The following is a 576,716-nucleotide window of genomic DNA, read 5'->3' on the forward strand; positions in this document are numbered from 1 at the left end:
AAATGGGATTTTGAGTAATATGGGAGTAATAAAATATGGTGTTCCACAAGGATCTGTTTTGGGAGCAATACTTTTCTAATTTATATTAACGATCTATGCTGTGCAAAATTTAATGGGAAAGTAACATCATTCGCCGACGATACAGCACTTTGCTATGTTGAACGGAATTGGAATGAAATAGAACTAAAAATGAATTCAGACTTAGAAGCGCTTCAATGGTGGTTTTTCAAAAAACAACATGGTACTTAGCTCTGCTAAAACTAGATTTATGAATTTTAGTTTAAGACGAGAGGTTATTTTTGAAAATAAAATTTTTTATAAATGCATTGATTGTATCAGTGGAGGCGGCAGTGTTCTACTGTTTGTGCTGAAGTAAAACCTGTGGACAATATAAAATACTTGGGAGTAGTATTGGACAGGGAACTAAAATTTAAGAATCATATCATGAATTTGAAATCAAAAATAAATAGTTACTTTAAGGTTATTTTATTTTTTACGAAATATATGCAGTAAAGAATTATTACGGGTTCTATATTTTTCACTAGGGCATAGTCGATTGGATTATGGAATAATTTGCTGGGAGGGACTTATCGTTCAAATATCAAACCAATCTACATGATTCAAAAACGTTTTATACGAATAATAGGAAAAAAGCTTAAAACTGAAAAATCTTTCCCAATTTTTTGCAATTTGAAAATCTTACCCCTGCAATATATGTTCGTATATAAAGTTTTAAAAATATTTTTCATTCGTAGCAGATGCTGCATAACTGATAAGGCTTTTAAGTCTAAACTAAGAAATGCAGCTAGTTTTACTGTACCCAAACCTTCCAATACATACTTCACAAAACATATTACTTTTTAGCACCAAGAATGTTTAATAAATTGCCAACTGAAATTCAAAATTTAAGAACAGCAACCTTTTTTGCTAATAAAGTTAGAATGTGGTTGTTTACTGTTGAAAATATTGAAGATAAGATGTTTAATATAGTTCAATAGAACATTCCTTTCATAACTAGTAGTATACTATCCTATTATGATTGCATAGAAACGCTTGAAAACCTTTTGCCATACAATTCAATTCTAACAATATTTACAAATTTAAATAACGTCAAAAAATATAAATTAACTTTGAAAGACATTTCCTGGGACTGAAGGGCTTATACAAAACTGCACTTGAACGATACATTTTCTTTTGAAATATCAGTATGTTAAAGTTTGGAAAATTATAATGTATGTGTGTATGTATGTGTATGTGTGTATATAATAATATATGTATATGTGTGTATGTATATGTATATATATATATATTTATACTCTGTTTTGCCATAATATTACAGGATTTCTAGTGGTGAAAGTACCTCCAAACAGGCACTGCCTTGGAGTACTCTAGTTCCGAATAAATAATAATAAATATCCAATATATTTTGTACAATACATGACCCAACATTCTGATTTAATTTTGTTATATTTAAATGTGTCAATCCATGAATTTCACAGTAATATTGTACTTTATATTTGTTGTGCATGTATGAATGTGAAGAGTGTATGTACTTTTATCCATGTTGGAATGAATGCGTTAAGTTTTAAGGATGTAAAGTTAGGCTTGGCACTTAGTTTAAGATACTTTTAGATTTCAATTATTGTGGTAATGGCAAATGTATTTTGTTACCTAAGTATATTATTATGGTTTTTATTATCCTGTATTTGTACAAAGAACTATGTAATGTATTTATTTGGAAAATAAATTATTATTATTATTATTATTATTATATACATACACACACACACGTATATAAATTTACGGCAAATATCCTAAATTTGTTAAAACATGCTTGTTTGATTTATCTGCTGATGATGGTGAATTAAAAACATACAAAAAGTATAAAAGTTTGTACAAAAATTCATGCCTTGACTTTATAAATATAGCGAAGGATAAACTTGAAGGGAATAGACGTAATTGACTTGACCTAATTGACCCCCACCCCCCCCCCCCCCCACCCCCCCCCCCCCCCACCCCCCCCCCCCCCCACCCCCCCCCCCCCCCACCCCCCCCCCCCCCCACCCCCCCCCCCCCCATATGATTAAGTCAGTCCAAGTTTAAAAAATAACTAAAAAATTAAGTTTTTTTAGCACCATATCAGTGTAGGTGTAAGTGTAGAATTTATAACTTTACTTCATTATTCCCATGTAGAATAAAAACTGCCACCGTTCTAGTTACCTTGGCAATCCATTCATTACTTGCCGCATAAAAAGTGGAAAATCGAGTATAGTGTTCAGGCCATTTTAGCGTCTAAGGGGAAAAGAAAAAAGTAAGAAACACACATATTGTCACTAGGAAATAAAGAAACTATCAGCAAGCGTCTTTACAGAGAATAGCGTCCAGGTGAGGATATCGCTGTAGAGGACAAGTTTCATCACTAATATTATAGAATTTCAGTCCTGGCAAATATTCCCATTGCCATTGATGCACAATTCTATTCCATGTATTAATTTGTAACGGTTCATGTTTAACGCAGTTAAATGTAATACAGTCATAGCATTTGGAATGTTCGTATGCTATCAGAGGGAGATATGGTCGACGACATGTTGCCCAGCTTCATGTCTCGGGTGAAGGTCATGCGCGAGGTGCTGCTACCCATGCCAGAAGACACGCTGAAGGAAGCCCTGTACCATGCTGGCAGTTACCTTATCCCCCTGGACTCAGAGACTGAGCTTTGCCGTAACCACAGCAACCTCATGTTTGAGAGCTACCTCAAATATGATTTGTGGGCGCTTAGGAGTAAGTTTAAGTGATAATGGTTTACTAAGTGTAATGTTATTTCATTGTTATTTATAGGTTTCTTTGATTTTCAATAATTTCGTAATGTATCTATACATTGTGCAAAGATTATATTTTCCCCTACCTTGTTTTAGCAAAGAATCAATTTATTCCTTTAAACAAAAATTAAATCAGGTATATGTAACTTCATATGAGGACAAGACTATTTTAATATGAATTAGCAATTACCCGAGGCTTTACATACAATTTCCTGTTCAATAAAGGGAACGTCAACTGCATATAGTTTTTAAATGATACACCAAACATTCCTGAGATAAGTGATTGCCAGAGAAAATTATTACAATTTCCTCATCCATTTTTGAATAATAGGTATTTTACCTCTAAGATCAGCTTTGGAGCCCTATTCAACTAATTTAGGCCAGTGTGAAGGGATTCCAAATTCAGAGTCCTTAGTTTTCTTTGTGAAAGCACCTAGTGTGGTGTAGCTCTATGGTAATTTTTAAAATAAACTAGGAATATTATAGGTACGTCTACTGATATTTTTAGTGTTCATGCAAAAATTTCTAGGCCTACCCATTATACGTCGTAGCATTTGCATCATATCATGGAGACATCCAAACTACCATATATATATATATATATATATATATATATATATATATTTATATTTGTATATATATATTTATATATAAACAATAAAGTTTGATCAAATGATATTATGGTAGAAACCAATGTTATTCCAAATGGAATATAATGTATATTTTCAGGCACATGTTTGCTTAAAAATGTATTTATTATTACATGGATATTATAGACATAGACCATAAACCGATTAGAAAATATAAAAATAAATAATATTTAGCTTAGTAGCAATTAATTCCACATAATTCTTATTTATATGTTATATATGCATATGCGAATGCTTTTGTGCGTAGTTTTGTTTTTGTACATTGGAATAATGTAAACCTCGTGTCAGGTAAGAAGAATGTGTATGTAGGAAAGGGCAAAAGTGATACACTACAGCTGTAGTCAATGCCAAGAGTTCTCTAGTGAGACAAAAAGTTATTCTGCCACTATTCTTGGAGCCAATTTTCCTTGCACATACAGTTATAATAAACAGTCCTTCTGGCTCAGCTGAAAGAAGTAGGTAGATTTTGTAAGAAATAAATAAAATATTATTAATTTTTTCTAATGGGATTTACTCATTAGAAGAAATATCTCTATATCTCGAAAATAGTTTGAGGTACAAAAAAATTTTGTAAAAAGTGTAGGAAATTTTATAGGCATTTTAGAAGAGTTTAAGATTTTACTCTGGGTTCATGAACAACGGAGTTGAAAGTTTTTTTAAATTTAAACGGCCGTCGTAAAGAAGGCCGTCGAGGTATTTAAAAGATCAATTTTTGTACCGAGTTTGAACTCGTTTCAATATTTATATAGCCAGTGTTTGGTGATAGAGAAGTACATATGTGACTTGTCTCAAAAACCTTGCAAGAGACAAAAAATGTGACATTTTTAGCAAATGTTATAAGCATTCCAGAAAACTCTTTGTTGTTTCCTCTAGATTCGTAAATCAAGGAGATTTGAATAAAAAAATTAAAAAAAAAAAACAGCCATTGAAACGAAACTTAGTCAACGAACTTAGCTGAGACTTTATAAGGTGTTGTTTAATAACATTTGTACCAAATTTCCACTTGTGTGGGCTTTTATGGGACAGTTATAGTTTCTGAAAGCCGCGATATATATAACATTTTGAACGGAGGGTGGCTTTGACCGTTAGGGATGCTACCATGATTGTAAATATGGTTTCGAATACAAAATCTACCTAATAGCTAACTTGTAGACCTCTACTACTGATCAATATATTCGTCATAAGCTCTCGTTGAATTTATTTAACTAATTCTTCGTTGCAAGAGTTTTCTACAATCTCAAATCTCTATACTGGTACTTATACTATATTAGTCTGTACTATATATCTTATAGAATATTACAAGATCAGTAAAAATTTGCTAACGATAAAAAATATCACTACTTTTTTGAATTTATACGTTTGAAATTTGACTTATATTTGATAAATTAATAACCTATTCCTGCTCAAGTGGTGGACGCTTCGTCCAAACTACCATCAGGGGTGCTGGACGGCCACATGATGGACATAGGCAGCTACGACCAGTGTCTGACAGCGGAAGCCCCAGAGAAGCTGTTCAGTGGGCAGATGTGCATTGTGGAAACTAAAGGGTTTATACCGGACGTCATTAACAAACTAAATCCCGAGGTAAAATTTATATGTCTTTAAAAAGGATTCATTATAACAATACATTTACTATAATTGCTCGTTTTGAGACATATCTAAACGATTAGTCATAATTATTATCAAATCATGAATTAATATGGATTTTAGTTTTATTTGTAAATGATCTTTGTAATAAATAATGTATTTCTTAATAATGTGGATCCTCATGAAGGAGCCAAGGTCACTTTTGGGTGGTAAACGGATAGAACTGGACATTAGAAGCTGTTTAGGAGCTTACCACAATAGGAATTGCTAATATATAAACAGGAAAGATTTGACAGGACAATTCTGTACTATTAGCATTTTATATTCTCCCAGTCGACACAGGCGATAAAATATTTTCAAAAATGTTAGAGATTCCTGTGAAAACTTTAATAATGAAACTCAACTTCTGAAACAAGTACAAAAATTAAATCCTTACATCGCATCGCGGAAGCTACGAAAATTATTAACAATAGAGCAAAGTAATGTACTACCGTTGTCTAGATACATATATAAAAAACAATTCCGAGATACCATATGTCTACCTATTACATTTGTATGTCGCACTTATGTCATAATAACTCATTTTTCATGTTAACATGCAACAGTATGGCTGGTACAAAACAGGCAACATTATTCGTACCTGGGTATTAATCCTTATCCAAATAAATCCTCCGTATTCAAGGCTATATCAGTACCTGTCAATTACTTTTTGAATTGTACCATTCCTAAGTTATATGCTATTCAAAAGTTATCATGAGTGTAATAATTATAAAAACCATCAATTACATCAACGATGTAATTTAAATAACGATTTAATGTTTTTCAGTCTTTGTTAATTCAGTAACCGCGCCCCGTTCGCTAGCTAGTCAGCACTATGCGACGTAGGCGTCACTGGGGTACTGAAGGGGAGCCAATGTAAAAAAATAAAGTGCCTCGCGAGTGCGGAATCAAATAATTTTCGCTTGAAAATATTTTAAATCGGCTTTAAATTTGTTTAGTAGGTATTTCAAACCAACAAAACAGTTCCTTGTAAAACTAACAAGAGTTCTTTTCAGAATTAAACCCATTTTTTATGTTGTTTTTATAAGTACTAACTGATAATAAATATATTTGATATACTTAAATATTGAAACGGCTTAGTGACTTAGTAGTTCTTATAATTTTTTTAATTACCTGTTTATACAAGTAATTCCTGTACATCAGTTAAGCAAGTAATTTAGTACAAAGGCACTTTACATAAAAAATTCCCAAAAGATCAAGATAACAACTTTCTAGAAATACTTCCCAGGCAAGGATATCAGTTCCAAGAATGATATCAGGAAGATTAAATTACATATTCATCTCAGATACGCTTTAAATCAAGATGCAAATGTTAACCCATCAAATATTGGTCAACGCGTAACCTTGCCATCTTCACTCTCGGGATCACCTTGTTATCTGCATGAAAAACCCAAGATGTGATGACTTATTTCCAAAATGATGGGAGACCAGACTGATTTGTTACTTTTACGTGTAACCCCGAATGGCCTAAAATTATGTCTTTCAACCGTCATGACATGATGTCAAGGGTATTAAATTTAAAGATGAATAAATGAATACAATTATTTACGAAAGATGAAATATTCGGTAAAGTGAAATGTTACATGGCAAGTGTGGAGTTGCAGGAGCGAGGTTACCACACTGTCATTTCGTGTTTTGGCTAGAAAGAAAAATCCTGCCAGACGAAATTGATGGTGTTACAGTTGCGGAACTGCCCAACCAACAAAACAAAGAAATATTGTAATTAAAAATGTGGTACATGGTCCATGCGGAGATCATAATTTAACAATACCTTGTATGAAAAATCGGTATCTGTGCAATACATTGTCCTCGACGTTTCGTTAACGATACTCAAACCAGAGAGGACGTCCAGTTTATCGACGTCGTAACGCTGAAAATGGGAAAAGGGCAGAGCTCTGCGCTAAATAACAGAGGAAGTAGGTTCAATGTAGATGAAGATGGATAGTACCTTATTCTCAACTATTGTGTTTAACGACTCACGTGTTTAAAGATATTTAACACTCACATAAATGTTGAACACTGCTACACAGTTCTTGCCATTAAATATATTTGTAAATATATCATTAAATGACCAGTCAGAAACTAAAATGATAAAGTTGAAAACTACGCGAATGGTTGGGACATAAGTAAATCCGAAGTTGTTTGGCGAATATTAGAATTTCCCATCGTACAGTATTGGAGTTTGCCGGCCGCTTAGAAAACGGTCAATGGGTGTACTTTACCGTAGAGACTGCTGAAAAAGTAGCCCAGAACTTACGTGAAACGACTTTTCTGACATTATTTGAGCTATGAAATAAAGATGAATTTGCTTCTATATCACGAAGTTCCACAATAATACACATGGGTCAATAATAAATTCACAAGAAGGAGGCGTGGTAAGAACGTAGTTGGCCATCCAGACATAAACAAATCTCGCTTTAGGAAGAATTTACGGTGTCTAATCCTTCTAAACCAGAGTTTTTATTTTAGGATGTTGCTACATCGCGTACGCGGTCTAACCTCATTCGAGTACTTAGAAAACCTTTAACTGAGTTCTTAAAGTAACCTACAAAGCAGTTTTCCATGACAGATGTTTGCTACAAGCCATGAGCACTGAGAAAATACTCTGAGAGAAGCTTTCGCAATGGCCAGTACAACTGAGACAGTTATTTGTAATCATACTTTTATTTTGTCTGCCATCGAAACTATTAAAATTAAGGGGCAATTTAAAATCCGATTTATGTGAAGATATTAAACACAGAATCAGTCAGCAAAATCAAGACTTTGCCTTGCCATACAGTGAGGACATATATCGAAGGTTTTACAAAAATAAAAATAAATTATTGAAATTAAATGATGAAAGCCTAAGTGATTTTTGGATTACCTTCTTCAAATCGTACAGAAACCAATACTACAGATACAATGGAATATTAATAATGTAAATAATTTGACGGCTTTTGTAAATAAAAAACTACCAAAAATAGTCCCAGATCAAAGATATGCTTTATCGAATATAGTCGATAGCGTGAATAATAACAAGAAACTTTTTTGATGTGCCAGGTAGCACCTGAAAGACGTTTCTCTCAAATTTGATACTTGCCAAGATAAGTCAATTGGGGAGATAGCGATAGCAGTTGATTTTTGATGGGCCGTGAAGAATTATAAACCACTAAGGTAAAGAGAAGATTATAACGTATTATAGCGTACATTGTAATTGTAAACAAGAATGCTATAATTATACTGATATGATTCATTCCAAGAGTATATGCTAGGAATTGCAGATTATCTTCTGTCCTTCAACCTTGGGCGTTGTTGGCTCAGCGGCTTCCATGCAGTGGGCATTATTGGACAATAATTGTATTGTTCAAGACAGCAAAGAGTTGCATTTATTGTCCTCATTGTCAACACATCTTTTGTCCTCACCACCAATAAAGTTAATTTGGCTTACTCTTATTTGTATATCTAAAAGGTTATCTTGTTGAACGTTGGTCATACATCATAAAACCACTTGTCCTATACATCATATTAATACATCATATTACAAGTACAAAACGCGTTTTCCAATTACGTCGTATTAAAAAGTTAACTTCACATTTCTATGAAGTAGGCTTGTTGAGTGTTTTTGACGCTGATGTTTTAAAGCAATGTAAATTCAAAGATTTTACTAAAAGTTGTTGGCAGTTTTGTGATGGTATTTGTTTTATAGAAAAATGTGAGGCTGATCTCCCTTTTCAGCCTTATTCTGCCTGTAATTGGGAAGTAATTTGAAATCAATAAGTTTGGAAGATAGTACATTATAATTTTGTGTCCTTGGATGTTATTTGTTCACTCATGTCATTGCGTACTGTGGAAAATTCTACTGTACTACTGTTTATCTAATCAATTTTATAGTCTATAAAGATATAATTGTGAAATACAACGCAAAAATTGAGCTTAGTTAGATAAAAGTTTTCATAGAATAACATTAAAAATATCGCCTTAAAAATACATGGTGTAGACAAGTAGGAAAGGGTCTAATATTCTATAATGAATTGTAATTTTTACAAGATAGGGGTTCGCCACACCACTTGTCTAGTGCCTTTGCTAAGGTTTCATGCGAAATTTCAAGACTATTGCTCTTTCAATTAGGCTACGTGTATTACTATGTTATATGATACAATGTGTATATGGTTGTTCTCAGTTTGTTTCTAATTTTATTCTCAGTTTCTATATGTTTCTCAGTTTTATTCTTCAATTTTCTCGTTGCCATCTTGGTTACCAATAACACAATGTAAAATGTTTAGATAACGCTCAGTCAAATCCCATGGAGTGAAATGCACCATATTCGAACTCGATGTTGCATATATAGAAATGAAACTTCATGAAACCGTGCCAAGTATTTAGATCAGTTTGTTTTCGTACGGACAAACAGACTGACATACATTCTCAAGCCCCTCTAGTAAACGCTTTTTTAACGCTCAGCTAATAAAGTTAATAATACAATTGTAAATTAAATCTTATAAAAAAGGAATTATACCCAAAGTAAATAAAAATATCTTCTTATACCATTGAATAAATTTCAACAAATACCTGTGACATTTTAACAATTCTAGGCACAATCGCCGTGCATTTACAACTCCTAAGGACCTTTGAATTAAACAGTTGCAATTTGTATGATAGAATGTGCAGATAATGCACTCTGTTAACAATACTTCACAGGAAGCTTCTCTAGCTTTGATGCGCGGAGTTTATTTACACACATTAATTATTGACCATTTGAAGGTTAACAGGAAGATAGAATTATTATGAAATACTAATTGACTTGGGGTTAATTTTCCTTGGATAGTTTCCTTGGTAAGTGTAAATAACACATTGATAGATACTAAAGTCTGATTTTCTGCTCGCGGATATACTTATTCTAAAGAGATAGTGCTATCTATGACCCTGACGGTTTTTTCAATTATAGCATTATCTAATACTTTTAATTTAAATGCAATATAGATTTAAATATAGTGACTATTAAATAAGGTCATTGTAATTTACTCTGATTTGAGTATTTTTTTGTGACATAGTTGACAACTAAGGTGGGTTCTATAACAGACTCTTAATTTATAGCCAAAGTTTGATGGTACCTTTGCTTGATATGTGCATTACAGTACTGACCAACAATTGCACACTTAATATTTCCTAAAAGGTACAGTTAAAAGTATCTATTTTTAAACCCTATAAGGTTTTGGCTGGATTAACTTTGTGCTCAACAGCGATTCCTGAAAAGTATTGAACTATAAAATTTTACTATTATCAAGCTTACTCTTTGCTTTCAACACAATAAATTTACTAATTTATAATGCTATTTTAATTAATTAAAAATACGGTTGTCTACTATAAAACAATGTTTACTATATTATAATCATCTATAAAATATGGCTAACTATATCATGACGCTGGAAATATCTTAGACTGGAAGTCAACGTTTTATGACCGGAGAAAAAGTTTCTTGATCGAGTCAATACTATAAAAAACAACTGTAGCACCGAAAGTACATTAAAAAAGAAGTAAATCCAAGCGGCTAAAGTAGACACTTATAACTGAAGTAGACTTCTCAGTCAAACATATGTACATAATACTTTCTTCATCGAGACCAGAAGGCAAATTCAACTATGGCACTGAAAATGTCTTAGACCGGAGTTAGAGTACAGGGTCTGGAAATAACCCTTTGTTTACCAAAGTGGGTTTGTAAGAACTGTACTTAGGTAACTATGATCGAGGCAACAAGGCAAACTCAGATGTGGCGTCGGTAATATATTTCATTCGAACCAGAAATGCTCCTATACGCACAAAACCTGATATAAGAGACAGTCCCTTAACGCCTGATCGTCTTAACTATGAACAGTGCAACAATACTTATCTGATGTATGCTTTATTTATTGTCAAGCAATGTGCATGGCTAAAGACAAAGCGTACGAAAGCGCAAAAACTAACAGGTAAAAGCTAGTTATATATAAATATATACAAATTTAAACCAAATTAATTTAAGGGTGAAACTATATTTGATATTATAAAAAACAAGTTCTTAAAATCATACAGCCACTATCCTGTGATTCTGTACGCAAAATTCTGTTTAATTAATTAATAACATGCCGCTAATGCGAGGCAGTATTTCCTTTTCACTTTGATTCTAATGTCCGGCATTACCAAGCCTTGTCGTGATCACTTGTTGTGCCGCATATATAATCAAGGACATATCTCTCTCTCTCTAATCAGCAACGGACATTACAAAAACTCTTACAATTCCAAGCAGTACAAATACCATGGTCTTCTAGTAAATTATAAGCACCTAGTGAAACTAGAGAGTATTCAAACAACTAGTTAGTACTTGTGTCTCTAATTAGCTTGAAATCACTGTTAGATCGCCACAGCCTCCTGCATGCATTTTCTTAGATTCGCAGTTGGATACCTGGTCGTTTTAAACAGAATTATCATAAAATTTACATTTAATTGAATCCTTTAAAACATTTTTTTTGAGTTTTCATTTTAGACTGCAGTCATGTTGTATATATTGTTTGACATTTTGATTTATAAAAAATGAAACTACGCACATCGATATATAGTATTTAAAAACTGTTGTGCCATGAAAGCCTTCCCACTATCGGGAGGTTAGCTCGTAAGTAGTACAGACAATATTTAATGTGAGCATACGTTAAGCTACATATATTTAGCTAACGTGGTTACAGTCATACAACATTAAACTTTTACAGTTCGTACAAATTATTTATGTACTATTATGAATTATTAAAACTATAAAAAAGAACTAAACAATGAATTTAGTGCAATAATAGAGGTACGAACATTTTTTTACGGTTTTGCTAAAAAATGTTTGTACATCTTTTGGAGATGAGGATTTTAGAGGTAACAAAGCATTGTGTAAGGAAACTCCACTTTCGTGTCACATTATTATTGTCCTTACGTTTGTATGAAGCAAGATTTTCTTTGAATAGTATTTTATTTTTATTCAGGGTTACCAAAATAAATATACAGGGTCTAATTAGCGCGATTTAAAATCTTCAGATAGTTTATTCTATCGTAAAGATGAGTCTTTTCTCAAAATGAGCATGTGTCCACAAATATTTATTTTCGAAACACCAGAGCCGCAGCAAATTGAGTACTCAAAATATTTTCCGCATAAAAAAACTCTTTTATTTATCTTTATTAAATTTATTTATTTATTCACTTAACTATATATAAGCAGTTTATTGTAATTAGTTATATATGTAATAAAAAAGTAAGGATAAAAGTAAAGTCAATTAGCATAACGTTACTAACAATATTTTAGTAGGTATATAAGCGTAGATTGTACATAATAACCAATTATACACTAAGAATTAAATTTACTACAAAGATCTATCCAGATTATGTCCAATATTATTTGTATTACTCCACTCTTTAATATAGTTCAAGTACTCCTGAAAGTGACTAGCATCCTGTATGTCAGCGATCTTTCGAACACTTTTTAATTATCTGCATACAGTAAATAATTGACATGCTTTATCAACATAGAAATATTGTCTAAATAATAAGTTGAATAACCAAGGTAAATACTGGATATTCCATACTCATTAGACTTATACCCATTATATAATAAATATTAATGTTTATTGTAACAGTTATCAGTTGTAATAAAATCAATAAAAACACTTCATCACTTTCCGTACAGTAGTAAATTTAAGGAAAACACAATATCGGTTATTAGAAATATAATTATTGCTATATAAATAGGTAGAGTTCTTACATCTTTATACTTGAAACATTTCTGCATGTGTGGAAATAATTGCGATTGGTTGGTGAATTTAAATATAGCCTACTCTGAATGCCAGATATATGCAACTTCTTGTGAAGCTGTAATATTTGTAAGGAACAAGATGAAAAAAAGGAAAGACCAAGTCTTGGTCTTCAATATTTTATGACTGATGATAAACAGTTTTTATTTATGTAACGTACCTGGAGCAGAGGCGGTATAACTGGTTGATCCTGGCCACCTTGAGGGATGAGGTAGAGGCGAGGGGCGAAGGTCGACCAGAGATAATCTGAAAACGCCTCTACTGTATTACTAAAATAGACCACCTCAGCGCGATCATGGACGCATAATTCTTCATTCAATTCTTCTTTTGAGGTTTTGATTAAGTACCAAACAGTGATGGAAAACTAGTTTTATTTTTTTTAGATATTCATCTGGTGTGTTCCGTAAGCACTTATAACTTTCATAGAATTCTAAATTTATCATAACAACTTTCACTTTGAGTCCTTTTATATTCTTAAACACGATGAATTTATATTATATTTTTTAATAATTGCATTCTTCCTAAACCACTGTGGTTATTTTGCCTAGTTTTAATTTCGAACAATGTTGGTCCAAAACATATATGAGGTCGTAAAATACATTATTAAGTACTTGTTGTTGGTTTTCATAAATATACACTCCCAGTTTTTTATGAACGAGCTCCCAATAATCTGACATATTTTTATTAAACGTTTTGAATACATAGCCGTTGTGTGACACTAGATACTAAACCTGCGTAAAGAATTCATGTTATTGTACAATATTTCATCCGTCACTTAAAACATTATCTCTTTAAAGTTACAAATGCATTGAAATCGTTAAAGATTGAGGAGGTTTGAGAAGTACTGTAAGCTTCCTCAAATATTATTAATAGACTGATTCTCTAATTCACCAATTTAGATTGATCTCCAATATAATGAAATATGCAAATTCAACTTTGCACCCCATATGACTTTTGAAACAATATACTAGTTTTATGACAGCAGCAATGTAATTGACATATAACAACCCAAAAAAATTACAACTGCAGGTTATATATTAGCAATGATTGACGGCCACAATAGTATATTATAGCTAGGGGGGTCACGACTATCCGTTAGGGGTGAAAGGATCAAGCCTATTTATCACAATCGACATTTTAGATAAGACGGATCGCCACTAAAAACTTGATACCACGTGGTATTGATAACAGACTAATCAAGGTAAGCAGCATACCCAACAGTGTTCGCTTAGAATGCACTCAATTCCTAACTGAACTAAACAATTATCGTAATAGTTTATACGTCGTTATTCTTAGTCATGTAGAAAATATTACGAAATAACACATTTATTTGTTAAATCCTAATTAATAACATTCTGACGCTTCACGGAGACATCGCTACGGCCAGCAACACAGTCTGGCTTCACTTGTGACATGTATTTAATCAGACAGTGTGTTTTTCATGCTAAATTAATGCATAAACCAATTATAAACAAGTGTAACGGTACTATCATCACCTTCTGGAGTAATAAATACCGTACGACATTAAAAAACCTAAAGAAATGGACTGTCACCTAAAGTTAAAATAATTATTAAGAGATACCTAACGAACTGCATGAAGGCCTGACAGGAGAGCATGAACCCAAGCGACGGCACTGTCCAGGAATTAAGAGCACAAAATGTCTCTCGCGAACTCCTATAATAACGATATGCTATTATCCATTCAAGCCTTCCATCGTCAATATCAAACTTTGAACAAAGAATTATAGAAAGTTTTAGTTAATAACTTTCTGTTTTTGAAACGAATTTCTATTAATACATCGGACGGAATTACAAAAATAAATAAATTCTTACGTTTTATTTAGGATAGTCGGAAAATTGGAATAACCATATTCGAATCACATTCCTAGTGTAGATACGTATAATATGGTAATCTTTAAGCCAGTACAATCTGTTGCCCGATAATTGGCACAATATCACCAACAGTTAACCGTAATTTTTATATTCAAAATATTCGACAGAGAGGACAGTATATTTAATAATGTATTAAAATAACCCAACACTTATAATTTTTATTTACAATTAAAATACTAATAGTGTAGATTAAGTGTGCTATAACTTTAGGAAATGCTCTTGTTTCAAATGTAAAACAGGTTTTGCCTGTCACATTAATTGTAAAAGCTTATCGTTTTAACATATGTATGTTCTAATTGTGGAATACTAAGAAACATAAAAATGTTGTAATTGCCTAATTTTTGTTGTCACTCAGTTAGATAGTTAATTCAAATACCCGACAAAGTGAAACTTGTTGTACGGTACGTTTCTTTTAGATCATATTTGAAATTGTTTATAACTGCTATATATGTCATAAACAAACATAGTTATCAGTTTTTGAGCTGAAATATTTGATACTGGCAATGGTGTACAACGACAAAATTTAAACAAGGCACTGCCGGGCTCTTAATAATTTAATTAAGTATGTTATGACTTTTTATTGACGTGACAACGTCTTAAATTAGGTTGCGGCTCGGAGTCACTCATGAAAAAGTGTAACGCCCCGGTAACGTTACGATGCCCGTCCAGTGGGTCCGCCGCACGAGATCCGCACGGGATAAAGCAGATAACTGTGGGTCCGCCGCACGGGATAAAGCAGATAACTATGTTTATTCGTGAAAATGTGGAGTGCTTAGATTCGTCATTTACAACAACTACAACAATAAAGGTAAATAATTGTACACTGATATTTCATTATCGTAAACTATGATTGATTGATTAATTGTTAGATTGACACAAAAGTTGAGAAACTGAGTTTATAGGTTATGTCATACTATTGACAAATGTTGATAGTGTTAAGTAAATTATTAGTTTAAATCACTCTGCAATCAATCGTAATTCAGTCGATTGAGAAGAAACAGCGCGTATTGCTAGTCAAACATTTAAAATAACAAATTATAACCTCTAACCTGTCATAACAGTGCGACCAAACAAACGAACTAAACCGACCAATCACCACGCGCGGAGTTAGAATTTAACTGTGTTTAGCAAGAATTTCAAATTCCAATTTTAGTAAATGTTTTATTCAACTTTACCATTTACAATAACAAATTTTAATTAATTTCAAATTATGTACAATGTTTTAGTAAACAAAATATATTTCTATAGTTAAAATTTGTGCAATTCTTATTTTCATTCAATTCCTTGTTCCTATTGTGCAATTTAATAATATTCATATCAATAAATATTCTACCGAGAAAAAGACGTTGTCACGTAAAAATCTTCGCCCGTAAAAACCGACTTTACAGGCAACCATAATGTTTTTTTAATTAAAAAACCCCATTATCGCAACTTAATAAAACATTCCTAAAATTTTACCTTAACACATGAGACTATTTTTGAGGTACCTATTTTAAAGTGTGAAAAAATGACCGCTTTAGTTACGCCCAGAACACTCTATTTTGGTTTTTCAAACTGGATTTTATTAACAGCAGACCAGAAGGAGACGAGGTGATTAAACATTCTTAACACACACACACACACACACACACACACACACACACACACACACACACACACACACACACGCGCGCACGCACGCACGCACGCACGCACGCACACGCACACACATGTAACCAGTAGTTCTGATTACAGACGTTTATAAAACATAGGAGGTGTCATTATATTCTATTACTTCTGAGTTATTGCATGAACTTTCAAATAAGTAGTAGTTATATTCATCTCGCTGTGTATGTTTAATTTTAATTCAACATTTTTTATACCCTTTTAAACTGTATATGAATAAAACAAATCTGTTTCAGAAACCTTTTCTGAAGACTTTCCGGGTGGATCTGTTATTTTCGGTCTGTGTACCTTCTTCCTGCACAGCTCAAGACGTCAAGAGTCACATTGATATAGCTCTTAACTCTGTGAACGCTTCTTCCTTCGTATCGGAAAGCAATTGTTCCTCTAATGTCTCCTCGCCTCTGAAGATGAAGGAATGGATAGCCATGTGAGTAGACTTTACTTGATAGCCTTGAGGATAAATTCAGTTTTATAAAACAGGGATATTGAATGTCTTTAACTTACATTATTTGGTGAGTATATAAAAGTATTTTACACAGTTTGGTAGTACTGACCGAAGTGAAAATATCAATCTTTTTTGTGAGTAAGAAAACGTATATTACAAATTATATAGTTTGGAGATTTAATAATGTGGTGTGCCAATAACTTGTATGTTTTAATTTTCCGCTTTGTTTAACAAGGTCCCAAAACAACTCAAACGTAATTATTGTACTAATAGATTTAGTTAAGATACACTGGTAATAATCAATTTACCTTACACAAAGAAAGAATTTTTCATGGTATCTAATTTAAAATAATTAACGCCCCAGATAACGTCGCCCGAAGTTATTCAAAATATCACACAATTAGCGAACGAAGACTTCCGGTGTAATAAGTCTTTGGCCGAATCTGCCGACATCGGTTACAAAGAATTACATATAATTGAATTACCTTATTAAAATAAAGAGGACTGAACCTACTTAAGGCCCGGCGTTGTCGTTGAAATTGCTTTAATAAAGACGTAACTTTAACTAGCCACTATACAATGATGGAACAGTAGTAAATGTTCCAATTAAGCGTGAAATAGAATAATAGAATTTCATATACCTTGCATAAAGACATAAAATACTAGAAGTAGAAGACGCTGTCCCGACGTTGTTTTGTGTCTTCAGACACAGGTAGACTGCAGAATCCAGCTGTCAGTGCGTTCAACACACTGTTATCAGATTGAAGATTGATAACTTTGCTCTTTCTTCGAGCACCATCCGGGCCACCTTAGGGGACTAATCTCAACTAATAGCTTGAAAATTGTACTTTATGAAGCTCTACATGCGTTTAGATCTCTTTAGTGCACAGCTACAAACTACATTCCTCAAGCGAGATTCTTCTTCCATTCTTGTTCTAACATTCTACAACTGTATTTCTAAAAAAATGATATAATCTAAAAATAGTCCTGGTCTCATGTATGAATTTGATTTCATTGAAATTACTAAAAACCATAACAATATTATGTTTTTGGTTTTATCAAGGTCATTGGCAGTTTTAAAAAGGTACCAAGGTGTAGATGTATACAGAGTCCATTGAAAGTACAGTATTAAAGTCGCATTCTATAGGCAAGCGTTGTTACATGAGGACGACGAAGCATGTCAGCACGATCTGTTTAATAAACATTAATACGCCTTTCCTGGAAATTTATTGTTTTAGTATTTAGTTTAAACTTAAATGCAGTCTTATAAAAAATAACGTTATAACATTAAAACTAAAAAACTAAATTTGATACTTAAACTTAACTATCTTGCCTCTAAAAAAAGACTTTTAATAAATACATACCAGAAATATCATGTAAAATTTAGATATGGTGTTATTTTCCAGATTTTTGATTGGTCTTATCGTCGTACTTGTAATCCTGAGCACTGTGTATGAGAACTCCTGCTTGGAATCTGGTAAGAACAAACTTTCATAATTCTTTTCATCATGCCTCATTCTTTATATAATGATAATTTTTCACTATAATCTTTATGATGTTGAATTAAAGGATACTAAGATTTGTATTAAAGAGGAGTTTAAGTTAGAGATGTGGCCTCAAAAAGTGTTTGATAAATAAATAAATATATATACAATAACAAACCTTTTTAACACTTTTGATCTTTTTTTATTTCGTACAATGTACATTCCAAAATGTACCTGAAAATGAATTCCTAGAATTTGAAATGTACATTGCACGAAATAAAAAAAGATCAGAAAGTGTTAAAACGGAGTTTAAGTTTTTAAAATATATTATGTAATATTTCAAGACTTTGGCAGAACTGATTTATAGTACATTTTATAATTAAAGCATGAAAAGATAATAGGATTTAGGATATATTCAACATTCTATACTACTTAAATATATCAATACGTTTATTCATTTGATTGATCTGAAAAATGGGATAGATTTTAATGCTCAAAATGCAATGTACGAAATACTATTATTATTACAAATCATCCATCATTAAGAACTATGAACATTAGTGCGTTTTATAAGTTTTAATTTTGAACAATCTTTATAAAATGTTATTTATTGATTTAATTTAGTTTTATATTTTCATTTATTTCGTCCTATCTTTTTCGTACTTTATCTGTTTCAGACATAAATAGTTATTTTTTCAATTATACTTTAGCTTTCAATACAAAATTGCTTTCTCTCTGATGGACAAGAAAATTTCTCGATAATTCCATCCTTACATCATCATCTTCATTATCTCTGCTCCTCCACCCGTAATCTCAAAATAATTTCGAATATTGTTAATATCACTCTGTTTTAACATACTCTATATTTACCAATTATATATCTTTTCCACACAGCTCTATTAATTGCCTTCATGGCATTAAAATTCCAGAAAAGAATAACCTCCTATGTGCCTTCTCTCTGGAGACAAACGTTCGCCAAATGCTCTCCACTCAGACCACCCCCGCAGCCCTAACCTGCCTTAATGGTCTCCGAGTTATTGCCATGATATGGGTGATTTTAGGCCACAGGATGCTTCAGATGATAAGCTTTCCTAGTATTCGGCCCAAGACCATCATTGAGGTTAGTGAGAGTTTCCTACTGACATAAAAAAAGTTTAATGCTTTCACAAAGTTTAAAAAGCATAACATGTGCATCTCATAGAAAATTAATTACAACTCAAAGATTGGCAGATTGCATAGTTCACGCCTGATATAACAACTTACCTCAGTCCATACTTAATAAGGAAAATTGTAGACAAATTAAAAAATATGGTGTATGAGCGGTTACTGCAGTTTTTGTACGATCAGATGCAGTTTTCTTCCAACATAACACTAAATTTAATAATCGTAAGCATGAGAACAACTAAGTCTACTATTATTATTTTAATACTGTTTATCATAAACCTTGATATTATATTTGCGTTTATTGGTTGTTGGCATTTTTTAGTTTTATTGCCTTCTTAACTGGTTAGAATTCTCTATTTGTTGTTTGATATTATTAATGTTGTCTGTGTTTCTCTTTTAAAGTTTTTTTTAGTTGATTCTTTCAACTATGGGTTAGAAGAGTGTCAACGAAGTATATTGTGCATTTTTAAAATGGAAGAAATAATTATGATAGGGCTACTAAAGTATTACTCAGTGATTGTGATTATGGTAGTAGGTTGGGTTGCCTGGTTGCTATTGAATAAAGAACTGGATGTTATTGGAGTTATTAGTTGTGAATGTTTGATTTGGTTCCATTCAGACGAACATGACTCCAGATTTCATGAGTCAAGTCTGCGACATCAGATTTCAGATGCTGCACGTAAGAGGACGGTGTACTGGAGCTAAATTCAACATTCACTTCTAATCAATCCTTCTTACCATAGCTGGTTTATGTGTAATTATTAGTTGCTTTAAGTATTAGGTTTTATTACACTCTATTTTGTATTATGGGTGTCTCTGAAGTTGAAACAATGCCAATAGTTCGTTTTAAGCCCCTTGGTCGACGACTTTCTTTGGATCCATTGTAAAAAAACCAATTTTTTTGTACCTGCACTCCTGTTTTTGTTCCATATAAAAGTAGATGCTTTAAATTTTTGACAGGAAAATTAATTAGAGTCGTAACTTAGTATCTTTATAATTTATGTCGCCTTGCGTTATTTTCTATTACGAAACATTATGTCAGTTATGTGCAGTTTGATGGATTACACGAATGTCTTTGATGACTCGGTTCTGCGTTACACACAACAAGAGGCAGGATGAACCGTTATTTACCCATAATCACATTCCCGGCAACTATGTAACTGGTGGACCACCTTGAAAATCAGCTGTACTATCTACTACGATACTGACAACTACGGTAATTACCAAGTGAAAAACTGTTTGTTTTCCTAGTTAAGTGTATTTCTACTAGTTTGTTGTTAGTCCTTCTTTTCCGCGTTGATAAAATTGAAGCAGATCTTTTCCCTCGTGGACTTGGAGCAGATATGCATAAAACGATACTTTATTGTTAATAAACTATTATCTTTCATTGGAAAATTTTTAAACGTGTTATATTTTAAAATTATTTCTTATAAGAGATTTATGATATGTATGACAGGAATTTCCAGTATTTCCACTAAGGAAGTTCGAAAATTTGTTAATTTCGAAATATAATGCTAAATGGAACATTGTTTTCATGCTTAATTATTGTCTTCAGCTTGAAATTTAATATTTTCATCTTGCTTTGATTTAGAATATTACAGACTTTCTCAAGATTTTTTCCTGGTAAGAACACGCCTTGATTCCTTCCAATACCTTGCTACTAAATATTTTAATCAAATACCAATTTCTTTTAGGATTTGCAATTCATTTAAAACAAATTGTGCTAAATTGTTCAACTGGCTTTTGTTGCAGGAAGATGTTAAGTTTTTAAATTATGTCCTCAGATAAAATGTAGTTCAGTTAGTTTAACTTGAATTTGTATATTTACATATTATTATATTTTATATATTTGTTATTACATTATTTATTTGTTACATTTGTTAAATGATATATTGTCGATTTGGTACAGTTATTGTTAAAATGTTATTGTTATTGTTGAAATTTTATTGTTAAGATTTTATTATTGTCATTGATGTGTTACTAGTAGTTTAATTGCTGTTATTCTGTGTTGAGTTATTAATATAATGAATACAGACATATATATATTGTATATGATCTACAATAAAATGAGTTAGTGCACTCAGTAACAAGAGGGAAGGAAAAGTTAGAATTGGATTAGCTTACCCAGATAGAGGTTAGTTACACACAAAACAATACTTGTATCACTTGTATTAATTACCACACAATCAGAACTATTAGTTTTCACAACACAGCCGCTTGTGGCAGTTTCAACAAAATATAGGAAAACACAATGTGGATAGGATAGTAAATTGTAAATGGATAGTTTAGTATGTATTTCTGATGAATTGTGTCACTGAGTATCCGGAGAATGATGCCGGCTAATGCATGACTGAGTCCGGCACAGTTTGGACAAACCTCTGTCAGAGAGCAAAACTGAACTTTGCTGTCTGAACAGGTTAGGCAACCAATAAAAATAAAGTCACTGTTGGCCGGCGTTATTCAACAATGTTTGGATATTCATACAAACCTATCAGCTCTGGTTCACGCCGATAGTATTAAAAAAATAAATAAAATAAAAAGAAAACTACCACAATTGGAGGCTCAATTTTAAATAAGTATTTAAGTTGCTGGACTCTACATTAAGTGTCTTAATATTATTATTTAAATTATATCACTGGCCACACTACTGGTAACAGTGGTCAGTAAATTCCGAAAAAGTTATTGTGAATTATACTTTGTAAATTATAGATGGAATAAAATTATTATTATTATTATTAGTTATGATGTCGGTTTAAAATTACTTTGAATGCATGGTTTTATTCCTTACATGCCGTAATAGCTATGATTTTTTAAAGTTTTTATTGTTTTGAATACATTATTGATTGTTTGCGAGTCTGTAACAATTTTAGTTATTTTGTTCTTCCTTTTAGGTATATTTTACAAGTTATAATGGGTTTAAATCTTCTACATATAAATGGACCATTTATACATCCGCATTATATATAGAATCCGCAGACTGTGAGGCGACGACCAGACACCGGATGACCTTGGATAAGTATAGGAATGTCAGCACAGGCGATGTGTGTAGCCTGAGTCGTACTTTCAGGCTCTTCATATGAAGGGGTGTTTTTATTTTGGGTTCACAAAGCATATTGAACTGCTGCCGAATGAGTGTAAACGTGTTGAACGACAGACAACCGATTACAGTGTAATTGTTGATGTGGTAATATTGGGGGTCCTCTTACAACACTTAATAAATAATTCCACCGAAGTTGCAAATTATAACGGAAGTAAATAATACGAAACCATGATAAAACTAGTCAGTCATCTTTACAGAATTATACGTTGTGTTATCTTTTTTCATATTCTTAAAATATGTCTTTAAAACGTTGATTTCAGGCGGTGCGTGCAGTCCAATCGTTTAAATAACAGAATTTTTTGTCCAAAATACAAATTCAGGGCTACACTATTAAACAGCGGGAAGGCTTGGTTGTGCTATACGAAGTGCTGGGAATAATTAAAATATATTAACACCGAATGGTATTGTTTGAGAGAAAAATTTGATTTTTACCAAAATACACGATTTTTGAAACCATTTTGACAGTTCATGCATCCGGAAAGTAAACAAAATTAGAATCCTTAGATATATTACAAATTGCATCTAGACATAGAATGTTATACAATTATTGATAAATCGATTATTCTCTATTTGGATTTTAGCTACATTTTCATCAAACTAAAAATTAAATCTGTAATAAAACGCACAAAGACGAAGTAATTACAATTTTATTAAGACTTTAATGAATAGTAAACTGTGAAGATTTAAAATGGTCGAGTGTTTCTTAAAGATACAATGTCCAGAACTCACATCAACAATGTTCTCTGACATACGCTGCAGGCCAAAATGGGGTTTATCTCAAATTTAAATCCAAATATTACCTAGTTATCGTGAAAGTAAATTTTATAAAAATTTGGGTGTTCAGTATAAACAAGCAATAGTATGAGTTATATTATCTGAAACAATTTTCATGCTATTTCCACCGATATTAATCAAAATATTGTGCCATTTTAAGGGTAAGGTTAGCTTTTAATTCCTTATTTAAAAAAGAAGTATATCAGTTTATATATCATGTGTGACTACGGAAAGGAGATTAAATAGGACGGAATTTAAGCAAGGTAACTAGCAAATTCTAAATCTTGAACTTTTCGTTCTGAGAGTTAGAGACGTCAAATCAGAAAGAGCGATTATTTTAGTCTATTCATAGTCCAGTAACAGACAAGAAAACCATGGTGTTTTTATGTGGAATTTGATTCGTAAAATTTTCATACATGGATACCATGGTAATGAGGTTCTAGCACCTTGCAGTGACACAAAGTAACCACAAAAACCTTGTTTTTATTAGATCCTTGAACTTCGTCTTCATTATCCGGATAACAGGCACATGTCATAGGTACCGGTCCGTGCCTTCACAAAATTAGGAAACAATTTTCGTAGTATTTAATTAAACATAATAAATCAAATAATCATACTGTATAATGCGCTAGAAGTGCGTTTATCTCAGTAATGTGTATTGAAATAGTTCAATACACATTACTGATTGGATAAACATAGGTCCATGCTTAGAACAAAGCGCTAATTGGCATAACCTGATTTATACGCAGTGATTCTTACTGTGCTTGGAGGCTATCACGAATGTTAACCGGTTCTGAGTAGCCAACATTGTCCTTGGTAAACAACAGTATGTAAAATGTGCAACTATCCTACGTAAACGTACTTATGAATATCTATGCACAGCAAACTACGTTATTGAATTTGCATTGCTAAAACGACTATTAGATGTGCGATGATATTGGCGGGATTGATTACTATCGTATGACAGTGTGATGATTCCGTATACAAGACAAGTTTGATGTATGCTAATAAAATAGAACACACTTTTCAACAAGAGAAGAACAGAAGTTAAAGTGATTAATATGTCATCATTATCCCAGACGGTTCACTTCTGGCTGGTCTATACCTTCCAGTTGAACCCACACTGGGTAAAGCAAAAACCGATGTGTCACTTAAATCTGGGCAACCATATTGATATCCAGGAGCGGCACATCACTAACCGCTAATGTCGAGATTCTGGGGCGCAAGGGTAATTCGATAGGTCTAGTCTACTGCGGGAGATGACTGTTAAAGTTGGTAGGGTTCGTTCCCTTAGAGTCAAAGGTTCTTGCCAGCCGAGACATGAAGGTGTGCCATCCCCTGCCTACTTTGACTGGAGGGCTAGTTCAGAGCTGGCTTTCCCTTTTTCAGAGGGAACATGACTTAGATTAGTGCTCTAACATTGTCCTCATGAATCTCGACAGGAGGCGACCCCCATCCCAACCTTACCTGTCCACAATATCCTATCATTCCGGAAGCAGCGCAAAGGTCCTTATAGTTCTAGTAGCAATTTTATAAGCTTCTTGTCCTAAGAGAAAAAACACGAAAATTGTAATTATTATAAACTAACATCGGTCTTCTACAAAACACATTTTACTGTTTTAGATCATTTCTGCAAAGAATTGATAAGGTTAGATAATTGACATTTTTGACAAATATGTTTAAATTGATTTTACTTCTTACGAAATGGAATATCATCATGAGTGATGCATATACTATTAGAGTCAGTAACACTAAAACGTTGTGATCCAAGTTCCTATTACTTCGAGGTTTTTGTACAACACAAATAATCAATAATTTGTGTTGATTGAGCAGTTATAAATACATGTTTGTTCTTTAACACTTTGCTTTTGATTAGACTGGTAAAATAATTTGTACGAAATGAACTACATTGGAATCCCCTGAAAAATAACTTAATCAACTTAAGAAAATAAAGTAGTTTGCAAAAAGAAGCTTGTACACTGCAATAAAATAGCTGCCACACACACAGTTTATGACTGATAATAGTTACATTACGACATACATTACTTTTAAAATTAACCTTTATTAATTAGAATTGCCTCCACAAATGAATACCAACATCAACGTAAAGGTCATTATCACATAAAGAAAGTAAAAGCCTGGGAAACGTTACATAAGAGTCGCCGCGCCGGAACTGGTCGAGGAATCACCTTTTAGTTCACAGGTTTGTCGCTATGAGCGCTGGATGCTGTTGCCGCCTGCAAGAGCTCAGTGTCTGGTTTAGTAAGGCACGTTTAGTTTCTGGCTGTTCACTTGCTAAAGAAAAGTACGTTGTTTCGATTGATGGGTACAATATTTTGTTTCGTTCTGAGTGAAAATGGTTTTTACATTAATGTACGACTTGGTTGTTACTCCTTTGTTGTGTTAAAAAATACTATAACAATTTAATAATCATATTAAAACTTTCACTGGATACACGTTGCGTGTTACTCTAATGCCTTACTTACAATTAGTATTACCCAACTCGTACAGAGAGATGAGTAATTATCATCTAACAACTTAAATTTAAACGTACAAAATTCAATATCCTTGATTATAGTATTTACCGGCCTTGAAATATAATTCATTATTTATTAATAAATAAGTAAGTTTATATCATGAATCTAAATTAACTAGCATTAGTGAACGTTGTAATACAGCAATACGTTGTGAAATGTTTAGTTAATTTCTTTGGTGCATTTTCAATTGTGCTCCACATTAAGGGTTATGACTCTTACTAAATGTGATTAGCGAATTAAAAAGTGTTATCTTCACCTTGATCGTTCTTATTGATTTAAAAATAATAACATATTATGTAATTACCTATAAATGTGATGGAAGATTTCATAAAATTCTGAGAACAAACAATTTTGTTTAAGTAATATTACAACGTAAATTATTTTCTCGTATGAAGTGTACAAATTAAGTATATTTATACATATTACTTTAACGAAAATATTCTAATGAAAAAAATCAAAAATAAACATATTTTCTACTATTGACTATGCCGACCAGCTAATTATAACGGGGTTGGTTTCGGGATGCTGCTGTTTATTCTTTGCACAACAAACCAAAATAACCAACGTTTGTATTAACCCAAGATAGGAATATGGCAGACCACGTGCCACGTGACTGGCTTTCCTACGGATACAATGAAAAAAGATCATTCTAGTAATCATTAACGTAATAATTCTAGAGCGGTTGCCGCAGCTTCACAAAGCCCCGCCCGTACTGATTGGAGGTCATGCATGGTCTTATTCCTTGATAGCCTCCTAGGCAGATGAGAGATATCTGATGGAGGTACATGCACCATCATCGAACTCGATCTTTCATGAGTAGAAATAAAGTTTAATACGAAATTTTGTCTACATCTCAATTTTTTCGTTCTTAAGATACCCTGCGGACAGACCGGTAAGGAGACGGACGAGTAAGTTAGCCACTAAAATGGTCCAAGTTATAAAAACTTTCTGACAGTTTAATATTACCTCCACCAGTAGGAAACAACTATTTTGTCATCATGTAGTTCTGACGTCATCCATAGTATGATATTCTATTCAATTCTTAATAGGGCCTTCTTTTTGTTAAGTTAAGGCCTTGTTTTCTACAGTATCTTTACACAATGAATCGGTATCATAGAAATCTTAAGCCACATCATGCTGTATTTACGGGTTATAATTTATTTTCTCATTATTTAATTGGAATAGGAAAACTTATATCGACAATGGTCTCTATACGTGGTTGTTAAAGTAAGTTCCTTTTTATTGAAGCCATTATTATTAATATATTTGTTGAAGAGGGCGTTTCCCAATTACTCTTAAATTTAGAAATGTAGTGCTAGTGCTAAAAAAGAGAGATCCACTTCAACCAGATAGTTAAGCACCCTGTTATTCATTCTTTCAACATGACTAGAATGACATAGCAATTATTCTTGTTCAGGCAACTAACATTTTGTAAAAACTTAAGGATTTGGAGAGAGCAGAACAATAAATAATGCTGTTATTTATTTAGTAAGTATAAAACACAGAAAGCCTTGAAAATAGTGATAAAACGCTAGTTAATTTACTTATCCAAGGCTTTTGATCGAAGTGATTAAGATATTTTTTCGAATAAAATCCACCATTACGATATTACGAAACGTTCCGCATAAGACGTTACGATCTGGGTTTAGTGATCCCTTCCAGATGTAGATCGTTGGTCAACTGGCTAGAGTCTCCCAAGGTATTTCATACTTTAACATCGTTCTCTCACGACATACTTTGCTGTTGTAGAAGAGTTGGCTGCTCCAATTTACTGATAGACTACGTAGTTAATTGAAAACCACATCTTAACGTTTCATATCAATAAATTGCGTTAGCAATTTGGATTGTTAACAATCGGTAATGGTTAGCTATTGGCGATGGCTGGTCTGTAACGATATTTATGACTGGTTTTGTGCAGATGATTGATAGGTACTTTTCTCAGATATGTAACTTTAACATCTGAACATAACTATGAACAACAGTTCTCATATTCCTCAATGAAGAGGCGTTCATCTTTCCAAATACATTTGAATTTTTATTACTCAACAGTTAAATTAAAGTATTATTTCGATGTAATATAATAAATTGAAATGTTCCCTAAGTATTCTCATAGCTTATCCTATGTGTATGGCTGTAGATATGGCTCTTGATGTTGTCTAGTGTAGGTATAGCATTTTTTAATAAATCCCAGGACATACATAAAATGAAACATAGATTGTTGAATTGATAGTGTATAGTTTTCAATGTTACAGAGAATTGACGACCCCATCTTGGCACTCATAGAAAACGCCCAGCTGTCTGTAGAGATATTTTTCCTCATGTCAGGAATACTGGTGGCCTACGGATATTTACGATACATGAAGAAAGGTCACAAGTTCAATGTTTTCTACTTCTACATGTATAGATACTTAAGGTGAGTTTTGTATGAAAATTGTAAGTTCCCATATAATTTTCGTTGAAGTTTGATCTATCTAATTAGCACTAAAAAAGCTGTATGTTCAACAAAAGGTTGCGTAGTGTTTAAATATATATGGGATATAAGTTCTCTTGTATGGTTAGTACCTTACGTCCTGGAAGAGATATTTGAAGGCTGTTGACGGAACACAATTGAAATCATACAGATTAACTAAATTCAATAGTCAGAATCCTAACATTGTTTGGTAACAAAAATTTTAACTTTTACAAGCGTGAATAAGACACAAGACAGCAACTTTAGATAATGAATACGGGGGGAAATATCCTGGCTGCACTTTAATCCCAGGATAAAGTACGATTTGTCAGTAAAAACCCACTTTTGAACCGACTGCTGTACTTGCTGTTTTATTAACACGAATTATACTTGTATATGCGGTTGTATAGTGCGCTAACATAGCCAGTGCCTGACATGTATTCAACCATGCTCTTACTCGTCCATGGAATGGGAGCCAAATGTTAAAACGGGTCATTGCGCCATAGTGTTAGACGCTACCAACAAGAAGAGCTCCCAGAGGCCTACCTGCCAGTCAGTGTACTCGTAATTCTCGCTTGTACAGATTGACGGAGCTCCCAGAGACCTACCTGCCAGTCAGTGTACTCGCAATTCTCGCTTGTGCAGATTGACGGAGCTCCCAGAGACCTAGCTGCCAGTCAGTGTACTCGCAATTCTCGCTTGTGCAGATTGACGGAACTCCCAGAGACCTACCTGCCAGTCAGTGTACTCGTAATTCTCGCTTGTGCAGATTGACGGAGCTCCCAGAGACCTACCTGCCAGTCAGTGTACTCGAAATTCTCGCTTGTACAGGTTGACGCCAGCTCTTGCCATGATGGTGTTGCTCTACGCTACTATTGGTGTCCGCTTCTCGAATGGCCCGATGTGGCGAAAGTTCTACGATATGGTCAACTCCTGCTGTTATTATAACTGGTGGGTCACCCTCCTCTACATCAACAACTACTACGATCCGTACAATATGGTGAGTAGGTCACTGAGGTTGTAATACCACAGAAGATAAAAATCAGATATGTTACAACGGCATTCATTTAAAAAATGGTCTGAAATAAATTTGTTAAATGTTTTTCTTGTAGCATTTTATAAAAAATGAATCATTGGTAAGTTGACTGCTGAATTTACTTTGTAAATGGCCTAGTGCTACGGGTACCTGAAGAAGTGAAACTAGTAGTATTTAGAAGTTTATAGAAATAGGAATAAATCTGTATTGGGTACAATTAACTGAAATATTCATAGTATTAATATTGTTAATGACCAGAGACTGTTAATCATGCTCGTCTCCAGTGAATTGTCATCTTTCTGGAAAGTCTGAAATACTGGTAAGTTATATTAATTTTTCAAAATGTTGACATTTACATGGTTTACTGTTTGATACATTGACCCTTTTCTCGCAAAATGTTAGAAGATTTAAATTATGGCCATTTAAAATTCTGAGTGTGTGTACCCTTGAGTACAGCCATTATTAGGTTCATATACTGAGATTATAATTGTACCTATTGTTCACAGTTTTTTTCCGATATCGCATGCCGATATCAAGGTCATGTGCTCCGTCGTCGTCTAGTGGCTAACCCTGCACATTTGGTGTGTAAGTTTCCAGGTTAAAGTTCTGCAAAAGATACCAGAAAATGATTTATAATCTGGTAATAGAATAAAAAATGACTAAAATCCAAGCTAGGTGACTATTATCGTTTAGGTCATGTTTTTCAGTGTGTGACGCAGTCCTGGTTCTTAGTTTCAGACTTCCAACTGTATCGGTTCTCTCCTGTCCTCCTAATCCTTCTCCGTAAGAAACTCAAATTAGGACTCATACTCATCGTCTTGTGTGTGATTATATTTTAGGTCATGTTTTTCAGTGTGTGACGCAGTCTTGGTTCTTAGCTTCAGACTTCCAACTGTATGTGTTCTCTCCTGTTCTCCTGATTCCGCTCCATAAGAAACCGAAATTAGGATTTCTACTCATAGTACTGTTTGTGATTATAACTACATCCGGAAGTCTTTGGAACGCCATTACCAAGGATCTCAAGGGTGGAGGAGCCTTTACGTTGTGAGTAGACTAATCCTTAATCGTGAAGTTCTGAGAGAGGGGAGTTGGTATTATTATTCTGTGGAGCAACAGGGGTTCATAACTTTGGATACATATCTTGATACTTCTCATAAAAATGAGAATGATTCGTAACGAAAAGTCGAAATAGAAGAAGTATCAGGTTGGAGGAGGGTACTATTTGTAACCAATCGACTGGGAGTTGCAGAAACTTAAAACGGTTTAGACCTTAATTGTCTAATACATAAATACATACAGGTATTCTAAATTATACAAATTGGTCATGAAAACAGCCCACATATATATGATCATTTATGCAAGGATTTTATGGCAACATTCCCTCACCATGTTTGGCCGGGGTGGACAAATCAGTGAAATCTTATTTCAATTGACAATACTGAATTATATATTGTACATAATTTATATACACCTTATTTGTTCACTGTAAATTATATATTCAATTTCCAAATAGATGCAAAACATAAAACATAATAATAAGGTAATTATATTTTATGCTTTTCTCTCCAGATAACATTATGTATTAATGGATAACAATTACCTACAGTACCTAAATATTTAGTTAAAGTATAATTAACCTAATTGGGCCAGTAAAATTACTGCTACCGTATTACTGCTTTAAAATCACCTTAATCACGTCATTGTAAGGTAGATATATTCTTCCTTTTACTTGTAATACTACAAATAAAATATCAACTTACAGTTCTATTATTTGTAACATCGTGAAGATTTGCCATTCACAAGCAGACTATTATTGTATTACAGCAGTGTATTATTAACAAGGTAAGATAACGCCACGTCTGCGTATGTTATAGGCTTCGCTCAGGCTGTAAGTAGAAATGTCAAGTTTCTAGCTACATGTGTTACTCTGTCACGAGTTAAAATGTCATATAGATTTATTAAGTTTATTTAAAAATTTATTTATTCTAAGATTTTCACGTTGCCATTGTTGAATTCCATGTTGTTACATTAATATTCGTTCGTTTACGATATATCATGCGGAATGACATTTGTCTACACAATAAAAGAGGCAGAATTAGAATCTTCCAGCCTCTCAAGTGATAGGGTTCGCTTACCCTCAGAGAGAAAGTCCAGAAACACTAGACTACATCAGATGCCATGTTAGGAGACTGATATGTACTAGTTTGAACTGTAATAGTATACCCCTTCATAATGTAATCATTACATGAGATATTCTTATACGTTTACATAAAGTTTTACCGTACTCTTTTGTAATATAAATAACATAAATATTATTATATTATAAATATTCAAATTAGGCAAGCTTTTATTTTTGTAGGTTATTTCCTTCTCTTGCTCGGGTACATTGTTATAAGTTTTTTGTCTACTCTAATGAAGCTGATAGATCGACCTTGGATTCGATCACGAGAGTAAAACCTGTTCTGATTTCCAGTGACAGACGGTCCGAGGACACGTTCGCGAAGGAGTACATAGTGACACACTGGAGAGCGACTTCTTTCCTCGTAGGAATGGCTCTGGGCTACGTCTTCTTCAAGGTCAAACAAGGGGAACTCGTACTAAAGCTGTCCAGAGTGAGTAACATCAGTCATCAGAAACAGTGATGATAATAATATTAGTAAACGTACTGCATGAACAGTTGTTACATAGAGCTTCTTCCTTAACATGGATGAGTCTGGGACTAAGCACACTTCAAGCTGAAACGAAGGGAACAGCACGTAAGAGTACCGGAGATAAAGAAAAAGAGATCCGGTCACGATGCCGCGTCGCGCTACACGCGCTTAATGAGCTCTAGACACTATCGTGAGTTATAGATACCATGTTCCGTTTTGCTGAGTCTTGCTAATCGTCAGCAAGAATGAAAAAAATTACACTCTAACATGAATTTTCACAACTTTGTTATTTTTTGTTACTTAGATATTTATGGTCATAAACACACACGCGCGCGCTCTCTCTCTCTCTCTCTCTCTCTCTCTCTCTCTCTCACACACACACACACACACACACACACACACACACACACACACACACACACACACACACACACACACACACACACACACACACACACACACACACACACACACACAATATTGACTATAACTTTGTTGTTATTAAATTTTAAATTGATTCATTTGTTATATTAAGTTATGAATATTTATTGTGAATATTTATTTTATAGTATAGTTAGATACTGTTATCAATAAATCAGTATTTACTATGGAGACCAAAAGTCTTTTTACATGTAATACTATGAACTAATATCATTCCATCGTTTTTAATTTATCTTTCTATTTATTATAAATATTTTTTGCTATAAATCTCGTATTATATATAAGTATATACTGGATCAGCCTTTGGAAATAAAGAAATAAGTAATAAGAAATAAAGAAGGATAAGAATAAGTGTTTCCCATTGTAAATGACTGCTTTTTTCTAGGCCAAGGTTTGGGCAGGATGGCTTTTGTCTATATTCTTCATCGTCTTCAGTGTATTCTTTATAATAGTGCTCCAGAACCCTGAGTATGTCCCTAAGCGGTGGGTGGACATCCCCTACATGGTGTTCCACAGACACTTGTTTATAGCAGGGTTCGCCTGGATCATCTTGGCCTGCATCCTCGGCCACGGTGGTGAGTTTCCGTTTTACCCTCTTCAATATATAGTTATCACTAACCTATTTTATATGTACAACTTTCACAGCTTCACCGTTCATAAATGGGCCAAACTTTTAAAATTGGCTTTTATTTGGGAACATTTTCAGAATTGACGTTTCTGAAGGTTTTTGATCCGCTGGTTTGAATTTTGTAAGAAACTTCACAATATGTCGGAGTAAATTTTACCCCTACCCCTTAAAGGGAGGTTTTATCCATCTCATACAATGAGCAAGCAGAATATGTAATTGAGTATTACATATACAATATAGTATTGAACTGAATAATTTTATAAGAAATAAAGTTTGAACTCTCTTTGAAAAAAAAAAAAAAAAAAAATAAAAAAACAATATATATAACGAGCATTTGATCTTACTGTTTTCTTAAGTTGAAGATAGACATATAGTGCGTGAATTCCTTAGTTGAATAACAAATATGTATTAACCGAATTAAAAACTAAATATACAATAAATTAAAATACACTCTTAACATTAAAAAAATATTTTTCTACGAAATGTTCAGATCAGTTATACTACTAACCAACAATATTTTTTATCCATTGTCATATGAATCCATTGTGTCATTGTGCATCCCTTTTACAAAATTAAATTTTATCTTTCAAGCAATCCTCGCATTTATGGAGTACGATTTTCCTTTTACTCCAGATATACTGTTAGTTCCAGGTAGCTGAGCAGTTAGCGTCCCAGCTAGTCAGGTTACCACAGCTAGAAGTCAAGTGATGAACTGTTCCAGTCTGTATTCTGAGATCATCCATTACAGTCTTACTGCAAACGAAATGTTCATAGGTTACCTGAACCAGTTCCTCTCTTGGAACATTCTGATCCCGTTCACCCGACTCACTTATGGAGCGTTCCTGACCCATGTACTGATTCAGTCGATAGAGACCTACTCCCAAAGGGTTCCCGGCACACTCATCGCTATGAATTATGTAAGTACAATCTCCTCGCTTGACAGGACCAATTTTTGTTGTTGGTAATTTGTCAATGAAGTTGTGAATTACAATTGACGTAACTGTAGGCCTATAGTTTCGCCGAGATATTTTTTTCCAGTAGCCGAATAGGTAGAAATGCGAGTGTAAAGGGTAGTAGTTAACATGGATCAGGTAGATTTTAATTAAGGGCCGCACTCTGAGCTAGCGACGTTACAAAGTCAGGCGTTAAGGAGTTTTGTAATACGGTAACAAGCTAAACTACAACAAGATGGAAAGAAATCATGTTTGAAGTGAAGCACAGTGAAACACATATAAAAACTAGTTTGGGCTTAATAATAATAATATAAATAAGGTTTTATAAAATTGGATATGTAGATTGTTTTATAAGGTTTACGATTAGCTAGCGAAGTTGTAATCAACCCATATTTTAAGAGTCGTATTATTATTTAAGGAAATGCATTTTTGAGTATATGGCATTAAAATTATTTTTCTGAATATAAAAGGTTGATGACATATGTATGGGTCTAAAATTGTTAATACATTGTTTGTTAAGAGCAGGATGCAGTGAATCGACATTGAATACTATCTCATTAGAAGAATGTTAAGCCTAAAAAATTCGAGACCTGATGTTTCGTCGTAAAATGATGGGAGATGTCTTATTTCAAATATATGATTAATACGCAATTAAACATATTTTTAAAGTGTATAACTGTTTATGACTGTGTATAAGCAATATACACTCATAATTCCATCTAGCACTCTCTCTTGCATTAAAAATGTATATTTACTTTAATAGTTGTTTCCAGTTAAAATTTTGTATTTTCGTAAGACCTTTTAATATAGATCTTTGGGTTTTTGCGAATATTTTTAAAGGTGACTACTCGTAATAAAAAATAAATCCGTTTTAGTAATTTAACTTATATTATTAACAATAACTAAATAAAATGAGGTGTTTAATGTTTTTAGTGGTTCCATATTGTTGCCGACTTCACTCTCAGTTACTTGGCAGGCGCCGTGCTCTTCCTCACAGTGGAGGCTCCTTGTGGTAACATTGCCGCTTGTTGTTTTGAAGGTGTGTTCATGATTTACGTAATTAATTGAAAAAGAAGGATCTTGTAAATGAAGGAAAACTTGATATAATTAAGTCACATTCTATTAATAGCTTGAACTAAATTATGTACAAATAGACAGTGTTTAACTATTCATAATTTAGTATTAAAAAATCAAGTGTATTAAAAAAAGTTTTAAACTCTTTTTTTTTTCTTTTAAAATTTTTACTAATTTTGGAAATAATTTATTCGGAATATTATCATATGTAATTTTGTTTCAGGTAAAATGAAGTCCAAAGAAGTTCCTGAAAACCAAGCAACAGAGATGCCAGTTATAAGTCAAAGATTGTAACGTAGGTTTCATGTTAGTAATGTTGCTCAAACGAATGTGAATATTCAATGTTTTATAACAAAATCATGTATGCGTGTACTTTCCAAACTTTATTTTTTGTGGTTAACTCGTGACTAGCACATTAAGCTATTTCTCCAAACAAGATCACATTAGCCTATGCGGGCGAAACACTTGTTTGTTAGTAGCTTGTACTGTTTTTAAGCCAGAAATAGTAAGAAACATAAAATAAGCCTGTAAAAATATTAACTCGTACATATAGTCTACACTGCCAACTGTATTATGCCAATCGTTAGTTTACAAAGACATCTTACATTACCTCCATTAAAGTAACTATTCTTGTATCAAGTTTTATGGATGAGAGATTCGTCATAAAAAATTACCTGTTTAATTTTTTCGAGCATGGAAATAGATGTCTTGTGGCAGGATCTTCTCATAGGTCTTGTACAGAAGGGATGCACCATGCCCTTAGTACCGGTTTTTACGGGATGGAAGGGGTGATTTTCCTGCAATTAGTGATGGGCTTTGCTGTTTGCTATAGATAACTGCAGTTTACACCCTGATTAATCAGTAATCACTAATCCTATATCAAGTAAAATACTTTTAACTGTGTGTATAAATTAAATTTGTAGTACTATAAAATTATGGAGACGGTTTCAGCATGAAGTACATTTATATATGTCGTAAACGAGAAAATGCTATTTTATTTTAAATTTTAGTTGGACGCAACGTAACTGGATAACACGTCCAGCCGTATTTGGAATGTTTAGAATTTATTTAGAGGACAAAGCTTCCTTTTTAAAATACTGAATATTTATTCAAATCCCTTAGCACCGAATTCTCCGGCGGTTTTAGTAATAGTTCTAAAAACTCTGATAAGTGACACAACGTCCACAAGATCTGAATATTGTTACTGTAGCCGTCCGATACTACAGAATAATGTTCGGTCCTGTCGGTGAGTAGCGAATCATGTGGTGCTAGGGAACCGTTTAAATCTGAAGGACGTTTCCACTATTCGGCGCTAATAAACTCAAATCATTCAGGTATAATATTACTGGAATGGATTATGAAAATCAGAATGGCTAGCTTTGTACTATGTATAAAAAATAATACTAAAACACAAAATAACCAAAATACTAATACACAAATTATCATTTTGTAAGGGTTAGTAAATATACAATATAAAGCTAAATAAAATTCAATTTAAATGTTTATTTGTTAAATGATTATAGTATATAATATATATATATATATATATATATATATATATATATATACACTAGTAATTTTTATGTTAATTATGTAATGTGAATATATATGTGATTATGTGATATGATATGTGATACATAAAACATAAGGTGTACATTTATTTTGTTCCTGATTGGTAGTAAAAAACAAGTGACATATATAGTGACATAATGAAATAATATAACATAAGATGTAAATGTAAAAATCATGGTTTAACTGTATATTATTACAACTAATTATAAATATCAATATTACATTTTTGAGTAAAAATTCTTTTGTGAGAAAGTTTCTTATTTCTTAACCAACTTGTGACATTTCCGTGTTAATATTGTGGTTAATTCCACTTTTGATATAAATTAGTCATCACAGGTGTCTGGGACAACAATAACATTTATGTATAGAATAACTTCTTTTTAAGTGTCATTAGATCATAGTGAATTCGGTTTATAAGCAATTCATCGTAAAAATTGGCTCCTTCTTTGCCATTAAGTTTTATATAAAAACGAACTACAGGATAGGCTTTTAAGAAAACAATCAATTCATAAGAATAAATTTGTTACATGTGTTGGTAACTTACTTAAAAATAAAATATAACAATAAATTTATTTATTCCATGTGTTTGTCGTTGCCAACACATTGTATAGTCATATATAGTCATGACCGCACATGGCCTTAATTACAATAATGATGTTTAACATATATTTGAGATATTTGCTCACAAGGCATTTCGTAATACCAAGTTTAAAATATCTCACGAAATATTGAAATCTATTAGGTAGTGTAATTTACTGAGAAACTTTGTATATAATTTGATGCTTTTTTTGTGTAAACATTTTATATTTTCAATAAAAATAATTGCTGCATAAAATTCATTACACAATTTACACAAGAAGGGCCTTACTCTTTCAGTACTGATTGTGTTTTAGAATGTATTTTGATGATGATATCTAAAAGAAAGCTCTCTATTCGGGTGCACGCTAAGTGGGTTCTCTTCTGGCTGGATTATACTTGCCAGTAGAATACATTTATTATAATTATACTTACTTGAGTACAGAAAGGGCAGGTGTTGTCGCTCCGATTTTCAAAAGCACATTAATAAATATCATTTGTGATATTGAGTGAAAAGGATAATTTTGGTCGATAGCTCTAGTTATATGCGGAGAATGATTGGTGGAAGGACGAGGCTGGGACTCTCTTAGATAAAGGTTTTAGCAAGCCCAAGGACCGCCTCACACTGCACGTTTACCGACCACTGGGCGGACAGGTTGGATGTTCTGTGAAGATAGCTCGCCTGAAGGAATGTCCAGCGGATGAACATTATATGGAAACTCTAGACGAGTGGCTTTTGCAGGCATCCAAGTGGAAGTTTTTAACTTCTCAAGTGCTTGGTATCACTCCAATAGATACTACCCCGGTAGTTCGTTGGAGACTGCCGTTGGATGGACGTGTGCGGTGTGAGGTAGTATCCCGTGGACTTCTAAGACATAAAATCTATCCATCGGATGGTTTGACGTTTGGTGTCAGGTGGCCGTAAATGTGAAGAAGAAACCTCCTTTTCACGTTGGAGGCTGAAATTGACCCTGATCTTCTTCCAAGACGGCATGGTTGTGCCCACTATATTCTCTTGATGGCTTTACCATCGAATCTCAGCTTTTGGTGATCCCATACACGTATCCTGAATATATTGTTACTCCGGAAGCTGCTATGAAGACCATATTTGATTCAGTGTAGTACGGGTTTCCTTAGCGTCTTTTTATTGTGAATAAAATCACTGCTTCTATCCTAGAGATTCGCAATGTCCGATCATAATTTACTGAAGTAATCCCTTTAGTTTTAGCTAAAAATATTTGTTTTATTGAGATGGCTTTATAAACAAGGCTAGAACAGTGCTAGATACATTTTTCTTCGTGAGGCTTTTAGCCAAACCTTTTTAGTGATTGTTACCTCTTTTGTGATTTATGAATTTATCCATTCAAGTTCATAAAATCCCTCAAATAGAAGAAATTATCTAGACTAAAGTTATCTACTTTTCTTCCCTTTTTAAAGTTTTTAGCGTAATCGAATATTTATTTCTCGGTTAATTTATACATTAGTACATAAATTTAAGTCAAAACTCACTTTAATATCAAGAACCATTGAATAAATCCAATTTAATGAAACTGGATTGCATCGTTAAGCTTTACATTAAACTATAGTATGAAAGTTTTCGAAAATACGGACAAAGACTAAATGATAGGCAAACTTTGATATTAATCCCTGCATACCGAGCAGAAGATTTCAAATCGAGCAGATAATTTTAGACTGCAGATATTTACATAGGCTACATTACTTTTATAGAATTGTTCCAAAAATTACCAATTTTGTGGCCTAACGATGACAAATGTAAAATAATCATATAACCTTTATTGTCGATTATAAACTAAAAAAAAGGATTAGCCATAAGACTTCGGGTTAAACTTCTGGCTTGCCCACGACTGAGTTTCATATAAAAGCTTACATTTATTTTTCATACAGAGTATTTTTCCTACATTCAGTGTTTTTGACATCCAGACCAGTCGCTTTATTTACCACTTCATCCTAGGTTTTCACCCCTCTTGGCCTTACGTGATCATGACTTTGGGAGCGACCAACAAAGTAGTATGTCAAGTTTAGTAAAACACTCTTTCCTAACAAAGCTTGTAGGACAGTGTTGTTGAAAATTTCTTCACCTTAAGGGTTCTCCTCCCTTGGCTCTGTATTTATTATTGTTGTAAATAAATAGTCAGAGGATTAATAATCAAGTTAATGTTTATTAATTAGCAAATATATACACATTAAGCACACCGACAATGTAACACGTGGAAGACGTACGGAAAAGAATAAATCATATTTAGCTATATCAGCTGTTGTAAAAGTTGGCGCATGCGCACGTTGATTTCTTTGCTGTCGTAGTGTGTGTCTGTGTGAACCACCAATACACGCGGGTATTGTCAATTATTTACAACAATTATAAACCCTAGTTAACACATAAGTTATACAATATTCATACACAATTCAGGTAATATTCGTCCAATAATCCAGACCAGTCACTCGATTTACTGTCTCCATCCATAAGGGCTTCGTTCTCTCTGGTCACATAAGCTTAAATGCTGGTTCTTCTTATGAATCTGTAGAATCACAACGTCATAATATTTGGTTTATATTGCTTTACTATCAAGACACTTCATATGATAGTTATCGAATGTAGTTGTTATAGTGGAGCATGTTTTCATGGGTCCATTGAGTTGAATAACGAACTCAAGTTGTAGATTTATATGAGACACAATTTAACAAATTTAGAGAACAAAAACATATAATTACGAACGCTAGAGCTTTTAATCTCATGTCTGGCGACAGACAGATAGACAGACAAACTTTACTTTAAACGGTTTAGCTGCTTTTCTAGTTTTAGGCTTCACAGCGATTCAGAAACGTAGCCAGAAAATTCGTTTAGGTGTGGTTTGGCCACTTAAATATCGACGAGAGAGGTCTTGTGGAAGAAAATATAAAATAATGCCATTTTATACCACTGAAGTACTTAAATCAAGTAAATTTAAACACTTCATAGCAGGCCCTGAGGCTATAAACAACATAATATTTGTGGTTTGTTTGATACTAGACTTTTAAAAACAATTCAAAACAGGTTATATTTATATTTCAGCAATCAAGTGTTTGAATTTTGTATGAACCTAGTTAATAATTTGTTGAAGTATCATTTCTGGCCTGAAATGTGTTATGAGATATAGCAGTTTTGATTAATTATTTAATAGATTAAGTAAACAAATATGAGGAATTATGTGATCCATAATGACTTAGTGATAGACGACGCCAATTTATGAGAGGAGTTATTTATAGCCTTCAGCGGGGAGGGGCCGTTCCGTTATTACGCCTATGATGATTGACAGTAGTGAAGACATTTGAGGTATGATACAACATGGTACAACCTTTTGTAGACACACACATCTGTGTGTAGTAGTTTTTCATTATAACCTTACAAGAAAATCAAAACAATAATGTAGCAACTTTTTATGAATTCGAATTACGAATTATACCACCTTGAGCACATTCGTCTGGATTGGGATCCTGAACCCGAACTGGGAAATAAGAAACATTAAACTTCAAATACATGGGCAATAAAATATAACAGTGGGATTAGGCAAACTGTTCCACACAATTACTATTTTCTGCTCCTTTATTTAGCTAAAAAACCCATATCAACCGTTTCTATAATTAAGGGGTTTAATAAGTAAGGTGTTCATAAGACTACACTAATACAACAATTCAATTTCTGTTCTTGCCTTTCGTGTTATGTGTAAACCAAACCACACCACCTAGGGGTGCGGCTGTGTGATTTCGGACGGAAACGGGAAACGTCATCACCCACAAGCTCTTCCTTTCCCTCATGTTTTAAACTACATAATCGGTGATATCTCATAGATAAAGGCATCAGTCAAACTTCCCAGTTCATCCATTTGATGACGTAATAACTTTTACCATGTAACAGCGATTGTTCACTGTCCACTGACGACGTAATTGTAGATACGGTTTATAAACGAAATTTACGGCTTATTAAAGGGGTTTTTATGGTAAGCGAAATTCACAGCGTAATACCTATTTTCACGGTCCGATGGGAACCCTGTAATTTGCTACTAACATCTGCCTCATCAAAGTATTTCTTACCCCATAAAATGTATAATATATCTAAACTTTAACCCCCAAATCTTCCTCGCTTAATCAGCAAATTAACATACGATTGTCAGAAAGGCGTCCGGTCTGCATTTAAATATTTGTCTAGTAACTAATTTCAAATTGAAGAATATATTGATAGTCTAAGATTAAAGACTACAATGAAATCTGTCTTTAGAGAATAGTCGTATATCCTGATTTTTGGGAATATTGCTTTGTTAACTTAGCAGGTGAAGATAAAGTAATAAATACTTTTTTATATCGGATGAAAGTGACATCATGTTAATAACTTATGTTTATTCAAACGACAATTGAATTTGATGATATTACAAAATAAATTTTCTTCATATAAAATGTCATAAAATAAATATTGATATTTTGTGTGCCCTTGACCAAAGGAACCAGCTCAGCGTGACAGCAACACATGAGGAAGTCGCACAACGTAGGCCTTGGAAGGATCTATCTTCCCGTAAATATACGCCTAACATTTTAAAGGTTAACTCTGTGATTTATTTTATAGCCCTGCCGAGATACATTTTTGGGAGGAAATGGGATCTCTTAAAAGACAGAAAGGTGATGACTGGGTACTAAAGGAATTTACGGCGCAACCACTGCTCAACCTTGAGCACATACGATCAAGATTAATAGCTACCATTATTTTTTTATGGGAGGTTTTTATTTTGTAACCGAGTGGCATTCCAAAGTTTTGTAGGCCTAAAATGAAGCAGAAGCATTTTCGAAGTGCCTTTAAAATAACTCTTTCATCTTCGAACTTCTCTAGCTTGAGTGAGTCCTTGTCTGTTGAGTTGTGGACTAATTTAGCCATTGACTTCAACAAAGACTTTGTTAAGCTTATCTTAATTATTTTTAGGAATCAAGGCAGTTCAAACAATTATTCCAGTGTTAAAAAATTCTGTAGTAATACTTTTAGTTAGTTACGTTTGTTAGTATTATTCTTGAAAAGTGCACATGGTATAAATTAAAGAAGCTTTTGTGTTGGTCTGTTTGTACATTGATATTTTGTAAACGAGTCAACGTATTTCGATCCTGTCGGCTTCTTTATGAAGTAGGATAGGTTTATAGGTATGATAAATGATATTTTAATCATAGGAAGTAGAAAAAATTGTATAGTGCTAAAATTAATATTCTTTTCAGAAGCTTTCATTGTTAATACTGATTAAACGTCATAACTTAACTCTTGTAACTTTGTAACTCGTATAATGCTTGTTTGAGAAAATAAATGTATTATTATTATTATTACTTATAACAAATAATGTACTACGGGATTGTACATTTCTAAAAGATGTACAAAGAAGTCCCTGTAACTATCTCCAAACAATAACCCACATAACCATTTTTCTCTATTAAAGTTTACATGTTTATTAGCATATCAGAAGCTACTTAGATAATAAAGTATCAATGCAATGACATATGTAAAGAGTAGGTCAAATTACTCTTTAAGTAAATAATTTTGAACAATATTTTCGTAAATAGGTATTATGTTTAAAAGCCCGCGTGTTTTTGGTTTGCGCGACTTATGCGCAGAGAACTGCGCCAGTGCTCTAATTGGTCGAGCTGGCATCATACCACACTTCATTGCAAAGTATAATAATGAAATCCAAGATTAACTCATCTTTAACCGAAGTAACGTAAAACCGACTAGTATATTTACTACCTTACTATACTTTCAGATACTCAAATTAAGCAGTTATTGTTATTATGTTGTAACATAGTAAAGAAAAAAATGTTATCTTTAACAATTTAATTCCTGACTACAGTTGTTTTAGTAGGTATAATAATTTATCTAGTAATAAAAAATTACATAATGTTGGTAGCAAGGTAACATAACCCAAATTATGTTGCAGTAGGTATGCATACATTACTTTTTCTGTAAATGGGTGTTTTTATTTGATTGAAAGTTTTTTTCCTGCTAAATAAATAAAAATGGTTAGGTTTTCAAACAATAATTACCTACTTAATAAAAAGACAAATAATTGATTTAAGGTTATATAATACAAGTTAAAGTAAAAATGCGTAGCTTCACGGTATAAGTATTAACAATTATTTTATATTTTTTTGCTTTTCGATACACAAATGGACTATGTCTCAAAGAAGGCGTAGTACAAGTATAGGTAGAATATATAGGAAATGCAAAAAGAATGCGCTTGCAATGTATTGATTAACACGAAGAAGAGAAGGGAAATTGGATTATCAAATGCTAGAGAAAGAATTTTGTCTCGAAGAGAAAAAGATTCTTCTACAGATCGTAAGATTCGTCTGTCATGATCAACAAATGACTAAGATGTACTCACTTGAGCCTAAGATCGCTCTCAGAGAGCCTTGAACAAAGAAAGGGTCGATTAAACATTGAAAGAGAGGCAAAGTAACCGCAGATCCATAAGGTATAATTATTTATGGCCAAATAAGGTAAATCCTGCAATGAAATACGATCCCTTAATTGATTACAAGAATGACCCCATAGTTTTTACAGGCTCAATGTCTATTGTCTGCGAACATTGCTCTGCTCTGGAATGGAAGGATCAGTGAAGAGGTATGTGTTGCTTGCAGAGAAAAGTCAAATTAGGGGAAAATTCTCCCTCCACCCGAACCGCGGTACTCTCTTCTTACAGACGACCATACTGAATGAAAACAAATCATGCGTAATATTCGCTGATATAACAATGCTTTTCAAACGACATAAATTTTTTGCCAACATGTAAAACTCAAGGGCTAGTCTATCATTTAGCAGGAAGCTAACTGTCATATCGGCCTGATAATCATAAATTTCTTCAAATTTATTTAAGTTCAGACCCATAAATAAATTATTAACGCGCTGTAATGTGTCATAACCAATTGATAGTGGTTTATTAAGATCTCTACAAGATATGCTACATACCCATAATCCGTATATCAAATTATTTGTGACAGCTATCGAGAGTGTTTATTCGAACACAGTAAAGTAGCGGTTGTGATCGCTGTTGGGCAAAACTTTTATAAAAGGGATATAGTTTTGCGCAGCCGTGGTGACAGTTCACAAAAAATATTGTCGGGAGGGGGAGGGGGATACGGATATTCTAATATTTGTCAGAGGGACCCGGCGAGTGGAGCACCTTTACGTAAAACAGTTTCAACAAGTGATGGGACAAAAATTTCCGCAAAAGTGTTGCATAAATTGATCTTACATATTGTATTCAGTAAATAACGTATTAGCCTATGACAGCTACATATCTTTGGAAATTTTCTTGAGATTTAAAACCGGGGCTATAGAAAAACATATCTTAAAAATTAATATAATGGTTGGCGTCTGGAAATTACAACTGAATAAATAAATGGTAGGTACCCCATTTCTGTAATATTTATAATATATAGATATAAACTTTGAAATTATGTCGTACACATATATTACCTACTAATTGTACGAGTAATTAAGTTATTTTTACAGAAAACGAAGGACGACTCATAAATCCTTTAACCAATAAGGATAATGAATTCAGGTAAATAAAGATGTAAATGCCTGAATATAGTATTATTATTATTTAGGTTGTTTTACCTGTACATATGTATATTGTTTTCAATTAAAGTTCATCAAAGATATTTACCAGTGAGATTAATCACACTCAAGGTTCCACTTACACTTTGATGTAATGTTGTACTCGTAATAACGCTCAGTTTGCAATGTTTTCTTGCCAATACTTATCCCTCTTTCCAAGATCAAATGTGATAATAATATAAGTAATAATCTACTATATTTGTAACCAAAATGAGGAATGTTCTGTTATAAATGAGACACTCGTGATTTGCTAGCAAAATGTCCTTATCTATTTAAAGCAAAACACTGCATAATCATAGATTATGATAGTTTAACATTTGAAGAGACATGCATTACATCTGCGCCTACACATATGTTTATAGTTTTATCGGCACATTTCCGAACTGTACGGCACTGTTTTCTTCTTCAGAATACATTTCTTTCATCAAAGTTTTCTTAACAGAAACTGTTAATACTGAACCAATTTTAATACCACATCGCGTAAATAAAAATAAAATGTTGTTATGTTATGTTTATTTATATTAAACAAGTTGTAGGAGTTAATGTCATAAGTTTGACGGAAAGACTGCTACTGTCACTTTGATTGAACGTCACGTCGTATTCGTTTGACGTACTGACATCTCAGTTTGGTTTTCTTCTTCGTCTTCTTTGGAATGTTTTTGACCTGAAACAATAGTTAGCGTATTTAGTTTGTTTCACTAGAAATCAAGTTTTAATAATATATTTTGGAAGTAATGCGCTTAGGTATATTATATTAGACTATTAATTTATTTGTTGATGATACTACTGATCATTTATAAACCAATTGTACAATTTTTAAATGATACCAGATCATTAAAAATCTCAAATATAAAGTGCCCAAACATCTTTTAGACAGAAATGCAACAACATTTTTAGTTTATTATTTAAAAATCAAGCCGAACGTGAGTACAATTCATTCTCCTGTAATTTTGAGGTTCTGTATTATACATGCCAGTAAAAGTTTTGAAAAATGCTCGAATTAAAATGAACGGTCGCCTTCATAAGGCGTTCATAAAATACTGTTCTCTGTTGGCCAGTACGGTAGTTTTCCCTACCTCTGGTTTCATATAAATGAGTGCCTTGACATACTAAACAAAATTTTAACATAAATGTAGACTCGGTAGAGTCAACAAATGCAAACAGAATTGGACTGAGAATTGATCTCTGTGGGACCCCATAATCCAATTTTATTGGGTTTGAGACACAATGGTTGTTATATGATGATTACTCCTAGAGTACGAAACAGCACTGCTTACTTTCCGACACATCATCTTAAAATCCTTGAGCATATCAAAATACCTGCACGTTATACTTTTGTTGTTGTTGATAATATTGTTTTCCAGCTGATTCGAAAAAAGATCAGAGGAACAATAGAGCAATTCTACAGGTGTTTTGAGGTTCAGTTGTATGTGGTCGAGTTTAGTCTACCACAAAAGTACAACGAAACTCCGATTGCAAAACTAAATAGTCTGCTAATCCGACAATTGATAGTTATATCTTAAAGTAATAGTCAACATGCAGCTGGACTCTTGATTCAGAATAGATGGTGTCTTCATTCATACATAAGAAGATAAGCAGAGGTTCCATGTTCCAGTCTCGGGGCATTCCTGAGTTACAACATTCTGTTTATAAGAACATGTAGCATAAAATTGCATCATACACGTCTTTAAAAAATGTAAGATTTGATATTTTGAATAGGATAAGAAAAAAGTCCAAAAGCTGGAGACACCTAAAAGTAATTGAAGAGGTGGAATCTTGTTTTATTCGTAAGAATGTTATTGTGTCAAAATAGTAAATCCGATCTCATTCCATTACCTCAGCCTCTACTGTTGAATTATACGTATAAAACATTTCTCATAAAGACCTACTGAGGTACTGGGGTTTGATAACAAATAGTTTTATAGAATACCGACACATTTTCGTTCATTTTTTACGCCATTTGCAACCAAATTTAAGCCGAATACAATCCAGGAAATTGAGAGATTTAACAACAAGTACAATATATCTAACAATTTACCAGTGTTAGGCTACACAGTCTTCGTTTTTAATTTCCATGGTGTATATAAAGCTTTAATTATTGTAATTTTATGTGCTATGTGAAAATGTGTATAAAGTCAATAGTATAAATATGCTTACGAAACCATTTCAATAAAAGCCGGATTTTATAAATAACTGTAGCGTTTGTAAATCATTTGTTGGGTAAATGAACAAATTATAAACTTAAGATGCCAAAATACCCATTCAAGGGAAACATAACTCAGCGATGACTATAATAAGCGAATTAAGTGTAATGGAAAACTCAGTATCAGAAATGTTACATATAAACTGAAATTATATTTTAAATGTAAAATTACATTTGAGCAGCCTAATTTCAAAACCTGTTAAATCCATTTTAAGAAATTTACATGAATCCAGAAATGGTATATACATTAAACCGTTATTGATAGATTAATAATTTTTTTGCGTTAAAAAAATCATATTACTTACTTAGAGAAAGATTAATAATATAGCTTTTATAGAAAAATATTTGTTAAAAAGTTTAGTTTAAATTTAATAGGTTTTGTAGCAGTATTTATAAATAACTGTTTCAAATCCTGTTATATTCTAGTAGGTCTTCTTATTTAAATTACTATTATTCATTATTGAGTAATAATAAAAGAACTAAAAGTAAAGTACAAGCCTAGCCTATACAGTACAATATAGATTTTTGCATTAAAATTTTTGTTTTTAATTAGGTATTAGTACAAAACAAAATACTGAATTTGGAATAAAAATATTCTAAAAAAGTTGATTATATTATTAATAGGCTATATAGTCTACGTGAGTAAAAATTTATTTAAATTCGTCCACCAGGAGGTGAAAACCACTGTCTAAGAGTTGAATCAATGTTTAACACGTCCACCATGAGTTCAAAATCATCTTGATCAACAGGAACAGTGTCATGAGTCAGAAACTGTTGATTTTAAAATACATCAATGTAGAATTTCAGATCAGGATTGCTCTCCCAACTTTCTCCAGAGTGTAAAGTCAGAAGACGTATAACATCCGAAATATGAGCTTCTTTCACAATGACTCCTTTTGGCACATTTACAAGACTAAAATTCTTCAAACTTTTACTTGTTTTGCACAACAACTTACCAACCACAGTGTTAATGTTATAATACAGTTCACCACGAACCAGAATTGATGATTACGTTTTGTTGGGTTTTAGACTAATGTTGTTTGATTTTTGGAACTAGAAGTGATACTGCGCTATTTTCTGTTTGGTGTCATTGTAGGCGTGTTTCGAATTCAGTCAAATTGATCAAGTCCAAACCATTTAACTTCTGGTGCAGTGCCGATGCAATCTGGACTGGGGCTTTTGGTCCTTAGTCCAAAGATAAGAAATTCTGTTTTTTGGCCTGAATTTCGTCAGAATCCCCTCCACACACAGTTAAGTTGTAAAGGTATATCTGCTTTCGGTAATACACTTCTTGATCAGGAACTTCCGGAAAAAATTAAGTTTCTTGACACTCATAAGAGATTATTATTTAATTGCATTTCTTTTTATATAATTTATAGAAAAAATAGCCCTCTTTTTATATACATATAAGTCAGCTTTTGGTTTAGCGGTATTTATCTCTGCTAAAATTTTGTTATCCAATTACACACACATTGAGCACTTGTCAGTATATGATGCATTGAAACTGATATTATAACTTTAGTTAGTAACTGTCCTGAAGATTTCATACTGAACTCTTAAACCCTCTTCTTGCTGTTGTTCTAGATACATTTCCCTCATAGTTTATATTGATAATTCATTTGGAAGGTATTGCATTTTTTTATACTGCCTCTGCAATAATGACCTTGTATGGGTTTAAAGGATTTTATGAATTCCTTTACAGATTTCTTTATAGCGTATTTTTTTTAAATTTGCTGAGCCCTTCCTCTTGTCTCTGGGAGGGTTACACCTGCTTCTAGAAATCATTGGCACAGTATTTTGAATCTACCACGTCCCTCCTGCAAAATGTGCAATCATTCAACACGACACACTCTTACTTGTTTAACTTGGCCTTCAAGTTGCTTCGGCAAAGTGAAATTTGTGGTTACTGGTTTCATTATTAGGCTTATTGCATTGATTCATGGGCCTCTTCCTATATACTGATGTTACTGCCTTATGTTGAAGAATGTAATTATTTTAGATTCCAGACACGATTCTTTATAATACCGCTCACCAGTGGTAGAAGGCGTTAGAAGGATTCACCAATCCTTCTAACGCCTAACACTTTGCACCGGTAAATTCTTTCGTCACTCTGTTCACATGTTGGGAATGTACGAAATCCTTTACCTTGGTGCATGTAACAGAAAGCTAGTATTACAATGAAAGAATAATAATCCCCAAGGTAATTTTTGCATTACAACAGAATGTTTGTTAAATTACCAATTTGAAGTATTGAGTATTTAGTATAGGCTAGATAGGTGTTTTTTCTGAGGGATGTGTTAGATTTATAGAGATCTATAGGTTATGTAAACACACACACAGGTAAATATTGACTTATTGATAAAACTGTGTACATTTATTGGATAGTAAAATTAAGGCATACAAATTTATTAAAAGTCAGAAACGAGGCAAATAACCCATCTTAAAACTAATATGTAATAGACGTGGTGAATTTACCTTGCCTTCTTCCTTTTATTCCGCTTCCATTCTGTCACAAATATCTTCCTTTTTCTGGTCTTAGTTTCAACGGTTTCGACAATGAATTCTTCCATATAAAACTAATCTTAAAAAATATGCTTACTAAATCGTTAAAATACCACAGCTTACAACAAAACATCAAGAAACATCAAACACAAAACTCTCAACATCATTGTTTACGTTTGACATTGCCTACTCACATCCAAAGTTAGTAAAAGCGTGGTTCAGCCTGTAAATAACATTTTTGGAAAATAAGAGTGTGAAAAAATGTAGTAGCCAACATCTTTTAATCATTTAAATAATATAATAAAAGATGTTGTTTCAGCCAAAATAAAAATAACTGGTTTTGCATTTGTTGACATATGTTGGCCATATTTGGCACTGCAATTGGCTTATGCTATAGCAAAAATGTAGGTATATTTAACACGCTTTGTTTCTGAAACCAATATAAATTTAGAAGGTATAGAAAAAGTAATTAATTTAAACGTAGCTTTTAGGTCATTTATGACAGGTTTTGGAACTTCAAACTAGTTGTAAATAATAGCCATAAGAAAATCGTTTCCATGGATACCAAAATCTCAAATTAAAAAAATATGGATTTAAAAGGTTTTGAAAATGATCTACTCATTTATTAATCATCCAACGGTAACCTGGAAAAAGTATAAGGTCCTTATGTAATCCTAGGAGTAAGAGTAAAGTTAGGAATGTGGGACTACAGGCTCTGACACGTCGAACATTGTGATGTAGCTATTTAGACATTGGGTCATCCTCAGAATCCAATGTCTAAATAGCTACATCACAGGACCGTCGTTATCAGACAGGTGAGTTTAAAAAGATATTTTTACTAACTCCAAAATCACTTATACCAAATGTCACCAAAAGTACTAGTGAATCAAACTTGATATAAATTAATACAGGAAATTTAATTTTATCTCATACATTTCTTCCAAACCCGACAAGAAGGGTGGAGCGTGATATAAAATTAGTTTGCGAGCTTTTGAACTCAATCACCATATTTGCTTATCTTAAGAACTAAACAATACAGTTGGTGGTGTAAAATGATTGTTTTTAAAAGTGTCACATAATAAAATAACTAAACTAATTTTGTTGAAAATGAATAGTTATAATATTTATGGGCTTAAATTAGAGAAAATATTATTCTCATTAACAGTTTATACTAACATAATTTAAAATGTACGCACCTTCAAAACACCAAGTGGTTATGTTGGCGAAGGGTCCCTCCACGGTGAGATAAAGGGCAGCACTGGCCAAATAGGTGAGGGTGAAGTCAGCAAAGGCGTGATACCACTGGGAAATAAATGTTGTATTAAAATTTTGGTCTAAAATAAAGGATCCTTGTGAAACACACTACTCGTTAATTCCTGTACAGAGAATTAGAATTCTCAATACAAACCTAAAATAGATTCTTAAACCAACGATTTTTGAAGCCGATAGGATTAGAAAATGATAGCTGCTGGCTCTTAATAGAAGAGGCCTATATCATTATCATTGTCAGCAGGATTATTTATAATAAAATTGTAATGGAACAAGATTTTTACGGTATTGCAGCTTTGGTTTTTAAGTAGAAAAAGGTCACGTACTGTCAACTCAACTGCACTAAAACGCATTAAGATGAAAATAAAATAAAATAGGCTATTTAGTATTTTATCCATTATGGTTAAATTCTTCATTTATCTTTTATAAAACTGCTCTATGTTCTAATTGATTTAAATAATTTCCCCCTATAGTAAAATTATTTGATATGTAGTTCCTTCAGTTTTAAGTTCTCATGAAAGTCTCTTAGTAATTGTTTATCACCATGGTCACGAACAAAATAGTCCATATTTATAGTCTATGTAGAATATAAATTTTTTCTCTAGGTTTAACTATTCATGTTAGATTACTGTTGATTAAACCAGAATAAACCGTAAACCTTACTCATACAAAACCGATTTCTCTGTAAGAGGCTGACTGTTAAGAATCAGACGTTGTGAAGTGTTCATAGGATTGATATCATTTACTAAGATCATGAGTAGAGGGTCTGTCTTTAATGAAGTATTTAATAATATCTGCATCAGCTTTATACCGACGAAGATTCAACCCTTATTTCAGTCAGGACAAGAAGATGAGCGATCTGTCATTGCACTTTATTCTAAAGTTACCACTGTGCTTGCTGAAGTGACATTATATTCAGGATGGTTATAGTTGGGAGTAGGGGCCGCCTCCTGTCGAGAGGAGGGATAGCGGGTATATAAGTTATGTCACCTTGGAAGATGGGGAGGCCTGCTCTGTTCCAGCCTCTCCAGTCAAAGTGGTAGGGTGCAGAACTCTCTCGTATCCAGGTTAGCAACCGCCTTTAACACTAGGATACCTCCACCCACTACAACTGTAATCCCCCGCAGTAATACCAATAACTGGATATCTGTGGTTATTGCCGCTCCTGAATATATACTGGATATGTTACCTAGATATAAATCGGCGTTTGCTGTACCCAGTGTAGATTCAACTGGAAGGACAAACTACTCAGAACCTTTCTTCTGAGGTTGAATATCTTGAGTATGATATCATTAAAATAACAGCCAGAATTAACATTTTTTTGTTTATTTGAAGAATTATTTTTAGGTCTACACATTACACACTAGTGTATACACAGTAAGACACTTTAATTTTTAATAATTATTATTGTTTAAAAAATATTAACTGCATCTTAACATCACAAAGGCAAAATTACTACTAAAAGGCTTGCGTTAAGCCATTGCTTACCAGTAAACGGTCTAATGATACTCACCAGGTACGGTAGACTAAGATGAACAGGGGCTCTCTGAGAGTAGCTTTCTAAAAACTGAACCAGCATGTGAGTAAGATACGCTCCGTATGAGAGTCTGGCGAACGGGATCAGAACGCTCCAAGAGAGGAACTGGTTCACCCAACCTGAACATGAAACATCTTATAATGTTTAAAATTGTATTGGGAGTTTATTCCTGGCAGTTGTATTTTGCACTGAAGCGAAAGGAACAATGAACTTGAAAAGTGGCTTAAATACCATCAAGAGCAGTAAAAGAATAGTAAGCCATCCTTGGTAAGTTTTATGTTTGTATAAGTGATAATTTTACTAATGAAAAACGCAATAGTGATACATTACTCAATATAATAATAATTTTTTACAATAATAGTGAAAAGGTTTAACACACCTTAACATTTTGAATGTTCTATTCAGCTTCAGTTAAATTTATTTTTATTGTAAATTATTTATTATTAAATTGTGTTTATTGTATGCATTGTATTTATTACTAAGACCATATAATGAGTTTTATCCATCGATTGATCTTGTGCTCGAATCCATTAGATATCTTCTTTACGAAAAAAAATGTTAGAGGTAAAGTATCAAAACTCACCACCATGGCCGAGGGTGCAGATTAGTATGATCCAGACGAACCCCAGTGCGAACAAATGCCTGTGGAAGATCATGTAGGGTATGTTCACCCATCGACTTGGTTCACGTGTGGGATCCATGAGAACTGTTATGAAGAGAACACTGAAGAGGATGAAGAATACAGATATTAACCAGCCTGCCCAGAGCCTTGCCTGTATACACAAAAATAGCCATTAAGTGGTTTTTTTTTACTATATAACGATTTTCTATCAAATAAGCTGGTAACTGTAAAGTTGAATATATTCTGAATCTTTCTCCCTCATTTAAAAAAATATTAACTGGTAATTATTAACGTAAATTATTTCGTTTCAGTAATAAAGGACAAACACAACCATTTTATAATATATATGTCCGAGTAGGGCATTAAATTATAGCTTGAAAAGTGAACAACTTTTTAACTATGTAATATGAAAGTGATCTCCACATTTGGGCTTATAGATGACATTGTAACACTACCCAAACCCATGCCGTTCCGTTCTAGTAAAGCAAGGTGCTAATGTTCAATGTGTCCAGACATTGACCAGACTGTCTCTAATCATATGTTCCTGATCATTGATTATTGCCACTATTACAAAATAACTGTTACTCTGGGTAGCTCCAGGATGAGTTCTCCTTGCTTGAGCTTGAAGAGGACGTTGCTTAGGAGCAAGCATATAAGGAAGGATACTAGTCTCCAATGTGTTACTACATTTAACAGAATGTCTCTAATAATATTTTCCTGATCATTGCCAATATTACAAAATAACTGTTACTCACTCTGGATAGCTTCAGGATGAGTTCCCCTTGCTTGAGCTTGAAGAGGACGTAGCCCAGGGCCATGCCTATAAAGAAGGTAGCTGCTCGCAAGTGTGTCACTATGTAGTCCTTCTCAAAACTCTCTCTAGATCTAGGGAAATGTATTAATAATATTATATACGTGAGTTTTATAAAACTACATCTACAATTGTTATCTTATTTAGAATTAACTAACTTACTGTTAGAATAATAATTGTTAACTAACTTTTAGAAACATTCTATTGATACAATAATAAAACATCAGAATTGTGTCCGATATTATTCTGGACATTGCTATATGTGACAGCGAGGATCATGGAGTACTCAGACAATACCAGCAAACCAGTGCATACCTACTCAACTCTGAAATGTACTTTTTGTAAAAGGTCAAGACAATTAACAACAGTTGAGAGAAAATGATGTCCTTTGTGAATGGAATGTAACAAATAAAAACATCTCTATTCAGTTTACCAAGGCTAACTTTGAACTGGAAAAGACAATATGCCAAGATGAAAGCCAAAAGTAATATACGTACACTCGTATCTAATTGACTGGTTTACTTACTAGTCCAGGTGGATGAAGATACAAGCACTTCAAGCAAGGCATTTTGGACATGTTCAAATAACATGGTAACCAGATTAAAAAATTCTTATATACGCGAGAATAGTAAATATGAATATGTATTATAAAAAATAACTTAAGGAATAATAATTTATAAATATTTTTGTAGCTCATATATATTGATTATGGTATTATTCGTGCTCATGTTGTGAGTAGTTTAATCTACAAAGCATTCTCTTTACTAGTATAATAAAAATATTAGTTCTGTACAACATAAATATTACAGGAAATGCCTAAAGTATAAAACTAATCTGGTAAAAAGATTTACCGCTCCGAAATACCGTAATGCCTAAGCATGAGAAATGTATTGGAGGGCTCTGCAAGAAAGTGATACGAGTATTTCTTTATACTGGAATTGTCGACATCAGGTTATCTGTTAAAAGACTGACTTCAGTACACCATGAAAATAGACTAGCACTTCTAGCCCATAACAGTTATAAGGTAAGTCAGTCAAGTCATGGCCTCATATCTAAGGTCAGTCAGATCTACAGTCTACAATCCGAATGTTGAGTTTAGCTCCATTTCACATCAAATTAAGCTCAGTTCTGCACTTAATGAGACAATAACGATTCTTCGTATGGATTACACAGGGTGACCGTTGGTAAACCAAACATAGGTCTGTTGTAGTGGAGGTGTCTCTGATATCGAAATGATGCTAAGAGTTTGTTTTGAACGGCTTTATCACAGATTTTTATCTCTTCAGACGGATGCAAAATCCAGATTCAAAACGTCAAGTTTGTATACATGTCGGATTTCAGACACTCTACTAAGCGGAATATGAAATGGGGCCAAACTTAACATTAGCATTACAGTAACCCATCCCGCGATAGCTACACTATTTGTACAATCTAAAATTTAATTAAAAAACCTTTGATAATGATGGAGCCAAGACATTCTATGCATAATACTCGACAGTGGCTCATCAACCAAGTTATTCCCCAAACATTGTATATCGACATGTTTTGTTAATGATGTGCAATTTTTTAATATCCATTGGGTACCTCAATTGCAAACAACAACGTAAGTTATTTTCGTATTTAGAGCTTTGCACACATATGATTGCTACCGAGATTATCAGAAAACTCTGTATTCAAGGAGTTTTAAGCTAATTTTGATATGAGCAAATTTAATATAACTATAACCCGAATTCAGCTAATTAAACTGCAACTTTTACAAAAACAAAACACAATAATACTGTTGTAATTAGTAATAGAGATACTTACAAATTTCCACCCTTCAGGTCTTTGGCAATGGCGTTCCAAAGACCAGCGAGGGTAGTTATAACAGTGAATATTGCAATGAGCAGTAAACCCCAGCTTGGGCTTCTTGTGCAGTGGTATCAACAGGATCGGAGAGAACAGATACAACTGGAAGTCCGAAGACATGAACCAGGACTGGGAAATACACTGTAAACAGATATGAATAAAGTGAAGAGAAGCTACATCAATCTTGGTTCTCTAATGGAAAGGTTATTAGGAGATATTTTAGGAACACATACAACTGGAAATCTGAAGGTTTTATATAGGGTTGTGATGTAAACCATAAAATATAACATTCCAAAGAGTTGATGTATAAAATATTTTTCAGCTTACTGACAGAGAGAAACCCTGCGTGGAACTATGGAATAAATATATAGTACCATCGGGAATCTTTCAGAGGACATTAACTGTGTATTTCAGTAATTGCTTAATCCAGCTTATAAACTTAGCTGTGAAGGTCGGTCATGATACTAAGCATTTTTGTCTTTATTTTTTTCTAATGTAAGCCTAGTTGTGGAAGTAACGATGGAATACCGGATAGAATGGTGTATAGAAAAAGTGTGTTTCTATGTTATAAGTGTACAACGAAGCCTACTTTGGACCTGATTTGATGTCTATTACACTGTTGAGGAAGCTTTATCACCAAAATTATGGATTTCTAAAAACTAGCTACAGTTGACACCTTTATAATTTCTGAGAATGTCTGCATCGGGAAAACATGCACAACTTAAGAAAGGGTTTTCGAAAGAATTTGGGGTTTGATGTTGGAGTTTGTGTTTTGGGTTTGGGATTTTATATGGATTTAAATTAAAACACGAAACATTAAGACATTAAAATACACTCTAAGAAATTGCACTGACGGCATTGTGAAACTAATTATTCACGCTAAGAAAGTACAAGTGATGTGAATTTCTGCAGATATAATAGTATGGACTAAATGAAATAGATTTTATGAATGATGTTGTTTTAATGCTTATATGGACAGGTAGTTGAAAAATCTGTTCGGAAATGTCTATACTATCCAACTCCAGACAATCTACGACGTATTTTTCTTTGAATAGCCTTGATTAAATACTGTACACTGCCTTTGCACAAATAATTTTGGCTGTCATATCTTAAATTGAACTTTAGGTATAAAATTCATACTTTTAGAAATTTAAATAAAAAAATGTTTCACTCGTGATTAATAATCACTTGATATATTAAACTACCATTGAATCGCAGCTTAGTACGTGATTTCCTATTGAATGGCAAGTACGCCCATCATCCTAATCTTAATAATGTTATAAATGAGAAAGTGCCTTTATTCGTTTATTTTGCTTTCACGCGATGTTATTAACCGGAACTATGGAGTGGGTTTATGAAGTATATCTATCAATACTTATTTTCGGAAATCTAAATTACAAGACCAAAGTTCCTCCCAGTTTAGAAACATCACTGCTTACGTGCTAAGAAAATCAAAACTTGGAATTTATAACAATATCGCTCTTAAGACCTGCTAATGTGGTTTAAACGCCAACACGCTCGTAGCCCAGACACCTTGAGATTTATGAGATGGGAACATTTAAAATAACCCAGAGTTAAAATAGCCTGCATCGATGAATAAAAGTAAGACTATTGCACTAACATCTTGGAGCAATTTTTCATAATTTTATTTCTAAGTATTAGATTTTGTGTTTTTCTTACAAAATATACAATATATAAAATTTCTTAACCTGCACAATGTGTGACTATCTTGTTTGTATTATTACTGCGGCAACCGTTTAACCTACCAATTGGTTATTGTAGTAGTAGTTGTTGATGTAAAGGAGTGTGGCCCACCAATCGTAACGACAGCCGGAGTTGAGCATGTCGAAGAACTTTCCCCACACTGGCCCGTCTGCGAAGCGAATGGCGATCGTAGCGTAAAGCAACACCATCATAGCCAGAGCCGGTGTTAGCCTGCAACCAATGCAGGGCTGGTGGTTTTAATTATTAGGTAATTGTTATTTCTTGTATGAAACAAGCAAACAGTACTGTAAAATATTTCTAGATCTAAAAAACTCCCTGGTTGATCTATCTGTAAATAAATTAGATATATTAAAATATATAATTTTGATTTAAATATGATATGCGATGTTCTATATTTATTAGTTCTAACCCCAGTGCCAGGATAAAAAAATAAATTATCTATGCCAGAGAACAAGGAATTAAATAGTTAATAGATACAAGTATATATTAAATGGTGTTATCAACACAATTTTAATTGATTTTTTCTGGAAAAAGGTGTACGTAAAAAATCACTTGGAATAAATGAATGCTAAATATGATAACATAAATCCGTGTAATATGGCTATGGTTACGTATAAACCATATCAAATTCAAGTTGTTTGACAATAAGACCAGCTTTTAACGACTTGGTCATACTAGAAATATATATTAAAGGTATTAGTTATTATATTGGTTGTTACTGAAACTGTATTTTATAAGGCGGAACTCTTAAAATTGCCTGGTTGCATAAAATTGCGTTGTGAAAGTACTTTACGTGTACACTATACGGCAAGGAGACACCCCATGCCACTGTATTTGATTGTTTGGATGTTGGAATGGATTTTGATATTATCAGAAAAATTATCTGGAACAAAAAGGAAGAAGAGTAATAATATGGTAAGATTTGCCGCTGAATGAAATGTCCGATTACCGAACAGAATCTGTTTTGATATTGAAACAAATAATAATAATAATAATAATAATAATAATAATAATAATAATCAAATATCTTTTTAGGAAAATCATTGAAGCAAATAAAGAGGTAGAATGATGACAGACTGTGGACTGCATTACGTCGCCTAGAAATTATACCACTACAGTAATGATGTTGACCAGCAGGGCTGTAAAATACAGTATTTTATGAACATCTTGCAGGTAGATCTTTAGTATCTCCTTTCTTAAAATCAAGCACCCACCTCTCTTCGAGCTCATACTTCTTCCGTTGACTAATCTTCTTATATTTTATTGTTCATACTTCCTTCCTGCCTTTCTCGGTGCGAATCCTTTAATTCAATTCACGTGGTTGTGAAATTTAACTTTCCTTACCTGTGAGAACATTGTGGAATTGTTTTGTGTAATACGGAAGCTTTAAAGCTCCTTTTAGAAAATATGGTCTTCTTCGGGTGGATAAGTTTTTGTACATTTTATTATAAATATGGAGGAGTACTAGTCCGTTGTAATCTTAGTGAAACCACTTACGATGTATAACAGTCCTATGGTATAGTTTTGAATTGGAAGTAAAAATTGTAATGGTAGTATTATTTTCAATATATTGTTAAGAGGTCAAGCCAAAAGAATTCCCACTGACACTAATTTCGTGCGTGAAGAAGCATTTCTAGATCTAATAAATTACATTTTGCATTTCAGGGAGGAGCCATGTTGCCTAGATAAAAAATATTTACATAGTCGCTCTTAGAAGCCTACTTTAGTCAAATGTGTTTACTTTCGGCCCTTGCAATCAATCTTTAGTAGTAGTCAATAAAGCTTCACAATAACTTTCCAGTAAAGTTTGCATTACCGTCTTCATCAAAAAAATATATCCATACATAGACCTGAAAGGCCCTTCTTAATAACAAAGCGCATGTATGAAATTTCATCTTTCCATAATATCGAGAGGTTGAATCTATATATAGTTATTCTGAGGGTTCCAAACCTATTTCAGCCCCTATGAATATTGATCTTCATGAACATTTTTTATTTTGTCTGTTGAGAACATGCTTTTTTTCTTTGTAAGTCATGGATTATGTTTGTCTAAAATTATATCTTTTTAAGACTTTGGAAATTAAAAAACGAAAACAAAAATAAAGTTTTCTAGAAGTTGTACCTTTATTTCAACACCGTTGTGTTGTTTATATTCAAGACAAATCTTGGTTTTTTTCTTTTGGTAGCAAGAAGCCTACGTTAGTCGAAGTGTTTACTTTCGGCCTTTACAATCTTTATCCAGTATAAGCTTTCCCCAGTGTCCTTGTAAAGAATGCATTATTGTCCCAATCAAGAAAATATATACATATATGGATCTGAAGTCTTTCGTAAACAGCGTGTGTGTCAATTTCATCTTTCTCCGATAAACATAATTACGTATAGTTTACCAATGAATAAAAATAAAAATATTTCACTTTTTTATTACTTTAATTATTTTTATTTTAGTTGTGATGATTGATTGAAGTTTTGATTTTAAATTTTGGTTTAAACTTAGTTTTGAAGTTATTCAAACAACCAAATTTTACCAAAAAATTAACAAGCTGTGATTTTTTATAGAAATTATAAAATTAATGAATGATTTGTAGATTGTATTACATTTAATTTAGAAAAACACAGATGGAGAATAACTCCGAGTGCGTGAGGCTGTAGTTAACCTTGGCAAGTTAAACATAGTTACTATCAACACCAACTGGAAGCTGATCTATAACTTTAATACCGTGTTCCTCTTTTCAGGCTTAGCTTTTCCGAATGTGATTGTTTTCTCTTATCTTTCAAACTCCTGTAATTTTGGATATAACGCAACGTTTTAATTTTGCCAGTTTTCTTTTTAACTTACTAGTTTAAGAGCTACAGTCTACTAATGTTTATACAAATTGAACGTGTTTACATGTCCCCACATGGTCAGAAGAGAATCTTAAATGAGGGCATAGACGGTTCAATCTATACAGTCTATTCAATATTTTACTAGTCCTCTTTAATACACCCTTGAAGGTTTTCTATGTGCATTTAAATGGATTTTTAGTATTAGGAGTTAATGACTGATTATAACTAAAAAAAACAAGACATATTCTTAGCAAGCAAATGTCTATTCAACTCACCTGCAATATCTATACATGTAGAAATAAAGAAGATTGAACTTGTGACCTTTCTTCATGTATCTTAAAAATCCGTAGGTCACCAGTATCCCTGACATGAGGAAGAATATCTCCACGGACAGCTGGGTGTTCTCTATGGGAGCCATGACGAGCTCGTCAATTTTCTAGAACACAAGAAGTCTCCATCATCTAGAATGATGCTGTAACACAGACTAATAAAGGCAACAATAAAAACTAAAAAACTGATCAAGACTGCGCATTTGCTAAAACGTACAGTTGAACGTATATTTTTCCTAACGATTTTCTGATAAACTCTTTACTCAACAATGGATCTAGAAAAGGTAAATGAGAATTTGTGTTCATAACAAGCTTACTCTTTGCTTTAAAGAATATAAATGTAAACAAATTTATAATAATAGTTAAATTAATCAAACAGAGATTTGTGTTGTCATAAAAAACTGGTCACACAGAACGCTTGATTACATCGGGTTCTTTCAATTAATAAAATTTGTTTGCTGTATCTCAATCCTTTTGGGATTTTTCGCTATTTTAGAGACTAGTGGGGAAAACCTGGAGGGATTTTCGAAATAGTTCCCTTAGAATGTCCAAGTAAAATCACAATACAAAAGGTCCAGTAGGTTTTATGTGACTGAGTAAAATATACACAAATTTACGTACGGAGACACCATTAGACTTTTATATTTTTGTCATGTGAAATAGATTATACAAGCAGTGTGATATTTTGAAGCTCCACCAAAATACTACTTTCAAAGTACTATTTCTATCAAGAATTTTGAAAACGTTCAACGACAATAAACTAAACTTTTTAGTTGACTGGTTAAAAGATTAAGTTATGTTTTCGTTGTAGACAATCAGAGGCTAGGGAGGTTTGAATTTTAAGACTTTTAGTGTTCAATAATTTAGTAAATTCGAATTATTTATATTTATAAAAAAGAATAATTTATAGAAAACCATATAGTTAGTGAGTAGAGATGTAATTGAAATAATGATAGAATGAGCACGATCTCAGTAGATTTCACATGTCGTCTTCGTATCTAAATGACTCTATATTGGGCAGTATAAAATAATATCTCTTCCGGTAGAAAAGTAGATTGCACATGTAACCGTCATCTCTAAATGTCAAACAGATAGTGCATTATTAGTTTACATGTTTAATTTGCTCAACACCGATGGGGCAATAAACTCTCTATGTTGGCAAGTTAATTATAATACTTTCAAATATTTAGAAAAATACTCTTGAAACGTTAGAAGAAAAAAACTAAGCATATAGAGTTCTTTATAAACATTTGGATATGATTTAGTTACAATTAATTGGAAAGTATCTTTGTAAAAATAACCTATTCAATTATAACGGTTCAATTGTATAATTCTATCGTTTCTAACGGCCACCATATTGAAACCTTAAGAGATATTGAAAAAGTAAAATAATAAATTTTGTCTATGCTAACTTAATATGTTTTAAAAATGTATCGTTTTGTTATATGCTGTGAATTAGTTGAGTAAAAAGTTTTACCTCTGTACCAAGTTTAGTATGGATATTTTTTTAAATGACACCAGTTATCATGCTCACAATATATTATAATGATAATATTAATATATTATATTGTTAATATAATTATATTATATAAAAGACATTTATATTATTAATTATTAAAATTAAAATAAGCCACCAATGCAAAGTTAACGGATGAGAATTTTTAACTTTCTTAGAGCGTTTTCCAACAAGCACTGTAATGAGAATGGGATGTAAATATTAGCCCTCGTTTGATAAAATTTAATTTTAAGATCTTACTTTATATTTTCTGTCGGTGTTCACGTAAATTTACTCACCAAAATTCTGAGGTTTACTCACTCTTTACTTTGGTTAAGACCAGACTATAAAACGTAATTTGCCATTAAAAAATATTTAAAACATAGTCTTTCTCACAAAGATTAACGTAATAGTTATTATAATGTACACGCTGTCAGGAAGCGAGAAACAAATTCTCCGGCTTAAATAAAGCTCATAAAGTGACATAAACAAGAAAGAGAGTGTTTAGGCTCTTCTTCAAGCCTTTCAGGATAATCTTAGGCCTTAGGATTACGCGGGAAGCGTCATAACTTACTTCAAACTCTTCCGGTTCACACCGAGTTGAAACATTGCTTCACAATTAACTTCTTGAAATATGTCGACCTCATCGTGAGAGGGCCATCTTCAGTTGAAAAATGTCCAGATTTAAAACTAAAACATGATATTAGATTTAGTTTTATGTATGGTGACTGAAGATGACTCTTCACATTGAGATCTAAATACCTTTCAAGAAGTTAATTGTGAGTGTTTTAAATTTTCAGGTGTGAACTGAAAGAGTTTGATGTTACTTTTCCCGAGGTTGTGTATAAATTACAATACTCGTATTTGGTGCATGTTAAGTGAAACAGCAAATGAGTTCACCAACCGTATAATCTAAAACTACAAAGCGTTAATGTTATTGAAATTCTTTACATTATCGGTGTAGCATGATTGGGTATACAATACATAGTATCAAAAAACTTTGGTTTGTAATCCAAAAGTCCTCTTGAAAACATGGCTGATGGTATGAGTCTATCAATTTGTTTATTTACATTAAATACACAATTTAAACCATATTATATGCAATAGAACTTGGCAGTAACAATGTCAACTTTACCTGTTAAGATTTTTATCGTAAACTGAATCGCTTGACAGATTTTTGAAGACATAATCGGAGTGTGCCTCTTAATTCAAACAATCCGTTAATACAATTAATATGTTTAAAATTGTTATCATATAACATAATGTATGTATTTATTTTAAAATTACAATTACACAGTTTGTCAGGGTCTTTATTTATACGTGTATGTTGCTCTGATGTCTCCCCCATTGTATTGATTAGTCTATAATTTTGTTCAGCTTGCCCACTTGTAAACACTTCGAAACAAACAATTTTTGCCAAGTTATCCATAAATAATATCATATAGATTTATGAAGTATTTTTGGGGAATTTAATTGAATAACGTTAGCTTTGATTCTATATCCCTTCAGTCTCCAACATATTACCTGGTCGGCAGCGCTGATAAAATTGTGTCCGCTTAATAGTGATATGGTAAAGCTGTTAAATAATGACGCCGGTTGTGGCTCACTTAGAAATAATTAGGTTTTGAATATAATGGAAAGATTTCTTATACAAATGTTGGACAATAATTAAGTGGTTGTCAAGAGTACATCCTTAATACAAGCATATTTGTATTTTATAATTAGAGACTTTACTGTGCACCCACTGAAATGTCACGTGGCCAAAAAAAACAGTGTTCCGTAGTCTAACAAGAATTAAAAAATCTTTAACATTATTTAAATACACTATTCAGCTTGTGCTAGAAAGTATTATTTTTCTTTCATTCCTCCAAACCATTTCCTACCACCATCCGTAAGGAAATAGTCTCCGTTAAGCCAACATTCCTCCTTCTGCCAACGTCCGATTGTTACTGAATGTGTACCTCCGGTGCTCACAAGGAAACTATTCACAGTAATGTATAAATCAGGATATCACTTCCACCCCTCTGGATATTGCCGGGATATAATGACTGTTGAGACCGATAAGTTCAGATACATAAAATTTTAGATTTCCTCAAATATTAGGGGTTGATAGTTGATAGTTATAATTGAACCAACATTGATTGTCATGGACACCAAAGGTTACACACGCACTTACAAAATTTTCGGGATACCAAAACATAATAGAATTAGATTATAAAAGGATATTATTTAACTATTACTGAAAAACTACTTTAATTTATGCAAAAACTAACTAATATCCTTTTATATGGAATGTTCCTGAGAATATTGTGTTGAGATACGACCAATAAAATTCTCTGATACAAAATTTGCAAAACATATAAGATAACTGCCACTTGTGTATTTCATATGGCATACAGTAAACTGAAAATTAAATGAAACTTCCCAATTTTTGTGTAAATGATATACATTGTTTAATAGCAGTAAGAGGCAGCACATTCTCTACCAATGATTGACAATACATTCAGTTTATAAATTAAAATTTCCATCATTCTATAAAAGTGCTCGAATTCTGAAACATACGAAACCAGTATGTGCCATATCCGATAATACTGACATAAAACTTTCAAAATAAGAGTTTTTCAAACACTGTACTCGGATGTTCGGTAAAATGTATCGTTAATTAGGATACGGTATACCCTTGAACACATTACCATTGCTTCACATCCAATATTACTCGTACTTAAACACTTTTGTATCACGCAACATTCTAGCCCTTTACCTTGTTTACTCAATATATACGAGTAGATAACTAGTAGTCGTATCACTTTTACATTCAAACCAGTTTTTATCCAACTCTTCCTTATCGGTAGGGTTACATAACTGTGTCTGGTGTTTGTCTTTTGAATAACTTGCACAGTCACTACACTTGGTGAATTTCTGTTCTGCCCCTGATAATAAATTGGGAGTGGAGATATTCGCGAAGATGCCCTTTTTATATAAAAAAAACTCATGAAACTGGTGCAATGAGTCGGATGAAATAAGGTGATATGACTTTTCCATGTGACCATTCCTCTCTATGTGATTTCTTGACTTCACTAAATCCGTGTGATTCTAGGGTGTCTCAGAATTGATGTAATGGTTTATGATCATGATCTTGACCATGAAAAACATTCACGCCTGATTCAATGAGTATTTGGGGCACAAATGTAGGTTTATCTACGAAACTCAGGAAAACTGGGCGACTTCGCACATTTTTATGAACTCATACGACTGGCTCGACTAATCCATCTTGATTTAGAAGTAGTTACTTCAGATTAAAAAATGTATTTATTAGTAGAGAATAATTATTTAATATATATTGCGAAGAATATAAATGCAAGCCTGGTTGAGGTACGGTGTTGCCAACTGTAACGGAAGAATAACTAGTGATAAGATAATCAATTGAATTAAACAATCGAGTGATCGTTACGTCTAAATCTTTACTTCTCATCTATATTTTTAATTCTTTACCTTCACGATTTAAATTAACACGTATTTACACTACGACACATAACGTGAGCAAATGATAATAATAATAATAAAACAAAAACTATGCACATTAATCAAAGGCCGAAGAGCCAAACGGATGTAAACAACCAGAACAAAGCAAGACTTCGCGTCGTCCAGTTGCCTCATACTGTAAATCAGCTGATATGACAATGTGGCAACGCCGCATGGTGAGGGGGAAAGGGAGGTGCGGTAACTGCCCTTACAGACAAGCTTGCAATTATGTATCTAGCAGTATGGTGGATGTAACTCATAGTTTGAGTACTACAAATTCAAACGGACTTTTTTCGGTTTTTTTAGGTTTAATACCATAACCTTGGATTAACACTATTTCCCGTACAATCAACATTCTATTCATCAGAGGAAAATAGCATATAAAAGTCTAATATAGTGTCGATTCAGATTATCGGAGACCAATTACGGTCAAATTTTATTCTTTCAAACGGCGGTGTCACGATCGTATCAACCACAGCTATTTATGTTTCCGTGGCTTTATCTGATGATGGAGGATGAGCAGTAGAGCTTTTGTTACCATGCATGGACAACTAAGGAAGATGCCGACAGCTTGGTGTAATCTGAGAACGAGGCGACGACGTGTATATTACTGACACTAGAACTGTGAGTGGTGTTCCTGTTAGCCTTGAAAGCGATCGACTGTTTGAAAGACCAATAATTAAGGCTGTGTCTTTATTTGGAGGGTAATTACATAATCTTTTCGTCGAACACAATCGCTTGTACAAGGCGTGGTCTTAACGATTTATTTTTTGTGGGTTTGGTTCTTAGTCATGTCCATAATCTAAGTTTCCCCGTTCTTCAAATTCTTAAAATATTTTGGTATCGCTGTGAAGGGCGACAATATATGTGGTGTAAATTTTAAGCGTTACAGTAAAACTGCCATAAAACATGTTCAGACAGGTTGAGATGAGGTAGGAGCTGCAGAGAAAGTTGGATATAACTTAGTTAATCAATGACCAGTTTGACAAAAAAATGATAATCAGCTCTTCAGCTGTTTTATATTTCACGTTATCTTATTTGCTAATATTTTGAAAGTATCTATTTAGAAAGTGAAGTTTCGCTAAGTTCGATTACGTATATACATTTCTTAGAGTATAAATATCTATATGAACTGTAGGTCAAGGTCACCAACAAAGATTCTCTAGATTCCCTCAATCACTATCACTGATTCCAAGATAAAGTTCCTGGTCTCGATGGAAATTCCTTAAAACAATTATTATAAGACTTGGACAACCTTTCAGACAATAGTAAAGAGCACATACGATTTTATATTTGATTGTGACCATATTTAATTTATCGGGACTTATTCACAAATTCGGCTTGTTTTAAATAACATAGGAACTAAAACAAATAAATTAAAGGTATATTGGTGTTAAGAGCAATGTTAGGGAGATAGTAACGTGTTTAATATTTATCAAAAGTCTTTATCAAAAGATTATAAACCAATAGTTAGACCTTCGAATAGTTTGATAAAAATATTCTAATAAATACAATTTATAACTAGGAATGTATGTGTATTCTAAAACATTAATTTTTTCACGTTTTGTTCACAAAATAGAAATTCCAAATGAATAAAATTTAAAACTAAAGTCCAAGCCAGTTTAAAAATTCGCCTTGTTTTAATACACCAACAGACTGATTTGCATAGATGAGAATGTTTATATATAATTTGTGGGATATGAAGATACTAATAGCAAAGTTTGATTAAACCACAATTTGTAGTACTGTTTTGGTTATCAATTAAAATATCTTTAGATTATGTAGTTATTCTTTTAATAGTTAATATATTATTATATTTAACGTAATGTACATATTACACAACAGTTAATCAATCATGGAGGATTTGGTCTAATACACATACTATGCTATTGTTGTTAAACAAATATATATATATATATATATATATATATATATATATTTAGTGAGCCTCTAGGGCATGAGATAAACCTATTTCTCAAATTTTATGCCTCTATCCTTCATGGTTTTTTCTGGGCTTTGATTAATCAGTCTGTGAGTTAGTAAGTTAGTTAGTCAGTCAGTCAAATCATCGCTATATATATTTATCATGTGTATTGACTGACTGACTAACTTACTAACTAACAGACTGATTAATCAACGGCCAGCAAAAACCATGAAGGATAGTGCCATGAAATTTGAGAAATAGGTTTATCTCATGTCCTAGAGGCTCGCCAAGTAAGGATTTGTCTCTTCGAACTCATAGCCCGGCCCCACTAGCCTCTAAATTTACGAACATTTCTATTATAAATGGATTTGTACAATGAGGTGTAATTGAAATAGCGTGTTAAATGCAATTAAACTATTTCATAAAAACATTGTATTATGACAAAAATATCATATCTTTAATTAGTTTGATTCTTATTTGAAATGTGTGTCCATTTATAGTCTTCAAACCATAGAGCTTAAAAGTAACAACATTCAACCAGTTCCCCTTTAATAAGATTGGGTTTTTGTAAAAATCTACATTTAACCGTACATTTTATAAAACATTAAGTAAGCAGTGTTTGGTCAGTAGTGTAATAGAAAGGACAAAGTTAATGTCTAACTTTGACTACAGATTTTAAGACCATTATAAAACCCATCTTAGTTGTTTTTTTCGACAGAGTAGGCTTCTTAGAAATGCTCATGTATATATTTTTTTTATTGATCGGGGCAATAAAGCAAATAATTCGGGGGTCAGAAGTAATTTAAAGGGGTCTTAAGTGTATGTATGCCCTCTGACCGATGTAGGCTTTTCAGAACGGTCCCGAGATGTATTCCTAATCGGGACAATAATACAACCTCAACCGTAGGGTCGGAAATATAATTCATGGTAATGAAAATTGCAGATGCGCATAGCCTAAAATAATACATTCGAGATTTCCATTAACACCTGAACTTCCATTAACGAAGAGCACTGTCATAACATTTACCCATAATATAGCTGCTCCATTTCCAAACTACCCTTCATGATTAGTGAGTTAGCTAAAAAACCAAGGATTTCAACTTTGGATACCTCTATAATGGCCTAAAATAGTTCATTATACGTGTTTGCTTCACAGGTAATTACTTATAAAGCAGCTGCTTGTCACGGCCTAAAATTAAAATTAAATCTAGAATGTATCAGGAGTTTGGATTTCAGTGAATATCACTTATCTTAAAATATTTAGAATGCCATTTAAAAGGAATAAGTCCACGATCTGCCTGTTTTTCAGAAGGACGTCGCGTGTAAAGCCGCGGGTGAATACTAGGTATACTACAACAAGAGGGAACCGGTACACAAAAAGCGATAGGCAGGAAACGTGAAGGCATTAGCTATAAATGAAATTTAAATCGTTCTATTTTAGCACGCACGTATTAGGTAGGTGTTTAGTTCGTTCTTTTAACTTATTGATTCATTTTCGTTCAACACAAAAAGCAAGGACGCATAAACGTAAACCGCTTGCGGTTAGAAATTAGTTTAGGGAAATAACTAGGTGTGTAATGAGCGACCTTCCAGTAACTGCGGCATAGGCGTCGCGGATTGATTATCGTCAAGTACGAAGTACAATTAATGTCCGAAGATTGGAAGATTTTGATTAAAGCACACAAATTTAGTCCTTATTAATATTAACATTGAAGTAATACATATAACCAATTACCGTTCGCCAATAAAACTGCTTGCAAGCAATCTTATTTGTCAAATCAATATTGGTCCAAATAAAAAAAAAATTTGTCACAACTCGTGTTACACTGACTAATAAATTTTAAACTGTTTATAATCTCAGCTCTTTTCGGAAGAAGGTTATTTTTTGTAAATTTGTGAGAAGTATACAGTAGACCCGAAGAAAATGAACGAGTTTCAGAGGAGTAGAGTTTGATTCCTACGTGTTTACAAATATTCTATTTATCTATACAACATGGTACACTATATTATCGCACTGGAAACATCTTAGACCGAAAGAAGATTGGAAGAACCGAAAGTAGACCCTTTTTGACCGAATTAGGTTTCTGAGACCTCAGATGTACGTATATATTGTCTTGATCGGGAAAATAAGGAAAACTCAAATCTGACACCGTAAATATATTAGACTAGAAAGAAATTCAAATGGCCTGACAGAGATTTTTGACCGAGTAGGTTTCACAAGCCTACATGCTTACATATATTTTATGTATCTCGACAACAATGTAAATTATACAACTATACTATACGGTACTACAAATTTTTCAAACCGGAAGTAGATTAAAAAGACTGGAAATAAACTCTTTTTTACCGAAGTGGGTTTGTGAGACCATATTTATATTTTCTTGGTCCGGACAAGAAGGAAAACTCAGTTGTGGCGTCGGTAATATAGTTTCCAGAAATAGTTTCCGAACCAGAAGTGCTCCTTCACGCGAAAAGTCTGATATAAGAGTTTGTGCCCTAACCTGTGATTGTCTTAATCACACTGAAAAAATAATTACCCGTTACGTGTTTACTTACGTTTGGAAAATATAGCAATACACATCATAAGTGCTATATCCAAGTAGACTAAGGACTTCGATAAAAAAAAATACGCGCGAAGTCACGGGTAACATATATAGTATTTCAATAAAAACAAAAATGAAAAACACTTATACCCTTAAATTGGTCAACACTAAAAAATAAATAAAATAACAATATTTTAGTTAAAATATCATGTTTTTTTAAACAAAGTGGAAAAAAACATTTGTTGCTTTATGATGTAAAGGAAAATATATTAACACGTTTTTTGTAAGATAAAACTGTAGTAATAATATATATAGTAATAATACGTGTTTGTTAAGAAGATTATCTATCATTATGTTTGTTATACAAATCATGTATCCCTGTTGTTATACAAATCATATCTAAGAAAGGCAATAAGCAAAAATGCGAGAATTATAGGGGAATAACTTTGTTGTGCCATACACAAAAAATTTATGAAAAAATACTGTTGCAGAAAATTAGACCAGTACTGGAAGAAACAGGAAGAGAGGAGCAATGTGGTTTTAGGAAAGGTAGCTCAACGGTGGATGCTATTTTTGTGATGAGACAAGTGTTAGAAAAGAGGTGGGAATACGGAAAAGATACAATGGTAGCTTTTATAGACCTACAGAAGGCATATGATAAGGTACTGAGAGAAAGGATATGGGAGAGTATGAGAAAGAGAGGATTGCGTGAGGGAATAGTAGTAAGAATAAACTATATCCTTCTGTTATTTAGGAAGTATCATAACAGATAGGGGCACAATAAGGGAAGAGATAGGAAACAGAATATGGAAGAGTGGAAAGTTTTTCAATATGGTGAAGAAGATTGTGTAGAGTTGGAACATTGGGAAAGAATCAAAAGTATTGATGTATAAATCTTATTTCCAACCAATTTTATTATATGGAGCAGAGACGTGGACGTGGACTAAAAATGATTTAAGCAGATTGCAAGCTGCAGAAATGAGATTTTTAAGAGGGACAGAGAAGACTACAAGAAGAGATAGAATAAGGAACGAAATAACCAGAGAAAGATTGAAGGTAGTTTCACTGCAAGAGACAATGGAAAGAAGAAGAATACAGTGGATGGGGCATGTGAAGAGGATAGCACTGGAGAAGGAGGAAAGAGGAATAAGACCAAGAGGAAGACCGAGAGGAAGATGGGAGGACCAAGTGTGGAAAGACATAGAGAGAAGGGGACTACAGAAAATGCAGGTGGAGGAAGAGGAGACCTGGAATGACAGACAAAAGTGGAGGAGGCTGTGTACGACGAACCGTGATAACGGAAACGTCAGATGATGATGATGATACAAATATTTACACTGATATATTGCTTTCAAATATTAAGTAGCCATGTTTTGAAAATTATTATTAAAATAATAAAATGGAGTTATATTGCATTGTTGTAAGAAATCATTTTGTGCGGAAATTCCACTTTTATGTAAATTTATGTACAAATATATTAAACGTATTCAAACTTGAAACTAATATAAAATACGTATTTTCGGGCTCAACTATTTAAAAAATACTCATTTTACTGGTAGATGTACTTTATTTTTGTGGTAGTTATTAGTGAAGTTAGCATTTTTAAATAATTTCCTGTATAGCTTTTGAAAAATGAAATCTGAATAATTTTGAATTATCGGTCCATTTTTCGCTATTTTAAAATATTAGTTGGTGCAGTTTAAAATTATTGTTCTACTTTGATCCGTATAGTGACAAGTCTTTGGTTTTAATTATATTTCTTTTCCAAACTACGAAGTATGTTTCTTTTTACGTTCAGATACTTTTATCTTTGACTATTATGTGTGAGTTAAGGTAGATAATATAGTTTAAGGTTTACTTATGCCAAATTATCTTACTAAATATGACATTACTTATATTTTGTTTCATAAATCAATATTTTGCTATTATTTAATTAAGTAACCGCTGACTATGCTAGGGTCTGTTTAGACTAGGAATTCTATGACTCTAAGACTAATTGGACTTTATTGTGCCTATTTATGGAATAGTTAAAAATTTTAAAATATAATGTTGAGTAGGATTAATTCAAATTGGTTTTCTTACATACTTCTAAGATGGTTTTGGATCGAAGAGCAGGAAAAGTTAGCATCGCAAACATCCTGTGGCCTACAATCACCCAAAACATTGCGAGAACCCGAAGACCGTTGAGGCAGGTTAGGGCTGCGGGGGTAGTTCGGGTAGATAGCATCTGGTGACCGTTTGTCTTTAGGGAGAAGGCGCACAGGAGAGTGTTCTTGTCTGAAATCAGAAAACAGTCAAAACTGATAGCAAAGGTACCAGAGGCAAGAACTAGGTGAGTGAAGCATGAAGCCTTGGGAGAATATCGTAACCAAGTGGTAACGGAAGTCGAGATATTTGGGAATATGATAAGGAATAACAAAGATGGAACAAGTAAGTAAGACGAGAAAAAAAGCAAAGATCTCATGAAAGGTGAATAGAGAAAGAACGAAATACTAAGTATAGGTAAGTATTGAAGTACTAGGGATTGAACTTACACCATTTATGAAATTATAGATAAGAATAGGAACAAAGTTGTATATGATAAAGTTAGAGTATCAAGCTTATAGAGCCATATCCACAAAATAAGATAGAAATAAACACAAATAATAATGGGAAAGAAAATGATAAGTGCAAGGCAGAAAACTCAGACCTTTGTGGTATCTATCTGTAAAACTGCATTAGAGTGTTGACATATAAACACAGAAAAAGTGTAAGTAAAGAAGTAAATGCATATTTTAAGTAATCATATCATGCTTATTACAATCTCAACAGTTTTATGATTTAAAAGAAATAAACTAATGCAAACACACGTACATACATACAGTAGCTTTTGGAATTAATATTAGAAATTTATGTTTACATTTTCAACAGTGAATAAACATTTTTGAAGCGGTCTCTAAAAATAAATGCTCTTTAAGGAACGTTTAAAATGAAATATCATATGCTTTAACTGTGAGTCACTAAACATTTTCCAAAAAAGAAACTGTGGTTATGTTAATTGATGAAAGATTATTTCTTTTTCAAATAAGTTTAAATATATATTTATGAGGTCCTCTTTCATGTAAAATATTGCCATACCCGTTTAAAAATTTTTAATTATATTTTTGGGAGATACAAATGTTGAATGATATTTGTTGCGGGTTATGCATTTGCTAGCTATACTAATTTATCTCGAAATTTGTAGCAAATATATATATTTTCTAAAACACAAATTTTTAATGATTAAGAAAGTATCATATTTTGATTCACCATTTTGATACTGTTAAATAATGTACAAAAACGTACTTCTTGAATGAATAACAAAACCCATGCTGCAATTTTACATTTGATAATTTTGCGGTACACCCTGTACTTAAAACCTGATGAATCTATATTAAATGGATATTCAACGTATTATTTAAGTGGGTTGCAGTTTGTTGTTCTTTAAGGCTCTAACCGCTCTTTCTAAGGTCATTTAGGAAGCCTTAGTATATTAATTGTACAAAATGCTTTTTCAAGCAAGATATGTGAACTAAGAAAAAGTGAATTTTGTTGTAATATGAATTAAATACTGTTATTTGTATAGTGTGTGTGATTTTTTTACTTCACCCCACTTTTCTGTATTAACCAATTCCCTTTTTCAAATATATTTTCAAAGATTAACGTGGTTTTCAGAAGGCTGGTGTTGGTGTAATTATTACTTATTATCTATAACTATTTGAAAGTTTTCTCTTACCACGTTCCATGCTAGAAGTTTCATATGCAGTGCTCAGTGCTACAAGCATGACGATGGCAACAATCACGAGTCTATAAAATCAATAATCATTTTTGTTGTATTCTACAGTCAAATATTTTAAAATAGAAAAAAAAACTGTTTCAATACTTTACACTTCTGATAACTGATTACATCATAAATAAAATAATAAAATACATACTAAAGTAGTAACTTTCTGTAATTAATAAAATCCTACTAACTCAAAAAAACTAATGTAATAAAAAGTATCACTGACACATGAATAAAATATATTTTGAGTGTATAATGTTCCAGCCGGATAAAAAATAAGACCAGTTAGATAAAAAAGTCAGGAACGAAGAAGCTCAAAATGAGCGCTTTACATCATTTCGACATCAGAGACAACTAGACTACAAACAAGTGTAATCTAGTTGAAGATGTATTCATTTTGTCTCAGCAGGTGCACAATTGAATAATGTTGAAATTATCTGATGACGAAACAATGGAAAGTGTCATTTTCGTAAGCGACTTTTATATCTTTTCAGACAAATATGACTCCAGATTCCAGGAGTCAAGTCTGAACTGGAAGGGGTGAAATTGAGCAAAACACAACTTTCACATTGATTCAACATTCCCATCGTAGCAACATCATCGGGTTTGGATTAAATTGGATATAAATAAAACTTCCTATCACACAACACTCTCCCTTATAATAATCAGAATGAAATATATAGTTTTCTAATCAGACATGTAATTGTGGGACTGCATACAAGCCATAAGACTATTCTATATGTCTTAATAGAATAGAAGTAACAACTTTTCATGAAAGTGAGAAATAAGTTTCGATTAGAGTTTTGTTTTAAGAAGTTTGAAATGCTATGGTTAAATGTGAATAGTGGTTTATAATTATTGGTAAACGTAAGCCGTAAAAACTGAATTGAAACAATTTTAAAATAATGAGAGTTAAAATGAGAATACATCTTCCAAAATTATTGCATTTCATAAAGAAACTTCTGTACTTAAGGAAAACGAAAGTCCTTGTAGGCTACTCTGCAACTCAAACTCTTAAAGAAAGAGGTAACATAAAGTATATCACTGTATTTCTGTGCTCAGCCAGCGTACATTTTTATGAGACTCTTACAAAGAATCCCCTCTAGAACCAACGTTCCTTATTTGTCACCTCACGTTAGTCGGTGAATTACTCTAAGAAATCAAAAGTTAGGACATGATCAATGTTGAAATATTGTGTTAAGAAATTCTTGTTACTTATTACTATTACTTTTATAACAATATAAAAACAACAAAAAACATAACACTAACACACATAACATAATAACTAGTAACTATAACATAATCGTTACTTATTCAACATAATAGTTATATCATTATTAAAACAGGTTGAGAACAGAATAAAAGATAATTTTACATGCAAATGTTAAACATTTTCAATAGCAGAATTAAGCATATTCAAAGGTTCCTTAATAATTAAAAATATATAATATATAAAAAGGGAATAATGGGCTTTCTTAAAAAACACACCCTTTTCTTTTTCACGATACATTTTGCATTAAAAATTCATTCAAAACATATGAAGTTACTTACGAATAAACTAGTCTCTTTCTTATAAAATGAACAACAATATTAAAAAAAATCTGAAGGTTACAGCACAAAATGTACAACGCATAGGCTGAATTTCACAGCAAACATTTTGTTTTAATGCATTCGGTTTCCTTTGCGTTTAAAACTGACAGTGGTTATTTTTATGTACAGACTTGAAAAAATTATCTCGCCTAGTACCTGATCTGCATTATGAATCTTTAAGGTTAGTTTATGATCACAAAAATAAATTATAATTTGCTTACCCAGTATACCCTGCTAGAAAATCCTAAAAAAATATGACTCCCAAAATTATTCAGGACCTTTACTGCAACAGTAGCTTACCTTTTAAGTGCCAGAGCCACACGTGCCAAGTATCTGTCTAATTGACATTCTGTTGTCATGACAGGAGCACAGATAACAATAATAGTGACGAAAGCTCACTCTAAAGAAAGATGTAGTAACTAGCTTTACTGGAAAGTGAACATCGTGGAGAAAAGTGGCAAGGAAGATTGACCTTAACTTACGCCCGTTGCTGTTACTTAAGTGATTGAATGAAGGAGGTAACTCGCAGACGACACTTTAGGGGTGTTATTCAATTTGGTGGCAAAAAGCGGCTTTGGAGTTGCCTTCTTTAAAAAGTTTACATCACCTGAAGTGATTCCTACTAAAGCACTGCTAGCTTACGTTAATAGTATCTTTTACACATAATACATTATTAGTAGTTTCTCTTATAATAGTATTTAAACCGTACTGTTACAACCAAACTAACTCATATACCCATAGTTGCAATATTGGGGCAACAGGGAACTCCAGAAAGTTGCCAGTGGTTTGAAAGTCCTCGTGGTTTATATTGGTTCAAAGTGAAGTTGTCTATGCTAAAGTTTACGTAGCCATAGTAAATATAGGACTGGAACGAAACTAAAATTAAGTTTTCTTAAGTTGAAATTGTCAATAGTCATAGCCATAAACATTTATAAATGTATAACATGAAATAAACATTGAAGGTCAACTGGATATTCCCGTGTACAACCCCATTGTAGAAAAATTAAAAATTAATATAGTTATGGGAAATCAAAGAAGGCTCAATGGAAGAATGTTTGTTACAGAGCGTTCAGGATATTCTACCAATGATGGAACCCAGCATTTGGGTTGGGCAGGCTCTAGTTTAGTGGGGTAGTTAAAAAATATTGTGTATGAGATTTATTTGATTGGAATGTGGTATTATGGATAAAAATATTTGTATTATATACTACTATATAAACAATCAATGCAGATTTGTTCACTTATTGATTACTGATTGTTCAGCACTTCACTGCAATAGAACTTAAGTGACTTAAGTATTGATCTAATTTTTACTACTAGTATTTTACAATACTAAAAGCATCTCAAGTTAGTATCCCTGACAATTTTGCACAGCATTTTTAATGTTCCTAAACAGCGTCAGTATTGTCCCTATGTGTATTGTCAGGAACACAAACGGCATTGACCAGTCACAACAAGGTATAAATAGGAATGTATTGCTATAATTTATAAAATAAATTATAAATGTATTTTATAAATTACATTTATAAATAATTACACATATTCTTGAACAAACAAAGAGTATGTGGAATAATGGACATGGCAAAAAACGCAATTTCTTTGAAGGCCAAGGGAACTATCGAGGGCAGCAAGTCTATGTACTAATGATATTAAGTAGATGTAAATTGACATAATTCTTATTCTGAAGGCCAAGAAAAGGGAAGAATTCTGATTGGAAAACAAGGAACTACACGTATTTAATCAGATTTAACAGGGCATACAGGGCATATGCATTCTTTCCATGAACGAAAGTCTTATGAAGTCTTAAGGTGGGTGTCTTAAGTAAATGATCATAATTTTAAGAATTATAAACATTAAAATTTGGATTGTAGCTTTTAAAATACATACACTATTAATTATTAATGTATAATTTTTATCTCCTTAATTTAAACACATCAATCTTCGTGTTAAATATGAATATTTACGTTTCATAATTACTGGGCCCTGCGGATTTCATGTTTCTAAAAGCATATTTTTTATCCGAATAAATGAAGGGTTCACTCATTCTTCAGAGCTCGGCTTATCTCACCTTAAATAATTCAATAGTGACTACCAATTAGACGCTTACCATTACATTTTGCATAGAAATTCAATGGCATAGGTATCTAAATTGGTGCTTATGGAAACGGTTTAGTTCTTCAATTTCAACTTAAAGAAAAATTTCATTTTCAAATTAAATATCAAATTGGAGGATCATTTTATCATTCAATGAGTATTGCTTATCTCAAGTGCGAAAGTATGTCTACAAAGTCCCTATAGTAATAACATGGTAACCATTCAAAGCTGTGGACAAAATCAAGCAATATTACATTTCTGTGTCTACTATAAATATGTCCTTCCTTTGCTAGTGACAGTCTGGAGTAAATGTGTCATAACTGAGCATAGTTTAGGTTGCATTAACATTAAATAGCTTCACATATTTGATGACAAATATGTAATACAATTCATAAAAACTAATAAAAAAATTGCAGTGTTATATTGAATATAATTATAGGTAAAAACTATATCATATTTTATATTAATTATTAGGAGTATATTGCTATAGTGTATTCAGGTTTTAAGGAACCTATTTGAATAAATACGAATAGTGAAGATGTCACCAATACAACTACTAATGACGCAGTTGAATGTTTGCACTACATTTGTTCGGCAATTCTCTTTTATAAAATCTGAAAACGTCTGACTACCAACATAGGCGTCACCTCCAAAAGTGACGAAAAGCAAGCATCATTACTCACGGTAGGATCGGTGCAGATCTCGAAGTCTCGGTAACTTACAGTGGCTGATTCATATGGATTCTTCTTAAAAAGCATTACCTCAACGAATGATCATAAGAGGGTTCTAGAAGGTATTAAACCTTGCATCACATTTTTATAGCTAGGCCAGTCAACGAATGATTCTTAATGGAAAGTTAATAGTCAAAGAGGCTCAACTATGGGACAGTGTTTGGAGTATCTGATAGTATAAAGTACTAAAAGTCTTGAACCATTGGGGTGGTGGAAAACAGATGGTTGAAAGGTCCTTTTTTTAGCTTTTCGCCTATATATTAGTAGAGATTGGCCTTCAAAAGATTTACGCGTTCCTAAAGGATCAAGCTCTACTGAAATAGGGCGAACAATAAAAAAGGACCTTTGGACCTCCCACTTTTCTCTTCCGACACTCCTAGGGATGAGGACGTATATATGTTATACCGCCAGATAACCCAAAAAGTCCAATAGTTGGTATTTCTGCTTATTAACCTTCCTTCTCGAATCATTTGTTGACTGGGATAAATATAAACGTGTGAGGCAAAGTTGTATCCCTTAGTAAAACGTTTGAAAATAATTTAAAGATAATAAAATTAGATTCAAAGCTTGGAATATCAAAATATAATAACATATGTGTAAACAGTAATATACGGGACGAACTAAATTGATTGAAAATGGCTAGAGTAAATATATTTAAGTCTAAAAAGGAGAAGAAAAAATAAAACAAAAAGTTTGCACTCACATGGCTATCCATTCTTTAGTTTCTAGAGGTACAGGAATATTGGAGGAACAGCTCGAATCACTGATGGTGGCAGAGGCGTTGATAGAGTTGAGGGTAAGATCAAGATGAGTCTTAACGTCTTGGGCGGTGCAGGAGGAGGGCACGCAGACCGAGAACAAGAAGTCTCCTCCAAAAAACCCGAAAGGACGCTAAAACAGAATGTAAGAATTTCTAAAATCATTTGAATTACAGTTACCACAACGACAGGCTACTAAAACATTAAGGATTTCAACATTTTTACAGTTTTTGGAGGATTATGATGTTTTTAACGTATAATATGAACTAGGCGTTGGTTTGCATTAAAGAGTAAGATAATTTGATTTTTGATCATGATTCTTAAGAGTACTAGGATCATAAAAATGTGGTCGTCGTTCAAAGGGATGGTCGACAAATCATGAGTGTCATCAAAATTAGACAGTAATCCACGCCTTCCTTATAAAGACTTATAGACTAGTGTTGTATGTAAATTTGAAAAAAAAAAAACAGGTCAGAATATAAAGATCCTTACACTAAAGTATTGTATATTATTAAATGCAAATACCATCAAACGTTTATTATTAAATCCTATTTACGAATCGACACAATTACTTTCTTTGCAGATCATTAAATCACATTTATATGTATACCACATTTACATTTTTTAATAGAGTAGGTTTTTGATTAGTGAATTCATTTATATTAAATTGTGTGCTATAAATTTAACGGACAGATGAATATTTATTGCATTGAAGGAAAGTCACAAAAATAAACCCGTAAATATTTTGTTCGCTTATTTTTTGCTTTTTTAAACTTTTTATAATTACTTTTTTGTACTTTTTTCTATATCTTTTAGGCTTTCAAGACCGAATCCATTTAAGATTTGGAAAAGGAATTACTCATATAAAAGTTATTATGTATTATAGCGCAACACTAAAAGGTGCTTTAGAATTATCAGGTAGTTAAAAATAATTTATTTTCAATTTGACATTTTGAGAAAACGGCCACATGTGATAATTATTTTCCGACTGAGTAAAAAGGGATATTATTCTTAAAATGTAGAAAAAGTGACGATGTAATGAAAGCAAACGTTCTTTATAAGCGAGCTATGAGAGTCTAACAGCACATTTTTCACAATGAATAAAACCTCTAGTAACAAGTCGCATTTTCTGATTTTCTCCGAGTATAGTCAACGTTTGCCAACTGTTCTGGGTTTATTTATGACGAACTGAGGTCAAATAACAAAAAGACAATTTAAAAACATTGAAATGGGACATCCACGAATTTTAGAGATTTTAGGTTAATGACACCTCATATTTATTTGGAAATGGCTTATCATCTTTAATCCCTCGGCCTTGAAACTAAATTCTTATAAACTGCAATGAAAATATGTTTATATTTACCATCTTTATTATCATATTTCCTTTTCAATATATCTACTAGAATAAAGTTATTTGTTCTCCCTTGTTTGAAGAGAATATAAGTTCAAGAGTTGTACTTCCTTGTCTTCGCAAAAGAGTTCAACGGATTGTTTATTTTAATTTGTGTTAAATTGGCCCAAAATATATACAACAGGAATGAATGAGAAGAAAGAAGAAGAAGGAATAATGGAGAGTTTCTATTACCCACAGTACGTAGTAACGTTGGAATTAGTAACCAACATTTTGAATGGGAGAAATGATTAAATCATCACGTCCAGTTTTACAGCTCTTGTAATCTTGTTATTACTAAAGCTCCTATAAAATTCTTAGATAATCTACCTTAAAATGAATGTATATTAATAGTTATAAAAAAGTGCTCTAATCGGGAGTCGGATTCGTCATGACGAGAAATTTTGCTCTCATCAACATTATAATTCTGAGACATAATCAGCTACCGAATTTGGCAATCGAGCTACAGTTTTACATGAAAATGACATCCAAATGTAAAGTTCTACTTAATTCTTATATGGATTAACTATTATTAGAGATTACCTATTATTGGATTAACAATCCAAAGAGAAAATAACTGTTACGGAATAAAGCAAAAACTCCGTGAAATGTTTTAGTGTTGTAGTGTTATTAACTGTTCTGTCCTGTACAAGTTTAAGAGCAAGATGATAAAAATTATAAACTCAAACTAAAGCAATTGAAAACTTGACTAAACATGCACAGATCGTTTTAATTAATATCGTGTCTGAAAAGCTGTACCTCCTGCAATTTGGTGCCAAGATCAGGAAGAAAACCGGTGACTTCTACAACGCACAGCTGTCCACTGAAAAGCTTTCCTGGAGCTTCCACAGACAGACACTGGTCGTAATTACCAATGTCTTTGGTACACCCGTCAAGTATACCTGATGGAAGTTTAGAAGAAGCATCGACCACTGCAATAAACATATATGATATATTTTTGAACAACACCAGTGTTTAAACACGTTGTTGCAACTTGTTCTTCCTTAAGCTTTTACAGATTTCTCATTGACCATCTTCATTATCATGGATGCCTAATTACAGGAAATCGTAATTGGATTATAAATACATCAGTGACGATTCATGGATTTATATGAATTAAAACCCACTTTTCTAACAATATTTAAATGATCCGCCATTCTAGAGTTGAAAGGTTCCAAATCTATGCTTAAATTAGAGCATACATTAGCCATTCACTTTTCCCATGACTGCCTTATGAAATACAATCAGTTTTATTACAAAGTTTTAAGTATAAAAACCAATCAATGTTGCCCAAACACAAGATACTTCAAAGTATTGAGAGATATTAAGTAAGCATTTGATTTACGTATGAATTAGAATAAAAAGCCTTAAAGGTACCCATATACTTACCATTGTTGCAGTTTAACTCAAAAATATTGAAAGGACATTGGCTCATAAGGAGGGAGCTCAATGTAAAAAGTAGGGCTATTTCAAGTATTTTGTTGTAAACAATTACCAAAAATAAGAATACACAGCAAAGGACCGTCATTTGACTAGATAAATAATAAATATCAGAGGGCCAACTTACTATTAATGGGCGAGAAAAGACGGTCTATCAGGATATTCGTAGACAAGCGAAAATAATAAACAAGTTCCATAAAAAGTCGTAACATTGAAATGCCTTACAGGAACGAATTAGTGTTGGTGTACCTTAGGATTGTATCTAAAAGTTTCAATTCCTTTTTTAACCTTATCCTGAATATCCTTATGGGTCACTGGCATGTACGACTATATTGACAAATAAACTAAGGAGAGATATAGCTCTGATCCGGTATAACAACTTGAAAGCGCTTATCCTGACGAACCCTTAGGCTGTGTGTTGTCACAGGATTTTTAAAGGTCATAAGATATGACTGAATGTATTTAGTAGTAAATGCAATAATACGTGTTTTTATATATATTAAAAATACGTCAAAACAAAATAGTTGAATGCCAGAGACATTTATACATTGTTTCATAATTTAAATTATAAATACGTGGTCTCATACGTATTTATACAAGTAGGAGTACAAGGAGTACATTTACAAGTCGTCCCGCTCCACTTTTTATATTCAGCGCATGGACTTGATGCGAGCACCGTTGCGTACTGTTTTTGATTGTTTTAACTATGTATAGTTGACACTCAGCTAATTACATAGACTTCAGTGATACTGTTTCCAAAAGGTATTATTGGTGTAATTGGTTCAGTAGTTAAAGTTAAGTGGATATAATTCCTGCAATATATACCTCCCGTTTCCTCCTTTCTCTCAGGATGCCCTGAAAGTTTTCTGTCTTGCTTCAACATTATTTTGAGATTGAAAATTTCTAACTTAGTCGGTTTTAAAGCTTAGCTAGTTGGTTTAAAACTTAGCTAGCTTCATAATAAACTAGCTACAGATGAGTCAAGTTTACCTCAAAGAGTTGTTTTATAATCAAGTTACGGTAAGAATAAATCGCCTCCATTATAAACAGTTTCCCAATATTGACTTAAAGTAGGCCTAATACTAGAGTCTTCATTATGACAATTAGTTTTAGCGTATAATGGATAACGTATTGTGGATGGTGTGATTGAAACACACCATTTGTAAAATTCCGAAACACACTTTAACCACAATGAAATGTAACTGAATTCTCATAAAGTGTAAAAAATATTCAATAATTGTAGGATTTATGATATACTAAGACAATACATAAATATAAAAATTAAATTCAAAAATAAAAAACATCGACTAATAGGCTACCAAGTAATATTTTTATGTCAGGTTTACATGTATCCATAACAACCTCCGACTTATATGAGATTGAAGAATTTTCTTTACTTTTTTATCCTAAAGCTTAAAACCTGTGTGCAATTAAAAATCTAAACATTCATAGTAGTAAGCTGTAAAAACTAGTACCAGTAGTTAACTTACTCTTGAGCGCCCACAAGTCAAAGTTGAGGAAGCTCTCGAACATGAAGTTGCTATGGTTGCGGCAAAGTTCGGTCTCTGAGTCCAGAGGGATGTAGTTGCTAGCGGCATAGTACAGGCCTTCCTTCAGGGTTTCTTCGGGCACGGGCAGCAGCACCTCACGTACCCCCTTCATCCGTGACATGAAGCTGGGTACCAAGTCCTCGAACATGTCTCCTCCTGAATAAATAAGAGGATACTCAGCTTCGACGGCTCACCTTTATATAGATCTTTGGCATGGGTTTGAGTTACGCTAGCAAAATTATACCTCTTGATGAACTACAACTGCAACTTAATAAGTATGACTCCAGATTCACGATTCACAAAAACGATCATAACTTTATCTTTGTCTATGATGCACCAAAACTTCTAGAGAGGACACTCTTTCGGCGTTCTCGTGCAAATCACTATCTACACCAGCCTTAGATAATGAATTACATTATACTAAGAAGGAAGGCGTACGTAACAAATACGCAATAAACTTCACCAAAATTGCATGCGGAATTTCAATTCAATTCAGGTCATTTCATTCTCCAGATGTCCTGTTGACATATTATTCAGAGAAAAATATCTTACATTTCCCAGAAGAAACAAGTGAAATTGTATCAGAATACTGAGTGATCAGTTTCAATGATATTCAGTCAAATTCCATTGGGAAATTATGCTAGAATTCAGATCTAAGTTTAGTGTGCAAATGAATGCACATTTTAATTCTAATAATATTGTAAATACGAAAGTGTCTTTGTTTGTTGTTTAACCGATTGTAATGAAATTTTACATGGATATTCTAACGGTCCCAGAGATGAAAATAGGTCCACGTGTATTCTTATGTAGAAAATCCCTCCGGGCTACACCCCACAGGTATTTAAAGCAGCGAAAAATGTCATCTGGATATTTACATTTGAGAAATATTAATTAAAAAGGATGTCTAATGTAATCAACCGTTCTGGGTAAACATGGTTTATTATTTTCAATTTGTTTTTATTTATAGTGAGTACATTCTGTAAGGAATAACAATAATGTTTTACGCCGTTTTATATTTTAGAGATTGCGTAGGTACTCATTTACCTTACAAAATGCCATCAAACATGATGGGCAGAATGATACACCGAAGACTCCTTTTAAAGCAAGAACTGTACTAGATGAAAGTTAGCTTTTGAACTAATGTATTAATTTCAGCTCTAAATGTACAGAAATATTAACCATATCTTTCAGTTTATAAAGAAACAAACGCGTAGTGCCATTATTAATGTACTTTTAACCGTACATTTTCATCAAATATTAAGTATTAGATGTATAAGACAATATTACTATAAATTTTATAGATCTACCTTTTACTATAAAAATGTTAAAAACCCATCTTAGTTTACTTTTAACAAAAGCTTCTTGTACGTATGTATGTACATTTTTTCTTGATCAGGAAAGAGGAAAAATCAGCTATAAAACAAAGAATACTAACATCTAAGTAATTTACTCAACATTGGCTTCGGAAATATAATTCACTCCAACCAGAAGTGTTCATACAGGTGCAAAACCTACGAAATTGCGTGCGAAGCTATGGATGACTGCTAGTTGTGTATACAAAATTATAAGTAATAAATACGACTTCTGGATTTCATACCAGTTTAGCTTAGTCTAATCACGTGACCTTATTCTTTAGACGTTCATTCAGGCACAGTTTTACGCGTTTGTTCGTTTGAAAAAATGCTTGTGTGACATGTATAAATGAGTAAAACTAATTAACATAATGTATTTAAACAAAATACTTGCGTATTAAATATAAATAAGCACAGGGGAAGTGTATAGAGTACAGTACTCTAGGATTTGAGAGCCAATGTGTACTGTATAAGCACACTACTTGCGTATTAAATATAAATAAGCACAGGGGAAGTGTATAGAGTACAGTACTCTAGGATTTGAGAGCCAATGTGTACTGTATAAGCACACAACATGCGTATTAAATATAAATAAGCACAGGGGAAGTGTATAGAGTACAGTACTCTAGGATTTGAGAGCCAATGTGTACTGTATAAGCACACAACATGCGTATTAAATATTAAATAAGCACAGGGAAGTGTATAGAGTACAGTACTCTAGGAATTTTTTTGGGAATAGATAAAAACAAAAGGCCCCAAAAAAAAAAAAAATTTTTTTGTGTACTGTTATAAGCACAACCAACATGCGTATTAAAATATAAATAAGCACAGGAGAAGTGTATAGAGGGGGGGGTTACAGTACTCCTAGGATATTGAAGACGCCAATGTGTACTGTATAAGCACCACAACATGCGTAATTAAATAGTAAACTAAGCGCAGGGGAAGTGTATAGAGTACAGTACTCTAGGATTTAAAGAGCCAATGTGTAACTGTATAAGCACACAACATGCGTATTAAATATAAAATAAGCACAGGAAGAAGTGTAATAGAGTAAACCGTAAAATCTAGGATTTAGTAGAGCCAATGTGGTTTCTGTATAAGCACACAACATGCGTACTAAATATACATAAGCTCAGGAGAAGTGTATAAATGTACAGTACTACCTAGGGATTTGAGAGCCAATGTGTACTGTTTCCCCTTATATACTTTATAAGCACACAACAACATGCGTAATTAAATATAAATAAGCACAGGGGAAGTGTATAGAGTACTAGTACTCTAGGATTTGAGAGCCAATGTGTTACAGTATAAAGCACACAGCGGCACATGCGTATTACTAAATATAAATAAGCACAGGAGATAAGTGTTATAGAGTACCAGTACTCTAGGATTTGAGAGCCAGTGTGTACTCGTATAAGCACAACCAACATGGCGTAATTAAATATAAATAAGTCAAGGAGAAGTGTATAGAGTTACAGATACTCTAAGGACTTAGAGCCAATGTGTGACTGTATAGAGCACACAACATGCGTATTAAATATAAATAAGCACGATGGAGAAGTGTTAAAGAAGTACAGTAACTCTAGGGGATTTGTGAGCCAATGTGTACTGGATAAGCAACACAACATGCGTTATTAATATATAAATAAGCACAGGAGAAGTGTATAGAGTACAGTACTACCTAGGTTTTGTGAGCCAATGTGTACTGTATAAGCACACAACATGGCGTAATTAAATTTATACAATAAGCGCCAGGGGAAGTGTATAGAGTACAGTATACTCTAGATGTGATTTGAGGCCAGTGTGTACTGTATAAGCTCACAACATGCGTATTATATATAAATAAGCAACAGGGGAAGTGTATAGAGTACAGTACTCTAGGATTTTGGAGAGCCCAATGTGTACTGTATAAAGCTACACCAACATGCGTATTATAAATATAATTATAAGCACAGGAGAAGTGTATAGAGTACAGTACTCTAGGATATGAGAGCCAGTGGTGTACTGTATAAGCACACAACATGCGTATTAAAATATAAATAAGCACAGGAGAAGTGTATAGAGTACGTGGCAGTACTCTAGGATTTTGAGAGCCAATGTTGGTACTGTTATAAGCACACTACAAGCGTATTAAATATAAAATAAGCACAGGAGAAGTGTATAGAGTAGAGTACTCTTGGAATTTGAAGAGCCAGTGTGTTTCTGTATAAAAGCACACAACATGCGTCTTAAATATAAATAAGAGCACAGGGGAAGTGTATAGGAGGTACAGTACTCTAGGATTTTATAGAGCCCAATGTGTACTGTATATGCACACAACATTGCGTTATTAAATATAAATAAGCACAGGAGAAGTGTATAGAGACCAGTAATCTAGCGATATTTGAGAGGCCAATGTGTTCCCTGGTATAAGCACACAACTTGCGTACTAAATATAAATAAAGCACAGGAGAAGTGTTATAAAGTACAGTACTCTAGGATTTGAGAGCCAATGTGTACTGTATAAGACACACAGGCACAACATGCGATATTAAATATAAATAAGCACAGGGGAAGTGTATAGAGTACAGTACTCTAGGATGTTGAGAGACCAAATGTGTACTGTATAATCACTCATAACAACATGCGTAATTAAAATATAAATAAAGGCACAGGAAGAAGTGTATAGAGTACAGATACTCTAGGATTTGAGAGCCATTGTGTACTGTATAAGCACACAACATGCGTATTAAATATAAATAAGCCCCCCCCACAGGAGAAGTGTATAGAGTACAGATACTCTAGGATTATGAGATGCCAATGTGTACTGTATAAGCCACACAACATGCGTATTTAAATATAAATTCAAGCACAGGAGAAGTGTATAGAGTACAGTACTCCTTGGATTTGAGAGTGCCAATGTGTACTGTATAAAGCACACAACATGCGTATTTAAATATTAATAAGGCACAGGAGAAGTGTATAGAGCTACAGTCCTCTAGGATTTGAGAAGCCCAATGTGTACTGTATAAGCACACACATTGGCGTATTAAATATAAACTTAAGACGCAGGGGAAGTGTATAAAGAGTACAGTACTCCTAGGATTTGAGAGCCAGGTGTGTACTGTAATAAAGCACACAAACATGCGTATTAAATATAAATAAGCACAGGGGAAGTGATAAAGAGTACAGTTACTCTAGGGATTTGAGAGCCAATGTGTACTGTATAAGCACACAGCGACATTGCGTATTAAATATAAATAAATAAGCACAGGGGAAGTGTATAGAGTACGAGTACTCTAGGATTTGAGAGCCTGTGTGTACTGTATAAGGCACACAACATGCGTATTAAATGTATGATTTAAGCACAGGAGAAGTGTATAGAGTACAGTACTCTAGTAATTGAGAGCCAATGTGTACTGTATAAAGCACACAACAAGCCCGTATGTAAATAATAAATAAGCACAGGAGAGAGTGTATAGAGTACAGTACTCTAGGATTTGAGAGTGCCAATGTGTGACTGTATAAGCAACACAACATATGCGTATTAAATTATAAATAAGAACAGGAGAAGTGTGATAGAGTTACAGTACTCTAGGATTTGAGAGCCAATGGTATCTGTATACAGCACACAAACATGCGTATTAAATATAAATATAAGCCACAGGAGAAGTGTATAGAGTACAAGTTAGCTGCCTAGGATTTGAGAGCCCAATGGTGTACTTGTATAGAGGCACACACAACATGCGTATTATATATAAATAAGAACAAGAGAAGTGTATGAGTACACGTTACTCTAGGATTTGTGAGCCAATGTGTAACTGGAATAGAGCACAACAAACATAGCGTATTAAATATAAATAAAGCAAAGGTAGAAGGGTGTATAGAGTACAGTACCTCAAGGATTTGAGAGCCATGTGTACTGTATATAAGCACACATCATGCGTATTAAATATAAATAAGCACAGGAGAAGTGTTAGAGAGTACAAGTACTCTAAGGATTTTGAGAAGACAGTGTGTACTGTTATAAGGCACACAACCATTGCGTATTAAATATAAAATAAGCACAGGGGAAGTGTATAGAGTACAGTACTCTAGGATATGAGAGCCAATGTGTACTGTATAAGCACACAACATGCGTATTAAATATAAATAAGCCACAGGAGAAGTGTATAGAGTACAGTAACTCTAGGATTTGAGAGCCCAGTGTGTAACTGTCATAAGCACACAACATTGCGTATTAAATATACAATAAGCACAGGAGAAGTGTATAGAAGTACAGTACTCTAGGATTATTGAGAAGCCAATGATGTACTGTAATAAGCCATACACAACTTGCGTTTTAAAATATAATTAAGCACAGGAGAAGTGTAATAGAGGTACAGTACTCTAGGATTTTGAGAGCCCAGTGTGTACTGTATAAGCACACATCATCGCGTATTAAATATAAATTAAGCACAGGGGAGTGTATAGAGTACAAGTACTCTCTAGGATTTGAGAGCCTATGTGTTCTGTATAGAAGCACACAACATCCATGCGTATTAAATTATAAATAAGCAGCAGGGGAAGTGTAATAAAGTACAGTAACTCTAGGAATTTGAGGAGCCAATGTGTACTGGAATAAGCACACAAACGATGCGTTTTAAAATATAAATTAATGCCACAGGAGAAGTGTATAGAGTACAGTACTCTTGGATTTGAGAGCCCAATGATGTACTGTATCAAGCACACTAACATGCGTACTTAAATATAAATAAGCACAGGAGAAATGTGTATAAGAGTACAGTACTCTAGGTTTTGAGAGCCAGTGTGTTACTGTAAGTTAAGCACACAACCATGCGTATTAAATATAAATAAGCACAGGGGAAGTGTGTTATAGAGTACAGTACTCTTGGAATTTGAGAGCCAATGTGTAACCTGTATAAGCACACAACATGCGTATTAAAATATAAATTAAGCGGCAGGGGAAGTGTATAGATTGTACAGTACTCTTGGGATTTGAGAGCCCAGCTGTGTACAGTATAAGTCACACAAAACATGCGTTAGTAAATATAAAATATGCTCAGGAGATAGTATTATATAGAGTACAGTACTCTAGGATTTTGTAGAGCCAAATTGTTACTGTATACAGCACACAACATGCGTATTAAAATAATAAATAAGCCCAGCAGGGGAAAGTGTATAAAAAGTTAACAGTAACTCTAGGATTTGTGAGCCAATGGTGTACTGTAGTAGAGCACTCAACATGCGTATTAAATATAAATAAGCACAGGGCAGAATGTGTATAGAGTAACAGTACTCTAGGATTTGAGAGCCAATGTGTACTGTATAAGCACACAACATGCGTATTAAATATAAATAAGCACAGGAGAAGTGTATAGAGTACAGTACTCTAGGATTTGAGAGCCAATGTGTACTGTATAAGCACACAACTTCGGTATTGTGTGCTTCTACACAATATATCGATCGTGGACTACTATAGTTTTGTTGGAGGTATAAACTGGAGGTATCGAAAATGCTAAAAATATGAAACAACTATTGTTCTTGAAATTATGATGGTTTATAGCTGGAAACACTTAAAACTGAACACATACGGCGTATACATACAACACAGTGATATCACCGTTACACAACAACAAAAAGAGACTGAAAATTTCCACTTTAAGAGTCTATAAATAGTTGTATATGACTATGATTTAACGTTTTTTTTTGTCAAACGTTTAAATGTTTAAAGGTAAGAAAAATGTGATCTGAGAAAAATTGTAGTTTCATATTTTTAACTCTCACTTTGCACTCTACCAAAAATAACGTTGTCGACGATCTATTTTTTTCCAAAGGGACTTTTCTCTATCGATAAAAAATTACACTGTGTATTTATAATGTGCAGACTGGCTCCTGGAGTATAAATTTAAAGTATTAATCTTAAAACCATTTCTTTACTGCTGAAATAACAATAAATTTAACATTTTTCTAATTTATGTATAATTATCATGCAGCGTGTTCTTCTACACTTTGTTGTGACGATTACCTGTATTTTATTTTAAAATATATATTTGTTAAGAAAAAATTATTATATGTGATACAATTTAATTAGTCATAAACCTGAATTATTTTTTTACATCAATACATCCTAATAATATTATAAATGCGAAAGTGCTAGTTTCGCTTTCAAGCGTAAAATATTTAACTGAAATACGATTTATACTGAAATTTTACATGGGCATTCTTGGGATCCCTGGTATAAGTATAGGTGTATTATTAATTCGTAAATCCCTTCGTGCTACGCCCCACTGGTGTTTAAAGTAGCAAAAAATCACATCATGGTGTTTAAAGTTACGAAGTATTAACTGAAAGATCCTATTAAATGTAATCAACTGCTCTGTGTATAAAAAATGGCTTTATGATAGCACAGCCGTATGTTTTCATTAATTTAACAACTATCTAAAATACTTTTTACATTTATAGTGTGAAATCATAGAGTAAGATTGATAATAACAAACACTTCTTATTTCAACCTTTTAAGCAATTGCTGGTGAGCACAGAGTAAGAAAATATCCAGGTAAGAGAATTAAATGTTTTAGTAAAAATATACTTTTGAATCAAAATTTAATCAAATATTAAGTATGAAATGCTTAGTCAGTACTGTAATATAGATATAAAAGGCACAGTTACTATCTTACCATTACTATACATTTAAAGTCTTATAAAAACCATCGTAGTTTTTTTTTGCACGCGAAGGATATTTAAACTGTGTATTTATTATATTTTCTTGAACGGGAAACAAGTAAAAATAAACCATGGCACGAAAAATATATAGACAGGTGTAAATTAAAATGGCCAGAAATTTAAACTTGTCAACAGTTTTTTCTTGAAGCCACGGGCAACTGAGAGTGGAATTACGAAGCAATAATTACACCAGACACTAAATACAATTTTTAAATGTCAATAAGTTGCGTCCATTTTTCAATGCATCTCATAAATGCTTTTTCTAAAAATAACTTTGTCTTGGGGGTTCTCCAAAAGGTCCAAAAAGTTGGTCTAAAAAGTTCCATTGGTACTGAAATGGTGGAACTAATTAATAAAATAAATATAATGTTACATGCAATAAAATGCAGAAGAGTTGCAGGTGAAGCCGCTGGTAAATGCTAGTTATCTTTGCCGGGCTCCCACTGTGCACTCTTCACTTTTCAGCCAGGCCAGCACACTGATGCACTTTGAATCGCAATTGTCTGTTGGAAACCGGATTGTTTACTCATTTCCTTGACATTGCGTACTGGAATATCGGTCACAGCCAATGTGATTGAACTGGTTGTACATTCATCACGTCTGGCCAACAACAGTACATCTAGGCGTATTTAATTGGAAGTATGGGAAACTTGTTGTATTAAAGATAACAGTTGAGAAATGGTATTAATTTCATAAAATTCATGATATCGTCATTATATTCCTGGAACATTAATTAATAACAACTTTCCATCACCAATATTTGGGATAATAAGTTGTCAATCAGGTATTTAAAATTTAAAAGACTATTGTACAATCAAAAGATATGAGTTAAAATATATATATATTTCTCACGTTGTTATGTACCGAATTTATGGTCTAAGTCTTCATGCCTATTACGGTTTATAAAAATGATTATAGTAAAATAATACGTACAAATGATTTTTTGTATAGACTTGTTGAAAGATGAAATCATCACTCAAACAGCGGTAAAGCTAATAATAAAAATTAGTTAACAATGCTGAGTGAACGTAAATAAAGTAGGTCAAAATGTACCCATTTGAGATGAAAAAGAAAAAAAAAACTGAGTATGTTAGGAATTTGGATTGTTTTGTTATTATGAAATGTATTTTTATTTTATATTCACCCGAAAACCCCATAGAATTTGGTATTTCAGAGACAGCAATTTCAGAATAACAGTCTTCTACTGTAGTTCCGTAAACATAAAATAAGTGGATATCAGTATTAATATAACAAAAAACCACTAATCATAACCGATTTAAAGACAGATTATCACCACGAAAAAATGCTTGTGCTTGTCCTGTAGGATTCTTTGGATATCGGGAATTTCTGTAAATATTAGACAATTATGAAATGAAAATCTCAGTAACTATTCCAAGCAACTTATATTTATTTTTTGGAATATCTGAAACAATGAATCTGGGACATACACGAAATATTTATTATTAAAACCGCACCTTATACTTTGTATTAATAACCTTAGAGCTGGGAGGCTGGAATGTTATTAGATGTGTTTTATAAACCAGTATAATCTTATAAATATTTCAGTTTTCTTCAAGGTAACTAGGTGCATAGTTAGTATAAGAAAATCTGCTATCCTTGGAAAATTACGCAAGATTCCTGTTTGTGGAGACTATTTTCTGTTATGATGAATTCCTTTAAACCATAGTAAGAGATGGCGTTTTCCACGATTTTAATGAACATAATCCTTTTAACACAATACTAGTTGTATCAGAGAACAACCTCGTAAACAATGTTAAGGGAGGATTGTTTGTAACAGATTTAGCTTTCACCTTGTTGACATCATATGCCAAAATACACCACTTTATCAAAACGATAAAACTTAATACAAAATCTATACTACTTAATCTGATCTGGCTGAACGCTTCCAATTGAAATATTAGTAATCTTGTTGGCTGAAAATTTGATTTAAAAAAAAGATGCTGATTTAAGTTATATATGTGCTGCAGTGAAAATGTATAACTTTCAGGCATTAGATTTCGAGAGAAAAAGATTTTGTCTTGGGGATTACATTCTGGGGGGAAGAGAAGCAAGCCCTTCATGGTTAGTTATTTGATAATTATTGGGGCTAGAGTTTGATCTAATTTCTTTTAGCTATTACGTAATAAAGTAACAGACTGTATACAACGTACGTCAAATGTAGAAAATAATAATTGAGTTGATATCATATTAAAAGTGTGTTTTATACTTGTAATTGATATAATATATAATTTTATTCAGTATATGCACTTGTCTAAACGCAGCTTTAAACTAAGCCGATTACATTCTATTTAGCTTTACTCGCATTGGGTGACTAAAAACTCATTAACTCTACGTAAGAATATAGTCTATTAGGTCTTTTTCCTTTTTTTAAGGACAGATCGATCCCCTTTTAAGCCTTATTCTGTCCGTCCTCATAGGCCACTGGCCTGTGCGAGGATCTTATCAAACAGAGAATTAAGGAGGAGAGTCGATACAGTACAAGGTCGATGGTACTGATACAAAGTGCTTTGGCCACAAACAGGATTTGAACCTGCGCTATCTCTAACTCAGGTTCAAAGTCCAACATCGGCACTCCCAGCTTTTCAAGGGGTTATTAGAGGTGAAATAAATTTTATATTAATACAAGATAAGAGCATACCAAACCCCGTGCCGTAACAGGCTCCGCTTATATTACATGCGAAATTTAAAATCTATAGCTCTTGGGATCCTGCGAAAAGAAGGGCGCTCAAACAACCATAAAAAGAACTTGACACAACAATGACGCATCATATAACTATTTCTTGTAGAAAAGAGTGATCATGGTTTAAATTGATTTTCAAATGTGTTTAAATAATAAAATTCTACACATCAAGTTACTATAAAATTATGTATGAGTTGGAACAGTTATGGTGCATATTTGATTTTTCACAAGTCTAAATCTCTTATAGGTGTATTGAGTTTGTCTACAGTTTTATTAATTCTGCTATTTCCTCATTGTCATCACGGTCATTCATAAGACCAATGTTAATATTCATTCGCTAACGCTCAGCCAAGTCCCATGGAGTGACATAAACCTTTATGAAACTCAGAGTTCCTCTTATATAAATGAAGCTTCATGCACAATTTCTGTATAGTCGATTCATTTTTGAGATATTGTGCGAACAAATAGACTGAAATATATAGATATAATGAAATCTTTCCAATCCCACGAGTCTCTAAAGCTCAGCTAATAATAACGATTTAATTGCAATAAAAACACACTAATTGATATTTTCCATTCACAGAATATTATTAAACGTAACAATATTTATCGGTTAATGTAAAGTAGGTATGGTATAAAAGTAGGTGTCCATATAATATAAAAATTAAATCAGTGCATAAAATTGACGTTAATTACGTCTAATTAAAATACTGGGCTAAAATACTACCTGTAGATTTCCATAGTAGACATAAAACAACCGTACACCTCACCGAGAATGCCATGACTGAGGTGTGCAAGAAACTTGGCTGAATGGTGCAGCTGCAAGTTTATGGCCTTGAGCAGTGCAGTAGCGTCAGCTGAATGGTACACGTGCAATTTTTTTAATGGTTGGGCTGGTTCCCAACGGCACGTGCTTTGAGATATTGGTGGATTAAGTGATTTTTGTTTATGGTTTCCTCTCTTTCTTCCAATTGCTATTCATTAATCCTTCATAATCACCGTATTTATTATAAATTTTAGCTTTAACCTTCCGTGAACATAAAGTTTTTACCTTTTTTCCCTCTGTAATCCATCTGTTGATGCAATTTTTATAGTAATCATAAAATCATAAAAGCTCATTAAATGAAATAATAAGTATTATTATTCCCTCTTTTGTGGATCTTTCAATAAATCGGATTAGTATAACTTTATAATCGACGTCATCCACAAATTAGTCCACTGATGTAATAATCTCTTGGGAAGAAGTTTTCAGCATGATATTCTAGATGTTACTGGAACTGTTAGTATCTTTGAAATTCAACTTTTTAAACTGTATTTCGTAAAATATTTAGATAAAAGCATCATCCATTACCAATTTATTTTAAAATCTAATTGAAGAGACATCTAAATAGAAAAGTGTATATCTGAGAAAAAAAGGTACAAAAATAATAATAATATAATAATAATAATAATACTCTTTATTGCATTAACAATAGTTACAATTGCATTTGCATGCGTGATAAAATGGAATTTAATTTGACACTTAAATTTAAACTTTAAAATGGTACGATAAGTTACATTGAATGATGTTTAGGTTGAAAGTAGAATTTTAAGTTACATTGTACAAATATTATGGGCTGAACATATTAAAATTGAAGTCTAACACTCGACTAGCACAGAACAATTTCAAAGTTTTCCTGTCCGTCTGTATGTAAACAATTTGGTGACAGCAATATTGGTCTGGTTTCTAAAAATTAGGTATAATATTTTATCTTGCAAATAAATATCTTAAATTTGTTACTCAACCCAATTGGACCTAATATAAAAAATGTGTAGTAAATAGCAGTTGGTTGTATATTGAAGCGATATGAACAAAATTTAGCATAGTGTTGAATACGGCCTGATCTTCTATAAGGGGGTAGGTCGTTTAAGTTGTCTACAAAATAATTGAATCAATTATACTTTATCATCGTTCCTAAACTTAAGACTTAAGTAAACCAGAATATAAGTTGGTAACAACAATTATTTAATACCACTTCGAAACACAACACAGCATTACAAAAGATTGCAATCGCAAGCACTGCCAACATAGATCAGCTGTGCAACAATGCTCAGCTGTTTATACGAGCCGTCTAGATTCTGACAACAAACGCTCAGCTGTCCAACAATGCTGAGCTGTTTACATTACACATTCTAACACTAAGTTTCGGATATTATCCAAATAATAACGTACAAACTTGGGCCTATGTTTTGTAGATGTCTAAATGCACGTAAACACATGGCTTTAATAAGCCGTATTGTATACCAGCGGTTACTCGCGGCTGCAATATCGTAGGTTTTATGCCTGTAAGAGCACTTCTGGTTAGAGTGAATTATATTTCCGGCATAAATGTTGAGTTTGCCTTCTTGCCACGATCAAGAAAACATGCAAAAATTGTATATTCATGGTCATTGCAATTTACTCAGTTCTTAGTATTATTTTTTCTAAAGCTGATATTGCCTCTCTCCCGATCAAGTAAGTTATATAAGTTAATTTAAATTTATTATTTAAACATTTTATCTATCTCTGTGTTTAGGAAAGGGTACATGTTTAATTTACTTGTTTTGGTACCATATGTTTTTGTCGTTTGCAATGTTTTTATAACCTTCATTCTTTTGTTTGTTTATATTTTATTTTATACATGCTTTTGATAATGTTACTGAAAAGTAACGAAATATTAAGCATTTCGAGTTGAAGAAACGTGTTTTGTTTTCTTTTATACCTATATATATATATATATATATATATATATATATATATATATATATATATGGAATGAGTGAATAAAGAAACAGTTAGAAGTGTGGTTTTTATTTGACGGATAGTTTAAATTGGAATATATATTAATTACTTATTGTTTATATATAAATTACACTAAACATGCTTGTACATATTACTCTGAACAAATTTAAAAAAATATGGAATGAATAAATAAATATGTAAATTAATAAAAAGCTAATTATTCTTTTATGGGTTTAGCTACATTTAAATAAACTTTTCAATCAAATATTACTAGAACTTTCAGCTGAGAAAACCCGTTCTATACTTAAAACGATAAATTTTCTGCTCGGTTTTGGGAATGCCAGGATATTCAGGATTGGACAATTTAAGGAAGTGGGTTGCCGGGTTTCATGGTGCAGCCTTCATGAATGATAGTGGACATTATTTCAGCCATGCAGCATTGGAAGAGGATCAGGGTTAATTTCAATATCGATAAAGTTCCTTTTACCCCAATATCTCATCATGTGGTAGGTGATGTGCTACATTTTAACATAAGTTAAGTTGCTCAGACAACATCCGTATTTCCTGTTCCCAGAATAGATTCTACTGACATTAGAATAGTAAAGCATTCTCTCTAATTCTTGCCTTAAACCATAGTTGATACACACCGACATATCTAGAATACTTATTAGTGAATGGATTGCGACATGGTTTCATGGGTTATTCTACATACATTGATGTAATTTTAAGCAGCTGTGGTCAAAAATGTAGAAGCCTTGTGCTCTTCGTTCAGCCTACTTGCGATGAACAGAAAGTATGTCTTTACAATCACGATGAAGTACGACCTAAGTTTATTAAACAGTAAGTACCATTCGTCCTGTACATAAAAATGATATACGTATTATACTCATATCCAACGCTGTTAAAGAGATTGTATATTTACAGCTCAAAAATAATGTGAGTGCTATGTGAGTGTACAAATCTACCTTTCTCGCTCAAAATGTACTCATGATACGCGGTATTACGTCGATCACAGAGAAGTCTCTACGGCGTTGCACTGTTATCGAGATATTACATTGAGAATGATTAGGCCTAACGATTACTTCCTGCCAACATTCAAGTAAAGGTTTAAACCTGAACTAGATATTGGAGAAATTTTATTTTATTTTTAGAGGTCTGTCTTGTGGATCTCACGACGATTTAGAATGCCGAGCTTTGGACTCTGCGTAGGCTTACCTTCAACGCCACACAGAAAAGGCTGCACTAATAGTATCTATAAAACAGACTGTGATGAGGCGCCGCAATACTTTTATACAATATAATCAGATTTGTTGGCAAATATATTTTTGTGAACTGTCTACCTGCCTTGTAGTCTTCATTAATAATCACACACGAAAGAGTAGTGGTGTCAAGACATTTACACGTAGCGTAATGATACCCATTTTTAGCTTACATGCTTTCTATTGCTCACAAAGGAACCTGAATGAGAAATGGCCTCTTTGATCTCTGTATGGTGATCATCGCTGGTTTGTGAGGCTTCAGAGTTCCGATGATCAAGACTGGCAAATAAAATCTTCCAAGCTATATGCAAATATTGGCTCTCTACTATGTTTGATCTGAATATACTCGTACAGTAATTATTGTGCTCAAAATTATTTGCGTAATGTTGTATACGACTTAAAACTGAATAAAAGGTCATAAAGAAATTTCTTTAATTACAAGACAGGGACCAAAACATTCTTTCAATTGTGTTTGCGTTTTTTTGGTTTTTGTTTCATCTACAATTTATTTATTTTTATTGTAGGCTAATTTGTTGTGGTTATATAAAGAATTACATTTTAACTACACACTTTATACCTACATTTCACGTTATCACTTACTTGTTACTATAACTTATCACTGTTATTATTAATCTCATATATTTCTTATTGTTATTTATTAATTTATTACTATATCTATGCTTTTTTGCTAATATTGTTTTGTACCGTTTTCACCTGTTTACTATTATAATTTAACAGTAAATAATTATTTATATTTTAATAGATCTTTTTTACTATTACTGTACATTGGGTTTACCGTCGGAAGTTCAATAAATAAAAAACAGAAAAGTATAAAAGCGCATCATTGTTGGTCTGAAAACCATCATATGAAATGGGATGAAGGTAACAAGATCAATCGGGATCTTCGTTTCTTTAAAAGAGAACTAAATCAGGCTTCATACATTTAATTGGCAGACAGACCAATTAGTCAACCATTAGTAAAAATTAGGCCGCTTTGGTAGCCAATTGTGAAACATTAACTAACAATGATACCTAAAATATCAAACTGATTAGAGATTTACAAAATAATGCAGTCAAATTATGGTTTTAAGAAGTTCACGTAGAATACAAGAAAAAGCTCCTTTCCCGTTTCAAATTTTTGGCTGCTATCATTTTCCTCATTTACTATTGGCCTCAGGTCAGTTCTATGTGGTAGGTCGGTGAGTGCAGACCTATTGTGACCTGTGATCTGTAATTTAGTTATAATAGTAGGGGTTTCGTTATTATTAAATGCACGTTGAGTTAGTCTACACGGATTTGACACACAAAATATATATACAAATAACATTTTGTTATTATATTTGTTATTCTGTTGTCCAACGGAAAGTGTTAGAATGGTCCTTAAGTCGGACATTAAATGGTGTTTTATTTTTACTGTATAGAAAAAATAAAAATAATATTAAATGATTCTTTTTACAGATTGGAAAATTTGCTGCTACAGTAGAGAAGACCATATTACGTGAAGTTAATGTCACGTTTTTTCCTTGTGAACTGGCAACTCAGTATGATTTTGAAGATTCTCTTTGGTTTTCCTTTGACCTGAAAAAATAATATCATACATAAGTCATTACCATAAAGCTTCGAATATAAAAAACTCATTAGATCTTATTCGAAGAAGTAAATTAGTGTGTAAGTAAGTAAGTATTTTTTAGGCAGGAATGTTCACGAAACTGAGTAATCCCATTACAAATCGTAACAATTTACAATTTATTAGTTAAAAAAATGTCACAATGAGTCTAACCAAAACTTAAAAAACATAAATTTGAAACACTTTTGTAGTTTGATTTATTAATCATCTACTCAAATACACCTAGTTTGGCGTTCAAATGGTTAAAACAGTAAATAATGGCAATGAAAACATCAAAGTTACATTTTATGATGGAAAAGTTTTAAGTTATTAACGAGAATTGTTTGGGTTTCCTTGTCTAATACCAAACGTAGAAGACAAACAAAGTATTAATGTACACAAGAGATTGCTTCATGTGATTTACTAATCGGTAGGAACAGCTTTATTTCATGAATGCTTCCTTAGAGATTAAAACCTGAAAAAGCGATCAGAATAATAACTCTGGGAAGTTTTTTCTAAGTTAATAATTAATTTTAATCAATGAAGAATAATTGTTGTAGTTATTAATTTTGACATTTCTTGTGAAATAATATCGAACACAATCTTTTTATTGGTATTGTTACCGTTATTAATGAACCTAGTTTATTCTTGAACATAAAGATAGACTTAAATTGTCTAAATGTGGATTGTTTTATTTCGCACACGTAGTTTAGATAAGAAATTTTAACTATAAAAATTGAGATTTAAGCCCAGAAAATGATACATTCTATTCCTCTTAATGTATTCATATGTAGTATATACAATAAGTGTAAATTATTGCTTTGGCAGATGCATGTAACATCGAGAAAACCCGTTAAAGTGGGTATAGCTGAGGGTATAAACTTTTTTCTTTTGTTCTTTGCAAGGGTTGATCCCCCTGAAAATATGAGTAGTACTAAATGTATGAAAAGCCGCCTTATGAAAGATCACGAGTGATACTTTTATAGATTGACGCACCTTGAAAGCACCAGTTCGTAATGTTGGAGCAGGGACCCTCCACAGTCAGGTAAAGCACCGCACTGGCAATGTAGGTGAGAGTGAAGTCGCCGGCAACGTGGTACCACTGAAATCATGAGCGTTTTACTTCACTTTCAAACAATATTTTGCCAAAATATAAACTCTCAATAATGAAAACAAAAGGTCATGTTATCGTGATATATCAAACATTTGATGCGACATTCAAGTAAAGAAATAATAAATAGGTAATAAAGAATCCTTGTAAGACGTCAGTGATATGATAATGACTTTCAAATAATTAATCAAATAAGTCTCTAAATTGAAGATCACGAAACCATAAAAAATTAAACTTTCCTATAACACTAAAAGAATACTCACTTAAATATCGAGTTTAATTAAACATACATATTGGTGACGTTATTTTGCGCAACAACGCTTAATATTCTACAATATTTAACTAGATTCAACTCACCAGATGCTTGTGGCTGACAGAGATGGGGACTCTCTGAGAAAAGTTTTCAAGAGTCTGGATGAGAAGGTGTGTGAGGAACGCGCCATACGAAAGTCTCGCGAAAGGAATCAAAGTGTTCCAAGAGAGGAATTGGTTCACCCATCCTGAAATTATGATGGCTATTTTACTAATGTGTTTCATTCTGTTCGTTTTGTAGGGGAGTTTATGTCATCGATATAACTGATAAATAGGAGTTTTGTTTATGAATAAGACACTTGTGAAGATAAACTGGAAGATAAGACTCACCCCCATGACCAAGGGTGCAGACTAGAACTATCCAGACTATCCCCAAGGTAAACACATGCCTGTGGAAGATCATGTAGGAAATGTCTACCCAGGCGTTGGGCACATACTCGGGGTCCTCAAGAACCGTCACGAAGATCACGACAAATAGGATGAAGAACGTAGATATCATCCAACCCGCCCAAAGCTTGGCCTAAAACAGGTGTACTGTCATTCTTGTATACTGGCACATATATTATATATACAAATATTATTCCTTTACAAGAAATTTGTAAATATCTATATTTACTTATCATTAGAGAGAAATACTCACTTAGCAATGGAAACACAATTGTTAGACGCCTTTCAAACCTTTGCATTTCTGTAAAAGTATTCAAATTATGTTTTAAAAATATACTTATATTCATTTAGTAGAGAGAAGCATATAAATTTGGAACAGTATAAAAATGAATATTTAAGAATGGTAATAAAATTAAAATTCAGTTAGCAGTATAGTATTAAAGTCTAACTCTTTTAAAAGGAATAATATTCTTTTAAACATGTTAGTACCATTTATAGAATAAACATATATGATATATTTAATATTAACATGACTAATGTATTTATTGTAATATATTTACGTATAGACATCAACTAAAAATATGATTTTATTAGAATTCTAAGTTGGAATTTGATACATATGATTGATTTAATTTTGCCTTTTATAATTAATCCATCAGATGTTTTTTGTTTATGTTTTAAAAAATGTGGTTCTGAAAATACAATTCAATGTTATGGCAGATTACAGTTTATTTCTTATTTTTATAAGTTTAGTAATTTAACAGTGGCGACGAGTTAAAAGAAGGAGAAATGACTAAAGAAGAAGAAGAGTTACAAAAACTAAAAAAAGCTCGATCTATTATTAAAGGCCAATTTTCAAAGGGCAAAAGACTTGCTGAAGGTAACCCTACATTAACCGAACTAAATATAAAAATCAAGGCTGTGACTGAATACTGGGAACGTTACAAGCAGGGTTTCAGAATGGCATTGATTGTTTGACAGATGAAAACTATTTAGAACATGAAATAGAATACAGATTGTAATGTGGAGGATGAGTATTTAAACCTTACAACAAAATTACAAGAAATGGTACACAATCTCAAAAGACACAAACATTACATCTACTTCATCTCCAAGTGAAGCTGTTTGTACGGTTTTCAAACTACACTTCAGGGAATATAAATTTCAATCCCTACCACCCTGATGAAACCATTTCAAATTTTGTGAGAAGATTAGAAGTGTTTTTACAACTAAAGAATCAAAGAGCTGATGATAAAACTAAAGTTTACAAATTGCTACATGCTCTCACTCCCCAACTGCACCAACAAACTGTACGATATTTGTGCTCCCAACGACCCGTTAGATAAAGATTACGACGATTTAGTACAGCTTCTCAAGGATTTTTATAGACCCGCAACCAAGCCAGTGGGCCTTGCAGCATAAATTTATTTCACGGATTCAACAAGAACATGAATCAGTTAGTGAGTTTATCGGTGGCTCTCAAGAAGATGACAATTAACTGTAACTTCAATTGTGGTTGCGGTAAATCAGTTGCAGACTTATTCCTCAAGTTACAGTTTATTCGTGGATTGAAAGACATAGATATTCGGACTAAATTACTCCAAGACCGCGAGAAACACACCTATCAGGACATTGTGAACATAGCTTCGGCTATAGAGCTTGCCAAAGCAGAAAGTATGACTGTTAGCCGAACACCCGTACTGAACACATTGAATTAAATCAGGTTCAGCAAAGACATTCAAATGAAGAAAACACATCTAAGAGAGTCTCACCTCGGCCAAAACCTCTACTTAGTCCACGTTCAACAAATTTCAGCCATTGAAAAGCTCAAAGGAAAATGCTATCGTTGTGGTTCACCCTCCCATCGTGCTAATAGCTGCAGATTCATAGATGCAACTTGTCGAAAATGTGGAAAAGTTGGACACATAGCTAGTGTTTGTTTGCAAAGTAAATCTCAATTACAAATGAAACTTGGACAACATAAACTGAAAACAAAAGTGACTTGAATAGTGAGAATGAATATGAGATTAATGTAATTAGTGACAGAAATAATGACAAATTTATGGTTAACATCAACATCGAAGGCAGGACATTACCCATGGAATTAGACCACTGGTGCAGCTCTTAGTACAATGTCTTACAACGAGTTTAAAAAGCTTGCCATCCCACAGAAAATATTTTCTACTAACATTGAACTTCGAACTTATACAGGAGAAACCATAAAACCGAAGGAGTAACATTTGTTAAATGCACGTAAAAGACTCCAGAAGTTTGTTGGAAAACTTTACCTAATTGATCAAAACGTTGACGCCATATTCGGAAGGGACTGGTTGAGAGAAGTTAAATTAGATTGGGGTGAGATTAAAAGTCTTACAACGAGTCAGACTTCAAATCTAGGAAGCTTGTTAAGTGAATTTAGTGACTTATTTGATGGAAAAATTGGTGTTATACCTGAATATCTGGGACATTTTAGCCCTTACTGATGGCGCGACGCCAATATTTGTAAAACCAAGACAAGTACCGTTTTCCCTAAGATAGTAAAGTAGAAAATGAACTTACGAGACTAGAAGAATGTGGAATCATAACAAAAGTAGATCATTCAGACTGGGGAACACCCATCTTACCTGTTGTCAAGCCGAACGGTCAAACACGGATTTGTGCTGACTATAAAGTGACTTTAAAACAAAGTGATCAAAGACGAAAACCATCCATTACCCCAGGATTGAAGAAATCTTCTCTCAAATGAACGGAGGAAAATTATTTTGTACCTTGGATATTTCTAATGCTTACCTCCACATGAAAATGGACGAAGAAAGTGCACACATGCAGACACTCAGCACCCATAAAGGTATGTACAAAAGTAAAATCGTTTGATGTTTGGGGTGAAGGTAGCACCATCTCTCTGGCAACAATTCATGGACAAAACCTTGCAGGGACTTTCTGGTGTACAATGTTTCTTTGACGATATTATCGTTCAGGGTAAAACAGCTGAAGAATTATTGGCTAGATTACGTAAAGTTCTAGAACGATTAAGAAACAATAACTTGAACCGAATAGATATGAACCGAATAGATAATAATATAGATATGAATAGATAAGAATAAGATGAACCGAGATAAATGCAAGTTTTTTCAAACGAGTATCCAATATCTTGGGCATTGTCATTGATGCTCAAGGACTTCACACAAAACCAAAGACAAAGTCTTGTCTATCATGAACAGCAAAAGACCGGAAAACATAAGTGAACTTAGAACATTTCTCGGTCTGGCAAACTATTACAACAAGTTCATCAAAGATTTAGCAACAATCCTCCACCCACTCAATAATTTACTGAAGAAAGGCAACCGTTTATATGTGGACTTCAAAATGTGAAGAAGGCTTTCAGAAGGTTAAGTCGGAAATAACCAGTAACAATGTACTTGTCCACTACAATCCAGAACTCCCATTAGTGCTTGCAAACCGATGCGTCTCCAGTGGGGCCTTGGAGCCTGTCTTTCACATCGATACAGCGATGGAAGTGAGAGGCCAATTAGTTTTGCCTCACGCACTTTGACCAAATGTGAACAAAAATACAGTCAAATTGATAAGGAAGCAACAGGTATTTACTGGGGACTCAAGAAATTTTTCCCTTACTGCTACGGGCGAAAGTTCATTTTAGTGATAAACCGTTTAGTGTCAAATATTCAGTCCCACCAAAACCCTTCCAACAATATCTGCTACAAGACTGTTCAATTATGTACACTTTTTATCAGGTTTTGACTACTCAATTGAATATAGAAGAACCTCTGACCATGCCAACGTTGACTTTTTGTCTCGTTTTCCTACTGAACATAGCACTACAAACTTTGTGGACGATTGCAGCCTTTTTCAACTTAATCAACTTGATTCATTGCGATTGACAGTATGCTTATATCCAGAACAAACTGCTCAAGATAAATATTTACAACCAGTACTACATGCCCTTGAAACAGGAGAGAACGGTCGAACCTTTTGGTTTCCACGACAACGAACTAACACTACAAAATGGTTGCATATTCAAGGGCTACAGGATAATGATTCCAGAAGCTTTACAACAACACTCAGTGTTAAATGAACTACATGTTGGACATCTAGGCATGGAGAAGATGAAAATCCTTGCTAGAAGTTTTTGCACGTGGAAAAGTATTGACAGAGATATTGAGCAAATGGTACGTACATGTAAACAATGTCGACTAAAACAAAATCAACCTGCAAAAGGACCGAATCATCCATGGCTGACCCCTCAAGGACCATGGGAGAGATTACACATAGATTTTGCTGGCCCGATACAAGGTCAGTGGTATTTCATTGTTGTGGACGCCTTTACCAAGTGGGTTGAAGTAATGCCTACTAAAAACACGTCAGCAGAATGGTGTATGAAGGAGCTAAGAAAAATGTTTTTCTACATTCGGCCTTCCTTTGGTCTTAGTTTCAGACAATGGAAGCCAATTTACATCTACAATATTTCGCCAGTTCTTTATCTGCTAATGGTGTTGTACACAAAAACTACAGCTCCCTACCATCCTTCGTCTAATGGACAAGCTGAGCGTTTATGTCCAAACAGTAAAAAAATCACTGAGGGCAATGGAAGATGAGGGGGGAAGATTGAGCTAAAATTATATAGGCTTTTGATGCAACTTCGACAATCTCCAAACACAACTGGCTCAAACTCATACAACTTAATGTTTGGAAGAAGTGTTCGAACTCACTTGAGCCTATTACTACCAGATAGCAAAAATGCACAAGAAGTTACACGAATCGTACGCAGACAATTTCAGGTGGGAGACAGAGTACAGGCTCGAGATTACACCAACTCAAGATACAAGTGGAGTTTTTGGAACAATTATGGAAAAGGAAAGTTCGCTACTGTACAAAGTTAAAATGGGACGATGGAAGTGATTGGAGGAGGCATGTTGACCAGCTATTGAAATGTGAAGTTTGGGGGGGAGAATTGATACATATGATTGATTTAATTTTGCCTTTTATAATTAATCCATCAGATGTTTTTTTGTTTATGTTTTAAAAAATGTGATTCTGAAAATACAATTCAATGTTATGGCAGATTACAGTTTATTTCTTATTTTTTATAAGTTTAGTAATTTAACAGAATTATAATAGTTTACAGTTTGTTTAGATGAAAATCATTAGTATACAAAGTCAAGATTAAAGCGAGCCAAAGATGCTTACATAAAAAATATAATTTTCTCGATTTTCTCCAAGCTTGTTAGTATTTCACTGGCTCCAAAACAATTATTCTCCGTTATCAAGATAATTTGGTTCAAAACGATTTCCTCTTAATGGAGTCCATATTTTCCTTCTACTAAAATTAGGATCCTTTATCTCCAAGGTCACTTCACCAATCCAAGAAATAATTCAGTAATCAAAGCTAAACACAAGTTTAAGCTACCTATATTATTTAAGATTAGATTGATAACATATTTATGTAATATATTCAGTAAATTTTAAATTCTATGAGTATTAAGAAAGTCCTGCTATTGACTCCAATAACTGATACTGGTAATTATCAATGTTATTCATTCTTAACAGTTCCAAGACAAGGTTTCCTAGTTTGATAAATTGTCACTGTTAATTGGCACTGCTATCGATACCTGTTACTTACTCTGGACAGCTTTAGGGCGATATCTCCTTGTTTTATCTTGAAGAGGAAGTAGCCCAGAGCCATCCCTATCAGGAAGGAGGCCGCTCTCCAGTGCGTCACTATGTAGTCCTGAACTGTTGCGTCCTCAGATCTCCTGTCCCTAAGGAGAGAAATTATCATTGTCATCTAATACAGAGGTCATGAAATATATCTAACATAACATTATAATTTTAAAATAAACCTAAGGATACAAATAACGTACGTCACAGTTTTCAAAAACCTTCCTACCTGTCTAATCGCAACTGACGACCTACTGCCACTCAGAAAACTCCAGAGATCAGAGAGAGCGGGTGCCTACTGGTCGTAATCAAGTCTGTCATTGTAATAATACAGACGTATAGCTAAATAATTGTATTGTCAAGCAAGATTCTCAAATTATTTGGTTTTGAAATATAAAGTAACGTCTCAATCATCAACGTCAATCCAAATTCAGACGCCAGACCTAGGTTAGTAAGAATGTAAATAATTAATAGGACAGTGAATGGTATTCGCTATATTAGCGTAGTAAGCAGTGAGTGTTAATTTGTAGGTCTGGCCTTAGTATGTACTTTATCTTTTCAGTACAAGTTACCCATCGAATACAACTAATTAGTATCAATGCGATTTCAAAACGTATCAAAGAGATAATATTCTTAGCGAAGTCTGTATTTTGTATGACTGTAAAATAAACGAAGAATAATTTTTACTATGACTAAACAGAGATAAGCAATAGCTAAACATCCTCTTTAAAGCGCACATAAATCTCAAACCAACCATGACATGTCCTCCAGCCATCCCTCCTATACTGGTGACTCCATTTTTGGATGTTTCAAACGTTAAGATATTTTCAGTAAAATGTAAGTTGCAGTAGGAGTCTAGGGGATGAACTAACTCAGTTCGGGTGGTCCCCAATGTACTGGAAAGGAACCTCCCCACGGGTGAAGTGCACATGGAAACCAATGAGGGATCAGAAATCAATCAATGACTGTGCTCGGATAAACGCTTATCAAGATTTCTGTAAGATATGGTCCTGCTGTTAACAGAACCTCGGGATCTAGTATAGTGCTCTGATTGTGCACTCTTTGATGGCGGTCGTCCTCGGTGCCTAGTATTAGTGGTGCTATTTCTGGCCGTAAGGGGTTCTGATCAGGATCGGAAATTTCCGTGGTACTCGGGGGACCTTGTATGGATCCTGAAATAAAAACAAACCAAAACCCATAGGATCTGAAAAGATTACAGGGCGCAGTTGCATTCTGCGTCCGAAGCAGTTTTCGCTTGGATGTCTCTGTTTGTTCATCATGCTCAACTATCATAGACGAAGACTTAGGAGATGCTGATGTTGATGGAGATGTTGAGCAGGTCCAGCTGAGGATACGAGGTATGGCTACCGATTATAGGGAAAAATCCTCTGGTTAATCTGTAGCACAGTAAAGCGGTTTTAGCTTTATTAAGGAGACGCTTTTTGGTGGAAGAATATCACGTGAATATGATACGGGAACCATGGATTTGTATGGATAAAGTATCAGGGCTTTCCATGAACTTTCCGGAATCTTACGTTTATGATTGATATGAGACGGTTTATGATTGTTGTGCGCCCATGTTAATAATGCCAGAGCTTGTATTGCTGTAAACAAAGACAGCAATTCCTTTGAATTTCGTACAAGGAATCTTTCCATCGTTAAAGCTGATTAGGACTGGCACTGTACGAACCCTGATTATTTTATCGTCATCTCTTCTATATGGATTCCACACCCTCTTGATAGATAGCTGCTTTATTAGATCATACTGAGAGGAGGTGTGTGGATTTGGAGATTGGCTGCGATGCTAACTCGCGTAGTACACCATGTACAGCACCAACATAAACAGCAGAGATAAGTCGCTTCTAGAATACATAATATCCCGTACTCTAGTGATACAAACGTGGACAATGCTCATGCGTTTCGCACACGAACGCGAAGGAGGTGATAGACGTGGTTAATCGGATATGGTTGGCATGTGTATGACGAGCCTTCTTACTCTGATCATCTTCGTATAAGATTTAAAATCGGAGACTTAGAACTCGGAAAAGTTCAGTATAGGAATCCAAGAAATACAGGACGGGTGTCATACCAGGACCACATATTGGAATCCTATAGTAGTAACCGGAAACGGATTTACATTACAGTTAACCTGGGCAAATTTGGCAACAGTCTGACTTTAACGATTGTGGGATTCATTTGATCTTAGTTGTCCTGTCATTAATAGGAGATCCGAAGTAGCCCAATGTAGCTCTAAACTGGCCATTAAGGAAGAGAGTCATGGCTTAGGATGAAAACAAAAAACTTGGGGGTACCTGGGAGACCTACCATGAGGCTACAGTGTACAAACGTAAGGTTCGTACGGCTAAGAGATTAGCCTGGAATAAAAAACTCTGCATTGACTATAGAGTGCAGGTTTGTACAAGTCTTCAGAAACTATTAGCAAAATATCCAATATCCAATCTCGCCACTTAGAGGTCCCAAGGACGATCTATATATATATATATATATATATATATATATATATATAATTTAAATTAGGCTATATATAATTTAAATTAAATAAGGCTATTGCCATTTATACAATTTAACGTATATATATATATATATATATATATATATATATAATATAATCAAGATATATTACTAAACCGGAGGGAGATCTAAAGGTTGTGATGGGAACATACTGTCTGGACTGTTTCACTTACGATAAGGATCAACCACTTAGCTGAAGCGGGAGACCTACGGGTTCGTATGATAACCTTCAAAATGATTGAGACGGCAATCAACTCGTTTAGTCCTTAAAAAGCTCCTGAGGGAGATGCAGTAAGACCGGTTTCCTTGCAGTCGGAGTTAAATATCAACCTTTCCCTGCTGTGCCAGGGTCTCCGTGGTCCTCTGGTAAATTTATCTGTCCTGGAGAATATCACAATGTGGTTTTTATACGAAAGAAGGGGAGTTCTTAGATGAATCGGCTTAGCCCATCAGGCTGATTTATCCGACTTTCTTTCTTCTCAAAACAATGAAAATTATTGACACGTTTGTCTGATCTCTCCCAGAGCGCCATCTACATCCAAAAAAGCATTCTTACACTCCAGGAGCAGCGTGCAACTTAGCTCTACATAACTTGGTATGCAGGATTGGGAAAACGATAGCAGTGAAAGAAATAGCTACCTGTATGTGAAATTCAAATAGATTTCAGAATATTATGTTGTCTTATAAGTTTGATTCATCATTGACTCTAAATTTGTTATTATTTACATACACATTGCATTTTTCCAATATAAAAAACAACTTTTGGAATACTCACATTGAAACAGCCATACCACCCTTGAGATCGTTAACGATAGCGTTCCAGAGGCCACCCATGGTTGTGATTAACACGAACATTGCGGTGAGCGCCAACCCCAACTTAGGCCTTTTGTGTAGGGGTATCAGCAAGATAGGGGAGAACAGATAAAGCTGGAAGTCTGATGATACAAACCATGACTGTGACACGCACTGCAACATTACAATTACAGCAGTAGTTATGTTCATATCTCTGGGGTTGATTTGATACACCACAAACATATTAGAATCTATTTATCATTACCATCAAGCTTGTAAATTCTTTACAAATCTGTACCAAAATTGGTATTATTATTCTTAAAGTACATGATTAGTAAATTCCGTCTTAAACGCAGTGTTGTTGTCCACGTTTTTATGTTTTATGACTAGATATATTTTTAAAAGTATCTGCATCTAAAAGATTTATGGTTCAAATTTGATAGTAGAAAATTATTTTGGATTATGAGGAGAAAGGATGGAGTTAGTAATTTCCTGTTTCTCATAAAAATATTTATGGTTTTTATTTGAAATTTCCAAGAGTGTTATATGCAACATGTGTTAACAAAGAAAGGCCAAACAAAGAGACTAGAAATGTTCAGGAGACAGGAGATTTTAATAAACTAAGACCAACCTTATGTCGATCTTGTGGCCAGTACGCGAAAAGGGTTTCATTTGTTCATACATTTTTAACATTAAACCAAACTTAAAAGTACGGTTATGTTTTCTACTGGATTATCAACGAGATTTCCGCAACTAAAGTGCCAAATGTAATTATCAAACTACCTTTTCAGACGAATTAATTTGTCTTGCTCTACATTGTAATAAAGTATGCTTATAAACTTATAATATATTTAATCTACATAGTGTGGACGGTATGTTGGTTATTTTATCTACAATGCTACAGTGGGAGCAGGCTACTCACCATTCTGTAAGGGTCGTAGTAGTTGTTGACGTAGAGGAGTGTGGCCCACCAGTTGTGGCGGCAGTTGTAATATGGTCGGTCAAAGACACGCCGCCACAGAGGACCGTCTGTGAAGCGAATGGCAAGTGTACCGTAGAGCAACACTATTGCAGCCAAAGGCGGTGTTAGCCTGCAATCGATAAAAGTATATTTTTTAATATAATTTTAAAAGGATTACAAAATAACTGACTGATTATAAACGTTTACTGACTGGTTTTTGAACAATAACAGTTTCACTACTCAATACACATCTTTAAAATGTATTATTCCTCTTAAAAGACACTATTGGGTATTTTACAGTTAATGGTCGATATTACTACATCACGATCCTCTGTACGAAGGCTTGATACAAGAATACATTAAAATATTATGGATGTAAATGTATGTATTTAAAGTATTAGCTCTTATTATTACAGGTTTATAATTTTGATTTATCAGATCATGAAATGTATTTAGTATTCAAACCAATTGAGACATTTCACCAGTATAATCAATATACTAATTTTAAATATGGTTAATATGAAATTAATAAGCATATTCAGGTATATGCCTAAGTTTAATTTTAACACACCAAAGTATCATTATGATACTTTTACACCCTTTTTATACAAGTTAAATTGTAAGGGTGTTAAAATACTTATCTATACAGTATTTGATGAGTCAGATTTTGTTCAAAACTTCTTTTTAAAATACTTAGTCCTAGAAAGATTTATCTGTTTAAAAATAGTAAAATTCGTATACATCGATGAATAGTTGTGGGTGTTATCTGGTTCAGTTGTATCTGAAATTTGTATTTAAAAATTATTTCTAATTCTTACAAAATTATTGACAGATATGTTGTGTATCATTTCTTAAGGCTCTAAATATTTTCACAATTGCATTTACTTTCACCACTTTAGGCAATAAACAATTTACCTTCAAGTTATGTAGCTAAAATAGTTTTAAAAATGTAAGCGCAATTTCTGATATTTAACGTTATCACTTGAAAATATTTATAGAGGGTTCTGCAACATTGAATGGCGCCGTACTTGTATTATTATAATTTTTATTTGCTCACCTTAAGTATCGATACAAATAGAAAGTGGGAATGTTAAACTTGAGGCCTTTCAGTTTGTGGTTGAGATATCCGTAGGTCACAAGTATTCCTGATATGAGAAAGAATATCTCGACTGCTAGTTGTGTGCTCTCAACAGGCGCCCAGCTGTAGCCATCCAAAACCTAAACAGAGACAATTGTCTACACCAGACAGCCGAAGTGTGTTTTATTCACCTAACCTCCTCACGAGGTTCAAAATTCTTCAGTGCAAGATTTTGGAAACTTTTGTATATAAATTAATCTAAACGCAGATACAAGATAAGTCAAAAAAACTTTCAGTTCTTAGCGATTTTACAGATTCATAACATGTACCAGGGATCGGGGTATCAGTCTAGGCGTCCATATTTTACTGTGAATAGATTTTACGTTTTAAGTATCTAAAATAATGGGATGGACGTTCGTACAATTTTATTTATGTTAAGACCCCGTAATAAACAAAACATTTTGTTTACAACCTCTACCTCCTATGAAACAAAACAAATATTTAAACATTCTTTAAAATTGTAGTTTCTTAGAGTTTTCTGCTACGATTTTCTGATGTAATACTTGAGGTTTTCAAACCGTCCAGGTAGCAATACGTGTCTAGTTAAAATATATAATGTAAACGATATGGAACCTAGTTTAATATTAGAAAAAGGAGAATCGCAAACAAATTTTCCCATTCCAAACATTAAAGGGAAATCAGGCATTTAAGCCTTGTAGGTAGACCAAGGTCACCAAGAATTCAGAATCGTAATAGGTGTAACTTCGTACAAATTAATCTTCAGAACTAACTTAACCTTAGTATGATATTATCAGGCAACATACGCAGGTGAAATCTAACATTCCGATTATTATGGAGAACAAATTTATTTTAAAAACTTATAATATCCGTAAAAACGTACGTGTTAATTAACCAAAACAAGGAAACAATGCATCAGAATTGTTTTAGCCATGAATTTCATATTTTCACGCCTACCCGGAGATTGATTAGTAAATTGCAGTAGACGACCTTGATATTACCATATTTATTAATTTTTGAGCACAACTGGTAGTTGTGACATTCGTCGAGTATCGTGGTAAATGAAATTTTATTTTTAACATTTAAAATACCATAATATATAACGTTATACAGTTACAAATAACGTTATTTAAGTAAGTAGTTACTTACTGTCACCTCAAGATTGCAATGACTTCAGGCAACGAAGTCGAGTGAATCAATTCAAACGTTTGCACTAGTTGTGACTAAGTTCCAGCATTTATTAACGAGGTAGAAGTAAGCTATACCTCGTGCCGACTTCATGGCAAGTGAAAGTCTATGTTATTTATTTTTAATAATATAATATAATATGTGTAAGGGCATACATACTTCGTAGACATCTCTACCCCGCTGTTTCGGGAAGCTTAACATCTGGAGCATCCTGTGTCCCGTCATAATCCAGAAGATGGCCAGGACGCGAAGACCGTTGAGGCAGGTCAAGGCCGTGGGAGAAGCTCGAGTGGAGAGCATCTGGGTAACATTCGTCTTCAGGGAGAATGCGCACAGAATAGCGTTCTTCTCTGGAACCCGAGAACAGTAGGTGAAAGTGTTGGTCCGATTATATAAAACAATTGACAGTTTTATAATACAATGCCTAATAAAATAACTCTGAGACATGGAAAAAGTAGATAAAAAAGAAACATTGATGAAACAGAGAGGTTTGGTTAACAATACTTACGGTATATGAAAAGGAAATAACACAATAAAAGAGTGTGGTTGAATAGTTTAGATAAAAGTATTAGATTTGGATTAAAGAAATACTTTTCCGAAAAAAGTTGGCTAAAATAATAATATTAAGAGAAGATCATGAGATCCACATCAAACGTCATTTTAAAGAAAACTAGAATAATAGAATCGATGAACTTGACATTATTAATAATAATATTTATAGTTATTTATCAAATAGAGAAAAAATAATAAAACTATTGAAATCAAGTACTTAAGAACAATAAATATAGGAAAACAAATAAATCAAAATATAAACTTCAGACAAAAAATATACAGATTAGTTTTAAAAATAGTTGAGTGGGTTGCGACAACGAGCTAATTGAAGGTCGTCTACATCAGGTCTTTGAATAGCTGGTTCGATGAAACATGTTTCATTGGTGGCCGAATTTGAATCTCGTGCTTTTGGATCAATGGCAGTCTCCATCTGACTTCATCTTGAATACCCCTCAGATTACTTCTTTATGTCAGTTCTCACCTTACTGCGAAGTGATCTAGAATTACAAGACATAAAACAAACTGGAGGTGGTGTTGATTTGTATCTGTAATCTGGTATAAATCACCAGCATCATGAGGCCAAGGGTAGTAAGGTTGGCCTGAATGCGGTGTACAAACAAATCTACTTTGTACATCTGCCTGCATGATTTTGTTCTTGCTTTTTTTGACATGGCAGTAACGGTAAACTCTTTTAAATACTTGGGAAATACGAAAAAAATGTCAAAAGCAGACGATGATGACAAAAATGTAATGATACCAAAAGTTTTTGAAGGAATTATATTGTTTTCCTAATGATGTTTTAAATAAACTAACATAACTATGTAAAGTGAACTTTTGTTGATATCTCCTTAAATTCAATATATACACATGTGTACTACACAAGGCGACAACAAATTAATTGGGGACGAGGAAACAAGAATACGGCTAGAACATCAACAGTGATCAACTAATTTACCAGCCTATCAACATCAACTTAAGCTATGCATCTAAAACCTTATATCAAATCAGATTAAGTATGGATTCAAAACAATTAAGGTAGTTTTTAGAAATGCAACAAGCAATGATCACTACTTTAGTAAGTAATCTTTAAATGTCATCAAACAATGAAAATCTAGCCCAAAATAACAAATTAGAAACTGAAGAGACGTAAGTCCCAAATTTTGATAATTTAGATCCTGAAAAGTAAAACAAAGTTTTGAGAATTAAACCTAAATGAAAAATTAAAGTTGAACTCATGTATACTGTGCTAAGGTATTACTAAATTCAATTGGGTCTAATAATTTAAACATAGTTTCATCTTTTTCTACACCTAAGTTACATAATGAACTACCCTATGATGACTTAATCAAATTTCTAACAGAACATCTAGAGCCTAAGAAAAATATTCTTTTCTCTCAACACCAGTTTCCATCAATCTATAAAAACGATTAGCAATCGACATTAAAGTTCGTAACTAGTCAAAAAAGTAACATAACAAACTGTGACTTCACATTTGCCTGCGATTGTTAAACATCAATAACAGACATTTTCCTCCGGTCTCAATTCATATTTGAAATAAAAAAAAATTCTATCCATGAGCATCTATTAAATTCTGAACTTTCTGAATTCAAAGGTATTGTATCGAAAGCTATAGCCTCAGAAGCATCTAAACTCGACTCTAAGCTAATTGCCCGATATAATCTTTTACCCTCATCAATACCAGGTATCAATAAAGTTTCCCACTCATATAGTTCCAACCAAAGGTTGTAATCGTTCCCAACCACACATTGTACGTTCAATAGGTCGAATTCAATGGGCTATGTTTACGTTGTTGTAAATCAAAGCATATATCCAAAGAATGTATTAAAGACAAAAACAAGCTAATATGCTCCAAATGTTCCAGGCTAGGACGTGTCAGTAAAATTGGCATCACATCCTAATCCAACAAACAATAAACTAACCAAGTAAATAACTTACAAAACAATCAAATATGGTATCCAAAAAATTCTAGATATTTTCCAAATTGATCCATCACAAGATACCGAGCGTTTCAGTGACTTGGTAAATGTTTAAAACACACCAGTACAATTTTAAAGAAGATTCGGGGTCAGGATACACCTTTCTACTACGAAACATGTTCAACCAACTAAGTCCAAGTTTACCACTTCAGTTTACAAACATAGCATTTAGATTCGTATACCAAAAATGTTTTTACTGTATATGGAAAAAATAGGAGCTATTTTGTGAGTTACAAATCGAATGTTTTCACACTAAGCCCGTATATCAAAGGGAGGGTGATGTTCCTTATGGATTGAGAAAAAGTAGATCTTGATCTAGATTATCGCGAAGCGGAAGAAATAATTAAAAAGATCGATACCAACGACTGGGCTTTCCCCTTGTAGTCATTCCTATAGCAGACGGTGGAGTGCGCCTATGTGTCGACTATAACGTAGGAGTGAACGAAAGATTGACAAACACCCATTATCCAACCAAGAAAACCAAACTGCTATTAAACAATCTACGAAACTCCAAATACTTCTGCCGATTGGATGTATGCAAGGCTTATCTACATATCCAAGTCGTCGATGCATCTAGTGAGACAATAACAACTCACGATAAATCAAAAAGGCACCAACAGAGTTCAACCAAATTCTCAGAGACTTACCCAAGACCGAATAGCCTACTACTTTGACTACATCCTACTCCACGGGTCAGCAATTGTACGCTTGTCTCAAGCAACTGCACAAGTTTGACCTACACCTCAATCAAGAAAAGTGTTCTTTCTTTCAAGAAAGCATAGAGTTTCTACGCCAAGTCATTGAACACAGCAAAATCCTAAAATCACCTGGGAAGATGAAAGCAATCCTGAAAATGAAACATCACACATTAATTGAAGTAGTAAGAATATATAAAAAGGTGGTGACCTATTATTTACAGTTTATTCTAAATATTTCAACCTTCTAAGCGCCTCTGTCAAGTTATTGTCATGATCGTCATGTTCAACTGGAACAGAAAATGCAGCGAAACCTTCGGTCGACTCAAGCAAAAAATTGCCAGTGAACGGGATCATACACAGTTTGACCCAGCCTCACCAGTTCAGATCGCCTGCGATGCCAACCTCAAGGTCATGCCACTTGCGGGGATACTTCCTTACATCATCAGTAGACAAGAGCGACCCATTGCCTTCGCATCAAGATCTCTTACGAAACCCGAACAACATTACTCCCAGTTGGACAGAGAGGCCTTGGCTATTGTATTGTCAGTAGGAAATTTTTATCGGCACTTGTTTGCAAGACCCTTCAAGGTTATAACTAACAATCAATCACTAGTAAGAATTTTTCATCAAAACTCTAAAATACCTCACATGTCTTCAGCTCGACTCCAGTGGTATGCTGCATTCCTATAAGGCTTTAACTATGAGGTTAATATTAGAGGTTAAATAAGAAAAGTTGCGAACACTCAAATGTTGACTGCTTATCAAGAGCACCAATCGAGACACTACCTAACTCTGAAACTCAATAAAAATTTATGTAAATAAAATTTTAGAATCAACAATAGAATCAACTTTACATATGAAATTCTCCGGTAAGAAAAGAAAGAACGAAACCTATCCAAGCTACTCCAAGAATTATCTCAAGACAGCAAAGAAGATTCTGAGTTGTACCAGCAAACCTTGAAGATTCGGTAATCAAACGCACATCGGATCGACAAAAATGAAACAACTTGCTAACCGGTATGTGTACTGGAAATTGATTGACAAGAATATCAAAAGAGTTGTACGATAATGTGCTGCATGTGTTTCAACAAGAAACAAACAGACCACACAAGGCACCTTTACACCCTTGGGAGGAACCAGCGAGCAACTGGTATTGGATTTACATTACTACGCTGGGCCGTTCCAGAACCACAACTTTCTCGTCATTATGAATGCAAAATCCAAAACGGCGGAAATGGAAGTATGCTCTTCAGCTCCAACTTAATCATCCACCTTGGAATACTCTATAATCCATCCGCTCGCTACGGATACCCAGATGTGATGGTGTCGGACAACGCTGCGATCTTCACCAGCGAAACCTTCCAGCAGATCTGCAAATAAGGAGGAATATTCCAAGTTCATAGCATCGGGTCAACCAGTGACCATAGAACTAGCTGAAAGGAACGTCCAAACCATCAAACATAGGTTGGCAGCAATGATTGAAGATCTCTCAACAATGAAACAAAATGTCAGGGAAATACAATTCACATATAGAGCCGTGGCCATCGGAAAGACACTTTCACAACTATTCCTAAATAGACAGATCAGAATCAAGCTTGATGCATTAAAACCATCAAGCATCTAAAAATTATGAATAAGAAGAATGAAATAAGAAATTATGCTGTACTTGCTATAGAGCAAGGCAGTACAGAGTAAGAGACAGAGTTTAAGCCCGTTACTATTCTATCAACAAAAATCTATGGAAACCAGGAACGATCCTAAAAGATCGGTACTCTTCGTTGGACTCTTACACTACCTCATCAGACTAGACTACCTTCGAACGACATACTAACGAATTAAGACTTGGTCGAACACCAATGAAGACAGTCACCTTCTCTCCTATAGTAGAAGACGATGCTTAATAAGCACCAAGACCAAAATTTATCTATAGAAGACATGACCGTGTTACCAACACAACAACAGCAACCATTTCTTGAAGTCATTGAAAACCTCAACATGAAAACGGAAATTAAAATCGAGTGCTACGCCAAATCCACTTGCACATTTCGCCAGCCTGCTTACCTGAAAGACTTTCATACGATTCAATTTTCCATTTTGTTAATTTTTCCACTTTTATATAATTTTTTAATAAGCGTAGGAGAATTATAGTGTTTCAACCAGATGTTACTATTATTCATTTTTTCGGCTCAATGTAAACAAACACATGTTATTAAAAACATTAAAAACACTTATTATTATCTTCTTCCACGATTATTCCAAGTCATATTTTGTTCTCCTAACAACCAGTTATGTAAAATGAACTTTTATTTATACCTTCTCAAATTCAATATATACATAAGTGTACCACACAAGGTCACGACACAAACTTATACCGTTTTATAGTGGACAAGTCAATTGAGGGCAAGAAATACGAACATATTACATTAAAGAGGTGTGAAGATGCATTGTCTGTAAAAGAATAACAAGAACAAATTTTCAATGAAATCAATAGGAATGGCACAGTTTACGAAAGAGGAAAACAATTATCAAAGTATAGAGTGAAAGACTCAAGAACATTTCAGGTTAGAAAAATGTACAGAGTACTTCGAGAAAAAATTAAATAATTTGATTTCTAAAAATAACAAATCCATAACTTTTTTAATGCATTTAAAAATTAAAAAGTGTGCAAGATAAATTTATGAAGTTACATGAGAAAATTTGATAAATTTGGAGAAAAAGAGAATGAATTCCTTTCGCCAGGTTAAAATTTTAAAGACCTGAACAAGTACTTCCTGATATAGGATAAGGAAAGCTTGTTGAACGAGTTGAAAACTTTCAGTTATCTGCCGTTATAGAGCGTGAAATAAAGTCTCATGAAATAAAATCTCAGGCAGTAGATATAAGACGTTGTCTATAATATTGTCCAGAGCAATAAAATTGTTTATTTTATACATATTAGACTTTCAACGATCTTCTGCATACATATTTATAACTTAAATTTGTATTACGTTGCATCTGGCGTTTAACAATGAAATCAGCTATTGGTTAAGTAAACTCCTCATAGTCAGAATAATCTTCCATTTTAATTTTGGTTTAAAACTGAACAGGAGTAAATGTACAGTCGTTTATGTTGTCTCACACGATAAAATACTGACTGCTGCTGAGTGTCGGTTTGAGACGGTAACTCTCGGTGTCGTGTTTGTCCATGACCATGTCACTCATGTTTCCCAGCAGACTGAGAGGTCTCTTTAGGATACATAACGTTGTTGTCTGATATCGCTAAGCTTCAAAGCTTCAGCACACGCACTCATTATTTATGTCACCTCTGTGCTACTGCTACCTTGCGTGTCGAACCAGTAACTAGAGATAGTCATAAATATGATTCAAAGACAACAAAATTGTGATTGGTATGCTCATTGAAATGTTTTCAACATGTTTACCATTTACGAAATGTTGCAAAGATACCATCTACGAGAGGTATGCAGAATGCTGACGTGGTACATAATTGTAAAAGAGTCACAGTATCTTACCGAGACGACCTTATACAGAGATGAGGGTTTTGTACATTTTGGCCGTAAATTATTCATTGATACCTTACACGTTAAAAGTATAGCTTTGTATAATATTGTAAGCGTCAACTGAGAAATATAATTATAAGAAACGACAATTTTAAGAATTATATAGTTTACAGTTAGTATTTTTCATTGTACTAATAACTATAAGATATAAAATATATAAACTATAATTTACTAGAAAGCAGTGATTTGAAAAAAAATTAGGAAGGTTGAAATGAGATGGTTTTATTTGACTTATTAATTTTAATTTATTTGCTAGAAGTATAAATTTACTACTAGTAAAGGTTTCTACAATTTCACCTTAAAGCGTATGGTAACATACTAGATTATGTTAGTAACCTCATGAGTATGAAATAAATTAATGCAAAAATGTAAGCTTATATTATATTGTTCTTACCGGATCCAAGACTGGAGTTTTCGTAAACAGTGCTCAATATCACAAGTAGGATGACGACTGCGATCAATAATCTGAAAATTAACACCAAAATATTTTTAATCTATGACGTTGAAATCAAGTAATAATAGGTAATATAAAATCTTACAAAATATCTATAAAGAAAACTCTGACACATCATCTAATATTAGGGACTGAGAGAATTCCACTGAAAAACTTTAGACCTGACTTACAAGTACATCAAAGACAGCATGGCTTCTTTAACATTCATCATCGTAGCTTAAATAAACGTACCTTAGAAGTGCGTCCTGATTTTTTTGTAACACTGGTTTAGTTCAGGTTATCCCTAGACCATGCACATTTTTCCTTACCAGCTGCACTGATTTATAGTGCGTATGTCCTCTATTAATTTTGTAGAAGTAAATTGCATTTTCAATAATATTGTTAAAGAAAAGTTTTCTAAGAAATTGATAGGTTGTTGAACGTAAACCTACTGATAAAAATGGTAGGATTAAACTTTAAGAGGTGAATCAAATCCGTATTAACTTAACAGTTTGTATAATCGCAGGGAATTATAATTTAACATACATTCTGTAATTCAAACTGTAACCATCATTCAACTTTCAAATGCAAACAACTAGTTATATTTTATAAATACAACTTTGCATATTGGTTTACTATTAACCACCAGCGCTTTCAATTGGTTTAGAATGTAAATACCACGAGAATTTAAAGGAAAAGGTAAAGAACGGAAGAAGGAAAGAAAGGACTAATAGCAATTAGGTCGAAAGAAAATATTCATACAGTTTGTTGTTACAATTACACCCACAAAAATATAATACAACGTAATAGAAGGATAACGAAAAAGAAGAAGATTTCAGGAGTACAAACATATAAAAACTAAATAAATGGAAGATACTAACGCTAAAATGTGTAGGGGTAAGAAAAAAATGTGACAGGAGAATACGAAAAACAAAATGATTCACTTACATAGCTATCCAATCGTTAGCTTTTAGAGGCACAGGAATGTTAGAGGAACAACTAGAGTCGTAGACTATTGCGGAGGCGTTAACAGAATTCAAAGCGATGTTTAGATGAGCACTAACATCTTGAGCGGTGCAGGAGGAGGGTACGCAGACCGAGAATAAGAGATCTTCCCTGAGCGGCTGCATGAAAGGTCGCTGGAAAAAGAGGTTGAAGTCATGATACTTTAAATGTAAATATTCTACAAGTAGATATGATTCTTATAGCTTTGTCACAAATATAACAAACACAAAAACGTATGAATAACATAAAACTGTCTCGGATAATTTGAAATAAAATAGTTTTTTTAGTTTATTAATATAATAATTAGTAGTTATTAATGACTTAAGCCTGAAAGATTGTTGAATATAATTGTAAAAATATTCATTCTAGTAGTTGCATTGTCTCTCTTGGGGACGAGAACATAAATTTGGGAACAGAGTGTTATACAAATAATTAACAAAAAGATGCATCACAAGAATGTAAACTACTGTAGTCGTAGACAATAATTTCACCTACTGAGGTCTATAAGATAGATATAAGCGGGATGAGATGTTGATCAGTACTGAGAAGAGGTAAATGTTGTGTACAGGGCTGTCCCCTTGTACTGTATAAGATGGGCATTTCCTTCTTAAAAATCTTACTATTTATTTATACTCTACTACTGCTACTATCTATTTGATATGGTTTACGTGTCACTGTAAGGTCTTTGAGGTATTGTATAGTAGTTCTGAAATTTATTACGAAGTGCAATTAAAAGACTACCTCAGCGTTGAATTTATCGATGGTGTCCGGAAAAAATCCTCTTGCCTCCACAACGCACATCTGTCCAACGAATATCTTCCCTGGGGCTTCCACGGACAGACACTGGTCGTAGCTGCCCAGGTCCATTATGTGGCCGTCCAGTACGCCCGAGGGCAGTTTTGACGATGCGTCCACCACTGGAACAATACAAGGGGTTTAGGATTCACTATGGTAATAATTTGTTTAAAAGTAAAAAAAAAAAAACACTTTCTCCTTAATACTTTAAATAACCTTCTCCGAATACAGGAAAAACAAACCTTTATAATTAATTCTATAAGAAAATGTAGCCACTAGAATAGGAATTGGGAATATCTTGTAATCTGACCTATAAAAAGACAGCAAAAGATAACATGGCTTGTTATTGTTTGATCTTGAAGGTTTTCTGAAGGGAATGACTCGTAATTGGGAATATCTTGAAATCAGACCCATAGAAAGACGGCAAAAAAGACATGACTTTTAATTGTTTGATAATGAAAGTTGTCTGAAGGAATAGACACATTTTACTATAATACGCTATAAAAATGAATTTTCTGTTTAATTAATTTTTATTTAAAAACCATGTACAGTAATGTTCTAAAATTATATTTAATTTCAAACAAGTTTTTCCTAGTTCAACAATAAAATGATGATAAGTGGTTTATAAATTATGCTACCATTCATCATTGCTAAAATCAGTTAGAATTTAATTAGCTGAGCTGAGCGTTAAGGAAACCTATTACACAAGGGGATAGAAAATGTTTTCTTCTGCAGAAATCCACCTGCAGAATATTTCTTAAACACATTAAGTTATAAAGTTAAACTTTTGCATGAAACTTCATTTATATAGACGAAATCCAGTCCGATAATCGTGCATGTTCGTTTAGTTAAGAGAACAATGTTTATCTCCTTTTAAACCTGAAATTATATTGAGTGTTTACATGCATTTTTGCGTCTCCAAATATTGCCCTTATATTAGTTTTTTATATGAATGCTAGTGGGACAAAATATAAGAAAAGGTTTTGAATTAAAAACTTTTAATTGCACTAAAAATAATGACCAATGAATCTTTAAAATGCAAAAAAATTATGAGTTAGTTATTTATGTGTTAAGTAATTTATTATTGACTTTTACTCTACCACGCTAGATTGTAAGTACTGAATAAAAATATGGAAATATAGAATGGTTACCGAAAATATGGTACAGACAGTATTAAAATATATAATACAACTCATTTAAATTTAGTAACAGCTGTTATTTCAGGAAAGAATGCGAAATATATTTATTGCTTTCCACTTTGTAAATAACATAAAAATAGTATTTTTCCATATGTATGTACTGACAGACAAAACAACCGTACAAAAACAACGAAAATAGGTTCGGTCATTTTCCTTCATACTGAGTATAGTATAAACAATTTCTAAAAATATGTTTATATGTTTGATTTTATTAAGTAATAAATATAATTTTATAGGTACTAAATAATTTATTGACGTGTAAATCAGTAATAGGCAGACACTTAACCGATTATAAAACTTCAAACTAATTATAAGTTATGTCTCTGCATGACTATAACTATTTTACTATAACCACTCGTAGTTAAATTGTTTTCTCTACCTTATTATTGGTATAAACCACCTCATGAACACCTCCATATTAGGGCAATTTGCTGTGGTAAATACGGGTGTTACACTACACACTCCTAGTCGGCTAAACATGGTGGTTTGTCCCTGTTATCCACCTTCTTGGAAGAGTTTGATGGTTGTTGTAGTTACAGTCATTAGAGTTACTGGGCTTACTGTGTCACGTGACTAACGCACTATTCATTCATTGACAGAGTTATAAATGTGTTCACGCCACCCAGTGTGGTGAAATGACGGAATTTGGTCAGTTTTATAGAAATACGTCTGTTGCTTTGATTTAATAACGGAAATTCCGCATTTTATTTGGCCTTTCGCAGAACATTGTTCCAAAAACCCAATCAATACCAATAATGTACAGAGAATCTCAAAAGTCTCTCATCCCACCTGAATCTTTCAACGTTAATAATTTCCAAATCTATTTTAGAATATGAAGTAACGTCACATGGAGATGTTTTTTAAGGAGCGTCAAATTATACAATTACAATCTTCAGCAGCTTTTCAAAATAGAAGGTATTGGATACTAAAAAATTTTAAACAGCACAATCCACCGGGTAATACATCAAATTAAAGGTCTTAATGAGGTAAATTCCACGGTATGAAGAGATTCAATTTGTGACTATAAACTCTTCTTTAAATGGGCATAGGACGTAAAATTCCAAGTTCAATTTGACTTGATGTTGGATGGAACCACTTAGAGGCCACGTATTTTAAACGCTCTTCCTATTTTATTCAAAATTATATCTCACGTGAAGTACGTAGTTGCGATCAAAATTATTTACTCTACTCCAATATTTCGATATATTAATTCTACATGGTTTTCCTCTATCCATAAATAGCGTATTTAAAAATATTTAAATCAAAAAATATTTAAATCGATATTGTGTACTAGATAGTATTCTGTAGTACAGTTACAGGTTTATTTTAATAATTGAGTACAATTACTCCTTCTTGTTAAAACCCAAAGGAGATGTATTCATTAGGAGTGTCGATTATGCAAATCAGTCAATTTACTATAAAATTCACACGCATAGAGCTACATTGTACGCCCATGAATAAAGTCAAGGTCACGCGTAGTCTGACTGTCCTCCATTCAGTTGTGCTAGTCGGTCAGTGGTGAAGCTGTGAGTTATTGATGATCGTATTTATGGACTTTGTATCTGTTACGTGAGTGAATTCACTAAACAGGTTTCAAATCAAAATTGTTTCTTTGTCAAACTATCTCAATATGAAAAGAAACTGACAAAATAGTTGCGAAATAAGCTTTTGTAACTGTATAAACCAAACAGGTGACCCATTCGTATTTGATATTTATTGGTGAAAAATAGTGCAGGGTTTTAAAAATAAGAAACAATGAATATATTAGTACTTATCGGATCAAAGTTTTGAGAATACAATACTATAATCACAATAAGCATGAAACACGTTTACAAGCATTATTTCTTAACAGATTACAACTAAAAACGGCATAATTATATTTAATATATCCTCAAGACTTTCCCTTCTTACAAACCTTTTGGCTACGGTTGCCGTTTAAATTAATCAGCGAAATATTTTACTCACTTATTGCGCAATACAGACCTTTCACTTAAACGATATAATTACATTTACATTTTACTAACAATTTTGTGTAAATATAAAATATTTAACAACCATATTTTCCTAAGTAACAAGCCACCTGTCCATATAACTATTTAAATCTCTTAATGTTTAGTGAATTTTGACACTTCCAAAGTTTTCAAAATAATACCGTACTATACGTTTACCAGTCACACGGACCTATCTTCAAGACTAATAATACATTTTCAGTTCGTCATTTCAAAACCAAACAGCCACACATGAAACCATTCCTGTGATAGTGTAGGAGGGGATAATAAGTATTAATCTGTATCCTGGATTTTTAGCCTTCCAACTACCTGTTACGCTTATCTGTTTTCATATTTTGTTCCTGCGGCGGAGTTAGCTTAGCATATTCGCCTTAAATGTGTCCTTGAGTATGTAAGCGCTCAATTTATTATACAGTCAGGATAGGAAGGCAACAATAATAATCAGTAATCACCAAGTTTGTTTTGAACTTGAGCGGTAGTTGAGTGGGACACCATTTAAATTAAGATAACATTGTGTTAGAATACATGTTTCGTACTAATTTGATTCGGAACTGGTTTTCCTTGTAATAGGTACCGGCCCGCACAGCGCTCCACGCAGAGTACAGTCCGTTCACTTCATAACAGAGAGCGTACAATAATTTATTTCACTAAAATTGCCAGATGTATATAGTATTCAGCATGTATGTAAATGTTTAAGGTTTACAGAGTATCCTTTCATTGTAATTGGCTGAGCTTTAGCGAAGCCTATTACTAGGGCGGCTGGAAAGATTTCATGTCTGTATCTCTGTTTGTCTTCCCACACGATATCTCGAAAACTAACTGACCTATAGACTTTTAAATTGTTCATGAGGTTTAATTTCTATACCAGGAACACTGGGTTCGATAATGTGCATGTCACTTCATGGGATTTGGCTGAGCGTAAGCGAATATTTTTACGTTGGTCTTATGGCCAACCATGATGGCAACGAGAAAATAGCAGAATAAATAAATTTGAAAACAAATTCATTAAACCCATAAGAGATTCACACATGGGACATATGAATACATTTATTCTAACTATCTCAAACGTACAATATCAATTATTTGTAGTGACAGTGTGTACACGTTTATGATCTCAACACATATATAACATCTAATTTAATGAACGAAAAGTGTATATTGTAGAGAGAAATGTGTCATATCTCGAGAAAGATTTTATTTGTAGACTTTAAAATCTGCACGAAATTTAATTTCGGCTTGAATGAGTTTTATGATGCGTCATTTTTGTGTCAATTCCTTTTTTGTATGATTGCCTGATTCTCTACGTGTCTGCAATACATCTAGAGAATTAAATGAGGTATAGATTTGAAACTGGGCATGAAATCTTATATTGGAAGTTTAATAAAAACGTACAACATAAATCTCAAACCATTTCATGAGATAAAATCAATAAAATTATCACTATTGTTCTAAATTTTAGAACGACACTCAGCATTGAGCTGCAAAGATTGAACATAATATAATGTCCAAACAATTTCCAATGCCCGACTGAGACCTTTTTTTGAAAGTTGTTGCATATTTTAAACGTAATGTATCATGTCCCAGCTAAAGAACAAGACTATGTACTCTTTTATTGGTAGAGGTTTGGCGTTTTTCTTCTATTTTAATAACTTTGAACAAACTTTCGCATCATCTGGGATTAAGGTGTACATCCGTCCAATCTACATTTTGGTCACATTTATGCAAGTATTTATATTGTAAACTAAGTGAAAGCCAATCACAACATGTACCAGTTAAGAATGTTTTACCAGAAATAGACATCTGTATAGAACATAGACGGCTAGATTAATAAGGAATATACTCACAGCAGTTTACTCAGTACAAAACTTACTGTTATCGTCAAAACAACATTTTTAAAATTACAGTATTTGTAATAAAATATTTATGTTAATTTAATCACAATTTGATATTAATTGTAAGATCTACCATTTTATGCTAACTTTGTTAAGGCAGCTATAAGTTTTTTATGAATAAAATTGATTTTCCCTCGCTACAGTACCATAGAATAAATATATACACATAAGTATATATATATATATATATATATATATATATATATATATATATATATTATATGTATATATTATATGTGTCTGTGTGTGTGTTTCAATCAACATTGAATCACAAAAAGTACTTGCTCCGCCGGGATTCGAACCCGGATCTCTCACTGGCCGGGTGACTGTGTTACCATTACAACACAGAGCCCTTACTTTTTACGATTCAATTATATATATATATATATATATATATATATATATATATATATATATATATATATAAGCAGCAAAAAGAACAAAATTTTAACATCAATAATGCATATTCCAGATATCAAAGTCAAGTCTTTTATTGCCGTTGATAATAATACAATTATGTGGCAAAAGTCATAATGAATAAATCTAATAATATATAATCGAATACATTTTTACATTCATTCACAATACCACATTCAGACATACAATCGTTACATTCATCCATACCACTTACTCGCCAATTCTCTCCACCGCCAACGCTAGTGTCAGTCTTCTAGATTGGAGGTCTCCCAACTATAATTAAAAAACTCGTCAACGCTATAGAATGCTTTAGATGCTAAAAGGCGCTTCAGACAAGTTTTTAACGCCTTGGGCGTTTTTAAGTTTTTCATGGAATCAGGCAAACTGTCGATGAAACGGACACCTGCCTGCGAGGGCAGGCGTTCATAAACCACCGTTCTGTGTCGCCCAGTACGGTAGTTCTCTTTGCCTCTCGTTTCATATTCATGCACGTCACGGCCCCTAGTCAAGGCACATTTTGACTTACAGAATATAACTGCCTTTTTTGAAAGCTGGTCTGCACGACTCTCTGAAGTTCATGTTGGCGATTGTTCTGATCTCTTTTTTTGAAGCCTGAAAACTCTCGAAATTTGATTGTTTGAACAAGCTCCCCACAAAATCACTCCGTAGGAAAGATGTGAGTAAATCAGGCCATAATACGCCGCCATCAGCACCTGACTTGGGCAGTATTTGGCTAAAGATCTTAAAACATAAATGCCAGATGCTAATTTTGAACATACTGAATTAATGTGAACATTCCATGTCAAACTTCGGTCAAGTTATATTACAAGGAATTTGGAGGAGTAAACTTCTTCTAATGTGGAGTCTCCCAGCATGATGGAAGGCCCATACCCAACGTCTATTGGCCGCAGGGCGAAATTCAGAAAATTAGATTTTGTGGAATTTGTTGTGAGGTTGAGGCTATGACCTCATATATTTGTAGAGATTCAAAGTGTAATGTTAACTAAGCGTAGAAGCATCATTAATGAGAAAATACACAAGATTGTACTTGCGCCTATCCGTTATGATTCCTAACCTATACAAGAAACAGCAGATAGAAAAATAACCAACAGAACTTACTCCGAAGCGCCCAAAAATCGAAGTTGAGGAAGCTCTCGAACATTAGACTGCTGTGGTTGCGGCAAAGTTCAGTTTTCGAGTCTAGCAGGATGTAGTTGCTACCAGCGTGGAACGTTACTTCCTGCAGGACGTTCTCCGGCATCGGCAGCAGCACCTTCTGAACCTCCTTCATCCGGGACATGAAGCTGGGGTAGATTTCTTCGATAACATCTCCTCCTGGAGACATGCCGTAAGGTAACTATATCAAAAGCCCAATATTTTAGAGTTATTATTAATAAAAGCCCCAAGTTTACGGTCCATTAGAAAATACACGTTTCTGTAGTCTTGTTTTGAGACCTTTTATGTGTCATCTTAAATAATAATTGTAATTGAAATGATTTATTTTGTATGATGTACATTTATTGTGGGGTTACATTTGTATATTCACGTTGAATATCTTAAAAAATTAATAAATAGCTTATAAGGAGGCAAAGTTGTCCAAAACTTTGTTTTATGCTCTTTAAAAGAAATTACCTTTAATGATTTTGATTTTTGAAAATACAGAATTGCAAACTTTAGTTTGCACTCTTGATTGTTTTGAATAGAGAAGTATAATATCTCACTAATATAATAACGTTCTCTAGTTTTCAATACACTCCAGTAACTGTTTAATCATCGGGAGATGTGGATTTTGTGACTCTTATATTTAAGTTATTTCTCAGAGCAAATGTTTAAGGAAAGGTGGGTTACTTAATACTTGCAGTTGATATACAAAACAATTGGATAATGGATGCTAAAAATTAAAAGTTGTATAATATAAGTAATATTTTTAAAAATGGGCTACAGCCATTTAGTCAAATAAAATTAAGTGTATTTTTGAATCAAATAGTCAATTTTAGTGGTGAATGGTTGAAGTGGCAAAAATAACAATCAAAGTTTAATTATGGGATGAAAATGTTCAAACTATTTTTGTAATATTTGACAACATTGATAGAACTGAATGATATTTTTTTTATATCAAATTATGAATACTTCAACTGAAATATTCAAATCATATGTCGGGGGTATTTTGAGATTCAGTGGTTACTGTAATTCATCTCAATGACCACTAGCCCCAAAAAAGTCTGCAAAAATTCACCGAAATAGTTAAGCTCTAAAATTGACATTCCATTTGGATGCTATAGGTAAGTTAACTGTATTCATGAAGAGTAATGCAAAAACACAATCTATCCTTCAATATCGTTACGTGGTATAACAGCTGTAGGATAGTTAAATCTCACTGTTCAATACCCAATTTTAAGCCAATTAGTTCGAATATCACTCGTTGGAATAAAATGATTACCATCCCATCCACTCAAACCTGAGCAAATGAAAATATTCATCATTGAAAAATATAGTTCTAAGGATAATTCAAAATGTGTCTTGGTATTGTATTAGTCAAAAGTAAAGCCTGTTAAAAAAGTTAAAAATAATGAAACACACACTTGACAGTCCAACAAATTCATGAGAAACACCAAACATGGCGCTTTACAAAACAAACCCACTGCCGAACACTCCAGGACACACACACCACAGACGTTGAGTGGAGACTGCGCAAAAAACTTGTTATACATATTTCAAATATACATTTAGAAACACATAACGATGAAAAATATTCTAAATTCTGTTATACTTTCAAATTATCCTCCATCAGAAATAAAATTAAACAGATTTTTAGTTTATATCGATCGTTACTTAAATTTGAAAAATTTTAAATAGTTAGTTGAATTGCACATAAAATTGTACATATAACATATCAAACAAACAGTAACACAAGTATTGCACATAAATTGGATATGAAAGGAACGCCTAATGGTCCCTATACGTATTTTTAAATAAATCCAAAAAATTAAACACCAACACAATTGCATAGTAAATATTTGCTATAGGGTGGTGAATTACTTGTTGTCTATCCCAAAAGAATTATGACGAGGGAAGATAGTGCGCAAACACTTCATATACAACGCAAAATAGCGTTTTGAAGCAATCAGTTTTATATCATAAAACACCAATAGTTACAGGTCACAGCAAACACGTTAAAATGGCCAATTTTGTGGTTATCATCTTTCCTACCTTCATTTACTTTATGACCTATTTTTCTACTTTTCCTTAGGGTTTTCAGCTGTGTTTAGTGAAATGAAACCATGGGATTTCATAAAGTTATTTAAATATGAACGATAACTAGTATTGCTAGTAGTACTCTAGCGATAATCCATAATAAAATATGATATGTTTGAGGTTTTGACAGAAAATAAAACGATAGAACATATTGAAGGACCCGACGTGACAAAACGAAACAAAAGAGGTATCGTACATATAAACGGAATGAGTTATCTTTTAATTTTTGTGTTTTACTCTAAAACCAATATAAATCTTCCTTGGATCAAGAGAATCATATTAAAAAAAGTCCCTAGGATCTTTTTATCGAGAGTTATCGCTCGGACAAGCGAACGGTCAAACAGACAGGTAAACAATTAACCGCATTGGCATGTGAACTTTCGACCCCAAAATCAATAGATTTCTGCGTTGGCCCAAAAGGAACCCACATATCAGGTTTAAATTCTCTAAAACCTTTCTAACAGGAGTTATTGAATAAACGGACACGATGTTAATAAGACCCTGCTCGGTGCTTAGTAATATATTAAGAAAAGTCTGTCGGTTGCATGTTAAACCCGATAACTCATTAAAACTGCCCACATTATTAATACTTGGGCCACAATAATGGTGATTTATCAAACAGTTAAACGGACATATTTAATAAAAAACTGATTAACGGAATCTTACAAGTTTTGATCAATGGTGATTATTTGAAACATACGATTTAAAACAATAACATTTACAACTGTCAAAGTAATTATTCACCTATTATTTAATTTTCGTTTGAATACACTGAGATTTTAATTTTTAACTTAAAGTGGCATTAAACATGTTTTGGTTTGTTTGCGTATTTTAAATTGAACATTATGCCTAATAATTAGAATTTAAAATGAGTTACTTCGTGTGTTTATAGTGGAATAAAAAATACATAACAATGTTGTAGTACTATACATTTTATATAGTAAAATAAAAATGAATATTATATTACGTAAAACTTTGCTCTATTCATTTCTTCTGTATCATTCATTCTATACTGTTGCTTATATCTTATTCTACGTTAGCCACAGTGAATGTTAAAAATAGATTTTTTTGTAAAACAAACACGGTTTTTGGCGGAGGCTTTTAATCAATGTCATTACATCTAATTTTTTGTCATCAGAGTTTTAAACACTTTAAATTTCATTAACCAAGGTAAAGCATTGATTGATATGATTATGGCAACATTTTAACTCTTAATATAGTTCATTAAGTCACTTAAGCCTTGTGAAATAATCGGTAAGTGATAAAACTGCCAATTTCCTCATTATTAAACTGCTATTTTGTAATAACGACCACACCCAATTCGAGCAACTGCATTTAAGTTTTAAAAGCTTCTACTCTTTAAACAGACAGGCTTATAAAAATAAAAAGAAACGAGAATGTGTTTAGACTTCCTACAGTGAACTGCCACAAATATAGTATTTCAACAATTACCCTATATTGGTTAAATGGTGGGTATTCTACTCTGAAGTAGGCTCACAGCCTTTTACCTTCTTGTTGTTTATTGTTAATTTTAATAATAAAACGATGATGAATTAAATATGAAATTGAAGGTTATTTAAAATGTTGACTAAATAGTACAAAACATGGTTACTTTCGGGGGTTAGTGTTGCTAATGCTAATATCCAAGACCTCTTCTAGAGTTGGTTGGCGCCCGGAAAACACCCTTTTTATAAATAATAAAGTAAATATAAAGATAATACTATAATGTTTTTACATTTAGTGGTACTAGTAATTCTACTATAAGTATTGTACATATTATAATTTAAGTATTTATTAAGAAACATATTTTTATTGCAATTCCATATTATAACACAAGCGATTATAGACTGTGACGTGATTATCACGCTTCGTACTAGAAGCTAAAACCAAACGGCCCTGCTATTGTGTCTGTTTCACGTACTTAAAATAAACGTCTTCCATGAAAACTTGCAATTAGGAAGGTATATACTTAATTTAAATGACATTAAAAAGTTATTAGTAAAGCGATATGTTGTATAAAAAAATTTACGATAGAATACAATGAGATTACGGTAAACAACTATTTTAGTGGGGCATGTTTATAGAAAAATCAAAATTAACATGAACCACATCTCACTAAATATTAAATTTAAAATTTGAGATGATGTATTATAAGGGGTGAATATTCTTTGAAACTCTTATGCAACTGTAACTTTGGGACCTCATATGAGAAATATATATTACTTTCGAATAACACTATCAGTAGGGTTGGAGGTAAAGCAGATCCTTTGTAAGAATGGTTCTTGCCAGAAACGACGAACCATTTATTTACTACATATCACGTTACGTGATAAGATACTTTTATTACATTTACTGTCATAAAATTTATTCATAAATAAATTCCACAGTGTATATTGTTTATTTTGAAGTATTAATCAATGACGTACATACAAAATACTTCTGAATTATTTGGTGTATTTCATTAGGTCATGAACTAATTTTGAGGTAAATCAATGTTTTAACTGTAATATTAACTTATGTTTCTCGAATTGTACCTGGGATTGTTATAAATGATGTGATTTTATAAAAATGCGTTTAGCCAGCAACGAGAAAATCCGTTAACTCCCTTGCAATATTCGACTAATTTGTGTACAATAATGCCAGGATATACGACTTTAAACGTTTAAACAGTTAATAGCAAGGGACTTATGACTTCCATATTAATTTCATACTAATTTGAATTTAAAAATTAATGCAAAATGGAAGCAAAACATGAAATCACGATAATATAATTACGTAAAGAAGTTTGAAATTTATGAATTGTTTTACAGAAATAATATTTTGCTGAAAATGAATTTCAAAATATTTTTTGGCAAAGTTTTTGAAAAAACAGAACCTATATAATGAGGTGGTCATTACTAACACTAAAATATAAAATATTGTTATATAACTTTGAAATTTTCCAATAGATAACAAAAAATTTTCCCTCCTAAATTACTATATAACCACTCAACTATTAACGTAGTACATGGAATACAAAATGTCATTTATCTTCTTGAAATATTTTTTGTAGAAATTTTAAAAGTTAGTGATAAAGTTATATTTTTCATTGAAAACTAAATTGTCCCTCATTTTCTCACTAAATACACGTTGAAATGTAATACTTTTCACTGGAATAAACTTAATAAAATTACATAAATGTTATGTATTTAAATGTAATAATATGCAATAAACATTTCTAGTTATAATGATAAAGTAATTTTGTGTAAAACTATAAGAATGTGGTTAGTTTTGCTCTTTGCAAAACATTTTCAACAAAAACACATATAACGATGAGTAACTAAAACAATGTATGTCTATGAAGTATAGCAGAGGATAAACATGAGTTAACTTAGAACTTTGGTCTCCTTGATAAATTATATTAATTCTTATATAATGGCTTTAGGTTAAAAAGTAAATGATTTAGGAAAAGACAGTCAGGAAATGCAATATAGCACGGGTCCTACCAGTAATCGGCCATAGCAGACAAAGGGCAGCTGTTAGTCTCAAAAGCTCTTCCATGACTGTAGTCTGCCAGGAGATTGAACATTTTCAAGGGTATGTCCTTCGGCAGATCGACGGACCATGGCGTCGACAAGGTGCCAGTTTTTAGTAATGGGAAGAGATAAATCATCAAAAATATCACAAGGCATTGAAGGCATGAAGTAAGGATCCCCCAGAACAACCAGAAACAATGCCGTGTACAACAGGGCATTGCAATGCTGTCGCTTAATATAATACGTCCATGCGGCCTTGAACCTGGACATGCAAATATTCTGTCCTTGCACGAGACTGAAGTCACACGGCTCTACTTGTAGTCAGTGATATGTTTGCTCTAATGAGTTTGATGACCTTCTGGGTGATATCTTGTTATGTCAGTGTACGCATGTGTACTCGTATATTGCATTAATGTATTTAGATTAGCAGCGTTTCAGAATGCACTAATCGTGAATAAAAAACAGTCACGGAAGGACAAGTTAACTAGTCGTATAAATCTTCCGGTTCACACCACGTAGCAAACTGTCGGCACAATGAATAGGAATACTTTCTTGAAACTTGGTGTAAGCCGGAATAATTTTAGATGTTATGACACGACTACTTAAGCCTAAAAAAAGAACTAAGAGAATTCAGGTAATCTCGACAACCATACGTAAAAGCCTATTATTATCTAAAAAATTATGAGTCAGATGTTGTAGTTTTGTTATCTTCAAATTTATTTCCTACTTAACATCTTTATTATAAGCACAGCGTTAGAAAATCTTTAAACGAGGTAGAAAGAGTAAAACAGGACGTTAGAGATCAAGAAATAGGTAATTTGCTCCGGAAGATAGATATTCAGACAAAATTTGGTTTCATTATTAAGACCAGAGATATATAGATTATATTTGAAGCCATGATGGAAAAAGTATTTTTATGAATAAATAGAGATTTTTATTTAATTTGTGCTAAGCAATTTATATTAAACGTAATCCTTTGTAAACCAGTGTTTCAGTATTTCCCTTTGTCTCTTTTATGAACTACTAAAGTGCCAATATTGGTATATGACATCAAAAGTTTATTTTATTTTAGTGCTGTATAAATAGTTTATAATTCAGTTGGCGTTTTTGTTGAAGGAATATAAAATCCAACCGAACTAAATATAAAAATCATTGCTTTTATAAATTAAATAACTTTTTGGTTTTCTATGTCACGTTACTTAATTTAGACGCATTGAATGATTGAGTAAATATATATTTTAGTTTCATATTTCAAATATTGAATGTACATCCCCATATTGATTTGTTTTTAAATTACTACAACTAGTGCTGTTCTCGAAGGATATTCCAAGAATCTCGGCTTTAGAATCGTTGGGCAATAAATTACTGTTGTCGAGCCACTTTTCAAGATAAATAGTTCAGTCGAATATGCAGACCGCACACGTCCTCCTTGCTGCTCTCCTTAACGAAGATTAGTATTTCACCGGCCAAAAAGAAAAGGTTTGAATTTCATTTTTAATTTATTGGATGAGCGTTAGGGAAGCCTATAACTTGTGGGACTTGATAAATTACATTTCTTTCCCGCACTATATTTAAAAAAAGAACCATCGTATAGACTTACAAAGAAGTATGAAGCTTCATTTTTATATGAGAAACCATGTGTTCGATTTTGGTGGGTGACATTTAGCTGAGCGTTAAAGAATATTTTTTCTTTGGTCTACCCAACCATTACGGCAACGAGAAAATATCAGAATAAATAAATTTGTACACAAATTCAGTATACCCAATAATACATTTTAATATGTGACATTTGCACATGTAGCTTAATTATCCCATCGCATTAGCAACTATTGCGACTCTGTGTGTAGAGTTTTATTACTTAGCACTTATAGGAAACAATTTAATAAAAAAAAAAAAAACTGTGAGAGTCCCATGTGGCATGATATCTCGAGTGATATCTGTTGTCTTGAAGTTTTGCATGGACATTTATTGTCCAATCATGGAATTTTGCTGAGTGTTGCTGAAGCCTATCACTCAGCAGGCCATCACAATTTATCTTTTGTTTTCCAGGGGATGCAAACATTTTTTCCCATACGATTATCCGTCGTTCTATTTGTAAATAATAAAATGATCTATCGACTTGAAATTTTCATTGAATCCCAGCGAAACCTGTTACCTGGTGTGGCGTACTATTAATACACCTACCTTGTACTACGAGGAGGAAGGACACCGCGCGTGGCACAACTGACAGCTCAGGTCTATAGCTCACTCCATTCTCTTGATCCTGTGGACAGTCAGATATGCAATCAGATAGAAAAGAAAACATTTTTACAGCCCTCAGACAGATAGAAGAGAAACTCTGCCATCCTACTGAGTCATTACTTCACTAACGGTCTCTTAACTCACATGCACCTTAGGTAGACATGCACCTTAATGAAACTAATTCTTGTCTTTGTAGAAAAAAAGCTTCATGTAAAATATAAAAGTTAAGAATGTTATAGTTATCGTGATATCCTGTGTATTTTAAGCTATTTACAGGCATAGCCAAGTGCCCATAAAGAAATTACGCTATATACAAAATTTCAAATCCATAGTACAGTACTATTAGTTTTCGAGATATCCAATGAAAAACAGACACACGGGCAGATAGGGAGGCGAAGAGACAGAGGAAGAGTTTTGTTAAAACTATTAGTAATAGCTAAGCAAAATATACAAAATTTAAAATTTATAGATTAATACACTTTTGGGATATTATAGTGTTATACCAATGCTAAGCCAAATTTTGAGTATAGACATATACCATCTCAAACTCTTTCTATGTAGTGGTTAAAATAATAACATAATAAACAAATTCGTCTATTAATATTATAAATATACAAATTAGTAGTTGTTAAAACCTTTATTATTATAAATGTGGTTATTATTGTAACCACTTTTATTTAGTTATGTGGGTCTAATGAAACACAAACTCATTGGTGGGCTCATTGAGTACGAAAGGCCTCACAGAAATAAAAACCTACATTATTGGAGTGTTTGTTTTATATTAATAATCAGTTCGTAATCTTATAAATCAAAATGAATCACAGAATGTGTTGCTACGAGCTAATCTCGAGGACAACTGGATCAATTCGATCTTTTAATCTCTTTCAGTAAATATCTAACTTTTACTCCAGATTGGACCAGTAACCAGTTTAAAACATCTCATTTAAATGCAAATATTATTTAAACACTACAGTGTTATAAAACCTACCTTAATGAACAAAGATGTGAATATTTTTATATACGATACAATATCTGGTGGGCTTCCTTGACGTTGTGATACGGCGTTTTAAAAGTCGTTTCAGGAAAAACAGAGAAACGAACATTAACGTGCCTCAACGGTCGTTTTGTCCCAGACGACAGTCTAAAAAAACATCAAGACTTCACAACCTTATAAACGATTATTTTGGAAAGGTTGCATGAATTTATTAGGGATTTCTCCCCTTATAATGGAAGTACATAGGGAGTATGTAGGATTTTCTCCTAGACAGTAATAGCATTTTTCAGTCTTACATATGTATGTATATTTTCTTCAATTCACACTTAACTATGGCAATGGAAATAACTTAGACGGTAGGTATATTACAAATGCGGAAGTAGTTGCTTTTTAAACGAACTAGATTTTCGAGAGCTATATACGCATATACTTTTTACAGGGGTAATAAGGCAAACTTAACTCTGGTAAATAGGGAATAAAGGATTTTATGCGGTTGGAAGTAGAAACCTTTTAACCGAAGTAGGCTTCTACGTAAACACATATTTATTATTTGTCGGAGCAACAAACTCTACAATGGCACTGGAAATATCTTAGATCAGAATTACATAAAAAGGGCTAGAATCAAACGCTTTTTAATCGAAGTAGGTTTTTGAGGCATATGTAGCCTATTTGTAATTTTTTTTGGAACAAAAAGGCAGACTCAGCTGTGATGCTGGAAACATAATTAATTCGAACCAGAAATGTTCGTACACGTACAAAACAAGATATGACTCAGATTAGAATTTTATATTCTAAACCACGAACTCTGAAATAATATTATGTACCTCATGAATACCTAGTTTCGTTAGGCAAATGTCATAGAAATCATAATGTCATTATATTACATCAAAGTGCTTTGACTCAGGGCTTCGATTTTGGAAAAATTGCGTGTAAACAGCTTATTTTTACACAAATTTGCTTATTGTATGAAAAATATGTAAAAATCGTATATAAAAATGTTTACTAAATATCAGCCAAATCCCAAGAAGTGACTTGCACCATCATAGAAATCGATATTTCTTGTATAGAAATGAAGCATTATATGCTAAATTTAAAGTTGACAGGTCTGATGGTTTTCGAGATATAATGTGGAAAGATAGACAGGCAGAAATGAAACTGTCCAGACCCTGTAAGTAATACACCTCACACAAGTGAGGCAAAAAGAAAATAAAAGCACCTAAAAGAATTTTAACTTTAAAAAATCCAATAAATGATTTTCTTAGTTAAAATGAGAAGAATAGTACGTTGTGTAGTGTAAAGTGTCATAATATAATATAATTTTTGTCGTGAATTTTACGCTTGTTTCAAGATTTTTTAAGGGGTACATAATTTATAGAATTAATCTCACCGATGCTCACGCTTCAACTGCTGCATATGATGTAAGTATAATACATTAATTTATTATTTGAGTAGAGCCATCCATAATAATTTACATATTTTTTTAAAATGTTTACACATGTAAATAAAAATACACTTATTGATAATTTTTTACATATAAAAACAGATTATTTTTGGACGTGTATTTAGTAAGATTTGTATCAGAGATTAAAAACTTTAAATATTTGATCAACGTAAAAAGTATTAATGATTTAGACTCATCTAAAAAATATTTGTGCCTTCAATATCACGCTTGTTTGTATGCAAACGTGTACCATGAGTTGTTGCTTATGTATTGAAGGCGCTAAATAACGGCGTAACCATCAACTTAACGTTATAAACTTCTTGCTTGATATGGTTAACTTGTGGTTTTGAAGTATTATTTTATATATTCATAACATTTACGAAAATATAAATTTATAATGAACTAGTATTTCTATAAAAAAGTGTTTCTGGTCGGCGAGAGGTGATATAGCGTGCGACATCGGTAAAGGGTATGCCATGTTGATCTGTACATTTTTACCATCTGCTTTCCATTAGCATATAGTAATATTTCCATGTCGATATAGAACGTTCCCAATTACTGTGCTAAATATATTTATTTCAAGGATTTTTAGGTTCACAGCGAAAAGTATGAAAATTAGTGTTTTAGGGATACGGAGGACAGAATACTAATTCTGAGGACTAATTTCTTCATGAACCGGATGTAATTAAGTAAAGACTGATATCAACTTCCTCTTGGATTTCAGAGCAGTACGTTTTGATCTAATGAACTGAGGATCTTCGGTCACTACAAGGTAAAGAAGCAGAGCCGAGCGAACTGACCGAAATCTTGTGGTTTTCTTGCAATTAATGCTGAGAATTGACTGCTTTTTTAAGACGAGTACATTTATGTATGTACTTGTATAACATTGGTGATCATCGTTGAGACAAATAAATGTCCCATGTAAACCACGAGCAACAGTACGTATAGCTTAATTTCTTTGTACAAGATGTTGTTTGCTTCTTCAAGAAGTTCCTATTTGTTTCACAAGGAGTTTTTATTGAAAAATAATTCCTGATAGCTGGATTCTATGCACTATTTGTATCTCCCAATTGTCTTAGTTGCACCACAAAGACAGACGATCCTTTTCAAGCTTATGAAAAATTTTGGTATAGTCAACATTGGCCATCTAATCATGGAGGAAATAAGCATGGTGGGACGAAATTTAAAGTCCATATAAACAATATAGGTAATTTTTAATATCTATAGGCTAGAAATACATATTCTTCTATTACGATTCTTATCGTGGTCTCAGTAGAGGTTAGCATAACCAATTGGAAGAATTTCCTAATAAATTTAAAATGCCATTGTCTTTCTCTCCTGTAATAGACTGAACACTCACTATCATTGAATCACTGAATACTTGCCAATAGTGATATGCCTGTCTATCCAGAACCTTCAAGATGACCTACATTCATTGACAATGTTAGGAATGCGAGGTCTACTACACCGTCATAGCTAAGGCTCATGTTCCCAACAAGGGCATTCTCATGCAGGTATTTATCGAGAGTGCCAAAAGAGGTAAGATGATGCATATATGTTTTGTTTCCCAGGAAGCAGTAAGGGTTACTCGGTTTTTGAGAAAACTACGCACTGGAATGATTTCATTATTTTACTATTCTTTAAAACTATTAAGAGTTTTGAATTGTCAATTCAATTTATTTGCTTACATAATTTGTAAACTTTTTACTACTATAATGAAATTTAATGCAGTTATTGATGAACTAGAGAGGCAAAAGCCCATAATCAGCTTTATTTTATCTATCCGCTTACATATTCATTATATAAACCTTTAATGCATATTAGGACATGTGCACATGCAGAGATGACCTAACAGAAGGAAAATATAAAACCCTCCAAGGTATACTCCGAAGACATGGACTGGGAGGCCTTGAAGAATCAAGTGAATGTTTCCTTAGTAACAGAAATGTATTGGTTTATTTTAGCACTCCTGTTTTTAAATGAAAACATGAGTTTAAGAATCTTTAAACGAGTAATATTTAGGTATCACATATTTTACAGAATAATAGTTTGACGCGGATTTAACAAATATAAAATGGGTAATGTCAGAAATTATTTGGATGACTACTCATCTTTACTTCATATCATCGATGTGGAGTTTTATGAAGTAAAGTGCGTTTTTGGCTGAGACAGATATTTATAACTATCAAGAGCTATGACTGTAGGTGTGATATCGTGGAGTAACACTCAATAGGTGTTAACCTATTCAGAAGTACAATTAAGTCATGAAAGGTGTATAGGGCAAACTGGGAGTTATTTGGTGAATAAAAAAGGTGGCTATGGTTGAAAGACGTAGGCATAATGTACTTCAATGGTGTAATGCATGTACTGTTGGTTCTACAATTTTATATAGTTAAAATGTCTATGAAATATATTTATAATATAAATTAACAGTGTATAAAATAACAAACTGAGTTACTTGTCCTATATACACATTTTTAGAACAACATTATAATACATTATTCCTAGTCTTACAATCATCGCCACCTTTTTTATTCACCAAACAACTCCTACACATAGCACACATATAAATTATGAAGGATTTTTGCATTAAATTTCTTGCTTTACAATACATTTATTACAGCATTTATATTTTTGCATTACAAGGATTTTTTTATTGTCATTTTTCAATATAGAAAAAAAAACTTAACAGTAATACATCTATACCGGAGTATGTGCAGAATTTTATGATGGCAAGCCTGATTCTGCATGAGTATTTGGGGGATATTGTGTTTTGTGGTTATTTTTATTTACTCGTAAACCAATTGTTTAACCGTGCAATCCGCAACGTTATCAAAATAGATACATTTTTGTAGTGACGCGACAGCTCAATGTTACTATCCAAACAGTACAGCTGTAGTACTAGAATGTGGACTGTCACTTTCCTTATCAGCCTTATGTTACTACGTTACGTTTTCTCAAGTTTTATATAAACTTTATATCTGTTCAAATTTTATTATCTATTTTTTGTTTTTACAATTCTCAGGTTATTGTGTGAACATTTATTTATTACATTTTAAGGTTACTGAAAATAAGGCGGATTGCCTAGTTACCAGAAGCGAACTCTCTAGAGATGGTACCCACTTCAACCGTGAAGGTACATGTCGCTTGGACACACTGTTCGTGACGTCATGCGTAGTGATGTCTCGCGGAACTTTCGAGAGGAGTCTATCCTTGATCTTTGCCTTGTTATCGTATCGGGTCGAGTGTCTTGTTGGCAGCGAGGAGCGTTCTCATGTCTCAGGAGACTAGCCGCGAGAGGGGAGGGTTGGAATTCCTCACCTCGGGGTAACACAGTTGTACAACACAGGTATTTGTGAAAAGAGATCAGTTGTGCGCGAATTGTTTGTCCGAACGTTTTTTGTGTTAACGAACACTGGAATCATGTGATACGTCCTCTGAGAATTATCAAATGCCAGGGTACGCAATGCTGCGTAGTGACCGCAATACAGCCAGGTGGCGCCGCCACTTATGTCAGAGACGCCATTTTATTTGAGCAATATGTTGTCTCAGAGTCTGTGGCACCTGTATTTAAAACCTGTGTGTAATAATAATTGTGAAAGGACTAGTAGTTTTTTGTGTATACAGATCATCTGTAATGTAAATATACCTGTCTTTAGACTCTGTTTCACTGTCTATTTGTGGATTTAGCTATTAAAGTGAAATCGGTCATGATGATTGGAAATACCAACTTCGATAATCTAATTCATCAAAGAACCGAAAAGAGTGACAAAAAACTCGGCCACAGTAAAAAAATTAACTTTTATCAAAGCAGCAGAAGTTGATGTATAATCAGCCATAAATAAAATAAAATATAGAGCAGTTGGTAACGACGAGATCCCTATACAGGTGAAGGCCGTCAGTCCTTATGCACTTGAAGCAGAATTCACCTGATAAATTAATCTTTAATGAATGGTAAATTCCTTGAAACCTTGGAGCATTACTTACCTGATAAATGACTATTAAAAGGAATGGTACATTCCCTGAACACTGAAAAAGGAGCATAGTGATTGCATTGCCTAAAGTAACCAGACAACGGTTACAACCGATTACCATTTACTTTCCATGAATTCATTTTAGTTTAAGATTTGATGTTATTGTACCATATAATATTTATCACTTTTGTCATCCAGTGGAGTTATATAATATTAAGTATTCTGGTTCCGTTATGCCCAATTTCAATCTGAAAAACAATATAGAACTGAGAATACGCTTGGACAATAAAGGCATTTTATTATTACTACTTTTAAGAATCCGACAGAATATAATGGAAGACTCTATCCACTGAATGTAACTTTTTGCTGGCTTATTAAAATTTTTCTGCCTTTTCATCTTTTTACCCCAATGTCATTAGGGTTTCTCCTTGACTTAATATTATTCTATTACAAATATCTACAAAGTTCATATGATCTTTCTATCCAGCGTTTTCCATAGGTTTAGACGGATTCTCTAGAAGTTATATCAATTTCGGACACACAACCACATTACTAAGAAAGACTTTCTGGGTTTGTAATAATGAAAAAACTTATCAGACTTTATCAATAGGATAAATCTTATTAGTCATTAGTACTGAAACGGAGAAGTACATGATATTTAAATATAGAGTATAGAGTATCGAGTTTGTCACTAATTTAGAAAATGTACTTTGTTTTAGTGTCGAATTTAGTTACTGCTAATATAAAACGCCAGCCACGAGGATAAAGAACAAGTTTAATAAAACAATACAACAAATGCTGAACAAAAAAAAAAAAAAAAAAAAAACCAATACAAGTCTTTTGAAGAAATTGTTAAGCAATTGGATTGACATTATACCTCCTGTCCACTTCGGCACCCTTAGCAATGAACAGTTTAGAAACAATCCTGGAACACAAAAATATATATTCAATTCTTGGTTTGCGGTTCTGTATCTGCTATGGGACACTGCAGGTAGGCCGGTCACATATTGTGATGTAACAATTATGGTAAAATGTGTATTAAATTTAGTAATATATCAATATAAATAAAATTATATGAATAGTAAAATCGTCTGTTTGCACGATGAATGGAGGAACGCTGAGTAACGTCACAAAAAAGTACTATTTTACATAGTTTTTGGATCTACGATTGTTTACCTCCTAAACCCTGCACTTGCGTGTTGCTGGCATCCAGTCAAGGGCACGGACTCACGAGTAGCAAGTTGCCCCGCTGTGTTCAGTCATGGCTGTGTTGGCGAGACTTGCGGTTCTGTATCTGCTATGGGACACTGCAGGTAGGCCGGTCACACATTGTGATGTAACAATTATGGTAAAATGTGTATTAAATTATGTTCACACACGATACATATAGAATTGATTATTAATTCAAATTGTTCATTTACAAAAATGAGGATACTGTATTGATTTCAATATTGTGCTGTAATTTCAGAAATTTACTTTTCATAAATTAATGTTGATGACAAAAACGACGCTACACAGTTGTAGATAATAACTATGCGATAAATATTGTAAGTAATTGAACATAATTGAAAGGTACATAATTTATATTTTGTAATGTATATTTGCAAACTGAATAATAATTTTATCTTTTAATATGAACCAAAAAAGTCAGTTATTATAACAAACTTAATACAATATGCTTTTGAATTTATTTGGACAAGGATTGTTTATATTTTCTGAATATTTTTAATTGTAATGTTTTTCCAAACAAACTGTGAGATTTAAGACATCTACTTAAGACTGAGCAACTTGTTATAAAAGGAGAGACAATCCAACCAATAATTTGTTTAAATAATATAATATTTATTTTAGTAGAGTATTTATAATATTTACACTCCTATAGTTAACTATTTTGGACAATGAACTGCAGATCTAATGTAAACCACATATTGCAAGACACATACAAAATTATCTTATAACATTCCTAATTGACGATTATATGGTTAGAGAGAGTATTCGCTAAAATTGTTACACTCTTTTTATTAACTGATAGTCCTATTGCCTGAAACAGTGAGTGTTTTCAGTATATACATGTTTGAATCATAAAAAGTAACATCTGTGTGGTGTAGTGGTAGCACGCTTACCTAGAGGAAGCGGAAGAAATTCGAGTCTCGGCGGTTAAATCTTTTGTGATAGAATATTTATTGAAGTTATAACACACACACACACACACACACACACACACACACACACACACACACACACACACACACACACACACACACACACACACACACACACACACACACACACACACACACACACACACACACACACACACACACACACACACACACACACACACACACACACACACACACACACACACACACACACACACACACACACACACACACACACACACACACACATATATATGTATATATAGCAGCAGCCTTACACATACTTGATGTTGACGAGTGCATAAAATAGAGATAATTAATTGTCTTTTTGCTAAACCTGTCATACTTTTTATTGCAAATCTAATTAATGGAGCTATCAACAGTATTACTAATAGCATCATGAATGTTTAAAATATTCAAATTATGCAATATAAACTATCTGGTACTGCCTACCTCTTTTAAGTATGTACGAGTAGTTGAGTATAGAACGCTATGAAGTCAGTTATACGCAATAATAGTGGAGGAGACGAAGGAGAAAATGGCAGCAATCCTGCTGATGTGTTTGAGATTACACAATATCCTGTATTTTTCCACCTTGTGACAGATCAAACGAGGAGTTAATACTATAATTAGTAATAGTGGAAGTAATTTATTGTGTTTTAGTAAGCTTTTTGTAACATTGATCTCGGCTTGTAGAACATATATTATAGTTCCCTAGTTACATGTCAAAATTGTATTTCCTACATTTAGAAAGTTTATTATCAGGTGTTTCTTCTTTTGTTTGTTTATTTTATATTATTCTGTGTATGTTTTTTTAAGTGTACTTGACAAAGTTGTAATACAACGAAATATTGTACATTAAACAATTGTAGTTTTCTTTTGAAACTGATCTAAGAGATTATATATATATATAAACCTGTTATTAAATTTATTCTGTACTAGCAGTCATCCGTGCCTTCGCATGCATTTTTCCAAATCCAAAGAGCAGTCTACTTAGCCAAAGCATTTATGATGGAATATGATGAAGTGCTATCATGTTTTTCTAGCAGAAGAGGCACTTACCTGATACTTTTACACATTTCAGTGTCCATGGTTAAGAGATTCAATAGTTAATATAATGTTTATTGGTTCTTATGACATTTCCGACCACACTGTTACAAATAAAGATCTCTGAAACTTCGGACAAAAAGTCTATTTATAGCCTTTGTACATTGATAAATTAACTTTCAGTCTAACATATTTCCACAGAAATAGTTCAGTCGGTCTTGTTACCCACAATGCAGATACCAACAGAAAAAAAACTTTGATACAAAGTTATGAACTTCGGCCCATGCAATTTACTTCTGACCTAAGATATCTAAGATATGTGTCCCAATAATGAAAATATATTTAGAGTTGCCATTGGCACCGTACGCAATTGTTTAGGCATTGCACGTGTATGGGCACTTTTGGTTCGAGTGGCTTTTATATTTGAAGCCAGTTTTGAGTTTACCTTGTAGTCGCGATAAAGTTTATATTTCTGGTCATTGTAATCTACTCTGGTCTCAGTATTTTTTTATAGACGAAGTTGCCTAGTTTTTCTATCAAGAAAATATGTATACATATACAGTTCTGAGAAGCCTAATTTTGACAAAAGACAATTAACTGGGTTTATTGACTCTCTTTACATTTATAGTAAAAGTTAGGTAATAACTTTTCCTGTAATATCTACAATACGGAACTGACCAAGCACTGTATGCTTAATATCATGTACTTTTTACTAAAACATTTAATTTTCATATCTGGAGATTTTCTCACACTGTGCTCCTACGGTTGCAGAAAAGGTTGAAATGCTCTCACACTATAAATGTAAACAAATTGAAAATAGCGTTAAACATATAATTGCAAATTTAATGCATTAAACATATGGTTGTGCTATCAGAAAATGTGTACATAAAAGTTGATTACATTTAACAGGTTATTTCAATTGATAAGTATTTTATGCTCTAATGCAACTTTAGAGACCAAGATGGGATCTTCGCTATTTTAGAGACCTGAGGAGCCTAGCCAGAAGGGACTTTAGAAATAAAGTCTTTACCCTTACCAGGGACGGTGAGAATGTGAATTTAAAATTTCAGTACAATCGGTTGAATAGTTTACGCGTAAAAGCGTAACAAACAACAAACTCACTTTCTTATTTTTAACATACTTAGCAATTATCCACAGCTTCGCACAAGATTCTTTCAAACTATTGAGAGAATTCTATTCAAAAGGGCGTAACGTTCTTATTAAAAGAGCTTATGATGTAATATTACGGAATACTATGAAAGTTTTGAGACAGAAGTAGACATACCTCGCACTGATTATTTCAGTGTCCATGGTTAGTAACTTCAAAAGTAAAATCAAATGTTTACTTGTTGTAATATCAGACTTTGCGTGCGTATAAGCGTGGATTTATGGTTCGAATCAATTACATTTCTTACCATACAGCTGAGTTTGCCTGCCATAATGTCTTTATCAAGAAAATATATACATATAAAGGTCTCGGAATTCTGCTTTGGTCAAAAGGTTTCAACTATCAGTCGTTGTAAGTAACTTCCAGTCTAAGATATGTCCAGTGCCTTAGAGACATGTTAATGGCCAAATACACTATAGAACTAACAAAGCCATTATCCATCCATGATAAGTCTTAGCCTGAACTGCACAGAGATCCTCTTGAAAAAACAAACCTGTTTTGCCGCGCCAGAATGTTTGTGCCGGTGGTCAAGAAACAAGTTTGAATCGTGGGAAGTCTAGTACCGTCGCCATGACCTTTATCGTTCACATTCCAAAAATATAACTTGCTGTCAAACAAAACCCACAACGCGTTCGTCTAACTTGTGCGTTAATATAGTCTAAGCTTATTAGATTTTCCGATTTTTCAATCGTATACCACTTGGTATTGATCCATTCAATGTACTTAATGTTATGCACTTTTGTCTCTGTTTGTATTAAGTTGTATATAATATATAAATTAATATTTTTTATAAGTATATATTTGAAAAATGTACTTTAACTTGAGAAGGAAGTTTAAAACACTTTACGACTACTAGTTTAAACATTATAAACCAGTACAGTAAAAGTTCAACATAACCATAATAAGTAAAGCGAGAACATTAAACTCTAAAAACGAACTGTGGGGTCAAGCTAAAATAAAAAAATAGAATTGTAGCGTATTTAGATTAAATTGAAATTAGATATTTCAGCTATCCGGTCCAAAAAACTTAGAAGCTAATTTTGTTTAATAGGTGTATTGGGTAACGCGTTCAATCAGAGCTTCTGCGAGACGACCTATTACATTAATGGCTGTAGCGTTCCAATACCTTTGCAACTACTTGTTATTATCTAGTGAGGAAACTGGTTTCAGACAAACAATTTTTTAAGGACTATTATAATGTCGTGTGTTTGTTTGTGTGTGTGTGTGTGTGTGTGTGTGTGTGTGTGTGTGTGTGTGTGTGTGTGTGTTTTGTGAGCGCACAACTGCACACATGATGTTACGTTTAATTGTTACCGTGATCCCTTCTAACATACACTCCTTAATTGGTTATTTCGAACAATACGGTAAAGAGTTTTTTGTATATGCATTTTCGTTAATAATACTCTTTTAAAGGTGGTGCAATTTTTTTGGTTTTTGCGATCACTTTTGTACGTTAAAATAATTGTCCATTAAAATAACATTCCTCAATACAAAAAAGCAGCAAAGAATAGTTTGACCACTATGTGAAATTACAGGCATTGAAAGTTGGAAATTTAGATAATTTACAATAATGCCTTATTAAAATCGATTGAAGATAAAATTTGAAATATTTGCAGTACATACAAAATAGTGCAATAGCGATCAAATAGATCCCATTTTCATGTTACCGTGTGAACATGTGGGCTGGACAGGAACTACGTTTTCTAATAAACTGGGGAAAGTGCTTTTGGCATTGAGCTGTCACGGAAGGTTACACGTTTACCGCTTGATAAATATTCATCCATAAATATTCACCAGACGGATATATATGTCTTTATTTTAATAAAGTAAAGGCTACCTTATTGAATTAATATTTGGCAATATAACTATAAATGAATATTTTAAGAAAATTTGAGATTTAGTCTTACACCTAGTTTTGTTAGGGCACTTACAACTATGGATAAAACTCATTTAGTATTTAAATATTGCTAAATGTTAATAAAAACACTACTTTCCCAAATTGTTTATTTTGTTTTGAACGAAGCCTTTCGAAACCAAAGGTTTCATCTTCAGGCAACTCCACAAATAAATATTTACATATCGTTTGTTACATTTAATACTAAAATAACATATGGTGTATATATGCAAATACAAAAATTTTAGAAATATTTCAGCCAGTATGAAAAATTAGATTTGACTACAGTTTAATTTTTGAATAAATTGAGAAAAAAGAAGACAGGAATTTTCAGTAGGGACCTCTTCATTGTTCATGAGGATTTCTTTATTATTTTTTCTTATTCTATATTTCATTATTTTTTAATTATTTAGTATTATTCTATAAATACTCGTAATAGTTTTTATGCTAAATTTTAAGTTGTAAAACTCAGTATGCCTTTAGAATTTTGCAAATACATGGCTGGAAAGAAATCTCACTACTTACCGCCCGCCCTAAGCATTTCGAACCAAGTCTGAGCTACCACGGGTTCAAATTCCATTTATGATCAGATCAGATAGTCTTCACCTCTACTGTTCAAATATAATATGAATATACTCAGTCTGTTATTCTAATATTTTCTCGTTGCCATCATGCTCACCCATAAGACAAATGAAAAATATTTGCTGATACTGAGCCAAATCCAATGACATACACCATTATATCGAAATTATTGTTTTCTATATAGAAATGAAGCTGCATGTAAAATATAAAGTATACAGATCAGTTCGAATTCGAGGTATTGCGCGGACAGACATACATGAAGTTTGACCAGCCCCTATAGAGAAAAACTTTCGCTAGAGCTCAGTCAATAGCTATGTGTATTTATATTCTAAGCACTATGTATTCAAGCCTGGATTATACTCTTCATTTTTCATCGTACCAAAAACTTACAATAAATACTTATCTTTATGCATGTGTAATTTATCTAACGCGTTTGGGTGTCATAAAGCTCAAGGTGATACGGTCGACTCAAAACAATTTTGAATGAAAAGTCAATCATGTGACAAACCGTTTAATACCTTATTATTATTCTGAAAATAATAGTGCAATGAAAACCAAAACAATTACTATGAAAAAAAAGTTCAGAAACAACTTGAAATTTGTTAGAAGAGACTGTTCACACATAGTTTAGTATTATTTTATTTCTTAAATCGGTTGTAAAACTAAAAAAAAACTCAAGACGAAAGACAGGCTACAAGGTCGGTGAGTGTATTAAAGATAACCGGCTAAGGAGGTTATTTTAAATAAAATGACGTAACTCTTGAGCGCGTCCTTTCAGCTGGCTACCAGACTCATTTACACGAAACATAAAATATAAAAGGAAAAAAATTCCTTCAACATTATTTTATATGGTTTGGTCCTTTAATTCCTTTAAGTTAATTACAAGTTTTATTATACTTAAATTCACATTTACTACATATTTTATGACTTTTATACATGATATATCACCAAATATATTAATATGGATGGACATAGGTCAATCTGGCGGACATTGGGTGTGGATGTTCTATGTTAATATAGAAGGCTGTTGCCGACTTTGCAATTCAAGAGCTGTAAACCATTGGGATGTTCCCGATGATCGAAACGTGATACGAGTGCATATTGTCATATTTTTGCTCGCGGCCTCCCTGAAGTTTCATTCGTCGTGGCTGATCAGCCTATTATGACAAGTTTATAACATGAAGAGGTGGGACCAAAGTTTACTGATCGATAAAACAGCTAAACATTCAAGATCACCCATTGCACACACATTATCGAATGGTTTGGAGTTAATTTTTCATGAAATAAATCCTTAGTTGGCCTTTTTAATAGTACACGATTTTATGAATCGTGAACAACAAAATTAAAAAGTTTTTTTTTTTAAAAGGAGAGGCCGATCCCCTTTTAAGCTTTATTCTGTCCGTCCTCATGGGCCACTGGCCTGTGCGAGGATCTTATCAAACAGAATAAAGGGGAGAGTCGATACAGTACGAGGTTGATTGTACTGATAAAAAGTGCAACGGTCACATACAGGATTTGAACCTGCGCTATCTCTAACTCAGACCCAAAGTCCAACGACTTAGACCGCTCGGCCATCGGCACTCAAGTGTTATACATAGTTAACACTTGAGTATATGGAATGCAATTTCCAGAAGGTGAACCCATTTTAAAAGATATATTGACGTTACAGCTCCATGCTAGGTTGTTTCCCACCCAAGTTATAATATCAAACTATGCTATGTCCTGTGTTTATTTGTATTGAAAACAACGCAAACGGAGACATTTACTATAACTTAACTGAAAACATTACTAAACTGAGGAAAATGTAGGCAATGGATGCTCTCTAGGGAAGAATAGGCTGATAATATGGAGAAACTAAGTCTAAAAATAATGCGACTTGTTTGCCACTTACATCATTTTTGTCCCTGTGTCCATTCCCTGTAATATCAGTTAGGCTAACCAGCTTAATGGGTAACGTGTTGAATCTGTTATCAAAGGGTCGCCCGGTTCTGTCGTACTCAGGTAGTTCACCTTGTCTAATCGATCAGTATCCGGAAGGCAAGAGAATGTTGAAAAGATAACGGATCCCATTATGTCGCTACTTTTCCTGCCGTATGGCAATAATGTGAGGTTTTCAAACATTAAGCGTTGTTTGTACGTTCTTAAAAGAACACCTATTTGGTTAGAGTTAAAATAATAGTTGAAATATATTAAAAAGTGCAGAGTTCCTTATAGTTGCAATTTGGATCCTTAAATATTTATGTTAAACATCTCACACTTTTAGTGGAAATGTTTAACTACACTTACACATATCAAATTTACCTTTTGAAAAACATTTATTAGGGACAGTTTTTAGAGCATCTTCAATATGTTTTTCATTATTAAAAATCTTGTTGCTTCAGGCATTATAATTAATTATCGACCTAAAAAGTGTTTATAATCAATCCACACATGTCTTTAATAACTTAATACAGTTAAGAATACACAAAATATTTAATCACTTCGAAAACTTATAGTTGATAAAAAAGAATATATATAGTATCTCCATCTTAAAAAATATTGTAAACATACTTACTAAAATATTTGCAAGAAACAACATGAAAAAAGCTGTTTGAACAGTAAATATAAAATTGTGATAACTCAATGAATTAAAAAATTACCATTTAAAAGAACATATTATTTAATTTTATGATGAAGCAAATGGATAAATAAGAAATATATAACGTAAATAAACATGATAGTATTTACAAATATGTATTTGTAAACATATAAAAAGAAATATTTGTAGAATTTGTATGTTTTGTTGTATATTTTTGTAGTTTAGACTATTTAGTCTAAACAACAAGTACATAAATTGTTATCAGTACGATTAGTAGATTCGCATATGACCATGACCGCTTGACCATTCAATGTCAGTGAAAGTGAGTAGAACGTGTTTTACAGATCATGCCCGCCGTTATTTCTACGTTATTTCATATTTGGCACAAAAACAATATATGGATTCAACCTGGAACGGGTTAAAAATGTAAAGTTTTTGACAATTACGACAACGAATAATGAGACTACATAATGATGCTATTAAAATATATTTGATATAGCAGTATTCTTGGATATTGTTTCAATTTTCAGCAGGATTTGGGTATTGGTTTTCGACTAGCATTCTAAGTTATCGATGAATACTGATAAATTGAACTCAATGACTCTTTCAAAGAATAAGTTTTGTATGAATTATATTGTAAAATATGACTATGTTGATACGGAGCTTTGTTGTAAAACATTTCATATGATATTAGATCATTACTAAGTTTATATAAAAATATATTTGATACAGTTAGAACTTGAGATTTCAATGGATAGGATATACCATAAGAATTTTCATATTGTTATAAGTAATTTTTCATTTATTTAAAAAAAGTTAAAGAAAGATGCCCAACATCTTTGGATGGACCATACAAGGAATTCCTAAATTTGGTTTCATATCTGAATATGTCAAGAATGATAGAAATGGATTCTCTTTTCTCACTTCCAGAAATACTAGAACTCTTAAAGAAATAGTTAAAATATTTATGTCATCGGTCAACAAAAAAATGCATTTAAAGTGGGCATTTTCAGCCTCTTTGTGATGTTGGCTGAACTGATATAACTATTACTTTTTGCAATGATTGTGTTATTAAGCGTGTCGTGCTGAAAACCTAAGATTGTGAAAGTATTTCTCATAATTTAGGTATTTTCAACCCTTTTACTGCCCTACGATCTCGATACTCAATAAAATTAATACTCAATAATGAACTACTCATTCCATTTTCAGTGGGTACTCCTGTATCAAATTAACGGTTAAGTAAACTGAGTTGTTAAAAGTGTAAATTGGCTATTGCTGTACGGATGTGAATAGGTACCGGTATATGTTTTGTACATACATATATACAACATCTATCACATAGTTTCTTACAGACTTTTCGTCTAGAATATCACGAATAGCACGTAAACCTTTAAACTTTGATGTTCCAGAAGCGGATTCTAAGCGTTATGTGTGGACACCACATAACCTTATTTAAGAGCATACTAGTCATTATTGTTGTTAGTACTGTGTTGCTGCGGTTGGGTTTCAGTTAGCATAAATTTGTTTTCCAATCAACTTTTTATTGGAATTTAATCAAACAAAACGTTTTCCTCAAATTACATTTGTAGCAATGAAAGTTTATTTTGTGAATGTAATAAAACAATTATTTACGCACAGTATTATAAATATATTTCTTTCTACAACCATTCTACTGCTACTAACGTGAGATTTCTTGTTTTTGATATTCTAATTGGAAAGCTATTGCAATTTTAATATTATGAACCAGTAAATGAGCACGCTAAGAAAGCTTAAACGAGTAATCGTCTTTGTGGAACACACTGAATTTATATATCCAATTTTACTAGTTTCCTATGGATCACACACAAAATTAAAAACAAATTAACAAAAATCAAACAAAATAATAAAATAACATTAATTAATAATGCAATTTTGAAGTATATTATTATTTTTAATTATTAATAAAATAATAAATTAGACATATTATCACTTTCCCATCCTGCATCGTTACACGAAGCCCTGAGCGGGGACAGTAATGAACTCTAGAATTAGTAATAGGTAAATAGCAATATCCAATTATAATGTTGTCTTGTTATGAAAAACCGAGAAGGTTGTGAAACTATTGCGTAAGCAAGGAAATGTCCCTAACAGTTTTGTGATCCTTCCGGGTATAAAAACATTAAAAGCTGCATAAGTACTTAAATGCAAACGTAGGTTTTACACAATGGTCTACGTTGCTTGTAAATTTGATATTTAAAAGATTTAGTGCTTAATGTGATCTTAGAACATCACTAAATAAATTCTTAAGAAGCAACTGATTTAAAGGACTTGTATTTTGTTACAATTATTCGCAAATTTCTTTACAACAAGTATTATATTCAGGGTGCCTCGCCCTCATGTTGGTCGCAATTGAGGTATAAACTGACAAGCAATTATGGTCTCTCGTAACACATCCGGTGTGATTTTGAAAACTATATTTCTGTATAATCAGGCTATCATTTCAATTCACACTTAAACTGTCTTTGACCTTCAACCTTTAATTGTCTTGAATGAGTTTATTACAACCGTTGAAATCCGACTGAGAAGAATGTTTTTTGGTAAATGCAATTATTTTAAAGCCTAGGAAATAATTTTCGAAAATGTAATAAAAACATTTTCCCACTTTTTAGGCTTTAAGGTTCTTTTAAACAAAAATTTGTCTTATAACCATACAAAAAGAAGGTGGCTATGAAAAAAAAATTGTTAAGATGGTTAAAGTAATATTCAAAATTTTGAATATCCTTTCACTCCGGAAGCAAGTGCAAGTAGAGGTCTCTTCACATCCTTATTTTAAGTGATAAAATCTCGTTGTTGAGTTGTGTGTGTTAAATTATGTATGTATATACATACATAAGGATATATATATATCCTCCAATCAGTCCAAGAAAGTATTTTGATATGTATTGTGACGATTGCACATAAATATTTCAATCCGTTTGGAATATATATCCTGGCGTATCAGGAATTAATATACACCCTGTAAATATATATGTATTTGTGTGTGTGTGTGTTCATTGCTATTGTTACTTTCTCAAGTACACTGTATAAACATACACTGAATAATTTGTCATGGCAGGGAGATGGCCCGCAAGGATTCAGAAAAAAATCTAAAACTAGATTATAGGTCGAGTAGTACATCAAATTAGAGGTATCTATTAGAAGAGTACAATGCCGCAAATCCGACATGAAAAAGTTTAATTTTTAAAAATTACGCTGGTTTAAAGTTTGAAACATTCACAATTTATAGGTACTGTTTTATTTGATTTAATATTCTTGTCTTGGCTGAAGTTGTGAAATTTAAACTTAGTAAATGAATACTGGACCTAAGAAATAGTTTTTAAGGTAGTTATTGACTCTTCACATTCAGTTGAGGATGGTCTACAAGGAGTTTAACAACAAATTTTTACGTAAGCATAGCCCAGAATTTGCATTATTTGAAATTTGTTGGCCGTCCTGCATGGCATGTGAAGATTGGGTGCCTAGATGTAAGGAACATGTTGGTTAGCAGTTATCAGTGTAGGTTCTACTCGAAGGTAGCCAGCTAGAAGGACACCCCTGGAGCAAACAATAAAGTTAATTTCTGTTCTAAAACATTTAACTGATAAAGACACCAGACACTTATCTTTCTTATAGAAAATCATATAAAATGTTTATAATAATGAAATTTGTCATGATTTTAGGAATTAAATAAACTATTTGGTATAAAATAATCCGTACACGAGTATAATACATTAAATAATAGAACTATAAAAAGTACCTTAAGTTAGAGCACATTCTCGCATTCAGTTGACAAAAGGGACCAGTGAGAATTTTTATACCACATTTTACTCATTAAAGATTTTCTGAAAATAAAATGTTAGCTTTAAAATTTAATCCTTAGTAGCTAGAGAGTTCCACATCTCATGATATGTTCTTGAAATAAATGTATTTAGACTAAATATTTTTTAAAGTAATTAAGCATTTTTTGAGTTGTTGCTTTATAACCAAACTGCGTTATGTGTGTTCTAAAACAAAAGAATTAATAAAAGAACACAAAATAAAGTTTTTTATTAGAAAATGCTCTAATAAAAACAAACTAAACTTCTTCAAAGGATAAAAACACTGATGATTGAGGACGATTGTGAAATTAATAATATAAAGGTATTACTCATGAATGGAATTACTCAAAGCACAATAACGAATTCAGTTTACAAAAGGACCAATGAGAATTAATATGTAAGCAATTATGGACATCGTTAAGGAATGATGCATAGCATGGTAGAATTAGATATTACAATAAATTTCCTTGGCTGATATAAAGCCGGTCATATATTTGGCGCTGGCTCCATGAATTTGCATCAATTCATAATTCATGAGTTATTTGGGACTTAGTAGCCCACTGAAATTCTACGCTAAGTAAATACTAATTTACATATTTGTGACCAGGGGGAGATGTCATCGACGACATGATTCCCAGCTTCATGTCCCGGATGACGGAGGTGCGCGAGGTGCTGCTGCCCGTGCCCGAGGACAACCTGAAGGAAGGCCTGCATCGTGCTGGCAGTTTCTTCATCCCTCTGGACTCGGAGACGGAACTTTGCCGCAATCACAGCAGGATCACTTTTGATAGCTTTCTCAACTTTGATTTGTGGGCCCTAAGGAGTAAGTTACTTCACTGGTTATTTACCGCCCTTAGCTTCCTATACTGGGTATTAAATAAAATGTGTATTACCATTTTCGATAGGAATTTTTGTAAAGATTAACATAATATGTATATAGATATTTTTTAAGGGTTTCGTCAAAAGTCTTAGCATGTTCTTGGGAAAAACATTGCAATAGAATATGTTGAAACTTCACCTAATATTATGGACTTTAATACCCAGACTAGAATTTCTATGGTTCATATTGCAACAGGAAATAGTAAATCTTCTATGGTAATCACTTTCCGTTAGGCAATTAATTAAAACAGTGATCGATTATTCATTTTATATTTTAATTTTAAAGTCACATATATTCAACTAAAAGAAAGGCTTTTTCCTTATCCTGGAAAATATATATGTAATTTTAGTCACAGACCTATAATATAACCTGAATGCAGGAAAAATTGTAAGCATTTAGTAATTCCACAAGGACGCATAGGCTTCTAAAATGTTATTTCGGAAATTTCCCAACTTTTCTGACAAAAAAAAAAAAAATAAAAAAGGGGTTTGTTAGTAAAAATTTTGTAAAATCTTACTAATACTTTCAAAAAAACATTCGATATTAACTACATATCAACAACCCACCATGATATTTATAGCCTTAATACTTACTGAAAATATACATAAATGTTATTCAAACTATTATTTTGTTTTAATGTAGATGATGATATGTACTATTCTGTTTTATTAAGGATCTGTTTTCCCCGTTGAAGGAAACTCCATAATTTTCGGTAGCGTTAGCCTCTGGGTCTTGGACATTGATATCTTCCAGGAATTTTTCAATTATTTTTCGGTACCAAAAACTTCTTGTGTGGAATAATAATCTCCTACATTCCTAGTTCCTTTAAAGGTCAGGTTTCATATAGACTCTCTAGGGATACTTAAACATTTGAGGTTTTTGAGCTTAAAACACTCAGTTTTCGAAAAATTCAGACAGGAAAGCCTAGTTATATGGTTCATTAATTTTAACCTTAAGTTATTTGTTATTTTTATAGGAGTATTTAGCTTTCTGAGTTGAAATTTTATGTGACAAATAATTATTTCTAGTGTAGAAATGAATCTACACTAACAATATCCAACAAAGTATCATTTTAACAGCTGGATTATTAGTAAAGTTAATATGGAATCGTATATAATCAAGTATTAATACATCATGAAATCAGGCAAAGAATTAATAATTAAATACCAAAGCGTGTTGATCGGAAACGTTATTAAATATTTTTGATTGTAAAATATTATTTTGTAAACCCATGGTAATACATGTTTTTAGCATTTGCAAAAGGTATTTATTGTATTCGAGATACACTCATAGAGTTAAATGTTCACATACTCTCTTAGAATGATATGAACGTGTTTAATTAAAGCTAATTAATTATTATCGATACTAAGGGAAAATATTATTTGGACATTAGTGTAATTTTATGTGTTAAACCAACATAAACACGACGCGATATTTCAAGAACTGTCTGGCCTCTTTTTCAGGCGATCAACCATAAAACATAGGTTAACACCTTTACTGAGACTAAATCCTTAAGTGAAAAAACTAATATCAATCTAATTCTGTACCGCAAGGCGTCTACCACTGTACTCTACAATAACTGCCTAGCTATAATACATGTAGTTAACAGATTCACTGTGGTACTATACTGATTGAGACCGACTGGTAACAATTTAAATATGCGTCGTGAGGCGTCTGTTGCAGTCAACGGGTTAAGGATACAAGCAAGTAGAAGTTGAAACACATTGTGATACATCTAGTCAACGCTCATTAGTGTGCCGTTTAGAAAACATTGCAAGTCAAAAACCAAATGTCTGAACATAGCACCATGTTAAATGAAACACGTAAACGTTGTTTTAGGATTTCGCGCTTGTGTGAAAAAATATAAAAGTACTAATAACGTTTATGTTTTTTTGTACGTGTTTATGTTCTAATAAATAACTTTGGCAAATCCGCAGTCCTGTTCATGTAAAATTGAGCACTCTACCCCTAACTACTGTTGTAATTTTAGTAACACTCATATAGTCCCGCCAAATTCCAAACTAATGGAAAAAATATTAACCGTACGCTTTTTGGTAAAACATTTGTCCCTCTTCCATCTGAAGAAAGAAAAAGAACATTTGTACTTTACGTAGCTAAGCAGGCAATTTAATTTTGTTCTGTGACAAATTTGTGTTTATTGCAATAAACATTATTACTCATCTCTGATTTTAATGCAAGCATCACTCGCTAGGGCTTTGCTTCTATGGCTTTTGCATACACCAGAATAGCATTTTGAACATCGGATGTATTTTTTTATAGTATTTTCTATACTTATTCTCTTGTGCAAATATCACATCTTCGTCGTTTATTGAAATGTTGTGGTCCAGGTTCTTCACGCTCTAGTTCCTATGTTCCCATACACCTTCTTATGATGCATCATTTTTTCTGATAAGTTTGGAAATTAAACTCTATTGCGTAATTTTATTATAATTAGGATCTTTTCATGCGAAATAAAAAGCTCTGGTTATGGCTGAGAGGCTCGTAGGATCATCAAGGTATTGACATCACGTATATCCATCATAGCGTACCAAACAATAAGTGCTCATCTACTTGTATGCTATTCAACAGAACAATTTGCAAATTTTTGCCAAAGAAATCCACGCTGGTTTTGAACCTGCTATAGAAATCAATATTTTTTCTCCATTTTAACTATAATTTTGTCTAATGTATGGACGATATAAAGATTTTTGCATTATTTTTCTTAGTCTATTTTTTCATAGTCTACGTATTGTGTATATTGACAGTTCAAAGTAGCCTCACCATACTTGGATACTGTTTCAGTGATTTTTTCATTAGTAAAATCTAGTAGTAGATTTTTCACATTATTATTCATCAATAGGCGCGTTCAAGGCTAGTCCACAAAAGGTCAGGGAGTTTTGGCACTATACTATGGCTCTTATTCTGCTGGCAGGTGGGTGACCTTTGTGCCACAATGTGTTTGATCACGACCAACAGTTATGTTGCTTCTAACTCATCTGGTTCTGCTGTGTCCGAAGGCTGCCAAGGGTCCATATACGCATCATTAGCAATATCATTATTGATGAGTCATCTCCATCTAAAATATTTTCAGTTGCTGGATGTTCCGCGTCTGAGCCCTCAGTTGGTAAGTCACCAATCATTGAGGCATTCAATAAAAACGGTCATAAAAACGATCACCGTCCGTAATGAAATTAAATTCTATTATTTATAGTACGGATTCACAAAGATATATAAACCAAAACTCAAACACATACACACACACACACACACACACACACACACACACACACACACACACACACACACACACATATCTGTGTGGTTAGTACTTCTATAAAACAGCAACACTTATACCATGGTCTGGCCTTACGGCACCTCAAGGTTTAATAAATTCTAAACTAAATTACAAATAATATAGGTAAAAGTAGAATGAGCTACCTCAGTGCTAAAGTGGTAAAAATAAATTAAAGAGTGTTGGAGTCTGAAAGTAGTAAATAGTAAGGGTTTTAAGTGAAATGGACTATTTTTGAAGGCATTTAATAACATCGTGGTTTTACAGTACATACACGGTTTAGATTTTGAAAAAAATTTATGACTCGTGGACAGTAGTTTGATGTAGTAAAGCTAATTATATTTTTAAACAGGAAACTTTTCATTTAGGGCTAGATATCCAGCAGGTGTGAAGGAATGAATCACTACGTAAACAGGTGAACGTGGACAACAATACTGATTGAAACACTATCAGGCTTCAGTCCTAGTTATTACTAAGTGGTGAGTCACTTGGTGCGACAATCATAAGTTACGGAAGTGATGCAGGAATAGTCCTGATATAGATCAGCAAAGAACGTCTTTGTGAATTCTTTGCTACACGGAAGACGATTGCTTGGAATGAACAACAGACCCGACCCTGAGGCGTCACGTCAGAGCTGTCTACACTGCTGGATACAAAAACTCTCGTATTTCCTTGCTATTGCGTTATAATTATTCACTATTTAAAGCCTTATTAGAGTTTTCCTATCTGTACAGCAATTCAATATTATTATTCAAATACTAGCTTATTAAAATTCATAAACCTATGATATACACGATGGATATTGACGGTTTTTATTTGCTTAGATTTATTAAGTGTAATTAAACTAAACATGAATACATATATTTAATTATTAACTTTATACTACTTGTATTTATGGTGGACTTGTTTGAGGTCAAATAGTTAGTATTATCAAGTAGGGCTGTTAATACGAAATATTTTTCTTTTTAGGGACGTTTACTGCACAGTGAACTCGATTTTAAATTACCTTATTTAATTGACTAAATTTTAAAACGATATCATGAACTAGTACTCAGGAAATCATTCAAACGAAGAGCAAAGCCATGTAGGCTGAAACGCGATAAAAGCAAGCCGGGTGCTGTATGCTCTGATTCAGGGTCGAAGTAACAACCTCCGGTGTGGAAAAATTAGCGTAAGTGCAAGCTTTATAGCACTTCTGTGGTAGGCTCGTTTGTTTTTCGTTTCAACAACTTTTACCAGCAATTATGCTTTTGCTTTTGAACAGTGTCTCCGTCCTACTGAATGTATTAGTATAATATTATTTAATATGCAACTTAACTATTTTAGATCTTCAATACACCTTACCAATAAAGAAACGAGGATATTTGAAATTAAAATACCTGTTTTTGTTTATGAGACACGTTTTACTTTCTTTACAATAAAAACAAAAAATCTTTTGTTGCATCTGGTACATTTTTTAACACTTAAAATCCCTATACTAAGTGGTGGATCATACTTAATTTATAGGTTTTGAATATTGTCACGAATATTTGACTATTTGTATAACTTTTTAGAATAATTCAAACAAGTTTGATCTTTTTCTCATCTAAATAAGGCTATCAAAATTGATGTTTTAAGAGATATTCGTTGATAAAAAACCTAAATCTTACGGTTTCTTTGTTCTGTGCCAAACTTACTTGTGTATATTCAAATATAACTGTTTATTATAGGACCAGATTTTTAAATTAGGTAGAATCCTGTCTAAAACCACTTATTAGTGTGAAGTCGATGTAACTTCATATTTATACAAATACTCTTATACAATTTATTGAGTATTTTCTTCATAAAAAATTAAATTTACATTAAAAATTTATCTTCACAACCAAAATAACATTAAGAAAATAACTCAAATAAGAGTTATAGTTTTAAAAGTGGTGTTAATTTTAATTCACTCTTCAATACTAAATTTAAATGAATTTCATAGAAACTTTAGATCTCTTCTAGGACTTACGCTATATAAAGGGTTTCCATTTGACCTCTGATGTCATCAATAGAAATAGGGCTCACCTGATATGTTGCATTTCTGTGCTTCAATCTGTTAGACCACCTTGATGAATTTCACAGACTTTATTTGTCTTTGTCTGGTGAACAGTGTCTCAAGAGCATGAATCCACTGTAAGGTTGCCAGCAACCACTCTAGGAAATACAGCTATTGCATAAGCCATCGGAATCACCGCGGTCATCGAAGGGAAACAGCTTCCTAGCAACGCTGATACACCTCTGCCTCCCATCCACCTTATTGCGGTGTTAGCCCCATATTACTAGATTTCTCTCTACGACTTATTCTGCAGAAAACCCGTTTGCAGCAAAATTGCTAATTCCAATTCCAGTATAAAATCATTTGGGTTTTCGGCCATTCAATCGAATAGAAGTCTTTAAGTGGTGAGTCACCCAAGTGAACTTCCTTTATTTGACAGAGAAGTGCAGGCACGAGATACTCACTTCTTTGCTATCTAGTAATGCAACAGCGATGCTGCTGTGCATACAAGGCCAGACAATGGTATGGGATAAGCAGCAAACTCCTGCATGCTGAGGTTTTAGAAAAGAGATAGCAGATTGTATGATGACTTTCTTTATTTAGATTTAAGAAGGGAATCAGAATTAGAAGCCAGTAGTAAAAATTTGAAGAGGGGTTGAATTAAATGCAGAATCAGTAAAATTAGCATGATGATACCTTAAACTCTCTTTGTATCTTTTAAAAGTTACTCATGCAGTTACATTTATATTTGTTACTTTATTAAAATCCTGATTCAACAACAGTTAACATGTATAATTTTTTTAGTGGTTGACGCTTCGTCAAAAGTCCCTTCAGGGGTACTTGACGGCCACATCATGGATCTAGGGAGCCATGACCAGTGTGTTTCCGTGGAAGCCCCCGACAAGTTATTTAGAGGACAGACCTGCGTTGTGGAAACTAGAGGATTTCTTCCAGATGCTATCGACAAACTGAGTCCTGAGGTAAATATTGTTAAGTTATAATGTAGTAAAAAACAAAAATTATGAACTTTTTTACCCTGTGAATTAGTAACTAACACAATGTTTACTTGACGTAATAGAAATTGAAACTAAAACATGCAATAAATAAAAATTTTAAACAAGATAACAATAAATAAAAATAAGAAGTATTATGCTTTCTTCACAATCATGTACTGGTATAATACATGTAGTATGTATCTGTTTATACGTAAGCAAATATTTTTATACTCTGTAAACAAAACTGTAAATGAAAGAAATCAATCTATAGTTTGACATTGTAGATAGTATTTCTAGCTTGTCTAAAAAATCGCTTTGCACAATCATAGGAGAGTTCACAGTATTAAACAAGGCCAACGAGTTTTTCACACGTTACACCATTTGAAGGTCGATATACGAAGACTGCAACTAAAAAATTATGGCGCAGTTTACGTTTTGTTAGAAAACTCCAATCCTACATCCTACGTCTATTATGTAATCAGGTACTCAAGGTCTTACTGTTATTTTGTTGCAATACGAACATATAGCCAGTGAGAATGTGCTGTAGTCACAGGTACAATCAGCCTTTAAAATTATATGTATACCTTCTCCTTACTTATACAACAAAACATTATACATTCCAAAATAATTTCATTAAATTCGATGTTTTTAAATATAGTTTTGTTGGTTACTAAATACAGTACATATCAGGGAAACGTTTGTGCTGTATAGCTTTTTTGTGGTTGCAAAAACACCAATAACCTCCTGGGTTATACATTATAAAATTGGATTTCTTATTGTTATGGGGTAATAAGATAATCAACGCTTGGCATGGTACCTACGGAAGCTCTGGTGAACTGAATTACAATGTTACTAGTAACCGCATTACTTCTTCAGTGAACGTTGTACGGAAGTGTGTTAACCTGCAATTAACATTTTTACTAAGATCAAATATCATAAATTTTGTAATTTAACTATTGGTCTGATAAAAAGTGAGATAAATTTCATTCCATAAATATTTTATACACCCACAATTTGGTAATTCGTTTCGAAATTGATTGATACCAATAATACGAAAGTTCCAAAATCAACTCCCTGCGAATTCAAATCTGAAGGACAACACATTTGGACAAAATTGACATATTCATTACTTAAGTATGAAAATAAAATAGCATATATTTTTAGAAATACCACCCACGAATAATGGCTTAAAATAACTCAAAAGAAACCTTTTGACTGTAAAGATAAGCAATATGTTTGACAGCTGATCCCGTTACAGAACGCAACCTACCACACTGTTTAGAGATTTCATACTTTCGGCAAACGAATACCGAGGTTAAAAACAAAGGAAACCATCTGGTTTGCCTGCAAAGTAGACATACATTTACTTTTAGGGAATTAGACTAATCTTAAACATCATTAGTAAATCCGGACTGTTTGAAAAGTTAATGTCTTTGTGTGCTTGCCACGTAGGTTTGTTAACACACTATCACAAAGATACTTTGAAATAAATAGAATATATTTAGCATCAATTAGATTTTTCACTCTGCCCTTTACCCGAAGTAGAATATAAGCGCTGTAGTAGACGATTTTTGAATGCAGTAGGTTTCCCAGTCCAATATATATATATATATATATATATATATATATATATATATATATATATATATATATATATATATACATTTTGTCTCAGGGACTAAATTGGCAAACAATCACTCCTTTAAGAGTAAGAGTAACTAATCATTAGTTTGATATTTGCAATAATTATGAGAGACCATTATCCATAAATATGATTTAAAATGATAAACATTATTTAAAAATTGCTTCAAAATAAAAGGAATTTGTAATTTAGAATTAAATCCTAAACTCAATTTAAATATATTAAATTTAAAGAATTTTAAAATTTAGGCAACCAGATGGTTTAAATATAAGATAAACCCCTATTCATCCTGTAACAGTTTTATTTCTTTTTTCAAAATTTACAAATATTCTATAAAACATCTGATGGCACATTTGTTGTTAATTTGTTCAGAAAACTCAAAATATAGACTATACATGTCTACTATTTTTTCCGTCGTATACTGAATTTATCCTCACTGAAAAGTATATTGATTGTATACAAAGCCTATGCATTATTGTTCTTTTAAAAAAAATCAGATTTGGTGTCAGAAATATAATTACAAATATGATTCAGAATTACTGCTTTATATGCGAAACCTAATATAAAAGCAATTAACCCTCTGATCCTCTCAACAATGAGCACTGAAAAATGTAAACGTGATGTGCCTACTTCTGCTTCAAAAATATCATAGGACTCCATTGTATTACACCATAAGTAGTTTCACTAAGAAATGTGATAATGTGAATTTATTATTCATAGACCTCGGCTAAAGAGATCAAATTTATTGAAATCATTAGAGGTTTTCAATCAAATATCCTACTTCAGGAAAAGTACTTCAGAGAAATTTAAATCAGTATTTAGATGGTATTCATAACATTTTTTTCATTCTCTAAAATCAGGACTTCCCAACTTAAAGTCTAACTATTTTGGTATGGATTAGGGGATAGGAACATTTTTCAGCTATTAATTGGATCTGGAGTGTTTTTATCCCATCTAAAAAAAGACATGCCTATGGCGCCCCTATTATTCGACAGGAAATTGCTACGAATTAAGTGGTACCAAGTATATATTTCAGAGTCGTTAATAACATACCTCACGTAATTATTCATAAAACATCAATACGGTTCTGAATAACGTAATAGTATTCTAAACAAGGTATGTTAATTGATTACGGGCTATATAATCAACAATAACAGCTACACAAAAACTGTAAGTATATATATGAATGCCAGTAATGAATATTGAAGGGTTGAGCTGTCTGAATATGTATTGCTTACTATTCAAGAAACTCAGAAATAGCTTGGAATACAGAATAATGAAACATTATTACATTGCCTTGCATTATGCATTGCATCACGACAACACGATTATTACAAAGCTAATGTATGTGTTTAACGAGACATTAATCTGCTTAGTATAAATACAAAATTTAGTAATGTTAATTTAATTTATTACTGGGTATACTATTATTGCAAACAAGCTATGGTAATTGATAACGAGATATAGAATCAACAATAACAGCAACAAAACTATAAAATAAAAACAAGAGATTTACGTAACGCCAGTAATGAATATTGAGTGAGTGAGCTGTATGAATATGTATTGCTTATTTTTCAAGAAATTGAGAAATAGCTTGGAATAAAGAAAAATGAAACGCTATCACATTGCCTTTAAGGTTATTACCATGCCGATTTACGAGTTGAATGAGAGATTAATTAGTTTATTATAAAAATACGAAATTTCATAACGTTTATGTTACTGCCTTCGAAAACAATATCAGACATACGATTTTTGTCCTTGGAGGCAGCATTTACGAAACGAAGAAAACAAAAATCATCTGTGCTGAAATAATGTCTATACAGTATAAAACCGCACGTTTCGTAATATAAGAAATGTGTATAATTTCTTTAGATATTGTTACTTACATCAATCATCTTTACAATATAAACTGTTATACATCTCTTAATAACTGTTATCCGACAAACAAAACTTGACAGTTCTGGAATGTTTTTAGAGGTCTCTTTTCGTGTCCATCCGGACAGATTTCCTGTTCACGTTCTGCGTGCCTTCCACCTGCACCGCCCAAGATGTCAAAGCTCACCTAAACGTAATCTTGAATTCCGTCAACGCCTCTGCAATTATGTTCGACTCCAGCTGTTCCTCCAATATTCCAATATCCTTTGACGCAACAGAGTGGATGGTCATGTAAGTATACAGTTTGAGTTTCTTTCTAAACCTGTCGAACATATTCAGGTCAAGATTCAAGGTTCAAGATTCAGATGGCAGTGGCTGAGCAGTGTACACGTAAACAAAAGTTGCTCTTCCAAACTTTAGTTATTTTAGCGTTTAAGTGCTTAAGTGCTTAAATGTATTTAAAATAGTGAGTTTTAATTGCTTCATAAGCCCATATCAGTGTTTTAAGGTAGTTATTAAGTGGTATCAAGTGTATTTATTTGTTTTGTACAACAGTGAACCAAACATAACCTACAATGTCGATTTCGTGTAGTGTTTGTAACAAGGGCCTAGGTAACAGGCTAAAGGTTACTTGTTGTGACTGTGATCAATCCTTTCATGGATCTTGTGTAAAGATGAGCAAGGTTGATATTGACTATCTGGCTAGTGAGCAAGTTGTGTGGAGGTGTGAGCCTTGCAGTGTAAATAGGCGTAGCAGTTTGAGGCTGGAATCTAAGGCTATGAAGGAACTCTGTCACTGGAGGATGTCATGAAGTCAATTGATGAACTTAGAAGTGATAATAAGGTGTCCATGAGGGATTTTAATGAATCATATGAACTACTGAACAATAAGATTGATGACAACACTGATGCCCTGAAAGAAAACACAGCCAAAATGCGTGAGTACCTAGAAATAATAGATTCTCTTAAAAATGAAAATAAAAAAGCTGAAAGAAAAAGTGCAGTGTTGGAAACTAAAAGTAGAAGATTATGGAGCAGTATTCTCGGAGGAACTGTATTGAAATACAAGGAGTTCCATCTTAGTGATGACGAGGTATTCGATAGTGTGAAAAATGTGGGTCAGGCTCTGGGCATGGAAATAACCGAATCAATGGTTGATGCATGTCATTTACTGGGGAAAAGACCTAATGCTACTGATTCTCGCGGGAATTATAGTCAAGTTTGTACGAAGAATTGATGCTGAGACTTTGTTGTCAAAAAGAAGAGGTAAGAAGCTGTCCACCAGGCATCTAGGACTTTCAACAGACTCTCCTGTCTATGTTAATGAGTCTCTAACACCAGAGAGAAGGAGGCTATTTGCCATGGCTAGAAAGGTTAGGTCTGATAAAGAACTTTAAGTGGCTATGGGTTAGAGGTGGGAAGATTTTTTCTTAGAAAATCTGATGGAGAGAACCAGTTATACTTGTAAAGTGCCAAGCTGACTTAGAAAAATTGTAAGTTATAGATTAAATTTTTTTTTTGTTTTCTTTCAAAATAATATAATTGTTGTTGTTAGTTTATTAGCTGTTACTAGGTTAGTTTGTCTTTTTGTATATTATTGAATACTATTAGATTAACATGTCACAATATGAAACTATAGATTTCATTAATAAAAATGCTGGTTTTGTTGTAATCCACCAAATATAAGAAGTTTAAGATCAAAATTTTGACATCTTTTTAGCTGAATTGACAGCAATTGAGAAACCTCCTCAAGTGATTGTGTTAACAGAAATTTGGGTAAATAGTAACGAAACAAGTTTTTTTAACATCCCCAACACTGTTCTTTCTATAATGCTAATGATAAATATAGGGCTGGTGGTGTAGCTGTATATATCCACACAAATATCAATCAAACTAAAGCATCAGATGTGAAATTTAAACTCAGCTGATATAATAGAGCTATCATTTCAAATGTTAGGTTATGATTTCATAATTTTTAGCAATTTATAGGTTACAGCAAAAAAACCACTGATTCATTTTTATTTGAATTAAACTCTTATATGAATAAAGATTATATAAAGAAATGTAATAACCTACTAATTATAGGAGACATTAATATAAATTATCTAGAGCAAAGCAGTGTTATGGATAATTATAAACTTACATTAGCTTCCAATGGATTAGAATCCCTAATCAACGTCCCTACAAGGATCACAAACTTATCTAAAACTTGTATTGACCATATAATTGTAAAAATAAGAAATAAAAACAAAGTTAGAACTGAGGCTGCAGTAATTGATTGTCAGATAAACGGATCATTGTTTAAACAGCTGTTTGGTTCTGGAGGCCAGGTTGGGGGATTGCGTCAGCTGATTCGGTTAAATTTAGAAATAGTCAATGCCCTTATCGCATCAACCATGACCAACTCAACAATTTACTTGATAATGTGGACTGGAATGGTGTGTTATTAGAAACTTAATGCTAATAGTGCTTTTGATATGTTTTTTAACAAATTTTCTTTATTTAATAAATGAAAGTAGGAAAGAAGTACATTATAAAAATTGCAGTATAAATAAATTAAAACCATGGATGAATGATATTATTTGTAAACGTATAAAGATGAGGAACTTGTTAGTGAAAAAAGTGAAAAAAAACAACCAAACAATACTTTATTGAAATCGCAATTTATAGAAATTAGAAATAAACTTCAGACCGATATTCGCAACCTAAAGAATAAATATTATGAATCATTGTTTAGCAGACATAAAGGAAACTCAAAAGAAACTTGGAAAATTGTTAAGGAAATAACAAACCAGAAACCCAGTAGAGATTCTATAGTAACATTAGAAATTGATGGCAGGCATGTAAATGAGCCTCGTGTAGTAGCTAATGAATTTAATAATTATTTTCTTTCTGTTGCTGAAAAACTAAGTGTAAATAAAAACAAATCAGATATTTTATCCACTCTAAATTATAAAGAGTATTTTATCGAAAGGCCAGTTTTAAAATCAATGTATATGGCCCCAGTACTAGAGACAGATGTTAGGGAAGCGGTGAACTCATTAAAGAATGGGACTTCTCCTGGAGTTGATGGTATTAATTCACATATTATTAAAAAAATATTATCAAAAAATTGCTCCTGTCCTGGACGACGTATGTTATCAATTTGAGTTTTGAGACAGGGGTTTTCCCTGGAAAGTTGAAGGAGGCTGTGGTGATTCCAATTCATAAAAGCAGCTCGAACCTGGCTTGTAATAACTACAGACCCATCTCTTTGCTTTCTTCCTTTTCAAAAATTTATGAAAAAATAATGAAGAAAAGATTAATACTATTTTTAGAAAAAGTAAAATTCTTTAGTACAAATCCAATTTGGTTTTAGACAGGGAATGAATACGGAAAACTGCATTACTAGATTTTATGGATAGGGTATCAAAATGGAATGAATGATGGAATGCGAGTGAGTAGTCTATTTTTAGATATTCAAAAGGCTTTTGATACAGTTGATCACAGAATATTGCTACATAAGATGTACAATTGTGGTGTGTAAGAGGTGTTGTGTACAGATGGTTTAAAAGTTACTTGCTGAATCGATCTCAGTGTGTAAGAATAAATGGGATTTTGAGTAATATAGGAGTAATAAAATATGGTGTTCCACAAGGATCTGTTTTGGGAGCAATACTTTTTCTAAATTTATATTAACGATCTATGCTGTGCAAAATTTAATGGGAATAGTAACATCATTCGCCGACGATACAGCACTTTGCTATGTTGAACGGAATTGGAATGAAATTAGAACTAAAAATGAATTCAGACTTAGAAGCGCTTCAATGGTGGTTTTCAAAAAAACAACATGGTACTTAGCTCTGCTAAAAACTAGATTTATGAATTTTAGTTTAAGACGAGAGGTTATTTTTGAAAATAAAATTTTTTATAAATGCATTGATTGTATCAGTGGAGGCGGGCAGTGTTCTACTGTTTGTGCTGAAGTAAAACCTGTGGACAATATAAAATACTTGGGAGTAGTATTGGACAGGGAACTAAAATTTAAGAATCATATCATGAATTTTGAAATCAAAAATAAATAGTACTTTAAGGTTATTTTATTTTTTACGAAATATATGCAGTAAAGAATTATTACGGGTTCTATATTTTTCACTAGTGCATAGTCGATTGGATTATGGAATAATTTGCTGGGGAGGGACTTATCGTTCAAATATCAAACCAATCTACATGATTCAAAAACGTTTTATACGAATAATAGGAAAGAAAAAAGCTTAAAACTGAAAAATCTTTCCCAATTTTTTGCAATTTGAAAAATCTTACCCCTGCAATATATGTTCGTATATAAAGTTTTTAAAAAATATTTTTCATTCGTAGCAGATGCTGCATAACTGATAAGGCTTTTAAGTCTAAACTAAGAAATGCAGCTAGTTTTACTGTACCCAAACCTTCCAATACATACTTCACAAAAAACATATTACTTTTTAGCACCAAGAATGTTTAATAAATTGCCAACTGAAATTCAAAATTTAAGAACAGCAACCTTTTTTGCTAATAAAGTTAGAATGTGGTTGTTTACTGTTGAAAATATTGAAGATAAGATGTTTAATATAGTTCAATAGAACATTCCTTTCATAACTAGTAGTATACTATCCTTATTATGATTGCATAGAAACGCTTGAAAAACCTTTTGCCATACAATTCAATTCTAACAATATTTATAAATTTAAATAACGTCAAAAAATATAAATTAACTTTGGAAAGACATTTCCTGGGACTGAAGGGGCTTATACAAAACTGCACTTGAACGATACATTTTCTTTTGAAATATCAGTATGTTAAAGTTTGGAAAATTATAATGTTAATGTGTGTATGTATGTATATATATATATATATGTATGTATATGTAATATATATTTATACTCTGTTTTGCCATAATATTACAGGATTTCTAGTGGTGAAAGTACCTCCAAACAGGCACTGCCTTGGAGTACTCTAGTTCCGAATAAATAATAATAAATATCCAATATATTTTGTACAATACATGACCCAACATTCTGATTTAATTTTGTTATATTTAAATGTGTCAATCCATGGAATTTCACAGTAATATTGTACTTTATATTTGTTGTGCATGTATGAATGTGAAGAGTGTATGTACTTTTATCCATGTTGGAATGAATGCGTTAAGTTTTAAGGATGTAAAGTTAGGCTTGGCACTTAGTTTAAGATACTTTTAGATTTCAATTATTGTGGTAATGGCAAATGTATTTTGTTACCTAAGTATATTATTATGGTTTTTTATTATCCTGTATTTGTACAAAGAACTATGTAATGTATTTATTTGGAAAATAAATTATTATTAGGCCTATTAAATTATTATTATTATATATTACCGTGTCCATGCCAACTTCCTTTCATCCCATTTTTTTAGTGTCGTTTTATTCTTTCTCACCAGTGATATAAAACTTTTTCTTTAAGTTTCATTTCTTCACGGGGTTATTCATCCTTATAATTAATGATTCTTTTATAAGGCTGGATATAGTAAATTAAGCCAGTGAAATTAGTTTATCGAGTAAAATAAAAACTAGGAATAAATTTAATAGCGGCCCAAAATATGAAGCTACAATGCGATTTAAAGTACACATTTGAACTTGCAATTTCCAAGCACTTTCTTAAATAAAATCCGTATCGGAAGGGAATACAGTTTAGTTGGGTCTGTTTTAATTTTGTGGGTGTGGTTACAACTATGATAGCTCCCTCTTTTCATACACCACATAGATTTGTGAGAGCGTACTATAGAGTGGTAAAATGCTTTAAAGATTGACAAGATTTTAAAACCAACCCTACATAGCTTTTATGGGTTCATCCTTAATAATTGATTACGCTAAATGATCAAGAATAATACTTATATCTTTTTCTAAACATGATAAAAATCAGAGCTAATGTATACAATGCTATTACAAGGATTTATATGATATAGTTTTTTAAGAGTAAATTATATTAATAATACGAACTACCCGAGAATAGCAAATATGAAGAATCTTCAATATACCAGTTGCCTCTTATCATGTTTTTCTGTATCCGTCGTCACTATCTGATAGATATTTTCACTCGATCACCTTTCATTACTTTTTTAATGTTATTATATAGATCCCATAACACGGTTTAATACCTCTTACTTGTCAAATGCCTGATATTTTTTAGATTGTTGGTTCATGAGAGTGTTTGTTATAGTTTTAGTAATGTATTCACTGTTTTCTTCAAGCAATTTTATTTTGAAAATATAATATCAAATAATAAGAACCAAATGGTATGGTTATAGTGTGTATGAGTATTTAGAAGATTGTTTCATATCTTTTATGTAAGTTTTGAATAGAAATCTTGATTTAAGTATTCCTTCAGTTTTTGTATGAACTCCTGCTTTCAAAACAAATAGAAAACAGTACTGCATTTTTGTAAAATTACAGCATATGAAATTTTACTATGCTGGAAAATTCTAATTGCACTGAATGTAGTGTTTTTTTAGTATATATGTTTGATCGTATTAATACTAATGTACTATATTACTAATGTATGTTTGGTTTGGTTTAGTGAATTATACATATAAGTGTCACTCCATACGCAGTACGGATCAATCATTAATCATTATTAGTAGTACTATATCTGTAACATAACACTATATATGTAAAAATAATTCAAGGGAGCAAAACAAAACATATCTGCAAATGTTTCAGACTCCTGGGTGTGGTTATCGTGGCCCTTGTGGTACTCAGCACCTCGTACGAGAATTCTAGCATGGGAAATGGTAAGACCATTCAGCTTATTATTGCAAAAATATATGAACTTTCATTCTGCCTGTATAAGTTTATAAGTTGGAATTTGATACAGTCGTCTCTAGTATCAATGAAACTTTTAGTTTCAAATTTGCTTCAAATTAACATTTTTGCTGTAATATTTATTACTGTGTCCCCTGATAAATGTCCCTTTTATTAATTAATTGACTCTTTTGCTACCTTATCAAATTCTCATTTTTCAACTACCAAAGCCGATTTTCTTAGAGGATCAAATAAAAGTAATATTTTATTGTTATTATTCATAATCTTTACTTCTTTTATTCACATTTTCTTTTTTTAGTGTTCAGTGTTGTTCTTACATTAGCTTTTGTACTGTTATCTTTTATTTTTTTCTATACTTATTAACATTGACTCACTCACTCTCTTCGCCATTTCCACAGCTCCAGATTTTCTCATTTCACCTACGCTTTCTTGCAATGACCACCCACAATGATAGTTAGTTACCAATTTCCAGACAAGAACACCCTACTGTGTGCCTTCTCCTTGAGAACCAACGGTCGTCAGATGCTATCCACACAGACGTCCTCCGCGGCCCTGACGTGTCTTAATGGCTTACGGGTTCTAGCCCTGATCTGGATTATGACGGGGCACAGGATGCTGCAGATGTTAGGGGCCGTTAAACTGCGTCAAAAAGATATAATGGAGGTAAGTATCAAACTTGTATGTTATCTTGTTAATTGTAAACAATAAATTTCCTCGGTCACCAAAGTTGTCAACTGTTTACCTTTGGTTATTGTCGTCATCAACGATTTTCGATAAATCGTTTAACTTATAAGAAAATAGTTTTATTCCATAAAACCTCCCCATAGCTTCTGAAAAATACGTTACACTGCCATGGATTACGGGTAAGATGGAACAAGATGAGTGGGAACACTTCTATTTTAAAATCGGAGAACTACGAAAACCACATTGGTTTTCTTCTTTCCCGCTTTACGAATGTAATAAGCCTTAAACACTATCAAAGTCAACATTAGACATTTTAAGTTCATCGAATCGTTCTGATTGAGTGTCAAGTCGACTCAGCGATTGCCTGCAATTGGCAAAAAACTTAAGCTTAAGGAGTTTTCACGTTAGCATTGTAATAGAAGTACACTGGCTTTTACAATGCCAGTGTTTGATTTGAGATTGACAGACTGACATTCCTGAGCGTAACAAAAAATGCATACACTACATATTTGTGGCGTTGAAGGACAACTATGTAGTAAGTACCTGTGGAATCTGTGGAATGATAACGTGCCTAGCACTTAACAGTTCCACATACATACCAGTTACTCTTAATATACAAAAGAAAGGCTGACTGACTCAGCCACTACAGTCAAAGTGAAATGGGCTTCCAGTTTAAGTGTTATAAAGTGTTCATTTTTACAGCCAATATTTACGGTGAGTGAATAAACTTTCCTGGAATTACTGTAAGTCCATTACATTGTAAAAAATAAAAGAATATTTATTTATTTCAAGAAATCGGACCCAAATAAGTCGAGTAGATGTTTAAGATAGGAATCAAGTACATTGAATTAATTTAGTCTTACTACTACACAGTACTTTAATTTCTCAGAATAAACAGACTGAAAATAATATATTTTCACTACATGAACTAATGTTCTTTTAAGCACTAATTACTGAATATCACCAAGCCTGATTTGCCGTCATAGCCAATTCACTGGCGTCAACTTCCAACACTTTACTAGCTGAACAGCAGGTAGTAGACAAACTGCTAGACAAATGTGTCTGGCAGCCGGGATCACTAGCCTACAGCGCTGTCCGTGTGCTAATAACTAACCTCGGACATCTCCTCGCTATCCAACTGCATAGTCATTAATATGACTGAGAATTTCATTCCTTAACACAACTCCTTACTGCTAGAACTGACAAGTGTTGTTCAAACTATCTATCTATCTATTTTCAAATTAGAGTCTAAAATGCTCCATAGGCATCCCTGTGGTACCTGCAATATTGGAGAAGAGTATTCTGGTATAAAATGTACAGGTTTATGTGGAAAATTGTACCATGGTTGATGCCAAACCATTGCTGTGTTTAAAATGTAGAGCAATTAACCAAAAATGCCTATCTAACAAAACAATAGTTGTCCATACAGCAATTAACAGTTCTGACACAATTCAGAAACTTGAAAAGATTATTATTGAAAATAAGTTTTTAGAGCACTCCAACAGCCAAGAAAATTAACTTCAAATGCCCGCCAAAATTAGATCAGCGTTGGTGGTGGAGAATGAGGATTTGAATATGGAAGCATTGAAGCTAAAATTAAACTAATTAGTATGGAGGTAAAATTGGTAGAAATGGAAGTTGACAAAAGTAAATAAATTAGTAAAATAAAATATTTATTACAATTAAATTCAGATCTTCAAGCCTAACAAAATAAATAGATGTACCTACGACTAGAAGCTCAGAGAATCTATGAGGAGAATTATCTTAAAAAATTAGATGAACTCGTTGATAACAATGCAACAAGAATAGAGGGAAAACTATCTCAAGGGCTGCAAAAGAAAATGAAAAAGTCGAGAGATGCAGGCCATAACTTTTAAAGACCTGACTCATAGAATTCTCCCCCTGAGAAAGACTTTCTACCCCAGTAATCTAAGAATAAAATCACATTGCTCTCGTACTGGGCACGTTTGAAATTATCACAAAGTACATCTTATAGTGTTCATTAAAACTTTAAATTAACCAAAGGCAAAGCAACAACTTGACCCACACCTAGGACTGAACCAAACCGAACTACAACCCCAGGAATCAGTCGATCCTGCGGTTAAATACTGAACTTTTAGCAGAACAAAGTTCGTCACTGAGCGAGCACCTCGACCATGGTCAATGGAGTACTTAGGCCAAACGATGACTTCATGAGACAGTCAAACCTGCATTGAAACTGAATCATAAATTACCATCTTTAACGAAATTAAAAAAATCTCCCTTGACATCAGTAACCAGACAGACCTGCAATAGAAAAGTGATTACGCCTTCAGGGCCAAAAGAAAACGACACCTAAAAATAAGCACTTCTCCATTCAGATACAATAAGAAGGCAAATAGCAATAAGTTCCTGTCTATTTGTTAAGTTGCAAAAGATACTAAATAATAAAGAAAAATCTAGGCAAAAACCTGCTAACTTAGCTAAAAACAGGGTACGATTACTGTAACGACCTCTAATGAATGCTGAATGAACTGAGTAAAGTATATGAGTATAAGAGACTAGAGGAGGTTAACATTAAACACCCACACATTTTTAAATTGAATATATATAAAAAAACTATAGTTAATTCTTTAAACGGACTAAAATTCTGAACCTGCACTACCCATGTTCACCACATGGAACAACATGTATATAATCAACAGAATAAAAAGTATCAGTGATGAAGAAAAGACAAAGATTGCTTACTACATTGCTTACTGCATCGTTTTTCCAAACCATTACCCCAAAACTGGGCGAAATATTACGAGTTAGGAATGGGGGAATAGTTCATAAATTTAATTTAACTTTTACTTTATGATTTTTACAATATATATATATATAAGGTTTTTTTATATATTATTTTATTAATATAAAAGGTATGGATATTTGAAAGTTATTTACTCCCATAAGAAGTTTTTTTAATATAAATATTTAAGATTACAAAAGGTTTTTTTTTTTATTTATATTTATGCCAAGTTTCAACAAAAATCGGTAAAACCCGTATTGAAAATAAAATTACTTGTATGTAAAAAACAAAATGGCCGATCTAAGGTAAACGAAGCAAGATAGGACTTATAAAATAGATTATATTATAAAAACATTTTTCGTTCAGTTTGACCTCCTGAGCAACAATTTGGTGAAGTTTGGTCCTGTAATTTTGGGACACCCAGTATATATATAGTTTGCACGAGTTCGAGTTGTTGATAGCCATCGTGTGAAAAAGTTGGATGAATTTAAGAGGGGGTCCGAATGGAAGGTCTCATTACATATATCCTCCCTACATAGCAATAGCCACAGTTTTGTTCATAGTAATTAATAGTACCTGTTCCTTAGAATTTATGCCTTCCCTTTCTGTTCTTTGCGATATATCACATACTGTTGGTGAACACTATTAAATGTCGTATTTATGTTTTAGAGAGTAGACCATCTTTCTTGGTCACCAGTTGAGAACACTCACCTAGCTGTGGAGATATTCTTCCTCATATCAGGAATACTGGTGACGTATGGATACCTCCGGCAGACTCTAAAAAGCAGCAAGTTCAACTTTATTTATTTCTATCTGTACAGATACTTGAGGTACGTTTACGAGGTGTAAGATTAATCTAATATAGCTTTAAGGTTTAATACATAATAATTTTGGCATATTCAAATAAAATAATAAAAATATTCAAATATTTCAGTTGTACACTGTTGTGTTGTCATAATTGCTTTAATACTTGTGAATACCGTACTATGATTTTAATAACTGTTTTACCAGTTGTAAATACTATGTTATGTTGCCAATAAATTATGAAAATGTTAAGTTATCGACACATCCTCATTTTGGCAAAGACCTTTTATCTAATTATGATTTTATGATCTGAAAAGCCTTTTTCCCAGCCACAAGATTCTGCAAGAAAAGTGATGCATTCTACTTGTAAATGTACGATAGAACGCTCTACTTGACCATGTTAAAAATTCTGTATTTTAATACGGATTTATTGTATTTGATAATAACATATTTATTTATGACGTTGATTGTAATAATAATAATTTTTATTGCCTCATAAAATATTCATTGTATTACAATAGTCAACTTCTTTAAGAATGTAAAAGTTTCCAGTCATACGGTATACAGAAGTCGCACCAAACAATTCAAAGATCAATTCAGACTCATACAATTGAATTCTATCCACATTTAGCTATTATCTGTGAGTTCATAGGCCTCCTAGTTGTGTGCCATATACACGTATGCAGTGTAAAATGATTCTGCGATCAGAAATGGTTTTAGACGCGTTTGAAATGCCTTTCACATTGGGGAAATTTTAATAAAAATAGGCAAACTGTTTACCAATTGTTTAAAGTATTATGTCCTTTCCGTATTTAGTAACTTGTAGAATGAATGCCATTGTGTATTACAATAAATAGTTATTAAATAATATCACAAGTCATAAAGTTATCCTATGCGTCAAAATTTAAATACGCAAATATATAAAATCAATATTTATTCAATTCAATTACATAACAGTTTCTAAAGGGAGAAGGCAATGATCAAGCTTCAGATTTATGTATGGAGTTGTTATTAATGAATGGGCTATTGCCTTGTCTTAGTTTTCAGAAGCGATAACAGGTACAGCCAATTAGTCTCCTTGTCAGACGACTCTGGATAATCACTAGTGAGATTATCAGTTCCTAGGTTGGCACTTGCGCCGAATTTCATGTGTGATGGATGATTTTAATAATGTCAATTACAGTTTACACTGATTTCATGAATAACTTTAATAAAAAAAATAACTTAGTTTTATACTTTAGACAAAGTAAGAGATCTTAAAACGTTCTTGCACGATTGGACTATAGAATGCATAAGCAACTAAATAAATCATCACTGCTTGTAAAACACTGTAAACTTTCAGGTATTTCAGGCAATGAAGTTTTAACAGACTACTCAGTACATACCGTAATATGAAGCAAATGTAACTTTGCATTCATAATTACTATATTTTTAATTGGATAAGTCACAGTAGTTTTCACACCTAAATATTTTTTCGCCAATGTTGTTAGGTTCAAAACAGCATCGAAACATTCTTATTTATGTGTATAATGTTAAGATATTACGACATAGTTTTGGAGGTCCATTCGCATTCAAAAGATGTTTAATTGAAAAATTTTCAGTCTGCTCTAGACTGAAGATGGATCTCTATAGTTAGGCCGAAATAAATCTAAATTTTATAATAACTTAATTAATAAACTTAATTTAGGAGCTTGTTGTGAAAACCTAAGAAAATAATCCTGTTGGTCTAAAAAGTATCAACTGTGCTTGTCCCATTGCAGATTGATTATTGCTTACATTAAAAACATATGGAAAACTCGGTAATATCAGGCTTTAACGTTCATAAGGTTGAGTGTTGAATGTGTCTTTACCTCCGATAAGCATTAATATCTTATTGATGAGCATATTGATGAATCAATACTATGAAGCAGCCTTTTAAAAAGTAAAACCTATCACTAGATTAGCTTCTATAGTTTCATGCATGATTAAGTGTTTCACAGACTGACGCCGGCTCTGGCAGTGGTGGTGTTGTTGTACGCTACAGTCGCTTTACGGTTCTCCGATGGTCCACTGTGGCGTCGATACTTTGATGTGCTGAGCTCCGACTGCCGCCAATACTGGTGGGCCACCCTCCTCTACATCAACAACTACCTTGTACCCTATAACATGGTCAGTGGTATCGTCCGTAAAATAAAATATCAGCACACTACTTTACAATCCTATATTATATACCTTAAAATGTACTTATTCGATAACTTAATCATTTTTATCATAATCTAAAAGTTACTAGACTTTAACTTCATATAGTTTTCCAAGTTCTGCATAAGTATATACAAATTCTCCAAGCTGAAAATGTTACTCATCACTTAGTTATTATATGTTACAGTGTACGGCGCAGTAGTGGATCATATCTTCCGATTTTCATTAGCACCTGATTTTCCCGGTCTTGCTGATAGGTTTTTATGAGAGGCCCAAGCCGGAATTTCTTATAGTACTCACTTAGTTATTGTCTTTTAGAATTTAAGGCGCATTCCTGGTTCATATAGTCCCATTTACATTTGTACCTGATTTACCCGGTCTTACTGATAGGTTTTTATGAGAGGCCCAAGCCGGAATTTCTTATAGTAATCACTTAGTTATTGTCTTTTAGAATTTATTGCGCATTCCTGGTTCATATAGTCCCATTTATATTTGTACCTGATTTACCCGGTCTTACTGATAGGTTTTTATGAGAGGCCCAAGCCGGAATTTCTTATAGTAATCACTTAGTTATTGTCTTTTAGAATTTATTGCGCATTCCTGGTTCATATAGTCCCATTTATATTTGTACCTGATTTACCCGGTTTTTACTGATAGGTTTTTATGAGAGGCCCAAGCCGGAAATTTCTTATAGTAATCACTTAGTTATTGTCTTTTAGAATATATGGCGCATTCCTGGTTCATATAGTCCCATTTACATTTGTACCTGATTTACCCGGTCTTACTGATAGGTTTTTATGAGAGGCCCAAACCAGAATTTCTTATAGTAATCACTTAGTTATTGTCTTTTAGAATTTATGGCGCATTCCTGGTTCATATAGTCCGATTTACATTTGTACCTGATTTACCCGGTCTTACTGATAGGTTTTTATGAGAGGCCCAAGCCGGAATTTCTTATAGTCATCACTTAGTTATTGTCTTTTAGAATTTATTGCGCATTCCTGGTTCATATAGTCCCATTTACATTTGTACCTGATTTAACCGGTCTTACTGATAGGTTTTTATGAGAGGCCCAAGCCGGAATTTCTTATAGTCATCACTTAGTTATTGTCTTTTAGAATTTATGGCGCATTCCTGGTTCATATAGTCCGATTTACATTTGTACCTGATTTACCCGGTCTTACTGATAGGTTTTTATGAGAGGCCCAAGCCGGAATTTCTTATAGTAATCACTTAGTTATTGTCTTTTAGAACTTATGGCGCATTCCTGGTTCATATAGTCCGATTTCCATTTGTACCTGATTTCTCCTGCCCTCTTGATACCGCTGCACAAGAAACCCAAGCTGGGGTTGATACTCATCACTTAGTTACTATCTGTTGCAGTGTATGGCGCAGTCCTGGTTCATATCATCGGACTTCCAGTTGTACCTCTTCTCTCCGGTCCTGTTGATACCGCTGCACAAGAAACCCAAGCTGGGATTGATACTCACCGCTGTGTTCTTAGCTATCACCACTCTCGGAAACATCTGGAATGCTATAACAAACGATCTTAAAGGTGCCATGTCTTTCACGGTGTGAGTATTCAAAAAATTCCTACGATTAATATTAAGAAATGAGAATTTCAGTTTAAGTATGTGTTGCTTACACATGGTGTTTTTTTTACTATTATCCTGACATGTTTGATAATATGTTACTGTAGTAAACTTTTTTAATTTATTACAGTTATTAATTTTATTTACAGTGAGTTTGATTTCAAAGTGAACTGTGCCTGTTTAAAATTCATAGAATAACATACAAAGATAGAAAAGTAGCAGGGAAATAACTTTTTGACACTAATAATATTAAAAATGGATTAATTATGTTCTCCTAACAAACTCTTCTATAAACAATCAACGTTATTTATCTGCAACAAGGCTAACATTGATAGTCATTGGTTTAAGAAATGTGACAACTATTAATGTATTGGTACTTAGAATAAAATGTTGAGATGATGGGAATAAGTACGAACCCAAACATAATGTATTAAAATTTGAAATGAGCTATGAGAAAGATATTCTACGTTCGAATTCGAATGAGGAAATTGGGTTTTGGGGTTGTTATTTTCGCAAAGCACCAAACCGTGTAGCAGGTTTACGGAGCCCCGGAGATTGACTTGGATTCGGGAGAGTCGTGAGTAGTTTGTGGCTACCAATAATGCCCTTTTTGATTGTGTTCATTTATAACATAAAATTCAAATCAAATATCAGTCATGGAACTTAGTCATATTCTAATCCTTTGATTAAACCTCTTCATAGAAAATTTACCTTCAGTACATTATTGTGCTTATAAGCAATTTGTGTCTTAATAAATTCAATATAGCACAGCTGATTCTATCTCTACCACAAATCTGTTAGCACCACGTAGCTTTTTAGCGTATGTTTTTTGTCAGGCATAGCCAAATTGGCTCAGCATCTTATTCTATCACCCAAGCGATACTTCGCGATGGCTGTGCTTATAATAACATAACCTCCGCGACATGATATTCAATGATTGCAAACGAGATTTCGCTAGTATTGTCCTAGTTGCAAAGCAGGATGATTAATTGGCTTCAGTTTGTTTTAAGAGCCGTACTGTGGGAGAAATTGGCTGGCTGTCTCCGGTTTAGTGTTTGCGATTGAAAACCAAAGACCAGATTGGGATTGAAAGCTTCTCCAGTTTCCTGAGTAAAAGTTGGTTCTTCAGACAACTCTCAATCCGGTGGAGAAAAAAGGCTTTATTTGGTTGGTATGCTTATCTCGGCATGACTGTTTTAAATGTTTAATCTCAATCATTGTGAACCAACTATACTTTCAGTAAAACCTTTAAAATGGGCACATACAAAAGTGGCATACTTTTAAATAATTAATGGAAACTTAAAATATTCTTTTCCGTTTCAATTCTCATAATGTGATGAAAGTAGTTGGAAACTCGATTAAGATTCACTAACGGTCTAATAAGTGTAAATTATAAATAGTAAAATAAATTATTTAAATAAGACAAACCTTATTTTACTTTTGTGTACATAAAAAACTGAATCCTCTTCTTGGCAGTGACAGGAGAACTGAGGACAGTTTGGCGAAGGACTACATAGTGACCCACTGGAGAGCGGCTTCCTTCCTGATAGGGATGGGTCTCGGCTACATCCTTTTCAAGATCAAACAAGGGGAACTGATAGTAAAGCTGTCCAGAGTGAGTAACAGTTAACAGTTATGGAACGTATTACTGGACCTGGATCCTAGCTTACCTGTTATCACAGTAGTATATATAACACATGATTACATTATGGTTACGCACCAAGATCACTTACCCATAGTAACAAGGGTTGTAAAACTGCTATCCTAGATTTTGGAAGATAAAAAGGGGGATGTATACATGAAACTCAGTACAACTACGGAAAATATCTATTAAAACATCATCTGCTTTGAAGATTTTTTTTATTTGAATCTTTAGAAAACCTGATCTTAAACACGTGCCATTAAAATTTCTTTACGGTCTTGTTTATGTTTGCTAGATCAAATTGTTCCTAAATTTTTATAGTTTGTTGTAACCATTATTATTAATAATGTGCAATTATTATGCTATTTTTTTTTTTAGCTAGAATTATTATTCTACTGTACTGTGTTTTTCTTTCTTATTTTATTTCGGTTGATCTTATAGCTGTTCGACGGAATTATTATCTATTGCGACTGAAAACTATTTCTATGTTGAAGGAAAAATATTTCTTTCTATTTAAATAAATTTGGAGATAGCAAAATTATTTATATTAATAAGAAATGCATCTGATAATGATACAAAATGCTTGTTGTGCGAAAATGCTTTTTGGAGAAACCCACCTATAAAGTTTGAAAGTCACAAGGGAATTTTTATGTATTCAATTCATTATTATGGTTTACTATTCTAGTATTTCTTTAATACATTTATGAAATAAAATTTCCCTGGTACAAGTTTTAATATAAAATATTTCTTATTAAAAATAAACAATAAATAAAAAATGATTTGTTTATTTCTGTAAGAATGTTTTAGAGTAAAAAAGACCTTCAACAAAGGATCGGGCATTATATAATAAACAAATCTTACTGTTGTGAAGACCAATCCCGTTTGGTTACAGTTTATTTAAAGATGCATACATATGTAATAACTACAGAAATTCCCAAGAACATGATTTAGCATTTAAACTATTATATATTGTTCATTTGTGCTTATAGTGATACAATTATTTCAAATAACTGATAAAAAGTATTTTAACCTAAAAATTCGTTTATTTATTATCTATCCAATTAACTCATATTCTTATTTTGGTTATTATGGTCTATGTTTTGTTCAGGTGGTTATACTGCAAGGAGAGTTCAGATTGAGATTTTTCTTGAATATTATCTTGATTACAACATTGTTTTTTGTACAATAATGGAATCGTATAAACAGTGTAACAATGGAAAAGTTTTTAAACATTCATGTCAAGTCAACCATCACATCCTCTTCAAGATAAATACAATATTATATATTTTTCACACTTTTTGTAACAATAAATAGTAAATAGTAAAATGCATGTATGAAGTATATCTTTGTAATCTTTTATCATGGTTATTTTAGGCCAAACTATGGTCAGGCTGGATGCTATCTTTATTCTTCATCATATTCAGCGTTTTCTTCGTAGCGGTACTTGAAAGTCCTGATTATGAACCCAACCCTTGGGTGGACATCCCTTATATGGTATTCCACAGGCATTTGCTTACCTGGGGATTTGTCTGGATCATCTTGGTCTGCACCCTTGGGCACGGAGGTGAGTTTTAAATTTGTCTTATAAAAACCATATTCATAACGATGCTTTAAATCCCTAAGTAATACCAGTCCAATCAGCGTCAATTTCCCCTTCTAAGTGTATTACCCTCAGAAAGAAAAACAAAAGAATGAACAGGATGAGTATAGAAAATGCAGGTGACTACTTTGTCGATGTTTTATTTAGCATTACAGTTAAGCAACACAGTGGGTGAGTTACTCATTTTAACTCCAAAATCATTGTAGACCAAAATCTATTTGTTTCTTTGAGAGTGTGTAAAATTATTTAACTCAGAATTAGCCTTTATTAGAAGTGGAAGAATCCGTATATAATTTGGGTGAAAGGATTCCTGAAATTTGGAGGTGCTACACCATCCAGATGCTCTATCTCAACATTCATGGGGACAGACAAAAAGAAAGAAATATACCGTGGATTGGCAAACGGCAAGTGACGTCAGGTCGAGCGGTTACACGAGTGGAAAAAAATATTGTAATCCATATTACCTACTGTCGAGATTCATTTTTTCTAATGCAAATGATTATAGTATACTAATATTGTGGTCACTTCAACAAGACAATTTAAAAATAAAAAATAAATTTGTGTATTTTGAATGTGGTATAAAACAATAATTTAATGTAGTTTGATGTTCTTTTAATTTTTTTAGAGTTTAATGCAATGTTTTTACATCTTAAAAGGTTTGTTCTGATATACGTACTATATTTAAATAGTTCAATGCTACTATATTGATCAAATTAGCATTTACAAATTTTTGGTCTATTTAAATTGACATATGGAAGGAAAAAAATGGCTGCAGAGGACATAATGGAATAGTTTGATAAATAAGTAATAAATATACAGTACCGGGTAAGTCGCGTGGTGGCGAGGCTGCACACTACAATATCATTCAAAGTTAAACCACGGTTTATGAAAAAAATATAAAGAATTAATATTTTTATTTCGGAGTTTACAAACAATTTACACTGGCCAAATACACAAAAACTTTGTCGCAGAAGGAATTTTAAATTAAAAATCACTTTGTAACTAAGTTTAAGATTAATGAATGTACTAATAAAAATGAATGTAAAACTACACTTACAAAACTCTTATTATCATGTTAATATACTTTTGTGCAAGAGCACAAAATTTTAAATGCAATTATAATTGTAGCTATGGTTAAAACAGTGTTAATGGAACGCGGTGAATAAAAATTGAGCGTTAGTTTTGGAAGCTGATTTCACCAATTAAGTGGTGACGTGGTTTGGCTTCAACTTCTCTAAGAATGTCCCTTTTATGAGTATGCCCAATTTATTTTGACTGTGTAATTTATGCTCCACAGACAGCTGGTCCTCAAAAGTTATATATGTATATAAAGCTGTTTCATTAAAAAGATAGCCGATACCTTTATTCACCTAACGATATGTTCTACTAATATCACACACGATCTTGTTTGAGGCTTCATATTCTCATCTCTAATAACTAAGTTAAAAATACGAGTATGAGGCCAGTCTTCTCGGTATATTTTCCTTTGGAGAAAATCCACATCCTAGTCAGTACCTAATTATTAATTACTTATTGTGTGTTTGTAGTTTCAGCCACAAATGCAGAAGCAGAACACATATTAGGTTAGGTACCGAACTAATTTTTAGTTATTTTGAGAGATTTTGCTTATTACATGAGTTACTACTGTAGTCGTTTCAGAAGGGCCATGCGAAACTTTTTCGATCATAAAACTATCGTTAGTTTCAACTGCCGTAAGTGAAAGTAATTTGTCATGAAGCAAATAATGGCTCACGTGATGCTCAACCTGTTTTAAAGCTTTGAAAATTTTCTTTAACATCATAATATCCACTTTAATTTGGAAAAAAACGCTTAATTTGAAAGAGAATTTTAGATAGTTAAAAAGATATAAAATGACATAGTAAAATTCAGAGTTATTTTGTTTAACAGAATGGAATGTTTTTATTAGTCTGCTCCTGAGAGGAACATGAGGGAGTCGGAAATATTACCTGGTTGTCATGCCAAGAAATTAAAATAACTAAGTTTAATATTTATCTTGAATTATGCGGTGTTATGTGAGAGCAACACACTTTGTCCGACAATGACGTAATTACGCATCTCACTCGCTTTTAATTTAGTTTTGTACCTTTTCTAAAATTATTTCCACCTTAATAACTATTTTGGTACTTACTAAATTTTCTCAGGCAGAAAACGACAGTTACGGATTTTATTTTATAAATGTGTAGTGTAGTACAATTTATAAAGTAGCCTACTGTAATGTCTTTTTTAATCGATTCAAATTATAATTTTTGCAGTATAGAAGCAATTATCGGTGTTACTACTGACGTGTGCACGCACGCACACACGCACGCACGCGCACACACACACACACACACACACACACACACACACACACACACACACACACACACAGTGAGAACTACACGAGATATGAAAAACAGTTTATTATTATTGGTACTGACTCATTGTTACACACTTAAATTTTCGGGACTAATTTGATTCCTAAAAAACGTGTTTAAACATGTTATGCGACATGTATTGTACGCTTACTTTAGTTAATTTTATTTGTATTTACTTTTACTTATATGTCTAATAATATTGTCTCTTTTATTTTCTTAAACTTTAGACTAGATATATATATATATATATATGTATATAAATAAATATATATTTTGTATTATATTGTATTATAAATAAGAAAACTTCATATAAGTTTTAACAAATATGTATATTTGAAAACAAAAATATTAGGATCATCATGATTTACTGAAACGAAAATATACCTCTTTAATCTATATATGAATTCAAAAAATGTGTATGAGTTTTATTGTTTCAAAGATAATCTTTTTAAGTAGTAGATTTCTTGCTTTACCGTTCTCTATTACAAGTAAGATAATATTACACATGAGTAAGCGAAAGGCATTCTTTAAACGCATTTCAACGTTCTTTTCCATGTGGTGATCTTAATCCATTCTCCAGTTAAAAAAGACCAATCCATTCTCAAGTTAACATATGGATCTAAAAACTTCCATGAATATCTCTAAACAATAATTGATTAATGTGATGTTTCAGGATGGGTAAACAAGTTCCTTTCATGGAGTGCTCTGATTCCTTTAGCCAGACTTTCGTATGGAGCGTTTCTCACCCATATGCTGATTCAGTATATGGAAAACTACTCTCAGAGGGTTCCTATCACTATATCCCATCTACACTTGGTAAGAAAAAACTAGGTACTTTAAGAAGTTTTACATAAAAAAATGTAAGTGGGTTTATAATATGCAAACAAGATATTTGTTTACGGTAATTGTATTTATAGACTTATAGAAAGAAATTTTCTTCATAAAACTTATTTGTATAAATATACGCGTAATTTTCTTTAGAATAGTTCAATACCTGGCCGGGTTCAATACGTTCCAGTTGAATCCAAACTGGATGTACAAACAAAGAGGGATGAGTCACATACCAGCAACCTCTTGGGTGCCTAGAGTAGCACATCTCTAGTCACCGAAAATGTTACGATATTGGATTAAAAGGGTTGATCGATGATGAAGTTTACTGCGGAGAATGACTGTTGAAGTCACTTCCTTAGTGTAAAAGGTTTCCTAACCACAAATGTATAAAATACTGCCTCCCCCCATAATAGTGCTAGCACCCTCTTCTTTCAAGGCTTCTTCACTCAACCTGAATATCCTTTCACTCCGCTGCACTCGCAACGTAAAAATCCTTTTCTGAGTACGTTTAATGAGAGCTGTCCTCTGCTCATAACTGCAGAAAGTAGAACTGAACCAGAGCCAAACAAAAAAACGAAGCTAAAAATATGAATTTATATATATGTACATTAATCATGATTTCAGGGAAGGACATGTGATTATAATAATTTATAAATCAAAGTAAATATGTGTTTTAGTTTAATATACAATTTAAGAAAATAAAAACCAAAATACTTAGGGAAATCACATATTTATGAATAAAAAGTACGTTATTTCATCCTGTAATTTGCCATGTAAACAATATGAGTACATTCTACGGTCTTTAGTAACTCTGGTTATAATATGCTCATTTTCTGCAATTAATTATGAAATAATCATTAATGTTCTGCATTAAAAAATATTTAAAAGGCTGATCTGTAAAATGTTTAAAAATTAAAAGAAAACTAAACTAACTGAATACTTATTGAAATATTTATTTTAAGTTTGTAAAATTGGCCAAACGACCAAAATCTCCAAATACTATATTTTTGTGCTGAGGTTAGATACGGTAATTGATATCTTGAGAATACTAAGAGCTTAATACCGTATAACTAATTTTAAACGATTGTACACTGTAAAATAATTTGGAAAGAAGGTAGGTTTTTATTTAATCACATACTATTTAGTATTATAACTGGTTGCACTAATTTTCTGCCAAAAGTATAAGACCTTAAAAATTGCTTAAGAGGAAGTAAAGTAAATATGAAGGAGAAATAGAGTTTATTTAGTTAATGCGTATCCAAAGTAGGACATTTTACAACTTATTTGTGATCTATAGACATGACGTGTGGTGGATGATATATTCATATTGGTGGCTAAGCTATATGAAATCGCCAGAGTCAGTGATTTCGTTCTAATAGTCGTATAATCGTTCTAATAGCCATCTGCAAATTTCTTTTTCCATTTTTGAGCACTTGGGAACCCATACTCATCTCCTAATTTACTGGTTCACTTTAACCAAGTGAATAATGATGGGGTGTAACACTAGAAGTAATCATTTATCCTTTAATATTTATTCAAGTACTAAATACTTATCCTGTAGCATACTATCACGTTGTCCTTTCAGTATGTTATTTAAATAGATTTAAATAAAAGACACGATTTCAGTGGTACCACGTCGCTGGAGACTTCACCCTCAGCTACATTGCCGGTGCTGTGCTTTACCTGACTGTGGAGGGCCCCTGCTCCAACATTACCAACTGGTGCTTTCAAGGTGCGTTAGTTAATTCACAACTAGAAAAAAAATCAAGCATTCAAAATTTAAAATATCCACAAAACTAAACCGAAACTGCCAATATCTAGCAGTTATTGGTATGGGAAAGTTAAAAGGACCGAGTAGTTAAGATCAATACGGCTTCTTTAGAAACGGTTTCCAAATTTTAGACCATTTAACGCTATCTACCTTGTTGAAATAATTTTGGTTCTTTATTATTTCTAAAAATTATCTAACCTTTGATAACATTAAGGCATTTTCCCATGTATTTGTGTTTTGTGGAATTCTATTGTATTTTAAGTCTTGAAGCTATGTTCTATTATGGCAGATGTTTCCGCATGCTTGACGTTTCTTATGTTTACTATTAAACGTTTTGTCCTCCTAATTTAGATTAACATCATCCCATGGGGTTTGAGACATCGTTAAAAAAATTCAAATTATATTTTGTTTGACAGTAATTATTTAGTAGTCATCAATAACATTTCTAAAAACATTGAAACTTTAAATGTAACCATGTTAATATTATATAGATACATGAAAATAAATGAATAAAGTAAATAAATGTAAATGAATCAAATAGAGTAAAAGTTAAAGATAATGAAAATATTATGAGATAATTGTAAAATATACAAGGGAAAGGGAAAACATTTACTGTATTTTGGAGCATTTTTAACAATTCTTATAGAAATAGATTTTTAAAGTATGTCATAAATTTTCACTCCAAGTAAATAGACTAATTTGAATTATCTTACTTTTACGTTTTAGATCAAATACTTAGATATTAGTAAATGCATCACGAGTAACCCAAACGTGTGATTTTCCAGGTGAAAAGAAGACTAAAGAAGTCATTCAAAACAAAACTGAGCGGTTTGCTTTTAAGAACCCAACGTGACGTCAACTTTTTGTGTTATATGATTATATCTCAACAAAATCCCAACATTTCAAGAGGAACGTGAGCAGTCGTTGTTTCTTCCTTTTTGAAAAAACCACTATTTATTATTATTTTTCGATATAATGGCTCTTTTGAACGACTTTTATTGTGTAAACATTCGGCCGGCCCAACCAAATGTGAAATAACAAATAATTTTGTTTTGAGTTATCGAGTAAACGTAAACATAACTTTATAACTTATGATTGAAATAATGGTAAAATAACATCATACAACAATAAAGCGCAATACTTTTTTATATATTACCCTTAATAAATGTACGTCTGTGAATAACGTAACTCTGTCAAAATCCTATTAATAATTTTTAATTAACACATTATAACAACAAGTGTCAATGTAACGCATTGTGGTTGTTTAATCATAAAAAAAGTTACTAACTTTTTAAATAATAAAACTATGAGGAATTAGGTATTTTGACATTTGAAATATTATACTTAAAAAGTTGATGTTTAAGTAAAAATAGGAAACTTATTCAAATAAATAAAATCATTGCTTCGGGGGTAGTAATGGAACAACTTGTATTTACAATAACCTTTAACAATAACATGCCAATTATAATAAAATAAGTTATTTATAGTTCTCTGAAAAAACTAAATCCATTACACACCTTTATTTTATAGAAGGAAAAGGGAGGGAAGTGAAAAGAATTTGCAAAGGTTTACTAGGCTTTAAAATTTGACATTGAAGAGTTAATTATTTACTCTAAAACATAATATTGTATATTAATTAATGATATCCATACACCATAGTATATTCATTTGTGGTTTAAAAAAGCGAAGTTCAGTTTAAAAGAATCTGTATATCTACATAAGTACCTATTACTATTTAAAGATGTATACTATTTTTACCACATATATAAAATAAGTATATCAATATTGTTAACATTCAGTGTGTCAATTGCTGCACTGGAAGCATTTTAAAAGCATACGGACTAATACAATTCAAGCTCTACAAAGGAGAGGTCGCAGTCACTTTACATAAATTGTACAGACAAATGGGGTGCTCTTGAATAAGAAAGTGTAATTTAAACTGTGACAGTTGTTGAATAGGCATATAACAATTCTAAAAATTGAAATATTAGCACTCATTTCAATAAATTTATTAAACATATAACATTTTATATTTTATTAGTATTTTGTATAAATTCGCGTTATAAAATATTGTATACAGTGCACAAACGCAGATGACAATCAGTAGCTGTGACGAAATTAGAAAATAAAAATGGCCAGTCTTAGCAAAACATATAATAATTTTATTTTAGGTGAAAATTTGATTAAAACAGTAGATGTGTTAAAGATAAAGTGTTATTTTAGTGTCCTTGGTTTCGTTGGGCGTGGGATGTTTTCAGTACTTCTTTGAGTAAATATGTTATTAATATGCACATTTTTCGCAAAAAATAATAAATATTTTCCAATAAAAAACAAATTTATGACATTTTTGTAACATGTGGCACTAAAATACTCCGTTATGACTAGTAAAGATAGAATCCCTCAAATTTGAGAAAGATCTTGTAAATCTGATATAAGTATATAAGTAACTAATAAGGTAAAAGTACTAATTTGTTTATTAATTCATACTATACACCATGGCATTGTGTGTTTTCCCTTCAAAAATAGAAAAAAATAGAGAGGGCTGTACTTATAAACCTATAACCGCTAAGTAATGCTACATCAATATATAATATATCTATATACAGGTTAATATTATTATTTTAAACAAAATCTGTAAAAAAAAAAATTACATTATGTATAACACAGGTAACTTACTTTTAAAGGTCTACAAAAAGTAGTAAACTTCTACCATACTACAAGTGAGAGGCATTTCCCCAACAGAATACAGCGCCTTCAACTACTGATCGCGAGAGAAAAGAAGAGACCTGGATTCTGGCCTATCTGAAATTTGCAGGCGCTACTACTAGTATGTTGCCGCGCCTTGTTTCGTAATTCCATTATTGTTTCACTGTTCCATTGCTATGATAATCAATTCGCAGGATTGGCTGTAGGGCGAAGCGCCTGAAATTACCGCGCGGCAACACACTAGTACACAGCTGTGCGCCGGCACGGGCCAGGTCTCTTCTTTTCTCTCGCCATCAGTAAATTCGTTTCTGTTATGTGTACTGCATTTTGTGATTGAAGGCGCAGTGCAAGCGTAGTAGCATACACATTGTTGTACATTTATGATAGAGAATACTTATTTTTAATACACTGCAAAACTCAACAAATAAATGTCCGAAATTCTGATATCTATGAACATTGATACTCAGACACCTTAATAATACATATGTACATTACTCTCTGTTAAAAAGACTAAATCATTGTCTTTATCTCATCGAGTGAAGCTGGTTTAACTTTAATTTATGTGTCTTACGGTTGGGCGTGAGTGAAGGCAAAAAGTGTTAACCCTTTCAATACCTTCCCCACCGCCACTGAAAATAGAGTGACTGATAATATATTTCCTTTTTATAGGAAATTCCACAATTTTGTTAAAATACTGGTTTGTGTGCTTATAAAATACAAACTGGCTCAAGGTCCCGGATTCCGGTATTTATCGGGCGTTTAATGATTTCCTGTCGTGTGCGTATTTTTGTCACGTGACAGATTCATGAAACATAAAAATGAAATGTTGAATCAAATTCCAAAAACTTTGAAATTTATTTAAAAAATGCGTATTTGGTAAAGTTTTCTCTTGGCGAAACCCAATAAAAGGCCATGCTGAGTTTCAACTTTAAATACAGTCACTGCTGTTTTCCCGTGATCACAACGTTTAGCCCCAGAGGTTCGAATTACAACTCTAGTTTAGATATGATATTTTCAATCGTCACATGCGATTTAAGTCCCGTATGTAATGTGATAAAAAACACACATTTCACTTTAGTTCTCTCTGTTTTGTGGCTCTGCTAAAGGTTACAAAATATTTCATAAAAAAAGGCAAGTGCAACTTGGTGGTGAAGTATATACATTTTCTACCCATACTACACTTGCTTATTTGCTCATTGTTTGGACGTATATTAATGTATCAAGATGGTGACCATTAACAGTTTTCTTAAAGAAATATTTAAATCCAAGTTATTATGTCCAATTTTTATGCGTATTCATGTCCATTTCATATAATTTTATAATGATTTTTTATTACAATAGTTTGCGTGTAAAAGTCCAAATCTATAGCTCATTTAATTCTCGAGATATCCTGCAAACAGGTAGAAAAGAAGATAGTAATACATAAAAGAAGGTGACACGAAAATAATTTTTGCAGAAATGAAATATCACGAAACATTTAAAGTGTAAATTTGAAACCTTTCTTGAATTATCTTGCCACATAACAAATAAGGTTTTTGTTCATTAGGTAAGCTGTGCTGTTTTGTTCATCAGTGTTTAAATAATGAAGAATACACATCCAATCACTATAAAGTGGGGTTGTGTGTTGGGATAATTAGGGTAAATGTGTTAATATGATATATGCTTGAATCCCTTAGGGGTGTATTGAGTTTGTTTACAAATTTATTAATTCCGCTATTTTCTCGTTGCCTTCATAATTACCATTAGTCCAATGTAAAAATGCTCTCTAACGCTCAGCTGAATCCTACGGATTGACATTCATCACCACCGAACTCGGTTTTCTCATAGGGAACTCATATAGAAATAAGCTTTGTGGATATTTTTGATTCTATAACTCAGATTGTTTTCGAAGTATTGTGCGATCTGACAGATAGATAGATAGACTGAAATTAATTTTTTTACGAGTGATAGGCTTCGGTTAAGCTTAGCTGATAATCACATACAAAGGAAACATACAATTTTGGAAATACTTCTATTTAGTAACAATTTATATATTTTACAACTGCTAAAATGTCTTCTCTGCAAGAATACAGAGCTAACATTATTTTTAATTTGTGACGTTATTAAGTCAGTCATGAACGAGTGTTGAGAGCAAGAACATTTTTAAGCTACAATGATGTACAAACTGACATTAGAACTATTGATTCATATTTAATTTGTTAGTTTCTGGCGACAGCCACACATTAGCCTATCTTTATTTCCGCCGTGTTGGAAGGGATAATTCTATCTTTAATGTAAAAAGCGGTGAAAACGATTATGAGTAATAAGTTAATATAGTTCAATCAAAATGAAACATACAGGACTGGTGGAAAACAGCACTTTATAATATCTAAAAGGACACTTGTGCCAAATAATTGGTTTTATTTAACGCCAACCGATTTCAGAGCTATCATCCTTGTACATAGCACTGCAATAAATTGAAACTAGGAGAAATTAAATATGCTAATGACTTTTTTAAGGGGAAACCTTCAAAGGAATCCGATTCGGACGAATGAGTAAATAAATACTCTCATGCAACAGTGGGAGTAACATCCACCGCAACTACGGACAACGCCAGTTTCATATTCGAATGCCCGATAGCGGTCGGTACATCGTAACTTCTTAATCCTATCAGATGAATGAACTCAATAAGATGGTGATTTAGAAGTCGAGAACCCTCTGGTGTAGAACCATCTCCTTTCATGCCACCGCTCGCAACTCCATGAGGGTCAACAAGATTAGTCGTCCTTGAAATATCACAAGACTTACGCAGGTCGTAAGTATGATAAAAAACTTCATTGTATTTCCATACTGAGTGATACAGATACAAGGTCCATACAGGTCTACCTAAGGCTGAAGAGATTTGATGTCTGCTGCAGACAACCAGTTAAACTACTGCTATACAATATCTGTCTAGCTATAATACATGACTACTTGCTGTTAAAAACTTTGTTGCGGCTATACTGTATATTGACTGAGCGTGATTAGTGTTTTTAAGCCTGTCGCTGTATGCAACTATAGTATTGAACCTTTTTAATACAATTTGTATACATATGAATTGTTTAGTTAAAAATATTTCCTTCAGTATTGACACTATAGTGCATTCTATAGTAAATAGTTTACTAATTATGAAACATGTTGTGTAATTGGATGTTGTTGTCATGGTACTAAAACAAAGATCTGTCTCTGTTCCTAATCGATACCTTGTAATGAGCTACTACGTCCCGTAATCAAACGGTTGCCCATTAACACCTATGGATAATTGATGCTAATCGACAGATGTCGAACGTGTTGTGCGTTATTACCACCTGCAGCGGTTTCAATCAGGGGTAATTCGTGTTGTGCGGGTGGCCACCCCGGTTGCGCCGTGGGTGGGGGGGAGCGGGAGCTGATTTCACACCTCAGTCGGCTTCCGGCGCTCGATGAAACAACATCATCACGACCTTGAGACGGGATAACCTAAAACTGTGCTTGTAGGCGGCGACTAAATTCTAAAATCAATTTGAGTTTTTGCTACAACATCAATGTTGTTATTTATGACATGATTGTACTCGGCAGTCTTATAATGTAAATAATGGTCCATAATGTGTTCAGTGTGACTTTTTAAAGTGAGCAGTGAGTTTTTCTTAGTGGTAAGTAATTCGAACATTATTTTAAATGTGAGATGTTGTACTATCATAGTTTTGTTTAAGGGCTTTTATTGATAAAATATCACGACTTATAACAATCATGAAATATGGTATTACAAATTGACTATATAGATATAAGAGACTTTGCAGAGAACTATTTAATTTTTAATGTTTATTTCATAAACATTCGTAATAAATGAATAACTTTCAAGTTCTGCGTTATTGTATTAACTATTTTTAAGTGCAACTCATATGCTAATAGGTAGTAAATATACAAAACTCGGCGCATTATTTTTAAACAGTTAAATAAAATTTGTGGAAAATTTGTATTTATAATTACATTTGACATGTCGCTCTTCTCCATTTGTAACTAGATGTTATATATTACCTTGGTGCGTTTTTTCACCGTGCGTCCTTCAAACTTCATCAGAAATAAGGAATTTACAAAAATAGCTAAGATGAATTTTGAAACTAATATTTCTGACAAAAGTACTACTATCTAAATGTTCCATCTTGTACAACTAAAAACCTACTAATGTCTAAATATTAAATCCTTTTATTTTCAAAGAATTTAATAGAAAATAATGACATTGTAAATTAAATCGTGTATTAGAAATCGCATTAAATAAGCGATCAGCTTATTTCCCTATCAACTTATTTTACTTATCAACTTATTTCACTTATCACTTGAAAGGCAATAGTTGCTAAGGAAATCTTTGAAGCGGTGTTAGTACGAATGCATTTGGCATAATGTTCCAAATATAAAACATAATTATTTCTTAAGGTAAGGACACAGGATAAATAAATTGTCAGAACATCTTAAATCCTCTGGAATTTTCATTTAAGAATGTACAGAGATTTACTTTGGTCAAATTAATCTCTATGCTGAATTTATTGTTTGGTTAAATTATTTACGTTAATGAATAGCTCCCGAATATGGCATATCTCAACAAATCTAGCCCTAATTCAGCTAACAAGAATGGTAGGCCCAGAAGGAGATGTGAGTACATCATTAGTAATGCCATCCCTAGTCATATCAAACCATTTAATATCACAAATATAAGAGTGAAATTTTGTGTGCATGCCACAATACATGCCACAATACAATCATCACAATTAAAAGTAGTAGTAACACTGATTATAATAGTTGCTAGTATAACCGTAACAGTTCTTGATAAATATTTAAAACATTGATGGGGTAGCCTGTTCAAGAGTTTAGTAAGCCCTCCCGACCAGAAGACGCCTAAGACGCGGCATGTAAACATTAATGTTAGGAGATTTCTTAATATTTTCTTGCATCGAGTTAAATATTTTGTGACCGTAGGAATGAATATATAGTGACTTTTAAACAAACATAATCTGAATATATTTCTATACTTAACTCGGACTTGTTTCTGGTATTGTAATTATGTTTCAATGCAGGAATAGTATTCTGGTGGTGGCACTTACACGTGTGTGAGAAATAAGTAGTTGGAACAACATTAATACTCCTTCCGATAGGAAATGCTTCCTACAACTGTCCCTCCTGCCTACCACAACCCCGGAATATTACACTGTACACCATTCTCGATTCTGACGGTCTTGATAACATCGTCAGAGATAAAATCAAACAGACACCACAGAGCAAACATTGTTAATTTTAATCTTTTGCATCATGAATTGATAAGAACATTTCACTCCAAATCTTAATCTATGAGTAGACATGGATTTACTTGACGGAGTATTAAATTTGTATCATTAGCATAAAGGGAATGAATGATTAATTTATGCTTTTAATGTTATATATATATATATATAATATTTTATATATATATATATATATATATATATGAGAAAGGAAAATAGTAGAGGAGAAAATATTGAGCCTTGAGAATTTTCTGTTTTTACAGCGGAAAAATTGGACCGATAATTCTTGCCCTAGTTAAACCTGAATTGAACTGTTTAAACTCGTCCTACCAGAAAGGCTTGAACGCGTTTTAAGATAATTGCCTAGTGGTAATGTAACGTAAGATCGATAATATCTATATAAACAGAAGTAAGTTAATATTAAACATGACAATAAGTTTTTCATTTCAACTATAAAAACATTGCTGTAGAAAATTTTCTGTAGTTTTCAATTATACATTGATTTATTGTTTTGTACTCAGTAAAATACACATTACAATTAATTAAATCTTGATCTAAGGGGATTTAATTTATAGTAAAAGTGTACGGTTCTGTTGTAGTTGTGTTGTAATCAAAATTTCCAGTTTAGTTACGACTAAAACAATGAACACTTATCCCTGTTATTACGTAAAACTGATTATTGTATTTTTATAATACTATTACAGTAGATAAAAAAAGAACTGTTGGAAATGTAATATAATTTTATGATTGGTATAGCTAAAATGAAAAGTTTGCAATTTATCATTAATTGACAAGATCTGAAACGACGATAGATTAGATTCATGAAAGGGATGCAGTTGTTCTCAAAGACCTTAGCAAAGATGTTTAGTAGACTGCTTGTTAATTGCAAATTGTAAAAAAAGTCTTGAAGGCATACGTTTTTAGTGGAAGTAATTAACCTTTGTTACTGTTCCGAAACGTATCCACAGAGGATACGCTTTCATATTTTTAAATGTATCGTATTAAGAACACATTTTTCAACATTTTAAAATACACGGTTTAATTTAGTTTTGTATTTGTTTAAACGTAGTTGTATTACAATGTATAGTTTCCAACATAGTACTTATTTATAATGTAAATACAAAACTTCAATTTTGAAACATATAGTATAATAATATTTGTGATAAAACACTTTTAATATAAAAATTGTAATTAGTCCTTGATATGACAGAATTTTATATTTGAACATTTTAAGGTTAACATACTATGATTTCATTTTATTTGGAATTAGTAACTTGAGATCATTAACCTAATAAGGAAAAGTACAATAACCTCCATATAATTCAATACAAACGAAATAGCCACTTGAGTTAGAGAAATAACGTTAAAAGCACAAAATTATAATTACTTGCCTTTTAAATTGAGTACTAACCCATTATTTGGTGAATACCTTTAATAGTCAATTTATAGTTCAAAAGGAAATGTCTGAAATGGACGAAGTAAAAACTCTAATATATTTTGCTTCACGTGCAATGTTACTTTATATATTTCCTGGACAAAGTTTAGAGAAAGGTAATAACAGAAGTTCACTGGCACAGGTGGTGATGAGAGATATTGGTTCGGATATTTACTTTGTCGTTTAGGAAGTTAGGATTAGAAAAGTTGTCTAGGCCTTTGTATCAGTTTACTGTAGATTGTTTTTGTCTTTATTTATCACTAACAGTTTCATAAGATTGTAAATGGAAATTAAAGGTTTAACCTACTATAGCGTAAAATTACTTTCATAATGCTTGTATTAAAATATTTTATGTACAGCTTTGGCCAATGTAAATTACATAAACACCGACATCATTGCAGTTTAAAATGATTCGGAATCAAACTATTTTATATCTTTATGTTTGTCGTGGTTCATAATGACGAAACTTGTGTACAATCGCTGTTTATTGAAATTAATTTTCTATTTTTAGTTTGGTATTAATTTATATAAAAGTGAAATACTAATGTAGCGTTCATATCATATCAAGTGGAGGATTAAAACAGAACGTGCGATGATAGAAACGGTGCATTTATAATTATAGTGGTAAAAGTTTATACAAAAAAATTCCCATGTGTTGGTCAGCCCCTACGTAAAATGTGAGCGTCGGAAGAAATTAATGTATGCAAATCATAGTCCATAACTCATATAAACCCAAGATTTAGAGGATTTAATAGCGACCGACTATTCTGTAGGTTTCTTGCTGTCCCAATATTGTAAATATGGGCACATGTTAGTTAAAAATGTGATTGGTATGGGTTTTGTTCTAAACTATTGCATTCTCATATTTTACTACATTGTAGCATGTGCCATTTCTAATTGTTTTCTTACAACGGTTCCATTAACAGGATAAATCCTGTTGTAGAAAAATATTAAAATACATAATTTTAATAAAAACTGCACTTTTTAGGAATCTGTCCTGTTGGGACATTTTACCAAAATTTCTTTATAGTAAATTTTGAACTTTAAAACTGTTTTGAACTTAAATAGTCCACAAAAATAAAGTTGAAATTTAAATTGGTAAAATAATGTTGCCTCCACAAGGTGTGGAGTTTAAAACAATAAACATTTTTTTATTGTAAGAATAGTTGTCCATTATAACAATATATGGGAATCAATATACTTTAATTTCTATATGTTTAGGAATATATGTCCAAGGAAATCAAATTTATCTTGGTAAGATACACTATTTAGTTTCATGACTTAAGGTTATAACGTTTATGGAAATTTGAGGTTAAGGTAGAAACTGTTTAAAAAAATATAGGTTTTGGGTGAAATTGATTTGAGAATGCTCTTATAAACTCTACCCTGGAAGGTTTTAAGACACTGAACTAGCTATAATTGTGTTCTACAATGAGAATACCCAGAAAACAAATAAAACTAATTATGATTGTTTTAGTGTTGTAAAACGAACAAAATATTCAGGTTAGAGGTTGAATATGCAACCGAATGCATTTACATACATATACGCAACTGAAATATAACCTAAGCAATACGTTTTAGTCTTTCCATTCGACTTAATAAGTGAATAATTATAAAGAATTTAATATTTTAGAGTTTTAGAAAGTTTGTTGCAACAATATAGGTAATTTTCCCTAAATATAAAAATATGTCATACAAACATATGTATAAAAACTTAATTTTAACTTGTGTGCATGTGATTATTTTACTTAAAGTGATTTTGCTTAAAGCTACACGTTGGTTATCTTCAATTTATTAAAATGTAAACGAAATATTACTAAAACAATAATACCCAATAAAGAGACAAACGTTGTGGGGGAGGGGTTATAATTATTTATTAGTCTTATTTGTTAAAATGTAAAATAGCACATGATAATATAGTTTTGATCATTAATATTCAGAACGTATGGCCTTATAGATTTTCTTAAAATACGGTAACACAGTATCAATTAGAGTTCATCCAAGTTCACGTTAAAGTAATTATAACTTATAAATTGAATTATAACTTATATTGTATGTTGATGGAAGCTTATTAAAAATCTTAGTCCAAATTGGTAAGAAATGTTTGTCACATTTTCACCATTGTACTATAAAATGATTTAAAGGAAAAACATTAGGAAACTATGGATGAAATATATGCATAAAAAATGTTAGTGTTTAATATATGTAGATAGATAGGAACTAGAGATATAAATAAATTTGAGAAAAGGCGCTTACATATGACCCTACTGGCCGCACAATAAAGACACGAACTATCTTTTTTGCATGAGTATTAATGATTTAACGGTCTGATAAGCTATACTTTACAAGAAAGAAATTCTCCTTAAAATGCATATTAATACCACTCAGGCATGTGATGGAGTGTAAGAGAAAACTTGCAAACTTTAATAACGACAAAATGAATGAGGGAGGATCAATTTCAGTATGGACATTCTATGTTTTTAATTTCTGTCGTTAATCTATAAAAGGGATTTATTTGGACCTGAGTATTCCCTATATAGTTATTATTCAATGTATATCTTATTCTGCTTTCAGCTTTAACGTATGAGAATATTTTAAGGAAGGAACTAACCAGTTCAATTCAAAACTTATTTTAACAAGGATATAATTTTGAAATATTATACACATATTATTCGCTAAAAATTCCTAACCGTGTAGATTTCTTTAGAAAAACGATGGCTTTATCGTTGTGCGAGTAGCTGAAATAGTATGCAAGTCAAAACTAGTGGTTGCACCTAATACAACCAGCTTAGGATATTTTCAGACCATCCACGAATGGAATTTGATCTCCACTGCAAGCAAGGCTTGCAGTATCATTATAACACTACATCCTAATTACATAAGTCCTAATGACATTGAGCCAAGGATCTTCAAGCTTCATACAAGATGATTTTTTTTAACCGCTAATCTCCTTCGAAAGATACAAATTTCTCCCGGTTACATACCACTGCTGAGAGAAGATAACTGAGGATCTTATACTATAACACGAAGATCCTTCATGACATGTTTAACTTAATCCAAATGGACTTATAATTGTGAAAGAATATAGAGAACATTATTAATGTAATGGCTGAATAATCAGAATCATATGGACGTTAAATCCGATGGTCTAGATAACATTAACATTTAGTTGGACATCATAATTAGGGATGGATCCTAATAAATTCACATAAAAAAAAAAAAAAAAAAAAAAAAAAAAAAAAAAAACAGATGCGTTACATTCCTTTTGGCACTATCATATTAGCAAATATATTCTCGAAGTTTAATTTTCGAAATTACACACTAAATGTACTTTATAAAATATATTTTTATTTAGTATGAAATATCAGAGCATCCAAAATACGGAAACTGAACACTGAAGGAAGTATAGGAGCGTTTATACCTTATTTGCCTTTGATAATGAATACAGATATACTGTAGGTTCCACAGGTTGAGAGAGATTTTTTTATTTTTAAAGTTTCTTTAGTGAGCAGCGTCAATCGACACAAGAGGGGTGTTAACATACCAATCAATATGCCACTACATCAGAAACCTCTTAAGAGCAAGAGTGCAATTGCTTTTCATCACAATATTAGTATAAGGAAGTAAAGTTTTGTACATCACAGTGACGCATGTTACTACTCTTGACGGGTGATAGTCTTGAGGCATGTTTCTAGGAGTTGGTAAATTTAAAGCTCAAGTTGCTATTAACATTTCTAGAATGTTGCCGGTGGCCTGTGGCCTCGTAGAGAATGTCTTTGTATGGTAAAGCAATGCCGCATATGCTTTACATACAAACTCCTAGTGGTTACGCTCCTATTGCCTACAATACGGTCATGTAAAACTACTATTCATTATTTAACAATCTATTCTTTTTTTACGAAAATAATTTTAAAATATTACAAATTGTATCATTGTTATTATTAATATAATTATTACTGTTGGATGTGGGAAACAATATCTTTTTACCTCATAATTAGAACTCAAGATAACATTTTCAGGTTAAAAATTAAAAACATATGCAAACCATATATACATTTATAGATACGTAAAAGGTTTCTCTCATATACATATCTCAAATCTTCTAGATGATTTCTTGTGAAATAATGTACAGCTCTCAGCATGCTTGCGCAATTTCAAAATGTTCTGAGAAAGTATGATCTTAATGAAAAACGTTTTCGTAAAATACCATCTCCTTTATCTAATAATTTGGATCTAAATTTAAAATGACTTATAACAAAGTTTTTGTTGACAAAAATAAAACGGCTTTCGTTTAATTTAGTTTAGTTTTTAGTACCGTCATCTGAAGTGGCAATAACAGATTTTGTTTTCGCCCTTTGCACTACTGCCACTCAATCTTAGACGTTCATGTTTTTTAAATAAAAATTAAGAAATATATTTTCTAAGACTCCACAATATTTAATATTTATTGTTTCTGTGTACAAGCTAGTTTTGAATTTGGTTTTGTTATTATTTTATTAACTTAAATATAGTGTATTAATATCAGCGATCTCATTATTGTCAACTTTCCTTTTTAGTTTTTAGGGACACATTTTTGGGAAGAATTTACAAAAATTGGACGAGATATATTGTTTTCTGTAAACTCATGGAAGGCCCATCTATATGCAAAATGTCAAGTTATAAATTGTTAGAAACCCTCAATAATACAGCTTCATGTATTTCATTACACTTTTATTAGTAGGTAAAAGTTTTTATTAATAGTTTATTGGGTTCATAATTTCGTAATTATGATATTCATTGTACAAATTTTATAAAAAAAAAATAAATCAAGATATTTCATATTTGTAAAATAATGAAAATACTGCGTAAGACGAGAGGGAAAGTTTATAATACGTAACATACAGCAGTTTTATGTCATGCACAAAATCTTGTATGAATTATATTCTGAAAACGAAACCTTTTCAAATGTACTCAAAACCTCGTATTTCCTTAAAATTAATAAGATTCAGATTCTGCTCAGTAAAATATTGAAGAGGCCATACAATCATTTATCATTTATATAGACTGGTTAAGCTTATAGTTCAACGTTGAAGATTATAACAATGTACAGTAATATCATTGTCAAAGTTACGTGGCGCGGGATTTGATCCTCTCTGAGTGTGAGGTCCTTTGAGCGCTGGAGCTTACGTCTTACTTACATTTCGGCTGCTTAAGTGAATGATGACTACCTAACCTTCTGCCTGCCTGCCCTGAATCATCATCTGGTACCACGATATACTTAAAGTAGGTTTTAAATTTCTAATGTACTGAACTAAATTATCCCTGTAAAAGTAAAGAAAATGAGACCTAGCACGTTCTTGATGTGGCATAATGATTTTAATGTAGCCCGGTTTATTGGTACCTATAATGACTACGTTTGTCAGTATATCGTTAATGGACTCATTCTATGTTTTTTTAATAAATGCTCCATGGTAAAATGTAATAGAATCAAGTAAATTTTACAAAAGTTATCAATGTACATTGGGTACACAGTTCACGATTGACAGAGCTACCCGATAATTGGGGCGACTTCACGTGCCAGAGCGCTCTCGTCGGGGAGGGTAAATATATTCCAGCCAGTTCTTCGTAATAACCATTGCAAATGTAATAATAACTGTCAGAGCTACAGGGGCCGCACAACCTCAGACCATTTCTCCGGCGTATTAAACAGACGTTAGTGTTTTGGATTGGTAACGGCGTCCTACGGGATGTATCTTGTTTAAGTACTCTCACTCCAAAAGTGGCTGCACCAATGATTTATACCTAAGTATTGCTCCATTAAGAAGGATTTTTTTAATCGTTTTGTTTTCAACACAAATCGCCTACATAAATCGTACACACTTCGTAACTGTTCTTTTTCAATCGAACGAAGTCATGCTGCACCGATCTTTAAGAATATTTCATTGTCACTACACTGCTTTACCATCTTATCCTGCGGACAATATTGTACGATGTTGCTCATACAAACCCTTGTAGTTCCATAATGAAGGATAGGAATGGCAGTTCGTTCTTATTTGTATCCTTTACTTTCCGTTTTTTTGACGTCTTTGTAAAACTATGCTAAGACACCGAATTCAATTTTTGTATCAGGATGTTTCGTAATATTTTAATGTTTTTTAAATATCGTTTTTAAAGTTTTCTATGCCACTATTCATCTTAAAATATAATAAAATACAGAGAGGAGACGAATAAAACAAACTAATGAAGAGCCACTTTTCTTTAGTGTAAGTGGAAAGATGAAAGCTCCATGATCATAAATAACCCAGTTTTTCATCTCTTATATTGCCTTCGTCATTCACGAAATTTCTTACTGAAACAATGAAACTAGGGAATATGTTGATAATAAAAACTCAAAAAACTGATAATCAAAACTGTGGTCCCTCGTTTACCTGCGTTAATTAAATGCAGGCTGGTAATTTTTATTTTTACAAAGCATATTCCATAATAATATACAGCAAAATTTCGAAATATGTGCAATTTATTACATTTACTACCATTTTTGAGGCTAAATCACGTTTTTTTTGGAGAATCGTTTTGATGAACTATGGTATAATCCTGAGATGACCATAAAGTCTTTACTAATTAAGGAAGGGAAATGTAATGCATAAATTATATTTGAAACATCTTGACCACAGAATACTAATATCACAATAAAAAGATATAGGATATTTCCTCTGCGCCTTGACATTATAAAGAAATGCACTTATAGTTTTTTTTGCTGTCATAAACGGTTTGAAACTGAAATTATTTTTTTCATTTCGTTACTTAGGTCCTATTGTTATCCAATTAAGCACTTATTGACTTAAAAACTTTAATATGTATACTGTCAACTATTAAACATCATTACAAGTATTTTTAATGCCATTATCAATATAAAATTAAATTTTAGTGGCTATCTTATTTTAGCACAAAATTTTCAACATAAATTGGAGAAACAGGTTTAGTGTACCATTTATTAAAGATATATCATTTGTAACGATACAAATATTTTTTAAAATGATTACTAAAAACCAATGTAATAATGAGGGAGTGTGCTCGCCACCAGTATACATGTTCAAATGGAATATCCTAAGAAATTGATACAGCTATATACGATTGTTTGCAAACACCACATTTTTAAATAAATTTAACGCTTAAAGTACTTTAGTCGATCAAACAGTTTCTGATTCAAACTCTGTGGTCCATTTTCAGATACTGGGTGGAATCTACCATTCCCATTTTATTGTACATGTGCTTGGCTATGTCAGTACAACTTCAAGGATATTTTAGTACAATTTCTCCAAAATAACATTATCATTTATAAGTATGTATTATTTTTCATATAAAATAGGCTAACAAGTCAAGAAAAAATGGTATACATTTTTGTATGCATCTATTTATGTAAACCAAAAATCTGGGATACAAGTAGTTAACTAATATGGCAAAAATAGTTGATTGTAAAAAATAAAACACTACGTTTCGAGGATTGCCATTTATCCTCTTCATTAGGTGTCAAAAAAATGTAAGGCTAGTTTTAAATGTGGACATAAAATTAAACAAATACTTTTAATTTACAATGTTTTAACAACTGCCACATAATTAATATATTTAATATTTTGTATGCTCGATTAACATTCTGCTTTTGACGCCTGATGAAGAGCATGGATTGCAATTATAAAAACATACGATTTTATGTTTTGTAACGTATAATGATGGCAAATATCGGAAGTCCTATTATTCTTTTAAATCATCAATTATCAATAAAAAATTTAACATAGATAAAAATGTTGGTATATTTTAACTTTTTGTCTAGGCATCCTGTAATAAAAACCTAAAGCTAAATGGAGCATAAGAACATTAGTCATAAGAAGTTTGATCGAAATCATTTGATAACTACAGTCCGTTCGCAATTTTATTTTATACTACTTAGAACCTTATATAGTCGTTCCGTTTAAGGGTTAAAATCTCTATATGAAAATAACGTGAGGTTAGAGAGCACTGTACATGGCAGGCTGTCTTATTTATACTCCTAACATTTACTCATGAAGAAATGGTTCCCATTCTTTGGACCCCAAACGTACAATATAGATCCTGTGAGCTTTTAATCTGTATATATTATAAATAATTCAAGGTTAAGCTAAAACTAATTGTTACATAGCTACAACAAACATAGCTATTGATTATTAGTTTTATGTTGTCAATATTGTATTTCATACTTTTCTACCGAGGATTTATCTTGAAAATCAGTAGTTAATATTGAATATTAATTTTAAAAAGTCATTATTTATATATTTAAAAATTAAAGTTATATGAAAAACTGTTTTTTTAAATTAAAAAAAATGAACTAGTTACTTTATTTGTTAGTGCTCAAACCGTCTCTTGAAAACTGCAAGTAGTATGTTGTAAGTTTGTAACGTTAAAAGTCATCTTGAAGGAAGAGTTATTTAGGTGAGAATCTGCTGTGAAGGGACCTCTATAAAAGCCGCCTTTTGCCGCCAAATTCAATAAATCCGCCAAAGTGTGGTCTGTTAGGAGCTTCTTTTATCTAATCAATTGCCTTACCCCACTGGGCCGAAAGGAAGCTGAATCGTTCTTGACAACTTCTATTCGTATATTCTCTTTTTACTACAAAACACTATTGATCAAATCCTGATATCTCGTATGTCAGGAATTGTTTAACAATGTGGCAACTACATGGTGACTACAACTGCCAGTTAGTTTTAGTTTTAGAAAAATAATTCTTGTAATTTTTTTCTAGAATTGAAAATTAAGTGAGAAAAGATACAAAAGAATTGTCTTAATACCCATCCCTATATTTATGGATTCTATTAAAATTTCCACTGCTCAGGGAAATGTCCCCGATGACACCGTAACTATACGTCTGAACACTTGAAACATTAAAAATAGTGTATATTATTCAGACAAAATTTATGGTAGATTCAGTTTTGGAAAATTTTAAAACGTAAGATATAGGAAAGGTTTACCGTTACAATAAATATATAGTAAAATACTCCTTTTTAAATAAAAAATCTAATGTTACTCTCCGCTAAAACGTATATATTTTTTCCCATAACTCATAATTCATCCCCAACGAAAGGGATGTTGACATATGTGGATTTGTTTAAATGTGCGATAATCTTTTAGGCCGTTTTATTAATGAGTTAATATAATAATTTATTACATTCCACTTTTTATATTTAACCATAATTCTTTGAATATCTATTGAAATTAAGTTTTACATATTTTAAATACGAAACGTTTGATTTCAATTTGTTTAAATGTGCGATAATCTTTAGGCCGGTTTTATTGATGCGTTATTATTTTTTTTCAACTCGGTCTACTATGTTTACACCCATATATAATATTCTTTATTACACCAAAAAACATCATGTTTCATTATCTATATAATCTTTCAGAATGTATAATATGCAGAAAATGTAATATGAAAACAATATTGAAAAAATGAGAATATTTATTGTGACGTATAATTAATTAGTTGCTTAAATTTGTGTTTTAATACCTAAGGGGAAACAATTTACAGAATATTTGACTTATTTGGTTAAAGGAATTGGAATTATAAAATCGTTCATCTATTTTATTTTTAGTTCTCAGTACAAGTTATACTAACGTGAGATGTTGAACAAGGATTCAAGGTCTCGAAGGGATTCACACAAAGCTCTCATAAAAATGCATGTGGGTTGAGCAAGGACGGAACAATCTACTTTATGTGACCTCTTTCTTTAAGAGCACGGGTTTACTTTGGAATAAAGGATAAGGGGTCTTGGATTTTCTGACTTTGAAACTTAACTGGTAAAATAGTGTTTTAAAGGTCGTAATGATTTTAACTCATAGCGTTTAACTATTCTGTCTCAATTTAATAAGCAATGGCTTACAATAGTTTTGGTATTAATCTTTTTAAGAACAAGATGTTAGTTGAATATATATGTCCAAGATATCTAGGAGTTGAGACAGCCTTCTGATTGTGGGGAACCGAAGTCATAGGGTGATTTATGGTAACTCCCCAGATAGTGTCACCTTGAAATAAGGGAAGATTACACTTATTCAAGTCAATACTAGTCTGAGCTTCCCTTAACGCTAAGCCAATAAATTTTCTCGCTTTTGTTACAGATAAACATAATCACACTCACTTAGCTTTCCATCTTCTATGTCTATTTCACTGTGTATTTGCTATGTAGAAGAGAAATTCTTACATATAATTTCTTTGTGCCAGCGTGAACACACTAAAAGAGAAGATTGGCTACCGAACTTAAAAAGTAACCAAATTTTATTTGAGCAAGCTTCTGACAAGCACATAAACTAGTTAGGCAGCAACAGCTGTTACGTTCCATTAGGAAATAAAAGCGTGGTGAAGGTAAAACATAAAGATCTACGAGGCTGGGAGACCACTCTGTGGTCCATTCCAGATATGGGGTGGAAACTGCCTTTATGGAAATATTAACCCTCTCTGCTCTCTCTGTCCTCACATAGAGGTGCTTGGAAATATTGCAGTAAAACTGCTTGGAACATTTAAAGATAAGTAAATATATATTGTATATACGTATGCATATTTAAATTGTGTTATAAAACACAACAAAAATAAAATTATAAACATCTTTATATGAAATAAATATTTCTTCTTATGTACACAATATGCTCTTTTTATTTGTTATAATAGTTATATTGTCTTTTTATTATATGTATTATTTTTCTTTTTGTTTAAAATACTTTTTAAACTTACTAAATGTAAAAATAAAATAAAAACAATTTCCGGACTTTGATTCATTAATTATTGTTGGTATCAAAACTCCAAACCAAAAGTACTGGCTGGCTTCACTTAAGTTGAATGAAAAATTAAAACAAGTGTAATAATGATAAATGAAATTGTATTTTACGTGTTAAAATTTCATATAATCCCATTCATTTTGTTTACAAATATATTTATCCTGCGATTGCCATCTTGGTTACCCATAAGACTAATGTAAAAATGTTTGCTAACGTTAAGACAAATCTCATGCAGTAACATCACCAACTTCATAATTTATGTTGTGTATATAGAAATGAAGCTACATGCAAAGTTTTAAGTATATAGGTCAGTTAATTCTCAAGATATCGTGCGGACAAATAGACAGACATACAGGAATATAATTAAAGTCCCGAAAGTTATAGGTTTCGCTGACGCTCAACTAAACAGCGTTGCCGTGAATATATTGTATTTAAACAATAAAATTTGGACAGATCATGAGAGTTTTTGCAAATCTGCCGCTAAGATTTTGCTTTTCAAGCTTGATATTGCAACCCACTTCAGAGAAAATGTAAAACACAGCGGGCTCTTCAGACCAATTCTCCACAGACCTACCAGACATAGTATGATTAACGAGGTCAATGGCAGTCTAGGGGGAGGTCTAGCTTGTCCGCTCCTATTGTCTAACCTCAGTAAAACTCGAGCTTTGGCTTATAACTAGTGGTTTTCTAATAAAACCATTAAATTATAGGACGATAGTTGTAGTAGAATACTGATCATACAAAAAAGGAAGTGCTCCTTCGTTGAAAGTCATTACATTGTTTATCCCAAGTAAACGTGTTATACAAACATTTACGTAATGATAAGTTTATTTCTAAGTATATGCAGTCACTACCGAATTGAAATAATACCTACTCCTAACTCCTAATTTATTACACAGCTCCGACGAAATGGGCAAATAATTGTTAACAGCATGATCAGCTGTACTCTGTTTGTGTCCTACAACATCACTAATGTATTTTGTCACCTGGCCTAGTTTAGTGTTTTTTTTTAGAAGATGATCTCAGTGTAAACAAAACAAATGCATTGTGGTACAATGAAATCTGACCGATACCTTCCAGTTCTTATTGAGTTAACTTTATAGAGAAAATTTCCATAACTGAGATTTTTACCTTATGTTTACATATCAATTTCTTGTATGAAAGAAGAAATATATATATATATATATATATATATATATATATCTAATTTTAATAAACATTGAATCACAAAAAGTACCTTGCTCCGCCGGGACTCGAACCCGGATCTCTCACTTGCCGGGTGAATGTGCTTCCATTACATCACAGAGCTCTTACGTTTTACGATTCAATTATTTTGTATTTAGCCGTTTCTTTCACATATGTGTTTAAATAACCAAACTAACATATGATCGGAAAACCAAATACCGGTCAACTGACTTTTATTTACCATTAAATTTGTATAAGTGGCAATAGCCTAATTTAATTTTAATAAACATTGAATCACAAAAAGTACTTGCTCCGCCGGGACTCGAACCCGGATCTCTCACTTGCCGGGTGAATGTGCTACCATTACACCACAGAGCGTTTAAACACGTATGTGAAAGAAACGGCCAAATAAAAGATAATAGAATCGTAAAAAGTAAGGGCTCTGTGGTGTAGTGGTAGCACATTCACCCGGCAAGTGAGAGATCCGGGTTCGAGTCCCGGCGGAGCAAGTAATTTTTGTGATTCAATGTTTATTAAAATTAAATTAGGCTATTGCCACTTATACAAATTTAATGGTATATATATATATATAATATAACGAATAATTTCAACTTATATAATGCTCTTTAAGGATGAGACAGGTCCACTTTTTCCCGCCAAATTCAATAACACGGCTAAAGTGTGGCGCGCGAATTGAAGATTTTATTCAATGTTTTGCCTAACAGCAACCGGTCCAAGTAGAGGTTAATATATTTTGCACTTCTCTCTCTAGTTTTACTATCTTCACTATGTAGCAAAACTAGTTAATAGTAAAAATCCAACAGTCGCTGTTTTATGTTGGGGTATACGAGTACATGTACAATCGAAAGACTATTCAAGAGATACCTTCCTTCTGTCACGTGTATACATGTCGTATGTCGCTAATAGGTAACTATGTCGTTAAAATAAATGTACTTGCTATGTTATAAAATTATTTAAGGAGGTTACACAGGTTAAAGAAATTAAAAATCTTTCTCTTTGGACCATCACAGCCATATATAGTTTTTCAACACTACCATTAACAAAAGAGTTATTAACGTTAACAATATAGTCATCGGTTACCTATAAAAGAAACCTTTTCCGAAGATTACTGGGAAAACCCAGAGTACGTTTAGTTTGTTCAGACGATAACGACAAATACATTGAGCAAAAGTTTTGAAACTTTCCTGGAGTGCCACTCTTCACACATTATAAGGGAATTGTGTCTGCCCTGTTGTACACTCAGGTCATTGCTTTGGAGCTATGTAATACATCAAGAGCTATGGCTCGTATTATGTCAATACGATAGTGATTGCGTCTTTTAAGGAAAAAAACTTACCAGGACGTGAATGTTAATTGAAAAAGAAATGTTTGTGTTTAAAAGCTCGTACAATTGTCTTTTTCCACACATTGTAACATGATAATTGAAAACAAAAGTATTTTTTTATAATAATAAATTTAGAGTAGCAATAGCATACTTTCGATTATTTTATATGTATTAAATTTTTAAGTTATTAAATAACTGAATGTTATTCATTATGTTTCATGTTTAAATTATATAACAGATATAATAAAGTAAACCATAAGTTTTAAAATTACTTTGCATTTATTTCTGTAGATTTCTTAAGATATCTGCCTCAGAAAAACTCGAGGTCGCGAATAAGTAAAATGCGTCTAAGGGGAATTCATCGCAAGATTTCATAAAAATGCTCGCTTGCTGAGCACGATCGAAAGATCTTCTTTAAGTGACCTCTTTCTGTGACAGTTCAGGTTTATTTTAGTACACAGAATAAAAGAATCTTATATGTTTCTGGTAATAATATTGAGTTTTATTCAAATGGAGTCGAATAGCTGTTTGGATTTGTATTAATTTTAGCTCTATATATTTCTTTCAGCGATGTAAACACCTTCTAAGTTTAGGTTAACAATGAATATATATTCAAGTAACGAAATTTAAGAATAAAAAATTTCAATATTAATAAATAAAAGTGCATAAAAAAACTATATTTTATCCCGAACTATCCAATATTTATCCCAATACTACCGAGTCTATTATTACCTCTCTGTTAGTTACCAACACCTTTTCCGGTGTGATGACTATAGTTATTTTACTGGTTTGCTGACAAGTCTTGAAACGGACAAATATCTTATCTTCATTCTAACAAAGGGCATAAAATTTAACTTTTTAATGCAGTCAGTAGCATTTTACCACCTCAGGGGGGATGGCCCATAAACAGTCGGTGATAAATTTTAAATTTAAGCATAGGTCGATTTGCATACCGTTTTAATGGTCTTAATTAGTATAAAACCCTGCGGTTATCCTGTGGTAATTTCTTTTGGATCTAAATATCAAGAGGTTAATCCTGCACGAAATGGCGATGCTCGAAGGTTTCAAAGGGATCTTATGTGTAATTTCAAGAATGGATAAATTTCATTGTAATCTTATCAGGTGAAGCTACATAACTTCACACATGATTACTGTACACAAACGTCTACTTTAAGATGTATTCAATGTCCTGCTATTCTTATATGGGAACGGTCCACTAGGAGTCAGTGGAGGATTTTTAATGTAACCATCGGTTGATATACATATAGTTTTAAAGGGCCATACTATCAAAGAAGTATGCCGCAAACATCACTTAAAAAATTGTAAACGATACAAAATTGTGGCGGTTCAAAGATTTTTAAAGTAAACAGTAAATTCAACAGGAAATTCAGGAAGTTTCTTTAATTAGTTTAATTTCACATTAAAAGTGCTTTGTGGTTAGTAACAATAGCAACACAATTAAATTGAATTAAATTTTGAATATGTATTCTTAGTAATTATCATTTACCTTAAATAAAATTGTATCTTTTTAATTGTTGCAACTGAAAAAGTTTATGTAGAGGAGATTCTTAAAAGAGTTAATAATAATTCTGGTCCTAATGATTAGTTCACGTTTTAGTAATACTATTAGTTATTCTATAATTGACTGCAGTAGTTGCTATTAAAAAATAAACTGCATTGTACTATATACGCATAAATAAGTAACAAGACATTTTTTATTTTGGTAATGCTTTATCGTGTGTGATATATTCACAATATCTGTCACCAGGAGAACGATGATGTGATCATGTTGGCTCGCGACACACGACATTACTCCCTTACAATTGTATCATGCCAAAGTTGATATAATCATGTTCTCTGGTTTTTCGTTGTTACTGCTATGTGTGGCTAAGGTAAGTTGGTGATATATTCACTCCGCTTATGTCTTGTTGACGTTGGTTAGTTTAGCGTAAAAAAGAATAGCATGAAATAAAATAAAACCCCGTTTATTAAGTTTTAATAATATTAAAATATACTACAGTGCAATTACAATAACACGATATGTTTGTATTCAACCTAACAGTGGAAAATTTCAAACAAGAATTTTAGTTTGGTCTCATTGCTTGAAATACTGACTATGACCATAACCTGTTACCGCAATCAGGGACATATAACTTCGAAAAGAATGACAAATTACGGTGACAACAGTATAATAGAAAAAGATCCCGCATGCATGTAATGTTACAAGTAACTGGCCGTTCTCGGCCTTAATATAATAATAATAATAATAAATAATAAGATTATTATTTATCTGTTTAACTCAAGTGGTGACTGGTTGTTCCTGTGTGTTTCTCAGTATTGTTAAAACTACTGGGCCAATGTAAAAGGGACATTCATAGCGTCCTTGGTTAACATATACGTCCTTGGTTAACATATACGCTATATACGGATTTTATAAAATACTTCCAAAACTTCTTATTTCTGCTTTTCTGGAATCAATGTTGACCATGGAGGTATATCACTAAAAAATATCCAGAAAAAATTATAAGTTATAAGAAAAATAACTGTTTTTTCAAATATTAAGTATGCAGTGCATGATCAATTACTTCTTGGTTTTCTTTGGACAAATATAGGCTTCTTTAGCCTGAGTAATGTATATACTTTACTGATTAAGAAAAGGCAAAATACATGGAACAAAATTATTGAGACCGTAGGTAATTAAAATGGACACAAATATGCAGTTTTTAACATATAATCTAGATCGTGATAACAAGGGAAACCCAACATTGGCATAGGAAATTTAATTTACTGAAACCAGAAGTTACCAATTTTGCTTAACATCTGCAGCTGTTTACAATGAACTCTGACATAATATATACTTAAAATATGCCTACTTCCGTTTTTAAACTATATGGACACCATAATTTATTTCATTGTAAATGCGTTAACTGAAAAGCTAAAGACCTTGACAAGATTAATCCACATTATCCTCAATTATCGCTGGAGTCATTCAATAAAGTTTCTTGGAGTGTTGAAGAGAAACTTTAGTTGTTTCACAGGTATTAATTTGTTTCATACCCCGACTTTAAGGAGACAATACATTTTAAACCGAATTATAAAATGGACCAGGAAGTTGGAATATCTTACAGAGACTATCACTTATCTCTGAGGTGTTTATAATGTCATTTGAAAAAAATGTACCTATGGTGTGCCTGTGTTTCAACACGAAATGGGTGTGCGCAGCCTAGATTAACTTCTAGTATAATACTATAAGTAGAATGAATCATTTTTATTGATAAACATGAATGTTTATAGTTAAATAATAGCTGTTTCACTTTATTAGCTTTATAACTTGTATACAAGTCATGAACAAGAATGACTGTAAAATTTTCAGAGTAACTTAAGTTTACTCGAACAAAACATACACATCAAATAGGCACGTAAACTCCTTGGCTATAACAGATGTTTCGCTCCATTAAGAGATGAAAGGGTACTTACTGGAGGTAAAACATAAAGAACTAAAGGGTCATGAAACAACACAGTGGTCCGTTCACTTTCACAGATATGGGGTGGAAACTGCCTTTATGGATATGATAACCCTATAAGGGGTTTGTTACTTCATTCTTTCTGTCTCCACATCTAGTAAGAGTAGGATTTTAACAACAATAAATGCCGCAAAATATTACTAAAAAAGAGTCATGTATTTAAGAGTCCGGGGAAAAAATACTGTTATGTATTATTTGGTTATTTAAATATTAAACAAAAATATTTAAAATAATGCAATCTTCACGTGAAATTTGTATTTTATAAATTACTTTTCAGCTAAGCATCTAAGTTACCATCTCTATTAAGGTATTAGTCGTAATGAAAGATCTACTTACGTGAGACCACATTACGGTAAAATGATCGCCACATTTAGGACACACTTACTTTTAATTCAAGCTCGATATACCTGGGACTTAACTATATTTCAGATCTGAACGTAGACAAATATTTTATTTTTTTAAAAATTATTAAAATACTAACATTAAAAGCATTTCGTTTAATAAGAACACTACAGTAGTCAGTACTTACTAGCTCCCAATGATTTTATCATCACTTCGGTACAAATCACTTTAGGTGATAAGAAAGCTTTACTGAAAAAGGCTGCTTTTAAGCCGTCATTTTCAAATAAATTCAATAACTCCACGGAAGCTTTTATAGTTCACGATATTTACTTTGGCATAAAGATACTTACTAACTGGTAAGTAAAATTGTTAAGGTATATCCAGCAGATACAGTGTATGGAAATTATATTCCATTTAAATTACTAGGCATGGCCTCATATGTATCACGCTGTCCAGATAAGTACACTAGATGACTTAATTCAAATTTGTTCATTGAAACTGGGGTTGTGGAAACTTTAATCGGCGCGGCATCTGTTTCGTTCATTTTGTAATGGCCGAATGGATTGAGCACAATCTTCAGATTTAAGTCAAAAGTTCTTCATTTAAGAGAGAAGCCAGTCAATTTTCTCTCGGCTATTTATACGCAAGAAAGGATTTATTAGGATAAATACGTTAGATGAATAAGGAATAGATATATTTAAAGGACGATCTTCTTCTCTGATTCTACCTGATATCAGTCTTCCATTTTAAAAAGGCATTTTTATTACAAAAAATTTAAGCCACACTATAAATACTTAAACTAGTACTTTCAGTTATTATATAACAAAGTAGTATTCTACTGAATATCGAAAATATACTGTGTTTTCGTGTTTTGTTTTAGATACGTTTATAATCTACCTATTGCAGTTTGAAAATTCAAACGTTTTATCTCATTGTATTTACAGTATTTATCATAATGATTTCGGCATTATCTTGACATTGTACAAAACTGGTTTTGTCTGTGAAATAAAATATCATACAAGTATGGTGGAGGGCAGTGGCACTTAAATTCAACATAACATTATTTATTATATTACTCTGTCAAAGTACGAAATGTTACTTTCCATGCCTCTAATTATATGACACTACTAACAGTATCACTTACTTAAATGTGATTGCGTCTTTTAAGGAAAAAAACTTACCAGGACGTGAATGTTAATAGAAAAAGAAATGTTTGTGTTTAAAAGCTCGTACAATTGTCTTTTTCCACACATTGTAACATGATAATTGAGAACAAAAGTATTTTTTTATAATAATAAATTTAGAGTAGCAATAGCATACTTTCAATTATTTTATATGTATTAAATTTTTAAGTTATTAAATACCTGAATGTTATTCATTATGTTTCATGTTTAAATTATATAACATATATAAAGTAAACCATAAGTTTTAAAATTACTTTGCATTTATTTCTGTAGATTTCTTAAGATATCTGCCTCAGAAAAACTCGAGGTCGCGAATAAGTAAAATGCGTCTAAGGGGAATTCATCGCAAGATTTCATAAAAATGCTCGCTTGCTGAGCACGATCGAAAGATCTTCTTTAAGTGACCTCTTTCTGTGACAGTTCAGGTTTATTTTAGTACACAGAATAAAAGAATCTTATATGTTTCTGGTAATAATATTGAGTTTTATTCAAATGGAGTCGAATAGCTGTTTGGATTTGTATTAATTTTATATATTTCTTTCAGCGATGTAAACACCTTCTAAGTTTAGGTTAACAATGAATATATATTCAAGTAACGAAATTTAAGAATAAAAAATTTCAATATTAATAAATAAAAGTGCATAAAAAAACTATATTTTATCCCGAACTATCCAATATTTATCCCAATACTACCGAGTCTATTATTACCTCTCTGTTAGTTACCAACACCTTTTCCGGTGTGATGACTATAGTTATTTTACTGGTTTGCTGACAAGTCTTGAAACGGACAAATATCTTATCTTCATTCTAACAAAGGGCATAAAATTTAACTTTTTTAATGCAGTCAGTAGCATTTTACCACCTCAGGGGGGATGGCCCATAAACAGTCGGTGATAAATTTTAAATTTAAGCATAGGTCGATTTGCATACCGTTTTAATGGTCTTAATTAGTATAAAACCCTGCGGTTATCCTGTGGTAATTTCTTTTGGATCTAAATATCAAGAGGTTAATCCTGCACGAAATGGCGATGCTCGAAGGTTTCAAAGGGATCTTATGTGTAATTTCAAGAATGGATAAATTTCATTGTAATCTTATCAGGTGAAGCTACATAACTTCACACATGATTACTGTACACAAACGTCTACTTTAAGATGTATTCAATGTCCTGCTATTCTTATATGGGAACGGTCCACTAGGAGTCAGTGGAGGATTTTTAATGTAACCATCGGTTGATATACATATAGTTTTAAAGGGCCATACTATCAAAGAAGTATGCCGCAAACATCACTTAAAAAATTGTAAACGATACAAAATTGTGGCGGTTCAAAGATTTTTAAAGTAAACAGTAAATTCAACAGGAAATTCAGGAAGTTTCTTTAATTAGTTTAATTTCACATTAAAAGTGCTTTGTGGTTAGTAACAATAGCAACACAATTAAATTGAATTAAATTTTGAATATGTATTCTTAGTAATTATCATTTACCTTAAATAAAATTGTATCTTTTTAATTGTTGCAACTGAAAAAGTTTATGTAGAGGAGATTCTTAAAAGAGTTAATAATAATTCTGGTCCTAATGATTAGTTCACGTTTTAGTAATACTATTAGTTATTCTATAATTGACTGCAGTAGTTGCTATTAAAAAATAAACTGCATTGTACTATATACGCATAAATAAGTAACAAGACATTTTTTATTTTGGTAATGCTTTATCGTGTGTGATATATTCACAATATCTGTCACCAGGAGAACGATGATGTGATCATGTTGGCTCGCGACACACGACATTACTCCCTTACAATTGTATCATGCCAAAGTTGATATAATCATGTTCTCTGGTTTTTCGTTGTTACTGCTATGTGTGGCTAAGGTAAGTTGGTGATATATTCACTCCGCTTATGTCTTGTTGACGTTGGTTAGTTTAGCGTAAAAAAGAATAGCATGAAATAAAATAAAACCCCGTTTATTAAGTTTTAATAATATTAAAATATACTACAGTGCAATTACAATAACACGATATGTTTGTATTCAACCTAACAGTGGAAAATTTCAAACAAGAATTTTAGTTTGGTCTCATTGCTTGAAATACTGACTATGACCATAACCTGTTACCGCAATCAGGGACATATAACTTCGAAAAGAATGACAAATTACGGTGACAACAGTATAATAGAAAAAGATCCCGCATGCATGTAATGTTACAAGTAACTGGCCGTTCTCGGCCTTAATATAATAATAATAATAATAAATAATAAGATTATTATTTATCTGTTTAACTCAAGTGGTGACTGGTTGTTCCTGTGTGTTTCTCAGTATTGTTAAAACTACTGGGCCAATGTAAAAGGGACATTCATAGCGTCCTTGGTTAACATATACGTCCTTGGTTAACATATACGCTATATACGGATTTTATAAAATACTTCCAAAACTTCTTATTTCTGCTTTTCTGGAATCAATGTTGACCATGGAGGTATATCACTAAAAAATATCCAGAAAAAATTATAAGTTATAAGAAAAATATGCTTTTAACTTTTTTTCAAATATTAAGTATGCAGTGCATGATCAATTAAACACATCTTGGTTTTCTTTGGACAAATATAGGCTTCTTTAGCCTGAGTAATGTATATACTTTACTGATTAAGAAAAGGCAAAATACATGGAACAAAATTATTGAGACCGTAGGTAATTAAAATGGACACAAATATGCAGTTTTTAACATATAATCTAGATCGTGATAACAAGGGAAACCCAACATTGGCATAGGAAATTTAATTTACTGAAACCAGAAGTTACCAATTTTGCTTAACATCTGCAGCTGTTTACAATGAACTCTGACATAATATATACTTAAAATATGCCTACTTCCGTTTTTAAACTATATGGACACCATAATTTATTTCATTGTAAATGCGTTAACTGAAAAGCTAAAGACCTTGACAAGATTAATCCACATTATCCTCAATTATCGCTGGAGTCATTCAATAAAGTTTCTTGGAGTGTTGAAGAGAAACTTTAGTTGTTTCACAGGTATTAATTTGTTTCATACCCCGACTTTAAGGAGACAATACATTTTAAACCGAATTATAAAATGGACCAGGAAGTTGGAATATCTTACAGAGACTATCACTTATCTCTGAGGTGTTTATAATGTCATTTGAAAAAAATGTACCTATGGTGTGCCTGTGTTTCAACACGAAATGGTGTGCGCAGCCTAGATTAACTTCTAGTATAATACTATAAGTAGAATGAATCATTTTTATTGATAAACATGAATGTTTATAGTTAAATAATAGCTGTTTCACTTTATTAGCTTTATAACTTGTATACAAGTCATGAACAAGAATGACTGTAAAATTTTCAGAGTAACTTAAGTTTACTCGAACAAAACATACACATCAAATAGGCACGTAAACTCCTTGGCTATAACAGATGTTTCGCTCCATTAAGAGATGAAAGGGTACTTACTGGAGGTAAAACATAAAGAACTAAAGGGTCATGAAACAACACAGTGGTCCGTTCACTTTCACAGATATGGGGTGGAAACTGCCTTTATGGATATGATAACCCTATAAGGGGTTTGTTACTTCATTCTTTCTGTCTCCACATCTAGTAAGAGTAGGATTTTAACAACAATAAATGCCGCAAAATATTACTAAAAAAGAGTCATGTATTTAAGAGTCCGGGGAAAAAATACTGTTATGTATTATTTGGTTATTTAAATATTAAACAAAAATATTTAAAATAATGCAATCTTCACGTGAAATTTGTATTTTATAAATTACTTTTCAGCTAAGCATCTAAGTTACCATCTCTATTAAGGTATTAGTCGTAATGAAAGATCTACTTACGTGAGACCACATTACGGTAAAATGATCGCCACATTTAGGACACACTTACTTTTAATTCAAGCTCGATATACCTGGGACTTAACTATATTTCAGATCTGAACGTAGACAAATATTTTATTTTTTTAAAAATTATTAAAATACTAACATTAAAAGCATTTCGTTTAATAAGAACACTACAGTAGTCAGTACTTACTAGCTCCCAATGATTTTATCATCACTTCGGTACAAATCACTTTAGGTGATAAGAAAGCTTTACTGAAAAAGGCTGCTTTTAAGCCGTCATTTTCAAATAAATTCAATAACTCCACGGAAGCTTTTATAGTTCACGATATTTACTTTGGCATAAAGATACTTACTAACTGGTAAGTAAAATTGTTAAGGTATATCCAGCAGATACAGTGTATGGAAATTATATTCCATTTAAATTACTAGGCATGGCCTCATATGTATCACGCTGTCCAGATAAGTACACTAGATGACTTAATTCAAATTTGTTCATTGAAACTGGGGTTGTGGAAACTTTAATCGGCGCGGCATCTGTTTCGTTCATTTTGTAATGGCCGAATGGATTGAGCACAATCTTCAGATTTAAGTCAAAAGTTCTTCATTTAAGAGAGAAGCCAGTCAATTTTCTCTCGGCTATTTATACGCAAGAAAGGATTTATTAGGATAAATACGTTAGATGAATAAGGAATAGATATATTTAAAGGACGATCTTCTTCTCTGATTCTACCTGATATCAGTCTTCCATTTTAAAAAGGCATTTTTATTACAAAAAATTTAAGCCACACTATAAATACTTAAACTAGTACTTTCAGTTATTATATAACAAAGTAGTATTCTACTGAATATCGAAAATATACTGTGTTTTCGTGTTTTGTTTTAGATACGTTTATAATCTACCTATTGCAGTTTGAAAATTCAAACGTTTTATCTCATTGTATTTACAGTATTTATCATAATGATTTCGGCATTATCTTGACATTGTACAAAACTGGTTTTGTCTGTGAAATAAAATATCATACAAGTATGGTGGAGGGCAGTGGCACTTAAATTCAACATAACATTATTTATTATATTACTCTGTCAAAGTACGAAATGTTACTTTCCATGCCTCTAATTATATGACACTACTAACAGTATCACAATGCAAATACAATTCACGAGAAAACCAATGCACTCTGGGACAGTACCACAGACTAGATCGTACTTTGAGAAAGACACATTAACTCCTATTGCATGCAACTGTTACTGAAATTATAGATGATTGTAACATTAACGATATATATATATTATATATATATATATATATATATATATATATATGAGCATTTTGTTTCTTTCATAAACTATTTACATTTTCCGTGAGGTGAAGTTAACTTAGAGACAATAAATAGACACTGAGACAATTTAAAATGCGCATTATTTATTTGCTATATACGAAATAGATATAAGCTAAATGGTAAATTAAAAGCAAACAATTTTAATACACGCTTAAAGCCCCAACTTACTGAGCCAGACTTAATGCGCTTGTAAGAAACACAAAGCCATTAATAACATAAACAAAATAAACCATACTAACAGCCACAATAAAATATTATGACATATTATTAATGAGCTATCAGGCAAAAATATTTCCAGTTGATCTAATACATCTCCAACCAATAATTTCTCAGAGACTGTCTTTCTCAAGTAGGATACAGATAAGTAGATACCCTAGCTCGTGTTATACTCTTGTAGTTGATGAGTGGTTAGACTGCTGACTGTGTCTTCGTAATGCACACAACCGTAAACAATTATTTACTAAAATTAAGCCAAATATGCGTGAAAATTATGATCCAGGTTATAACTCTATATTGCTGAAATTTGAGAGAAAAACTTAGCATCGAGTAAATAGTTACTTCACATCGTCATAGAAAAGTATGAGTTTACGAATTATTTGGTTGAAAATAACATTCAAATGGGTCGCCAGTAGGGATTCAGAAAAATTCCAAGAATGCATTAGATCCAATTTTTGATCCAAAACTGCGTTCACTAAAGGACCATAACTTTTTACATAGCTTTAGGCTTTAGATTCAGTAGACAATGCAAAGCTCTTGCATAAATTGGAATACATGGGATTGCTCTCAAATGGTTTATAAAAGCATGTGTATTTACCATTATCAATGATGTTAATGGGCGAAGGAAAATTTTTTTATTATGGCGTGATCCAAGGAATCGAAATGGAGCTTGTCTTTGTAAACTTATTAAATTGTTAGGTAGAGATTTAGCAAAATTTGAAATGGGTTTTGATAAAATACACTAAATTGTAACGAATAAAAATAAATTTATGTCCAGTGCATGCATCCCCAGCAGTATGAATTCCTTAAAATTAAAGTGTGATAACATAGGTGAAACGTGTGGTTATGTTTTTTATACGTATACTCAACGAGTACAAGTACCTAGGTTTAATATTTGCCAACAGATTGTAATCGCCAAAAATGTCGTGGTATCTGTCAAGTAGGCACTAAAAAAGTCTTATATCTTATTTATAAAACTAAAAAAGTAAAAAATAGTTAAGAAATAAAACTTGCACATTGTGCTAAATTCAATTAGTTTTGGAAAAAAGAATCTTAGGCTCGAGTTGTACCTACGGATCAAATAATAACAATAAATAAAAATTATATATTATTATTCTTAAAAATATCCTGAAAGCTAGATATGACAAACCTTGTCATGAAAATAGTTGCATTGTTTGTATTTAAGGATATAAATAGAATATTCTTAAGTAACACACAAATGCTCTTCAAGAAATTTAGATCTGGAATACAAACACTTAAGTTACGTTTTTTGGTTAAAAGCATATGCTATTTATTTATACGGAAAAATATGCATCACTTTAAAACTAGTTGTGTAAGACTATAAACCGACATAATGTTATACAGGGTGATTCAAAACTAAACGGCAATCTCTCGAGAGCTTATTCTATAGCTAAAAAATAAGTAAAAAAGTTCATATAACCATATGCCCGGAAACGCTTCGTTAGCGAGTTACGCCTAGCGAAAGATTTTCAGCCCGGATTTCAGAACCCTTGGTGAAGTCAGGCCGTATAAAAATGGTAAAGGTAGTTACAAAGATACAAATACGATTGTTTTTTTTATGTTTTTATATCTGAAAAATTTATTAAAATTCGTCCCAGAGCTGTAAATGCAATACTTTCAGAGATATCTTACGTAAAACACAAGAATTGGTGCAAAGAAATAACACATTTTTGTGTTTAAAACGTAAGATTACTTCCATAAATGTTAAATAAAGGTCATTTTTTTCTTAAAACAGATTTGTAGAACATTTAATTCTGAAAAGATTCATGTGAATTACATAGGAAAAAAATTAATAATAGGTATTGAAATTTAGCTTTTATTTAAAAATAAAACAAACGCACAAAGATGCATATTCTTATCTGCTTAAAATATTAACTAATGTTTAGGTTGTGAGTAACAGCTGATCATTTATTCAACACTTTTTATCGTCATATTTTCTTTGCAAAGGTTGGCAATATCAGCTGATCAACAATTAAGTTCATGAAGTAATATCTGAATAACCTTTATGGAGGTTTTTGTATTGTGGCGTGTGAAGATTGTATTTTGTGAGATCCTGTGATTATTTGGAAATATTTTATATAAGTGTATAAAATATTTTATTAAATATTTATTTTTAAAATATTTTATTAAATATTTTTATAAAAGTGAATGCAATTATCTTAGTAAATAATGGCAGATAATGTAAATGGTATGTATTCGTTTGAAGAGTATACGGACATGATACTGATTTTACGGCAAAGTTAACAAGAATGGTTTAGCTGCAGTTCAGGAATATCGTGATACTTTTCCCACATCGAAGAACACCTGATCGCAAAAACATTTGAAGCTGTGGAGAGACGACTTAGAGAAACTGGTAGCTTTAAACCGAAGCGAATAGATACTGGTCGTCAACGTAGCGCAAGGAACTATAATAATGAACAAGCAATAATAAATGCTGTAGAATTATCACCAACCCACAAGCACCAGACGATTATCACGTCAGTTAAATATTTGCCAGTCAAGCGTATGGCGGACACTTCATGAAGCACAGTTGTACCATTCCATATAACACGTGTGTTCAAGACTTATTACCGCAAGATCTTAATAAACGGAAGATGTTTCTGCCGCTGGTTAAGAAGAAATTGTGTTATGACATCAGTATTTTCTTCGGCGTATTCTCGTTACTGATGAATCCTGTTTTACTAGAAATGGAAATTGTAAATTTTTCGTAATACCCATACTTGGGCGTACGACAACCCACATGAAAACTGCGACGAGGCATTTTCAACATACATTTTCAGTCAATGTATGGCTTGGTGTTCTGGGTGATAATTTGATTGGTCCATTTTTTCCTCCCTAATCGACTTAATGGAGTAACGTACTTAAATTTTTTAAGAACAAACCTGCCTACCCTCTTGGAAGATATTCCTGTTCAAAACAGAATAAATGCATGGTTATGCACGACGGAGCACCTCCACATTTTTCTAATGATGTGAAAAACTATTTAAATGATACATACGGTAGACAATGGACCAGTAAAATGGCCACCACGTTCTCCTGACCTCACGCCAGCAGACTTTTTCTTATGGGGTTGGATGAAGTCAATTGTTTATTCAAAACGGATTAACACCATAGAGGAGTTACGTAATCGCATTACAGAGGCGGCAGAAACTATCAAGAATGCTCCAAACGTTATGAAACGCGCTAGAAAAGAGTGGATTCGTCGTGCGAAAACGTGCATTGCTAACAACGGAGGACACTTTGAGCAACTATTATAGGTGATTATTACAGTTTTATAAAGGTAAATACATTTTTATATGTTCAGTCTAGAATAAATGATCAGCTGTTACTCACAACCGAAACATTAGTTAATATTTTATGCAGATAAGAATATGCATTTTTGTGCGTCTGTTTTATTTTTTAAATAAAGCTAAATTTCAATACCTATTATTAATTTTTTTTCCTAAGTAATTCACATTAAATCTTTTCAGAATTAAATTTTCTACAAATCTGTTTAAGAAAAAAATGACCTTTATTTAACATTTATGGAAGTAATCTTACGTTAAACACAAAAATGTGTTATTTCTTTGCACCAATTCTTGTGTTTTTACGTAAGATATCTCTGAAAGTATTGCATTTACAGCTCTGGGACGAATTTTAATAAATTTTTCAGATATAAAAACATAAAAAAACAATCGTATTTGTATCTTTGTAACTACCTTTACCATTTTTATACGGCCTGACTTCACCAAGGGTTCTGAAATCCGGGCGATATCTTTCGCTAGGCGTAACTCGCTAACGAAGCGTTTCCGGGCATATGGTTATATGAACTTTTTTACTTTTTTTTAGCTATAGAATAAGCTCCCGAGAGATTGCCGTTTAGTTTTGAATCACCCTGTATATAACTGTAGCTATGGGTTGGCCAAGATATGAGGTTCCGTAAAGGTATAAACGGTGTATCACATAAAATTAGACGTAATAATTAAATCTGTGTTTAAATGTACAGTGCACAGAAAGTTGATTGAATAAGCATGAATATAGTTGAATAGTTGCAGGAATGCTGTTATGGATGATGCGAGGGTGATGGTTGGGGATGGCCACGAATGATGTGTCCGTCCGGTTCGATTGTTTTGTAGTCGAGTTTCATCATTCACTATTCTTCCTCGTCAGTATTGTTCTTGCTTGATCACTCGGTGTTTATTCTCTATGTGATTTGTACTAATTGTACTTTATGCTCTATTTAATTGCTTTCCATTGTAGACGGTATTATGTGTAATGATGCTTTATTGTAAAATTTTCTACTCATTCTACTTAAATATAGAATTCTAGATAATAGTATAATGAATACATTCTTACGTGCTTTGTTGCTTATTTTCCATGCTATATCAAAATACTTCAATTTTTAGCTGATTGTACTTTTAATACAGTAGAACCCATTTTACGCGTATACAGGTATGCTGGGGGCGGCTAAAAGTCTGAAGAACACTCTTTTCTAAGTAAAAGTGTTTATAATTGAAGAAAATCACTCATTTAGTAAAATAATAGTGTATACAGCACTATGAAAATTGGTTTTTGCTAATATGAGTTTATATGTATATTGTAATGTTACTAGTTAACGAGAATTGGGAGTGTACTTTGAAATAAACGTTCTTTGAATTTGCAAAGTTATAAAGTGTTTATACGATTCTAGACAGTAAAAGTATCTTTCTCTACCTCTCAACTAACTTATACTTAACCTAACACAAGATGCAGGTATCTTACCAAAAACTGCCACCGACTAACCGGAAGTGACGAAAATTAAAAGATGATTCTAGAGAGTTCATGGCAAGGATCTTATAAAAATGTACGCTGGCTGAGCACAAGATTGCGAGATCTCCTTTATGTGACCTCTTTCTGTAAGTGTTCGCGTTTTACTTTAGTACACTGTATAAGGACTCTCAAGATTCTTCTAAGTTTGATACCTAGTTTTATATAGAGTCAATAATATAATAACTATTAAGTATATTGTCAATTTGACAAACTATATTTCAGTGGTTCTAAGGTTAGTTTTATAGAAATGGTCATTGCGGAGTTAAAACAAGCTAAATATTTTGTTAGTAGTTTGTTTGGTCCTAATCAAAATTTGAAACATTTTAACGATTTTTTAAATTTCACTTAGAGATTACCCTATATTAGATATGTGATATTTTGATTAAAATTTAAACGTTCACAATTAAGGGAATGGACATTACTGTAATATATATCTGATAAAAAATAGCATACTGATGGTAATGTATAAGAAAACATCATTCTGAGCTTCTAAAAAAGTTTAAATAGGATTTATATAAAATATTTTTTGATAACTGGAGACTTGAAAAAATTAATATAAAAAAACCCAATTTTGGGACTCAAGTGTGAGGAAAAATGGTGCCACTCTATGTTATATGGTAAAACACGGATATCCCCTTTTTAAACTTAAATGTTTTCATATATTCTTGGAACAATATAAATATCCATAAAAGACTTTTTGACATTGAGTTTTCAAGCTGGTAAAAAAAACGGATTCGGGGTAAAAGTCCATAATATTATATTGGTTCTTGCTGACTACAATATTTACAAGTACATGACTACGAAGCTTGGTGCGAGCTGTGAACACGAGAACGTTTGTAATCAATTCTGATTAAGACTTAACTTTTCTCATTATCCAAGAAAACACTTGAAACTGCCAGACTGCAGAAACGATAAAACACAGGCATCTCTCTGCAACAACTGTTTACAACGGCCAGGCCTAGTACTATCATTGAAGTGACCCATTAGCAGTAAATTCTATACTTGATCCTAACTAGCATTAATACCTTATAAACTCAGTTTGACATCTAAGTTTGGGTTGTAATATTATTGGACAATAATTAAAAAACTTTGACATTGAATTATGATTGATATATAAATGAGCGAAAGGACTACGACGATTTCTTATATACTGTATTGATTCAAATATCTGCATAAAGCACAATTATTCCTTAAATTTTGGTTTTCACACTTTATCTAAAATGTCCGATTTGACCTAAATATGGAAGAAACACCTATCGAATTATAAACATAAAATGAGTTGTATTGGACAGCAATGGGTTTCATTGGTTTGAATTTTGTTGCTATCCTATGCGCAGTATTCTTATTACTTCAATATAAGCAAGCACTAATTGAAAAAAGATATATCCAGTAATGGATTGGTATTTATATATAAATAAAATATTATAAACAGTTTCTACATTTTGTAGACAAATCAATAACGGCACCTTAACATAAAAATTTTCAATTATTAGATTGGAATTAGTTTGATAACTAAGTTAGAAAAGAAAATACTGTAAGATAAAGTACTACAAGTGGTAAAATGAATCTGAGGAACGCTGCTTTAGTTTAGAGAAGACTTGAACGTGCACAGTCCTTGTAACATCCCATGCACTTCACTGTATTTTACATTCGTTAGACAGCTTTCCTTCAGTAACTTTACTCTTGCACCTCCTAATAAGTTGTCTGAATTTAGTTGTATTATTACATAATTAAATTATATTCATATACGATGCAGTCCTTACAGAAATAACATAGCCTATATATTTATGAATGTATTGATAATGTTTAAGTAGACGATTATACTTATTATGTACATTATATTGGAAACTTGTAAATTAAGTATAAAAAATGGATATTTCTATAAGATATATGTTCATAAAAAGCATCAATGCGCCACCAACCAAAGTTTAATTCATTATAAATGTGTGGTTTTGCATTTACGTGTAAGTTGTGTCATCATTCGTATATTGGATTGTGACTGTGCATTGTGAACTGCAAGTGTGAAAGTTACAAAAGAAATAAAAATATTGAAATTGTTCGATACCACAAAGATCTTTTATTTTGTTCAACGTATATTTTTTTTCTACAACCTACATATTGAATCTATGTTATAGATAAAAGAGTTATATTTCTGTCATATTATATATATATATCAGCCAATGAAGATATTTCACACAGTCTTCGATACTGACAGAACAACTCTTATAAAAGATTGGCTACTTCTATAAATAATATGCTACAAACTTGGTGCATTGGTGGATTTTGAAATGCAATAACAGGACCAATCTCAGAGTAGAAGTACAGTGAATGTTATAACGCACATAAAGGGGTTTAATGTGCTATAAATTCCAATACACATATTAGAATTATTAAAAATTCAGAATTCATATAACAATAAGAATGTATTGATTTAATAAAAATAAAAATTATCATAACAAGCCAGTTAATAAATATGTACTATACTATGTACCGTACTATATTAAACCTTATTTATGTGTGTATCCATTTGTAGGAATCTATGTTTATCAAATGCAGATTAAACGTAATGCAAAATTGTTCTACTCTTGATAGATTATTTATAAGTTAGTCACCTAAATACATGATTTCAACCGCTAAGCTGGTTAAATAACAAAATTATAGAAGACGGATAAGAAAGATATGTGTAAAGAACACTGATTTAGATTATAGAAGACTTGATATACGTAGCATTCCATGGACTTTATTGTTCCTTTTGATCACTGAAACACACTTATCACTACGATTCGAAATGTCCGAAGTTTGTATTAAGTCAAACATTAAGATTATCTATAAAGACATCTCTTTAGGTATAGCATTTAAATGTATCTTATCGAGCAAAAATGTAATAATTAATGGCTAATTAATGAATTTATGGAAGGCAGGATTGTTCAAAAAGTGTGCAATATCTTGATGTGAGCAAATTAAAAAATTAAAATTACAATTAAAGTTGTGTTACAAAATAAAATATGAAATAACACGCCAAATTTCATTTCTGCAAAACATTAAAAACCCCTCACATCTTTACATATAAAACTGGTCAAAACTGTCATAAATCTCATTTCATGAATGTTACTGTATGCACGTTGTACAGGTACAGTAGATTGTTCATGTGACTTTAATGTGCAATATTGTTCTATTACGAAGTATTGGCCACCATTTCATCGAAACTGACTATTTCCGAAACACGACGTTCGAAGCATTCTCTGTACACTTTATTTCCATATAACTGCGTAACTGTAGGTGATTAAATTATTCAATAATACTGTATTTCAGTTCATTGCGTATGGAATAGTTACAGCCAATATAATAGGAGTCAGAAAAGAGATGTCCGTAAAACAAAGGAACATTTTTATCCACTTGATAATCAATATTGATTTGTCACTGTAAAATAGAGTTTTTTTAAGAAGATTTTACATATAAGTTCTGTTAGTGTCTACCTATATATAAGAGATCTACAAGGAAAATGTTACAGTATGTGTGTTGTTTCTAAAGATTTTCTCTTGAAAACCCTCCAAAAATATATTTCTGTCATCTTTACGCACAATACCATTTGAATGAGTTACTTAAAGGAGTTTAAATTGTGTGAGCAACTCCACCTCTACTACGTCTACATCTCAATTGAAAACGTAATCATCGCTCTATTGCAAATCGCATTCGGGCCAGGATGTTTTCTGCTCTGGGGTGAACACGAAGAACACAGACTCGTGTTTGGCGTGCGTTTAATCTTCTACTTATCTCACTATGAATGTGTTTTCCCCTAAATTCACCGTATTATAATCGTACACATATGATTATCGACCTCAAAGGTTTTTTAGGATTTTTTCAAAAGTGTATGAAAGGAAAACTATGTGTAAACATTTCCTTCATTTATTAAAATCTTCAATTTGTAAGTCATCGTAAACAGCCTGTCGTAGAGTATGTGATTTGTATACGCTTTACTGTCTACTGCAAAGATGAATAAAACTTTACTTAACGTTACTCGTTTAGTTCGACACATGGTATTCATAAACACAGAAATAAAAACCTACTAATTATTATACATATGCGATGGAAAGATTTATTTGGTTTAACAACTGACATCTCTTTAGATTCCTGTTATATTGGCTATAACTATACCCATCATTACACCAAGTGTCCGCTGATTTCTCTCCAGTCCCGTGAGCACGTGGGATACAAAAGTCGCCTATGCCTCGTCAATAGAGCGGCCCTTGACAAAACCGAACTGCTTGTCTGTGACAATATTATTTGTGAGCAAGTAAGGTGATAATCAATACAAAAATCAGTTCAAAACTGTACTTAGATTTGAAATTTTTGTAATTGGTAAGTAACAGTCAAGAGATATACTGTCCCCTCCCTTGAATACAGGTATCACTAAACTAGTTTTTAGCAAAGATGGAAAATTAGCTTGCTGGAAAGAAGAAGTTATTATAACAGACGAGACTATCATCCATGCCAGGTTTTATTGTGCAAATGTAGTAGATGGAGGTGCTATACATGACCACAACATGCGACCCGAGTAAACCCAATATCGCACGGCTCTAGCCGCTTGACTGGCTCAAAACTGAGGGGCTAGGTTTTTTGGAAACTCCCCATTCATTTAAAAAATATAACAGAATAAACAATGTTTGAAAAAACTAAAAGAATACCTATAAGAGAGTTGTTTTTATTCGGTTGGGGGGTTTATAGCTAAACTCTATCGTATTAACAATTTGTATTGTTTTTATTATTTAATGTAGGTTCAGTTTCTTATTCTTCTTGAATTTCATACAAATATTGTACTTCTATATATAAAGTTACAATATTATACTACTGATGTTTGTCATACAAGTAATACATGTCTACGACAACACAAATATTGCAATTGTATGAGCCTGTCAAACGTAATCAACTGTTCTGTGTAAACATTGTTTATTATTTTGAATTTGTTTACATATATAGGGAGTGAACTGAACTGAACCGTGGAAGACGGGGTGGTTTCCCTCAGAGCAGTTTCTGAAACAAATGTTACAATGACTAAGAGCAGAATCATTAGTGTATTTTAAAATAAACTTAAGAGCCGGGGGAGAATAGTAGGTTTACTGAAGTGTAGTTAATGGAGTCAAGTAGATGAACAAAATAGAATATGTACGTGGTCGGCGGAGTATGAGTATGGACGGCAAGTCTAGATGAATGAAGCGCCTACGAAAGGTCTTCCAGCAATGTCCTGTTGAGTCTCAGCTTACATTTATAGTGAGTAAAATCCTATAAATCCAAAGAGAACCCATACTTTTTCATTTTTAGATTTCAGCGATTAGATAACTACTAATGTACCTTATAAAATGTTCTAAAACATATGAAGGTTAGAATTTGACTCCAAAGACTCCCTTTGAAGCAGTCGACAAGATGAAATTTCCCTGGACTGTTCTTTTGAAGTAATGTAAATAATGCTCTAGCTATACCTTTCCTAAAAAAACTTTTACTACATATTTAAAGATTAATATAAAACCCATCTTAGCTCAATTTTTACAGAAGTAGGCTTCTCTGATCTGTAATATATACTTTCTTGATCGGAAACCAAAATAATATTAAATAACTTATAGAATAAAACAGACTAGTAACGAAGTAAATAATAAAGACCATAATTATAAACGTTTTTACGTATTTTCTTGATCGTGGAAACATTGCAAACTCAAAATAGGCGTCGGGAGTATAATTCACTCGAATCAGCAGTGGTCTTAAACGAGAACTAAAGGGCGCGCAAAGCACGGGTAACTGTTACACAGTGTAGTCTATATTTTACAATAAATTTAAAAGCTATTATGAAACCTAAGCTGTCTTTTGACAAATGTAGGCTTCTCAGATATATATCTATAAAGTAACTAAAAATCGACTCGAACCACGCGCACACACACATTAGAAAAGCACATAAACTAGTATGGCTATAGCAGCCGTGTCGCTCCATTACGAGATAAAAGCGCGGTGGAGGTGAAAAAATAAAGATCTACGAGGTCATCAAACCGCCCAGTGGGCCATTTCCAGAAATAGGGTAAAAACTGCCCTCACGGGAAATAATAACCCTTTATATCTTTACTTGAAGGTGCTTAGAAGTATCTATAATATACCAGGAGGATAAAACACTACATGAGTTACAAATATTTAGAAAAACTTGGAGTTTATATATATATATATATTATATATATATATATATAATTTTTTTTATTCCCATCTTTTATTCCCTCTTTTTGTTTTTGAGTTTGTTCGCCCTACCTTATATTTTGTTATTGCATTTTGTTGTATATCTTTCTTGATAATATGAATAGTAGAAAATCTACACAAGTTTGATGAACCAAATCAGATCTATTTCAATGAAAGTGGCCAAGCTAAATTGTCATATTGCTTTTATTGGTACTTGTTTGATGTTAGGACTATGCCCGAAAGGATTTAACGTTAAATTACCTACTTCTGGATTGCCATCTACACTTCACCGTCAAGTAAACTTACTTGCCTTAAAAACAGGATTTCAGTTCTCACATTTTGTGTTACAATCTTATAAGACTCTTTGCAAAGAAACATGCTGAAGAACTTAGAAGCATTTACCGAGAATTGGTTACTAAGTTCAACAATAAAAAACCCTGTGTTAGAAATAAACCAATTCCTGACAAAAATTGATGACTTCATGAACAAGAAGATGATCAACCTACAAAAAAAGCCTTAGAGGGCTGTGGGGAAAAAGACAAAAGACTCGAACATTGACTTTGATATCAGACGCCGAATTATTTTAGAATTACCTCAAACCATATTACTTTCATCAGACAATACATCCACAAAATAAAACATGTGATTATCATGTTCCTGTAGAAAACCACCAGCCTGATTGTGATCCATTGTATAATTCTGGTGATTCATGCGACACAATCAACCTTGTTGAAGATAACCATGCTAACATTGAAAACCTATCTAATTATGACCTTTCTGGTGATGAAATATGTGTTTTGTCAAAAGGTCTCACTTTTTTGTCCTACACCGAAATTTGATCAAATTAGTTTAGTCGAGGACACTTTAAATTTTGCGCGTAATGTACGCATTAAACATTATTTTTCAACTCACGAATCTGAACCTTCAAATCTACCTGAGTGCTTGGAAAAATTTAAAGAGCAAAGCGACTGGGAGCCCTCCACCTTTATCACCTGATCATCCCGTTTGAGCAATTTATTAATGTTATCCTCTCAAATTTGTCAAGCTCATCTTTCCAAAATTCGCTAAAACATAAGAATAACTTAACAAAAAATGAAATTAAAGCTATTAAATCGCTCAAAAACAATAACGATTATTATTATTCTACCAGCAGACAAGGGTAACAAAATTGTAATTCAAAACATTAATGATTACTGTAACGAAAGTACAGAGACAACTGGCTGATGATGAAACTTATCAACTGCTGCAGACAGATCCAACCAAAGAATTTAACGAAACCATAAAAACGTTTTTGGAACAACGAGGAAAAGACGAAGATTTATCACAGAGAACTATAAGCATACTAACACCAAAATTCCCCAGAACACCAACATTTTATACACTTCCGAAAATTCATAAGGATGTCAGACCACCACCAGGACGTCCAATTGTTGCCAGTTATGGAAGCCCGACTGAAAGAATATCAGGTTACATTGACGACCAACTGCAGCCTTTTGTAAAAACTACTTCCATCTTATGTTAATAATACTAATGATTTTATTGCTAAACTCTCCCAAATTACCCAACCTTTACCAAATAATTTAATCTAGCCACAATTGATGTCACATCACTATACACCAACATCCCACATGATGAAGACATAAACGCAACTAAACATTTCCTTGATACCAGATCAGTACATTCAAAGCCCTCTACTTCTTTCCTTTTAACACTAATAGAGTTTTATCCTAACAATGAACTGTTTTAAATTCAAAGATGATGTCTATTTACAAATAAAAGGTACAGCCATGGGAACACGAATGGCACCCTCTTATGCAAATCTTTTTTATGGGCTTCTTTGAACAAAATTTCTTAAATACCCAAAATAAACTACCTCTGATCTGGTATCGTTACATAGATGATATTTTCTTTGATATGGCAACATGGTGAAGATCTCCTTAAAGATTTTCTATATTCCCTAAACAAATTTTCAACATTAAATTTCACTTGGAAATATTCCCACACAATCATTACCTTCCTAGATGTTGATGTGTTTTTAGAAGAAGGCTTTCTTAAAACAAAAATTCACGTTAAAGATACCAACACTATGAATTACTTAAATTATACTAGTTGCCATCCTACACATGTAAAAAAAAGTATTCCAAAAAGTTTAGCCATTCGAGCAAAGAATTTATGTAGCAAAGAGTCTGATTTCACAAATTATATTAACAAATTAACAAACACATTCAAAAAATTTAAAAATTATCCCGACAAACTTGTAAAAAATCAAATTAATAGGTCAAATAATTTCAATTACAACAAATCTTTTTCCCATAGATGAACCTAAATTTACTACCAAATTCTATCCCGGACATAACAAAATAAACCCTATAATTAAAACTGCATTCCATATTCTACAGTCATCATCGGAAACTAAAGATATATTTTCAAAACCACCTAGAGTCATCTTTAGAAGGCCGTTAAATCTTAAAAAATATGCTAGTCCAAACCAATCTTAAACACAAAAATCGAGAGAAAATTTTTAACGGTTGTAAACCCTGTCAAAAAACCACGTTGCGGTACGTGCAAAATTATGTCCTCTAGTCAAAATTTCAGTAGTAACATAACGAAATAAAACGTATCCAATTAAAGGAACAATTGATTGTAATTCAAATAATATAATATATCAGCTAAATTGTAATTTTTGTAATAAACAATATATTGGCCAAACCTCTAACCCTCTTCGTATCAGAATGACAGGTCACCGTTACAGTATTGTTCATGGAGATGACAAGCCCCTCGCTGTACATTCCAGAGAACATAATCAGGACAAAATTGAAAAATGTTACAAATTAAAAGGCATCAATAATGTTCCATTGCATGCCAACGAAAATGTAAATAGGTTTAATTTGAGAAGGAGCGAAAACTGCTCATCAACTTGTTTTAAAGTCTAAAATTTCCTTTCGGTTTGAACATTCGTTAATTTCTTAAATTTTTTACTCTTTGGTATTTGTGATGAAACATTAGTTGTGAAGTATTTTTCGCCTGTTTATTATTCTATTTCAGTTCATTTTCTTGTTTGTATTTAGTTAGTTTCATTATTTAATTTTGTAAATATTTATACACTGTTATCTGAAGAAGTATGCTGATATACGAAAATTTCTAAAAAGAGTTTACCAATATTTGGTTTTTTATTTCTACATGAAGAGAATACATATAATATATATTAATATATATATATATATATATATATATATATATATATATATATATATATATATATATATATACTAGCTGTTTCCCGCGGCTTCGCACGCTTTTCGTAAGTTTTGCCCGCGTATGAGCATTTCTGGTTGAAGTAAATTATATTTCCAACCCCGATGTAGATTTTACCTTGATGTCACGATCAAGAAAATATGTCAAAAATGTATTGTACATGCATAATGTATTTTTATTACAAAGTGGTCTACCACTCAACCTTTAAGTTCAACCAACCGCCAAAAATTTAGTTTAGACAATTATACATCATAACTTAGCGCCTTCAAATAGTGTTTCACTGTTTAATATACGTATCTATCTCGTAATTGCAGGTTATAATGTGCAGGCGCTTTGAAAACTTTTCTTCATTTTTATTCGTTTATATTCACGACATAAGCGAATAATTCAGATAATAACTATCCTATCTTCTAAGTTAGACTAAATTACGGATACATGTGAAAATTTTATTGAAATTGGTTCAGTCGTTTTGGAGTTTATTGGCAACATACATCGTGACTCAAGATTTTTATTATAATATAAGATATATATATATATATATATATATATATATATAGATATAAAGACATTTATATTACTTAATGTAACTTAGCTTAACAGTGGCTGGTTATTTAACAGTATGTAATACAATATTATTTTTTTTAATAGTTATTTTTTATAAATAATACGGCATTCGAATCAAATAACTCTCATAGACAACACTTGGAACTATACTAATGCCCAACCAAACTGTAATAACATGTTTCCATTGAATCTTCTGTGTTTAGGCCAACCTATAACTATTTTAGTTTTAAAATATTTAAGCAATGGGGTAGTACACGTAAATATTCGTTTTTTCTTTTAATGTTTATTTAATGTTATATATTTATAAATATATATGGCTATATCTATTGAAAATTAAAACTTAGAAAAATCTATTTTCGTTTCGTTCCACTCTTATATTTAGTATGACTACGTTTATAAGCTTTAGCATAGAAAACTTAACTTTGAACCAATATAAACCTTGGAGAACTTTCAAACCGCCGACAACTTTCTGGAGTTCCCTGTTGACCCAATATTGGATTTATGGGTATATGAGTTAGTTTGGTTGTAACGGTACGGTTTAAATATTATTATAAGAGAAACTACTAATTATTTATTATGTGTAAAAGATACTATTAACGTAAGCTAGCAAACCTTTAGTAGGCTATGAATCACTTCAGGTGATGTTAACGTTTTAAAGAAAGCAACTCCAAAGCTGCTTTTTGCCACCAAATTGAATAACACCCCTAAAGTGTCGTCTGCGAGTTACGTTCTTCATTCAATCACTTAAGTAACAGCAACGGACGTAAGTTGAGGTCAGTCTTTCTTACCATTTTTCTGTAGCTCCACGACGTTCACTTTCCAGTAAAGATAGTTAATACGTCTTTCTTTATAGTGAGTTTTAAATTAATAATATTGATATCTGTGCTCTTATCGTGAAAAGAGGATGTCAACTAGACAGGTTTTCACTACTTGTCATATGTGCCTCTGACACGTAAAAGGTAACCTAATGTTTCATTAAAGGTCTTGATAATTTTTGAAGCCATACTTTTCGGAATATTCTAGCAGAGAATGAAGCATATTATAATTTCTTTTGTGACCATCATTAATCTGAACGATTCTTAATGCAATTCAGGTATCAGATGAGATCGTTTTTTCAAGTCTATACAGAAAAATAACTACTGACGTAAAAGTTTAATCTTAAATGAAACCAAATTATAAAAAAACCAAACTTTGGTTGGGAAATTCGGCGTATGTGTTGTTTGCTCGATAATCTCCACAAATATTTTGAGCAATAACCTTCAGTATTTTCACTTTGTTGTTCTTCTTATAAGAAAGAGACCAGTCGATTTATAAGCAACACCAACTGTTTGAAGACATTTTTAAATGCACAATGTTTCATGAAAAAGAAATGGTTGTATTTATAAGGGGACCCATTTTTCCCTTTTTATATTTTAATGCAACAGTAGTAAACTTTTAATTATTATAGAACATTTCAATATGAGTAATTCTTCTACTGATAAATTGTAATGTTTGTATGTTAAATCATCTTCCATTCTGTTCTCAACCTGCTTTAATAAGGATATAAATATTATGTTGCATAAGTAACTATATGTTATATGACAGTTGTAATAGAAGTAATAGTAATAAGCAAAATAGAATTTCTTAACACAATATTTCAACATTGATCATGTCCTAACTTTTGATTTCTTAGATTAGTTCACCGACTAACGCGAGGTGACAAATAAGGAAGGTTGGTTCTAGAGGGGATTCTTTGTAAGAGTCTCATAAAAATGTACGCTGGCTGAGCACTGAAATACAGTTATATACTTTATGTTACCTCTTTCTTTAAGAGTTTGAGTTGCACAGTACAAGGACTTTCGGTTTCCTTTATCTTAAAAACAGAGGTTTCTTTATGAAATGCAACAATTTTGGAAGTGTTGTTCTCATTTTAACTCTCATTATTTTAACATTGTTTTAATTCAGTTTTTAAAGTTTACGTTTACCAAAGAACTATAAACTCCTATACACACACAAACATGGAATTGAAACTTTTTAAAAAAAATATATAATTGAAAACTATTTCCTACTTTCATGACTTTTACGTTGTTTCTTCTAATTTATTCCAGACATGTATTTATCTTATATGTAGTCCTGTCATTACATGTATGATTAAAAAAACTATATATTTAATTCTGATCATGAATAACTATACTTTAAATAGTAACAAAAACCACTTTAACCCACTAAACCCAGCAGTATTTGAAAAAGGAATTCCAGTAAATATAACTAATTGCTATATAATGTCGTGAGATATGTCAAGATACATTATCGCTTCATATAATAAATCTATTTGAATTGTGATCAGAACGAGTCCTTGTTATATTGATGAACCAACATCGTTGATGTAGATTACGAAAACCAGAGAACTAAGTATGCAACCTTGGGGGATCCCATAGCAAAGCCCTCCTTTTCCCCGATCTAAGGTCTGAAATACGTACAAATTGTGTTTGATTACTAACATACGATTCAAGCCACTTGAGTGGCTTTCCTCGTATCCCTTAATGCTCTAGTCTGTGAATGTAGGTGTTATGATCAACACAGTGGAAGGCTTTTGACAAGTGAAGGAACACACTGAACGTATTCCTTCGCCTTTGAATTTCCTCTACTATCATATCAACCAGACTCACAATATTGTGACTATCGTTGTTTTACCGCTTCGGAATCAGAATTGGCTTATTTAAAGTAGAATATATTTGAAGTGAGCATTGATTTGGCGACATCATAGGTTTTCGAAGCTTTGAGGAATTTTTTGTAAAGTATTATATCATAAAAAAGAGTTTAAATCGTAGGTCTGAAGTGTGCTAGTTAGTTCCGAAGAAAAATAGCATGATTTTGCTATGATTCTAACAAAACAAGAATACCTTTGATAACTCATTTGCGTTTTCCAATCTCAATTTTAGTTGAAAATTCTTTAAGGGACAGTTCAGATTCAGGAGAAAGTTTAAAGTTTGTTCAAAATTGTGAAACTAATTGGGATTTTAGCAAGTTCACAACTAGCAAGCCAGGGCCGAGTTCCTCGCACACGGTAGCTCATTACTTGTAGCAATTTGTGCATTTTTGGTGCACAAACTCTACTGATTTTTCACGTTGATTTTTTAAGTTAGCTTTTTTTTAAATTTTCTTGTTAAATTTGGCAATTTGTGGGTGTGGCTCAAGTTGGATTACCTAACAAAGCACTGTTAGTTGTCTTATTGGCAGACTTTCTGTCAAATTTTAATGCTAATTGAGAAGTATACGCAGTCAAATAATTTCCTTGCTGGTAAGGAGAACTAGTGTTCAGAGCAGCAGCCTTGGCAATACGACTCGTACGGTAGCGTGGATAGAGCTGTCAGCGCTGGTGGCGGTGTGGGGTTTGTCTCGGCTGAGGGCGAGGCAGAGGTGTCAAACAGGCCAGTCTCTCCACTATAAGATTTGCCAGGACCCCCTTCCCTCTTGTAACCAGATAGAGCCCCCCCAGTGTGTTGATGCCTCTTAATGGCCGACGTCGTAGTTCATCACCAAGATGACGGTGTCGTGAACGGGACTGCCAGGGTCCAGGCCATACGGGGTTGCCAGTGGAATAGTTAATAACAGGAATCTGGAGGTTTTTGTTAGTGACAACAGGACCCCTCCAGATGGGTGAAGATGGTATTCTCGCACCCTGCATCGATATCATTGATCCCCGCCATCAGCACGTACCAGTGGTCTCGTGGTTGTGTAGATGTAGGCCTAACATCGAGGAGGCCGGCTCCAGGTCTGCACACTTCGCTTACCATAGTGCTCGCTTTCACTCTCTTTGCCACAAGCAAAGCGACATTGCGAGCGTGGCTATCTCCCACTGTTGTGATAGTCGAGAACGGGGTAGACTAGTAGTATTCTGGTAGAATACTTAAATAACTTCTCCGGTAGATGCTACTGTTGGAGACAATGAGCTCTCAAAGCTGTTGCCAGAAGAATAGAATTAAATTAGAATTATGTTTTCTACTACATTTGTACTTTAAAAAGGTAAATTGGATGTTTGATGGTATTTCTGATTGAAAATAAGAAAGTTATAAATATTTATTTCATACACAAAATTTTACTCAAACTAAAACTGTAATTGTTGGCACACTTGCTCAATAGCATAGCATTTTCGCAACATCACAAAAAAATGGTTCAGCAGTAAAATAGTTGTATTGCAACATGGACATTTGGCATACAAATATATAAATATTTTAAATGAACATGTGTGTGTAAATTGCATTCTTATATACAAAACTAAACTTGTAAAATGGGGATTATAAGACAATTTGAATTACGGGAATATATTTAAATTATTTATAGGGTGAACCTCCTTACAACTCATCATAAACGAAAGTTAGTCAACAAAGGATGTTTGAGGAATGTAATGAACAATCAAGTGCTTGGAATGTTACAATTACTACGCTCGTTCAAGTCTTCTGTAAATTAAATCAGCGTTCCTCAGATTTCTCTTACCCCTGGTTGTTTGTATTTTATCCAACAATGGTCGTTATGTTATATAACCTTTTCAATATAAACTCGTAGAAATTCAAATCTTTCATTTTGTAATAATCTTGCTAATCGTATGCGCAATGAAAATTAAATGTGATTTAAATACACGTAATAATTAATGTATTGTAAAACCCTATCACGACTTTCTATTTATTTTAATAAATCCTTGTCTGCATAGAAGTAACCAGAGTGCACAACAACAAGTTTACAATGTATATGACCTTGAATGATGGCGCTTTTGTTTTATTATGTCTGTTCATCATGTCTTTTAAATCGTACTCAATACTTTCTTCCTAGCATGTTTCTGTAGCAGGAGATGTAGTCACTATCTAGTGCCTTTCTTATGTGAAACGTGACATTGTTGTGGTAAAATCTCGAAATTGTAGTAGATAAATTAGTTTGTACCATCAAGCGATACGTAGCCTTCTACACCCCTTGGAAAGATGTTGGCTAACTAATAACGATGGAAGTCTATTAATGGATAAAATTGAGAAAAAAATTGAATTATGTAGTACCTTTTTGTAATAGGTATGATCCACCAGTATTGGTGCTGGCATTATAATCTACTTAAGCTATGTCGTGTGCATGATAAATTAAAAAAAATCTCCATAAAAAAGCTTTATCTGGGTATTTACCTTATCAAAGTTTGGTTACATTCTTGGGCTTCAGATTAACTTTATGTGCACATGTACCAAGTGGTGTAAATTTGTGTAAGTGACTTCACGTTGTAAAGAAACAAGATGTAATAGCTACATACACCATTCCGTTTAATGCAACATTGTAAAACTATAGAATATTGGGAAATATAACAATAATTATCTCCAATAAGCCAATTGGTTAATAAGTGTACCTGGATCGTGTATTATTGAGTTCGGTGGGAAATGGCGATTTTAAAATAGTCTTTCTATTAATGTTTTTTATCAGGTGATATAATTTATATTGAAGTGTTGATATACAACCATAAGATTAGTAACACTAATTTATAGCATCAAATACGTGTTATGGTAAATAAAAGTCTATGTACGGATCAGTGAGTAGGTTATCACAATCAGTTTAATTAAATACCTAATAGGAAGTGCGGTTTGAAAGAGAATTAATTGGTACATTAATTTTACTAGCATATATTGTAGTAGTATATATAAAACACACGAGTCTCACTGGAATAAATTAATGTTTACAGTTAGATTCCAACTATGCAGACATCGACAGGACCTTGTGCTACAAATGGTGTTGTTAGTCCTGCTCTCAGTAGAGACGTCAAGCTTTCAGTTGTCTGTGGTAACTTTCTGAACAATATTCTGAAAATACATGACGTTGATGGTATTATAGAGTATGGTCAGAACAAAAGGACAATGTAGGGTCAAAGAAAGATAATAAACAAAGGAAAACATACAAATCTAGATATAGGATAGTAATCGGTTAATAAAATTCATCTTCTTCCATCGATCCTGGTATTTAATACATTGCATATGTATAAAATAAGTAATTGAAATTGCCTTACTGAACAAATAAATAAAAATAATCATGACGGTGCTTTTTGAGAGTACATATTTTGAGAGTAATCACGTCTTTTATTGTAGGTATCCTATAAATTTGACTTAAAGGTAGTAAGGTTCTTTTAAGTAACTTTACGTGGGCAGAAAACGGTTATTATTTCACATAAGGGCGGTTTTCACCCCATATCTGGAAATGGACCATTCAGTAGTTTGATGTCCTCGTAGATCTTTATGTTTTACCTCCACTGAGCTTTTACTTCGTAATGGAGCGATAGAGCTGTTACACGCAGGCTAGTTTATGTGATCGTGTAATCTATATGGTACTTCCCAGTAAATTTTAATTGCCTTCCAAGTTATGTTGACATTATTTTCTTCTTTATGTTTAAGCTTTTACCATAACAATAGTTATAATAGCAAGGTCGTGGTTGGTTAATAAACCTACATTGGCATTAGCTGCAAAGAATGCAAACATGCGCGTCGAATTTAAAGTGGTATCAAATTAATTTTATTTTAATTCGACAAATATTTATTATTAGTATTTTCTCATTTAAATACTTTAATTTAATACTACCACCATGTATTTTCTAAAAGCTGGTTCATCAAAAGCGGTGAATAAAAATTCTAATACTAACTGACATCTCACCTGTGTTTATATACTGTCTGCTTATCCACCTGATGACAAATGACTGTTATTTAGAAATAAAATGTCAGAATAAACCATATAAGTGCTTACTACTAATTTAGCTTCAAAACATAAATGCTGTTTGTGAATTTCCATAGAGGGAATGTGCCGTGGTGGCACAGTCACACCCGGGAGGCTAAAATTTAAAACTGAATCTGGGTTTCATAACACTTTTTTAGTGTTTTGCAAGTGTGTGTTTGCATTTTGATAGTCTAAAATCCAGATTTTTAGATACATTGAATTCAAATTTTACAATTGTCTGCAATGAAAGTACTACTTTATTATACTATGGTCAGAATGATAAGAAAATCTCTTGAAGATTTATCTATAAATATAAACTTAACTGCGAAATAAAACAAGGACAGCAATGAAAATAATATACTCGAACTAGTACATAATCAACTGATAGGGTGAATTATATTGTATTATTTGTATTGTATGAGTTATATATTGTGTACGATGTATTAATTCCTCATCTAATTCATTCATATCATACAAAAAGTACAATGAATTAAAGAGCGACGATGCATTGAGGGAGACAATCTCAAGTTACACGTGACTACCGTACTGTGCAATCTTAGTACCAAAATCAGAATCCAAAACAGTTGTCAAATTTATCGTACCGTTGACTCTGTACATGTGAATTGTAACTAGAAACTGCTCTGTACATATGTAAGCTATAAAAAAATACCTTTACTTTTGTTTATAAAATATCACTAAAGTAACTGTTGCTCGAGCCATAGATAAAAACAGCTAGAGTGATAGTTTTCGTGCATAGCAAAATTATAAGGAATTAAGAATATAGAACTTCTAGTTGTATTTTTATTCATGAAATGTGATAAGGAATTCCAAAATATTGAAATATATTGATTCTTTCAGCATCTTTTAAATAATGACGGGAGTAAATAAAAGAGAAGAATATGAACATTACCATTGGTAAGATGTATAAAGGAGATATAACGCGTGATGACAGAACACGCAAAGACTCAAGTATGTTATAAAACAGAGTCATAAAGTTGTTTCACCCCAGATAATTCCGCTATAAAACTTGTAGCAATAACTTGCAACAAGCTATGCCAAGATAGTCGTGATGCTACTATTACTAGTTAGTTTATCGCATCCTGTTAGCAACACAACTAAATACAGTATATTAAATTAATTTTAAAATTTAAAAGTCCATGAACTGGCAATCTCAGCCTAACGTGAATATTCATTTTAATAATGTTTATAATTAATGTAGATTATCACAAGCCTTATGTTGAAAGTGTTAGTTATATAGTAATAGTGGAATTGGTAAAGTACACAATGTTAGCAGTCTCAGCCAACGTGAAGGTTCACGTTACTTACATTTACATTTACTGCCGAGTTATATATACAGGGTGGAAAAAAAGTATGGAAACGCTTTCACTAATTTTGTATGGCTTCACTTATACAAATTAATTTTTGTACATCACCACTAAGAACATCAGTTCTAAGAACCTAGTTTTTTAGACCAGTGGGGACATTTTATCTTTTCAGGGGGACGGCCCGTGAGGAGTCGGACGAAAATCTTAAATGTAAGCATAGGCCCGAGTTTGGTATCAAATTAAAGGTCTAGTAAAGAGAAACTCATTACCGCAAAACCGCACTTAAAAAGGTTGACCCTATCCAGAGTACGGGCCGTATGAATTTCATGACAAAGAAATTTAGTAATTTTTGTCTTGTGAAGTAACTAATTTACTTTCAGTAGTATGTTTTATGTCGGTTATGTAAATTTGAAAAACAATTTCCAACAAAAAATTAATTTTTTTACCTGTACATTTGTTGGATAACAGTAAATAGGGGTTTTCCCTGTCTTGTCTTCAAGAAACTGAGAGTATTCAATAATACCACCATAACTCCTTATCAACATGAGGTCAAGGTCCAGTCCCCTCCAGCCCTTTTATCTCAGGCAAACATAAACTGGTTTAGGCAATACAAACAGTACTGTCACAGCAAAACTCCACAGTTTTGTATTTTTAATATCAGCTTGGTTTTTAGTCTACGTTATAATTTCGTCCACGTAAGATAAGTTGAAAGTCTTCACTAGAAGGTACTGCGATAGTTATAAATTTTTTTACTTAAGTGTTTACATTTTATTCTACTAGTTTTAAAAGCAATGTCACTTAGTGAGTTTGAGAGAGAATCACGCTGCTTATGATGCGTGGGTAATGGATATCTAGTTCGTCCCTATGAAGAAACAGCGCATTTGTTTAATGACACTTTTCTTGATAGACCCGCAATTAGTAAGTCAACAGTGTTTTAAGACAGTAAAACGATTTGAAGAAACTAGAACAGTCAAAGATCGCGAAAAGAAGTGGCAGGCCTAAATCGCAACAAATGAACAAAAATCTTTGGATGTACTCCAAACATTTGTTGAAAATCCCAGCACCTCGGCCAGAGTGGCTGCAGAAGATCTTCATATGAGCCATACCTCAGTGTTGAATGTTTTACACAAAAACAAGTATCACCCTTTTAAAGTAACCCCTAACCCAAGAACTTGCAGAGGATGATTTTGATCGAAGGACTGAATTTTGCGAAATAATGATGAGAAAGTGTGACGAAATTCAAAATTTTTTAAGTTCGATATTGTTTTCAGATGAAGCTACATTCTTTGTTAATGGACAAGTTTAATAGGCATAATTGCCGTTACTGGGCCGACCATAATCCACACTGGATGATAGAAGGCCACACACAAAGGGCCTCAGAAAGTGAATATGTGGGCTGGAATAATAAACAATAACATTGTAGGACCGTTTTGTGATAGATGGAAATCTAAACAGGTGAAATTTATTTCAATATGTTGACAAATAACATTTTGCCAGCAGTGCGTGCTCTTCTTTGGGGCAAATTTTAATGCAGTAATGGTTTCAGCAAGATGGAGCACCGCCCCATTACTATTTGCGGGTGCGCAATCTGTTAGATGAAGTGTTTCCTAACCGTTGGATTGTTTGCAGGGGTACCGTTGAGTGGCCGGCTAGGTCACCGGATCTTAATCCACTAGATTTCTTTTTGTGGGGCTTCTTAAAAGATAATGTGTATAAAACTAAACCAGCCAACATTGAGGAGCTGACAAATCGTTTAATTAGAAGAAGCAAGAAGAATTACACCCGAGATGCTTCAAAATGTCACTGCAGTAGGTTTTTATAATAGACTAGCTCATTGCCAACAAGTGTTCGGAGAGCAGTTTTGAGCACCTCATTTAAAAGGTATGGTTATTTTTTGTAATACATAGATAATTTTTTAAATTTAATTCTTTTGGATAATTGTGTTCCATAAAGTGTCATTTTCAGTCAGAACAGTTTACTTGAGACTGTGAAATTGCGGAGAAATAATAATTAATCAAACGTTACTTATGAAATTCAAACGGCCGTACTCTGGATAGGGTCAAACCTTTTTTAAGTGCGGTTTGCGGTAATGAGTTTCTCTTTACTAGACCTTTTATTTGATACCAAACTCGGCCTATGCTTACATTTAAGATTTTTCGTCCGACTCCTCACGGGCCGTCCCCCTGAAAAGATAAAATGTCCCCACTGGTCTAAAAAACTAGGTTCTTAATACAAGTGGTGGTGTACAAAATTTAATTTGTATAAGTGAAGCCATACAAAATTAGTGAAAGCGTTTCCATACTTTTTTTTCCACCCTGTATATATATATATATATATATATATATATATATATATATATATATATATATATATATATATATAGATGCCTGGGGTTATACAAGTTACGTGAACATTTTAGACTAGTTAAATTGCACAATTTCAAATTGCAATATGGGACTAGGTAAAGTAAACAGTGTTGTCTAGTATTACTGGACTAGCTAAAACACACTATTGTAACCCTCTGGTTCCTATATACACGTATAAAATATTTACAATCACTGTACCTGTAGCGTATCATTTCTGCCTGTGGTTACAAGAGTTTTATAACCTTATTGAAATAGCCAAAGTACTCAATGTGGAATAGCATTACTAGATTAGTTAAAGGACACGATTTTAACACTCTGGGTCCTATGTTAAAATTAATATATCATATTTACAATTACTGTAGAGGTATCATTTTGATGTTGTTATTAAGCAATAGTATTGAATCTACATTTAAAAACATCCGTAGTAATTACAAAAGGGTTAATCAAGTTTTTGACCAGTTCAAATTTTACATAGGGACCAAACGCCATGTTTCTATACATTGTGGCTTTTTCATAGAACGCTTCACTTTGAAATGAAGATATAATAAGAAAGGACTCTATCACACATTATGTCACGAAACAAATTAGCATACCTTTCACGTCTATAGGCCATTGCATTCTCGAGACATCCGGTCCTATACAGAAAAGAAATTTTACAGTTCTCAGGCAAAAAGAAGAGAAATTGTACCAGCCTACTGATCTGCTCAGTCAAATCTCGTTGATATATACCATTATATAAACTCATTTTTGATAGTTTCCTATTTGAATTGTCACGTAAAGTATAAAGATAAAATTATTCTCAATATGTCTTGCGCATAGTTAGATTACTTGTTTTGTAATTTCACATGTTCAAGTGTCATATGATTGCCTTTAGCATGTTTACAAATGATTTATTCTGTGATATTTTCGTTGTCAACATGGTTACCCATATTATCAATATAAAAATTGTACTAACGCTCTGCCTAATACCATAGAGCGAAGTATATAATCATTGATCACGAAGTTGCATATAAAAACAAGTTATCATTTGCACAGACAGGCGGTCAGGCGGACAATAATAACATTTTTCCAGTTCCTAAAATGGTAGACTTCGCTAACGCTCGGCCAATTATGGAAGATATTAAACATTTTAAATGTTATTTATAAATGATGGTCTTGTTTTCTGCTTTGTATCCTTGGTGGAAGTAAGTAGGTTTTAATGGAAAAGACATTTTTTATATACTTCTACATTAAATTTATACCATTAGTGAAAAAATAAATCCATTCCAAAATTATGAATTGCAAACCATATTTTTCTACATAATTCTTTTATAATTTATTAGTTTTTGGTCTTTACAGTTAGTTTTAAATTTTATTCTATTTTATCATATGTTTATTCTATTTTACACATATGTTTTTTTCTGTAAAACTGATGATGCCTTAACCGGCAAAAGCGCTTTTTTAATAAATTTAATGTGGAAGTACTATATAAAAAATATCTTTTCCATTAAAGATGGTCTTGTTGTCCCATTTAGTAATGGTTCATATAATATTATTCATACCTACCATGACAAGAGGAATTAATTGTGTACAAATATTGCATTTATAAAGCAGTATTTAAGTAAAGGAATAAACGCGGACAATATTTACTGAAGAGCCACTTTAGCTAGAGGCTGTGCAATGTTGTAAGCACTGAAAACATTCAAGACGTCTAAGCAAATCAGCGTTCTCACATTGCTCTTGGTTATTGTTAAACATCCTTTAGTTTATTTGTTTCTCGTTTCGTCTAGAGCTCAGTTATATCGTCTTCAGGAATTTAAAACAGTATTGTAACTGAAACCTTATTACGATTTTGTAAAATAAAAGCATAAATTGCAGAGATGTAAAATTACTTAGTAAAGTTAGCTTCTTATAATTTCCTGTAGTCCTTTCTTTTCGCCTAAATAATTAAGATTGGGTGAAAAACAGTTGTATGATATCGTGTTTCATTAAGCAAACGATCCAGAGTAATATTTTCATAATAAGAGCCTTCGAGGTATAAAGTAATAATACCTACGTACACAGTCAATATATGCCACTCTTGTTTTAATACAACTGTAAAAAAACTCCTGTACATGTTTGAAAACCCAGATCAAAACAAAAATTGTGGAGAAAAATCTAAAAATCCGTGTTACCCAATTATTACTTGGTTTGTTAATTTCTTCTTTACATGATAGTTTTGTAAAAAAAATAAATAACAAAATTCCCTGAAATTTTGAAGATTCCTACGGGATGATTCCATTTCAAACGAGTAAATAACAATTGTTAACAACGAGGTGTTTTAAGCGTAATGGTTATATTTATAAAATGATAATTTTTATGAAGATAAATATTTTTGGTATCCAAGATACCTCCATTGATGATAGAGTATATAAAAAAAATCATTCATAATATTGTGACTCCACGGGGATTTAAAGACATTTAGATTAGGGATTTGAATTTATACATAAGAAAAGTGTAATTCTTCAGTGGTAAACAGGCTTTTTATTACTTTTTAGTTCAGGAAATAATATTGATTTAATACAATTTTAAGAAAATATATTACTCCAGTCATTTTTCATATACAAACAATAAAAGTTTAATTTTTATATTCAGCTGTCTTTCTATAGACCTGGTCCCAAGATAAACACATACACTATTTGAAATGCTAAAAGTCGTCTTGAAATATCAAATAAGGCATAGGTTAGTGACTAGAAACTTAAATAAATTAACTAAATTGATCACTTAACAGTAATTACAAGATGAAACATAACATATTTATGAGGCTAAGGACAAAATTAATCGATAATACGAAATAATGATTCCTTGAATGAACATGCATTTGCAAGAAATATAGAATAAAAACAATTAAACCGATGGGATACCTAAAAATCATATAAGTGCTTAAAACATAAGGGTTGTTTTAAGACGAGCTTTAAAAACCCTCGGCAACCGGGCATGTTTATTTAAAATAGGTTAATTGCAGAGAAACTAAGCTCCGGCCTGTGGTGGTATATTCTTTTCCCCTAATCGTTACTTCCTGATATCGCTTATGACATAAAATTTGCTCTTAAAACAGCCAGCATTCAAAATGTACATATTCATTAGTACCATATATATTTTTTAATTATCGGTCTGCACAATGTTATACGCTGAAAAATCGACAGTCTTAAGGAAAGCCTTTTAAAGAGTGAAAATTATGGAGGAAAACAATAAAAATACAATTTAAAAAGATTAGTATGTTTTAATTACTGTACCTGAATTTGGTAAAACGCTTGTCTCAAAAAGTAAAATCGGCTGAAGATTTTAGAGGTTGAATTTGAGTTTACATGTCTACCCTAGATTCCGACGATCAAAGTATATTCAATGACATTCAGTTGAGATGTTTGACTACAATTTGAGTCTGTAGCGATTTTAATTTCATAGTAAAGATTTTTTGCTTTATTTATCTCGATATTGGAATAGTTAAATTGTTGGGGTTACAGCTAGAAGGAGGTACATCTTGGAATTCTTCCTGTAGTTTTCAATTAATTAAACAGAAGATCGTGTAATCCGTACAAAGTCAACAGATTTTTGATAAACGGATTAACCTTTATGGTTTCAGTATAAAAAAAAAAAAAAAACTAGAAACATACTGGGCAGAAATAATAATTTGCTGTATTAATGGGGAGTGCTAAATCAATACAGAACAGCATCACTTCCTCAGATATACCGACTAAAGTTTGGAACATACGTACCCATTCTTTTAAAGTTAATATCATATTATTGGAAGTTTCAGTGAGTTCGGATTTGAAAACATCTACAAATTACCATATCTTATATTAAAAATAGCTTAAAATCTATTTGAAAAGACGGTGGTATGATGCTTTTATTATACTGTAAATACGAATAACAGGTAGTTTTCATTATAAGAAATTTTGCTGTGTTCAGGAAATCACTACCATTTTTAGATAATGCTGACCGTAAAGAGTTTTCAGACAATTTTAATATTTTACAACAGTGTCTTATAATTGAATCTTCATCTTATTATAGCCTAAAAAGTAGATGTAGATGCCCGAGCGACGTACATGCTGAACTAATTACATGTTGTTTTAGTATTAAACGACGTTGCGTGGCTTCGACTGGCTATGGTCGCATTTACCCTGCTTGGTATATTAAAAATACATTATTTATCTCCACCTAACACACCAGATTAAATTTAAATTCTATAATTCTTAAAGAAAACATTTCATAGGCTATATAATGTGTTATAAATTATTATATAATTTATCTCACATCAGCTAATAAACCTTAAAATATTATTAGCTGAAGATACTAAGTACGCAGTAAAACTGTTTCTGAATGTTTAATTCACCTTATACATGTTCCATTTAGAACCAATTAAAAACCTTTTTGTAGTCATTTTATTTAGTTTCAACGCCGCACACTATTGATGTTTCAGAAAATAAAACAAAAATCGTTGGAGTACCGATGGTCAAGCGGTTGTTGCACTTTGGGTCTGATCTAGAGATGGCACAGGTTCAAAATATTGTCTGTGGCCTTTGTACTTTTTTTAGTACCATCAACCTTTTACTATATGGAATTTCCCCTTATTGTGATTGATACGATCCTCGCACAGGCCATAATAAGGCTTAAAAGGAGATCGGTCCCTCCTAAAAAAACAAAAATCTTTGTTTAAAATTTGAATAACCGAGAAATATCAATAATAGAATTTGGTTTCACAGTATTTTTAATAATAAAAACACGTATAATAATTGTTCACAACTAAGATCAATTAAAAAAAAACTACATAATATTTGACACTGGTTTTCATTTTTTGCAAGTAAATAATTATGTAAGACATTTTTAAACTAACACTTGATTAAAAGTTAAAACCAAACTTATATAAAGAAAAATGTATATAATGAAACTCTCGAACAGTGTTAACTCTCTACCGGTTTTAACGAATAAACACCCTAAATTTCACACAAGAGATGACCTAATTTTGTAATTTCTTCTAGGAAAATTGTATATAGAGTAAAAAGACTATCTGAACATGATCAGCGAAGTGGTAGGGTGTTGGATGGAAAGAACAAAGCTTAAGGCTCTCTATTGAGTTCCATTGTTGTGGTTACCTTTGAAGCCAGCCAACCTTTCGGATTTGTCTTTCATGTCTAATTTATTGCAACGTAAACTTTCAGTGATATACGTTTTAACTCACTTGGAACGATTAAAGTCTTAACAATAATAGTGCACTGAAGAAGAAAGTGTCGTAGTCTTATTGAAGTTTGGTAATTAAAAAACCTATATTTACTAGAAATGATAACTTGTAAAGTCTTGTGCATACTTCGTTTCACAGAACGTATTATACAAATAATATTTGCATCTTGTATTTTGAAAGAAATGATATAACAATGTTTAGGGATTAACAAAGTGTAATGAGTATTCATGAAAAGTACATTCAGTGACCAATATTTGAGTTTCAATGACCGTACCAAACTATGGAGGTGGGGCAATGTGTTTGTTTTTTATTAATAGATAAATTAAACTTAGCCTAAATTATAATTTGTTACCTGAGGTTACGTTGACATTCATCACTTCCACTTTCATCGTGCCAATTTTTATCAAAATATGATAGAGACAAGGCATCAGCAAAAAATTGATTTAATATTAATATGAAAGCTCATTTGAGTCCTAAATGAAATATTATTACAAATATGATCTGATTAACCTATGGCTCTTTAACATACCAATTCTAATTTAATTTAGAAAGACACTTCGTGAAGTCAAACAAGTACTAAGGAACCACTTATGCATTGTATTCCATGAAATAAGACATGTCAACATATTTGCAAACAGCTTGCCTTTCAAAAGACTAACAGACAAGCAACATGTTTACTAAAAGGATTGTTAGTTTTTATAACGAGTGTCAGCAAAACGACTGTGTTTATCATCATTATTTTACAGTAACAAATGCTAGGTGCTACAAATATTTTAATACATAATAAGTAAAACATTTTTGTGTTGATTCTGACATAAATTACCTAAATGTAGGCTACTTCTAAAAATAATTGCTCATTATAATATACAGAATTATTGAAGAGCAAATGGCTTAAATGTCTAGGTTAAAATTAATACAAAACATGCAAGCGTTCTTTTAATGTTAATAAAGAGATCAAAAGGTGAACAAGACGTTTGTGGTTACATTACATAAATGAAATGGAGTAGTGTAAAAAGGTTAAGTACTGTTATACATTTCCTACTTAATACAACTCCAGAATAGATAAGAATATATTTATGACTTATATCATAATATGATATTTACGTTAGATTTAATCCAATGTAAATAAAGGTTTATAACGAGAAAGAACGAAAATGTTGTTGTCCTCCAATACGTTTCTAAAATTGCTCTGGAACGCACAAATTTATTTAAAATTAATATAAAATACTTTTATCTCAGAATGTATGTTTCAACACTTACAATTGTAAAATGATAATAATTATAACTCTCTACTTCAACATATAACTGAGGGCGAGACATCCACAATTAAAAATGAATAAAAATATAAAACTGAAAGTTACTGTTACAATAAACTGAATATGGAAGAACAAAAGGCCAATTAATTGTTGGCTGGCCTGAACAGTGAACATGTAACCACAACAATGGTGCTCGGTATTGCTTGCGATAAGCTTTGTTCTTTTCAATTGACGCACTTCTCTTCGTTTAGGTCTCCTTTTCACTCTTATGACTTTAGCTTAAAGGTTAATCTTCTGTAGCATTATCTTGGTTATCCAAAAAACGACTGACGAGACAGTTAACACAAAATAACTACGAATATCCAATGACATAGAAATAATAAAACATATCCGGAATTAAAATCAAGCAACCACGCCCGTAATACCACGTCAATCAAACAGGTTACAATATACTTCTTGAAAAGTGGCGCGGCAATGCATAATTTCAGATCTACGACAAACCACGCAGACGAAACGACAATCGTAATGCATTTTTGATTATAATAGATCTTTATTGAGTAATTGATTTCGTCTCAATAGTTAAATACGCTTAAAAAATTAATTCGTATGTCGGTGGCTATTTAACAAGTAAGATAAAGTTAAATCGGATACAATTTCCACTGTCTCCAAGATCTATGATCTCTTGAAGAATAGACTGGCAACGAAAATGAAATGGATATTAAGATTTGGAAGATAAATACAGTACGGATAAAGCGTGAAGGCAGGAAAAAAATAGACGCACGGAAGTTTTAGAGCAGTCTCATAAAGTTATTTCACGGAAAATGACACGGCTATAGTTTTTGTGATGCAATATTACAAGGTATTAGTTTTTCTACAAATACTAGTTGTTCCGGATGTTATATTATTATGTCTTTGAGATGTTTAATGCAATGGTTAATAATTTTACTAATGATGAAACATTTCTCAAAGCCTCACGTGCTCCCTCACAGGTGATTATAAACGAACACCAATTCTCGTTACTTGATCTGTTTTGTATTCGTCAATTACACTTACTTTGACAGCTACTACAAACGCAAACGTTAATTATCAGTGACACTTAAAAAAAACTAAAAAGAGAAAAAAGTCCATTATCAAATATTTGTTACCCAAACATTGAAGTTCTGAACATATAAAATGGGATTTCCTCAGAAAAATAACCTAAAAATAAGATCGATATACTTTAACCATCAGACGCCAACATGGACGACTTATAACATCGTAAAAGTATAAATATTCCCTGCCATAAACATATAAGAGAACTAAAACAGAAGTTTTATAGTGTGGTTACATACACGAGATGGCACATTGAAGATGTCAATATGACACATTTAGACTGGCGGTAGTTCAAGTGTGTGAAATATTTACTTTTAGTACTCGTACATTTGGGACATACTATATACTTATTCATCTTTAGCGATTTTCCAACTTGTAAGTATAATACTGGTGTCTGAGGAGGTATTCTTCTTTTTACATCTTTCCCCAACCTAATTTAAAATTGATTAAGAGCCGATTACAACTATTAAAAATAAGTAAGTTTTTTCTTCCTTCAAGAAGTAACTTATGGCGATTCATAGAACTTTTATATGGAATTAGTAATGATTGGTTGGGCGTGTGCTGTACTCGGGAAACTGAAAAATTAATTTCTGTCAAATTTTCTCCCTTTCTGTTGTCTGTCCGTATTATTATTAAACTGACATACACACTTACAATTTTGCTTGAAGCCTCATTTAAATATAAGTAATGTCGAGTTTGGCAATGGAGTATGCCACTGAATGGAATATTTGCTGAGCGTTAGTGAACATATTACATTGGTTTTATGGGATACCATCAATCAAAATCGTATGACATTTTAACATGTAAAGTAGTAGCAAGTGTGTCCTAATACAACGAGCTATAGACTAGAAAGTAAGCATAGAATCTCAGCAGAGCCTGTTGCAAGACAAGTGATGTGGAGTTTCATACATATACAATAATTTCGTTATCACTACAATTGGTAACTGACCTGTTACACTCGCCCAAACATTACGGTGAGAAAATATGTGAGTAAACAGTTTGATTTCATCCACGTCAGTGGGCGCTTTAGAGGAAATTTAGATGTGCTTCCTTCCAAAAAAGTAACTCCTGCATATTCAGGTTTAGACAACAATAGAATAATATTAAATAGAGTAAAGAAATTTCAGCAACATTCCCTGGCTATTTCAGAGCAAGAAATTTCAGTAAGAAAAGTTAATTTACAAATAAACAGTTTCTTAAGACTGAAAACTGGTGCTATTTTATTTAGTTCAAGACAGTGTCTTTCGTTACCAAGCAATACAAGATCGTTCGGATATTAAGCGTAAGTGAGCTATGACGAAAAGGTTTTATAAGAGCCCATCCTGTGCAAAAAATTCAGTTTAGAACATTTTAAAGTGATAGCATTTTGTTGAAGTTCCAAAAACCACATCTTTGTTCAACACCTCAGAACCAAGCAAGCAGTATTCTACTAATTCCTGTTGGACGAAAATTTGGAATTCTTAACAGGGTAAAAGTTATTTTGACAGCTGACCAGACAAGATAAGCCTGTGGAAAGAACATTCTTTAGGAGGAATGACCCTTAAAAACAACCGATCTAACCTTATTTTGTTAAAATAAACTGAAAATTTTAAAAGAGACAAGCTGAAGATTAAGCCAGCTCAGATAATAAATAAGGGAAAACAGGAATAAATTTGGCTAGTCATGGAGATTTTCATTAGATCTAAGCGGTACTAAATTATTTGTATGTATGTACTATAGGATAATGTAATAAGTTGTATACGTGGTCGATAGTTAAAGTTATTATTACTGAGTATGAACAAACCACCAATTCCAGTTCATTTATTAAAAAGATATTCAGTTTTCTGTTTGGTTGCTATTAAAAATAATTTACTGACAAAACCACTATACAACTAATGTAAACAAACAAAACTTAATTGCAAGGTACTTGTTCTCTTAAACAAGGAAATCTTTACCTTACAATCTAGATGTAAACGTTAAAATAAAGAAAGAGAGGTAGAGGATAAGAGAGGAGGTTATTCTCGAGCGACAGATCGTTTACCGCTGCATTGTACTGTGATTCTTCTGAACAATATGTTTTCCTATGTGGTGAAATAGCTCAAAGAACATTTAAGGAAAACTTGCAGAATGTATTTTAGATTAAATTATTTAATAAATTATGGTAAACCCTTAAACACCTAATGCACTTAAACTAAAATACTTAAAAAGCTGGTAATCCCTCAGTCTAGAACATAACATTTAATTGTTAATAATTTGATGGGATTTATAGAAAATATATAACATTCTAAGTTATTTGATTTAAAAATTTATTTTCATCTTTTGTTTTCTAGACCATATTAGGTAGTTAAAAGTATTAAGTAAAATTTATAGTAATTATTTAAGCTATACCAATAATTAAATATTTTCAACCAGAAAACTCTATTACTCATTTACATTATGAAAGCAATTAAAATTGTAAATGAATACATGTTTAATATAAATATGATTATAATTTCAAATCATGTACAAAGTCGCTAGGATACATCGTAGTAAAGTTTATGGTTTTAGAACGAACTTGGAATAACCAACAAACAAATGTAATAAACATTCTACAAAGCCTTCGCTATTCGATATTGCTCAAAGGTAGGATTCAGCAAAGAATTCCCCAATTGATGAATCATTTTTAAAGCCTTTTGAGCAAACAAATGAGCTTTCAAATGATAAATGAATGGCCATATTTGTCGACATTCACTCTAACGTTTTCCTATCTCGAGTAACATAAAGGAATTTCAATTAAAAAGACACTAAAAAGCATGGGCTGTTCAGGTAATTATTATAGTTGAGTTTTCGAAAGTTTAATATATTTTGGTTTGTCTTTGGCCTAGGAATGTTAGTTGAGAGTTCTAGGATATCCTGATTATAGACAACTCTGATTTCGATGTTGGTGCATGTTACTAAACGGTATTTGGCAGAGCGTTGGTGAATATTTTTAAATTTGTCTTATGGGTGGCATTGTTTAATGGTGGCAAGAGAAAATCGGAGAGCGGTTATTAACCCAAATGTATCACACTTGGCTAACTAGCTGGTACTGTGCAGTTAGACATGAACTGATTAGAGAGATAGTTTACAAGATCTGAGTAGGTTCTGCTATAGTACGAGGTCTAACATGATGGGTAAATATGGTTCACATGAAAATAGTCCATATTCTGTGAATAGCGGTTTCTTGCGTGTTATACATGTTTCCTTTTTAATTAAAAAGTAATTCTTACTAAAAATATAAAAAAGTGGTGGACGATTTGCTGTTTTTGGAAACGATTATATTGTAATCCAAACTATGGAGCGAAATATTTACAAATCTGTTTGTCAAACCAAATTAAAATCATTCTGTTACATTTCATTCTAAAAGACCACCCAAAAATTTACTTAAACCATATTTAAAGCTTTGTTAAGCAGTTGATACACCTGTACATTTTTGCTAACCGAATTTCATCTTTTAAGTTAAATAATAATAGTTTTAATATTTTAAACTACCTAAAATCTAATAAAACTGCTTCAATATGAAACAATACAGTAGTTTTTTTAAATGTATATAGTCTAAAAATAGAATTTATGAAATTGTTAAAGAAATAATACATTATGGCAGCACACATTTTTGAAATTGATTCACGAATTAAATTCATTCTAAAGAAATCCTTCTCTAAGAACAGTAAACAAGCAAACAATAAGAAAGATTAAAATACTTGTTTAAATTTGAAATCAATTCCCATTAGGGTTTTACAAGGAAGTCAACTGTCACCAACAATGAAATTCATTCTATTATTTACCCACAAAAAAAACTAGTTTTTATATATGCCTTAATTTATTATACATTATCAAATACAAATGTAAGCATCAGGTCTTGACACCAAACGACGCGACAACGGGAGTAAGGTACGTGTTTTGTTATAGTCAGTTTTACAACTCACCATGTTTCACGCCGTATTCGATGCCTTAACGTTCCCTTTACGACAGCTCAGGGCTGTTAACGACATATCGTATATTGTGGCTGTTACTGTGTAATGGAACAAAGACAAAATATCGTTCAATAACTTTAGTAAAATATAGGGGTTGGCCTCACGGCGAGTACTTAACTAGCAAAGGAAATATAACAATAAATCTGCAGGGTTACTGATGAGGATATACAGTAGTAAGTTATGTAATAATATGATATAAAATACGAGCACATATTAAGATTGATTTTAAGAGAGCAGCTATATGAGTTTTGAAGTTGAAGGAAGCAGCTAAAAATATGGAATAGCTTTTAAAAAATAACAAAAATGTTAGAGACTAATGATTAAGTTAAGAAAATGATTAAGTTATCACATAACACATCAATAACAGCAAACTTAAAACAAAGATGTAGACGTTATTAGAGTGATTGATCGTTGTCATGCTATAGAGAACATAACTATAATCATCTAGAGGTAAGAATTATTTCTGTCCCAGCAGAACAAGCACTATGGAAATTTAAGAATTAATGAACTTTTGTTCTAGTCGTTATGTAATTGCGCATTATAAATCAATATGCTTGACAAAATATCAAGTAATTTTAAAGTACTTGATGTACACAAGGAAGGAACATACCACACCTTGCGACGGGTTATGGCTCCGGCGAAGTTGGTTGCAATATTTCAAGTAATTTCGTGCTCAATTAATTTTTGAGATTTTTTGCGTTCAGACTGACATGCAGTCATTCAGAAAGAAATGTTTACAACCCCTACAGAGGCAAAACATCGTGTCAGCCTATTGAGTGATACGCTTCTATGGCGCTCTGACAAATGCCAGGGATGGACATAGAGCAACATAGAATTAATTTAGTTATGTAGCATACAAAGTTTAGAGTGTAAAGAAAAAATATCTTTCTCATGATACCTTGTCACATGATACCTTGTCACATGATACGTTCACATTTGATTCATTACGTACGGTTTAATAGTATTGCATGCTAAAAGTGTAGGCAACGGATGTTGAGTTACTGTGTAACATTTAAAAATGTAATAATATTTCATTGAGCCTATTTAAAAATTTATTTATCACGGTATTTTCTTGTTTTTATGCTTGTTTGCTTATAAGATCGTTGAAAAATGTTTGTTAACGCTCAGCTGATCCCCATGGAGTGCAATGCAGCATCATCATGCCCGAAGTTTCTTATTTTTAAATGAAGCTTTCTGGAAAACTGCCAATCAATTCGTTCTCTGTTAAACTGTTGGCTTGATTTCTAAATAACTATTCTGTTATTGTATTTTCTGTTATTGCAGTTAAATAATTTAAAGTTACAATGTTTAGAGAAGTATACGAATAATTTCTCCAAGGAAAAATATAAACAAATTTGTAAGAACGCATTGATAGCATTACTAAAAAAAAAAAAAAAAAATTATGATCTAATAAAGTTTAGGTTTTTTTATACGAAAATTTCGATGAACGTTATAATATTTATAAAATAGAGTCCACATAAATTTTAGGAATTATTGGGTTTTATAGAATAATGAACTATACTATTATTAAAGAAACAATCCCGTATGTGTGCGATAAAGTTATTCATATAAGTAATCATACAGTTTTAAATGTATTTCTTTATCCTTTAATGTAACTCAAAAGTCTATAGTGATATCTGGATTAATATTGTATTGTTTCAGCGTGAAACAATTTTCGAAAGAAGTGAGTTAAATTTATATACATAAATTAAGTTAGAGTTAAAGCAGTGTGAAAATCAACGAAGATGTACATCTACATTTGTTCTGTAAAGCTCTTAATGCAATAAAACTTTGCTCTTTTCCAGGAGATTTGCTGTGTTCTATTGGCAAAAGATCAACAATGCAATATTAATTTTATATCTCTTGTTGGTTGAACGTAAAGAAAAATATAATGACAACGATTATTGTGTTTGGCGCACAATATAAAATATAAAAACAATTTTATTAGAGTAAAACTTATTATTTATTGCTAGATAATACATTATCAGCTATTATTTATAAACGTACATGTGAGTTTGCCATACTTTTCGAATAGATTTTTTCACAATATGTTGTATTTGACGCTCAATATAAAGTAGAAACTATATTATTAGAGTAAAATATAATTGTTTATTTGCTTGATAGTAAATCACCACATTCATAAACGTACATGTGAGTTTGCCATACTTTTCGAATAGATTTTTTCACAATATGTTGTATTTGACGCTCAATATAAACTAGAAACTATATTATTAGAGTAAAATATAATTGTTTATTTGCTTGATAGTAAATCACCACATTCATAAACGTACATGTGAGTTTGCCATACTTTTCGAATAGATTTTTTCACAATATGTTGTATTTGACGCTCAATATAAAGTAGAAACTATATTATTAGAGTAAAATATAATTGTTTATTTGCTTGATAGTAAATCACCACATTCATAAACGTACATGTGAGTTTGCCATACTTTTCGAATAGATTTTTTCACAATATCTTGTATTTGACGCTCAATATAAAGTAGAAACTATATTATTAGAGTAAAATATAATTGTTTATTTGCTTGATAGTAAATCACCACATTCATAAACGTACATGTATGATTGCCATAAGTTTTGAAATTAGTGTTCATGCAATAACTTACAATTTTTCAAAGCGGGTCGTCATTAAATAAATATATGGGAATCCTGTCGCATAATCGACGAAGAGACTATACCACTCCTATGTACTCTAAGAATGTGTCCAGGCTTGAGCGCATGGTTCACGTGATATTTTGTTATCGTAGTGAATACAGCTTTTCAAATAATTTATTTAAAACTATTTGCAAGGAGAAAAGGTAAACTTTCATTAAAGATCCATAAATTTAGTTCAACTGCCGTAGTTTTATAAAGGCTAGAGATAGAAAAGAACTTTAAATGAAAAAGTTATTCAGTTTTGTACAGCATTTAATTTTATATGGTGGAAACATCTCCTTACTATTTGAAATTTTTGGGTTATGGACATTTTTATATTAAACAATACATTAAAATTGGTACAAAATGTTTGAAAAATACAACCATGCATTGTATAATTTGAAAGATTGTGTCATGAAGTATCGAAAAACCAATTTGATTTAAATGTGGGTTCATATCACAAGGAGTAACAGTAACAGTAAAAAACAAACAAAATTCACCTTTCTACACTTCGCTTAGGATGCTAAGTATTTAGGATGCAAAGAATTTTAAATTATTTACAACATTACGTGTGTTTACACTTGAAAGTCTATTCTTTCAAGTTACTCAAAATACCAAAGTTGCCAACATGCGACCGACCGTTTTTAGTTCATTCTGTATTTGTACTGAGTTGAAGTTATTTTAGATTATTTTGTGAGTACGCAAAAATACAGTTCCAAAGCCACCACTCGAACCTTGTTCCCTGGTGCTGCGAAGCCAACCACTACGTTACTAACTGGTTAGTTACAGATAAGAAAGATTGAATGATATATTATATAAAATTTTATTTTGTCAAAAAATTGTATTATAGTACTAGAAATAAATAAGAGTCAAGAACCAAATCTCCAGACCGAAAAGAATATTCTAAACTCACAATAAAAACTCTCCAAGGACATGTAACACACAAAAACATAAACGTACACTGTTTTATGTATATAAATTGTAAATGTATTGAATTATTAGAATAAAGTGAACATTTGTTAGTAGGTAGTTAATGCTGTTTCTGGGTATTTTCAATTTTTAGGGTTGAAGGTTATATTTGCACTGATAAGGAAATATAGAATTATTATAGAAGTGGTTATTATAGAATAGTTGTGATAATAATAGTAAATTATATTTCTGAAAGCATAGTGGTTTCACACAATGTTTACACATCAGATTTAGTTGACACAATAATTTCGTTATGGAACGTGAGCTATTTATAAGTTGCAAAGGCTCTTCTGAGATGTTGAAAAAATGTGTTGAATCCCGTTATTTTAACCATTAAAAATGAACAATGAAAAAGAAGTAGAATGTATCGACTAATGCGACGCAGTAAATCAATTTTAATTCTGCTGGTACAGTTTGTTGTAATATAAAGTATTGCGATTAACATAAAAGACCACTTTATAAAATGCTCAGTCCATATAAAATATACCAAACCACCCATTTTATAATACAAACTTGAGAAGTTCTTTGTAAAGTATGCAAAGTTTACAAATAACCTAAACTGAAACTGCAAACTACTGTAGGATGTGGAAGGTCGGATGGGTAACGGGCGCGGAAGTCATAGGACAAAGGCTAGTTGCCCAGATAATGCCGCTATAAAACTTGGAACAAAGTTGCAACAAGCCAAGCTACTTTGCCACTTAGCTATTGCTCTTTGAACTCAATATTAGAAAATGTGTAGCCAGAGATAATAGTAAAGGGAATCCTGTTGTCTCCTGGTATTATAATGATTAAGTATTGTGATCACTTGGCTGCGTATCTAAATCATACTTTTTTAAATTGTTGATTGTTTTTTGATATTTAAATGAGGCAACATTTCAATGAAGGATGGTGATAGGAGTAAGTTATAACTCAATTTATTGTAAGCCGCTAGAGACGGGGGGCAGGTCAGTACATTGCATGTATATATATTATATATCAAAATACGTTGAGGACAAAGGACACATTTTTAATTTTCATTATTTAAAAATATGAGACAGAAGAATCTTAAGCTTATATTTTTAAAAAGTGTACCTACCCGTATTCTTATTGTAAAATAAGTTTGAAAATAATAAATTACTAGAAATGTTTTAGGTATATGTTGTGTTGCTTGAAATTTACGTGATAATTTTCATTATCTACGGCATTCGGGAACCTGAAATATAACGGTACTTACGATAAATACAACGTACAGTTTCACATCCTTATATCTTATATTGTTAGGTAAAAAATGCTTTATCAGAATTCGAACTACCTATCGACCGTAATGACAGTGTTACATTGAGCTAACAACATATATCTACAGGAGTTCTGGAAACAGTTCTGTAGTAACATTTTTATTATTAAGTTTAGATATGAATACAGGTCAATTAAGAGGCTTAAAAAACTTTTTAGGCACTGTCAGCGTCGTTTATAACTGATTAAGGAGATCGCTCTGTGAGAGGAGGGGTTTTAACACGTCAAACATATCAAATCAAAAGTATTATTTATGGAACATGAGAAATTACCTGATAAATAATTGAATATCACAATTTAAGTTAGTATCATCTGCTATCGATACATTCTTTCTCTTTTGTTCAAACCCCATTCTTATAAATATATATTTTTAGCACAAACTAATACAATATGTGACCTAATTATTATGGCGTCCAACATTTAAAATCCTTTTATACAGACCCAATGATTTAAAGGAATAGAAAAATCTCATTCTTTTATGAAATTCTTATTCTTATTATGAATTCTTATTGTTTCATCTTTATTTATAAATGAACTCTTTCATAAATATATTTACTACAGCACAATCACCCTGAGAGACTAAAGAATTACTAACAGCGTAAACTATGTGTTTTACGTTAAACGTTAATGTTCAGAGTTTAATTTTTATAGGTCGAATGAATAAAAAGTTATGGCATTGTTACAACACCATCTGCACCGTGTAGTAGCATTCTTAAGTGAACTTTGATAATATAATACACCATGTAAATACAATAGATTAAAATTTAGAACAAGTAAACAAGAAATTATACAGTAAATTTGTAATCTGATCCTTAAAAACTACCATGCAAACGATTTAAGCTTTGCGTAGTGATTTGATAACATCAGACCCCCATTGATTACCAAGAACAGTACACTGCAGTTACGAGAAGGAAAAATGGGCGATAAGTCACCATAGCGTCTGTACATTAATATGTTTTTGCTGAGCAAATTAATGGTATAATATAATTATATTTAGACCTGGACGGAACATTTGTTCCAACACAAGTACCAGTATCATCTTATCGGATAGTTAAGATTTATTTCACAAGAGGTGATGTTTTTCTCCTAGACCTGGCTCATCATTTATAATTCTTATTATCACAATAAACAATCTTAATGTCTCTAAAAGGACAAGTCATAACACTGATCTACACTAGCAATGGTTTAACAATTAAATGATGTAAGGTTTAGAAAATTTCAATTTTCAATTTTGTTGCTGTGTCTGTGTATATGTTATATTGATATTTTCTGTTAAGTGGTATGCTAACGATCACTCTCCAGTTGAAACAAGTTAGGAGTACGCTACACCGCGTGTCGCGTAAGGTCGCATGCAAAATTTGATGCCTGTGGCACATTTTATTCTCGAGATGTGGTGCGGTCAGATAGATATCTATCTATCTATCTATCTGTAATAATATTTTGTAACTAACTTTTAAAAATTACTTTTGCTCTATTAATTTTTTTACAGAATGGTGTCTCTAAATTTGTTAATATTTCACATGTTAAAAGACCTATATGTCACTTGATTGTAACAATAACTTGATTACAAACTTAGTTATTCTGCAATTTTGCCGTTGCCATCATGGTTAAAAGATCAATGTAAAAATATTGCTTATGCTCAGATAAATCTCATGAAATTACATGCATCATCTCCGAACACAGTTATGGTAATATATACTCGTAAATTAAGCTCCTTACAAAATTTATAGTCCGTAAGTTTGTTCGTTTTCGAGATATCGTGTGGACAGACAGAAATTACATTTTTCAAGTCTCACGATTGTAAAGCTGCCGTTCAGCTAATAAGTGGGACACGTACACCATAAAGGCGGTGATTTGATCAATAACACCCGTATATGATCAATTAATCAATATACGTAATGAAAAATCGATAAAATTACAAGCTGTTTCCAATTACTGACATGATTATAGAAATTAGTATCTACTTTTGACATTGTTATTTGCAGAACACTAATAATCAACCGCTATATATTTAATACATTTATATATGAATCTAAATGTTTTTTTAAATATTCACTGTATATAGTCTTATGAAGAAAAGTCCAATTTTTACGTGTTTGTGTCAAAGTTAAAAATTGAATACTGGTATCAAATCTTGGAATGGGAAATTGTAATTACAATTTTCATCGATATTATTTAAGTGCTAAACAATAATATGTAGAAATAACAAATTAAAACATGTTTTCTCATTATAAGCGGTAAAAAAGTAAGACTCACTCTCTCACACGGAAGAAACGTTTTTTTTTTTTAATTTAAAGTTAAAATTAAAATGTTACTCTTATTGTTGTAAAGGATTAATGATTCCAGAATATATTCCATGATTCTTTCAAAAATATATTCAAGATAGAAAGAAATATTAACGTTAGATAGCAACCTCAAGATTAAATAATAGGAATATCAGAAGGTTACTGAAAAAGAAATTGGAAAAAAAACTAGAGGTACGTATAAAGGAACTAGGAATATTAGACTCAGTGATTGACAGTACGATTAGAAAAGAAAGAAATATAAAGTCGCAGATAGTTTATAAGAATCACTGAAATGGATATGGAAACTTCACAATGCCAAAGTGACACTGATAGAATTACGTGAACATGAAATATTTGTCAGAGATAGAGAGTGGCTTAATCCTCGTTAAGTTGGAGTATGGTACTTTTTATCACGTTAGGGGAGAAATATGTCAATTTGCAACCCAGAGAGAGAAATATGAACGTACTAATGTGACAGAAAAGATTCCGTTCCTGTTGGAGACAATGTTTTCTCTCCACCCATACTTTATTGAAAATACATTAAGCATATTATAATCATACAGACGGTCTCTGGTTCCATACCCACTTGGATGTGTATACTAATTTTCCAAGGAGCTATAATGTTTTTGTGATAAAAAGGTTACTTACCTTAATGATAGCTTAATGTTTTTTATCTTTTTCCTATTTGGATCTTGAAAGTTAATCCTCAGTCAGGTTGTAAAAATATAAAAATTTATTTTCTCTGCAGAGCTAACAGATTTTCAATAAAATAGACAGGTCGGCAAACACAAAGGACTTAACCTAACTGTCAGGTATGCAGACATACCCAGTTTAAAACACAGGTTATTAAGGTAAGTTACCTTTTTATCACTTACTTAAACATCCATACACTAAAAATATGAGCTGTTTTTTTGTTTACCTCACTCTCCCACTACAATGAGGCAAATATTGTTTTGATTAATCATCAGTGGAAAGGTATTTTGTGCGTTCCGTACTGTTTTTCTGAGGCATACTAATTTAATATTTGCTATTATGTTTTGTTTAATATTGGAATACATTTGTACAGTATTTTAAGATATAACAACACATTTTAACTTTCTGTGAATAAAAAATTATTAGATATGTAATTTGTTTTATTTTTTTACGTGTAAAAAGTTTTATCTGTATCTCATAACATTGCTACAACTACACATCGATTACCACAACACCTGGATATATATATATATATATATGGATAAATATTGAATCACAAAAAGTACTTGCTCCGCCGGGACCCGAACCCGGATCTCTCACTTGCTGGGTGAATGTGCTACCATTACACTACAGAGCCCTCACTTTTTACGATTCAATTATTTTGTATTTGGTCGCTTGTTTGACATATGTGTTTTAAATAACCAAACGAACATGTGATCGGAAGACCAAATACCTGTCAAATGACTTTTGTTTACATTCATTAAATATATGTAAACAACAATGTATGTAAATATATATATATATATATATATATATATATATATATATATATATATATATATATATATATATATGTAAACTCTATAGTGTTAAAGCTTAAAATCTCCGAAGACTAATTTTAAATAATATATAATTTAAAATATGTTTCACGTTAATGATATAATCAATACACGTCAAACCTATTTTAATTTTTTTTTATTATTCATATCATCAAAAACTTTTAATGTTGTTTAAAAACACAATATAAAGATCACAAAAAAATTTTAAAAGTTTCAATGCACATTAGTTATATTTTTTAAATGAAACCACTTTTCATAATCATAATCCTGTGACCAAAAGCAGCTGAGTAAAAGTGTGTGGGTTTAACAGTTCTTATGAAATTAAAACGTAAAAGTGTCAGATGTAATCTTAATATTGTCTATACTAGTTGGAAAGTAAACCTTTAATTTTTGTTTAGGTTATTAAGAAGTTATTCTGCATAGGACACCATAAAAAACAAAGTTTTTTAGAAATTGAATTTTAAACTTTTTGCACATTTAAAGAGTTTTGTGTCAGAAACTAATTAGCTTTTATGCTTGTATATTCAAATGTGGGATAGACTAAGGGTGTCTCCCCTTAGTCCAGCCTGGCAGGGCATTAGTCCTTGTTAGCCTAATCCGGAATTAGTAAGGGAGAAACCAAAATCCCTTTTACAATAGAATATTGTGGGAGATGGGGGTTAAATGAAATCTCACCCATGAAAGTCAATGTACTGCTGTCTGAACTTTTGTTCAGATTTACCCTACCTAGTTTAACGCGTTTTTTTGACGACTTAGAGAGTATTTTTAGATGAATGGAAGAGTAATTAATTATATTTGAGGTAGATACTATATTAGTAAAATATATAAAACATTGTATTTATATCACGAGATGTCTTCTAATAAAAGATCTTCTAAAATATTTTAATAAAAGGTGAATTAGAGCAAATAATAATTACTAATTAACAACTCGTAGATGTTACATAGGATGAATTGTAGACATATTATTTCCAATATGTTGTATACACAAATATTAACAAAATTATTAACATACGCCTGGATATATATCCAGGTGATAATAGTTTGACTCCAACAGAGGGTTAAGAATTGTGTCACAGATGTTTGCGTGCATATTAACAATTGTAAAGTTCATGTTTTCTTTAGTTTCGTCTTATTAAATCAGAAACAGAGCGGCAGAAAGTTGGCCTACTTTTCTGGCTTATGTCGGTCACAAACCCTGCTCAGATCAAGCCAAGGAAAACAAAAAACCAAACCTTTAACAATTTTAAAATTAGTTTTAATGTACATATGTTAATGCAACTTTAGTTAATGTTAATGTTTAATAAAATACATTTTATCGAACCATCTTTGTCATTATCTATTTTCTTCCTGTATAAGATAGAGAAACGTGTGCATATTTAATGTATGCATTTATTTTTTAAGGTAACATTTAGTGTCCAGCTGTCATTATTTTCTTGTATAAGTTTCGATTTTGTACTCCAGACTGCAAAGCAATCACCATGTTCAGTAGCTCATTGTGCACATAATAGCGGCGGTAGACAACGTGATATAAAAATACTGTTGAAGACTTATTTTACTGTCATGGTTTTTCGTGTATGTTATAACAATTTTGAACGTTAAGTTCTTTTAACCAATTAGAAATAAGAACCTATCCCAACACTAGTACCTTTAAGCAAAGAACTAACTAAATCACAACATTTTATATATTTGTTGTGATAATTTAAAAACCATGTATAAAAAGAAAACATTAAAGAAGGTTATAAAACACATTGAAGGTAGCAAATACAATATGCAATATATTATATAAAACATGTCGTATAAAATCCGTTTTTTATACCTTCAAAGTTCTGATTCAGTTATAATAGATCTGTGAAATTGACGCCTTTCCACGTTACAATAGTATAATTAAAAATATAAAAAAGTAATAAATTATTGAATGTTGAAAAATCGCTGAAAACATAGAGTAATTAAGAGTATATAGTATTGAGGCCATTTAGTTGTCTTGATTAGTGTGTCAATTCTGTTACTCATAATTTACGTTTTAAAAATATTTGAGGAACGTTCTTCGTCGTCAAGTTTTACTTATGGTTTTATTTTAATTTTTAACAGTTTTTCCTGTAACACTTTTATGATAATTTTAAAGAAACCAAGAATATTTTCCTCTATAAACCAGATTTTATTATAAATTAATTATTTTGGCTTCGTTTAAAGTAATCGTAACCAATTAGGACTGCATCATTACATTGATCCTTAACCTCTTAAGCAAAGTAATTTTAAGTGACGCTGACCAAAGCGGATTGAGATATTGCTGCGTTTGATATCATCGTCATCAAAGAGAATATTAATTAACATTTCCAATTCATGAACATAAATCACAACTTAATGTTAAAGGGTAGTTACTGATACTCTAAAGTGTAATCCGCCAATCTAAACTTGAAAGACATTGTGATATAATTCAATTCATGTTTCATTCTTCGAAATCATCTGCTTGAAACTCATTCGCTACCTTTGGATAAGGCATTTCCAGGCTTGAAAAATGTAACCAAACTTTAGCATTTTTTATACTTATGTAAACAAAGTTTAATGAAAACCTTTGTGGATTGTTATAAATTGTTAAAAGAATTTATCATTTACAATAATGATCACTGCACAGAAGTATTACAGTTCATTCATACAGCACAACGTTCGAGAAGATTGGTATCATATTGGCCTATTTAAAACATCCACGGTACCTACAAAACATTGAAAAGCATTGAAAAGATTTTGCTAAGGCAATGAAATTTGCTCTCTTTGTAATTTGATTAGTCTCTGTATTGTGTCAGCTTTTTGCTGCTATATTGACTATGATAGCAAAAAGCGACAAACAATGAAGTAAATATCATTTTCATTTTAAAGTTTGTTGTATAACAATGTTAATTTGTGGAGTGAGTCTAATGTTTCCGAACACACGCTAATAAATTATCAATAATTAGTTTTGTTAATTTTCAAGTAACGCCATAAATATCGAAAGAATATTAAAACCTACACATTAAATAATATCGATTCAACTTAGTTTACTTTAATGACCCTTGCTAATTAACTGTTGATTTAACCTCATTATAATCTTATGAAAATTGTTAAGATTTTTTGTTTGGAGGAACATTCATACCCATTAACCTTCAAAGATGATTACTTAGACATCCTTACTTGAATAATAAACAATGATTTACTTTAGACTAACTAATTCATATTAATAGGCATATCGCTACAGTTTACGTAGCAACCCGACCTACAACCCACTTGGGATCAAGGTACTCAGCATCCTACTTCACATATTTAATGGATTATCACTCTGAGGTGAGGATTAATGGTTGAAGAAATATAGAAAAATTGACGTTTCCCTGGGATACAATAAATACTACGTTTGCATTATTACACTTAAACTCTTGAAAGTAACACTTGAAAATGCCTAAAAAATGTGTTGATTAAAAGGCAATTAATACTTAAAGTTTTGAATACAGCAGATTGGAAAAAATTTTCGGTTACCTGTAAATCAATACAACCTTCTGTATTGATGCTAATGTCACCGATGACTATGCCAACGGTAACCAGCGTCTATATTTCACGTGGATGGGATCCAAGTCAATAGGACTCAGATTCAGGTTTGAGTGCTTATTGCCATTCCCTACTTCAACTTTAAATTATCATGACCCATTTACAAGGTTGGCCATGATTGTGTTCCATGAGCATGAGCCATGCACCTCTCAAGAGGATGAAACGAGAAACGTAATTCCAGTAAACCTGTTTCTAATTTCAAACTACAAGGTTACATAAGTTTATGCATTAATAATTTTAAAACTAACATAATATGAAATCAGTTAAATTAACGTAGTATCTTTAATTAAAATCTTACATCACTAACGAAAAAATAAACGAATATAAAAATATTTTATGAGTATAACACTAAAAACGAGCTGGCCTTTGTCTTCTCCAGTAGAAAGGAGAAATTAGTTTAGCGCAAAGACTAACAAAAACTGGCTCTGGAACGTTTTGTCTGAAAAGCTCTTGTGTTTTTAGGTGTGAAACGTGTTATGTGATGAGAACTTTACAAAGAGAGTGTTTTAAACCACTCAGTTATTGTGTCTAATTACACTCAAGTTTAAACCGGGTGGTACAATTTAAAAACTCAATGTAAATGGCTACAGTAATATAAATTATTTTTTTATTTGCATAATATTTTTGTTCATTAAATCGGGTTTTATATAAGTGTTTAAATAATAAAAGTATACATACCAAGCCACCAAAAGACGTGTAGTACACGGGTTAATATGTTACGTGTTTAAATTTATTACGATTGAACTAAGTTTGTTTAAAAATGTATTTACTTACTATTTTCTCGCTGTCATCATGGTGACCCATAAGACCAATATATTCACCAATGCTGATCCAAATTCCGTAGGATAACATGCGCCATAATCGAACCAGGATTCTTCATATAAAAATCACACTTCATGCACAATTTCTATAGGGCAGTTCATCGTGCGGACATACAGACAAATTTATCAATTCCCACAAGTTTTGTTGGCTTCGCTAACGATCTGCCTATAAAATTATAATAAACACAAAAAATTACATGTTTACTAAATTTATTTTTACAACAACAATAAATATATCTATTTGTACAAGAAACAATAAATAACTGTAACTTTACAAAATTAAAATTATACTAAATATTTGTGTATTGAAATTTCAAAATACCTTCAAGAGATATGTTACATAAGCATCCAAAGTTTGTTATATTGTTTTTTTTTTTCAATATTAAGATGTTTTAACGTAAATGAGTTACATTATAGAAAGTACAAAGTTTTTTATACTCCGGTAGTGTGGGAATGGTGAAATACAACATTCATTGCATAAGCGAGAAACTTTGTGTTGTATTCTGGGGCTGCCTCTTTACTTTAACTTTCCCATTGCCTGCAGACATCTCCCACAATGTGACTGTTCAAGTTTCTACAACTTAAATATATTTGGCGAAAACGCATGGTTTATTTTTATAGCTGTAACTTTTCATATACTTTTACATAATATTTGTACATTTTCAGTTTAAAAATATAAAACTTTATACACAATTTCTACTATACAGCATTTTAATACCTTTGACGGATGATATAAAATATTTAATTTTAAATTCAATACTTTACCAACCCCTCCTCTCCGTATAGAGTTATTCTATAACAAGTTCTGCCATTTCAAATTTATGATTATTTTAATGTGTTTAGTAATTGAAACCCGTGATCAGTATGGTACTGACATATGGATTTATTGAAGACTAGAATTTTATGGTAGTGTTGATCACATTATGCTATGATCTGCTAAACTTTATATATGAGCACTCTTTGGGCAATATTCGACTTTAATATGTAAATATATCCTATTTATAACAACTATAAATTCCTGATTTTGTTTTGCAAAAGGTTGTATCAATAAGCGATTGTAAATGGAACAGCATAAATATTAAGATCACTTATTGGAAAACCAAAGGTGATAATAATGGTTTAATAATTTTGTTCTGGTACATTTGACATTAGTTACAGCATAATAAAATTAACTTAAGACCTATCTATGTAATAGTAAATGATTTCTAGAGTTTATGGAGTAACTCTTTAAAATTGACAGCATCAAAAGTACATGTTATTCAAATTTAAATTTAAACAATAGCTGTAGACATAGCACACTGTATCATAAATGTATAAACATTCATGTTATATACAAAGTTTTACTGGAAATAGTTTGGTTACTAGTATTCTATTCTATCTCTAGTTACCCATAGCCTAATGGTTGCGGTTGTAGGTAAGTAAATGAGTGTTACAAGATCTTCTTATTTTAGAACAATCCCCTAGGATGAAAACGTGTGCAGTATGGAGACGCGGCCTTCAATGAAGGACAATGGCCTCAACACTCACAGACAGACCCTAGGGATCGAATATTACACCGCCACGCACAAACCTCCGTGACGTCACGCTCTTACTGTGAACTCTCTGTACACTTGATTCTTTGTGAATTTATCCACGTCGTATACTATGAGCTAAGTAAATTACTGCAACCTACTTTAGGATACTAAAAAAAAAATAATAAGTGTGAGACAAGCTGTGAATAAATGTGTAAACATCATTCTAATCCTACTAATCAAATGAAAATAAAAATACTTATATAGCTACTTAATGGAACTACTTATCATATATTTAACACATATTTTGTATATCATAAATACAAATTATAAATTGATACAGTGGAATTTTAAAGGATCTGACAGCACGTAACAAAGGTGTTATGAGCAAATCCGACAAAATACCTTCGTTATATTCTTTTTTCTAATTAGTTCGGTTTGTTTACAAATTTATTTCTTTAACAACTTTAATGCTGCCGTCTTGGCAACCCACACAAATCTAGAAAATTAGAATGTTTTTACCTTAATTTAGAGCTTTTGACGCTAAAATCAATGGAATTCTGTCGTAAACAAAGATTAAATTAGGTACCAAGTTCTAAAACCGTTATACCAAGACTTTTGTCATGGACGGATAGATAACGAAACTATATTTTTGGAGTCGTATTAACAATGTAATATATTTTAGTAATTATTTTAAAATAAAATATTTTAATTATTTTGATTGAAAACATTTAATATGACTTACTCGAAGAATCTTTTTTATAGAATTGGCAGAAAATTTCTTAATGAAGCCAATATGTAATATTTAGATTATTAAATATAAATATTGCATATTGGCTCCATTAAGAAATTCCATAAAAAAGATTCTTCCAGTAAGTCATATTACACGTTTTCAGTCAAAATAATTAAAATATTTTATAATTTTTACTGGTTACATAATATTTTATAACTGTTTACATTTATATAGAGTTTTTAATAAATTTCTAAAAATGATGTGACAAATTTAAGGTTTTGTTATGTCTTTCCAATATTTATGTTATTTTTTAACAGTGTAATAACTTGCAATCTATTTTATATAATTATATTTTGTTATATTTATATATCTATTATGTAAACTGTTAAGTTTGTAATATGTTAAATGACCTTTTACTGTTTCGTGACTCTTTTTATGGAATTAATTTTTTAGAAAATGCCTTTGGAAGTTAATAAAAATTGATTTTAAAGCTTACTTTCAAAGACATCTCTGGCAATTCTAAAATTAAAAAGGAATAGCAATTAACGTCTAAATCTTTATTTATCCCTAAAATATTTGTAGTAATAATGTACGATGGTAGTTAATTACATATTATTGAATTTTTAACATAGGGATTATTCTTTCAATGTGTATATTTAATGAAATGTTAAACCAAACAAGATTAATGAACAATCTCTTTGTTCTGAACACATTTTTCAACGCCCATGATTATAAAGTTGCCTATTGAGGCTACCTCTCTTTCATCAAAACGGAACAATAACTTCTGTGATATTGGTTGCAATATGAAAGGAAGAAAACAGTCCAAGCAGTGATTTATTGACAGACCCTTTTATTTGTTTCCTATCACCCAACCTCAACCCTCCTGACAATCTACCGCCCCTAATGTCACCGTTTTATAGATGCCACTGTAGGCATTTCGGGAATGGACGAATAAATCCCTGGTTTGATTGATTGAATTCCAATAAAGAAGGTAAACTATATTGTCCTATTTTATATTTCTTAAAACAATTTACAATATTTCAATCGAGATTACTACATTTTGGCCTTACTAGTACTATAGAATTGTAGATATTAGTGTATCATTATTGAAATATTATTTATAATAAACACAAAAACCTGCAAATAAATGGATGCGTCAATAAATAACTGTAGAGAAATCCCAAATTGGAAGTCATTAGAATACTTATTACTCGTAATATTCTCGTATGATGTAAAAAGATTTCTGGTGACACAGTTAAGTTTGCTTTGTTTTTTCGACCAAGAAAACGTACGGTTATACGCAAGGTTGAGAAGCTTAATTTGTTCAACAAAACAAAACAAAAACTGAAGTGCCTTTAATGACAGTCTTCAAATCTTGTGACAAAATTAAGATAGTACTTTTTGTTTTTGATATCGGTATTTCAGTCATTATTGTAATGATATCTATTGTAGCTAACTCCATTTTCAATGAAGTGGTGAACAACAACTGTGATATTGGTCCCGATAGCAAAAGAAGAAAACAATCCAAGCTGTGATTTATTGACGGAACCCTTTATTTGTTACCCAACACCCAACCCCTCCCTTCAGACAATCTAACGCCCCTGATGCTGCAGCTTTATAGCTACCACTGGAGGGGTTCTTGGAACGGAGGACTATATGGCTACGTTTATTCATTGGATTCCCATAAATCAGGTAAAATAAATTTTCCTATATTCTAATTATTTAAAAATATTAACAAAATTTTATTCGCAATGACTGTTTTTTTGGAATGAAGGAAATTTATGGATTTTCGCAGATCGGAAAAGCCTACTTCTCTTAAAAAAATATTTCAATGGGACTAAGGCTTAGTTTTACATAAAATGTTCTAAATATTTACTTTTAAATGTTTAAGCTTAAAAAATATTAGTACATTAGTATATAGTACAATATGCTTCCATCGAGTAAAAAGACTTAAATAAAAACCTTATTTTATTTGTAACTGCTATTTATATTTAATGTATTTATCAAAATACAAACAGGAAATAACCTAAGATGTAGTCTTATTGACGTAGAAGGACTACCATAAATCAATTCTCAATTTTATAAATTAAATTTCGGAATTGTTAGAAAATTGTAATTGGATCAAAATCAGATAGCATGATCCACATCAGGGGTAATTGACTGGTTGAGGGGTGGCTGAGAGGCAACAGCAAGAGTCATAAAACAGAATCTCTCTCGTAACACCGAATTTCAACTCATAAAACCGAAACTCGTTGCGTACGAACCGGAGCTATTTATCAGCTTAGAAACTTTATGGCCCGAACGCTGATTTGTTTTATGCAAAAGCACAATGTTTACTGTTGGTTTTACAACAAAATTGTCAATTACGCTGAGCTTTCTTCCTGTGCCACGCGCTATAATGTTGATGACTTGAAAAAATACTACACTGAAAATGCAATATTAGTTTCTAATGTTAATTTGTACAAAAATATAAGTATATGGACTACAAAAGTTGACATGTTAATAAAGTAGCATAAATTTTAAAAATCAAACTACACAAAATTGAAAAATGTACAAGACAAAAATAGTTATAAAGTTAAAACTTTTCTTTATAACAGTAAACTTGTTTAAGTTTGAAATTATTTTTGTAACCATTTAGCTTATAACGTCTTATATTATTGTATACTTTTAAAAATATTTACAACCGTAACTCCGAACTTTACGATATGTGAGGAAGCAGGTAAATGACAATATTGTTATAAATCAGGAACATAAATACGTGACGATACATTGATATAGTTTGAACAACGCTATCCTGACACTATTTAAAAATTAGTAAGTACAAGAGGTACTTAAAATGGCTTAACATAAAATCATGCCATTTTTATTTATTTTGTAAAATATATGAGATAAAAAAATGTTCGCAAACGCGAATGATCGCCTTTAAAAAAGTGCCTGTTGGCCGAGCCTAGCTTAAAAATATATTATACACAATATAATAATTGTTAATTATCATGCTATATAAAGTTGGCTTGTGGAAGCAATAACTTTAGCAATTCTTAAAAAAAAACTTACATACAAATACGGTGTTTAAACATTCCTTGGATGAATCGTTGGCTATCCTTAATCAATAGAAGTACAAAATTGTATAAATAAATTTAATCAAATGATTTATTTTGAGATATCTCTTTAGATGTCAAGATGGCGGCCGTTCAAAAATAAAAAAGTAAGTAATTATATTTCAGTTACTGTCATTGATAGTGTACAAGGGAACTAATGCGATTCTTTTTGTTATATATTCTCCTATTTTATGTGAAGTTGTGAAGCCTAATTTACATTAATTATGATGATATATTGTGCTACTTAAAAATAATTAATTTAACACATATAATTACGTAAAATATTTAAATTCTTTTTAAAGTTCCGTAAAAACCAATTCATTTCAAAATAACGCATTGTTGTATACAACTTGTAGACTAGTAGTAATTACAAAACAAGGAATTTGAATGTTTAAAGTATTAAATAAATTTACAAACAACTAATACAAGCTAGTTGTTTCATAACCACAATGTATCAAAGAGAAGTTGTATTACAATATATCAGCAGAATTTACGAGATCCGAGTCTGAGATCGTAAAGTAAGAAAGAAAGAAAGAAATGTATTTATCAAACAACACCTTACATACATACATACAAGTATACACCATACTTGAGATATTACCATAAATTGAAATTCATTTACGACGATTATTTTGTTGTGTATTAAAATGTGTCAATAAATAACATTAAAACTCAAATAAGTTGTACAATGAAAATTAATAAGAATAGTTTCATTCTATTGCATTTGAAAATTTGATTGAAATTTGTTCCTAATAGACAATAACTTGCATATTATAAACGTAAATGTTTCTTCTAAATATGGTTAAGACAACAATTTACAGATATGTGTTTCATATATTTTGAATCACTATAGCCCACCTCGAACGTGTTAAAAGTGTATTTGAAATGCTTCCGTGTAACTCTGAGACGATATAGCTCACTTTATGATAACGCTATCTCTGAATGTTTACTGAGCCCCATTTCGACGTGACGTCATAAAAATTCTCTTGGTGTCTCTGTGACGTATAATGTTGTCCTCTTCCTCTTTATCTCCTCGCTACATTGTTTGTTCCTATTTACTCCACAATTTATTCTCTATCTCTGAAATGTTTGTTATACTCGTTTATGCTTTGTCTTTGTGTTTCGACAAGAAAACATTCGATAGACCCTTTTCTTGTTAAACTAGATTAAGTAACGATGATTACTGTGTGTTTTGAAGTGAAACATGAAATAAGATAAACAAAATTCAGTTTTCCAATAACGTTTTTAAGGAACCTGACATACACTGCGTAACATTCTTTGTAATTTAGGATACCTAAATACAATGTTTTACCTTTTCCAACTAATAAATGTATTAAAATACTAATTAAATCGTACCTACCTTGATACAATATTTTACAAATTGCAATAAAAAATGGGCCACACTCTTTTAAGTATAGTTCATGGTATAACATGGAATCGGAAAATATGTAAAAAATTTTTCTTCCACAAGTGAACAATGAAAAACACTTTAAAAGTTTTTGAAATGCTTCCACTTGAATATAAGGTTTGTTTTTACTGATATAATTTTTATTTTTAGTAGTTGCTTTGAAATTTTGATACAGTAAATGACTGACTCGGTAATTACATTCAGTTGCTGCTTCTTTTACGACAAAAAGTTATAGTTTGTTCGATTCAAAGTAATAAAAGTTATTGCGTTTGTACATTACCCTCGCTACGCGTTCATTTGTTTGAAAAAATCTTAGTAAATCAATCTAAATACTTTGTTTGAAGGTTATTTTTGACGATGGAAGGATTGTGAAGGAAACAGGATTTTTCCGGACATTTGCCATCGTTCAGTGAAACAAGAAATCAGTAACACTACGTTTCGAGATCTGCAATCTGATCTCTTCTTCAGGTAAAGAACTAACCTAATACATAATTATTACAAACTATGTTAAAATAAACAAATCTTACCAAAGCGTTGTGGCACGCCTTAGTCAGGAATCACAACGGAAACTCCTCATTATTCATAAATTAAAGTTAAAAAAAAATCCTCTAGCTGGTGTTGAGAAGTGTATAATAACTGCACAGGATTGGTTATTTTAGATATTTCTGGGTGATGAGGTTTGAATTGTTACTGAACAACTATTTAATGGGAAAATTAATTCATGGGATATCCAAGATTGTTGAGTTGATTAAAAGTGTATGAGAGTAGGACTTGTAACAGTGGAGGGTTGAAATTAGAAGAATAAGAATAAAGGTTGGATAATCAGTCGTTTCTCCTTTAACTAAGCTTTTACAAAATCTATTTGTACCGCGACGGGACACTTCGTAAAGAGCCTAACGTATTATGAATATCTCACTTCACTTGTGAGTGTCTTACACGACTGAGAGAATATTTCCCGCACAGCTCTTAATGCATCGCTACAACCACTGTAAAGTAAATACACTTCATTGGTAAGGTAATAGCACAATCACGCATGTTATGAGTTTATTTGTTTTTAATACCTCTTAACACTTTTCAATGATTTGGTTTGAGAAAATATATTGCTAATTAAAATAAAAAATTGTTGATCACATGAAGATTATTTTACATGATAATAACATTTTAATGACTGGCCCTCTTAAGTTATTAACTAGTAAACTTGTAAGAAATAATACATTACTAAAATCTTTAATCCACTTCAGTTTTAAATACATTTATGAAACATACATCTTTTTTTAATCTTTATGTTCAATCTTATGATACAAATTCCTAAGATATTTTAAATAATGATTAATATTATAGGCAAAATTTTATTTTTAATGATGTGTTTTTGTGCCCTTGTCTGGAATTTTATGTGGGTAAAGGTGTTTTTGAATTATTTCATCAGATTAACTTTTTCGGTTTAATGGGATAGGTTATTATAGTAAATTTGTTCTAATTTAATGCCCTCTGAGTTTCTCTGTAATTTTTAAAATGTGTAAATGAAATAGAAACCTAAAAAAACGCTCAAATTTAATAACATAGAAGGTACTTGAATAATATGAAATCGTACATATTAAAACAAGGGAAACATAATTGCCCCTTATGTGAAAAATAGGTAGCAGTGACATACTTTTTTCTGAAAATAGTATAAGATTGTTTTAATACCATAAAACTACAAACCGCACTGTCGTCACAAAACAAAATGGTCTATAAAGCAAAGTGCAAACAATGGAGAAACAAGGACTGGTGCAAGCAAACACAAAACCGTCAACAGGGTTTTGTTCTTACCCTCTCTACACATTGTCTCTCCTCATTTTCTAGAAATTCCCTCCCGAGGCTTCAGCAGTTCTAAAGCAACAAACGTGTTTACGATATATCAATACACATGTTTGCTCAGAAACTTTGAAATGTGCTGAAACAAACTTTGAGCAGAGTCCAAGATATTACAATTTCACAAACAAAACTTGTATGAGATATTTTTTATGGAAAGTGCTAAACTTCTTCATGTTGCTTATTTAAACAATGCGATATAAAGTAGATTTTGTAGAATATAATAATTTAATATTAGATGGTGATTGTATCAAATAATTGAATCTAAAGGTAAATATTTCTTAAAAACATTATTGGACACTTCAATAGAAATAATTCTTGAGAGAACTTGAGAGTATGCCACGTGTCACATTACAGGCTCCGCTAATGTTGAATGCAAAATTTCAAATCCATATGGTCCATGTAATTCTCTGGATAACCTGCGGGGCAGATTGAAAGACTTACAATCATAGGTAAAATAAGTGTTTACATACCCTGGCAGACCAAAGAGAAATTGTGTTAGCTTTCAATGACGCTCAGCCAAATTCAATAGTTGGACATGCACCAATATAGAACTCATTTTTGTCTATGTAGAAATGAAGTTTTGTGCAACGTAGCCACATAGTAACATAGTAACAACACCTTGCCGCATGATAAATTAACATTTTTGTTTATCGAGTTTCATAGCGATGCTCAAATAATATAAGTTCCGGAATAAAAAAACATATTACAAGTTTGAGACATTATTTAGTTGCCAGACTTTAGCAACCTGCTAACAGTTATACTTACGAAAATTAATATATTGATATACAGTGTGTTAGCTAAACAACTAACAAATTAACCATTTTTAACATAAATGAAACAAAAATATTAAAGCGCCCTTTACCTCTGAATTTGTTATATCACAACAAAAATGAGCTGTCCTTTGTCATTTCCAGTGGAGATGAGAAATTAGTTCAGCGCAAAGACTAACAAAAACTGGCTCGGTAGCGTTATTTTGTGTAAAGCTCTTGTATTTAGCATGAAAGCGTGTTGTGTGACAAGGAAATTACAGAAAGCAGGTAGAGTAAAATGTTTAATTATTTCATCAAATTCACATACATGTTGAACTTATTAAGATTGCAAAAAAAGAAAATAAGACTGATGTTTGTTATGACGTTGAATGAAACTAATATGATGTTTGATATGGAAAATAAAATTTATACGCTTGTTGTTTAATGACCTATATTCAATAGTTGTTTCTTAAAATGTATTCAAGATTGAAAGAAATGGTAACGGAAATGGAAATAGCAAACTCAAGATTAAATAATAGGAAATTTACCAGAATATTACTAAACAAGAAATCGGAAAAAACCTAGAGGTACGTATCAAGGAACTAGGAATATTAGACTTAGTGATTGAAAGTACGATTGGAAAAGAAGTAAATAGAAAGTCGCAGATAGTTTATAAGAATCACTGAATACGGAATATGGAATATGGAAACTTCACAATGCCAAAGTGACACTGATAGAATTACGTGGACGTGAAATATTTGTCAGAGATAGAGAGTAGCTTAATTCTCGGTTAGTTGGAGTATGGTACTCTTTACCACGTTAGGGGAGAAATATGTCAATTTGCAGCCCAGAGAAAGAGAAATATGAATGTACTAATGTGACATAAAAGATTCAGTTCCTGCTACAGACAATGTTTTTTTTCCAGCCATACTTTATTGAAAATACGTTAAGCTGTATAATCGTACTTTAGTTACTGACGGTCTCTGATTCTGTGCCCAGGATATGGAAAGTATATACTACTTTTTCAAAGAGCTATAATATGTTTTTGTGATTTTACTTACCTTGTTACTTACCTTAATTATCATAGTTAAATGTTTTTTATCTTTTCCCTGCATGAACCGGTTTCAATCTCAAAAGTTAATCGTCAGCCAGGTTGTAGAAATATAAAAATTTATTTACTCTGCAGGGCTAACAGAGTTTGAATGAAAAGGACAGGTGCGCAAACACAAACATACGTAATCTAACTCTGAGGTCTGCAGACATACTCAGTTTAAATTACAGGTTAATATCGTAAGTAACCTTTTTATCACATTATTTATACATCCACAGACTAAAAACATGAGCATTTTGTCTACCTCTCTCTCCCACTAAATTGTGGCAAATATTGTTTCGATGAATCATTGGTAGGAAGATATTGTTTGCGTTCTGCACGGTTTTTCTGACGCATATTATTTTCAAATTTGATATTATGTTTATTGTTATAATACTAAAATACCTTTATATACCTATATAAAATTCCTTCACATCTTACAATGCACTGATACCTAATATAGGTAAATGAATGCGCTTGTTTTGACGAAATTATTTAAACAGAAATATTTGCAATCAAAATAAAAGGTGATCTGATTTACCAATGAAAAGCTGGTTCTGCTAGCAGCTATCTTGATTTTAAACCTCATGAGAATAGTATTAAAGCTCAAAAACTCTGAAGACTTTAATTTTTAATTATAGAATTAGGAATATATTTCTTGTTAAAGATATAATCAATACACGTGCAAAAAACTATAAGTTTTTTAAATAGTTTTCTTGATTGTTCATATCATATAATACTTTTTATGTAGTTAAAAAACAAAAAACGCAATTGAAATATCATAAAAAATTGAAAAGTTTCAATGCGTATTAGTTATATTTTGCAAATTAAACCGCTTGTATCATAACACTGTGACCAAAATAGCAGAGTAAAAGTGTGTGATGTTTAACAGTTCTTATAGAATTAAAACGTAAAGGTTTAAAAAATAATCTTAACTGTCTACACAAGTTCGAAAGTAAACCATTCCTTTTTGTTTAGATAATTAAAAAGTTATTCTGCATAGGACACAATGAAAAAAAATGTTCTAGGAATTTAATTTTAAGTTGTTTGCGCATTTAATAATTTTTGTGTCAGAAACTGACTGGCTTTTGTGCTTATTTATTCAAATGTGGGATTGAGTAAGGGTGTCTCCCTTTAGTCTAGCCTGGCAGGGCATTAGTCCTTGTTAGCCCAATCCGGAATTAGTAAGGGAGAAACCAAAATCCCCTTTACAATATAATATTGTAGTAGATGGGGGTTAAATGAAATCTCACCCCATCACAGTAAACGTACTGTTGCCTGAACTTCTGTTCAGATTTATCGTACCCTGTTTAACGCGCGTTTTAATAGATTTGAGAGTATTTTTAGATGAATGGAAGACTAATTAATTATATTTAAACTAGATGCTGCGTTAGTAAATTTTAGTAAATATTGTAATCATATCACGAGAAATATTCTAATAAAACATCTATAAGTTTAATCAGAGGAAATAATAATAACTGATTAATAACTCATAGATGTTACATAGAGAATTGTAGAGTTATTATTTTTAATATGTTGTATATACTCGTACAAATATTAACACCATTATTAACAAACACCTGGATTATATAATCAGGTGTTAATAATTGGACTCTAACAAAGGGGTAATAATTGTTTCACCGATTGTTGCGTGCACATTAGTTAATGTTTTCTTTAGTTTCGTCTTATTACACCAGAAACAGGGCGGCACACAGCTGGTCTACTTTTCTGGGTTATGAGGATCACAACCCCTGCTCAGGTCAAGCCAAAGAAAACAAAAAACCCAAATTTTACCACTTTAAAATTAGTGTTAATGTAAATATGTAAATATAACATTATTTAATGTTAATCTTAATATGAAATAGTTTGTTAGCATGAAAACACGAAACATCTTTGTCATTATCGATTTGTTTCCTGAATAAGGTAGAGAAACATTCGTACATTTAATGTATGCATTAATTTTTTAATTTATTATTATTATTTAAATATATGGGTGTGAATCAAATAATTACATTGATTTTCTACTATTTTAGCTACACAATAAGTATCAATCTAAATCTTCTTACACTATCTGATAAAGTGGCAATAGGAAAATGCGTTATATTCTAAGAAAACATTTTGCCAAGCTATGTTACTATTTTCTCGTATAAATTTGATTTTGTAATCGAAACTGCAAAACAATTACCATAGCTCATTGTGCACATAATAACTGAGGTGTGTAACGTGATATAAAAATACCGTTGAAGATTTATCTGTCATAATTTTTCATGTATGCTATAAAAATCGTCAATGTTAAGTCGCATTAAGGCAGTCCAGATATAATGAATGTCGTGATAACCAGTTTGAAATAAGAACCTATCCCAACGCTAGTAGCTTTAAAGAAAGAAAGAACTAAATCATTACATTTTAGATGTTTGTGATAATTTCAAAAGCATGTATGAAATAAAACATTAAATAAGGTTATGAACACATTGAAGGTAGCCGATACAATATGCTATGTATTATATAAAAAATATTGTATAAATTCAGTATTTTATACCTTTACAGTTCTTATTCAATTACAATATAAATGTGAAATTTACGCATTTTCCATGTTATTAGTATAAATAAAAGAATACCCAACAAAACAAAATGCTAATACACAATTTAAACGCTGAAAAATCGTTAAGCACCCTAGATAAATCTAATATTAGGCCATTTTGTTGTCTTGGTAAGTGTGTCAGTTATGTTACTCATAATTAACGTTTTAGAAATAATTTAGTAACGTTCTTTGTCATCAAGTTTTACTTATGATTTTGATTTTAATATGTAACAGTTCGTGTCACACTTTTATGAAAATTTTAAAGAAACCAATAATATTTACCTGTATCAACGAGATTTGTTTATAAATTAATTAATTTAATTTCCTTGAAATTAATCGTAACCAATCAAGATTGCATCATATATTTATCCTTAACTAACCTCTTAAACAAAGTAATTTTAGGTGGTGCTGACCAAAGAGGATTGAGATATTGCAGCGTTTGATATCATCGTCATCAAAGACAATATTAATTATTATTTCCAATTTATCAACATAAATTACCACTAGTTAAAGGGTAGCTACTATAGTTAAAGGGTAGTTACTGATACTCTAAAGTTTAATCCGCCAATCTAAACTCAAAAGAAATTGTGATATCATGTTATTCATGTTTCATTCTTCGAATTAATCTGCTAGCAAATTATTCGGTACCTTTGACTAAAGAATTGCGTCCAGGCTTTCAAAACCTAGCCAAACTTTAGCAATTTGTATGTTTATGTAAACAAAATTAAATGAAAAGACTTTGCGTATTGTTGTAAATTGCTAAAAGCATTTATCGTTTTATTTCATTATACATGGTTTTAATAAATTGCTTTTCTATACAGCACAACATTATAGAAGACTGGTATCAGATGGGCCTAATTAGAACAACTAAGGTACCTAAAGAACATTGAACAGATTTTGCTACAAAAATGAGATTCGTCTCTTTGTAATTTGATTAGTCTCTGTATTGTGTGTCAGTTTTTTTATTCTATATGGGCTATGGTAGAAAAAAGCTGACACAAATTGAAGTAACTTTAATTTTCATTTTAAAGTTTGTTTATCAATGTACCTATTTATTTTAGATAATTGTGGGTTAAATAAAATTTAAAATGTCGAGTGCAGTGAGTCTAAAATTTCCGAACACAGCCTAATAAATGATCAATAATTAGGTTTGTTATTTTTACAGTAACGCCACGAACACATAAAAGAATATTAAAACCTACACGTTAATATAATTTAACTATAATCTTAATTCAAATACGTTAACTTAAATGACCCGTGCTAATTAACTGTAAATGTAACCTTATTACAGTCTTAGGAAAAATGTTATAAGACTTTTTTGTTTGGAGGAACATTCATACCTATTAACCTCCAAAGAGGTTGGTTACAATGTCAACTTTGGTTTATATTGATTACTTAGACATCATTACTTGTATGAAAAACAATAATTTACTTTAGGCTGATTCAGATAATACGGAATATTACTACAAATTACGTAGAAATACGCCCCACAAGCTAGACGGGATCAAGGTATTTGGCGTCCTGCTTCAGATATTTTATAACTTATCACTTTGAGGTGAGATCAAATCGTTGAATACTGATGGTTGAACAAATATTGAAACAATTACTTTTCCCTGGGATACAATAAATCCGTTTGCATTATTATACTTAATAAATTCTTCAGTTATACTTAAAAACACACACTTGAAAATGCTTAAAAATATATGTGTTAATCAAAAGGTAATTACTATTTAAAGTTTTGAAATACAACATATGGAAAAAGAAATTTTGTGGTTACCTGTAAATCAATACGACTCACTTTATTTCACTTAAAGTCACCGATGAATATGCCAACGGTAACCAACGTCTAAATTTCACGTGGATGGGAACCAAGTTAATAGGACTCAGATCCTGGTTTAAATGCTTATTGCCTTTTCCTGCTTCAACTTTAAATGATCATGAAGCATTTTCAAGGTTGGCTATGATTGTGTCCTCTCTAAGCTATACACCTATCAAGAATATGAAACGAGAAACGTAATTTTAAAAAATCGCTGTTTCTAATTTTAAACTACAGGGTTACACTAAAACTAACAGAATATGAAATCAGTTAAAGTAACGACAATAAACGGATATAAAAATATTTTATGAGTATAACACTAAAACGAAAAACGAGCTGGTCTTTGTCTTCTCGAGTAGAAAGGAGAAATTAGTTCAGCGCAAAGACTAACAAAAACTGGCTCTGGAACGTTTTGTCTGTAAAGCTCTTGTGTTTTTAGGTGTGAAACGCGTTATGTGATGAGAACGTTACAAAGAGTGTTGTAAAGCACTCAGTTATTGTGTCGAATTACACTCAAGCTTAAACCAGATGGCACAATTTTAATACTCAATGTAATGGCTATAATAATATAAGTATTAATATTTTTTATTGGCATAATATTTTTGTTAATTAAAAAGGGTTTTATATAAGTGTTTAAATAATAAAAGTATACATACCAAGCCACCAAAAGACGTGTAGTACACGTGCTAATATGTCACGTGTTTAAATTTATTACGATTGAACTAAGTTTGTTTAAAAATGTATTTACTTTGCTATTTTCTCGCTGTCATCATGGTGACCCATAAGACCAATATATTCACCAATGCTGATCCAAATTCCGTAGGATAACATGCGCCAAAATCGAACCAGGATCCTGCATATAAAAATGACGCTTCATGCACAATTTCTATAGGTCAGTTCGTTTTTATATATCGTGCGGACAGACAGACAAATTTATCAATTCCCACAAGTGTTGTAGGCTTCGCTAAAGATCTGCCATTAAAATTATAATAAACACAAAAAAATCACGTGTTTACTAAATTTATTATGAAGTTGAAAAACAAATATTAAAACTGTACCAGAAACAATAAATAACTGTAACTTTACAAAATTAAAATTATACTAAATATTTGTGTATTGAAATTTTAAAATATTTCCAGATATACGTTTTATAAACATCCCAAGTTTGTTATATTGTTTTTTTAAAATGGTAGGATGTTTTAACGTAAATGAGTTACATTACACCAAGTACAAATTTTATTATACTCCGGTAGTGTGGGAATGGTGAAATACAACATTCATTGTATAAGCGAGAAACTTTGTGTTGTATTCTGGCGCTGCCTCTTTACTTTAACTTTCCCATTGCCTGCGGACATCTCCCACATTTGTGACTGTTCAAGTTTCTACTACTTAAATATAATTAGCGAAAACGCATGGTTTATTTTTATAGCTGTAACTTTTCATATACTTTTACATAATATTTGTACATTTTCAGTTTAAAAATATAAAATTTTAAACAAAACTTCTACTATACAGTATTTTAATACCTTTGACGGATGATATAAAATATTTACTTTTAAATTCAATACTTTACCAAACCCTCCTCTCCGTATAGAGTTATTCTATAACAAGTCCTGCCGTTTCAAATTTATGATTTTCTTAATGTGTTTAGTAATTGAAACCCGTGATCAGTATGGTACTGACATATGGTTTTATTGAAGACTAGAATTTTATGGTAGTGTTGATCACATTATGCTATGATCTGCTAAACTTTATATATGTGTACTCTTTGGGCAATATTCGACTGTAATACGTAAATATATCCTATTTATAACAACTATAAATTCCTGATTTTCTTATGCAAAAGGTTGTATCATAAGCGATTGTAAATGGAACAGCATAAATAATAAGATCACCTATTGGAAAACCAAAGGTGATAATGGCAATACATTTATTCTGGTACATTTGACATTAGTTACAGTATAATAAAATTAACTTAAGACCTATCTATATAATAGTAAATGATTTCTAGAGTTTATGGAGTAACTCTTTAAAATTGACAGCATCAAAAGTACATGTTATTCAAATTTAAATTCAAATAATAGCTGTAGACATAGCACACTGTATCATAAATGTATAAACATTCATGTTATATACAAACTTTTACTGGAAATAGTTTGGTTACTAGTATTCTATTCTATCTCTTATTACCCATAGCCTAATGGTTGCGGTTGTGGGTAAGTAAATGAGTGTTACAAGATCTTCTTATTTTAGAACAATCCCCTAGGATGCAAACGTGTGCAGTATGGAGACGCGGCCTTCAATGAAGGACAATGGCCTCAACACTCACAGACAGACCCTAGGGATCGAATATTACACCGCCACGCACAAACCTCCGTGACGTCACGCTCTTACTGTGAACTCTCTGTACACTTGATTCTTTGTGAATTTATCCACGACATATACTATGAGCTAAGTAAATTACTGCAACCTACTTTAGGATACTAAAAAAAATTAATAAGTGTGAGACAAGCTGTGAATAAATGTGTAAACATCATTCTAATCCTACTAATCAAATGAAAATAAAAATACTTATATAGCTACTTAATGGGACTACTTATCGTATATTTAACACATATTTTGTATATCATAAATACAAATTATAAATTGATACAGTGGAATTTTAAAGGATCTGACAGCACGTAACAAAGGTGTTATGAGCAAATCCGACACAATACCTTCGTTATATTCTTTTTTCTAATTAGTTCGGTTTGTTTACAAATTTATTTCTTTAACAACTTTAATGCTGCCGTCTTGGCAACCCACAAAAATCTAGAAAATTAGAATGTTTTCATCTTAATTTAGAGCTTTTGACGCAAAAATCAATGGAATTCTGTCGTAAACAATGATTAAATTAGCTACCAAGTTCTAAAACCGTTATACCAAGACTTTTATCATGAACGGATAGATAACGAAACTATATTTTTGGAGTCGTATTAACAATATAATATATTTTAATAATTATTTTAAAATAAAATATTTTAATTATTTTGATTGAAAACATTTAATATGACTTACTCGAAGAATCTTTTTTATAGAATTGGCAGAAAATTTCTTAATGAAGCCAATATGTAATATTTAGATTATTAAATATAAATATTGCATATTGGCTTCATTAAGAAATTCCATAAAAAAGATTCTACCAGTAAGTCATATTACACGTTTTCAGCCAAACTAATTAAAATATTTTATAATTTTTACTGGTTACATAATATTTTATAACTGTTTACATTTATATAGAGTTTTTAATAAATTTCTAAAAATGATGTGACAAATTTAAGGTTTTGTTATGTCTTTCCAATATTTATGTTATTTTTTAACAGTGTAATACCTTGCAATCTATTTTATATAATTATATTTTGTTATATTTATTTATCTATTATGTAAACTGTTACGTTTGTAATATGTTAAATGACCTTTTACTGTTTCGTGACTCTTTTTATGGAATTAATTTTTTTCAAAATGCCTTTGGAAGTTAATAAAATAAAAATTGATTTTAAAGCTTACTTTTAAAGACATCTCTGGCAATTCTAAAATTAAAAAGGAATAGCAATTAACGTCTAAATCTTTATTTATCCCTAAAATATTTGTAGTAATAATGTACGATGGTAGTTAATTACATATTATTGAATTTTTAACATAGGGATTATTCTTTCAATGTTTATATTTAATGAAATGTTAAACCAAACAAGATTAATGAACAATCTCTTTGTTCTGAACACATTTTTCAACGCCCATGATTATAAAGTTGCCTATTGAGGCTACCTCTCTTTCATCAAAACGGAACAATAACTACTGTGATATTGGTTGCAATATGAAAGGAAGAAAACAGTCCAAGCAGTGATTTATTCTTTGTTTAAAGGTTATTTTGACGATGGAAAGGATTGTGAAGGAAACAGGATTTTTTCGGACATTTGCCATCGTTCAGTGAAACAAGAAAACAGTAACACTACGTTTCGAGATCTGCAATCTGATCTCTTCTTCAGGTAAAGAACTAACTAATACATAATTACAAACTAAGTTAAAATAAACAAATCTTACTAAAGCGTTGTGGCACGCCTAAGTCAGGAATCACAACCTACATGTTGGTTGTCAACTTCACTAACACTAAAGACATGCACTTAATACAAAACTATACAAAAACACTAATCATTAAAAGTAAACTACGGAATACAGGTCACCAATGCGTCTTCACTCGTCTACTTGACCACCTACGACTGACCAGAGGGACTAAGCCAATGGCAATCGTGACGGCTGGCTAAAACAAGATGGCGGAAATACAAGGGAAGGGGAACAGGAATGGGCCCTTTCGTTATTATTGGTTCATGCGGAGATGAACTTCTTAAAACCATATTGTGACTCCGCATTGGTTTATTACAAATATCCGATCCGTTTGATACTTTTGGTTTTCTCTTTAGTTCATTTTTTAGAATTGGCAACCAAAGCGGCCTAATCTCGACTGATGGTTGACTGATTGGTTGGTCCTGCCAATTTAATGTATGTTGCCTCAATTAATTTCCTTTTGAAGAAATGTGGTTCCCGATGTATTATGTGGGCTTCATCCCAAATTCATATGATGGTCTTCGGACCAACAATGGTGTGCAATTTTTTGACTTTTCTGTGAAACCCTTTCTCGTGTTTTCTTTGTGTTCTTTTATCCTTACGTTTAGTGGTCTTTTGTCTCGCCTATGTATTCCCTATTGCAGCTACATTTTATACTGTAAACACAGTTTTTGGAATCCTGTGTGCCATTTTTTGGTTTGTTTTTACGAGACTTTGTCTAAGAGTGTTGTGTGTTTTAAACGCGGTTCTAATGTTGTACTTTCTACCTACTCTTCTAATTTTCTTCCGATAATCCCGGCACATAAGGGATTGACATAAACGCAAATTTATCACAAATCTGTTTTTCTGACTCAGGAATGATTCTTCTGGTTCGTTTGCACTTATTAATACTAATTGAGGGTATCCATTGCTTCTGTGATCCGATTCAATTTTCTTAAATTCTTCTTTTAGTCCATCTTTATCTGAGCACAAGCTCTTTGCTCTATCAAACAACGAGTAGGCTACTCCTTCTTTGACAGATTTTTGATGGTTGGATTGATAATTTAAATATTTTCCTGTGTGTGTTATCTTTCGAAAAACAGTTGTCTTAAGGACATCCCTATCTCTTAATACACACACATCCAAAAAGGGAAGCTTGTTTTGGACTTCCACTTCCATTGTGAGGCGGATGGAAGGAGAAATACTATTAATGTGATTCAAAAAATTATTTAATTCAATGTCTCCATGAGAAAAAAATAACAAAGGTATCATCCACATACCTCCACCAAATCTTCGGTTTGAACTGAGCTGAAGCCAAAGCTTTTCGCTCGAATTCCTCCATAAAGATATTGGCGAAAATAGGTGACAGTGGAGAACCCATTGCCATCCCCTCATCTTGACGGTAAATTTTACCCTCTAACTCAAAATAATTGCATTGAGTGCATAGTTCTAACAGTTCCATAATTACTGGCACGGGAAGTTTAGTTCTATCCTTTAATGTTTGGTCTTCTTTGAGAACGTGATTTAATAATTCCGAGAGTTTCTGGAAACTGGTACATTTGTAAATAGACTTTCGACATCAAAACTTACCAGTTTGTCAGTTTCAGTCAACTTTAGGGATTTTGACTTCTCTACGAAATCCCTGGAATTTTTGATGAAAGAGTCAGTTTTTCCTACCAATGGCGTAAAGATGTCCAAGAGGACTTTAGACAATTCCCTGCAAGGTGAATCACGAGAACTAATGATGGGCCGAAGAGGGATGGTAGGTTTGTGGATTTTGGGAAGGCCATACATATGGGGGATTTTTGAGTGGTGAGGAGTTAATTTAGATCTAAATTTATCTGAAAAAAATTCTTTATGTTTTCTTAAGGTGTTTGCTACTTTGCGTTCAAATTGAATCAGTCGGGTCTTTATTTAAAAACTGTATACTTTGCCAGTATTTAAAGTTTCCGCAATCTTTTCTTTATACGCTACTGAGTCAAGTACCACAGTAGCGTTTGCCTTTGTCGGCAGGTAAGATTTTGACCGTGTCGTCTTTCCCAAGGATCGACCTGGCCTTTTTCTCCTCTATTGTCAAATTGGGTTTTGTGGGAGGAATTTTTCTGAGTAAAAGACTGGCCTCACAACGAAACCGGTCACCCTGTTCCTCAGGTAACTGTGAAACAGCCGTACTCGATTCCAGTTACAAAATCCAGTGCCTTTACCGATTTATTGTGCCACAGAAAAGTTTAAACCCTTGGATAAGACTGATATTTCCGCTTCATTCAGGATTTTTTGAAGAGAGGTTGATTACATTTTTATTATTTGCATCCGTATTCACGTTGCCATCCTTAGGCAAATCACATTTTTTAGGCCTAATTTTATCCAGTTTGGAGATTTTCTTTTTCTTATCTGTTTCAGAAACTTTTTATACATCTATTTTGGATGCTTTCGAGAATGTTGTTGAATTCTGTACCGATCAGTGTTTTTAATTCAGTTTTTTTTACACTCAATACTATTTTGGAGGAGGTATCTTTCACGATGATGATATGCAATTCTTTCTTTAAGTAAAGATTTAGAAGCAGAAGACAAAATTTTTAACTGGCTTTCCTACTATGAAAAGGAGTTTTTAGAGTTAACCCTATAGGCATAAGGTCTTCAACCTTACATTTATGCAAGAATGTTAAATGATTAATGTGTTTAGTTAATTTAAGATGCAAGCTCTCAAGGTCTTTGATTTGTTTACTGGTTCCGGGTCCGTACCGAGAATCAATTCTTTGTTTAAAAGGTTATTTTTTGACGATGGAAGGATTGTGAAGGAAACAGGATTTTTTCGGACATTTGCCATCGTTCAGTGAAACAAGAAAACAGTAACACTACGTTTCGAGATCTGCAATCTGATCTCTTCTTCAGGTAAAGAACTAACCTAATACATAATTACAAACTAAGTTAAAATAAACAAATCTTACTAAAGCGTTGTGGCACGCCTAAGTCAGGAATCACAACCTACATGTTGTTGTCAACTTCACTAACACTAAAGACATGCACTTAATACAAAACTATACAAAAACACTAATCATTAAAAGTAAACTACGGAATACAGGTCACAATGCGTCTTCACTCGTCTACTGACCACCTACGATGACCAGAGGGACTAGCCAATGGCAATCGTGACGGCTGGCTAAAACAAGATGGCGGGAAATACAAGGGAAGGGGAACAGGAATGGGCCCTTTCGTTATTATTGGTTCATGCGAGATGAACTTCTTAAAAACCATATTGTGACTCCGCATTGGTTTATTACAAAATATCCGATCCGTTTGATACTTTTGGTTTTCTCTTTAGTTCATTTTTTAGAATTGGCAAACCAAAGCGGCCTAATCTCGACTGATGGTTGACTGATTGGTTGGTCTGCCAAATTTAAATGTATGTTGCCTCAATTAATTTCCTTTTGAAGAAATGTGGTTCCCGATGTATTATGTGGGCTTCATCCCAATTCATATGATGGTCTTCGGACCAACAATGGTGTGCAATTTTTGACTTTTCTGTGAAACCCTTTCTCGTGTTTTTCTTTGTGTTCTTTTATCCTTACGTTTAGTGGTCTTTTTTGTCTCGCCTATGTATTCCCTATTGCAGCTACATTTTATACTGTAAAACACAGTTTTTGGAATCCTGTGTGCCATTTTTTTGGTTTTGTTTTTACGAGACTTTTTGTCTAAGAGTGTTGTGTGTTTTAAACGCGGTTCTAATGTTGTACTTTCTACCTACTCTTCTAATTTTCTCCGATTTTTCTAATTTTCTAATTTTCTCCGAGACAAAAAGACCACTAAACGTAAGGATAAAAGAACACAAAGAAAACACGAGAAAGGGTTTCACAGAAAAGTCAAAAATTGCACACCATTGTTGGTCCGAAGACCATCATATGAATTGGGATGAAGCCCCACATAATACATCGGGAACCACATTTCTTCAAAAGGAAATTAATTGAGGCAACATACATTAAATTGGCAGACCAACCAATCAGTCAACCATCAGTCGAGATTAGGCCGCTTTGGTTGCCAATTCTAAAAAATGAACTAAAGAGAAAACCAAAAGTATCAAACGGATCGGATATTTGTAATAAACCAATGCGGAGTCACAATATGGTTTTAAGAAGTTCATCTCGCATGAAACCAATAATAACGAAAGGGCCCATTCCTGTTCCCCTTCCCTTGTATTTCCGCCATCTTGTTTTAGCCAGCCGTCACGATTGCCATTGGCTAGTCCCTCTGGTCAGTCGTAGGTGGTCAGTAGACGAGTGAAGACGCTTTGTGACCTGTATTCCGTAGTTTACTTTTAATGATTAGTGTTTTTGTATAGTTTTGTATTAAGTGCATGTCTTTAGTGTTAGTGAAGTTGACAACAACATGTAGGTTGTGATTCCTGACTTAGGCGTGCCACAACGCTTTAGTAAGATTTGTTTATTTTAACTTAGTTTGTAATTATGTATTAGGTTAGTTCTTTACCTGAAGAAGAGATCAGATTGCAGATCTCGAAACGTAGTGTTACTGTTTTCTTGTTTCACTGAGTGATTTATTGACAGACCCTTTTATTTGTTTCCTATCACCCAACCTCAACCCTCCTGACAATCTACCGCCCCTAATGTCACCGTTTTATAGATGCCACTGTAGGCATTTCGGGAATGGACGAATAAATCCCTGGTTTGATTGATTGAAGTCCAATAAAGAAGGTAAACTATATTGTCCTATTTTATATTTCTTAAAACAATTTACAATATGTTAATCGACATTACTACATATTGGCCTTACTAGTACTATAGAATTGTAGATATTAGTGTATCATTATTGAAATATTATTTATAATAAACACAAAAACCTGCAAATAAATATATGCGTCAATAAATAACTGTAGAGAAATCCCAAATTGGAAGTCATTAGAATACTTATTACTCGTAATATTCTCGTATGATGGATTTCTGGTGACACAGTTAAGTTTGCTTTGTTTTTTCGACCAAGAAAACGTACGGTTATACGCAAGGTTGAGAAGCTTAATTTGTTCAACAAAACAAAACAAAAACTGAAGTGCCTTTAATGACAGTCTTCAAATCTTGTGACAAAATTAAGATAGTACTTTTTGTTTTTGATATCGGTATTTCAGTCATTATTGTAATGATATCTATTGTAGCTAACTCCATTTTCAATGAAGTGGTGAACAACAACTGTGATATTGGTCCCGATAGCAAAAGAAGAGAACAGTCCAAGGTGTGATTTATTGACTGAACCCTTTATTTGTTACCCAACACCCAACCCCTCCCTTCAGACAATCTAACGCCCCTGATGCTGCAGCTTTATAGCTACCACTGGAGGGGTTCTTGGAACGGAGGACTATATGGCTACGTTTATTCATTGGATTCTTATTAATCATGTAAAACATATTTTTCCCTATATTCTAATTATTTAAAAAATTAACAAAATTTCATTCGCAATGACTGTTTTTTTGGAATCAAGGAAATTTATGGACTTTCCCAGATCGGAAAAGCCTACTTCTCTTAAAAAAATATTTCAATAGGACTAAGGCTTAGTTTTACATAAAATGTTCTAAATATTTACTTTTAAATGTTTAAGCTTAAAAAATATTAGTACATTAGTATATAGTACAATATGCTTCCATCGAGTAAAAAGACTTAAATAAAAACCTTATTTTATTTGTAACTGCTATTTATATTTAATGTATTTATCAAAATACAAACAGGAAATAACCTAAGATGTAGTCTTATTGACGTAGAAGGACTACCATAAATCAATTCTCAATTTTATAAATTAAATTTCGGAATTGTTAGAAAATTGTAATTGGATCAAAATCAGATAGTATGATCCACATCAGGGGTAATTGACTGGTTGAGGGGTGGCTGAGAGGCAACAGCAAGAGTCATAAAACAGAATCTCTCTCGTAACACCGAATTTCAACTCATAAAACCGAAACTCGTTGCGTACGAACCGGAGCTATTTATCAGCTTAGAAACTTTATGGCCCGAACGCTGATTTGTTTTATGCAAAAGCACAATTTTTACTGTTTGTTTTACAACAATTGTCAATTACGCTGAGCTTTCTTCCTGTGCCACGCGCTATAATGTTGATGACTTGAAAAAATACTACACTGAAAATGCAATATTAGTTTCTAATGTTAATTTGTACAAAAATATAAGTATATGGACTACAAAAGTTGACATGTTAATAAAGTAGCATGAATTTTAAAAATCAAACTACACAAAATTGAAAAATGTACAAGACAAAAATAGTTTTAAAGTTAAAACTTTTCTTTATAACAGTAAACTTGTTTAAGTTTGAAATTATTTTTGTAACCATTTAGCTTATAACGTCTTATATTATTGTATACTTTTAAAAATATTTACAACCGTAACTCCGAACCTTACGATATGTGAGGAAGCAGGTAAATGACAATATTGTTATAACATAAATACGTGACGTATCGTTATATACGTATTGATATAGTTTGAACAACGCTACCCTGACACTATTTAAAAATTAGTAATTTACAAGAGGTACTTAAATGGCTTAACATAAAATCATGCCATTTTTATTTATTTTGTAAAATATATGAGATAAAAAAATGTTTGCAAACGCGAATGATCGCCTTTTAAAAAGTGCCTGTTAGTCGAGCCTAGCTTAAAAATATATTATACACAATATAATAATATTGTTAATTATCATGCTATATAAAGTTGGCTTGTGGAAGCAATAACTTTAGCAATTCTTTCAGAAAAAAAACTTACATACAAATACGGTGTTTAAACATTCCTTGGATGAATCGTTGGCTATCCTTAATCAATAGAAGTACAAAATTGTATAAATAAATTTAATCAAATGATTTATTTTGAGATATCTCTTTAAATGTCAAGATAGCGGCCGTTCAAAAATAAAAAAGTAAGTAATTATATTTCAGTTACTGTCATTGATAGTGTACAAGGGAACAAGGGGGATTCTTTTTGTTATATATTCTCCAATTTTATGTAAAGTTGTGAAGCCTAATTTACATTAATTATGATGATATGTTGTGCTACTTAAAAATAATTAACTTAACACATATAATTACGTAAAATATTTATATTCTTTTTAAAGCTCCGTAAAAACCAATTTATTTCTAAATAACGCATTGTTGTATACAACTTGTAGACTAGTTGTAATTACAAAACAAGCAATTTGAATGTTTAAAGTATTAAATAAATTTACAAACAACTAATACAAGCTAGTTGTTTCATAACCACAATGTATCAAAGAGGAGTTGTATTACAATATATCAGCAGAATTTACGAGATCCGAGTCTGTGATCGTAAAGTATACACAGAGTTATTACCATATATGAAATTCATTTACGACGACCATTGTGTTGTGTGTTAAAATTTGTCAATAAATAACATTAAAAGTCAATTAAGTTGTACAATAAAATTAATAAGAATAGTTTCATTCTATTGCATTTGAAAATTTGATTGAAATTTGTTCCTAGTAGACAATAGATTGCATATTATAAACATAATTTTTTTTAAATATGATTAAGACAATTTACATATATGTGCTTCATATATTGTATATCACTATAGCCCACCTCGAACGCGTTAAAAGTGTATTTGAAATGCTTCCATGTAACTCTGAGATGATATAGCTCACTTTATGATAACGCTATCTCTGAATGTTTACTGAGCCCCATTTCGACGTGACGTCATAAAAATTCTCTTGGTGTCTCTGTGACGTATAATGTTGTCCTCTTCCTCTTTATCTCCTCGCTACATTGTTTGTTCCTATTTACTCCACAATTTATTCTCTATCTCTGAAATGTTTGTTATACTCGTTTATGCTTTGTCTTTGTGTTTCGACAAGACACATTCGATCAGTTTTTTCATAAACATGAAACAGATTAAGTAACGATATCACCATGCGTTTTGAAGTGAAACATGAAATAAAGATAAACAAAATCAGTTTCCAATAACCATTTTTAAGGATTTTTATAGAACCTGATAGAAACTGCATAACAATCTTTGTAATATCCGATAGCTAAAGAAAATGTTTTACTATTTCCAAATAATAAATGTAATAAAATTCTAATTAAACCCTACTTACCTTGATACAATATTTTACTACTTGTAATAACTAATGGGCCACAATCTTTAAATATAGTTCATGGTAAGAGATGGAATTGGAAAATATGTACGAAAATGAATATTGCTTTTGCACAACGGAACAATAGAAAACACTTTTAAATAGGCTTTTTTAATGCTTCCACTTAAATAGAAGGTTTTTTTACTGACTTCAATTTTATTTTTAGTAGTTTCTTTCAAATTTTGGTGCAGTATATGACTGACTCGGTAATTACATTCAGTTGATGCTTCTTTTACGACAAAAATGTATAGTTTGTTCGATTTAAAGTAATAAATGTAATATGGGTTGTACATTACTCTCGCTAAGCGTAAATAAATCTAAATACACATTTTTAAAATTAATAAAACTCTTATGTCTTATTTGAGCAAATAAAATTTCAAAGACAGGTATTTAAACTATATTTGGAGGTCTCATAATTTATAGTAATTCAACGTTAGTGAGTGGCTCACATTTGGCAAATATTTGGTTTACTGCTCGAGGAAAATTCTGCATTTAAAAAAATATGCAATATCTAAAATATGTTTTCTTCCGTTTAAACTCCTCATTAAATTATATGCATAAGCCTATTATTTTCCATTCTAAAATGTTGGTGAAACACATTTTGGTTCTGTTATACATTGTATAGAGCTTTTTCATGAACGTCAGTTCAGTGGTGTTCAGTTTACTTAGTTCCATTCTCTTTTGAACATATTTTTAAAAGACTTCAAAAAAATATCCTTTGACTCAGTAATGACGTTACTGAATTATATAACAGGTGGTCTCTATTATCATCAAATTACATAGAGACATTATTATGGGTATTATATAATGGTTGGTATAAGAAGTCATATCATGTTATCAATTACGTTTTCTTTAAAATAAAATATAGAAATCTAGTATAAAATCCGGTATAGGAATAGTTAATACTATTCTATGCTAGTAAATATTTACACTTTAGGTATCAACTTCAATAGCGTTAGCATGAGAGGTACGAAACTTTTATTATCCTTTATAGCACATGGAATCAGAATACTTTGATATTTGTGTAATCAAAGACTTAAAACAGATCTTTATCACTGATCATGTGATGGCTTTCATTAAATCACTACTGTAATAATGAAAATCACTTAAAGTTAAATAACGGTTTAATCTTCTACGTCATGTGAATGTCCAGAATAAGTAATAGCGATTTGATTTTATAATCTTATTTTGGAATTTAACTATGCATTTATCATTACACTAGCTACTATTTAAATTGGCATTTAAGTTTCTAATATTTTTTCAAAAGACATTTGAATTAGTTTTGGATAATTTGTGCTCGTAATATTCGTAATATAGTTTGGTTAAATACTATATCTGACAAATAAAGATATAGATTTTTTAATATGATCGAGGTAATTTTTGCCTCGTTGCCTACCCTATTATTTCATATGTATAATTTGTTTCTCTAAAAGAAATCCCTGACTTGGCCGGGTCCCGTTGACCTGCCTTAGTCGCTGAAAATTTCAATTCAAACCTCTAATACATTAAAATATACCCATATTACCTCGGGGACTTTTTTGCTATTTGGGTGAATATCGTATATTAGAGTGAAGAATGTTTGTTGTGTGTTTGTGAATTGTGATACCCAAAAATAAGTAGGAAACACAATTTTCTGTTCGAAATTAAACTTTTTTCCACTTTAACTCCTAAGTATTCATAAATTAAAGTTAAAAAAATCCTAACTGGTGTAGAGAAGTGTATAATAACTGCACCGGTTTGTTTATTTTAGATATTTCTGGTTGATGAGGTTTGAATTGTTACTGAACAACTATTTAATGGGAAAATTAATTCATGGGATATCCAAGAATGTTGAGTTGATGAAAATTGTATGAGAGTAGGACTTGAGACAGTGCAGGGTTGAAATTAGAAGAATAAGAACAAAGGTTAGCTAATTAGTCGTTTCTTCTTTAACTAAGCTTTTACAAATCTCTTTGTACTACGACGGGACACTTCGTAAAGAGCTAAATGTATTATGAATATCTCACTTCACTTGTGAGTGTCTTACACGACTGAGAGAATATTTCCCGCACAGCTCTTAATGCATTGCTACCACTACTGTAACGTGAGCACACTTCATCGTTGAGGTTAATAGCACAATCACGCATGTTATGTTTATTTGTTTTTAATACCTCTTAAACACTCTTCAATGATTTGGTTTGAGAAAATATATTGCTAATTAAAATTAAAAATTCTTGATCACATGATTATTTTACACAACAATAATAACTGCCCCTCTTAAGTTATTAACTAGTAAGGTTATAAGAAATAATACGTTACTAAAATCTTTAATCCACTTCAAGTTTAAATACATTTATGAAACATACATCTTTTTTTAATCTTTATGTTCAATCTTATAGTACAAATTCCTAAGATATTTTAAATAATGATTACTATTATACTCAACATTTAGTTTTCATGTTGTGTTTTTGTGCCCTTATCGGGAATTTTTTTTGGGTAAAGCTGTTTTTGAATTGTTTAATCAGATTAACCTTTTGAGTTTAATGGGATAGGTCATTATAGTAAAATTGATCTAATTTGATGCCTTCTAAGTTTATCTGTAATTTTTAAAAGGTATAAATGAAATAGAAACCTAAAAAACGCTAAAGTTTTATAACATAGAAGGTACTTGGATAATATGAAATCGTACACATTAAAACAAGGGAAACAAAATTGCACCTTATGTGAAAGATAGGTAGCAATAACATACTTTTTTCTGAAAATAGTATAAGTTTATTTAAATACCATAAAAATTACCATAAAATTACAAACCGCACTGTTGCCACAAAACAAAATTGGTTATAAAGCAAAGTGCAAACAATGGAGAAACAAGGGCTGGTGAAAACAAACACTAAACCGTCACCAGGGTTTTTGTTCTTACCCTCTCTACACATTGTCTCTCCTCATTTTCTAGAAATTCCTTTCCGAGGCTTCAGCAGTTCTAAAGCAACAAACGTGTTTACGATATATCAATACACATGTTTGCTCAGAAACTTTAAAATGTGTGCTGAAACAAACTTTGAACTGAGTCCAAGATATTACAATTTCACAATCAAAACTTGTTTTGAGCTATTTTTTTTCTGAAAATTGCTATACTGCTTCATGTTGTTTTTTTAAACAATGCGATGTAAAGTAGATTTTGTAGGATATAATAATTTAAATTTAGGTATGGTGACTGTACCAAATAATTGTACTATAGGTAAATATTTCTTAAAAACATTATTGGACACTTCAATACAAATAATTCTTGAGACAACTTGAGAGTATGCCACGTGTCACATTACAGGCTTCGTTTATGTTGAATACAAAATTTCAAATCCATATGGTGGTCCATTTAATTCTGTGGATACCCTTCGAACAGATTCACATACTCACAACTATAGGTAAAAGAAACGTTTACATACCTTGACACACAAAAGAGAAATTGTATCAGCCTTCAATGTGCCAAATTCAATGGTTGGACATGCACCAATATAGAACTCATTTTTGTCTATGAAGAAATGAAGTTTCCTGGAAAATTTAAAGTGTGCAGATGAAATATTTCTCGAGATATCCTGCCACATGATGAATTCACATATTTTTAAATTCACATCGAGTTTCATAGCAATGTTATAAACATAATAGAAGCTGCGGCCTAAAAAACATGCTACAAGTTCGAGCCATTATTTAGTTGGCAGACTCACGCAACCTGCCAACAGTTAGTTATACTGTCGAAGAGTAATATATTAATGTATGTTATAGTTTAACAACTAAAAAATTAACAATTTTGAACTTTAAATTAAAAAAAAATATTAAATCACTTTTCCCTCTGAATTTGTTATTTAAAAAAAACGAGCTGTCCTTTGTCTTTTCCAGTGGAAATTAGAAATTAGTTCAGCGCAAAGAATAACAAAAACTGGCTCTGTAGCGTTTTTTGTGTAAAGCTCTTGTTGTTTTTGGCGTGAAAACGTGTTGTGTGACAAGGAAATTACACAAAAATGTTTAAAAGGTAGTGTAAAATGTTTAGTTATTTTATTAAATTACACATAAATGTTGAACCATTTTTTAGATTGCACAGAAAAGAAAGTAAGACTGATGTTTGTTATGATGTTGAATGAAACAAGTACGACGTTTGATATGGAAAACAAAATTTATACGCTTCTATTAGTTCGATTAACTCATTGCTAAGAGAATATGATTTTATTTTATGGAATATAGTACTAATCACTGTTGACTGGATGCAAAGTTCTACAAATATTTAGTAACAATATTTGATGGGAGCAAGGTTTTCAGAGGGCTGTTGCTCCTATAACAGCTACCAATACTTTTTCACCTATCATAAATTTACTCTCACCATTTACCAGAAATATCGTTAATGAAGTGGTGAATATGTTGCAAGTCCTAGCTACAACATACACCTACAATTGTTATCACATAATGAAGTATACACATATTTATTGCAAGCAGCTAATAAAGGTTCCAGAAGATTCAATTGCTTTTTAATACCCTACAATTAAAAACAGTCTTCGTTTTACATTATTGAGTTCTTACAATATAATTTCCGTTATTTGGAAACTTAGAAAGAATACATTTTGCGATAGACAAATATTGTTTTTATGAACGGGTATGTTAAAGGTGTATCCCATTTTAAACGACTTCCTTGTTTTATTAGCTTGTCTATTTAGTATGAGATCCTGAGTGTGAAAAATAAGATCTTATATATAGACCATATGATTGCATAGATTTTAAAATAAACTGATGCTCCATTTCAAAATTCCATACATTTATCAGAAGGAAATTAGTTATAAGTTCTTGTATAATTTATGAATTCCTGTTGGGTTCAAACAGAGGTATGTCGGGTATGATGGGTAGAGTGATAAAAATCAAAACTTTCGGGTATGCCTTGCTCTACAAGAATTAATATTAAGTATCTGTAATGTACGTTGAAGGATTTACGATGGAATGTGTAGTTAAACCTACGCGGGCCTACACACAAACTCAGACACTTAATTTTTTCAGGCTTTTCAAGTTTACTAATAGTATTTACGATTAGTTTAGTTCCCTAAAAGGTTATGAGGCCTACTTTGCGGGCTGTCCAGCTCGAATGTCTGGCTCTAGTTTTTGAATCTCTGGTAGTACACTATTTCTTAGGTCCAGTTTGGGAATCATAATAATATTTATATATCTAATCAGTATGGTAGCATCATCTGTGAAAAACAGACGCTATATTCTCCTGACGATTGTATCTCACTACGCTTGCTCGTTTCCTCAAATTGTAGTCATGAATCGATTGTTTCACTAAATCAAGTTAGTGTGCGGTGCCTCTGTTTTTGTTCCTTCAGCTATTATAAAATGCCGACAATCAATAATCTCAACATTATGCTATTCCAAGATAACACTACTTGTCATTATTATTTAAATAACACTAATACAGCTGACATTTATTCGACAACTTCAAATGGCCATAACGGATTACAAAGCTGGCCATAATAATTACGTCCTGTAAGTTATGGTCCTCTTGATTAGATGGAACGGAAAAGCTGATTCCAGTATACCGCTATCTCTAGTTTCCGACTAAAGGTTTCTACTAAAGTTTAGGCATTAACAGTTTTAAAACGAACCGGATTCTTTACGGTAAAACAACAAGGAATCCTTTATTATAATAATAAATTATTAACGAAAAAAATATTAAACAAATAGTAGTTGATTAGATATCACTGGATATTTTCGATAGAGAATATCGTTTAAATGTGAATATTACATCAAATATTGAACCAAACAAGATTAATGAACAACCTCGCTGTCATAAACACATTTTTCAACGCCCATGGTTATAATGGTGCTTATTGAGGCTAACTCTCTTTCACTAAAGTGGAACAATAACTAATGGGATATTGGTTCCAATACGAAAGGAAGAAAACAATCCAAGCAGTGATTTATCGACGGAACACTTTATTTGTTCCCCAACACCCAACCCCACCCTCCTGACACTACCGCCCCTAATGTCACCGTTTTATAGCTGCGACTGGAGGCGTTCTTGGAACGGAGGAATAAATCCTAGCGTTAATTTATTGAATTTGTATAAATAAGGTAGACTTTATTGTCATGTTTTCAAATTTTTCCAACAATTAAAAAAAGTAATCTTAGTTACTGCGTTCCAGCACCAGTGGAAGTAACTGCATGAATATACGCAAATCAGAGAAGCATACTTCTGTCAAATTCAACATGGGGTGCGTTTTACAACAGACTTAAAATCAGTAGGAAAAGTATGATAGTAATTTTGTATTATTGATATAAATAATTCGGCCATGATTATAAAAATATCCATTTTAGCATGTAGCTCTGTTTTCAATGAAGTGGTGAACAACTGTGATATTGGTTCCGATATCTAGAGAAAAAAACCATTCAAGCAGTGATTTATTAAAGGAACTCCTTATTTGTTACCCAACACCCAACCCCGCCCTTCCCGAAAATATACCGCCCTAAAATTCACAGCTTTATAGCTGCCACTGGAGATATTCCTGAATCGGACGTTTAAATCGCTGTTTTTATTCATTGAATTTCCATAACTCAGGTAAAATATAGAATCCTATTTTATAAATATTCAAGCAATTAACAAAATCTTAATCGAAATTACAGATTTTTGGCAACAATGGAATTGAATGTATAGATACGCAGATCTGAGAAGGCTACTTCTATTAAAAAAAAAGAAAAACAACTAAGTTGGATTTTACAACTGTTTACAAATCGGTAGCAAACGTAAGATAGTAATTTTGTATCTTTAATATCTGCATCACGATACTTATCAAACAATAAATGCTTAGTATTTGCTAAAATTTACAGGTAAAATGTGTTTAAAGTGTGTTTACCGAAAACTCCAATTATTACCTGAATAACTATGTACTGTTCAGTGAGTACAGAAAAGTTATAATAATAAAGTTATATTTCAGCTTACTCTATGAATTGAAGCTATAAATGTTAAGAACATTGAAATGGTACTTAAATTAACGAATCTTGTGATTATGTTGTCACACAATGTTCAAAAGTACAGTTGATTTTAATATGCTATTTCAATAAATGACGTGTTTGCTACAGTATATTTGTTATGGAAATCTCAAACTAGCCTCTACAGTGGGGTGGAGAACTGACGTTGGAAAAAGCCCTTCCTTAGTGCCCCTTTAGGATTAGTGATGAGTCACGATTCGTGTATCTGCTACTTTTTCGCGCGATTTCTTATTCGAAGTTAAGTGTTAATAAACGAAAGCAGGTAAGAAGTCGCATAGCTGGAAATAATCTAAATGTCGGATCTAGATGCTTAAATTAATGTAATAATCCATGATCATCCAAATTACCAAACTAGATATTAAATATGCAATTACAAAAAGGTACATTCAAGTTAATATGGCATTCCGATCCAAGTCGTAGAGAATTTTTTGAAGTTTTGAATCGTAGATTAATGTGGACTGACGTAAGTGGTTCGCTTACATAATGCCTATATTTAATTAGATTGTTTGTTATTTATTTATATAATTATTTTTTAAGAGAATATTATTTTTATTTTATAAATTATTTTGTACTGGTCATTTCAAAACTGACTGTTTACAATCAGTAACCCTGTAAAAGTTTTGCTAAACCTAATTGTTTTAGAACATGTTTTTTGTATATTTGTTTTTAAAATGTTCAAGCTTAAAAAATATAATATAGTACAATATGTTGTTATCGAGTGTAAATCTTTTTATCTGTAAATAAAAAAATATTATTTTTACTTCATAATCAAAACACAAACAGAAAATAACCTGTTAAGACACTTAACTACGCTGAAGGACTTCCATAAATCAATTCTCAGTTATCGTCATGAGATTTTGGAATTGTTAGGAAATTGTAATTGGATCAAAATCAGACCACATAATCCACATCACGCGCAATTGACTGGGTGAGAGGTGGCTGAGTAGCGAAGGCAAGAGTCATAAAACAGAAACTCTCTCGTAACACCGAATTTAAACTCATAAAACCGAAACTCGTTGCGTCCAAACCAGAGCTATTTATCAGCCTAGAGGCTTCATAGTCCGAAAGCCGATTTGTTTCATGTCAAAGCACAATGTTTACTGGTTGTTTTAAAACAATTGTATTACACTGCGTTTTCTTCCTGTACCACGTGCCATATGCATGAAGAATTAAAAAAAAATATATCAAACTGAAAATGCAATACTAGTTTCGAAGGTTAATTTGTTCAACCTGGAGGTATGTCTGCTATAAAATTTGACATGTGAATAAAGTCGCATAACTTTCAAATATATAATTCAACAATCTTGAAAAACCTTCAAGACAAATATAGTTATCCAATTTAAATTTCTTTTACAAAAGTACCCTTGATTGGGTTAGAAATTATGTTTGTAAACATTTGTACTTACAGTATTTTAAATGTTATTGTATACTTTTCAAATATGTACAGCCGTTACTCCATATCTTACGTTGTGTGAGAAACCAGGTAAATGCCAAAGTTGTTATATGAGGAATATCTTCAATATGTTATAACAATATTGTCATTTACCTGGTTTATCACACAACGTAAGATATGGAGTAACGGCTGTACATATTTGAAAAGTATACAATAACATTTAAAATACTGTAAGTACAAATGTTTACAAACATAATTTCTAACCCAATCAAGGGTACTTTTGTAAAAGAAATTTAAATTGGATAACTATATTTGTCTTGAAGGTTTTTCAAGATTGTTGAATTATATATTTGAAAGTTATGCGACTTTATTCACATGTCAAATTTTATAGCAGACATACCTCCAGGTTGAACAAATTAACCTTCGAAACTAGTATTGCATTTTCAGTTTGATATATTTTTTTTTAATTCTTCATGCATATGGCACGTGGTACAGGAAGAAAACGCAGTGTAATACAATTGTTTTAAAACAACCAGTAAACATTGTGCTTTGACATGAAACAAATCGGCTTTCGGACTATGAAGCCTCTAGGCTGATAAATAGCTCTGGTTTGGACGCAACGAGTTTCGGTTTTATGAGTTTAAATTCGGTGTTACGAGAGAGTTTCTGTTTTATGACTCTTGCCTTCGCTACTCAGCCACCTCTCACCCAGTCAATTGCGCGTGATGTGGATTATGTGGTCTGATTTTGATCCAATTACAATTTCCTAACAATTCCAAAATCTCATGACGATAACTGAGAATTGATTTATGGAAGTCCTTCAGCGTAGTTAAGTGTCTTAACAGGTTATTTTCTGTTTGTGTTTTGATTATGAAGTAAAAATAATATTTTTTATTTACAGATAAAAAGATTTACACTCGATAACAACATATTGTACTATATTATATTTTTTAAGCTTGAACATTTTAAAAACAAATATACAAAAAACATGTTCTAAAACAATTAGGTTTAGCAAAACTTTTACAGGGTTACTGATTGTAAACAGTCAGTTTTGAAATGACCAGTACAAAATAATTTATAAAATAAAAATAATATTCTCTTAAAAAATAATTATATAAATAAATAACAAACAATCTAATTAAATATAGGCATTATGTAAGCGAACCACTTACGTCAGTCCACATTAATCTACGATTCAAAACTTCAAAAAATTCTCTACGACTTGGATCGGAATGCCATATTAACTTGAATGTACCTTTTTGTAATTGCATATTTAATATCTAGTTTGGTAATTTGGATGATCATGGATTATTACATTAATTTAAGCATCTAGATCCGACATTTAGATTATTTCCAGCTATGCGACTTCTTACCTGCTTTCGTTTATTAACACTTAACTTCGAATAAGAAATCGCGCGAAAAAGTAGCAGATACACGAATCGTGACTCATCACTAATCCTAAAGGGGCACTAAGGAAGGGCTTTTTCCAACGTCAGTTCTCCACCCCACTGTAGAGGCTAGTTTGAGATTTCCATAACAAATATACTGTAGCAAACACGTCATTTATTGAAATAGCATATTAAAATCAACTGTACTTTTGAACATTGTGTGACAACATAATCACAAGATTCGTTAATTTAAGTACCATTTCAATGTTCTTAACATTTATAGCTTCAATTCATAGAGTAAGCTGAAATATAACTTTATTATTATAACTTTTCTGTACTCACTGAACAGTACATAGTTATTCAGGTAATAATTGGAGTTTTCGGTAAACACACTTTAAACACATTTTACCTGTAAATTTTAGCAAATACTAAGCATTTATTGTTTGATAAGTATCGTGATGCAGATATTAAAGATACAAAATTACTATCTTACGTTTGCTACCGATTTGTAAACAGTTGTAAAATCCAACTTAGTTGTTTTTCTTTTTTTTTAATAGAAGTAGCCTTCTCAGATCTGCGTATCTATACATTCAATTCCATTGTTGCCAAAAATCTGTAATTTCGATTAAGATTTTGTTAATTGCTTGAATATTTATAAAATAGGATTCTATATTTTACCTGAGTTATGGAAATTCAATGAATAAAAACAGCGATTTAAACGTCCGATTCAGGAATATCTCCAGTGGCAGCTATAAAGCTGTGAATTTTAGGGCGGTATATTTTCGGGAAGGGCGGGGTTGGGTGTTGGGTAACAAATAAGGAGTTCCTTTAATAAATCACTGCTTGAATGGTTTTTTTCTCTAGATATCGGAACCAATATCACAGTTGTTCACCACTTCATTGAAAACAGAGCTACATGATAAAATGGATATTTTTATAATCATGGCCGAATTATTTATATCAATAATACAAAATTACTATCATACTTTTCCTACTGATTTTAAGTCTGTTGTAAAACGCACCCCATGTTGAATTTGACAGAAGTATGCTTCTCTGATTTGCGTATATTCATGCAGTTACTTCCACTGGTGCTGGAACGCAGTAACTAAGATTACTTTTTTTAATTGTTGGAAAAATTTGAAAACATGACAATAAAGTCTACCTTATTTATACAAATTCAATAAATTAACGCTAGGATTTATTCCTCCGTTCCAAGAACGCCTCCAGTCGCAGCTATAAAACGGTGACATTAGGGGCGGTAGTGTCAGGAGGGTGGGGTTGGGTGTTGGGGAACAAATAAAGTGTTCCGTCGATAAATCACTGCTTGGATTGTTTTCTTCCTTTCGTATTGGAACCAATATCCCATTAGTTATTGTTCCACTTTAGTGAAAGAGAGTTAGCCTCAATAAGCACCATTATAACCATGGGCGTTTGAAAAATGTGTTTATGACAGCGAGGTTGTTCATTAATCTTGTTTGGTTCAATATTTGATGTAATATTCACATTTAAACGATATTCTCTATCGAAAATATCCAGTGATATCTAATCAACTACTATTTGTTTAATATTTTTTTCGTTAATAATTTATTATTATAATAAAGGATTCCTTGTTGTTTTACCGTAAAGAATCCGGTTCGTTTTAAAACTGTTAATGCCTAAACTTTAGTAGAAACCTTTAGTCGGAAACTAGAGATAGCGGTATACTGGAATCAGCTTTTCCGTTCCATCTAATCAAGAGGACCATAACTTACAGGACGTGATTATTATGGCCAGCTTTGTAATCCGTTATGGCCATTTGAAGTTGTCGAATAAATGTCAGCTGTATTAGTGTTATTTAAATAATAATGACAAGTAGTGTTATCTTGGAATAGCATAATGTTGAGATTATTGATTGTCGGCATTTTATAATAGCTGAAGGAACAAAAACAGAGGCACCGCACACTAACTTGATTTAGTGAAACAATCGATTCATGACTACAATTTGAGGAAACGAGCAAGCGTAGTGAGATACAATCGTCAGGAGAATATAGCGTCTGTTTTTCACAGATGATGCTACCATACTGATTAGATATATAAATATTATTATGATTCCCAAACTGGACCTAAGAAATAGTGTACTACCAGAGATTCAAAAACTAGAGCCAGACATTCGAGCTGGACAGCCCGCAAAGTAGGCCTCATAACCTTTTAGGGAACTAAACTAATCGTAAATACTATTAGTAAACTTGAAAAGCCTGAAAAAATTAAGTGTCTGAGTTTGTGTGTAGGCCCGCGTAGGTTTAACTACACATTCCATCGTAAATCCTTCAACGTACATTACAGATACTTAATATTAATTCTTGTAGAGCAAGGCATACCCGAAAGTTTTGATTTTTATCACTCTACCCATCATACCCGACATACCTCTGTTTGAACCCAACAGGAATTCATAAATTATACAAGAACTTATAACTAATTTCCTTCTGATAAATGTATGGAATTTTGAAATGGAGCATCAGTTTATTTTAAAATCTATGCAATCATATGGTCTATATATAAGATCTTATTTTTCACACTCAGGATCTCATACTAAATAGACAAGCTAATAAAACAAGGAAGTCGTTTAAAATGGGATACACCTTTAACATACCCGTTCATAAAAACAATATTTGTCTATCGCAAAATGTATTCTTTCTAAGTTTCCAAATAACGGAAATTATATTGTAAGAACTCAATAATGTAAAACGAAGACTGTTTTTAATTGTAGGGTATTAAAAAGCAATTGAATCTTCTGGAACCTTTATTAGCTGCTTGCAATAAATATGTGTATACTTCATTATGTGATAACAATTGTAGGTGTATGTTGTAGCTAGGACTTGCAACATATTCACCACTTCATTAACGATATTTCTGGTAAATGGTGAGAGTAAATTTATGATAGGTGAAAAAGTATTGGTAGCTGTTATAGGAGCAACAGCCCTCTGAAAACCTTGCTCCCATCAAATATTGTTACTAAATATTTGTAGAACTTTGCATCCAGTCAACAGTGATTAGTACTATATTCCATAAAATAAAATCATATTCTCTTAGCAATGAGTTAATCGAACTAATAGAAGCGTATAAATTTTGTTTTCCATATCAAACGTCGTACTTGTTTCATTCAACATCATAACAAACATCAGTCTTACTTTCTTTTCTGTGCAATCTAAAAAATGGTTCAACATTTATGTGTAATTTAATAAAATAACTAAACATTTTACACTACCTTTTAAACATTTTTGTGTAATTTCCTTGTCACACAACACGTTTTCACGCCAAAAACAACAAGAGCTTTACACAAAAAACGCTACAGAGCCAGTTTTTGTTATTCTTTGCGCTGAACTAATTTCTAATTTCCATAAAATTATTTAGATGATAATCAGTGTTAAGATTCGAGTGACAAGTTTTGAGTTCACTGCATTCTTGCATTCTAGAACCTCCCCCTAGCTCACTAGAATTTTTAATAGTTGAACACCGATATTTAATAAAAAAATATAAAAATATGTTATGTCGTATTAAATAACGAGAAACATTTTATCTGCAGGTATTACATTTGTATGAGACTTATTTTATTTAATCTGTAGGTAGTATCTCTCAGTCTCTGTCCGCATATAATCTTGAGAATGAAATGCTATACTGCTGAAAATTTTCATGCAGACTCAGCACACCCTGTTACGCAACACAAGTCGTATCTTAATCCTACACAGTTACTACACATGTAGTAACTAATTAGTAACAGTGCTAGAACTAACTAGTAACTAAGTAAGTAATAAATTTTTTATCAATAAACATTAAAATAACAATAGATTTAGTCAAAAAATAAATTGCTGACTATTTTGTACGTTTGAGACCGACCAGTGTTTGCTTATTTTAAATCAACCAAAGATTCAGACGGGTAAATAATTAACATAGCCTATGTCTTTCTACATGACCCGTGACTGAAGATGATTTTTATTTAACTGGTAAGCGGCCTCACAACACTAAAACCAGGAATTTTTAGTTTGAGGAATCATTTCTCTAATGACAGGAATAAATTAATTTATCAAAATTAATCCGGACAAAAGTCTCTAAATATATCCATAACAATTGTAATGGCGATGAAATTTCGATATGGATTGAACTATTTTATAAGGGAATGATCTGACTTAACAGAGAACGTTACTTCTGTGAAATAATGTGCCAAAAATGTCATCAAGGTACTCGCAGTTCCTGATCGGTAGCAACAAAGTAAAACCAGTCTTGACAAGTATGACTGAAAATGCCATAACCATGAGTCAGAAGTCCGTTAGGATAATTGCTCACTTTTTTTAGGGTAAATGGCTAGCAATTTAGCCTAAAAAAATATTTGTTTTTTTATGGAAGGGAGTGTATGTGTATAGAAAGTCTGATAGCAGTGCTAATGAGTGAGTTTCCTACAGAAATGTTAATATTATTTCAGCGTCCTTAGCTGAAACAGTTCTTTAATAAGTTTTTGATTAAAACATAAGCCATAGAATATTAATTAATGAATTGGATAGGATATGTTAGATGACCAGAACAGTTTCATTCATTATTTGCATGCCAGAGTATTATCTATTCTCAGTTTATAAAAATCAAATCACCCCTTAGATCAATATGTCGTTATTAATATACACTAAAACAAATTACTTAGACTGAAATTATTTTGTAATTTTAAATAAACCCTAAACGATTACGATTATTATGTCATATTATATTTTCTTCTCGTACAATTCTGTTTGCATGATACATATTTTAGTCAGAAAAATCACAGTATAATAAACAACTGTTTCAGGACTAACAGTAAACACTGTACTTTGTCATAAAACAAATCAGTTTTCGGGCCGTAAAGTTTCTAGGCTGATAAATAGCTCCGGTTGGGACGCAATGAGTTTCGGTTTTATGCGATGAAATTCGGTGTTACGAGAGAGATTCTGTTTTATGACTCTTGCTGTCACCTCACCATCTCCCCCCAGTCCATTACACTTTCGTGAGTTATGTGATGTCGTTCAATTTACAATTTCCGGTCAAGTCCAAAACCTCGTTTAAATAACTGTACATTGATTTCTGTTATTTCTTATTGATGATCTAGTGTACTATATAATTTGTTGTTGATATATGAATGAAATATTTTTAAAAGTTATTTACTTGCTATTATACAAAGACTTATTTGAATTAGTTAAAAGGAGGTTTCTTGCGTTGAATGTATCTGATATATTAGGTTTATATTTATGATGATTATCAATATACACACATTATAAGGAAAAAACACAAATATTTCAAGTTTACACGTCTCTAATGTGTGTAAATCAACTAAACAATACATTTTCAAGTAGATTGATACCCGGAATTATTATTTTGAAATTTAAAAAAATTTAAAATCACAATATTTTATTGAACGAGAATAAATTAATTTCTTTGACAGTACTTACAATATATATGAAATCCTGTTTTTAACACTACTAGTTATTGTGTATCAAGAATTATTAAGGTAAATATTATTTTGGTACAAAGCCTTATCTTAAAACTATATAATATAGCATAATTTAGTCTTATCCATCACTGCGATATTCGGCAGCCGGGATATCCGTTTAATGATAAACAATTAAATGTATTGTAACTGTAAGCTTTTCAAACAAGGATTTTCTCACTCGTCAGATGCCATGAGTGGGACAGGGGATGAGATAGTGATGGGTATTTTAACCTCCTAACGAATATTCCGAGCTATTTTTTAGAAATAATTACTTTGGTGGAACTGTGATGCCAGTACGGATATTTAAACTTTCAAATGCGCATTAGGACGTTTTGTACTGGTGAGATGGTTTATATTTGCTTTTTTGATACAAGTTATTATTTTTTTAAATTTAAAATGTTATTTGTACACGTTCGTGAATATTTTTTCCTACAAAAATTTGGATTTACTGTATATCTATTTGAACAATATAATACATACATAACCTCAAAAATATACAGTGAATTATTTTAGTTTGAAGTTCAAATAAATAGCTGGTTTATTTTAAAATTAAGTGAATCAATATAGATTTTTTTCAAAATGAGACAAGAAAACCGTGACATTAGTATTTTCTAAAGATTAATTTCGTTTTCCATATCACAATTCCAAATCCAGCTTTAGCGATATCCGGCCAAACGCGTTGCTGCAATATTTTGGTTGTGATGATTGTTACTTTTTATAAATATATTATATTATGACTGAGCAAGTGGGCTATTTATTCATAAAAATATAATATTTCATTATAATATCAACTTCTACCTAAAATAGCGGGACATGTAAAATTATCGATAACCAAACTCATTAGAATAACAACAATTACTAATTTAAATGTAGAGTTTTAGATATACATCTAGATTTACATGTGTGTGTTAGAGTGTGTATTTATTTTATGTTTTACAAAATACCCAGTTAACTTTTTTCTGAGCGTTGTGAAGCGTATTACTCTAGGGATTGAAACAATTTCCTTTCTTTCAGTCTGTCCGCACAATGTCTCAAAAACATTTTGGCCTATTTACTTAAAGTTTTGTTGAAAATTAATATCTATATAGGTTATATCTAGTTTGATGATGGGGATTATCACAGAATGGTAATTGACTGAACATTAGCGATTATCTTTACATTGGTGCCATGGACAAACATCGTGTTTGGCAGGGAGAAATAGAATAAAAAGTAAATTTATAAGCAAATCAAATACCATCATATGAGATTTTAACATGTGACATAATGACTTGTTCATACAATATAAAGGAAAATTAGTAGAGTGAAAGTCAAAGTTGGTGACAATATCTGATTTTAGACCATGCTCATGTTGTACTACTGTTATTATTTAAATACCGCTATGGATCTTAACTCAATAAAAAAACATGGGGCAAAAAGTCTTGACAAATATTTTATCTTTAGATTTTAACATTTGCAAGAAAAATGCATTAAGTCCAGCCATGAAATTTACCTAAGCATAAATAAAATATTCAGTAGGCTCACACAATTTCCCTTTTGTCTTGTGGGAAGTGTAAAAATGACGTTTCAAATCTATCTTTACACAGTGCATCATGTGACTGGAATGAACTATAGACTTGACATTTTTTAATTCAACCTCAGAGATGCCAGTTGCGAGACACTTGATATTTTCGTATCTAGTAAATCAATGAAGGGATTTGTACGCCCGTCCCAGGAACGCCACCAGTGGCAGCTATAAAACTGTGACATTAGGGGCGGTAGATTGTCAGTTGAGGTGGGGTTGGGTGTTGGGGAACAAATAAAGGGTTCCGTCAATAAATCACTGCTTGGATTGTTTTCCTCCTTTGCTATCGGAACCAATATCAGTTATTGCTCACCATTTCATTGAAAAGAGGGTTTGTTACAATATACATAATTAACATCATGACTGAATTGTTTAAAGGGTACATCACACAACTAATATTTTCTAGTCAAATTGTTTTAATCATTACACGTAAATATCGCATTGAAAAACAAAACGTTTTATGCAAAATTCTTACTTCTTTAACTTCCTTGGTATTAAGGAGGAAATGTATCGAAAACACGTAGTTTTTGAAAACAGTTGTAACCAAAGTTTTATTACAGGTAGACCTATAAATAGCTGTAGCTCACCTTCAGCTTAGGCACCGATTGAAATGTAACGCTATCACAGAATTGACTCCTGGAATTTGGAGCCATGTAAGTCTGAAGAGATCCGAAAAATATCGGTGGTAAAAAACCTCAAAATGAACTCTTTCCATTGTTTTGACACCCCCAAATGTTTTAGTTGTTTACACTTAGACAGTAAATTAAGAGTAATCTAGGCGAGGAATTATTCTCAATCTCTCACCAGGCACACAATTGAGTGCACTAAAACTGTTTTAGACACGATCACAAGGCACATTGGAGTAACCGAGTTTTCTACACAATACGCAACTGTGGTGGGAGGATTTGACTAAATGTGTATATCCCCTAAGTATAGCTCAAAACGAAATTTTTGAGTATTATCAAAATAAAGTGTAATTTAGGTGAAGAGATGTTCTTATTCTCTCATCATGTGCACAATTGGTTGCATTACGATGTTTTTGGACATGATACCAAAGCACGACGGAGTATCTTATTTTGTTTAAACATAACGTAGCTATGGTAAGAGGGGTTAATTCAATGTGATTCCAGGATTGATTCCTTCAGATTCCACGAGTCTGCATATTATGTTTTGGTTTATTGATTATATTAATTTTATTGGTAGTTATGCTTAATACTGTGTTTATAAGAGTTCATAATCCTGAAATGCATTAGTTATGATTCAAGACTATTGAAAAATTTGCTAATATTAATCTAAACATCATCAGTAAATCTAAGCTATGTTAAAAGTTAGGGTGTGCAAATAAACAATTACTTATATATTCGAATATAACATAGTTATATTTTATTAATAACTACCATCCACACGTATTATTATTATTATTATTACAGCAAAGGCATATTAAAGAGTATTTTTGTATTTACTGTAAATATATACTACAGTTCTAAGAAGTAACCGAGTCGCTTGTAGAAAAGACCGTGTCATGCAGTGTCCCAGTATTTTATATACCCATGAGTAAATGTTAGCCGTCGTAGTATCATTCTCATAAACAAGACTAGTTCTAAATAATATAGTAGTATTATCTTAGGACGTCATATTTACAGTAGTTTATTAAACAAAACAAAAAAAGGGAGGCACTGGGCACTAACACGATTACGAACCTCCGTTACGTAACTACAAATTGACCATACCCAATGGAATTACAAAACAATAAACCAGATAGTAAATGCAATATTTATGACAGAACTCGTATAGAGGATATGCGGAACAGAACTCTTCGTCTTTTTCTCACTGATATGGCATACAGTACTGATAAGGTACATAAATATTTATGTAATTTCTAAACTAAACTTATAAAATAGTGCGAGCAGAGATCTAAAGAGAATATACTGTACTTTAAAGGCTTTACAGATAGGTTGCCCTCACATTGGTCCTAAATTTACTTTTATAGAACCAAACTAATCGTAAATACCATTAGTAAACATGGATATTCTGATAGATAGTTTTAATCTTTAGCCTAATTTCAATATAAACAATATAAAATATGTTAAATCGCGCATCACCTCATTTAAAAATCTAGGCTACCATATAGTGTAAATATAAGATTTTTCACACTCAAGATCTTATATTATGTAGGTGAGCCAAGTAGGTTCCACGCATTACCTCGAAAACCGTTCGATATACATTAAAGAGTTTTACACCAGTCTGTCTTCAAGAGTAATGTATAAGTGGAAGGTTTTTTTTAGTCTACCCCTTATACCCGACATTCACCTTTTTCTATCCAACAGGAATTCATCATTTAGAAGAAAATTTTAAACGTAATTTAAATTTCAAACATTTAAATATTGTTAAATCGCACCAGTCTTTCTTCAAGAGTAATGTATAAGTGGAAGGTTTTTTTAGTCTACCCCTTACACCCGACATTCACCTTTTTCTATCCAACAGGAATTCATCATTTAGAAGAAAATTGTAAACGTAATTTAAATTTCAAACATTTAAATATTGTTAAATCGCACCAGTCTGTCTTCAAGAGTAATGTATAAGTGGAAGGTTTTTTTAGTCTACCCCTTATACCCGACATTCACCTTTTTCTATCCAACAGGAATTCATCATTTAGAAGAAAATTGTAAACGTAATTTAAATTTCAAACATTTAAATATTGTTAAATCGCACCAGTCTGTCTTCAAGAGTAATGTATAAGTGGAAGGTTTTTTTAGTCTACCCCTTATACCCGACATTCAACTTTTTCTATCCAACAGGAATTCATCATTTAGAAGAAAATTGTAAACGTAATTTAAATTTCAAACATTTAAATATTGTTAAATCGCACCAGTCTTTCTTCAAGAGTAATGTATAATTGGAAGGTTTTTTTTTAGTCTACCCCTTATACCCGACATTCACCTTTTTCTATCCAACAGGAATTCATCATTTAGAAGAAAATTGTAAACGTAATTTAAATTTCAAACATTTAAATATTGTTAAATCGCACCAGTCTTTCTTCAAGAGTAATGTATAATTGGGAGGTTTTTTTAGTCTACCCCTTATACCCGACATTCAACTTTTTCTATCCAACAGGAATTCATCATTTAGAAGAAAATTTTAAAACGTAATTTAAATTTCAAACATTTAAATATTGTTAAATCGCGCATCAGATCATTTTAAAATCTAGGCTACCAAACGGTGTAAATATAATATTTTTTCTCACTCAAGATCTTAAATTAAATAGGCGAGCCAATTAAACGAGGGATTCGTTTTAAATGGAATAAACCTTTAATGCAAACTGTCGTAAAACAATGTTTATATACCACAATATATATAAACATATATATATATATATATATATATATATATATATATATATATATATATATATATATTCTTGGTAAGGTTAAACAATAACGGAATACTTGTCGTGAGAATTCAACAATTTAAAAACAATACAAAAATTCATCTTAATGACACTCAACAAAACTGGAAATCTTCAGGAACCTTTAGTTAGCAGCTAGCAATAAATGTGCACAGGTGACATAATTCTTTAAGTGAGAGCAGTTGTGTGCGCATGTTGTACCGGTAACTTGTAATAATATATACGAGTACAGCATGTATTCATTGGTATTGCTGGTAAGTGCTGGGAATAAATAAATTAATTTAAAATAAAGTATAGTAGTGGCATCGACCCTCTGAAAACATTGTTCTATCAAATATTGATACTAAATATTTGTATACTGTTCAGTGAACAGTGTTCAGTTATATGTTTTATAACGTATTTCAATTTTATTCACTTGCCATTGGGTTAATCAAACTAATGTAAGTGTATAAATTTCATCTCCCATATCAAACATCGTGTCAGCTTCATTCAATATAATAACAAACATCAATCCTATTTTAATTTCTGTGCAAAATATTTTATTATTTAAACATCTTATTGAACATGCAAACAGTCGAATCATGTAAACTACATACGTTATACTAGATTAAAAATTGCTCAACACGTATGTGTAATTGAATAAAATAAACTAAACATTTTATACCATTCGCTCTGTGTAACTTCCTTGTCACATAACACGTTTTCACGCCAAAAGCAACAAGAGCTTTACACACAAAACGTTCCAGAGCCAGTTTTTGTTAGTCTTTACGCTGAACTAATTTCTCATCTCCACTGGAAAAGACAAGGGACAGCTTGTTTTTCGTTGTTACATAACGAAATCCAGAGGCAAAAAGCGCTTAAATATTTTGTTTCATTTAATAATTATAACTTTCTCAAGATAAATAATTGCTCAAACTTCTGGCATTTATTTGTTATGATAACATTGACAGGCTTTGCTGACGCTCAGCTAGTAAATTCGTACACATACAAACAAGAATGAGTTCTATGATCGTGCATGTCCAATTTGTCTTATGTGGGATGTAAAAATATTTTGTACGTAACTGTACGTCTGTCTCTCTGTCTGCAGTACATCTGGAGAATAACACGAGTCATATTAATTTGAAACTGTCATGCAATCTCAGCGAAGCGTGTTGCGAGACAAGTGTTGTAGCGTACTCTTACTTATATCTAAATGTATATAAAGGTATTAATACGTGTGTGTGTGTGTGTGTGTGTGTGTGTGTGTGTGTGTGTGTATGTGTGTGTGTGTGTGTGTGTGTGTGTGTGTGTGTGTGTGTGTGTGTGTGTGTGTGTGTGTGTGTGTGTGTGTGTGTGTGTGTGTGTGTGTGTGTGTGTGTGTGTGTGTGTGTGTGTGTGTGTGTGTGTGTGTGTGTGTGTGTGTGTGTTGTAAATGTGCGTATTGCCTGAGAAAGGCTGAAGCCCCGGGAGGGTATTTCTTGGAAATGAGGAGGGACAATGTGTAGGAAGGGTAAGAACTAAAGGCCTGGTGACGGTTGTGTGTTTGTTTTCACCAACCTCTGTGTCTGCTTTGTTTGCATTTTGCTTTATAAACCATTTCGTTCTACGACAGCGTGGTTTCTACTTTTCTGGACAAAGGTTTCCCTTGTTTAAGATTAATAAATTTATATTACCCACTTCCCTTCTATTAACTAATTTGTCCAACGTTTAGATTACATAATATAGATATTATTCAAATGATAGAGAAAATTAGAGCATGGAATTAGATTAAACTAAACATGAAAACTACCCCATAAAACTAAAAAGTCAATCTAATGAAAAATTTTGAATTACCTCGACCGAAATAAAACACACTAAAATAACATGGAAAAGCAACATTAACACTAAAAGTGTGACACGAAGATCTTGATCATCATTTTAGAAAACTTTTAATAATATAAATGTTTATTTCATTACTCTATTAAAACTCAAAATGTATGAAAGATGATTAACCTTTTCACTTTATTCACTTAAGAAAACCTTTAATTAATAAGTTATTGTTATGGTAAATAATATTATGTTATCAAAAATGTTGAGTTGTAATCAGCAATATTTTTTATCATAACCAAATCATTAAAAAGTATTAAAGAGTATTATATGCAATATTAACTCATAAAATATGTGTGTGTGCTATCAAACCCACCGATGTCGTGTGCTCACGTTACAGTGGTGGTAGCAATGCATCAAAACCTGTGCGAAAAATATTATCTCAGTCATGTACGACACTCACTAGCGAAGTGAGGTAAGGATAATACGCCACAGGAGTCTAATACGTTAGACTCTTTATGAAAGATCACGTCGTAGTACCATAAAAACGTTTGTTTAGCAAAAGTTCAGTAACATCATCACGTGTGCAGTAATATCCTGATTGTTTTGCACTAAAGAGATTTATTGATATTCGTTTAAACCTCAATTACGAAAATCTACGACATTTTAAACTTCTTTTTCATAAAAGATTACTTCTAAAAGTAAACTAAAAGAGGGTGAAGGCTCTAATGTGTACATTTTGATAGTAATAAATCATACAAACATTCTTTTAATTAATGAACCACTAAATTAATCTGAATTTGTAACATTAATATTACCACATTGTGTTCCCTGAGAAATGACTAAACCCCTCCAGCTTTAACACTTCAGCTCATTCATTTTTATTTTTGAAACTGTTTAAATATCACAAAAATGTGTCCAATTAAATGTTAACAATTTTACTTTACTTTAAATATGCTCTGGATATGGAGTTACTCTCTATTTTCAGCGGTCCGAGATTTCAAATGATACTATAGTACGAGTAAATATTATACAGGAATTTCATCACCTATGATTTTAATATTAAAATCCTTGTTAGGATTTTTTTCCGAGTAAAGTCCTCCTCCAATGATGTATATGTGTAGTATGTAAAAAAGTCCTAGAAAAATAAGGTACCGAAAATTTTTTTTAATGTGTCACGTCTCGAAAGTGATAAAATTTTTACTAATAAGCTGCAAATATGTTAGAGGTACAAATTTATTTTCAGCCATCGATCAATTTCAAATTAACGCATGATTAAATTAGAGTGAAAACCTTCTAATCCTAGATAAAACACTTTTTGTAAAGAATTCTTTTTACTGTAATGGTTCCAAATTTATAAACTTTAGTTTATAATTGTTTTTTATAAACTTACTTTAGCATACATGGTGTTAAGCCACATGTGACTTACATAGGTCGTAAACACTAAGATCATAAATGTGGTTCATGTGGGATTAGTTCTGGGTATGATATAGATGTGCTTATCCACATAATAACCATACCACTACATAACACCTTCATGGTGTCGAGTAGTTATTTACCTCAGACGTTTGGTAATGTTACAGAGATGATAAAACATTTAGCAACTTACTGTAACTTATGATTCTAATTATTGCACAGTGAGTTAATGAAACCCATCACATTACTGATGTAAAAAACTGTTTGAAATCTGTAATAACAAAAATATAAAAGTATTCCTATGTGTTATAAAGATTAAGATATGTATAGTGTCTCATGCTAATACTAGGGGTTTAGCGTAAATTTTCTTCATCGGCTACCATAAAATGATTGAGCTACAACATCGCCTTTTTATACAAACTCGTTAGCTTAAAAATATTAAATAGTAATTCAACTAAGTCAAAGTATACCAAATCAAAATAAACAATTACGTTTACTATAATTAATGAAAATACTTTCAGAGATTATTTTTGACTTCGGACGGACAGACGGATGTCAACTCTATTTCATGGGTTAAGATACTGGACTATGCAACCATTTTTGAACCCGAGTCAACATTCTCCATCATTTTTAAACCTTTTTTATATATTGAACAAATCCCTTGATGATTATTGTAAATTTGTCCTGTCTCTAACTCGGGATAATTTATGCATTCATTCTTATTTATTATTTTAGAGATTTTAAGCATCTCATTGTTGATATTATACACCACATTGTAAGTATTTATTTTGGATTGATATTTGAACACATTTGGGATTCTGGTCAAACAATTTTATAAATTAAGTAATACACACAATCAGTAATTTCTTTTATATATAAATATATATATATATATATATATATATATATGTATATATATATATTTAAATATTTTATATATATACGAGTATACAGTATATATTTTATCTTAAAGAACATAATTGTTAACATGATTTCACACACCCTTATTAACCATTACAAAAACCCTAACATAATTTTTCTAGGTCAATTTGATTAACCACAACCGGTTATATAGTTCTGTAACGTCTTTATGGAGTTAAAAGATATTTTTAAAGGAGAATATATACCTAAGTAGGTTTATATTGAAAGGAGAATAGAATTGAGTAAAACTTAATATCAGTGAACTTTTATATTATATAAAAGGCTGTATATTATATATTAAACAATAAAAAGGTGGTTCACAAATATGTAATGAATATAAAATAATAATCGTTTGTGTATAAATTTAAAACAAACCTCCTGTTCAAGTAAAAGCAATTCAACATATTTCCTATTAAAACTGTTTATCCATTTTCACTTTTGGAAGGACAATATTCATTGTTGTATATATCTTCCGATTCCATGTTATAGAATGAACAAGATTTTTAGCTCCTTATGTTTTTAAGTTTAGCTCTATGCAGTAGAGTTCTTTAAACTGAGGAAGTGAGTAGACTTCATGTCAGGAAACGAAGTGTTATATTTTGTAACATATAACAATCTCAAATGTCTGAAAAGAACAATACAAAGTCTAATCTTTTATATTTTTAATTTTGATGTTCACATATCTTGGTTCTCCACAGGCGAAGACTGTAAACATGCATATCAACTTGTAAAAAAACTAGAAATAGGAAAATAGTAAACAAATTATATAATTTCTTAATTTAAAGGTTAAATGTTATGTTTACTAATGGTAAATTATGCAATAATATAGAACAAATCTTATCAGAAGTTATTTTATGAACACTCGGTCATAATATATAGCCTATATCTTTCATTAATAATATGTAATAATAGAAAATACCAAATATTAAAATTTATTAGAGGTACATATTTCATAAATTAAGCATGTTTGAAACAATAAAATTGCATATGCATTTATAAAGTATTCGTTTAAAATGTACTGTAGAATTACTCAAGAAAGAGTTAACAGACTTGTAACATGGTGTTTTACTGAAGACAATTCCGCTATAAAATTGATCTCACTTGCAAATAACTTTTTGCGGTTCATAGATCAAAGGAAGATATTAATATATAACGTGGTTTCACTTATAGGTGTGGTGTTGGTTACGCTTATGTAATTATAAAGTTATAATGATATTACATAAAGAAATTCCATTAGCTTAAATATATGTATTTACTCAAAATGGAATGCGACGAAAAAAGTCATTGCCTTTCCACAAAGACATTTTACTAAAACAAATCTGTGGTATCTTCGATTAATCTATAAATATTGTCTACACCTTTAATACAAACCCGTTATAGGGCCACACATATCTGGAATTATAGCTTCGTAAGAATTTAGTTCATCAATAACTGTTAAAAGCCAATGGTTACGTACTATTTATGGAACATTACAAATGCTTTAAAACTGATATAATTACATTCGTAACTTGTCAGTTATCATACGAATCTGAAGCTACAAACTTCTGAATGAAAACCGTTCATTAAGTTCTTCAGGTTTGACTCATATTATTAGTAGGTATAAATGACGCGGCTATACCGGGAATCAATCCTGGATCCCATAGTGAGAATTAAATGCCGTAATCACTCAGTAACCATGGATGGCATAATTATTGTTACCCACAACATCTTGTTCAGTTAAGAATTATTTATATAACTGGTGTTCTGTGGGTATGGATCCTTTTCTTTACACATTTTGCATAAGCAATCTAAGTAAACAATGCAACATTGGCATCTGATGTAACATATCTTCTTTCTACTATCACTGGAACTTGAAAGTTTCCAGGAATTACTATAACCAATTCTCCAACTTTTATTTCACGTAGTGAAATTAAAAAGTATCGTGTAATCGAATATTGTTAATGTTTTCTGTTTAAATCTTAAAACCAATTGCACAGGGATTGTAATCATATACGGTATTTGTGCGCATTAGTTTAAAATATTACTAAGATTTGTTTCACTCAAATGAAGTTAGTTTAAAACTGTATTTTTACCACACAGCTTAAAGCGTTTCCAGAGGATAGCGTTCTTTTCCTCAAATATTTTATTAAGTAGGTGGGATTTAGTAGGGGTTTTTTTTATTTTTAGTTAAAAATAGTAAAACATTGTATTTTTAAATTACAATTATAAAAATGGGTATGTTATTTACGTCTGATTCTATAAAAATACTTAAAAATGGTTATTAGAAACTGAATTTGTTCTTATTTTTTCATGTTTCACTTCAAAACGCATGGTGAAATCGTTACCTAATCTGGTCCATGTTTATGAAAAAAACTGATCGAATGTGTCTTGTGGAAAAACAAAGAAAAGGCATAAACGAGTATAACAAACATTTCAGAGATAGAGAATAAATTGTGGAGTAAATAGGAACAAACAATGTAGCGAGGAGATAAAGAGGAAGAGGACAACATTATACGTCACAGAGACACCAAGAGAATTTTTATGACGTCACGTCGAAATGGGGCTCAGTAAACATTCAGAGATAGCGTTATCATAAAGTGAGCTATATCATCTCAGAGTTACACGGAAGCATTTCAAATACACTTTTAACGCGTTCGAGGTGGGTTATAGTTATACAAAACATATCTCTAAATTGCTGTTTTGATCATATTTAGACAAATTTACGTTTCTTATATGCAAGCTATTGTCCTTTAGAATAAATTTTAAAGAAATGTGTAAATGCAATAGAATACAACTATTCTTATTAACTTTATTGTAAAACTTATTTGACTTTTAATGTTATTTATTGTCTCATTTACAACGCTCAACGTACTAGTCGTCGGAAATGGGTTTCAGCTGTCGTAATAGCTCTGTAAATACTTCTTGCGATCTGAAACTCGGATCTCGTAAATTTTGCTAATATACTGTAATACAGCTTCTCTTTGTTATGTTGTGGTTATGAAACAGAAAATATCAATTATAATAATTATTATTATTTAAATTTAAATTTTTTTTAAGTTGCCTGACGATGTAATCCTAGATTTTGAAAGGTCTCGCAAAATTAAATATTGGAACATGTGCTATGATTCACTAGTTTATTAAATAAAAACATAAATTATTTGTTTCCACTTTTTTTAACATACCAATTCCGGTTTGTGTCATTACTGCTGGGCTTATTCCTATAAGTTGTATACATTAACGAGTTATTTAGAAGTGAATTGCTTTACGTAGCCTTGAAAACTAATATATCTAACATAGTTTGATGAGCTAAGCTATTTCATATAACGTAATCATAATTATAGCGTATCATAAATAAAATAAATTAAGCTACAAAACCTCACATAAAATAGAACATATTGCAATAAAATAAAGCATCGCTTCCGTTTTACACTATCAATGATAGTAACTAAAATATGATATTTGAACGGCTGCCATCTTGACATAAAAAGGGATATCTGAAAATAAAAAAAATATTTGAAATGCTTTTACATTTGTAAAATGTTTACACTCCACCAATTACGCATGACTAAAAATTCCTTCCAAGGTAATGTGCAAATACTCTATATGTATTAAGTTTTGTCTGGATCGATTAAAAGTTGTAAAAGGTAACGAATTCACATGCCAACTGTATACAGCATAATGATAATCAATTATAATTGTGTTTAATAAACTTGTATGCTAGGCACGACCCATAAAAATTCTTTAAAAGAGGGTCATTCGTATTTGAAAACAGTTTTCAAAATCATATATTTTTAAAAATAAATATATTTTAAGTATTAAGCTATTTTAATTACCTCCTGAACTTATAAAATGTAAAAAATTTAAAATGAATAATTTTAGAAAGTGACAGGATAGCATTGTTAAATTATAGCTTTGTTTTCGTTTAAATCACAGTTATAGCATCATTGAGGAAACTAGAAAGGGTTTAACACATTCGATCAGTTTTTTTCATAAACATGGACCAGATTAGGTAACGATTTCACCATGCGTTTTGAAGTGAAACATGAAAAAATAAGAACAAATTCAGTTTCTAATAACCATTTTTAAGTATTTTTATAGAATCAGACGTAAATAACATACCCATTTTTATAATTGTAATATCAAAATACAATGTTTTACTATTTTTAACTAAAAATAAAAAAAACCCCTACTAAATCCCACCTACTTAATAAAATATTTGAGGAAAAGAACGCTATCCTCTGGAAACGCTTTAAGCTGTGTGGTAAAAATACAGTTTTAAACTAACTTCATTTGAGTGAAACAAATCTTAGTAATATTTTAAACTAATGCGCACAAATACCGTATATGATTACAATCCCTGTGCAATTGGTTTTAAGATTTAAACAGAAAACATTAACAATATTCGATTACACGATACTTTTTAATTTCACTACGTGAAATAAAAGTTGGAGAATTGGTTATAGTAATTCCTGGAAACTTTCAAGTTCCAGTGATAGTAGAAAGAAGATATGTTACATCAGATGCCAATGTTGCATTGTTTACTTAGATTGCTTATGCAAAATGTGTAAAGAAAAGGATCCATACCCACAGAACACCAGTTATATAAATAATTCTTAACTGAACAAGATGTTGTGGGTAACAATAATTATGCCATCCATGGTTACTGAGTGATTACGGCATTTAATTCTCACTATGGGATCCAGGATTGATTCCCGGTATAGCCGCGTCATTTATACCTACTAATAATATGAGTCAAACCTGAAGAACTTAATGAACGGTTTTCATTCAGAAGTTTGTAGCTTCAGATTCGTATGATAACTGACAAGTTACGAATGTAATTATATCAGTTTTAAAGCATTTGTAATGTTCCATAAATAGTACGTAACCATTGGCTTTTAACAGTTATTGATGAACTAAATTCTTACGAAGCTATAATTCCAGATATGTGTGGCCCTATAACGGGTTTGTATTAAAGGTGTAGACAATATTTATAGATTAATCGAAGATACCACAGATTTGTTTTAGTAAAATGTCTTTGTGGAAAGGCAATGACTTTTTTCGTCGCATTCCATTTTGAGTAAATACATATATTTAAGCTAATGGAATTTCTTTATGTAATATCATTATAACTTTATAATTACATAAGCGTAACCAACACCACACCTATAAGTGAAACCACGTTATATATTAATATCTTCCTTTGATCTATGAACCGCAAAAAGTTATTTGCAAGTGAGATCAATTTTATAGCGGAATTGTCTTCAGTAAAACACCATGTTACAAGTCTGTTAACTCTTTCTTGAGTAATTCTACAGTACATTTTAAACGAATACTTTATAAATGCATATGCAATTTTATTGTTTCAAACATGCTTAATTTATGAAATATGTACCTCTAATAAATTTTAATATTTGGTATTTTCTATTATTACATATTATTAATGAAAGATATAGGCTATATATTATGACCGAGTGTTCATAAAATAACTTCTGATAAGATTTGTTCTATATTATTGCATAATTTACCATTAGTAAACATAACATTTAACCTTTAAATTAAGAAATTATATAATTTGTTTACTATTTTCCTATTTCTAGTTTTTTTACAAGTTGATATGCATGTTTACAGTCTTCGCCTGTGGAGAACCAAGATATGTGAACATCAAAATTAAAAATATAAAAGATTAGACTTTGTATTGTTCTTTTCAGACATTTGAGATTGTTATATGTTACAAAATATAACACTTCGTTTCCTGACATGAAGTCTACTCACTTCCTCAGTTTAAAGAACTCTACTGCATAGAGCTAAACTTAAAAACATAAGGAGCTAAAAATCTTGTTCATTCTATAACATGGAATCGGAAGATATATACAACAATGAATATTGTCCTTCCAAAAGTGAAAATGGATAAACAGTTTTAATAGGAAATATGTTGAATTGCTTTTACTTGAACAGGAGGTTTGTTTTAAATTTATACACAAACGATTATTATTTTATATTCATTACATATTTGTGAACCACCTTTTTATTGTTTAATATATAATATACAGCCTTTTATATAATATAAAAGTTCACTGATATTAAGTTTTACTCAATTCTATTCTCCTTTCAATATAAACCTACTTAGGTATATATTCTCCTTTAAAAATATCTTTTAACTCCATAAAGACGTTACAGAACTATATAACCGGTTGTGGTTAATCAAATTGACCTAGAAAAATTATGTTAGGGTTTTTGTAATGGTTAATAAGGGTGTGTGAAATCATGTTAACAATTATGTTCTTTAAGATAAAATATATACTGTATACTCGTATATATATAAAATATTTAAATATATATATATACATATATATATATATATATATATATATATTTATATATAAAAGAAATTACTGATTGTGTGTATTACTTAATTTATAAAATTGTTTGACCAGAATCCCAAATGTGTTCAAATATCAATCCAAAATAAATACTTACAATGTGGTGTATAATATCAACAATGAGATGCTTAAAATCTCTAAAATAATAAATAAGAATGAATGCATAAATTATCCCGAGTTAGAGACAGGACAAATTTACAATAATCATCAAGGGATTTGTTCAATATATAAAAAAGGTTTAAAAATGATGGAGAATGTTGACTCGGGTTCAAAAATGGTTGCATAGTCCAGTATCTTAACCCATGAAATAGAGTTGACATCCGTCTGTCCGTCCGAAGTCAAAAATAATCTCTGAAAGTATTTTCATTAATTATAGTAAACGTAATTGTTTATTTTGATTTGGTATACTTTGACTTAGTTGAATTACTATTTAATATTTTTAAGCTAACGAGTTTGTATAAAAAGGCGATGTTGTAGCTCAATCATTTTATGGTAGCCGATGAAGAAAATTTACGCTAAACCCCTAGTATTAGCATGAGACACTATACATATCTTAATCTTTATAACACATAGGAATACTTTTATATTTTTGTTATTACAGATTTCAAACAGTTTTTTACATCAGTAATGTGATGGGTTTCATTAACTCACTGTGCAATAATTAGAATCATAAGTTACAGTAAGTTGCTAAATGTTTTATCATCTCTGTAACATTACCAAACGTCTGAGGTAAATAACTACTCGACACCATGAAGGTGTTATGTAGTGGTATGGTTATTATGTGGATAAGCACATCTATATCATACCCAGAACTAATCCCACATGAACCACATTTATGATCTTAGTGTTTACGACCTATGTAAGTCACATGTGGCTTAACACCATGTATGCTAAAGTAAGTTTATAAAAAACAATTATAAACTAAAGTTTATAAATTTGGAACCATTACAGTAAAAAGAATTCTTTACAAAAAGTGTTTTATCTAGGATTAGAAGGTTTTCACTCTAATTTAATCATGCGTTAATTTGAAATTGATCGATGGCTGAAAATAAATTTGTACCTCTAACATATTTGCAGCTTATTAGTAAAAATTTTATCACTTTCGAGACGTGACACATTAAAAAAAATTTTCGGTACCTTATTTTTCTAGGACTTTTTTACATACTACACATATACATCATTGGAGGAGGACTTTACTCGGAAAAAAATCCTAACAAGGATTTTAATATTAAAATCATAGGTGATGAAATTCCTGTATAATATTTACTCGTACTATAGTATCATTTGAAATCTCGGACCGCTGAAAATAGAGAGTAACTCCATATCCAGAGCATATTTAAAGTAAAGTAAAATTGTTAACATTTAATTGGACACATTTTTGTGATATTTAAACAGTTTCAAAAATAAAAATGAATGAGCTGAAGTGTTAAAGCTGGAGGCGTTTAGTCATTTCTCAGGGAACACAATGTGGTAATATTAATGTTACAAATTCAGATTAATTTAGTGGTTCATTAATTAAAAGAATGTTTGTATGATTTATTACTATCAAAATGTACACATTAGAGCCTTCACCCTCTTTTAGTTTACTTTTAGAAGTAATCTTTTTTGAAAAAGAAGTTTAAAATGTCGTAGATTTTCGTAATTGAGGTTTAAACGAATATCAATAAATCTCTTTAGTGCAAAACAATCAGGATATTACTGCACACGTGATGATGTTACTGAACTTTTGCTAAACAAACGTTTTTATGGTACTACGACGTGATCTTTCATAAAGAGTCTAACGTATTAGACTCCTGTGGCGTATTATCCTTACCTCACTTCGCTAGTGAGTGTCGTACATGACTGAGATAATATTTTTCGCACAGGTTTTGATGCATTGCTACCACCACTGTAACGTGAGCACACGACATCGGTGGGTTTGATAGCACACACACATATTTTATGAGTTAATATTGCATATAATACTCTTTAATACTTTTTAATGATTTGGTTATGATAAAAAATATTGCTGATTACAACTCAACATTTTTGATAACATAATATTATTTACCATAACAATAACTTATTAATTAAAGGTTTTCTTAAGTGAATAAAGTGAAAAGGTTAATCATCTTTCATACATTTTGAGTTTTAATAGAGTAATGAAATAAACATTTATATTATTAAAAGTTTTCTAAAATGATGATCAAGATCTTCGTGTCACACTTTTAGTGTTAATGTTGCTTTTCCATGTTATTTTAGTGTGTTTTATTTCGGTCGAGGTAATTCAAAATTTTTCATTAGATTGACTTTTTAGTTTTATGGGGTAGTTTTCATGTTTAGTTTAATCTAATTCCATGCTCTAATTTTCTCTATCATTTGAATAATATCTATATTATGTAATCTAAACGTTGGACAAATTAGTTAATAGAAGGGAAGTGGGTAATATAAATTTATTAATCTTAAACAAGGGAAACCTTTGTCCAGAAAAGTAGAAACCACGCTGTCGTAGAACGAAATGGTTTATAAAGCAAAATGCAAACAAAGCAGACACAGAGGTTGGTGAAAACAAACACACAACCGTCACCAGGCCTTTAGTTCTTACCCTTCCTACACATTGTCCCTCCTCATTTCCAAGAAATACCCTCCCGGGGCTTCAGCCTTTCTCAGGCAATACGCACATTTACAACACACACACACACACACACACACACACACACACACACACACACACACACACACACACACACACACACACACACACACACACATACACATACACACACACACACACACACACACACACACACACACACACACACACACACACACACACGTATTAATACCTTTATATACATTTAGATATAAGTAAGAGTACGCTACAACACTTGTCTCGCAACACGCTTCGCTGAGATTGCATGACAGTTTCAAATTAATATGACTCGTGTTATTCTCCAGATGTACTGCAGACAGAGAGACAGACGTACAGTTACGTACAAAATATTTTTACATCCCACATAAGACAAATTGGACATGCACGATCATAGAACTCATTCTTGTTTGTATGTGTACGAATTTACTAGCTGAGCGTCAGCAAAGCCTGTCAATGTTATCATAACAAATAAATGCCAGAAGTTTGAGCAATTATTTATCTTGAGAAAGTTATAATTATTAAATGAAACAAAATATTTAAGCGCTTTTTGCCTCTGGATTTCGTTATGTAACAACGAAAAACAAGCTGTCCCTTGTCTTTTCCAGTGGAGATGAGAAATTAGTTCAGCGTAAAGACTAACAAAAACTGGCTCTGGAACGTTTTGTGTGTAAAGCTCTTGTTGCTTTTGGCGTGAAAACGTGTTATGTGACAAGGAAGTTACACAGAGCGAATGGTATAAAATGTTTAGTTTATTTTATTCAATTACACAGACGTGTTGAGCAATTTTTAATCTAGTATAACGTATGTAGTTTACATGATTCGACTGTTTGCATGTTCAATAAGATGTTTAAATAATAAAATATTTTGCACAGAAATTAAAATAGGATTGATGTTTGTTATTATATTGAATGAAGCTGACACGATGTTTGATATGGGAGATGAAATTTATACACTTACATTAGTTTGATTAACCCAATGGCAAGTGAATAAAATTGAAATACGTTATAAAACATATAACTGAACACTGTTCACTGAACAGTATACAAATATTTAGTATCAATATTTGATAGAACAATGTTTTCAGAGGGTCGATGCCACTACTATACTTTATTTTAAATTAATTTATTTATTCCCAGCACTTACCAGCAATACCAATGAATACATGCTGTACTCGTATATATTATTACAAGTTACCGGTACAACATGCGCACACAACTGCTCTCACTTAAAGAATTATGTCACCTGTGCACATTTATTGCTAGCTGCTAACTAAAGGTTCCTGAAGATTTCCAGTTTTGTTGAGTGTCATTAAGATGAATTTTTGTATTGTTTTTAAATTGTTGAATTCTCACGACAAGTATTCCGTTATTGTTTAACCTTACCAAGAATATATATATTGTTACGTTTTTACAAACTAAATAATTCTTATGTGGGTTTACAAATAAGCAACACGATTATTAGTTTACAATTAATAATGTTTATTAAAGCTAATTTACAATAAGGACAAATAATTACTTTAATTGAAAGAAAATTACTATTTACAATTATTACTATTAATTACAACTCCAATAATTACAATTACTATTATTAATATTTGCTAAATGACTAAGATGGCTTCTGCAAAACTAATATTATTTGCAATCACAAATATAGCTAATTAACAAGTGGCTTTACTGTCTCTTCTGCTTAAGTCCAATTTGCTTACGGTTTCCCCGGTGTCGTATCCTTCCACAGGAGTTGTGTCCAATACTGCGCTGAATCTTCCGGTCGATCCCACGATGCGACGGACGATTCCCACAGCAGTATCTTCCGCAGGCACTCACTATCACAGGATCCGTGTCACGACACTCACTACAGTGCCTCACTGGTACTCACAACAAACCCCGGCTCCCCAGTAGACGGCCTTATATAACCTTCTAGCATTCTTGCTAGAAGGGTCTATACCGGTGGGCTCTGGAAGGTCTAGAAGATTCCGGAGTCAATGGGCAGTGAGTCTTTTACCAGGAAGACTGCTCTAGACTTTCTATTGTCATCAGCCTATTCAGAAGAAAAGGACTGGCCCAGCCATTTATGAGGGTGTTTGATGGCTCTCGCAGAAGGATTTATGGCGGTCCCTTACGTCAACAGCCAGGCCGCCACCGCAGCCGCCGCGCGACGGCCAGCTCCGTGACCACTGCCCTCTCCTTAAGGCTGATCGTCCCGATCAGTGTTGGAACCATGGTAAGACGCTAGACGATCTAGGTGGACGACGAGCATCTTGCCTCTTGGTGTCTTTGGATTCGGTAGACAACGTCGTTGATTCGTGTCACCACACACGATAAGGTCCAATCCAGTCCTGTTGAAGCTTTGGGGGCACCTTCCCTTCCTCCGCAGGGGACTGTAGAGCCAAACCAAGTTGTTCTCTGGAATCCAGCTGAGTTGGCTTGTCGGTCGTAGCGAGCCTTCATCTTGTCACTGGCGACCTTCAGGTGCTGGCGAGCAAAACTCGTGAGTGTCGTGCAATTGATCAAACGAGTTCCGAGGCGAAAGTCAGTCGCTGGCCTCTCCTTGTCAGGTGGTAGGCCGAACATGAGATCACTTGGTAGCCGAAGTTCTCTTCCGAAGACCATTCTTGCTGGGGTAACACCAGTTGTTTCATGGCTAGAAGATCTGTAGGCCAGCAGAAAAACTGGCACCTTCTTATCCCAATCCCGCTGGCTGGTGGAGACAACTTTCCTGAGATGACCGACGAGAGTCTTGATGTATCTCTCAACCATCCCATCGGATTGCGGGTGAAGCGGGGTTGTCCGTGTCTTATGCACTCCCAGACGCTGAAGAACATCCCTCATCAAGATAGAACCGAAGTTCGTCCCTTGGTCGCTGTGTAGCTCACGGGGTACCCCGTACCGGCAGACGAAGTCGTTCACCAAGCAATCCTGCCACAGTAGATGCCTCCTGGTTTGGTATGGCGTATACTTCTGGCCATTTCGTGAAGTAATCCATGGCCACCAGGAGATATTTTATTCCCTCCGTCTGTCACGGGAAATGGTCCAGCGATGTCGATGGCGATCCTCTCGAAGGGTGATCCAACGTTGTACTGCCGCATCCTGCCTCGACTTCTTGTTTGAGGCCCTCGGCTTCCAGCACATACATCACATTGGCGGCACCATTCTCAACATCAGCCCTAAGGTGCAGCCAGTAGAACCGTTGTCGCAACTTTCCACTGTCTTGTTGACACCAAGATGACCTCCAGACGCTCCGTTATGCAACTCCATAAGGACTTCCCTCCTCTTACTTCTTGGGAGTACGATCTGTTCGATTTTCCTCTTCCCGTTAGGAGCTTCCCAGATCCTTATTAGTACTGCCGTTCTTGATCTTCATAGAGTCCCACTGTGCCCAGTAGCTCTTGTATAGGTGATCTCTAGCCGCGATGTCTTCCCAACTAGGTCGAGTTCCAGCTTCCACCTCTCGCAGGAGTGGTCCGATCTCCGTGTCTCCTAGCTGCTCGTTCCGAAGTTCACTCATTTCCCATCCACTAGCAGGCTCCACGGTGACACAAACGTACTTCTGCCGAAGGATTCTTTTCTTCTACCTTGGAGCAGTGCTTACAGCCTTCTGGACAAGGACGACGTGACAGAGCATCAGCGTTGGAATGTTTCTTCCCTTGTCGGTGTTCAGACGTGAAGTTGTACTCCTGAAGCCGCTGCACCCATCGCGCTGTCTGCCCCTCCAAGTTTCTTGAAGTTTCAGTAGCCAAGTCAGGGCGGAGTGATCTGTCCTTAAATGGAAAGGTTGTCCATAGAGGTATTTATGAAAGTGTTCTAGGGACTTCACGACTGCTAGCAGTTCCCTCCTTGTGACGCAGTAATTCCTTTCGGCCTTAGATAGTGTTCTGCTGAAATAGGCTACCACGGTTTCCTGGCCATCCTGAACTTGCGAGAGTACTCCTCCTATGCCCACGTCGCTGGCGTCAGTGTCGGACAATGAATGTTTCTCCAAAAGCGAGGGAATCCCAAGATCGGAGCACTACAGAGAGCAGTCTTGAGTATCCCAAATGCTTCACTCGACTCTGAGGTCCATTCAAACTTGCGCTGTTCTTCCGTGAGCTTGGTCAGTGGCTTAGCAATATCGGCATAACCCTTCACGAAGCGGCGGTAATAGGTGCACAGCCCGAGGAAACTTCTTACCTCATGTTTGTTACGTGGTGTGGGCCATTCCTTTATCGCTCGTATCTTCTCTGGATCCACAGAGACTCCTTCTGACGAGACTACATGTCCGAGATAGTTTTACCTTATTTTTAAATAAGTTGCACTTCTTCAGGTTAAGCTTCAAGTTGGCAGAACGAAGCCTTATAAAGATCTTTTCCAGGTTCTGAAGATGGTCTTTAAACGTCTTTCCAATGACTATGATATCATCCAGATACACTAGACAGGTTTCCCAAGTTAGACCTCTAAGCACGTTCTCCATTAATCTCTCGAAGGTAGCTGGTGCATTGCATAGTCCAAAAGGCATCACGGTGAACTGCCACAGTCCGTTTCCATTCCCTATGGAAAATGCCGTTTTCTCCTTGTCCTCTGGAGCAATCTCTACTTGCCAGTACCCACTCTTCATGTCCAGGGTCGAGAAGAACTTGCCGCCTCCCAGAGCATCCAGTGTGTCGTCGATCCGCGGTAAAGGGTAAACTGTCCCCTTCTTGGTGACGTTATTGAGTAGTCGGTAGTCCACGCAGAACCTAGAAGTCCCATCCTTCTTCTTCACTAGTACCACCGGCGAATTCCATGGACTGCTGGAAGGCTCGATCACCCCATCTCGCTCCATCTCCTTTGTTATTTGCTCAGCTTCCTCCCTCTTCGCCCAGGGTAGTCTCCTAGGAATTTGGCGGATTGGTTTGTGCGTCTCCAACATTTATCTTGTGCTGAACTACAGTCGTCCTGCCTCTTGGCCCTGTAGCAGTTTCGAAAACATCCTGGTACTACTCTGTTATTAACTTAGCTACTTGTTTAGTTTGTTCCAAGTCCATTCCTTTGCAAGCATCTCTCACAAATTTAGCTATGTCTTCTGGAAGATTCTTGTGGCAGGATGCTGTCTGTCTAACAGGTTGCGATACAGAAGAAACTGAGTAACAGGTACCTAAGAGCTTGCCTTGTTTTAAAGTAACGGGATAGTCGTTTAAGTTCATTATGCAGACTGGAAAACTTCCCTGGAAGAATTGAAAACAGTGTCTTCCCTACAAGGACACCTCGGCCGAGCTCCTCTTCGTTTACAGCTGGGTCTAACATTAAGTTTCTGTCCTTCCGGTACAGTTCTGTCGACTTCTGCTCTCACGATCTTCTGAGCACGAGATGGCAGTGTGGTATCTTTTAATAGCCGCACCGAAGAAGTAAGATTTTTTCTAAGCTGAAGGACGACTTCTTCTCCGCCAAACAGTCGTCACCCCTTTCTTGAGGTCTAATTGAAGGCCAAGTTTCATCATTACGTCCATGCCGAGTATAAACGTCCTCCTCGATGTTAGCAACGAGAGTGCGATGTTTAAAGCATGTACTCCCGATGCAGAAGGTGGCAACTGTCTCCCCGTGAACACTGGCCAAGTCCCCAGTCGCAGTCCTCAATGTCCAGGTTGTTGGAGTGACTTTATTGGGAGGTGAACAAACATCTCTATTTACTATGGTCATCGTTGCCCCCAGTGTCTAGTAGAAGGCTTCTGGGCTTCCCGTTGACTAATCCATCTATGTAGAGGCTGTTAGTCTGTCCTGACAAAGATGCCACAATAATGCTGTCGGCTGGGGCCTCAGTTTGCTGGGTTGACATTTGCCCCTTCCTGTCAACCCTTTTTAGTTTTCCTGCATCTGCCCCCCGAGAGGCTCTATCTGGGCACTTGCTTCGGGGATGGCCCAACTCTCCACAACTCCAGCAGCGGATTTCCTTCTTCCTGTTCTTCAGCGCATCCAGCACTCTCTGGACTACGTCTTCTATCTTAAAACCTTCTTCCACGCAGACCCCTCGAAGACGTGCATGTCCTTGCACAGACTGTTTTACTGCTTCAAATTCTAGTGCTTGTGTTTAGCGCCTCGTGTAATGTCTTAGGACGAGCCAACTTTACAGCCTGCTGTGTTTCAGCGTCTCGAAGGCCGTCGAGGAATTTGTCGATGGATAAGTTCTCGCAGACAGCCTCATCACAAGTAGAGTAAGCACCTCTTACAAGTCGTTGCGATATCAGCTTCAAATTCCTGCAGTGATTCATTGGACTTCTGGTGGCGACTCCTGAGTTTGAGACCTGTAGACCAGTTCCATGTGCTTATGTCCGAACCGCATCTCCAGTCGTCCTAACCAGTTCTCCGTAGTTTTGGGCGCTCCGCAGGTGGCACGGTCTGCAGGACCTTTAGCGCGTCTCCACGCAGCGAAAGGCAGAGCATGGACGCTTTTGTTGATGACGGCCAACGGTGGACGGCGGCAGCAGTCTCGAACAGTGTCCGAAAATCCTCCCAGGTCATCTTACCGTCGAAGGTTGGCACCCCTGCATTACACATTGGTGGACATGAATTAAGCTGAGGTTCCGTAATTAATTCTGGTTTTCCATCTTCTGGGCTAACAATGGATTCTGTGCAAGTTTCTGAGCCCTTGTTTCTCTGAGCTATTTCCTCTAAGATCCTAATTCTATCACCAAATTCTTTTGAATAATCATTTAACTTGTCTTCTAATTGTTTGGAGCAACCATTTATACCTGCTTCTAGTTGCTTTTTAAATTCCTCTTCAACTCTACAAAATTTTTAAAATTAAACTCTGTAGCTAATTCATCTTTCATACTTTTCAAGTCATTTTGAAGTGTTTCACAATTACTATTTAATTTTTTCTTCCAATGTTTTACTATTACTATTTAATTTTTCTTCCAATGTTTTACTATTACTATTTAATTTTTCTTCCAATGTTTTACTATTACTATTTATTTTTCTTCCAATGTTTTAGTTAAGTTAGATTGTAAACACTTTGGTAAGCTTACTTGCTTCAGTTTCAAAAATTAATATTTCGGGATCTTCACCTGCTTCTATCATCGCCTGTTTAAGTCTATTAGCTAAAACTGTTTTTGTCCCAGAAGTATCTAAGTCCCTTTCTTCTAACTCCCGTTTTAAATCAGCCACTTTCAAATCTGCTAACTTAAACCCACTAGAAGCCATCGTTTTATTATATTATTACTTTAAAATAATATTAATACAATAAATAAATAATAAATAATATCTAAAGTTGTTTGCTTTAACAAATCAATCCCACTTCTGACACCAATGTTACGTTTTTTACAAACTAAATAATTCTTATGTGGGTTTACAAATTAAGCAACACGATTATTAGTTACCAATTAATAATGTTTTTAAAGCTAATTTACAATAAGGACAAATAATTACTTTAATTGAAAGAAATTACTATTTACAATTATTACTATTAATTACAACTCCAATAATTACAATTACTATTATTAATATTTGCTAAATGACTAAGATGGCTTCTGCAAAACTAATATTATTTGCAATCACAAATATAGCTAATTAACAAGTGGCTTTACTGTCTCTTCTGCTTAAGTCCAATTTTGCTTACGGTTTCCCCGGTGTCGTATCCTTCCACAGGAGTTGTCCAATACTGCGCTGAATCTTCCGGTCGATCCCACGATGCGACGATTCCCACAGCAGTATCTCCGCAGGCACTCACTATCACAGGATCCGTGTCACGCACTCACTACAGTGCCTCACTGGTACTCACAACAACCCCGGCTCCCCAGTAGACGGCCTTATATAACCTTCTAGCATTCTTGCTAGAAGGGTCTATACCGGTGGGCTCTGGGAAGGTCTAGAAGATTCCGGAGTCAATGGGCAGTGAGTCTTTTACCAGGAAGAACTGCTCTAGACTTTCTATTGTCATCAGCCTATTCAGAAGAAAGGACTGGCCCAGCCATTTATGAGGGTGTTTGATGGCTCTCGCAGAAGGATTTATGGCGGTCCCTTACGTCAACAGCCAGGCCGCCACCGCAGCCGCCGCGCGACGGCCAGCTCCGTGACACTATATATATATATGTTTATATATATTGTGGTATATAAACATTGTTTTTACGACAGTTTGCATTAAAGGTTTATTCCATTTAAAACGAATCCCTCGTTTAATTGGCTCGCCTATTTAATTTAAGATCTTGAGTGAGAAAAAATATTATATTTACACCGTTTGGTAGCCTAGATTTTAAAATGATCTGATGCGCGATTTAACAATATTTAAATGTTTGAAATTTAAATTACGTTTAAAATTTTCTTCTAAATGATGAATTCCTGTTGGATAGAAAAAGTTGAATGTCGGGTATAAGGGGTAGACTAAAAAAACCTCCCAATTATACATTACTCTTGAAGAAAGACTGGTGCGATTTAACAATATTTAAATGTTTGAAATTTAAATTACGTTTACAATTTTCTTCTAAATGATGAATTCCTGTTGGATAGAAAAAGGTGAATGTCGGGTATAAGGGGTAGACTAAAAAAAACCTTCCAATTATACATTACTCTTGAAGAAAGACTGGTGCGATTTAACAATATTTAAATGTTTGAAATTTAAATTACGTTTACAATTTTCTTCTAAATGATGAATTCCTGTTGGATAGAAAAAGTTGAATGTCGGGTATAAGGGGTAGACTAAAAAAACCTTCCACTTATACATTACTCTTGAAGACAGACTGGTGCGATTTAACAATATTTAAATGTTTGAAATTTAAATTACGTTTACAATTTTCTTCTAAATGATGAATTCCTGTTGGATAGAAAAAGGTGAATGTCGGGTATAAGGGGTAGACTAAAAAACCTTCCACTTATACATTACTCTTGAAGACAGACTGGTGCGATTTAACAATATTTAAATGTTTGAAATTTAAATTACGTTTACAATTTTCTTCTAAATGATGAATTCCTGTTGGATAGAAAAAGGTGAATGTCGGGTGTAAGGGGTAGACTAAAAAAACCTTCCACTTATACATTACTCTTGAAGAAAGACTGGTGCGATTTAACAATATTTAAATGTTTGAAATTTAAATTACGTTTAAAATTTTCTTCTAAATGATGAATTCCTGTTGGATAGAAAAAGGTGAATGTCGGGTATAAGGGGTAGACTAAAAAAACCTTCCACTTATACATTACTCTTGAAGACAGACTGGTGTAAAACTCTTTAATGTATATCGAACGGTTTTCGAGGTAATGCGTGGAACCTACTTGGCTCACCTACATAATATAAGATCTTGAGTGTGAAAAATCTTATATTTACACTATATGGTAGCCTAGATTTTTAAATGAGGTGATGCGCGATTTAACATATTTTATATTGTTTATATTGAAATTAGGCTAAAGATTAAAACTATCTATCAGAATATCCATGTTTACTAATGGTATTTACGATTAGTTTGGTTCTATAAAAGTAAATTTAGGACCAATGTGAGGGCAACCTATCTGTAAAGCCTTTAAAGTACAGTATATTCTCTTTAGATCTCTGCTCGCACTATTTTATAAGTTTAGTTTAGAAATTACATAAATATTTATGTACCTTATCAGTACTGTATGCCATATCAGTGAGAAAAAGACGAAGAGTTCTGTTCCGCATATCCTCTATACGAGTTCTGTCATAAATATTGCATTTACTATCTGGTTTATTGTTTTGTAATTCCATTGGGTATGGTCAATTTGTAGTTACGTAACGGAGGTTCGTAATCGTGTTAGTGCCCAGTGCCTCCCTTTTTTTGTTTTGTTTAATAAACTACTGTAAATATGACGTCCTAAGATAATACTACTATATTATTTAGAACTAGTCTTGTTTATGAGAATGATACTACGACGGCTAACATTTACTCATGGGTATATAAAATACTGGGACACTGCATGACACGGTCTTTTCTACAAGCGACTCGGTTACTTCTTAGAACTGTAGTATATATTTACAGTAAATACAAAAATACTCTTTAATATGCCTTTGCTGTAATAATAATAATAATAATACGTGTGGATGGTAGTTATTAATAAAATATAACTATGTTATATTCGAATATATAAGTAATTGTTTATTTGCACACCCTAACTTTTAACATAGCTTAGATTTACTGATGATGTTTAGATTAATATTAGCAAATTTTTCAATAGTCTTGAATCATAACTAATGCATTTCAGGATTATGAACTCTTATAAACACAGTATTAAGCATAACTACCAATAAAATTAATATAATCAATAAACCAAAACATAATATGCAGACTCGTGGAATCTGAAGGAATCAATCCTGGAATCACATTGAATTAACCCCTCTTACCATAGCTACGTTATGTTTAAACAAAATAAGATACTCCGTCGTGCTTTGGTATCATGTCCAAAAACATCGTAATGCAACCAATTGTGCACATGATGAGAGAATAAGAACATCTCTTCACCTAAATTACACTTTATTTTGATAATACTCAAAAATTTCGTTTTGAGCTCATTTGTCACTGATTATCTTAGATCTCTTCAAACGTACATGATTCCAGATTCATTTCAAGTCAAACGCTATACTTAGGGGATATACACATTTAGTCAAATCCTCCCACCACAGTTGCGTATTGTGTAGAAAACTCGGTTACTCCAATGTGCCTTGTGATCGTGTCTAAAACAGTTTTAGTGCACTCAATTGTGTGCCTGGTGAGAGATTGAGAATAATTCCTCGCCTAGATTACTCTTAATTTACTGTCTAAGTGTAAACAACTAAAACATTTGGGGGTGTCAAAACAATGGAAAGAGTTCATTTTGAGGTTTTTTACCACCGATATTTTTCGGATCTCTTCAGACTTACATGGCTCCAAATTCCAGGAGTCAATTCTGTGATAGCGTTACATTTCAATCGGTGCCTAAGCTGAAGGTGAGCTACAGCTATTTATAGGTCTACCTGTAATAAAACTTTGGTTACAACTGTTTTCAAAAACTACGTGTTTTCGATACATTTCCTCCTTAATACCAAGGAAGTTAAAGAAGTAAGAATTTTGCATAAAACGTTTTGTTTTTCAATGCGATATTTACGTGTAATGATTAAAACAATTTGACTAGAAAATATTAGTTGTGTGATGTACCCTTTAAACAATTCAGTCATGATGTTAATTATGTATATTGTAACAAACCCTCTTTTCAATGAAATGGTGAGCAATAACTGATATTGGTTCCGATAGCAAAGGAGGAAAACAATCCAAGCAGTGATTTATTGACGGAACCCTTTATTTGTTCCCCAACACCCAACCCCACCTCAACTGACAATCTACCGCCCCTAATGTCACAGTTTTATAGCTGCCACTGGTGGCGTTCCTGGGACGGGCGTACAAATCCCTTCATTGATTTACTAGATACGAAAATATCAAGTGTCTCGCAACTGGCATCTCTGAGGTTGAATTAAAAAATGTCAAGTCTATAGTTCATTCCAGTCACATGATGCACTGTGTAAAGATAGATTTGAAACGTCATTTTTACACTTCCCACAAGACAAAAGGGAAATTGTGTGAGCCTACTGAATATTTTATTTATGCTTAGGTAAATTTCATGGCTGGACTTAATGCATTTTTCTTGCAAATGTTAAAATCTAAAGATAAAATATTTGTCAAGACTTTTTGCCCCATGTTTTTTTATTGAGTTAAGATCCATAGCGGTATTTAAATAATAACAGTAGTACAACATGAGCATGGTCTAAAATCAGATATTGTCACCAACTTTGACTTTCACTCTACTAATTTTCCTTTATATTGTATGAACAAGTCATTATGTCACATGTTAAAATCTCATATGATGGTATTTGATTTGCTTATAAATTTACTTTTTATTCTATTTCTCCCTGCCAAACACGATGTTTGTCCATGGCACCAATGTAAAGATAATCGCTAATGTTCAGTCAATTACCATTCTGTGATAATCCCCATCATCAAACTAGATATAACCTATATAGATATTAATTTTCAACAAAACTTTAAGTAAATAGGCCAAAATGTTTTTGAGACATTGTGCGGACAGACTGAAAGAAAGGAAATTGTTTCAATCCCTAGAGTAATACGCTTCACAACGCTCAGAAAAAAGTTAACTGGGTATTTTGTAAAACATAAAATAAATACACACTCTAACACACACATGTAAATCTAGATGTATATCTAAAACTCTACATTTAAATTAGTAATTGTTGTTATTCTAATGAGTTTGGTTATCGATAATTTTACATGTCCCGCTATTTTAGGTAGAAGTTGATATTATAATGAAATATTATATTTTTATGAATAAATAGCCCACTTGCTCAGTCATAATATAATATATTTATAAAAAGTAACAATCATCACAACCAAAATATTGCAGCAACGCGTTTGGCCGGATATCGCTAAAGCTGGATTTGGAATTGTGATATGGAAAACGAAATTAATCTTTAGAAAATACTAATGTCACGGTTTTCTTGTCTCATTTTGAAAAAAATCTATATTGATTCACTTAATTTTAAAATAAACCAGCTATTTATTTGAACTTCAAACTAAAATAATTCACTGTATATTTTTGAGGTTATGTATGTATTATATTGTTCAAATAGATATACAGTAAATCCAAATTTATTGTAGGAAAAAATATTCACGAACGTGTACAAATAACATTTTAAATTTAAAAAAATAATAACTTGTATCAAAAAAGCAAATATAAACCATCTCACCAGTACAAAACGTCCTAATGCGCATTTGAAAGTTTAAATATCCGTACTGGCATCACAGTTCCACCAAAGTAATTATTTCTAAAAAATAGCTCGGAATATTCGTTAAGAGGTTAAAATACCCATCACTATCTCATCCCCTGTCCCACTCATGGCATCTGACGAGTGAGAAAATCCTTGTTTGAAAAGCTTACAGTTACAATACATTTAATTGTTTATCATTAAACGGATATCCCGGCTGCCGAATATCGCAGTGATGGATAAGACTAAATTATGCTATATTATATGGTTTTAAGATAAGGCTTTGTACCAAAATAATATTTACCTTAATAATTCTTGATACACAATAACTAGTAGTGTTAAAAACAGGATTTCATATATATTGTAAGTACTGTCAAAGAAATTAATTTATTCTCGTTCAATAAAATATTGTGATTTTAAATTTTTTTAAATTTCAAAATAATAATTCCGGGTATCAATCTACTTGAAAATGTATTGTTTAGTTGATTTACACACATTAGAGACGTGTAAACTTGAAATATTTGTGTTTTTTTCCTTATAATGTGTGTATATTGATAATCATCATAAATATAAACCTAATATATCAGATACATTCAACGCAAGAAACCTCCTTTTAACTAATTCAAATAAGTCTTTGTATAATAGCAAGTAAATAACTTTTAAAAATATTTCATTCATATATCAACAACAAATTATATAGTACACTAGATCATCAATAAGAAATAACAGAAATCAATGTACAGTTATTTAAACGAGGTTTTGGACTTGACCGGAAATTGTAAATTGAACGACATCACATAACTCACGAAAGTGTAATGGACTGGGGGGAGATGGTGAGGTGACAGCAAGAGTCATAAAACAGAATCTCTCTCGTAACACCGAATTTCATCGCATAAAACCGAAACTCATTGCGTCCCAACCGGAGCTATTTATCAGCCTAGAAACTTTACGGCCCGAAAACTGATTTGTTTTATGACAAAGTACAGTGTTTACTGTTAGTCCTGAAACAGTTGTTTATTATACTGTGATTTTTCTGACTAAAATATGTATCATGCAAACAGAATTATACGAGAAGAAAATATAATATGACATAATAATCGTAATCGTTTAGGGTTTATTTAAAATTACAAAATAATTTCAGTCTAAGTAATTTGTTTTAGTGTATATTAATAACGACATATTGATCTAAGGGGTGATTTGATTTTTATAAACTGAGAATAGATAATACTCTGGCATGCAAATAATGAATGAAACTGTTCTGGTCATCTAACATATCCTATCCAATTCATTAATTAATATTCTATGGCTTATGTTTTAATCAAAAACTTATTAAAGAACTGTTTCAGCTAAGGACGCTGAAATAATATTAACATTTCTGTAGGAAACTCACTCATTAGCACTGCTATCAGACTTTCTATACACATACACTCCCTTCCATAAAAAAACAAATATTTTTTTAGGCTAAATTGCTAGCCATTTACCCTAAAAAAAGTGAGCAATTATCCTAACGGACTTCTGACTCATGGTTATGGCATTTTCAGTCATACTTGTCAAGACTGGTTTTACTTTATTGCCTGCTACCGATCAGGAACTGCGAGTACCTTGATGACATTTTTGGCACATTATTTCACAGAAGTAACGTTCTCTGTTAAGTCAGATCATTCCCTTATAAAATAGTTCAATCCATATCGAAATTTCATCGCCATTACAATTGTTATGGATATATTTAGAGACTTTTGTCCGGATTAATTTTGATAAATTAATTTATCTATTCCTGTCATTAGAGAAATGATTCCTCAAACTAAAAATTCCTGGTTTTAGTGTTGTGAGGCCGCTTACCAGTTAAATAAAAATCATCTTCAGTCACGGGTCATGTAGAAAGACATAGGCTATGTTAATTATTTACCCGTCTGAATCTTTGGTTGATTTAAAATAAGCAAACACTGGTCGGTCTCAAACGTACAAAATAGTCAGCAATTTATTTTTTGACTAAATCTATTGTTATTTTAATGTTTATTGATAAAAAATTTATTACTTACTTAGTTACTAGTTAGTTCTAGCACTGTTACTAATTAGTTACTACATGTGTAGTAACTGTGTAGGATTAAGATACGACTTGTGTTGCGTAACAGGGTGTGCTGAGTCTGCATGAAAATTTTCAGCAGTATAGCATTTCATTCTCAAGATTATATGCGGACAGAGACTGAGAGATACTACCTACAGATTAAATAAAATAAGTCTCATACAAATGTAATACCTGCAGATAAAATGTTTCTCGTTATTTAATACGACATAACATATTTTTATATTTTTTTATTAAATATCGGTGTTCAACTATTAAAAATTCTAGTGAGCTAGGGGAGGTTCTAGAATGCAAGAATGCAGTGAACTCAAAACTTGTCACTCGAATCTTAACACTGATTATCATCTAAATAATTTTATCGTTTACTGTATTTAATTCTGTTATGGTTATGAATGTTGAAATCTCATATAATAGTTGGACTCAGATAGTTGAAATATTTATTTATTTTGCTATTTTCCCATTGCTATCATGGTTACCCTTAAGGCCAATGTAAAAATATTCGCAAATACTCAACCGAATCCTATGGCGTGCCTTGGGCCATCGTCATACTCAGTGTACATAGAAATGAAGTTTCACGTAGAATTTCAAGCTCTATAAGTCAGTTCGTTTCTGAGATATTATGCAGAGAGAGATGGTGTAATAGACAGAGTATACAGAGGACAAACGTTCAGAATTAATTAAAATGTTTCAAGGTTGATACGCTTAACTAACAATACATCAGTTAGACGTACAGTATTATTTTTCAAACCTAGGAAAAAATATTTTAATTCTGAGAAAAACTTTGAGGTATACAACCGATTGAAAGACGACCGCCAAGCTAGTTAATTGGAACAATGGAATGAACCAATAGAATCTATTCATTTGGCTTACCCCTAAAGTATTACACTAATCCCACTTGTTCCAATTATCTTTGGTTATTCCGACCAGCCGTAACCGCGATAAAGCAGCGTGGACAATTCGGTTTGTTTTGAGCCTCATACTCTATGCAATTATATACAAATCGTTGAAAATTATGGAATACCTTACTTAAAATGTTGCTTTAAAAGTATGTTTTACACCAATTTACAAACCTTTATTATACTCGTACTACTAGCCAAAAACTGTATTTTTATAACTTTTACAGATATGCGACAATTTGTACATGAATTTGGAACGACTGGGCCCTAATTAATTAAATGAGGTCGTGAAACGTTGATTGGAAGGTAGGCCCCACGATATTAACACCAAAACACCGTGCCGGTTCGTCGAGGGAGCGGGCAGCCAGCTTTGATTATTAAACTCCGACCACTAAAACTCGAAGACGTCCTCGCCCTACGGAAGCCTGAAGAGAAGAGAGCAAGAAACCTAATTCCAGATATCTAGAAGCCTGAACACTAGAACCATTTAAAACAGGAAGAAATCCACAGAAACATCTAGAAGAAGAGGTTAACCATCTGGAAAGGCAGACGACTCGACCAGCTGTAGGGAAACTGCTGCCGGCTGCTGCAAAAATAAAGTGACAAGGGGAAAAAATCAAAAGGATAAGGTAGGAAGTCAAAGACGGAAAGATTGAAGACTACAACTGGTACCGCTGTCGTTAGCAATCTGCTAGATATTGCACTAGTATGGATCTCCTGCACGCTCACGAGGCGCTCCAAAAGCGTGACGGCTAGAATCCATTCCGACTGACCACACTAGTCAAGAATAAATCTTTTAATTTAAAGAGGTTTGAGGAAAAGCCTTGTGGTAGTAAAAAAATTCAAACAATTTTAAGTGCTTTCAGTGGTAGCTACCAATAAATAAAGGTCTGAAGTGTTGACGCAAGGATGGGTTTATTCGTTTCTTTCCAAATTACTAATACGATCGGTGGTCAAAAGGCTCAAAGAGGGTGTTCCAGTAAGGTTGGGAAGGAAATTAAGTAAGTGTACACTTATTAGCCAAAGCACTCCCTAAGTCTCCACCATCCGGTTATCCCCACCCCGGAACCCAAGGGCCACTTAAGCACCCGGATGGAAACTCCGAACGGTTGGTGGAAATCCTTGAACCACCAGGAGAGTATTATTCCAGACATAAATTCTGTATTTTTGTTCAATGATGGGGGATCAGAAAGGATGAAGAGACCATCTCAAAGCGAAATTACAAATATGAGAAAATTACACCTATCATAATATCAACAGACCTAAGTTTGCGTTAAAAAGACTAATTAGGTAATAACCTGGTACTGGCAAAAGTGGGCCAGTACTCTTCTCTCCCTACGGGACGGCTGAGAATAAAAATTTGGTGGCCAGTGGGAAAAGACAAAATAAAGTTTATTTTTCCATACTAGTTTAAAATTTAGAGAACTGGAACAAATTAATTCAGGCTCTTAAAAGGCGTGAAAGAAAAACTTTGTAGAGCTACGGCAAAAGCTTAACGGAGTAGGGAAATCATTTGGCCGTGGTAAAGCGGTTTAATTAGGAACTTTATAAAAAAAACTACAGCTTCTTAAGTGTTGGCCAGGAAAGGCAAAATATCCCGAAACCTATGGAAAAGAGACCCAAGAAACTAACAGGACCAAAACCCAAAAAACTAGGTTAACAATCAATAAACCTCTAAATCTTTAACAATAATAAAGTCTACAAAGGATCACAGTAACAACAATAAAAAACACTTCCAATAAAACACTAAACAGCAAAAACAAATATAGCCGCTGGAACATCTAGCATCTTCAGAGACAAAATTATAAAGTCTTAAAGACACAAAGAGACAACAACAAAAAACCAACTACAAAAAGTATATAGACAAACTACAAACTTCAACAATATTTTCAACAACAAAAAACTAAACATATCCATCGCTGCTTAACCTTGCTAAATAATAATGAATTCCACCTACTGCCAACGGACTGACCCTACTCTACAAGAGAAAAACAAAGAGGAAAAGGGAAAGGAAATGTAAGCTTGTGTTGTAAAATGTAATGGGTTGCCCGAACCAAGGATAGCAGACTGCGCGACTGCATTCGGGAATGTTAAAAATAAATAAACATAAAGTTCACTCCCAATGTACAGCCTAGAAAAATTGCCGAAAAAAAAAAATTCTCTAAACAGCCAATGCTAACCCCGAGCCCCCCGTGTATATGTACTGTAAAAGAGGAGGAGTAAAAGTATCAGAGTGTTAATGTGGTGTAAGGAAGAGGAGAAGAAGAAGAAGACAGAAAAAAAACTAAACTAACATCACTAAGCCCTAATCTATCCCTATAAACGTCCCGGCAGCGGCGCTTTGGTCTTAGGTAGGCCCAAAATATTTTTTCAGGTGGGAAACATGGGCCGACCTAATAAGTTTCCCTGACTTGGGACACCTCAATGTCACGGTGACTGGAGAGGTAAAATCATGAATAACCAGAGGGCGTGACCAAAGAGGTTGCAGTTTGGCTGAAATTTGATTAGCCGCATTACTAAACATTTACTTGTCGAAACATTGCTAAGTCACCGGTACGAAAATTAACTAGTATACGACCTTGATTGTACTGCCGAGCAACTTTTCGGTGTGCTACCTCCAACCGATCCAAGGCCTGAGACCACCTCCTCTGCATATCTCTGGAATCTTGTGTTTGGAGGAGATCATCTAAATTCCAATTGTTTTCCAGGGGAGAAGTAATTTTGTAGCCAAGGAAAATTTCAGATGGAGAGGTGCCAATAGACTCATGCTTAGCTGAATTAAAAGCGACTTGGAACAAATGGAGGTTAGTGTCCCAGTCAGTATGATTTTGAGAATGGAAAATTCTTAAGGCAACGCCGATGTTTTTATTAACTCTTTCAGCAATTGACGGCTTAGGATAATAGGGTGAGGCCATAACGTGTTTGATACCAAGTTCCAGACACATGTTATCAAAAGTGTATAAAAATTGATACTAAAATATAACTCTTAAAGTTATTTTTTGAACGAAAGGATATTTTTTAATGTTTGACTTTAACGAGTAAAAATATAAATATAATACGCTAGGAAATTATTCAACCTCTGTGTTTCCTATGTTTCAGATAGTATGAAGTAATTGCACAGTTTCATATGTGTTATGTATGACAAATATGATAAATGTAAAATAATATTTTAAATATATGTATAAAGAATATTGTTATTTATTTAAATTTAAAACTTACTTTCAGCTTATATGCCACATGACTGTAATTTTACAGTTTGATCTTGAAAGTGTTTTTAAAATGTTCCTTACAACAACTGTTAAAAAAATTATCGTTTATAACTTTTTTATCTTTATAAAGCAACTGGAATATGTGGTGTTGAATATATTTGTTTATGACGGTTTCTGTTTAACTATACGATGATGGAACTTATTTTACGAGAACACTATCTCTGATGTTTATTGTCTCTCAGTTTTGCCTGATGTCATAAAATATGCTCCTAAGTTATTTTCTTCTTTACATCCTCATACAATCTTTATTCCTAATAATTCTGTCTTATCTCTTTTTCTTACTCTTATGTTTGCTACCCTCTTATTATCTTGCAAATGTTGCTCCCTAAACATGTCTAATATGTCTCATCAGTTACTTAAACTGGATAATATAACGGGGGAGTGGAGAGAGATAAAAGAGGTAATAACCGTTACTCTGACTTATAAAAAGTTTACATGCAGCCATATAAAATGCAGGCCCTAAAACAGAACTTAGTACCACAAAAAACATTTTAGAAGAAATAATAAAACTCTAAATCATACTTACTCTGATAAAGTATACTTAAACTTTTTTGCACAAGTTGAAATAAAATTAGCTAACAAAAAGAATATCTTTCTATTTTCTACCTAAAACATTAAATTATTTAAAAAGGCATAACTTTGTAGTCATGGTCACTTTTGAAAGAAATGTTATACAAGATAAACTAACGTTGATGGTTAAGCGTTAGCAAAGCCTATTACCTGAGGAGCTATGTCATCTGAGGAGAATGTCAGATGAAATTCAATACGGTCAAATATTTGAAGAAGCGTTTTTTTGAATTTAACAAAATAGAAGAGCTGCTTTCTGATAAATCAATGAAAGATTTTGGGTTGCCGATGCCAAATAATATAAAAAACACGAATTTAAACAATGCCGAATACAGAAGCTAAACGTCCTATGACCAATGTCAATTGTTACAAATTGTAGCTCAAGATGAAAACTTGGATAAAAAAACTGTTTACGGTGCATTATCAAAATCGATTGGTAGAAACGAAGTACACATATTGTTCCTTGATGCTTAAGGTGGTATGGGAAATAAGTTACTGATAAATTTTTTCTTAATCTAAATAAAATCAATCTGAAAAGTTGGATTGGCTGTCACATCGTCTGGCATTGCAACACATTAAGAAGGAGGCAGAATTGCACTTGCGAAGTTCAAACTCGCTATTAAAATTGCTAATGAAGACACGAGTAGAGTAATATTGAAAAATTAATACGTAACTGCTCATTAATTGTTTGAGATAAAGCTACCATAAAAATCATCAGTGAAAGCATTAGATAGATCAATGCGCGATTTTCGAAACATATATTTATTTATGGGCGGATGTACAGTTTTGTTCTCAGGAGACTTTCGTCAAAACTTCCCGGTCGTGACAAGAGGAACGCGTGCTGATGAAATTAATCCATCAATAAAATTATCATATATCTGGCCATCATATGTAAATAAATTAGAACTTAAAACTAATGAGAACAGTACTCAGGAAAAAAGGAATTTAACAGAATTGTTGCTTGAAATTGGTAACGGAAACTTACAAATCAATTGTAGAATCAATTTGACAATGGAAAATTTTGTGTCCTGGTAAGTGACGTTTAAAAAGTACTCGATAAAGTATATCCTGAAATAAATAATATCGGTTGTATGACTTGGTTTGGGGAGAAAGGAATCACCTAAAAACGAGCAAAAATACAAAGTAAATACTTTGATACTTTCAAAAATCGATTCACAGATGGAAACATACTACTCCGTAGAAACTGTGCAGATCTTGACGAAGCAGTTAATTTTCCTACAGAACTCCTGAATCACTTGCAGCACTCTGGAATACCTCTGCATAAATGAATGTTGAATGTAAATGTCCCGTCGTTTTACTACGTATCCTCAATCTCCCTAAATTATGCAATGGTACACAATATTACTGGTAAAATCTTTCAAAAGCTACATGACAGTATATACTGTCTGGATGTGGTAATGAAGAAATTGTTACCACAACTCTACATTTTGTATTCCTCCGATTCAAAATGTAGGGATTACTCTACGGACCTTGCAATTCCTGTGAAATTGTCTTTTTAAATGACCATTAATATGTCAATGGGTCAAACATACAATGTTGCAGGATAAGATTTAAGCACTCAGTGTTTTTTACATGGACCCTTATATGTTACCCTTCTCGGGTAACTTCCAAGAATAACCTATTTGTGTTTTCAAACGATAAAAGTGCTGTAAATGTTTGTATATTAGTAAATATTTTGTAGTTATTAGTAGTAATAACAGTCTAATTCCAGATAATTGATTATGAATTGATCTAATTTCGTAATATTATTTAATTGATTGGTAAGGTGATTGGTTATTACTAGTCAGAATAGTACATTATATTATTTTGAGGTTTTATAGTGATGTTGAACATAAAAATCAATGATTGTACATAATTAACTATATAAATAAAACAACATTGGACTCGTGCATAGTCGGACTGGATCGCTGGTGTAATATATCTTGAGAAAAATTTAATCTGTAAGTCTTTACATTTTATTATGAAATAGACTGATAAAAGCACCGTATTCGATTTTAACATGTGATATATTAGCACTGCATTTAGTAAAAGAGGCACTGCTTCAGCGTATTGAGTGATAGACTTTATTACATTTATCAAAAGTCCATTGTTGAATATGCATATTATAGAACTTAGTCTTCTCTATGTGGAAATGAATTTTCAAGTAAAATTGAATATAGATATACGAAATATTTCTCGGCATACTGTGCCACTTGAATTACTCAATGATAGCCTACATCCATTTTTTTTATTGGGTTTCATAGCAATGTTTGACTAATAAAAGTTTACACAACCCACCAACAGACGATGTTATGCTACAAAGGTGCTAATATGTGGCATGTCAAAATCACATACCGTTTATTTACAAATTTATTTATTCTTATATTTTGTTGTTGTATTTATGATTACCTTCATCCAATTGAGAGTTGCCTATATACAAATGTAGGGTTATGAATTTCAAGTCAGATCTAAAATATCTGTTCGATATATCGTGTCACGGATACACAGACAGGCAGAAATGGGACTGTTCCAGACCTTCGAGTATTAGGCTTCACTAACGCTCAGCCAATTACATATGAATTAGAGGTGATGTTTAGGTAAATTTTATGCTATTCATACAAATGCAAACAAACTAATATTTACAACAATATATGTATTTTAATATATTTAAAAAATCATTTGCTGTGGCAAACATAATATATTTTATATATATTTCAAGGATGGATACATTAAAAAAATAACGAAGGACAACAAATCTAAAATAACAACCATCACAGATAAATACTGTTTATCGAAACTACGTTTTGCAAATTGACAGGAAATATAAATTAAACAAGATCATGTAATCAAAATCAAGGGTAATAAACTGGCTGGGGGGTGGAGAGGGAACTGCAAGAGTCATAAAGCAGAATCTCTCTCGTAACACAGACTTTTAACTCATAAAACCGAAATTCGTTGCGTCCCGACCGGAGCTATTTATCAGCTTAGAAACTTTATGGCCGGAAAGCTGATTTGTTTCATGTAAAAGAACTATGTCTACTGTTTGTTTTGAACAACCATTTATTATAATGTCCGATTTTTCTCCTTCTACCCTGTGTCATATTGTAAAATAATTAGAGTTGTAAATCAATTTTATAGTTGAACCTGGTATAATGTTATACTCTGCTATAATGTTTGGTTAAATTTCTTTAGAATTGGAGTTTTACAAACTGTATCAGTACTGGGATTGCACAAATTAATTTCAAGGATTAATTTTATTGTAGGTGCTCAAAACCTCATTTCATTCACATATATCAAATTAATCTTAAATTCTAATTACTTTGTTAGAAACTTCCAAAAAGCTGGGCCTTTTTACGTGGGAAGAAATTTAGTAAAAAGACCATGTTGTTGTCTCTTTTGAGACTAATTTACATAATATAGGAAGTCTACATAATCTCTAATAATAATGTGCTAATTTTGTTTTACAACAATTGGGAGATTGTGCATTTCAGTAATTTAACAAAGAGGTTTTTACGTAGTGGTTAAGTTTCATATTAACTACGTGTAACAAAACTGTGCCAAATAGTAATTAAGAGAGTTTTATACTGTAATAAATAAATAAATATTTATTATAAGTCGATGTGAATATTTCAATTAACAAGGATTGTCGCCTTGGCGCTCAGGATCCAATAATTGAATGGTTATTACTTCAATAATAATACATTTTGCTCTCAATATATACTGAATTCGAATTAGAAAACACACAAGAAGAAGTGTCATTTTATGTGAAACGTACTTTTACGTGTAAAACAAAGTTTACTTAATTCTGTACCATTGCTCTCAAGTTAATACAAAAGGTTCACTTGCTGATGCTAGTGTGGGTGACGGAAAGGGGGAAGGTAGCGTCATTCCGATGATTGAGAGGGGGTGGGAAGTTACATCCCGAGGCTATTTTCTCACTTCTCTTGGAATATTTATAAAATGTAATTTTGTTTAAATGCTTTTTTATTGTTCCAATTTTATTGTACTTAATGTTTTCCCTGAAGTTCTGAATTGTTTCCACTTGAATGAAAACTGATTGTTTACTTATAATCTGAAAATTGATTTGTGAAGCTCTCACAATCAATGGTTGCTTCTGATGTTTAAATTTTAATTTTTAGTTCAAAGCAAATGCGGTCAGTAATTTGTTCATATTGAAAATGCTTCGGCTTTTATTTATTGCTGATAAGAAGGTAAGTAAATTATACTAAATGAACCGTCTTAATACAAAATAATAACTCATATATCCTATTGAAGCAATAAAATTTAAACAAATTATTAAAGCGTTCATAAGATAAATATTACAGACAATGTATCAGCTAAAATTAACATTTTTAAAATTGCAAGTTATTCGTAGATTATAGACCACTCATGTCATTGGTTTGGTTTATCGCAGTCTAAGAAAAGCAATGTTAAGTTGTAGTTAAAATAAATAATAGGCTCTCCAATAATTTTATTTTAAATGGGGTTTATTAATGAAAAATATTTTATTAGTTACCCTGTATTAAAAAAAGACTATGTGTGTTATTGAGTAAATTAAGGTGTTCCACTGGTACTATCATTCCCTACAAATATGATTTCAAAATTATAATTTCACCTATGACAACATGAAACACTCATTAACAAAGGGCATGGTGAAAAAGTAAAATGGTTGATAAAAAAGAACTAATTAACTTTCTTGAATAAATAATAGAACATCAGCATTAGCTTAACAAGTGTTTTATATATCAATTTATTTAGGGATATAATTAGTAAAATACAGTCATAAAAATGGTCGGTGCATAATGAGGGCTGCTTAGTCATTTTCAAAACCGTATTATTCCAGTATTGTATTATAAACAGTGCTCAACATTTGGCATAATTCAAAAAATCTTTTTGTTCTAAATAGAAAAGAATATAATTCAAAACTCGATTTTAACTTAATTTAGCACATTAAGTGTTGTGACATAAGAAACAAAATGTTATTTATAGTTGATTTGCTTAGTATTGTTTTAGACGTTTTAAATAATGAAGACAATATTTTGCTCGGAAATCTTACTTAATACTGGCAGGAGTTGTGAGCTGAGAGAAAGTATTTATTCGTGTGTCTCAATTTATATACTTATAAAATTTTTACTGTGTACGCTCAGTGTTGACCTGTTTTAAAATATTACAAAAGATGCTTATTTCTGCAATTAACAAATAACTTTATGAAAGATGCTGTAAAACGTATTTTATCTACATAATATACAATATAGGAGTAAGACTCACCATATGTCGTGTAAAAGGCTTCGCTCAGGTTGCATGCATAATTGAAAGTTTTTGTCTCATCATTTGATCCTCATGATGTTCTACGGACAATTATAATACAGGAACAAAAAACTGTGTCAGCACACTGTGACTTCAATAACGTTCGACTGCTACTATAGTCGGTTACTACTACTACTATTAGTCTATGTAGAAATGAAGTTTAATGCAACATTTAAAGCTAAAATATGAAATCTTTCATGAAATATCGTGCCATGATACGATGGCAACAGTTAATGCAGTTAATACATAAAATCAATAATTTTTGTTCATAGATTTGGTTTCATTGCAGTGTTGTTGTTAACATATTTATTTATTCCGATATTTCTTCTGTCATTGCGGTTTACCCATAAGACCGATGTAAATATGTTCCTAACGTTCAGCAAAATCTAATGTACCGTCACCAAATTTAATGATGTTTCAATAGAAAGAACCTTTATGATAAATTCATATCTACAGGTCACTTGGTCTTGAGGACATACAGACAAAGATATATAAAGTTCCCAGCCCCTCGAGTGATAGACTGCGCTAAGGTTAGCTATAGACAATCCTGAATAAGTCAATACACATATCGAATATAGTTATGAATTATTATTATTGGCCAAGCTTTAGCGAAAAATCTCACTCGAGAAGTAGGAAAAATTCAACTTTTGTCTGTCTGTCTCCACACGATATTTAAAAAGCCAAAGATCTATAGATTTTAAATTTTTACTTGAAACTTCATTTTTTATGTATATAAACAACACTGAGTTCGATTGTGGTTACATGTTTCTCTATGTATACTCTTGTATTGTAGTACCTCCCTAGTTTCACCCGAACTTTTGTTACTCAAAAAACAGATATTTATTTTTTTACACGGCTTTGAAACCTACTTTATGAAAAAACTTTGTGAACGGATCATGTGGCAAGATGTCCCGAGAAATATGTAATCTGTAAACTTTAAATTTTGCATGACCTTCATTTTTACATAGACAAAATGTTGATCTACGATATTACATGTCCAATCATGATATTTATCTGAGCGGAAGTTTTCTGTCAGTTTCTATTCTGTATGGTTCTTTGTCATCTGCCCACAGGTTAAGCAAGAATGAAATGGTTTATATATTTAAAATTTTGCATGCAACTTCAGCGACACCGTGTGAAACCTGTTACGCGACACGTTGTGTGTACCCCTACCTCGAAATACTATCGATAAATAAATAACGGACTACTCTAATGTCTAATCTGGTGGTATAGAAGTTATGGCATGAAATGTATTTTAAAGTAGACAAATGCCAAAAAAATTCATAGCAAGTAACTTATGATATAATTTTGATAACAAAACATATTTTAACATTGTTCTATTGCATCAATCACTTAAGTTCTCTTTGTTCCAGCATCGTAGTACTGATCCTTATAGCCACAAGTTACATAGCGCTCTACTGAATAATGTCAATAGTCAGAGCTAGTGATCATGCAATGACCCTTTATACATTGTGTATAATCTCACGTTTACTGTGGTTGAACTGAAATAATACTATACATTGGAAATTGATTACACATTAATCGTGTCCAAAAACTGTGTATTGTATCTTGACAATATATATATATATTCGAGGAGGTATTTAAAAGACATAAATGAATTAACACCTTTCCGTTTTTAGATAATCCAAATATGAATGTCTTATGGATTTTCTGTTAAAGAAACAGAAACACGTCACGTACGATTTAAATAGAAACTGGATAGTTGATGGGAGAACGTGGTTACTATTTCTTACTAATTTAAATCTTTGGTTGAGATAATTTTATCTGTGTGAGATGTAAAATGGGAATAATACAAAATATATAGCAAAAAACTCATTTTTTAAAATTTTGAGTATTCTCAAAACTGAGAATTGAAATTCTTTTATCGCAAGATGGTCAGAATTTGGATTCTGAAAAAAATGTCGCTTGTTTATGTTGATGAAGTGTATACTTAGTACTCTCGTATATTATGCGGCACAAATAAAGAAGAAAATAATTTTTCAGTTTTTATTTTGTATAACAAACCTTGAAAAAAAATTACTTTTTAAGCTCACAACGCAACGTTTGCTATATTTATCCTAAATGTTTATTTACAGCTTGTTATTCAGATTAGTATATTTATTAATACTTTATTTGTAACGGGCTCATCGATCTTGAAGAGTAGAATAACCGTGAATAACCGTATTCATAATTTTTGGCTTGATTAGTATCTTTTTGGCTTATGCGTACGAGAAACAATATCAAACATTGTTAGGTAAATACCTACTATACTCGCTACTTAGATGATCGACAGAGATATGGTTATGACGTAGATAAGCATGCAGTAACTCTATCATAACCAGGACCTAATCCCATATGAGCCAGCATAACAGTTTATGGCCATACTACGTCATGTATCGTGTGTTTACACACACCTTACTGAATTCAATCCAATCCTGAGTCGGTATTTCCATGCGAATCCGACCCATTACAGTACAGACTCCGTGGTGGACGGTCGGGCGTTGACATTTATTTCACTAGATTTTGGATATCACGCAACATAATTATACGTTTACACGTAAAGAATTCTTATGAAAATATGTATTAAATATTATACTGACAAAGTGTTGTTTATTATATTTTTACAACATGTTTCTGAAAAATTCTGAACTTATTTGCTCAGAAACAATCTCTTAAGAATAATTTCATCTTCAGGAATGCATGAAGAACATATTCCATACCACGTTCCATATAAAATTAATTATGTTTATGTAAAATCATAGTACGAGTAATTGGACTCTATTATTCTTAAGTTATGTAATTCAGAATAGCATTGTAAATTCAGTGTAGGACGGACCCCAGAAACTGGAAGGCAAAGCCGTTTCTTAAGGAGTTTGTAGGAGTAAGGTTAAGTATATCCTAAGTTTAAGAATTTAAGAAAATACTAATATTACGAATATCAAACGTTTGTTATTATGATAAGTGGCTTATTTTCATGTATTTTAAAGTTTATATTAGAAAAATCATACTATTGTAACTCTTCACGACAAAGATATAATTCCGCGGTATTGAATAATAGTTAGGAATGGTTAATTATCGAAAAGGTTGGAATATGTTATGCAATTGGCGACAATTTAATTAATAATTGTTCTAACTCCTTACACTCTAAACGTTTGCACACCAAAGAAAGAGAGAATTTGCGATTAATAAGAAGGATTGTAATTTTTCGTGGAAGTTCATTTTTTATAAATTATGTAATAAGTATAATGAACTTCTGTGAAATTACTGAAGCCACTGAGATTAGAGTTATTAAGGTTTTGAAATAATTGGTAAGTATTCGATTCTTTAATAATATATTGAGATACTCTTCTAATATATTGACCATCTTTCCCATTGCGTAAAAATATATTGCATTGCCAATTTTAGACGCAGGAGATCATCATGATTTTTGGAACGGTATGTACACTAAAGTTGAATGAGGGTAGTACTTATGATGGTAGTGAAGTGAAATGAGAAAGATGTGAACAATGAATGTTTATAAATTAGTCGCTTCGTCTTTAGCTGTAATTTAACTAATCTCTTTGTGCTTCGACATGCCCTACGTCCTTTGAATAGCCGAAGAGAGGGTCAGGAATTATGAATACCTTACATAAGTTGTGAAGGTCTAACAACAATGAAATGTGGTATTTCTTGAACTTGGAAGTTTACGGCTGAACTTTACGATCCACAGAAATGCATGAAAACATATGGTTTCTACGTAAGCTGTATTGTTTATATACTACGTCTCATATAATTTATATTTTCTGTGAGATAATGTAATTGATTTTTAAATGGGAAAATATATTTTTTACTTTAAATTCATAACCCTTTAATACAACGTTCTCGAATACAGAAATTTAGGAAACATTATTTAGTGAAAAAGAATTATAGAAATTTAAAGTGGGTATAAAAATATGAAATGCGAAGTGTGTACGTAAGTTATAGTTACTGAGTCAAAAGTACAAGAGGCATGCTTGTAAGTAAGTAATACCGATTTGATGCATGAAAATTCAGTTATAATTGTTATAGTTATTTTATATTAATATGAAAATTTACACTGTTATCTACTTATCGACATAATTCCTATCAATATTAAGGCACTTATCATATATAAAGACAACCTTTTGTAAACTGTCTTCACAGAAAATTGTCTCCTAAACTAACAAGATCATTTTTGACGCTATTGTTGTTGTGGTGTGGCACTGATCTTCCGATGATTCTTTCGATGAAGAAAAAAAACAAAAGCTAGGGTCTGCTCGCTTAATAATTGGGAGAATAAGAAATTGTTGTTATGAGATCTTGAGTTTTTTGTGCATATGGACGGAAATTTACAATGCATACAATAAAATATCTTTCTCGATATAAATAATGTCACTTCTTAAAAAGTTTTATACGAAAGTTTTCTGATAACGAAAACGTTGAGAAATGTCTGTTCATACTCATTTTATGCTTCAAATCTTTGGTGATCATTAAGGGTAGTCTACTCCTTTTCAGCTTTAAAGCTATTTTCCACTTCAAGCACTTTTGATCACTAATTTATCTAGTTTTATTCTCACAATTGACAGTTCTGTCATTGAATTTCATGTGCTTTGACGCATCTAGCGCTAAGAAGGAAAATGCTTACTTCACAGTCGGCGGGGTTCTCAATTGACGGGTGCATTTTAATTATGTATTAAGACCTATATAAACGATCAAAATATTTTCCGTAATAGCATCTGAAGAAGCTAGGTGAAGGTAGACAGTGCGCAAGCACGGGACAGCGATCGGAATTCAAAACGGAACTTTCTTAAAACACATATTTTTAGAAATTTTTATCTTTAGGACATTAAGGTTTTCATACAGAGAGAGAAATAAAAACATGTGACTTCTTCCAGTCATCTTCTTTTTTACAAATACAGATATTCTAAAAAGTTGCATATGCTAAGCTTTAACCGCTTTCTTTTGGACCTGATTATAAGATGTCCTTAACTTTATGCTTTAGATGCCTACAACTCTTCATAGAAAGGTAAAAAACAACAGCTTTTTACCTTTCTATGAAACATCTATCTTTCCTGTTTTAAAGGCTGTGATCAAATTTTTCTTTAAAAATGAAAACAATATTCCAAACGAAAACCGATTGTACAACTTTAAAAACTTTTTATATAACGTATATCCATTCATGGATATACTTTAAATACAGCATAAAATAAAAAATATTCTATGAATTAAAAAAAAAAATACTAGAAATAATAACCAAATTGACACAGGGTTTCTGCCAAATCAAGGAAGTACTCCGGTCTTCAGAATTTTTTAGGAAATACTCACATTTATACCATTTAGAAGGAAATATTTAGAACCTTTTGTTTTATTCATTTTGTTGCCCCATATGAAATATTCCTTCTGGGAAAATTAGAAGAAGCAAAAATTTCATATTTGAATGAATACGTGAAAATTGTAAAATTCAAGATGCAATATACCACTGTACAATAACTGTCTAAATAAACACACACGCTCTGATATATGTACAATAGTCAACACCTCCACAGCAGCTATATTTACTGTGTGATATTGAATGTGCTCAGCAGTCCGCACATCTACGGCTTCTGCCGTGGTAACGTGTAATTAGAATGATTTGTATGAAGTTATTGATATGATAGTTACACACAGCATTAAATGTTGCTTTCTGCAAATACCACTAGATTGTTGTCAATATGTATCAAACCCATTACAACGCTGGATATCCAAATGCTGACCAAAATGTTACTGTGGAAGACATCGGAGTTAAATCTCTATCCAACATAACAACCCCAGGGATAATGAATCGTAGCCTGGTGAATTTAAGGGATAACGATAATATTCAACCACCTAATTCATTAATTATAATCCTAATCACTAGGCTGGAAATTGTAGGAATGAGAGGTGCTCTATTTTAATTTTTAACTCAAGTAGTTTATTGGAGAAATATACCTTCTACGTAGTTTTTGTATGCAAACTAGCCTATTGCAATTAGCCTCATGGAATCATTGACAGATGTCTACATAACTTCACCAAACACGATCACCAGAGCGTACAAAATGCCCCCGTCAAAAAGTTATGAATCAAAAACTGACTGTTGAAACAAACATAAGAAACGTTTAAATTTCGTAAAAAACTAATCTAAATATCTATTCCTATTTCGTTGGCCGGTTTTTTACACAGTTTCGTTTCAATATAGTAGCCGTTAAAATAGAAGAAATCACAACTCTGTTACTTTCAGACCTAGAGGAAAAACTAAAAAAGTAATGGCATACATATAACATTTCCTAATTATATAACGCATGATAGTAATTAAAAGATATTTCAGTTGCAAAATCTACCTACTTCTTCCGACTAAGACGGAGAACTATTATATTACACTCCTATGTTGTTTACAGACATTACATGGCTTCACCAATATTAAATTTTTCCCCACAACCACTAACAAAAGATATTTTAAAATGAGAGACACTCTACAGAGACACGTGTACTTCCATTAGTTCAAGACTACCAAACAGAGTGGAATGTGTTTAAACTGACTGTCACTGTTTTGCCAACAACGGCAGTGACAACAGTCTGTTACAGTGCGGTCAGTTGTCAACATTCCGTTCGACGCCACATTTGTCGTGATTTATCGGACTACGATATAAAACATTGATTGTTGTTCCTCCATCGAAATTCACATTGGTTACACGTACAAAAGTGTCTTACCATCCCCACCCAGTGTTGGAAACATCATAATGCAATAATAAAATAAATGTATCGTTCACAATTAGTTTGTAAAAGAAACTATTTAAAACATCGATGAATGTTAACCATTGGATAGGAAACAATATACTATTTATGTACTAGTACATAATACGAACAATATTGCAGAAGAGATCTAAGAAAATTAATATTTCCTCAAGAATAGAGTAAGGTAAAGATTACGAAACCCCAGATTTGCACATCCAAAGTCTGTTTTCTGCTTTTTTTGGGAGGACTTAAAATAACGTTACTGTATGGAAGCGTCATATTTTTATACCAAAGACGATATATTTTCCATTAGTCTCTAATATCAATAAATACCACGAATCAATATATTTTTTCGAAATATGTGTCCGTAGGACAAAACTCAGTAAAAGGATTATCTTATCGAGTTTATTGGTTTATCGGGAGCTTTATCTTATATTGGCCCGACAGCGGTGGCTGAAGAGCGGTTGTTTGAAACTGATGTGGGTCTCTCTCCGTGTTTGCTCCGCCACTTGAACCAAGCGGGATAACCTACCTATTTTAAGATTGGCTCTATCATAAAAATATAGAAATCAACCATCATATCGCCATATTTCCGTAGGGTACTATTGCACACGTTGAATTTGTCATGTGGGAATGCTGATTTTTTTTCACTAGTTGTCATTATTATCTAGACTGACAACTTGTTCAACAACAGATTCACTGCGGCACGAAGTTGTACCGACTTTAGACAGTAGTAGTAGTAGTGATGTGCTTCCGGCGCACTCAATGTTAGTCAACGTGTTTCCGCGACAACTACGTTAATGTTAGCCGATGACAAAATATTACCACAAGAACTGCGGAAGTTTTTCAGGATCGGATAATCCGTCCACTCCTACCATATGGGGCAGAGAGGAGAACTAAAAGGGGTTAGTTTAACTTATGGGTATTAGCAACGTTTACAATTGATGTCCTTTACTTTGTTCCAACCTATACTGTTGATAACCACAATAAATATAAATAACTATTATATAAATAATGTGACGTATATTCTTGATGAAACGAACTTATAAAACCATAAATTTCGTTTTTATGGTCATATGTATGGAATTAACTAAATAAACAGGCAACCACCTATTATATAGGTTTCATAAAAGATCTGCATAATTTGTATGAAAGTTCATGTTTTCGAGTAGTTTGTTATAAATCATCAGCTTTATACAAGTGGTTTTAAATTGCCTATTTCAATAATGTAATTGTTATAAGGTTTTGTTAAAACTGGCTATAAAATGTTAATGTGTTTAAATTTTGTAAATTTAAGATAAATGTTTATTGTTTAATATGCAGTATTGTTAACAAAATATGATATTACATTAACATTTTGGATCACCACAGTACGTTTATTTTAATTTCCTAATAAACCACGATTAATATTTTGTAACATGAAGAAAAATATTTGTACTAAGCCATACTGATCGATACCAATGTTGAGGATGACTTGAAGTTAAAATAATCTTGTATCTCTATTACAAATTACTGTTACCTTCATTCAGTATATTTTAATTCCATTTTTAGACTCATGGTGCCTTTTTCAGGTTTATGGTCTTGATGGTTTATTTTGGTTTATTTTACATATGATGTTTACATATGACTGTTTCTATACGCCCTCTACTTTTTATTCAAACCCATTTAATTTCCAAATTTCAATTTTTAACTTTTCGGAAGCACTAATTATTTCTTTATTATTATAAATTAGAAGACATATAATATTAATATGTCAAAAGCTAGAACCTAGTTTTATAAAGTAATATTTTAGTTGGTGATAGCTTTATTGTAGAATAGGTCTTTTTACTCTCTAGTATTAGGTCACCTATTTGTTTGGGTTTATTAAATGTATTTGATACAAATGCTTTAGCGTGGTACCTAACAGGACAATAGTACCTGAAGGAACACAAAGTATGACATTGGTTATTTTGCATACTGTCTGTTAGTATGCCAGCCAAAATTATTGTTCTTTTCCAAATCCGATTACTTAAAGAATGATACGCTATGTTTAATAATACAGATGACTGAAACTTCAATATTGACCCTTTGAAGAATGAATTCCATTTAAGTTTCAAGATGTAAATGATTACATTTTAAATACAAGCTGTCGTTTGATTAAATCGGAATGTCAATTAAAATTTCTTTTCAGAAACGATCTGAAAGATTCAAACACCTCAATCCTCTTATCAGAACTCGTGATTGCATTAATTATCCATTCCATAATTAAGTAATTAACGTAGCTTTGTATTTATGCAATCACGATTGACCAATTTCGTATCATTTACATTAAAATCCTGGAAATGTAATACTTTAATTAGTTTTTTATTCTTCAGGTTATTTAAACTAATAATTTATTACCTTTGAGATTTTTGCTAACTTTGTGTCATTATAAATCAACTCTAATATTGGTAATAATGACAAAAATAAAATCGAATAATTTGAAGTTATTTCTTTATTTCCTTATAGTTATTTCCCTAGAATGTTGTTAACATTGTTACATTGCAAGGATGAAAAAATTAATGGAGTGACTAAAGCTAAATACGAAAGAATTACACACTAATGCTACTGTTAAGGTATGTTTTTGGTGAAGGAACATTTGTGACGGTAACATGAATACCGACATTTGTCATTGTCACTTTTAAAAATCTGTAATTTGATTTCTTTTTGCGATGAACATCCTAACACAAACCAAAAACGAGGTAAAAACGTATGTAACAGACCCTGTGTTAGGTTATGAGCAAATAGAACTATTGACATTAGGTGTCGCGACTAGGAGTAGAGTTTTGAAGCGGTGCCAAAAACTTACAACTTCACTTTAAAAGAAAACTTAACCCCGTTTTTAACATGATACCTTAAACATAGACACGGAAGATACATTACCTTATAAAGAATTTGAGCAAAGGTAGTGAAATAATAGAAAGAAATGTATTCAAAAAATCTCCTGACGAAATATGATAGGTGTTTCTTATTCACCTTGTGCATATTGACGTAGTGCATGGTTGTATGTCCCAATCTTATATTGAGCAAAGGATAACGTTAAATAATTAGTATATCTCAAGTCTACTGGAATACAAAAATATATCACGAAGTCGGATGCGTTTGTTTCTGTTGCAATTGAAATTATTATACTTTTCGCGTTCAAGATAATGTACCGATAAGGCATTGAGTAAAACTCGCAAAAATGGAACAGTATTATTTTTATAAATTACTTTTTTAATATGAGTAAATACTCGATAATTAACATGATATAATTCCTAAGATTTCATGAATGAACATCTTCCGTAGAACCTAGAATCGTTCGGTCTTAGGATTGGTTAGAAGTAATCAACAAATCAATATCTCACTCCTGAAACAATATACATGCTTTTAATTTGAGTTCTTTAAATAAGATTTTGTATAATGCATCACCTATATATCTTGATATAATAATGAAGACATTTGTAACACAAAACAAGTGTAAGAGAATAAATAAATTAACGACAGCTGTTTACCTGAAGTAAATTAAGCTGTTTCCTGCGTTATGTTTATTCGCATACGTGGTTTATGTGTTTTTGCCCGTAATATGTAGGATGTAAAATAAATATTTATAAATTAATCTGAAATCTGAAAAAAATATTTTCAATGATTTGGGAAATTAAAATAATATTACTCTGATATGACAAAGAATAGAAAAAAAATCATTAATTACTATATTAGAGTGCATTTAAAATATGATTTTAAATGTTCTCCCTCCCTATGGATTGTTTGTTCCAATCATGGCCCTGGATGGATCAACCGATGTTCAATTTTTCTTATTCAAGCCTCATACTATTTAAATGAAATTAAAACTAATACCGTGTCTAAATCGAGGTAAAAAAAACCTTTACAGAAATGCGTATTATAAAACCCCTTCCAGCTCTAACTTTATGACAGCAAGAGTATAATACTTTTGTCACAACTAATTTTCCTTGAACGATCATAAGATACGTGATCATCATTCCGTAATGGTTTCTTTCTTCATAAACGGGATGAAAAGGCTTCTTTATAGCGTTCATAAAGGTTTGCTACTGCAATATCAGCAATTACTGTATTCTTTCAGTTCGTTTAATACGAATATAGTATAGTAGTTTGTATTATCATATTGAAGCGCAAGTTTTATCCAATTCTGCAAAATGGATCTCGTAATTTAACTGAAGGATTTTTACCAAACCTTTATACTATGAGTTTTGGATCAAAGAAATCAATTATTGTGGTCTTTAAATGCATGAATAGTCTAATGTTTGGAATAAATACCTAGAAATGCTTTAAAATAAAGAAAACACTGGCCATATAGGCTGGTAATAAAAAAACGTGGAAGAATATAATTGGTACAAAAGCTAAGTGTATTCTCAAACTTAGTAGTATTGTGGCTACTGTGAAGTTATGTTTTACCCTCTCTTACTATACCGAAGTAAAGAGTAAAGAATTTGAAATCCGAGTTTATTTTACTTAGGTAGCAAAAATTTATAAAAAAAGATAAAATATTATACTTTCTGTCAGATAAAGTTGGATTCTAAATTATCATTAGATTTTGCATAACAAATTTTATTGCCTGAAAAATACTTTTTACAGCAATAAAAGTACGATATTTATCAAATCCTTTTTTATTCCAAACGTGTGCAATATTAGTGAAACGTAGGCTGCTTATAAACTTTACACCACATAGCAAACTGTTATTGCTGTAGTGTTTTGAACTATTTAATTTAACTAAAAATCATTCAAAACTAGCGTACTAAAATAGTTAAGTTACTGGTTAAAAAAAAGGATAATGAGAGCTTTGTAAGAAATTGTCGAGTTGTTAGAGCGTGTATTATAATAGAAACAGGTTGTTGATTTAAGTATTGTAAATTTATTAATAGAAGGAGTACACTGACACCCAAATTACAAATTGTAATCCAGTAATAACACTTTGTAGTAATAAGAGAAGAGAAGGATGCATTAACAGTTTTTGTAGTCGTCCAGCTGGCAACGTACAAGTACAACCCACGTGTTCTTTTAATGGGCAATTTTTATTCTTTGACTACACTACTTCTTCTCCATGCAACTGTTGATCTGATGGACTAATCCGTATTTTACCACAATCCCAATAACTATTTAATTGTTTGACGAAGGCAAGGATTTAAATATAATCGAACACCTGAGACTATTTAAAATACATCATAATTATGATACTTATCGTTTGCATTATTTAGCTAAATGTCTAATAATTTAATCTCCTTTATTCCCATAATTCTCATACTATTAATTTACAGACATTGAGTATGTATTAACTGACTGGTATTTTAACAATATATTTCACAGTCCAAATGAAATTAGTAATTAACACATGTAGACGAAAATTTTTAAGAACTATCGAATATGCTCGTAAACGTAGTGTTAAAATTTAAACAATGTTTTTTTATTTCACTCAAATAATTCAAATACAAAAATATGAAGCACAAATAAATTATCGTTTAGAGTTACTGAAAAATTTGAAAATATAGTAAGTGGTTAAAATAAAGTTATTGATTCATTTATTATCATAATCAAAAGTACAAAATAATGTGATGTATATCCTTTGTATCATATTTTACTTACTTCGACATATGTCGTAACAATGTAGAACCAGATGAAACGTACGTAGTTTACCTAATCCAAGAATGGTTGGTAAAAGTCTAAAGTTTATGAATATAACGCTATACAACTATAGTCCTATAAAAACTATACAAATAAATACCTTTATTTCACAAAAAATTACTTACTAATGAGGTTAAATTAAGATTCTATGACTTATAAAAAAAATATATCTCAACCTTGTTGACTCATGGCATTCAAAACCTGTAGAGCTTAAATCATCGATTAAATTTCGTCCAATCAGAGGGTTCGTGGTTCCACTTACCTTGGATTGCGACAATAAACAATTATTTAAGATCCCTCTTCTTGGTAGATTCATTAAGCAATCACGTACATCGTCTTCTGAACAGGTTTATTGTTCATTGTAAATTTATGCTACAAAGTATGAGTAAGACTCCAGGAATTATTTTGTAAATAAATGTTATAAATCACAACGATATTAAATCGCTTGTTTTACTTGCAATTTATATATTAAAATTATTTAAACAGTCTCCAAATTACGAGTCTCCAACTCGTATTATGTTTTCCTTGTAGTTGAAATGTAGAAATGTATTGTGCAAGTATTTCAAGTTCATATGAGTATTACTGAAAACTTCTTCATCATTGTATTGTTATTCACATAAGCTAACTTTTAAGTATATGTTTACATTTATATTGTGTATAAATTTTAAATGTTTTATTTTAATGAATATAAATTCCTAATTTTAAATTATGTATAATATAACTGAACAGCGGTTATCGCTAATCCATTATGTGCTCGGGACATACTCTAACAATCGTGGCCTGGGAAACTAAATCCAGAGCTCTGTACTCATCGATGCGTGGGGAGAAGGCTGAAACCTCATACATTGTAGCTTGGCAGTTATTGGAATTTTTATTTGGACGGAAATAAAAATTCCATAGCATTTATTGCTTGAGAAGTTTGTAATATTCTTGAGAAATATCTGCATGCATGGATGTTTTCTATTAAAATATACCAGAGCGCCACCATTAAAAGCTCAAAAGAGACCACCTGAAACCTGTTACATGAACTGTGAAATTTCAGAAAAAACCAGTTAAATTGTTGACCAAATTATGGATTTTTGAATTTGTCTCCGGTATTTGAATCAGGTAGTCTATGTTGTGTCTTTCGCCACTGTTGCTGTCATAACATCTACCAACAGGTGAGGTGTCATTATGTGGTTAGAAATGGATTATAGGAAGAAGTCTCTACTGCCAACCATGTTCAGCTACTCATAAACCTGAAAATCATGGGATCAAGCAAAATAATATCGTGTCTTCTTGTTAGATAGGGAGAGATGTCGTCGAGTACGCATTTAGACAGATTGTTCTTAGATGAAATCTCCATTTTTGTATGATTTTATAACACTTGAATCATATTTTTTCGTTTTTATTGTAGAGTTTTAATTTGTTGAACTCCCATGAGTCTCTTTCGAATTAAGTTTTGAAATTGTATGAAACAAACTGAATAAAAAACGCATAATAACATTATTCTAGTGTTACTTAAAAATACAAATAAATATTAAAATAAAAATTTGGAAGGACCGTTTAATTATGAAAATGCTACTTGCTAACTACAAAAAGTGCAAAAACTGATCGGGAATAATAGACTTTGTAATATTAAAAGTAGTAATATCTATTGCAGCTCAAAGTTCATACAATAAAGCAATAAGCTAGAAAAATGAATGACAATGGACCAATAAACCAACGAATAAAATTATAAAATCAGTTACAAAAGAAAAATTAATTGTAGTTTAATAAATTTATTTATTTATTCAATGGTAAACCCTTTTTAAATTCAAAATAGGATATACTTAAGATGGCTAGGCTGATAATAAAACAAAAATAAATACAAATAAATCGAAACACAACAATGACAAAGTAGATGTTATATATGGATATTGTAATATATATGAAATTTTTGAATTTGTAAGATAACATTTCAATGGTATTCAAAAGGATGACTACCATTGAAATTTTATCGTATAAGAGATATTAGTTTGCAGGTACGCTAAAAGAAGTATTCTACAATTATTACATACTGTAATGAGAACTTTTAAAAATATCAATGTTTTAACAACATTCTATGTTGGAGCACTCATAGCCAAGGAAAGATAAAACCTAAGTAAAAACCCGAAGAAATAAAACTTTTGTCGTCCTGGTATATTGAGTAACGATACCAGAGAATAGTAGGAACTCTGTCAAGTCTATTGGAACCCAATTACTGGAACGATGTTACTTGGGTAGCAAACAGAACCTCTCCCATGTTTGATTCTAACTACATTGAAACCTTGGAAACATTTACTTTATATTTGTAACAAACAAATTATTTACTGCATGATATAAACAGAAAAAAATTATTACATAGTTATCATATATTCTTTTTTGAAACATAATAAAAGAAAATAAAAATAAAAATAATAAAATAAAATTTTCTCGATAATTTTCTATCTTTATGGAAAATTAAGTTGCATAACATGTAACTAGCTTAATAATACATGATGGTATTCTGATAAAATTCGGTTATACTAACATGTTACCAGTTATACTACTCGAATTTATCACTGCCACTGTCTAAGTTTCCAAAAACCGTTACAATTTGTTACGGTACTAATTACTACCGAATATGGAAGTTAGGTTTTCATTTTCGATCGTGGTTCTTTTGCTAACGTAAGATTTCATATACAATATCTGTAACTAGTGCATTAAAGGTGCACTAATAAAACATGTTAATATTCAAAATGTAAAGTTTTATATTTATTTCAAACCTAAGGGCTTTTTTAATACCAAGATGTACTTTTTCGTCAGATGTGTATGTGGCAAAACACCGCTGTCATGGGTACTAATCAAATGAAATGTAATAATTTGAAAATAAAATACTAGTATGTTGATGATTGAGGTATTATAATAAACTAATTATATATTTGATAAACAAATTGAAATCTCACAGTCCACATGTAATGTGATTTGGTATAAATACGTTCTTGAGGAAATTACATTAATATGAATGCCATTTGCATATTCAATATGGAAATTTAATTGAGAGGGTTTGCAATTGGGTTTGTGCTAAAATCATGAAGCTATCGCGATATTAAGTTCTTTTAAGTAAATGCCACAAAACTATACTATTTGAACGTATTTCACTAAATAAATATGAGCAGAAACTTTAGTAACTTTTATGACTCAATCAGGTTACAAGTCAATACATGGATTGTTTCAAGGAAATATGAATGGTTTATCAGCAACTTAAGACTAGTTTCAGTATTTCCCTTCGAGTAGACTTAATCAAGTCTTAACGGTCTAAACTATTTAAAACTGTTTTTTTTATATTTACAATTTTTACATTGGTTAGAATAATGCTTACTGACCTAGGTATTTGAAAGAAGTTTGGAGATGATTTAACCCCGATATTACGCGCCATCCCGGGAGACCGGGAGATTGGTGACGGCAGGCTGGAGCCAGGTCCTGGACGTCGGCCAACAGAGAAGATCAATGCAATGCGCGCACACAGAGGGTTCTATGTGCTGTATAGAAATGTTATAGCGTACTAACAGTTTGGTGCCTCCTTCTTTATGTACACTGTAAAGGTAAATAGTCTCATTCCATATTTCAGGAGCGCTGACGTGATTGAAGGATCCAAATATACAGCTGATATATACAGAGTGTCTACGAAGAGGTTTAAACGTTTGATTTTATATTACTACTGAAATTTTTCAAACTCTACACAATTCATTGAATAGGTTTTAAAAATACTCTGTAAAAATTTTAGCTCTCTAACAATTGTTGAAAGAAAATTGTGGCATTTTGAAAAACTATACTTTGAAAACAGTAAAAAACCCGGTATTTTTTGTTTTGTAAAATTATTTATTGTCATATTCTAGAAAAATAAAGCATTTCAATCAGAAAATTAGATCATAGCCTATTAGAAAACCTAAAATTACAGTCTACAATTAGCCAATAAATTAATCTGTATAGGAAGCAAAATGGTAAAATTTGCAATACATCACCATTTTGTTTCTACAATTGTTATGAGGCTTTAATTTTCACAGAGTATCTTTAAAACATGCTTTATTAATTTTGTAGGGTTTGAAAATGTTTGTTCGGTGTATAAAGGGGCAAGTAATACAAAATCAAACGTTTAAACCTTTTCGTGGGACATCCGGCATATTTTTATTATGCTAAGTAACGAAAACATTTTAAAAACTACTCTAATGAAAGTTAACTTATTTTTATGTCGTCTTACAATTTATATGAAGCTACATGAGAAAAATAAACGATAATAAATGTAGCTTTTAAGTTTGCAAATTTACGTGAAATTTTGGTGTGTTTTAAGCCAGGTTCATACACAATTTCATTCATACAACATTTTTAAAAGTTGTAAATATAGTTTTTAACAATTTTTACTACGTTGCATTTCCTTAACAATTATTCCTAAAGGCTCAACTTGCAATTTTACAGTTGTACCGTTCAACATAAATTAAATCAATGGGTAACAATATATACACTAATAATATTGTAAATGCGAAAGTGCCTATGTTTGTTTGATTTGTTTTCATACATAAATTGTTTCGCCGATTGTAGGCCTACTGAAATTTTACATAGACATTCTTAGGGTCCCTGAGATGAATATAAACCTATTCTTACTTCGAAAATCTCTCTGGGCTATGCCCCACTGGTATATGAAGCAGCAAAAAATCCAATCTTGGTTTCTAAATTATGTAACACGAATTAAAAAAGTCTGCCAAATGATCAACTGTTCTGTGCATACATTATATTATGACAACACGACCATTAGTTTAATTAATTTTACCACTAATTTTACTTTAAAAGTTATGTTTCGTAAACAAAGTTTGATTACGGAGTCTGTTTGCAGTCCTAAGAGGTAGGCCTATGTATATTTTCTTCATTGTAACAACAAGGCCAACTCAACTAAGGCACTGGAAATAACATAGAACACAAGAAGATTGCAAGAGACGTAAGTTACATCCAATGCATTTTTGACAGAAGTAGTTTTCTGAGATCAACATATGTATATATTTTCTTGGTCGGAACAATAAAGTAAACCCAAATTTAGTGGCAAAAATAATACACTGTTAATTTAAACGGCCTGAAGTAGACACTTTTAGGTTTTTGGTTAAACTGGGTTTCTCGGTCTACGTGTTTTATATATATATATATATATATAATATATATATATTTATATATATATACAATTTATCAGAACAACCGTGATAAATGTCTTTGGAAATATCTTAGACCGGAAATCAAAGCTTTTAGAGAAGGTTTCTTAGATCTACACATATTCACACACCCATATATATATATATAAAAAATGGAAAATACAGTATATATGTATATATATATATATATATATATATATATAGAGAGAGAGCAATGTATATAAATTAGACTAGAAGTGAATTTAAACGCCCGTAAATAGACACTTGACTGAAGTAGGCTTCTCAGTCCTAATCAGGTAAATAAATTCCCTTCGTCGGGACAACGAGGCAATCTTAACTATGGCGATGGAAATATAATATGTCGGAGGTAGATCACAAGAGTTGGAAATAAGAGTTTATTTTTTTAACCGAAGTAGTTTTTTTAGACCTTTGTATATATTGTTTTGATGAGGGCAAAAAGGTAAAATAAATTGTGGCATCGAAAATATAATTAATTTCAACCAGAAATGCTCCTATATACACCAATATTGATATAATAGTTAGTTCCTCAACCTCTGATCGTCTAACCAGGAACACACAGAGGATCGTCATATTACATGTAGCCTTATTTTAAAAAGTATTCTAAGGACAGTTAAAAAAAGAAACAGCACGTGCGAGGCATTACTTCATTGCAATTCAAACAATGTTACCAGTTGAGCTGTAAAAACTTGCCAAAAGTTAAAACTTATCAAAGATTAATGGTAAAACAATATACCCTTAGAATAATGATAAACAACAGCATTTGAAAATTTTCCACCTACATCCTGAAAGCCCTTTCTTGGTCTGCACATATAGACAAGATTAAAGAAATTTATTAAACTTAAGCGTAACAACAACCCTACACAAATTTTATAAAATAAACTAGAAATATGCTCATTAAAACTATTTATTTTGTTTAGGTAAGCTATGAGATTAGAAATCATGGAAATATAACAATGTTACCCATTTAAGTGTTTCATTTGTATGTGAAATGAACCATTCATTTATATAAATATATTTATTTATACTTAGCAGCTATAAAAACAATATATTGTTTTTGCTATGATGAATCTGTCTTTGGTGTTACAAATCGTTCAGCTGTGGAGACCAAACACGCCAGTGCAATTTTTCGAGGTCGTTAATATGCGATGACATTACTCTTTCAATATGAGCTTTTGAAACCTGTGGAGACCCATATTTTCCTGTTATATCATCCTGGAACTCACTGTCATCAGCAGTTTACAACACGAGACGCATAACAATTATGTTAATAATTCATATTTTTAATTGTGTTGCCATTAAATTGTTTTGTAACAATAAAATATTGTAAAAAATAAGCACGTATTCAGAATTTTGTTATATTATTTGCATACAAAAATGTTTGGCAATTGTTGATTTGTGACACAATTTACATAGGTACAGTGCAACTTCTTTGCAGTATTATATTCATAGCAGTACCGTATTATATAGCTTTATTGGATGTGTAAATGTTTAGAATCTTATAATCTAATTATGTATTTTAATATAATACGTATTAATATTTTTAAATTAAAATATTTAAAAATAATAACGTATTTTAAATAAAAACGATTGCTAATATGCTATATATTCATAATGACATATGATAGAAATTAAATAGCTCTGCCAGTAAGACTAAAGATTTTACCATTTAATGTTATGAAATAGTTTATTCATAAAATATGATCAAAGATTAAATATTGTCACCTCACCTTACACAACGTTGGAAGAGAAATAAAACAGTTTTGCCCTTGGACTGTTTAGAAGATAGCAATGAAAAAAATGTAAATTTAGTACTTTCATCTTTTTATTTGTATAGCCATAAGTCATCCTTATTAAGATTATGAACGAAAGGAACTATAGAATATACTTGCTTAGACATAAATATCATGGGATACTTTTGATTTTAAATCTACTAGACAATAATGCACATTTATTTTCTTTTGTTTCAGATGGATCATGAGAGTGAAGAGATTACCAAATAAGAAGATTATCCTTTAATTGCAATATACAGTTTATATGTGTTTACAATTTATACCAAAATTAGCGTTGTATGAATACGTGTGTGAAAAAAGATTTTATTGATTAAGTTCAGAATGTTAACTTAAATAATGTGTTCAGTATGATTTAGTTACAAGCCACCTAAATCCTTCTGATAAATTGAAAATTAAAATATGCAAATGGAAATAATACTTGAGTGGTGGTGATGCCGCGGGGTACAACTTACTGATGACGTCACCGCGAGAGGTGGCTGACGACGGGGAGGGGATGGGAACACGTGTCCAATCACGTGACGTGTGAGGATGCCCGGAGCGGTCACGTGTCTGTGGATACTGACGCCACTGACTGCCTCGCTCTCATTGGTCATTGTAGTGGTTGCCATGACAACAAACTGCTGGCTGGTCACCGAGGAGAGCATGCTCAATCCCCGCTACAACGGGACTGGGGACCGTGACTACCTGCCCAAACGTACAGTTTCAGGACTGTGGATCATCTGTGCCAATAACCGTAAGTCTTGTTGTTTGAAGTAATACCCATCTTTGTTGACATAACATTTATTTTGCACGTCTCACAGTTGTAATAGTTACAAGCAATCGTGTTGAAACTACAATGATAGTTCAGTTTTACGTGGTAAATTATTAGATTATTATTGCAAACTATGATTTAGGGTGAGGCAGACGACTCATAACGTATGTATAGCTGTCTTACAAAATAAATTTAACACTATTTCTTTCGCATTTGCCCTCAATTCTACTTAGAATCCAATAACATTTATGGGTCATCATGAAACCATAGGAAGTAGCCGGTCTCTTGTAAAGTCCTCTGGTTTTCGGGTTTATAAGGGTTAATATAAATAGTTTCAAAACACCCTACATATATATGTATGTATGTGTGTTCATATATATGAAGGTAACACGTTTAAAATAAACATGTTTAAACCAGATAACGTATTTGATTTTAAGAAATATTTTGTTGTAATATATAGTAGTTTTTAAGCTTCATATTTCAGCATTTTACAAATCCGGTGACAAACATAAACAGAAACATGCCGCACTGATTGTACTCGTATAATTTAAAAAGAATAAGAACGTACACTTAAAATCCATTAACAAGATAAACTATCTATTGATAGCTTAAGAAGGAACATACTTAAATAAAGAAATTTAGATTTAATCAATGTAACTGCAGAAAATTTTAATTGAGTAGATGCTCATAGAGTTGAACAGAGGCAATGTGTGAGTAAAAGTTATTAAATGTGATTTGAAGTTATTAAATGTGTTCTAGGACAAACCTTATAAGGCAATAATTAGTCGTACATAGCTGAGTGCATGCCTAGCGACCACGTGACAATACTCGGTTACCCTCATATTGGCTAGCACATCGGTCCTTCACTGCAGCTATGACATACACAGAGTATAGATTTATTCCGCTGGTTATACGATGTTTTGATTTTGGGCGCTCATGCCAGCTTGAACGCTTTACATCATTGATAGATTGTACAGTATATTGGCACCGATAACATTGGTCATGTCATTAATCCTTTTGATGTCATAAAGTGAAAGTTTTGTGAAGCTATTCACGTCACTATACCGGTGTTATGGGAGTGGAAGTTGGCACTGTAAAACTATTTCGGTGTGTTGCAAAATATATTTGACCGAGGCTCCCCAATTCACAGATCTAAAGAATTCCTGTAATAATCTCATTCATCCGTCATTGTTTGGAAGTACGTATGACATCACCTCGGATTGAAATGTTATTGATAATTGCTAGAACACATTAGGATACCTTTTGAAGGACATATTTCTATAACTATAAAATTTAAAATGTCGTATCTGATATGATTGGAATGAGTCCATAAATATGTACCCTGTGAACTGTTACGCGAATTTTCTCAATGTAGCAGTCAGTGTACATGCGCTGCCAGGGCGCTATAAATGCCATCGACTGTTTGAATACGTATCGCTTATAAGCGGACCAATTAAAAACATTCAATTGGAGTGTCAGTTTGTGAGGGGATTAAATTATTCGTATCTCTTTTAGGAGGCAGTTATACGGATATTTTAAAACATATACAGGGTATAAAGCTTACCGTAAATTTTTAGACTACATTAACTAATTAATTATTTTACAAATCAACGGCAGTGCCTAATTGTATAGTACATCAACGAAATAGATAAACTATATACACTTCTCAACAAATAGGCGGACATTTAGTATAGTCTATGAAGCAATTAACAACTACAAGGACTAATTATAAGCTGATATTTAATAAAATATATAAAAATATACACAGGATAAGATGTAACGAAATATCAAATTAAAAAAAATAACTTGGAATAACAGAGTTTTTAATAAATTATAATGAAAAGTGTCTTGTACATTGGTACTCAAAGTGAAATTTAATTTGGTTTGAGATTCTGTTACCGAGTTGCAGCATTCGCGGAATGGGGATATTTAGCAGATAGTTAACCTCCTGGTTCAGTGACTTCGTGATACTGTGGTCAGTTTAGGCTGAACTGATTAGTTCATTTACCGGCTAGAGTAACTGCTACATCGAGCACGATCTCAATGACGTGATCAGGCATATTTGACATATCAGTTTTGGTTTGATCAATAGTCAGCCATCACTGATCATCATAAACACTACTTTACCAAGTTTTTAAATTAAAGGCCGAAAGTACTTCAAACAAATATGGTTTGCATTTCCTTTTAACAATAGGCTGTCATGACCACCGATTCGTGCATTCAATGGATATTTGACTTCTCCCTTGCAACCCTTGTCCTATCCATTCAAAAACATAGCCTATAAGGAAAAACTCGTGTTAAAGTAAAGAACGCGGTTAACGCATAGTATCCATACATTAAACTTAAACTTTATAATGAAATATATAAGTTTAAAAATATGGCAAATTCAAGATATTTTGCAAACATTATTAAGAAAAATAATATATGCTAGAAAATTCTATGGTATATGTAAAACTCTAAAATCTTCGACAATAATTCTGAAAATATATTGGAAAGATATATAATATACTAAAACCTGTTGGTTTGAGTTGCCTTATTTGGGGTTAGGTGGCGAGTAATTCAAACAATAAATACATTTCTTGCGATGTGATGAGCATGTTAGCTTGGTTGCTTAAACATTGTTCTAGACAGTTTTAGTTCAATTTGACAAAAATTCTTCACAAATTGTGAAATCGGCGTCTTAACTCTTTTACTCTTCTGGAATCAGGGAAGATTGTTGCTATTTTCACACAGAAGTATACATCCGCAATGAGAAATTATAATTCTATACCATTTTACCGTAACGAAGCATCTAGGACAGTATTTTCCCCATAAATATAAATTTCTTTTAAAAGTTCAAATGTTGAGAACATTTATGTGGTTTTTGAAAAAAAACAAATCAAGCATTGGTTATGTAAAAACTCTTTGTAATTTTTAATGATCTTAAAAACTTTAAGTCAAAAGCTTTATTTTTTGAGGCATCGATGCATTAATTTGTGGTACAACCCGTGTTTAGCCGAATTAAATTTAAAAATATGTTTTAGTACAGTGTGTTCTAATTGCGGATTTCGTATTAGACAGAACGAATACTATCAACAAAATCTAGTTGTAATTCTTGGGCCAGCCTTTTCTTGATTTTCGTAAAAAATATGTTTTCCTCAACTCAACCGAGAATAAAATACACTGAAGAGATAACTTTCTGGTCTTTATCAATATCAATGGACGAGCTGAAAATACTTTCATTTTCCATCATATTTTAAAGAAAACTGAATCTTCAGATAAACAACTGTAAAGCAATTTTTATGAATTTACAGTTTGGGAGCAAAGTTACAATAGCTTATGTACTATAATGTTGGGTGATTAATTCATTTAGAAAATAGAATCAACCAAGTTCCTAGAAAATTGATTAGAGCAAATGAAGAACTAGGCAATTAAATCACAGAAATGTTATATATACTTTCGGGATTTTATGTTTGTAGTAGTTATTTAGTAGATGTATTACGAATTTGCTATTATAAATTTATCAACATATATTTTTCATATCGTATTAGGCTTTGGGGTAAATTTGTCAAATTATTTGATGAATCGTTTTATTCCACAGTAAATTCTGATCATATATAAAAATTGCATTCCCAGGCAATGATGCAAAATCGTGTTATCTTATATTTCTGACTTTGCTCTTCCTCAATGTATTATGGTTCTTTTCTAGCTGACCAAACATAGCATTTTATAACATCTTTGCGGTACAATAGTATGGGACAAGTACAGAACAAAAAAAGATGAGCTAATATTACATATCTATAATTCAAAGCTCGTCTAAAACACTTTGGCGTTTAAAGTTTATCCTTTTAATGAGGATTTCGTTGAATCCATCTTTGGTCGTAGATGATGTCCTGTATCTAGGATGGGCAAGGAGAATGTAACGTTTCTATTGTCAAAACAAAATGTACTTATCTCTTTAATTTAAAATTATTTGATCTAAAATAATACGTGTAACTAAATATCTGATTGAAATGACTATTATATTGCAAAGTACTTATTGTTAATTGTCACAAGGAATTTATTTAATGCTCAACTTTATTTGAATGAACAATGTGCAAAATGCCCTTTAATTTTTATTATTTATTTTAACTGCTAAAAATCTCTGTATCGCGTATGGAGTATGGTAGGTTGAAATTTATACATTTATAAAGTCGTTTATTTTATAAATCAAAAAGTATTAGTAAATTATTTTGATCATTTTGTAAAATGATTATCTTGCCTTTTTGCACTTTTGAAATTTAGAAGATTTATCTTTTCCAACAGTAGTTTTTTATTTCACTATTAAATGTCGAGGTTATAGTTTACAAATATGTAACTAACTTGAGCGGAAATTATTCCTAAATAGATTGAAAATGCGAGAAAGATTAAAATCGACAGGTTTTAGCAATTTTAATATTGATATCAGGATTTAAGGCAGCTCTGACGTTCAGTCAGGATGAGCAAATCTGTTTATTTTAATAAATATTTTCACCCGCTTAAGTATCGGGTGTGCATTAGTTTGAATACATAAGTGACCAATAGTAAGGCAGAAGACTGATATATTTAGAAAACCATTCTTCTCTTGAGGGTTGTAAATAATTATATCAGTTTGTATGAATTAGCTTTCAGTGTCATATATTATGAAGGAATTTTACTTTGAAAAGGAACATGGTAAACCGAAACATCTTTGTCTGATTCATGGCAAAGCACGCAGTACGTGATTATCAATACTATTATATAAAAATGTAATGGTGTACGAGTATCTCTATATGTTTGTGTGTGTATTACTTAGTCACGTAAAAATATTGGACCGATTGTACTGTAATTGTAAATTTATATTCTTTGGTTTTCGTATTTAAATATAGGCCTATTCCTATTTCAAAAATCCATTTCAATTAATGGTAGTAAATATTTGTAGTTATTCATCTGTCAGTTACACTTTACAACTGTCATGTTGCATGCAAGAGCTTTTCTTTGTCTGTTTTTATTGGGTTTTTAATGAACTTTTCCATTAAAATGCTATAATTTATTACATCAGGAGAATTTTAACATAAACGTTAAGACTTATACTTTAGTCTCCCTTTAGACTTAGGATTTCTTCACACTGGTCTAAAATAGTTAAATTGTTACTAAAATCGTTGTAGGTAAGCAATAAAATATCATGCAATATTGGACAGAAATTCGAGAAATCTCAGAGGTACCGGTACTAATAAAAAAATAGTTCAAATGGCCATCCTTCAAACCATTTACAAAATATTGTAGCTGTTGATAATTTAAGAATGTACATACATAGTTGAACAAATTTTGATTCAGTCAATTTAACTACAGAAAACTGAAATCGAGTATAATGATCTTAAGGTTGAACATAACAAGGTGTGAATTCTTATCTCAGGATTATTTGGAATGCAATATGAAAAATATGCTCATGGCGTCTTTTTTAAAAATTTAATTGAGTGCAAAGTGCTGGTATAATAATCTGTCTTATTCAAAAAAAGAATGTGATTATTAGTAGCTAATATTGTAAAATGGATTTGGTAATGTCATAGTTTTCAGAATTTGCGGGACGGCCGTACATCTTGAGTAATATACCCAACCGTGTTTATATTTCAACTGCGTACCGTATCACGTATTATATCCCAAAATATGAATTGCATTTTATTATCAGTTTCTGGCCGAACAATCAGAGACTATAATCAGTAAGAACAATAAATTCTGTGCAAATACATTAAAAAAGTCATGCTTATAAATTTATGAAATATTTTAATGATAAAACATGATAGTGGCAGCTTAAGCAGTTTTAAATACATATTACTAACAATGGACTTATCAAAACAAAAATACGTAAAGTTATATCTTAAATCGTATAACTAAAATTTTTAAATTTTATTTGATAGTTTTAAGCAGCATTGCAAATGTTTCCTTACTTATTTTTTAATTGATTGCGAATAAACATACATTTAATTATTAATTAAATTAAAATAAAATTAATAACAAACAAATTTCAACAATGGTATATTGCACAATTATTTAGAATACTAATTAAGAAAAAATTAGTTTTCTTACTGCAAGGCAAAACATTTCGGTTAAGTTTTTGTTTGGAGCAAACGTTTTACTTACTACAACGGATAAATTAGAAAAATTGATCAAGAGAACTTAGGCTGTCATTTTCGTCATCTTTGCAAAGTGCATTTATAGCAATTTTGGCACTCCTTACACATAAAGTATTTATATAAAAATTGTTGTATATATCAATATCCAATTCCTCTGTCGTTTTTACACTCCCTGGTTAACATATAAGCTTATTCTCATTTCAAATATTCACCGATCTATGTTCAACTCGACTCCTTTCAAAAGTTACGAAAAATACCATTTTGGACTATATTGTTGCATTACAGCAAACAAATATTATTAATTGATAGAACCTGTTATAATCAGTTTTTCTGTGTAAACATTATTTTATGGCAGAACAATCATGTATTTAATTAATTTAATTACTATTAGCAATTTGGTTTCATTTATTTTCTTTAAACAAAGAGTAATCTGGGTAGTAAAAGCTCATCTTATTTAAACCTTTTCTGCAACCGATATTGAGTATAAAGTAGGAAAATATCCAGAAAAAGAAAAATTCAATGTATTATTATGTATGTGTAACGTATTATTAAAAATATACTTTTATTTTTAAAACTTAGCTAGTATACGTTCCCTAGTTGTTTCTCAACTCATTCTTATTGTTGAGTTTCATTATGTATTTATATCACTACTGGATCCATAATATATTTTGTTCATTAAAACAAATTTGAAACTAATATCGTACCTAAATAGGTATACAGAAAATAGTCCTTTTTGATGTAAGGATTATGAACCTACTATATTATAGATTATATCCTTTAAATAAAAAAAGTATATAGGTATACATACGGTTTCACCGAAACCTTGAAAGATTGCTGTAAAAAATGTATTCGTTCATAACAAGGTAAAGAGGTTGTCGAGTGTAACTTCATTTTTGACGTGCAAATTATTTACTCAAATCTGTTAAACAACTTCCATCATTAAGTGTCACACAAACCTGGTAAAAAGATATTTATGTGCATCACATTAATTTCATTCCTTGGGTTTTGTTTAGTCCACAATAATAAAATACTAGTTTCTTAGCAAGAGTTATGATGAAATCAAGCTAAACATTTCGAGTTTAAATAATTAAATAATACCATTCGCATAAGCGGTTGAAATATGGTTTGTAGTTATAACACCTAAATTTTCCTTTAAGATTGAAAGAACCGAAATGTAAATGATCATTTAATTTTGAAGTTATTGAATACTAAAAAGGTCAGAGAGGTTTGTATAAAAATAATGTGTACTACTTCGAAAGTAGATTGCCTCTTTAATTATATGTATTCTAAAATAATTGGTATATTGGTTTCTAAATATTGCAAGACATAATTTAATACTATCTTTATTTCTTCCCCGTTTCACCTTTAAGAAATAAATAGAAACTTTTGATGAGCTGTTTCCACATATAAATTTATATGATCACGTCTAAGCTGCGAGAAGCTTACAAATCCGGCCCAGAGATACAATACAGTAAACAACAGGCTCGCCCTTGTTTGCCGTCTCTGGATCCCATTGTTTACTGATAATGTCCCAATATTTCAACCCTTTGATTATTGTGGGTACGTGTAGTTTGTCTTGCACTAGAGTTGCCATAAAGCGTGTTGACGTATTGTAGCGGCCTGTTCAAAGAGGAGTAAACAGCTGACAGAATGTCGGGACGTTACAACCAACAATTACAAATTCCAGTCCGTCACTTTGTTATTGCCTCCATCTCTTTATGTAATTATGAAACCTTATTATTAGACCTTCCTGAAAAGATACTTAAAATGGACAACCAAACACAGCGTCAAATTTGTATTCATAATAAATTAAGTACTTAGGAATGTTTTGTTACCAAGCAAGCTTTTAGAAATTCCTGGTCTATACCTGTATAATGGGCACTATTCGGTTTTTATAGGTATTGGTGATAGTTTTAAAAATTTTGATATATCAAAATTTGGGTGGTGATTACCTTCTTGTTGTGTAATAATATGACAAGAAATCCACTAGAGCTCTATGAATGTTTTTAAAAAGTTTATTGAGGTTCAGTTCCTTTAATTACACGTAATTTAAACCATACGTCAAATTAAAATGTTAGAATTGATCAGATAAAAATCGTTGTTAACAAAACAAAATCAATGTAAATTAAACTCTGGTGGGTGTAAATGACACAGACTCCAACAGAAAATGAGTTTAAATGTATTTTCGGGGGTTAAAGGATAGAAATAATCACGATATCTTTTTTATAACATAGTAACGAAATATAAAAATGTTTGTGCCTATTATTTTTCTGACATGTCGCAATTTCATTATACTAGTAAAATTGCGTGCTTAATTTTACAACTTACTTAAATTATCTACTTCTAGTGTGTTAGATAAAAGTACTAAATTAAGAATATATAATTGAGACTATACAATTTTTAGCCCATGTCGGTTGTCTCGTCAAATTTAAACTTGATAAATATAGATACGAAAGAGGGTGTAGTAATAATAAGGAGATATCACAACCTAATAAAGTTTAAACCTTTTGTTAATTGATATATCTTCATATTGCTTAACCCAATGTTACCTTTACTTACAGTTAAAACATTTGTAAATAGCACTCCAGAGCAGCAGCGTAGCCAACGGTCTGGATTTAATATTGATCAAACCAAATTCGTAATAAACGCTTATAAAAATTGGTAGTATCGGTAAAATGAAACTGATTTTCTAAATAAATATACTTTAAATTTAAGAATGTTCTTAAGATGAGGTAAATAGGCAAGCATTTTAATTGTTAAACATAGGGATGCTAGGGTGAAAATGCGTCAAAGTTTATGAAAGTGGTAGTTTTTGTAACTACAGTTTGTAATCTTTATTTTTGACCAATATTTTAAATAAAGTTATGTTATTTTAATTAAAAATATCTGTTAAAAATCTCTCCAATACAACATACACAATAAAATTATGCCGTACAAAAGCGTTGAAAGTTGAGTTTTTACCATACATTCCGTAATAAAAACTTCATACATTAGCGGATTTCAATATTCCATTAACGTCCTCGAACTTAACGCGAGAAAAAGCTCTTTATAGCATCTGAACTGTCACGTATATACCATCATGCAAATACCGTGATAATATACCATCATAGCGTATATTCCTTGAAATTGTTACCACAAATGAATAATAGGAATCGAAGCGAGCTTACAAACTTCTTTTTTTAAAGTTAATGATTAACGATAGAAATTTTGAAAGCATAGAATTTCGGACATTTTCCATCGTTGCATGTTGTAACATGTATAATACAACAACGTATCGAGGATTGAAACATAACCTCTTCGTCAGGTGAGTTATACATAAACCTCATATGTACTTAGAAGTTGCAAAACTATAAAGAAAGAAATTAAATTAAACATACCCGCAAACTGATTGGAGTCAAGGAAGAAGAAAATTAACCCAGTCGTTGTAACTTCACGAGCACGAGAAGTCCATAGCTCAAACACACGTGGTTGGGACATCTACGGCAGTTCCAAGTGTAATCACATATTTATATGTAATAATAACATTATTAATGAATTAATTTAGAAATATGTATTTTTTTACGTTTGTGTAGAACAACCCAAACCTATTTCTATTTATAACTAGGAGTTAACCGCGGCTTCCCATGCATTTTTCAAAATCGATTTCGAAGTCCTAAGCCTTCTTGTTTCGGTTGTTGTCTCAGTGAAGAAATTACATGTACATAATATTGGGCTGGGAAGATTACTACGGATTTTACTAAAGTGTCTATTCAAGCCATTTAAGTTTACTTCCGGTCTAATGTAGTTGGTGCAAAATTTGAGTTACTCTTATTTCCCTGATCATAAAAATGTATATTTATGAAGGTCCTAGAAGCTTATTTTGGTCAAAAAGAGTCTATCTCTTATTCTTGTAATCTACTAAAAAACTATTATATTTTTGTTCTTTCAAAAAGAAATTACATATACCTACGTTGGTCTGAGAAGATTAGTACGGGGAAAACTGTTTTTCTTTGACTTGTAACCTAATTCCGTTCTAAGGTATTTATGGTGCTATATTTTAGTTTGGTCTATTGTACTGACCAAGGAAACACATAATACCCTGCTAATAATCACTACTACAGTCAAATAGCACTTACTTCTGGCGCTTTTAATTTATTTTCAGTATAAGGAAAAGAGTAAAAGTATCTACGGTTTTTCTCATAATGAAGCCGGTGTCTTGTTCAATTATACAGGAGAATATTAGGTTAAAAGAATCCCTCTGCAAAGCCCGCTTTCTTAAACTTTACTTATTAATCTTGTACCCTTATATATAGCAACCATGGTTTAAGTTTAAAGCAAATTTCATTTTAGTATATGAAAATCCTTTTCATTAAAATGACATATCCTTTCTTAAAGTTTAGACCTTTTTAAATATTCCCAATATGAGACTTATACAACATCCTTATTAATTCAAGAGTTTATTTCAGAGAAATAGAATAACTACCATTTTACGAAGAGTACTATCTACAGCTAATATATTAAAATTTACAAAATAATTCCTTCAATGGATACTTTTATATCAAAAATTTTATTTGTTTTTTATAAATAATAATAAATTATATTTTTCAACTTTTAATTTATTCATAAATAACTACAAACAAAGAATATCGTCACTCTTTGTTATATACATATTTTCTCGACGCCTATCCACGATACTTTAGTGTTCTTGTATGCTCAGACCTCAGCTCGTAAATTCAGTGTATATCCCAAGTGGGATTCTCCGCGTGTCAGAGATACGATAATTGGCACGTGTGGATTATTGGTAATATTCATAAACCGATTAGTCAATTTTTTTTATTTCATACGTAAGCTCTTCCACCTGTACGGTTTACAAAACTGTATCTTCCATCTCCAATATTTATATTTAAGTATAAATAAATTTTAAATAAGCTCTCTATAAAATTTATACATTAACCTATATATCTCAGTAGGATGAATGAAAATATAACAATGAGATTGAGAAATAATAAAATACAATATTATTGGATTATATTCAAATTTATTTATACGTACTAAGTTTACTTTCAGAATGCGATGGAACTACACCGAAAGCAAAAGTAGTACCATAAATACAACTGTCAATGTAAGAGCTGAGGGCCTTCTAGTATTTGTTCCAAAGCTTTTTCAGTAAAACATTTTGATGATACAATATTTTAAGTGATAAGGACCACAGTTATGAATCAGTAATCTTTGCACACATAGTGCATTTTATTTCACTGTGTTATTCGCCATCGTATCACCTCCACGCCTGGGCACTTATAAATTAGCAACTCCAATAATATGTCTATGCTCCTTGTTAATTCATATCTCTGCTGATTACTTAATCATGATCACTAAAAAACTATTTGAGCAGTAACTATAAGCAACCCTCTAACATTATTATGAGTTTCTCTTTCTGAGATTTTCATACAAGTCTTTTAACAGTAATCAGTTTAAAATGTATTAATTATGACTATCGTGAATTGAAAAATATGTTTGTTATTTCTCATCTCTATATTCTACCTGTCCGAGCAAACACTGCGACTAACGTAATTTGTATTGACAGCTCGGCTGGTGCGCATTCAAAGTCCGAAAAAGGCACATCACTCCTCCGCTACAGTGGTATCATCGCTACTGTGTGTGCTACTACCTACTCACCCTAACAGTGTACTAAGAACTGATCCCTACCATTGATATTGATAACATCAGGCATAAGATTTCGACTCATAAAATTTTACTGATTCTTCCTCTGGTAATCTGCATACCGTACATGTTGGAATTATGTGTAGGCTTCATCCAGTCCATAAAATGTACTAGAATTCTACATAATCGCTAATATGTTACTAGCTTCAGGGTTTAAGCCAAATTTAATCAATTGCTTTAACAATTGATTAAAAAAGTTGTCAACAAGGTTTCATGAATTACAGTACTTAAATACTGTCTCTTGAGTTCCTAAATCTTAGCTAACAGGAGTCCCTGGCAATATGCTAAATAAACCTCAACCAATTTATTGCCAAAACATTTCGATTCCTTTTTAGAAAAATATGATACTAACGTAGTTTAACAAATCTAGTACATATAAACCATCAGCAACCTTCAATATATCGCTGTAGTGGATTTGGAAACTTCATACAGTCTAAAGTTTTTCTGTTCATTGATAATTTAATTTTTTTTATTTATTGTTGTACCTGTGCACGTACTGAAACATTATTATATTGAATTTTTTCATTTCAGCCTCTACATTTACTGGCAAATTGGCAAGAAGTTTTATTACAATGTATATTTCCTTTTCCTGAAATAATTTGACCCTTATATTTTATACATTATATTTTTCCAACTTCCGAAAAGGTCCACATATTCACTCTCAACTCTCAATAGACGTCTCAAGTTGTTCACACGGTTCTCGCAATGTGTTATGTTTGCCATAAATACAAATTATTCTCATATGCAATTGACTCATCCAATCGAACTTGCATAATTAATTCATCTTTACGGTGTAATTTATTCCTCAATTTGACATTTGCGGCTTAAGACCCAACACTTGCCTTCAAGTTTTTTCCTAAGTCAACAACTTTGCCTTCATTTGAATTTTCTACTCTTAACAAGAACTTATACAATTCTTCCTCATTCAATAGCAGTTTTACTTTTGTGCCACTTTTGTTTAAAGTAATATTTATTTTCAAAAATATTAGGAATTCAATTGAAATCTTTCTTCAAAACAATACTACTTCATTTTGAAATACGTTACAATATAGCGTAATTCATAGAGCAGTTGCCAGGAATAAACTCATTCATTTATAAATATTAATATATTATCCAGTACACCCCAGTTTCTAAATTTAAATTTCCTTTTCGCTGTATAAACAAGCGGATTGGTGCAGTTCAATGTAGAGATATCCGCAAATGCCACGAAATCCTTTTTTCAGATTTTCTCTTTACACAATTTATGATTACTTCATCTGCACTTCTGTTTCCAGTTTTAAAATGATTTAAATATAGTTATGAGTGAAGATAGATATGAGAATACTGTCTAGAATTATTATAAAGATGGTTTTTTAAATAAAAGTTTCTAAAACAATTTAACTCTTTTTTTATATAAAAATATAAAATGTGAGCATACAACTATTTTATATCAAATTTCGCTTCCAGTACATTTATTTATTGAGCATAAGCAAAGGCTTAAGTTATTTTAGGAGCCGGACGAATTTAATATCTCCCTGCCTGCCTGTCTACATGACTTTGCTAAAACATACTGTCCTGAAGACTTCATTTATATACAGGCAACACTGAGTTACCTGCTTGTACATTAATATTTTAGTTATGACTGAGCGTTAGCATACATTTTTATATTAGTCTTATGGGTATTCATGATGCCAACAAGAAAGTAGTGACATACTGAAATTCGTAAACACATTAAATATGATGTTTTAATATGATTCATGTAGCCTCACTAACCCAAAACCTACAACATAAAACATTTTGGTGATTTTGTGTGTAGCATACAATAAGAATAAAAGTGTGTAGACTTTTTTTAAATTTTATACTGCTATTATACCCAACTTAATGGAGAAAACTGCGAATATGTCATGTGGCAATGTATTCAACGATATATTTAGACAACCATGGGACAACCATATCATAGTCAAGACTTAGTTATATGATGGTACTTGCCATACCATGGAATTTGCCTGAGCATCATCGAAGCCTAACTTATAGTGACTAACATAATTTTCTTTAGTCTGCCCAGGGTATGTAAATATTTATTCTCTGTATGATAGTCTGCTTGAAAATTAAATGAGCTATAGTATTTAAATATAGCAAACAACCCCAACGAAGCTTGTTACACAACACTTATTGTGTTACTTATTTATAGGCTGCTAATATTTCAAAGTATTGACATTTCTTGTTCGTGTTTACTAACAACGCCAGCTGCCATATGTTTAGTTTCCAAATAATTGTTTTGGAACAATGAGCTATAGTGATATTGTGAAGAGCAAAACAAAACACTCAACAAGAGATTCATCAATCAGACAAACACGGTGATACCATTAGCGTATTCTGATTTATTTCTCTATGTGAAACAAGCATTTTAATTATACCGCATTTACCGTGATTGCACATACAAAGCGTGCGGCTCAAAATGACAAACTATATTATTCGTATTTTGTACTAAACTATAACAGGGTTATCATGTCTAAGTCGACATTTGTATTCATACATTATCATAGATTAATAATTTTACAAAAATAAAAATTTACGACTTTTATTGATGAAATTTTGAGAACAACACAATTATAAGTAATGCTATAACAATGCATTATATCTATATAAATCAGAAAAGTTTAAAATAAATACTATCCGACATTCAAAAACTTCTTAGAATGTTGGTAAAAACCAAGAATGGTACAGTAGAAAAATAATGTTTACCCTTATAAACCGGAAGTCACGTCAAAATCTTCCAGTTTAGAAAGTGTGGAAACATTGATAGTACAATAACTCGAAGAGTCATCTTTAGTTAAGGGATGTTTATCCAAAACTGCTGATAAAAGTAATAATAAATAAAGAGTACGCACATCAAGTCCTGTGTAACAGGTTTCGCTCAGGCTGCATGCAAAATTTCAAATCTATAGAGATGTCACCATCTATCTCTTTAATCCAAATTTTAATTCCACTCAAAAGATTTCCGTGGACAGATAGAGAGACCATCATACAGAAAAGAATTTAAAACAAAAATTATGTAAGCCAAACACCATTGTTGAACATTTATCCATTATAAAACATATTCTTGTCTATGAAGAATTAGAGTTTCATGAACATTCTTAAGTCTAAGGATGAAATATTTCTCGGGATATCCTACACACAATACATTCATATTTCTTCATTATGTTACATAGGAATGTTCAAAAAATAAAACTTCCGGCAAAAACTGATATAACGAATGTTTAAATTGAAGCGATATATTTAAATATTTTTATGATTTTTACGATACGATGGTTTTTAACAATGAATATTTTCCCAAACATTGTTTATGGTCGACTAATAATGTACTTTTTATGTAACTCTTATCACACAAAAATAAAATGTCGGATTAAAAGTAATCACTTAATATCTGAAATAATTTCAGCAGTTACATGACTAGAAAACTGAGCTATATTTTAAACACGTTGTGTGATATAAATAATTTCATGCATTAATACAGTTTAAGCTATAGATTTCTGTAGATTTGATCAGTGAGAAATGGTGGAGGAAGAGCCAGCCAACTAATCCTGTTGAATACAAATGGCCTGATTTCCCTAACCCCTACCACCACATGATCTTACTTTGTAAAGACTGACAGTGTTGTGATAGATGGGTTGGGACCTGGTTTCTGTTATCTTGTGAAAGGTTTTATCTCGTGAGAGCTTAGGAATAAATAGAATTTGTATTTTCAGGGTTTTAGTAAACAATTGGCTTTACATTGTTTGCTATGATATATAAATATTTTTACATTAGATCGATCAAATATAGAACCTCAATATTTATGTTTAGTAATATTGATTTTCTGATAAATAAAGCATGGCTATACGTAGCTAAAATTATGAATAATTGAATAAGTTTTATATAGACATGCTGTTTAAGCTGGACAAATGAAAGCATCTACAACATTAATACATTACGATATGATTTAGAATTGTGTTGGTATACTCCAAGAAGTTTCATCAATCATCCTATTAACATCTTACACAAGAGGGCATCTTTAACATTAACACATTACGATATGATTGAGAATTGTGTTGGTATACTCCAAGACATTTCATCAATCATCTTATTAACATCATACACAAGAGGTTGAGTTTATCCTGAGCAGTGACAAGTCAAGTTTTGTCAATCTTGGACTGTAATTTCCGAGACATCTTTCTAATCGAGATCCTTTTTTCTGATTTAAAGGAGGTTAATAAAGATAACTATACTGAAAGCAAAAATCTATCATTTTACTATTATGATATTGATCTGCTAATAGCATTTTAGTACAATTTTGCAGTGTTTTCGATATATTATTGATATTTACGACAAAAGTGTTTTTTACAGTGCCAATGCTAACATCGAATGCTTATCCTTTAAGATTTAAAGTTCAAGATTGTTTTAAACTTATATAGATGGTTGTTCATTTTCGAAACAGAAAGATTGATTTGAGAATATTCTTAAAATAAACGTTAAGAAGGTTAAACATTACATGAAAATTTAACTGATTAGCTATATCTGTCAGACGTGATTTGTCTCTTGATGAGTATGTTAAGTTTGTAATTTAAAGAAGATATCAAGTAGAAAATACTGTAATTAATTGTAGTTGTTGCCATCAATAAAGTTCGGCAAGTTTAAATAATATAAACACAGTTTATACACGGAATTACAGTAATTTGTTACAGTTTAGAGTTTTAATTAATAATAATTTTAATTAATAAATAATATAAATTCTTGTATATAAAATAAAAAAATGTACTTTTCCCTTCAAAATTTTAAATGGTCAATGTAAAAGTATAGTCAAGATGGAAGATAAAATGGCATAACCTCTATAATCCTAAATATGAATAAAGCAATCGTAAAAGTACTCGAAATGAAATTCCTTTTAACCAAAGAAGCTTTTCTTGAGCATCAACACAACGACTTCCGCGAGTCACGGAGTTAAATACAAGTACTTCACTAATTTCCTCTCTTATACCGTACTTGATCACCAAAGGTTGCCTAAAATAAGTATATAACAATATTTGTCTTGTTCATGACAGTTTAAATAGTACAACTTACAAACATAAAAAGGGTATACTAAGTCAAACATAAATTTGTGTCCTATTATGTATTTAAAAAACAAAAAAACAAAACATTCCTAGTTTTTGCTTACTGCAGTTAACTTACGTTTTTTAATAATTTTCCACTTATATAAAGTATAAATTTGAACTGTATATTTTGATCTCTGATGCCTATCCTTTGAGGAAAGATTAAAGATTACGTTATTATTATTATTTATATTTTAATCTTAGTTCTTATGGTTATAGTAACGAACATAACTAAGTTTTCCATTCGAATTACGTTGATACAATAAAAACATATTTAATTCGGCTTTATTGTTCTTTCGGGACATTTTCCATCGTTGTATGATCCTAAGATAACTACCACGATTTTAAATTGTTGAGTAGCAGCTAATTCCCGCATTCTTTAAAAAGTTTTTGTACATATTTATTTTTGGGTTTTTGACTCCTGAAGAAGATTTTTGAACTCAATGCTCGTAACGTAGTGTTTTATATCATTCGTTCAATAATGGCAAACTCCCTGTCTATTATTCTTTAAAACTTGACAGTTTATTATAATATATTACTTGTGTGATTTTCTATCAGATAAATAAGCAGATAGTATATCTGGAGAAGCAGGTGTCACTTGAAATGTGCGGTAGAAAACTCTTTTTTCTTTTGTCTATTGGGGAGATGTAAATTTTTTATTTTTGTATGATTTTTTGTTTGTCTAGCTATCCCCAGGACATCTCAGAATGAAATTAGCTACCGACTTTAAATTTTGCACCCAATCTCAGTGAATCCTGTTACGCGACAAATGGTGTGGAGGACTCCCAAATCCATGTCTTCCATAGCTAAGTTTCACTCTAATCAATATAATGAATATCCTATGAATTCTATAAAAATATGACATATATCTTTCCTTTATAGGTTTTCTACTCTTCTACGTTGGAGGTCTAATTACACAGAGCACAGAGACAGCTTTTCACATGTTTAAATTTTACTTTATACACAGTTGAACCTTTTTACACTAAAACTTTTTATGATTATGTGTATTTTGTCTTTTTAAAAGTTCTTTGTTGATAAATAATGTAATTTTAGTAAATTATTATATTATAACATTATTTATGATATCAACTAGTTTGTATGTAACATTTTTACTTTAAAAGGTGTAAGAGAGATAAACTAAGAATAAGTATTTAATTTTAACTTTCCAAATGAAAATATACAAATACATGCCTGACGTCAACAAAAGAGCGGATATTGATAATATAAGATAAAAATGTCTGAAGTCAACTTGAGGGGTAGGACATCACCCGCAATATTATTCACCTTGCCCACAGCTGCAGAAATCGTTCCGTACCCATTTTTCTTCCTTATCCACTGGAAACCTGTCACCTCTGAGATAAAACTGTAGAGTTCCATTAAAACATGCATAATCTATTTAAAACCAATATAATAAGTAATGATTCTTCCTTTACTAGCCATCATCATAAAATACCAACACTTAAGTGATTATCAAAACTCATATCTATGAAATCCTATTAGTTAGTAGAAAAGGGCTTGTAAGGACATTTCTTTGGAGGACACTCCTTCTATTTCAGTGAATGCCACTTAAGGGCTGACCGAACCAGACTTTCATGGTTTCTGTCTGTATACAATCATCTCAAATCTTAAACTATCTAAGTCCGTTACATTTATCGCAGACATTTCAGAGATGTAATCATACTAAACAAATAGTCTTATTGAACGTGCTTATTTATTGTATATATAAGTGTTTCCATACAAAGTGTTTGCGTTTTTATGGATTATCGAATAATAATATTAGGAAAACCAAGCTATAAATTATATTTTTAATAATAGACTTATCTCATATTCCCACGTCATATTCTCTCAAGTAAACTTATTCATTGTTTATTATTGGCCGTAGAGTCACAGAATAGATAGAACTAATGCTGTTGAAGAGTTTTTCAAGCGTTAAAACAAAAAAAGAAACCAATAAATCGAAATTTAACAAAGCCCATAGCAACATACGTGAGATATTACTTTAATACCTCTTGCTAGTGGCCCCGAACTAATCAGTACAAAACTATAAACCTATTATTGAAGCTTATAAAGGATCTATATTCGCATAAATAGGGTGAATAAGTTGAGCCTCATACAATTGGAAAAGTTAAAATATGCCTCTAGAGTCGTAATACATTTTTAAATTTCTATATTTCTGTAAGTAGGGCGTGTAGTAATAGATTTAAAACAGGCAATTGCTTTTTTTATAATGGTAGTTTGACCCAATTGGTCAGTGGTTACCAATAAGAGTTTATTTATTGGCTTGCAATATAAGTAAAATAGAACTACTATAATATAAGTAGATTACAAAGAAAAAATTATCATAGTTTTACACAATGTGAGTAAATTTCACACGTTCATTAATGAAAATTGTAAAGAATATTTAAAAATAAATGAATTAATATATTCATTACAGATGGTCAGATAGATATTAAAGGTAAAAGCAGCCTCACAAAAATAAAATAAGCATGATACGAGTACATTTGGAGAGTCCGCGCCATATTTTTCAATACATGTATGTGTGTAAAATTATATGCTTTATTTAATGTCGGTGGTGACATTAATCCTCCCTATTAAGTGCTGGGACAAACTATACATTGCATTTTTATACATTGTCGTACATATTATCTCAGATTTAAAATATAACCAAAATATTTATGGTTTCTATCTTTTTGGTCAATTAATATTACTATACTGTTAAATATAATTGAATAACTAAAATACGATTGTAATTGGCTGATTAAAATTGCCAAAACGCTTTCAGCCAGAGGCGTTTGTACTAATTTAAATTTGTAGAAATATCACACAGTCCACCAATTACAGCTTGATCCAAGAAATCTCCGGAGGTTTACATCAATGAAAAACTTGATAAGAAAACATAATGCAGAGTCAATAAATGATAGAAGGGATTCGTCTTGAACTCTTGAGGAATTTTAATAAAATCATTCAAGACTAAATTGGAATATTTGAGAAAGAAAAACGAAAACTAACAATTCAACTGAGTGCTACTTAGTCTGTTGAAATTAATTAATAAAGTTTGAGCAACGGCCCCTGCGACGAATTTCTGTTGTAATTGAATTGTTCATGTTATTTAGTAAAGTTGACGATATTTTATTCTATTCTTATTGTTGTTATTCAACTATATTTACAATTTAATTAAATAGCCACCGAATATTGACAGTGATCTTTCAAGTAGTCTTAATAAAAGAATGTTTCCAAGTTGAATTGATCTTTCCTAAAAAACATAGGTATTTTATTATTTTAATAAATTTAGTCCTAAAAACAATCCATCTCAATTTATACTCTCAGACTTATTTGCAGGTTCAGTAAAAGTGGCCCGAAACCGGTCAGGTGAACATCACTAAAAGGCTTTTCAGAAAAGACGCGGATTTTTTTAGAACAATGTAAATCTTAAACAATAGATTTTGTAATATTGATGCCAGTTATATAGGGTAGAATATTTAAAATATACACTCTACACAAATAATATACCGCGATATTAGGCACTTTTGTTAAAATATATAAGAATAATTAACAAAAAACTATGACAAACCAGAATCCAAGTGTATACAAGAATTTATCGCTTAACATGAGTATGAACAAAAGTGAGTTAGTATAATGGTTAATTGTTCTTACAACAATAATTTTTCTGGGGAAAAGTCCACCACCACAAATAAAGCCAATTCCTCCCCCATCACCGATGACCTTGTAAACGGGCTGCTTCCTAAGACTCCATTAAGTACGAGTATCAACCGGGCCCGTTATTGCCTAAGTAGGGTCCTGTCATATCGCCCAGACCATCTAGAAATGGTCAACTTTAGCTCCCCATTTAACGCAAGAAAGACTTAAACACGCTTGAAAATGGTTTGATATCTTATAATGAAAGACGCCAGTGTAATATGTACACTGCAAAGCGCACACTCCCAAATCACATTTATTTTTTTATATTTATAAGTTTAAGTTTGCTTAGAACATCTTTTTTTCTTGGAGTCTAATGTGTACCTGTGTGCCGTTTTCGATTTTCTCGTTTTGCTTGTTTTTTGTATTTTCAAACGTTTTTGTTTTGTAAGTTAGACCATAATTAAAGTGACATGTATAAATTTATATATTGATTATAAATACAAGTTTGTGTCAGATTCTATATAGTTTTGTATAAAAATGTTTAACTAATAAATTTGGCTATTTTCAAATCATATGCAGTTTAAACAACACTCTAGTATATTTAAGAAACAGTTATAATATTTATATTTATTATTCTTATCAAATATATTAGTGCTTGCACATACAGTAAGAGTGTAAAGAAACAATAAAACTTAATTTCAATGCAATTTATGCATACGTTATATTTAGAAACCTTTTTAAAAAGAGATCTAGTAAACCATGTGTGCCTTTTGAATGTCGAACATCATTGTGTTCTTTGAGGAGTAGTATGTTGGTTCCGTGTACTTTGTTGATGTTTTGCGTGAGTTCCGTAATATTATTTTTAGACTCTTATTTACATTAGACATTTAATATACAATGAAGAAAATTTTAAATTATTTATTTCTAAAAAATAAAATTTTAAAACTTTAAAAATGTATTGACAAGGCATAAAACAAAATCAATGTTAATAAAATTTAAATTTAATTGATTCTAAATCATATACAATTTAATGGATAAATTGAATTTTTATTTTTAATTCAAGTTTAATGACATTTCAAGTTTAACATTATTCTGAAATTTACTTCACCATATCCTCCTTCCTATTCTTTTACTATGCAAGTTTTTAATATTGTAAAATCGTTAATTTTTATATTAATATATGAACATGTTTAGAGATTTTAGTAAAACCTGTAGTCACAGGCAAATTTTCAAATGATAAAAGAGTTTTTATTTTTATTTTTGCTGTTTCAAAATAAATTAATACCAGGAAATGGAGAAGTTCAATTAAAACTCTTGTTTCCACTTTTTAAATTTCCTTTCTATTTGAAATTATAAAACCGTTTATAGGGAATCTTCGATTTGACCACCACTAAAATGGTTCTAAACTAATTCAGTATTTAATATAAATGTAGGAATCCAATTTTATATGAGTATGTTTCATGTTCAACGTAGTCTCAGTTACAAGAAAGTCAAACATTAACAATTAACATTAAAAAACTAATTAACGTTATCAATAATTTTAAAACGATTCTTTTGATTCCAGTATAGATAATTTGATTATGATAGCATGTAGATTAAAGCATGAAAACATTAATTTCACAAATTCATAACTAAAAGGTAATGAATTATTTTCATGTCCTGTAGAAGAATGTAGTTGTTTCGACTTGGCGATGTATCCGTTGTATGTATATGTATATCCGTTGCCTAATCTATATTCACAGTTTTGAGTGTATTACTTTCTTAAGTCAAATAAAAGAAAGTTCTTAATTTCACTTAATTATAACTCTCTAGAAGAGCATCCATACTTATGTGTATTTGTACATGGTTCTCAAAGTAAATTGAAGCTTAAATTGTGTGATAGAAAATTTACTATTATAAGGTAATAGTCTTATACATAAACTATTTTAAATTTATTTACACTTTAGTGAGTGACTTAAACTATAAAATACTATAAAGTCATTCTTTGCATAATCAATATAAGCTAGTAAATAAGTGAATTTTGAGTTAAGCTCCATTTTATTTTTCGATTAGTAAAGCAACTGAAATACGACACTGACACAGACTTGACACCTAGAATCTGAAGGTTCACGTCCTTCTAAAGAATTGTTTATACTCGCACTTGCCAGCAGCCAAGCATTCTGAGTAGCTTACAAACTGGCAATTCCCATACATTGTCATAAGTGGAAATGTGATAAAGCACATTACAAAATCAAATAAATTTGTTCGTAAATATTTCCATTATATACGTACTTTTGCCTATTAAATAGTCCAGAATACATTGAACCAATGTAGTATTGACATATCATCATTCACTAGCAGTCCAATATATGTTGCTGATAAATCAATGATTTATATTTCATTGAGCAATAGTGGTATATTGAGGTAATCGCAGTTTTTTTCGTTACATTTGTATTCACATTTAATCTGCCAGAAAGGGCATTGTAAACCGTATTCATTCAATCACGAATTTCAGCATAACAGTATATTTTTATTAATTTGTAATTTGTATAGTACTTTTTGATATTACACAATATAGACTAATAATACAAAATATAAGAGATAATAAATTTTTACGTTTGTGCGCTATTTATATCTAGTTTACGTTTTCTTACAGAGCAATTACATTCTATATATAGTAAAATATTGCAATCAATGTATGTAAATTACTAAACTGCTGCTACAGTAAACTAAAATCGTCATATTTCAACACAGTAGGTAGTGGTTCAAAGCTTTTTTAGAATAATATAGGTCTAATTTTAACTGTTAACTGTGAGAAATTCAGTGTTATAGTTAATGGTTGAGTCAAACCTTATTGGAGTATATTTTATATATCCCTTAGGGCCGACAAAGTTTCAACAACGCCAATCTAAACAAGCAGCTGTCTATCAGCCGCGAGATAAGATCCTAACTTTGATCCTCGCTGAGCCTGGATCCTTCCGTAACTGAATATTCTATTAACAATATCACAGTAGTGATTATGTTAATCTCTCTTGGGTGCTTTATGGTTTAACGGCTTACTAACAACTGGGAAATATTTATGTGTGCTAACTTAAATGTAGTGAAAATTCTCAGAGACTTTACAAGATCAGATAAAAATGAAACATTAGTTACATACACATAATAAAATATTCCAATTCTTAACTAAAGTCAGAATGGCATATATGTAAGATCCTAACGATTATAAAACAAAGAAAGATAAACTTATGTCACTAATCTTAATACATAAGAAACGATGACTTGTCGTGCAATGACTTTACGACTCGTGTACTCGGTTCAGTGTCAGTGTTATGTTTATCTATGAGAATGTAATATTCAATGCTAAAGCTGAAATTAGATTGACGTTCTCCCTAAATAAGCTTACTTATGACGTGATATTTTGATATGATTATGTATTAAATCCTGTCATATATTATAATTAGCTAAGGCATCTGTTGCAAAAAGTGACTGTGTGTGTGTGAAAGTGTGGGCATTTTTCTATATGAATTATACAGTATTTATAAATAAGTATTGAATAAGCAGTATTGTCTGCTGTAAACCTAAATATTTTTGCAAAATCTATTTAAGCACTCCTAAAGCAAAATATTTGCTTTTAGTATAAGGCTAGATGATTTAACTTTGATGATATCTGGTAAGCATAAAATCGACATAATATATTTTAATCCTAAGATAAGTAAGAATAAATTTCACTAAATAATAATATGACTATTTATTCTACTGATAAATTGTCAAGGAATTAAAAAATTTATGTAACAAAATCTAAGTTTTCAGTACTAAAACTCATTCGTCTTTGTCTTCATTTGATTTCTGTAATAAAAGTGGCTACGAAAACAAAAATGATAGAAAATTGAACATATAGGTTTTTTTAGGCAGGTGACAAGGAATTATCTAATTTATATCCTATTTATGAATATTTTCTACAAAAAAATTAATAAAAAATTAAAAAGATCATAAAGAAGTATTAAGTAAAGTAACGCAACAATCGTGATGCGTATCAACCAAGCACAAAATCTCTAAAGCGTGCACTTATAAAACTATCTCTTAGTATAGTAATGTGGAAGACATAATAAAATGTCATAACATTTTATGACATAATTATTTTAGAACATTATTGTGGCATGCGTGGATAAATTATTTTTATTCAGGCTTATTTATGTTTATTAATGCGAAAGCATAATAAATATTTTCAAAATTTGTTTGTACTGTTAATGAGAGAATATGAGAGAATAATGAGAGAATTATGATTTATTCCATAATAACTAAACAATTAAATAACATTACAAAACCTCGTAATTACACTGCCACGATTTCCAGTTATGTGGCAACGCAACTAAAAATATAAAATATATAAATAAACAGAGTCCAGTCCATCACTTTAACTGCCATCTTCTGTGTAGCTTTAACTAAATAAAATACACATTTAAACATATAAGTTATTAAAACAAAGAACAAAAAAGTTTCCTTTTAAATATTGGAAAATTGTTCTGTATACATACATAAACATATCCCTGTACATAAATATATACAAATCTATTATTATTATTGCCATAGAATATGCTTTAAATCGTCTAACATATATTTATTATTTATTGTTTACTCGTATAAAAAATTTCGTGAAATATTCTACAGTTAATTAATTGTAACTTGTATCAACTGATTGATAATGTATTGTTTGAGAGTCAGTTCATTGTGGGTGACAAAGCAAACCAATACGGTATGGCATAATAGTAAGCTAATATATTAGTAGTCCATACGGTAGTGGAGACCAGCATAACAATGGAAGTTGCCTTGTGGTATGAGACGTCTGCGGCTTTGTCTGATACTAAATGCACCAGATCACATTTGATAAGAGGTCCTGTACCGTACGTCTGAGAAAGACTGTACAGAGATAGCGATATGTGTACATGCCATCGCCATCAGCACTGAGGAGGATACTGAGCTTCCCATGTGTCGAGTTTACATGATGTGACAGTGTAGAAATATTCTAAACCAGTTGAAATGGCTGAATTTGTAACACAGGAAAAAGTTTTACAACCAAATCAAATACGCGGGATCTCTTCGTCTATAAGAGTTCTTAGATATTTTGGACCTGACGTTTTGGCATTTAAAGAAGTCCCTATTTAGTTTTTCAGTGAGGCTTTAATAATTTAAATAGGTTATTTTGAACATTAGACTTGTACATCCGATACTAGTTGCTTTTTTAAAATACAGATTTACTAAATTTTCTTTTAACCCGTTATTGATTTTTTCTTTCTCTCTTCCTATATTTTTCAAAGCTACCACGTCCAGCGCACTTAATTAATTGTACTGACAAAACTTTTATTATTGTTGTTTATTTTATGAAACCTGTTTTTTTTCGTTTATTTATGTAATATATATGACTTTAAATAATTAACAATAGAATGACTTTAACATATTTTAGAATAAAATCAATTGGTGGTTATTAAAAGATCTGTAAGTAGGATACAACTGCCTTAAGATAGTGTAAGCATCCAACTTGAAAAATCACGTATAAATTGTTTGCGCCCATGTGTTTTAATTATGTGACTAATTAAGCTCTAAAAATACTTTAAATTTTTTAAAGGTTTATTTGTAAACGCATTTTTGAACTGTAAATAAGTATATGTTTTCTCTTTATAATTCCAATGGCGTTTATTTATTTTGTTCGTACATCACAATATTCGTATATTGATGGATCAGTTTGAATATATTTGACGCCGCGTAAAGATTTTCCTCTTTTTCCAAAATCGTTTCAAATGCGTACTTTTCAATCATTTTTTCAACACCAGTGTTTTCACATTAAGATCCTTAAATTTGTAAGGAAATATACGCGTACCTTCATTTAAGAGGCTATATCAAATTCTCGTGGAACATCTCCATTACCAACATTTATAGGTTGCAAAGCTTATTATTCAAGCCCCATGTCCAGGTTTGGACTTTCAAAATACTGTGTAGTACAAATTAATATTTTTCATGTTTACATTGCACAAATAATAATTTTTAAAAAAGAACGCAAATTTTTTGTATCAGTTACTGAGCAGGGAAATAAATATTTTTCCTTAAAAAAATCATAACTAATATAATGATCTACGTGCAGCGATTTTATATATTCAACGCTTTAAACGTCTATAACTAGCATGTAAGAAAATTTATAGTCACCATACTGTTACTTCTGAAAAACAAATTTAAATATTGAATAGTAATTATGGGATACGAATCGGTTTACACTCAACTTTATCTTAGATCGGTTTCAAAGGAAGCGATCAATCTGAAAGAGACACATACAACAGAAGAGGTGACATGAATATTGCCTCTCTATTTGTCTCATTCACCCGGGTTCACCACTTTTCCACCCAAACCTCCTATCTATGCACAATACTGTGCTTGAGAGTCCATTACGTTATTCAAGTTTACTAAGATTAACTCTCGACACCTGTTTGTTTGTATCTGATTTCATACCTTTCAGATGATGGTAACAAGTAGCACATATTTTTGAATCCTATTTAGAATTGGAAATTTTACGCAAAAGAACGTTATACAATTTAATATTATTTAAGATCTAACAAAGTGTTTAACTTTAAAATAAGGAAATGACTACTGGCCGTTCTTGACAATTTCAATATACAAATTCTATTGACTACATACACTAGATATTTTGTCCACTGTATACGAATATAAGTTACTATGTATAAGTCGCAATGTCCTGATGTTTGAAAATAAAGCATTCGTCTAATATTTACCTTTAGAATAATGGTGTTTTATTTTTCTAAAACATTATCTTAAGCTTTTGTATAATCCAAGAGGGTTTAATGTGTAGCATTAACCAAAACCGTTTGTAAATTAAACATATATTCTATCACAAACAAAAATCAATCAAATATACATTCGGTTTTAGCAACTTATAATAATATGCATTGAAACTTAGCAATGCGTTTCAAGCAGAATTATTCTGAATTGAAACCTAAACAATTCTTTAAGTTTTGAATCTATTTTATTCATCTTGATTTAATATTGTTAGTCAATAAGGAAGTGATCAATTGACAAGGCACAGATGTATACACTGAAGTTGATAAGTGCAACCCCAACGCATACTGCACTCCCCTCCACTCCAACCTGCTACTACCCTTTCACTCACAATTCCATGTAATTTTCAACAATGTAACTGAGAGAGCACACAAAAACCTAGTATACAAGGCCTATCCCCTTAAAATAAGATTGATTGAATGGTTATATTGCTTTCTAATTTCATTTCGTTTCTATTGTTATCTGAAATGTAAACAAATATTTTGAGACTTCAATTGGGGACAAGAAATTGTTCTGGCACGTAGCGCTTGTCATTAATTAAAAAATATGTTTTTATTAAGGAGCTATTAAGTTTGTTTGTATATTAGTTAAGGTTTTTTTTTACCAAGTTAACATAATAGTATTATTTAAATTAGGACCAAAATAATGAAACAGTAAACAACACTATTAAAACCTATTAACTAGGGAATCTTAATTTCTACTTAAAAAGCTAAGCATTATTTTAATGGGTTATCGAAAATGAAAGCTCCAAACGGTCCCCTCGCATCAAATCATCCCTAAATATGTTTTTTGTCTTTTTTTGTATGGATATTTTGATTTGTACACCTTACATCCCAGAGTCTCTAGGAATGTGTGGATCTTCAGACGGATGTCCTTGGAAGGTTTAGCTTGCATGTTTCACTCTATACTTTGCCGAGACTAGTAATAATTATGGGTTAACTTGTATCTCAGTAATCCTCCAAAAAGTCTAGTTCAGAAAGATCAACGGCATATTAACTGCAAGAGTGCAATTGTACCTGACGGGTATTTATGGGAACAAAGATGCCAGGTTTGCTCATGTATGTAGTTGACGTCGAGTTGCTCAGTGTAACACGCCAATCAATAAATATACCACAAATGCTCCATAATTTCGTCACCAGAGTATTCAACACCTAAGTACGTATATTCCTCTTGTACATGATTACACGATTAATGTTCATGAACATACTTTTTTTAGTCTATACTTAAGGCTATGTGTTGTTAATTTACGTTCCAAATGTTCATCGCTATAGTTTATCAGTGGATTTATAATTAAACTGTGATATACCAAAACTGAAAATTCCAAATATATACATTACAGAAGAGTTTGCACTGTATGTAGTAGTGCTTGAAACTATTACCTACCACAACATTACTTTTAAGGACATCTTGCTTAATACCTACACTATGTATAACCTATATCGCCCTTTTATTTTTAGATTCATCTGAAGAAAAGAAATCAAACCCAAGATATTGTAGCGTGTATTGAAATCATGAAATTACGTAGACACAATTAATTAAATAAATGAAGACCGTTCTCAAGTGTTTTTCAGGTTTTTATTTTTCCCCGTTATTATTGATTAAGTAAGCAGTTTTATAATATGTAATAGGTATTTTTGAAACAGAATGTAGATTCTTTTTGATTAGAAATTTTAAGTTTTTAATTCAACATTGTACTACAAAATTCGTGCTATATACTCAGAAGTAGTAAATCAATTGAACAAAAAGCAATACTGAAGTATCTTAAAGTATTAGGAGTTCTTAATACAATTAAGCTGTGCTTGCTCTTTTGCTAGCAAGTTGAGCGATCTCTTTTTGGTTTCTTTGTTGTTGTTTGAACTCTTTGTAAACTTCTTCTGTCCTAGTTTGGTTTCATGTTGGAACGAGGATTATGATGATGAAATACGTGCAATACCCAAGAAGATTCAGTGGCTCTGATTAATTTACTAGCTTGCTGCCAACTGGTGATCAATATCTCGTATCCACAGCAGATACGTTCAATATATTTAAAATGACTTAACTTTCGTTCGAGAGGCAGTTTTGTTTGATTTTGAATATTAAATTAATATCTAATACTTTTAGAAACTCTTGAACTTCTTTATATTTGCAATTTTCTTTTTATTGTGTGAATATACCTTTATATTTACACACACACACACACACACACACACACACACACACACACACACACACACACACACACACACACACACACACACACACACACACACACACACACACACACACACACACACACACACACACACACACACACACACACACACACACACACACACACACACACACACACACACACATAAAGTTTATTAGTCAATAATTTTCAAAAATAGTAATAAGTATTTATTAAATAGTATATATATATACTATATACTATTTAATAAATATATATATATATATATATATATATATATATATATATATATATATACTTATAATGTTAAATTATTTGTCCTGAGTCTGATGTAAATAAGTGAGGCCTTCTCTATTGAAAATTATGAGTAGAGAGTTAACATACTGGCTCAAAAAGTTGAAGTTACTGTACAAAAAATAAAATTAGAAACAATAACCTAAGTTAGTAAACTATTTTCCTATCTTATAGTACATTCGAAACAATAGTTTTTTGAAAACGAATTGAATTAATTCAAACTATTGAGAACATAATAAATTACGTAGTTATTGTAACTGTTTAAAATACTGTGTTCATTAAGGTACACTTTTTGATGCATATTTCAAAGTATTTTAAAACCGTTTATCAATGTTTGCTCTTTTAAATTGATAATCGCTCATTCTACGACTGGTCCACTTCAGAAGCATGGCTGAGACAAAGAGTAAGGTAAGTAGAAGAGACTTAGACATATGAAACTGGATTGTAGAATATGAATATCGACTTACAGCCCTGGTTTTAAGACACATATCTCGGCCACAGCAGGGCAACTTTTACACCTCAGGTAATCCTGTAGAAAGCGACCATGCAGGTATTTGGCAAGTTTTCAGTATAAGCATCACTAAGACTAACATCAATAACTGGGCGCCAAGTGTTGCCAGCAGACGCCTTTAGATTTCCTTCGAGAATAGTCTTTCTTTCTACCCCCCCCCCTCCTCGTCGGTATCTAGTTTTTCACCTTTCTTAAGTATCGTCTTGTTTTAATACCTTTAATAATATGTCGTGAATATTATAAGTTGGACCATTTTTGAGTTAGCATACGATCTTTAGTCAGGTATAATAGCAAAGCATAGGAAAACTAATATGCTTTCTCTTTTGGTTTTTGTGAATGAGAAATTATATCACAGTTTGATGGTTACAGTTTACAGAATAACTCAAGTTTGTGGCTTAATATATTATCCATATTTTGTGATTAGTACACACAATTACGGAAAATTTTGTGAGCTTGATACAAAATATTTTAACAAATGTATATATATATATATATATATATATATATATATATATATATATATATATATATATATATATATATATATATGAAAACAGTCAGCTCAGTTAATATGGTAATGCAGTAGGGTAAATCACACATGCAGGTTACATTTTTTGTATGAAACTGATCGGGTGTTTGTAAACATGGAATAAGAGGGGTTAGAAATAAAAGAGTGGACTGATAATGTTAATCATATATGTCTTTTGGGAATTAAATTAATTTACATGTTGCACTCTGCAACTGAAAATTGGGAGGAATTTGTTTACTCTGCAATACCGCTGTTTCTACTACCGCCGTTTAGAAACTTTATTGTTTGTTTCATATGATATTACGGTTTCAAATACTAATCTAGAATCTCATAAATTCTTCAAATTACGCGTAACTTATGTATAAGGCTGATTCCGTATATAAGTAATTGATAATATGTAGTAAATGTTAAATGTTAACATATACCCTTAAAAACAACAGCAAAACGCCAAAAAGATAAACTTAAAAGATGGAAAATCAAGGGCTTTGATTTTCTCTCCGTGGTTATTTTATTTACTGTCACTGACACAGCCTATTCATAATCATGACTATCTGAAACAAGATCAGAAAATAATTTATAGTTATCAACAACATGACATTTTTCTCGGTCTTTTTTCATACATATATTTCCAAAATATAGAAAATAAAATCTGTAAGTTTAAGCAGTGCCTACATTAATTCAAATACTGTATTATTTTGATATACTAGGAATAACAGAGCACAATATGATTCGTTTATAAATATTTTCTGTCCACAAATAAACTCAGTTTACTGAATAAATTAAGAAAGGGACATTTTTTATTTTTCATTCAGTACTTCATTTACTTTTTTCGCCATCAATCAAGTTTTTTTTAATTTTTATAACAATGGTAAAACTAAAAATTCCAGTTACTTTGTATTATTATATTATTTAAAAATACTACGGCCACTGCAGGGATAGACAGAAACATACGCAATATTAAAAATATTAGAAAATCCACAAGAAACAATACTCACGGAACAATAAAGGAACAACCGGAAATTTCAGGGACGGAAGTCAGTTGTGGGAGGGAAGAAGAAGTGGAGTCAGATCCGTCTTGGTAATTCGCATCATGAAATATCGATTCGACAATTTATTACTTCTAAAAAACTCTTCCTACAGTATCGAACATGTATTTTATTAAGGTGTGTAATGAATTATATTTCAAACATAAACATTTTATTATGCTTTCAGGTATTGTTTGTTACATTTGCGGTGCTATTTAACAAATTTAGTGTGTAGACTGAGTTTTTCATTATGCCTTTATTAATTTGCATTACGTAAGGCTCGACCTAACATTAATAAATGTCAAATAAACTTTACGTATAGAATTTAAATATTAAACCATTTATTAGATACTGACGAGAATAAATCCTCATAAATCGTCTGTCTACTTTCCATGAAGCTCACGCCATCACGTCTGTATATATGTCAAAATGTCCTTACTACATACAACGTGCAAGTGCGTAGTACTGGTTGGTACTGCTGCCCGTCCACATACATTAAGTTGTAATTAATACGTACATTAAGTGGTCGGAACGTAGATCAGATTAATTGATCAACTGCAATCGATGTTTCGGTGTATCGCTGCTGAGAGCTTTGATCGAGATAATCTTTGAACCTATAATTGAGAACAGCAGGGAGCCAACGGTAATTGGAAATTTCGGCGTTGTCGTTTAAAACATTCGTTAGAGTCTGAGAGATAATGAGGTGTAGACGAGCCTCTATTGGATACCTCACAATATTATATCGCAGTAATTATTCCCATTCTATCTTACTTCTAATTAATATACTTTTGGTGACACATTAATTTGGTACGTGAGTAGTAAATAAACACTTTAAATTTTGAACTAGAAAATAATAAAATATTTATTATATATAATTGTACTTCCTTGAAATATTTTCAAAATCTATTAAAATCATTGTAATAGTACAATCAATAGATAATTTAAATAATACATTTGTATGAGTCATAGGGTTTATAATTTGGGTAATTTAATTTTAATTCTAAAAGCTAGTAATAAAAGGTCACTTTCTGTCTACCAAAAATAGAGAATTTGGTTTGGCTCTTATATGAAGTACAGGATAATCGTTTACAAATTTAGTATTATTCGTTACTTGAAAATATATGTATAATACAATGATTCAACTGAAATACATAGCTTTGTTAATATTACAATTAAATCGTCGTATGGCTGTTAAATGATTAAGATATGTCCCCTCTTGACATATATTTATCAACTAACTCAAAGTGATCAAAGTTTTGATCTACAAATTTAGTTGGGTCTAGCTTAAAAATAAACAACGTATCTATATAAATGCCATATGATGTGGTATGAGACGCTTCTGGTGGTGAAAGAATCAGCTGACTCGCGAAACAATTACATGTGACGTCACTGTCAGAGATTTATTTATCTTTTTCAACCTCCGAGCAAAAATGTTCTATTGTTAGCTCATTTGAGTAAATTATTAAAATTATATCTGATATAGTTCTGAATTTTCCAGAGAGTATTTTTTTAAGTCTTTTTCAAAAATCAAATAACATATTAGAAATTTAATCTAGTAAAATTTATATATTTCACAAATTTTGAATCCTTATAGTTGTCAGTTTTTTTAATTAAATTTAATAATATTTGAATCTGATTTCAGTAATCAAACAATGATTCGTAAAATAATTTTACAAATTTTTCGTTTATCATGATCGATTATCGATGCTTAGTATAATATCGTATATTATATAGTATAATATATATATATATATATATATATATATATATATATATATACATATATTTTTTTGTACTAAAATAATAAATATTTTCTTGGTGGGACGTCAAGATTCAGCTGATACCGGATATTTTGGTTGGCTGAGTCAATGTCAGATTATAATACAGCCCGGTGTGCTACCAGCCACCTCCAGTCGCTATGTTACACTATCTGTCCGGCCGGAAGGGTATATCACAGCTGATTGGTTATAAGTTTGCAACTCATCTGTTATTTGTCGTCTGCAACAAACTCTTTGCTTATTAATTTTTTAAATCTTTGTAACTTATGTCACTTAAAATCTTATATTATAAGAAAATATAATTTATTTTAATAAATGAACTACTCCTAATAAGACAAAAACATGAGTTCTCCAACAAGTATGGCGTTTGATTTTGTTACGATATTAAAAAATAATTAAGTAAAAATGTATTGAAAATTTAAATTTGATCTAATAACATGAAATAAGCAAGATGCACATAAACTACGCTCTCATAGAAACAGATACAATCATAACTACTAACGCAGTGACATTTGGACATCGTTGGAGTGGAAAACTGACATTTAAATTGTTGTTCAGTGACCCGGCAAACCACCTCTCCTGCACTTGTCTAGTAAATAACAATTCCCCACTGTCACCGGTAAAAAAACTCCGAGTACAATCAGTAACGTTTCTCAACCACCTCGTTGCCAATGACACTGGAAGGGGTGATTATATTTACCCTTACTATCTGCCAAGGTCACGGGTAAGAGAATTCCGAGTACAATTCTCGGCACCTCGTAGTATTGTCACAGACAGAAATGAGTATATTTAGAATCCTCTTCCGTAGACTAATGGTTATAGTCTCAGCTCTCTAATCGAGAGATCACGGGTTCAAATCCCGGGAAGGTCTAATCATGTTCTTTGTACTTGAATACAAATCCAGTGCACTTCGAAGCCGGCATAGCTGACGCTGAGGCTTAAATGAGATTAAAAAAGGAGTATATTTATTATTACTATCTGCTAGACATGGCATCACACATACAACTCAGAGAGGAAACGGACTTGTATGTACAACAATGTATAGTCGGACTCATTGCTGTTGAGCAAAATTTTAGTAATATTACTTAATTATTTAATAATATTACTGAAAGGATTATTTAAAAACAGAGTCAATATTTAGATTGGTTCATTAAAATCATGATCCGTAATAGGATGCATACAATTACAAATATAGTGAATTCTATGTAAAACTTAAAGAAACCCAGTTGCTACTAAGAGATAACCATATAAGTTAAATTTTATTAAAATAAAAATTAAACAGTGAAGACTCAATTCATTAACATGAAATATGAAGAAGATCATAGAGTTACATTGTGCCTATTTTATTTCCGTGGTAATCTAATTACAACTCCTCTTTAAAACACATATCTTTACTTTTACAACAAAGTGCAAATAGTTGAACACATGACAGCCATGACTCTTGTAACCTCACGTGATCCATATAATTTTATGAATATACAAAATAAGACCATTAATTAAATATCATTATAGCGTTCTTAATCAGCTTATCACTCAATTACTTTCTATTTAAATAAATGTATATGTATACGTACTATATATATTAATATTACTAATATGTATACAGATTTTAAGTTTCCTCTATGAAATCACAGTAATTATTTTAACAGTGCGTCTTTATTTCATTATGATGTTCTCCTATATTTCTTTTCTCAGTTATTACAACATCATCTTCTCTCATGCTAGTGAGGTCCTAAATTACAAGGAATCAGACATAACTAATAATTACATTATACATTTTTAATTAGACATTATATATGAAAACAGTATAATCTTCTAGAGTTGCAAAGTCAGTGTTTTACTTTTGTTTTTGTATCCGATTATTCTGGTAACTACTCGTTACTCCACCTAAGGGTGGTTGGTACCTGTGATCTGAGTAATCAGTAATTTGAAGTTTTGAACGTATCAATTTTTAATACAAAGTACATACATTTGTACATGTATGTTACATATGTTCACATTAATTAATTTTGGCCTTGAATGTTTTTTAATTTGTTTGTGTAAGACCATGTACTATGTATTATGAATGGACTAATAAAAAAAATTGATTTTATTTTGATTTTAACTGGTGCAAGTAATTTTTGTTTCCAAACAGTACTGTTTGGAAACTCCTGTTTCCTATCTATTTTCATATTGATGTACTACTGTATGACTTGCTGAGCAGTAAACATGTGTTTGGGTGACAATATTGAACTTTAGTAAAAAATCTTTGTGTGTAAAATATGGCGACTACAGAATATATAGTATGGGTGTAAAACCTTGTTTAGTGTTCTAGTTATTAATAAACAAGCTGTATTATAAAGTTTAAATTACACGGAAAGGTAAATACTAAACTGAAACAAACACTATATTATTATTATTATATTGTGTAATCTGTAATATGGAACATTACTGCAGATTTGCTGTTGACAAATTTGTATTACGTAGAATTTAAAATTTAAAACTTCATAATGCTTAAAACATAAAAGTAATAACCGATAAGACGCTTTTAACAGTTATTTAACTCAGAAAGTAGAGAAAAAACCAAAACCTTAATTAACACTACGTGTTGCAAATATGGACAAAAATACAATGTCAGAAACATAACATATACATTCGTACTGATATCACGTCTCCATAACGTTTCATATTAAATAACTTTTATGACTATTAATTATATTGTAATAAAAGTTCTTTTAATTCGCTGGCAATCTTCCATTATGAAGTATTGTTATCATGCCACATATTTAAACAATTTGTGAAAGATAGAAACGTTTTTAATAATGATTCTTTTATCCAAATAATTTTCCATAAAACAAACCTCTTTTAGATTATGTTAAAGATAAATACCTAACCTCCACACCGGTCTTTACTCAAGGCGACACGGTTTAAAAATTTCTCCAAACGTGCCAATTATCGTTATTTGTGAATGCTACATCATTAAACGAGATCAAGACATAAGGGATAGTATATATTAAACAGCATAAAATATTAGAGTTTTGTATTAAAATTTGACTCATCAACGATATACATTTCATAAATATAGAGTTCGTTTATTATAAATAAGACTTTGAATGTTCGAAAGTATTAAATTTATTTATTAGTTATGTTTTCTCCTCTCTCCCAGTTCTCTATTCCTGTTGAAACGTTCATGGTATTTCTAATGTCTCCTCACTTCACTAATCAAAGTATACAGCTAATTAGCAGACTACATAGTTAAACAATATGTGGTAAAAGTTTTATAGTATCTTTTCCTCGATTAAACTTTACAATTTCGAATGATCATGATTTCATAATTGTGTACCAATTAAACTTCAGACATACACAAATTCTGTAACAGTTATATCACCGATAATTAGCAATCCCGGCATGTACGCGGCGGCGCCTAGTTCCACCAGTGGCGAGGCCGCTCTCCGTGCGGGATTTGATACAGCTATATTCTGTATACCGATACAAATTAAATCAAATATATTTTATTTAAAACTAAAGAATTCATGATTACGAACCATAAAATTTGTTTAATGAAGTTTCTTTTTTTCTCTTTCTACGGCACTTTTAATTTGTAAACTGCATTAGTTTTAGCTAGTGTTGATTTAAAACATTAAATAACTACTTCAGTAAAGTAATTCGCCAGTCCCTGTTTTAATAAGTAAAACAATAAGTTTTACCTAGAGAATTTACTGACCTCTCGAGAGTCTTCTATTACTTTTCTAGTAAGTTTTTGCAGGCATTGCCGTTTCACCCTCTTGGTAGAGCGCTTCCTTAATTTGAATGCACAGGTGGTACGCAAAGAAGGAGAGTACAGACGTACACAGAATGCTTAAGTACGCCTTGATTAATTCCCACGGTGCAGGAAACACCCATGCGTCAGGGAATTAGGTTTATTACTATTTGGATAATGAGAGCTGGCATGGATGGTGAGGGGGAGAGAAGGTTACATATGTCACGTAGTCGTCAACTCGAGTGTAAGCACTTAAGTGAGACTTTAGAGTGATATATCTGTGAGAATTACATTTTATGATTACATTTTTCTCTATATCCTTAAATTTATTTATTAATGCAGGTTGCTACTGTAAAATATGTTATTCGGAAATTTTGCATATGGTAATCTAATAAATTGTAGCTAATCAATAATAAATTGTCTTGTTAAGGCCAAATAAAACAGTTAGATATTGTGTAGATATTAATATTCTTTGACTACAACTATTATGCTACAGCTAGTTACCCAATATATGAAATTTAGCACAGACATTTTCGCTAACACATTAATGCATACAGAAACAGTTCTGTGTCTTAATATCTGATCTAATGGTTTTTGAATATAGAGATTCATAATTTTAGCATCGATTCCAGAGATGAGGCTTCCGGTATAAGACAAAAATATAATTCTTGTATGGCATGAAAAATGTGTGTTATAGGTACCCTATAATATTGCACAAAAGTATACGCGAAACCGCGAGTTACAACTGGTAGCTTAAATATTGAAAAATCCGACTCAATCAAACCCTTTTTAAGCTACAATTAGAATTATTTAGAACACTGTAAGAAAATATTATCTAGGTTATTAAGTACTTTTTGCAGTGTACATAGTTTTTGACAAATTGTGAATTATGAGTGTTATATATAACTAGCCATCAAAATAACTATTTTTAGAAATTGTTAAAAATCCAATAGAAGTCGTCAATTAAATTAATTTTGCACATAGTATTTTTTATTTACTTATCGATATTGTACGAGAGATTAGCTTAACTATTTTATAACGCTGCTTTAATATAATAAAATCTTTAATAACAAACTTATTTTAGCATTTACATAAATCATTCGTATTAATATTAGCATTGTGTTATTAATAATTTACAAAAATTAGTTTACAAACCTTTTAAATACACCTAAATAGTCATAGTGACCACGGAAACATTAATTAATAATATAGTAAAATGGGAAATTGTTTGTCTTTATTAGCAAAGTTATCCTCGAATTGTTTTTTTTTTGTAGTTTAGTAAGTTATATACTGAGGGAATATTTAAGAAGATAACATGATGGTAGGATAGCGAAAACTATAGTTCCATGCGAAGACTCAGATGTTGTTTGTTTAATGTAATATAAATTCTGGTGAAACAAATCCATAATTTTATCGTTTAATTAAGATATTCTCGGGATGCCATTAACTTCCCTGGGCAGGAAGCCGCTTTACTTGGGCTATAACCTTATTTATACTGTTGCTATGGTTATATTGACTTAGTTTAGATAATATATCAGGTGAAGGATTATATGCATTAACAAATGTTATCTAGAGAACAGTCTGGACAGTCTTATTTATTTCTTAATTTCCACAAAAACTATTTATTGATCTTGTTATAATGTACCTAAATACATTCATAACTAGTGTTTGTTTTTAATTCTAACCCTTTAAATTATAACAGTGAAAATGTAGGAAAAGAAATACCTGCAGGTTAACCTGGAAACATAAAATGTGAAAAAAAAACTCGCGCATTGTAAATAAACTTATACAATTTTAGTTAACCTAAGCAATATGTGTAAAACTACTCATTTTTCCTTAACCACACTTCACTAACAAGGTTAAAATCACTTTGTAGTGGTCAGCCTTTTACGGAAGTCTATGCCTCTACCCATGATGTAACGACATTGTAACCACCTGTCTGTGACAGCATTGGTATATGATGTAGCGTTTTCATTATTTGCAACAGCTGCAGTTGAGGTCATACCTCATATGCAAAAGAAAGGTTTATGGACACCTCACTTTCGATCTGAATTATGTAACCCCGTTTGATAAGTTATTTACTATTCATAGAAAATTTCAGTGTAGGTTAAATAACACGTTATTTAGAAGAATATTGTACCTCCAGTAATAATACCTCAAATTAAATATTTATAAATAACATAATATTATCTTACAGTCACTTGCATGTTTTCAAAGTTAGATTTATATTACATACATCCACAAAGAAACACGTGCGCTCGTACACGAATGAATACCTCCATTCTAATACACGTCACAAGTGAATACACTGAACCTTCCATTACAAAGAGCAGGCTAAGAAATTTATGTAACAACCACAATATTGAAATAGTGCTAGTATCACAGTGGAATACGATGCTAGATTCTTGTTTAAATCCAGCAGATTTAAAATATAAAGTAGTTGATAAAATATAAAAAAAATTGGCTGCTTGGACAACGAGTTTCAAAATAATAAAACTTTATTGCCAAACAATATTCCATTCTTTGTAAAAGAATTTCATATTAAAATTGGTTGCAACTACTTTTGCAATTTATTTTGCAATTTACTCACAATATTTTGAATATATCTAACTTTTTTGGTTTAACTAATTTTTAAATTAATGTAGAACATATTTAGGGCCATTATTCTTTCATTAGAACATTATAGTCTACACAGCTTATTCCTGATGGTATTTTTTTCAAACTAAGGTCAGCGTAATATGGCAATAATTTATGTAGATGCTTAACGATTGCTAATATATTACAGGATTTTATAAAGCTATTTATAAGATTTAATAGGTATTTAAGCTAAATTTTTTATGAATTTATAATAATATATTACTTAGTAAGCAGCATTACTGTTTTAGTAAACATATATCAGTTCAATGTTTGATGTCTCGTTTAGGTGAATCTGTAATTAATTTGGTGAAGATTTAAATACTGCCAAATATGGTTTAATGCCCTATTTAAAAGTAAAATTAGTTCTTAAGTTCAATGTAATAATCGACGTAAGAATATGTTATTTTTATAAAGCGGCATGTATAATTTGTGGATTTGTATCATTGTATCGTTTTAATTTATTAAGAATTCCTTATCACCTAACTAACTTTTAACAGATATTATGTATAAGGCAATCCAATTTAATGAGATGATAATTCTCATTAATGCAGACAAAACATTCTTCTTTGACAAAATATTGTTGTACGGAATTTATATACAAAGTTAAAACATTCACCCAGTTTATTTGTTATTTATAACCGCCTGGAAGGTGCGGTACTTATTAGCAAACTAGGGCAGCAGCCATCTAATTAGCGTACCTTCCAGACCGGTAACTTGATATGCAGTAACGTTGTTAACCTTGGAACAACTTTACAATGGAACGCCTTTTTAGTGTGTGGTTGGTACTTCATTTGTTACTACGGCACTACAGCAAGAGGAGTTGTATCTTAGTTTGAAGAGAAGCCTTACATATTTTAAAACTTGGAACAGCTTTGTATATTAAATTCAGCAACATATTTCACAAATATGTATATAATAATGTTTTCTAATTGTTTAAATTGACTAAAGATTGTATGCTATTATTAAATTATTCGGAATAATACCTCATTATAAAACAATATTTAGAAAAAACCTTATAGTAATTGATAAATTATTTATATGTTTAACTCCACTGATTTTTAAGAGATGCCTGTAGAGTTGTAAAAGTAAATAAAGGAATTAGTAAAGTATTGAAGGTTTGACTCGTGCTGTAAAATAATTTACAGTTACAAAACTTTATCTTCTTTTAAAGAAGTTGACAAAAATTAAAATAATACATTACACTATAAGTTATTAATTAATATTTTTCTTATTTGGATTATATTGCCATTTAGATATATAAACTGTAAGTAAAATAATATAATATAATCAACAGAATCATGAATTATGTATTTGAGCCAATTATAAAATGAAACTTCGATGAAACATTTTCAAAATTTGTGTGTACATCTAATTTTAACTACTAATAACTTTTAAATACTTTTAAACACGTGTAAACTTTAAATTGATTTCAAATAGTTCATGATTCATTTTTTTTAGTCTATTAACAACCATTAACCTTATATCAGTGTATTAATTTTGAGTAATGTAAAGTCAGCTTATTATTCCATTATTACAGATGAAAGTGGCATAAAAATGTCTATTATTGGTAATAGTTCAGGCAGTTGAAATAAATGGTACGATGAAAAAATGAATGAATTAACAACATACTATACCACAGTTATAACATAAAAATATTGCAAATAAGAAAACACTTTCTCAATTAATTTGTCAGTAACAGGCGCAAAATTGTTATAGTAAGCCATCATTAATCACGTAAAACCATTTTAGTATTATAGCTAGGATCCTCTCTTGGTTTTATGGAACTAACTTAAATAATATAATGCTAACTTGAAGTTGTAGATGAATTTGTTATTTGGTGTATACATTTTCTAAAGTAACTTTATAATAGACTATTATTAATAATTATTACTACTATTAACTGAAGCCTAACATGTCATTAAGCCGTTTATTTAAAAAAACACGTAACCCATTTGCAGATTGCTACAATATGTGAATGGATTTGACCAATGTATCGATTCGGATGTTTTAGAATTGTTTTTTCTTTCCTATATAAAGACTTCACTTACAAACTATTAAGATAAGGAGCCTAAATATTTTCTGTGCTCGTTTTAGTTTATTATGAAATTTTAAGTACAGTTTCAAAATTTATGATTATTTACCCTAATCGGCTAAAATATTAAAATAATTTTATATCTCACTCTTTGTTATAATCAATCTCAGGATGTTAAACGTATAAAAAGAAGAATTAGACTATGCAAAAGTCCATGTTAATTTCAATGTTTTAAAACTGTTTTACAAAAAACTAACTTTTAATATTAACCATTGTACAATTACGTCACCGGTTAAGATATTTTACAATTAGGATATTTTATCACCGCGAAGCTTCAGCTGGAGTTGGCGTCTGATTGATATACGTGATGGATTAGTGATTAGTTTATCTAAAATGTCACTTGCAGGGTCTTTTGTGATGTGTCATTGGGGTATTCGACAAAGTCACGGTAAATCATTGAACCCCCACACTGCTCCCAGCCGTGCTCAAACGTCGTTGTTTCCCTGGTAATCTATAGTTGACAGGCATCAATATGCGCTGTACTATTATTATCTGTACAGTGATTGAAAATATAGAGAGGGTGAAATTGTTTTTAGACATAATTCAGAATTAGGTAAAAAAAAGGTAAAAATAAACTACAAATTTTAAACCTATGGGAACTGTGCTTCGTTCAAATACTCTGACAGTTTCCATTGATTCTCAACGTCTAAAAACCTAATTATGGTAAAAAATGTCTACATATCTTCTTGAGACACAGAGTTGGTAACGAGTAATGTCTAACCCATATATCAGTGTCAGTCTTCACACTGCAGTGATATGGTTAGGAGATTCAGGCTAATTGTATTCAACTAAGTAAATAAAATAACTTAGTTACATATAATAGGTATAGGGTGTTGAAATTATTCAAAACAAATGGATATTATAACGTACAAGTGTGTAGCATATAAGAATAATTAAGGTCACTTGTATCTGCATTACCATCCCAAGAGTTTTTTGACAGCTTAAAAAATATTGTTAATCGTTTGTGCCTAACAATATAAGAATTCTTTAGGTGTATTCATGTTAGCGCAATGAAAATAGACTTGATGATTGGTACTTTTAACGAGGCCGGATTAGAAACCACTCAAGTAATATATGGAAAACCAATCATAGTTATGAGCAAAAGTTATGAAAAAGTATTGAATGTGAAAAAGTACGTAGTGTCGTTAGGAAGGGGATTTTCTTTACGATATAATCTTTTAATAATTATAAAGAAAAATTTCTCAATTCCTGTAGTCCAGTTATGTAGTGTAGCTAGTAGACTACAGGTTAGCCAGAGCATGGTTATCCCTAAATATACGAGAAGAAACCTAGATTTTCTTAAAATATATTTATAAAAAATAGGTTGATCATTTATAAATATTTCTGTTAAGATATTTTTTCAAATCTCAAAAGATGCCTCGTTATTTTTACCCTTAATTCTAATAGTTTTTCAAGAGTGTTTAACCTCTTTAAAAGGAGATAAAGTTTAGTAAATGTAAATAATTTTACAGTACGAGTCCAACCTTCCATACTTTACTAATTCCCTTATTTATGTTTACAACTCTGTAGTATTTACAACGAGCTACTAGATTAAACCTATTTTAAACAGCCAGTAATCTATTGAAAAACTTACACTTTTATCCTGGAAATTACTGAAATATCCGAAGTTAGTAAAATTATTTGTTTTCATTACTTTAAATAGTTGATGTTGTATGTATGAACATGGTGATTAAACAGATTTTTAGTACTTAAGATATTTATATTTTAAAATGAAATAATACAAAAATTATGAAATTTACAGAACAGTAGATCTATAAAAAATATCCAGTTATATAAATATTATTTACAATTATTTTTGCAAGAGGTTAACTTCCCATGCGAGACCGTTTATATTCCAGCCAACTCTGTAACAAAAACACGTTTAGGGAGGAGAGAATAATTCACGGTAGCACTTTCATTATTGCTTGTATATAAATATTTTCCTCTATTAGTTAACGTCTCTAAATAATATTTTAGAGATAGGTTTATAAGGAACACGAAAGAAAATATATTTTAGTAACGTACGTTTAGTATTTTTTCGTAAATGATTATAAGAATATTTAAGCAATAACACAAAATATCAGCTTACATAAGATTTTCTGTTCTCTTCAAAGGATTTTAAGCCAGTTTTAATTATTTATTTTATATTTTCATGTACATTCATTGGATAAACGTTCTATTGCAGTTAGTATAGCATGATTCGTAAATTCTGAGATGTAGTGATTACTGTTAGGGCACGTTTAAATTCGGTTTAAAAATTTTCATTTTGTGTATATGGTATGAAGAATACGACACGTTCCCCTAAAGCCTTAAATAATCACAATAAAGCATAATAGTGCCAATTGAATTATGATTTACTGTAATAGCATAACCAATCTTGAACATTGGTTATGACATTAAAATACACAAGAATTAAACAAAAAAATTGTATCATTAGGTTAGTAACGAAAATTTACGCCTATGGATTGCTTTCAAGCATATCAACTTTATTGAAGAAAAGGTTTTCATATTATATGACAGCAAGTGGACCTTCCACGAGATACCATCAGACAGAGCCGACCCATCTATCACAACAACGTTAGTGTTTACACAGTACGGTCATGTGATGGCGGCAGAGTTAGGTAAATCAGGCCATTTGTATTCAGTACAGCTTGAGTTTGTTACTGTCCTCCTACCATGCTGTCAGACAACGAGATAAAGAGACTAAAGGTTGCTACTGAGTCATAAAGTTGGTTTTTATATAAATGATACTTATTTAATTTCCATTTTTGTGTATTACGATTATTTGTCTCTAGTGTAGGTTAAGTTAAGTTAAGAAAAATACGATCTGAGAAAAATATATAAAACATATTTTATGCAACTTTATCTTTAATGATAAGACATTATATTGAACCTACACTAAAAGCGTTCTACTTATCATTTGTAGTGTCTAGTATTTTTTAAATCTTTATAGATGTAATTTGTTTTTACTCATAACAATATTTCCATTTTGTTTAGCAAGAAAAATACTCGGAAATAACCTACAATATATGTTGTCTTATTTATAGTTTAACGACGTTGCAGTGAACAATTACACTTATTATAACTAAGAATATATTGTTCAGTTATCAATTTTATTCCAATACAAATATGAAAATAAAATGACATTCTAGTTTCAATTATGTAATATATGCTGGTTCACTGAGAAACAGTTAAGTTAAGTGCCAAATTTAAGATAAACTTACGTTACAAGTAGTTTACAAGTAAAGGAAGAAGTAAGCGTGTTGTAAAAAAATAAATATAACATTTTGTAATAAAAAAAAATGTTTTACCAATTTTTAAATACCAATACAGAGACAAGGTGTTAATCTAAAAAGGGCATTTGATAGTAATATGCGATAATAATGGATTTCCAGACAAAATAGCTTTTCTTATTTTCAAATATTATTATTAATGATAAGAGTTTTCTCATTTCACATGAAAAACTCATGAAACGTAACACAGTTTTTATTTTACTTTAATAATTATGTTTGATTTTTTTTCAAGAAGTTCTTGGAAAATATTGTTTTTTCTCTTTTTTTTGACGACTGTAAGACAGGGCCTTATGGCCTTATATTCGCCCTTTTGTATGTATGATACAAATAAAGTAATTTCAATTTGAATTTCAACGATCCAGAATAGTAGTAAAACACAAGTTTAATTAAATCATTTTTGTTAATTTATAAAAATGCAGCTAATGTTCTAATAAAAAATAAATCATAAATACATTTAAAACAAAATAATAAAATATTTGCTTAAAATATTAATAAAAGAGTTTCACAATGTGCCAGTCTCTAGTTCATCGTACGACATCACATTTGAAATAAATGTACATTACCTTCTAAGTTCTCTTAGCTTTACTTTTTAATTTGATAATAAAATATGATAAAACTACTATCGTAGTGATATCCACTGGGTTTTTTTTTTAAAAATTTTGTTAGTAAGCTCGAGATGAAGTCAAAATAAATTAAAATTAGGCTCCTGCATAATTTAAGGGATATTTTCATTTGAAATAAACTTAATTTTATATATAACTCTTTTTATTTATTTTTAATTTTAAATCATAAACAACTATGAATAGTGAATGTTTATTGATTAAATCTGGAGCAGAAATAAAAAGCCTTGTTTTATGAAACCAAAAAATAATTTTTTTGCTATAAATAAAAACTACTCTATGCGTAAGTGTAACGAACTAAATAGGTACTCGGCATCTATAGAAAAAGACATACTCGTTTCATTTCATAAAAATATGATAAACTATTTTGAAAAGTGTCATTCGTAAATTCATTATCAATTAGTTGCATCAAGAACATGGCCTATGAATCATGAGAAGAGTTTTTTTCAAACAATTTATGTTTTTTTACCAAAACATGAAAGATTAGGAAGAAATGTGTTTCAAATATAAATAAAAGAATATCAGAAACAAACTACTCGTTGATGTCAAACATAAGACACATAAAATAAAATTTAATATGTGAGAGTTCCCAAGCTAATACTGAAGATTTGTATTGTGCCATTTGTGTGTGAAAGTAAAATTTAATAATTGTAAGCAACCATATAATTATCTTAACCTAATCCTTGATACAGTTATAAGCTGTGTTTAATATATAGAATGTACAATATTCACTTTATTTTATCTGTTTTCCCTATGGTTATAAAATTAAAAGTTTATATTCTCGTACATATTTTCTCCAGAGAAATCCAGATTTCCAATACACTGAAACACCAGATGGAAAAAATCCGGCAAATCCGATTGCACGCGCAAACATGAATATTGAAGAGAATGCCAATAGAAATATCCTCTTTTGTTTGTTACTAACGGCAAAGTGATTTTCCTTCTGAAACAGGAAATCGTAATCAATAAAAACTCGGGTAAACAGGTATGGCCGTTATTTTATTAACTTACATTACTTGAAATATATAATCACCAAGTGTAAATATCAAATTAGGTATTTAAAATATACACAAACATATCTGTTTATTTTACCAGGATTATTAAGTAGGATTAAAGTACGTCACGTTGGAAATAAAATCAAGTGATAATTGGTTAAATATATTTATGGAGGAAAAACGGTAAATTCTTGAAAAATTAATTATTAGGTATGTAACATAGAACATATGATGTAAAGTACACATGACTAAACTATACTACTATCAAGCTATAAGGTACTACATGCCTCCTTGACGTTTTTATCACGCTCGAAGTCTCACAACGTAAACCATTTCATCCCTTGCATTGTGTGAATTACAATATAACAGATGTGTAATCAGCTCGAAAATATTTTTTATGAGTTTTTACGGTAATTTTAAAACTATATGATTTATGCAATTTAACATTTGTTTTCATCGAATATTATGTATGGCTAACTGACTACAACACTCCTCATCTTTTTAAGTGTTGTCATTCTTAAAACTATTAGTGCTCAATCTTCCCTCTCAATCATTTTCTTCATCTGTTTTCTTATTTGTTCAACTATCGTTAATAATTTATTTATAACGGCTAGTATTCCTTTTATTTCTTTTCATTCGTTTCTACTTACTTTTGCGCCTAATTTTTCTGAATCTGTCATTTATCTCTCATATCCAGTCTGTTATACATATTTTATAATTCACCCCTCTCAGTTATGTATATGGAATAAAGAATATCTCTGTCTAAGAAAATTTCAAGTTACAGTGGCCCGAAAGCGCTTATACTTTAATATTTCTGGAGACACAAATAAAAAATAGTATCACTCATGAGTCTTTTCAACCATCCTAAAAACTATAGCTGCTTGGAAATATATAAGCATATATTAGCGACCAAAAGTGATGGTAATATTTCTCTCGTATTAAGAAGCATTTGTAATTTGCATTATTTAATGTCTTCTTGTTAGTATTTTAATCACACAAAAACGAACATATCTTTTTTTCATGTTGATATTCATAAGTCACAACGCTAGCCATAATAACGGGTAGATAAATGTTTACTAATAATACACTCCCTAGTAACATAATTATTGTGTAACACTGCAAAATCGTGACAGTTGTGCTGTGGCCAGTAAAACAATTTTTACTGTTGGTTCCACCAATCAATTTGAAACCCACTATAAGACGCATTATATGTGATACATATATTAACAATAAATTACACAATATTTCAAAGTTAGTAATGAACTGGTTCATAACCCATGTTAATTTATTATGCTTAATAATTAGAGAAATTTCTTTTATATCAACGGTTGTTTATAATCGTAATAATATGCATATACTACAGCTTCACAGAAGATATTTCAATAATGTTTTATAATCTCAGTTTGTTCTTAATTACATTAGCAGTGGAAAATATTTTTTAAGGTACGGTACTGTACATTTAATAATGTTGTAAGAAAATAACCTGTGTAGTTAATTATAATCATTAATGAAGTACAGTATTTATCTTAAGGTCAGTTCTTATTCTCTACGCGTATTCAAATGTTTTAGCTGTACAGCATTATTTGTAATAAATTAGTATTAACAATAGTTTGATAATATTTAATGGAAAGTAACAATAAATAACTCATAAAATCTTACAATATTTAAGTAAAGTACGCAATATTTTTTCTATTTAACCTAATAACCAAATAAATTTAGTCTTTAAATTACACGAAGTTCGTCCTACTGACTGCACAATATATTTAAATCGTACTTAGTAAAAAAAAGAATATATATATATATATGCATCGAAAGCAACATTACAACTACGTAAAATTAATCCCAGACAAAAAGTTATGTATATACACTTATAATACATATATATCTAAATAATCGATTTGGCTTCTTGCACTTAGCTTGTCAATTGGTCAAACTAACTTTTAGTATTTTCTTCAACAAAATTTAAAATTATAAATTATCTACATATTTTTCATATGGTGTAGCTTTTAACAACACTGTTTTTTTTACTAAAACTATTATCTAAGTATTCAGGCTCGTATCACAACGAAACGCTTTTAAAAGTTTTTCATTTGAAATATTTTAGAGCAGCCTACTGTCAACTGCTGTTGTTAAACCGATATTATCTGTAATACAATTCGGCACAATACGTAAGGTATTTTGATGCTTTGAATACTTTTGATGCTTTAAAAAACTAGGTGCACCGGAAAATGCAATTGATAGTCTTGTCACCGGCCAAGTGAACCTAAAAACTAAGAGTAGTTGGCATTCATAAGAGATAAAAATCACAAAATATTGTAGTTAAAATTTTGAGCAGTTTAAATTATGTATTTAAAACTCATTATTGATTAGTTAAGATCTTGGCTATATAAGCTATTGAATCCTCTTTGATATAGAAAGATTCTGACACAAGTTAATCTCAAAGTCTTAAAATGTCTTAAAGTGTAATTAAAAAACTATAGACTGAAATAGATATTTATATAAAGCATTCTGCACTATTTAATAAACAGGCTTATATAGTACAAAACTGATGAATTAATTGATAAATTTTCGGATGCGGAAAATCCTTTTAGTTTGTCATGCCTTATCGTAAACTTGTCTTAGATCACAGTCTGTGGTTATATAGTCTTTTGTCCAAGTCGATATTAATTAAATTTTATCTAAAAATTATGTGAACATTTACATAGGTCTTACTGAAAAACTTAATAAAGTGAGATGTTTTATTTACATTTCTCTATACATGGTTAACGAACTTGAAAAAACGGTATATTAATATCAACGGAGTAGATAGTAGGTGCGATTCTAATCTTTTCAATTAAAACAATCTACAGATTCATAGAAATTATTTTTTGATTTTCTTGCTTTAAACATGTATGTTAAAATTGTGCATTAATGCAATATATAACATAGCTTTAAGCGTAATATTAGTTATGGCATAATAGTTCAATTTTAATTTATCGAACATTTCTAGTATTATTTGATGCAAATGCAACGCAACACAACCAAAGCTACGAGTATATCTGAATGTGCAGTCTGGATTCAATTGCGCAATAGATTATATTGTTCTCTTTGATGCTCAGAAGTGAAATGAATGCACGCGCTTCCACTATCCACGCAGATTTATCGTTGTAGATTGTTCATTTTGTATGCATTAATCACATCTTTATTAATTTAAATGATTATTAATAAAGGACGAATATTATTTTTAATAAAATGTTTGTTGCCATACGAAATTTGTATATTTTTTAGGTATAAACTTTGTAATTCCGTTGAGGGACGTTCAAAGAAATAACAAAATCAAATTAATTGTTGTATCTGCTTTTTGGCGCGTGGGGATAGTACACATACTCAAATTTGTCACCTACGTTCGTGAATAAAATTTAAAAGCTAACATTTTATCATGGAAATAATCAATGCGAGAAAAATAATGATTTTTTATTAAAAACAATGAAATGGTGGTTAATTGTTCGTTAATTGTTAAACAGTAATGGGTTCGTTATGGCACCTATATTCTAATAAGCTTCACTACGTAGTTCGTGATATAGGAGAGTATGTGGTTGGAAACATAATACTGTAAATTCTATGCATGGAAATTCTCAAATACGAGTACTTCTTCAATCTGTTTAGTATTTTTACTAAATAAAACTATTTAGTAAAAATAGTTTTAGGATTTTCACTTTTTTAATACTGTTGAAGTTTACGGATGAAATATACCTCATTCTTCTTGTTTATCATAAATTAGGGAGCAGTATTCGAGAATTAATTAATGATATTTTAAGAATTTTTCGTGGATGTTTATGTTTTTCTCAAGTGCACTTTCAAATACTGCTGTTTTTTTTCTGCTCAGAGGAAATAGACAAACCAAGATAATACTATCATAGCATCATATACAATTCACTTAGCTAGCAGCTGCTGACACTAAATTTAATTAGCATATACCAAGAGTAATACTGTATCATTTACTACATTAGAAAATTAAAATTAAATTATTATATAACTATGGGCGTAAATATATACATGAATATTTTAGAATATAAGTACATTTTTCAAAACATAGGTAAATTAATAATTTAATTTCTAAAAGCCAGTCCGCGAAAGTAAGAATAGTACAGCAAAATAGTTCTTTATCTGGAACTTGACTACGATAACTGGTTAAAATAGAGGTAGAACATTTTGACAAATAGTATCTCTAGCCTTGTGATTGGATAGTCGGAGGTCAGGCAAGGGTATCGATGATGAGTTAACTTAGGTTTGGAGGTGTTATATAAACTCTGATTCGCGGACTTTGCGGCATTTTTCAGAGTTTCACGAATTTCGGATATCCTCAAATGTGGATTTGATCTTTTTCTGTCCTATTTAATTACTTTCATTGGCGTGTCGCTGTAATTTTAATTTAAGTATCATTACCATCAATTCGCTGAATAGGTAAAAACGTGCTGTAATGTCATACTTCTAGTTGTTTTACGCCTATTGTTATAGAATTTTTCAGTAGATTTTCAATATTTAGTATTCAAGATGTAGGTTAAGATTAGAATGATATCAAAATGTATTTATTTATTATTATACACCTGAGAAATTATCTGGCTTTTTTAATGGACCTACTAAAAATATTACCATTTCAGATGCTATTGCACGGGCCATAGTAAAGGTAGGTTTAACGCTGTTATCATGACACATTACACTGCATTTGTGCTAATAAGGAAAGCCTGAGCTAACCGTTGTATAAGCCTATACTGTGGGTCTGGTGCATTGCCGTACATAGCTTAAACTACAGTACAAATTTGATTATGTATTTGTATAAACATTGATTATATATTACACATTTTAATATATTTTTAAGAATTCAACAGACATTACTGAGTACAATCTAGTTATGCTTTTTCCACATTCAATTGAGAACAAGAGGGTCACTTTAGATGTTTAGAAGGTAATACCCAACACGTATTACCTTCAAAATTAAAATAAGCATTCAATAAAAATATCTTTATCCAATATTAGATTTAATCACGAATTCCTTACTGGACCACTTTGTCTTGTAATGATTTCTCAAGAAAGGATTTATAAAATGTAATAAATTAAATTAAAGTCTTGGCCCAAAATTAAAATCGACCTTAAAATTTAAACTTTTATATTATATTAAAATTTTTAAGTTAATTCAAAATAAAATGTTCTTATTCCCCATTATAAGCGAAGATAAATAAAACTGAATTAGGACTTCACTGAAATCCTCTTCGTGCCAAGTGTATCACTTCCTGTTACAGTTGGCACAGATTCTCAAGTAAAAACTGTAAATAAAATATATTCATTCAAAAATAATTACTAAAATCTTGAAATCTTTATGTATTAAAATCGTTCTAGCTGTTGAAAAAGAAATTTATATGGCAAACAAGTCTTAACTAAAATTAAAATTGAAACCTTTATTTAAAGTAATTTATCTTTTACTTGTTCTATCTTGCAATCTTGCATTAATAATTTAGTATGCTCCATTTTTTCTTAATTCAGTTGTATATATATGACACAATATTCCTTGTACAAGAGAGCTAACGTCAGTTGATAACAAACCACCCATACAAAAATCGTAATTTGAGTATAACATTTCTACTTACGCAAAATCCCACGCAGAATGGTTTTGGAGAAAAGAACGGGTACACCACAGAACATATGTCGAACGTGTAACGTGCTCTCTCTCTCTCTCTCTCTCTCTCTCTCTCTCTCTCTCTCTCTATATATATATATATATATATATATATATATATATATATATATATATATATATATGCAAAAAGGACAGTTAAGTCAAATAAAAAAGAAAATACAAATCAAAATATAGAACACAAGCATTAAGCTATTGAATACGAATATCCACCCGACTGTCCAGGCAGCACGTTGAGCACTTCGCTTGAGAAAGCTCATTGCGCTGTTTATCAAGAAAATAGCCTCGGATTTTATGGGAAAATTATTTAAATTATTAATAATATTTTATTTGTTTACTTAAATAATATATTATTTATATATATATATATATATATATATATATATATATATATATATATATATATATATATATATATATGATTTAATGATGTAAAAAAAGTTATTGGACTCATTGTCTTATGTCACTTATTATACTAGCAGCTTTTTCATGTGTCCGCTTGAAACAGGAAATCTCTGTGCTTAACAGTTTATGGTTCTTTATAATTAAAGATAACAGGAATAAATTAAAATAACACGCTCTTTCAGTTCTTTTATGGACGCGGCGAGATCCCGCAAAGATTGGGGATATTAAAAAACCCTGTGGTGGGTTTTCAGCCTCTTTTTTTTACATATGTATCACATTTAAACCCGATATTTGTTGTTGTTGGCTGCACTGAAATGACTCCAGTGATTACCAAAAGGCTTTCTGTCAGTATTAGTCACAACTCAATAGTTGGTCCTTAGTAATCCGGTAAACAGAAGGTGGAGAATAAACTAATCATGTTCATATAAAATTGCATTTGATTTACCATTTTAGGGAAACGTTTAATTCTGGTTATTATGTTTATAAATAACTAAGTATACATGGAAAATGGAATGATACTTCTTAGATTTCTTTTCTGTTTTAAAGCTTGAAGTTTGACATTACGCTCTTATTTTAAACTATCAATTACACTTCCGGAAAAGTACAAAATTAACAAGAGCCTATTAAGGACTTCATTATTTTTTAATGCTTGTACAGTACACTTAATCATTTGGACTGGAATAACATGCGATGTTTAAGAACGTATTTGTTACAGCTGGGGAGAACGAAATGCACTGCACCAACATCGAGTACTTCTCCAAGGAAGAGTATAGTCCAGACCCGAATGACTCCACCATGGCTATACCTTGTAAGTGGATATGATATGTTTTGTTGTCATGTGCAGGTTTATTTTTTGAAAGCTGATTACTTTTATCACAAAACTTGTGTGTTTGTTTTGATCTGGGAAAATATGTTTTAAGAATTTAATTAAAAAAATACTAGTTTAGTAAATTAAATGTATTAAAATATATGAGATAGTAGGGAATCAGATTTTGGTTATTGGAATGGACTGGATAGAGTGTTTTATGCTTGAGTATATACAAAGTTTAGTAACAAACCTTCAAAAGTTTAGTAACATATCTTCACCATAAGAATTAAAAATCTAACAATGGAGGTAATACGTATAGTAGAATCATTATTAAACAACAGCTTTTTTAAAACAACCCTAAAGTTTTTTTTAATACTCTATTATCTGTCAGTATATTATGACTTGAGGTACAACATTATACTTAAATTTTGTTATAAATGATCATCATTGTAATATTCTGTATTTTAATTGTTGAACCATTTTATTCCTAAACCAAAACGATAAAACATTTATTGCATTATGTAAACTTATGATGCAGATAAGTAAGTTATAACATTCAGGCAGACTAAAACAAAACATTGAAACATAAAGGAAAGAAACTGTCCAATATTTAAAAGATTGAGACCCTTACTCTCTACAGAGATTGTTAGGCCAACTAACTAGAAGGATCGATGCCCAAGATCAAAGCTCTGAAGTACACCATTAGTCTCTTGAGCTTGAATTTCATAAAATTCTGCTTCTTCCTGAGTTAATATTTCATTCTCCTGCATCTTTAAGTGCATTTTCCACCAATATACAATAGATTATAGTTTTATTGATGTATTTTTTAATTCCCAATATGTTTGGATTTCTATTTCGTTTTACCGTTGAAAATCTCTTCATCATATGACAAAGTTATTAACCTATCAGAAGATATGAGAACTACGTACAGTAACTGTGTGAAGTGTGTTTCAGCGAGACTTCTGTATTTTACGTTTTCCTTGGACACTAATTTCCAATTTTTATTAATTAATTATTAATAAAAAATATGCAACTTACTCGAGACTTTTGACAGAGTATAACCTTGTACAAAGTACCTTGGAACGGAAAAATTTAAATTGACAAGAATAACTACTGGAAATTAACTATGGATTTTTATAATTCATTATTGTGATTAATTAATGAGTTATTTTGAATCTATATATACTTTTTTCAATTATAATACTCTCACTAATGAGGTTAACCTCATCAATGATGATTAAATACACAAATTTTTATGAAAACAATAATCTTTACAACACAAATCCCAAAAAATGCATTGAAAATATAAGAACGGAAATACCATGTAATACGGCAAAGCCACATATCATGTTGAAAGGTTTGTTGGTATAAAAAGTTTCCCAATAGAGTATTTTATAAAAGGCCTTGTTGTGGATTAGAGTTATTCATTATTTTCATAGTTTATTATACATGTAGCAAAAATATACAGGCAATGTAACCTATATAACATTCATTGATTTTAATTTTAAATAACTATCTATTAATAGTATTTCAGGTCAACAGTATCTTTGTTTATTTCAAAAAAATGAAAAAAAAAAAAGAAATTACACAGTAACGACTTACCTCCGCCAGAAGGAACGGCTGATTGGTGCAAAGGTAAATGGATAACGGAACGTCAGAACGAAACGTGATTTCTTCGGAAGTTGATGTAATTTAGATGTCAAGACGGCATGACTGTGATTTTATTAGATGGCGTATCTTATGTAGTAGGTTTACGTACTGATTTTTCATACTTTATTTAGTTTTTTTTTGGTAAATTTATCATGGGAAATTAGAGCATTTATAACATTGAAAAAAAGAACATATTCTTTTACAAATTATTTATAACCAAAGCTGAAATGATAAACGTTTCTTCGCTGGTTATGTTATGTTTAGGCAGTATGAGGTTTCTTCGCACGTTATGTTATGTTTAGGCAGTATGAGGTTTCTTCGTAGGTTAGGGTATGATTAGGCAGTATGAGGTGTCTTCGCAGGTTATGTCATGTTTAGGCAGTATGAGGTTTCTTCGCAGGTCATGTTATGTTTAGGCAGTATGAGGTTTCTTCGTAGGTTAGGGTATGATTAGGCAGTATGAGGTGTCTTCGCAGGTTATGTCATGTTTAGGCAGTATGAGGTTTCTTCGCAGGTCATGTTATGTTTAGGCAGTATGAGGTTTCTTCGTAGGTTAGGGTATGATTAGGCAGTATGAGGTGTCTTCGCAGGTTATGTCATGTTTAGGCAGTATGAGGTTTCTTCGCAGGTCATGTTATGTTTAGGCAGTATGAGGTTTCTTCGCAGGTTCTGTTATGTTTAGGCAGTATGAGGTATTTTATATTTAAAAATTGTATGTAAGAAGTGAGATGGTAACTACAAAATATAATAGGCTAAAACACATTAGAAACAATTTTTATCTATCAACAGTAGTTGTTTACTTCACCAAAGCCTCCTAAAACGTAAGAGGATTTCAATGGTTATATTTGATAAGAAATCACATTAAGAAAACTTACTTAAGAAGCAATTCCTTAGACAAAACATTGTGAAAAAATTAGCACTGTATAATTCACAACAATAGTAGTTTTTAAGAAGACTCTTAAAGGACTGCTGGTGAAGCTTCGTTCAATACTTTGCATGAACCCATAAAGTTACCTTATTTGTTATTCAATATGACTGGAAGAGGTATAGAATAGAAATTAATACTTTCTTAAGTTGACTTTGCGAGATACATTTTTAAATTTTTAACCAGTTATGAGTCATAATGATTGAAAATTGATCAATCATGGATATTTATAATTCCAACGTGGTTTAAAATATAAATAATGTATCTCGCAACTCAAATGCGGATAATATTTGTATTTAATTTGACACCTCTCCTACTGGAATTGAAAATAAAGTCAATATGGGTTCAGACCAAGCGATAGGTGGTGAGTTTTTGCCCCGTGGCCAATCGTTTGAGCAGCCTGTAGTGACAGCCGTTGGCTCTGCTAGCTATGGAAGGATACTATTTTTCTATACAAGGAATAATAGAAGGATTTTTGTTTTCTATACAAATCTTTTTGTTCATAACTCGTAGAAATATATCGTAGAAATATCTCAACATTATAACCATATTAAGCAGTGTTTTACTGGGTGTGAACCAGATAACGTTAATAATAGGTCTTTGCTTTTATTGTTGGAATAAACTTTATTAATTCATTTATGAACTGATAAGTTTCATTGTTTACTTTTTTAATTCATACCCACTAAAATAAAATTGGAGAGGTCTGTTCTCAGCCACACTAGAGTAACTAGAAATAAATAGAGGGATGTGAATCTTGACACTTGGTGGCGGTCGATCAGTGGATGAGTCATCACCGTATGCACTCCACTGACGGCTACTCTCCGCATTTAACTACCCACAGGTAACTGAGTGCACAATCCTGGGTTTAATACATCGGCGACTCCAACTGGGGAACCATCCCAACATAGTCACAAACGTAAATTCTTACCAAGGTAGTTTATTAAATTAATTTCCAATTACATTTCTACTTAGTATACTAATCTGTTCACAAATCAGGTAGTTTAAAGGACCTTCTCTGCCCTTTTTCGCCATTCCAGACTGTATCCCAATTTGCTCAAACTCACATAGAAAATCATGTTAATTGACAAAAAATGAAATATTTTTCTAAGGTAATGATCATAACAGCTAAAAAGATACACATTAGCAACATATTACGTCTCCTTCCTCTATGTGATTTTTCCAAGAGAGTAGTTGTCTGAAGCTCTTATGAACACCGGTAGGTTTCCCACGTATGTACTGAGGTAAAATGTAAAATTATTACTGGGTGTGAACCAGATAACGTTAATAATAGGTCTTTGCTTTTATTGTTGGAATAAACTTTATTAATTCATTTATGAACTGATAAGTTTCATTGTTTACTTTTTTAATTCATACCCACTAAAATAAAATTGGAGAGGTCTGTTCTCAGCCACACTAGAGTAACTAGAAATAAATAGAGGGATGTGAATCTTGACACTTGGGTGGCGGTCGATCAGTGGATGAGTCATCACCGTATGCACTCCACTGACGGCTACTCTCCGCATTTAACTACCCACAGGTAACTGAGTGCACAATCCTGGGTTTAATACATCGGCGACTCCAACTGGGGAACCATCCCAACATAGTCACAAACGTAAATTCTTACCAAGGTAGTTTATTAGTATACTAATCTGTTCACAAATCAGGTAGTTTAAAGGACCTTCTCTGCCCTTTTTCGCCATTCCAGACTGTATCCCAATTTGCTCAAACTCACATAGAAAATCATGTTAATTGACAAAAAATGAAATATTTTTCTAAGGTAATGATCATAACAGCTAAAAAGATACACATTAGCAACATATTACGTCTCCTTCCTCTATGTGATTTTCCAAGAGAGTAGTTGTCTGAAGCTCTTATGAACACCGGTAGGTTTCCCACGTATGTACTGAGGTAAAATGTAAAATTATTTGAACAATTTCGATCTCAGCTCTCATAAGCCGTCTCATTACTCCATGATGGATTCCCCGATGCCTCCAAAAGAGACTTTACTCGATCTTCCACTAGGAGCAACTATATATTCCCTAGCATATGTGAGGATAAATATGTACATTTGAAGATAACTTAACCTTGGCAGCTTAATCCGTTCGTTTGTCCATGTAATGTTTTAACGAATTTTGAGAGGAATATGATTTTACTTTCAGAAACTCATGCGTAACAAAATTTCAGTCTCCAGACTGTCTCATTGCTAAAATACGAATTCTCCGTTTCATCTAACAGGACCGTCTCTTGGACCATTAATATGAACAACGATTTGTTCTGTAGTACCTGTATGGTTAGTATGGTAGTTAGAGGAAAACTGGTCGGCGTTTATTGCTTATTGTTTTACAGTTAGTGTGCATGGAATAGACATGGCTGCTGTGCTTCCTGACTTAGGCGTTTCACAACACTCTAGTATGTTTTGTTTACTTTAAGTTGGGTTGTAGTCATGCATTAGTTTAGTCATTTACCTGAAGAAGAGATCAGATTACAGATCTCAAAACAGCGTTACTGAACATATTGTATCACTGAACGATGAAAAATGTCCGGAAAAATTCTGTTTCCTTCATTAGTACTCATAACAACTATAATTATTATTGTGAGTCGTGGTGCCTAAGTCCACGTAGTTCTTGCCACGTTCACTATGTTCGCAGGGAAACGACTTTATGTGAAACATAAATTTATAAATCAAAAATAGTTTTATTATTTTGGATGAAATTTAATTTTATTACATGTCTACGTATCTCATAACATTCTGAAAATAAAATGAATAAGTGTAATTTTATAATAAACATTAATAGAGTTAAACAAAATGAGTTATTACACTCTAATTAATATAATTAGAGAAAGTTAAAATTAAATTAAAGCAAAAAATAAAGTTGTGTTCTATATGTACGATTTGTAATTAAAATAAATAAATATACTGAAGTATGATAATGATTTCTTCAGTAACTTAACAAGCTCTATCTTTACAAAATTATATAATTATTAAACACACAAAATGTACATACTACTACAATAGTAAATAATAACTTACAATCTACTGGTAGTTCATTGTTAAAGAGTTTTTTCGAGTATGTAGTTGTAATAATTTATTTAAATATAATGAATTTCGATAAAAAATGGTTTAGTAATAGTTTCTTAAAGGTTTGTGAAAATACTTTTTGTTTTTACTTGATACTGGCAATTGTTGTTCGTCTACAAAATTTAGAGTGTGTTAAAAATTCTTTCTGTAACTACGTACACCTGAAGAGTTTCAAATAAAGTTACGTTACCTTCCAGATATAGTCCCAAATCAGGACTCCGATACACCAAAGTATGGAGATTGGGATTATTAATATGATGATAGAAATAAATTAAAGAATTTGGTATTCTAGTCAGCCAAAACACAACCCCACCACCCGTTTATTATTGAATATGAATCTAAGATGATTCGAAATTCCTGTTTACGTTCTTTTTTGGTAACCAATGTTGAATGTTCAATCTTTCTAACGACATATTAAATTCATAATTTTTAAGCAGCCACTGTAAAATATTAAAAATGGTTTGATATTTTTAATTTCTTAAGTACATTTTTAAAAATTCAGCGACTAAAACGTATTTTTTTACTATGTAAATAAACTTATAGGATTCACTTTAAAACTACTCCTTTATTATTGAAACTTGAATAAGTCAACTTTCTTAATGTTGACACTGTTAAAACCTTGTCCTCCACAAATACAATTCTAAAAACAAAATTTGTCTGTGTGATTAAAAAAATTCACATGTAAGTCAAAACAACAAAAGAAAATTTATTGTGAAATTCTCTTTATGACATATAATTGAGTCATAAATTGTTCTAGGTTATATAAATAATAAATTAATTTTTACCTAATTTTGATGCGTGGTTTACTTTCACCTCGTTCTTTACATTTTCAAACAAATGTGATAAACATTGAAATGAATGAACTTTATTGTAACTGACAAGATCTTTCTGTGCTATATATTAAAGTTGAATTATTTATATTTCGCGAGGAACTAACCTCAAGAACATTTTATTTACTATTGATCATATGCTATAAAAAGGTGATAGACTAAAATTATAAAAGTCGCTTCCTTTACGCAGCGAAAAGCAAGGCAGAGTAAATAGTATTATCCCTGATTTAAAGCTCCAGGGAACCTAATGGCACCTTTGAGAGCTATCGTCAAACGGCAATGATTACATTTGAATTGCATTACTTACTTTTATTTATTTACATAAACAATCAAAACATTTTGCATCCACCCATATATTGTATACCTAAAAAACAAAAAGCAGTTATCCAAGAACGCATAAGGAATGCGCTCAATTCTTTAAACACTAGAAAATGGTTTAATACGTGACTGAGGTCGCATAGATCGTACCTTTAGTATACTAAGACGATTATTTTTTTTACCACTCAGGACAAGTATATGATGAAATTCCTTGTTGCACTTAGTCTTAAAAAGTACACATATATCATAAAAATACACATGTATATATAAACTAATCATATTGATTGTTGAAATTATGTAAAACGTCGAAAGCGTGTTATATTGAATTTGAATTGTAAACTATTGTGATTTTAAACAAGATCTTCTGCCTCACCAGCCACAAGATTGAAGTGGATTTCCGTTACAGTTCATAAGATTGGTAGACCTATATTGAAACGTCAGTTAACCACCTGGTTCCGTAAAAGCCACAAGCATGTGCCATAACCTTAAGCTCCCGCCTGGTGGAGGAGCTAAGGTCTGGCGCGTGCCGTCTTCTGGCAGCTCCTGTCCTTTGGAAGCTCGCAGGCTCTAGGACCTCCCGGGCTCTAGGAGTCCCTTAATTCTTGCACATCTCGGCCCCTAGGAGCTGCTTTAATTTTTTGTTCAATGTGGGTAGAAATTAATTACACGTATCTTTTGTTCATTACACTCCCGTTCTCTCATTAGATGCGGTGACGAGATCAGCCATTTTCTTCGTGTCCGCAAGTCTTCTGCTTCTGTGTGGAGAGTTCTGTTGTCTCTGTGGCCACCTAGCGCGCCACCGTCGCCTCCTCACCTTCGTTGCAGGAGTTATCTTCATCATATCAGGTACGTGTTTGCCAAACCAGACATGTAACCTACCCGTAAAAGTATACTGGGTTATCCTTGGTATCTTAAAAAGTACGAGAATTAAACAATATTGGATAGTATACAACAATATTGGATGATGGACAAAACAATAGACCAACAATTGGAGAATGCGTAATCTTCACACAGCATACATATTCAAAACAAGAATGTTAGAATGCATATATTGGATCGTTCCTTTAAGTATAAAAATGGATCTTAAGCCATTTTAATCTCTTGCTTTTGTTTGCAGAACTTTTAAAAATGGTTTAGTTTCATTTTGTAATCTAAAAAGATTTCTTTTAAATTTGTATTTAAAAGTCCGTAAATTTGCATCATTAAGTGACTAATATTTGGATAAACGACTGGTGCGTGTCGAGAGCCGAGCCCATCGGCAGATCGAATCGGCTGGCAACTGCACGAACGTTATTGTCTTTTCAGAGAGTACATATACTATTTCCTGGCTCGTAAATCACAAGATACTCATGGTGCTGTCATTTGCACTTTGACGATTAAACATTAAACAGCAGGAAGTTCCCTCAAACCTTTAATCCAATGGAACGCGTTGATAAAATAAACAGTTCATATACTAAAGATATTAGTAATATATTAGGATATTTGATTTCCTGGTTTTACAAACTAAGTTGCCACTAATAAAATTTCTTGTGGTTAATGTTAGTTTACTATGGCCTTAATTATTAACACTGGTATGGAAGTCTCAGTTAAAATGGTTCATTATTGTATTTTAATTTCTCTCTCTCTTAATAATATTTATAGTCAATATACAAACAGTCTATGATATTCGAATAAAATTTTATGTTTGAATAAATATGGTGTTATTTAGTTAAATTCTTTAATGGGCTATACATGTATTATTTTAATGTTAAAAGTATTTAAAGGTATTTGCTCATTATCATTAAAATTTACATTAATTCGGCTACAGTTCTATAAAAAGTAAATAAATACGACTATATTAGTCTTGAAGATTGATCTACAGGCTAAAAATATATTACCAAGACGGAGTGATACATATAATAAATGAATAAATTATTTTATTCCTTCTAAAAACAACAAAGTTAATATGAAAAAATGAACATCTTGGAATTAAATGGCAACTTTTACAAGTATTGTGGCCAGTATAAATATAGCAAAATAAAATACACTATTTGTGTTAGAATCCAGTTTCTTAACGTGTTTCAACAGCCGAGTCGCTCTCTGTGGCATCTGTGTCTTATCACTATCACTCGGCTTATCAACACACTTACATACCTTACTCACTAAATAACAACTGGCTTAAAATATATAACAAAAAAATTATGCTTCTATAGTAACAAGTTAAAATAAAAACCCAGCAAATATACAGTACACTGATTGAAAATAGTTTATATAACGAACATAAGCCTACTCATCTTATTTTTTTTTAATTCAATTTACTGTAAATTAGTGCTAATTTTGAATTTGATGTTAATCATAAAACCAATTACACTCTTTAAAAGACAGTATATGTCTTTAGCTTAAAATTGAAAAAATGTGTATTGTTTGCTAACTTTATTTCGTATGGCAATATATTTAAAAACTTGGGAACAACATAGGAAAAAGAATGTTTAAATGCAGACTTATTCACTTTTTAAATTCGGGAAATTCGATTTTCTATACCTCTGGTCTCATATGTTAGATTAGTAGTTCCCAAATTACCACTTCTGAGATAAAAAGCCCTTAATAAGGTACAGTATATCTTAATACCTTAAAGATAAATAAATTCTGCAAAGGCAATATTTGAAGTCGACAAAAAAGGGGAAAAGAACTATCTCTCCTCTGCTAGTATAACATAATTCTCATAAAATGGTTCTGAACTACTCTTAACTTGCCTATTAAGTACTTATATGTCCCCCCCAGCAAATAATACCGTATTCTATTCTTGAATTAACAAGAGCGAAATATAAAGTTCTTAACAAATTTTGATCGCAAAACTTTTTAAAAAAATAAAACTTTCTGATTGTTGAATTAAGTTTGGTTTTTAAAGTTGTAATGTGATTTTCCCATGTTAATTTCTTGTCAAAAATTACTCGTAAGTATTTAAAATGGTCTTCTTTTTTAATTATCTTACAATTACAGTAAATTTCTCCACAATTTAAAACATGTTACTAGGTCTTGGTCAAAAACAAAATCATTAAAGTTAAAATTTACATACTGTGTTTTTTCATTTTACTTGATTTTATTTAATGTAGACCAATTTTTTTATAATAATAATTTATGTTTGATTTAATTATGATATTATAACATGATTTAGTTTCTTCCATACTTACAATGATGGATGTTATTTTTAATCTACCAACAAAACAATGTCCATCTACCAGTTCTGTATTTCCAAGCGCTTTATTACTTTTACTTGAGTCATTATTGTTTTGATTCATTTGTTAACACTTTAGAATTAGTAATCGATTTTAGTCTGTAAATACTGTAAATACCATGGCTATGAATGTAATGTGGGACTGAGAATGTTATATTTTGTATAATTCCTTGTATGTTATGTCCATTTTATAATGTAATGTATTACAGGAAAATAAAAGTATCAGTGGGTAAAAAAAGTTACAATACTAAGATCTTTGCATTATGAAAGAAACATATTATTCAATATAACACGCTAAATAAAAAGTTGCCAAGATTGGGGTGTATAGAGTTTATACAAGGTATAATGTTACAAGTTACAAGGTACAAGTTTTACAATATAAGGTTTATACAAATAAGACTTTAATTAGTTTAAGACTCATGATTTGTTCATATATTGCCTAATTCCTTCGATATTTCTATAAGCTTTCCATGCTCTGGTTCTATGAAACATTTCTAAACGTTTAATAGCGTTTCATGTTGATGTTTATTAAATTAAAGTAGAGTTAGATTTTGCATGAGATAATCACTTAAAAAAAAAAGATTATGGGCTCTTATAGTGTCGTGTATTAGTAATTCGGAAATGTATTAATCTAGTGGTAATTTTTAAGCTTGAGTGTCCGATGTTTTGCAGGTCTTCTGATGTTGATCGGACTGGTAATGTACATATCAGTATTCAAAGCTGAAGTGGGCAGCAAGCTCAGACCTCGTTCCCAGCTGCAGCCTCCAATGTTCACATTCAGATATGGATACAGGTAAGTAATACGGAATATATGAATTTTATATAATACAATTTATAAAATACAATCAGTCAATAACATACATATATAGTATTTGAATGTACTATAAAATCATTTGTATTTAAAATCTTTAAATTTCAAACTAACCGATTCGGTATTTACAAAAAGAAATATATTTTCGTTGTGTAGTAAAGTGACAAAGGTATTCTGATAAAACATATTTCTTAATTTCTATTTTGATAGCCTTGGAAACCTTCATTATCACTGTTTTAAAACACAGCTAAAAGACGGTTTAATAAATAAAAAAATAGTTTAATGAATAATGCTTTGTTGTTGAAAAAATCTGTTTGTGTTTCACCTAGCGAGTACATTAGTCCTATAAAGTAATTGAGAGTTATCCTCTAGTATATATTTAATATATTGTAAGACTCCACCCATGAACTTAAAAAACTATACATAACTTATGGAGTTCCTCAAGGGTCAGACTTGGACCAATTTTATTTCTATTGAAATCTCATTTTATTCTATCTGGCCAGCAACAAATCTCAAATTTAATTCGTTATAAGTAGTTTTTTAAGGACAATATACAGTTTTAATGAGAATTCACATACATATTTACAATTATTTTAAATAAAAAGCCACTTTTTCCTCAGCTTTCTCCTGTACGTCAGCGGGTTTATGAGTTCAGAGGCAGCAGGAACATGTGCTGTTCTTCTCTATATCTATTGGACACAACGGGACTGGGCGAGCAAACGGCTTGAACTTTACTCCATCAATCACCGCAGGAAATCCAACCCATCTCCTCTGGAGGACCATCAACCACCCGCCTATCCTGGAGGTACACACACGATTATTACAAATTACAGTAAAGGGTATAACTCAAATGTTTTCAAACCGTAAAAATATGAGGAACACTTATTTCAATAAGATTGACAAGGCATGATTATGAAACACTTAAAAAAAACACCACATATTTAATCATTATCCATCTAAATACGTGAATAGATTATTAGTTATGAGTAATTTCCAGATTATTTATGTCATAGCAATAATGGAAATCATTCAAAAGAAAGAACAATGTGGCTTGCGTATTGGTGCCTTGTGAGTAGGGTATACATTACAACCAACAGTAATTGCATTACGCTTTACTATGAATGATCTATTACTAAGTACAATACACGTTAGTTTTGGAATTATACATGACCATGATGATAACAGAGAAATTAATTCAAATGTTTAATTCTGCGGAATAATGAAGTGCTTGTTGTTGTAGCCGTGTACCAGTGCAGAAGACACCCCTACTACCCCCAGCCTGTTATAGACAACAACCACCTGGACGCCGTGTCACCAGGGGGAGCAGCTCGGAGAGTCTACTTGGACAGCGACCGAGGCAGTCCTCAGTTAAGCGTCCATGGGGTCAGTTTTCGATATTGGTTATTTTATATTATGAATAAACATGTGGAAATTAAATTGATAAGGGGAAAACGAGGTAAATAAGTGAATAAGTAAAGGATAAAGATGTAATAACGTTTATAATCTACTCTACTCCAATGTAGTAGACGAAATACAAGTGTTTTTGGTGTTCCTGAAGCTGATTTCCTATTTTTGTTTTATCTGCAAATCTCTACCTGATTATAATGATCATTATCAGTAAAAACCCACTCAAGCACTTAAGATTTTAAACCAATATCCAGTCGTACTAAAGCGACTATTTTATATTCTTAGATGGGAAATTAAAAAAAAAAAAAAGTAAAGAATGTCTTATTTTACCAGGCGAAGTTAGGGCTAACAAGCCCTCTCTAACACTTAACCTGGGGACCAACGGCTTAAAGGTGACTTCCGAACCACCACCAATGGCCGGGCAGGCGGGCCGCTTGCAAACATACAGTTACAGTTAAAATTACATACATTTCTAGTTTTTAACTAAAAAATATTGATATATATATATATATATATATATATATATATATATATATATATACTTTATTATCTATACTAAACCCTTAAATACGGTACAAAGAAACAAAACTCATAATTAAGAGAAGTGGTATTGGATTGTCTATTCTGTTGCTTTTTCTTTAGTTCTGTCACATCACTTTCAGTATTTCAGTACTCTATATTATGAAGCTACTTTATATTATAAGACGATAAGGATGCTCGTAACTCATATGGACATCATAACATGAGGCTTGTTTTTCTATACTTTTAGTTAATAATTTTCTTGTTCATAAAACCCGTAAAACAATTTAAGTTAAATTATTTTGAACATGTACTTAAATTCTAGGAAATATAATACCAATATGTACAGGGCCTACAGAAAATTCGAGTACGGCATTTTATTCGTTGAGTTATTGCAGATAAACAACAAAAATTTACACATAACTACTGTACCTAAAAACTACTTTTAATATTGAAAATGTTCATCATATTGGGGTTGGTCTACAAGGGTTCAAAGAAAATCTTAAAAGAAAGTATAGGTTGATTGGGGGTTAGGCATATAGTTACATTATAAGTCAAAAGGTGTTTTGTGCTTTCATATTTTAATTAAATAACGTATGTCACAGTAGTAAAGAGGTAATTAATTACCTAATTCATGTAACTAAGTCATTTATTATTAAAATTGATGTTAAATACTTCGATATAAATAAGAAGATTTACTGAAAGGTAAATTTTTTGAATTAGCAAATGTTTAAAACTTTGTGACTAACTTCGAGACGGACTGATAGCAGTTATCATGCTCTCTGCGCATTGCTATTGAGTTGGTGCTAGTGCCAACATTGCCAAACCTGTTTGCCCACTGACTCCCGTCTACCATAACTGTCCAAGCACTGTTTGCTGGACTCTGTCGTCGTGGTTGGATTGTTACTGCGCCTTCAATATTGTATCCGCAACAGACTTTCTTTACTGTACTGTTACTGTTGTTTATGGCTTGCAGGAGCTGCTGATCTGATTTAATGTTATTTACAAATACTACTACATTGTTCATCGTTAGTTTAGTTACTGCTGTTTTTATAATTTTAGAATACTTGTTTACATTCTGGCTCGTTTAAAAAAATATGTTATTGATAGTACTTTGTAAAAATGTAATGTTCTAATTAGGTTTGTCGTTATTGTTAACTTTTATTTATTTTATTTAATCATTGATTAAATCATTGTTATTTTGTTATAAATCCTTCTAGGTTATTATGTATTTGAATTTACTATATTGACATATAATAATACATTAATTTTTTTGATATAATACTTTTTTCACGTTAAATGCCTCCTGTTAAAAGATAAGAACTGCAAAATTCTATAGACTGTTTGTATTATCGTGATCAGGATGTTATAGATCTGGCATCTAACTTTTATATCGACATAAGAGCAAATTTTACTACGTTTGGTGAGGACATAGTAAAAACTCTTGTTCCCTACATTGTATTGCTCGTGGGAAAACTAAACGACTTTGCCAAAAACAACAGTGTTTTGTAAGAAGAAGTTAGTTCCTTACGAGTTGATCTTTGTGGTGCTGGAAGCCGATGTGTAAATCTCGATAAGTGCTTCAAAGACAAATCAGTTACTTTCTGTGAATTGGAAGACCAATATGACACTAACATCAACTACTTGACAACTCAACAAGAAGAGTGTAAGGCTGAAAACGAGCGGCTGAAAGAGATGGGTTGTCAACCTTTAGAAGTAGATAACCTATAAAGGAAAAAGAAGACAAAAATCTGCTCTAACAGAAGAAAGGAATTAATATTTTTTTTTAACAACAGTGAAGGTTCTTGAGGCTGATACGATTAAGTGTCTGCGGTCTGAGCTGAGGTGAGCAGAATCAAGAGCGAGGCAGTGACGTTCATCGATTGACGCTGAGGCGACAGCAGTGCAGCCCTTGACTTAACCTGCATTGCTCGAAGCATCTACACTTGTCTCCGCGCCTCCGGAACTTGTACTAGAACCCGGAGTTTGAACAATGGACAATGCTATACGGTTTATTTTCAATCTTGGGCGATTCACTCACGTGTCTAGTTACCGAGAGGCCTTAAATACGCTACCCAAGGAAAAGACATGCAGGATACTTACTAACTGTATGATCCACAGGGTTCTTTCCCTCAATGAACCTCAGTGCCTGAGTGAGGGACTAACATACCGGAAGGAGGTCTCACAGCGAAGCACCCACAATGATCGGGAGCTCCATTTTTCAGAGTGACAAGGGAGATCGGAAGAAGAAGTTTCTCGATTATTAGCCTGACAGTGTACAATTTCCTCCCTGTATTTCTCAAAGAGAAATATTAAAAGGTTTTATCCTTGCAGTTTTTTAAATTAATAATTAAGATTTACGTATGTGGTGATATATTTATTGTTATTTATTTATTCTCTCATATAGTTTCGTTAAACACAATTTAGATTATGGATTGTTGTTGTAGTTGATTTAAATGTAGAATTTCTAATATTTAAACTTGACATGAGTTGCTCTGAAAATCGATGTACCTGAGAAAAGCTCGAATGAATAAAGGAATTTTTATTTATTTAGTTATATGCACATGAAATTAAACCTGTTTTAATAAAATAATGCTAATAATAAACTAATAAAATTATTAGGGTAAATTCAATCTCTTTGAACAGCTGCTTTCCATCTCGGTAGCCCATTTTTATAAGATTTTTATAGGTCCGTTCTTGTATAGTTTCTTGTATCCGTTCAGATATTTTAGGATCTGCTCGATATTCCTGGTAAATTGATGTTGATCTGTTGCAGGGTGTAAGCACTGTCTCGGCCGCATACTACCCCTATCCGTGCCCCTGGGAGGTCTCCTGCGACGTTCCCTGGGACCCCGGTCTCCCGCGAGACATCACGGTCTCCACCACGGCCGACATTAACTGTGACGACATCGGTGACTTTAGTCCGCATCCCGACTTTGTCACTTTTGACATGGATCCCGTCCCACCGCTAGGGACGATCTCACGGACCCGCCAGGATCTGGAGACTCTGAGAAGGACTACGCCCGTCTAGCCCCTGTGGTCCCTGAGAGTCCATTGTCGGAAGACTCACATTACAAAGTCCTTCTTGAACATGGAAGAGGAGTTTTAGTGTGGTGTTAGTATTATTAGTGTTTAAGTCGCATAAGTGTAAAAAACGTTTTAATGAACTGAAGATAACTGAGAGACGAAGGTTCAAAGAAAGAAAATAATTAATGATAAATAATATTGGTACAATTTGCTCACTTATTACTACATAAAAAACCACCTGCTGTAATTTATGTAAACTTTAAAATACATACAACTGTTATCGGGCTCGTCCACAAGGTTAACTACAAAATATTATCATAAGTACTGAAAACTCATCAGTTATTGCTGGTTATTCTAAATAGTTTGTGAATCAATGTGTTCGATAGTTCGTTTTAGGAATTATATATGAGCTTGTTGCAAGAATTATTTAACCACATAACTTGAAATAACTTGCAGCTACAATTGACGTTATCTTTTATTAACCATATCTAAAAACTCATGATAAGATGACTGATTATTTATATGTTAATTGTTACTCTAATAGCTATAGTTAAAATTGACTTAAGTTTGTATTTAATTGTCACCCTTGTTCCCGCACCAGCTTAGACACTCTTAAACATGAAGTGTTACTCTTATGAGATTCTAACAGGTGTTTTACTATATTGCTGTTGTTGGTGATAGGTTTAACTTCAGTGTATAATAATTTTCTCTTTCAACTAAATGAGGAGGGAGAAAATTAAAATTGTAGTTTAACAAACCACATCTTGGGAAATAAACTAATGAAAGTAAAATTATATACAAAATTCCAGTGAAATATTTTTTGTAACCTATTAAATTTCAAAGCTATTTTTAACAGTTTTTTTCATATTTGGAATGAAAAAATACATTATATCACGTGAAAAAACTGTAAAAACAATATAGAAAAAACTTGTTTTAAACTAAATGTTGAAATTTAATCGGCCCAAATTTAAGCAATCCAAACCTTTTTTGCTTGAGGCGTTGAATTATAATTTTCTTTTCATTTGTATCAATGTTCTTAGTTTCTTAGGGGAAAATATCTTGTGGTTGTTTTCATTTGAATTGTTGTAGTGTTAACAAATACTATCTCAATGCTCCTATTAATTTAGTGGTTGTCTATGACGAAAAATTTGTTTATGTTTATTAGAATGAATGACCGTATTTACAATACTAATGGTGTAGCATTGCTTGAGTATTAAACCATTTTAATATTATCATAAGTTTATAAACACGATTTACCCACTTTATACAGCACTTTATATTTTTTATATATATTCGGCAAGTTTATGCACACTACTGTTATACATTCGGGAGAGTATATTTTCTTGTTACATATTTCCAATTAATTTCACTAAATATGTTTAATTATTAAAACAACTGCCGTCAGTCTACCAAACATTGTTATTGAGAGAAGTTTGTAGTTTATAATGTTGTACGTTGTTGTAAATATTATAACAATGGTTCGTTTTTTCCTATTAGTTGTACCGATGTATAATGAATTTACATAATGAACTGTTAATAAAGTGTTGAATGAGGATTTTTAAGCAATTACATCTTAATCTCCTTAATATTCAATGTGTTTATGTATCTTTATATGTGGCCCACAGCTACAGAATACACGTAAAGATCCCACTTTCTTAAATTATTAAAAGTGTCATTAAATTAACCGAGAAAAGCAATCAACGATTGGAGGTAAATGTATATTAACTATATATATTTAAGAATTGTTGTGAAAAATGTTAATAATGATGACAATGATTTATATGGGAGATTCGCAAATGATGGAGTCACCGTGCAACGGGTATAACCTTCATGTGAAGCTTGGCTTTACATTGTTGCAAAAATGTATGACGATTTAAAAGGTAAATTTTACATGCATAAATAAGGAATAATGCAGGTTTTGGAGTGCTGTAGATATTTCTACCCTTAAATCAACGTTAAATAATTGATATGTGGGAATACGTTTTTGATATTATCCTAAAGAAAAGTATTCTTTTCAGTCTTATCTTATCTAAAACCTCTTCGAAGATGGTATGAAAAAATAAGGAACATACATTTCTATCATGATCAACCTTTAGAAAATAATTACTAACGCTCACTGTTTTGGAGTTACAAATTTAATACTTTTTAAGGATATTTTTCTTATTTGTTTAATTTTTTCAATATTTAAATAGTCAAAGTATTATTTGATATAATTTGTTTGTAAATTATAAAACCTAGTACCATAAATGATTGTACTGTTAATATAAGCAAACTACTTCAAAGTACATTGCTACTTGTGATGTAGAGTGCCACTTAACCTGTCTACTGTATCATAGCCATTATAGCCTACAGTATAAAATTCTTTATTCTGTATTTTGTCACGATACTTCCTACGTGTAAAGATGGATACAAATGTGAACATGCAGATCGGTGTCGAGAGTGGGTTAGCACGTTGGATAAAGTGATCAGTTAAAATCTAGCAGTACTCCTGCTACTAACCGAGCACAGATATGAACAGTTAAAATCTAGCAGTTCTCCTGCTACTAACCGAACACAAATTTGCAGTAAGCTCTCTGACTGACACTTATAACCATTCAGTTCAGTGTTGTATGTTACAGCGCACTGAAACTGCTTTTATATAAATATTTTGTAAACCGTGGAAGTTATTGAATAGTTTTGTAATCGGAAAATTAAGTTTAATTTCACTATTTAGAATGAACATTCCATATATTAGTGATTAATGTGTGATATATAGTTACTGGCATGCAGCGCATGCGCTAGTTTACAGATAATTCTCTGAGGGGCTACAAAGAACAATAAACAACAGGCTCATGATTGTTTACTGTCTTGAGAGTCCATTGTTTACTGATAATGACCTCAATATTTCAACCATCTGATATCAGTCACGGTGTGTATGTCACTGTGTTCGTGTAGTTTGTCTTACAGTAGCGTACTCATACAGTGTGATGAGCGGTTCTTATACTGTAGCGGTGTATTAGCCAGAATGACAAAAGAATAAGGATTTTAAAACAAACCGTAAACTGTCAACGGTCTATCTCATTAGTGTGTATTACACATTAAAATCTCGTCTAGTAAAAGTAGGAAATGCGGAATTTTAAGAGTAGGATTCAATGTATTATAATATAATGATAGGTTAATGGAATTATTTTGTGCAGGAAAATACTTCCAGGTTTCTTAACTAATGTAATATTGTATGTATCATCTAAAAGAGGCCTATGTGAAGGAATGAATGCCTTGTTTAATTTTAACACTTTAATATTAAGGCTCCTTTCCACTGTCTTATGGATCTTAAAGTTCCCAGAGCGTATCTAACATATCTAATATATGTACAAGTACAAAATAAAAGTTTAATAACTAGCTGTAGGGTAAAAAAATAAACATATCTTGAATCATGTTTTACCAACGATAACAACCACAAATCTGCTAGTATTTAACCTTCAGTATTATATTATCATTGTTTCTTCGCTATGACTTATCGCACCCATAGGTTTTATTTATGAACGATAAGAACTGTTTAAACTCAGTTATTTACAATTATACTATTTTGAGAGACAATGTTAAAATTACTAGTTTTTAAATGTTGAAGTTTACGGCATTGACGTTATAATATAAGTCTATTAATTTTTAAGGCCAAAAATATAGCAACATAGCGAGTCTCATAGCATGGTAACCTAATCCTACGATACCGACGCAAACAAACTTCATTTAATACTATCTTCAGTTATCTCGTCTCCTTAGTTAACATATGACGTGTAAAAATACTGACTATAAATAAGGCGGTATCTCAAGCAGGAAACGCTACAGGACAGGCAACAGCTGATTTAAAGGTTATGTAGAACAACTGATTTAAAGATTATGTAAAATCAGCTGATTTATATTCTGACGGCTGCAAGACGGCGCGGCGCCCATTTTCCTTCGTGGCCTGAACACTAATAATACTCTTTCTTTCTCAATTTACTTCGTTTTGTTTTTTTTTAATATTGACATCTATAGAGGAGCACTAACTTCTTTGCTACTTCTTTTTTTAAGTATTGTTGATAAGTATTGTGAAAAAAAAAACAATAACATAAATTCTCTTTTAGTACAATATTGTTTGTGTTTAGAATGTAATGGTCTTTTGTATTTGTCATATTCAAATGTTGTTCCAATAGATGATTTAAACGAAATTCTAAGTAAAGTTAAATTGAATGCCTGACAAATATCTTATGAATGGCTTATAGAACTATCAAGGGCAGGATTATGTATGAATTGATTGTAAATTGAATTCAGAAAATTTAATGTGCAACTTAGTTATATGTAAAAAATAAAATATAATATTTAAAAACTTTTTCTCTTTGGTAATCTCAGAAATCAAATTTTATATTTTCCAAATCCAAATTGTGAGTAATTTGATCCAAAAGTGCAAAACATAAAATGAGCATTATATATATATATATATATATATATATATATATATATATATATATATATATATATATAAACAAACAAAACAAAAAACATACACACACACACACACACACACATACACACACACATATATATATATATATATATATATATATATATATATATATATATATATATATATATATATGCATTATAGTTACTGGGAAAACAGAGAAATAACTTCATGCAACATCAGTTTTTTAAATATCACTCCAAATATGTTTTATTCTCCAGTCCTTATGTCATTTCATCCGCAATGTTTTTTTTACATGAACAGGTAATATCGAATAAATATTTATAAGTTTAACCTATATAGTCCATTAAAATATGGACATTTTTCCATCTCTATAGTTATTACGACTTCTTTATATTTTTTACAAGAAAATACTTGTAAACCGTGGTATAGTAGAATAGAGTTTTGTGTTTGTTTGATCTAATAAAGCAAATAATATTGACATGCGTAGATTAAGTAGTGGAGAAAACATTAGTACAACCATGGTATAATGGATGCGTTGCACTGATTAAAAAATATATATAAACTGTCTTTCATGGAAAAATTGAATTATTATAAAAATAATTCTACCCACTGTGAGAAATGTGAAATGAATTCATAATTGGTTAAAAATTATGAAGTCGATGAATCTCTCATCAGTCGCTGAACTTTAAAAAAGTAACTGTGAGAACCGTTAAAATTATATTTATTTCTCGTATAATATAATATTTATTTGTGATTAGTAATATTTCATGAATCTTCAATAATTACTTAAAGTAGTATAAAAACGTAATAGTTTTAATTTAAATCATTATTATCGAGATAAAAGTGATTTCTTTATTAACTGGATAAAAGGTGTTAAACTACGAAATAGTCCTAGTCATCGTTTTCATTAACTTCTAGTTGTTATGTTCTCCTTATGCAAAAGAATGAACGTTCTTTAATTTGATTTGTGAGCTCTGAGATTTTAAGTATCACATCTTGTATTTTTATATATATAAAACTAAAGATCTATAGTATGTTTGTGAATAAAATATACAGTAAATTAATAAATTATATATATATATAATATTACATAATTAATAATGTATCAGTTATATATGATTTCAGTAAATATTGAATCACAAAAAGTACTTGCTCCGCAGGGACTCGAACCCGGATCTCTCACTTCGGGTGAATGTTCTACCATTACACCACAGAGCATAAAACATTATATATAATATAATATAGTATATTATATAGTTATAATATATAGAGTAAAATTTCCAACTATAACAACCATTTAAAATTTATTAGTCCCAGTTTTAAAAGCCTCAAAAAACAAATCGCTACAATATTGTGAGACCTATGAAACGCTTTTTATTGTGTGAAGCATAGTTTTTTATTACAAAACCTTTATTTCGGCCTACGTGGAAAAGCCAATGATTGCGTGTGCTTAACTGTCTTAAAAAAAGACAAGACAAAATTGTTACATACTGATCAATGGATATATATTTTCAGTCGTGGTAGTGAGTTAAGCATGGAGTTCCTCAACGTTCAGTATAAGATCCTATGTTGTTTTTAATTTATGTGAATGACCTTCTACGTAGAATAACTTCATATGTGGCCTAAAACCATACAGTACTTACCTTCCTTAAACACTCGATTTCACAATTTAAATTTTTCTTCATTTTGAGGGAATTCATTTTTTTTATCTTTCTCGGTATAGTTATAGATAGACTACTAAAATGGAATAAACATGCAGAACTCCTTTGAGAAAATTAAATTCAGCTTGTCAATGGCTAAAACAAATAGCTCTTTACCAGATTTTGAACCCGTTAATTTGGTTTATTATGTTTATTTTTCTCGCATCTCAAATATAAGAGGGAATTCTGGAGGAATTCGGTATTTCAAAATTTTGTTTATGAAAAAATGTGTAATAACAGTTATGTTTAGCTATATGTGGTATGTCATGCAAACCATTTTCAGAAACAATAAAACTGTGACCATTCCATCTCCTTGTATTCTTAAAATACTAAGTTTTATAAATCCAATAGTAAACACTTTTATAAAGTAAATCAAGCAACTTAATATTATAACACAAGATATAAAATATTGCACTATCCTGTGTGTTAGCTAAAACTGTATGAGCAAGGCGTATATTATTCAGCATTAAATTTGTATAATAAATTACAGGAATCTCTAAAAATAAAAACTCATTGACGTTGTTTAAGAAGCCCATCAACTGCCATCTTAAAAACATTGTACTTAGTTGAAGAGTATTAAAATGAGCGATATGTTTTTGATTAGTTATGTTTTTTTTTTTTTTTCATTTTTAGAGTAGGTTATTCTGATTTTAGTCTTGTTAACTTTATATTTAGGGTGCTCCTACCGTAAAAATTCACATATTTAACCGAGTATCTGTAAAATAGTTGACAATTTGTGAAAAAAAAATTATAATTTGCAAAAAATATCCATTTTGCGATCCACCCAGACAAGGGCATTGGAACATTAATTTCAAGTTTTAAAGGTGACAGAATAATTTTGTTTTCTAAGGCTTTGGCATTTAGAACATGATATCTTTGCTCACCTTTCTACTCTCCGTTGCAAATATTTCGTTGTGTTAAATTAAAAGGTACGAGTGAAGAGAACGATAAAGTAATTTGCTTCGTTTTTTACTCTGAGAATTTTCAATCCAGTAAGGATAAAAATATGGATTAATTGGTGTTTTTAATTAAACAAAATATTTATTAATACAAATGTAAACACTACTGAACATGGCACATAGTATTTTAGATTGTATTAATACATTAAAAGTGATATTTTTCAGAAAAGTGAAAATATATAAAATGGATAGAATAATCTTAATAATACTGGTCCATTTGAACATTTACAATACAGCAGACAGTGAGTGTATTCATCTCTCAACAATACGGTCAAGTAATTGATGTGGAATTTCACCTATCTGTTCATTAGCAACAACGACTGTTTTATAACATTCTTTCTGTCATTGGAGTCGCATTTCGTTGGAACTATAAAACCTTTTGCGTTATATGATTTGCAAAGAGTTAATATATAGTGTCATAATGTAATTCTCTGTCTTTAGCAATTAAGTCTTAAAATTGAATTTGGTTACACTGATAAGCTTCATTTTGTGGTGAATATCGTCAGTAAGTTCATAAAAAATGTTTAATGTAACTAGTTGTGTACCCTAATTGGTAATATTTTTGTTATATACTAATTCTGCTGAATCTTCTAGTCTTATTATCAATCTACTTTAATATTAATGTTTTATACGTTATATATTTTATTAATATAGCTGATGTGTAAAGTCACCATGGGTATTACCGATTACTAAGAATGCAATTTGTAAAAATGAATGCTATACAGATTGCAACAACATTTATAACTGTTCAGTACAGGTCAATCTAAAGATTATTCATAAATCAATAAAATGTTTACACTAAAATTATAATAAATTTTCTTAGTTTAAGCTCTTAAATATTATCCAAATGTTTGATATCATGTACAAATATATCATATGAGCAAATAGTAATGTTTAAAACGGCGCCAAAAATCAAATAAACCATGCAATTGAAACACTCAAATAGCAATTGATACTGTTTGAAACCTCAGCCTGTACAAATCTTACTTGGAACCACACTAATTTTTGTTATTATAAAATAGGTGTAAAACGTTTCTCTTCATGTTATAAATCACTTCATGATTCACAACACATGTTAATAATATTGTGACTACCCCTCTAGAGAGCGAAGTGTGTTCATTCACGTGAGTATGTCGAGGCTCTGGTAAAGAAGTTCTACACATTGACTCTGTAGATATTAGTCACTAACTGTTGATAGTTCATTTTTTGTCGTAAAATAACGCTCAGGACTGTAATATATTTCAGCAGTCTATGAGAGGTCTTCTAAGACATTAAATGAAGTAAGGGTTTCATCGGGGAAGAAGAGTCATAGAAACGTGTTAAATTATAATCGAAGTTTATACAAATTAAAACGTAATAATAAGGTGAGACCTCAGCTCAACACTTTTGGGTTCTCGTGTTATAACACTAGTTTATTATATTAAAATTATCACCATATAGTACACTATACTAGAGCAACAATATTTATGGCAATATTTCATACAAATACAAGCATCCGTTTCTTGTTAATATCCGTTTGCAATCTGCACTTCACATTCTTTTTAAACGAGTAGGCCTATTCATAATTAGAACTCATTTGTAATTATTTTTCCTTATGAGCTAAAATTAAGTTAAATTACCATTTTCCTTGTTATATTTTAAAGTACACATTCGTTGTAACTATTACATCTATCTAGATGTCGGGATATTATGATAACAATTGTGTTATACTAAAAATGTTTAAACTACTTGAGATAAATGAAAATTGACGTTGATTAGGAATGATCGAATAACAAGAGATGTACTGAAAGAAAAATAAATAAATAAAGTCCTGACAGGTTACAAATAGGACTTTCCAAAAATTATATAAAATGAAGAGTGGCACTCATCCTTTGCAGTTTAATCAACAGAAAACCACAAAGCGGTAAACTGTATTCAATCAAAAATCAAACAACAAAACACAGTATATTGTATATATCCTTCAGGCAGGAGGTGTTTTGTTTCCTAACTCAAAATGGAAAATATAATAGATTGCAAAATATACTCAGTATTTTACTGTATACGTAACCGTTCTAAATTACTTATACAAATATAAAGGAATACGAAATGAAGGATTATCTAATAAGAAACATATTCAGTGTACATATGTAAACTATTAATAGCCATTAAAATACATTCAATTTGTAATCGTTATGTAATCGTAATGATATGTTTTTAATATAAAAATAAGTGAAACATTAATATTCTTGAAATTGATATTTGAAAAATTCTTGATTGAAATAATAATTGATAAAATTATACTCCACTGCAAGCCATGGAGTTCAACAGTATATGGTGATATAAAAAAGGAAAAGTTTTAGTGTTTGAGAGTTTCCATGCATATTATTTACAGTACTATATATCCAACCACATACTTTACATCATCCTGTATTAGCAGTTATGTAGTAACATTTATTAGAATAAATGAATAACGAATGTAATATAACGAATCTACAATTATAATTATCTACCATTTCACCATCCTTATTAAAAGCATTGGTTATTGAACTGGTAAAAATTTATTCACGGACGTAGAATAAATCAAAAACACACAGAGCCAATGGCACAGTGTAGTGGGTACGGCAGTTATCGCAAGATAACCAGATCAAGCAACGTCGAGCGTGGCTGCTGCTTGGATAGGTGACCGCTGAGCGATCCTGTCCTTGCAAGCGGCCCGCCTGCCCGGCCGTTGGTGGTGGTTCGGAAGTCACCTATAAGCCGTTGGTCCCCAGGTTAAGTGTTAGAGAGGGCTTCTTAGCCCTAACTTCGCCTGGTAAAATAAGACATTCTTTACTTTTTTTAACTTTTTTAGATACCAACAGTTAGTATGGTAGTATCTCCTCGCGTCAACAATCAATTTGATACTTTTCATGACTGTTGAAGCGTCTCTGTAAAGATTGACATATTGAGTACTTATTTAAAAATTTTTTTTAGGATACAAACATTTTTATTACATAAAATTATGAAGGATATAGGCCTCTATGACAAGCACTTCAAATAATAAAAACATGAAGAATGCATAAAAATAGAACAATAAACAACGATAAATCTGCGCGGATGGTGGCAGCACATGCATACATTTAACTTCAGAGCTTCAAAGAGAACAATACAGCATATTGCGCAATTGGGTCCAGACTGCACATTTAAAAATAATCGTAGCTTTGTATGTGTTGCATTGTATTTGCATTTAATAATACTAGGAATGTTCGATAAATATCAACGATAAACATGAACTATTTTGATATAACTAATATTAAGCTTAAAGCTGTGCTGTTTGTGTATACGGCATTCATACACAGTTTTTAACTAAAACGTTTTAAAGCAAGAACAATCTAAATTAATTTTATTGACTATATACATATTATCTACACAATTGTAGCATATATATATATATATATATATATATATATATATATATATATGTCTTTCTGGAATAAACTTTCTACACTTTTTGTCTGGGGTAAATGTTACGGCTGTTTTTTATTTATACAGAATATATTATATTTTTTATTAAGCACGGTCTTAATATTATGCATTCAGTAAGGCACAAACATTTACTCTCAGAAATCATGTAGCTAAAATATATTTTATTTTTATTTGGTTATTAGGTTATAAAAAATATAGTGTACTTTACAAATTGTACTAACGTTTTTATATGGTTCTATGAATAATTAATAATACTCATCAATTGTTATTACTATACCATTTTATTTAAGCTAATTATTGCACGATCAATTACTTTAATAATTCATTACGTATCCGATACAAGTCAACATTTGGTTACGCATAGAGAATAATTAATTGAACATTTTGCCCTGGAAATTGAGTTAAGACAAAAAAACGAGATTATAAAATGAATTAAATATGAATTTTTCGTCCTGTGAAGCTGTAGTATACGCTAGTATTACGATTATACAGAGTGTCCCGTAACTCTCTGGACAAAGGCTTATTACACTATTGCTCAGGTTAAGAAAAACACTCACTATATGGACAGGGGCCTTCGGTGCTTAAATTTTCACGTGTTTTTTATGAATAAAATTAATAGCTTTAAAACTAATAACTTAAATCCCACAAAATTTTCGTAAAATGTTTATGGTAACAGGGCAAATAAAAATTATGATAGTATATTTAATAATTTCAAAATGGTGGCTATAAAATTTTATAGCTTATCTTGAAAAATCAGTAATGTAGTAAAGAATACAGAATAAAAGCCTTTCGTGGACTTTATCACAAATATAATGACATCAAAATTACTTAAATTGAATAATAATTCATTCAATTACAGTAAATTTACTGTGACAAGACACGTCCCACACTGAAGTTCTCAGCGAGTAGCCAACAATACCAAATCAATAAAGCGAGCTCCAGAATATGTTATGGCTGTTGCGCCCAGTTCACATAGCTAACTTATTTATTTAAAATGAAGTTTCCTATATCACAACTCTTTAAAAATAACGAAATAAAATTTCCTTTAACTAGTTTAACTGTTGTGTAATAAACAACAAGTTCAATCTTATAAAATGTTCAGATAACAATATTTTTTTATAATTGGCAACAGCATAAATCGACTTTTTTATGGGAAAGACAGTTGATTGTCGTATGATTTAATCGTAATACAGAAATAAGTTAAAACAGATGAATTAAAATAATTTCATTCACTGTTAAACATTTGACTCCAAACTATCCTTAGGTAGGCCCGAAACATGTATCTACATTCTTTTGCATCATAAAACACAAAAGACAACAATAGTCATAAGATATTCTGGAGCTGAAGTTTATTTAGGTTTTTTTTTTATTATTGGCCATTTGCTAAGAATATCAAAGTGTACCGTGTATTGTCACAGTAAATTTACTATAATTCAGTTATTTGTTATGTTATGTTGGGGTTACTAGATTTGTAATAAAATCCACTAAGAAATGTTATTATATTTATTCTTTAGTAAACTTTTTTGGTTTTTAAGATAGTCAAAGCTAAACTGTTTTAATGGCCACAATTTGGAAATTATTAAAGGTAATATCATAATTCTTTCTGTAGTAATGTTCCTTTTTGCCACAAACATTTGAACCAATTTTGGTTATATTTAAATTATTAGTTTTTAACATATAATTTTTTTATAAAAACATACGAGCCGACGGGTGGGAAACTAGACCCATGTTCATATGGTGAAATTTGTTTGTCTTGACCTAAGCTATAGTGTAGTATACTTTTGTCCAGAGAGTTGCGGGACACCCTCTGTATACAAATCTAAACTTCTTGCGTTCTTTCGTTTTAAACGTTAATATGAATAAAATTCCCTAATTATTAAGCAAAATAAGTTAACTTAGATCGTGTGTCCCAGTTATTTACCGACTTTAATAATATTTTTATTTATAACTTTTGACAACGTCAATATATGTATGATACTGCTAATCGATCCATGAAGGCAACGGTAATAATTTTTTTAATAACACCGAGGTAACTGTCAAGATTTCGTAATGTTACACAATAATTATGTTATTTGGGGGAGTATTAGTAAACATTTATCCATCCATTTTTATGGCTTGTGGTGTATCAGCATGCAAAGAAAGATGTGTGGGTTTTTATCTGATTAAAAGGCTTACATGACGACGTACGAGAGAAATACTGGTATTACCTCCATGTTTTGGTAATTAATAGATGATTATATATTTCCAACTAGCTACAATATTTAGGCTAATTAAAAAATACAAGAGTAATAAAATTTTCTTAATTTCTGTCCCAAGAAATCTTAAAATATAATCACCTTCATCCCAATTCAACTTGAATCTCGGACGGAGACATTCTTTTTTCCATAAATGACTGAAAGGGTTGAATTATAAAAAGTGTATATCAGACAAATGTGAGAGATAAATGAGTAGAAATGTAGCTCAGAAATGGGTAGATATGAATTGGAAGAAACTAAAGGAAAAATAGGGGTTAAAAATAAATGTTGAAAGATTGTTCAAACAAACGAGAACCCAGAAAAAAAATAAGTGAATAGAGGAATGGTTATTAATATTTTTAAGAATGAAATTTTTTAAATATAAACAGTGTTATAGTCAGTAAACCATAATTAATATTGGATGGCCACAAATGTTACATGATATAAGAATTACAATTTAATGTGCCGTAGAATGTCATAACAATGATTTTAGACTTGAGTACACAACTTTTATATTATAATTTTCATAATGCAATGGTGTACGGTACAATACTTTGTGATTTTTAAAAACGTGAAGGATGCATATTATGTCTGTAAAAGTGATAGTAATATATTTTACTTTACGTTATATTACACTGTACACATATGTTCTAAGTTCCTCCACAATAAACGATTAATGGTTTTTCCTGAATTCAACTTTATTTTCCGAATAAAAGGCACGATTAACGGATTGCTCTGTGATTATACAACGTGAGGATCGTTAATCCTACATATTTCACACATTGAGAGTCTCTTTATAATGTAAAATACAAAAGATAAATGAATTTAAATAAATAATTAAAATAACTAATATTTTGCACTTGGTGATTACAACTTTAACCAATGTAACTTAATAAAATAACAGCCATGACTGTATATCCAATTTTTTATTTATCACGATTTCCTGTTTCTGTGGGAAAAATCACTTTACCATTGGTAACAAACAGAAGGAGATATTTCTATTGGCATTCTCTTCAATATTCGTGTTTGTGAGTGCAATCGGATTTGACGAATTTTTTCCCTTGGCATTTAATTTATTGGAACTCTGGATTTTTCTGGGGAAAATATGTACGTAGAAAGGAAACTTTGAACTTTAGGCCCACTGGAATAATTGAAGAAAAACCTGAATATCGTACCTATATAGTGTATACTATACACTAGTAGAAACAATGTCTATAACTGTATCAAGGATTAAATTGATATATTTAGATGTTTATAACTATTATATTTGATTTTCTGACACACATGGTACGAAGAAAATATTTCGTTTTGGCTCGGAAAATCCCGCATAAAAATTATATTTTAAGTTTGACATCCACGATTAGTTTGTGAATATTCTGATATATTTTTTCTATTAAAAGAAAAGTTTGATCTCCTTCCTAAAATTTCATGTTTTGGACAAAAATATAGATAAAAACAATTGCTGTCACGATTGCTCATAGATAAGAAAGTGACGTGAGAGAAGCGTCCTCAGTAACAATAATATCGGAATATAAGAACATACTATTTTCTCAGAAAATTCAATACCACCAGATATTACTATCAACTTCCATTACCAGAGTAATGTCCTTGCGTCTTATAGGTTCTTAAAATGGCTAAAACATTCTTAATGTTATTAAGTTATATACTAAATGTTGTATTATTAATTTCAATGATCCAAGTCCTTCCTTAGTAATAAACCACTTCTAGTGTAAGTTTATCCTAAATATGGTACTTAAGTTTCTCTCAGGGGAAGTTATATATATTGCATAAGTGGAACAAAGTCTGTAACATTATTTTCATATATTTATTGAATTGTGATAGAAAATATTGTTCTATTTTCAATGTCAAATTAAGTTCAATTGTTGTGTTTACAGCAACCACACTAAAGTATAAATGATACGAAATAATAAAAATATAACTTTCTTCGTGTAGATTCAATATAATGTGTCATCGTTAAAGTAGGAGTCGTATCTAAATTTTGCATATGTTTAAAAGTAATTAAAAATAATAATAAAAATATTTTTAACAAAAAATTAACCTTAAAACTTACATTGGTATACAAACGCTTTTAGAGAAATTTAGCTGCATACTCTATACAAATAGTGGAGGTTTAAAGTGTAATATGGTAAAGAATAACTTCAGAGATACTAATGAATCGTTATAAAATTTAATACTACATGCTTGAATTATCAAAAAAGTTCTTAATTTTTCTTTAAATCATTCAGTTTCTTAAGTATCACTAAAACCTTTCATTGACGATATATATATATATATATATATATATATATATATATATATATAAATATAAAAGTCAAATATTAGTAAAAGAAAATGCTGGGCGCAATACTAATTAATCTGTTTCGTTTTGCCTCATTTAAACATATTGAAGAAGTGTTCATTCATTCGCCAAGAAATATTTAGGTATTCAATAGAAAACTAAGAAATACAAAATTTATTATAGTATTTAATATTAGAGTTACTTAATTAACTGATTTTATTACAGTCATTTAATTATATGTAATTTTTACATTTTTGCTTCTTTCGGTTCTTTAAAGAAAGTACTTCTTAATAATACGTGCTATTCTTACATACTTACTACCGATAAATAACTCTTGACAGTAAATATAACGCACATTATTCAATAACTAATATGTTTTACGAAACATAATATATTATAATCCAAGACAACTGAATGTCCAATGAATTGAATATTCAATTATGTTAATATTAGTTTTAACTTGGTCGATTCATAGAACTAAAACTCTCTATTTTCTGAGTGAGGCTGTTCCTGTTTATATTCTAGTTTTATGTAGTTTTTCAGACTTCAGCACTTGCGTCAATGTTTTGACATTTTATTTTAATAAGTAGGAGAACTCAGTGTAATAGTTTGTATTAACAGTATTTACTAGCGGACCCGGCGCGCTTCGCTGCGCATTTCAATAAGTTTCCCGCGGCTTCGCACGCAATTTCCCGTTGAAAACAGTACACTATATTCACTTATTCATTTTCTATCACATTCTAAACATTGCTGAGATAATTGATAGTCGTTCCTTCGTGAGCTTCTTGGGCGCATTATGAAGGTATGTACCACATTCCTGATACTTCTGTCAAAAAAAAAACAACTAAGGTTGATTTTATAACATTCTTTATATTTGTAGCCAACGTAAGATAGTAATTATGATATCTGCATTGCTCTTCTGATCAAGCATGAGCATGGTTTATATTAAATAAATATTGCAGTTAAAGGTGAATTTTTACGTCAAATTTGAATTGTATTATCTGGATAGTAAAGTCTATGTTTAACAGTGATTGCAGAAACAGTTTAAACAAAATTTGTCGTTTCTCTTAAGCTTACTCTATGCTTTAAAACTATAAGTGTAGTAATTAAATTATATATAAATATATTTTTTGTCGCATTATATATGTTTACAAAGAACAGCTGATTAAAAATTTGAAAAGACTCTTTCACTTAATAACATATGTTTGCTGCAATGCATTTCTTACGGGTATTTCTGTAACCAGTGGGGCGGAATCCTGAATCGGGAAAGGGATAAAAAGTATCCTATAACCTTCTACAGATCAAGACGAACAAATTAAAAAAAAAAATTAGGCGAATCCGTCCAGCCGTTTGTGAGTGATGCTGTTACACACGAACAGTTTCATTTTTATATATATATAGATTGATACGAATATTTGACGAAAACTATTTTAGAAATCCGTTGACTAACTTTAATTTTGCGCAAAAATATTATTTAAACAAATACTACCAATGTCTCATGCATTTAAAATTTTAAATGAACTTCCAAGCATACACATGTTTTATTTAAACTATAACAAATTCTCATTTACTGTTCGTGATGATATAACCTAATAAAGAGCATAGTAGAATTGTAACTGAAGTAGTAACGATACATAAAAGTAAGTTCCGCACTGAAGTTGTGCCAAGGATGCCAACGTTACCGCAGACCAAGTTGCCGGTCTGTGGGGTACGCTAATTAGACGGCTGTGTCCCAGTTCCTGAAGCTCACATATCGGTAGGGTTCAAATAACGCTGAGTGATTGTATATTTGTATACTCTTCACTGGTCTATTTTAAAAATACCTTTTATTTAGGTTCAAGCAAAGAAAATTCCAAGAAAGAGAATTCCTTATGGTTTCATCCAACATTGTGTAAGTAAATATTTTATCCGAGAAAACACCATCCAATGTAAATTTGATTCAACGATCTCTGAAATTCGTTGCAATAGAAACATACTGAATTGCTATTTTACGTTAATATGACACGTTAATAAAATTAAGAGCATTATTATGAAACATACAATTTGTTATTAACTGGTATAGTTGAAATTTAAAAAATATTCTGTTTGTAATTAATTGACAATATATTTTACTGTAGATATATTTACCTCAAATGATGTTAAACTTAAAAATACTTATTCATTAAAAACAAGTGTATTTCTGTTAACAGTGGAATAGAAAAAGTAGGTGACTATTATAAATATCACCATGTTTTTGAAAATAAAATGCATGGAAATTTAACGATCTATGTGTCGTAGATCGAACATGTAATAAAAATATTGGGATGAGGAGTAAAATATATGTCAAGCAAGAAATATCAATAAATTGAGGTTTAATTGTTACCATTCAAATTTTAAATTATAAAACAAATTATGTTTTTAACGTTTTATATTTTTTTAAGAAGGGATACAATTTAAGTACAATAAAGTTCTTGTAAATGAAATGTTCAAAAAGTAATCAAATTGTACTTTCTTTACATGAGTGTTTTACAAGTCTAAAGTGCTGAGGTTTGTGAGCGAAAAAGGTTTTCTCATCATAGATGATCGGATATCTTGGTGTTGCAAAAGGGATAGTAATACATATTGTAGCAACATCTGTTAAACTATAAGTTCTGTTTTAAAATTACTGGCATTAGGAAACTTTATTAAAATAGTACTCAGAAGATAAGGTAAACAGGTCTTCTTTTTTGTTGATGATGGTGGAAGTCAGGAATATAAAATTTAATATTCTTAACTAGCCAAAGGAAGGTTGGCACTGGCTTTCCGCATCCTGATTTTTTATTTTATTTATTTTTATTTTTATTTTGTAACACATAATTTTACATAATCATGGCCCCACCAAGTCAACATGACTTATCGGTGAGGTCCATAATGAAACTTAATAAAAAGCAAGATACAAAAATACAGTTTCATTAATTATTTGTTTTGATCAGTTTATAGTTCATGCTTTTTCAAGAAAATGTTATATTGCTCTTTGTGTGGCTGTGGTGCTTCTATAACTCCAGATTTTTAAATATTGGCATTTTATATAGCATTAAGGGGATAATACATACATTATTCAGAGTATAAATAGATAATAAATTATATAACTGGATATATAAACAAAATATATAAAATATTGCCCATCAACAAATAACATTCTATAAATAGTTAAATATAAGCAATAAATCTCTAAACCTTCAACAACAATAACAAAAATATTAATAAATAACATGAACCATCAAACAACAACAATAACAATAAATATTTAACATTATATACATCCTAGTTTTTAACAAAATCTGGTTGATCACAGAAGTAACGAAAATTTACCCACTCATTCACTTGATTTGTCTGTGTGTTTAGATGTTAGTGTAGCTAGATGTAGTATAGTAGATTATTATGCTACTGGTGATGGGGAAAGGAGATTATTGTAGAATTTAGTAATATTATTTACATTGAAATTGCATTGATATTTTGTGTATAATATTTTCCAGAAAATGTGAAATGATGTATATGAGTGATGAGACCTTAGTTGTTTTTAATAGGTATAAGTTGGGGAAATAGTACTCAAATCAAAATGAATTTATAATAAATAGTTGTGAATGATAATTACTATAATTAGTTAATTTAAATACATATAATAAAAATTAAAGAGGCATTGCGATGCTAATGACAATTATTGGTACATTACATAAAAGTACGTTATAATACGAACGATGCAAACTAAAATATACCACAAAACCTCAGTGGTACTAGAGTAACATACATATGGAAACGTAATATAGCATGGAATGACAGCTACCCATACATAGAACAGACATCTAGTTACCCAAACGGAGTTTTTCTGAACTTCCAATCGTAGTGAAACAGGATAGGCTGAACTAACAGCCACAACAGATTTTAGAGATACTTAGAAAAATCTTACTATCCAAGATAGCATTCTCAAGTCTTTAAGTATAAAAGAAATAATAAGAAACACCCTGTGTCAGAAAATCAAAAGTTCGTTAATGTTACGTCCATATAATTTTGCGCGTTATCAGGATGTTGAAGAACACGCCAGGATTGCCTGAGAAAATTAATAAAATATAACAGTTTAACGCTATTTAGAGCTAGTGAACAGGTATTATGAACTGTATATAACACACTAATTATACAGAACTCTTCATTTGACGAAACAATTAAACTACAATTACAATCAGAGATCAGAAGGAAGTAGTTTTAAAAAGTAGTGACGTTTTTCTGTATCAAAACAATCATGTGACACTGGAATAGTATTTAAAATGAGATTCGAGAATAAATGTTTTGAATTTACTCTGTACTCTATTGGAAAATTACACCTTTTTTACTGAATATTATTGACATAGCTCAAATTATTGGTTCATACAATTTTCAATAATATAATGTATATTGCATGAATATTTAAACTAAACATGCTCTGAATACTTAGAACATTTCCAAATAAACAACAAATAATGAAAAGTACAGGAAAGCGTAACTATAAACAATAGCCAGTTACATTAATTAGAATATACAACTATTTTGGTTGTATTTTGACTTCCCATGCGAGATCGTTTATGTCACAGCCAAATAATTATGTAATAAAAACACGTTTAGGGAGCAGAGAGTTGGCAGTAGCGCTTTCATTATTACTCGTTTATAAATATTTTCCTCTGTAATTAATTTACGTCTGTCAATATTATTTTATAGCACGGTTTTACTATGAGAAAAAAAAACATTTATTGTAATGACGTATTTGCAGTATTTTCTTACGAATGTTGACAAAGATGTATTAGTAACTAGTAGTTACTCGAGGCTTTGCACTCAATTTCGTAGGTTTTCCACCTGTATGAACACTCCTTGTTCGATTTCTGAATTCTGGTTAATTATATTTCCGACGCCAATGATGAATTTTCCTTCTTCCCACGATCAAGAATAACATTAATTTATACCGGTATTAGTATTCTTAATTTCAAAGCTGATTTTGCCTCTTATCTCTAGAAGCCTACTTTTGTCAAAAGACAGCTTAGATAGATTTTATAACAGTCTTTATAGTAAAAGTTAGCCTACTTTTTCTCTTGTATCTACACTGCTAGCAGTTACCCGCTGCTTTGCACGGAATTAAGTAGGCATTGCACGTTTATGAACACTGCTGATGTGAGTTAATTATATTTCCGGCGCTAATTTTGAGTTTGCCTTGTTTCCACCATCGAGAAAATTCGTTAAAAAATTTATAATCATGGCCATTATAATTTACTTCGTTCCATATTTGTTTTTTTTTCTTTCCCGATCAAGATAATATATACGAAGATAAGAGAAGCTTACTTCTCACATAGCTCTATTAGAAGCTTCGTTCACATAGGTTTTAAATGGGTTTTCAAATATATAGTATAAGTTTCTCTTAACATTTTAGAACTTTTAGAAGAAAGGTCTAGAGGTTGCATGTAAATGACTGCTTTATGTAGCTAGTTTGATACCTTTTACCGAATATCCTCAAATCTTTCTGCATTACATTCTTTTTGATTATTATGTACTTATTTGCAAAAATGATCACTTTTAACAATACTACATAAATTAAATATTCAAGCAAAAATACAACTTGGCATAGTGTTTTTAGTGTTATGAATTATCTATAAATATAAATTAAAGCTATATGCCACAAGGCCGTGGTTAACATTCAAAATGAATGATAGTTTATTTAAATAAGAGGATATAACCAACATTGCCTATAAAGTGGGAGATCAAGTAAGACGGTTTTTTTGAATTTCCAGATAAATTATGCACATCTCAAAATATCTTATTACACGCTTCAAATAGCAATGAGGATTCGTTGGAAGTAGGGCGATATTACGAAAACAATATACGTGTCTTCATTTGGAATTTTCATTTCCGCCCGGTCTAATAACTGTTTTCTCACGAATACTATCTCAACAGATCTGTAACTCTGACCTGTACAGTTGCACGTTTTGTAAAATAACGACTGTTTCCATATCTCTGGTTTCACCAAAGTATATTTTTTTCCTTGTTCTGGGCGAAAACTTTTTTTATCATTTTATAATTTTCTTATTAGTGGTCTTTATTTTATACATAGCAGTAAGCATATGGATAACAGATGTGGAATTTGTTACTTTTTAACGATTTTTACGACAAATATGAAATACTAACCATATTAATAATGGAATATGTAAATTAATTATAATTTATTTTCAAAAACCTTTTATAATTACTATTAATAAATTACTATTTAAAAATATTACTATTAATCATTGGCGGCGCGTTATATACAGTACGACGTTTGAATAATTAGTGAGATTTATAACAACAATTCTGTTTGGAACCTTTCTGAAATAATGGTTTTAAATTTGATGTTCTTACTACTAAAATCACCGTAATGGTTATAAATGGGATTAAATGTGTTTTCACAAGTATCAAACAAACGGGCTATCTATATATATATATATATATATATATATATATATATACACACACACACAAGTCAGTGTATTTTTTTGTTTTACTTATACTCACTGTTGCAATATATAAACGACAGTTATTATACGAGTGGAATATGGTTTGGGTTTGATGTTGTTTTACGTCATAAATCATTCCTGAAAACAATTTCACCCTTTCCACGTTTCCATCTCTGTACAGATTAGTACAGCGCATATTGGTGCCTGTCAACTAGAGATTACCAGGGAAACAATGACGTTTGAGCACGGCTGGGAGCAGTGTGGGGGTTCAATGATTTACAGTGACTTTGTCGAATACCCCAATGACACATCACAAAAGATCCTGCGAGTGACACTTTAGATAAACTAATCACTAATCCATCCGTATATCAGTCGGCGGCCAATTCCGCATAAAACATAGAGAAGATAATAGCTTAAAGTTGTAAAATACGAGTTCGTATGCAATTTTACGATGTTTTAAAAGATATTAAAATGTAAGTTTCCAATTAAACAGTTTGAAAAATTACATTTTTCAAATTTTTGAAATTGATGATTATTATAACATAATTCTTTTTAAAAATAATTGTAAATTCCTCCTTAGATAGGGATACATAATTATATACTTTAAAAGCTCTTAGGAAAAACGTGTAATAAACTAAAAAGATAACTGAATATTTAGGTCCTTTATCATAAGAGCTTGTAAGGGAAGGGCTTTTCATGGAAAGTAAAAACCTTTCCAAAACATCGGAATCAATACTTTTGTCCAATAAATCCACACATTGTTTTATAAGGAATCAGCATATTGTTTGGGTATTATAAATAAATCATTTCTTTGAAATGTCGGCTTAGAAAATGTTCATAATGCAGTTACTTCATAACAGGGATACCTAACTGTGTGCTTTTTTGCTAAAAGTGTGCTTTTTTCGGACTCACATGAACACTATGAGTTCGGCTGCTACCAGCTCAATCCCTAGTGTTCCATGCTACCAGAGGAGACCGACCTCCTGTCAGGTCAAGCTCACGAATTCCTGTTTACTAGATGGGGTTTCAAACTGCAATCTAAACATTGATTCGTTCCCTGTTCAGATTTCAAATAGTTCTAGTTCTCATTCAAAAACTAAGCCATCCCTTCTTGGTGCTAAGCTTAGAGGAGATTACTCTTTTAGTGTACCTCTTGACTTTCCTGCGAAAGCTTGATGAGTAAAAGGAGTAGAGAATCCAGCTAGTGAAGTAATTTCGATTTTTCTTCCTGTAATCAGACACAGATAAACTGCAGATTTCAACTGTCAATGTTTTACAGCATACTCAGTTGAAGATTGAGAGCTTGCTCTCTCTTCGAGTACAATTTCAGCCAGTGTAGGAGGTTAAACTCAAGTACTGATACATCATATCGTTGTACTTAAAGTTACCTACTTTGTATGACTAATTAACAATATACTCTAAATAATAAAAATATTTTAACTCACAATGCTTTTGTCAGGAATATGCAGCTTTCTTATAAGGGGTTACAGTTTTGTAACAGGAAAGTATTTTACAGCGCAATTCAATCCTTTAATACTTTAATAATTCCCTTATCTACTTGTAAAACTCTCTAGATACATCTAAAAAATAAGTGAAGTTAAGCAGCCCGCCTGCCCGAACATTGTTGGTGGTTCAGAAGTCACCTTTAAGCCGTTGGTCCCCTGTTTAAGTGTTAAAGAGGGCTTCTTAGCCCTAACTTCGCCTGGTAAAATAAGACATCCTTACTTTACTTTTACGTTAAGTTAAACACATAAATAAGTTACAAATTATTTTATAATGTTTTATAAATAATGTTTTACAAAGATATATTATTTGGAATTTTTTATTAATGGTATAATAGTTTTAGTCAATTTAAACAAATAGAAAATACTATTAGTTTTGGATACATATTTGTAAAATAAGTATCACAAAATTGAATAATTAAATCTGTTCTAAGTTTTACACTTTGTAAAGCTTCTCTCCAATCTAAGACACAATCCCTCTCATCACACTGCAGTAACAAAGAATTACCGACCACAGGCTAAAAAGGCGTTCCATTGTAAAGATGTGCCAAGGCTGCCAACGTTACCGCATATCAAGTTACCGGTCTGGAGGGTACGCTAATTAGATTGCTGCTGCCCTAATTTGTTAACAGTAACGCACCTTCCAAGCAGTTACAAATAAAAAGTAAATTCGGTGAATAGTTTAAATTTGCATATAATCTACAACAACAACAATCGGTAAAAGTAGAATCTTTAGTATTCATTAATGATATTTATCCATACAATAAATTTTACTAACTTGTAAAAAATATTTGAAATATTTTGTTCATAAGAAGGTTGTGATAAATAATAATCATACAAATCCACACATGACACAAGCGGTAAAAAGATTCTAATGCCGAGTATTAAATATTGAATCTAATAACTTATATGCCATTGTAATAGGGGTACTAAGCAGTATTTACATCTTCACCTAATACACACCTCAAAACAATTAAAGGATCACTTTTATTGCGTCTTGTAAAACAAGTATTAATAACAGAAGAATGTTTGAACTTTGCACACTGATAAAGGAACCTCTCGGTAGCAAAGATAAATAATTCTTGTTTATTTCTGACTAATTCAGTAAAAGATAAGAGCGATTATTTCGATATCATGTCCAAACAAGAATGAGATAAGGAAAGGTTCAGGCTCAGTTTTGTCAGAAGTTGATCTCGTTCAGTCTGGATTAGACTTCTATAGTTAGGCCTGTGTGTTTTTATTGTTATGGCGGGTGTTAGACGGTTTTTTGTCTGAGAGTGATGTCAGTAGAGCTGTTACTTTGATAGAAGTGGGAGTTTCCCAACGAGAAGTGGGTAGGCGCTTAGGTGTGAGTCAATCAGTAATTTCAAGATTATGGAACCGACATCAGGAGCTAGGTACTCTTCAAAGACGCCCAGGACAAGGCCGCTCGAGATCTACCACGCACATAGAAGATCGATTTTTACGAGTTAATGCACTTCGTAATCGATTTTTAACTGCTAGAGAACTTCAAAACGACCTAAGCCAGGCGACTGGAAATCGTGTGTCGGATCAGACTGTTAGAAATCGACTCCGGGAAGCTGGATTGAGATCTAGGAGACCTGCCCGAGTGCCGAGATTGACTGTGCGTCATAAGAGAGCCAGATTGCAGTTTGCAAGAGACCATAGGCGTTGGCAGCTGAGACAGTGGCGTAAGGTAATGTTCTCAGACGAGTCAAAATTTACAATTTTTGGTAATGACGGCCGCGTTCGAGTGTGGAGAAGAGGAAATGAACGGTTTATTAACTGTTGCCTAGCTCCCAGAGTTCCGTTTGGCGGGGGCTCAGTATTAGTGTGGGGTGGCATAACAATGGACGGTCGTACAGACCTTGTCATAATCCGAAACGGTACTTTGACAGCCCAGCGTTATGTGGACGAGGTGTTAGACGTTCATATTCGTCCGAGAGCAGAGCAAGCAGGTCAAAATTTTTTTATTTATGCAAGACGGAGCTCGACCACATGCAGCAAGATTGGTCCGTGAGTACCTGGGCGAACACAACATACCACTGCTGGAGTGGCCAGCCTGCAGTCCGGACCTAAACCCGATTGAGCACGTCTGGGACCAACTAGGACGAAGTATCCGGGGCCGCCCAAACCAACCCAGGACTTTGGATGAGCTGGAAATGGCATTACGAGAAGAATGGGAGCGGTTACCTCAAGATAGCCTCAGACGACTCATCAGAACCATGCCACAGCGTGTTCTTGCGGTTATATCAGCTAGAGGTGGCAATACAAGGTATTGAAAGTGAGATTCAAAAGACCAGACCATTTCTTATTACATTTGTACTTTATTAAGAGAGTTGTTTTCGTTTTAATTTTGCGGTTTTAAACTTTGTTTACTGTTCTAGCCTAAAATAAAATATCATATAAAAAAAACATATACGATGTATTTTACTTTCAACACCGACTTTGAAATAAAAAAAAAATTATTAGAAAATTTCGAACCGTTAACCGAGTGCATTCTGTTAAAAAAGTGATCCTTTAATTGTTTTGAGGAGTGTATATTATAGTGTCACCTTACTCAGATATCGAACATTGAACCGATAGGAGATGACTAACAAGGAAGGATGTTTGTAACTAATAAAATAATACAGTGCATTCTTAAGACATCTAGCCCAAATATTATAGTGCATATATTTTGAAACTTATATATGCACCAAGGAACCGCTTTTTATTCATATTTTATTGATAATTATATATTTTAGATCTGTTGGATTAAATGAATTTCATACACATCAGCACTGAATTTCAGACATTTAATATTCAACGTTTGGCAGATTAGAAACATGAAAAAAATAGTATTATCACTATCTAACTATGGTGATAATTACAACGTTTTTGCCCAATTTTTGTAGTAAAAGGACTGTGTAATCACATCTGACTTGCACTTGAATGTGGACTATCGTTCTTGCGCGAGCGCACGTGTATGTGTGTGATAGAAATTTAATTTTGAAACACGTAAGAAACTGTAAGATTATGGTGTCATATGTAAATTAATAACATATTACAAATGTTAAACCCTTATAAAAATACCCCTTGTGTTGCCTAATACTGATATTGTATATGAATTGTAAATAATTTATCTAAAGGTCGTATTAGATAGTTCAGATAGAGAGGGACGTGTCTAGAAATCTTTAACTCAAATTCGAGGTATGGCTGCAACTGCAGCTGTATTGTACATCAATGCTGTCACAGACAGGTGGTTGCAATGTTCACTACATCATGGTGTAGAGGCACCGTTAATCTTCTGATAATGGTTGGACACTACGAAGAGATTTTTAACTTTGATAGTGGTGGCATTTTGAGTATTACAAAGGTTGATTAGGCTAACTATAAATTAACATGTTTACTAATTATGCGTGTCTTTAAATGATTTGCAATTTTACTATTGTTTATTTCACTAGTTTATTTTCCTAGATTTTTTTTGGATAAGTAAGTTTTATATGAAAGCAAAATTGAATAATTGTGCTAACACTCTTTACTTTCAATTCGAAATAAAAAACACCTAAAAGCCAAACTACAGCACAAAAGGTTTTTTTATTGTCGGATATTCTAAGTTTTATGCTACTAGTTATCATCTACGGGGTCACATATACGATGCTCTGTAAAAGTGTTACAATACTTTGGGATTTTGTACACATAAAACAGAGCAAAGAAGTTTAAATGAAGGCATTTCCTAAAACCTTTACTTTTCCATCTGTATGTGTTTTTTTATTAATACAATTATATCTTTTGAACCAGAAGAGAGAAACTTATAAAACTTGAGAAATAAAATTGAGGTTTGGGAGATCCTTTATAAAAGAAATATTAACACAATCCCCTTACCATTTCAAAATGGCGGAAATTTTTTGTTTTGAGTTATTTTAATGGAATAATTTAAACATCTGCAATTTTGGAAAGTGTAAAACTATTTTTTTAATATTTTATTTTCCGAAAGGCTAACAAAGGCTAATACAATTTTCACGTTTCATAATTTTATCTGAACTGGTTCATAACGCATAGTTTTTTTAGTAATAAAACACATACTGACAGAAAACTAAAGGTTTTAGGACCTTCATATGACTTCATATACTTTTTTGCTCAATTTTACGTGTAGAGCAAACTCCTAAAGTATTGGAACACTTTTAATGGATACCCTGTATAATTTTCTCCAGCATTGTAGGGTACAACAGGATAAAGTATTATATCTTGGGTGTTTTGCAGGAACCGTTACCTGTGAAACCAGTGGCGAAATGTTCAATATCTAAGTTTTAAAGCCAATATGTCAGATATTAAGATGCATAATTGTTTCTGTGCCCATTAATAGAATTGGGTATGCAATTTTAGTATAATAGTTTTGTCGAAGTTCTATACTCGTTTATTAGTTAACATATTTAAGGTAGCATAAATGACTTTGAAATATGTGACTGTTTTTATTTTGATTTAATATGATACGTTGTTATCATTGCTTTTTGTCAACTTAGTTCATTAACACATGTACGATTTTAAAACTAAATATTGTACTAAAACAAACTGCATTAACAAATAAATTGGAGAACAGGCGCAAATGTAATCAGCGAGTCCAATTCTTATACATAAATCACTCTAACATACGGACGGTCTCAAGTGCTTACTTAAGTGCTTAGACCAGAGTTGACGGTCACGTGACATATGTACCCTCCCTTCACCCCTCACCATCTCTCCCAGCTCTCATTATCGAAATAATTAACGTAATCTCCTTACACGTCGGTGTTGCCTGCACCGTGGGAATTAATCAAGGCGTACTTAAGCATTCTATCTACATCTGTACTCTCCTTCTTTGCGTACAACCAGTACATTCAAATTAAGGAAGCGCTCTACCAAGAGGGTGAAACAACAATGGCCGAAAAAACCTAAGAATGTACTATCAGATTCGTGAGAGATCACTAATAACATTCATACGGTGAAACCATTTTTATACTTATTTATCCAGAGACGGGAAGATTATTTCACTGTGATAGTTCATCATACATCAAAACATTAAGGTTTTAATATTTTATAATAGTAGTTATTTAAAACAGATCTAGTTTAGAAATGAAAACTTTTTCAATTACCTTAAAACAATTTAGTTTTACAAAATCAAAACCTAATTGCACTAATAATATATAATATAAAAGAAACTACTTAGAAGTTAAGGAAACAGGATTTTTTCCGGACATTTGCCATCGTTCAGTGAAACAAGAAATCAGTAACACTACGTTTCGAGATCTGCAATCTGATCTCTTCTTCAGGTAAAGAACTAACCTAATACCTTGCCGTGACGATTACCATTGGCTAGTCCCTCTTGTCAGTCGTATGTGGTTAGTAGACGAGTGAAGACGTATTGTGACCTGTATTCCGTATTTCAGTTTTAATGATTAGTGTTTTGTATAGTTTTTTATTAAGTGAATGTTTTACAGAGTTAGTGAATTTGACAAACAACATGTAGGTTGTGATTCCTGACTTAGGCGTGCCACAACGCTTTGGTAAGATTTGTTTATTTTAACCTAGTTTGTAGTTATGTATTAGGTTAGTTCTTTACCTGAAGAAGAGATCAGATTGCAGATCTCGAAACGTAGTGTTACTGATTTTTTGTTTCACTGAACGATGGCAAATGTCCGGAAAATCCTGTTTCCTTCACAATCCTTCCATCGTCAAAAATAACCTTCAAAAAAAGTACTTAGAAGTTACAGGAATAGACAGGCCAATAAACACTGAACTGTACTGTACTCATCTATCAGCTTGTGTATTCTACTATTATAGAACTATGACAAGTCACTCAGCAAAATATTACAACTGAAAATATTTTTTCCAGCTCATTCGGAAGAAAGGTAGATTATTTACATGAGGCTGTCAATTTGAAGATGCAAGATGTTTGGGAACTTAACACTGCGATCAAAAAGTGATAGATGAGACATATGCAGCTAAAGGTTAGAGTACATTAATCCACGTAGGTTCTTTCTTATCTAGCTCATATCCAATATAAATATTTGGGCACCTTCTGACATCATTTTACCCTCAGCAGATTTATTCCTCTGGTAATAGATTATATCCACGGTTAAGTTAATCATTGGGTAAACTTAACCTTTGATCCGATTTAACCTAAACTGTACCTTGTTCTTCTTATTCTCGTAATTATCTCAACTCTCTCAAGAAAAGAAACTTCTTTCTTTTAACTCCTGGTAATGTTACTCGTCCTAGGAATATCCACTGGATTCCATCTTATTTGGCTGATAAAGATTACCGTATATGGTTAAAAGTTCGTAAGTATTCCAAACATATTTATCTTTAAACTCTATGCGTAATAACTTAATTAAAGTATGAGTCGAACCCAGTTTCTGGTAAACTAGAAACTTAATATTTGACGGAGTTCTAACTTAGTCCGTGCACTCACTAAAAAACGCCTGAAAGCTATAAATTCTCTTAAATAATTAAATTTGGGGATAAGAGCTATCTATGTGTTAAATTGAATTCATAGATGGGATTGGGGCGGAAGTCAAAATTAGATAATGGTACTTACCTATTTTCTGGACTTTAACACAGTTTAAACTTTGATGGACTGTGGCTTATTCGTTAAATATATACAGAATAGTAAGTAGACCTTTCATGTAGGGAATTTAGGTTTTCTGGTTTTCTTAGTACAAAGCTTCTGAAAAAAGATTGCACCGACCAGTTTTTGTGCGTTTTTTTATTAGTAGAATACCAACCATTTTTAAAAATTTTAATGGTTATGATTGGCTAAAAAGCTCGTCTAATCTATGTACAAACACTGTCTGTCTATGCACCTAGTTAGATCTGCATCCATTAACAAGAAATACGGTAACTATGTTGTTCACAATTATTCCCGCAAATGTTTATTTTATTTACTGGACAATATTGCATGAAATCTGTGTAACGGGAAAATGTTGATGTAAATAATTAAATGTTGTATACTTATTTAAACATCTTACGCCCACTATCTGGAAAGTATACGTTATATCACACCTTATTGGAAATGACCTAAACACTTTTTGTTTTAGTACTATAATGAATGATAATTTATACTGTATGAAGTCTTTCCCTTTCCAATCTTCGAAAGGCCGCCTTCTTGAAACTTTGAGGTATAAAAAAGTGAAAATATAGAAGTTGTTTATTATTATGTTATGTATGGAGAAGTTGTTTCTTTTAGAATCTATATTGCGATCTAATTCAGTTAAAATATTTGCTCGAATGCGAATGACCGCCTTTGTCAAGTTTTCATTGGTTAAGTCTGACTAACAAACTCATCCAAGCTATATGCAAGTACTGTCTTTGTTCCAAGTTGTCGGGATACTTTGAAAATTACAACAGGTATCGTGTTTAAAAACTCGCATTATATTCTACAAACCCATATATAATTTTTGGATTATCTAGAATTCTGTGAGTCATTATCAGTGAAATTACAAATAATATCCCGGAAATCCCGCCAAACTTCTATGAAATCCACTTAAAAGAGAGAAAAACAAACAATTTCCTCAATTGGAAACGGTGGAAACTACGGAAGCATGTTTGTGCTATTCTCAGTAAGATCGCAGATGTGTTGAGACGAACAATAATAAATCACGAAACCACATGTAAGATACTATACAAAAATATTACTAGAGGAGGTAAGGACAAATTTAGAGTTCAGCAACATCAAACTATCGGCTTTGAGGCCTTACAGCACAGTTTAGTGTCATACTAATCAACTGGTTCCCTGAGGACATCAAGCAACTGCAAAATAAACACCATTTCAACGCTTGATTAAAACAGTTCTTGGTGCCAACACCTTTTATTACCTCGAGGGGTTAAGAGTTAGCCTTTTACGTTAGCCTATTACTGTGAAAGAAGTGAATACAATTTTGTGTTTGGATGTCGTATGAATAACACAACATATGAGTAATTCAATGCTTAATTATTATTATTTTCTGAATTAAGGTTTTCTCTACTATTTTATAATTAAGAAAAAGTACTGCAGCTATACTTAACTTCATTAGAACTTTATAAGGATTCCCGCACGGAGATCCGCATCACAGCTGGTGGAACGTTGACCGCCACCGTGCACATGCCGAGAATACTAATTATCGGTGATGTAACTGATACAGAATTTGTGCATGTTTGAGTTTAAGTTGTTAACCAATTTCAAAATTTTGATCATTCGGTATTTTAACGTTTAATTAAAGGACAGAGACTTAAGAGCTTTTACCTCGTGTTTTTTTACTGTATAGTCTACGAATTAGTTCATGATTTATTTAGTGCATTGAAGAGACATGTTAACATACTTTGAACGTTCCAACAAGGAAGGGGAACTGAGAGAGAAGAAAACAGTAAATAAATTTAATACTTTTTGGAAATTCAAGGCTTTATTTATAATATGCGAACTCTACATTGAAAGAATCTGTATTCTATATGAAAATCAAATATTTTAAGCTAGTATTTAATATATACTATCTCTTCTGTGTTGATCTCCACCTTGGAAGAAGAACAGTGTCGATTTAAGGTGTTTATCCTTAACATAATCTAAAGAGGTAAATTTTATGGAGATTACTTAATTCAAAAATATTTTTAAATGTGTTTCTATTATACATATATTGTTTAAATATATGACATAATGGAAGTAGTTCATATTAAAACAGTTGGAACGAACTAAATGAATGAAAAGTTCCAATAAGTTAAAACGTTATGGACACATGATATCAGCTTGTCAGTTCTGTTTCTTACCTTGAATTTTTGTCCGTATTTGCAGCTCGAAAAAGTTATAATCTTTTGACCACTTTCTTCTGATTTATATAATAGTAAAAATTATCTCAAAAAGTTACTCTTTGTACGTTTTAAGCATTATTAAGTGTCGGTTTTTCGTAACATATAACTTAAAGAATTCCACAACAAATTTATTATAAAAATGTTATCTCTTCAAATTATCTAATAATAACTTGGTAAAACAAATTCGTCAGTACAAAGTACACAATATAATGATCATACAGTCTTTGTTTCAGGTGAGTATACAAACCTTTCCGGGTAAATAACATGGTAAGATAGATTGTTTCTTAATAAATACAGTACTAAACAAGCTTTTACACACATCCTAAGAATTCTATACTCTCCATAGATTTCAAGCAAAGATTTTTACTGTAGTTAAATATTGTGAACCAAACACATATTTACAGCTCTGCAATTCACACAGTATTACATCGATCCAAGTAAATGGGTAGGAAACTGGAGTTTGTAAACAGGATTGTTTGGTAGCAAAGACTACTTTTACCAGTAAATATAAACTAAATTCAATAATTTTGTTAGCCTATTCATAATACAAATACATTGTCTTACACAGACAGATAAAAAAATATTTTGGATCAAGAGTAAACAATGTGAACATATGCAAGAAGAAAGTTGAAATCTATTTACTTTGAGTTAAAAATTAATTTATGAATAGTATAATTACATTGTATTCAAATCACAGGTACCACCCTAAAATGGAGGACACAAAGCTGGGTAATTTTGTTATAATGATTTTCAAATTAATTTAAATCTGTTTACGAATAATAATATTGGTTGTCATCACATTTAAATTTATTTACGTACAGTGTCGTTGAGTGATAAGTAGATTAAGAACGATGTAAGGATGTTTTATATATATATATATATATATATATATAATATATATATATATATATATATATATATATATATATATACATATATTTATACAAGCTATAAGTATGGGATGAAATGGATCATACAATACCCGTGACAATCTCCAACGAGGCGACTGCATTAGACATTTAGAGATGTCGATTCTATTGTTTTGGAATATTCGAAGTGGAGATAAGTGGAGGTTCTCGCGGTTTCATTGTCATCAGCTGATTACACAGTTGCCAATGACAATAGAGTGTAGAATAATTTGCCGATGTGTAATTAAATAAATAGTAGTTTTAAATTTAAATTTAAATATTGCGGCTATAAACTAATTTATAATTTATTTAATTACCAATTCCATGTCCTTTCAAATCAAACAAACATTACAGTTTTACAGCAGCATTGCGTAAATTCTCTGTAGAGTATAGGGGCTTAGTGAAATAAAAATGTTATAATACATTGATAATAAAACAACTTTTAAAACTAGTATTTATTTGGGCAGGATTTGTTGTCTCGCCTATCCTGTCGATATTAATGTAAATTTATAGGACTTCTTTTTATGTTTACGTAATACATTGAAATTTCAAATTCTTTTCGGCGAAAAGATAAAACATAAAGCTAAAAATTAATAATTAATAAAGACATTTTATAATAACAAATCGGGGAATCGCGATCACATTACCACGACAATAAAACAGTCACAATGTAGCTCTATAATCTACCTCATAATTCACGTATATAAATTACTTCTCCAGTGTTTTATCTTTATTTACATTTGAAAAAAATACCTTATAGGTTTGTCCCATAGTAGCAATTCCATTAATTAAAACTGTTTACTTAAATCACTATTTTTGTATAATTATACATTTGATTAAAGGTAGCGCATTCAATTCACCGATCCGATGTTTTATACTGTTTTCAGTTAATCATTTGATTTAATATTATTAAAATCTTTGTTCAAAAGCAATGATTCTGATTACTCATCATTTTACATACAGACGTTTTAAAAGTACAAATTAGGAGACGGTGGCTATACGCGTCAGCTCCCACTCTAGGTTGAGGTATTTCTGATGTCATGTCCGGCAAATAGTAAGGATAAATATTCGTGCCAGTGACAATGGTTACGAGGTGGTCAACAAGCGTTACTGATTGTACTCGGAGTTCTCTTACCGGTGACAGTGAGGAACTATTATTTACTCGACAAGTGCAGGAGAGGTGGTTTGCGGGTCACTGGACAATAATTTAAATGTCAGTTTCCACTCTGGGGATGTCCAAATGTCACTGCGTTGATAGCTTGGGTTGTCAGTTTCTCTAACAACACTCATGGGTTCATGTATATCTCTCTTATTTCATATTATCATATAAAATTTCAATTTTAAACACATTCAATTTTATGTAAAATATAAACGATTTGCTGATATCATAGATCTTTTATTTGGGCTATTATACAGGAAAATACCTCCTAATTGCCTTTGCGGTAGTGAATTCTATCAATTGATCAATTTTATTTCTGTTTGTCTCTCTTTGTCCGCACGGTATCTCGATAATGAACAGACTTATAGACCTTAAATTGTGCATGAAACTTAATTGAAACATTGATAGGAATTAGTTCTATGATGGTGAATTTCCAACCATGGATTGTGTCTGATCGTCACTGAAGCGATTTCATTAGAGAAAAAATTTGTCTACTAAGTAAACTATGCAATAACAGATAAATTGTAAAACAAATGTAAAGTATGCAAGCACAATAAAAACGTTCAGCGTTGTAATAACCATTATTCATTGAATCTGATTTCGCCCGTAGATGTATTAACTGGATGACAATACAAGAAAATACAAGAATTATAAAGTGATGAAAGCATTAAAGATGATTCAACACTTAAGAACCAGAAGCTAATGGTACAATGGATGTGGAAGATTTAGTGCAGATTTAATATCTACTGATGAATTAACTTAGCAATTGCTGTAAATGCCTTGAGGAAACATTATACAGGTTTTATCCTAAGTACGTATTATTTGAAAAATATGTTCATTCCCACGTAGAGATATTCTTTTTGAAAATAAGAGTTGACACAATACAAGGACTAGAGTACTCGTAGGTGTGATTCTGCCACAGACAGGATTTGAACTTAGCACTACCCGACATCCTAGACCGTGCAATCATTGGTTCTCCAGAGAAAATGTTATATATATTTTTTATTTAGTAAATAATCAGAATATTTTTTTGTATGTGCCCTTAAAAAAACATTAAATATATTGTAAGATGTAGTTTTTAAACAGTAAAAAAAGAAAATATGGACAAACAAAGTAAACAATACGAGATATAATATATTTTAATTTGAACTCTTAGTTATTAAATATTTTGTGGCTGTTACTGACTGTTTTAATGTATTTAATCAAAATATTCTCGTGTGAAATGTAGCGTAAAACTATCACACCTATTGGCCACTAATAAAAATAAAAATATTTCATCCTCAGGTACCAATTAAAAAAATAGCAATGCAAAATCGCCGTGTGGGTGCTTAGAGACAATTAAAAATATAAAAGTACTATATAATATGTTAAAATTGTATTTTATTAATTTATATTGTGTTTTAGTTTATTTATACCAGATTTACTACTAAAACTAAAATTAATTAAAAACAGTTTTAATGCAAATAAATGATACGGATTTTGTGCGCTTATATTTAATATGGGATAAATACACGGCCGGCCGAACGGATAACTGTTGGAGTGGGGGGAAGCAATCCGCCCTGTATTAAATCAGCCAACGCAAATCTCCGTTATCAGCTGATTTGTGACGTCCCAGAAGCTGTTTCTTTTCCCCCCTCACATATGTAGGCGTGTGTGCTCACTGCATTCTTAGGCATAATCACTCAAACTTACCCTAATGATATCTTGCTAAAATAATTGATTAAGGAACTTTCTTCATTTAAATTGATATTTGCTAGATCAATGTAGTACTGTACCTTTGAATTGTGCTCTCTATAACTGTTGAAAAGCTTTGATAGTAAAAAATCTCTCTGTAATGCACCCAAAATCAAAAGTAGGATGTACATACATTTTACAAACACCAATTTATTGCAATTTTTATATTTGAATATTTTTTAACTAAACATGAATAAATTCGTAGTTTGTGTAAATTCGTACATGGAAATTATTTGCCCTAGGATGACATATTTTAATTATTTAATGACAGTTCGGTTATTTAATCGTAATATTGTTATCTTAAAATATAAAGCCATTTAATCCAATAATATAATTTAATTCAACATAACTTTTAGCTGAAGAATAATATTTTATTTAGACTTCATTATGAGCTAAACCAAATTTTCTATTTTTTATTGTTAGAAAGCGAAAAGGTTTAAAATTAAAGTAAAACTACCCAAATTCAAAACCTCATGTAAATATATATATATATATGTGTGTTATTCTTCATAATCTATTGGAAGTACTATAACAATACTACAATAGGATTTGAAAATGTTCAGACAAGTAGTACATTCATGAATAAAGAATATTTTGAAAATTGAAAATGTATTCTTTGTATTTGTAACTGACCTACCTAATTAATGAGTTGCCAAAAGTGTATTACTTAGAAATCCTAATGAATGGGAATTCTAACTGTGATATATTATTGTGAGAAAATCAGGAGAGGCTCTGGTGTCTACACCGTCATTATCTCTCAGCCTCTAACGAATGTTTTAATCAACTCCACCGAAATTTCCAATTACCGGTTAACTCCCTGAGGTTCTCAATTATAGGTTCAAAGATTACCTCTATCAAAGCTCTCAGCAGCGACTAACCGTAGCATCGAATGTCAGATGATCAATTAATCTGATCGACGTTTCGATCACTTTATTGACAATCGAAATTGTGTGTTTGTTTTTTTAACGTATGTTAGACACATTCAATTAAAAACTCATAGTTTGTTCTTATTATATTAAACTGAACTAACGAAATTTTCAATCACAATATTTTAAAAATGAAAACTGAAACATGACGACTGCTTTTTCTTCAGGTGTCAATAATAGTACATTTAGGAGTCCGAGAAAATTAGTTGAGAAAAACCCTTACGATGAACAAGCACAAGACAATCTTAACATCTCAAAGATTGTACTTCAAGAGCGTCCTCGAATCCAAACCCCAGAGACCTATATGAAACATATAAAAATAGCATAGCACATGTGTGGCATGTGGACTTATTGTAAGTGAAGACGTAATAATTCAAGTAATACCTAGTGCAAAGTGTGTGTAGTTAACCTATTGATAAAATATGCATGACGTGAGGTTGAGAAGTTGGGAGACTATTTACGTCTTCTTTTAACCTCATTAATTCTGGATCTCTTACATGTCGTTCGTTTTATATTCAATTTCTTCCATATTAAGTTGATATGATTGTTCGAACTTTTCCTACATAACGAAATTAATATATGCAAAATGCAAACTGGAAATTTAAATAGTTTATGATAGTCTAAAATATGTTATTTGGCGCTTCCATTCCCTTTATTCTTAAATTCATATCTGTTACGTGCCCTCCTATGAACTATTTAAATAAAACAAAAAAATAAACTTCATTAGATTGTCTGAATAAATCTTCAATACATTTACAAGAGAAGTATTAAGTTGTTAAATTATTTTCCTGATGGATTCTATTAAGACGGAACTGATTCCACTTCTTCTTTCCTTCCATTATTAACTTCCGTCCTTGGAATTTCCGGACATTCCTTATTTTCTTTCGCGAGTAGAGACTCTTTAGGTTCTTTTAATGTATTCTGAAAATCGTAGATAAACACTGTAATCTGTATGTTTTACATGCTATCCCTTATTGATAGTAATCGTGTGTAATAATTACCAAAAGAGGACTAAAAATAATAATTTTTACTGAAAGGATTACGAGAAAGAGTAAGTAAAGTACTGTATGGAGACAACAAATAGGCGTTTTTTTTATTTTAAATTTTCAAGTAAACAGAATAAATAGGAGTATATTTAAGTGTAGAACGTTTTAATAAATGAAAAGTAACATACCCCAATATCCCTAAACTTATACAGGATGTAAAAAATGATTAAGCTGGCTATGTATTTTAATTTTCTGTGTCTGATTCTAAACTAAAAATGAAGAATAACTTTTTTCCCAATTTCCGCTGTGTTCCACTGCTAGTCGCTATTTTATGTTTTATGTTACTGTTAAAAAATATAGTACTGTTATTTTCTTTAATACTTGCAAAATTGCGTCTAATCAATTTTAAAGTCAAATCACAAAAAAACACACCAATATTTAGGACACCAACTATTTGGTAAATGTTACTGCAATTTTAACGCTAGCTACTCCTGACTAATGAAAGGTTTCAAGATGGCGAGCATTCACATTGAAATACTATTATTTCACTCAACCAATTCTTAACATAGTCCCTAATAGATGCATTTTTAAAATATATTACGAAATTATAATAATAATTGATTTATAATTTTATTCCCATAGCTTTAAAGTTTTAATATGGTGGGCATTCAATACTTGTACAGGGAATGGCCACCGATTTTTGGAGCATGGCAAAGTATATAAATAATCTTTATTCATTAATTTGTAAAATATTGTGATTTAATATTCTCTGGTCAATAAAACAACGTTTGTTCCTACCTACCTTTTTTATATCATGTATGGCTTCCAGATAGGGACTTTAAAAGTTTAAACTAATGTATAAAATAGCGGCAATGATGAACACGATAAGTACCGTAGTTCTTAACAGATTGAAACCAATTTTAGTACATATTACACATTTAGTATTCGTACATAGCTTGTATGGGCTTGTTAGTCAGTCTTAACCGGTGAAACGTTACAAGATAGCGGGGATTAACTTTTGAGTCGAGAAACGTTTTTTCGGGTATTTTGCAAGATAAATAAAAATATACTCTTTAAATGGATTTCTGAAAAATTCGAAACAAAATTCCTTCTTCTTATCTATCTAAAATGTTTTTGTTCAAAGATGGTGACCGTTTAAGTTAAGTTAAGTAAACGGTTAAGTAGTAGACCATTGACTGTTATAAATAAATATAGTATTAGAAGGGGTTCTATGCGTGACCCCAACACGGGAGCCCGAATAAACCTGTGACAAACCCAACATCGCTCAGCTCTGGTGAGTAAAAGAAAAAGTAAAGATGTCTTATTTTACCAGGCATCCTTACTTTTTTTGGACTGCCTTATGGGCTATGTTTGTTTGGAAACTTGCCAGTCATTTAAAACATATAACAGAAAAATCTATACGAAACATACGACCGAAAGAATACATAACTTACTTATTTTTACTAGGTTGGGGAGTATCCAGCCTATCAGAGTTAATCCATTAATCATTACTAGTTTATATTGTATTTATATAATGTAAGTTCAATTTTTTATTCTTTTTGACTGTCATCCAAATATTGTATTTTATATTGCAATTTACAATAATCTACAACTGAAGTATGTCATACACGTCTACAACAGTAATAAAATAAAATAGAAATTTAATTTAGTTAATTAAAGTTTACACTTTCAAACTCATAAATTATAAACAATTTTTATTCTTCGTACTTTTCGAAAACTTTTTTGGGTCAAAGATGGTGACAGTTTACGTTATAGTAGTAGACAATTGACTATTAAGGTCGAATATGTGGGCAAACATAATTTCAGACTCATTATAAATAAATAAAGTCCACACTTTTACAAAGAAGTTTGTATGGTAAAAACAATTTTTGGTTTGTAAGATTTTAAGATTTTGAAATTGCTTGAAAAAGTACGTTTATAATATTAACATGCAAATACTGAAAGTTAATATCCCATTGGTGTTATGCAAATTTAACATCCAAACAAATAATAAATCTTCAGTTGATATTTCTAAATAACGGCTTCAAGTTCCTGTCTTTCCCGCTTTCTGAGCCAGAAGGGATATTTTTAATGTAAAATCTATTAATAGTTGGTTTATCTTTCGTCAATAATATGAAACGAAACTTTCAACGATGTTTAAATTGAAATAATAAAATAGAGATTGCGGAGATTGTGTACGGTTTTTGTTGTCGTGAAAAGTTAACAAGTGATTACGATGGCTCTAGTTAGTTAATTTGGTTAAAGGATTCTCAGTTACTAAGGGTTGAGAAGTTATCGTGTAACGTGTTTTTTATGTGAGTGTAAAGATTAAATCTTGCCGATTTTTCTGATCAATGTTCAAACATTTTTTGCAGATCGCTTTCTTACAAATAACAATAAGTTACAATAAACATAAATCGAACTATACTTTATTTATTAAGGTTAGACAAATCTAATAATGTGAGTGGAGGGTGTGGTAGCAAGAACACATGTTAAACTTTAAATCCGATATATTATTTAGCTAAAACATTGGAGGAGATTGCTGCTACAATTAGCGATCCTTCCTGTTTGACAAACAGTTAAGAATTATTTTCAGAGCATGAACAGATTTTGCGCTGAGGCAATATCACCATGTTGAACCTTTTCAGAATTATTTATATGGTTTGTTATAAATATTAAGCTGTATTTGACAAGTCGGGAGGAGCGGGATATTGGAGTTTAACTAATTCCTCCCAATATCCAGTTGCAGAGTGCAACATGTAGGGTAAATTCATCCCCAAAAAGCTTATATTTGTAACGTTATCGGTCCACTCCTCATATTTCTGCCCCTCCTATTTCTTCTTTCCAATTACGTGCTGATACCTTCAACCAGCTTCAAACAGAAAATGTATTCACGCAAGTGTGGTTTACATTACTGTAATAATATAGTAACTGAGGCTATTATATTCATAAAGCGTTAGTTAAAATATTTAAATATTTTGCATAGAGTTAATAGAGTTTTTTATATTTGCGTGGATTAATAACAAAAAATAAGGATAGCACATCAGGCCAGAAAGTATCAATTATTCAAAGAAATAGAGGAAGCATAATTGTTTTCTTACTTTCTCTCGTGGACAAGATATCGAAGGCCAAACGAATAATTGTCTTCCCGACGTAAAGGTTTGCCGTCTTGAAGGCCGTAAAGAAAACAAATAATTTATTGTCTTACGTTACGATCAATAATATGGCACTTGCATATCAGTACACATTTTCCTCAGTAAAACCATTTCCTCCGGTAAAAAATTTTGGTTTTAATTAAACCTAACTTCGTTCCATTTAAACCAACATGAGTGTTAAGAAAGGAGATAAACTAGAGACTGCGAGGGGTTTAGTAACATGAGAACTATTCAAGGAAATCTAAAAGTGGCCACTGGCAATATTTGGTGCCCTATTATTGGTGTCAAACTTGTTTCTATTTGAAAATTTACCACATAATACCTGCATGGTTGGTTTATAAAGGATTACCTGAGGTATAAAGTTTCCCAGCTCTAGACGTGACATGTGTCTTCAAAGTCAGGGATGTAATCTGATACTCGTATACCAGGCTGATTCATATTTGGAGGTTTCTTCTACTTACCTTGTCTCAGGCATGCTTCTGAAATGGGACCAGAAGTGGAATATCCCATTCTCCGTTTTAGAGAGTTACAGTTTTTTTAATAAACGGTTTCATCTAACTTAAAACGTGGATAGAATACTATCTAAATGAAACTACCATAATATCCACTCTATTAGGCTTATAGTATTTATATAATAAGTACTAACATTTATGAAATAATTAAAATATATACGGAATTTATTATGTTCTCAGTAGTTTGTAGTCATTCAAGAATGTACTAGAAGACATTACTTTGCAATTTATTACGTTACATTTATACTGGAATCAAGTTGAATTAGATTAATTAATGTAGTTTATGATATTAATCCTCACTTTGGTTGTTTCGGCAATAACTTAAAATATTTGAGTTAGTATGCCATAACTCTGTAATTTTAATTTGAAAAGTTGTCACTTCTTTGCAACACAGTCACGAAATGGACGTGAAAACTTTATATGAACAAGTAAGTTAATTAATCATAACTACACACACACACACACACACACACACACACACACACACACACACACACACACACACACACACACACACACACACACACACACACACACACACACACATACACACACACACACACACACACATATATATATATATATATATATATATATATATATATATACATAATTATATGATTATTATTAATTAGTAAATAGTATGCACAAGGAAAAATAAAGTTTTAAGCGTTGCTAAAAGGAGTTGAATTCGTTCTAATAATCGAAGATTCAAATCGAGGAGAATTTAAATTCAATTTCAAGAATATCTGTTACGTGTTGTAATGCTTCTTATTTAGTCAATAATAAGAAAATCATGAAGTCTGAAATCATCTCAAGTCTTTGCGTCATTTCTTTTACTAATTGATTCCACATGATTGCAAGAGTTAAAATTTCACCATAGTATCTTAGGCTGATATGTATTCAAATTGTTATTCTATACTTATTCAAATAAGGAGTTCCTAACTAATATTGAAGTAGGCAATAGTTTTCAGCCCCATTACTATATACACACTATTCTACTCGTTAAAATGTAGACCGTATCTACACTGACATACACATAATTTATTTTCTTATCTATAAAATAATAGTTACATAAAATTTTGATTAAAAATGCAATGTTTGAAACATATTAAAAACACTAATAATTTTCAGTTTTAGAATATTAAGGTTTAACGAAATCGACTACAAATAAATTTATAGCGATAAACATTTATAACGTAAATAAAAAAAAACACAGCCTTAAGTATGGTTCAAAACAGTATGTGCATGAACGTTCAGTATTTAATAGTGTAAAAACAGGACTATAGTTATATGTTGAATTGTCTGTGGACGAAATTACGGAGCAAGTGTCGTTATTTTGGGTATTGAATGGTGTGTCAGACTGAGCTACTACATAGGTAAGGAAATACCTTTGTTCCCATAGGTACTCGTCATATATATAATACTTGTGCAGTTAATGTACACCTTGTTCTTCCGGAACAACACTTTTTAGATTGAATGCTGATACAAAATAATTGGACCATAATCATTACTGGTCACAGTAGCGTATAGAAAAACATTGCATACAAGCTAATCCTTCCAATGACATTTGTTTTATGATCCAAACGTCCTCAGAGGCTGTGGATGGTGGGTTGTAGAGATGAAGATTCAATTCAAAATAAAAATCATATTTAGGAATGCTTTGAATGAAGTTGCCGTTATTTATGCGTCCTTAAAGATATCAGATGGTTTAAGTGGCTATTAAACTCTCTGGACGTTCAGGAATTTCAACAAAGAGATTGTTTGTGGTCTTGGAGTTTCGTAGCTCAATAACATAATGTTTAGACTTTTAGATTCAAGATTGGTTTTATCCTACCTTACATATGTTTTAATAGGGTTTAATTCAAGTTATCTTTTTTAAAATATTAATTTACTTATCTCTGGTGCAATATTATACTTAATAACTCCCTAATAAAAACATATTTTTAGACTTGATGAAAAATTCTACTAACAAAACACTTCCTTTCCTCCTTCCTTTTCCAAACGCATTTTGTCTACTTTAAAATTACAAAAGGAACTAAATGTAATTAGAGAATAAAATTAACAATGCATGAACTTAATTATAAAAAGATGGCTCTTGTAGACTAATATCTTTGAGGCTGTTACAATGGTGAAGGTGTAGAATTGTGGATGGAAGAGCAATAGCAGGGTAGAGTGCTGTAGGCGTCTGGGTGCATTTATCGAGTTCATTGATGTATGTCTCTGCCTTCTCAATTGACCATTTCCTTAACGACCAACATTAGATCAAGACGAAGGAAACGAGTGGGTTCTTAGCCTACACTACAAGGGTTAGTGCTTAAATTAAGAATAACTCCGCTGAAACGCATTGCTAACTATACATGTACATCATTATAAGTTGTAGAAACCTAACGTAATTGATTAATTTAAATCAGTTTAGATAGTGGTAGAATATGTATTAAATTTACAAAGATTTTTGTTTAACGTTAGATATTAACCCCTCCTATAGGAACAAAACTTAAGATGTTGATTTGAAAACAACGTTATTCCAAAGTTAAGTATAATATGCATATCCTGACATCACATCTGACATTATCTTCAAACATCAGGAGATTGTGAAGGCCATAGTAACGTAGATTCGTTTGTCAACGTCATTAATGTCTATGTATTAATGTCAAATTAGAATTTTTACATTAAAATTGTAAAGTACAACCAATAAACATTCCCTTTTTAAACTAGCAGAATGTTTTGGTAGAAAATATAAACATGTTCAACGTTCTATTGAGTTAAATCGAATTCTAAATAGGATCTTACAATATCTGAGAAAAATCAACAGGCGAATACTTTACGATATTTCATATACGAGTAAACAATATACAATGAATACATGTTACAAACTGAAATACAAATGCTATAACGATAATGGTGAAAAGTTAAAAAAATGTCTATCGGCCTATGGCATTAATCAATCTGATGAAATAATCGGATAAAAAACTTTTCCATGCATACCCCAATACTGGTTGAATATAATTATTTCTTAAAATATTGTGAACTTTATTAATCATTTTACAATATAATACTTGGTAATGGATCTATCAAGTGCAAGCTTTGGAGATTTTTTGTTAATACGCATCACGTTCGTTGTGTTTTTTGACATAAAATATATGAATGATTTAACATATAATAACTCATTCATACTTGTAAGTAAATATTTTTATAAAGTCTTGTTTTATCCTATCGTAGTATGTTTAAATAAATTACGATATATTTGAAAAAAATAGAATGCCCAGTAATCTGTTTAAAAAAGCCTATATGTTAAATTTTATATCATTCTTGTTTTTATAGCCACCATAGTTATAATAATTTATAAATGTACCTAGCAACTTAAAGACCAATGAGTGTTTTTACTGAGAACTTAAATTTCTTACAGCCTTTTTTACTCCTTGACAATTATTTATCCTGACAATAAATAGCCATTTTCAAATTTAGTTCAATTAATCCTAACCTATATTTTCGGATTTAAATCTGTGATGACTGATTTTGATTAATACAATGTAAAACTTCCGGTCTTAAATAAAAAGACAACCGACGCGTCAGACATTTTTTGCTTTACTAAAACTTTTTAGAAATTATTGTATTTCAAATACTTTGATTATGAAAATATTTTGGTCTAAGGCAGATATTTATGTTTATTCAACATTTATATCTATGATATATTGTAAGAATGATATGATGCGTATGTATTAAAGTTATTTTTATGTGAACGTGTAAAGTATGCAACTATTTACACTACTTTTAAATTTATTACTGAAATATTTCCTAGTTGTTTTTAACCGTTGAGCAGTAAAACACCCAAGAAAGATTACCGTAATCACCACTATGGTACTGTTTAATATGATATTCATTACGTTACGGAAGGATCCAGGCTCGGAGGTGCTCAAAGTTAGGATCTTATCACGGGGCTGATAGACAGCTGCTTGTTTAGTTTGGCGTTGTTGAAACTCTGTCGCCCTAAGGGATATGTAAAGTATACTCCAATAAGGTTTGACTTAATAACAGTAAGCATAGCAGGAATTCCTTTCGTTTAAAAATTAAACGTTAACAGTAAATTATATTATGCAAAAAAGTATTTAACCACTACCTATGTTGAAATATGAACATTTTATTAATGAAGTGCAGTAGTACAGGATAATGCATGATTTGTAATATTTTATTTTACTAAAATATGTTTTTGCCTATAAAAGAACATAAGCTACATATAAATTACACATAAACGTAACCATTTATAACTCCTAACATTTTATATTAATAATCCATATTTGTAATAATCAAGAAATACCATACCTATCAGAAACTCATAATATGGCCGTTATGCTGAAATTCGTGACTGAATAAATACGGTTTACAAGGTCCTTTCCAACAGATTTAACACTAGTACAAATGTTACGAAAACATTGTTTATACTCGTTTAAGAATATCATATTACTGAACCTTGAACCTTTAGTATAAAACTATTACCTAATGAAATATTAATCATCCATTTACGAATATTTATATTGCAACATATCTTGGAATGCAAGTAAATGATGGTAGGTAGATACTAAATTTGTTCAATATATTCTGAAGTTTTATAGGCTAAATAATATCGACATCTTTATAAACAAATATACATGTATTTTGATTTTTTTATGTGTTTTATTTCATTTTCAGCTATGAAAATGATTGTATAGTTGCGAGTTTGTAAAGTAAACAAATAGAGTGCTTGATGGTGGTATGTATAAAAAATCTGCAGACGGACGAGGACGCCAGATTCTAGAAATCAAGTCTGTAACTGTGTCAGATTCAGTTGCTGCACTAATAGGATGGTAAAATGGAGTCAAATTCAACATTCTCATAGAATGAACTCCCATAGCTAACCATAGAATCCCATTAAATAACTGAGACATACGCAAACAATTATTCCTTTTAATTAGTACAATAGCTTATATTGATCATGCATAGCATCATTCTAAGTGCTATTCACTCACTAAACGAGTTATAGTTTTGTACATGCGATTGATAGGTATACACTTGAAATCGGATTTTCTAATATTACAATTCTTATTTTGACAACAGTTCTCAAGTATTTTAATGAAAGCACCGAACGTTGCTATTCTTAATGTAAATTATGTCTTTAAAATGGCACATTCTACATAACTGGCATCAATATTACCAAATCGGTTGTTTAAGATTTACATTGTACTTATCAAAACTCGTTGTACTTTGAGTTAGTTCTTTAATATTAAGCTAAACTGACTTGGTTGGATCCACTTTTTCCACCTAAAAATTAGTCTCTGAGTACATTCTGAGTTTTAGATTAATTGGTTTAAAGTACCACAGTTACTCACAGAAAAATAACTGTGTTTTAAGAAAGCTAAAGGCAACTTTTATACATAGTTTTAATACTATCTGACATGTAAACGTCAATATCAATAAGCTTTTGAGAAACATTTAAATATAAAGCCCGATAAATACGATATTGCTAACAATAAGCTAAGATCACCACCACTACTTAATACAATGAACGAGTTAATTACAGAAATACACCACACGAACCGTTGCTCAAACTTTATTAATTAATTTCTGGGCAGTTTTCTTATCACTTAGTTGAACTGTTTTCATCTTCTCTCTTAAAATATTCTGATTTATGCTCAAATGATTTCAAATTTATGAAGAGTTCAGGACGTCTTGCCTCTATTATTTATTGACTCTGCATCACGTTGTTTCTCAAGTTAAATTTATCGATGCAACCGTCCACAGATTCATAAAATCAAGTTGTACTTGTTGAAGTGATAATTCTCCCAATGTAAATTAGAATACACGCCTTCTGCTGAATACTTTTTGGCCATTCCCATAATTAAATTAAATCCATATTGCATTTATTTAATAAGATTTAACTGTATAGTACTATTACTTAACTATCAAAAAATGATACATATTTAAAGTGAGTTGTGCATACATAATAAAATATATTACATTTGTGGTATTTCACACTCCTAAATAGTACTGATATCAATTAAAGCAGAGAGAAGTTTCCAAATATATACTGTAGTTGTTATAAACAGATTTTCCCACAATCGGAGCTTACATGCCATGGTTACATAAAAGTTCAACCGGTTTCTACCGAATTTGTTTTATACTCATTCCTTTCGTAAACAACTGGGCATTATGGTTGTTTTTAAGTAGTTTTCAAAATAATAAAAACAACGTAAATTCAGAGGAGGACGTTTAAATTGCAAAATTCAACATTATATATATTTCATAGTTGTATTCCATTTTATAATTATCAACTAAAATATGGTACTGTATCTTGTCAAAACTGTTCCAAATGTTTAAGGTACCACTACACGTTTCGGAACGAAAGTTTCATTATCAGGTAGTTAAAATGTTTAAACGTGCTCCACATAACGTTGTCTAGTTTAAAAAAATAAAATAACATATACAACAAAAAGTAAATAGGGACATACGACACGCGAAAAACAAACATTGTGCTGGCGTATCGCGCGCACTATTACCTCCAGGCGCTAGTACTAGTACACAGGTTTAAATGTGCACCTGCTACGTCATTTCTTTCCCTGGTGCATTTATGTCAGTTGGTTTATCAGTTAGTGATAAGATAATATTATACTGTCCTAGAATGTTCTGAAAAATACAATGCAAACCAAACCGAAATTTCTCGTTTAAAATATTACATCGTTTAATATCAAGAGTTGGCAGGTTTTCAGCGGATGAACGAGAAAAATGTATACACAACTTTGGCTGCAGCTGAAGGAACTTTATTTATTCTCCGCTTTTTATGTTGCCATCATAGCCAAAAGAAGAACAATGTAAAAATATTTGTTAATTTTAAGCCTAATAATCCCATGGAATGACATGCATCATCATCGAACTCAGTGTTGACTCTATAGAAATGAAACTTCATGCAAAATTGAAAGTCAACGGGTAATTTTGTTTTCGAGATATCTTTCTGACAGACAGATAGCACACAGTATTAGTATTCATTGCAGATAGATAGACATACAGACTCAACTAAAATTTGTCTCTCTTCTCGAATGATAGGGTCTACAGGATGGCAACTTAGGTTACGAATCACGTACAGGACACCTACAACATTTTGAATGTTGTTTCGACAAGGTACAACACCATATTTTTAGCTCATTACAAAGTTTCGTGGCTATAATGCATGAGTTTTAATAGTTCACTTAGGGCTCGGTTCTATATCTTATTCGAAATTTTGTAGCATAACATAAAATAACCTAGTTGCTCTATTTATAAAAAGTAAATGTGGTGTAATCTTTTATATGAATACATTGAATAGCAATTAAAATAATTTTTATAATCTTATAAATAATTCATGGGCCTAATTAACGTGTGTATCACTGGCATATTTAATGTATGTTTTGTACCACGGAAATGAAGATAATGTAACAGGATTTCGGACATTTGGCCATCATTATGGTTCAAAAAGGAAACACAACGTTTTGAGGATTGGAATCTATCCTCTTCGTCAGGTGGGGGAGGTATAAGTAAATACAAAAATATATAGAATAGAATAGAAAGAAGAAAAGAAGGGTAAGAAAAGGGTTCAATCGTACCCAAAAGCTGCTTGGAGTCTGGTCCAGATATACTGCTGAGAAGTCACGAGTAATACGAGTACAATCTAATTTTAATACGAGTGCATAAGTATAATACTTACTACTCAATTTATATGGTTTTTATCTAACAGAAAACACTTAAAATATTTCGGAACAAAGCTTTTAATAGTCTGTCATGTTTATAAAGGTTAATAGAATTTCGGAATTTTGTATCGTTGTATGCACGATATAATACAATACTTTCGAGGGTTGAGCTGTTACCTCTTCTTTAGAAGTCAAAAACCCAATAAATAAAAATTAAAAAAAACTCATCAATTAAAAATTGTTGAAAGTATCTGCCACACAATAACTCAAAATAGTGCTCTATTCTACGTAACATTAAACGATGACAATTGTACAAAATGAGATTATAGCCAAATAGAAGATTCTAATGATGTGTGTATTGTTATGCGAGGTTAACATGAAAACCTAGACGTTAGCTATGATTCCGGACAGCATAAGAATTGAGATTAAAAATATGTTGAATAAGAGCCTAATTTATACAAAATATCAATGAAGATAAAAGAATAGGCTAGATGAAGAAATGATATTTACCATACACCTGTATTTATTCCGTTATCCAAATTAATTAGGTTTGTAAACTTATCTAATTTCAGTTATAGCTTCCATTTTGTTCATGTAATTCACAAGTTCTAAACAATTAAAAAACAAAAGAATGTGTAAGTTATTTACCGTTTAAGTTTTGAAAATATTATATAAAAAATCATTTCAAAAATACGTCTTTTCTCATTTCGTATTTTTTAAATTATTGCAATGTTTATAACTATATATATATTTTTTTTTTCACACACATTTTTGCATTCTATGGTTATAAAAATGATCTTACCCGTTTTAACTCGAGTTTGGGTTTGGAAAATAATTGTTATGTTATATTCTTAGTTCTTTTAAGTACTTTTCATAAATATCGAAAAAGTAGGCAAATATATATTCTTATCGCTGAAAAAACACAGATTTAAAATAGGCAATTTATGTCATATTGTAATTAGGTATTATGTATCTTCCTTCTTCACTATACTTTTACTTTTATCGTTTAGATGTATGTAAGGAACATTATAAATATGAAAAGATCAAACATATTTAAATATACATAATTTATTTCTTTTATTTAGTACACAATGTTAATTCATGCAGTAAACTGTAACAAATTCCAGAAAAATTTTATGACTCAAGGTAAAACAAACTGTTACTACTACTTGTAGTATCTTTATTGATGGCACCAACTGCAATAAATGTTTTTTTAAATACATTCATTAAATTACAAACGAACTTAAAATATTCTACAAGCGATAAATGAAATCTGTTTACAGATAACCAAATTTTAAATTTTAATAAGTATTTAATTCCTAAATCGATGTATAGAATGTCAGGATGTGGGCTTTCTTTCTGTAGCACTTATGTACATATATATTCTAAAATGAACATTTTGTTTCAAAATGAATGACCCATCCATATCATGAAACCAATATGTTAAAATTAATTTTTAACTTCCAGTCTTTAAAGAGAAACATACAGGTTGAAATTTTGAAAAAGTTTTCCCAAAATAGTTTCTTTGGAATAAAACCTTTATCAAATGATAGCTTGTAGGTCTAATACATTTATCAAAATAGTCTTTAGATAATCAATGACACATAATAATAGAATTCGAGAATTTATGCCATTTGTTTTGAGCAAAGGTATTCTTATTTAATCACTATCACATCCAAAGTTTGGATCTTGAGTAGGCTGGAATTCCAAGAGTAACAAATCTTGAGTTGTCACTGCTCAGGTTAAACTCAATCTCTCGTGTAAGTTGTTAATAAAACAATTGAGGAAACGTCTCGCTGTGTACTAAACGAAATTCTCACTCATATCGTAATGTATCAATATCGTAATATTAGTTCATTTGTTCCAGTATATACAAAATAATTTACTCGTATATATAGATGCATTTTGGGGCAATGATTGATAAATTTACCTATGTACAGAAACGCTTTGTTTAATATGTAAATTACCATTAGAAACAATAATTGCTCTGATGCTATATTGTATGTAATATAAAAATATTCTTATACCATAGACTACAATTTATTGCAAGCAAAATATTTACTAAAGAGCTGCAAATGAAAATTTGATTTATTCCTAAGACCTTACGAGAGAAAACCTTTCACAAGATAACGGCAACAAGGTCCCAACCCATCTATCACAACACTGTCAGTCTTTACAAAGTAAGATCATGTGGTGGTAGGGGTTAGGAAAATCAGGCCATTGGTATTCAACAGGATTAGTCGGTTGGCTCTTCCTCCAACATTTCTCACTGATAAAATCCATGGTTAATCTATAGCTGAGATTGTTCCAATGCATTTAATTACTTATAAAACATAAAAACTGTTTAAATTATAGCTGTTTTCTTTATTATATAACCAGTACTGATCATGTGCCTGCTGGAATAGTTCAGATAATAAAGGATTATATTTTATCTGGCATTTTATTTTTGATAAGAATAACAAAGTACGTTGTTAGTGAAGCGTCAAGCAGTGTTTTGCAATAACTTTTATTATTAAAAACATCATTGTATAAGTACAAGCAAAATATATAATTATTTAAGTATATAATTTCAGCACAAACGTTTGCTCATTTATAAATTCAGTTTATTATAAGAAATTTTACTTGTTTCCTAATTATTTTCAAACATTTTAGGTACCTATTCGGATATATGTTCAAACGTAAACTAATGGGTTTCTTGATTACATTCAGTTGCAGTTGCTTGTTTTCAGTTACAGTTACAGTTTCTTGATACGGTTTTTTAGTATTAACCTTGGATAATAATTTCAGTTAACTACGGCTTATTCTAAATTGGGGAGGGGGGGGAGACAAAGCGTTCAATATATACACGGGTGAGTATACGCATTAGGTAAAAGACTAAATTAACACCAAGTTAAAAAGAAAATTTCCGTTGAATTTCCATACTATCCTAGGGCTAAATAGAGAAATTTGAGAATGAATAAAAATCGGAAATTATTTGAAAATAGTTTGAAATTGTTTAATAGGTATCAACTATATACAAAGCAGCCATATTAATCATAATTGGTCAGTGGTTGGTTAAGCTCTGCCAATTACAAGAGTTCCATCGTTTCTACTATACAAACAACTGTTTCTTATTGGCTCAGCTTTAGCGTATCCTGTGTCTTGAGAGGCTCGAAAAATAACATTTATGTCTGTCTGTCAGCATGATATCTTTAAAATGAACTGACCTATTGAAATTAGCATAAAGCTTAATTTATGTATGAGAAACACTGAGTTCGATGTTAGTGCATATAAATTCATGGGATTTGATTGCGAGTTGCTGAGTATTTTTGTATTGGTCTTATGAGTATCCATGATGGCAACAATAACATAGCTGTATGAGTACATTTTGAAAAATCGTCATGAGGAATATGAGCCATTTTTATTCATAGAGTTAGCAAGAAATTATAGAATAGATAGTTCATGTTAAGACTGAGAGAAAAGATTTATTTCACTCTTGCGTTGTACCTTTACTACTTGACCGGAACTTTTATTATTTATCATTACTACAAAACCTAATGAACAAACATGTGAATGTTTGTGATGGAATCATTTCTTGAGAATGGTTTTATCTGTAGAAAGTGTTAATGAATCTTCTATCCTGCATAGACAAGAAAGTGTTTTATGATGAAGTTTTTTCAACCATGGTAATTTTTGAACCACAGTAAATTTTTGCTGGGCGTAATTTTTGTGTAAATTTTTTACTGAACATTTGTATGTCTGTTTATATGCCCACAGAACACCTCTCGATTAATTGAGTTGAACATTTGAAATATTGCATGCAACCTCAGCGAAGTCTTTTACACGAGACTTGGTGTTCGTAATCCTACTTACTATTATTACTATTGACAGTTTTGTTTAAAACGCGTTGGCTGAGGATGGGTTTTCAACTTAATTATATAATAAAAGTTTCCAAATGGTGTAAATCGAGAGATTTTGTCCTGTCTTTCGTGTTCTTAGAGTAAAATCTATATTTTAATGTAAATCTATATAAATAAAAATGAATTTCCGTTCGTTAGTCTCGCTAAAACTCGAGAACGGTTGAATTGATTTGGCTAATTTTGGTCTTGAAATGTTCGTGGAAGTCCAGGGAAGGAAGGTTTAAACGATGAGAAAGTATAACAAAATTGCAAGGAAAATACTAAAAACGACAATTTGATTTTCCCATACAAACTTTTCTTACCTTTCAAACGTTTGATTGATGTTCATGTTTAACTTAATTTAATTTAACAGCTGTAACAAATACAAATGACGAAGTGTCTCAGTATCATATGTTTACTTACTACTGCATGCAATTTTGGGTAAAGAAGCTGTCGCCATTATAGGTTAACATTATTAGTGCAAGAAAACATTAATATCAGATACTGATTAAAATGCCGAGAAGAAAACGACCTAACATAGGTCGTCGAAGTAGATCGAATTTGCGCCGAGCTACCTCACGCGCTAATCGCACTGATGACCAGCAAGAGACTGATAATAATAACAGTCGTATTGGTATGGCACATTTGCGTTTTACAGTAAATCAGAATGAAGTGGATATACAAAGAATGCAACGAGTTCGGGCACATCGATCACAACAGCAACGAGTCCGGGAAAAGGAAATTGACCGATTCCGCAAACACAATGCTCCTGTGAACCTGGAACGAGCAACATTCTCCTACGATCCAGAAATCGATTATAGTGCCAACAAATCAAATTAAACTTATATTGATAAGTCTTTATAGTAAGAAACATATTTTCTTAAATTTCTCGGAACTTGAAAAAATCGGCACATGAATCTTTAAACAATATAACTTTCGAATGATGAGGGTTAAAATTAAATGTTAAACTCCACCTCTATATCAAAATTATTTATAAACCCGGCTTGCTAATGATTTCTTCACTTTGCTCGCTAGGACCTGACGGCGTGGCGGGAGGCCTCGTTGACTCGGACAAGTCTGGCACAGCCAGAATATTGCTGATGTTGTGCTCTTGACTTTCCCCTATTTCATCCAACGAGATTGACGGCGTGGCGGGAGGCCTCGGTGACTCGGACAAGTTTGGGATAGCCAGGATATTGCTGACGTTGTGCTCCTGATTTTCTTCTATCTCATCCAAATATTTTAATTCTTCACCAGTTAAATTAAGTTCTGAACATGTTATTTCTTCAGATGATGATGATGATAGCATTGTTGAGACGAACTTCGGTTTTGATAACAAATTGTTGTTTCACTTGATTATTTTGTTCCTTAGCCCTGTTAATTCTTATTATGCGGTTCAAATTGTGACCGCACTTGATACAAAAGTTGAAAGTATCAGCTGTTATTGTCAAACATTTGTCGCATCTTATCAATTTTTTAGTGCAACTGGGACAGGTAGTTGTTTTATTCTGCCGTTCTATTCACTTTTTGCAAAAGGGACAATGCATTGTAAAAGTTCTTCTTCTATAAAAACAAATCAATCAATCAATTTAAAGGAAAGTGACTATCACGTTACAAACGAATTCAGCCAATTATAAAAACCAAGGGATCTGACACTTGATCTGACAGAGATTTAAAACACCTTTTTAAAGACACCTTAATGTTTTTTTTTATTAATTATTGTGGCATTGCTCAAAAGCTGCGGTGTAGAAGGCGCTGTATTCATTGAAATTTGAACAGTTCTAAGATGCCATAGCATGGCCTATACTATGATGATGATGCCTTTATAAAGTTACCGGTTCTGCAATACATAATTAGGGTTTAAATTAATATGGTTTATGTTAAGAGGTAAGTGAAACGAAGTTCACCGGGTCAGCTAGTATACTTTCTATTTTTTATTACCAAAATTCTTAGTGCTTGCTCTTATATGTTGGATTATCAGTTGGCATTTATCATAATATTTACGATACATGTATGGACATAAACCACGTTTACAGTAATACTTATGATTGTGTTTTTCTCGAAATTTCAACGTTAATTGTTGTAAATATTTATTTTTGTAAAATTATGAGTCGATGGTAATAGTCCCATAACATTTTCGATTTATTCAGGATAAACTAATATAGTTTAGTTCATACGGATATATATATATATATATATATATATATATATATATATATATATATATATATGTATAGGTCACAATATGAGCCCCATGCTAGCGTATGCAAAAACAGAATATGCGCTATAATTTTAATGCTTATTTCAAATAGAAAAATAAATCGGAACACGCTACTGCTATCACCGTGCTCGTCTGATTGCTGGATTTCTTGTTGAGTGTTTTGTTTGATCCTGACAGTATCACTGTAACGGATTTATACAAACATTTTTTGTTGGAAATACAACAGATGACAGCTGGCGTTGTTAGTAAATACGTGCAAGAAATACTATTAATGTATTAATAACTATTTTATAGCTACTAGTAGTCTATGAACAGATATGAGTACGTCACATTACATGTCGTGTAACAGGCTTCGCTGCGGTTGCATGCAAATTTTAAAGCCTATAGCTTATTTAATTTTCAGGAAGATTGTAATTAAAAGAATAAATATTTACGTACTCCGGCAAACTAAAGGATATTTTTCTAGTTTAATGAGTGTAGGAAATATGTGACGCTCTGCCAAATACTATTTCCAGCAAGATCATATACTCTTTATTGTCTATGTAGAAATGAAGTTTAGTAGAAATCTTACCGTCTGAAGGTGTCATGTTTTTTTAGACATCTTGCCACAAGATTTGCATACATTTTTGTATTAAGTTAAGTTTAATAACAACATTAAAATAATAAAATCTACACATTTTCCTTTTTACTCCATGCCACCCACCAAATCATGGAAATATTATGTTCTATGTATTATATACAATATATAATATCATGTGACTATATCTAGTTTTCTTACAATTTTTTACTATTATACCATTATTTCGTTGCCGTCATGAATACCTATAAGAAAAACGTAAAAATGTTCGCTTAGCTCAGCCATAACCCAAACTGAGTACGATACTCAGTGATATCTACAGATATGACGTTTCATGCAAATTTCAAGTCGTTTCCTAAATATCATGTAGACAGGCAGACAAATTAAATTAAATTTGTTCAGCCTCTTAATTAATAGGCTTCGGTAATGCTCAATCAAGAAATATTTTTTAGTTTATTTGTTAATCTCTAGCTTATTAATTATATTTTTATGCTGAAACAAAATATTTTAATTTTTTAAATTGTATGATTAGCACCAAACAGTGTCACTTTGGACTCACCCTCTTGTTCACAATTTCATGTCGAACAAGCATAACTAGACTATTCATTTAAATACGAGTATGTCGAACTCTAAAAAGTATTTTAAATTGTGTAGGTAAAGGATAATATATAAAAAAAATCAAATTTGTATTGTAAGTTACGCTTTGTACGGCAATGCACCAGACGCACAATGTAGGCTTATTCCACGGATAGTTAAGGATTTTGCTTATTAGCTCCAGCGCAGTGTAATGTGTTACGATAAAAGCATTAAATCCACCTTTACTGGGATCTTTGTAATACCATCTGTAAGTGTAAATGTTATTGATGAATCAGTAATGCAAATAATCTTTTAGTTTTTGTTTTCAGTGATTGTCGTGCACTTGATTAATTTTAACTTCATCGTGAATAGTTATCTTCGCTTTTGGGATTTACCTCGAACTAAATAAGGAAGTTTTTATTGTCAGAATACGTGTGGCGATCGGGGGGGGGGGCGGAGACTGGTGGCGATTCAACTCAATTCTCGCCAACATCGTTTCCTGATTGAAAGGATAATACGAGAACCGTTCGTCGTAAATTTCAAAATATGTTAAATAACGTCTGTTATTTTTAATACTTTAATTTAATTTGGTCCTCGATAAGGAAAACTCGTCCATAAATAGTGGCCTCCGGTGCATTCCCGATCGGTAATTCTCCGACCTCACTTCACGTCCTAGATATTCAAACTTTCTCAACGTCAGATCATGTTAGTTGTGAGCGCTCGTTAACTTTTTATATTTCTAATACACACATGGGCACAAAAAAGAAGTACCGATCCTCATAATAACATGTAAATAGCACACTAATTCAAATAAAGTCTGCTCTTTGAAATAATTTACTTTTTAATGACCCACGTAAGAAGAACTCTTCCAAACATAGTGGCTTCCGGATAACACCAAAGTACCGAAGTGTGGAATGAAGCAAAACTTTACAAAATGTTTTAAAACTACCAAACAAAATCTGTGTTCAATGTACAATGACTGTGTGTTCATATTCTTCTTTTTGATAGGTTTAAATAATACATTTTTTATTAAAGAGCCTTTTATGTAAATATGAGCATTTATCGTATTTTTATGAATTATAACAAAATCATGACATTTTGCAACCCAACTTTTTCTATATAAGCCATTATAAAAATTTTATTTTTTATGCTAGTTCGGTGAATCTTTGAAGTTATATTCTATAATTGCATTGCACTTTTTGACATTGCATTTATAGGACCAAATTGAAAATATATTTAAAAACATTTTATTTATTATTCGTCATGTTTTAAATAGTTAATGAGCTAAAAGTGTCGCTTCCTTCTAATAGCACAATGCAGCAAAGCAGAGTAAATAAATTCATGATTTTTATCTCAAGTGAATCTAATGAGATCTTTGTGAGCTATCGTAAAACAGATATGATCACTTGCACAAACTGGTAGGAAGCACTTTTGTAATTATTTTGTATATACTATCCCTTCATGTTAACTTTGAGAATTTGCCCTGAATTATTTATTTTTATCGCTTTTATTTATTTTAATATACATTCAAAGTATTTTGCAAATATAAATATTTTGTAGACATTGAAGAAGTACAAGCCGTAACGTAGGAACCTATAAAGAAGGATCTCAACACCCGGTTTCTTACAGTAGACTGGAGTCACACAATCAGTATTATTCCTAATCTCAGTAATCCCATACTACCCTTTTTTTGTGCACTTAAGACACTGTAAATGATGAAATCCCTCATTGTCCTTAGTCTTAAAAGGACTTTGCGGTTATTCATGAGAAAGGGAAGTTAAGAATGGGCGAGTTTTGGAAGTACGGACCTCCTCCTTTCAAGATCACGTAAGAAGAGATAACGAGCACTCGTCATGTCACGTTAGAAGAACGCGAGGATACTTCTGTTCCAGTTAAAACGGACTGGAGGCCGGGAGCGACAATACTCTCTCATCTTTAAACTTGGAAAAATCTTTTATATTAGGGGAGTCCCATTCGCCTCATCATACATCCTCCATAGCAAACTAGATCTATCGACCAACCTTCTCTAACCCAATATCTCAAATTGTGGTTAATGATGTGCCTCTTGGGGTGATAAGACCAATTTTTTGAATTTTAATTGTTGGATTTAATTCACATTCCAAAGTCATTAGCTCAAACATTTACAGTTATTCAATTGTCACTAGAAGTAAAAAACACGTATTTTGAAATTTTAAATTTTTTTCCCGTAGAAGCACAGGACTCGATCTTATGCGTCATGGCTGAAAACCTGTAGAACGAACTAGATATGACACCCTAAAAATAAAAAAAAAATAAATAAAAAAAAAAAAAAAAAAAAACAAGTGACATCCCCAGGCACAAATTAATAATATCACGGAATTTGCTGCAGGCAAGACGTTATATTCGCCTGTCACCTCTGCAAAATTTACAGATACTAATTATAATTTAATAACAAGGAATGTGCTATTGCCTTTGTTCCTTTAATTTCATAATCAAAATAAATGGATATTTTCGTTTGAACACATTCTGGCTTTAATTATGCTTGGCTCTAGTTAATGTTAACTTTGTGAGGTGTTTTCGGTATAAACGCTTTTTTTGTCTGCCCTGATAGTTGCATTCGTGCTGGGTTCTATTCCAGGGTTGTGATATCGCCTTATATTTTTATCTCACCCGCGCCCTCACTGTGCGCTGGTAGAGATCGATGTGATACACAAGGTTAAACGTAAGTGAACAGAAAATCTCAGACTCGTTCAGAGCGAATTCAGTTATTCACACTCTTCAATGATATCATCACAGTTTTCTGTTCTATGTTTCGCGCGATTTTACGTAAATAAATGTTGATTAGAACTGTCAATGCCCGTTCTAAAAGGGTGACGTTTAGAAATAAATTCTATTGTAACGACGACTATTTGGCAATTTTTGTGCGTGAGAAAACAGATTTTTAATATCGGTGGTCCGCGAGATCTTTGTTCCACAGCCGATGACTCGAACCGGTCTCTATATCGTCTGCTCGTTTCTTATTTCTTCAGTGTGTTGTTGTGCTGTGTTAAGCTGAGGTTATGTTTTGACTTTAACAAATATCAAAATAAAATATTAAATATATCAAACCAAACAAATTCCTTCTCTATACTAACAAGACTAACGTTAATCGTATAAGTTTAAGCTGGAATCAAAATGTCTAAGGGGAGTCTTGAGTTATATTCCTCCCCTGTGAAACAGCTAAATTCCTTCAAGCAAATATATTTAGGTTACTTAACACAAGTATCCTAGTTCAACAATAATACAGGTATTTCGTGTTGTACTATTTTCCTCTTTTAGGCCCTTAGTATCAAATCTGTTAATATTAACAAGCATTAAAAGTTTTATTATAGCCTACAACCTAACATTCACTTTGAAACATACTCTTCGAAGTAGGAAGTAAAGCTTATGCGGTTTACAGGGTACTGAACAAATATTTAGAAACCGGGCTGAGAATTCAGAGGTTTATTAAGCCAATGAATAATATACTTGTAAACAAGGCTGTTACCTAGATAGCCTAAATTAAGTTTCCCCGCCTATCCTGGCGTTGATCAATAACTTTGAGCTTAGGCTATTAGGCCTACACGACTTACAGTAAGCAAAAATATATTATCGTGAGCTATAGAAAGGTTTTATATATATGCTATATCTAGTAGATTGACCAGTACATACACCTAACTTTATCTTATGCACCAAACTATTAATTTTAAGAATATGATAACAAACCCTATGCAGCTTATAAGATGCAAAATATGCGTTTGCAAACTAGGAAGGGTAGTGAAAGATAATAGAGCCTATAGTGAATAAATACACACTACTGTCACTAACCGAAATAACCTATTAGCTGCTGCTTAACTATTCTACGCACCGAATCATTAATTTTAGGAATAGGATAACAAGCCTACGCGGCTTATAGAATGCAAAATATGCGTTTGCAAACTAGGAAAGGTAGTGAAGGGTAGTAGAACCTATATTGAATAGACACACTACTGTCACTAACCGCAATAACCTATAAGCTGCTGTTAACCTATCCTACGCACCGAATTAATTAATTTTAGGAATAGGATAACAAGCCTACGCGGCATATAGGATGCAAAAATATGCGTTTGCAAACTAGGAAAGGTAGTGAAGGGTAGTGTAACCTATAGTGAATAGATACGCTACTGGCACTAACCGCAATAACCTATAAGCTGCTGTTAACCTATCCTACGCACCGAATTATTAATTTTAGGAATAGGATAACAAGCCTACGCGGCTTATAGGATGCAAAATAATGCGTTTGCAAACTAGGACAGGTAGTGAAGGGTAATAGAACCTATATTTAATAGATACACTACTGTCACTAAACGAAATAACCTATAAGCTGCTGTTAACCTATCCTACGCACCGAATTATTAATTTTTAGGAATAGGATAACAAGCCTACGCGGCTTATAGGATGCAAAATATGCGTTTGCAAACTAGGACAGGTAGTGAAGGGTAATAGAAACCTATATTTAATAGATACACTACTGTCACTAAACGAAATAACCTATAAGCTGGTCTTAACCTATCCTACGCACCGAATTATTAATTTTTCAAGGATTTCGTAGAATTCAAGGTTAACGAATCAGTACTAATTTTGATATTCAACCCTTCAACATTCGATATTCGTGTTTTTTTTTAAATTCCCTTAATGATTACAATTCGGGGTAACTCACCAAAAGATGATATATGCCGACTGCGTATTCTCTCGTACAGGGCTTCTCTCCTCGACTCGACTTCAGACGGACTTCAGAGGACGTAAACCGACGTCCTCAAGCAATACTCTTCTCCTCGAATTGACTTCACTCCACGACGTTAGCAAGCAAAAAACTGCCTGTCCCTTGTCGGATCGGCTGTATAAGTAGACCGCCAGCCGGTCATGCGCAGAGACGCGTTTTTTCGTCCAGTCGTCGCCAGACGCTGCAGCGGCCACAATCGGAGCTCCGGCTAACTGCACTGGCCCCGAGTAGAGAGGTTCCCTAACCTCAAATCGACTCCTTCTAATGGAATGACGACGACGACTATCGACGAAAAAAATAAATTGACACACCTACTTGTCAAAATAAACGTTTTCTCATTTAAGAACAAAAAAACAAAAAAACGGGGTATAAAATTGAACCCTTACCCTCTTTTTATTATAATTTATTATAACTAAAACTAATTATAATTTAATAACAAGGAATGTGCTATTGCCTTTGTTCCTTTAATTTCATAATCAAAATAAATGGATATTTTCATTTGAACACATTCTGGCTTTAATTATGCTGGCATATATCGAATGCTTTTGGCTCTAGTTAATGTTAACTTATTCCATACTCAACACTTGATTTACCATAATATGAATAGTAAACATTTAATTATTGGCTCTGATCAGTCCTAAGTGGTGATTGGCGAATGCTTACCTATTGTGAGCTTTAGTTTGTAGTTCAGTTTTAATAATTAGTGTTTTTTTTCTGTTTTTAATGCATATTTTAGAGTTGGCGCAAGTTTTAGTGGATTTGACACACAGCATTGTGGTTGTTATTCCTGACTTAGGCTCTGGTATAATTAGTTTATTTTAACCTAGATCATAGTTTACTGTTACCTTAGTTATTCACCTGAGAAAGAGGTCAGATAGCAGATCTCGAAACGTAGTGTTTTTGTCACCGAAATATAAAGAATTTCCAGAATAATCCTGATTCCATCAAAATCCTGTCATCATCAAAATGATAACTCAGACAAGTTCATTTTAGGTTGAAGAAATTCTTTAGTTGTTTTGAATTGCATATACAGACAATAGTGTCTCGTAATTTTTATAAACTAAATAAAACCAATGACTGATCTAATCTTATCAGAATGATAAATTTGCTAACATAATCTTTTGAACAAAATATACAGGTTAGTAGATATTCTATTTTTTTAAATTAAACTTTGACTGTCAAAATATCTAAAACTTGTTAAATTGAATTTTAATTGTGAAACATTGGGATTTTAAACAAAACCATTTAGTAATCACCCTTAAGACTGAGTTGGATTTACATTACATGTAATAAAACTGGTAGGTCTACATTGAAACTTTGCTTAACCATAAAGTTCCGTAAAAGCCACAAGAATATGGAATTAAATTACGCAGAAACACTCTAAGCTGCCATCTTCTTAGAACACAGGTTTCGTCTTCTAGCAGCTCTTTAAATTTGGTAGCTTATCTAAAGCACAATGTAATAACCCAAAAAACGACCCCCCGCAATTTGTATTTAAATTTAAACCTTCCTACCCAAGTTATATATCTGTTCTATCTGACAAGAAAAGGCTCAAAACATTCAAGAACAAAGTTTTGAATATCGTGTTTGAAAGTTTTATACAATTTCGGAATTTTCCACGGGCGATATAAAAAACTACGTTTCGAGGATTGAGCTCTTACCTCTTCTTTAGGAATAAAAAACAAAATAAAGAAAAATCTTAAAATCTAAAAATTGTGGCAATTAGACGTTAACCATGATTCTTGTATTGTAAGCATAAGAATTAAAATGTAAAACATGAATGTTATATAAGAGCCTTATTTATATAAAAGGTCAAACGTGGTAAACACATTTTGCAGATGAAGTAATTATATTGTTCATATTTACTATATTACTCAAATTTAATTTTAAATTCTAAACTAATTTTAGTTATAAATTCAAAAATTATAAACTCTTTCCAAATATAAACAAATTTATAAGTTATTTACTGGTCATGTTTTAAGCATATTGTATAAAAAATAAATTTTTAAAGTATGGTTTCCTCTTTTTTTAATATTTTCAAGAAGTCTTGCAATTGTTAAAACTATTTATTTATGAAGAATGTCTTTCTCCGTCTTTTTATAAAACATAACTAATTAAATTTGTTTTAAGTATCAATTAAAAAGTGATAATGAAAGAATTTTTTGACTACCTACCTAAAATAATCAAGAAAACTAAATGTTCGATATGACATAATTCATTGCTATACAAATTTAATTTCTACAAAACATTAACGATGACTAAGTAGAGCAGATCGATCGAACGCATAGTTACAATCGATGTCTGCTATCAGATTATGCCACTTTACAGTGCTTTACAATGTACATGCCTGCTAAGAGCTAAGAATATGTTTAGCCCATAAAGTAAAACCATTACTGTTGAATTTACGAAGTAAAGATTGAAAAAAATCATCAGACCGAGAGAGAGATTTGGGGGAAGTCATGCGATTTGGTAATGAACGACTTCCGGTGCTGACAGGATCAGATTATCCAGCAAACAATTAACTTTGACGTCATTGTCAGGGTTTCACTTCTTTGCATTCTCTGAGTATAAAAATGCTCTCACCCGTTTTAACTCGAGTTTGGATTTGAAAAAAAATTCGTATGTAGAATTAATAGTTTTTGAAAATAATTTTCACAAATACCGAAAAAGTAGACACATATATACTTTTATTACAGTATGTAAACTACATAGATTTAAAATACGCAATTTAGGCCATATTGTAATCAGGCAGCAATAAAAACGGGTAAGTATGAAAATGAAAAAAATTAATAGTGAATACATGAGTAAAGTTATAGTTTTAGGTAGTGTCATATTCAAAAGATATTTTGAAAAGTTGTTTGTTGTGAAATAATTAAGTCAATACCAGTGTGACATAAAATAAATAAGCTTGCTATTTGAATCTATTCTTATTTCCTCAAAGGATACGCATCAAGGATCATAAAATACCTTAAAAGTGGCATATTGTGCTAAATTGTAAGTTAACTACATTAAGCAAGAATCTTATCAATTTTTCCTTTCTGATTTTTAGATACTTATAAATACGATAAAAATTTTTATGTAAGCTAGTATACCTTTTTACCTTTTATTACCTTATAAAAGAATAAATGTTGTTACATGTTTATTACTGGCAATCTTTGACAGGAATGATGAGATGATTAAGTATAAAGAAGGAATTAGTGAAGTACCCAAATTTAATTCCTTTGTGGAAGCCGTTGTGTTGATGCTCAAGGAAAACTTTTTTGGTTAAAAGGAATTTAATGTCGAGTACCTTCATGATTACTTTAGTCGTATTCAGGTTTATATAGGTTAAGGAATTTCATCTTTCTTCTTTACCATACCTTACTTTTGTCGTTAGAAGTATGTAAAGAAAAGTCTATTTATGAAAAGGTCAAAGATATTTATTGTTCGCAATTTATTTATTTAATTTAGTATACGATATTAATTGATACGTAATACTATAACAAATTTCAGTACATGTTTTTATGAAGTCAAAGTTGTATTGTATTAAACATGTAGCTCGAAGTAAAATAAACTGTTTTTGCATTATTGCCGCTTGGATTTTATTTCTACTGATGGTACCAAGGTTTTTAAATGTTATGCATTCATTAAATTGCAAACGTAAGTACGTAAAGTGATGTAAAATACTCTAGAAGAGATAAATAAAATTTGATTTCAGCTGACCAGTACATATCTTGGAATGCCATAAAACATTGTAGAATAGGGGCATTTAAGTATTTAATTCATAAATATATTTATATAAGGTCAGGATATTGGCTAACCTTATAACATTGTAACATTTATGATAAAAATTTTATAAAATTAATAAATTTTTTGAAAATTAATAACCACCCACATCTTGAAATCAATATGTAAAAATTAATTTTTAACTTTGAGTCATTAAGGAGAAATATCCAATGTTAGCATAGGCAATCAATATAAACACTAGTAGAAAATACCATATATAAATAAAATGCCCTGCAGAAGTTTACTAAAAGGCTACAAATTTTGTTGAGTTTCTTCCAGTGTAGTTTCTTTCGAATTTTATCACATGACAGCTTGAAGGTCTAACACATTTATAAAAACTGTTTTTACATACTCAGTGCCATAATAGTAGAATTTAAGAATGTAAGCAATTTGTGTTTAGCAAACTTAACTCCATCACACCAACAGACAGGTTCTTGAATAGGGCGATGTATTGTCTGGGGTTAATCACAGTCCAGACATTTGACAACCTGAGTTGTAACTATTCAGGTTAAACTCAATCTCTTGTGTAAGTTGTTAATAAGACGATTGAGACCATGCTTTATTAATTTCAAAATTAAAATCAGAAAACATAAATATTTGATGCTATATTTCATTTAATATAAAAGATATTTATTTATCACTAGCAGTTACACACGGCTTCGCACGCGATTTCCTACAGAAAAATTGGGACATAGGAGGCATATTTCTTTTGAACGTCGTTATTACCCTTCTGAGATAAATGTAGTCACTGAAAGATACTCCAAGATCATGATCTGTTAAAGATTTAAATTTTATAACAGTCTCAATATGCACCTGTGAAATAACTGGAATTTTTCTCCAATATTCTATGATTTCTGTATATAATTGAACTGTATTACCCCAGCGTGGACAGGAGACAAAAAGTCGAATTCATTAGTGCACATACAATGTAATAAATGATGGCGCTCAATGTAATTTTGAAAAGAAAATAGGCATATTGTAGGTACATATTACAGTCTAATGATTATGAGCTTCAGATGTTAAGCGAAGTTGTGTATGGTTTTTATTTTAGGCTTTGCACGTGTATCACTTCTGGATCGAATTAGTTATATCTCCGATGTCATGATTGAGCTTGCTTTGTTGTCTCGATCGAGAGAATATGTACGCACGGAGTTCTAAGAACCAACTTTAAATGATGTAAACATATATTTCTTATGTCGCATTATATATGTTTACAAAGAACAGCTGATTAAATTTGAACAGGCTCTTTCACTTAATAACATATGTTTGCTGCAATGCATTTCTTACAGGTATTTCCCTAACTTTTAGAGACCAGTGGGGCGGAATCCTGACCACGGGAACGGGATAAAAAGTATCCTATGTCCTTCTCCCAGTTCTTAGCTACCTCCCTACCAATTTTCAGCCAAATCGGTTCAGCCGTTCTTGAGTTATAAATAGTGTAACTAACACGACTTTCTTTTATATATATAGATAGTAAACAATTAACAGCGAAATATTTAGTAAATAGCAGCAAATAAACATTCGCTTTATCCCTAAATTCTCATGAGAGAAAATCTCTCACAAGACAACGGGAACCAGGTCCCAACCCATCTATCACAACACTGTCAGTCTTTACAAAGTAAGATCTTGTGGTGGTAGAGGTTAGGGAAATCAGGCCATTTATATTCAACAGGATTAGTTGGCTGGCTCTTCCTTTACCATTTCTCACTGATCAAATCCATGGCAAATTTATAGCTGAAATTGTTCAATTGCATCGAATTACTCAAATCACATACAACCTGTCTAATATATAGCTAAGTTTTATTTATTATATAACCAGCACTGGCCATGTAACTGCTGGAATAGTTCAGATAATAAAGGATTACATTTTATCTGATATTTTATATAAGAATAACAAGGTACATTGATAGTTAAGCATTAAACAATATTTATGGAAAACATTTATCATGAAATATATCATCTTATAAGTACAATCAAAATATACAATTGTTCAAAAATATCAATTAAGCACATGCGAGTTGCTTATTTAGAAATTCAGTAGACATCTTTTAATTGTTTTCTAATTATTTACAAGCATGTGTAGATATCTGGATAAACCTTAATAATTTTCCCAACGCAAACTAAACGCTTTCTTTATTATTTATACGTTTATATTATTAACCTTGGGTGACGATTTTAATTACCTGCGGCTTAGTCTAAATTGGAGACAAAAAGCGTTCATTATACACTTGGGCGAGTGAACACATGTACACACAAAATACAAGACTAATTAACACAGATTTAAGAAAAAAAACGTGAAATAGAATTTGAAACAACAAAAGTATTTGCGAAAATTTCCATTTTACTTAAAGGCTAAATAGAAAAACTTTAGAATTGATCGAATACTGATATAATTTGAACATAAACAAAGTTTGAAATTGTTTAATAGGTATCAACCAGAAACAAAGAAGACATAGTAATCATAACTGATCGGTGGTTAGTTAAGCTTATGCCAATCATAAGAGCTCCATCTTTTCAACTATACAAACGACTGCTTCTTATTGGCTCAGCCTTAGCGTATCCTGTATCTCGAGAGGGTGGAAATATTTCATTTATGTCTGTCTACCTACCTGTTTGTCTGTCAGCACGATATCTTGATAAAAGACCAATAGATATTAAATTTGCATAAGCTTAATTTCTATATGACTTTGATGTTGGTGCATGTAAATATGAAGGATTTAATTGAGCCCTTATTGAATATTTTTACATTGGTCATATGAGTAACCATGGTGGCAAAAATAAAATAGTGTAAATTAATTTGTAAAAAAAATTGCGTACATATATGATATTTTTATTCTCATATTAAACGAAGAATTATTAAAGTGGAAGGTTCATATTATTAGTCGAAGAAAAGATATGATGTAACTCTTGCTTATTACCCTCACTAGCTGACCAGAAATGTTATTATTTTATTATTGCTATGAAACAATTAATTAAAATGTGAATGTTTTTGGTGGAAAATTATCTCAAAAGTGGTGTTATCCATAGACTAATGTTTGCATGAACATTCATCTTTTGATAGACAACAATGTGTTTTATGATGAAGCATGTTCAACTATGGTATGTGGCTGTGTGTAAATTGTGTGTCAATTTATTTTCTGAATGATTGTATCTCTGATGACATGATATATAGGAGGTGCCCGCAGAACACGTCTCGAATGAAAGGAGCTGTAGATTTTCAATGTTGATTTTTACATCTACATGTTGATTTTTAAGTCTGTTACATATCACTTTCCACAATCCAACTTTATTATTATTATTATAATTATTGGCAGTTGTTGTTTAATATGCGTTGACTGAAGATGGTTCTTCAACTTCATTCTATAATGAGTGTTTCAACGTGGTGTAAACCGTAAGATTTTGAATTGACTTCCCTTTTCTTAGATTAAAAATTATATTTTAATGTGTGGTTCTTCTTTTTTTATGTTAAAATTCTTAGTCCCCACTATTAGAGCGTTTCATTATTAGTTAGTATGTATCTTAATATTTGTGATAGATGTATACATATTCCACTGTTATTATAATAATACTATTCTGATCGAGTTGTTCTCAAAATTTCAACATTAATTGTTGTAAATCTTCATTTTTGTAAAATTATGACTATATGATAAAATTCCTTATTTCGCATCATCATATATTCTTGTCCATGTAGAAATTAAGTTTAATGCAAATCTTAACGTCGAAAAATAATATATTTTTCATGGTGTCTTGCCACATGATATTTTCACATTTTTTATCATTAAGGTAAGTTTAATATACACGTTAAAATGGTAAAAGTCATATTTTTCTTTATTACTCTATGCTAAACACCACATCACGAACATATTATTTTGTATGTGTTGGGTAAGGCAGGCTACTTACGTCAAATGTTAAAATATCCTGTGATTATATTCAGTTTGATTATAATTTTTATTATTTTAATATTATCTCGTTGCTATAATGAATATAACACCAACGTAAAAACTTCACTAAGCTCAGAATAAACATTATCCTAATATTCAAACACCGTACAGAGTGTTATCTATAGAAATCAAACTCCATGCAAATTTGTATTCTCTGGGTCAGTTGTTTTTCTTAAATATCGTGTTGGCGGACAAACAGTAATTATATTTGTCCAGCTCCTTACATAATGAGCTTCACTAACTCTCAACTAATAAATGTACTTTACGTATTCCAATTTCATAAAGAACTATTTTAAACTGTATAGGTAAAGGACGATTTCAGAATCACAAACTCAAAGTTGTATTGTAATTTAAGGTTTGTACAATAATGTACCAGACCCACAATATATGCTGATATCAAGGATTTTCCTTATTTGCACTAGCGCAGAGTAATGTGTCACGATAACAGCATTAAATCCACCTTTACTGAGATCCTTGTAATAGCATCTCTAATTGTAAGTTTTACTGTTAAAATAGCAGTTTCATTGTTATTAAATAGTAATTATGCTTTCGGTAGTTTGATTAAAACAATAAGGATAGTTCAAAGTACTTGATGAAAATTAAAGAACGGTGTTTTTTTGATAATATTTTGATTTCTTTTGAATCAAAACCTATAGTATAAGTGACAGATTTCTGAACAATTGCCAAAACAATGGGATATAAGCCAACGAGAAGAATGAGATTCGAGCACGTTAAACCTATTTACGAAATCATGATGATAATATTGAATTAAAATTACAGCTCTACGCCAATCAAAGTAGTTATAGTCAAGACAATTAAAATCAAATCCATATGTTGAGAATCGACAGCCGCACGGTATAAGACATCGAACTATATATCTGAGCTACAGAGATCGCAGGTTCAACTCCTTTCTGCTATCATTGGCTTTATATAATGCCATCGATCTCGCTGTACTCACTCTAGTCCTTAATCTGCTAATAGGTCCGTACATAAACCAGTGTGGCTCATGAAGGTGGGCAAAATAACGCAGGATAGGGATCGGACTTTTTTGAAAGTACTACACAAAACATTTGTAGCTTACTAGTAAAAAGTTAGACAACTTAAGTATTCTATATGTCTTGATACGTTAGTATTTCTTATCAATAGCTTTAGTTAAAGTATGATGTTGTTACTTTACGTCAATTATATCAATTTTCAATATGTTAATTCATTTTATATAAAAGACGACGCATTGGCTTAAGGCTTAAGAAACATCACGATGAGCCTTATTCAAGCGAAGTACTCATTATCCTTTATGGATTGTTGGGTGTATAACCGTATTCAATTACTTAATATCTATCCCCTATCTTTTGATCTTTATATACTCTATATCTTCATACAGCATAATTATTTCTCATTTTTCATCATCTATGAGTTGGTTTGTACCCAGATATTAGGGTCATTGAAGATGAACTCAATATTTCCCGTAGACGGTGTCATTTAGTTAATACTTTAGATTTGAGTTCATTCCAAAAGTATATAATTTATCGACATATAGTAATTTCTAATCTTGGTAATTATCTTTATTATGGAAAACTTATGGAAAATATAATGTTCCTTTTTTAGGTTCCTTTGTTTCCAGTAAATCTGGAAGTTTAAAATTACGTTCTTTTTTGAAACTATCCATTAGAATTCCGGGAATGTACAAAAACCAAGAACTTAATTATTTGTGTATGTATGTACTGATTTAATAAGAATAGAATAATATGCGATACTTTAGAATGAATATGTTACAGCTTGGAAGAACGAAATGTACAGCACAAAAATCGAGTACTTCTCCAAGGAAGAGTTATAGTCCAGACCCGAATACATTGTAAGAGGATTTCCAATGTTTCGTCAATGCTATGTATGTACTATGAATGTGTTAGTTCACAGCACTTTATAGGTTTACTATTTTAAAGCTTCTGATGTTGTTTTAAACTTGTTTGCTTGTATTTATCCGTGACAAATTTACAATCTTTTTTACTAATATTAATATAGTAAATTAAAATTCATAACTTTCGTGATATAATGAGGGTCATATTAAGACTACTGTACAATATTGACTACATAATGTATTGAGTGTTCACATTATTTATATTGCTTAGTAACAAACCAGATCTTCAACATAAAAACTTTAAATTTAACAATGGAGCTAATACGTGTCGAAGAATCAGTTTTCATTTTAGAAAACCCTATTTTTTTGTAATACCCAATTATCTCGGATTACTTTATTCCTTGAGGTACATCATTATGCTAACCTAAAGAATCTAACAGAAAATTAATCTTTAAAACATATTAAGGTTTTAAAACACAACATTAATATGTTTTAAAGATTAATTTTCTGTTAGAGTTTTTAGGTTAGGATAACGATGTACCTCAAGGAATAAAGTATTTATATCAAAACTTTTATTATATAAGTTTTTTACAACAAAATTTTCTTTGGTTTTTATTTCCTTTTATTGTGATTGATATGAAAAGTTAATGATAATATGTTTACTAAAGATTTGTAAAGCCAGATAAAATTAATGTAGGTTTTTCAATTACTTCTTGTCATGTATGATGCAGAGGAGGACAGGATATCAAAAAGTGAATGTGTTGGATACAATTATCCTGAATCTCCTAACCATATTACTACATGATATTGCCGTGAAAATTGACACTGATATATGGGTTATACATTACTCGTCTCCATCTTGTGAAAATCTGTGTTCCAATAATACATAAATGTAAAATGCTTAAAATACTTTACAAATTCGAGTTGATAATGATAGTTTAATTTAAACATATTTTACTAACTAATTTTGTTTCCTATTCATACAAACAATTTTAAAACTTTTATATCTTAAAATAAACTGAGGCATAGGTTTAATAGCTTAAGTGTAATTAATTCACGTATTTTATGTAACGGTATCTTGACCATGATTGCAAAATATACAGATGTTTGGAAATGTATGCTTTTACATAAGATATCTCGACAAGGGCTGTATTTTTTAAGATTGAGACCTAATTTTATAGTCTACATAATTCAGCTGTTGGTTTTCTTTTACAGACTAATACCAAAATTTCATTTTCAAAAATAGGTTGACAAAGAGACACAATTAAAAATAAAAAAAATCTGTTATGTTCTTGTGTAGGCAGGAAAAATAATTACTATTGTATTTACTTTTATAAAATGTCAAACTTATATGAATAATTACTTATACAAGGTTAAAGAGGCCACTAAATTATGTTTCTGAATTATTCTTTTTATGATTCGAACAATTATAAAAGCGAATCTTGTCTTTTTAAGCTATTGTTATATTTTTCAAACCTTTTGGTGGATAATGTTTTGTAAAATTATGGCAGGTTTAGTATAATAAATATTTTAAAACTATTATAAGAGAAAATTTGCTTTCTGAAATAGGCTTTTTGATGGGGCGAAATAAAAATAAACTTACTGTTACTGTATTTGAAAGAAGCACAGTTCCTATACGACTGGAATTTTGAGTTTATTTTGACGTACTAACCATTTTGAAAACCATTTCACCCTTTTCACACTTTCCTTACTGTACATATTAGTACATCAGATATTGATGCCTGTCAACTATAGATTAACAGCGAAATAATGACGTTTGAGCGTGGCGGTTCAATGATTTACCGTGACTTTTTCGAGCACCCCAAATAGACATTTCTTTGACCCTGCGAGTGACACTTTAAATAACCTAATCACTAATCCATCACGTATATCAGTCGGCGGCCAATTCCGCATAAAGCTTACGATTGTAAAATATGTGAACAGGTAATTTTACGCTGGTTAATATTAAAAGACATATAAGTTTACATAATCCTTTTTAAAATTAAAATTCCTCAGATTATTTAAAAGAGATATAGATATAAATTAAATATTATTAATTCAGCCGATTATGATAAATAATCATATACTTTGAAACTGTAATTAAAATGTCACAATGAACTAAAAAGTGCACAGAAAATATTTAGGCCCTTTATCATAACAGTTTATAAGAGAAGAGTTTATATTGGAAAGTAAAATTCATCTGAAAACATCATGGTGCCATATTAATGAAAGTACTCTAGAAAACGAAAAAGTAAGAGTAGAGCTTTACTATCACGCAAAAGTTTTGAAACCTAGATTGACGAATTTATGTCGACTCACTACACACATTTTCCTATGTTACCAACAAACTTGGAGTTGAGGTTTGTTCCTATTATCAGGATCCAAGTTATGAGACGTGGTATAGTATATTTTGAATTTATTCATTGATTTATTGTAGCCTACTATTTAATTTAACTGCCGAAGCAGTTACCATTACATGAAATCTTTTACGACGGTAGCACTATATAATTTTTTATCTGCGATATCTGGAACAATGCGCTGACATTACATTATACAAAATGAAAAATGAATACACTCGTTATAAGGTTAATGGTTGGTTATTACTGTAAAAATAATCATGAACTATTGAAAATCCTTCTAAAGTTTGCATATATGTTAGTTAGTATTTAAAGTTTTTAGCAATTAAAACTAGATATACACATAAATTTTAAAAATGTTTCACCTGAGTATGTTACAACTGTCTTTAATGCAAAATTCAAGGATTTTTGGTAATAATATATTGTTTTACTTACAGATAATACCGACCCATTTACTCTTTCAATTCTATATACACTTCTTAACAAACGATGGTAGTAAATATAGCATAAATAATTTTAAAATTAGCTTATAGTGTTTTTATTTTTTAATATAGTATCATAATAAAGTATTATTCTAAATAATGTAATAATGGCATTGCATTTTAGTAATTTTTAACAAATAAAATCTATTATTAGTTGCGGACATATATACTTTTATTATAATCGTTCCATAAACCCAAGAAGATATTAAATAGTTATACACCACAAAAGTAAGTTAAAATTTCATGATTTACAATTATCATTCCTAATGTTATAGATTAACGCGTGAGATAGAGTTAATTGCTGGCCGTGAGGGCGCTAGTTTACAGATAATTGTCTGAAGGGCTACAGCGTACAATAAACAACAGGCTCATCCTTGTTTACTGTCTTTGGATCCCATGGTTTACTGATAATGTCCTCAATATTTCACCTATCTGATATCAGTCACGGTGTGTATGTCACTGTGTTCGTGTAGTTTGTCTTACACAAGCGTACCCATACAGTGTGATGAGCGGTTCTCATACTGTAGCGGTTTATTAGCCAGAATGATAAAACAAATTAGGATTTTAAAATGAACATTAAACTATCATAATTATCATATAATTCATTAGTGCGTATTACTCATTTAAACTTCGTCTAGTTCAAATAAGAAAGGCTGAAGTCTAAGAGCAGGATTCTATCAACATGTTTAGGAATTACTTTTTGCAGGAAAATAAGCCCGGGTATCTTAGCCAATTTAAAGCTGGATAAATCATCTATAAGAGGTAAATGTGAAGGAATTATTTTCGTCATTTAAAACATTTTCTATCATTAGGGACCCGTTCCACTGCCTTTTGGATCTATTTAAGATGGCGCTTGATTAATCTTTTGATTTCCAGAGCGTACGTATTATATTGTTATAAAACACTAAATAACACTTTGATAACCTATCTTCAGCATCAAGTAAATAAAAATATATGTGACGTTAGTTAAACCACAGTTACCACCTGTTAATGGTAGTTAACAGTGGTTAAACCACAGTTAAACCACTGTGTAATGGTATGTTCATAGAATTTGTATAAATATCAATAGCCTAATTAAGTTTTTAATAATCATTGAATCGCAAAAAGTACTTGCTTCTTGCTATATTATTAACTCAGGTTGTACAAATTCATAAGCTCCCACATATTAAACATCTTCAATTTAAATCCTAATATTTCGGTTATAAAGACAAATTAATAAAATAAAACTTTAAACTAATAGAAATTTAAAAATATATGATTAAAACTAAGAGTTGTTCGTAAACCTGTTCATGAACAGAGAAAGACTAACTAATCAATTAAAATATTATACTGTATTCAATCATTTCCTAGTCAATATTAATACATTTAATTTGTGCAAAAAGGATGAAAACACACAACTAATTTCAAGCAGGTCTTAAAAATAAAACCAATGCTAAATAATAAATTAAAAATAATACATTTTATATTTTATTTAGAACACAGAGTATTTTAGATTATAATATTGGCTGATATGTCTGTTATACATTGGATTTAAATCTTCTAGTACTTTACAAATGTCTTTCAGTGAAGAAAATGTTTCTAAATCTTGTTGATGGCCTAAAGCGTGTTAAGAAACCAAATTTCGGCCTTGTTTTTTTAGAAGAAAGTTATTTAGTTTAAAATGATATCTATGGATCTACAAAATAAAGTATACAGTGATTAGTCAGTAGTGCTCTCTATATTTAAATTTATATCGTGTAATGACATGACCTGCCAATAAAGACACAGAAAATAATAAAATCCGTGGTTTGGAAAACTATTAAGTAGGTATATATCGTATGATCTGAAGTGTACTCTAAAAGGGAAGAATAAGAATATTATTTAACTTATACTACAACTGATGGCGCTAATTACAAAATAAAATCCTTTAATATTTTAAAGAAATACTGCCATTCAATCAAATTAAAATTATTGTAATGTGTATGTATACAAAAATGCACTCGGAATTGGCTTAGATAGTCAACTTCCGAGTAGATATAAATATACAATGTAATAAATAGTTATACTAATTTTGTTTATAGTTGTATTTTTGTACTCATTACATTATGCATGCGTATAATACTAATAACAACTACCCGCATTTTCGCCTGCAGTTTATTTGCACACATATTTCTATAAAATAGTTTATAAAATATTGGTATCGAAGGGAAACTATTTAGGTTTACTGTAGATTTTGGTGTCACTTATGTTTAAAAAAAAACTTGTAAAAATTCCTCGATTTTGATAACGAGTAAGTACCCTTATAGTACTTATAACAAACAACCGAATTAAATATTGATATTGAATTCTATTTATAATAAACCCATCAATATTTAAATTCCTTAGTAAACATTGAGATAATCATTACTTTTATTCCTTTTTTGTCAGCTATTACAACCAAAATATGCTAGTATTAAACCTTGAGTATTAAATTATCTTTATTACCACGCTATGACTTATTTTACCCATAGGTGTTTTATGTACAGATGAGAATTTTTTAAACCCATTTATTTAAAATTATAGTGTTCCAAGAGCAAAATATTAAAATTACTGGTTTTAAAAACTTGAAAGTGTACGGTATTGAAGTTATCATATACAGTATGTCTATTCATTTTAAAGACCAAAATATAACAACGCAACGCAGTTAATCTTCACGGTATTAATTTTATACTACAATACCGGCGCCAAAAAAATTAAATAATAAAATAGAATAGAATATATTTATTTCCTCAAAATACAATAAACATTTACAAGTTATTCATTTTTAAATAGAAAAAATTCAAAACTAAAACTAAAACTCAAATGTCTTGTTGCCAGGTTTTTTAGGCTACATAAGTCCTACTTAAAAATAAACTTAAATTCAATTAAATGCCAGTTTAATTTATAGTTTTAAAACAAAATAAAATTTGGTATTAATATGGTTGAGGAAATAATAGGGCCTCCAAGGCAAAGCCTGTTTGGAGGTTCCATCAATGTATTTTTACAAATGGTTTATAAGAATCCAGCTTCAGAATTTCAAAAACATAAAATTCAACTTCTCGCTCATAAACAATCAAAACAAAACACGCATCTATTTAATATGGTTAAATTGTGCCATATAATGTAAAATAAAATAACTCCTTGTAAAATATACATTCACACACATATCCATATGTACATACACACACACATACATACATATATACATATAAAAATAAAATAATATTAATACAGCTACTACGAATATTGAAATATAAGAAATCGAACAATTAAATAACAATACCCTGCTGCAATTTTTGCTACTACAACTTTAATTTACTTCATCCAGGAATCTCTAGCAGTGTTTTAATCTCTTTTATACTAAATAACCAATTTTTAAGTCTTTTTACGAATATATTTACATTTTTAGAAGTTTTAATACTATCTGGTAATTTATTATAAATCCTAGGTGCAACAAAAATATAGGATTTCGTAAAAAAGGTTGTACAAGGTTTTGGGACAAAAAATGCATTTCTATTCCTAAGTCTATGCTTGTATGCATTATTATCACGAGGCATGCTACCATTCTTTTTATAGAAAAGTTTCATTACATTGTAGACAAACATGTACTGTAATGGAAGTATTTTAAAATGTTCAAAAAGACGACGTGAAAACTCAGTTCTATTTTTAAAGGATATTAATCTTATGAAATGTTTTTGCAGAATGTATAATGGCTTAATGTTTGAAAAATATGTCCCTCCCCAAAAAACTATTCCATATTCCAATCTACTTTGGACCAAAGCAAAATATAACATTCGTAACAATGTCTCATTACACATTTCTCGTAAAAAATAAAAGTATCTCAAAATATTGTTTAAATTGTTTTTTAATTTATTAATATGAATTTTCCAGTTTATTCTTTCGTCAAGATGAATTCCTAAATACTTAATGTATTCCGCTCTTTCCACAACAGCACATTTACCCGTCCCACAAACTCCCTGGTAAATAAGACAGTTAGCACACTTATATTCCTGATTAATATAAAAAATAATGTTCTTCTTTACATTAAAATTTATGTACTTGGTTTTCTCTGCACTTAACAGCATATTATATGCTGTTATTATTGGTAAACCACCATTGAATTGCCTTAAGAACGTTTTGCATTGATGATTGAACCAGATCCCAACATTCTACCAACATAGCAAAGGGCAGTGTCATCGGGAAATGATGTAACTCTTCCTTGAAATCTGGCATTACATAGATCATTTATATAAATTATGAAAAGGGTTGCTCCCAGAACAGAGCCCTGAGGAACCCCTTGCTTTATTATACCCATTTCACTGATGTACGAATTTATTTTAACACACTGTTTTCTTTCTAGTAAATAACTCCTAAACCATTTAAGACTAACACCCCTTATTCCACTTTTATACAATTTGTCTAACAGAATACCATGATCAACAGTGTCGAAAGCCTTTCTTATATCTAAAAACAACCCACTGACACATTTGTTTTCATTGATTCCATTATAGATATCAGTTATAAAATTTGACACAGCACTTTCAGTATTCATCCCTTCCCTGAAACCAAATTGATTCATGCTAAAAAAACTGTTGTTTTCTAAAAACTTAACCAATCTTTGCTTCATAATCTTTTCGTATACTTTAGAAAAACATGAAAGCAAAGATATAGGCCTGAAGTTGCTGCATTTTTTATTCGAGCCTGTTTTGTATATGGGTATGACTACTGCAGTTTTCAGACGCTCAGGAAAAACCCCAGTCTGAAAACTTAAATTAATTAAATAAGTTAGAATTTGTAATATATTACAAGAAACCTGTTTTAATAAAAAAGAAATAATTCCATCAATTCCTGGAGCTGTATTATTTTTTAGAGATTTTATTACACTTTCAACATTCTGTGGTAAGACGGGATAGATAAATATTGAACTCAGTTGATTGGTTACCGGAAAATAGTCTTTCAATATCAGCGAAGAGAACCCAATCGGCGGAGTATTGCCTAAATCGAGATTGTCTACTATATTGAGAAAATAAGAATTAAATTCGTTTGCCACTATTCTACAGTCTTGTTCAATCCTATCGCCCACCTCCAAACACACTATCCTATTATTTTCTTTCTTTTGCCCAGTTACTTCATTAACAATATTCCAAGTAGCTCTAGAATTACCCTTGCATTTATCAAATTTATTAAAATAATAATCGTTTTTTACTTTTCTAATTTCTTTTTGCAAATCATTCCTAAATCTTAAGTAATATTTATTTAATTTTTCGTTACTCGGGTGTCTTTTTAAAATTTTAAAAAGTAAATTCCTTCTCTTTATTTTTAAGCAGAGTGATTCATTTATCCAAAGTTTAAGTTTCTTATTCTTAGTTTGATTCTGTATAGGGATTTTACATTGTGAAATAAAACAAACGAAAGTGTGAAAGAAACAATCGAAAGCAGATGACGCATCTGATTGGCGATACACATCAGCCCAGTCCGCACAGACCAACAGACGATTGAGCTTATCGTAATCAGTTCTATAAGCCATGGCGGGGGCGGGGGAGGCAAGGCCACCGCCACCGTCTCTAGCCTCACACACCCCCACACACACGCGCACTAAAGAGTGGTCAGTTATGCCTGCATGCTCAACGTCTGCCTCCACAGACATCATGTCTACACGTGAAACCCTCGCAAAGACATGATCGATGCATGTTGCTGTATCTGCTGTTATTCTCGTTGGATCATTTAACAGACATTCAAAAACATTTACCACCATTACCATTTTATAACTGTCTGTTGCAACTGTGTTCTCTAAAATATTAATATTTAAATTCCCTACAATTAACATGTTCTTAGTTTTACTACAATCCCTCAAATAAGATGTTAATCAGTAATAAAAGAGTCCACTGATAAAAATTGCAATCTGTATAGCGCTAAAATATGGATATCTGTATTGAAGTGTGTTATAACTATACCTACTGCATCAGCTGACGTGAAATGCACCTCAGTTGTATTTAAACTTATGCCGTTCTTTACATAAATAACTACACCACCCGCTCTATAATCATTATTGCATTTCGCTATCATTGTAAAGTCAGGAATTTCGTATAAATGTATTTCATTAGAATTTATCCATATTTCAGATAGTATAATTATATCCGGTATGTTACCTTTAGCAATCAAGTCTACAATGAATAGGTCAAAATTTTTCCTTATACTTCTAATGTTTTGATGAATTATATATAATAACGTTAGTTTAAAACATTAAAAAAGTAGTAATGAGTAAATTAATTTTTTCCCAATGGCAGTATGATAGAATATTTCAGATATTTGTGTTTTGAAAAGAGATTAACTAATATAAGAATATTTTCATATGCATTCACATACACACACGGATAAATATAAATATTTATACTGATCCGTCTGTTTCAAAATTACTACGCTGTATTATGTTTATACATCTGAGCACTAATGGACAATATTTTAACATGATAATTAAGCTGTATTAAGATTAAATGCAATTTTGAATAATATCTAAAACCTATCCAAGTCCGCCTGGCAAGTCACCTGAAACACTGGTGCCATCTCTTCCTTTCTGAGAAAAATTTTTCCACCTCGAACCCAGAGATACTTGAAGCTCTTTTCTTTCTTAACTTGTCGCGCCGCCGCTAGCAGACGCCTTCTCGCCTGTGATAGAGCCTCATTTATATAAATGGGCTGGTCCATGCTGAGGTTCATGTGTCTGGTGGAGAAGTTGCTCTTGACACGGCGCTTCCTCAGCAGTTCCTCTTTGTCCAGACGTCGAACGAATTTGACCACAATTCCTGGTTGCGGACTGTTCGGGCCAGGTCTCCTTCCCAAGCGATGACAGTTGTCAATCATCGAGTTTGTGAACTCCAAGTCGAGCGCCTTTCCAACTTCCTTTACGACCGCCACTACGTCTTCGTTCTTCTGTTGAGGGATGCCATGTATCTCCACAGAATTTACTCTAGAGTATTGTTCCAAGTCGTCAATACGCATCTCCCAGACTGCTCACTTTCTCTCGAAGGTTTTTGTTTTCCGCAGCCAGCTCGTCAATCATCCTGAGGCACTTTTCAAGGGAAGCAGTTTGCTCTTTGACAGCTTTCGTGTTGTCTTCCAGTTTATCACTCAAAGCTTCATATGATGTATTAACATTTTTTTTCAGCTTGTTTTTTATTTTCAAAAATTTCCGTCACCTTTTTCATTACATCTTCCAGTGTAAGTTTTCCTTCCGTCATTTCAGAGTCGAATCTCATGCTCTTACGTCTCGTCTGAGCACAAGCCTGACACCTCCACACCAAGCCATCGACCGATATACATTCGATGTCCGCTTTACTCATCCGGAGAGAACTGCCGTGAAATTCCTTCTCACAATCACGACATTGTAGCTTTACTTGCTTTGAAGTTATTGACTTTAGACATACTTCACAGCTTGACATCTCTAATAGTCGAATATATCGAATTGCAGTGAAAATATTTATTTGCGAAAATAAAACTCCGGCAAAATTTTTACTTTTTATGGTGCGCCTGAATTAGCACCCCCTGGACATAGCACCCCCACGCTACTGACGTCATTTTGACGTCACGAAAGGGGGTGCTAAATCAGCGCAGTGGCCGTGTCCAGGCCCTGAATAAGCACCCCCTTCGAATACGGGGGTCCTAATTCAGCGCCTTGACCGTGTTCATGTGCTGATTTAGCACCCCCTTCGAATAGGGGGGTCCTAATTCAGCGCCTTGACCGTGCTCATGTGCTGATTTAGCACCCCCTTGAAGCTGAGGGTTGCTAAATCAGCGCCTATACCGTATTGATGAGATGAATAATTACCCCAACGGAATAGAATAATAAACGTTTAACCATATTGCGATTTATTTTTCAATAAAATAAAACTATATATATATATAAAATAATTATAAATATATTGCAATGAGAATATTTACTGCATTGCTGTGGTTTACTTAATATTTCAAAAACAAACAGTTCATTACCAATTGTAAAAATACTATGCATTAATATACTTAAGTAAAAAAACTAGGTTCTAGGCATTCAAATACAGGTTTATTTTAAAGTTAAATTTATTTGAAACCATGGTAAGAACAACGCAGAGGAACTGATATTGCGTAAATCCGGCACGTGTAATAAATATACATGGTCAGAGATTATATCAACCTATTAACCATTAACACAATTATTTATTTATTTTAATTTTTCGAATACCAATCAAAAGCGAGAAAATTTAGAACCGTGAAATTGTAATTTTGCGACGGCTAAGAGCCAATTATTTTTAAGGACACATCATAAATTGAATTATCTATATATATAAATGCGAATGTTTGTTTGTATGTTCCGTTATAACTCTGGAACCAAAGCACGAAACATCGTGAAATATTGTACAGTGATTCTACAAGTTCCTGGAAGTAACATAGGCATACTTTTAGAGAGGTGGCTGTGTATTTAATTAATTTTTTTAATTATAAATTTTTTGGTGATGTTGGAGTGTTTTATATTGGATCCGACAAACTGCGCTACGACACCTAATACAAAGCGAACTGATACCGGTACTTAACAGCTGTTAATACTTTCGGCTGAAGTTCATCAAAGAGGCAGAAACATTTAATTTTGTTTACATTTAAAATTTAGAAAATTTTTATTGTACAGTCCTTGATCAGTAGTGTAATGCAGGTTGCATAGAAGACGTCATTGCCTAATTTTAAATTCAGATTGCACCAATGATAAAATACAATATCTAATGCAATGAAAATACTATTAAACGATATTATAAAAACAACCTCATTGTACAAATCCGTGAATGTTTGGGCATAAGGTAATCGAATTTTGGTTACCTTGAAGGTAAATGAAAAGAGCCGAAGAAGACACCTTATGATCGAAATTTGGTTTCTTTGATACATTTTCTTGAAGGCACACTCCTAAATAATTCTGGAAATATCTTAGACAGAAAATTAATTTTAACAGACCGAATTTTGATTCTTTATAACCTAATTAGTTTACCGAGATTCATCCATATACATTAATTGTTCTGAATAACTTATCAACACCTAGCAAAAACCACGAAAGATAGAGGCAGGAAATATGGTACATACCTTCATAATGTGCCCAAGAGGCTCACGAAGGAACGACTATTAATTAATCTCAGCAATGTTTAGAATTTGATAGAAAAAAGAATAAGTGAATATAATGTACTGTTTTCCAACGGGAAATTGCGTGCGAAGCCGCGGGAAACTTCTAGTACTATTTAAACGTGCACACGCCTTAGTCCCTTCATATAAAGTACAGGAAATACATTAATATCTGTTGCCAAGCAACTTTTTTGTCTAAGAAGTTAAAAACTACTAGAGATATTGCATATTTAGACTATAATGAACAATGAAGGACAAAAACAAACGTCTTAATTAACAATAATAAACTATTTTATTTATCATAAAGCTTAAATTTATGCACAATATATGTTAAAAAAACTAAATAAAGTGACTAGGTTATCTGTTGTATATTATGAATAATAAACAACAAGAAAAATCGTACAGTAATATTCAGACAATAATGCTTTTTATAGATGACAAAATTAAAGATAAGCGGTTTTTATTGGAAATACATCTGATTGTCGCTTGACTAAAATTTTCGTAAATAAAAATGTCCTAACACAACAGATATTTAAATAAATTATTTAAAAATAAAATATATAATTCTATTCTATCCTTAGATAGGCCTGAAACATGTATTTCAAATGTTTGCATAATAAATGACAAAAATTAAAAAAAATAGGGATAAGATACTCTAAAGCTGCTGTTAATTTATTTTGACGAACTGTGTTTTTTTCACAGTAAAGATGCTCTTAATGAGTTATTTATTATTAATTTGAAATAGTATTTGAGTAATTAGATTTGTGATACAATCCACGATCAGATTTTATTCTTGTATATCTGCTGGATTTTAAGACGTTTGAAAGTTAATCAGATTTAATGGCCGCCATTTCGAAAGTATTAATGAATATTTTTATAACTGGCCTTATTACCACAAATATTTGTCTATAAAAAACACATACCGACTGACGATAGGAAACTAAGCTCCGAAGATCTATTTCCATATTCTGAAATGCGTTTTGCCATGACCTGAGCAGTTGCGGTATATAGACTTGTCCTAAAAATTACAGGACACTCTGTACATAAAATTATTATACAGAGTGTTCCACAACCCTCTACTAATATTTTCAGACATTATTCATGGACCACAGGCAAAAACAATCATATTCACCTTTCTAAATATCAATAATTACTCAAATAGCCACAATTTTGTTTTGTTTTTGTCTTTTTTACTTTACTATTTATATTTGATGGATTGTTTCAGGTTAAAATTTGGTATATACCTTTATAACCTTAAGGCCTAATTACATCAAAAATTTAAATTTCTTACAAGCTTTATTTTTAAAATAGTGATTTCTAAAAAATCTTTAAGCGTAAATATCTTAAAAGCGATGTATGGTAAAAAAGGTCTCAATTATTACACAATTTAATTAAAAATCCAACGATACCAAGTTTTAAAAATTGGTTGTGAAATAAGGGATATTGTTTTTTGTTAAAACCAATTACCAAACAATATCCGCCTTTATTATAAGACAGCACTGAATGTGGGCTACAACAATAAGGTATTTTGATTTTAGCTGCTCTAATCAGGTGATTTTAACATTACATTGCTGAACTGTGGTCATAATAACCTTAATTATTTATGAATATAGGTTTCTTTTGATTAAGACGTCAGAAAAAACACTCTAATACATGTTGATTACCTAGACCAAAAATTAAAACATTAGTTTATTGTAGCTCTTAACTATTGATCGCTCAATATTTCTATTTAATATTTTGTTTTTAAATGGAAGACCTCAGACTTACTTCTGACCCTTAGCTTGTAAGTTATACGGAGTTTGTAGATATTGCTATTGATACGTGGTAAACGTAGATGCCTTAAATGTACCAGTAAAGATCGCTATTTGTTGCAGTTGTTAAGTTTGTTCTAACCGAGGTTTGGAGATTTTGTTCTACCCCGGAAAATAAAACATTAAAAAACATAAAAGTTTACTGTATACAAAATAAAATATTATGTATTTTTGTATAGTATTTTTTAAAAACTATTAATGAAGTAATATTTATGCTTCTATACATCTGTTGACTACCTAGTTTACAAATCAGTTATAAAAATTACAACGAATTGAAACTTAGAGTGTAACAACATTCATTACACTTTCCGATATAAATAGCCTTAAAATGAAAGTAGGTACAGCTAAGCTGAAGTGTAATTTTAAATTTTACCTTTTTAGACGATTTATTAAAGAGTTCACTGAGATTTCACTCTTCTTTTTTACAATATTGTAAGAATGTTCATCCTTCATAGTTTGACACTTCCAGATACATGGGGTTAGAAGTGCACGTGTGACTAAAGTAACACACAATAGTTAAAGATTCTTTAACTGCATACAAAAAGGCGATGATTTTCAGTTTTTATCCATACACCATTACCGTGTTCTAGTTTATCTTTTATCTTTACTCTTTACTCGTGTAAAAATATCCGTTACCTAGAAAGTATAATAATTATGCCACACCTTGGGGCCTGTACACTCAAACATTGTTTGATTTTCTTCTTATATCTTTTACGAAATTTCATCAAACAAATTCACTAAACATAATAAGTTTCTGTATTAATATAGGAATAACAACGGAGAATAACATCGATATTATTACTCGACCACTCGATACGGCCAGATCAGTTTTTGAACAGTAGGGTTTGGTAGTACACGGACGGGTTTCGTCAGCTTCGTCAAAATTATGTGTGGACCTATAGTCCTACAATCGATATTTGCAGGTTGATTTCACTCTGTATATTTCATATTTGGTAGACGGCCGATATATAACGAGCAACGATGTTAAGGAGTTTCAAGTTTTTTATATGTTTACTAGCTGATACCCGCCCCTTCGTACGAAAATTTTTGTAGAAGAACTCGTACGTCTTAGACATCTCCTTCATGTCTTTTAAAAAAATGGCATACTACTGATGAAATAAATTATAGTCATTGGAAAATATCCAATTTAATTTCAATGCAACATTCCATGATTTTTTTAAACTGATGTTCTAAAGTAATTACAAATCACGATCTCTCCTTTCCTATAGTACTGTTGGTAATAAAAGACTTATATCCACATTTGAAAATAGGGTTACTCATAAAAGGAGCAACAAAACATATATGTGAAAATATTTTACATGTAATAGTTTGATAAAACTTAATATGAAAGTCCCAATATGAATTCTATGATTCATTCTCGTAATATGACACTAATTATCATCGATAACTTTAGAAAAATAATATAACCGAGGTATAATCCTTTACCAGAGGTATATATCCTGCTAGAGGTAAGGTAGACAGAAGTCGACGAAACATTTTTTTTATATTAACTAGTTAGGAAGAAACCTTTGCGGATTAATATACTTCTTCCTTAGCTACCAATGCCTCATCCATAAGTTTTTATCACAGTGTTAAGTTCATAAACTAATAATGCATCTTCAAGTTGTAACCTCATGTGAAATATACCTTTCTTCCGACTCAGCCGGAAGAGATATTTTGTATAAATTATTGATGTTTCTATATATTCCTTTAATTATAAAAAATACTTAGGCATGATTCTATAGAGAATATTTTACACGTAAGCAATAGTAATACTTATGGGCGTAACCTTGAGATATTTTTGTGAGTACCATTCTACAGATTTTGTGTAGCGTTAAGTATATGGAGCTGTTCCATTGGTGCAGATGATTCACGGTACGCCTAATAGTGCATAAGATAATAAATTATAATCTAGTTTCTACTGCAGATGGTTACGAGTAATTATTAAAAGGCAGGTACTGAAAAACTATTTCCGTAATAAATGACAAGTCAAAAACTGTAATTTTCATGCTTCATCTGTTTAATTCCATAAAACATAATTTTCAAATGTAATTAAAATTAAATATGAATCAAAAATGCCGCAAAGAAAAATTCTATACTGTGTGGCAGTGAACTATTTTACCTAAAATACGAGCCTAAACTGTTTATAAAATTATATTAGTTTTTTTAAATTTTGAGTTAATTAAACTAAAAAAAGAACACTCCATTTAAGATATGAAAATAAATAGTTTAATTATGGATTCATATGCAAATAAAATAGTTTTAAATTATGTCTAGAAAACATGTTTCATTGAGTTTTCACGATTGGATTAAGCTTGAACTGGTTAATGCTTAGTGAATACCTTTAACTAGACTATGAGTAGATCTTCCATTGGTATGGACGCCCAGTGCGCAATGCCTGCACAATAAAAATGACACAGCAATAAGATACTAGACTAATTGTGTATAAAAACCATAATTAAATGTTACCTTCCGTAATATTCCCATAATCGTCTCAAAAATAGCTTTTACTTTCACAAAAATGTACAACTGTAGATCTAGCAGTAAATATTATATATTCAAGAGGAAAACAAATGATGGTATTTTTATAGCATTCTTATAGTTTGATATGAAAAAAACTTAATATACAATAATGCAAATCTTATATATCTCAAAAGAATGAATCCATAAATCTAAATTAAGAGAGCTAATAAAATTAAAATTTGTTTAATTCAAATTAAACAATTTATAATTAGTTTTTAATTTGTCTCAAATTATTCTATACTCGTAATTAAAAGACGTAAAGGGAAAAGAGCCTACGTGGGCTTTAATGATCGGTGCGTACAGAATTTTATGTTTTTTTAATATATATTTAGCAGTGCGTTAATTAATTTTACAAACGTATTAACTGAAAGAATCAACTGAAATATAATAAATGAAGGATATGATTTAATTAATTATTTTAATAGGTGATATTTAGAAAAAAATAAGAAAGCAAAGTCATGAGTGAAAAAATTGTTATACGTATATGACAATACGTGTGAGAGGTAGGAGTGCTAAGGTCTATTATCCTTGTTAGTCGGAGCATTATTAAATAATATTAAGTCTAATGGTAATTTTGAAGAGAAAGTAGGCATATTTGATTATTTATATTATTTAATCGTTTATCGGAAATTGCAAAACGATCGTAGATAGTAGCTTATAAGTGGCAGTGTCACAAAAATCCAGATAACAAATATTATTTTTATGATTAAATTGGATATGTAAAAGATAAATATAATTTTTGCTGGTTGAATGCTAGGGGGTGCTAATTCAGAGACTGAGCCATGTCCATGCGCTGAAATAAGCACCCCCTTGGAACAGGGGGTGTTAATTCAGGGCTTCGACCATGTCCATGCGCTGAATAAGCACCCCCTTGTAGTCCGGGGGGTGCTAATTCAGTGCCTGGTCCGTGTCCGTGCGCTGAATTAGCACCCCCCCTGCCGTGACGTCAGAGCCCGAGGGGGTGCTTATTCCAGGGGGTGCTAAAGCAGCGTCCCCCTTTTTATATCTGGCACGCACTTATGGACGCGAAATTAATACTCGCGAGCGAGACCGGAGCGTTATCTACTAGATCCGTCTTATCTGAGTGCTGGCTCATCAAATACTATCGTTACCATATTCGTCTCCTTAGTTAACATAGGCTATGACGTGCAAATATTCTGACTATAAATAAGGCTGTATCTCAAGCAGAGAACGCTACAGGACAAGCAACAGCTGATTTAAAGGTTATAATTATCAAATCAGCTGATTATATTCTGACTGCTGTAATACGGTGCGCCGCCCATTTTACTTCATGACCTAAACACTGTATACTCTTTTTCCCCATTAATTTATTGAAAATATTTACATATAGGGAAAAGCACTAAGTTACTACGGTACCTCTTCAATTAAGTATTGATGTGAACATGGAATGAATAAGTTTTCTTTTAGTACAATAGTTGTTTGTTATATTAATGTAAAATTCTTTTGTATATTTTATATTAAAATGTAGTCCCAATGGGTATTTCAAATTAAATTCGTAGTGCAATTAAATTAAGTTTACCAATAATAATTTATGAATTGCTTATACATAGAACCTCACCAAAGGCAGGTTTCTTTCATTTTGCTCTAGATTTAGTTTTGGAAAAATGATGTCCATCTTAGTTATGAATAACAATAATATAACATGACACACAAAAACCTTTTTTTTAACTTAGAGACAAATTTATATCTTCAGGGTCCAAATTGTGAAAAGATAGCGTAAAAGACCAAATTGAAGAAGGCTAATTAATACGATGACTATTTCGTACTTATCACCAGTCTTTAAAAAAAAACTCACTTTTTGACTAGATATTTTTGTCATAAAACAAAAAGTTTTTATTTTTTGGCACTAATTAAGGGATTAATAGAATTATTAGTAGTAAAAGCCCGCTAATCCGGCATCCAATGGTTCGGCACTTTCATTCATCCGGCACCTTCATATTTTAACCGCACTGTGAAACGTACAGTTCGCAAGAGCGCTCGGAAAGGTTCGTGCTCAGTTGGAAGGGATCGTATGTGACGCAGAAGCTGTGTGTGAGTGGGTTCAGGGCCACTTTCCGAGTGTCCGCTGTTACGTGTTTGTCTAGCGTCTGCCTCAGTCTGTCACTGTCAGTTCGTACTCGAATGCAGTCGTGAGTGTTGTGCTCGTTCATATTGTGTTTTAACTTTCTCAAAGTTGTGCCCTATGTTTTCCAAGCCCGGCTCATCCACCAGCAAAGTTGAAAAATAAACGTAAGCATGTCACACTTACCATTCAACAAAAGCTAGAAATTATAAGGACGTGTAGAAAAAGGTGAGAGTAGAATGAAGCTAATGGAAGAATTCACCATTGGTTCATCAACAATGTATGACATCAAGAAGAATAAAGAAAAGTTACTTAAATTTAAGTCTCAAACTACAAAATGTCAAAGACATGCAGTCTCGACAAACATTAAAAAAACCTAAACTTGACGACCTTGACGAAATTTTATTCAAATGGTTTAGCGCTAAGCGGTCTGAAGGGAAGCCTGTGACTAGGCCCATGATCATGGAAAAAGCTAAACAGTTCCATGAGGAATTAAAAATAGATGAGAAAGAATGTGCCTTTTCTGATGGTTGGCTGCACCGATTTAAAAATCGACACGGAATACGGAAGCTTGATGTAGCTGGGGAGCTCCGATCAGCCGACCAAAATGCGGCTGAAGAATATAAAGCCTGAATTTGAAAATCTAGTTGAAGACTACGATTTGTCAGCATGCCGGATTTACAACGCTGATGAAAACTGGCCTACTTTGGCGTTGTTTGCCTAATTCGACTTTGGCAGCAGGGGATGAGAAATGTGCCAAAGGCTTTAAAAAAACAAAGACCGTTTGACAATTTTGCTCTGTGGCAATGCCTCAGGGGACCACAATGTTGACGCCTTTCGTCCATCGGAAAAGCGAAAAAGCCAAGACCTCTGAAAGGCATTACCCACCTACCCGTAATATACGATGCTCAATCCAATGCGTGGATGAACTCTAATTTATTTAGAAATTGGTTTTTCCACCACTTCGCCCCATCTGTAAAAGACAATCTGAAAAAACCGTGGCTTACCTGAAGACAGCAAGGTTGTGCTCATCCTAGACAATTGCAGAGCTCACCCTGCAGCGTCTGAGTTGATATCGGGAAACATTTTTACTGCATAACTCCCGGCAAATGTCACGTCCTTGATTCAGCCCAATGGATCAAGGAGTGATTCAGAACTTTAAATGTTTTTACAGAGCGTCCTTTCTTCAAGGCCTGATAAAATCAGAGTGTATGGTGGTTGATTTTCAGAAATAAATCTTTATGATCAACATAAAAGATGTAATTTTCGGAATCGCCTTGGCATGGAAAAAGGTTAAAGCCCACCACTCTACAGAAATCTTGGCGAAAAAAACTATGGCCAGCTGCCTACCAGAAGAGGAAATTGCTGTTTCAGTCGACAATAAAAGCAATACTGGACTTGGTGGCTCACAGTTCCCAGACGAAATAGGGAAAGTGCCACAAGAAGAAATCTTGGAGTGGATACACATTGATTGCGACGAGCCAGTTGAAGAAGAAATTACGGATGAACTGCCTCATCAAAAGTGTACTTGGACCTCAGTCAGAGCCTCATCCTGTGGAGTCCGAATCAAATGATGAAGAGGGAGCAGATGATGATGATCCAACATCCGTGCCTACGTGGAGTGAAGCAAGTGCCACTATCGACACGTTTATACGATTTGCCGAACGCAGCAGCTCCTTTCAGATCTTGTAAATTTATATGTTCTGAGAAATGACTTTTTAAAGAAGAAACATGATACAAAAAAACAAACTGACATTAGGTCTTTTTCCAAATAAAATACTGTACACAAAAATTATGTATACCTTAATATTTATTACATAATGTACGCACTAGTTAGCCTACATCTAAGTTTAATCTAAGTTTAGAAATGTTTTTCTAGGCATTAAATGTTTCATTTTGTGTTCAAACTAATGTTTGTTTAATTTTATTTATCTCCTTAGTAATTCTTTAATTGTTTACACGTAAAGATTGATTTTTTTTTAAGCCACACTCTGAAACTTAGACTGCTAAGTTTTTAGCCCGCTATCATCGCTAAAGTAGAAAAGTAAAATCAGCTACTGTACATTATCTCTTTGGGACTGAAAACCCAGCCACTATTTTTAAAGAGTGATAGTATTTTGGCTAGGCTTTCAGCTTTTCTGAGTTAATATCACTTGATTTCACTCCTTTTACTTTAGTGTGATACGATTTTAGCGGCTACTTTTAAAACCGAATTTTTCCGGCATTTTCAATAATCCGGAACACTTCGATCCCCGAAAGTGCCGAATTAGCGGGCTTTTACTGTAACTATAAAATTATATAGTATAATTACAAATACATTTTGCATTGTAACAGAAATAAAGTGAATTTTAACGGTTCTCACGGCCATTGTTTAAAATTCAACGGCTGTTGAGAGTTTCGCATTACATAGCGTGTGTACACTAAACAATTTCCATATATAATTGTCACAGTATGTAGGATTAATTTTATCAAAATTAGATTTCCCACGAGAGACAGTTTATATTTCATTCAGCTATGGTCAGTGTAATAAAATAATATTTAGTTGGTTGTGGTTTCAAAGCAACGCATTCATTATTACTCGTTTATTAAAATGTTTTCACCTGTATTTAATTTTTACTTGTCAATATTATTTGCTTTATAATATGAAACAAACACAAAACTCTATAGTGGCTACGATGATAAATTAAAATATTCCTGGTGGGGTCAAGGTCAAGCTTAAAAACGTTTCAGATTACAATGCTTAATGATAATACACTTACATTTATTTACAAATGTTGGACTTGACCAGCCGGTTCCTTTGATTTTACTATAGCTTGTGAAGAGGAACAAAATGTCAGATGTTTTTCTGAGTTTTCTGCTGGTTGAAGTTGTTCTTATTTTGACTGAATAAAATAGAAATGAAATTCTACGACTATTATTACGTTCAACTATATCAGTAAAACTTTTCAAACGAGTATTTACTAAACTTTCCAGGTTTTAGTATATATTCTTTATTTAAACAGGCCATTTAAGACTGTTCGACAGGTATCTTAGGCCAAACATACGAGTAGACACATCACTTCACTCAGTGTCTTTATTAACACTAAACCTAGGATAATGTATTATACACTGTCAAAATAACCACTAAACATTGCCAACAATATAAATCACCAAGGCTACATCGATCAAGACAAATAAGGTGCCTTTTAATAGTGTCTAGTTACGCAATTAAATAATGAGGTTGTTTTCTGAACGTAGGGCAACATCATATAACAATACCCGAGTCTTCATCTGGAACTTTAATTTCAGCAAATCTAATAATGGTTTCTTCATAACAATTCCATCAGCATACATCTAGCTAACCCACTTCACGATAAGTCTCTATAAAATTATTTATGTGTTAGAACATATGTGTTAATGTATCACAAGTTTGATTTCTAATGGATGTATTGAGTGTATTGGATGTATTTAAAAATTTATTTATTTACATATTTTATCGTTGCCGTCATGGTTACCCATAAGAGGAATGTAAACATATTCACTAACGTCTAGCCAAATCCCGTGGAGTGGCATTCACCGTTATTAAACTCAGTGTCCCTCAGAAAAAAATGAATCTTTATTATAACTTTCAAGTCTATGGGTCAGTTCGTTTACGATATACGGTGCGAACAGACAGATAGATATAAGTAAAATCTTCCATTCCATCCATATCCAGATATCTTTACGAAATCTCAGCCGATAATGAAAGTATGGTATACAAAAGCGTTGAACGTTGATATACGATCACCTATTTAATATAATGGATCCGATGAACAACATTCCGTAAACGTTATTTTATATTAGAACTGAATATTCTTTACTTCTGTAGCCATTGATTACTACATTTAGAAAGCACTATAGTATTTTTTCATTACTCATTAGTCGTCACACGGAACTGAGACGTTGTGATACTGTTTACTTCTGTAGCAGTTGATTCATACATCTAAAAAGCATAGTATTAGTTAGTCATTAGTCGTCAGACGGAACTGAGACGTTGTGATACTGTTTACTTCTGTAGCAGTTGATTCATACATCTAAAAACATAGTACTAGTTAGTCATTAGTCGTCAGACGGAACTGAGACGTTGTGATACTGTTTACTTCTGTAGCAGTTGATTCATACATCTAAAAACATAGTACTAGTTAGTCATTAGTCGTCAGACGGAACTGAGACGTTGTGATACTGTTTACTTCTGTAGCAGTTGATTCATACATCTAAAAACATAGTACTAGTTAGTCATTAGTCGTCAGACGGAACTGAGACGTTGTGATACTGTTTACTTCTGTAGCAGTTGATTCATACATCTAAAAACATAGTACTAGTTAGTCATTAGTCGTCAGACGGAACTGAGACGTTGTGATACTGTTTACTTCTGTAGCAGTTGATTCATACATCTAAAAACATAGTACTAGTTAGTCATTAGTCGTCAGACGGAACTGAGACGTTGTGATACTGTTTACTTCTGTAGCAGTTGATTCATACATCTAAAAACATAGTACTAGTTAGTCATTAGTCGTCAGACGGAACTGAGACGTTGTGATACTGTTTACTTCTGTAGCAGTTGATTCATACATATAAAAACATAGTACTAGTTAGTCATTAGTCGTCAGACGGAACTGAGACGTTGTGATACTGTTTACTTCTGTAGCAGTTGATTCATACATCTAAAAACATAGTACTAGTTAGTCATTAGTCGTCAGACGGAACTGAGACGTTGTGATACTCTTTACTTCTGTAGCAGTTGATTCATACATCTAAAAAGCATAGTATTAGATAGTCATTAGTCGTCACACGGAACTAAAACAATGTGTTACTCTTTACTTCTGTAGCAGTTGATACATACATCTAAAAAGCATAGTATTAGATAGTCATTAGTCGTCAGACGGAACTGAGACGTTGTGATACTCTTTACTTCTGTAGCAGTTGATTCATACATCTAAAAACATAGTACTAGTTAGTCATTAGTCGTCAGACGGAACTGAGACGTTGTGATACTGTTTACTTCTGTAGCAGTTGATTCATACATCTAAAAACATAGTACTAGTTAGTCATTAGTCGTCAGACGGAACTGAGACGTTGTGATACTGTTTACTTCTGTAGCAGTTGATTCATACATCTAAAAACATAGTACTAGTTAGTCATTAGTCGTCAGACGGAACTGAGACATTGTGATACTCTTTACTTCTGTAGCAGTTGATTCATACATCTAAAAAGCATAGTATTAGATAGTCATTAATCGTCACACGGAACTAAAACAATGTGTTACTCTTTACTTCTGTAGCAGTTGATACATACATCTAAAAAGCATAGTATTAGATAGTCATTAGTCGTCAGACGGAACTGAGACGTTGTGATACTATTTACTTCTGTAGCAGTTGATTCATACATCTAAAAAGCATAGTATTAGTTAGTCATTAGTCGTCAGACGGAACTGAGACGTTGTGATACTGTTTACTTCTGTAGCAGTTGATTCATACATCTAAAAAGCATAGTATTAGTTAGTCATTAGTCGTCAGACGGAACTGAGACGTTGTGATACTCTTTACTTCTGTAGCAGTTGATTCATACATCAATAAGCATAGTATTAGTTAGTCATTAGTCGTCAGACGGAACTGAGACGTTGTGACACTGTTTACTTCTGTAGCAGTTGATTCATACATCTAAAAACATAGTACTAGTTAGTCATTAGTCGTCAGACGGAACTGAGACGTTGTGATACTGTTTACTTCTGTAGCAGTTGATTCATACATCTAAAAACATAGTACTAGTTAGTCATTAGTCGTCAGACGGAACTGAGACGTTGTGATACTGTTTACTTCTGTAGCAGTTGATTCATACATCTAAAAACATAGTACTAGTTAGTCATTAGTCGTCAGACGGAACTGAGACGTTGTGATACTGTTTACTTCTGTAGCAGTTGATTCATACATCTAAAAAGCATAGTATTAGATAGTCATTAGTCGTCACACGGAACTAAAACAATGTGTTACTCTTTACTTCTGTAGCAGTTGATACATACATCTAAAAAGCATAGTATTAGATAGTCATTAGTCGTCAGACGGAACTGAGACGTTGTGATACTATGTACTTCTGTAGCAGTTGATTCATACATCTAAAAAGCATAGTATTAGTTAGTCATTAGTCGTCAGACGGAACTGAGACGTTGTGATACTGTTTACTTCTGTAGCAGTTGATTCATACATCTAAAAAGCATAGTATTAGTTAGTCATTAGTCGTCAGACGGAACTGAGACGTTGTGATACTCTTTACTTCTGTAGCAGTTGATTCATACATCTAAAAGCATAGTATTAGTTAGTCATTAGTCGTCAGACGGAACTGAGACGTTGTGATACTGTTTACTTCTGTAGCAGTTGATTCATACATCTAAAAAGGATAGTATTAGTTAGTCATTAGTCGTCAGACGGAACTGAGACGTTGTGATACTGTTTACTTCTGTAGCAGTTGATTCATACATCTATAAGCATAGTATTAGTTAGTCATTAGTCGTCAGACGGAACTGAGACGTTGTGATACTGTTTACTTCTGTAGCAGTTGATTCATACATCTAAAAAGCATAGTATTAGTTAGTCATTAGTCGTCAGACGGAACTGAGACGTTGTGATACTGTTTACTTCTGTAGCAGTTGATTCATACATCTAAAAAGCATAGTATTAGTTAGTCATTAGTCGTCAGACGGAACTGAGACGTTGTGATACTGTTTACTTCTGTAGCAGTTGATTCATACATCTAAAAAGGATAGTATTAGTTAGTCATTAGTCGTCAGATGGAACTGAGACGATGTGATACTCTTTACTTCTGTAGCAGTTGATTCATACATCTAAAAAGCATCGTATTAGTTAGTCATTAGTCGTCAGATTGAACTGAGACGTTGTGATACTCTTTACTTCTGTAGCAGTTGATTCATACATCTTAAAAAGCATCGTATTAGTTAGTCATTAGTCGTCAGATGGAACTGAGACGTTGTGATACTCTATACTTCTGTAGCAGTTGATTCATACATCTAAAAAAACCCCTGTGAAAACCCCTTGAACTTTTTTACATGTGCATGCAAAATCTCAAAAGCATTGTTTACTGTGTTTTTATTAAACAGGGTTTGTATGGTAAAAGTCCTGTTGTTCCTTTTAACTGTACCGTGGAAAAAGTAGTTTTTTGAGGACGACAACCAGTTTTGAATGCAAACACCGACGCCTTGATCATTAAGGTGTGTTTTACAACAGCGTTAGTGTAAGTTTAATTTGAATAATTTTTCGTAAATATTATCATTATTTTTTATAAATCTAAAATGTGTTAATAAATAACTACAAACAAAGGATATTACAACTCTTTGTAATATAAACATATTTTAACGCCTGTACACAATGCATTGTTGTTCTTGCATGCATAGAGCTCAGCTCATAAATTTAATATTTATCCCAAGTGGGATTTTTCGCGTCATGGATACAGTACAGGCATGTGTGGATCATTCGTAATATTCATAATCCGATTAGTCATTTGTTTGATTTGATACTTTAGCTCTTCCACCTGTACAGTTTTACATAACTGTGTCTTCCGTCTTTAATATTTATATTTAAGCATACATAGATTTTAAATAGGTTCTCCATAAAATTTACACACATACATAAATGTCCCATTGGGTTGAATGAAAATAGAACATTGAGGATGAGAACTAATGAAATACATGAAGAGTTCGCATAGGATTATAATCCAGTTTATTTATCGTTACTAAGGTTACTTTTATAATGCGATGGAACTAGAACGAATAAAAAATTAATACCATAATTAAAACTGTCAGTGTAACTGCTGAGGGCTTAAAAAGACTTGCATAAAAGTTTTCCATATAATAAACATTTTAAATCTGTTACAAGAGACATTTTGCTACCTTAATTAGTTTTTGAGTAGGTGATAAATTACTGAAAACACACTGGTATAGTAATTAAAATTATAAGGATCACAATAGTGTAGGGCTGAGAGACGTACTGATATTTTCACGCGCAGTAAAATCTTTTTAACTGTTTTATCCACCACCAAAGCCAACACCACACTTAGATCCTAATAAATTAGCAACCTCAATAATATGTATACGATGCTTGTCAGTTGATGATAGCTCTGCTTACAACTAAACAGCCGTTTGAGTAGTAACCATTAGCAAACAGATAACATTTTCACCAGTTTTTCAATGATCTTTGCTTAAAAGTCTTTCAATAGTAATCAGTTTTGTAATGTATTAATAACGGCTTTCTTGAAAGGAAAATTTATTGTTTCTTATCACCTATTTACATACCAGTTCTACGACGGACCCCAGCGCTAGTTATTTTTACACTACTTGTAAAGTACAAGTAGTGTAAAACTGATTTTCAGTTTCGTGAACTAAATTAGTACTCGTATATAAAAAGCAACAATTAATAGGTTGTAACTAGCTACTAAATAAATTGATATGTAACAATATTAAGAAACTTTTACGTATTTTAAGTTCAACATTGTAGGTTTATTTTCCATATACTTAAATACAAAACATATGAATCTTGATTGTAATGTGGTACAACACACGTTCCTGCTTAGGGGCATTCGGAATAATATTAGATAGATACGTCAACCCAGTCAGTATGGTATTATTTAGACTACATTATTTATTTTGCATTGGCAACAGTATCATGCTCTCCATATACTGTGTAATAAAAGATAGTAACTGCAATTATTTTTTTAGTAGTATGCCCTTCGTTAGAGTCGATCATGGATTAGTAAATTATAGATTATTAGATTATATATCTTCTAAATAAATCTTCGAAGACTAAAGATTAAAGAAACAGGTTAATCTCTAATTGTTTTTATTCATACGTAGAATATTCACCTTATTTATTTTCACACGCTATTTTTAACTGTAAGAATACACAAGTGATGTGTCAGTACATGCATAAGACTAATATTTTATATCCTCCTGGTTGAGTTTAAGTAACCATTAAAAAATACATTTAGAAATCTATACTGGATTACATACTTGATGATATACTTAAAAAGCTTCCGAAGAAATCATATACATTTGAAAAGTTTTTACGGATATTTCACCAATTGCTTGTGTACCATTTAAAAATAACACAACTAATAGAGTATAACATAATACTTCTATCACATTGCATTTATACGCTGAATCTTTAAAACAAAATGCAAAACTTACATGTGGCTCTGGTATATTATCAGTTAGTATATACCGAAACTTCATTGATCAATTCATTAATTTTGTTATTTAAATAGTACAAATATTTCACCCAAATATTTATTTTAAGTCTTTGTATTTTTAATTACACTTCAAAAACAATGATATTACGCTATTAGGGAACATAATTTACTATACAGGTTGCTTTCTTACATAAAAAAAATAACAATGGAATGTTTTGCACTGTAAATTGAGTTTAGGAAAAAATTATATAATAAAACTTAATTCTATACTATATTTTCTTCTGTAAAACTGTAGTATACGTAGAGTATTACGATTATATGTATTTACCTAAAGTTATTTATATCTTTAGTTTTATACTTAAATAATTAAATATATCGCCTTAATTATTAAGCAAATTGCTATGTTGATGTGTTTCAGTTAATTCGGAATAATATTTTATTTACAAATTTGAATCTTCCATTAAATCATGAATTATATTTATTGCTTTCTATAATGAGCTGCAATTTATAGGTAGAGGCAAAAATAATAATTGTTTTACTGGCAATTGGAAAACTGCTATTATGTGTTACACAATAATTATATTATTAGGAAGAGTATTAGCAAACATTTATCTTTCCTTTATTATTCCTAGTGCCTTCATTATACTATTTATTATACTTCTGACTATTAACGTGCAAAAGCATATGTGGGATTTTATATTATTAAAAGACTTAATATAGATTAAATTAGAATATATTAATTAATTAAATTTAAAAGTATTTCCTAGTACTAGATAAATAATATCGTCACCATTTGGTCGCTAATAGATGTATATATAATTTCCAACCATCGATAATGTTTAGGCTGGTTGGAAAGACACATGAGTGTTTAATTGTTTTTTATTTTTGTCTCTAGAAATCTGAAACAAAAGCTTTCAGTCAAGTGCAATTTGAAATTCTCTTGGACACAGACATTCTATGTTCCAAATAAATTACTGCAAGGGGTGAAATATAAAATGTATATAACATACAGATATGAGAGATAAATGCTGATTCAAAATAAATGCAGAAAGGTGGCTGAAAAGTTATAGAAATGAATAAGAATAAATAAAAGTAAACATAGCGGTTTAAAATAAATGTTTAGTGATTATTCCAGAAACCAGAAGAAGAAAACTAGTGAATGGAAGACTAAGCATGATTACTTTTAAGAATGGCAACATTTAAAAACTTGAAGAGTGTTGTAATCATTAAGCTATAATAAATATTGGATGGACACAAACATTAAATGGCATAAAAACACAGTTTTATAAAGTACCGTGAAATATCATTAAACAATTTTAGAGCTTATTAGATACTGTTATATTTGACGTAAAGTAAGTGATGTAATGCTTTGCCTGCCAGACATCAAGAGTGCCAAACAAACACGTTGAGGAGTCATGTTATACGGAACAATGTTATAGTAGTACATTTTCTTTATATAATATTGTCCTGTTCAGCATATGCTGTATATACAATCCACAACAAGCTATTAATTGGTATTTTCAAGAATGCTACTTTATTACCTGTATAAAAACCATTCACAGATCATCCTGTGATTAATGTTTTACAACGTGATTCACGTTAACCCTACATAATTCACACGTTGAAAGTCTCTTTATGGTTTAAAATAAACATATATGGATAATTTTAAAATAACTAATTTAATATGTTCGCTTGGTGATTACAATTACAAACAATGTATTGTAATAATATAACAGCCAGAACTGTCCGCCTCAGTTTGTATTTATACTGACTTCCCGCTCCAGTGGAAAATTCCTTACCGATAGTAACAAACAAAAGGAGATATTTATATTGGTATTCTCTTCATTATTCATGTTTTCGCGCGCAATGGGATTTGCCGGATATTTTCCTTTTAGTGTTTCAGTTTATTCGAAGTATTGATTTTCATGGAGTAAATATTTACGTAGAAATCAAACTTTAAATTTTAATGCCAAGGTAAAACGGAGGAAACACAGTGAATGTGGTACATACTAATTATATAACACCACCAATAATGATAAAAATTAAGATATTTAGATGTTCATTATTGTTTTACCTTCTCACAGACATGCAAGGAATATATTTAATTTAGGCTCGGGAACTCCCGCATACTCGTATATGATCCTATTTTATGTTTGACATCTAAGATAAACTTGTGAGTTGATATCTTTTTGCAATAAAATTAAAAATTTAAACTTATAAATTACGTAAGATTTCATGTGTTTTTCAAATATACAATGTTTGAAAAAAGATTCTATTACGATTTATACTTTATTCATTATGTAAAAAATGAAAATGACTATATGATTAAAATTTTTCAAAACAGTTAAAACGTAATTTCAGCAAATGAAACCGAGGTCACTGGTGATGACTATTACATGAGTAGGCCTACACGACTTTCATCGATATATACCGAGTACCTTTTTAATTAGTTACACTTACCAGCAGTAGTAAGATATTTTTAGCCAAAGTTAACGTTTCCTTATACAAATCAAATGCGGGAGTTCCCGAGCCTAAATTAAATATATTCCTTGCATGTCTGTGAGAAGGTAAAACAATAATGAACATTCAGATTATGATGGCAGTGGCTGATCAGTGCAGACGTTTTATGAGTTGGCTCCTCCAAAATCTATTATTTAGTGTAATAGAATCACCTATAAATGATAGATCGTGATTATATTGTGTACTGAAAGCCTATACTTTGTGTATAATCAGTGTGTATTAGTAGTTCTCATTAAGAAGTGTTTTATAGTTGTACTATTGTCAACCTAACCTGAAAATGGCCGTCTGTGGTGTATGCATCAAACCTTTGGGCAGTAGGATGAAGATCTCCTGCTTTGATTGTAAAAGTGATTTTCATGGTTCCTGTGTCAAACTAAGTAAGGTAGACATAGAATATTTCCAAAATGAAGAAGCAGTATGGAGATGTGATCCTTGTGCTGCCACTAGGAGGACCAGTTTGAGGTTAGAGTCTAGAGCTAACGATGGAAACCTTTCATTACAGGATGTAATAACAGCAATAGAAGATTTAAAAGGTGAGCAAAAAAACACAATCAATGAATTTAATAACTCCTATGAGTCCTTAAACAGTAAATTAGATGATAACACTCAGCCCTTAAAACAAAATACTTTGAAAATGGATGAATACATGAAGATAATAGATGCACTTGTAACTGAAAACAAACAATTAAAAGAAAAGGTTACTGTTCTAGAGAGTAGATTAGATGATATGGAGCAGTATTCCAGAAAAAAACTGCTTAGAAATCCATGGAGTACCTGCTAGTGATGAGGATGTTTTAACTAAGGTTAAAAATGTAGGCCAAGCTCTTGGCATGGACATTACAGATCAAATGATTGACAATTGTCATTTCCTGGGTGAAAGGCCAAACAGGAGGGGACCTCCTGGTATTATTGTTAAATTTGTCCGGAGAATAGATGTAGAAAACATGCTTCAAAAAAGAAAAGGGAAAAAGCTCTCAACTAGGCACTTAGGGTTACAGACAGACAATCCAGTATTTATTAATGAATCTCTCTCCCCCGCCAGAAGGAGGTTGTTTGCTATGGTAAGAGAGGTGAAGATAAAAAAAGAGTACAAATGGTTGTGGGTAAGAAGTGGAAAAATATTTCTAAGGAAGGAGGACAATGCACCAGTAACTGTTGTAAAATGCCAAGCAGATCTAGATGTATTGTAAGTGTTTTATTGTCTTTGTGTATTTAAGTATTATGTTTTGTTAGTGTATAAGTAGACTAAATTTTGGTTAATAGATATCGAAATAGGTTTTTGTGTATTTAGTTGTTGGAAATGCAGGATCATTCGCAGTATTATGAAGACATAAATTCTATTGATAAGGATACTGGATTTGTCTTAGTTCATCAAAACATTAGAAGTTTAAGAGCAAATTTTGATACTTTTATTGCAGAAATGTCAATTTTAAATCATCAACCTAAAATTTTTTATTTTAACTGAAATTTGGATTAATAGTTCTGAACAGTGTTTATATCACCTTCCAGATTATAATTCATATTTCAATACAAATGAACAAATCAGGTCTGGGAGGAGTAGCTGTCTTTGTACATAATAGCATTGGTGACATTACCCTGGGAAATATTAAATTTAACTCTGCTGATGTACTAGAAATATCATTTGAAATGTTCGGTTTATATTTTAAAATACTTAATGTATATAGGTTACAGCAACAGACTCCCGAATCATTTATTAATGAACTAAACACCTACTTGTCTCAGACAGATGTAAAATCATGCACTAACCTATTAATTGTGGGAGATATGAATATAAACTTGTTAGACGATAATAATATCACAGGAGAATATAAAACAATATTAGCGGTTAATGGTCTTGAATCATTAATAAATAAACCTACCCGAATTACAGACATATCACAAACGTGCATTGACCACGTATTTGTCCGAGTTAAAAACAGAAATAACATAACAGTGACAGCTGAAGTTATCGACTGTCATATCACGGATCATTGTTTATCAGCTGTTTGGCTGCGAAGCGAGGAACAGCAGTTGGTCAAGGTCACGCAAGTGGTCAACTCGATAGTTTATTAAGTAAAGCTGAGTGGTCTGAAGTTTATAATGAACGGAATGCTTCCAATGCATTCGATAAGTTTTATTTAATGCTTAATGACTTAATAAGTAAGAGTAAAAAAATAATTAGAGAAAGACATTTTAAAATAAAAAGATTAAAGCCATGGATTGATGAATTAATTTGTAAGCGCATTAAAACGAGAAACTTGTTATTTAAGAGAGTACAAGTTGAACCTTACAATGGATTGCTTCTAAAACATTTTAAGGAATATAGAAACAAACTGCAATCAGATATTAGAATATTAAAAAATAATTATTATCATAATCTTTTCCAAAATAATAAATGCAATTCTAAAGAAACATGGAATATTTTAAATGAAGTAACGGGACAGCAATATAAAAACTTTTACTCCAATTATTTTGGAGATAAATAATAAATGTGAAAATGACCAATATATAGTAGCTAATGAATGTAATAAATATTTTGTCTCAATAGCTGAAGATCTGTGTTCTAGTCAAAGCACACCAAATAATTTAAATGACGTGCATCTAAAAAATGTTTTTAGTGAACAACACATTACGCAGTCGATGTTCTTAAGTCCGGTTCTAGAGCAGGAAGTACTCACTGTGATAAGCTCTTTAAAAAACCATACAGCACCTGGGATTGATGGCATTAGTTCTCACATTATTAAGAAACATTCAAAGAAATTAGGTAAAGTACTAACGTATATTATAAATTTAAGTTTTCAATCAGGTGTGTTCCCAGAAAAATTGAAGGAGGCTGTGGTAATTCCAATTCATAAAAAAGAATCAAAACTAAACAGCGGTAATTATAGACCAATATCCCTTCTATCATCATTCTCTAAGATAATTGAAAAGATTATAAAGAAACAGTTAATTACATTTTTAGAAAAACATAACTTTTTTAGTTCTAATCAATTCGGTTTCAGGCAGGGTTTAAATACAGAGTCGGCTCTTTTAAAATTTATGGGAGAGGTCTCAGAGGGGATAAATAATGGAAAAAGGTAAGCGGCCTGTTCCTAGATATAACTAAAGCATTTGATATGGTGAATCATGATATATTACTGCAAAAAACTATATAGGTGTGGAATTAGGGGAGTTGTTTTTAACTGGTTCAAAAGTTATATTTTAAGAAAAAACACAGCGTGTAAAGTTGAATGGAGTGCTTAGCGATTTACGTGAAGTTAAGTTTGGAGTTCCACAGGGTTCTGTTTTGGGTGAAGTTCTTTTTTTAATATATATTAATGATTTATGTAGCGCAAGATTTGTTGGAAAAGTAACTTCTTTCGCTGATGATACTGCTTTCTCTTACGTTGGAGAAACATGGGCTGATGTAGAGTTGAATATGAACCTAGATCTTCAAGCTATACAGTGGTGGTTCACTAAAAATAATATGATCTTAAGTACCGCTAAAACAAATTATTTAAATTTTAATTTAAGGGAAGGTAATCATTTAACAAATAGGATTATTCTACACTGTACTGATTGCATTTGTAGTAGGAGTGTATATTGTAATAATAAATGTATTGAAGTAAAAATTACTGACAGTATTAAATATTTAGGAATAATTTTAGATAAGGATTTGTCATGGAAAAAACATATATTAGATTTAAAGAAAAAATTAAATAATGTTTTGAGACTATTTTATTTTTTACGAAACATGTGCGATAATGATACACTAAGAATGATATATTTTTCACTGGTGCATAGTAGACTGGAATATGGAATTTCATGTTGGGGAGGGACTTATAAAACTAACACAAAATCCTTGTTTATTATTCAAAAACATTTCGTTAGGCTAATTTTACGAAGAAATATAACTGAAGAAAGTTTTCCTTTATTTTATCAATTAAAAAATACTACCAGTAAGACATGCGTATATTTATAAAGTCTTGAAAATATTTTATCGTCGTAGCAGGAATAGTACAGATTTAAATGATTACAGATCAAAATTAAGAAATGCGTCGGATGTATGTGTACCTAGGCCATCAAACACATTTTTTACTAAAAGCTATAATTTTTTGGCGCCAAGAATATTTAATAAATTACCTAATCGCATTCGCTACGTCAATTCTTTAACTAAATTCAGCTCTAAATTAAGACAGTGGTTATTGGAAATTGAAAATATAGACGAAATATTATTTGAGATAATACAGTAAAAGTTTTTGTTTTTAAAGATTATGGCAGATAAAAAATGTAAAATCTTCTGATATGGATATACGTTATTTTTTGTTTATATATTATTTAAACTTATAAAATATAAAGGTTTGCATATTAATATTTTATGTACATAAAATCAAGTTTTAAGGTTGATTTTTGTTTTGTTGTAGGGTAAAACATAGAACAGTTTTGTTTATTCAAGAAACTAGATATTTTTGTTTAATGGTCTATAATATTTGTATGGGCTTTAAAGAAAGACAAATTATTAATTGAAAGTTTATTTTTTTATGAGTAGACTTTGTTGGTTTTGGAGAAATTATTTTTCATTCTATATGTAATTTTGAAAATTAGATCAGCCATTTGTAAAATAAATTCAGTAAGACCTCCAATCAGGCTGTGCCTTGGAGGAGTCTATTTCTCATAATTATATTATATTATGCATTGTACTTGAAATATATTAATTTTATAGGATCTGCTTGGCATTGTTTTAATTTTATTGTTATGTATGTTATGTATTGTATTGTGCCAGTGTACAATGTTCAGCATGATTTGTAACATATTTGTTGTTTTGAGAAATAAATTTATTATTATTATTTATTATCTTATAACTGATCCAGATTTTACCATTAAATATTTACCGTTCATAATATTGAGTTTGTTATCTGTGGAAATATAACTTATAATCAATTGGCCCCCCCAAACAGAGTAATACCTAAGATTTTTTACTAGATATTACGTAATGTTTTTGTTAATATGGGATAAATATTTTTGGACAATATTTTATTTATTTATTTCAGGCTTCATAAAGATCTAAACTAAAATATTTTTATATGCTCGCAGTGGGTCTATTGTATTAATAAATATAAGATATGATTGTAAGGATATATAATAAAAGACTATATATTTACGTTTTTATTGTGGACGCTACTTATGAGAATTTAGGATAGACTGGGGACGTTTTAAAAGCTCTTTTATTAACATGTTGAAGCAGAATATTTAATATTCTTATTTTAAAATATATTTCATAATTTATTCATTCATTCTTCAATCAAATGTAGTTGTTATTTTAATACTGGACATTCAATTTTACCAATTTATTTTTTAAAAACAGTTTTAAAAAATAAAAAAAAAACCCGTAACTTCCTTAAATAAAATAAAAATTGTTTTGAAGATTAAAGTTTAAATAGTTTTTTAAGTATCGTGATGGAAAGAATCATCAAGTCAACAATAACTATCGGAAATTAAGAACTTAACTATTTTCCTTCTCCCGAAAATCCTAATACCACCGAGATAATTTTACTATCATCTTCTTGGTACCACAGTAATCTTCCTTGCTTCTTATTGATTTTTAAAAATAAGTAAAGCATTCTTCATGTATTTAAAAAATGCTGTATTTTTATTGTTATTATCAGAGTATTGATTATTATTATGTTATTAAATAGTTATAAATTAAGTAAAAATTTAATTTCGTAACTTTCATATTTTTATTGGAATCTGATTGATCGGTTGAAAAAAGTTGGACCATTTTAAAAAAATTACTATAAGTTTAAAATTTGTTTTTGTTTACTGAAGCTCTTAATATAATATAAAACCAAAAAAATGTATTATAAGTTATTCATTTGTCCCTTATGATACCAAAAACGCTTAAATTATTGTAGGAATACAAAAATAAGAGGATGCAAAATTATTAGAGACTTATAAAATAAAAAGACATAACGCTCCATCGTGTATACTCAAATTATATTGTCCTTGTCATTAAAGTTACAGTTGCATCTTAATTTTGTAATATATTTTAAGAAGTTGAACAGAAAAAATGAGTTAAAAGTAATTTTAAAAAACATTAAATTACACCTTATAACGTGAGATGTAATAATTTCCACAACGTCTTCCTTGCACTTGTTGTAAATAACTTTTTAATAGGGTTAGTTTACAATTCCTCATTTATGTAAGCACTTCGGGAGGCTTTACATACTAATTTATAAACCTCAAAAACCCCGTATTTAAAAAGACTCCTAATTTAAATATATCAATTATATATATTTAAATCTTAAAGTCGTATTATTGTTGCACCTCACACTTCACAGTATGAAATTAATTGTAATATGTGTAAGACGATCTTTAAATAAATTAGAATGTAAAACGATCCATACGTAATTCACAGAAAATACATTTCTGCATTGCCAAAGGTCAACAAATAAACCATTTTCTCCACATCAAAATTTTGATCAATTTGTGGTACACTAAAAATGAAAACCGTGATATGTATAAATACCTACATATAAAGTGCGGTGGAACCTTGATCTCTCCATCAGATGAGCAGCAACCTTTAGTAGCCTTATCTTTATCTCGTATGTCTGACAGCATGGGCGGTTAGGGACAGACAGCATCAACGTCACTGGAAGCATGTACTGAATACAAATGTCATGATTTACCTAACTCCATGCCGCCATCACACTTGACCCGTACTGTGTAAATCCACTAAACGTTGTGATAAGAGTGGGTCGGCTCTGTCTTGATTGGTATCTCGTGGAACGTCAATTTGTATTGCTGTCATAATATAATAATTTAACATTTATTTTCCCTTTAACATAAAGTTGATTTGCTTACAGATGAATACGTAAGGGTAAAGTTTTCCTTCAACATTAATACCAATTATATTCGTTGAACTCTTTGTGTATTTAACACACACAGCACACACACACACACACACACACACACACCACTCACACACGCGCGCGCCGCGCGCGCGGCGCGCGCAGCACTTCACAGCACCCACAATAATAATAATAAAAATAACAATAATTAATAAATTTTATTGCTTTAGAATCCATGTACATGTTATAGCAATTTGTCCAACGAAGAAATATAAGCTAAAATTTTGGATTCATACATTACATCGAGGTTATCTTTCGTACACTACAATTTTATTTCCCATCCATGCCTACTGCTCATTTATTCGTATTTCCCACTCTAGCACCAGCGTCAGTCAGGCCTATTATGTGGTCCACCCCAAACATGGGTGCCATGAACTCGTCTTGTATTGTAAAAAAGCTTCTGAGAGCAATTAGCAACTTTTCCGACGCCGAGTTTTAAATGCCTTTAGGCATTGCGGCCACTTTTTATGAAATTTGAGGCAGTTGTTGACTCAAATCTGAGCTCCTGCCTGGAGAAGGCACGCGCTCGATGTACTACCGTCACTGTGTTCTCCCAGTTCGGTATTAGTTGTCACTCGCCTCTCAAGTCTCCATGATGAAGTGTTATATCAGCTAACCTCTGATGAGAATTGCATTTTGACTTGAAAACCATAGACGTCTCTAGAATGTAGAGGCAGAGGTAATGTCAAAAGTTTTTCAGGTTTTTCTGAATGCTGGTTCGGCAACGGACTCTCTCCATTGTAGTTTTTGCAAATTGTTATCGAAACACGGACTTTTTTTTTGGAGTGTAAAACACTCTAGAGACAATGTGTAATTTGCACAGCCGCCCCACAAGGACCACCTCCGTTATGACAGGTGGGGGTATATCATCTCCATAGGTACGGCCCGTCATAAGTACCTGAGTTTGGGCAGTATTTGGATAGCGGCCTCAAAAACATAAAATGCCCTGAGGACAAATTTTTGAAACAAAACGTTTGTCGTACATGGACTATCCCATGTCAAACCCGTCGATCAAGGGGTAATTCCAAGGAAATTTAGTCGAGTAGACTTCGTTCGATCTCAGTCTCCTCCAACATCATCCTATAGGAAAACTATGATCAGGAGACGGTCCGGCCGCCAAACAGAAATTGGAACAAACACCCGATTTTTGGGACGGGATTGTTTTAAATTGAGCACATTGGAAATGTTTTGAAGTTAAGTTGTTGAGCTCTCAGTGAATGTTGTCCTATTTCATGTTGTGTGTTGATTATTCTTTCGAAACAGAAGAGTCGTGTCAATCGGCATTACTGGACTAATTCGTCCTTGGTTGCAAACGATGGGCCTAGCATCGGTGACTTACAATTAGGAAAGAGTAGCGTGACTGGAAATTGGGAGCACTGAGGAACACCGACAACCCAGCTCACCCCCCTCCGACCGTACGTCAGAAAAAATTTTTTTAACGAATTGTGTTCTATTTTACTGAGAGATTACGATTCAAGCCACGAAGAAGGGTGGCGAACCTCCCTCGTATCCACGTAATACTCCAGTCTGTGAATTATGGGGTATCGAATAAACAATAATAATAAATTATAATTTTAATTTTAAAAATAACAAATAAATAAAATAAAAATAATATTAATAAAATAATAAATATATATTTATAGTATAAATTATTATTTATTATTTTGATAATATTGAAATGACAATTTTTATAAAATGGCAATAGGCCTTAATTTCCATTTTTTCAGTAAACATTGTAATCGCAAAAAGTACTTGAGCATCCCGCCGGGGAGTCAATATTTATTAATATTTATGATATTATGTAATATATATATATATATATATATTATTATAATATTATAATATTAACTTTTATAATATATTCACATATTAAGGCGAATAAAAATGTATATAAGGGATATCCTACTTTTTAACGACCGGGCCTATAAAGAGCAAAGTGTAGTACATTCTGTATGGTACAAAACTGAACTTTTCTGCAAAAGATGGCCCCACTTAAAATATTTACATGTAGAGATTCCCGTGAAGTTACATAGACATCGTTTTAAAGTTTTATATGAAGAAAATTAACAATCATACTTATAGCGAACCCACTGGACTTATTTGGTTTTCCTCATTTAAAAGTTTGTATGAGTGTATTATTTCAAATTTTAGTTTTATTTATATTATTTTTTACATAAAACAGTTATGAGCCCAAAAAACAAAAATAATGAACCCACAAAGGATATTCTACACGTTTATTTGCACAAGATAATGCTTTTAGCACGGCATGTATACTAGATTGTGTATCACTCTAACGGTCAGGCTAGCTCAGAGTGTGGAATGGTTTCACCAGAAATAATTCTGATATTAAGGTTGAATATACATAATTATTATTTTATCTTTTTTAAGTATAAAGCAAATTAAAACGTTTATTAAATATTAATTAATTTCGATTGCGGTACTATTTGAGATTTAGTTATCTACGGTAATAAATAAAATATTCTGGAGTGTTCAAAGAAAATAGTTTGTCCTTAACAACATCTACAATAGTTAGGCTATACACAGCTTAAGAGGTGAAGTTCTATAACTTATAGTTTTCTAAACCATTGGTACCAAAAGTATTACTATTGATGTAGTTGCAAATCATTAAACCTGTATTGTTTTACTCCTTTTCTGTCACGTTATGTGAGAAAACACTATGTGAACTTGAAAAATATTTATCAAATTACTAAATACATCTTTCTACAAGATTTAATAATAAACTACACATACATACATGCAAATTATAAATCGGCTCAATTTTGTAAATTTACTTTAGATTTTAAACCAAGCTGTGCCCTCAATGATACTTCTTTAAAGAGAGAAACATAAACTATACCTCTCCTCTCTACAAAAGAATGAAAACCTTTTAGTCATGTCTACAAGGATCCTCATAGTAACTCACAATAGACTGGGGCGAGACAACACTTCTGCTGCGGAATGTCGAAACTATGACTCATCTTCTGTCTTTGTTCTCAGATATCTTGATCAATAAGGGGCAGCTGTACTGTTGTAATTCTGTAACTACTGGCAAAACCATATAATCCGTTGTAATATATGTTAGAAATAGTATTCTCATTATAAAATAAAATTATTGCTCTACTTCCAACTTTTTATTATAGGTTCTAACGTTAATTACTACATTTGGCATTATATTAAATTAAGAATTTAATTGTTATGGCCTAATTGGGGCTGAAACAGCATTTCTCAGGACGCCTTCAGTCAGATGTAGGCAATGAAAATATCCCGATTGTATATTGCGTAGTTCTTTTGCAGTGTTAATCCATAAATTGGGTTAATTAGGCCAAACACGACTATAAATAAAAGCAAAGAGATGTCTCAGTTGTAGAGCCAAGTACATCAGGCACAATACGACAACAGATTGAGCCGCTCCATTCCCCCACCACTTTATTCGACTCCTTGCCTTCTGCGCATCTCGAGACGACCAGTCATGCTATACCTGACGCACCGTATCTTTACATCCCATTGAACAACATCTTGCTTCAGTACAGTTTACTATGCTTGGATGCCTGAGACTTAGAAATGAGGTTACAAGTATGAAATTGGAATACTCAGGTTTATATAAATATTCAATTTTAATGTTCTTGTTTATACAAGTATGCAATTAGAATACGTAGGTTTATAAAAACATGCAATTAGAATTCCTATAAGCGTCCATTTGGAATGCCAAGAATTAAAGAAGTGTAAATTTTTTACCACGTAAAATTGGTAAATAAAAGGTTTTAGGGAAATTTTGTTGCAGTTTTTTTTTTAACAAATAATGAAGTTATGAAGTGTGATATGGGCAAGAAATATTTTCTGAAACACTAATAAAACATTATGAAATTTATTACTAAATGCTTAGATTATAGAAATAGAACTTAATTTGTTCTTTTTCATTAAGTTTCGTAAGCAACACTACAACATTTTATTGACGAGATGTATTTACTATGATATAGTAGTCAAATATTTGATAATATCACAATGGCCTGGGCGCAATACTAATCGTCTTGTTTTATGTTGCCTCATTCAAACATATCAAAGCGGATAGTATTCATTTATGCGGTAAGGATTAGTTATGTATTCAGTGGTAAATTAAGAAATACAACTTTTACAATATTATTCATTGGTGGATTTAATTATGTGATTAATTTTTATTATTAACTTATAATAATATAGTATAATATATGATTTTATTATACTATTATTATGTCACACATTTAAGTTTTTGCCTTCTTCAGATGCTTACAAACTTATTTTTAATGCGTGATATTCTAACATATACTTCTATTTTACACATAAATAACTCTTGGCAGTACACTAACAAAGTGATAAAAATATTTTTATAAAAAACCTTTTAAAAAAATACATTATTCTATTATAATTTAAACAACTGAATATTCTATGAATGAAATAGTCAATCATATCGCTAGTAGGTAAAGAAGCTACTTGGTCTATTCATAGAACTAAAACTCTCTACTGTCTGAGCGAGGCCGTTTCGGTTTAGATTCTAGTTTTTTTATATGTTATTCACATTTTAGAGACTTGCCTTATTGTTTTGATAAGCAGTATAACTAAGTGTAACAGATTGGAACAACAGTTTCAATTCATACGAATATTTGACAAAAACTATTTTACAAATAATTTTTGTTTCAAAATTACTATTAATATCTTATTTATTTTAATATTTAAAAATTGATTATGGTTTGTGATTACAGAGCCAGAGTGAGAGCTTAGTACGTAGAATGGTAACTCAAGTACAAACGACACATTAAGTTCCATACTGAAGTTGTGCCTTGGCTGCCAACGTTACCGCAAACCAAGTTGCCGGTCTGTGGGGAACGCTAATTAGACGACTATGTCCCAGTTTCCTGATGCTCACATATTGGTAGGGCTCAAATAACGCTAAGTGCTTAAATACTTTAATAATGTTTACTTGTCTATTAAAAAATGCACCAACAATACTAGATATTGATCTAGTTGATACTAGATTTTTTATTTAGGTTCATACAGGGAACATTTTAATAAAGAGAAGTTGCATCCAACATTGTCTCAATATTTTATTCTAAGGGACACCATCCAATACAATATTTGATTCAATATTCACTTGAATACAGTACTATAGAAACATTTCTAACAGAAATGTTACATTAATATGATAAAGAACATTATTAAGTAACATAGAGTTGTTAGTAATTGGTTTAGTTTAAATTTTAAAGGTATTCATTATGTAATTAATTAATGATATCTTTTAAATGTAGATATATTTATATTATTTCACATTAAAATTATAAATAATTATTTATTTAAAATAAACGTGATTCTGGAACAATTAATGGGAGAAATTAATTTATTGTCATAAAATTCTCAATGTGGTTAAACATGAAACGTTTGTCATTACAGTTGGGGGTTACATATACGTGTGGTATTAAAATAATGCTTGAATGGTTGAGTAAATTTAAACAATTTCTAAAGATAAATGGCAGGGTGTGGTAGATCAAACTGACCATAAACGAATATTGTATGAGAGGTGAATTATATCACAAGCATCGTTGGATCCATTCAAATTTTAAATTAATAAAAATATATTTTCAAAATTTGAAATATTTTTCCAGTAGGCGTTACTGTTTTAGTAGCGTACAGTAAAATACTTAAAGATTAAATGTTTACGAAATGTTCAAATTTCACTTTGTATGTACGGAAAACTTTTTTTCACCAAAGATGTTTTCCTTTCCATAAGGATATCTTGTTGAAAAGGGGTATTAATAACTACTGTAGATCGCGTTTAAGTCCTCTGTTAAATAATGACTTCAGGAATCTTTTAGAGAGATGGTACTCAGAAGATAAGGTAACTCAGATCTTTTAATCTGGTGCTGGTGGTAGAAGTCAGAAAGATAAGATTACTATTCTAAAACATGCAATTAACATGTCATTAATATTTGATGAAAAAAGGTTTTTCAGAACAGGTGAAATCATGTATACGAGTGATGAGATGTTAATAGATGTTAGTATCTATAGGTTGGAAAAATGCATAATCATGTTAAATAAATTTTTAATAAATGTTTGAGAATAATATTTACCATAATAAGTTAATTTATTACTATATTATAGTATAGAACGGTGTAAACTAATATATACTATGATACCCAAGTGGTGCTAGAGCGATATATCTATCGATTTCGTGATATACCTGTATTATTGGAATAACAGCCACTCGTACATAGACGAGATTAGTAATCATAGCCATCGTTACTGGTAGGCATCTCGATACCTCAACGGAATTTCGTTGAACTTCTAAGCATAGCAAAACGATATAGGCTAAACCAACAGTCGTCACAGATTTAAAAAATCCGAACATTTCCAAGTGAGCATTTTCAAATCTTTAAGTAAAAAATAAATATAAAGAAATATCCTGTGTCAGAAAATGATAAGTTTACAAAGATTACGTCCATATGTATACTGAAGAAAATGGTGAGATTGACAGAAAAAAAGTTATAAGATATAATAATTTTAGAGCTGTTTAGAGCTGGTGAACAGGTATTATGAACTGTACGAGTACCCAGCATACTAACTGTAGAGAAATTTTCGCCTAACCAACCTTTGAAGCTATTGTATAAATCCGTATTTAAAACCAGCTCATAGAATAAACATACGATTTAATAATCACCGTGTACTCTATTGAAAAACCTACATCTTTTATTTTGAATTTGTTCTATGAAATCAGCCAAAATTATTTATTTTCAATACTGTAAATAGTAGATGTTGAATGAATATGCAGTTAAACATACTTTCATTTCTTAAGACATTACAGTTTTTAAATGAAATATACAAAAAATAATGAAACATGTAGGAGAGCAGAACTATAAACAATAGACAGTTATATTAACTACAATATAATATAGAATTATTTTGGTTATATTTTGACTTCCCATGCGAGACCGTTTATATATATATCACAGCCAAACAATTCTGTAATAAAAACACGTTTAGGGAGGAGAGAGTTGGCAGTAGCGCTTTCATTATTACTGGTTTGTAAATATTTTCCTGTGTAGTTAATTTACTCTGTCAATATTATTTTAGAGTACAATTTATTATGAAAAACAAAAACGAAAATATATTTTAGTGACGTACATGCAATATTTTCTTGTAAATTATTATAAGACGACAGGAACAATTACAGAAATAAACATTGGCTTACATAAGCTTTTCTGTTTTTTTTTTTAAGGAATAAGGCGTTTTAAGTTAATTTTGGTTATGTACTTTATACTTTCGCTTAGTTACATTGAGAAAACGTTTTATTACGGTTGCCATACTAGTGGTTCATAAGCCTGGGAGATGGATAATGTACTTACATTTAGAGCACGTTTGAATTTGGTTTCAAACGTTTGTTTTTATAATATGAAAAACACAATTACGTACTTCAAATGCCACAGATAACCCTAATAAACCAGAATAATGCAAGTTGGATTAAAACTTATCCAAATTAATATTTTTTATATGTTTTGAAAGTACACAGAGATATGAAATTGATTACGCATTCTTAGGCAAAACCTAATGTTTAATAGTTAACACTCCCCCTTTTATTTATATTTTTAATTTGGATGTGATATTTTAAGTTCTAATAAGAATTATTTTTTTATTTATGAAAATTTCATGTAATATTAAAAATTAATACATAAACCTTATTCAAATATTACATAGCGCATGTACCATTTAGCAGCATAATTGATTTTTCACCCTTTTTATAAACTAAACACCTTTAGCCTAAGTTCTGCCAAATAAAAAAATATACTCTCGATATATAGTAAATTAAGGTAATAAGGCAATCTCAAATATGGTATTGAAAATATCTTGGCCGAAAGTTGACGCTTTTTGACCGAATTAATAAGACCTTCATAAGCGTATATTTTCTTTATCGGGGCATCACGGCAAGCGAAATCAGCTGTTGTATCAGAAATAAAATAATTCGAACCAAAAACTAACGTGCATACAGGAGCAAAACCAAAATAATAAATAGTTATAATTTTATTTAACATGTAAAGCTCTTAATCGTAGGAACTAAAATAATATGTATCACCTATATACCTACTTCTTTTTCAAAATTATCATATTATTTATATGGTATTCTTTAATATCCTTTTAGTTTCAAGTATTCTCCATTCTATGCTATGAATTTCGTGTAGTACCATTTGTTTAAATGACTAGGAATGAATCCTTTGACATTTTAATAATGTAATTTGTCTCGTCTCTCATTGCTGATTGCATTTAAGCTTCAGTTCTTTTTGCTTTCATCCTTCTTTTAGTTTATTTTTCACATTTATAATCTGCTTAATTCTTTCCGGTAATAATTCCTCTAAACTATTGCTCATAATAAAATGCTCAGTAACCTCCTCTGTTCCTTTGTACGCTCGTATAGTTTTACTTGGTATTCCTGCTATACTGATTTATCACTGAGTTGATAATATTAGAGCTTGATACTTTTAGTTTGGTAAAGAAATAGCATCTAGAAGTGTCACTCCTATTAAATGGCGCTATACTAGCCTTGTTCAATCCGTTTTGAATTATTCGTACCTTTGTGTCTCTCCATACATTTGCCACTGAGCATAAGAGAACGATTGTCTCTACAGTCTGTAATGTCTCAGCATAACTGTGGTGGGGATAATGCTGCGAAGCGAGGACACGTGGAAGGCCGCTTCAGCGTTCGTCCACAATGTTTTTCGCGTGAAACGAGACGAGAGTCGCCTACTTGACCTTGAGACGCTCGGAAAGGTAGCACGGCTGTGTTAGGCCGCAAGACACGTAACCAGGCATGAAGTAATCCTGAAAACGGTCCCTGGCCTAGATGCCCAAGGGCCGTAGGAGGTTAGTGATATTCCAAGTGGTTAACGAGGCGAGTTCCACACTATGTGCAACGATATCCGTCAAAGTACAAGGAAGCATGATCAGTTTACAGGTATGCTTGCACAAGCCGGTAGCAACAAAGGCTTAGTTAACAATTAACAAAATAAGTTCCAACCACACGTTAAAAAGGCGTTCCATTGTGAAGGTGTGCCAAGGCTGCCAACGTTACCGCATATCAAGTTACCGTTCTGGAGGGTACGCTAATTAGATTGCTGCTGCCCTAATTTGCTAATAATTACCGCACCTTCCAAGCAGTTATAAATAACAATTAAATTTGGCCGAATGGTTTAAATTTCCATATAATACACTATACAAGTCTTTTGTAAAAGTAGAATGCTTGGTCTTCGTTAATGAGAATTATCCACACAATAATGTAAAAAACTTGATAATGTAAAAAATGTATTTAAATAATGAGTTTAGTGATAAAGAAATCGTAATAAGCAATAACGGCTCATGATAAAAATGAATAATTAATAAATTCCAACAGTTAAAGATGTAATACAAAATAATATTAAAACTAAGAAATTATCTGATCACTTTTCCCAGTAATTGTGATCAGGGGATACAAATAAACAAAAGTAAACGCAAAAGATTGAGCGTAGTTAAAAAATATTGTACTCAGCCAACGCTGTGGTGGTTATCAAACTTAATTACTTCTAATACAAATATAAAAGGTAAAACATAAAAATATCTCTACCTATTATAAAATGAATTAGTACAAAATATATTTACTTACAACCCTGTATTAACAATCTAAGTTTTTAATGATCTAAAACACAGTTTTTACTATCACAAATCTTTATATTACTTTGTAAGTTGTTAAACATATTATATTTTTTTGAACTATATGATCTTTATAATATTTCTTTGTTAACTTTTATAGGCAAAAAGTTATTACTGGCCTTTCTTGTGTTGTAAAATGAATTTTGAGTACCAGTATTACCATTAGAATTGTAAAATATTCTTAAAACCATAAAAACAAACCAATTCTGTATTTATAAAATATTCAACGATTAAAATAGAGGAAAAGAGCTCTCTTTGTTACTTTTCCTTAATATAATTCTCATATAAACATTTTGAGTTGTTGTTAATTTATTAATGTGAACTTTAAAAGTTTCCCACCAACACATTTTATCATATTGCAAACGTGAATGGATTAATCCAAAATATAACATTCTGAGTAAATTTGTATGACAATAATTTTGCATAGACTAAAATTTCCTATGGACTGTCTCACTTGGTTTTGTAGATTTGAAATGAGCTTTTCTCGAGTGAGTTTTTATCCAGAGTCACTCCTAAATATTTAAAACAGTTTTATATTTTTTCGCAATAACTATTATTATGTAAGAAATTAATTCAAGAAGGACACATGCCATTAACAAAAACCTCTAACGCCGATTATTACATTGAATGTAAGAACTCATTTTGTATTTAAATAGTGGTATTAACCAATATTTGGCAGGATTTAAATCTACACCCAATGTATTTCAATTTAACCTTGCCAAAATATCAAACATAGAACTTATAAGCAATTAATAAAAAAAGGAATGGTATTTACTAATTAATATATTATAATACATTGCTTAAACAATTCCGCTTAAATAGTTAATAAATCAGTAGAACATCAGTGATTTCAATAAAATTTAACTGTATAAGTCGTAATAGCTGACACTACGTTATAAAGTTGTGGAATAACTTGGAAAACTGTCTATATAAAGCATTAGCATACTACACTCTAACACAATTTTACAAATCACCATCAATAATAAACTGGCTAGATATTCTAGTGATTAATATAATACACCTACATATATTTCTACGTAAATGTTTAATGTAGCAAAATTTGTTGATCCAACCTAAATATACCAGTTTTTCAAAATATTTGTAACAACTAGGAGTTTCTATAAATTTTAAAATAAATTTAAATGAGAAAGAATGAAAATATTGATCGGTCATAAAGGTGGATAATTTTTAAACTCGATTTTCAAAGCAGCAATATTTTATGAATATTTTGTAGATCAGATCTGTCGGGTGAAATTAATTTTACCCTATTTATCACTACTTCAGAAATACTAATAGGAATTTGAAAAATCATAAATATGAAAACAAGTATATAAAATGGTATACTATAGTAAAATTAGCACTATGTAACTGTGTGGTAGTAACAGTTGTGCACCTGATGAGAAAACGAGAATGTCTCTTCCCTAAGATCAAACTATATTTTGTAGTCTAGATGTCTCTAATGTCAAAACGATATAAGGAGTTAATTTGAAGCTTCATCGTCGCCAACGTTTATTGTATCTGTATGGCGAACATAACTCCAGATTCCAGGAGCTAAGTCTGTGACAGAATTAGATTCCACTCCACTAATAGTAGGGTAAACTGGAGCCAAAGTCAACATTCACATTGAATAAACCCTTCTCCTCATAGTTGTCATGTGTATGGCGGTAGTTTAAGCAATTTTATTCTGTTCTTTGTAATGGAAGGACTTGTATAATTGCATAAAACGTGCTTCTAAACGAGGATATCCGTTCGTGGCACTTGTTTGTATGTTGTTGTAAGTAAAGGAAATCTAATTATGAAAACAATTCAATAATATTATTTTGTCATTAAAAATTTAAAAAGTCTGAAATATATTCAAATATGAGTTATAATTTTACGTATACATTGTTATAAAAACTTCTTCATTGTAACCTACACTGAAATTTTCAATGAATAGTAATTTGCTACTAATAATGGTAAATTTGAATGGTGTTACAGTACTCAGATCAAGACGGATATTTCTAAGAACCTTTCGTGAAAATATGTAATAAAGTTAATAGTTTTGTAAGGTACAGCTCATACTACAGCTGTTTTAAATGTTCAAAATGCTACAGGTGAACATTGTAGATCAATGGTATCACAGAGAGGTGGTTACAATGTTCGGTATATCATGAAGTAGAGGCATTTTTAGTTTTCTGTTAAAGCTGATCAGTACAAAGAATGGTATAGAAATTATGAATATTTGTGCATAGATTGATTAGCCAAACTAAAAATTGTTAGGTTCAATTATTACGCGCGTCTTTTTAACCTTTAAAATTATTTACAACTTGGCTTATGTTTATTTCACTATCATATTTTTCTGTAAGTTAAAATTTAAAACAAACTCTTTAAAGTGTATTTGTATGGATTACAACAAAATAAACAAGTAATTTTTGTAGGATTATAATAAATAAATAAAAAAAACCAAACTGTTCTGTAGATAATTTAGAAAAGGCATATAATCAATCGCCTAATAAATCTTTGATATCACTAAACAAAGGTAGCAGTTATTTACAAGTCAATATAATCATCCCTACATCGCTAGTAAGGTTAGAGCCCAAGTAAAGCGGCTTCCAATCTAGACAGGTTTATGCATCTCAAGAATATCTTAATTAAACGATAAAATGGCGGAGTTGTTTCACCAGAATTTAAATTACATTAGGAAAACAATATATGAGTCTTCGTCTGGAACTTTCATTTCAGGCCAGCCTACCGTCATGTATGTTTTTTAAATATTCACTCAGCAGATATCTAAAGAAACACACGCTGCCTTTGCTTCTAAACCCATGCAATTCTTCATTTCGCTGTATTATTTTATTTATATTTGTTTGGTGGTCTATATGTCTATTTAGGTGTATTGAAAAGGTTAGTTTTTTCTGTAACCAATTTCAGTAGTGACTAACCCAGCAGGGATCACTTCTGGCTGGTTTATACCTTCCAGTTGAACTCACTACTGGGCACAGCATAATCCAATATATCACTTCAATCTGGACAACCTTATGGATGTCCAGGAGTGGCACATCACTAACCGCAAATCTCGAGATTCTGGGGTTCATGGGCAATTCCAAAAGTACTGCGGGAGATGACTGTTGGAGTAGGTGGGGTTTGTTCCCTAACCTCTGAGGTTCTTGTCAGCCTCAACAAAGGTGTACCACCCCTTCCTACTTTGACTGGAGAGGCTGGTTCAGAGCTGGCCTCCCCTACTTCGGGGGAGACATGACTTTGAGATTTAGTGCCCTAATTGTACCTCATGGATGTCGATAGGAGGCGGTCCCTACTCCATAACATTACCCATTCTGAATATCCTGTCACTCCGGAAGCAACGCAAAGGTTCTTACAGGACTAAGTGCAATTTATAAGTTTCTTGTCCTAAGAGGACAAAAAAAAACCAATTTTAGTACAAAAATGAACAATATAATGCAAATTTTGTTACAAATAATATAAATTAATGTAAGATAGGTTTTTTATTGAAGTTTTATGTGCTATTACAAAACTGTGCTATTAACGTGCTGGAAACTATCCATCAGGAGGAAACGACTTTTCTAAATACCATGTGTGAATTAGTTTAATTAATGGTTTCTGTTGGATTCTTTCACTTACCAATGTCCAAAAAAGTTATATTTGGGAATGAGTAAATATTCGATTAGAAAATATTAGCTTTACTGTGCTAACACTTTTAAAATTCATAAAGTATATGAATAAGTGATAAACACTTAATAATCAATTTTAAAAGATATTTTATTAATATAAATTCTGAATAATTGTAATTGCAGCTCAAAAAATTTAGATTGGATTGGATTTCCAATATTAAATATTGGAAAGCTACCAGTTGTTACCTATGGTTTCAGATATATTTTTATTCAATATTATAGGTTTAAGTAGACATAAAGTAGATTGATTTAAAGAATACCCAGGTTGTGTGTAACTAAACAAAGGCAATTGGTTCTTCTCTTCAAGTCTTTAAAAACAGTTTTGTTAGTATATTCCAAAAACATACATGCATAAAAAGTGTTATATCTTGGTCATTGCAGGAAACCTCATCTCGAAAACCAATGCCGAAATTATGAATATCTCCGTTTTAAAGCCAACATGTAGATAATGAGATGCGGAACTATTTTTGTGTGTATTAATGCTTTTTCCCATCGCCATGCAAAATTACGTGGGAATGGGTATGCAGTTATAGTATGATAGTTTTAGTCACAGAGTATGTATACTCGTTTATCAGTTTACAAACACCTATAAGGAACCATAAATGCCCATGCAGTATCAAACTGTTTTAATTTTGAATTTAAATTAAAAAAATTCTTTATTCTTTATTTCAAATTATTGGGTTACCACACACAACTCCAAATCTAATATTTTACCATAACAAATTGCATTAATAAATGAATGCTGAGATTAACTAAAATGTAATCAGCGAGTCCAATTCTCATACATAAATCACTCTAACCTACGGACGGTCTCAAGTGCTTACTTAAGTGCTTACACTCGAGTAAAGCACGTGACACGTGAGTATGGTCACGTGACATATGTACCCTCCCTTCACCACTCACCATCTCTCCCAGCTCTCATTATCGAAATAATTAACGTAATCTCCTTACACGTCAGTGTTGCCTGCACCGTGGGAATTAATCAAGGCGTACTTGAACAATCTATCTACGTCTTCACTCTCCTTCTTTGCGTACCACCTGTGCATTCAAATTAAGGAAGCGCTCTGCCAAGAGGGGCGCAATAACCTATGAGTGTGCTAGAAGACTCTCGAGATATCAGTAATAACATTCATAGTGTAAAAATAGTTTTTATTTATTAACCCAGAGACCGGTAAATCATTTCACTGTAGTAGCTCATATAAAATTGAGTTCTTATTGTAATATAATCTAAATAATTAGCCAAAACAAATGTAATGTTGGAATTGAAATTGATGTTGAAAGATGCTATAATTTACATAAAAAGATTAATTTTACTAACTTAAAAATGTATTGCATTATTAACATTGAATATAAAGAAAGAACATAACAGTTACAGTAATAGACATGAAATTGTGTTAAAAGTAATTTTTTTAAATATATTTGATTTTTCTGACCTCTGAGCTTATATATTATAATTCTAAAGTTATTAAAAGTCCAAATGATTTTAAAATATATTATAAATGAAAAAAAAAACAGAAAAAACAAAAAAATGTTGTGAGTTAGAAAAGATAGACAATATGTTAAATGCTCAGCTAGATCGCACGTGTGTTGAGACGAACGAAAAGCAAATTACCTACTACATTTACAAAAACAAACAAACATTTCTAGGGGTAGGGACAACTTGAGTGAGAAACATTGAACAACGGTCTTTGAGAAACTCCCTAATGGATTTTACATGCCTGAACTTTTATTGTACTTCCACACTATGTTACTTCAATTATCTGTACCAATATAACAAGCTACAAGTATACTATACCACCACGCTTTACCAAATCTATAGTTTATATCATTTTATTCTCGCAGACAGACATACAACGATACAAAACTAGTTACATCTAACGAAATAAAAAAGAAAATGTGTAACTCTGCTGAGTGATCTGGCTTCAATGACGCTCAAGAAAATTCCATGGTTAGACATGCACCTTCATGATTCCTATGTTTAAATGAAGATTCGTGCAAACTTTTCAAGCCTATACGCCGCTTCGTTTTTGAGATATCGAGCTGAGAGATACAAAAATAACATTATTCCAGCCCCAAGAGTGATAGTGCCAATTACGAGGTACTACACTATATAACAGCACATATAACAGTTTGTGCGATATCATCATGTAGTTTAGATTTTGAAAAAAAAAACATAAGGAAAAATACCAGAGCGTTGAACACTTAAATATTACCTAAAAATATAAAAAAACGACATAAACAAACAAACATAACCGTTCAGAGAGAAACAGAGACAACCCAAGCTATTAACGCAGTGACATGTGAAAATCCCTAGAGTGCAAACTGATATTTTAATTTTTGTTCAGTGACCCGGTAAACCACCTCTCCTGCAATTGTCGAGTAAATAACAGTTCCCCACTGTCACCGGTAAGATAAATTCGAGTACAATCAATAACGTTTCTCGACCACATTGTAGCCATTGTCACTTGCAGGGGTGATTATAATTATTCTCACAATCTGCCAGGTTATGGGTAAGAAAAATCAGAGTACAATTAGTAACAAAATTATAGTTTTATAATCCTTCATATATTTCGTAGCTGTATTTTTATTTTATACATTGTAAATATATTATTAATCATATAAATATTATCATTATAATGTACTGTATTCTTTTAGGTCGTAGAGATCTGAGCTTTTAGATAAGCTTATCTCTAAACTTGTTTTAAATACTGGTGTCCAGAAAAATGTAATGTACTTGAATTCATGTTATGTTAGCCTATAAGAAATACCACTGTCAATATTATTCTCATATACGAACTCATATATTTTACTTATTATCTAATTCATTCTCGTAAACTGAGCACTGTTCTTTCACTTAACCTGTTTCCATTAAGTTATTTTAACTTATCAATACAGCGACAGGGGAAGTAAATTAATTTATTGTTCCTGGTAAGTAATTTAATAAAGGGTGTTTGCACTAAGAAGTGTTTTAATCAAGCGTTGAAATGATGTTCATTTTGCAGTTGCTTGATGTCCTCAGGGAGCCAGTTGATTAGTATGGAGAGACCAACCTATGAAGGGAGTTTCTCAAAGACCGTTGTTCAATGTTTCTCACTCAAGTTGTCCCTACCCCTAGAAATGTTTGTTTGTTTTTGTAAATGTAGTACGTAATTTGCTTTTCGTTCGTCTCAATACACGTGCGATCTAGCTGAGCATTTAACATATTGTCTATCTTTTCTAACTCACAATAACTCACTAACGGAAGTTAATCGTACAGGGGGTGTAGAAGATTTAATGCTGACTTTGATATCTATATATATTTATATATATGTATATATTTAAAGGGTGTTGCAGATGTTTTTACTCAACCACTGATTTATTTATACAATTTAGTTTTGAAATCTAATACATTTCCTGATCAATGGAAGTTGACAAAAATAACTCCAATTTTTAAGAGCGGGAAGGAATCACAGATTGTGTGAACCACCGACCAGTAGCAGTGTTATCGGCACCAGCCAGCTAAGATATTTGAAAGTATAGTTCACAAATATTTGTATAACTATTTTAAATCAATATTATCACCTTGGTCAACATGGGTTTTTGCCTGGCCGCTCTATTAACACTAACTTATTAAATTTTACAAACTATGTCTCTTCACGGTTGGACTCATCGGTTCAGACTGATGCAATATATCTTGACCTGGCTAAGGCTTTTGATAAGGTGGATCATTTGATTTTATTTAAAAAATCGCATTTTTATGGTTTATTCGAATAATCTAATTAAGTTTTTTCATACCTATTTAATAAATCGAAAACAGTTTGTCTATTATAAAGGTTATTTGTCTTCCACTTTTCTAGTACAATCTGGGGTACCACAAGGGTCAAATTTTAGGCCCATGTTTATTTACAATAATGATCAATGATCTGTGTGATCTGTAAAATCTGTAAATGCTCTGTTATTTGCGGACGATTTGAAACTGTTTTATCATATATCCTCAGTAAATGATACGGAAATTATTACAATCTGACCTAGATAATATTAATAACTGGAGCGTTTCTTAATAAATTGAGATTTAATGTCTCTAAATGTCATGTGATGTCATTTACCAGGTCAAAAAACTGTATAATAAAAAATTATAACTTAAATGGCGAAGTTAATTGCAAGAGTTGATTCAATAAAAGATTTAGGTGTTGTAATTAGTAGTGATTTATCATTTTCCAGTCACATAGAAAATTGTGTCAATTCAGCTAGTCGTATGTTGGGGTTTATAATAAGAAAGTTGGTCAATTTTAAAAAACATCAGGTCTTTTATCACATTGTACACATCTTTAGTCAGGTCAAGACTTGAGAACGCCGTCATTGTATGGAATCCAATGCATTTAATTCACGAAGAACTGATTGAACAAGTTCAAAAAGATTTTTGAGATATTTATATTATAAATGCTTTAATATATATATACATATTTAGTGCCATACATTGAGTTATTAGAAATGTTTGGGCTGGAGAGTCTGAGTCGGAGGAGACGGGTCCCTGGCGCAGGTGTATCTTGGGGCCTGGTCCGGGGTCGGGTGGACGACGCGAACTGTTTGGGAGTCCTCAGTTATCGAGTGCCAAACTTCAACAGCAGGAACAAATGTTTGTTTCATTTGCCCTATTCACGCACTGCGACGCGTGCATTCTTTCCTCTGTTGAGGATGATGAGGTCTTATAATACAATAATCTTGGGTGGGTCCGACATTGACATTCACCATGACAGCTTGAATGTTTTCAAAAAAAAGATTAAGCCATTGTTGTCATGAGATCCGTAGGTCAACGTTCTCCATAGGTTTCTCCCCGGGCTGTTTTGTTCTCTATGTGGGTTGGTGTTTAGTTATTTATTTATTTATTACTATTATATTATATTTATTGCATTGTTATTACATTATATTTATTACATTGTTATTATATTATATTTATTGCACTGTTATTATATTATATTTATTACATTTTTATTATAGTATATTTATGATATTACACTAGTTACTGTAAGAAAAGTAAAGTAAAGCCAAACGTGAAGAATTGTGCTATGGACTGAGCTATAACTCAAACCACTGATGTCTGTTTTGTAATTTTTCTTGAACTGCTATAATGTTATTAGGGTAAATCCTGTTTTATAGCATGTAAAAAAAATAAAATAAAAATAAAAAAAATAAAATCTACTTTTCTCTTTTAATGATGCGCTTAACAATTACTGTAAATGCCTTGAGGATAAAACATTATTTTGAATTTCTCCAAGATACTTATTAGATGCATATAACCATTTCATTCCAATATAAAGCTATCCTTTTCAAAAATTTTGAAATATTATAATATTTAAGTTATATGTAAACCTAAAAATGCTTAAATTTGTCGAAGAAATTCACATTTTTATTTAAAGAAGAGGGCGATACCATTTTAAGTAAAATCTGCCCGTACTCGTGGCTCTCTGGTCTGTGCAAGGAACTTATCAAACGAAATAAGGCAGAGAGTCTTTACAAATACAAGGACGATGTTATTCATAAAAAGTGATTTGAAACTTCGCTACCTCTAACTCAAATCTAATCTTCGACAAATTAGACTGCGCGGCAATTGGGTTTCCCGAAAAAGAATACTATAATATATTTATTAGTAAATTATTTAGAAAATTGCTTTAGGCTTTTCATGTGTGACCTTAAAAAAATATTAAATATTTCGTGGAATGTGATTTTGTAATAAAAATACATGGATAAATACACTAAACGAAGCGAGATAGAACATAAGTTGATATTAACTATAAAATATGAAGTATAAAAGAATCAAATTAACACAATCAATTAGAATGGAACTTTATGTGAGTATTATTTGAACAAAAGAAAAATAAGGAAGATATACGTTGCCAAAATAATCTGTTCCATGTTATCCACCTGAGGAATCTGCACATGTTACTGTACCCGAAACCAATTAATTATCCTGAATATGATTCAGTTAAAATTAATGACTAATTACTATTGGCAGGTAGTTAATAGGAGTGGTCATTCATTACTATGTCGGTGTTATGGGGTTGCTTTATTAATGGATAATCGATACATGAAGTAGAAGCAACGTCATTATTACGTTGTTTACTCAGGGTAAATTTCAAATACATGTTTCCTAACTCTGAGGGAAAGTATATTAAAAAGTTAACACGAATTACGATTTACATTTACGTTTATCTGGTTTTATAACTTAGCGATTACAACATCTATATGAATTTCCAGTCCTATGTAACTTGTATTGCATATCAAATATAGATGCTCTTCATATATTTTGGAACTTCTACACATATACGGAATAACTAACGTTGTTTTTCTTAATATGCCTTTTGCATATGTCGCATAGGTTGAATACTTTGAGTAATTTTTTTATAAAGTCAATGAGTTGCTATGGATTTCGTATCGCAAATTTAAAAACACAAACTGCGAAAGACCGTTAAAAATTATTGAAACTCATTTCAAGCCAAGACTTTTGTCATGTTTACACCCCTCAATAGAAATGTTTTGTTTAGAATCAAGCTTATTTTCAAATGTTCCAGCAGCTTGATGCAAATAAAATAAACTTTTAGCTTTTCTAATTTGTGAGTAAACAAGGTGCTTGATATACTTTTAAGGTAAGTTAAATAATATATGATTTTCGCATTTCTTTAAAAACGGTACCAATAGTTTTAGTAGTGCTCATTTCAATGATTTACATTAATCACTGAATATCTAACTAATCAGT

At 31.7% G+C, this 576,716-nt stretch overlaps 7 protein-coding genes across 7 annotated transcripts; 3 read left to right on the plus strand and 4 right to left on the minus strand.

Moving 5' to 3' along the window:
- Positions 1-2,545: 2,545 nt before the first annotated feature.
- Positions 2,546-37,030, plus strand: LOC124354080 (nose resistant to fluoxetine protein 6-like). Its single transcript, XM_046804283.1, has 13 exons — positions 2,546-2,781; positions 4,878-5,053; positions 16,707-16,897; positions 18,322-18,392; positions 19,329-19,519; positions 28,227-28,387; positions 29,255-29,423; positions 30,313-30,503; positions 31,933-32,071; positions 32,937-33,126; positions 33,954-34,096; positions 35,066-35,171; positions 35,430-37,030. The coding sequence occupies exons 1-13, from the start codon at positions 2,556-2,558 to the stop codon at positions 35,498-35,500; spliced, it is 2,025 nt and encodes a 674-aa protein (XP_046660239.1). The 5' UTR covers positions 2,546-2,555; the 3' UTR covers positions 35,501-37,030.
- An 8,559-nt stretch (positions 37,031-45,589) lies between these two features.
- On the minus strand, positions 45,590-53,950 carry LOC124355657 (O-acyltransferase like protein-like). The gene is made up of 5 exons (XM_046806818.1): positions 53,888-53,950; positions 53,094-53,283; positions 52,487-52,629; positions 50,901-51,006; positions 45,590-45,663 (listed from the first exon to the last, which is right to left on the minus strand). Exons 1-5 carry the CDS (start codon positions 53,948-53,950, stop codon positions 45,590-45,592), a joined length of 576 nt encoding a protein of 191 aa, XP_046662774.1.
- On the minus strand, positions 53,888-95,070 carry LOC124354081 (O-acyltransferase like protein-like). The gene is made up of 10 exons (XM_046804284.1): positions 94,993-95,070; positions 83,448-83,663; positions 81,277-81,449; positions 79,073-79,260; positions 73,907-73,977; positions 72,239-72,429; positions 60,615-60,775; positions 57,558-57,726; positions 55,750-55,932; positions 53,888-54,017 (listed from the first exon to the last, which is right to left on the minus strand). The coding sequence occupies exons 1-10, from the start codon at positions 95,045-95,047 to the stop codon at positions 54,012-54,014; spliced, it is 1,413 nt and encodes a 470-aa protein (XP_046660240.1). The 5' UTR covers positions 95,048-95,070; the 3' UTR covers positions 53,888-54,011.
- A 4,530-nt stretch (positions 95,071-99,600) lies between these two features.
- LOC124354082 (nose resistant to fluoxetine protein 6-like) lies at positions 99,601-129,823 on the minus strand. The gene is made up of 13 exons (XM_046804286.1): positions 129,620-129,823; positions 122,930-123,105; positions 122,132-122,322; positions 121,145-121,215; positions 114,106-114,296; positions 112,720-112,880; positions 111,624-111,792; positions 110,685-110,875; positions 107,340-107,478; positions 101,645-101,834; positions 101,360-101,502; positions 100,888-100,993; positions 99,601-99,863 (listed from the first exon to the last, which is right to left on the minus strand). Exons 1-13 carry the CDS (start codon positions 129,798-129,800, stop codon positions 99,796-99,798), a joined length of 1,977 nt encoding a protein of 658 aa, XP_046660242.1. The 5' UTR covers positions 129,801-129,823; the 3' UTR covers positions 99,601-99,795.
- Positions 129,824-145,127: 15,304 nt separating this feature from the next.
- On the plus strand, positions 145,128-192,091 carry LOC124354083 (nose resistant to fluoxetine protein 6-like). The gene is made up of 14 exons (XM_046804287.1): positions 145,128-145,233; positions 157,795-158,010; positions 164,181-164,356; positions 167,989-168,179; positions 174,605-174,675; positions 175,179-175,369; positions 178,827-178,987; positions 180,941-181,109; positions 182,523-182,713; positions 184,208-184,346; positions 185,748-185,937; positions 189,025-189,167; positions 190,809-190,914; positions 191,739-192,091. Exons 1-14 carry the CDS (start codon positions 145,182-145,184, stop codon positions 191,804-191,806), a joined length of 2,064 nt encoding a protein of 687 aa, XP_046660243.1. The 5' UTR covers positions 145,128-145,181; the 3' UTR covers positions 191,807-192,091.
- Positions 192,092-194,918: 2,827 nt separating this feature from the next.
- On the plus strand, positions 194,919-449,928 carry LOC124354084 (voltage-dependent calcium channel gamma-5 subunit). Its single transcript, XM_046804288.1, has 8 exons — positions 194,919-197,309; positions 378,812-379,367; positions 433,239-433,331; positions 440,839-440,979; positions 444,020-444,140; positions 444,779-444,963; positions 445,399-445,541; positions 448,861-449,928. Exons 2-8 carry the CDS (start codon positions 379,163-379,165, stop codon positions 449,113-449,115), a joined length of 1,143 nt encoding a protein of 380 aa, XP_046660244.1. The 5' UTR covers positions 194,919-197,309; positions 378,812-379,162; the 3' UTR covers positions 449,116-449,928.
- Positions 449,929-528,954: 79,026 nt separating this feature from the next.
- Positions 528,955-529,440, minus strand: LOC124355658. The gene has a single exon (XM_046806820.1). The coding sequence runs from the start codon at positions 529,438-529,440 to the stop codon at positions 528,955-528,957; it is 486 nt and encodes a 161-aa protein (XP_046662776.1).
- Between the last annotated feature and the right edge of the window lie 47,276 nt (positions 529,441-576,716).

The sequence above is a fragment of the Homalodisca vitripennis genome, chromosome 2 (genome assembly GCF_021130785.1).
Source record: "Homalodisca vitripennis isolate AUS2020 chromosome 2, UT_GWSS_2.1, whole genome shotgun sequence".
NCBI lineage: Eukaryota > Metazoa > Arthropoda > Insecta > Hemiptera > Cicadellidae > Homalodisca > Homalodisca vitripennis.

Coding starts and splice junctions, on each gene's coding strand:
- LOC124354080 (XM_046804283.1), top strand. CDS start 2,556: ATGCTATCAGAGGGAGATATGGTCGACGACATGTTGCCCAGCTTCATG. Junction 28,388..29,254: donor TACATGTATAGATACTTAAG/GTGAGTTTTGTA, acceptor TCGCTTGTACAG/GTTGACGCCAGCTCTTGCCA. Junction 34,097..35,065: donor CACTCATCGCTATGAATTAT/GTAAGTACAATC, acceptor TAATGTTTTTAG/TGGTTCCATATTGTTGCCGA.
- LOC124355657 (XM_046806818.1), bottom strand. CDS start 53,950: ATGGCCCTGGGCTACGTCCTCTTCAAGCTCAAGCAAGGGGAACTCATC. Junction 51,007..52,486: donor ATCTTAGTCTACCGTACCTG/GTGAGTATCATT, acceptor TTTATTTCCCAG/TGGTATCACGCCTTTGCTGA. Junction 45,664..50,900: donor AACCACTTGGTGTTTTGAAG/GTGCGTACATTT, acceptor CTATTGTTTCAG/GTCAAAAACATTCCAAAGAA.
- LOC124354081 (XM_046804284.1), bottom strand. CDS start 95,047: ATGGCATTCTCGGTGAGGTGTACGGTTGTTTTATGTCTACTATGGAAA. Junction 73,978..79,072: donor ACTAAAGAATGGATAGCCAT/GTGAGTGCAAAC, acceptor TTGATTTTATAG/ACTCGTGATTGTTGCCATCG. Junction 57,727..60,614: donor TACATGTATAGATATTGCAG/GTGAGTTGAATA, acceptor CATTGGTTGCAG/GCTAACACCGGCTCTGGCTA.
- LOC124354082 (XM_046804286.1), bottom strand. CDS start 129,800: ATGTCCCGGATGAAGGAGGTTCAGAAGGTGCTGCTGCCGATGCCGGAG. Junction 123,106..129,619: donor CGATTTTTGGGCGCTTCGGA/GTAAGTTCTGTT, acceptor GTATTGTTCCAG/TGGTGGACGCATCGTCAAAA. Junction 122,323..122,929: donor TCGATAAATTCAACGCTGAG/GTAGTCTTTTAA, acceptor CTCTTTTTCCAG/CGACCTTTCATGCAGCCGCT.
- LOC124354083 (XM_046804287.1), top strand. CDS start 145,182: ATGGCTGTGTTGGCGAGACTTGCGGTTCTGTATCTGCTATGGGACACT. Junction 158,011..164,180: donor TGATTTGTGGGCCCTAAGGA/GTAAGTTACTTC, acceptor TAATTTTTTTAG/TGGTTGACGCTTCGTCAAAA. Junction 184,347..185,747: donor TGATAGTAAAGCTGTCCAGA/GTGAGTAACAGT, acceptor TGGTTATTTTAG/GCCAAACTATGGTCAGGCTG.
- LOC124354084 (XM_046804288.1), top strand. CDS start 379,163: ATGCCCGGAGCGGTCACGTGTCTGTGGATACTGACGCCACTGACTGCC. Junction 433,332..440,838: donor CTCCACCATGGCTATACCTT/GTAAGTGGATAT, acceptor TTCTCTCATTAG/ATGCGGTGACGAGATCAGCC. Junction 445,542..448,860: donor CTCAGTTAAGCGTCCATGGG/GTCAGTTTTCGA, acceptor GATCTGTTGCAG/GGTGTAAGCACTGTCTCGGC.
- LOC124355658 (XM_046806820.1), bottom strand. CDS start 529,440: ATGCGTATTGACGACTTGGAACAATACTCTAGAGTAAATTCTGTGGAG.